General features: G+C 39.4%; 3 protein-coding genes and 1 pseudogene across 8 annotated transcripts; 1 reads left to right on the top strand and 3 right to left on the bottom strand.

Moving 5' to 3' along the window:
- Nucleotides 1–585: 585 nt before the first annotated feature.
- Nucleotides 586–9,238, bottom strand: VIP (vasoactive intestinal peptide). 3 transcript variants are annotated; one of them, XM_061130565.1, is made up of 7 exons: nt 9,050–9,238; nt 7,725–7,839; nt 5,759–5,881; nt 4,726–4,830; nt 3,822–3,953; nt 2,913–2,998; nt 586–1,421 (listed from the first exon to the last, which is right to left on the bottom strand). In XM_061130565.1, exons 2-6 carry the CDS (start codon nt 7,829–7,831, stop codon nt 2,956–2,958), a joined length of 510 nt encoding a protein of 169 aa, XP_060986548.1. In that variant the 5' UTR covers nt 7,832–7,839; nt 9,050–9,238; the 3' UTR covers nt 586–1,421; nt 2,913–2,955. The 3 variants fall into 3 exon arrangements, with proteins under 3 accessions (XP_060986548.1, XP_060986546.1, XP_060986547.1); XM_061130563.1 differs by having other exon boundaries at nt 587–1,421; nt 2,913–3,001; XM_061130564.1 differs by lacking the exon at nt 586–1,421 and adding an exon at nt 1,989–2,007 and having other exon boundaries at nt 2,913–3,001.
- Nucleotides 9,239–20,673: 11,435 nt separating this feature from the next.
- LOC133047184 (mitotic checkpoint protein BUB3-like) lies at nt 20,674–23,823 on the bottom strand (annotated as a pseudogene).
- Nucleotides 23,824–30,403: 6,580 nt separating this feature from the next.
- MYCT1 (MYC target 1) lies at nt 30,404–47,869 on the bottom strand. The gene is made up of 2 exons (XM_061130154.1): nt 47,704–47,869; nt 30,404–33,015 (listed from the first exon to the last, which is right to left on the bottom strand). The coding sequence occupies exons 1-2, from the start codon at nt 47,864–47,866 to the stop codon at nt 32,504–32,506; spliced, it is 675 nt and encodes a 224-aa protein (XP_060986137.1). The 5' UTR covers nt 47,867–47,869; the 3' UTR covers nt 30,404–32,503.
- Nucleotides 47,870–95,779: 47,910 nt separating this feature from the next.
- On the top strand, nt 95,780–562,359 carry SYNE1 (spectrin repeat containing nuclear envelope protein 1). 4 transcript variants are annotated; one of them, XM_061130284.1, is made up of 146 exons: nt 95,780–95,999; nt 174,197–174,258; nt 194,286–194,381; nt 199,629–199,712; nt 207,986–208,031; nt 208,412–208,521; nt 210,131–210,309; nt 214,475–214,671; nt 216,675–216,784; nt 220,446–220,496; nt 223,449–223,556; nt 226,894–227,031; nt 228,016–228,180; nt 239,487–239,599; nt 240,143–240,311; nt 246,377–246,473; nt 247,183–247,385; nt 249,279–249,443; nt 249,903–250,055; nt 251,094–251,237; nt 253,583–253,756; nt 256,660–256,818; nt 257,329–257,493; nt 259,461–259,595; nt 262,688–262,846; nt 263,026–263,234; nt 264,226–264,334; nt 266,429–266,593; nt 268,167–268,334; nt 269,762–269,932; nt 270,762–270,902; nt 274,699–274,859; nt 276,805–276,955; nt 280,078–280,305; nt 280,686–280,784; nt 282,637–282,824; nt 283,222–283,345; nt 285,573–285,739; nt 288,185–288,338; nt 290,367–290,995; nt 293,555–293,734; nt 295,768–295,918; nt 296,232–296,390; nt 297,731–297,913; nt 301,818–301,919; nt 304,247–304,450; nt 305,300–305,507; nt 306,319–306,431; nt 307,875–308,080; nt 309,076–309,231; nt 313,826–314,117; nt 315,130–315,302; nt 317,591–317,900; nt 319,283–319,447; nt 321,922–322,278; nt 327,327–327,463; nt 327,681–327,858; nt 328,687–328,869; nt 331,460–331,603; nt 331,919–332,074; nt 333,579–333,743; nt 335,344–335,516; nt 336,532–336,685; nt 338,951–339,094; nt 340,106–340,270; nt 344,123–344,440; nt 345,332–345,487; nt 345,642–345,812; nt 346,498–346,824; nt 348,258–348,410; nt 348,907–349,074; nt 351,127–351,303; nt 353,014–353,160; nt 357,199–357,324; nt 358,690–358,866; nt 359,917–360,182; nt 362,278–364,438; nt 365,944–366,281; nt 366,703–366,847; nt 367,487–367,705; nt 368,438–368,697; nt 370,170–370,335; nt 370,677–370,832; nt 374,845–374,997; nt 375,925–376,107; nt 376,869–377,006; nt 380,788–380,973; nt 382,462–382,584; nt 383,188–383,370; nt 385,902–386,045; nt 390,533–390,727; nt 391,831–391,971; nt 398,961–399,128; nt 399,408–399,569; nt 407,798–407,992; nt 409,506–409,679; nt 413,600–413,791; nt 420,509–420,643; nt 421,579–421,688; nt 427,483–427,639; nt 431,508–431,639; nt 431,818–431,973; nt 432,704–432,913; nt 438,529–438,630; nt 442,997–443,116; nt 444,649–444,849; nt 447,127–447,300; nt 448,175–448,306; nt 448,881–449,077; nt 449,772–449,904; nt 450,276–450,458; nt 452,038–452,187; nt 453,372–453,548; nt 453,994–454,149; nt 458,826–458,981; nt 462,298–462,468; nt 464,448–464,581; nt 465,182–465,386; nt 467,050–467,232; nt 467,783–467,929; nt 470,027–470,181; nt 470,578–470,725; nt 471,974–472,068; nt 475,503–475,737; nt 477,553–477,747; nt 481,454–481,579; nt 485,017–485,172; nt 495,128–495,286; nt 498,266–498,432; nt 516,047–516,209; nt 525,881–526,068; nt 526,997–527,147; nt 530,543–530,725; nt 530,984–531,121; nt 533,874–534,065; nt 534,936–535,269; nt 537,701–537,769; nt 539,519–539,661; nt 541,782–541,908; nt 542,657–542,868; nt 546,105–546,305; nt 547,806–547,934; nt 549,773–549,985; nt 551,323–551,415; nt 552,832–552,890; nt 561,380–562,359. In XM_061130284.1, exons 1-146 carry the CDS (start codon nt 95,933–95,935, stop codon nt 561,618–561,620), a joined length of 26,532 nt encoding a protein of 8,843 aa, XP_060986267.1. In that variant the 5' UTR covers nt 95,780–95,932; the 3' UTR covers nt 561,621–562,359. The 4 variants fall into 4 exon arrangements, with proteins under 4 accessions (XP_060986267.1, XP_060986269.1, XP_060986268.1 ...); XM_061130286.1 differs by lacking the exons at nt 95,780–95,999; nt 174,197–174,258; nt 194,286–194,381; ... (91 more) ...; nt 407,798–407,992; nt 409,506–409,679 and having other exon boundaries at nt 413,653–413,791; nt 427,508–427,639; XM_061130285.1 differs by lacking the exons at nt 95,780–95,999; nt 174,197–174,258; nt 194,286–194,381; ... (91 more) ...; nt 407,798–407,992; nt 409,506–409,679 and having other exon boundaries at nt 413,655–413,791; nt 420,512–420,643; nt 427,508–427,639.
- The last annotated feature ends 14,357 nt before the right edge of the window (nt 562,360–576,716 follow it).

Below are 576,716 nucleotides of genomic sequence, written 5' to 3'. Positions count from 1 at the left end.
TTAGAGTTTATAGAGTTATAGAGGAGGGATTTATAGTTATAGAACCTTGGTTTTTCACTGAGCTCATGATCTTCCAGAAAAAAAGAAAATTCCCAGCCTCTTTTGCAAATGACTGTGACTGTAACACTATGTTCTACTAAAGGGAATATTAATGTAAGATATCAGTTAAGAGAGAATGAGCAGGCACTCTTTTTTCCCTTTTCTTCTATGCCTCTTCCTCCATCCTGCTGCCTAAAATGCAGGTGTGATGGCTGGAACCCTAGCTGCAATTTTGGATAATGAGGAAAAGGGCTATGTCCTAGAAAATGAGGGGTGAGCTAAAAGGGGTTTAGATTACTGAGAGACTCATGGAGCAGATCCATCATGCTAACCATTGACATTTTACTTCTGGCCTTGTATTAGAAAGAAATTTCTCTCTTACTTAAGTCACAGTTATTTTAGAACACACCCAAAGTCAAATATAATTCTATCTTAAACATCACAAGAACTATTTAGTTCCTGGAACTTTGGAGCTACAACAAATTACTGCAAAGAATCAAAACAATAGAAAGAATCAAAACAACAGAAAGTGCCTGCAATGATAATCAAAGGTCTTTATTTTCTATATTTAATTTCTTACAATCATTTTGGAAAAATAGTTGTTTCTCCAAATGTACTTTCACTGAAGAAAGCTGATATGACCTAAGCATTATCTGAGAGACAATGAAAAAAATATTTATCACTGAAAAACAAGTGTTCTGTTCAGTTTACACGTTACACATACTTAACACAAGCATAAAGGAAAAGTTCAGTGTCAGAAATAGAGGCCATTCTCCTTAACTGAAACATTCGATCAGAAGAGTATTTGGCAATTAGAGCTTCAAATTTGAAAGATTTAAAAATCTCTTTCAAAATAAATGCTGCCTAAGAATACGGAAACACACAACATTTTCTGAAAATCTTTTTTTAAAAGAATTTTTTTAGTCTTTGCTTTTGGTATTCTCTTAGACACTCGGAAACTTATTTAACACAGCATTCTATCTGCTCAACATTCAAATTTAGATGTGCTGATTATCTCCTCCACTCTTCTGCATAGTTAAGTATGTCCTATAAATAAACACATCAATTTTGCTCGATTACTATCCTTCCAAAAAGCCTCATATAATTGGAATTAACCTAGTATTTACTTATCATTAAATATATTTTTATTAGGATACACAGCACATGAAATCACAGAATTCTCATGAGTTAAAGACAAATTTCAGAACTCACAAATAATATTTACAATGTAAACATCACAGTTATTACATCAGAGTAAAATAAATCACAACATTCACAACACAATGTATTTTATTTGGTTTTGATATTGAAGTAGTTTTCTTGAATTACTTATGTAGAACTCAAAATAAAAGTACTTCACTTATTGTTTTTCTTCAAGAATTCTGAAAAAGAAAGAATTGGTGTTTTAAGCATAAAATCATTTTTATTTACAGCCTCTGACTTTCATTTACTGATCCACTCATTTAATAAATATTTCTCTTTGCACTTGATCAGCAGCTTTTGAAAGGGGATCACGTTTTGGAACATCAAGAGGGACTCTTCCAAGGAACCTATTGTTGGGAAGGGAGCCAGAATGTGAAGGGGTTCTCTAATTAGTCATAAATAATTACTTATTTGTAATTTTCAGAATTGGCTGACCAGCAAAACTTCCTGTTGAAAGAATTTGTCCAATGTCACCCATTCAAAAGAGCAAAAAGCGGAGGTTGGACTCTCATAAGGGGACAGAGTAATGAATCCTCTGTTATACTGTTGTGCCTATTGTATTTCTTAATTTAATGGAAAAGCCTTATTTGATAAACTTCATTGAGAATCTGTATATAACTCTCTTTTTTGAGCATTCGAGGAGTTTGTTTCTCTGAAATGTCTATGCATGATGAGGAATGGGCCCCTGCAGCACCCTTGACCACATATCTCTCTTACAGGGATCTTTCATGCCACAATAGCAGAGTTGAGCAGGTGTTCCAGAAACTGTAGAATACACAAAACCAAAAATTTGTCCTCAGAGTCCTTTAGAGAAAAATTGTGACAACTTGATTTAGTGATGCTACAAAACTTCTTTAAAGACTTGCCAAGCATTATAAAAACATTTTATGAGCTACTGTAAACATTAATGTATCTCAGGAAAGAAATATGCCTTGTGTCCATGTTCACACAAAAATGATTTTGATAACAATCTTATCAACTTAGCAAAGAAAAAAATCTATTTGTGTTTTCTCTACTCCAAAAATGTTTTACAGTGGATATTACTAGAGTCGTAGTGTCTACACTCACTTTATAGATAAAATAAGCTAAATTTGATTTTTGCTCCATGACGTTTACTATGTTTCAAGAAATACAATATCTGTTGTTCACCTGAAGCTATCACAACTTTGTTAATCGGCTATACCCCAATGCAAAATAAAAAGTTAAAACAAGAAACAATGAGACCCAGGATGTCTTGGTATTTTCACAATAACAAGCCACACTGTAATTTGGTAGTATTTCCTTATACTTAAATGAGATGTTAAAAGTCAATTGTGAGACTAGATTTTAATAAAACCAACATGGCTTTACTATTCAAGAGAAAGCCAGTTTTTCTCAGTAGTGTGATTCAATCTCCTTTTTCAATATTTCTTCAAAAGGACAGGAATGAGTCTGAGCAAAGTAGGAGGTACTGACCTGTTTACTCATTGTGAGCTGTCTTTTTCATGCTATCAGAACACTGCATGAATTGTTTCAAGCTCTACTAAGCTGTGATCCACTTGGGTAGAAGCGTCCTTCTTAGATAAGGTCTCACTGGGAGAACATTATGATGTTTTTTACCAAGTGACTCCTACCCACTTAAATACTGAAATGATTACTACTAGCTTATAAGAACACACAGATATACTCACCACTGGGAAGTTGTCAGCAGCTTTGCTCCAAAGAGCTTTCTAATCATTTTTCTAACTCTTCAAGAAAGTCAGGAGACTCTCCTTCACTGCTGCAGACCAGAAAGAGAGAACTGTGCTTGTGAAGGCTCTTGGATGAGAAAGCTTCTAAAGAAAAGGTGAGGCATGGCCTGGGCAGTACAGGGTGCTCAGTTAAGGGCTCTGGGGGCTAAACACCTTTGTTTCAGGTGAGTCATTCCCTCTGACAGGCTCTTCAGTCTTAAATTGTCTAAAAGCTTTCTTAAAGAATTATAATCTGGTGGGCAAAGAGATCCATCTTACTTGATCTCACCCAAATAGAATTGTCTTGTGAACTCCCCATCTAAACAAAAATAACTGGAATAAAAGAGAGAAAGGATCGCATTTCCTATATATTGTGTTCCAATATTTACATACCATGGAAAGACACAGGTTTTACTGAATCCGAGAAGACAAAATAATTCATGGTTTCATTTGGTAAAATAGATAATTGAATTTGCAGGTAAAAAGGAAATTCCATGTGGTGACAAATTGCTAGCTGACTGCCCTTCACATGTTTTAAAAAGCAGCACTTTTGATAAGACCTCTTCCTAGACCCAGACCAGATGTCTCTACAGTCATCACTTTTAACCCTGGAGGCACATTAGCATCAACTGGAGAACTCAAAAAATACCTGTGTCCACAGCCACATGCCTAGGGACACTAATTTCCCGGCAACTGGTTTTGGGTTAGGGTCAGACATCAATATTTTTTATATTCTCCAGGGTAATCTAATGTTAGCTAAGGTTGAGAATTACTGCTTGAAAGGTAGAGAGAGAGAGATGTCTCCATATGCAACTACTATTTTGAAAGTCAGTTATAATTTCTCATGTTAGCAAGTTCTCATTTCTTTACCTTCGCTTTCCATTTAGAATTGAGTTCAAGTATTTCTTCACAGCCATTTGTTTTCGAAGGCGTGTGTAGTTGTCAGTGAAGACAGCATCTGAGTGGCGTTTAATTGGTCCCTGGTCTTCTGAGATGCTATTGCTAAGAAACATGAGGATAAGGAAGTCAAATAATAATTTCTTGGAGTCAGATAAAAAGGAATTCCAACACCCAACTCATTTTCTATCACCAAAAAAGCTGAAAGAAAAAAGCATCTAAGCCTAAGGATGGGGGAGCATGGAATAATTCAATGTACTTTGACCTTTACTAGGGTGCCTTTAGACATTCTGTCCTAAATGAGCAAATAACTTATTAAAAAAAAAATTGAGGGACTAATTGAAATTGTGTTCTTCCATTGGAAGAAGGAGTTCTTTAAAAGTAAACGCTTCTTAAAAACATAAATAAATGCTTCTTCATGAAGAGATGCCAATTTAAGTAATGCCATCTAAAATTCAGTTATTAACCATTTAAAGACAAAATCTTCCAATGCTTAGTTTGAGCAGGAAGTAAAATACAAATGTTATGGTTAGCCTTAAAATTTGCTTCAGTTTAGAATCTGTCTTATTTTGTTTTTACTGTGTCTAGTTTAGTTTGTTTGCCAATTTATAAATGATTATTATTTAAGAAAAATAAATGTGTCTGGAGCCTATGAATATGATATTATTAGGAAATCTTATTTTATTAGTTCATTAGTTTTATTTATTATTAGGGTCTAGTATATTTTATTGATGTATATAAATTATTTTATAATGAAATTAAACATTATCAAGAGTTATCAGTTTTGAATAAAATAAATAAGTTGCTTACAGTGAAGATATAATTGTCCAATTTAATAACCACAGCATGTTTTCTAATAGTAATAAATTCTCTTTACCTAACTCGTTTTCCAATAAGGGACTCAAGGTATTTTTTGGCAGAAAGTTGACCCAAGAGTCTACTATAGTCACTGGTAAAAACTCCATCAGCATGTCTGACATTTCTGAAACAAGGAAAAAAGGATAGTCATTATTTTGTAAATAGTTTGCTAAAAGATTATTTTGGCTTGTTAAATAAAAAGGAAACATCAACTTATTTGATAGCTTCTCATTCAAACTTAAGTCCAAAAGGAAGTTTTTGAACAACTGAATAAATAATATATTCTGGTGACTTATTTCTAGCCCCAAATTTTGAAAAATTGAAGAAATTAGCTTTTTAAGGAGCATATCTCAATATTAATGCTCCCTGGTAGAATCTGTAAAACTAATTCTTTTCTATGAAATATTGGTGGGAAGATATATTTAGTTTCTATTTATTCATGGTGATTTATTTCTTCTACTCTGAATAAAGATATATGCAAGGGGAACTTATTCTGATTTTAGCAAACCTTACTATCCCTTTTGCTATTTCTTCTGCCAAAAGGTTGTAAACAAAATCTCTTAAGATAGAAAGACTCTAAAAGTCTATCAACCAAATTTTCCATCCAAATGAAAAATACTTCATGCTTTGCCTTCTGGATAGAGTTACTCTGTTTATACTGGAATGTTGCTCTGGACAATATTCTATGAAATGAATAGCTTTTATTATTAGACACCTTTTCTTTACATAGAAGTGAAACTCTAACCTTAGAACTTTTTCCATCATGGATTCTCAAATGCCGTAGATTTACTACAGTTGACATAATTTCTGATGTTAAAAATTTATGAAACAGAATATAGGTGGATGACTTGCTGAACTTGGCCTGTTACAATCTCTCCAAGTAAAAATCACGCAAACATCAAGAGTTTCAATAAATCAGGCTGAATGAAGCCACAACACATGGAAACTCATAGTGCAATGCTATGAGAATAGCTTCATGGTGACACAAAAATAAAATGTTTAGATTTTTAAAAAGTATTTGCTAAAATAAAACTCAATAAAAATGAACTCACCTGGATACATCGTAATAAGGTGTGTCATTTTCAGCTAATGCGTCTTGTAAAATGTCAGTGTCTGCTTTTAACGAAACTTGATCAGGTTCATTTGCTCCTTCAAATGGTATTCTGTCCCCCATCCTGGTAGGAAAAGATACATTAAAGTAAAATACATTCCTTTCTCAAAAGCTGGTGCTTACAGCTTAACAGTCATTTGAGATAAGATACTCAAAATCTTAGGAAATATCACCCACTCATAGTATATGGTTGGCAAAATTGAATTAATGGCTTCCATGGTTTATGAAAGTGTAAATAGTAAAATTCTTATTTATCCCATAAAACAGATGCCATACAACTTTTACAAGCTGTATGTAACAGAAGTTAGAGCTACTTAGCCTAGTTTTTCAGAACATTAAGCAAAGTACACTTCCTTGGCAATAAGTAAGTAGCTTCACTTTGCAAAGTACACAAGTAGAAAGATCTTACATAAAATAGAAACTTCGGCAATTTTTTTATATTTAATATGAAAATTGCAAGCAACTCACATATTTCTTGATGGCCAATATCATGTGTCTCAACATTTCTCAAGACTTGAATATTAACTATTTTTCTTTCTCTGAGTCCGTAAATTTTACTTCAAAGGTTCACTTTGGTGTGGTGCATTTCTATGTATTGACCAAGTCCAAAGACTCTCTCTGTCTCTGAATAGTCATTCAAACTCAGTGAATTTTGTTTTCAATTTTACATAGGAGCACAATTTTAATAAAGGATATACAATGCTTTACTGGAAGACTAAGAATTGTCCTGCCTCTACATGGACTATGTGGGTGCATGCACATATTGAACACCAGCACACTTAAAATTATGTGTGTGTATGTTTTCACTGTTACCCTATTAAGAACTGTGTTGGCTGCTGGGCACTTGTGTATCTTTGGGTGAGGCAGTTCTTGGTAGTCAGGAACAAGCAACCCTCTTTAAGAGTGAAGCTTAGCAATTAATGTAAGCTCCAGCATTCTTGAGATTATTCATCTCTTTTGATATAACTATTCAGATAGACTAGTTCTATTTAATTATCAAAGCAACATACAATCTGGCTTTAAGCAAATTTCACAGAACACTAATAGTTAAGAGATTATTCACTCTATTGAGCATATGCCTACTTGAACAAAGAATTGGAAATGAGAAAATAAGCAAAGACATGTAAACTGGAAAGAAAAATAAGGCTAATGTAGTTTCCTTGTAAACTAGATATAGTAATCCTTGTAAACTGGAAAGAAAAATAAAACTAATGTAGTTTCCTTTTACTGTTTCCTTCTTTAGCATAAAGTTATCTCAAATAAAGCTTTAAAGGTGAGTTGTATTATATGAATTTGAAATATGAAATGCAATGTAGAGAGCAGTAAAACTAAGGATTTATGGTAAAAACCAAGTACCTTAAAATTCACTCCCTGGGGAAGGGTAACTCAGCAGATTAATTATCTCACAATTTTTAACATTGACAAATTGATTCTGCCTAGATAGTCTGTCCAACATGATTTTATACATATTCCACTTATCAACTGTTCATGATTATTTGCCGATTGATCTCGAAAAATGAACTCAAATGAAGTGGGCAACTAGACACCTATTTTTCTATCAGAAACTGAACTGAACTGAGGTGACAATGGAGAACAGCTAATTACTCAACTGAAACTGGTTTGAATGAAAGGAAATCCAAGCCCCCTTTCTGCCTTGCTAGAAAATGTGGTCCATCTTACCCATAAAACTAGTCATCGACACTGTCTCTCTGGCCCTGAGATTGAATTCCAAAACTCAGAACAATCATGTTGCCCTGAAGTTGGAAAAACTTGCTTAACAAGTCAACTGACAGATTTGAATAACTAATACATAATTTGCAAAACTGAGCTGTCTGAAATAACATATCAGAAATTCCCATTTACGTGGAGGAGGAATGTTCAACTGCCTGAATTGAAAGAGAGCCTACCTCAGAGCTGAAGGTGCTCCAAAAAGAGGCCACGCCAAGGTCTGGGAGAAGAGCACGCTGAACAGCGTCAAGAACACAAGAAGCTGGGGCTTACTTCTTGTTTCCATCTCAGAACCTGGAAGGGGAGACAATCACAGCTGTCTAAGTTTTTCCAGCCACAGCTGTGCCAGAAAGGTAACTCTGTGTGTTTAGGAGTAATTCCTGAGGACTCATGAAGAGTTTAGACAAAGCGATTTACATCTTACAGAAAGTCTTAAACTGCAATATGATTACTTTTTAAATCAAGAAGGTCTTTGGGTGTGTGAACAGTGCTTGAGTAAAGATTAGGGTCCTTTCAACTTCTGCCTGTCTCTCACTAGGCACAAGATTGAATGCAATACTTTTATAGTACTGAAAGCAACCATAAGGGCAATTTTCTTATAACAGAGTTGTAACATCCATGTTGAGTATATTTTCTAACTATGAAGCAGCTTCAAGAAACTGATGTTTCTTCTTCTACTCTGTTTTTAGTACTTGAGTAATAGAAAAGTTGAGTGTCATGTATTTAATAATTTGTGTATATAGGTACATATACACCGATACATAGATACACATCAGTAAAATTATTTTGTATATACATTTTTCCTCTTTTAATTATAGATTTTACTGGGTGCTTAATCTCCTTAAGGAGTTTGGGTCTGAACAAACTGATTCAATTAACAGTGTAAATTAATACCAAAAAATCACTGAGGTTCATATTACCACCAAAATAATTTCTGCCATAAAAGGAAAAATACATCAAAAACAAAGCTTGTATATTTTTACATCTCATTTACTTACACATTTCATTTGTAAATAGGGTGCAGATAGAAACTTCAGAATTTGATGTCTGTTTCTTGTGCTGTTTGTAAGACTCACAGCATTTAAACTCAGAAGAAAATAAATGTTTTGTAAGTTCACATAATTAACAAATGAAATGGAAAGAACAATACTAAGTAACAAGTTGAAACTTTCAGTACATAAGTACCCACTGAATTTTCAGTTAAAAATTTATATACAAGCCAAAAAACAAACCCCACTTGAAGGCTTTATTTTAAAGTTGGCATTGAGTAAAAAAGCAATCAGAGTGAAGCATTTCCAACTAAAGAATTCAGAAAACCCATTCATATGTGAGACGTTGAGGCATTTCTATACTTACCAGGTGACTTGAGAAGCTTGCCTTTTTATTGTTGTAAAGAAGGAACACTGTAAAGTTATTTTTCAAGAGAAATAAAAACTCAATATATCCAGAGAAAAGTTCCAGAGTCAGGGGGAGAAAAAAAGAAGAAAGTGAAGTTTTCACTTACTTTGCCGAGTCGTGGTCTTTGAGAGCTGTCTGTTCTCAGACTGTGAGCGCTGTCTCAGGTGCTGAAGTCCTGGGAGTCGGTCTTCGAGTTCTTTTGCCCTTCCAGCTGAACCAGAACTTGGTGCTGGCTGAGTTTGCCTACTATTGCCAGCAACTGCTTCTCACTCTACCCTGACTAGCATTTCAAGCCCATCATTTTATAGGGCTTATGCGTTGGGCTGAGCAATCACACAGCTCTCGGAAAGACGTCACACTGGTACTCTCATGGGATGAATAGGACTTGAAGTTCTTATTAAATTGTCATTATGCTTGATTTATATAAATTTAGAGTGAGTAACTTCAAGATGTAAGATATAAAGAGGAAATTTACTTTTCTTTAAACAGAAAAAGGTACTGAGCTTCATGTGAAATATTTTCATCTCTAATTAGTAGTAATGAAATAAAAGACTGATTAGTATTATGCCCAGGGCCACTGGGAATGCCTTTAGAAAATAAGAATTTTATGTGTAGGAACAGATGCAGAAAGCAACAAATACTTAGGCTCATGGGCTTACCAATGTATAATTCTCCTTTATTACAAGGCATCAATTGCCCTAAAGCTTTTTTATTTTTATACTATTCGTATAGACTCTGACTTAAACTTTTCTGAGATCTGTCTTAATTGTAAAAGCACCAGAAATAACTTTCTATATTCTATTGTTACATTTTCCTTATATTGAAACTAATCCCTGGATAAATTTTCAAAAAGCCTCTAAGATAGTGTAATATGGACACAGTTGCATAGAATAGTAGCAGCACTGCTATTTCACATTGGTAGAAAATGTCATCATTCCTAATGCATTTTCACATACATGATCTCAAATGATCCAAAAAACTTAATAAATTATCATACTAGATAGCCCCAAAGGGTCATTTTTTCTTTCTTTTTAAAAGTCATACTCATCAATTTTTTAAGTTCTTGCCCCGTGTGGAATTTTATGTATCCCTGAACATATACCAACATCCATAGCAGCTGATAACATTTCCAACTCAGTCACTTGACAGATGATTTCAAAGAACTGGTTGGAAAGCCTTTATGGAGTACTTTGACAAGTACTTAATTTCTATTTGTGGGTTTCTAATTCAAAGTAGCCTAGCATACATTCAGTCAGAGTTTAAGGTTAAAAATACAGAAGCCTGAACAACTTCATGGACAACAAAGTAAAATGCTATCCTTCCTTTTACTTAAAAAAATGGCCATGATATGTATTTTTACATTTTTCTTTGTAAGTTGCGGAGGGAAGGGGCAACAGCCTTAAGCCCCCTTTCCTTCTACTTTATGATTTCAATGTCTATTTGCTTCATTCAAATCCAGTAAAAGAATATACTGCTAAAAAAAAAAAAAAAAAAAGAATATACTGCTATGCTTCATCATATTTTCTAACCCAGTTACAAGAAAAATTAAATGAATTAAATTTCAAAATGTCTGGAAATTTGTTTCCCAGTTGACAGCTCTGACTTAAGCCAGAGTTCCTGTGGCTTAATTCCAGGAAATCTTTTTTTACCTGATGGTTACAAGCTAGAGGTTGACATTATTCTCATATGGAATCTTTTTGTCTTTAGCTTTTGGTCACCTAATTCCCAGTGAAGCAATTTTATTTAAGAACAGCAACAGCAAAATACGTTGATTGAGAGTCACAGGAAATCCAATGCTGAAGGTAAGCAGAAAAAAACCTAAAAGTAAAAAGACATAAAAGTTTTTTTATTACTTGGTCTAAGCAAGCACTTAGCATTCACACAGAGTACCTACAGTAGGTTTTCCAATGGTGAAGACAGTTTCTCCAATTATAACAGTAAATTATAACAATAAAACACAAAATAGAATTAATTCAATCTTATCACCTCTGAATAAAAGTAAACTAAATCAAAGAACTGCATTTTCTCCTATGAATTCAAATAGAAAGCAAAACTGAATTTCAAAATGGCATCATAGCACCATCTGCAGGTTCATAAGTCTTAAATCATAGATTTTTTCAAAATGTGTGGTTTTTTTTCTCTTTTCTTTAAGGAAATAGATGTAAACCAGAGGTCTTTTATCCAGCTAAACCATAGAATTTTCCAGAAAAATAACCATGTGAAAAAATACTGTAGCTGAGTTTATTCTGCACACTTTGTTACTATAAAATTCAGTAAACACAAAACTACAAATACGAATTTACTGTTTAAATCTGCTTTCCCCCCTACTTTGGCATATCTTTCCATAATGTTCCCACATCTCTAGCAGAATTTATTCCTTACCTAAGACTTTTCATTAAAGTCTTATCATAAAAAAAGTCATATCATAAAAAGAACAATCAGCATACAACAGGTTCATTTCAGTGCCTGAAAGTAAGGGGATGTTTACATTTTTAAAAGGCTGAAAAATATTAAAAGAAGAAAAATGCTTTGTTACAGTTGAAAATTATATGAAACAAAATTTCAGTGCTCATCAATGAAGTTTTATTGGAACACAGAAATACTCATCAAATATGTATTGTCTGTGGCTGCTCTTGTGATACAGTGGCCAAGCTATGTAGTTGTGACAGAGACCATATAGCCTGCAAGACCTAAAATGTTTACTATTTGACCCTTCACAAATAAGCTTTGTGGACATCTGGTCTAGAGCCTCCTGTTAAGGAAGATATTTAAGAAGTCATGTTAAACTTAGTATTCTTAAATCCTTTAGATCTCAATAACTTGTATTGGTTCAAAATATATACATGTATAGGTATATATTGGAGAAGGAAATGGCAACCCACTCCAGTATTTTTGCCTGGAGAATCCCATGGAGGGAGGAGCCTGGTAGGCTACAGTCCACGGGGTCACAAAGAGTCAGACACGACTGAGCTACTTCACTTTAGGTATCTATCTATATACATTTAATATACACTACGGATAATGTGGCTTCCCTGGTGACTCAGACGGTGAAGAATCTGCCTGCAATGCGGGAGACCTGGGTTTGATCCTTGGCTTGGGAAGATCCCCCAGAGAAGAGATCAGTTACCCACTCCAGTACCCTGGCTTGAAGAATTCCATGGACAGAGGAGCCTGGCAGGCTACAGTCCATGGGTTGCAAAGAGTCAGACACAACTGAGTGACTTTCACTTTATTGGGTAATATGTATGTATGTGTATACCCACGTGTAATATGCATAATGTCTACATATATTGAGAGCCTCCCTCTGCTGAATATTCTCAAGTTGCCCCTTTGCATCTGTTCTCTGCTCTACTAGGCTCTGCTTTTTGTGCCTTTGAAGTTGGACCTCCAGATTCATTATGCTCTGTGATCCTCTGGCTTCTGATTGGATTTAGCCAAAGGGAGGCACTAGTAGGAAACTAAGGGACGAAAGATTAGAGAAACAAGGGTTCTCAATATTTATTCTCCATAAGCCATAATTTGGAAGAGACTACATTCCTCTCTCAAGATCCAGAATCTGTACAGTGGCCCCTCTCCTAAAGCCCTAACAGGTACCAAAAGCTCTGGGGCTGAGGCTATTCCATGGGTCCTTTGCCACCTCATTAGTTCTCAACATATTAATTAAATTCTCCTCAATCCTTATTAAACTCTATGATATCTTTATGAAACTCTGTTCATCTAACCTCTGGAAAGAGCCATGTGTGTCCTGTTTAGACCGTATCTCATGCGTTCCCACTCCTAAACCCAAGCTCACACTTCTAAGAGTAAATGGAGACATTGAATTTTAGGATTCAGTAGCTTTAGAAAATAAAATCTGTCACTGTTTCCACTTTTTCAGTGACATATTTTATTTCCTTGGACTCCAAAACCAATGCAAATGGTGACTGCAGCCACAAAACTAAAAGATGCTTGCTCCTTGGAAGAAAAGCTATGACAAATCTAGACAGCATATTAAAAAGCAGAGACTTTCACTTTGTCAACAAAAGTCTGTCTAGTCAAAAATATGGTTTTTCCAGCAGTCATGAACAGACGTGAGAGCTAGACTATAAAGAAGACTGAATGTCAAAGAATTGAGGCTTTCAAATTCTGGTGTTGGAGGAGACTCGAGAGTTCCCTGGACAGCAGGGAGATCCAACCAGACAGTCCTGAAAGAAATCAACCCTGACTGTTCACTGGAAGGACTGACGCTGAAGCTGAAGCTCCAATACTTTGGCCACCTGATGGAAAAGCTGACTCATTGGAAAAGACCCTGACGCTGGGCAAGATTGAGGGCAGGAGGATAAGGGGGTGACAGAGGATGAGATGGTTGGATGGGATCAGTGACTCAATCGACATAAGTTTGAGCAAACTCCAGGAGATAGCGAAGGACAGGGAAGCCTGGCGTGCTGCAGTTCGTGGGGTCGCAAACCACTGGATATGACAGAGCAACTGAACAACAACAACAAAACTTTAGAAAGTTTGCCTGTTTTTAAAGTTCTAATATATTAAATTTAAGTTGAGAGAATCCTCCGAATAATCAATGTGGAAGCTTATAGGAAGGTCACTCTAGCCCTGAGCATGTCTGCCGGACTGGTGAGCAATTAGATTTTGAAGGTTGTGAAAAAAACACATAAACAAGAAGCCCTTTCAGACCCTTTTTGTTACTCAGGTCCCTCCAGGAAAAGAGGCTGGATCTATGTGACACATATCAGGAGGAAAGGTCAGTGTACTGCCAGAAGCCAAACAAAAAACCCTGATGGGGTCTCTATAGTGAGCAGCACAGTGGTCCTGGGAAGGACATCTGAGGCCAACGCGTCCTCCACCTCCCGGGGCTCCTGGTGCCTGGTCCTCAGGAAATAGACTATCACTGTCTAGGAAGCAGGAGATGTGGCTATTTGATCAACTTTATTTCTCAGTTAATCATCATTCTAACATCCTGTATCTGTAGTCATTTCTCTGTATTTCCCAGGCTGAGAGACTGATGTTCTCATTTCTGACTCATAAAACCATAATTTTTAGGTAGAAAGAATGTAAGATAGTGTTTTATCTTATCTGCAGTTTGTTCTGAGAGGTTGTCGGGCTTCAATATCCAAAAGAGGCATCAGTGTCTATTTCATTTAGGGACACAGAATTGAAAAGCGAAACTCTGTTTCCTATCTTAGCTCCCAAGGGGAGCGAAGATCAATGGAAAATAGAGACACTGAGTACATAATTATCAGGTGAGCTGGTCTAAGAAGCATGACGTATTATGAAACGCAGAGCAGGTATTTCTGACAGTGTCATATCAAAGCTGAGATTTACTGAGGGCATGAGCCTTGGCTTAAAAACTAAAGGAGATAAAGAGGGACAAACATTCCATGTATAAAAACAAAACAATAACACACTTTAGAAGAGCTGGAGGCACAACACACACAAGAAATTGATATGGAACTTCATCGTAAGGAAAAGGAGAACCAATAAGTAGGGGGATGATATGAGCTTCTATTTGTTTTGTCTGCTATGACAGTTAACTTACTGGGTATAGAAAGACCAGAATGTCAGTCTGCTGAGATTAGTGTTCTAGTTCCAGAGGATACTAAAGCAGATTTTCTGTCCAAAAGAAGCAAGGGAAAAACAAAGTCCTTTGGATCTAATAAGGAGAGAAACTGCTTTAATCATTTATTAAAAAGAAGAGTTAGAAATTGGATGCTGTTATCAATTACAGCTTCTTCTACGAGATAGTAGGTTTCAAACGTATAAGGACTTCTGTCTTTCCAAAGATCCCCAATAGTCAATTCATCCATGAATTGTGGTTTAGAGTGTAAAAAATGGCCGGGGTCTTCCAAAAATCTCCCTCTTAACCTTGTTATGTGATTCAATAGATACGAGTTTGAGCAAACACCAGGAGATAGTGAAGGACAGAGAAACCTGGTGTGCTGCAGTCCATGGGGTCGAAAAGAATTGGACACGACTCAACAGCTGAACAACAAACAACTTTTGTTAATCCAAGTGGCATCAGTTAAGTAGCTGGCTTAAGTTACTAAGCTAGTAGAGGTATGGAGGAGCCAAATGCTTTATAAAGCCAAGTTGAGAAAAATATATCTTAGCTTTCCCTAAATAGCTTTAGTCTTGTCTATTTCCCTCATTCTTAGAAACCATTTGAAGGACCTAGCAAATGTCAATAGTTTGAAAAATAGTAATTAAATGGACAGCAGGATAAATAATCATAATAAATTAAGCAAGATAGTCGCTAAATGTGGAGAATCTTAAACTAGAGAAATATCAAGTGTATCACAAAAACTATACAATATTAGATAGCCTAAAGCTAGTGCCTCTGAGTTGTAGGATAATTGCCTGCTTGTTTGTCTCCTTTTCTGGGGTAAGAGAGGTGAAAGTGAAGATGGTGGGTGGCTTATTAGAAACGAAAGATATAGAAAATAGAAAACCTTTAAAAAAAATTTTTTTTTAACTGTATTGACAGCCTTAACCTATAAAGAGCTTTCAAAATTAACCTTGCATCCCTAAAACTATTCTTCTAAAGAATGTGTTTATGGCTAATGGAAAAATATATCTGTAAATCAGATACAACTAAATAACTTTCATTTTTATATGAAGTACTAGCTTTTCAAATGTAAAGAACATTTGTTCTTTTGTTCTTCCTTCCCTGTAAGACACCTCAATCGGAAAATGCTTTCCTCTAAGAGAAGCCCACTTGTTTAAAATGGCTAAACTTCAGCTTCTTTTGAAGCAGAGTAGTTTACTAAAATGTCTCATACATTAGTGCAAAATGCTGAACACTTCATAAAATGGTAACTGAATTTGCTTCTTTCTTTCTCTCTCTTGTTTGTCTGTTTTTGCTGCCCTGGGTCTTCATTAAGGTGTGGGAGACTTTCTAGCTGTGGCATGCAGGTGGAGTAGCCCCATGACATGTAGAATCTTAGTTCCCTGACCAGGGATCAAACCAGCATCCCCGGCATTGGAAGGCGGTGGATTCTTAATCACTGGACACCAGGGAAGCCCCTGCTTGTCAGTTTCTCTTTGGTTTGTTTTGTTTTTTAAACATCTACTGTCTAATGGGCTTCCCTGGTAGCACTTACAGTAAAGAATCTGCCTGCAATGAGGGAGACCTGGGTTCGATCCCTGGGTGGGGAAGATCCCCTGGAGGAGTGCATGGCAACCCACTCCAGTATTCTCGCCTGGAGAATCCCCATGGACAGAGGAGCCTGGCGGGCTACAGTCCATGAGGTCACAAGAGTCGGACAGCACTGAGCGACTAAGCAAGACACAGCACATACTATTAGGAGACATTGTATTAAATACAACATCATTTGATCCAAACAATACTATGAGCTAAGTGTTATTTTCTCCATCTTCAGCAGGGAAAAGAAAATGCTGTCTAGAGGAATTAATTAATTGGCACAATATTGTCCTACTAATGAGTGGAAGACCCAGTATTTAAAAGATAGGAAGTCCAATAATGACTAATGAAATCCTGAAAAACTCTAAAGAAATCCCTGGAATTTGTCAAGGAATTTTCAAATATTTATGAAATAAAAATCACAAGATCAAGGAAAGAAAGAAAAATATTTATAATCCCATTACACAATGACTATTCCCATTGCTTTCACATTTTTTTTTGCTTTCACATTTTTATATGTATTTATGTTTTTAGTTGTTGAATGTATAACAGTTGTTAAGTATATGTCTATAAATTAGTATTTTGCTATCCTTTCTTGATGCTTAGTCATATGTTTTCATGAGTTTACAAATTTTTATAACTTCATAATATTTTTATAATATTGCATTGTGTTGATATGGTGGTGCTAGTGGTAAAGAATCCACCTGCCAACGCAGGAGATGCAAGAGATGCAGGTTTGATCCTTGGGTTAGGGAGATCCCCTGGAGGAGGAGATGGCAGCCAGCTCCAGTATTCTTGTCTGGAAAATTCCATGGATGAGGCTACAGTCCATGGGGTCTCAGAGTCAGACACAGTTAAGCAACTGGGCACACACAGACATCCCCCTTAATGTAGTATCTCTGGGAAGCAGGGGGTGGGTTCTTCCCAATATTTTCTTATATTCTCTTACAAATAAAGACATCCTGGATATCTACTTGAATGTATATAGCTCTTGTGCTTTCCTTAAGTAGCTTCATTGGGATAAAACCCTCGAGTAGAATTGCTGTGTTGACTCTGGTATAAACAGTCATACAGCTGGCTGGAGAAATTTGAAGGGATGAAGAATAAACCATTTAAGTGGATACTCTTAATTACATACAAATGCAACAATACTTCCTACACTTAAACAGTAGCTAACTAAAAGGAGATGTACTGCTATTCTGTTAGCAGCTCTCAACTTCTCTCAGCTGTGCAACCTTAAACAGAATGATCACTGTACAAATGCGCTTGAAGAACATGCTTGCGTGCTCAGTCGTGTCTGACTCTTTGCAACCCCATGGACTGTGGCCTGTCAGGCCCCTCTGTCCTTGGAATTTTCTAGCCAAGAATACTGGAGTGGGTTGCTATTCCCTCCTCCAGGGGATTTTCCCTATTATCTTGTTCTTTAATGATTGAATGGCATTTTGAGTGCAATAGATGTGTTGTTCCTCTTCTAGACACACGCAGTGGAAAGGCGTATTCTTTTAAAAGTAAATAGCTTGATGGTATTTGTCTCTTGATCACATCTCTCGTGTCTCCTGCATTGACAGGCAGATTCTTTTAAAACTAGTGCCACCTGAAAAACCCCATATATTTTGTATATTTTATGTATTAAGAAAAATATATTTGAATATACACATATATTTATATATTTTATTTATATAATTTCATATTATGTTTATATAGTATATAAATTATATAAACATATAGTATATATTATCTACATCAAATATAAATTAATGATATTTTATATTAAGAAAAATACTAAGACTATATTTATATGGCTTTAATATATATACAGTCTTAAGGTCTTGGCTAGATTGCAAGTATAAAACTTTATTATGCATCTTTTGTGTGTGGGTACAGCTTAAGATTTCATATATATTTTATATATGAATACACCTAAATGAAAATATATATTGATTATATATCTTTTATCAGGGCTTCCCTGGGGTCTCAGACAGTAAAGAGTCTGCCTGCAATGTGGGAGACCTGGGTTCTATCCTTGGGTCGAGAAGATCCCCTGGAGAAGGAAATGACAACCCACTCTAGTACTCTTGCCTGGAAAATGTCATGGATGGAGGAGCCTGGCAGTCTACAGTCCATGGGTTTGCAAAGAGTCAGACACAACTGAGCGACTTCACTATCACTATATATCTTTACAACATACTTAATATATAAAATACATATGAAAATTTAAGTTGTACTCACACACAAGATGTATAATAAATTTTTATACTTATGATTGAACCAAAACCTTAAGAAACTTCTGGCCTGACTAGCTATTGCTAGAAACAAAACTTTTAATTTATTTAAAGCTAACAATACCATTCAGCAAGATATCTCATTCGTTTACAGAGGAATACATTTTGCAAGCAATTTCCGTTAGTATATTGTTCCAGGAAACTGCATCATTCAAAGCCAGACTGTCTATGGGTGATTTATTCAACGTTTCTTTTGTAATGTTCAGGATAATCTCCTGATTACACCAGCTTTAAAAATATTCATGTTATGCTTATCAACACACTGGCTGAACTTTTTTTCACTTCATTTGGAATATGCACAAACTTATTTTCTATAAAAATCCTTATCTTTCTTGAAAATACACCTTGGCCTTACCTCTGAGCATATATGAAGCAGATTTCCAATCAGTCCCAAATCAGCCCCTCAGCTTTTATAAGGTCAAGTCTGTAGCGCTAGTGGGAAAGAACTCGCTTGCCAATACAGGAGACATAAGAGACGTGAGTTTGATCCCGGGGTCAGGAAAATACCTTGAATGAAAGACTGGCAACCCACTCCAGTATTCTTGCCTGAAGTATCCCATGGGCAGAGGAGCCTGGTGGGCTACAGTCTATATGGTCACAAAGCGACTGAAGCAACTTAGCATGCATGCACAAGTCTGCTCTAGTGAGCTGACTCATGGGACATATGTTTTCTTTGTTTAGGGGACATGCAGAATTTTTTCTTTCTGAGGAGTAGGCAGAGAGCACAATCTCAGAACTCATTGTCATATATATTTTTGAAAAGTTGGTTAAGAAAAAGATATCTACGGACTTCCTTGGTGGTTGAGTGGCTAAGAGTCTGCCTTCCAATGCAGGGAACATGGGTTCAATCCCTAGTCGGAAAACTAAGATCCCACATGCTTCGGGGCAACTAAGCCCACATGCCACAGCTACTGAGCCTGCATGCCTCAACTTAGATTCAACCTATTCAAAAATAAGAAAAGAAATAAATGTTTGTTGGCTTTTTTTTTAAAAGAAAAAGATATCCATAATGGATATGCATTTCTTTATTTCTGTAAATCAGTGGTTCTCAGTCTTTCTTGGAGCAAAGATCCTTCTGATAAAAGTTACAAACCCTGTCCTCAAAAAAATGCATTCATGCCCACTCACACCCACTAATGGACACAATTTTCAGGATCCCTAGATCTTTTCTTTTAATGTTTATTGATCAACTCCCTTTGGGCTTTTGAAACTGGTTAAAAAGATTTGTTCCAGATACTCCAAAATCTCTCAAGATCTGTAAGATGCCGTTTATCTGGATGATACTATGGCTTTTCCCCTATGGTTTTATTTTAAGTGATTATTTTTTGTTATAAGTACAATTGCCTAAATTATGATACATTCTCATAAAACTCTGCTGTAGTTATCCTAAGCATATTGCTTAAGGTTTTGTTCCTTTCATCGCACAGATCCTGTTTAGCATAAACTTCAAATCAGAAATTACTGTGCCTCTTCTTTGTGAATAACTTGCCTTTATTTTATGAGCACTCTGAATGATATGACTACTCATGTTTCTGTTTTTAAATTTTCATCCAGAAAGCTAAAAACCAAATCCATGGCCCTTTGCAGGATGTAAGGCTCTCTCATTTGAGCACTAATCTCATTACTGGCTCTATTTTACTTCCTTTTGGCCCTAACTTTGTCATATACTTCTTATTTATGTTATCTTGTTTAAAACCTTTTGTAAAAATTTTGTGACAGTAGAAAGAAGGAAGAAAAAAGACAGAACAAAGGAAAATGTAGAAAAGTTTCTTAAATCAACTGTTATATTCCTTTATTTGCAATTTCTTTCAAAACAAGCAATTAATCAAATATTTAATTCTTATTTATATTTTAGTTTTATAAGGCTTTAAAAAATTAAGGGAAAAAACAAAAAATGGTAATAAAATGTTGTTAATTCACATGTTGCAAAATCTCAATTGTTAAAACATTTTTTAGCTATGAAACACTTTAAAAAATGTTTATTATTGAAACAATCAAATATATAGGGGAGTAGAGAAAATGGTATCATGAACACTCCTTCATATATCCATCTCCTAGATTTTAAAATTTTGCCATATTTGCTTCTTCTAGTTTTCTTCTGTTAAAGTGTTTTAGAGTCACTAACATACAAAGCACATAAAGACACTTCATTCTACACAAAGTCAGTATGAAAAGACATAAAGACAAGTTTTTTGTCAGACGGAAAACAGAAATTCATACTAAATAACTTATCAAAAACAATTGCTCTAACACACCCAGGAGATACACATGTATCTGTAGGAAGCAGAAGAATTTTCTGTAGAGAAACCACTTTCAGGAGATGATTAGGTGGACCTGGATTTTGTTATATCTGTCACTTGGCAAATGAGAAACCATCTTCAGGACATCCGTCTTATATATAGGTGATGATGCAGTTGCAAGTGTAGTCCCATCATTCCTGAAGACAACTGTTGTGATGCCGGAGGGGTATCTATGGACCCGATATATTTACAAATCCATCAGAACCACCCATGGCAAGTACATTGTTGATGTTGTTAAAACAAATGGCATTGACTGGATAAATCCGCTCGGTATTCTTTTCTTTCAGCCTTGGACATTTGAAAACAAGCTTCTACTGTACCTCAGGGCTCAGCAGGAAGTATTCAACAGCCACTTGGCCTTCAAAAGAGCTTAATACATAATTCTGCTTGTTTGGAAATGCTCAAAGCCATGAGCCTGGTACTTCGGGTTGGACATCCAGCACTGTTCCATGGAATCCACGTTCTGTGATCCCACGTTAATACTTTACGGCCCGCCTTGCTCAAGGTCAGCCATGGTCAGACAGAGAGAAGGTTCTAGCACTGTAAGGAGTTCTGGTGTTCCACGGATTAACTGTTGGATCCCAATGCCCAGTGACCACCACAGTCACTTCTGGACAGAATTCACCACATCCGATGGGGCATCATGCGTTCCAATAAGATTTTCTTGATCAGTGTTGGAATCATGCATTTTCAGTCGAGGGTTTAATTCCCCACTCAAGGTGTGTTTTGGATCGTTGAACACACATACCAGACAGCTTTGGACGCTGGTACTTGAGCCGAATAACTGGAACATCGCAGAGATGCATCCCTGAATCCAAGGAGGAGACAAGTAGGAGCTGGTCTTGGGACTGAACTTCACCAAGGAGACATCACCCTTAGTGGGTGGTTCAGCTTGAACTCATTACCAGCGAGCATAATGGGCTTCTCTCAGAAGTGACTTCACCGCCATCTCCTCCCAGCTTCCCTCAGACATTACAGTCTTCACCTTTTAGGGTGCATCTCTGAAATGGAAACATCTGTTTCTACAAAATCACAATAACATTTTCACACCTATTAAAATTTATAATAGTCTCCCAGAGTCACAATAAAACTAATGTCACCAAACGTGTGCGTGTGTGTTGGTGTGTTAGTCACTCAGTCATGTCTGACTCTTTGTGACCCCATGGACTGTAGCCTGCCGGGCTCCTGTGTCCATGGAATTCTCCAGGCAGGAATACTGGAGTGGGTTGCCATGCCCTTCTCTAGGGGATCTTCCTGACCCAGGAATTGAACTCAGGTCTCCTGCATTGCAGTTTCTTTATCTTCTGAGCCACCAGGGACGTCCATACCGACTCTATATTCAAATTACCCAGTTATCCAAATACCTTTTATAACTGCCCCAAATTCTTAATCTTAGGCTATATGAGGTAAGCTACTCTGAGTTCCTCCTCACTTCCATCTAACCATTTTATTCACCTCTAAATGCCAATATGTCTGGGTATCTCTAAATGGTTAAGAAAAACAAAATGATGAAATTGATTGTATTGTGGTCCCATTAAACAGTAAGAATTAACTCAAGACTCTTTAAGTTATGAATAAGAATTATCCTCTAGGAAAATTTCAATTTTCAATATTACTACAAAATAAGATGTCATTTATTATGAATTTCCCAAAGGTTCTAAATACTAATTAAAATCAATATGTATTGGCTTTTAAATATAGGCTAAATGTACCAAAAACTTTACTTATGTATAGCTTTTTCAACTTTGAAATAAAGAGAAATTTCTCTGTCGGTTTTTTTAACAATGCTAAATATTGTCACCCCTTTAACATTTGATAACGCTCTCTGCCTCCCTTTTAAAAAACTAGATTCAATCATAATAACTTATACTGTTCTTTGTATATTTTCTGCTCCTATCGAATATAGTCATACTCTTCATGCATTTTAAAAATGTTAGATATAAATTTCTTTTTAAAAATTTCTTTGAGGAGCATTATCTCATAAGCATTGCCTAATTTTATAAAGGAGCTGTAGATCAGGGATCTGGCCTGTGTTGTTTTATTTTTAAAAGCAAATTTCCAGTAAATGCAGTTTTCAGTTTACACTTATAAAGTCAAAATGTCAAGATGACTCAAAAACAATACGTTAAATTGCAAGTGAACTTTACAGATTTGATTTGGTAAAGATAGCAGGAGATTCAGTGAGGCCAGACCCTGCATCTACAATACCACAGGCCTGAGTGAGCAGTCAGAGATCGTTCAGGAAGATAACGTCAAAAGGCCAGACCCACATACACTTATGCAAATACCTTCGGGGGGAATTAACCTAATAGGATGAAACATTTTCCTCAGAAAAAAAAAAAAAGATGTCAAAGCATGTGGGGAATGTTACTGAAGTGTCTCATCTAGTGAGAAATTCAGTGAGGAAAAAACTGTGGAAAAGCACACACTTCAAGTTAAGACTCAGAACAAAAAAAAATCCCTGCACACAAGTCTCATCACCTATTTCTGCCACTGATGGCTGTGCTTCCTTCCAGTGAGGTGAGCAGAAGTGTCTAAACATAAAGACTGAAATTATCGCAAGCAGCCCCTTTGATCTTGATGTTTATTACACATGAGCATCTTCTCATTCAAAGACCTTTGGGGGAAGGGATTGAATTACAGAATTCTATACTTGTTCAGAAGAAATAGGTTAAATGAAATTGTGGATTTAGCAGGCAAGTTGGAAGGCTGGAAGAGAGCCTTGGGAAAATGGTCCAGATTTTGAAATTGAGATACAATGTGATGGTCTTTTAGCCAACAATTGGCATTGCACATTCTTTTTTTGTGTGTGTGTGGTGAAAGTCTCATAATGTTTTATACTAAAGTATCCACCTGCAATGCAGAAGACCCCAGTTTGATTCCTAGGTCAGGAAGATCCCCTGGAGAAGGGATAGGCTACCCACTCCAATATTTTTGGGCTTCCCTGGTGGCTCAGCTGGTAAAGAATTCACCTGCAATGTGGGAGACCTGGGTTCGATCCCTGGGTTGGGAAGAGCCCCTGGAGACGGGAAAGACTACCCATTCCAGTTTTCTGGCCTGGAGAATCCCAAGGACTATAAAGAGTCAGCCACACCTGGGTGACTCTCACTCACGCACTCACTCGCCCATATTTAACCGTACAGCTCAGTGGCACTGAGGTCATTCTCGCTGTGGTGCAGCTCTCACCATCATTCATCTCCTGATTTTTTCACTTTCCTAAACTGAAACTCTGTTCCCATTCAACATTAACTCCCCATTCTGTTTTGTTTGTTTGTTTGTTTTTAATTTATTTATATTCATTGGAGGCTAATTACAATATTGTGGTGGCTTTTGCCATACATTGACATGAATCAGGGTGTACATATTTCCACCTGTCCTGAACCCCTCATCCCCACCTCCTTCCCCATCCCATCCCTCTGGGTTGTCCCAGTGTATCGGCTTAGAGTGTCCTGTTTCATGCATCGATCTTGGACTGGTCATCAATTTCACATATGCTAACATACATGTTTCAATGTTATTCTCTCAAATCATCCCGCCCTCATCTTCTCCCACAGAGTCCAAAAGTCTCTTCTTTACATCTGTGTCTCTTTTGCTGTCTCGCATATAGGGTCGTCATTACCGTCTTTCTAAATTCCACATATATGCATCAATATACAGTATTGATGTTTTTCTTTCTAACTTACTTCACGCCATTCTGTTTCAACTCACAAGAGATTCATGGTTGAGAAAGGGTTGCCTAACCCTAACAGATTTATACTATCCACTTCATCTTTTACTTCTCCATGACTTCTGGTTCTAGGTCCTGCAATTTATTTGTAACCCTTGTTTAATACCTACTTTGCTGTAGGACACCAGACTTTTCTGCTTCAGCATTTGCAGAATGTGACCAGTATCTGAGTTTAGAGATTTGGGATTATTTTCCGTGGAGTACAGTGAGAATTTTAACTTGCACTTGCTCCCTCTCTGATTGTAAATTTAAATCCCAGCTCATCTCAAAAGTCAAATGATGGCTGAGTAACCTCTAGGTCAAGAGTACATTTTTACTTGATTTGAGAGTTGTAAGGGGGCTTGGATTTGGGAAAGGGGCTTGTTATGCTGTCTTTTCAATGGAGGCTTTGGTTTAATAATCATCAAGTCCCTGAGGAGGCAAGTTAAATGTAAAATTTTATAATAACTAGGATTACTTTTCCAGGACAAATGCTTATTTAATCCTCAAAGAGTATTTATGTGGTCAAAGTACACTCCAGAAAAGTAAATTTCAAGGCCATATTAGCCATTTTTATATCTTTATTTTGCAAATTACCTGATCATTGTGCATTTTCCACTAAGGTATTGTTTTCCTAAATCAAACAGTAGAACATTCAATCTACACTAAAGCTCTTACTCACAGTTCGTAATTTGTCTTTTAATAGGGTTTAATAGCATCCTCTATTCAGGTAATGTTTAATCTTTTTTTTTTATTCTTAAAAAATAGCTTTTCAGAGACTTCCACCTCCAGCCAAAATAAATAAAAAACATAAGATTAATCTTCTGACAACAAAGTATAAAACTGAACATATCTGGCTACAGGCAGTACATGAGTTTGATTTCCAAAAGAGTAAAAACAAATGAGGGAAGCCCGACAATCACGTCCTATTTCTTTTTTTTTGGAAGACATATTCCAGGGCAGGGAGAAGGAATGCTAGGCACAGCACACCAGTCTCTCCAAGTTGAGGAGAGAGTTCATGGATCAGGGGAGTGAAGGCAGCTACAAGGCTCTGTATAGTTATTACACAGTAGGAACAAACGAGGTCAGAGATCTTTCTGACTTCAGGGTGGATGTGTGTGAGATCAGTGGCTCAGTCTTGGCCAACTCTTTGTGATCCCATGGACTGTAGCCCACCAGGCTCCTCTGTCCATGGGGCTTTCCAGGCAAGAACACTGGAGTGGGTTGCCACTTCCTCTTCCAGGGGATTTTCTCAACACAGAGATTGAACCTGCGTCTCCAGCAGCTCCTGCATTGGCAGGAGGATTCCTTAGTTCTGCACCACCGGGAAGCTTAAAACACTGAATAGGCTAGCAAATAAACAAGTCATAGTATATGCATTCAGTGGAATATTATTCATCTATTAAATAATGAATCTCTAAAAAAAGTAAAAAAAAATTTAAAATGAATCTTTGAAACATGCAACAACATGGATAAATTTCAAATACTTATCTTGAGAGAAAGAAACCAGAGGCAAAATAGTACATGTTGTGTGATTTCATTTGTAGAGAATTTGGGGACAAATAAACCTAATCCATAATGATAAGAAGTACATCTATGTATGTTTAAGTGTTGGTTGCTCAGTCGTGATGACTCTTTGCGACCCCATGGACTGTAGCCCACCAGGCTTTTCTGTTCATGGGATTCTCCAGGCAAGAATACTGGAGTGGGTTGCCATTCCCTTCTCCAGGAGATATTCCCAACCCAGGGATCGAACTCAGGTCTCCTGCATTGCAGGCAGATGCTTTACCATCTGAAGCACCAGTAAAGCCCATGTATGTTTAAAGGTGGCGTTAGAAAATGAAGATTGGGATTTTTTTTTTCCTTTTGGCCAAGCCATGCATCATGTGGAACTTTAGCTTCCCGACAGACCAGGGATCAATCTGGTGCCCCCTGCAGTGGAAGCACAGAGCCCTAACCACTAAGCTCCAGGGAACCCCCAGTGTTCTGCATCCTGAGTATGGTGATGCTGACATGGGTGTCTGTGTTGTATTTGTGCTTAGTTGCTCAGTCGTGTCCAACTCTTTGTGACCCCATGGACTGTAGCCCACCAGGCTCTTCTGTCCATGGGGATTCTTCAGGCCAGAATACTGGAGTGGGTTGTCATGCCCTACTCCAGGGGATCTTCCCAACCCAAGGATCAAACCCAGGTCTCACACATTGCAGGCAGATTCTTTACCATCTGAGCCACCAGGGAAGCCAAAGAATGCTGAGTGGGTAGCCTATCTCTTCTCCATCGAATCTTCCTGACCTGGGAATCAAACAGGTGTCTCCTGCATTGCAGGCAGATTCTTTACCAGCTGAATTACCAGGAAGGCCTTAACATGGGTGTCTACCTATTTCAAAATGGATCAAATTCAACACTTAAAATGCAATGAATCTAATTGTATATGAATTAAATCTCATAAAGTTGACTCCAAGTATAAATTTTAAATAGCAAGATTTAAATTAAAAAATTAAACTTCAAAATTAAAAAAATATCTGATTACCCACTACCCAAACTCACTCAAAAAAATTATTTACATGTAAATATTTTTTAAAATATTTTTCTATTTTTATTATATGCCTTTATTTTAATGTTTACATTTATTATTCATTTTAAACTTATTTTAAGATAAATGAGAGAGATATTTTTCTTTTTCACCATCTAGTTCCCCCCAAAACATTTGTGAATCAATTTTTTCATCTATTAGAAATTCTCCTCTCAACATAAGTAATTTTCCATATGGTCTTTGTTCGATTTCTGTATCATGTATTCTATTAAGTTGATTTGTACATTATTTTCTTTTGATTTTTTTTTGTTGAATGATAACTTTAGCTTTAAGAATATTTTAATATCTAATAGCCCAAATTCTTTCTTATTACTGTTCTTTGTCAGAATCTTGATGACTTTGTCTCATTTTATTTCCAACATGACTTCCATCTTCATCTATAAAACACAAACAATAACAGACACAAAAGTCAAAGCATAAACCCTTACAGAAGGATTCTGACTGAAATAGGTTGAATGTATAATTTATAAAATACCTTAAAATATTGAGGCTTCCTAGCTATAATTACGAAGAAGGCAATGGCACCCCACTTCAGTACTCTTGCCTGGAAAATCCCATGGATGAAGGAGCCTGGTAGGCTGCAGACCATGGGGTCACCAAGAGTCGGACACGACTAAGCAACTTCACTTTCACTTTTCATTTTCACGCATTGGAGAAGGAAATGGCAACCCACTCCAGTGTTCTTACCTGGAGAATCCCAGGGACGGGAGAGCCTTGGTGGGCTGCCGTCTATGGGGTCGCACAGGGTTGGACACGACTGAAGTGACTTAGCAGCAGCAGCAGCAGCAGCTATAATTAAGGCATGTCCCTCACGTATATTCAAATATTTCTTTATATCCCTCAGTGTGTTTTTAGTTTGCTTTATGAAGACATTTCTGGTACTTTGCTATTAATACTTGCTACCTAAACTTCAAGATAATTTATATCCTCATTGGGATGATGGTTTTTAATGTTATGAAGTGATACTCTTTTTTTCCATTCACATAACTTTTTCTGTTGTTGATAATAGGTATACTTTATTATCTTTGCCTTTACTTTGTGTGTGTATGTGTGCATGCTGAGTCTTTGTTTCAGTACCCTCTTCATTGTAGCATCTGTGGGCTCTCTCTAGCCTTGTGGCAGAAGGGCTCTGGGCGTGGGCTCAGTAGTTGTGCCACGTGGGCTAAGTTGTCCCAAAGCATGTGGGATCTTAGTTCCCTGATCAGGGACAGAACTTGTGTCCCCTGCATTGGAAGGTAAATTCTTAACCACTGGACCACCAGGGAAGTCCCTGTCTTTACTTTAGTTTTTCTGAATCACTTCATTTTAGGCAAGATTTACAATTGGCTTACAGTTGGAATGTTTTGATCCAACTGAAGCTATTATTTGGTGTATTTATTTCATTTGTATTAATTTTGTAAAGAATAAATTTTATTTTAATAATATGTATATTTATTAAATTCATTTTGTTGATATTTTATTTTAAATCTGATATCTGACACTTTCACTTTTCATTATTTCTTTTGTTTTCTGTCATTTGTTGTCTCATCTGTTTTTTGCCTGTTTTCCTAAAATAGATACTCTAATTTTACCAGCAGTTGCTAATAAAATTTCTCATAATACACTTATTTCTTAACTTATCAGCTTCAGAAATAAAGCAGTATATATTAAAATTTCTGTTTTGTTAGAAACCTTTTCAGTGAGTGATTGTAGTCTAACTCAATTTGATCTATAGAAAAATGAGAATTTGCTAGAAAGCTATTATGGTATTCAGTTGATTCCAGGAAAGATTTCATTACCCTTGCCTTATGAAGGCAAGGAATGTATCCAGCCTTCAAGAGCTACAAAAACTAAGGATTTCAAATCCATTGACTATGCCATTTTTTTTTAAATTTCTCTCTGTGGATCAGTTTAATTTCTTTCCTATCACATGGCAGGAAAAAAGCTTTTACATCTTACTTCTTACAGTTTTAACCATCTAAGAGATACTGATTTCTCTTGGGTTACCTACCACAAAATCCTTTGCAAAGGACCACAGGATTGGTTTGATCAGATGCCTTCTAGACAAGTCAATGAGGTTACATTGGATGTGGTGATAGTTCCTGCTATAATCACATAGGTAGGTAGTCAGGACAAAGAATTTGGTTTTCAGAATAGTAGAGGATTTGACAGCCAGAAGAGCATGTCCTATACTCTCACACTTTGAAAGATAAGCAACCTATCCCTTCTTTTGTTCCCAACACCGAGTAGCTAGTTAATTCTGGTAGTTTATAGCTTGATTTTTTTCTTCCTTATGTGTAAATCAGATACTATTTGCACTAAAATTAGACAATTCTGTAGCTCTGCAGTTTTTTTTTTCTTGTGATTTTCATGCATTACTGGGGTTCTTTTTCTTAATTTCAGAAAGTTTATTTCTAGTTGTTTTAAGACTAGGCAATATATACATTAGGCAAAATTCCAAATGAACCAAAAGGACTGTCTACTGATATCAGAGAACAGAGAGCCAGACATGGTAGGGAGGGAAGTGGAGATCAAAAGGGTGAAGCTTGTCAAAAAAGGCATAAACCTCTAGTTGTGAAATAAACAAACCCTGGAGATGTAATGTACCACACTGTGACCATAGTTAATTATACTGTATTATATTTTTGAAAGTTGCTGAAAATAGATTATATACATTGTAAAGATGGATATATCCAACCAATCAATCCTAAAGGAAATCAGTCGTGAATATTCATTGGAAGGACTGATGCTGAAGCTGAAACTCCAATACTTTGGCCACCTGATGCTAAGAACCAACTCATTAGAAAAGACCCTGATGCTGGGAAATATTGAAGGCGGGAAGAGAAGGGGACAACAGAGGATGAGATGGTTGGATGGCATCATGAGTTTGAGTAGGCTCTGGGAATTGGTGATGGACAGGGAAGCCTGGCGAACTGCAGTCCACAGGGTTGCAAAGAGTTAGACACGACCGAGCGACTGAACTGAACTGAGCGTAGATCCTCAAAATTCTCATCACAAGTAACTAAGTGTGGCTGCGGATGTTAGAGTGGACTACGGTGATCGTTTTGCAGTATACACATATATCAAATCCTTATGTTGTACAGTTAAAACTAATATAACGTTAAAAGTAAATTATATCTCAAAAAGTTTATTCTCTTAAAAAGTTAATTAAACAATTCTGGAATTGTTTATCTAGTGAGATAAGAATCTAAATTCATGTTTTTAACAAACAACTTATTTTTCATCTATATTAATTCACTGAAGACTCTGTTTTTTTTTCTTCGTGATGTTACCCTTTTTCTGTTATATATTATTAGATAAAACAAGGTTTGTGTCTCTGGAATAGTTTATAAAGAATGATCTTTTTTCCCATTTTTTAGAGAATGATCTTGATTGAGTTAAAATACCAAATAAATAGGAAATAATCACAGGCTATTCAATAAATAAACTCTGAATCAAAATTGACATCAGTTTAATTTTATTTCATAATCAACTAAATATTTCAAATAAAATAGTTACAATTAAGAAAAGTCCTCCAGTTTTTGTTTTAATTTCACGTTTTATACATTGCACAATATTTACAAGATACTCATTTTGATCATTTCATAACTTGGTGAGGGAGGAGGTAATAATTCTTTCAGATGGTTAAATACAACAGAGGATTTTTGCTCTCGTTTTATTTGAAAGAGATGAAGCAGCTTTTATTTTCAACATAAATTCCACACAAAAACCATATACTTTGCTTACCTCACATATTAGACATTAAAGATGGCATACAAGCAAAGATACAGTTGCATGGCATCACTGACTCAATGGACATGATTTCCAGCAAACCCCAGGAGATGGTGAAGGATAGGGAGGCCTGGTGTGCTGTAGTCCATGGGGTCCCACAGACTTGGACACAACTTAGCGACTGAACAGCAACAGGCAAAGATCTCTTGAAATTTTATGTGGCTATAACTAAGTTTGTATTAAATAAACTTACAACAAATTTGCTATCTTTTGAGTTTTTTTTCTCTTTCCTTCCTTCCTTCCTCTGTCCCTCCCTTCCCCCCTCCTTCCTCCTTTCAGATATATTGCATTAGAAAGTATCTATTTATAGACATTTACTATAGACATCATTAAGCATAACTGTCTTTGAGGAGCAGTGGAAAATGTAAGCTAAAAAAAAAAATAAAATGCTATACAGAATCTTTTATTGTGTAAATATCTATTACAGCATTGAATCATATTCAGACACCATTAGCTGGGACTGCTGCATTGCAGAAACTATCATGAGAGGACATTTTTCTTCATGGAAAATCCCAGAGTTCAGAGAAGAAATAGCAACATAAGCTAAATATTCACTATATCAGAAACAAACCCCAGGTCTTTTGAGTAATAATTCTGGGAACTCATGTCCTTAAATGAAAAAGACCAGCCAGGCATCTCTGGTCACTGAAGCTCTGTTCCTTTAAAAGGGTGGCTTCTTGTGGATATAGACTCCTTAAATAATTGTCTGCACCAAGGACCATTTGGCATAATTTCATCTTTGTACAAAGACTCTTCACAGAAGCTGAGGTTGAAATCCATAGAGAAGTAAATAAAAGATGATGACTGATGGGCCCATCCAGGGAGGAAGATTCTTCATGGTTGTAACATCTAATTTGGATAACAGACTTTCTCCCTATTAGCCCTCCTTTATTTGTCTGTGAAGTTACAGAAAATCCTTAGGTAACAAGCTTTCCCCATTACTAGATTTAAATGTAAGAAATAAAGTTTATCCCTTAAGAAAAATGTAAACTCGGTATTAAAGTTTGTTTTTCAATCAAATGAATTGGATTTGCTATTGTTTTTCTAACAATATAATGAAAACAGTAAAGAAAGGTCAAATCATCAAGTGAGTAAATGCAAGGATTTTGCCTCAGTGAGGTGGATAACTGTTCTTGGGAAAATCACAAAAGGAGTCGGGGGGAAAATAAGTGTCAGAATTGCAGTATTCTGTAACACTCACTGAGTTCAGCTTCCTTTGCGTGATTTCCTCACTTGTCACAAATGAGTGAAATCAAGGAACTTTAGAATCTCCTATGTTCCTTCATTTCATGTCCATAAAATCACTAAAAATCCAAGATTGTCAAATGATTCACTTGTCTTTCTAAAGAAAGTTAAATTAAAATCCCTTAAGACAGGAATTTTTTTAAGTTACACAGTAATTTTTCCCCCTTTATAGTCATATTGGACATTGAGTGAAGATTGCAAACCACAAAAATCCAAAGTTTTTGTTTTAGTCTAAAAGATATATATACTGTATCCAGCTGATTCTTAGGTAAGAATCACTATCTTTAAAAATTCCCATGTTGAATACAAAATACATAAATATATAACTATTTGGAAAAATATTATTTTTGTGTATGAGAAAAAAAAAGGAAATCTGTTTTACATTGTGATGTCCAACTTGTGTGTGCACATTTCAGCTTGGAAGCTCATTAGGCATTTGGGCCATGTCCTCAAAATTCTGTTTTGCCTATTTGTAATTTCCCTTCAACAAAAAACAAGAAAAGAAAGAAACAAAAACAGAAGCACCCTACTCAGGAATCCGAGAAAGCCTTTATGATGGACTCGTAGGCAGGTGGGGGTGGTGTTGAAACGCCAATCCGAAGATTGTTATTGGACCAGTGGAAATCCGGACGGCCCAGGCTGTGGGAAGTGTTGATGGTGGAGGAGGTGGTGGATGAAGGGAAAGTCACCAGCTGACTCTCAGTTTCCACAGGAAGTGGTGGGCATTGCAGAAAGGGGTGGAAAGTTGAGCCCCTGAAGCTTGATTTTCTTGGAAAGGAATTGGCTTGTTCCAGGGAAGCTTGTCGCTGGAAAGTGAGGCTCGCCAGGCTGAGGTTGCTTCGACGTTCACAGCCACTGTGGCGGTAAAATCCATTTCTGTTGAGGCCGTGGCTATATGAAGATCTGGGGCGCCGGCCTGAACTCCACTGCGAGATGGGGGCGCTGGCCCTTCTTCGAGACAAACAGACAGACAAAGCCCAAATAAATCCTCCGGTTACAAGTACCGTTGCCACGGATACCGTGAAGGACATTATCACATCCTCTGAAACAAAGAAAACAAATAGGCAATATGATTTATAGATAGGTGTTCAACTAAATATACAGGCAAAATGCAAATGAGGACTATGGAATATGTGATTAACTTAGATTTTGAATTTTGGGAGATAGAAGATGGTGTTGGTGGGTATAAATAAATGAAGCTGATAGGCTTCCATTTATCAAAGAAAAACAATAAAGGATGTAAAATAACATTTTTTTAGCTGTAACATTCCACATTATTTACAATATTTTCTTATCTTTAAGAAATTAATAATTTAAAAGTCTCATGTTTTGAAAAAAGGCTCTTTATTTAGCTCATAAATTTTTATAGTTGCAAATATAATCCAAAGATTACTTCCTTTTGAATTACAGTAGTAACCAATGTGCCAAAAATCGATAAAGAATTTCATAGTCACATTGGCTTTGCCTTTTCCTCTGTCCCCTTTCCAATCCCCACCAGTGTCTCCCACCCTGCAGGTGGCATGATGCCTCATTTCCTGTTCTTATTCTGAGACAGGAAGTGCTCCACTGGAGCCATCTGGCTGACTCATTTATGTCATATTTCCAGAACTCCTGGACCTTTACCTTTGACTCATTGATGACATGAGCTATACAGACTGCTGAACTCTTTCTTGGTCCCCAAGCTGCTTCATGCTATTATCATGCCCTTGCGATCATGAAATTCCTGTCCCCAAACCTCCATGGAATCTCTGCTATATACCAGTATCCTCCAATTCACAGAATTTGTCCAGATTTCCTGTTGTAAGGAGGGAAAAATGCCTTTCCCAAATACCTTCTTGCTTCTTTTTGTGACCTAAAACATATTCTTGAATGAAACTGGGTAGCAGAGCCCTGCATTGACTGGAAAGACATGCTGGATGTTAGAAGATCCCTCCACCCTTATCACCCACCACACACACACCCCCGACTCTTTACCCCATGATCTAACCCACAAACCATATTGATTTTCACACTGTCCCGAAATCTGTTGTTCTCACTCAAATTCCACACATTTCAGTATATTTTCCCCCAATACCTGGATATAATTTTAGAATTTTCTATTTGGAAAACTCAGTATGCACTGAATTTTAAATACAGTCAACCCACCAACTGAGTATGGTTCATGAAAAAAGACCGGCAGAAAATCCATCAAGCTGATCCCAGCCCAAGTTGCCCACCCACAGAATTGTGAGCTAGGTAAATGGGGTGGATTGTTACACTGCAAAAGTTAATTGATTCAGGGTTCCAAACTCAGCTCTATTCCTAACATTCTGTGAGATTTTTATAAAAATTTATTTAGACTCACTTATTTTATTACTTTCTTCAAATGAAGGAGTTAGATTTTATGATAACAAAATTGCTCTCCAGTTTGTTAATATGGTCTATGACAGTATGCCCCAAACCTATAATATAGAAATAACAAAACAAACCAGTATTAATAGATAAAAAAGATATTCATTGTTCCTTAATTTTTGGATCTATTTTAGCATCCTTCTCCCTTATATTGTCATGTTTTTCTCCTGTGGAAAGACCATATTTGTTATGTCGAATGTTTACAGTTATCAAAAATGCTTGTATCAAATCTCTAAAACAACTCTTTATGTCAAATCTAAGCAATGAATCCTTTATAACAGGAAGATGACTTCTGAAATACAAGATGATTTATGACAGATCTTCTAGACCCAGGATTGTTCTTCAAAATTGTCTCTCATCTAATATTGAGTCATGGCCTTAAAGTGAAATCTCTTGAGACTGGAGTTTCATGGAGTTAGGCTTTATCTGGAAAAAGCAATAAGCACATTCAGAACCTAAAATTAGCCTTATTGATAATACAGTAAAATTCCAAATTAACTTGTAACTATCAGTGCCCCCAAATATTTAGAACTTAAAAAGGGACTTATAGAAAATCTGGGCTGCCAACGCAATGAGACCATGTAAATCAGGATTTTCCAAATTTTCTTCTGAAAAACAATAGAGAACAACAAGATGACCAAATAAAAATATACAAAACCATGCTTGCAGCATAATTAGAAGACAACAAATATCCAAACGTCAATTTATCTAAAAAGTAAATGATGGAAAACAGAAATCAAGAAATTATCTCCCATACTTCCACCACGTTGTCATGGAGAAGAAGGGCAATTCTGGAGATACTATAAAAATAAAATGAAAAGGTATTTTGGTACATGAGCATGCTGATCACGAAAGGGACTGATAAGTGAACATAGGAATGGGAAGAGGCAGCCTTGGAAAGTATCCTTCCTGTGAGGAAGAGTCCTATCACAAAAGGATCACACATTTTATGATTCTACTCCCATGAAATGTCCAGAAGACACAAACTACATAGAGAGTAGATTGGTGATGGTCTAGGGCAAAGGGGCAAAGTAGAAGGGAATTGGGGGAACCTCTAGAGGGGACAGGGTTTCTTTTTGAAGGACAGAAGTGAAAGTTGCTCAGTCATGTCTGACTCTTTGCAACCCCATGGACTATACAATCCATGGAATTCTCCAGGCCAGAATTCTGGAGTGGGTATAGCCTTTCCCTTCTCCAATGGCTCTTCCCAACCCAGGGATCGAACCCAGGTCTTCCACATTGCAGGCGGATTCTTTACCAGTTGAGCCATCAGGGAAGCCTAAGAATACTGGAGTGGGTAGCCTACCCCTTTTCCATCAGGGAAGCCCCTCTTTGAAGGACAAAATGTTCTTAAATCAGATGCTGGTGGTGGTCACACAACTCCTATAACAAAACCATTTAATTGTGTGCTTTACGTGGGGGAACTATATGGTCTGTGAAATATATCTCAATAATAAGTTGTTTAAAAAAAGAAAGAAAAAGACAGGTGCTTTTTGGAAATCACACAATGAAGGAGGAAAGAGGCAAGACTGAGGATGCTTCAAAACAAAAGAAAACTTAAAACAAAGGACATGCAATTCCTCCCAACTCCACTCTCTAAAAATTAAAATCAACCAGTAAAAAGCAACCGAACACACACACACACACACACACACACACACACACACACACACACACACACACACACACCCACAGTCAGCCAGTAAAAACACCATGTTTCGCTACCCTGAGAAAAGGAGGAACCTGGAATGACTCCCAGGTTCTGGTGTGGGCAGGTGAGGGTGGATAGGTGCTTACTAGTATCGTTTATCCAAACAGGGAAGTAACATGAGACTGTATAACTGGGGCTGAGCCTCATATTGGGAAGATGTTGAATTTGCATGTCCCTGGGGTGTATACTAGGAATTCAGGGTTAAATAAATACGGAGTTTAAAGAGATGCAAAATTCGGAATCTTCATTGCTGCAAGAGAGTTCAACTATCCAAGGAATGCACTTCTGCTAAAAGAAAGGAATGTGTTTATAGGAGTGAGTCGAGAATAAACTTCCAGGAAAATCAGAATTTAACAGGTGGTGGAGGTCAACCCCAGGGAAACACAGAAGGGCTAATTAGGATGGCCCACAGAGACAAGAAAGATTACTAGCACTGAATCAAAGTGAGAAGAGAATTTTAGAGAGAAGTGATTAGCAACCAGGCACCCCAGAGAAATTTATCAATTCATTTGTTAGTGTATAAAGCACCCACTAGATACCAAGTACTGCTAAGTACAGAGACAGCAGGGAAGAAAATAATCTGTAGAGAAGTTAACATTCTAGAAGACTTAAAGTAAGAAAAATGCCCTTTAGATGTGGCAGTGAGTGGAGAAGTGTCCACTTTATGCACAGTAGATTGTGGGTCAGATGATGGAAGGCCCTGAGTACTTCTGCAAGAAGCTCAACCTCTTCCCTGTGGGCGAAGAAGAGGCTTGAGCAGTTACCCATAGGAAAGACAGAGATGGAGCAGGTATTGATATCTGCGGTAGACTGAAAACAGAGAAGCAGGGAAGAGAGAGAAACAGTGATTCGAGCATGCAATAATAATGGCTTAATCTGGGAAGCTGTAGTAAGACTAGGAAAGAACCTGATCATGGGAGTCTCACAGTGAAAAGGAAGTAAAAATTATTCCATAGTGTCACATCATCTAATGTCCTAGAGATAAGACATTGAGGAGCATAACAGTGATAAACTGAGGCTTAGAAGCTCTTGTTCCTAAAATCTAAATAATAATGTTACTTTATAGTAGTAATTTGATAATCAGATCAAATTTTAATGTTTTAGAAATTCTAGCATCTGCTTACTTTATATTTGCTTGCCTTTGCCATTTTATGCAACAGTAGCTTATCAGAGAATAGATTTACTAAATAAAATTTTAATTCGTATTATAATCATTACATTTTTCCTTGAAGTTTTGTGTTGTTTATAATAGCTATCTAAATTCTGGATTTCACTGAAAAATGTTTTAATTGCTCTTATAAGAGAACTATGTAAAAATCATAAACTACTCAGATACTTCATAAAATCCAGTCTTTTGTCTTCTTCCAAATAAGTATGTGAATCCAGAAATTTTACTAAATTTGGTTCTTTTGTTAAGGAAAATACCTAATTTTACTATATTTCAGTTAAGTTTAGCAACCTCTGCTTTTTGTGAGGTATATTGCACATAATCTGAATAATTTATCATGCATTATTAAGTGGTCAGTTGTCTCTGGAAGAATTTATGCATTAAGTAGTTTATGCTCCAGAGGATCCATAAATTGATTACCATGATAAACACTTTAATCAAAGAATATGAATAAAGTCACTCAGAAATTCTGTCTTCCTATTTAGAATAGATGAATGAGAGATATATTATGACTCATTTTAATGTTATTGTGTCTTTGAGTAGAAAACTAATGCATTAAGTTGAGACTTAGTTGGTAAACTGTAAGCTCATTCTAAATGTGAACTTCTATCATTCTAAGCTAGAAAGGTTTCACTAAAACTAAGATTAAGAAAATTTTGATGTTGGAATGAATACAGCTTACAAAATGCAACCCTATTTTTATTTCATTATTTTGGTAAATAGTAACAAGCATTTTTAATTTGATTAATTTAATATAGGGTCTCGGGCACTATCTTAAGTATATTACATCCCTTAATTGTCAAACAACCCCTATTAGGGAAAAGCTCTTTATCTTTGGTGTGTTGTAAGAAAATATTAATCTGAAATGAAAAGCTTGAAATGCATAAAATTGTATTGATTTAATACCAGATTTGGTAGCCAGTTACGGATAGAAATACTTGGGAGAAATGTGGTAAAGCGGTGTTATGTATTCTGCAATTACATTTCTGAATCAACAGCCTCCACTGGAGAATTTTAAATATCAACAACTTCAGATATAGAATCACAGATATAATGTTTCAACTAAAACAAACTCTTAAAAATGCCTCAGCTCAAACTCTGAGTTTTTTTATATTGAAACAGAGTCATGCTTTCGAATTGTGGTGCTGAAGAAGACTCTTGAGAGTCCCTTGGACAAGCAAGGAGATCAAACCAGTCCATCCTAAAGGAAATCAACCCTGACTATTCATTGGAAGGACTGATGCTGAAGCTGAAGCTCCAACACTTTGGCCACCTGACATGAACAGCCAACTCACTGGAAAAGACCCTGATGCTGGGACAGATTGAGGACAGGAGAAGGGAGTGACAGAGGATGAGATGGTTGGATGGCGTCACCGACTCAATAGACATGAGTTTGAGCAAGCTCTGGGAGATGGTGAAGGACAGGGAAGCCTGGCGTGCTGCAGTTCATGGGGTTGCAAAGAGTCAGACATGACTTAGCAACTGAACAAGAGGATTTATGCTATAGGTGTGTGTCTGTTAGTTGCTCAGTCGTGTCTGACTTTGCGATCCCATCGACTATAGCCCACCAGACTCGTCTGTCCATGGGCTTCTCCAGGCAAGAATACTGGAGTGGGTTGCCATCTCCTCCTTCAGGGGATCTTCCCAACCCAGGGATCAAACCCAGGTCTCCCACATTGCAGGCAGATTCTTTACCATCTGAGCCACCCACTGCATATAAATAAAATATTTAATTTACTTTAATAATTGAATATTGACAACTAGCACTAGTTAGGGGGCTGTTGCTTTCACTCAGGTATGACATAAATTGGGAAAATAAACACTAAAGTCTGCAAAGTATTGGGTTGGCCAAAAAGTTCATTTGAGTTTTTCTGTAAGAAATTATAGAAAACCCAAACAAACTTTTTGACCAAACATGCTCTTGCTTTTGTGTATAAACCTGTGTAACCACTAGAGGCTGATGGAGGATTCTGAATATCTCAGTACATAAGCATGTATAATAGATGAGATTAAAGAGACATACTTACTTTATTTCAACTAAATGGAGGTAAAACCTTAAAATCCCATAAAAGCATTTAAGGTTTACAAGAGTTCCTGTACATCGCCTCCGTGCATATACCCTCTGAGCCCTTCCACCACAGCCTCTTCAGACAATGTGTTCTAAAAGATTAATCTATAGCCAAAATTAGCATAAACTTCATTTCAAGAAAAAATTAGAGACTTTTAAAATGTAAAATCAAGGGGAAACAATTTTACTTCAAGTAACAATTATAATGCAACTAAAAAGATCAAATGGTTGCTTTAAAAATGACAGATCTCCCTTTAAAGGAAAGAAGGAACAAACTCTAATATTAGTAAGGCATGGCATATAACTCAAGTGTTATCCTATTTTATAATTTATGTCTATATAACTACCAAGGGGCTGGTACACTGGTCCTCAGTGAATGACAGCTATTATTACTAATGGTTGTATAGCTTTTCTGTGTCATTTGATATTTCCTAGCCTAATAATAATGGTCACTATAGTGCCTTCCAATTCTAAGATTCTAATATCGAATCTGGTTTTCAATAAATCTAATCCGTGCTTAAAATTCTGGCCACTAGTATCAAAATTTAGTAAATGTCACCACCTAGTGGCCTTGAGTTGAATCATTCTGATATCTGAAAAGTGATTTTATCTTTGACAATAGAACATTGATCAATTCACAAAACCCTTTGCAATCTTAAAAGTCATTAAACTTAGTTATTACTGAAGTAAACTGTGCTGGTATTACCCTAGAGAACATAGCAGGATGGTTCAAACAATAAGATTTTGGCAAAAATTGTTTTTAGGAATAATTACATTTAAGGTTCAAGAAATCTTAATTACAATAATTTAAACAAGAGCAAGCATTTCCTATGCGTATCTCATCTCCCAGAAAATCCTATTAGGTCTATTGTCAGAACGTATCCAGAATTCAGCTTCTCATTATCTACTCTGCTACCTTCCTGATCCAAGTCACCATCATCTGTGACTTGGACTATTACTATAGCCTTCTCTCTGGTTCCTGCATCTCTCCTTGCTCATTCTCAGTACAGTAGCCAGAGTGAGCCTTCTAAAGTGTTAGTCAAATCACATCACTCTTTTGTTCTAAACCATTCATTTCTCCCAGAGTATAATAAAATGTAAACTCTCCCAAATCGCCTTGAGGTTCCACCTTTATCTGTTCCTTGTTATCTGTGACCCTCACTACTCTTCCCCTGGCTCATTCATCTCCATCCATACTGCCCTCTTTGCCATTCCTTAAACACAGCATCTGTACTTCTGACTTAGAGCCTTGTGTGAATTATAACCTGTTCCTTAAACTCTATGCAGCTGTGGACACGGGTGACTTCAGGTCTTCACTCACATGTCACCTTCTCATTGAGAGCCACTCTGACCACCTTATTTAAGGGTCATCCTGTCCCACCTCTGATGCCTAACTTCCCCTGTTGGTTTTCCTTTTTTCTTTCTAGATTACTAGAAACTAGACTAACTGGATTGTGAGACAAATGAAAAATCTGGGAGATTTGGAAATAGTTTTGATCAAAAGAATAAGACATAAGTCATACTACGAATATAATTATTCAACAGTACTGTTCGAGTAGAAGGTAAGTTAAACTATGTTCAGAAGGAACAGGGTAGACCATCACTTTCTGTGTGTGATAAACCAACTGTATCAAACCACTGAGACCAATGATAAAATACAGATCAAAACAATATATTTTTTAATCTGGATGTAGTCATTAGGGGGCTTCCCAGATGGCACTAGTGATGAAGAACCCACCTGCCAATGCAGGTAGACATAAGAGACGCAAGCTCAATCCCTGGATGGGGAAGATACCCTGGAGGAGGGCTTGGCAACCCACTTCAGTATTGTTGCCTGGATAATCCCATGGACAGAGGAGCCTAGCGGGCTACTGTGACATGGCTTTAGCAACTTAACTCATAGTCATTAGAGACATATCCAAACTGCTAACTTGAGGGAGAAAATTTTAAGAGAAAAGAAAATCCCTTATCACAATAATCTGTAAAGAGAGGCAAAAAGTCTGAGTAGAATTCTGTGAAATCTCAGTAGGTTTAGAACACAAAAACTGGAGTTCAGGTTATACCAAGGAAGGTAGACTCTGGGAAATATTCTAGACTGAGTTGGGCTTCCAAAGAGCTATTCCCTAAGAGTAATAGCAAATAAGCACAAAAGTAGAACTCACAAAGATAGAAATACAGTTAACCCTTGAACAACAAAGGTTTGAACTGCATGGGTCCACTTATACATGGGTATTTTTTTAATAAATATATAGTAGTGGTTTCCTCTGGGGATGGTGTAAATGGGGTTGGCTAAGAAGTGTCATTAGGGAACTTTTCAGGTTGGAGATAACATTCTATATCTTTACTGGTCCTTGGGTCACTCAGGTGTGTATGTATTTATCAAAATTCAGCAAATATTCAGTTATGATCTGTGCACCTCATTTTTTGATCATTTTACAGATTTTATTGATGTACATTTGACCTTAAAAGAAAAAAAACTAAAATATTAAATTCTTGTTAATACTATAAATGATAAATTAACTAGGGGGAAGCATACAGATATCTTTAATTTTCCTGGAAATATAAACTAATAGATTGGTTGATAAAATGAATATTATAAAAATGTTAATAGAATCTAGAAGTAAGTATATGGATTTTCACTGCAAAATTCTTCAATTTTTTTCTGTATATTTCTTTCATAATACATTTTAGAAAAGTATATCAGAGAATGTCATGAACAACATTAAGGCAACACATTTAGAAATTTAATTCAAGTGGGCAAATTCCTACAAGACACAAAGTGCCCTTAAGTAATCAAACGATCAGTAAGAAATCTGAATTATCCAATATTGTTAAACACATTGACTGTTCACCTAAAACCTTCTTACTAAAAATACTACAGATAATTACACTGGTGAATTCTTTCAAACATTTAAACAATAAACAATGCCACTTTTACACAATTTTTTCCAAATGATAGAATTTTTTCTACTCCCTAACCTGTTTTAGGAAACCTGCCTAACATTGATACCAGAATCTGACAAGGCTATTGTAAGAAAAGACTACTACAAGCAAATTTCTATCATTAACACAAATGCAGAAGCTCTAAAGTCAGTAACCTATTAAAAAATACATTCTTCTAGGCTCTGCCTCATCCTACTGAGTCAATCTCTGAGCATGGAGTTCAGTGAGAGATGAATCATGAGCCTTCTGTCTGTGGAACTGAGATACAGCAGTTTTAAAGACAAGCATTTATAAACACTTGTCAATCAAACGTCCTAGGTAACTGATATAAAGCAAGTAATTAGCAGGCTGTTAATATGAAATGTTGCATAGACGTCCAAGAGTTTTTAAAATACAAATTAAGATACACACTTGAAACATAGTATTTGTTTACTATTTGGGAAGAGGGGATATAAAGAACACTGTTGGGGTGCATGCCCAGCCCATAAGCTTTTTCCCTCCTCAACTGCTCTAGAAACAACCTTCTTCCATCTTCTGGGGTAGATCCCTAAGTGACATATTTTTCTCAGGTTATGAAATAAAGTTTTCAGCTATTAACCAAGGTTTGCTTCCCTTGACAGCACTTGATTGCCCAAGAAATCAGTTAACAATCCTCCATCTCTTCAACTATCTTGGAGAGGATTAAGGCAGTTATCAAAGATGCACAGAAAAAAGAAAAAGCTGGTGCTCAGAATTACTAACAGGATTATTAAATACTTAGAATAGAAGATAGTCTTGAAAACAAATTGTTTTACTCCAATCACTAGACATTGTGAAAGACACAAGAACGTTTTGGGTTTTTTTTGTTTGTTTGTTGCAGTTACAAAATACTGAGAGCCTAAAAGACTCAAGAACATACCTTTTACTATGATGAACAGTGTTGGAAAAATAAACTGTGGTCCATGAGACATGCCCAGTTCCACTTGGGCTGCTGTTTAAATACCAGAGACTGGGTGGCTTCAGCAACAGACATTTATTTCTCACGGTTCTGGGAACCAGGATGCCCAGCATCCAGGTGCCAGCATGACCAGGTTCTGGTGAGAGCCCACACCCTCATCTCAGTGCTGGCACACAAATGGAGAGAGAGCAGCATCTCTTTCTCCTCGTATAAGGCCATTAACCCCATCATGGGGGACCCACCTTCTAATTGACCCCAATTACCCTTCAAAGGCCCTATCTCCAAGTAACATTACACTGGGGGTTAAGGATTCAACATTGAATGGGGTAGGGGACTTAAATATTCAATCTGTAACAAGTGAATTTTGAGAAGTAGTGGGAAGAGGAGAAGTTTTGGAGACCAAAAAAGGGCTATGCATACATGTGACCAGTGAGGGTCCTGGATAAGGGGCCATTACTCCATTTCTGCCTGTGAATGAGCTACAGATTCATTTAGGGAATCCCAGAGAAATTGGTATCCATTTCCAACTTCTTGGGATCCAGATGGGAAAGATGACAAATCTTTCTGAGAAACTCTGGGTCCCTGAAAAGCAGAGTATGGATGAAGAAGTATCAACATTAGTATATCCAGATCTAAGGGTCTTATATACAGCCTAAACACCCTAAGGTCCAAGGTTATGGAAGAGCATTCCACATTGTTCTGTACCAGCTGAGACAGATGGAAAAGAGCTAATAGGCTAGAAAGGAAAAATCACGCTATTAGCAAATGTCGCACAAATCATACTAGTCAGATTTTATGGTAATAATCTTCGGCAGTAAAAGCAAGAAAAAAGGGCAATGCCCCTAAAGCAGATGAGAAATACACATCGGCAGAGTCAGCAGAGACCAGAACTTGACCAAGAACCAATAGCCCTCTCGTTCCAATACATTTGATAGCGTAGAGTTCCCAGTCCTACCTCATCCCCTTTCCAGCTTTAGAGGAAAGTAAAGAGGGAAGTGGGGAAGCTTGAAGTAACTAAATTAAAAATAATTAGGTTAAATCAGATCTCCTGCACTATAGGCAGATTCTTGACATCTGAGCCACCAGGGAAGGCCAAGTTTAAATCAGGTTTCTGTCCATGGAATTCTCCAGGCAAACTTTTACAGTATACTGTAATACTGGAGTGGGTAGCCATTCCCTTCTCCAGGTAAACGTTTACGGTAACAGCCAAAACTACACAATCTCTCTCAAGTCATTCAGTTCTCCGCAAACTCAGCTTGTGTGTTTTTTACTTCTGTATATTTGCTGATAACATTTTTTTCCTGAAGTTCCTGAAATTCTCCAACCCTGCCATATTTATCTCACAAACACCAGACACATTGCCTAATACATAAGGAGTGGTCAGTCAATGCTTCTGAGTAAACTAATGAACTGAATATATAAACAGATGAAAGAATGCTTTAATAAGGTAATGTAAGAAACAGGAATGACTACAATGTTCTTCCTAGAATTGTCTCCCTATTTGAACCTTATCTGATTTATAGAAACAGGTAAAGCCTCACTTTTTTTTCTAAGAGGGATTTAGGGATCAGATGGTTCAGACAGTAAACAATCTGCCTGCAATGCAGGAGACATGGGTTCAATCCCTTGGTCAGGAAGATCCCCAGAAGGGAATGGCTACCCATTCCAGTATTCTTGCCATGGAAAGAGGAGTCTGGTGGGTTATAGTCCATGGTGTCACAAAGAGTCAGACACAACTTAGGGACTAACACTTTCACTTTTCTGCCATATGCATCTTTCTAACTCATAACATTCATTGCCATTTTACTGAATGTTATCTTGCAATATTCCATAACCATATAGACATATGTTTGCATATGTATGAACATACAATCTCCTCCAAGAGTGTGATCTTCTTTAGGACAAACATTATTGATTTGATGAGGATTAAATCAGGTGACTAAAGGCAAATTCCTAAACCAACAAATTCTCCAATTTTTCACAATACTAGCCGAAACCACACATGGTAAGGTAAGAAGTATAACCAAATGGTCTTAGGACTCTAAATACAAAAAGACTCATCAAGTTTAATGACACTTGTCTACTATATCATTAAAGCAGAGTGCAGCAAACTCTAACAGGTTATGTTTCCTGTTGCTTTCACTGGGGTTATTTACAGGGAAGAGAAATGCATCAAAGAAAGCAAAAGTGAGAAATACAAGTCTTCAGCTATGTCATCACTCAGGCCAATTTTATCGATCACCTTTGCATTAATTACTGCCATGTCTGTACAACGTTTAGTAAATTTTACTGGGTGATTATCAAGAAAATGTAAGCTATCATTATTGGTAATAACCTAGTATCATTATCTAATTTTTCAACATTCATTAAAGAAAACCAGGGAACTTACATTTGGAAAGCAATTTTTTATGCAGCCTTAGCATAAGTCTGGGAAATTTGTATGGTTTGATAATGTACAAATTTTGCTTTTCTAAACTGTTCTTTCCCTATCTTTTGAATTCAAACTGCGAATAAGCAGACAATTGATTTTGGAAGTAATAGACAATGCACTGCACTGCACTTCACAGGATTTTCAAATAACATTTTTGTGGATAGAGTGGACATGATAGATATCAATTTAGATAGAAAAAGTAAATAAAAATTTAAAAGGTCAACATTTATATTTTAGGAAATTTTTAAATTTCATAGATTCACATTTTTGCATTTTATGCTTAATTTTTTTTTTTTACTCCAGAAGAAATAATGGGATCTTCTATATATTTTCCCCACATGATCAAACATTATAATATTATATCTGCACAACATGTCTGTTTGGCTTTGTTAATGCTTATCAAGGTAACACCCCTTCCTGGTTTTCATTATTTCCATCTATTTTCCGTTGTATTCACAAAGTAAGATAAAGAAACACTCAGAACTATCTTTGGAACAATAAGTTTGAATTCTTTCTTAAGCATAGATTTCTATACTTAAAAAAACATTATTTTAAGATTGGTAAATTGCCACTAAATATTCTGGTTTTAACTGGGGTTATTTTATGATTATTCTCCATGTTTTAATCAGTGGATAATGATTTTTTTTCCCTTAAATCTTTACACAGACTTGAAAATTTAACTTTGGTCTGAAAAAAAAATTGATCTGGCTTTTACAGGTAATTTTTCAGTAAGAATTACTTTTCAGTAATTTTTACATCATTTTTGCAATGATGAATTTAGTTGAAACACATTCTCACTATTTTGTAGCATCTGTTTAATACATTCACTTTCTCTATAAAGGAGGACAGCAAACTGTATTGTAAGAAATCCATACAATTAAGACACTCACAATTCAGACTTGTCTTTCAGTGTAAAGTAGAATAACATTACCAAAAGGCATTCTTTACAATATGCAAGTATAATTTACTTTCTTTTTCTTAATTCTTTAATAATTACAATAGGATATCTACTAATATCTTTCATTTTCAAACATGAAATGAACATAAATGTTGATGGTAAAAAGAGAATTCATTCTCTCCATGAAAATTTCTGTGATGGTGGAAAACCAGGTAGGTGGTTAGGGGCAGGCAACACCCTAACCTAAAAATGGGCAGCATTTTTCACCTGAGAGTTCCCCAAACATACTTTGGAATCACAGCAGAAAGTGTCAAATAGTTCCCTTGGGGAAGTGATCTCTTCATACACTTCATTATCTCCTTTAAAAATTTTTTTTCTGGATTTAACCCAACTTCTCCCTTTATTTTTAAAATTTCCCTAAACCCAAGCACCTGCATCAATTTCAAGTCTCAGCCCTTCTTCCCTGAGTCTCCAGCCTTGGAAGACCCAGATTTTACCTCAGCTCCATTCTGTTGCTGCTGATTGACTAGAAGTTGTGTCTGAAACCAGCCAAAAACTACTTTTGTATTGTTCCCTTTTTCTCTGTGATAGGTTTTCTTTATAATGTTATATGTGCTGTTATTTCCACTTAACTTGTTCTGTTACAGTTTTTCCCTCTAATTTCATAATATGATTTTTTTTTATTTGATCGTGTCATCACATTCCTTCAGTACATTTATTATTTAGATTCACTTTGGAAATTAAAGAGTATAACACTGACAATGTAAGTTAAAATTAGTCTCTGTAGAAATTCTTAGGTTCATTAAATAAGATACATAATCTGTATAACCAGAAGATAAAACAGTTTTCCAACAAAATCCACATTATATTTTCCAAACAGCAATGACTTTCATTTTTTTTCATTTTTATTCTTATTTTCTAATTATCATTTCCTATTATTTTCTTATTATTTTGTAACACCAGCCAAAATCTTGTTGCCCAGATTCTTCTTGAATGACTTCACAGCCCACTTTACAGACATTTTACATGAGCAAATTTTTTTGTACTAAATCTGTGAAAACCTCAGGTCGTCAATTTAAAGTAAGTAAAATGGCTCAGAGGTTTCCAAGGTTTTAATCACCTCTAGGCAGTGCATTTCTCCACATTCTAATTTTAAATTAAAAACAGCTAAAGAAAATCTTACCCCAAAAGTTTTCTGGCCATGGGCTCCCTAAACTTGTTGTGTTATTAGCCATAATATCCACAGAGAAGAGAAGAGAGAAGAAAAGCCAGTGTGTCCAGAAGAAGTTTGAGTCTGTGTCTTTGTAGTTCGGCAGGAGAAAAATAATTTTCACACAACCTCTCATATACTTGTGTTTGCATGAAAGGAAATAAGTGTTTCATGTTTCCTGCTTTTATACTCAAATTAGCAACTGTTTTTCTTATCTTGGAATTCCACACAGTTCCTGAGACACAAAACAATTTCCTTCTCGTCATTTCCTCAGCTCAGTTGCTAAGTACCCACCTTTCCCCCACCTCCAATCTGCTTTGGGGACATGAGACTCCTTTTCTGTCTTTTCCTCATCTCCTACTGACATGTAGAGGATGCTTCAAACTCTCAGCTATAGCACTTTGGGTTAAATTTGTGTTGGATAAAGAAATATACTGAAAAAAAAAATGACTGCCTTCCAATGTTTTAAAACTATAGTATAGTTTAAAAACTATATTTATATAGTAAGTTGGGGGTGGAGGGGAACTCTTCAGAAATCCATAGTCTGTTCCAACACAATTAGTTTTATCCAATACCTATTTTTTACAATTCTTACTAAAATTTTAATGTCTTTGGCTCTATTTTGCATATTGATTTTGAAAAGGGAATTCTTTTTTTCTCATAAATACCTCTAAAATGTAATCTATATTTAATTTTTTAAATTGGTGTGTAAGTATGAGAAAAAAACAGTTTCTATACTGATGGGCCCTATTTATTTTTTTATTTTTTTGATGGGCCCTATTTAAAACCAATTAGGGGAAACCTAAATGTAAACATTTAATTTCAACAGACTGTTAAGCACTCTGTTGTAAGGTGTACAAGGTTAACTATGTTTTTCTTCATGATGAAGTGATGACTTTGGTACTGTGTATGACAGTATGAAAATAATTGTACCAATTGGAGAAAAAGTAAGACAGAAAGCAACATCAACAAAGAAAGGAATTATGACAACACTGTGGGTATTCTGGATATCACTATAGTGGAAAGTGGACTTTGAGAAAGAATTACATGAGACCTCTTGGGAAACATAGGTTAGTTAAAATTTCAAGAGTCTTTGCAAGTTTTACTACTTAGACTGGATTCTCTGAGCATTGGGAAGGCATCGGAAGTAGGAATAAAAGTGCCATACCACTTACAACAGCACCAAGCTGTTAAAAATCTGGTTTCCTCCATCTTTGAGCAACTCTAGTTAACTCTTGTACAATTCTCATTCATCTCAATTGTCATCACAATATGACTTAGTGTGAAGAAGTAATCATCTTCATGAAACCTATCATATATTCCTGAGTAGCTCTAGGAAAATCTGAAAAACCGTAATATGAAGTTGATCCCATATAAATTTTTGCAGTCCTGATTCTCTGAAATTAAGTTGTTTCTGCTCATTTAAAAAATTTTGATATATTTGCATCAACTTTAAATTCATTGGAAATTAAAATATAACCACCTAAAGGAGAATAATGGAATGTTATAGAAAATTTAGAGACTCCACTGTGCAAATATGAAAAGTCATCATCTCTGTAATATTCTTGCTAAGGTTTATTTCTATATAATTGAATAAGTAAGATACTCATCTTTTTGCTTAGGAAAAAACAGAAAAAAAGGACTCACATTTTAATTGTTACCTTTACTTTTCAATATTTTTGACAATTTATAAAAAACATAAAATTAAAAATTATCTTATTTCTGGAAAAACATAATCAGGATGAAAATATGTTGAAATACTTCTGAATTCTAAATCCTTGTGTGATTTGTCAATCATTAGTTTTTTAAAGTATTTATTTATTTGATCTTTAGTTACAGCGCACAAACTCTTAATTGTGACATGTGTGATCTACTTCCCTGACCAGGGATTGAACCTGGGTCCCTCTGCATTGGGAGCATGGAGACTTAACCTTAGCCACTGGACCACCAGGGAAGTCCCTACCTTATTTTTAAGTGCACATGTTGTATTATAGGCTACCTGATTCAATACATACTAATTACAAAAATGGATATATTTTTATAAAAAGTTATATAGAGTGCGTTTGATCTAAAACAACAAACCAGATGAGTGGAGCAGATGAGTCTGGTTTGGTGGAAGTGACTTCTGTACGGAAGCTGGGCTCACTCCATCTCAAGGCTGGGATACAGTTTGAGATTTCCTTTCATTGTTTCATGCTTATCTAGATTTTCTCCCAGTTTTCACTTTTGCAGATGTTCAGAAACCAGTCAAAACTCTGAAGAAATTTATTTTCTAGCACTTTATGGCCTAGGAATATTTTTCTTTTCTGTAAACAGATGTGTGTAACATTTGCTCTTATCTGTGCATATAATTTGCTTGGTAAAAGGTTCATATTTTTCTTGGCAGAGATCTACAGAAGTGAGTATTTATGTCTATGCCATTTTCAAATATCATGGCTTGTAATGACAAAACAGGAAATTGATTTTTATCTGTAAAAAAACTGTTAGGTCTTTTCTTCTACTGTTTGTTATTTCAGAAGATAGGTCTTTCGATCTGGATTCCCCAGTAGTCATACAACACATTTGGAGGCTTGTTCTTCCTTATAGAGGTGGCTGAGACTGTAAAGAATGTGCCTGTAATGCAAGAGATGCAGAAGGCACAGATTTGATCCCTGGGTCAGGAAGATCCCCTGGAGAAGGAAATGGCACCCCACTCCAGTATTCTTGCCTGGAGAATTTCTTGGACAGAGGAGCCTGGTGGGCTACAGTCCATGGGGTTGCAAAGAGTCAGACATGACTGAGCATACACACATATAATGTTGTGTATGTATACATACATACAGTGTTATTAAGAGCACAACAGGCTTAATAACAGGCTTATATTAAATACTTGTTTAATAAGGGAATGAAATGATTCCAAGGAATCTGAAGACGAAAGTGTTACTAAACCAGGCATGTCTGATGTACAGCAAGCCAAATGCTGAGATCTGCAGCACAGAAAAGGTTTTTCCAAGAGGCAGCTAAGCAAGCAGATGGGAAAGCAAACTTCAAATCCACCTCCCCGAAGGTGAGGGGCTCGGGATATTTACAGGCAGAATACAGGGTGGTCCGAGGTTCAGGGGAAGGTGACTGAAGGCAGGAAAAAGTGAAGTAATTGCTGCTCTCTACAAGTCTATCTACATTACCTGCTTCTTCCTAGGATGCATGTTCAGAAAATAGCAGCATTAACATAACCCGAGGGTGGAGTTTTTGGCCCTCTGATGTTGAAAGGTCATCCATTGGACATTTACATAGGTCCAGTTGAATGGTGAGTGGTCTAGATTAACTTGAGCTGAGCTAGAACTAGTTCCAAGTTGCTGAAAAACAACTTAGGCAATCATTAGTATTCTGGCCCACACGTTAGAGGTGTTATCTGTATGGGACAGTTAAAGGAGTCTTGTGATATACTGTCTAAGAACCTATGTGAAGCTTGGACAGTATACAGTTTGCAGGAACAATTAAAGTGAGCTTGGTCAGTGAAGGTAGGTTATAATTTATTGTTTATTAGACAAGCAAGTTATAGTTTAATGAATTTAATCTTCAGTTTTAAAAGTATTTTGGACATCCCAGTGGAAACCAGAAACAATGAAATAATATCTTCAAGGTTCAAGAGAGAAAATAACCAATGTACCCAGGCAACTGATATACTGTGAACCCATTTTTCAAAGATAAAATTAAACTACAGATAGTTTCAGGAAAACAGAAATTGAGTGATTTTATTATTCGAAGAATTACCAAAGAATAAAGATCAGAAAGAAAGAAAATCATTCTAGGGAGCAAATTTGATATAAAAACTGGCAGATATGTGGGTCAACCCAAATGTTTATATTATGAAAATAATAACAATAAGTTCTAAATTATTAAATTATTGGGATAAAAAATCAAGACAGAGCTAAAAGTCTGTAGGAAAATATAGTCTATAAGTAAAAGGTACAAAATGAACTAAAATATTCAGATGACTTACTTGTTCAAAAAAGGGATAAAGATATTGATGACATAGTCTAAAGGAAAGAAAGAAACTTTTCTTCACCCGAAATGTAGTATGAACTAAGAAAAAATTCAGTTAAAATTATAAATGTAAAGAAATACTAAAGCACACCCTTTACAATTCCTTTAAAACATTCCCTTTAGAAACAAGATGAATCTGATCACTATCAACATTTGCATTCAATGTTGGACTGCATAGACTTGCCAGTACCATAAGAAAAAGAGATAAATATATGATGTAAGAGAACTGGAAAGATAGAAATGAAGCTATATTTTTGTATAGATTGTATGATTGTCTACATTACCACAAACTAAAAAACCAAAACTACCAAAGAAAGGAGTTATTAATAGCTACAAAATACAGAAGAGAAAAAAAATGTACAAAATTTATACAGAAAATGATAGCATTTATTGAAGGATGTGAAGGAAAACTTTTAAAAGGTGGTGGTACAACATATTCATAGATGGGAGTAATCAATACTGAAAAGATGTCAATTTTTCAACATGCATATATTTTTCAGGCATGTTGTTTTTTAATCCCTTAAAAATTCCTAAGGGCATTCTTTAATAAATTTCAAATTTATTCTAAAGTATATATGAAAGACCAAAGGGCTAAAAAACAGCCAAGACACTTAAGAAGAAAAATTAGCTTAGGGAACATATAAAGATATTATGACAGACTTCCTCTGTGGTCCAGTGCTTAAGACTACCTTCCTCCTCCTTCTGCATTACCGGGGGTGTGGGTTTGATCTCTGGTTGGGGAAATAAGATGCCACATGCCACGGGGTGTGACCAGAATGTTAAGTAAATAAATAATAGCTAATACATTTTTTTAAAGATGCTGTGGCTCATTATAATGTGCCGTATTCAGTACAGTATAATTTTGATTCTGGGATAGAATGTTGCGGTTGTTCAGCAGCTCAGTCGTGTTAGGGTCTTTTCTAATGAGTCAGTTCTTTGCATCAGGTGGCCTAAGTACTGGAGCTTCAGCTTCAGCATCAGTCCTTCCAATGAATATTCAGGACTGATCTCCTTTAGGATGGACTGGTTTGATCTCCTTGCAGTCCAAGGGACTCTCAAGAGTCTTCTCCAACACCGCAATTCAAAAGCATCAATTCTTACTCATTCATCATTTTTTATGGTCCAACTCACATCCATACAGGGGTAGAACAACAAACCGATTATGCAGAATAGTCACTCAAGTCAGTTCAGATGCTCAGCTGTGTTCGACTCTGCAATCCCATGGACTGCAGCACACCAGGCTTCCCTGTCCATCACCAACTCCCCCAGCTTGCTCAAACTCATGTCCATTGCATTGGTGATGCCATCCAACTATCTCATCCTCTTTCATCCCCTTCTCCTCCTGCCTTCAATCTTTCCTAGCATCAGGGTCTTTTCCAATGAGTCAGTTCTTCATATCAGATGGCCAAATCATTGGAGTTTCAGCTGAGCATCAATCTTTTCAATGAATATTCAGGACTGATTTCCTTTAGGATTGACTGGTTTGATCTCCTTGCTGTCCAAGGGACTCTCAAGAGTATTCTCCAACACCACAGTTCAAAAGCATCAGTTCTTCAGTGTTTAGCCTTCCTTATGGTCCAACTCTCACATCCATGCAGGTGTAGACTAGCAAACCAATTATGCAGAATAGAGAATTCAGAAATGGATCCTTGACGGATGACAGATCTTGGACTGATACAATCATTGTTAATATTGAAGGTCTTACAACTCAGACATATTTTAATAATAAAACTAATTTAACATGCATGACTTGCTTTTATTGCAATAATACAAGCTCCTGCAGTTATCAGTTCACTCTCAAGCAATGCTCTCATTCAAAAACTCATTCTAAAACTTTTAGGATTGATGGCAAAAATTTACCTTAAATTTTAGGAACCAATTTCTTTCTTATTAAAACTAAAATTTTTCCTATTGTCCATGGCTCTCTAAACTTACATTTAATAAGTTGATATTCAAATTCCCAGTATGTTAGAAACCAACAAAAAGGGGGAACAAATTATTGCAACATGCAAGTTGATGAATCTTGAGGGAGTCGCAAAGGAATAAGCACACACACTCACACTCACACATACACACACTCACACATACACATACTCACATACCCATGAATGCATGTAAAACTGGGAACATCTAAATAAGATGAATGGATTGTATTAATGTTAATATCCTGATTATAATGCTCTGCCATTGGGAAATACTTGGTTAAGTGTACATGGGGTTCTTCTTTATGATTTCTTACAACTGTGTGTGAGTCTACAATGATCAAAAAAAGAAGGAAAAAGAATTTCCAAACTTTGTGAAAGATTGAAATGAACTATGAAGTGGTTACTAATGAAATAGGACAGAAATACTAGATGAGGCCTCCAGGAATCAAGTCTCTGTCTCATCAATCAAGTCTCAAGTCTAACTTCAGAGAATCTTGGGATGCAAAAATGCTTGGTTTGAGTAAAAATACAAGAGATGTGGGAATCAAAATAAGACGATTGACTGTAAATACATTTTTGCAGTTCAATACCAATTTCCCAACAAGTCCCCCAACCTAAGAATAACTGAAAACCAGATAAGCAGGTTCTACCACCTCCCAACTCCTACTTCACCATTATTTACCTACTCCTCCATCCTGCAAAATGTGGTTTTCTTTTCTGAAGTGATTCTATGTAGTTTCTGGGGAAAACCAGAGCACCTAGTCTGGGAGTCTGTGTACCAGAGCAAAGCTGATGAATTCTGGCATTTACAGGATTTCACAGAGCTACAGCCATCTTGTCACCTAAAAACTGGGTTTACCCCTTGGTCAGGCCACAAGACATAACCAAGGCAAAGAGCAGGAGAAGGAAGGATTTATTACCTCCAGCAACTAAGGAGGACACATAGGATCTTCCCCAAAGCAGTGTCTCCCTGAACAGCAAAACTGGGGAAGTTTTAAGCTAAGGGTACTCGTATATTCATGAACAGGCTTGGGCAGTTGACAGAGTTCCAGTTTTAACTGACTGAAGTCCGGAGGGCTAAAGCCAACATCATCCTCCCTTAGATGCCAGTTGTTCTGGTGACGGAGTGCTTCAGACAAATCTTTACCATTGAGACATCCTGGGAGCCTTTACAACTGATTCATTATCTTTGCTTTAGTTACTTCTCTTGCATGCTGCTGCTAAGGCGCTTTAGTCGTGTCCAACTCTTTGTGACCCTATGCACTGTTGTTCGCCAGGCTCCTCTGTCCATGGAATTCTCCAGGCAAGAATACTGGAGTGGGTTGCCATTTCCACCTCCAGGGGATACTCTTGACCCAGGGATGGAACTTCGGTCTCCCGAGGTTCCTGCATTGCAGGCAGATTCTTTACCACTGAGTCACTGCCACTGGGGGAATTCTACACTCTTGCCTGATAACAGTCATTTGTTTTTGCATTCTTTTGTTCCCTTAAGATCTTTAATTACCTGAGATCTGTTCAAGGGCAGGGATTGTGGCCAGGTCAAGAAGGCCATGATGGTTTCTCTTTCTCCAGGGATGCCTTCCCCCTCCCCGCGATGCGATCCTATCTGCTTCTGATTTCCCCATCCAATCTTAGTCAAGCAAAGGCTGTATCTGTAAAGTGGAGATTCTAATATCAAGCATGGATGGTTATGTGCATGCATGCATCAGTCATGTCCAACTCTTTACGATTCCATTGACTGTAGACTGTCAGGCTCCTCTGTCTGGTAGTTCAAGCAAGAATACTGGAGTGGTTTGTCATTTCCTCCTCCAGGGGATCTCCCTGACCCAGGGATTAGGATTGAACCAGATCTCCTGTGTCTCCCACATTGCAGGTGGATTCTTTACCTGCTGAACCATTAAATAAGAGAAAGGATATGAACGTAACTTCAAAAAATGTTGACAGGCTACACAAAATTTGGTTAGTAAAAGAAAAACCTGTAACTTTACAAAGTATGATATGCCATGTGCACTTGGCAAATAAAAATGCAAGATTTGATTAATAATAATATTGCTAAATCTGTTAATGTAACGAGGGAAAATCCTCTCTATTATACTGAGAGGATTTTAATGCCATAGTAATTTTTACAAAAAGGCTGAGCACTAAAGAATTGATGTTTTCACACTGTGGTGCTGGAGAAGACTCTTGAGAGTCCCTTGGACTGCAAGGAGATCAAGCCAGTCAATCAGAAAGGAAATCAACCCTGAATATTCATTGGAAGGACTGATGCTGGAGCTCCAAAATTTTGGCCACCTGATGCAAAGAGCTAACTCACCGGAAAAGACTCTGATTCTGGGAAAGATGTAAAAGAAGGGAACAGCAGAGGATAAGATGGCTAGATAATGTCACCAACTCAATGGACACGACTCTGAGCAAACTCTGTGAGATAGTGGGAGGACAGAAGAGCCTGGTGTGCTGCGGTCCATGGGGTCCCAACAAGTGGACGTGATTTAGTGACCGAACAACAACCACATACTTAAACTTTGTTTGCCCTATAGATTTATTTTACATGAAAATCAGTTGTCTGAGACTGAAAAGGTTTTATAATGGAATACTCAGAAAGCAAGAGAGCTTCAATTTTATCTTTCAAATCATTTCTAATCATAGATTAGAAATTTAATTTTCTCTTGCTTATCATGCGTAACAAATGTTTACCTCTTTTGTTTTTTGCCTATTGATTTCTTTATTTCATTTTTTCCATTCTTTCCTAGGTCTCTGAAGTTGAATTTCCTTATATACTAATTGAAGTGATTATAATATTCATCCTAGAACTGACAAGTGATTTAATGAAAGGCCTTGTTTAAAGCATTCAGATCCCAAGGTCAATATATGGTAACTATAATTAGTGCCTGACCTATACAATTCTACTCTTAAAGTCTTATAAAATGACTTGGATTAGAAAATCTCTAAGAACTATTCTAGTTCTTATTTTAGCTAATTTTATGGTGATAATTTCCTAATTATAGTGACTTATTATACTGAGTTCTCATTTTCTAACTGTCAGGCTATTTATCAAGGAGATAAAAAAGTTAAAATGAAACAATAATAGTGGACTTCAAGGGGACTAAAAAGGGTCTTTGCGACCCCATGGGATATAGCCCACCAGATTCCAGGCAAGAACACTGGGGTGTGTTGACATTTCCTTCTCAAGGGGATTTTAATGACCCAGTGATCGAACCCAGGTCTCCTGAATTACAGGCAGATTCTTTATCATCTGAGCCACCAGGGAAACCTAAAATGGGTCTACTCAATATCTAAATACATATTTTAGTAGAAATTAATTTATATACAATGACAAAAAAATACACGACTTGTAGAAATGGAAAAGGAAAACAATGGTAGTGTCCTTTGGTGAATATTAAATCTTGAACACAATTTACTATTGTTTCTCACATGTGACAGTAGCATGATTTTATAACTTTGAATATAATTTAAAATAAATTTTACTTGAAGATATATACTTACACAAAAAAGGAGAAAGATAGTTTGTGTTATCCCACATGTGGGTAAAACACCTCTTTCACATTTACTTATTTCAAGGGAATTCATGACACATAGAAGCTTATGGCTAACCAGCTTGAATGAATTGTCCAGACATAAAATATTCTCAACAGTGTTCTCTACAAAATGTACTTTTTGGTTATAAATAAAGTGTGTCTAAGCTTTGAAATGGTGGTGTTAAATTAAGAGAAATATAATACTCTAAATAACTATTATTTTTCCTCTGACATTTGCTTCCAGCACCTTTTTCCCCTATCTTTTATTGGTCATGAAATTTTTGAAAACAAAAAGCGACCTGGAACAGGAGTATTTGTTTTTAAGTTTTATTAAAGGTTCATTTCCTCTTACTTGGTTCACACCCTAAAGGGAAGAATTACAGGGGAGGAGACAGTGGAGAAATGTCCTTGAAAAATCTATGTATAATCAGTAGAATTGTATGTCCCTGAAAGTGACTATTTTTTTATTATGCACAGCTTACATTAGTGGACAACAAATGCCTATACATTCAAAGTTCTCAATGCCCAAATACTTTCATTTTGTAACTGAGATTATGTTATACCCTCCCAAGTATAAACTTTTCCTTGACACAACTCTGGTTTGCTCATTACTATATCCTAAATTGGCCCTTATCAAAATAATTTCAGATGTATTATATATAGGCAATGGATATACTCCCCAAATATTAATTATATAATCTCTTTTTAATAAAACATGGGAGTTCATTATTAAAGGAGCCTTTAGAGGATTACTTTGTGTGAGATAATGATTTATTTTATAATACAAAAGAATCAAACAATAAATACTATTGTAAAAACAAGATGGATACATGTTATATGGGTCCATATTACATCTTTACATAATTTTGTTTTTATGTACTGCAAACAGATTTCATTTTGTGTAGTTAGGCAGATATACACACACACACACACACACAGATATATGCATCAGGGAAGTCCCCAAGGAGATATATTTTGTGAACAGCATCTTTTAAAAAATGTTTGTAAATACCATCTTACCCCCAATTCATTTTGAGATTTTTTTTTTAATGTTTTGATACATAAATTGCATGGCATAGAGATGATATCCACAGTGTAGAGTACATAACCTCAGTCTTTTTGAGCTTTAAATACTAAATGCATGAGTACAAAGCATAAAGAGAGCAAGAGATGATGCCATGGGGTAAAAAAAAGAGGAAAAAACCTGCCATGAATTAGTGGTGTTAAAGAAAACCTTTACATTACACACTGAAGCTAATTAAGGCTCAATTAAAGACAAAAGTGTTAAGTTTTTAACATTCATTGTAAAGAAGCTAAGCAAGAGCAAAGATGTATTGTGATGACATAATATTGTCCTTAGAAATTAAAATTTAAACATAATTTCCACTAATACCCATGACCACAATTATAATCAAAGACTAATAATTTATTTTGCTCTTCTCACAGTGATTTCAAAGTGGCTAAAAGGAACAGGAAGATCTAAAAGTGGGCAAACAATGATGTAAAACTACTACAAAAGAAAACAATTGTAGGAAAGCTTGTACATCCTATAGCTACTCTATCTAATATGGTAGTCACATTTGGCTATTTAAAACTAAAAGTAAATGATTTAAGATTAAACTATAAATTCAGTTTTTCATACAAGCCACATTTCTTTGTTTAATTTTTATTTTCATATTGGATTATAATTGATTAACAATGTTGCATGAGTTTCAGATATATAGCAAAGTGATTCAGTTATACACATATGCGTGTCCATTCTTTTTCAAATTACTTTCCCATTTAGGTTAGTACAGAACAGTGAGCAGAGTCCCCTGTGTTATACAATAGGTCTTTGTTGGTTATCTCTTTTCAATATAGCCGTGTATGTATGCTAACCCCAAACTCCTAGTCTATCTCCCCTCCAGTCACACATCCCCCCTATTAACTGTAAGTTCGTTATCTAAGTCCATGACTTAGTCTGTTAGTCTGTTTCTGTTTTGTAAGTAAGTTCATTTGTATTCTTTTTTTTTAATTTCTCTGTCTATGATATTTGTCTTTCTCTGTCTATCTTACTTCACTTAGCATGATAATCTCCAGGTCCATCCATGTTGCTGGAAATGGCATTATTTCATTCTTTTCAGTGGCTGATATATACCAGTGGCTGGTATATATGCACCACATCTTTTTTACCCATTTATCTGTCAATGGACATTTAGGTTGCTTCCGTGTCTTGGCTATTGTAAACAGCTCTGTAATTAACAATGAGGTGCATGTATCCTTTTGAACCATGTTTTTCTCTGGATGTCTGCCCAGTCATTAATGGGTCATAGGATAGCTTTATTTTTAATTTTTAAAAGAACCTCCATACTGTTCTCTGTTAGTGGCCACACCAGTTTGCATTTCCACCAACAATGTTAGGAAGGTTCCCTTTTCTTGACAAACTCTCCAGCATTAATTGTTTCTAGACTTCTTGATGGTGGCCATTCTGACTGGTGTTTTTTTAATACTGAGCTGCACAAACTGTTTGTGAATTTTGGAGATTAATCCCTTGTCAGTTGCATCAGCATACTAGCCACATTTCACTTGCTCAAGATATGTGTGGCTAGGAGCTGCCATATCAGACACCATAGATATAGATGTCCATCATCACAGAAAGCTTTATTGGACCATGCTGGCCTACACAGTTCAGGGGAAAGTTTCCATGAAATTTGTACTATTTTTAAATGTCTTTGAGGTTATTCAAGTTTTATAAAGAAGTGATGAGATAGAAATATGCTTCTACCATTTTGGTTCCTACAAAACCTAGTTTTAAAAGATTATATAATCTCATGAGAAGAACACAAAATTTGGTGTCAGATAATTTTGAGTTCTAATATTACCTCTGCTGAGTGATCTTGGATATATTATTGTTAGTGTTTGAACCTTTCTTCCTTTATGTGCACAACATAACCTTACTGAATAAAAAGTTTGTAAATATTAGAAATAATGTATGGAAAGTGATTAAACAGTGCCTGACACATCAGCTCAGTTCAGTCGCTCAGCCGTGTCTGACTCTTTGCAACCCCGTGTACTGAGTCACCAGGCCTCCCCATCCATCACCAACTCCCGGAGTTTACTCAAACTCAAGTCCATTGAGTCAGTGATGCCATCCAGCCATCTCATCCTCTGTCGTCCCCTTCTCCTCCTGCCTTCAATCTTTCCCAGCATTAGGGTCTTTTCTAATAAGTCAGTTCTTCGCATCAGGTGGTCAAAACATTGGAGTTTCAGCTTCAGCATCAGTTCTTCCAATGAATATTCAGTGAAGAGGAAAAGTTAAAATTTTATATAACTTCCTCCTTCTGTCTCTGTAATTCAGCTTGCCCCTTGCAAAGTCTAGATCACGTAGGTCACGTAGTCTCAGAAAGTGGGGACTTGCAATACTAGGAACTGGAGTTTATCTCACTCACCCTTGTCCTGCTCTTTGTAATCAACTGGCCCCTGCGAACTTGCTTAATCATGCTTGTCTGTGTAAAGGCCAGGCATCTCTCCCGTGATCTTCACTGCTGTTCCTGAGTGCGCAAAGACCCTTAGTTTAAACTAGCCTATTAACATCTAGTGTTGCCCACTACAGTCTGCCTATAAGAACCCTGTAATCCCTTTGTTCAGGGCTCAGAGCTTGGAGTGTTAACTCCTCGGGGCCCGCCGGCGTAATGAATCTGAGCTCTCCAACTCTCCCAGTGCGTGCTTGGTTTTCAGAGTACTGATTTCTGCAACATCAGGACTGATCTCCTTTAGGATGGACTGGTTGGATCTCCTTGCAGTCCAAGGGACTCTCAAGAGTGTTCTCCAACACCACAGTTCAAAAGCATCAATTCTTCGGTGCTCAGCTTTCTTTATAGTCCAACTCTCACATCCATACATGACCACTGGAAAACCATAGCTTTGATTAGACGGACCTTTGTTGGCAAAGTAATGTCTCTGCTTTTTATTTTTATTTTTTTAATGTCTTTTTTTTTTCTGCTTTTTAATAGGTTGTCTAGGTTGGTCATAACTTTTCTTCCAAGGAGCAAGCATCTTTTAATTTCATGGCTTCAGTCACCATCTGCAGTGATTTTGGAGCCCAAGAAAATAAAGTCTCTCACTGTTTCCACTGTTTCCCCATCTATTTGCCATGAAGTGATGGGAGCAGATGCCATGATCTTAGCTTTCTAAATGTTGAGTTTTAAGCCAACTTTTTCCACTCTCTTCTTTCACTTCCATCAAGAGGCTCTTTAGTGCTTCTTCACATTCTACCCTAAGGGTGGTGTCATCTGCATATCTGAGGTTATTGATATTTGTCCTGGCAATCTTGATTCCAGCTTGAGCTTCTTCCAGCCCAGTGTTTCTCATGATGTACTTTGCATATAAGTTAAATAAGCAGGGTGACAATATACAGCCTTGATGTACTCCTTTCCCTATTTGGAACCAGTCTGTTGTTCCATGTCCAGTTCTAACTGTTGCTTCCTGACCTGCATACAGATTTCTCAGGAGGCAGGTCAGGTGGTCTAGTATTCTCATCTCTTTCAGAATTTTCCAGTTTGTTGTGATCCACACAGTCAAAGGCTTTGGCATAGTCAATAAAGCAGAAATAGATGTTTTTCTGGAACTCTCTTGCTTTTTCGATGATGCAGCGGATGCTGGCAATTTGATCTCTGGTTCCTCTGCCTTTTCTAAAACCAGCTTGAACATCTGGAAGTTCATGGTTCACATATTGTTGAAGCCTGGCTTGGAGAATTTTGAGCATCACTTTACTAGCACGTGAGATGAGTGCAATTGTGTGGTAATTTGAACATTCTTTGACATTGCTTTTCTTAAAGATTGGAATGAAAACTGACCTTTTCCAGTCCTGTGGCCACTGTTGAGTTTTCCAAATTTGCTGGCATATTGAGTTCAGCACTTTCAGCATCATCTTTTAGGATGTGAAATAGCTCAATTGGAATTCCATCACCTCCACTAGCTTTGTTCGTAGTGATGCTTCCTAAGGCCCACTTGACCTCACATTCCAGGATGTCTGGCTCTAGGTGAGTGACCACACCATCATGATTATCTGGGTCATGAAGATCTTTTTTGTATAGTTCTTCTGTGTATTCTTTTTTTTTTTTTTTACTTCTTCTGTGTATTCTTGCCACCTCTTCTTAATATCTTCTGCTTCTGTTAGGTCCATACCATTTCTGCCCTTTATTGTGCCCATCTGTGTATTAAATGTTTCCTTGGTGTCTCCAATTTTCTTGAAGAGATCTCTAGTCTTTCCCATTCTATTGATTTCTTCCATTTCTTTGCATTGATAACCGAGGAAGGCTTAGAGATTTAATTATGGTAGTTATCATTGTTTTCAATTAAGAATTGGGAAGAGAGCAAAGTTGTTAATAGTTATACACAAAAATCATACCTTTGAATAAAGTGTGAGATTTTATTTGCTAGAAAAAGTGTCTTAAAAGGCCTCAGTTCACATCAGAAGCTTCATACCAAAAATGTTTAGGATCATGGTAATCACAGGATAGGAGGGAAATGACCAAGCTAGGACAGGAAAATATATAAGCACAAAAGAATCAGTGAGTCAGGAAGAGGATAATGAGAATATGAACTGGTATGAAATGGAAAAAGGAGAGAGGGTGAAAGAGAAAGGATACAGATATACAGGGTAGAAAAGGGAAAAATAGTTCCTCTTGGAAATGTACCAGAAAGGAGTGTGAAGCATAATGACATAATCATATAAGGAAGGAAAAATCATCTCTCACTACATGACTGGGAGGAAACAGATTTTCTATAAAATTATTTTTCTTGTGCTAGAGAGGCAAATATATCTAAAAGATTCAAGAGAAAAAAGGTGGCAAAATTGGTGAAGAATATCTTCTCCTGGTGTCCTTTCAGCCTTAAACAAGGCACTCTAAACTGATGTGTTACTGTTTTGTAAAAAACAAAATGCATTTGGTAAACTAATTGATATTTAATCCCTCCAGATTCACTATGTAATACATACGGTGAGTAGTTTAGCTTTGACAACCAAAATGTGCATTCTCTGAGATCCTTCATCAGAAAGAGGCAACCCAGAAAAGACACAAGTTCCAATGGCAAGAGGAGCATGCATGAAGAATAACACAGCAATGGAGAACAGAACTGTCACAGGTCACTATGGTCACTATCTTTTAAATAGAAAATAAACAAATCAAAAAGATAAAATTTCACCACGAGGGAAAGATCTCAGGCATTGTCCATGTATTATACCATGGGAATAATATTAAGTACTTGAAATTAAACAGGATTTTGGAAGAGGAAGCAAGTCACCTCTTTCACAGCATACTGGGGCTTAACAGCCAGAAGTAATAGAAATATGTTGGATAAAAAAGGAAAAAGGTGAGGAACTTAGAAAATTGTGAGATAGCCCAGAGGCTTCAGACTCAGGAATCAGCTTCCATTTCACTCTAAAAAGCCTAAAGTCAGACTATATAAAGACAACAATAAAACCTATAATTATTGTACACATACTGAATACCCAGATTATATCATAAATAGTGCTAGGTATTGAAGATGCAGTGATGAACAAAACAATAACAATCCCAGCCCTTTGAAACTTAAAAGTAGTCTGTGTCTAAAAGTAGGTAATTCTATGGGAATTCCTTGGTGGCCCAGTGGTCAGGACTTCGGGCTTCCACTGCTGGTGGCCCAGGTTCGATCCTTGGTTGGGGAACTAAGATCCCGTAAAGGGAATTAAGATCCTGCAAGCCAAGTGGCTCGGTCAAAAGAAAATAAAAACTAAAAATAAGTAATTCTCTTTCAGGCATATTTTACTTTGTTAGCTTAATAAATTGATATATTCATATTGATAAGGGCATTAATTAGGAAAGTCAGCCATGTGAAATTCTATTGTGAAATCTATCCACCATCTGATTAAGTACTACCAATATGATATATATACCTACAAAAATATACCTATGATGAAAAAATTTTCCTATTCTTAGGTATTTACCCAAGAGTAAAGCAAAAAGCAAGGGAAAAAGGGAAAGATATAACCAACTGAATGCAGAATTCCAGAGAATAGCAGAGAGAGATAAGAAGGCCTTCTTCAGTGAAGAATGTCAAGAATTAGAAGAAAGCTGTTGAATGGGAAAGACTAGAGATCTCTTCAAGAAAACAAGCAGAAGAGATTAAGAAGAGGTGGCAAGAACACACAGAAATACTATACAAAAAAGGTCTTAATGACCCGAATAAGATTCTCCAGGCAAGAACACTGGAGTGGGGATCCAGGGGATCTTCCCAACACAGGGATCGAACCCAGGTCTCCTGCATTGCGGGCAGATTCTTTAATGTCTTAGCCACCAGGGAAGCAACATATTCATATAATAACATGGTAATTAGCAATAGAAAGGAATACATTATTGATAAAAGCAACAATATGAATGAACTGTAGAATCACTATGCTTTGTTTGCTTTGTAAAAGCAGCCAGGCACTAAACGATGCATATCACACGATTCCATTTCTACAAAATTCTACAAGATGCAAACAGATTTGTAATAACTGAAAGTAAAACAGTGGTTGCCTGGGGAGGGAAAGATGGATTACCAGGGGACACAAGGAGTTCGTAGAGAATAATTAAAGTATTTTTTAACTTGATTATAAAAAATGTCTTTACATAGGCATTTGTCAAAAGTGATAAAAATGAACAGTTTAAATATGTGATGTTTATCATATTTGGACAAAGTGTTAAAAAAAATAAGCAATAAAACTAGAAATAAACAACACACAAGATATCAAAGTACCTGCCCATGTGACACCTTGAATACTCTCTCAAACAATGATTCTTTCAGAGAAAAAAACCTTCATGAAAATTACAGAAATTGAGAGAAAAATAGTTTTTACAGAAACAAGATAATAACGACCACTGGAGTTAATCAGAGCATGAAGCTTTTTCTCTGAAAACTGGAAACTCAGAGAAAATAACTATTTGTTTTGTGTTTCCTGAATGAACTATATATCTGGGTAACTCCAATTGAGGGAAAGCAAAGGCTTTCTTACAGAGGAATCCTAGCTATGAAATGTAAAAGAAATGATCACGTTTTGTCATTTTAAAGCACCATTTTGCAATGCTTAGTGAAATAATAAAACAAATGTCATCATTGAGCAAACCCATCAAAAGAGAGATTAAAAGGAAATATTACTGTAGAAGTGTCAGGTTTTGTCATCTGAGCCCACCAATCATTCCCGCCCCGCCCCACCCAGGTTGTTAGAATTAGGTTTTATTGGTAAAAGCAGAGAATTATCAAACCTTAAATACACGAGTGTGATTTTCCATCAAATAAAATGTAGCAGAGGCAGGTTGCCAGAGGTGAAAGGATGGCCTTACAGTATCTGGTGTTTCCAACTTTTCTATTTTATTATTCTCAGTGCCAGCTGTCTTCCTGAAACTCACACCAGTCATTTTTAACTTCACAAAAAGGACACCAGACATCATGTGTCTCCATACATGAGTTGATGTCAAGCACACAACAGCACTGATGAAAAATTTGTAACCTGAAAGTGTTCTTGAACTTAATCAAAACTTTGGACCCAATTTCCATTTGCATGAACTACAAAACTACAAAGAAGTAAAGTGATAAATCCAGAATGTCAGGCATTATGCAAGACAATTGACCTAGTTTCAGTAAGAAATAATGGCAGGAGAAATCAAGAGGGAGGAGCAGGGCAATTGCTCCAGATAGAAATCGACTTAAGAAATTCAATAATTAACTACATTGTGTAGACCATGTTTGAAGCCTGAGTCTAAAAAAGAGAAAAGGAAATCAGTGCAAGGGGCCCAGATTGGACCCTGTTCAGAAAACTAGATCCCTCATGCCACAACTAATGATCCCATATGGAGGAACAAAGAGCCCACGTGCCACAGCTAAGACATGCTGCAGTCAAGCGAATAAATAAAATATTTTTAAATAATTTTAAGAGACGCACACTAAAGTATGTAAGGATGAAACAATGCAATACCTAAGATTTGCTTTAAAATACTTCATCAAAGTATTTTTAAACATGCTAAAGGTTTGGATAAAGCAAAATCTTGAAGATTGTTAGAAGTAGGTGCTGAGTATATTGGGAGTTCTCTCTGCTTTTATATTTGAAAATTTTTCATGACAAAATGTATTAAACCGCACATAGAATCTTGTTAATATAACATGAAAAGAAGCATCTGGTTCAAGACAGCAAGTAGCACACTTATTTGCCTCTCATCCATTTGACACTCCAATGAAATTAAAAAATGAAAAAGGAATAACCACAAACTGAGACAGATAATAGGAGAGAGTATCTTTAGTATAAGAGAGACTCCAACACATTTCTGGAAGACTGAAGGGTGATGGATGGACTCAAGCTGAGTCAGGTTTTATCAGATTTCTCTTTTATGACCTCAGAGTCTATAAGACAACCAATTTAAAAATTCTTTGGGAAAATGACATACAGAAAGAACAAGTTTCTATAGGAAGAAAAATGTAGGTGTATTTGGCAGAAACAGAATTCATATGGTCAATGTGGATATTCACAGCCTCTTAATTCATTTTCACACCCAAACCATTTTGCAAACTGAGAGTTTAGACTGAGGAGGTAAATGAGTTTCTTTGAGAAAGGGTCTTATAAATTGACCACAGATGAAAACTGTGACTCTGCCTGAGGTTTCTTCAGAGACTCAAGGCTGTTTAGCAGGATTACTGGAGACAGGGGAATAGCCAGGCCTTCTGGAAGCAATCAGATTCTGTCCCAATTTTGGGTGACTGCCAAACACCTAGTCCATTGTCAGATATGGGACTTGTGGAGTCTGTGACAGTCTTGTCCATGTCTGTCTTCTAGACTTGGACGGACATATGGTACTTCTCCCTCCTGTATATGTTCAAGACATTTCCTAATGACATATTTAAACCTACAAATATTATCTCATAGTTATTTTCCTAGTTCTAAAATGCCCAGCAGAAACAGATATGATTAATACCAGATAGATCTCTTAGCTCCCTGATGCATGGAGAAAGCTTCATTCTAAAAGGAAAGGCAGACTGGAAACCCCTAGAACTGAATTGCTTCCCCTTAACCCTCCACTTCCTCCAAGAGAGTGAACAACACGCAGTGTCACATATCTGAGAAGTTGTCGAGGCAAGTGCTCCATCAGAGACTTGAGAGATGAAAGGCTAGTGATATCCATATCCTCATTTAACATATGAGCAAAAGCCAGATGGGTTACAGAGAATAACAGTAGATTACAGCAACTTTAATCAAACAGGGAAACCAATTACAGCTGCATTTCCAGATGTGGTATCTCTGCAGGAGCCAATAAAAAAGCCCTTGGTACTTACCATGAAGTTACTGACCTGGCAATCATTCTTGTTTTCAAGGGAAATTGAAAGCAATTTGCATTTATATGCCAGAGGCCAAAGTATACTTTTATTAGTATTATTTATTTATTTTCCACATATAGGATCTTTAGTTGCAGCTTGTGAACTCTTAGTTCCCACATGTAGGATCTAGTTCCCTGACCAGGGATCAAACCTGGGCCCCCTGTCTTGGGAGTGTGGAGTTTTAGCCACTGGACTACCAGAGAAGTCCCCCAAAGTATACTTTTAATGGATTATATCCATTGTCCTGCTATCATAATACAGTCCAGGAAAGCATCAATCATTTCAACATTCCAGGAATATCAAGAAGACCCATTACTCTCCTAACATTATTCTAATCTGCCTTGGTGAGCAGGAAGCAGTAAGCAATCTAAATTCCCCAGTAATAGGTACTAATTACACAGAGAAGGCAGATAAATGTTCTAGATGTTCAAGAACCTGCCTCACTGGTAAAGTGTCTAGAAGCCCAGTGATAGGCGGCATATCAAAACATCTCTTCCAGAGAGAGATGCTGCTGCTTCTAGCCCAGCCCGCCATGGGGCGGGTTGTGCAATAGTGAGTCTCCTTGGTTATTTTGTTAAGCTAATGAATGAATTTAACGAGGGTGATGGGAATCTCGTTCCCTGTTGCTGGAGAGAGGATTTACACACATGGGGAGATAGGACATGGGGATGAATGTGAGAGTGTTATCAGTGGGTAAGTGGCCTGGGGCAGCTATAACAAAATACCCCAAACTGGGGGCTTAAACAATAGACGTTCATCCTACCCCAGTTGAGAGGATCCCCTGGAGAAGGAAATAGCAACCCCCTCCAGTATTCTTGCCTGGAAAATTCCATGGACAGAGGAGCCTAGTGGGCTCCTATCCATGGGTTGCAGAGTCGGACACGACTGAGTGGCTGACGGCTAGCAGTAGTTCTGGAGAATAGAAGTCTGAGATCAAGGCCAGTGTCCTGCTCCCTCAAGAGGTCCAGGGGAGACTCCTTCTTGCCTCTTCCAGCTTCTGGGGGCTCCCAGCATCCCTAGGCTTGTGGCGACATCCCTCCAGTCTCCGCCTCCATCTTCACGTGGCTTCTCTTCTGTGCCTGTGTCTCTCCTCTTCTGAGAGTAGGCTGAGTTTTTTGCATCCCCTGTAACTGGGGCTGGAAATGCCATTCTCTGAGCCTCCCCCAAAGAAAACACTTGTTTCTGTGCTCATAGCACCTCTGAGGGGGTGTAGTTTCCACACGGTGAGTTTCTCCAGTTCTATGTGGACAGCAGAGGTATCCCAGCATACAATAAAATCTTCCATGAAGATAATGTCTAGTAGGTAAAAATCAAGAATCAGAATTATAAACACATTGTTTAAAGATGTGGAGATAAATACAAATTAAGCATAGCTGTAAGTGTTTCAACTTGATGGTTCTGGGGAGGGAAAAATAAAAGGAAGTAACACTTCAGAGGATTTGAGGGTTTTTTTGTTTTGCTTTAAATAACAAGAGAGGAGATGTGTACTTTCAGATTGTAGGGTGATTTGGGTGGTTACCTTCAATGGAATCAAATATCCTGGCTGAACCATGAATTATTTGGATTACTCTTTATAGATGCTTGACACTGCAAATTTTCTTTTAATAACACAATATTCATTTACACATTTAGGTTTTAATTTGCTAAGTGTTAATAGATTGGCATATATTTTTGTGCAATTAAGAAAGTTAAAATTATCTGTAAGATTTATTAGCAATGAAAGTGAAAATTAGTCTCACAGTCATGTCCTACTCTTCGCAACCCCAAGGACTGTAGCCTGCCAGGCTCCTCTGTCCATGGGATTCTCCAGGCAGGAATACTGGAGTGGATAGCCTTTCCTTTCTCCAGGGGATCTTCCCAAGCCAGGGATCGAACCTGGGTCTCCTGCGTTGCAGGCAGATTGTTTACCAACTGAGCCACTATGGAAGTTTGTTAAGTGAAAGTGAAAGTCGCTCAATGGTGTCTGACTCTTCACAACCTCATGGACTATACAGTCCATGGAATTCTCCAGGCCAGAATACTGGAGTGGGTAGCCTTTCCCTTCTCCAGGGCATCTTCCCAACCCAGGGACTGAACCCAGGTCTCCCGCATTGCAGGCAGATTCTTTACCAGCTGAGGAACCAGGGAAATCCAAGAATACAGGACTGGGTAGCCTATGCCTTCTCCAGAGGATCTTCCCAACCCAGGAATCAAATCCGGGTCTCCTACACTGCAGGCAGATTCTTTACCAGCTGAGCTACCAGGGAAGCCCTTATTATCAACATGAATTTCTAATTATAAATTCCTATATAATAGAGGTAGAAGTGGTTAGACTGCCTTAGAAATGAAGTTGAAGCTTATTTTTTTTTTTTAATCTTCAGCACCTGACAAACAGTATATAAGCTAAGAAGTAGTTTGATCTGTCTACTGTGATCAGTGTTTCCTAAATATAATGAGAAGGTATTTTTACCCAGATGCAGCAGCTTTTTAGTTTTTGTTACTGTATTATCATGATGTTTCTTTCCTAGAGTTGCCTGTAGATTGTTCCATTTTGTGGACTTCAAATAGCAAAGTCAACAGAATGTCTTTTTTGTAAGAAGAAATTACAGTAGTTTCTAAACTTGTCATATCAAAACCAACATTGCTGTACCTGAACCAGTATTCAGGTCTTATGTCAGACACTGCTGCTGCTGCTGCTAAGTCGCTTCAGTCCTGTCTGACTCTGTGCGACCCCATAGACGGCGGCCCACCAGGCTCCCCCATCCCTGGGATTCTCCAAGAACACTGGAGTGGGTTGCCATTTCCTTCTCCAACGCATGACACTGGAGGATAGTTATTCTTTTCTCAAACTGGCTCTGAACTGGGCTATGCATCCGGACTTGCTGAGTTTACGTAAAGCACTAATTTTCATACCTTATCTTAGATCTAGAAAATCAAAATGTAGGAGGCTGTTGGTCCAATAAAACTCCATACTTTTAATAAGATCCTAAGATTATTCAGATAACATTTGGAAAACATTGCTATTATATACATCTCAAAAATGTAGAAAAATACTTTCAAAGAAAATAATTTCCATTGTAATCTCTTTTCTAACAATTTTTCACAAATTTTTCTAAGCTTTCATTCTTTTAATATCCTATCTGAGTTCCCTCATTTCAGACTTTGTACTAACCTATTCATGTTTTAGTCAGTATCAGTTTGGAAAATTTAGCTCCAAAAGTACAATTTATACTCTGTAACGGAATGCTTCTTTATTTGTATTATGTTTCTCTCCTTTAAAATGATTTCTTTACATGGACACTATGATCACTTTACAAGCAATAGCTTGGACAGAACGATTCTCGAGGGCAGTAACTGAAAGCTAATGAGAAATGACAGCAGAGATGGAAGGGGAGAAGATTAACCAAGAAAAGGAGATGAACTTGTAAACAAACAAAGCAATCAAAAGAAACAACTGCAATGTCTGAAAATCTAAGAAGAGGGGCAGAAAAGAGACAGGTAGAAGCAACACGAAGGATTTGTTTCCTGACATTGTTGAGGAAGATTAACCTCATAGAGAATGTCAGAATTTCTGCTGCTATAGTCAATTGGAGGAGATGGGAAGCAGAGAAAGATAATGGGGTAGAGGTGGTTTCTAGAGCAATAACAGAAGGACAAAGTGAAAGAGGAAAATACACGCTTTAATATGAAGAAGCTGTATTTTTGCTTAAGGACATTATCATTCTCCTTGCCACAGAGCCTCAACACTTGTGATTTATCATTGATTCCCCTCTCTTGGTCTCTATAGACAACCAATTGCTTAGTCATTGTAGCCTTTATCTATGAAACGACTTTCCTATCCATCTTCTTTTTCTTTCCACTATGATTACTTTGGTTCAGATCCCAGTTTCCTCCCCACTTTAGGACTGCAGTGCTGGAGAAGACTCTTGAGAGTCCCTTGGCCAGCAAGAAAGTCAAACTAGTCAATCTTAAAGGAAATCAATCTTGAATACTCATTGGAAGGACTGATGCTGAACCATCAATATTTTGGCCACCTGATGCAAACAGCTGACTCACTGGAAAAAACCCTGATGCCGGGAAAGATTGAAGGCAGAAGAAGAAGTGACAGAGGATGAGATGGTTGGATGGCATCGCTGATGCACTGGACATGAACTTGGGCAAACTTTGGGAGAGGTGAGGGACAGACGTCTGACATGCTGCAGTTCATGGGGTCATGAAGAGTTGGACACTACTTGAAGACTGAACAAACAGCAGGAAACTTAAAATGCTATTCTTCCCTCTGGAAAAGGAAGTGGCAACCCACTCCTATATTCTTGCCTGGAGAATTCCATGGACAGAGGAGCTTGGCAGGCTACAGTTCATGGGGTCGCAAAGAGTCAGACACAACAAAGCAGGTAACACATGTTCTTGCCTCTGTTTTCATAATCCTCTATTATGGACTGAATTGTATCTCCCCAAAATTCATATATTGAAGCCCTAAACGATGGGGCTATATTTGGAGATATGACCTTTAAGGAAGCAATGAAGGTTAAATGAGGTCCTTATAAGAAGAGGAGGGGCCCCAAGGACGAGTGTGCATGTGAGGACACAGCAAGAAGACAACTGTCTGCAAACCAAGGAAAGAGGTTTCAGCAGAAACCAATCCTGTGGGCACTTTCATCTTAGAAATGTGCTTCTGCTGTTTAAGCCATGCAGCCTGTGGAGTTTTGTTATGCAGCCTCAGCAGACTAACACACCTTCACACTGGTGATTGATAATTCATTTTAAACTACAGCATTCACACTGTTCCTCTCTTCCTCCCAAAGCGTTAACGGCACCCCATAGGGATTTCTCACCTTGGTTTTCAAAGGCATTCTTCCTGGATTTACCTTTCACCATCCCCTCGTTTCAGTGAAATATCATTCCTCACCATTTCTTCACAGGTCAAATAATTTTTTACTTCACAGCTTTCACAGTCTGTGCTTCTCTATGCGGAAAAGTACTTCTTTTCTCCAACCTCAGTAACAGTCAGGGGGAGGTACCAGGTAGGAGGAACCCTACCCAGAGAAGTCCCGGGGAGCCACTTCCATGATATATCTGATGACTACACTGCGTGCACCACCAGAAAGTCACGGAAACAGCAGCCAACACAGCAGAAAGACAAATATCCTTCTGTAGTTTATCCCTGACCTTCCAGTCCTGCTAACACTTGAGTCTTTGAGAGCGATAAGCCTCTGGTTTTTAACTTGCTTGGCTTCCAGTCATGAAATCTGCTTTATTCTCCAGTTGGATTTATCCCAACATCAGCCCTGGCTTAGCAGAGACAATACAAAGAGCATTAGGACAAGAACTCAATATCTAAGCATCACATTGGTTATAATGTTGCTCCAGCTCCAGTCTGGGTTGTCCTAGTGATGTGTCTGATTCTCTGGAACTAGATCTCTTTCAGAACCAATGAATTGCGTCCTTGTTTTACGGTGATCGAGTTACTGCCCAATACTCGAGTCCTGTTGATGGTGCTTAGTTGCCCAGTCGTGTCCGACTCTTTGCGACCCCATGGACTGCAGTCCACCAGGCTCCTCTGTCCATGGGATTCTCCAGGCAAGGATACTGAAGTGAGTTGCCATTTCTTTCTCCAACTCAGAGTCTATTGAAGCCAAAATGATCACGCTTCCCATTTCTAGGCATCTCTGAAGCCTCTCTGCCTAAGCCTGTGTTGGTCACCTGGTGTAGATCTGCCAATTGCTTTTCCCCAGCCATTCCTGTCTCACCTTAATTCACTCTTGATCTCATCCTAGATTAAGAAACTTGCTATTCCATCTATACCGATTGGCCCAGGGTTTTGCTTGTTTATTGTTCCAGGAGAATGGCCGGCTTTCCACTTCAGACCAGTAAGAATTCGTGATTTTTATAGAATCCTTTGGAAACACTCTGTTGGTCTTTAAAAAAAAATTAATTATTTTTTGCCATGCTGGGTCTTTGTTGCTCTATGCAGGGCTTTTCTAGTTGCGGTAAGCGGGGCTGGGGGCTACTCTTTATAGCAGGGGCTACTCTGCATTATGGAGCACAGCCTCTAGGCATGTGGGCTTCTGTAGTTGCAGCTCACAGGCCGTATAGAGTTCGGGCTCAGTAGTTGTGGGGCAAGGGCTTATTTTCTTCCACCACATGTGGACGCTTCCTGGGCCAGGGATGGGACCCATGTCCCCTTCGCTGGCAGGCAGATTCTCATCCACTGCACCACCAGGGAGGTCCCACACTCTGCTGCTTTTTAATGTCCTAATGACTTTTCTCTCATGAGCTCCAGCCAGTCTGTGAACAAATTTCAAAATCTTTCCCTTCAAAATACATTCAGAATCGAATCACTGCTCACCACTCACACTATCACCATGCTGGTGCAGGCGACAACCATCTTCTTCTTCTTCAATGGCCTCTTCTTCTTCAATGGCCTCCTGGTTGGTTTTCTGCTTTTGCCAGAGTTTTCCTAAAATACAATTTATATCATGCTATTGTTATACTCTGGTAGCTTGGATGGTAAAGAATATGTCTGCAGTGGATGAGACTTGGGTTCAATCCAAGGGTCAGAAAGATCCCCTGGAGAAGGGAATGGCAATCCACTCCAGCATTCTTGCCGGGAGAATTCCATGGACAGAGGAGGCTGGGGGGCTACAGTCCATGGGGTTGCAAAAAGTCAGACATGACTGAGTGACTAACACTTTCACTTTCATTCTTATGCTCAGAACTCTCCAGTGAATTTCCACGTTGCTCAGAGTAACAGCAAAATCCCTGAAACGACTAAGCAGGACTAAAGAATCCTCCACTCAATGGAGGCTCAATCCTCCACCACTGCTCACTGTTTCTCTGGCCTCCTCGCCTAGGGCTCTCCCTATCATTCCCTGCACTCCGAAACTCCAGTTTCCTACCTATCCCCGGAACAGACAGCAAGTTTTAACCTCAGGGCCTTTGCACTTGCTCTCTGCTCTCCTTGGCATGCTTTTCCCAGGTATGCAATCACTTTTTGATTGGCTTCCTTCAGGACTTTTCTGACAAGTTACACTTTTAGAGCTCTCTTTCCTGACCAGCCTAACTAAAATTTCGGCCATTTATTGAGTATGATTTTTATCTTTTCTATTTCATATTTTTCTCCATCATGTCTAACATTATCCAACACTGCATATATTTGTGTGCATATTTTTTTTGTCTCCTTTCCCATCTAGAAGGTAACTGTATGAAAGAAAAAATGCTTTCTGTTTTGTTCACTGCTCTAATCAGCACAAGGAACATTGCCTGGCCTGTACATAGTAGGCACTTAGTAAATCTTGAATGAATGAATGTTCTGGGCCCTAACTCTGCTTATCTTACTACATTTTGAGTCCTCCCTTTTCTGATCTCGCCTCTCATTCTCTGCTTGTGTCCCTGTTGTGCCACATGAAGTCTGGAAAGAAATCTGAGGGCCTTGCTATGCATTGCAATGCCTTGGCCATCTGAATTTCTCATGGCCAATCTAGACAGAGATGGAAATATAACAACTGTCACAATAATAATCACCCTGGGACACCTTGCAGCTCTGCCTGGAAAGGAAAATTAAATTTATATCCATTTGTAGGCCCTGCTGGTTGCCAGGTTTATCTTAAACCATAGGCAGAGGAATCACAAAACTGTGCTCAAAAAAAATTCAGGGGCAAAAACTTTGGGATTTAACAGATCCTACTGTCAAAAGTTCTTCCTCTGTTTAATCTAAATATTTCATGCTAAAAGTAAATTCGTTTCCTCTTATTTTATGTTCACAAAAGATAGGTAATAGGAGGTATCTCTCATCCACAGGATAATCTTTCATGCGCCAAATATTTTCGTCTAGGAAACTTTCCTAGAAGTCATACCATACGTCTCATCAATTGGCTAATATTCTTTCTATTGTTGTTGATACTATGATGACAATGGGGGGGAAAGTCGCTCAGTTGTGTCCTACTCTTTGTGACCCCATGAATTATACAGTCCATGGAATTCTCCAGGCCAGAATCCTGGAGTGGGTAGCCTTTCCTTTCTCCAGGGGATCTTCCCAACCCAGGGATCGAACCCAGTCTCCCTCATTGCGGGCGGATTCTTAACCAGCTGAGCCACAAGGAAAGCCCATGATGACAATAAATGCAATTAATTAGGAAAAGTAGTTGGTCCACACCTCAACTGGGGTAAGAGAATACTCCTAGGCATATAATGTGCTATTGTAAGTATTTTAAAGAAGTTTGTCTGTTTGGGGGAATACAGGTGCTTCCCTGAATATCTTAGGAGTCCATAGTTAGACTAGTCAGTAAGATACTTCTGATCTATAGGTAACACTGACTGGTTGTCTCCCCAGGATTTATCATTCCCTCCATCTGTCCTCAAAGCACCCACATTTTGACTCCGATACTGTGCAGAGTATAAGCCATTTGTCCTCCCAGCTCTGTTCTCTGCCCCTTTCCACGTGTGCCCTGCCCCAGAAGGCTGGGTAGTATGCGCCACATCAACAGGGCTTCTGCGCCCTCAGTGCTGGTCTGGTTTGGACAACGGGAAGCCCCAGTAGAAACAGGAAAAGACAAGAATATTGGAGCCTTAGTTCCCCTCGCTTCCTCTCAACCTCCTCTGAAGTCGTGTGCTCCTAACAGCTCCCTGCTCCTTTTAACACACCGTCTTCCGCACGATCCTCCTCCCAGGTTCCCTCCCCGCTTCCTTTGGCCTCAGGGTCAGTACTGGCTCTGCGGTGGCTCTCTCCAAGTTTCTGTGCTGGGTTTTATGGTTCTACTGCACAACTCCATCACCTAGCCTTTTGAATTGAAAACAAAAACCAATACATCTCACCCATAAATTATCCTAATCTAATGTGTGACTTCTGATCCTCGTGGGGACTCTGACAAATACAGATATCTACAGTTCGTTCATGTAGACCACTGACTTTGGGGATAAGACTGTGAGGCATATAACCTAAGCCAGCCCATTTGTGGTGGGTTTTAGAAACTTCGCCTCAAACGTTTAGACATAAGTGTGTTATTTTCCAATGGGTGAACCAAGATGTGTGTAGTCCAATATTTTGTTAGAGTTAGTCTACAACCCTCAGGGGAATCAGCCTTAGGGTGAAGCCAACACGTGGGCAGCAGAACAGAGAGGAAAAGAAACCAAATCCTTGGTGGAAACTTGGGGTGAATCCTGAAGCCTATTTTTCAGACTTTCACGAGCTAATAAATCTTCTTTATGGGTTTTGTCCATTTCAGTTGAGTTTTCTGCTGCTTGCATCATAATGTGAAACATGATCACACGGAGACTTGATTTTGATGATTTCTCACAAACTTTTCAATTGGAAATGGGCATGGATCGTGAAATAAACCAGGAAGAAGAAATTCACAAGTAATTCTCTCTGTTCCTTTCTCTAAGGCTCCTTGAAGTATTTCCAAGAAGTCAATAAAACTGTGTGTACCAGTGAGCTCATTCAGCCATTCTGGAACACTCTTTGTAGGAATCCAATTAAGAAGTTCTTCAATCCACATGATCTCCCCCCATTGCAAACCCATCTACACCCTGATGTCATTACTGGCACAGTTATCTTGTAAACAAAAGCTCCATTCAAAACAGTGCTTAGGAAAGTCACTATCAAAAGTGAGGAAGAATGGGGGCAGTCTATGAAATTATTTTTTAAAGTATCCGGAAAACGTTAATACTTTTTTGAAAAAGAAAGGAATAATGACAAAAATAGATGATCTTAATATAAGACATGGGGGGACTTCCCTCATAACTCAGTCAGTAAAAAATCTGCCTGCAATGCAGGAGATCCAGATTCAATTCCTGGGTTGGGAAGATCCCCTGGAGAAGGAAATGGCAACCCACTCCAGTACTCTTGCCTGGAAAATCCCATGGACCGAGGAGCCCAGTGGGCTACAGTCCATGGGGTCACAAGAGTCAGACACGACTTAGCGACTAAACCATCACAATATAAGACAAAGAACAAAGAAAAGACTCCAATATGCATAGACCTTGACACAAACCCGAGGGAAATATGAAAAAAGCACAAAATTGAAGTGAATTTATCAGGGGATTTCAGAGATGTCTACTCATCAGGAGCTGTGGCAGGCATAAAACTATATATCCAAATAGAGCCAAACGTACAGTGACCGAAGTGCTTTGGAGTAGCACTTTTTGTTCTACTCCAAAAAAGAAAAGAAAAGATAGAATGGAGAGTTGAAAAATAAGAAAATCAACATTTGAAACATGGGGTTATCCTGTGCTGATGGCCCAGTGAGGACCTAGACACCCTGGAGGTTTGGGTAACAATTTTCCAAATGTAAATTTATAATATTGTAACAGTGTAATTGATGACTTGTAGAATGTTATAATGTATAGTGAGATTGATATATTATTCATTTATTTATTCAGCAAATACTTATTGAGCTACCTTTTATTCATCTGTTTTAAAAGCTAGAAATAAAAGAGTTAACAGACAAAATATCTGCCTTTGTAGCTGTTAGAAAACAAACTAGATAAGTAAGGGAATATACACACAATATTGGTGTTAAGTACTGGAAGAAAAAAATAAAGTGGAAAGAAGGATAGAAAGTTCAAGGTAGAGTGATGAATGTTTAAAATCTTATATAGAAAAGAAGTGACTAGTAACCCAGATACAGTAGGTAACTCACAGCAAGTGGGAGGAGAGAAACAGCCAACAGTGAGTACAGCCAACCCTTGAAAATAAGGAAAGAAATGGATAGTATTTAGAGCTCAAATAGTAATCAAGAGAGGTTTTCTGTTTTTTGTTTTAGTATGAGCTAAACTAGCAGCATGTTTCTGTACTGATGAGAAAGAACAAGTAAAGAGAAAAAAAATAAACGATTCTGGGAAGAGAGGAAAGTATTGTTGGCAAGAAAGATGGATTGAGTATGTAAGTGGAGGAACTGCATTATCTAGGAGCTTGAAGAACTCTTGTGAAATAATAGTGGACAAGTTTGAATATTATATAGGTCACTGATGCAAATAGTGCAGATGTCAGTGGAAGCTTATGGAAATTCTCTGGATTGCTTAAGATGTTCAAGACAAATAGAAAGAAGGGTTGACAGCTGAAAACTTAGATGTGGGGAAGAACGTTGGAAGTTTGTGGAAATGGGAAAGTATGAAATTTGTATAAGGAAGTGGGAGAATATGTTGATCAGAGAAGCAGAGTATTCAGGGGTATGTGGTTCCGTGATCATAAATGCAAAGAACAGTTAATGTGACTGGATTTTTCTCCAGCCATGGTCAGCACTCTGAGTGCCAGCACCAAACAGGCAGAGTTGAATTTAACGAGGTGCGTGGTTTAGCCAAGTGAGTAGGAGAAAGTGAGAGGAAAAGGTAGTTAAGGATAAGTGCAAGGAAAATAAGAAACTGAAATCATTTTAAGAGGGATAAACATAGAAGGGGTGGTGGACAATGAAAAAAAATGATAGGATCAATAGTCACAAGCTACCACATATGACTGATACAGGCCATGTACTATATGTACCTAGGGACACCCCTTCTAACTGGATGCTATTAATATTTGAAATATTATTTGTATATTTATTATAATAATTATCTGGCAGATGGTACTCAAATGTCTTGCTTTGTTTAAAAAGTGTCTTTTATGACATTTGTCATTTTCTTTCTAATTTTTCAAGCAATATATGTTCATTTCTGATAACTGCATGCTAAGTTGCTTCACACCAACACTTTGTGACCCCATGGACCGTAGCCCACCAGGCTCCTCTGTCCATGGGATTCTCCAGGCAAGAATACTGGAGTGGATTGCCATGTCCTCCTCCAGGAGATCTTCCTGACCCAGGGATCAAACCCGTGTCTCTTACATCTCCTGCATTGACACGCATGTTCTTTATCACTAGTGCCACCTGGGAAGCCCTTTGATAACTAAAAACACATACAAAATAAAGTGGAAAAAAAATAACAATCACCCATAATCCCTACTCCCCACATATAACCATAATTGGCCTTTTGATTCATTGCTTCCCAGTGTTTACATATTTATTTGTTTATTTTTAACTTTTTAGGTTGATTTTTACTTTTGGCTGCACTGGGTGCCTTTTGCTGTGTGTACACTTTCTCTAGTTGCGGCGAGCAGGGGCTGCTCTCTAGTCGCGGGGCTTGGTTTCTCATTGTGGCGGCTTCTCTGGTTGCAGAGCACCGGCTCTAGGGCGTGGGGACTCAGTAGTGTGGTGCACGGACTTACTTGCCCTGTGGCACGTGGACTCTTCCCGGAACAGGGATCGAACACGTGTCCTCTGCATCAGCAGACTGATTCCTAGCCACTGAACCAGCAGGGAAGTCCTACATATTTTTTAAAAATTGAAATAAAATTGATCTACAGCACTAGGTTAGTTCCAGGTACACAGCCTAATGATTCGATATTTCTATGCATTACAAAATGATCACCTCGATATGTTTAGTTACCCTATATCCCCCCACAAACTTAGTACAATAAAATTGACTATATGCCTCATGCCGTACATCTCATCCTGTGACTCATTGATTTTGTAGCTGGAAGTCTGTACCTCTTAATCTCCTTCACCTATTTTCACTCATCCTCCTACCTCCCCTTCCTCTAGCAACCACTTGTTTGTTCCCTGTGAGTCCACTCTGTTTTGCTATGTTTATTCCTTTGTTTTGGTTTTTTAGATTCTGCATATAAGTGAAATCATACAGTATTTGTTTTTCTTTGTCTGACTTATTTCACTTAGCATAGTACCTTCTAGGTCCATTCATGTTGTTTCTAATGGCAGGATTTGTTTCTTTTCTATGACTGAATAATTGTGTATGTATTTTATATTTACACATACATATTTATATATTTATCTATCCACGGACACTTAGGTTGCTTCCATATCTTGGTTATTGTAAATCACACTGCAAATATCTTCTCTCAATCAATATACAACTTTTTTGCTTTGTTGATAGTTTCCTTCACTGTGCAAATGCTTTTTAGTTTGATCCAGGCCCATTTGTTTATTTTTGCTTTTGTTTCTCTTGCCTGAGGAGAGGTATCTCTGAAAATATTATGAAAACCAATGTCAAAGAGCTTACTGCTTCTTTTTCTTTTAGGAGTTTTATGGTTTGGGGTCTTACATTTAAGTCTTCAATCCATTTTGAATTTATTTTTGTATACGGTGTGCAAATAGTATTCTAGTTTGATTCTTTGGCATGTAACTGGTTCTAATAGTTTTTTGGTGGTCTCTTTAGGATTTTCTACCTGTAGTATCATGTCATCTGCAAACAGTAATGGTTTTACCTCTTAAAAAATGGCCTGTTATAACAGTCTGCAAAAGAATGAACTGAAACATCTTGAGGAAGACTCCCTCTCTATTACAAAATCATCATAAGGGCTGGCAGTGGCCTTATCAGGGGCTATAAGGTCCCATTTGGCTGAGGAATTACTGGATATGAAGCAAAAGAATAAATGGGCTGGAAACAAAAGAGGAAGCAGTCAGAGAGTGGAGCATTAACATTGAGATTATCAGTGTCAAATGATTGTTATTATTGATAATGACAAAACCAAGGCCATGATCATGGGAGTGTATGGTTAAAGCAGGGGAGAGAGAACACTGGTTTAAGAACAGCTCTTGAAGGAACAATGGGGAGAAAGTGACAAGATTACACTGGGTAGATGTCATCTTAAAATTCGTCAGATATGCTATTTTTTGTGTTCTTTTAAAAAAACAGTCTTAAAATTGTAGCTCTTGAAAGTCTAAAATACTATCAATATGAGAGTTAACAGATTTAAAAGACTCAATATTTTAAACTGGAGTTTCTATGAAGTTATAATTTAAATACAAGTTTGCTTTTCTCTCCAAGTCTGTGTTTGTGCTAAATATTGTTTGTCGGAAAACAATCTTCGCTATCCATTCTATGCACTCTCCCTGCATCTCAGAGGTTGGAAGTCTGGGGATTACATTTCCCAGGCTCTTTCCTGGGGAAGAGTGGGGTGGATGAAACACACATTCTGCCAGTGCTCTCACCTGAGACTTGGAAGGCAAAGGGAAGCTGGAGAAATTGGCCATCCAGCAGCTAAGACAGTGATTGACAACAAGCCCCATTACCAGGAGGCAGAGCAGCGGCAGCTGTGATGCGGCTAGCCATTTGCTGCAGGACCTTGACCTCCAGGTGGCAGCAGTGAGTCACCGAGGTCTGAATGGCTCCTGCAATGGCAGGTGCAATGAAAGACGAAGGAAGGAGAAGGAAATGGCAAGCCGCTCCAGTACTCTTGCCTGGAAAATTCTATGGACAGAGGAGCCTGGGGGGCTACCGTCCACGGGATCACAAAGAGTCAGACACGACTGAGCAACTTCACCTCACCCAGCCTTAGCAAAAATTTTGAACAACTAAATCCCTGTTTCCAAACCTCAAGCTGCTCTGACTTTTCTTTAGTGAATCCTGGCTGACACACTATTTCATGCCATGACATGATCCAGACCTTCAAAGGTGAGAATCTCAACCTGGTTAGTTGACCTGCCTGGGTTCACACACAGGGATGAAAGACGATATGATTCCACTGCACAAAAGAATTCTAAAGAGACATCACAAGGAGTGGGGAAGAAATTAACACTGGAAATTAAGAGCCTACTGAAGATAAGAATTTGGAGATCAATTTGGCTACTGTTGAGGAATCTTACAGTAGGAAAGAGAACTATGGGATGTGTCAGTTACTTCTGACAATGAAGACCATAAAGAAAAGAAAAAGATAAGTTTAGAAACTTTGCAATCTTAGATCAAGGCATGGCCAGAGGCCAGGTAGCTTCTAAAACTCTTACCCTTGCAGTTATTACAATGCTGGAAGAGCGAAAAATCAGACAGACCTAAATTTGCTGCAGCTTGAAAATTTATAAGGTAAAGTGAGTTCAAAGCCTTGCTAGGACTCTCAAGTGAAAGTGAAGGCCCTTGTTGAGAACTGCAAAAGGGACATTTTGGCGGACTTGGTTGAATCCTAGTTCTTTCGACCCCAAATCCTCCTGAGCTTTCCTTCAGGTGAACCCCTTCCCCCTTCCCCGTCTGCCCTTCCCCTCTGCTTAGCAGACTGTAGTGACTCCACAGAGGCAATTACCACTAAGAGGCTGCCTAACCCAAGCAGACCATTACTGACCGCAGCAAGACAATGCAAAGCCCCTTTTACCTTTAAGAAGCAAGACCCATTTTGTTTACTGTTTCCCTGCACTGTGCGTAGAAGTTTGTTTTGAAGGGACTTAAGACTAATGGAAGCAGGTGGAAGAAGAGGCCCACTTATTGAATTTCACTTGTGCACATCTCTGAAAGAGGCACCTCTGGTAAGACCCTGGGTTGCTGCTTTCAATAAATCGACAACATATTTAATTGTGGTAAATCTTTGCCATGGTACTAACACAATTACATAAAAGGGAAAGGATAGCCATGTAAAGGATTCACTGTTGACTTCATTTGGCCATTCGGATTTATTTTACAAATACAGGGAGCACAGTGATGCAGCCATTGGGATAACTCTGAACTGAAACCGGTTGGCACTCTTTTGCTGTTGTTTTCCACCTCCTATTAATGCAGGGAAGAGGTATTGTGGGCCCTGCTGCCATGATGCTTAGGAATAGGGTTCTGTGTAAACTTAGAGGGTCTGAAGAATAGACAGATGAGGACAGACCTTGAGCTCCATGGAGGAGGAAATCAAGTTGCTACCCAGACTGCTGTCTCTCAGCCTGTGATGGCCCCATGGGTTCTATTTTGCTGCTCTCAGAAACTGGTGTTCTAGCTACAATCAGTCCAATCAGCCTGTTGCAAAGTGAAGTAGAGTTGGTATTTCCTTTATTTGCCAACTTTAGAAACATCTAGAATCATGGCAATAATAACTATAAAAATGGCATTAACTATATTACACTTCCTGATCACACCAGGCTCTGAACTATGAAATCTTGCCAATATTAGCTTGTTTACTCCCCACAATAACCCTGTGAGATATGCTGTTATAGTCCTGGTTATGGGTTTATAAAACCTGAGCTTGTGAGAGGTTAAATTACTAGCTAAAATTCACACAGGTAGTTAATGATGGAGTTGAGACTCAAGCTCAGGGCTTTCTTGTTTCAAAATCCAAAACTTTAACTTTATACTATTATGATTTCCTTCTGCCACACACGACCTTATGTCTCACACACTTTTTATCTATTAAACATCCCTTGAACCCACGCACTTTCCCCACCACCATCATCGTAATGATGAGGGCTATGATCTTTCTAAAAGATTACTGTACAGCTTCCTAACTGGTCCACCTTTACACATTTTGGCCCCACTTCTAATCTGTTTTCCATATTGTAGCCTTAAGCCTCAAGACTTAAGTGTTATCACATTGCACCACTTAGAACACTGGAAAGAAGTCCCTTAATGATCCATCTCTTTGGGCTGGTTTTTAAGACCTCCACAATCTGCCCTTCGCTTTGTTTTGAGTCTCAAGGGGCCCATTTTCCCCCTGAAGCTCCTGTTCCCTGCCTTGCTTTCTCTTCTGCAGTCCCATGGGTTTTCACTTCTTCAAAAGCACCCTGTGCTTTTCTTCCATGGATCCTTTGCCCTGGAGCATTATTCCAGACCCCAGTCTATCTGCCTTCCTCTTAGTTCATGTGTCTTTTCCTGCTGCTCACAGTTCAAAAGTCACTTCCTTAGCAAGGTCTTCCTGATCTTTAAACTAAATTGATTCCTTTCCTTGGAGGCTCTCAAAGTATTTGCCTTCTCTTGGAAGCTGGGGTTTTACAGTTATTTGCATGGTTTTTTGATGAATATCTCTCTTCCTGATTATACTGGAAGCTCAGTGAAGGCTGGAACCAGGTTTGGTTTTATTTACCATTGTGGGTCCAACAGTTAGGACAATATTCAGAATATGGTAGGTGTTTGAACAATATAGTCGAATAATGAAGCTACAACACACTTCCCTGGGGTTTATGAAAAAAGACAAGCCTTTCCCAAAAGTCGATGATGTGCTTAGTCCTTCGGTGGAAGATAAAAATGAGCTGAGAGTGGACATTCAGTTCATCAGGCTACTAATGCCAGCCAGAAAGCCCTAGGTTCCTGCCTGTCTGCTCCTGGGAGAAGAGCAGCTAAGTCTAGGGAGGGAGTTTCAGTTGGTGAGTGAGCTGGTTAGATGAAAGCACAGATCGAAAGGAAGAGCTCAGCTAGCCTCTCACCCTCTCCTCCTGAGTGACAGGCCTGCAGCTTGGATCTCAGTCCAGTCATATGCAGGCAGAGGGTGGTAACTGCACGATTAGGCTACGGTGGGTCACCTCACGAGGTGTTTTGGGCAGCCAGGCGGGGTGTCACCCTGAAGCAGAGGATATGTTCAGAGTGACCCCCAACACCACCCCCTCCAGGCCCGACTCCCTGCGCAACCAGTTTCTGCAATTAGAGATTCATTCCTTGGTCTCTAAAATATGTAAACACCAGCAAAGATAGCACATCAGATTAACTCATTAGATTCATTTCAGATATTATTATTTTGTTAGAATCCAGAAAGAAAAGACTTTGAAGAAAATGCAAAGCTAGACTGGAATGTTGACAGCAAGCTAGGGAAAGGCAGCAGCAAAGAAAAACTTCCTCCAGCCTCCCATTCTGCAAACGTGGATAATGGGAAAAACTATTTGTTCAGATTGAAAATTCGAGAGAGTAATTATTATTTTTAAGATTCTTGCAACATAGCTGTATTTAATTGAGTTGCCCACAGTCCTGTCGGACCTAGGCTTCCTTGTTGGTAAAGAGAAGTTGTGTTTGACTTTGCTTGGAGACCGTAAAACCACAACAGAATAAATTCTTCAGGAGGCTACCCGGCAACCCCAGGATCTCCTCTACACCTTGAGAAGGACTTGTGATGACAGACTCGCCGACAGCGCGAGGGAAGAACCCGAAAGCAGTTCTCCAGCGTCATCTTGACGAAAAACCAAGAAGAAATATCATTAAGAGGTCGGGTGTCTCCTCAGGAAATCGAAGCTTTATAAACCACAAGAACAAAAGCCTCTATAGTCTGACCCGTCTCCCTAAAACTGCATGCTACGGAAGAGGTCAGCCGTTAGGCTCTTTTTCGAAAGTTGATTGAAAAGGAGCCAGAGAAATGTCCTCAGTGAACCGCATCACTTCCTTCCTGGGACCATCAGCGAACCTCCCCAGCCTTTCAAGACAGGTTCTAGCCTGAAAGGTCAGCCGGGCGGTGGAAATCCCAGGCAAAAGTTAGCAGCCGGGGCAGAGCATCTCCTCCCCGGCGCTCTCGGCCATTTCTTTCCTCCTCGACCCCCGGGGAGGTGGACGGGGTGGAAAGGCTCCCGGAGAAAGAGAGCCGCGGAAAGCCTTTGCCGCTGCAGCAAGACGCTGGAGGCGGCCCGCGCATCTCCAGGAGGTAAGGGAAGCGGGCGAGAGAGCCTGGGCGCCCGCCCCCAGCGGTGCCGGGGACCAGCGCATCCCGGGCTCCCGGCGCGGGCGCGGGGCGCGGGGAGGGGCGTGGCGGCGCACGGGCCGCGTCGGGAACCTGCCCGCGGGATGAACCCGCCTCCCCGACCTTCCCTAGCCGAACCCCAGAGCGGGGGGGTGCGGGGGGGTGGCGGGTCGTGGGGAGAGGCCTGAACCGCCCCCCTCCTCCTCGGGTGCACCCGGAAGGAGGACCCGCTCGCCGAGGGAGGGCAGAGTCGCCGAGCGGCTGGGCGCAGGAGTGAGTGAGTGTGCGAGCGGCCCGGGAGCGCGGCGGCGGCGGCCGATCCGCCACCGGCCGGGGAGGCGGCCCCCGGCGTGCTGTCCTCGGTCACCGGGGCTGCCCGGCGCCCCGCAAAGCCCCGCAGCCGCGCGCCCCGGCTCCCGCCACCGCCGTCGGCCCCCAGCGCGCCCCGCCGCCGCGGGTTCGCTCGCTGCGCTGCCCGGCACCTGGACGAGCCCCAGAGAGAGCGACGGTAAGAGAGAGGCTTTGGGTGCCAGCCGAACACATTGCAGACAGATTGTAAGCAAGTTTGAACTCGCAGGCTCGGGTCGTGCGTGCTTAACGGGAGGGAAAAGGTGGTGATGGTGGCGGTGGTGTGCGTACGTGTGTGGTACTCAGGGAGATACGGAGATGGGGGGCGTCCTGCCGGCATCTCCTACGTAGATACCCCCATTAATATCCATCCCCCTCCCCGACTTGACGTTTCGGCTTGTAGCACTTCTCCTGGGGTCCAGCGATGCAGAAGCAAAAGGCAGCCGCCCTCTTGTTGCGATCGGGGCTGCTGCTACTATCGGATGGGAGATGTAGGGCGTTGAACAAATTCCAGGAGCCTCCCTTCCTCCACTGACTATTTTAGGAAGGGCTGGGGGAGGGGACTTGGGTAGCGCAGCCCCGGGGGCTTGAAGCACCGAGGAGGCCGGGGCTTCAGACTACTCCAGCTGTCGCCTGCGATGGCAGGCAGGCGGAGCCTACGCTAGAGGGCAAGATAACTTTCATCTCCCTTCCAGAAAGACACGTTTCAGACAGATTTTTTTTTTGCATCACTGCCAGAGGGAGTTCTGTGAAATGGTGGTTCACCGAGCGGCAGGTGTATGGCAAAGGGCAGGAAAATAATGTAAAATAAAGCAGCTATTAGCCATCAGGGAGAGAAAGCCGGTTGGGAAACGGGGTTTGGAGGGCTGTCTGGGATAACAGATCTGAAAGGCTTCAAGTTCAGGCCCTTTTTCATAAATAGAGTCAGGTTCAGCAGGGGTGCGGGGTTGGGGGGTGGACTTGGAGGGGTGAGAGCGTGCGGAGGACGGGGGAGACACCAGCTGTGAGGTTTAGCATCCTAGAATGTTCTTTTCTGAGCTTTTCCGTTGGGGGGTAGAAAACCTGTATGCATCTGAAATTTTTCTCTGCATGTTAAGAAAGTTCAAAATGAATGATTTTTCCCCCCTCCCTCTTCCTTAATGCTTGACTATTTTTGTCTTCATCTGAGATCCACTTTTCCAAAGAAAGCATTTGTATGCAGGAGCCAGACTTGTGCAAAAGAAAGTATGATAATTTTCGACTAAGCAAAGGTTGTTAATATGACCCCCATCTGTATAAAATGCTGACTTAACCATGAGTCATGAGGATTGTTCTTGGAGAGGCTTGCTGTTCTCCATGAGGAAGAAGATTAATAGGATGGATAAAAAGTTCCTGACATCACCAGAAAGGTGTCATAAAACAGCATTGCTATTTTGTCTTGCATTTTTGAGTCTGTTTATTACTTTGTGGCAAATTGAGAACAAAAGTGCCCGATCAATGCTGACTGAATATATTTATTTCACACTGAAGATAAAGGCACAGCCTCAGACTGACTCAGATAATAATATTGCTAGCCTTTGGAAATACTTGCACAGTTACTACATTAAAGCTTCACGTTTATCTGTCTTAACTACTGATTTCTTCACAAAATGGTTTATTTCTTTTTTGTTATAAGAATTTTTTTCCCCCCACTTGATTCTTCTCTGCAAAGGAGTAAGGATTGGGAAAAGGTGGTTTGCTGTTTAAAAATGTTCAAGAATTTCTGTGTTCAGTGGAGAGGGTGCTGCAGTAAGGCCTGATTTCTGATAATTATGCAGCCCACACAGCTGCTTGGAGGTGAAGGGAGGTGTCACTGAAACCGGATGTAAGAAGCCCATGAGTGGGCAAGGCTGATGACAATTTCTCCCGCAGGGCAGGCGCCACCAGCCTCGAGACTGCAGCCACACCCTGTGGTCTCAGCTGCAGTCCTGCAGGACCCAAGACTCCCCTTTGAGGAAATCTGCTTATCTTCTCTTAGAAGCGTCAAATGTATCCTTCCTTGTGCTCTAAACCAGTGAGAGCTTCTGTTCTGCGCAAAGTGCCGTCTAGACTCTAGCCAAGCCCGGGGGGAAGGGAGCAGATATCTCTGGGTGGGATTTACACTCCAGGCTGACCGAAAAAAGTTCAGTCACGACACAGTATCTGTCATGCACATCAGCTCTGTACTTTTTTTTTTTTTATTAGTTATTTCTGCATATTTTTGTTCTTCCAAGGACAGGACCAATTTTTGTTTGTTACCCTTGTAACATTCATGGGTCATGGGTGCTCGGTCGAGTCCTGTTCTTTGCAACTCAGTGGACTCCTCTGTTCATGGGATTCTCCAGGCAAGAATACTGGAGTGGGTTGCTGTTTCCTTCTCCAGAGATCTTCCCAACCCAGGGATCAAACCCACATCCCCCGATACTGGCAGGCAGATTCTTTACCACTGTGCCATCTTGGGGGGAGGTGCAACATTCATAACAGTAAATAATAACCAGCACCACACACTGATAGCCAGTACACAGATGTTAGTAATATATTTGTAGTAACTACAGGATATCCCTCTTTTTCCCCGCCATTGAGCTGTCTTGGTATTCATTAATTAGTATCATAGCTAAAGGATGCAGAGAGAAAAACAATAATTAAATGTAAAATAAGACACTATGTGACTCACTCTGGCTAAGGGCTGCTAGAAGGGGGTGTTAAAATGTATTCATTAGGTTTTAAAATTTTTGTTTAATAGTGGATTTTAACGAGAGTGCTGTTGCACATGTTGAGACATCTAATGAAGTGCTACTACATACAGCTGTGAACCTATGTAGCTTTTTATGGTCTCAGTTCATCTTTTTCACCTAGAAATGAGCCATACCATTTCTGGTTGTTGCAGAGGTTGTAACTTTCTACTGTAGTTTCCTAATACTTAAAAACTTGTTGCATTGCTTGAAGATATAGTCTTGTGGCTTAGCAGTGTTTCTTCTAGTGTTGTTGTTCAGTCGCTAAGTTGTGTCCAACTCTTTGTGACCCCATGAATTTCAGCAGGCCAGGCTCCCCTGTCCTTCTGTGTCTCCCCGAGTTTGCTCAAATTCATGTCCATTGAGTTGGTGATGCTATCTAGCCATCTCATCCTCTGCCTCCCCCTTCTCTTTTTGCCTTTAATCTTTCCCAGCATCAGGGTCTTTTCTAATGAGCCGGCTTGTCTTATCAGGTGGCCAAAGTATTGGAACTTCAGCTTCAGCATCAGTCCTTCCAGTGAATATTCAGGGATGATACTGAATTCTTTTTTAATAGCACAAACAGGAGACTGCTTTAGCAGTCAGTTGTCCATTCTGCTTAGAGACTGGAAAAGTCAAGTTGTGATGATTCACTCCTGTGCTTTTCACAGGTGTGGGGGTTAAGAAGAGCCCATTGTTCAGACAGGAGGATCCCAGATAGCAGATAGTCTAAATTCCCTCTGTAGCCCACACAATAAATGCAGCAGATGGTATTGATTGGATGTTCTCTTTGCTCCCACAGTACCCTGCATTTTTCCATTACAATACATGACCTACTTTGTTGTAATACTGTTTATATCATCTTTCCCTCTGGTACACAAACTCTAAGGGGGCTTATCTATCTTGTTTACTGCTATTTACCCAGTACTAGCGTGTCCTTTACATGTGAATTCTCAATGCATTTCTGTATGAAATCATAAATACAGGAATCTCACCTCTCTGCTAGGTATGGGGGATGTTGCTTGCCACTTTGTAATCTTAGTTCCTTCTCTGGAGAGGATTTGGAGGTGGTCCCAAGACTGCTAGTTTGTCCACGACCCCTCAATGTCTCTCTAATTCTCCCTTCCCGTCCCTTTCTGCCTCTTCCTCCCCTAACCCCTACAGTATATTGCACCCAATTAAAAACTGTTAATTACCCTGGGAGTAGTGAGCTCACTCATGGGGCTGGGCCTTCCTATGATGTTCTAGTTCTGTAGGTCATGCCCACATGGAGAGGAAGAGGCAGAATTAAGAGTCACTTCCATGTCTTTTTAGTCTAGAGTCTGTGCCTTTCTGGGGACCATCCTCCACATGTCAGGGGGTTGTTGAGGACGTTGCTGAGAACCTCCCTACACCGAACCAGCTCAGAATCATCCTGATTGTCCAAACAACGTGTTAGTCACTCAGTTGTGTCTGACTCTATGGGATCCCATGGATTGTTGCCTCTGTCCCAGAAATTCTCCAGGCAAGAACACCGGATGGGTTGCTATTCCCTTCTCCAGAGGATCTTCCCAACCCAGGGATTAAACCCGGGTCTCCTGTCTTGCAGGCAGACTCTTTACAGTCTGAGCCACCAAGGAAGTCCAGTCAGAACAAAGCTAAGTCTAAACTCATGTCTTCTAACCTCCCGAGCACATATCTTGTAAAAACCTCCTTTTATGATCACTGTTTGATCTGTTTGAAATTTCTTATCAAATTCAAGGGACATATTTTTCCCTTTTGATCCCTGGGTCGGGAAGATCCCCTGGAGATGGAAATGGCAACCCACTCCAGTACTCTTGCCTGAAAAACTCCATGGACTGTCGATTGAGGAGCCTGGTAGGCTACAGTCCATGGAGTCACAGAGTCGGACATGACTGAGCGACTTCACTTCACTTCAAAGAGCAAGATATCAGAATTTCCCAAAATAGGAAATATGTGTGTACATGAATGATGAAAGCAGAATATTTAATCTCATGCCCAAGAAGGGAAGGATGTTGCATCAATGTCTTTTGCTGTGGGGAGGAAATGAGTTTTCTGGGGGTTGTCCTGCAGAGGTAAAGTAATGTGAAGGTTGTTCAATAAAACAGAAATGTGTTTGAAGGGCTTGGATGTGTTCAGGGATTTAGTTAATATCAGTGGGTGGGATGGCAAAGCAATAATAGTTGTAATCTCTGTGCCTCTGAAAAATTCACAGTCTGGTTAGACGGAGACAAGACTAATTGGTCAGGGATGTGAGATGAATAGTGCTTATCAGAGTGTGGATTGTTGGTGCGGAAGGAATGGAGGGAGTTGCTGAAATTGTTCTGTGGCCGGGTGTGGCTTCATACAGAGTGTGGGTCCTGGGTCCAGCAAGCCTTTGGGTTAGATTAGCTGAGAGTGTGAAGGAGTTATTAAGAAACTGTTCAGCAAGGATGTGAGGGTATGGAAGGCAGAGTTTGGAGAAATAACAGCCTGCATATTTGCTCTGGTGCTGATCGCAGTCCATGGCACCATGGCCTACACAGAATCTCAAGTCAGAACCCTGAGAGTCCCCTAGATCCCCTGATGGCCCCACCTCCCACTTCCCGTCTCCCCTCCCCCACCAATCACCAAGTCCTGCATATCTTGCCTCCTTAAGATTTTTTTGGATTTTACCTTCCATTCATTCACTGTCCTGTACAGTCTCTCATCATGTTCCAGTTGAGTCCCTGAGATGCCTTCCCAACTGATCTTCCTGGAACTTTGTATTGTCAACCTCAAATACACCCTTTAAAAATGTAGCCAGAATAATCTAAATTGCATGTGTGATCACTTCCAGCTTAAAATCCCTCGGGATTTCCTGCTGCCTCCTGGGGACTCAGAACCTACTTCTGAGCAGAGCACTCAGCCATCTGGCTGCTCCCTCCTTCTCCAGCCTCAGCTCCAGAATGTTACCTGGTCGAGTCCCTCACTATCTGGCTGTTGGTCAAGCTGTCTCCTGTGTCCATGTCTTTGCTCAAGTTATTCATTTGGCCTGGAATGCAGCCCATATTTTTCACCTGATTAACTCTAACACCCTTACCAAGGCCCAGGGCAGAAGCTGTTCCTTCCCAGGACACTCTCAGAACCTCCAGATTGGTTTAGTGTCCATCCTTTGTATCCCTCATTTCTGTATTTGCACTTAGACATGGTTTTTTGTTTTATTATCTTTTCTATGTTTCTAAGTTCCTCAAGCAATACGCTATGTGTCATATTCATCCTGTTTCTCTAGCACTGAACTCTGACACTCAGAATGCATTAGTTATACTGTGGAAGTAAGACCAGGTACATCAACTAAAGTTGGACTCAAACAGAGAAATTCTGAGCTTAATTTTGTTGTTCAGTTGCTAAGTCATATCCAACTCTTTGTGACCCCATGGACTGCAGCATGCCAGGCTTCCTTGTCTTTCACTGTCTCCTGGAGTTTGCTCAAACTAATGTCCACTGAGTCGGTGATGCCATCCAACCATCTCATCCTCTGTCGTCCCCTTCTCCTCCCACTTTCAGTCTTCCCCAGCATCAGGTCTTTTCATATGAGTCAGCTCTTCACATCAGGTAGCCAAAGTATTGGAGTTTTAGCTTCAGCATCAGTCCTTCCAATGAACACTCAGGACTGATCTCCTTTAGGATGGACTGGTTTGATCTCCTTGAAGTCCAAGGGACTCTCAAGAGTCTTCTCCAACACCACAGTTCAAAAGCATCAATTCTTTATCACTCAGCCTTCTTTATGGTCCAGCTCTCACATGCCTACATGACTACCAGAAAAACCATAGCTTTGACTATATGGACCTTTGTTGGCAAAGTGATGTCTCTGCTTTTTAATACACTGTCTAGGTTTGCCATAGTTTTTCTTCCAAGGAGCAAGCGTCTTTTAATTTCATGGCTGCAGTCATGGTCCACTGTGATTTTGGAGCTCAGGAAAAGAAAGTCTGTCACTGTTTCCACTTTTCCCCCTTCTGTTTGTCAAGAAGTGATGGGACTGGATGCTGTGATCTTAGTTTTTTCAATGTTGAGTTTTAAGCCAGCTTTTCACTCTCCTCTTTCACCTCATCAAGAGGCTTCTTAGTTCCTCTTCACTTTAAACTTTGCTTTGAGTTTAATGTGGTATCAAAATAAAGAGAGAGACAGAGAGAGTGAGGGAGAGAGGAGCTATTTCAGTATCACTCTACTGAGAAGATGAACATGATCTGGAAGAGATAGGAGCATGGTGATCTGTAAGGCAATGGCATAAAGAAATCCCTTTTAATTCTCTAATTCTTGATTGATGGTAGTAGGGGCCTTGTCTTAATCATCTGTGAAATCCAGTGCTGAGTAGGGCCTGGCGTGGGGTAGCTAAATTAAAATGAATTTCTTCCCTCATTTCTACCTAGTATATCTGTAGCTAGCTAGCTAGACTTCAGAAAGTTATCATCTTGTATTTGGAGAACCTTAATTTGTAACAGCTCAGGAAAGCCATTTGTAAGATCCTTCGGGCATTGCTCACTGTCCATCAGTCTTCAAATTAAGGTAGCTTTGGTATGTGGGCTGGTGGAATGCTTTTCCCCAGGACATGGATGCTAGTAATGGCCACACAGCTCCAGGAGGACTAAGATCTTGATGGATGAGGACTGGCTGGTAGTAATTATTTCTTCTCTAAGAATCCCTGGGGGAGCTGCCCACACACAGGAACCTCTCTAGCTCAGAAACTGCAAGATATTGGGTCCTACTTCCAGTATCTTTGCAAGTAGCCAAGAGAAATCTGTCTTTACCTTCTTATGAGGTAATGCTGTTCCCTGCACCGCAGCCCCCTAACTTGTTAAATGGCCGGTACACCCTTTCTGGCCCCAGAAATGTGCAAGGTAGCAGCAGGGTACAGTGTTTTATATCCTTTATAAAGTGGTGGTCTAAAAACGAGGCTCTCAGCTTATTCATACAATTCAGCCAGGTACCTGTATATACTAGTATTAATGCCATTTTAAAAAGCCATTGTAATCTGTAATTACACTGTATTACTTAACCAATTCTTCATAAATATTGCAGGTTTTATGACCACACGTTTACCTTATGATGTTTGATTGCCCTCACAGACTCTTTTTATTTCCTTGCTAAAAGTGGACCATCCCACACAGAGGAACTGTGTTTTCTTTACAGTTTTGTTTTTGCCCTTCTCCCCTGCCACACACTATTTCCTTTCTTCACCTTCATCATCATAGCCCAGAGATGAGTATGAATTGTAAAAGTGTCATGTTCACATCGGCCCCCTGGTTTGGCGTCTTGGTTAAATTTCTTTCTCTGTGTGCATTTTTCACCCTCTTTTTCTTTCTGTCATTAATTATTGTTTTTATGGCAAGACCTCTTCTTCAGTCAACCCCAGGGTTAGGAAGGGAGAAGGAAATGGCAACCCGCTCCAGTATTCTTACCTGGAGAATCCTGTGGACAGAGGAGCCTGGAGGGCTGCTGTCCATGGGGTCACACAGAGTCAGACATGACTGAAGCGACTTAGCATATGCATGCATGCATTGGAGAAGGAAATGGCAACCCACTCCAGTGTTCTTGCCTGGAGAATCCCAGGGACGAAGGAGGCTAGTGGGCTGCGGTCTATGGGGTCGCACAGAGTTGGACACGACTGAAGTGACTTAGCAGCAGCAGCAGGGTTAGGAAATCCTTGTTCAAAGCACATGTCTCAACGTCAGGATTTCATCAACTGCTCTCCTACTTCTTTTTTTACTTCCCCAGTCCAACATGATGAATTAAACTTGACCAAAGCAGAGAATTCAGGAAGAGGTTAGAAGAAAATTGTCCTCTCTTGCTTGGCACCCTACCCCACCACAGCCTTACAGTTTACTTTAGAATCTTCCTAAGGGGAGGGAAAAGCTAAATCAAACCCATTTGTCTTCTTAAACAACAGAATCTCAAACTCAACAAGGAGGCCTGGAGTGCTGCAGTTCATGGGGTCACAAAGAGTCAGACAGGACTTAGCAATTGAACAGCAAGTTTTATATTTATCCTGTTTCAGTTCATCAAATTTTAGGAGCTAAGATCTGATCTCATTCCTGAAAAGTGTCAAACAAAACAAGTGTGCAAAGCTGGCTAAAATAGCCCAGATAAGAGAACTTGTGGATATTGAGAAATGTTTGGTGTTTTGGCTAAAAGTACTTTTAATTTCATAGATTGGTTAAAAAAAAAAAAAAGACTAGTTTAAAAAGAAAACATGGAAAAAAGTGAGCACTTCTCCTTTTAGCAGCCAAATTTATTGTGTATGTTTCAAGTATTTGTTTACTTTATCAAGCATCATGGGAATTTCTCACACTTGGCCTGTGCTATGCCGTGCTCAGTAGGGTCCAAGTCTTTGAGACCCCATGGACTGTAGCCTGCCAGACTCCTCTGTCTGTGGAATTTTCCAGGCAAGAATACTGGAGTGGCTTGCCATTTCCTACTCCAGGGGATCGTCCCAACTCAGGGATTGAACCTGCGCCTCTTGCATCTCCTGCATTGGCAAGATTCTTTAGCATTGAGCCACCTAGGAAGCCCTCATATTTGCCTACCACCTTGTAGATTTTTAAGTATCTTTACATTAGTTATTTCACTTGGTAATGAATCATCTCTTCAAATTGAATAAATATAGCTCTACTTTTTTGCACTTGGGTGACCTGTATTGATTTTTTTTTTTTTTAATATTGAACCTTTTCTATTTGGTTTTCAGGATCCTGAGTTCATTTAAGGAGACAGTTTTAAAGCAAGAGAAGAAAAAGAAGTGGCTGGACCTCTGGGAGATTAACTCCAGGACTGCTGTGAGTGCCTGGGACTCGGCAATCGTCTGTCACTTGAAAGAACTGGAGAATTTCAAGTATGTTTTCTGGAGTGGTCTAGGGCCGCACCACGCCAGACACAGAGTCTCCTGCGGTGGTTCCACCCTCAGGGGCAGCCATGGCCGCTTCCAGGGCAGCCTCGCGGGCCCCTCGGGACATCGCCAACGTGATGCAGAGGCTGCAAGGTAAAAAATGCTTCGAGGGTTTTTGGTTTTATTTTATTAGCGGCTCTAAATTTGCAATACTGACTTACCTCAGATTCTTTCCAAATTTGCTTGCCTTTTTATTCAATTTTATGAAACTGCAGCAAGGGAATAACAATAATGGCTTTTATCCTAGTGTTTTCAGACTAGTATCCACGCTATTTTAAGATGCCGTCTTCTTTAAGTAGAAAAAAAGACAAAGCTCCTGTTTTGGTTTTGTGTCTGGATGAGTGTGACCTTACTGGCTCTTAGACCAGTGTCCATGTGGGAATTCCGAGTTATTGGCAAACTGTCCTTCAATAAGCGATGAAGATGCAGCGCCGTGACAAGGCCCTGATAAGGATATCCTGACTGTGGTGAACAGTTAACTGTGTGCTAAAGTCAAGTGGTTCACTTATCCCAGGGAGAAAGCTCTTAGACATTTAGAAAGTCTGTAAGTAAAAAGAGACAGAGTGATCCAGAGGGGTCACGGGATGTGATGAGGTTAATGACTAGTAGCCCTGGATGGGCTGGAACCATGTCCCTTACCTGTGTTCTTTTTCGGGCAGCAAACTGTTTTACAGAAGAGAGTTAGCAGTGAAATGTTATGGCAGCTGATAGATGAATGTCTAATTCTGCATTTTCTTTAATATGTGTATTCCTAGAATCAATAAAAAAATCATGTACGCATAATGTAAAAATACTACTTCTTTGTCACAGTCGTCACTTCTCTCAGGCTTCACGTGGCTATTTTCAGGATATAAAAATACCCATACTTAGCAAGGTTTTGCTCTAATCTTTGTCGAGAGAGCTTGAACATAATGCAGTAGCTTGGCTTTTAGGTTTTCTAGTGTCTCCAGCCAGTGAGCATGTAGTTTGGCACCATAGCTATCACATTAAGTGGGAAAGCCCGACTTTCCTTGCTAGTAATGCATTTAATGTGCATTGTGGTCATTTCCAGTTGGGCACTTCTGACTTTCAAATACAGACCGAACTACTCCATCTGGGTGTTCGCGGCCTGGTACATGCTTCCAGTTATAGAAAATCCGGTGATCAGTGGAGCTGAATGTCTTCCTTGCCTGGACAGAGACCAGCAATCTGACTGAAGCAGTCAGATGCAGTTGTGTGACCCCCCAACCCGCATTTGTCTGCCTGGGCTGATTTGTGATGCATCGGTGCAAGTGGCACTTGTTTCACGTTGATTATTGAAAAATCCCACTTGTCCTGCTGTAAAGAACCTGGTTGGCTGAAAGACTGATCATTGCTTAGTATGTGCAGAAACCTCCTCCAGAGGCTGAAAAAACCTCCGCTTGGGTCTGTCCATTGCCAAGGATCTGCAGTTTAAGTTGTGTATCTTTTCTTGGGCGGATGGAACACTGAACCTGGAGTTCCAGTCCGCTGTCTATGTCTGCCTGGGTGCAAAGGACTGAACCATTTTGTGCCTCAGTAACCTCAGCTTCAAAATGATGGATTGATAAGCAAAAGTGTGAGGAAGATAATTAGGTAATAAAGCAGATTATCCTTTGCGTGATTAAATGTGAAATTTCTCTGGATAAGATACATATTGACAACAATGGAAAGTTGTAGATAGTACATTTCAAAACACTTGATTCAGAATCAGATTGTGGTCCTATGAACATGCTAGCTCTTTATACTTACTTTGGTTTGAATGAAAGTTCTTTTATTAAGGTAGTGGTTGGGGATGAGAGGAGAAAAAAAATATACATGCCTCAGTGTTTTATTTTATTTACTTTTTGTAGTGTAGCAACAAGAATGAACTTGGAGGGTATTCTGCTAAGTGAAATAAATCAGGCAGAGAAAGACAAGTGCTATAGGATATTACTTATATGTGGGATCTAAACAACTGCAACAGACTATGAATATAACAAAAAAGAAGCAGACTCACAGATATAGAAAGCAAACTAGTGGTTACCCGTGGGGAGAAGGCAGAGGGGAGGGGCAGGATAGGGCCAGGTGAGTAAAAGCTACAAACTGCTATGTAGAAAATAAGAAATCTACAAGGATGTGTTGTAGCCCACAGGGAAATTAGCCAGCACTTTATGATAGCTATGGGTGGAGTTGACAGCGGCCTGCCACTGTCCAAACTGGGGTCAGGGGCTTGGCAGCAGTGGTCTTGGGAGGCGTGGTGTGTTGGCATAAGTCCTCTTAAAGGAGGTCAGCATCAGCCCTACCATAGAGTCTGCAGACTCCAGGACTGGGCTGCCTCAGGCCAAACTACAGGGAGAGAACACAGCCCCAGCCAGCAGCAGAAAATTGGATTTAAGGAGCATGGCCCTGCCCACCAGAGCAAGACCCACAGGCAGTCTCCCCCACCAGAAAGATGGAGTATCACCTTTAAAAACTGTGAGTCACCATATTATATACGTATAATATATCACATTGTGTAGTGACTTGTGCTTCAGTAGAAATATTTAATTAAGGTAATGTTTAGGGGTGAGAGGAGAGAGAAGGGTACCATGCCTCAGTGTTTTGTTTGTTCTTGGGGGTGGAGCCATAAGTGGTTTTTCTTGAGAGGTGAGTGAAGTGTGGGAAAGTCCTGGAGCCCCACCCTCACCCCACCCTACGCCTGTGATGATAAATGTCCTAATTCACATCTAGGGAGCCCACTTGCAAAAGGTGGGCTGTTTTCACCTTGCTTTGCCCTCTCACGATTGTTGGCAAGCTCCAGGAAATAATAGACAAAAGTGTTTTTAAAGCTACGAACACTGTCACATGACAAACTGTCCCAGTAGTCGTGGAAGAAAATTGGATGAGAAGATGCAAGTCTAACGGCTTGTCACACATTGGGCTCATCTCGCAAATTTGGGGAGGAATGTTAACTTTTTAATATATTCTGTACTGTATAAAGCTAGTCATTATATTACATAATGGACTATACTTGCTGTATAATTTTTTTTCCTTTGTAGTATAAGAAAGAGTTATAACATGTCTTAAGGGTACCTGACACATTTGGAACAGTAAGTCTTACAATTCAGGAGAGAAAATTCCTTTGCAGTAGGTATCATTAACTTTTAGCATCAAGTACTTCATAAAATAGGTTAATTGGTGACAGCGAAATGTAAGGTCTGCTCAGCTACAAGATGCTACGCATCTCACCTGCATTAGTGGAAGCCAAACGGCAGAGGTGGAAGGAAAGTTGATCAGGAGGACTTCTCTGCTAACCTACTGATCTCCTGGGTTAATTCTGCTGATTCAGCCGGAGAGGTCTCCTTCTCATCTCAGCTCTACTATTGCTCTGAGCCCAGACAAGAGTCAGCCTCCCCTGATGGAGGAGATCTGTCTTCCTCCAGGGGTACTGAGTAACTGTTCTTGCCTGTTAGAATCTCCAAACCAGTGATCAAGATCCTAATAATAAACCGGGGTGGGGGGGGGGGGGCTGCCATTATTGCACAGATAATTAAGACAAATGAGTGAAATTTCTTTGAGGAAAAGTAAATTTCTTTACGGCTTCTCTGGTGACTCAGATGGTAAAGAATCTGCCTGGAGTGTGGTAGACCCGGGTTCAATCCCTGGGTCAGGAAGATCCCCTGGAGAAGAGAATGGCTACCCGTTCCGGTATTCTTGCCTGGAGAATTCCATGGGCAGAAGAGCCGGGTGGGTTATAGTCCATGGGATCGCAAAGAGTGAGACACCGGTCTTCTATCATATACTCTTTTATTTCTATTAACTTAAATAGAATCAGAGTTACTACTAGTATTTTCAAAGTTCAAATCCATAAGAACATTCTTCTAGAATCCTTGTTACTTTGCCCAGATAGATTATCCACATAACTAAATTTTGTGGGTTTTTTTTTCCCCCCTCTCTTGGTTTTATTGTCATATCAGCTCCATGAATAACTAATAAAAAGTATGGATGTCTGAATAATGGATGTTGCTTTTCTCTCTTACTTATTTAGTTTACACTCATAATTGTTGTCTGTTTTTTTTGCTTTAGTTTTTGTTTCCAGTGCTAGGAAATTAAAGCACATGCACAGATTGCGACATAAATTAGCTCCTACAGGAGCAGTTCAATATTTCACCTTTGCCAATATTTGTGCTTGTTTGGGCTTAATGTTTTAGTCTGGGATCCTGAATTATGGATAAGCAGACAGACTGCAATGCAGAGTTTCATTTGCTGTTGAAGAAAAATGAATGTTTCTGTAACTTTCATCAATTTAAATATAAGCATTTTAATACTTAAATAAAAGAAAATAGACACTGGCCTAGTACAGGGCATTAAATTTTAATTGCACATAATATGTACATACATTTTCTGCTCTTAAAAGACTTACTGTTGTGGTTTAGTTGCTAAGTCATGTCTGACTCTTTGCGACCCCATAGACTGTAGCACGCCAGGCTCCTCTGTCTATGGAATTTCCCAGGCAAGAATACTGGAGTGGGTTGCCATTTCCTTCTCCAGAGGATCTTCCTGACTCAGGGGTTGGACCCATGTCTCCTGCATTGGCAGGAGGATTCTTTACCACTGAGCCACGCAGGAAACCTAAAGGCTTACCAAGGGAATCTGTTTAACAGGTGGCTCATGGAGTCACTTTAGTTTATGGTGGTGGTTTAATTGCTAAGTCGTTTCCGACTCTTGCAACTGCATGGACTGTAGCCTGCCCGGCTCCTCTGTCCATGAGATTCTCCAGGCAAGAATACTGGAGTGGGTTGCCATTTCCTTCTCCAGAGGATCTTCCCAACGCAGGAATCAAACCCAGGTCTCCTGCATTGCAGGCAGATTCTTTACCGACTGATCTACAAGGGAAGCCAAATCTTCCCAACCCAGGGATCGGACCTGCATCTCTTATATCTCTAGTATTGGCAGGTGGGTTCTTTACCACTAGCACCACCTGGGAAGCTACTTTTGTTTATAATCACATCTGAAAAAGTAAACATTGAACTGTTCAGAGCATAAATTTCTTTAAGATAGTGACAAGAGGTTCAGGCTTTTGTCACTTTCTCTAGGGATTCTGCATAATGTTTGCTTTAAAAGGGTTTCTTGATTGACTTGTATCAATTACATTGTTTTCATTTGAAGATCATCTAGAAAGATTTTTATGTAAAGTATCAGTGTTGATTATTTCAAGGCAGAGTAACATTCATGCAACTTGGTAGAGCAAGAGGTACATGCCAGAGAAGACCAGATGGGCATGCTAAGGTGTCACATGGGGATCAATTTAATAAAAAAGGATTGTTGATTGTAAGGTTAAACTTTGATTTTTTTTTTTTTTTTTTTTGGCTATGCTGGGTCTTTTTTGGTGCGAGGGCTTTTCTCTAGTTTTGGAGAATGGGTGCTGCTCCCTAGTTGTGGTGAGCAGGCTTCTCGTTGCAGGGCCTTCTCTTGTGGAGCACAGGCTCTAGGGTGCAAAGGTTTCGGTAGTTGCCACACGTGGACTCAGTCGTTGCACTTCCTGGGCTCCGGAACACGGTTCAATTATTGTTGTGCTCGGGCTTATTAGGTGCTCCACGGAATGTGGGATCTTCCCAGACCAGAGATCAAACCTCAAACCCGTGTCTCCTGCATTGGCAGCTGGACTCTTAACCGCTGAGCCACCAGGGAAGACCCTAAGCTTTGATTTTTAAACATTGTGAATAAATGCAAAGAGAAACATGAGGAAGGGGGGTAACATTTACTTTTGGAGATATATCTATGAAATTTGCTAACTGTTCAAAAAACATAAGCATGACCTTCCCCTAAAATTGTTTTTAGGAGCAATGTTAAACTTTTTTGGCTACATATAGTATTTCCTACAGATACTATTTTGTGTTCATTTTGCTGTTAAAAATAAAGGACCTCAGACTAAAAAAAAAAAAAAGATGACTGAATAATAGAATAACCTATTTTCTTTTAACTTCACATTAAATATTGTGTGAAGAGTGAAAGTTTGTCATCTTGTAACAATTCTGATTTTCTATACTGCCCTGAAGATTAAGTTTTATACTTTGTTACTCTGACTTAATGACTCCTCTTGTTAAAGTACAAAGTAGTGTCAAAGATCCATTTATCACATCTAGTTTGAACTTCCCCTTTTAATTTAATCTCTTTCTTATAGTAGATATTATATGGTAGCATCTCAAGTTTAAATATAACACAAAGCTTGACACAAAACAGTGACACTTTAGAACATATGAGTTCAATAACTATCTGATGAATGAATAGATAAATCATGATCTCTAAATTAAAGAACTAAAGGTGAAATTAGTCAAAACATATGTTAAAACAAAGGAAGAAACCATTTAAGTTGGATCCTACTTTATTTGCCTTCTTTTAAAAAATCTTTTCTGAGTTTTATCAGAATTGGGTTTTGACCATAAAATCATTTTAAGGACACATGTCCAGCCTGAGTGGGTGACTATATTGACCCCTCAGATATGTGCATGGTTTTTATAATTACTGTGCTTTAAACACATTTTTCCTTCCTAAAGATATATTCAGTTCAGTTCAGGTCAGTTCAGTCGCTCAGTCGTGTCCGACTCTTTGCGACCCCATGAATCACAGCATGTCAGGCCTCCCTCTCCATCACCAACTCCTGGAGTTTACTCAAACTCATGCCCATCAAGTCGGTGATGCCATCCAGCCATCTCATCCTCTGTCGTCCCCTTCTCTTCCTGACCCCAATCCCTCCCAGCATCACGGTCTTTTCCAATGAGTCAACTCTTCGCATCAAGTGGCCAAAGTATTGGAGTTTCAGCTTCAGCATCAGTCCTTCCAAGGAACACCCAGGACTGATCTTTAGGATGGACTGGTTGGCTCTCCTTGCAGTCCAAGGAACTCTCAAGAGTCTTCTCCAACACCACAGTTCAAAAGCATCAATTTTTCAGCCCTCAGCTTTCCTCATAGTCAAACTCTCACATCCATAAATGACCGCTGGAAAAACCATAGCCTTGACCAGACGGACCTTTGTTGGCAAGTAATGTCTCTGCTTTTTAATATGCTATCTAGGTTGGTCATAACTTTCCTTCCAAGGAGTAAGCATCTTTTGATTTCATGGCTGCAATCACCATCTGCAGTGATTTTTGGGCCCCAAAAAATAAAGTCTGACACTGTTTCCACTGTCTCCCCATCTGTTTCCCATGAGGTGATGGGACCAGATGCCATGATCTTAGTTTTCTGAATGTTGAGCTTTAAGCCAACTTTTTCAATCTCCTCTTTCACTTTCATCAAGAGGCTTTTTAGTTCATCTTCACTTTCTGTCATAAGGGTGGTGTCATCTGCATATCTGAGGTTATTGATATTTCTCCCGGCAATCTTGATTCCAGCTTGTGCTTCTTCCAGCCCAGCGTTTCTCACCCTCCTATTACTTTTAAATGTATCACAGTGTTTACACTTGTATAATGCCCTGTCCTGGAAGCCTTTCCTTTTGCAGAGCCTTTTTATCTACTGTGCATTATGGAGAAAGTGCCTGGGGCCTTCAGGATGTTTAAAGACCTGTAAAAATATGGACTCTCAAATAGAAAAAGAAAACTGCTAAATCAAAATTAACAAGGGTTTACAAATGCTAAAATTATGTGAACTAGTCAGATGTAAATCCAGCCAATTCAAAAATTATTTATGTATAAATGTATTTGACATGGGGTGTGGGTGCACTTTCTTGCTATTGATACAGTGTGTGGCAGGCCTTTAAACATAAGGGTTTCTCAGGCTGACCAATAAAACATAAAATATTCCTGCAGTTTGTCTCCAAATTAATTCCCGTTAACATACTACTAATTTTGCTACATTCATGATGAAATTCTTCCTAGACTCTTGGTCTCCCTATCAGATCCCAACTTCTTGGCTTGGCATCCTATTCTAATTCCATCTTAACTGTCTAGTGTTTATCTCCTCTGAATCCCCTACCTATCCCCAGATGTCTGCCAAATGACACTAGCTGTGCTCTCAAGATGTATGACTTTTCTGTCTCCTTCTGGGACAGTGTTGGGAAAGACTACACCTAAAACTCCACTTATCTTCAAGGCCCAATCTAAATACAGTGTCTGCAATGAAGACCTTAATGCCAATACAATCGGAAACTCTCTCCCCTCTTTCCTAAATACCCTGTTGCACTATTATGTCCACTGTTTGGTACTGCTTTGCATTATGTTACGTGTGGTGTCCAATCCACCCACTCAGAGGATAAACACCGTGAAGGCAGAAGTTAGGTTAAATTCATGCCGCTGCCCTATACATTGATTAGCACAGTGCACTTCATAATGTGGATGCTTCCTAAGTATCGTTTGAGAGCATTTAATATAAATACTTAACATCGTACTGATTTTCAATAGTGGAAGCAGGGAGGCCTGGAGAGTCAACTCTGGTAAGTCAGAAGAGCTAAGAATGGTTTCGCCTAGATGTGGAACAGTGGATAGAGAAGTGGTGAAAATCTAGATATGGTTTGAAAGTAAAGCCGAAAGATTTTGCTGATGGATTTGAGGTAGTTTGTGAGAGAGAAGAGTGAAGGGTAGCCCCTTCGTTTTTCATCTGGAAATGAGGAAAGACTTAAGACTGCTGGGAACAAGGTTGAGAAAGAAAGTCAAGAGCTTTGGGGGGACATGTTTCATTTTAGATGGCTGGTGGACCTTCAGGACAGTAATTGAGTGTCTATGATTGGAGAGGTCAAGAGAGAATACACAGCTGGGGGGAAAAAATTTTGGAAATCATAGGCAGCCATAGTTTTTAAAGATGTGAGATGAGCTGATACCACCCAGGGAGCAAGAACAGATAGAAAAAAGGTTAGAGAAATAGAACACCCAGCATTGGGGGTTGAGGAGAGCCCCACATCGGAGACTGAAAGCTGCAGCCTATGTGATCAAAAGAAAGAAAACAGAAGCTGAGTGGAGAGAGTTCAAGAGTGATCAGCTGTGTTCTCACCGTTAATGTTCTTATTATGTGCAGGATTCATTGTTTATAGTATATAAAAAGATTGTGTGTTTTTTCATACATAAATATCAAGCCCAAGTTGGTGCAAGGACATACGCATATAGTTTCAGAATCATTTCTGCAAGAATAAGAGAATGGTCCTGTGTGTTGCCCATAGAGAGTTACAAGGTTCTTGGAAGTTCATTGGATACGAGCAATTCCTTAAGTATTAATGAAATCTAATTCTGTATTGATGTTGAACCCAGTCAAAACTGCATCCTAAGGATAAAATAGCTTTCACTCAGACTCTAATCAGTTCTCCATCCTCGTGGAGTTGGCGGCCCTGCTGTCAAGGAAGGATTGTCCTCGTGAGAATGGTGCGCCCACTGATGCCGTTTTGGATGCCTGTGTGACTCTTATGTCTCAGCACGCCTCCTCCACTCATAATCTCCACTTGCCTCCCTTGGCTTTATCTTTCTAGATTCATTCCACATAACAAAACTAATAGCATTCCCCTCATGTTTTGGAGAAAGTCTTTATGGAGTCGATGTCATCTCTTTTCATTGCTTTGGTCATTGTTGAGTTAGCTTGGGACTTAATAAAAATATGATTTTAGGGATGTTTGTATTGGAGGAGGAAATGGCAACCCACTCCAGTGTTCTTGCCTGGAGAATCCCAGGGACGGGGGAGCCTGGTGGGCTGCCATCTATGGGGTCGCACAGAGTCGGACACGACTGAAGAGACTTAGCAGCAGCAGTATTATCTGAAACATTGTGATGATTCTGGGATTTTCCACCAAGACTGAGGTGGTAGGTTGTTGTTATCTAGTTGCTAAGTCTTGCCCTCTTGCCCCTCTTCCCCAAGGCAAAGGCAATGAGCACTTCCATAGCAGTTTCATTCAATAGTGGTCTGTTGTTGTTTGGTCACTAAGTCGTGTCCAACTCTTTGCAACCCCGTGCACTGTAGCCCACCAGGCTCCTCTGTCCATGGGATTTTCCAGGCAAGAATACTGGAGTGGGTCACCATTTCCTTCTCCAGGGGATCTTCCTGACTCAGGGCTTGAACCCTGGTCTTCTGCTTGGCAGGCGACTTCTTTACCACTGAACCACTTGGGAAGCCCTTCCCCCAAATGCTGTAACTGAATTTGGGAGACCTATGTTTGCATTTAGGGGAATTCTTTCAGTAACTATGCTGGTAGCTATTTAACCCTGCCTGTGCTGAGTCAGACCTGGGGTCGTGTGTTGTTCTCTATAAGAAAAGTTCAGGTGTCCTTGAACTTAAGACTTTTATGAATGTATAATTTAGGTAATAGATATTGATACAGGGAAAAATGCTAGACTTTAAATGTCATGTGATAAGTTCCTCGTATATCATAAGAACCTTACAAAAATAATTTACACACCCTAGGTTATTGTTTTTCTCTTATATTTTCCTTCTAATTGGAGCCAATGAGAAATGTTGACACATTTTTTTTATGTTATTCACACCTAAATACATAGTTCCTGATCATTGCATGGTATTTTGTAATTTAATTAAGCAACTGTTAATCATAGGATTCAGTTAATCAAGCATTCATTTAGTTTAGAAGTTACCATGTAAGAATCTATGCAGTTTTGCCGTGATTCTAAGGAAAGGCAAATAGGAATTTTCTGTTTTTCTTACTCAAATCAATGAATGTAAATAACAGGGAAATGAAGGAATTGACATCTGCCTCAAGCAGGGTCAAAGACAAATGTTTTATGTAATGTTTTTAATTCCTTGGATACAGTGAAGTCTGCTTTAGTATTTTTTAAATGGGGTTTCTATGGTAACCTATGTTCTTTTCCCCCCATTGTTTGTCATGACCTCTTGGAGTAAAAACAAACAACTTCCTTCCTCTGCTGATATTAATCTTTCATGTTTAGTAAACATTGGTCTCCACCCATGTTTTTAAAAAATCACTTACCTTGAACGATACAGTTCTCCGTTCTTTTGCTTCCCTTCTCCTCACATGTGTCACCAGCATTGTTTACATGACATTTTGAATCCCTTTTATCTATTTATTCTTTATTATACTGATGACTTGTTTTCAGGACTTATCTTGTGAGTTTTTTGTTGTTGTTGTTGTTGTTACTGATGTTATTATTTTATGAGCCGTGATGTTCATGTTGCCAAGAATTACACTAATTACATACTCATGGTCACATTTTCATCTTCTTTGCTTCTCTGAGAGTTCTCAAAAATTATCTCATTTTATCCCATTGTGGTTGATATGTGCATTCATTGCTCTAGTATTGAACAGAAAAATATAGAATTCTTACCCAGAAATCTGGGAGCTAAACTCCACTGTACCCTAGATATCATGATGACAGAGATCGTTCAAAGTACAACTCCAAGTGGATCTTTCCCCTGTTTAAAAGCCTACAGTGTCTTTGGACTTCCCTGGTGGTCCAGTGGTTAAGACTTTGCTTTCCAGTGCAGGGGGTGTGAGTTTGATCCTTGGTCAGGGAGCGAAGATCCTATGTGCCTCTGAAGCCAAAAACCCAGAACGTAAACAACAGAAGCAATATTATAACAAATTCAATAGCGACTTAAAGAAATACTTGGTAAAAAAAAAATACAGATAAAAGCCTACAATGACTCATAACCTTCAAGATAAATTTATTATTCAAAAACTGATCTTCATATGTGGCTCCTTTTCATTTCTCTTTGTTTCCAATCACTCTCCATTGATGATGTCATTTTCATAACCCTGAACCACTTCTAGTTCTCCTCGTGTAACTTCCATCTCACTTCCGTGTCTTTGCATGTTCTCTTTCTGTCTCTCTTTTTTCTTTTTAACTTATCTAGACTCTGCTCAGGCTCTGTGATTCAGCTCACACACTGTCTCCTCTGTGACAGTACCACCAGCCAAAGTGAAAGGACTCCTCCTGGTCCTCTGTGTTCAATATGTTTCTGTTAAATTATCGATTCTATCAGGCGGTCATGGTTTGCTTCTTTCTCTGTGTGTCCCATTAGAATATTCCTGAGAGTAGGGGTCTTGTCTTAGTCAATTTTGTATCTCCAGCGCTGACCATAAAACTTGACATGTAGTAGGTCCTCAGTTGTTCATGCCTGCATTTAACAAATATTTTTTGAGCATCTGCTATGTTCAAGTCCTCTGACAGCAGATATGAATATGATAATATGGGGTTTGTGTCTTCATGGGGTTGGAGTCTACTAGAGTGACGCGATAATTAACAAGGAATTTATAAACTGGGTGATAGATATGATGGGTGAGTATATATTTGATAAAATAATGAATGACTAAATTAAATTTCCGCAAAAACGCTCAGATGTAATTAAGCACATTGACCAGACTAGCAGACCATTTAACGGTCTGAATTATTTTCATGTTGTCTTTTATTCTGTGTGTTGACAACACCTTATTCTCGCAAGCTCAGGTCCTGAGTTTTATTAAACTGGTGTTTTATTAGTTTTTATTAAACTGGTTTTATTTTTTTTAATTTTTTTTAGTTTTATTAAACTGGTGTGGTTGTTTCCATTGGAAGGGACTTAGCATTTATAATTCAATGTACTTATTCTACAGATGAAATAACAAGTTTCTTAAGCACGGAAGGGGTAAGCTAAGGTCAAAAGTAGATAGTTGAGCAATTCTTCAGTCTCTGAGAAAATTGAGGGGTAACCTGCTTTTCATACGTTAGTGCATATTCCTTCAAGATTATTCTTTTGCATAGTTGCTAATGATCACTGTATCATTATGGGTAGGAGACAAGGCTGGCTACGTAATTTTTTGTTTTGTTTTGGTCTATTATAAATAAAAATGTGGGACCCTCATTCAACAGTTATAAAGGATAGTTCACATGCAGCAGAGCGTTAAGCCGTGTGTGGGGCCCGTCTGAGTGCAGGACCCCACAGAGTAGTCAGTCACACCCCCCTGAGACCAGCACTGGTAGGAGATGGGACTTAGGACCCTGAGGATATTAGGGCCACTGCAAAGTAAAATTAAGAGGTGGAAGAGGGTCAAAAGGAGAGGAAGCAAAAAATCAAAGACATCCTTTAGCTATCTCAAAATTGGATCTGGAGCAGCCTATGAAAGGCTCTTTCTGTCATCCTCATCTCAACTCTCCCTTGACTAGTCCTTGAGCGTGAGAGCACAGTCAGTCAACTGATCTGTGAGTTAAACATACTGGGGGCCTGGGAGCTTTCCCATCACTTACAATCTTATCTTTCTGGGTTCAAAATAACTTGTCAAAAAGATGACTCATGACCACTTAGTGAATTGATGCGTGCTGATATATTTCCTCAAAAGGAAAGATTATTTTGGTTATTAATTATTTTAATATCCAGTTTTCTACCAGAAACATTTGGGTTGTACTGAATAATCATGATGAGAAACTAGCAATAATTTTATTTCTAGATATGTTCATGCTAATTATATCCCTTGAATTTCTCTGTTCTACAATTAGGAGCACTACAGTGAGATTTGTAAGAAATGGGATATAGGGTGTATAGAAAGATTTGGCGAAAATGTCTTGTCTCTTGACTTCATCTTACTCAGTAAAGTTGTGAAAATTCCCTAAAGAGTGCACGGCTCTTGTGTTTACAAGTCAAAAGGAGTGAAAACATTTAGTTTGAAAGCATTGCCAGATTCATAGATCTCATGCAGTGAGAGTCAGATATTCTGAGATAATTTCATGTTCTGATGTTGTGATACTTCTTTATTTTCATAACTGTGGTAGGAAAATACCTAAGCATAACTAGTGAATTTAATAAATTAATATAAGACATATCTAAATCAGATTGGATACACGTGTAAACAAATAGCACTCTTCTTTTTTTGAATCCTTTTCCATATTCTTTTCCATTATGGTTTATTACAGGATACTGAATATAGTTCCTTGTGCTATGCAGTAAGACCTTGTCGTTTATTCCTTCTGTATATAATAGCTTGCATCTGCTAATCCCAAATTCCCAAACCATCCCTCCCCCACTCCCCTGGGAAACCACAAGCCTGTTCTTTATATCTGTGAGTCTGTTTCTGTTTCATTGGATACATTCATTTGTATCATAGTTTAGATTCCACACATAAGTGATATCATATGGTACTTATCTTTCTTTTTCTTAGTTCACTTAGAATGATAATCTCTAGGTCCATCCACATTGCTGCAAATGGCATTTCATTCTTTTTTTATGGCTGAGTTTATTCCATTGTGTATTAATAATCCAAATGATGTTTCCTTTTGAGGAAATGTGTCAGCAAGCTTTAATCTATTAAATGGCCATGAATCATTTTTTGATAAGCTGTTTTGAAGCCAGAAAGATAAGGTTATAAGTGATGGGAAGGCTCCCAGGTCCCCAGTATATTTAACCCTTAGACCCATTATTTCTCCTTTCATCTGTTGATGGACATTTGGGTTGTTTACATGTTTTGGCTGTTGTAAATAGCGCTGCTATGAATATAGGTGCACATGTATTTTTTTCAAATTGTAGTTTTATCTAGACATATGCCCAGAAATGTGATTGCTGGATCCTATGATAGCTCTGTTTTTAGTTTTTTGAGGAACCTCCATTTCCATAGTGGCTACACCAATTACATCCCCACCAACAGTGTAGGAGGGTTCCTTTATCTCTACACCCTCCTCAGCATTTGTTATTTGTAGACTTTTTAATGATGGCTATTCTGACCAGTGTGAATTGGTACCTAGTTGTAGTTTTGATTTGTATTTCTCTAATAATAGTGATGATGGACATATTTTCATGTGCCATTTGGCCATCTGTATGTCCTCTTTGGAGAAATGTCTATTTAGATCTTTTGCCCATTTACCTATAGCACTTGTTAAGATTTTCTATTTGGTTTTATAATGTTTATTTTCTATGAAATATATGTGTCTCATCTTTGTGATAAAATGGCTCCTTTTCAAAATAATAGCTCACCACCACAACAATAATCAGACAAACAAAAAAGGAATGGTATTTCTGATATATTTTAAACCTTGTATATTTTCTTCTTTTGAAACTTTATACTTTTAGAAAGAATAGTTTCATGACAGCTTTCAGTCTTGGTGATACTTTTTGAGTTTAACATGATCATAGCAATGACCACATAAGCATCTATAAATATTTGGAAGATGACCAGTTATATTAAAAATATCACTTCATTTATTTAACACTGCCTATAAAAAATCTTCATTTTTAAAGATTTTCTAGGTGACACTCAAGATTGAAAGCTAAATATCCTGAAAGGGTTATAAAATCTTACAATTTTTGAGGGAAAAATCTTAAAAGATCTTATCTAACTCTGATTTTTAAAGTAACTGAGATTCCTAAAGATTAAGTGTACAAAATCATGCATTTAGTTAAGACAAAATAGGACTTGAACCTTAGATTATCTCACTGTCTCCGGAATTATGAAATTTTATGAATTTTCTTCTCATGATAAAATTATATGACCCATTAATAAACATTGTCTCTTTAGCTTTGTTCTGAGTTGAAAAGCAAAGTTGATATTTAGTGTGTGTTTAGTTCACATAAAACCATGCACTTCATATTTACCTCTAATTAGAGCACTCTTTACAAATACTTGGTGCTGTTGGGGGCATAACTAATGTCTTTCTCAGCTTTGCAAAATATGGTAAATGTTCACCAAGCATCTGCTGAATGTATGTTACATTAGTTACATTAGTAAATTCACCTCCTCTTCAGTGAGCCTTTGAAGAGAGAGACATAGAGTCAGAGGGACAGAAAGAGAGGTCTTTAGCTCATCACTTGATTTTAAACTATTGTTTCTATAAGGCTGTTGCAAAAAATTTCTCTGTGGGTACTACCTACTTGAACTAGCAAATATTAACAATGGGCCGTAGTTTTGAAAGTAATGTTATTCTCAAGAATGCTTTTTCTTCTGAAAGCTTTGTCATGCTAGTTGCTTTGCATTTGTGTGATCTTTTTGTTTGGAAAATGCAGTAAAGGGTTGCCATTCAGCAGATAGTCCATTCCTACAACAAACATAATTCAGCATCTCCTGTGTTCCAGATCCTGTGTTAAGCATAGAGGATCTTACTGTGAAACTGACGTCCGTATCCTGGTCCTTCCAGGATGCAAAGCTAGTGACCTGCTTGTAACCACAACTGGCACGAGTCACTCTGGACAGGGCACAGAGCACCCCTTGGAGGCTGGTTGAGATTCCTCCCGGGCTGACGCCAGCCCTGGCCCCCGGAGTCTCCCTGGCTACTGCGGTTCTTGTGCTCCGCCTTGGGAACTGGTCCTTCCTCGTGTTAATTCTCATGCCAGGTTTTGGGAACTAGGCCACAGTCTGACAGAACTGCCAATGAGCGCCCCGTCTTGCCACGCTCCAGATGGAATGTTGGTTTGTGGACAACAAACTGTAGCTCCTTCTCTCCAAGAACTGCCAAGCCACAGACCGGGAGGACGGAGGGGTGAAGGATGCTCGCTTCCTTCCCCACACGCATCCACGGGGCATTTATGCCCCAGACTTGTAACATTACCTTAGTCCTCATTATACCAGGGAGAGCTGGCTGTGGTTCCATGTCCAAGGCTTATAGGAATAGTCATTGTTAATTATTACTTTCCCGAACTTATGGGGAAGGTATGGACTAGTTGAATAGCATACTCTGCCCATTTTATTTAAAAAACCAAGCGTTACTCTAATGAATGCATATAGCTCCAAGAATGATCAAAAATACTTTTTAAATAAGTAAAAAGCCCCAAGCCTTAATCATAACTATAGAAATGTCTTTAAACATCTGCATTTAGAAAAGCAGAATTGTTCCTATGCTCCAGAGTATAAAGAAAGCCTTTCTACCCATAAAGCTATGTGTGGTTCCAACCTGATGTTGGTTGGCTTAGTTATTGATGCCTAAGAAAGGGAGTTTTACAAGGGAAAAGTCAAATCAGCCTTAAGTTCAAACCACTGGATTCATGTGCTGGAATGCGGTTCTTCTTGGCACTATTGCTTCATAACCAGCTACACATTAATGAGGGCTTTTATGTGTTTGTTAAAGATAACTATTTCCCGTTATCCCAAATGGCTTCTACATGGGTCAAATTATCAATGCAGAGCGTTAGACACTCCCTTTACGTTTCAAGAACAATTAGTGCTTTGAAAATCGCCCGTGGCTTTTGTTTCTGGTTTGAGAGAGGAAACATGAGTCTGATTTTCAAAAGCATCTTCATTGCTGGTTGACTACTTAATAACTTATCATAGAAAAATGTGATGTCTAGAAAATACAGAGATTTTATCATGACTTTTATAGCCATGTGAGCTGAAAGAAATAAGTCCAAATGGAAAACTAGTAAGATTGCTGTACTTGAAACAAAAATATTCTTCATAAATGACACTGATTGTTTTCAGCATTTTATCAGTGAGATTAAACAAAAAAAAATATTAGATAGGTCTATAATTTTTTCCCCAAATTTAGATAGCTTAATTTTCTCAGATTATACAAATAATATGTTTGTTAAGATTCAACCAGCATAGAAAAATATAAACAACAAAGTGATAATATCTCCAGTACACCTCAGTAGATGAATAGATGCCTGGTAGAAGATGACAGCTAGATGTATCCAAGTGTGTGGTAGGTCTCCTTCAAATGTTTTTCAGTGCACACACCCTATAAATGATGAAAAATGGCTATATGCTATGAATACTCATTATTCTTTATAGTTTTTTTTTTAATGGAGCAATATATTGTACACTTCTCCACACATCAATAAGTATAAATCTACATTGACACTGAATAGCTAAATAATATTCCATTTCATTTTTTAATTTAAATTTATTTTTAATGGAAAGATAATTGCTCTACAATATTGTGTTGGATTCTGCCATACATCAGCATGCATCAGCCATAGGTATGCATATGTCCCCTCCCTCCTCAACCTCCCTCCCACCTCCTGCCAATATTCCATTTTAGATGTGCGCCATTGCTGGCTTAACTAACCCTCTGTTGGTGTCTTGCTTTTCACTATTGTAAGTAAGAATAATAATCCTTTAACATAGGATGCTCTTCTTTCTGTGTTGGAGTTTACTTGACGAAACATAGACTAGAGACTTCCCTGGTGGTCCAGTGGTTGAAACTCCACGCTTCCAGTGCAGGAGACGTGGGTTTGATCCCTGGTTGGGGATCCCAGGGATGGAGATCCCACATACCTGGCAGAGTGAAAAAGAAGCATAGACTAAATGTTAGACAGTTTTATGCCTTTTAAGAATCAGTTGTATGATCATTTTAGTGAACAAGTTTTCAAAAAAATAAGATAGTAAAAATCTAATGATCATTATCAGTGACTTAAAGTTTGAATATAAATTGATATAATACCCCATTAGTGTGAAATATTTTCACATGATGTTCCCAAACATTTTTCTTCAGATATAATCAAACTACCTAACCCAGGAGAAGAATTTTGCTCTTCTGGTATCTGTATCTGACTTAAACGGGTGCTTCTGAAGGGAGATTTATGTCAGGAGCTGATCTGTCCTTTCCCTTGATCAGACCTATTCCCATGAGGTGAAGGTCAGTGCCATCAGCAGCATTTTATTCAAAATAATGCAAACATGTGTGCAAAATAGCACTACCTGTCTTATAATAACACTGAATTTAGTCCTGATATTGCAGAATATAACCTTGAAACCAAGGATGCAAGGCAAAAAAAAAAAAAAAATCTCCAACTGAGGTAGTAGAGTTTTATTTTCCTTTTCCTTAAATCACCCAGACAACTGGCTCAGCTCTCAGTTTTGTATGCTGTGAGAGGGAAGGAGAAGTTGGGAGAAGTCAGGAAAATGATCAGGGCCGAGACGCTACAGGCTTGCCTTGTACTCCTTCCAGGGCTTATTTCACCTGCAGGGCAATTCCTTTAGTCTGACATACACAGATCATCTTCCCCGGCTGGCCCCAGCCATTGCTTCTCCGTTCTGTCCTGTCACAACATTTGCTCCTGCTTTGTTCTTCAGCTCATGGTTAGTGGCCACAAAAGGGGGTGCCTCTCTCTCCAAGTTAGCTCTCATGGTAGGACTCATTCAGCCTCTTCCTTCCTCCTCCTCGCCTCCCTCATTTCTCTATATCTGTCTCTCAATAGTAGCTACTTAAAACTTGATAGATATTAACCAAAAAAGAAAGCACCTCTGGATCTGGTTTCAGATGACAAAAATTTGTTTATTTACATTCTGTTTGCCCCAGAAAGAACTGAAAATAACAGAAGTGCGCACAACCAGTTGCAATGTATTTTTAAAGGAGGAAGCGAGTCACTGAGAGCCATGGAAAGTACTAATTAACATTGCCTTCCTTCTTCACTTCATGCAGAGCGTCCAAGTTTTTCTCCCGCTGAGGGCTGAAGGAGTCAAGCTGGTGGAGGGATGGAGGGTGGAGATGATGTACTGAGTGTCTTATTTCCTGGTTGCTGAGCACCAGACTTTGGCATCAACTGAAGGAACATAATATGAGTGGACAATTGGGGGTCAGGACAACCCAGGACAAAGAACATCTGTATAAACAGAGTGGCTGGGGAACCCTGGGGGCGAATTTACAAAGCCTCTGTAGCCTTTTGCATACACCCTGTGACTGATTGTCAGGATGGAATCAGTAAGGAACATGTACCCCACCCGCCTCCCCACCAGCCTCACTCTTTGTTTAGGTATTGTCAATTGCCCAGTGCTTAGACCTCGTCCTATGAGCCATTTCTCTCAGTGCTGTTTTATTTCTCTCCCTACCGGAACTATTGCTAAGTCTAGTGACTTTCAAATCATTTCAGATCATGACTTGTCATCTTCTCCACAGGGCTTCAGGGTGCCCTCGGCCTGTGGCCTGAAGGTCACTGTTACTCTTTAGCTCTTCAGCAGAGCCAAATCCTGCCAGGATCCTCTGTTCTTTGGGAAAGAAAAGCGTCTACGTCCTTATCAAGCTCTGGTTTTCTCATCTGCCTTAGGCTGGTGTCTGTCATCTGCTTCACTTGCTCCTCCCATTTGCTTCTCGGTGGCATTGCTTGCTGAAAGTTGACCTTAACCTGTTGATTCTTCTTTGGTTTGCCTCAAATGTGTTGATCAGCCCAAGGTTAAGGATGAATGCCTAATTTAGGCGCGCCTCAGTTTCCTCAATTAAGTTAACCCTGTACCCAGCTAGATCTACTATTGTTCAAGGTTCCAACAACTAGAACTATCATCCATAAGTTCTGTCTCTCAACTGTTAGCAGAGGCTTCTCTTCTTCCTATTTTTAAGCATATAACTGCCTGTTGAACTTCTACCGATGTTCCTGCTTTTGGTATAAGTAAGTGTTCCCTTGCTTGGTGTAAATCATTAGAATATACTCTGTACTCAGTTGAATGAACGAAGCTTCCTCATGTCAGAATAACAGTGTTTTTCTCATTCTTAGGTTCTCTTTGGTGCCTCCTTAGATTTGGAAGGTGACCTTCCCCCATTATCTAATTTCAGGTTTGCAACTTGAAGGCAGTATAATTACAGTGGAAAGTGAAAGCATAGTTTCCATCAAGAAAAGAAGAAAATCATCTGTTCCTGCCCTCACTGGACATTTAGTTCTGGATTGAAATCTCATTTTTAGCGTAGCTACCTTTAAGTAAGAGCTTTTTAATTTCATGGTGCATAGATTCATATTGAGAATATCTGAGAACTTCATGATTACATTTTCCCTCATGAAGTAAAGAGCTATCTAGACAAAAACTTTTCTCCAGTGATTCCAATTCCTTCCCATCTCTCAATTTCTCTGAACATTAAGGAGAACTTAGACTGCCTGAGGTCAAGGCCAAGAAAAAAGGAAAAAATGATCATGGTAGATGGAGCTGAAAGAGTGTCATTAGTCAGCAGGAAAATGCAGAGACAGATTTTCAGCAGATCTATTTGCTTCTTTAAAAAAAACACACACACACACACACAGAAACAACTATTTGCCAGCACACAAACACTTCCACTACAAGGGAGAAAAGCTACCACAGCTTCACGAATCCTAAAATCTTGCCTTTTATTTTTCAGAGATGATAGAGGACACTGGAAAAAAGGTTTCTGTTTTGGGTATTTTTTGTTTGTGTTTTTAACTAGGAAACTTAAAAAGAAAACACCCACAATTATTACCATTTACTAGCCACTTAAATAAAATCTTTGTTTGGATGGTACACTTTATTATCCTGTGTCTAAAAGAAAGCTATGCAAAGGTGAGATTTGTTTGGATGATCAGTCCCTTGTCTCCGCAGTGATGGCAGCTGCTCCTGTAGCCTCTCGCCATCTGTTATCTTGCTTTGTCATCTTTTCAAAGGTTTTTGCCACATCGGAGCTGTCCTTTTGAGGTTCGGCTCTTCATCTCTACAAATGCTTTACTATATGCCAATTTCAGGGCTTGTCAACTGCTATTACACTTAATATGTTGGTCAGTCCCAACATTAGTGAGCTTTGCTGGCTCTTGCTGCTACTAAGAGAGATGTTTCAAATAGTTTACTGAATCTCTTCAAGTCCCACATTATTTTGAGGTTCAATTTAAGTAGCACTCTTTATCATCCAAGTAGTTCTTGTGTGTCCACTTATGTTATCTTTTACTTTTAACCTGCCAGATATCATTCCAAGTATTTAATACTCATCTGTTGACTTCTAGCATCTGACTAGAGTACCTGTGTCTAACCTTCAAGGCTATATAGAACAAACAGACAATTTAGTGCTTGCCATTGCTTTCTTAGGATGAGCAAGCAATGGGAGACCTAGTGGTATGAATAAAATAATATCCATGAATACACTTGACTCAAGTGAACCCGACAAATGGATTTTAATTCTTGCCCTGGACCAGTGGTAGAAACTCAGTTGTAAAAATGATCAGTTTTAGAATCAATAGTTTGAAGATTTGTACCAAAGGGATTGACCAAGCTTTTAGGCAATGTTTTTGCAGTTTATTCATCTTTATCTGCAAAGTAAGAGGGAAAACACTGATGTATCTGGCCATGGTAGATAATGTCTACAGCCCTGATTCCAAGTTGCGTGTCTATTTTATGTTTAAAAATAAATTTACCTCTATATTCTTAATGGGAAAGCATGTTCAAAACTTTAATGTCTGTTGGCTTACTAACATATCTAGAGCCTCCCAGAGAGGTGCATTTAAATGAGATCCACCATTTCATATTGACGTTAAGAACCAAAGTTATTTTTAGTTCTTTGATCTGAAAGTGTCACCCATGTAGGATTGCTCAGTATGTCAAGAGAGGGAAGTGGGAGGCATTCTGGAAAGGTGTGGGTGTGCGATAACCTAATGCCATCAGATAAGAAGATCCAAATAGGGTTTTAAAACAAATCCGTCCTCTGTGTTCCAAGCACTTACTAGAACACGTCACAATGATGTTTTCTTTGGCAGGCTTGTAGAGCATTTATCAGCCAGTGGGTTCTCCACTCTAAAATTTATGATGCTTTGAGAGACTCACAAAAGCCTGTACTTAGAGCTTTAAATAAAGTCAAAATGATAGTTTTTCTGCCCTGTGAATCTTCGTTATTGAAATTAATAAAGGAGCAGTGAACTTTCCTGCTTTTTCTCACAGTTTCCAGCAAACCGTGTTGCTTCTTTATCTCATGTGATGGTTGAAAATCAAATCCCCTGTTTGTTCTCAATTTGTTTTTTGAATAATGTGGACAACATAGAAGAGGCCTCCGACCTCTTACAGCAGAGAGTGACATCACTTGAATTTACTAACTATTCTGCTTCTCTCTGGGACAACACATGTGAATAGCAACAAAACATCTGGGTTAGCAAGGAAGAGCAGCTAAATGAAAAACAGCACTATTACTTATGTCATAAAATACCCTTGATGGTCAGTGGAGCAGGACAAGCAATTCTGGACCCAAAAGTGATGGTGCCTGGAAACTGCTCTGGCCTAGGGGGATGTTGTAGAGTAAAGGAGGGGCATGTGTCTTTAAATAATGAGTTCACACACACAAAAAAAATGTGAGTGTATGTGTACATATTATTGATGCTCTGCCTACCTGATTCTTTTTTTGCATAAAAATAATAGATTCATCTAGACTCTTGCAGGCTGTTGTTAGCTGTCAACAGTCATGAGTAATTGCTACGCTGCCCCTTCCTCTTGTGTTCCACAAGTAGTAAGCTTTCTTTTAACCTTGAAAATCAAGAGTATACCATGATGTTATTTTGAAAATCCTGAAGTTGAAACTATATTTCAGGAGATATTGCTAAGAGACCATGAGGCTTGTGGGGAAAAAAAAATGGCAAATATGAGCTAATTAATGTAATTATTTTAAAAAGAATGATTTTAATATTCTAATGTGTATATTCAGTTTCTGAATTTGCATTTCCAAACCTCAGCTTTTTACTCCCTAAGCCCCTGGAAACACTTTCTCTCTCTTACCTTGTTTAAGTATAATAAAAAGGAAGTGTGTTTGCTGCCACTTCATTAGCACAGTGACTCTGCTACCAAACTAGAGGGAATTCATGGATCAATTCCTAGTCTCAAAGAAAAAATGAATTAATATATATATGAAAGAATTGGGCTTCGCTGGTGACTCAGACGGTAAAGAACCCACCTGCCAATGCAGGAGACATAAGAGATGCGGGTTCGATCCCTGGGTCGATCGGGAAGATCCTCTGAAGAAGGAAATGCAGCCCATTCCAGTATTCTTGCCTGGAGAATCCCATGGACAGCAGAGCCTGGTGGGCTACAGATCATTGGGTCCCAAAGAGTTGGACATGACCGAGCCACTGAACACACACACGAACGTAAAAGAATCGTTATCGTATTCAAAGTAAATGATCCTCAATACCATAGCTGTCACAGGGACTATGAAAGAAAAGGAGTTTTTCTAAAGAAGAAAAACTTTCCATTTGACTGCAATGTGTACTACATATTCAAGCATGTATTTTGATCTTTCTCTTATGAATATATTCATAATATTTACAGTGAAAGAATTCCTCACTGTGGCTATTTTTCTCATTAGACATACACTCTACAATTGGATGATAGTCAATAATATGGTCTTTAGAGCTTATACTCACTCATTCCTAGCATCACAGGTATCTAGATTGGGCAATCAAATCCAATTCAGCAAGTATTTATCTTGCACTTGCTAAAACACATTTCATAAGGTGTAAAGTTTGAGGCAAAAAGGAAAAGGCTTTAAAGAGTTTTAGTTACTGTTAAGATACACGTCTATTTGACATTTAAAGGTAAATTTGCCTACCTATGCTTAATGGAAACACATCATTTTGCAAAGAAGTCAAATGTCTGTTGGTTTACTAAAAGATCATCTAGATTAGTGCATTAAAACAATCCACCATTCCACATTCAATTTAAGAAAAGCCATCTAGGGGATTCCCTATCAGTCCAGTGGTTGGGAACTCCACACTTTTCACTGCAGAGGGTTCAGTTCACTGGGTTCAATGCCTGATTGCAGAACTAAGATCCCACAAGCTAGACAGCATGACCAAAAAAAAAAAAAAATTCCACATTATTAAATAAATATCTGTGATTTAGGAATATGGTAAGAACAGTTTTATCAGACTTTATTTTTATCTACCAGTTTGACATCCACACTTTCTTGGCCACATGAAAACACTCATGTTCCTGGCAATAGATTTTGAGCAGTCTTTGCCTGTTCCTTTGTCTGCACCTTTATTGAGAACCAGTTTGTTATGAAATAAAGCAGTATTTCCCTATAATGCCAACTGTACTTAAGGTTGTTAAATTCAACAGGAAGGGAAGATAATAGGAGGGAAGATCTCTTTTCCAATTAATTTTTGAAAACTTTGTTTTATACATCCAATAGTTAAGATGATGTCCACGAAACAATCCTATAAAAAGCATGCTTCCTGTAGCCTTTCTTTTCACTCTGCTTACATTTAATATTTGCTTTGAGTATAGTGGTGGTTTAATCATTAAGTTTTGTCTGACTCTTTTGGGTCTGAACTGTAGCCTGTCAGGCTCCTTTGTCCATGGGATTTTCCAGGCAAGAATACTGGAGTGGGTTGCTATTTCCTACTCCAGGAGATCTTCCTGACCCAGGAATCGAACGTGTGGCTCATGTGTCTTCTGCTTTGCAAATGGATTCTTTACCACTGAGCCACCAGGGAAACCCCTTGAGTATAATTGAACAGTGTTAACTTGCAGTATTAATACTTGCAGTTACCATATGTATTCTAAGTTAAATAATTAGAATCCTAGAAAGAGAATCAAGTTAAAACAATACTATAAGATTTTTAAAATGAGAAAATAATTGAAAAATATCCCATCATGCCAAGTTGGCCTTAGACAATTCACTCTTCTCTAGGGAGTGAAGTTGCTCAGTCGTATCAGACTCTTTGTGACCCCATGGACTGTAGCCTACCAGGCTTCTCTGTCCATGAGATTCTCCAGGCAAGAATACTGGAGTGGGTTGCCATTTCCTTCTCCAGGGGATTGAACCCAGGTCTCCCGCATTGCGGGCAGATGCTTTACCCTCTGAGCCACCAGGCGCTCTCTTCTTTAGGGAAGTTCTAGCCAGAGAAGCACAGACCAGAGGGGGCCATCTTTTTTTATTTTCTTGTTTTGATTGTCATTTGCTCCAGGTACACCCTTCACACCTTTTTGAGAGAGAAGTGCAAGGAATAGGGAAGAAGATCAACTTCTTCTACCTGTGATGGTCTTGATTAGAGCACTCGGCTCAGCCTTCATCTCATTCCTATGGACAAGTGTGTGTCAGGCCAACATCCCCAATCATTTGCTTAGGAGACAGGGTATTTGAAACATGAAAGCATAGAATTTTAGAACTGGATGGGACTGTAAAGAGCGTAGGCCCAACAGTGGCATCTTATAGATGAGGCAGCTGTGGCCTTGAAGTCTCAGGCTTTGCTGAAACCTAGACTCTGGGTTAGCGGCTGCTGTCACACCCTCTTTATTGAGTTTCCAGAGTTCCCTCTAGGGGCAGATAAAGAGCCAAGTAGATTTTCCCACAACAGCTCTGTTAACAGATTTCTGTTCCAGTGTTTCCAAATTCAAGAAAGAATATATAGTTTCTGGCAAGGCATTTTGGAATAGCTAGTGGCAGCATTTTTAAGTATTATGATAAGAAGAGATCAGTGATTGCTCATTTATTCATTCACTAACCATTTAATAAACTTCTGCAACACTGCTTGAGCTAGGGTTGCCAGCAAAGGCATGCGTAAGGGATAACATTTGATCAGAGACCCAGAGAAGAGGGACGGAGTCTTGGAATGAGGACGGCATTCCAGGTCATATAAACCCAAATATAAAGCACCATGCAACAAATGTGTGCAGTGTATCTGGGATTTAGAAGATGAGGCATGGGGAATTCCCTTGCAGTTTAGTAGTTAAGACTCAGCACTTTCACTGCTGTGGGCCTGGGTTTGATCCCTGTTTGGGGAAATAAGTTCCTGCAAGCCACATGATGTGGCCAAAACAAGAAAAAGAATTATGTCTAAAAAAGAAAAAACTGAACATTATATCCCACTCTAAACATCTCCCATTGTGAAAATGGGGAGTAGGGGCAGATAATAGACAAAAGTAATCTCTATAGTCTTCAGTGGAAGGTATTGATCTGGCAGAGCTGGGAGCACATCAATGACATATGAACTGGATTGGCACACAGCCGATAGTATTGTTCAATAGGAATAAATAATAATTAAAAAAAAAAAGAATAAGAGGTATGGAATCAAGTGCTGTGCCTTAGAACTGTTCATAGTGAGATGTTGTAAGAGCCGGTGGAGAAGTCTGTAAAGCAGTTTTACCAAACAGGCTAGAACTCGGGAGAGAATTCAAGGCTGGGGATGGATGTTGATGCTTCAGGAGCATATGGATGATGTCCTGCTGGATGAGAGCTACTGAAAGAAGAATGTCAGGGGAGAACGAAGTGACCACTACTCAGCTGGTTCTCTCCAGTATTTGAAGTTCAGCAAAAGGAGAGGAGACAGCAGTGGAAACTGGAAAGGCGAGTAAGGGGTAAAAGCCCGACTAAACAATCAAGAGAACAGGATGACTTGGAATCTAAGTCTGATAGAGTTTCAAGATTAGGAGGGTACCTAGCAATGCCTGTGTGCTGAGACATCATGTAATGAGACCTGAGAATGAACTGCTGGGCTTGGTAAAGTAGAGATGTGGCTCTGACATGACTGTTTTCATTGAATAGAAGTTTGACTGGATTAGGCTTGAGAGAGATTGGGAAGGAAGTGGAGGTGGATGTATTAAAAATTCCTTGGAAGAGTTTCTTTTTTTTTTTTTTTTCATTCATTTTTATTAGTTGGAGGCTAATTACTTTACAATATATTGTAGTGATTTTTGCCATACATTGACATGAATCAGCCATGGATTTACATGTGTTCCCCATCCCTATCCCCTGTCCCGCCTCCCTCCCCACCCCATCCCCCTGGGTCTTCCCAGTGCACCAGCCCTGAGCACTTGTCTCATGCATCCAATCTGGGCTGGTGATCTGTTTCACCCTTGATAGTATACTTGTTTCAATGCTATTCTCAGAACTTCCCACCCTCGCCTTCTCCCACAGAGTCCAAAAGTCTGTTCTATACATCTGTGTCTCTTTTTCTGTTTTGCATATAGGGTTATTGTTACCATCTTTTTAAATTCCATATACATGCATTAGTATACTGTATTGGTGTTTATCTTTCTGGCTTACTTCACTCTGTATAATGGGCTCCAGTTTCATCCATCTCATTAGAACTGATTCAAATGAATTCTTTTTAATGGCTGAGTAATATTCCATGGTGTATATGTACCACAGCTTCCTTATCCATTCGTCTGCTGATGGGCATCTAGGTTGCTTCCATGTCCTGGCTATTATAAACAGTGCTGCGATGAACACTGGGGTGCACGTGTCTCTTTCAGATCTGGTTTCCTCGGTGTGTATGCCCAGGAGTGGGATTGCTGGGTCATATGGCAGTTCTATTTCCAGTTTTTTATGGAATCTCCACACTGTTCTCCTTAGTGGCTGTACTAGTTTGCATTCCCACCAACAGTGTAAGAGGGTTCCCTTTTCTTCACACCCACTCCAGCATTTATTGCTTGTAGACTTTTGGATAGCAGCATCCTGACTGGCGTGTAATGGTACCTCATTGTGGTTTTGATTTGCATTTCTCTGATAATGAGTGATGTTGAGCATCTTTTCATGTGTTTGTTAGCCATCTGTATGTCTTCTTTGGAGAAATGTCTGTTTAGTTCTTTGGCCCATTTTTTGATTGGGTCATTTAAATCACAGCAAGATCCTCTATGACCCACCTCCCAGAATATTGGAAATAAAAGCAAAAATAAACAAATGGGACCTAATGAAACTTAAAAGCTTTTTTTTTTTTTTTTAGCGCATAACACTATGGAAATTGATGGTACTTGATGGAGACAATGACATTCAAAGGGGTATTTATGTAATGAATGTTTTTAGAAGATTTTCAGTATATTTACTATGGAATTCAATAATTTGAAATAATAACTGTTTGCTCTCTCTCTCTCTCTCTCTCTCTCTCTCTCTACATGTATATATCAGTTCAGTTCAGTCGCTCAGTCATGTCAGATTCTTTGTGACCCCATGGACTGTAGCACGCCAGGCCTCCCTGTCCATCACCAACTCCCGTAATTTACCCAGACTCATGTCCATTGAGTCAGTGATGCCATCCAACCATCTCATCCTCTGTCGTCCCCTTCTCCTCCCACTTTCAGTCTTCCCCAGCATCAGGTCTTTTCATATGAGTCAGCTCTTCACATCAGGTAGCCAAAGTATTGGAGTTTTAGCTTCAGCATCAGTCCTTCCAATGAACACTCAGGACTGATCTCCTTTAGGATGGACTGGTTGGATCTCCTTGCAGTCCAAGGGACTTTTCCAGCACCACAGTTATATATATATATGTGTGTGTGTGTGTGTGTGTGTGTGTGTGTGTGTATACACATATATATATACATATGTATATATATATATACAGGCCATGCCAGGCAGCATGCAGGATCTTAGTTCTCCGACCAAGGATTGAACTCATGCCTCCTGCAGTGGATACACATAGTCCTAACCCCTGGACCACCAGAGAATTCCCATGTTTGCTATGTTATATGTTGTGTGGCATCAGGTAAAAAGAAGTTCCCTAAATGTTTCATAGATTTATTGAATATCAGGGTTAAAATAAATTCTAAAGACAGAATAATCTAACCTCTTCCCAGACCAATATCCTTTCCTATAAGGCAGCACATTGCATCTTTGGACAGACCAAAGAGTCAGAAACAGGTTCTTCATGTGTACCAAGCAGAAATCTGTCTTGTAACTTGTTGGACGTCCTAGTTTTATCCCACTGGGCCCCACACACCTTGTCTAGCTGCATCTGCTGCACCTGAGGTGACCCTGGTGTCCTTAGCAGCTCTCTTTTACAGGCCAGCACTCCCATCCCGCATCCATTCTTTGTATAATATCATATTAAATCCCTCCCCCAGTCTGACAACCAATCCTTTCTATTGGCACAGGTCCCACATACAACAGGCCTAACCAGCAGATCTCTTCTATGGATCTTCGTCTCTTCCTAAAAATCTCTCTCTATTCAGTCACTTAAGTCTTTCTGGAATCCAGATAAATAGGAATTGAACAGAATGGGGATGGAGGGAGGAAATGAGTGTGTTTCTGATCTGAGATATTGGTTAAAAAAAAGTGAATGACAAGGTGAGTGGGTGCTTCTTGGTGGGGAATTTGGCTTAGTGGGCCCAGTGCAGTTGCCTTCTGACCTTCATGTTTGAGGAGCCCTGTGTTATATGTGCTGTGAACACGTCCAGGTGCTCACAGAGTGATCAAATGTAAGTTTTGCCACTCCATAAGCAGGCGTCTCTAATCCCTACTTAATATAGAAGAAAATAAAGGCCCAGAAACTCTAGGTAGATTGTTCAAAGTCACATGTTTTGCAAGTGGCAGCACTGATATTTAAATCAAAGTCTGTCTGACTTCAGAGACTCTCTTAGACTTGGCCTGAGTTCTTGGCAATGTGCTTGGATCACAGACTTGGGGCACCTTGGATGTTTTCCTTTCTCTCTGGGTCTTCAAAGTGTATGATTTCTTTTTAATTTTTTTTAAATTGAAGTATAGTTGATAAAAAGTGTTTCGTGTGTAGAGCAAAGTGACTTAGATTCTTTTCCATTATACGTCACTACAAGATATTATATATCTTATTATATAGTTCCCTGGGCTAAGCAGTAGGTCTTGTTGTTTATCTGTTTTGTGTATAGTAGTATGTATTTGTGAATCCCAGATTTCAAATTTATCTGTCTCCCTTTCCTCTTGGTAACCATAAGTTTGTTTTCTCTCTGTGAGTCTATTTCTGTTTTGTAAATAAGTTTGTTTATATCTTTTTTTTTTTTGATTCCACATATAAGTGATTAAGGTGTGTCATTTCTTAGCGTGTTTCAGTATATCATACTTTTTATTACGATATGCTCTTCATGATACTATTTTGATCAGATGTTTTATTTTCTAAGATATTACATTATATTATTCTGTTGACACCTTCTCTGGGTCCAACTCTATTCAAGGAAAAACTCAATCCCTGACCCTCCAGAGGTTGATGAGTCTGTGGAAAAGATAACCCAAATAATTATATAAAGCAAAACAGGATGGATGATCCTAAAGAGAGGCACAGATGAGTGCTCTTGCCTCTGGAACTATATGGGGGTGGGGAGGCCGTGATCAAGTGGGAGACCTTGACATTCTTCATGAAAAAGTTAGAATGTGAGATGAGTGTGAAAGGATGAATGAGTGAGATTGGTCAGGGGAAGGTGGGACATAGCCACAACTCGAGAACAGTGTGGACAGTGGGAAACCTTAAGATAAGCTAGAAGGCAGCTAGGAAAAGATGCACATTAGAGATAAATGATAGTTTGTCAGTAGAAAAGACAGGACCATACTGGCAAAGGTATGACTGTTATGCACCTGGTAACAGGAAACCTTGCAGGATTTATTTTTTAAGAGAAGTAGTGACTGTAGTAGGTATAGGAGGCTCATGACTTTTTGGATTTAGGACTTTTTTGTGTTGTTAAGGGAAATTACATCTTTAATTATAGTGAAAGTGAAAGTGTTAGTTGCTCAGTCATGTCTGACTCTTTGTGACCCCGTGGACTCCCACCAGGCTTCTCTGCATGGACTCCCGCCAGGTTCCTCTGTCCTTGGGATTCTCCAGACAAGAATCCTAGAATGGGTTGCCATTTCCTCCTCCAGGGGATCTTCCCGACCCAGGGATTGAACCCAGGTCTCCTGCGTTGCAGGCAGATTCTTTACCGTTTGAACCACCATTTAACATGTAAGAATAGGTCATGTGCTATGACCTATTTGGAACTGATGGATTTGCCCCATGAGTTTCTTGAGTTTTCTTGCAATCTTAGATCTTGTTTGTTCTATCTTCAGGTGACTATTTTAAAATAAACACAGTTTGAAAATTTATTGGTGATAAAAAATAAAATTTATTTTATCAGTTCTGATTCCCATGATAAGTGAAATATAATTTTATATATAAAGACTGTATGTTCAAACTATCAAGCAAACTGTTTAAATATGAAAGATTGTGCAAGGGAAAAAATAATGGATTCAATTAAGATTTGCTAAGCCCTTTATTCTATTTTGACTTAATGTTCAAGGTGAATAACTGTACTTCATGTTTAGTTAGGAAAACCGCACTGGATTGTCACACTGGCCCTTTGCTGTCCCCCTGACATCCCTTAGGGTGGGAACATGATTCTTGTTTGACTCAAAGCTGTCAAAAATTAATGGCAATCTGAATTGGTGGATAAAATGTTGACTGCAGACTTCTGCGACAAAAAGTCCCCTTTCAGTTCTATTTTGTACCTTTCAAATTATAATTTATACCATGCACCTCTGTCTGTTTAGATCCATTTGATACCCAATTTCATTTCTGTGATTGATTTTCTAGTAAGAGGATGAAAAGTTTTCACATTAATGGGTTTTTATTTAAAGCTGGTAAAAGCTAAGAATTTGGAATCAGCTAGATTTATATTAAATTTCCTGATAGGAAATGGTTTTCTGAGATTTCTAGTTGCCTTTTTTTAGAATACTAAAGTTATTAATAAACTATCTCTGTATTATATCTCCCTTCAATACCACCATGGAATAGCTATAAAATATTCCCAATCTCTCTTAAAAGGAAGGACTGAAATTGAAACATTTAAAAACTCTGGGCTTCCCCAGTTTTGCTTTCGCTGTCTACTAGAATAGCTGAGTAACTGTGTTTACTCTGTGGCTGTAGAAGGATGTTGGCGGTCTCAGAAGATGCTCTTAAAGCTGGCCGCCCTTCCAGGGGCCCAGCTGGAGGAATCTTTCCAGGACAATGCCCCCCACCCAACCCACCCCTGCCCCAGGCCTATGTGGATGCAGAGTAGGGAGGAAGCTTGTTAAAACTGACCTGCGTATCTCCCCTGACCCCCCTAAAGTTGGCCACAACTGCAGCAGGAGGAAGCCGAGGCCCATGCGTTGTCCAGGAGCTCCGCTGGTACTCTGATCTGTCTGCTATAACCCACTCTCTCCACCTCCGTCATCAATACCATCTGTAATGACCCCCTGAGAGGATGCTTTTTCCTTCCTCAAGTCTCATCTTGACCTTGTTTGCCCTTGAACCCTGTCAACCACTGGTCAGGATTCTCATTGGCGGTCCAATTTGTATCAACTCAGGGAGTGAAGCCATAAAGCAATTCGAACAAGAGAACCTATAGAATAGCTCTGGGTTTTCTGTGTGATACTATGCCACAGATCCTTTCAATTTTAGAATATTTTATGTATTGTAAATCGTCATCTATATGGAAGTGATCTATTTAATCTGGTACAGTGGTGCTTCTGCGAAGTCCCTTCAGTCGTGTCTGACTCTTTGCCACGCTATGGACTGTAGCCCGCCAGGCTTCTCTGTCTGTGGGATCCTTCAGGCAAGACTACTCAAGTGGGTTGCCATTTCCTCCTCCAGGGGATCTTCCCAACCCAGGGATCGAACCCACATCTCTTACGTCTCTTGCATTGGCAGGCAGGTTTTTACCACTAGTGCACCAGTGGAAGACTCTTCAAGGAACAGATCATATGATACATTTCTTTGCTTCTATTTCCCAGTACAGAGTCTCAACATAGCAGTTACTGAAAAGTTCCTGTGATTTTTATTGCTGAAACTGATGTTTTCTTCTGTGCTCTCTGCCTTTAGCACTCAATCTGGCTTGATGCATCTGTATCTAAAGCAGTGGGTGGGTGGGTGGAGTCACAGAGTCTTGACAGCCAACCAGACTGGTTGTCTGTAGGTTGTTAAAGGATTAAAAGTGAAGCATTTAAAAATTGTTGTGGCATTTGCATTTCCAGTCCATCCTAAAGGAGATCAGTTCCTGAGTGTTCATTGGAAGGACTGATGTTGAAGCTGAAACTCCAATACTTTGGCCACCTGGTGCAAAGAGCTGACTCATTTGAAAAGACCCTTGATGCTGGGAAAGATTTAAGGCAGGAGGAGAACGGCTGGATGGCATCACTGACTCAATGGACATGAGTTTGGGTAAACTCCGGGAGCTGGTGATGGACAGGGAAGCCTGGCGTGTTGTGGTCCATGGGGTTGCAAAGAGTCAGACACGACTAAGCGACTGAACTGAACTGAACTTGCATTTAAGATAGGTGACCAGTAAAATGTTGCTACCATTGTTGTTGTTCAGTCACCCAGGCGTGTCACCCAGGAGCACGCCATGCCTCTCTGTCCCTTGCCATCTCTACGTCCATTGCACTGGTGATGCCATCCAGCCATCTCGTCCTCTGATGCCCTCTTTCCTTCTGCCTTCGATCTTTCCCAGCATCAGGGACTTTTCCAATGAGTCAGCTGTTCGCACCAGATGACCAAAACACTGGAGCTTCAGCTTCAGCATTAGTCCTTCCAATGATTATTCAGGGTTGATTTCCCTTAAGACTGACTGGTTGCTATCATTAGTCCTAAACAAAACAGCACAGGCAAACCCAAATTAGAGTTTGATTCTTTTATTCAGGGTGACTCTAAATTGCTGCAGTGTCCCCGTAATTATAATTTATGGGAGCTGAGCTCCATGTGGCATAAAAGGAATTTCTTCCAGATGGTAAGTCTAACCTAAAAAACATTTCTGTAATCACTAATGGAGCCCTGGTAACTTAGCATCTTACACGTTGATTGAGAGAGGCATTGTAATCTCTCACAGCAATATTGCCACAGCAGATCTTGTATGAGAGAGGATGTGGGGAGGAAAAAAGAAGAAGGTACTAAACAAGAGGAACTTGCCCAAGAGATAAAGTTCCCTTTATGATCCTTTCTGCCTGAATAGCTTACCCCTTAAAAGTAGCACCAGTTAGTACCTTTTCCATTATTTTTCAGGCATCCTTTGCTTTTCTGCCAGTCTTTATTTGGTGTAACTGAATTGGATCTTCTCTCATCGTGGTCTTTTGAAATGCTCCCTCTTTTCAACGATATCTATCACAGTGAAAATTTGAAACAACCTAAATATCTTATAAAATACAGCTGTTCAATGCAACATTGGACAGCCTTTAGAAAAATAGTGTAGGTGTTCTGGTAAAAGCCTGTGAAGGATTCTTTTTTACATCTCTCCCTGAGACTTATCAAAGGCAACAAAAAAGGATGTGAAAACAATAGGAAAAATGTTAACTTTAATAATCTTGAAAATACTAGTCATATCCAAACCTACCCCCCACCCCCAAAAAAATAACAGCCAGAATGGTGACATTTGGATCACTGAGAAGGACTTTGAGAATGAACACACACATATCCAGAGCTCAAGCAAGCCATGAGCCTCTCAAGAAGTAGGCATTGGGCTCCCTGGTGGTCTGCTGGTTAAGAATCCACTTGCCAATGCAAGGGATAGGGGTTCAATCCCTGGTCCAGGAAGATTCTACCTACTGTGGAGCAACTAAGCCTGTCGGATGCAGCTGCTGAGCCCGGGTGCCTCGAGTTTATGCTCCGAAATAAGAGAAGCCACTGCAATGAGAAGTCCAGGCACCACAACTAGAGAGTAACCCCTACTGACACAGCTGGAGAAACCCTGTGCATAGCAATGAACAACCAGCACAGCCATAAATACATAAATAAATCTTTAAAAAAAATTTTTTTTAAGTAGGCATCTTTTATAAAAGTAAGTTTGGGGCCTCCCTGCCAGCTCGGTCGTGAAAAATCCACTTGCCAATGCAGGAGTCACGGGTTCAATCCCTGGTCTGGCAAGATCCCACATGCCGAGGAGCAGCTAAGCCTGAATGCTACAACTGCTGAGTTTGTGCTCTAGAGTCTGGAAGCTGCAACTCTTGAGCCCAGGTGTCGCAACGACTGAAGCTTGCACGCCCCAGAGCCCCTGCTCTGCAACAAGAGAAGCCACTGCAATGAGAAGCCTGCATACTGCAACTAGACAGTAGCCCCTGTTTGCCGAAGTTAGAAGACTGTGCAACAGCAAAGACCCAGCACAGCCATAAATAAATTAAATTATCAATTAAAAACAAAAAAGAAATATCTGCACTTAGGCAACATACTTCCAAGTAAAGATGCATATAAACATCCAATCAGCAATTTTGCTTCTAGGATTTTATACCCTGGATCTACACACACTTGTATGCAAAGCTATATTACAGACTTGTTGATTATGGAATTTTTGCTATATATATATATATATATCCTAATATGTATGTATCCTAATATATATGTTTATACATCCTAATTTCTCCCATGGGGGCTCCTTATAAATAGTAAAATGTATCCATACCATGAAATATTATGAATCTGTTTTAAAAATGAGGAAGGTTTGTTTTAATGTAATGTGAAGTTGTGAAAGTGTATATACTTTTATCCCCAAAGTAATCTCTGCATATGTTAAGAGTGTGTGAGCATATATAAATGTTGAAAGAAAGTAAAAGTGTTAGTCGCTCAGTCGTGTCCAACTTTTTGCAATCCCGTGGACCGTAGCCCACCAGGCTCCTCTGCCTATGGGATTCTTCAGGCAAGAAAACTGGAGTGGGTAGCCATTCTCTTCTCCAGGGGATCTTTCCAACCCAGGGATTGAACCTGGGTTTCCTGCATTGCAGGCAGATTCTTTACCTTCTGAGCCACCAGGGAAGCCCATATAAATATTACATTGTGGTGGCAATCGTGGTAAATAACTCACCTACCAATGTAGAAGATGTAAGAGATGTGGGTTCCATCCCTGGGTTGGGAAGATCCCCTTGAAGAGGGCATGGCAACCTACTCCAGTATTCCTGCCTGGAGAATCCCATGGACAGAGGAGCCTGGGGGCTACAGTCCATTGGATCACAAAGCGTTGGACACAACTGAAGCAACTTAGCACCCATATTTAACAGTTTATTAAAACTGTGAAGCTAACCAAGAAGCTGTTGATGTTCATTGACATCAAGATAAATTAAGTAGAAAAAGTTAGGTCAAGTGTAATATGATTTTATCTGTGGTCTCATTTTCCTTCCTCTCTCTCACTGCCTTTATTGAAACTTTGTACCAAGCACTGTTGTAAATGTCTCATATGGGTAATCTTATTTAAATCTCACAACAACCTTAAAACCACCCCACAGAAAACTTTTATTAACACATCCTCAGTTTAGCCATGAGGATATTGAGGTTTAGAGTTTAATAATTTGCCAAAAATCTGAAAGCTAGTGAATGCCAGGGCCAGAATTTGAAACCAGGCAATCTGGCTTTAGAGCTTATGTTCATAACTCTTAGGCAGTCATGCTGTCCTATACACATGTGCATCCATCACACAACTTCACACAGAAAAAGTGGTTGGCAGAATATAGCTTTCCAGTTCCAGCTCAGTCATGTCCAACTCTTTGCAACCCCATGAACCGCAGCACACCAGGCCTCCCTGTCCATCACCAACTGCCGGAGTCTACCCAAACCCATGTCCATTGAGCTGGTGATGCCATCCAACCGGTTATCTCATCCTCTGTCATCCCCTTCTCCTCCTGCCCTCAATCTTTCCCAGCATCAGGGTCTTTTCAAATGAGTCAGCTCTTCACATCAGGTGGCCAAAGTATTGGAGTTTCAGCTTCAGCATCAGTGCTTCCAATGAACACCCAGGACTGATCTCCTTTGGGATGGACTGGTTGGATCTCCTTGCAGTCCAAGGGACTCTCAAGAGTCTTCTCCAACACCACAGTTCAAAAGCGTCAATTCTTCGATGCTCAGCTTTCTATATAGTCCAACTCTCACATTCATACATGACTACTGGAAAAACCATAGCCTTGACTAGACGGACCTTTGTTGGCAAAGTAATGTCTCTGCTTTTTAATATGCTGTCTAGGTTGGTCATAACTTTCCTTCCAAGGAATAAGCATCTTTTAATATAGCTTTAGGGCATTTTTAATAGAATGCTTTTATTTGTACTTCTGTATGTCAATTACACAGTCTGTGGCCATTATACAATTATACTGTATTACTACTGTTTGTTTTAATCACGCCTAGTTCCCTGTTATGTACTACAAAAAATCTAAAGCACACAGGCCTGCCTTGTCCTCTGGTGGAGAAATCTAGCATGTTATCTGTGGGATTTTAAATTTATACTTTCACTGAGAAATGGCTCTGTGGGCCTCCTGCTGAAATGTGATTCTCTCCTCTGCATCTTAGTTGTGCAACCTTGAACCAGTTACGTAACTTCTCTCTACCTTTATTTGCTCCTGTATAACATGTGTATTGTGAAAAGGATAGACTTCTTGATTTATTGTAAGGACTAAATGTTTATCCAATGTCAACTACCTAAAACAGCAATCAGTATGTTCAATAAATATCAGCTATTGCATTAGATGGGCACCTAAGTAAGTTAACCTGAATTTACATTACCTGAAAGGGTTGGGAGAAAGAGAATGAACACTGGTCTGAATGGTCCTAGTGGCTCTGCCAGGCTTTTCCTGGCTCAGGACCAAGTCTGGGAAGAATGAAATGGGAGTCCAGAGCCTGTGCTTTTCTCAGTCTGCCTCAGCGTCCACTTACCTCTTAGTGTGGGCATATTACCTCTGAGGATGACTCTAGGCCTAAAGAAATGCAATTTTCATAGGAGATGGCTAGCATAGGCTAAGTATATCAACCTATGAAATTGCCTTCATTTGACTGTTTTAGATCCACAAAATTAGCAATTTCATGTGGTTCAGCCTAACAAGTTATTAAGTGCTCAGCTGGAAAATTCATGAGTTTTGCTTTTACTGAGAAAGATAAGACATTAGGTTTTCTTTCTTTTTTTTTCATCCCTGCTTTTATTCCCCACACGGAGCATGTTTTCTGTTTTTCTCCTTCGTTATGTGGTCATGTCTATTTTCAAGGAAGTTTTGAGTAGTGGAAATATGTTCTTGATGATACCTGACCTCCAGTCCATTCCTGTGTCTTCACCTTTTGCCCCAGGGCTCATACATTGTCTAATCCATCCATGTCTGCTCTCAGGAAAGAACCTAATAAATTCCGTCATGGAGAGGAACAAATGACAAATAGGACCTAGTGCTGTCCTGCAAGAGCTGTGCAGATTTCAATAACCACCATCTTCCGTAAGAAGCACAAATCACGGATTCTAGACTGGAAAGCTCTCTGTGTCCTAGGATTGGAGGCTGATAGTTGGGATTTGAAAGAAGAAAATTTCTGGAACCTGTAAAAATAGATATAGCCTGTTTCTTAGCCTCTGAGGTCCAGAATTCCCTGGTTCCCCAATTTTTCTGATATAGGCTTTAAGACCACATGTTGGGATTGTTGTAGATAAAATTTATTAACACTTATAGATTTCTTATTACTCTATACAACCCTCACAATAACCTTAGGTAGCTGGTGGACACTATTATTATCCTTATTTTAGAATTAAGGAAATGGAGACTTATAGCAGTTAGGGAACTTGCCCAAGGTCATTCAGTTAGTAACGGTAGAAAGGCCTTTGGACAGCAAGGAGATCAAACCAGTCAATCTTAAAGGAAATCAACCCTGAATATTTACTGGAAGGACTGATGCTGAAGTTGAAGCTCCAATACCCTGGCCACTGATGCAAAGAGACCATTCTTTGGAAAAGACCCTGATGCTAGGAAAGATTGAGCGTGGGAGGAGAAGGGGGCAACAGAGAATGAGATGGTTGGATGGCATCATTGACTCAATGGACATGAGCGTGAGCAAACTCCAGGAGATGGTAAAGGACAGGGAAGCCTGGTGTGCTGCAGTCCATGGAGTCACAAAGAGTCAGACACGACTTAGCAACTGAACAACAAAGAGATGTCACAAGTCTACAGCTATGGGTTGGGGCCATGAGAAAGAATGTTGATTGTGATGGTCCTACAGGCTCCTCCCTTCTAAGCTTCCTTGATTTTAGGATATGACCATGAGGCCATGACATACTGGAAGCCCTGGCTCATTCTGGTTCTCTATTGAGGACCACTGTTTAGAATCTGAGTACAGATAATTCATAATAAATTTTAATATATTCCTTTTTAGTGAAAAATAATTTAGTTTGGTAAATACATTACGAACATTCACATGTAGTCACTCAGTCATGTCTGACTTTTTGTGACTCTTGGGATTGTAGCCCATCACAGTCCATGGGATTTCCCAGGCAAGAATACGGGAGTGGGTTGCCATTTCTTCCTCCAGCAAGTCTTCCCAACCAGGGATCGAACCCATGTCTCCTGCATTGCAGACGGATTCTTTATCCACTGAGCCATTGAGGCACAACTTATTTATTGTTATCAATAAAATAATTATAAAATTTATGATAAGATTTGTAACACTTCAAAAGTCTTCTACTCTAATGAAAGTACTAATTAAATTTTTATAGCTCTCCATGACTTTGTCCATATTTATAGCAAAACAAATCTAGATATAATGATCTGATTAAAAACATTTAAAATATTGAATGATTCCACCTTCCACAAAGTATTTGGAAATAATGAAATACATTTGCACTGCAGAATTATGACAGTCAGCAAATGTTGAAAAGGCAACAATGTAAGCGGCCAGTCGTGTTTGAAGTGCAAGGAACTAATGTAAACATACTTGTGCAAAAAGGGAAGTATAACCTTTGTATTTAGGGTTATTAAGTATTTATATGATGAGTCATAGTTTGTCAAGAAAAGAAGTATAATTTTCTAGAAATTAATAAATAAAAACTAGTTTCTCTTTAGACTGATTCCAACTTTAAATTACATTTTGTGCTATATTATTTATGTTATTTATGAGTCAAGATATCCATTTACATTTCAAAAGCCCTTTGAAGCTAGACATTAATAGAATAAATCATCACAAGGTGATATAACGTGATTTCCTTTTGAATTTCCTGCTGAGATAACTTCACATTTGCAGCTGTCAGGACCATCATAAATTATAAGTTTGATCTTTCTTTTTAAATTTAGCACTCTGTGTATGTGTGTCTGCGCGTGCGCACACACACACACACACACACACACACACACACACACACAGATCTTTAAGCACTTTTATGGAGTGAGCAGGGCTAGCTCATGTGGAAGAATAGGTTAGTATTGATGTTAATACAAAGAAGGATGTGAGACCTACTATGAAAGTATGTAAGACAAGGTGCTACAGATTTTGAGAGAAAGGAAAGAGAATGCCCAGGTGTGGTATCATGGGAGAGCTTGCCTTTGAACTTGGAGCTGAGGAAGAGAAGGAGTTTTACCAAGTGCAACAGAGAAGCTAGAGGTGTCTGAAGTGGCAGAGACAAAGGTGGAGTCAGGAGGCAGCCGGAAAGACAAGCCCAGTCTGTATTCAGAAAGTGTGGAGGGGATACAGATTGGCAGAAGGAAGCCGCGGTGCAGTACAACCAGCTCTATGTGGGTTATTGGTGACCTGACCAGAAAGTAGGTTGAGGCCAGGTTGGAAAGAGCTTTGAGTCCTGGGATATGAAGTACGAACCCTGCTAAGCAGTGGTAACCCATTTTAAGGTGGCAGGGGAATGATGTTGTCAAGAGATATGCTCTGAAAAATTAATCTTGTGTTAGTGAGTAGTGTGACGCAGACAGCAAAGAGAGGAGGGGTCAGGGAAGACTAGAAGAGATACATGAGAATCAGCTGGAGCATCTACACACATCTACAAGCAGGCCAGACCGCACCAGCAGTGATTCTGATTCGGTGAGTCTGAAGTGGCCCCGGGGTCTCGATATCCACAGGGACCCCAAATGAGGCTTAGGCTGGTGGACACTGTGCCCTGTTAAGAAACATCGAGATAATCATATGGTTTTTATCTTTCAATTTGTTAATGTGGTGTATTACATTGATTGATTTGCGGATATTAAAGAATCCTTGCATTCCTGGGATAAAGCCCACTTGGTCATGGTGTATGATTTTTTCAATATGTTGTTGGATTCTGTTTGCTAGAATTTTGTTAAGGATTTTTGCATCTATGTTCATCAGTGATATTGGCCTGTAGTTTTCTTTTTTTGTGGCATCTTTGTCTGGTTTTGGAATTAGGGTGATGGTGGCCTCATAGAATGAGTTTGGAAGCTTACCTTCTTCTGCAATTTTCTGGAAGAGTTTGAGTAAGATAGGTGTTAGCTCTTCTCTAAATTTTTGGTAGAATTCAGCTGTGAAGCCATCTGGTCCTGGGCTTTTGTTTGCTGGAAGATTTTTGATGACAGTTTCGATTTCCTTGCTTGTGATGGGTCTGTTAAGATCTTCTATTTCTTCCTGGTTCAGTTTTGGAAAGTTATACTTTTCTAAGAATTTGTCCATTTCATCCAAGTTGTCCATTTTATTGGCATAGAGCTGCTGGTAGTAGTCTCTTATGATCCTTTGTATTTCAGTGTTGTCTGTTGTGATCTCTCCATTTTCATTTCTAATTTTGTTAATTTGGTTCTTCTCTCTTTGTTTCTTAATGAGTCTTGCTAATGGTTTGTCAATTTTGTTTATTTTTTCAAAAAACCAGCTTTTAGCTTTGTTGATTTTTGCTATGGTCTCTTTAGTTTCTTTTGCATTTATTTCTGCCCTGATTTTTAAGATTTCTTTCCTTCTGCTAACTCTGGGGTTCTTCATTTCTTCCTTCTCTAATTGCTTTATGTGTAGAGTTAGGTTATTTAATTGGTTTTTTTCCTGTTTCTTGATGTAAGCCTGTAATGCTATGAACCTTCCCCTTAGCACTGCTTTTACAGTGTCCCATAAAGATAAAAACCATATGATTATCTCAATAGATGCAGAAAAGCCTTTGACAAAATTCAACACTCATTTATGATTAAAACTCTCCAAAAAGCAGGAATAGAAGGAACATACCTCAACATAATAAAAGCTATATATGACAAACCCACAGCAAGCATCACCCTCAATGGCGAAAAATTGAAGGCATTTCCCCTGAAATCAGGAACAAGACAAGGGTGCCCACTCTCACCACTACTATTCAACATAGTGTTGGAAGTTCTGGCCACAGCAATCAGAGCAGAAAAAGAAGTAAAAGGAATCCAGATAGGAAAAGAAGAAGTAAAACTCTCACTGTTTGCAGATGACATGATCCTCTACATAGAAAACCCTAAAGACTCTACCAGAAAATTACTAGAGCTAATCAGTGAATATAGTAAAGTTGCAGGATATAAAATTAACACACAGAAATCCCTTGCATTCCTATATACTAACAATGAAAAAACAGACAGAGAAATTAAGGAAACAATACCATTCACCATTGCAACAAAAAGAATAAAATACTTAGGAGTATATCTACCTAAAGAAACAAAGGACCTATACATAGAAAACTATAAAACACTGATGAAAGAAATCAAAGAGGACACAAACAGATGGAGAAACATACCGTGTTCATGGATTGGAAGAATTAATATTGTCAAAATGGCTATTCTACCCAAAGCAGTCTATAGATTCAATGCAATCCCTATCAAGCTACCAACGGTATTTTTCACAGAGCTAGACCAAAGAATTTCACAATTTGTATGGAAATACAAAAAACCTCGAATAGCCAAAGTAATCTTGAGAAAGAAGAATGGAACTGGAGGAATCAACCTGCCTGACTTCAGACTCTACTACAAAGCCACAGTCATCAAGACAGTATGGTACTGGCACAAAGACAGAAATATAGATCAATGGAACAGAATAGAAAGCCCAGAGATAAATCCACGAACTTATGGACACCTTATCTTTGACAAAGGAGGCAAGGATATACAATGGAAAAAAGACAACCTCTTTAACAAGTGGTGCTGGGAAAACTGGTCAACCACTTGTAAAAGAATGAAACTAGAACACTTTCTAACACCATACACAAAAATAAACTCAAAATGGATTAAAGATCTAAATGTAAGACCAGAAACTATAAAACTCCTAGAGGAGAACATAGGAAAAACACTCTCCGACATAAATCACAGCAAGATCCTCTATGACCCACCTCCCAGAATATTGGAAATAAAAGCAAAACTAAACAAATGGGACCTAATGAAACTTAAAAGCTTTTGCACTACAAAGGAAACTATAAGTAAGGTGAAAAGACAGCCCTCAGATTGGGAGAAAATAATAGCAAATGAAGAAACAGACAAAGGATTAATCTCAAAAATATACAAGCAACTCCTGAAGCTCAATTCCAGAAAAATAAATGACCCAATCAAAAGATGGGCCAAAGAACTAAACAGACATTTCTCCAAAGAAGACATACAGATGGCTAACAAACACATGAAAAGATGCTCAACATCACTCATTATTAGAGAAATGCAAATCAAAACCACAATGAGGTACCATTACACGCCAGTCAGGATGGCTGCTATCCAAAAGTCTACAAGCAATAAATGCTGGAGAGGGTGTGGAGAAAAGGGAACCCTCTTACACTGTTGGTGGGAATGCAAACTAGTACAGCCGCTATGGAAAACAGTGTGGAGATTTCTTAAAAAACTGGAAATAGAACTGCCATATGACCCAGCAATCCCACTTCTGGGCATACACACTGAGGAAACCAGATCTGAAAGAGACACATGCACCCCAATGTTCATCGCAGCACTGTTTATAATAGCCAGGACATGGAAGCAACCTAGATGCCCATCAGCAGATGAATGGATAAGGAAGCTCTGGTACATATACACCATGGAATATTACTCAGCCATGAAAAAGAATTCATTTGAACCAGTCCTAATGAGATGGATGAAGCTGGAGCCCATTATACAGAGTGAAGTAAGCCAGAAAGATAAAGAACATTATAGCATACTGACACATGTATATGGAATTTAGAAGGGTGATGACGATGACCCTATGTGCAGAACAGAGAAAGAGACACAGAAATACAGAACAGACTTTTGAACTTTGTGGGAGAATGTGAGGGTGGGATATTTCAAAAGAACAGCATGTATATTATCTATGGTGAAACAGATCACCAGCCCAGGTGGGATGCACGAGACAAGTGCTCCGGCCTGGTGCACTGGGAAGACACAGAGGAATCGGGTGGAGAGGGAGGTGGGAGGGGGGATCGGGATTGGGAATACATGTAAATCCATGGCTGATTCATATCAATGTATGACAAAACCCACTGGAAAAAAATATATATATATAATAATAATAAAAAAAAAAATAATAAAGTCTGGGAGATTCCCAGTACTAATTAAAAAAAAAAAAAAAAAGAAACATCGAGAGAAAGTTAGGAGGTGTTTGAACTACAAATGAAATGGGAGTGGCCTGCGGAGAGAAGGAATGAAAGCCAAGTTTGAGAACTGGGGCTGGGAGAGAGGCTTAGTTTTGGGACTCATCACACCGTACCTGTGTGTTTACACGATCATTTCCTGCCGTGAAGTTGCCCTAGCTCCTCTTAAGATACGGTGGGCACTCAGGAAGTGTTTGTGGAATGGCACGATCTCTTGCAGGCTCAGAGATGCCTGCAGCGATCTAGCCTCTCTTGTGGAGGACCGACTGGGAATTCAGTCAGCTGGAGGCACTGGTTGAACACAGTGGCTCATGGCAGAGCCCTCTCAGACTCTCCCCGCCCTGTCCCCATGTGCTCAAAAGTGCTACATCACTAGGACCATCGGCAGCTAGCCAGGAATTCAGTTCATTGCTAGCGCCACTTGGGGGACAGTCTTAGACAGGCAATTCTTTGTACCCTTGGTTTCACCCATCAGTGGCTCCTGAGGCCTCCTGGGGCAGTTTTTCAAACACTTCCTTTGTGACTGGCTTTGCAAGGGTAGATTTTAGTCAAGTTTACCAAGTGAAGAAAAACTGGTCAATGAAGGAAGTGACAAATTGTTTCAATAGCCAAGAGAAAAGTGACATCGATGTTAATGCATGCCCTGAGTTAGGTGCCAAATAGCCTTTTGCACATGCTGAACTCTACACACACGGGCATCCTAGTTATCTGTGGCTCTGTAACAGGCTACAGAAACTTCGTAGCAGAGAACATTATGCCCAGGCACTTGGTTGATTAGGAATTTGGACAGGCCTTGGGAGGGATGGCCTGTCTCTCCTCCACCATGTCTGGGTCTTCGGTCAGGAATCTTGAAACCTGGAGGTTGGAACCATCACCAAGCTCTCTGAGCACATCTGGCAGCTGGTTGGCTCTTGGCTGAGACTTTAGCTGCAGTACCTTCCTGTGGCTTCTGCATGTGGCCTGATCAACCTCTGAATATAGGGCCTGGATTCCAAGGGCAGGTGAGAGAGAGACAGCCAGGGAAAAGCCTTTTTGCCTCTAAGACCCAGACTCAGAAGTCACAGGGCATCACTCCAGATACATCGTGTTTGTCACTGGGTAGCCATTCCCTCCTCCAGGGGATCTTCCTTGACCCAGGGATCGAAGCCGGGTCTCCTGTATTGCAGGCAGATTCTTCACTGTCTAAGCCACCAGGGAAGCCCTCCTCTTTGTCAGAGCAGGTCCTATAGGCCCTCCCAGTATCCCGGGGAGGACTATGTCCTCATGGAGTAGTAATGGCAAGGTTCTGCCAGAGCGTGGAGGATTAGAAACACTGTTGTCTTATTCAGAAGATGCAATCCTCCTCAAAATGGTGAGAAAAGAGAATATTCTTATGTTATTAAGTTTCAACCAATGGAGCCTATTTAGTGAGAAGTGGCCATGAAGCATCATTATTCTTGCAGATTTACATTCCTCAGTTTTAGGCACATGCAGTCAAATGTCTTCTGAAACAAATCAGAATATTAAGTAATACCCATTTCTTTCTTTCTTTTTTTCATTTATTTTTATTAGTTGGAGGCCAACCATTTCACAATATTGTAGTGGGTTTTGTCATACATTGGCATGAATCAGCCATGGATTTACATGTGTTCCCCATCCCGATCACCCCTCCCACCTCCCTCTCCACCCGATTCCTCTGGGTCTTCCCAGTGCACCAGGCCCGAGCACTTGTCTCATGCATCCCACCTGGGCTGGTGATCTGTTTCACTTTAGATAATATACATGCTGTTCTCTCGAAACATCCCACCCTCACCTTCTCCCACAGAGTCCAAAAGTCTGTTCTCTACATCTGTGTCTCTTTTTCTGTTTTGCATATAGGGTTATCGTTACCTTCTTTCTAAATTCCATATATATGTGTTAGTATGCTGTAATGTTCTTTATCTTTCTGGCTTACTTCACTCTGTATAATGGGCTCCAGTTTCATCCATCTCATTAGAACTGATTCAAATGAATTCTTTTTAACGGCTGAGTAGTATTCCATGGAGTAATACCCATTTCTAAAGACTTCAAAGGTTTTTAAGTGGATAACTTAGAAATACAATGTGCCTCTTACTGTTTAAAAACGTTTGTGAAATAAGTAATAGTGACAGTGACATGATGTATTGCTTTATGAATAATACACACAGTTTATAGGAGAGATCTGTTCACAGTGCTCAGAGGCCAAAACTATTCATTTTGAAAATTAGTCGGGATGGGGAGGGAGGCGGGAGGGAGGGATCGGGATGGGGAACACATGTAAATCCATGTCTGATTCATGTCTATGTATGGCAAAAACCACCACAATATTGTAAAGTAATTAGCCTCCAACTAATAAAAATATTATTGCCCTACTGCTTTGTAAACCCCCCCAAAAAAAAAACCACTCACATCTGTAAGAATGAGATGTGATACCAGTGACTGGAGTTCTTCAGTCTAAAGCTGGTCCGAAAAATTGTCATAATGCGAATGGATAAGAAAGCTGTGGCACGTATACACTATGGAATATTACTCAGCCATTAAAAAGAATTCATTTGAATCAGTTCTAATGAGATGGATGAGACTGGAGCCCATTACACAGAGTGAAGTAAGCCAGAAAGATAAGCACCAATACAGTATACTAACGCATATATATGGAATTTAAAAAGATGGTAACAATAACCCTATATGCAAAACAGAAAAGGAGACACAGATGTAGAGAACAGACTTTTGGACTCTGTGGGAGAAGGCGAGGGTGGGATGTGCTGAGAGAATAGCACTGAAACAAGTATACTATCAAGGGTGAAATAGATCACCAGCCCAGGTGGGATGCATGAGACAAGTGCTCAAGGCTGGTGCACTGGGAAGATCCAGAGGGATGGGATGGGGAGGGAGGCGGGACGGGGGATTGGGATGGGGAACACATGTAAATCCATGGCTGATTCATGTCAATGTATGGCAAAAACCACTACAATATTGTAAAGTAATTAGCCTCCAACTATTAAAAATAAATGAAAAAAATAATAAAGGGTCATGTGCATTGGTTAACTTCCTATTGAAAGTTTCACAAAGTTTGATATTAAAAAAAGATTGTCATAATGAAACATTTCAGTGTTAGAAAGTGATTGTGATCTAAAATATCACAACCATGTCATTTTTAGACTCAGCTGTTTTCATGGATCTTGATGAATTTTCTTTACCAGCAGCAGCAGACACAGCCTTTCTCAAAATGTGTGGTGGTTGTGCCCATGTTTCTGCCTGCAGACATGGGATTCTAGCTTAGCTGTGTGATTTTCTAACATTCCTTACAGCTTCCAATAAAATCCTTCCTATTATTGAACATATACATTACCATATGCAAAATAGATAGCCAGTAGATATTTGATGTATGACTCAAGGAGCTCAAACCAGTACTTTGTGACAACCTAGAGGGGTAGGATGGGGTGGGAGGTGGGAAGGAGGTCCAAGAGGGAGGGGATATATGTATACCTATGGCTGATTCATGTTGATGATGAATGGCAGAAACCAATACAAATTGCAAAGCTGTTATCTTCCAATTAAAAATAAATAAATGAAAAAAATCATTTCTATTATTGAACCACTTGCAACAGGTTTTATTCTTAATAAAAAAATAGAAAGCATTTCATTATCCCCCCTGATTGTGAATAGCCATCTTAGTCAATGCTTGGTTTAATTTAAAGATAAGAGAATCCCTTTTTAATGTATGGAAAGTGACGACTGACAGTTTCAAGCTGGCATTTTAGGTATACTCAATGTGTTTTTAAAAGCTCTTCTTGTATAAAAATGATTAGTATAAAACATATTTGCATTGCTCACAATCTGTTTGCCCTAGATCTTTTGTTACTGCTTAATTATTAAGTTAAATTGTATCTCCATTTCCTCTGCTTGCTTTGAGTGTTATCCACTCATCTTTAATATAATTGGACTAAATAGGAATTAGATTTGGGGAATCCCAGAGACAAAGTCAGATTTTCTCACTGATTTTTTGACAGTCAGCTTTGGGAGACGTAAGATAATTTCTGCAGTTCCTCTCGTTCATTTTGATAGAAAAGTCAAGAATCTGACCATCTATTTTTATACCTGTTATGACCTGTTATACCTGTTATGACCCAAAGTAGCCAATAATAGTTTTTTTAGACATTTACTTATTTTTATTTATTCATTTGGCTGCACCAGAGCTTAGGTGTGGCATGTGAGATCTAGTTCCCTAACTTGGGATTGAACCTAGGCCCCTCTGCATTGGGAACTTGGAGTTTTAGCCACTGGACCACCAGGGAAGTCCCTCTAGTTGAAGTTTTGAAAGCCCTTTGGTCTGTCTGTCACTGTGTTACTCGAAAATACCTGTGTCTTTTGAGGAGAACCACCATTTTGTAGTAATGATTCTTTAGCTCTGACAAATTTAAATACCTTTGAAGTTATTTTTATGGAGAAATGACTAGGTGTAAGAGCATGCGCATACCAAGTTACAAAGGATTAGTCATCAAGAACTTAGCATATAATGAACTCTTGGAAAGTAATTGATTGAAACAAACAAAAATAACAATCTATATATAAAAGTGTTGTCCTGTGCCTAACAGAACTCAAAAATCATGACTAGTGTATGTGCTAATATTTCTGCCATAAATGCCTACTAATCAGTTATTCTGTGTCTGTGGTGGGAGCTGGGACATCCTAGCTTGTGGCCTGCTCTGGACCACCTGAGAATCCTCATATGCATAACAATATTTATTTATTTTGGGTATTCCCTAAAGCTATAGAATACAAATACATACCCCAAACTGCACACAGCAAGCAGATTAGATTTAACATTAGTGAAGAAAGATGGGTTGGCACACATTTAAAAAAGAACGAAAACAGAAGGACCAATTACATAGCTGACTGACTGGCTGCCGGAAAGGCGTGCACAGACACGTTTGTGGATTAGTCAGGGTCCACTTTGTTCTTATTTGGTGGATTATGCAAGAGCTGTTTCTCAGAACACTACTGATAGTGCTTCAGGACTTCTAAGAGAAACTTTGTCTAAACTGGGCATTTTTTTAAAGAGGTGAATACTAACATCAGGTTGCTCACATGTAGGGTAATAATAATAATAGTAATAATAATGAGTTTACCATAGATTAAATAGTCATTATGTTCCAGGCACTTTGCTGTTTGATTTACCCACATGTTGCTCTCAGCCACCCTGTGAGGTAGCTGTTGCTATTTCCTCCATTTTAAAGCTAAGGAAACTGATGCCCAGGTCGGTTAAGAAACTTGCTGTAGGTCACACACAGTGGTGGGAAACCTACTTTGTTCTGATTCCAGAGATCATGTTTGTTCCCATGACATTGGACTCTCAAAATGGAGAGACATTTTGGATCATGACTGGTCTATGTGTGGTTATGTGCTCAGTCATGTCCGACTCTTTGCAACCCCATTAACTGTAGGCTGCCAGGCTCCTCTGTCCATGGGATTTCCCAGGCAAGAATACTGGAGTGGGTTGCCATTTTCTCCTCAAGAGGATCTTCCCAACCCAGGGATTAACCCGTGTCTCCTGAGTCTCCTACATTGGCAGGCGGATTCTTTACCACTGAGCCACTTGAGATAAAATATCACTGCTCTCTTGACTATTACTGGCAATTAACATAATGACATAATCATACAGATATTTTAAGATTCTAATGCACTGGTTTTTAAACTTCACTTGGATAAGAGTTACATGAGGAGTGTGTCTAAGCCTCATCTGACTGTTCTCAAGCAAGATTGAGCTCGGGGACACCACACATTTTTTCGACACTCTCTAATGTCATCAACAAATATATATATATATATATATATATATATATATATGTGTGTGTGTGTGTGTGTATATATATATATACACACATATGGTATAGAAGATGTATATAGCTATGATATATAAACATAAGATCTGTCAGCATAGTAGATGTGTCCCTCTTCTTCATTCTTCCCCTGTTTTGTGGCTCAGGTTGTAGTTATAAACTGGTATCCATGTCCACTTTCACAGGTCATAGTCAGGAGATTCTTGCATGCCTGGACCTTCTTGTCATTTGTTACTGAGAAGCTGTAACTGGTAAAGAGATGACTCAGAGCTGGGATAAATATCGTTAAAGTTTTACCTTTGTGTATGTGTGTAAATTTAAAATACATTCTGTGGTTCCAATAGGGGAAACAGCCTCAGTGCTAGGCTGAAAATGTGTTTGAAAATGAACCCATTCTGTTTCTTAGTAATAGAAGTTAGCCTTCTGGGATAAATGTTATTTTAGGATAAGCAGGTGCTATTATCACAATTAGTTTGCTAATCTTAATCAGTTTTTTTTAAAAAAATGATTGACCTAATTCTCAAAGACATGTATTAGAGCACTAGGATAATGAGTTTTTATAGGTAAATCCTCAGCAAATTCATAAAGAGAAATTATTATTTGTGAAACTTCCAAGATTACATGCTTAACATTTTTTGAGAATGAGCTTTCTAAAAACTTCCCAAACATTTATTTCCATGTTCAGAGTTGGAGAATGATAGTTCAAGCCTATGCAAGGGAAGGGGAACTGTGAGAAATGGAATCCCACCTTTTTCATCCTCTCTCTCCAGTTTAGGTACCCAAACCACCCCTAAGTGCCTCACCCTTACAGAAGTATTCCTTTCTTTTTCTCCATCCCTTATTTCTCATTGCCAGAGGCCGCTGAGCAAGGTGTTGTCTAATTAGAGCAATTGACTATGAGGTGTGAATGACAAAATGCCTGCCCTTCCCAGGAGGTGCTTGCACACCTAAAGTGTTTATTAGACCAAAGACATCTCCATGCTTCAGAATTTGTGGCTGAGATAGGTTTCACTGGTGTATTTCCTGCTTACCCTAGGAAGCCAGGTGACCAGGAGGACATACAGAATCCATTTAACACAAAACACCAATGAGCAAATATCATAGAATCAGTTTTATTTTATAATTTTGGGCATTTCATTAATTGATTCTCTTTACCTCTACTCCATTCCTTTTTAAGTGAACTCCTCTACCCCTGACAGAAAGTGAGCTGTTCTTCAGTTTTCAGTTCAGTTGCTCAGTTGTGTCCAATTCTTTGTGACCCCATGGACTGCAGCACGCCAGGCTTCCCTGTCCATCACCAACTTCCGGAGCTTGCTTAAGCTCATCTCCATCGAGTTGGTGATGCCATCCAACTATCTGTCATCCCCTTCTCCTCCTGCCTTCAATCTTTCCCAGCATCAGGGTCTTTTCCAATGAGTCAGTTCTTCGCATCAGGTGGCCAAAGTATTGGAGTTTCAGCTTCAACATCAGTCCTTCCAGTGAATATTCAGGACTGATCTCCTTTAGGATGGACTGGTTGGATCTCCTTGCAGTCCAAGGGACTCTCAAGAGTCTTCTCCAACAGCACAGTTCAAAAGCATCAACTCTTTGGTGCTCAGCTTTCTTTATAGTCCAACTCTCACATCCATGACTACTGGACAAACCATAGCTTTGACTAGACGGACTTTTGTTGGCAAAGTAATGTCTCTGCTTTTTAATAGGTTTAATATGCTTTGTAATAGGCTATCCTCAGGGAAAGACTTTTCCTTTGGCTCATGTTTCTGACTGTAGAGGAAAGAGCTCTGGGGTATCAGTCGGTGAAGAGCATCATCTCTGACTGTCTGTGGCTAACTGGTTCTGTGACTCTGGGCAGGTCACAGACATGAGCTAACTCTTACACAGTGCTTGATTCTAGAATTCTTTTACTCTAGCAGTCCTCTGATTCTATTTGTTTTGAAACCATTCCTGTCTGAGCAATTCCTCTAGTAAAGGCATATGAAATGAATTGTTTTACAAGAAGCAAGTCATCTACAACTGAACTGAATTGTTCTAACAGCTAGGTAAATCACTGTGTGTTGTGGATATGTATAATTAATGGACCTCACCTTTAACCAGGGAAATGAGAAGGGATCATCAATTGACAAAACTGGCAAAACTATGAACAAACATTGGCTTGTAGAAATTTCATTTTATGTTAGTAAGTGTTAGTTGCTCATTCATGTCTGACTCTTTGTGACCCCATGGACTGTAGCCTGCCAGGCTCCTCTGTCCATAGAATTCTCCAGAGAATACTGGAGTGGGTAGCCATTCCCTTCTCCAGGGATCGAACCTGGGTCTTCTGTGTTGCAGGCAGATTCTTTACCATCTGAGCTACCAGGGAAGCCCCTTATGTTAGCAAAAATAGACCTTAATCGTCATGTCTATTATGGTAAAATCCTAAGTATTGTAATAACAATGGAAATATCACTCAGACCCTTTTAAAGAATGTCACTTAGGATGTAGACATTTTATTTTTAAAAATATCGATTTCTGTTTGCCTTCTCAGATGCTTAAAGCAAAAAGCCAGTCTAAGATTGTGATTTTGAAGGTATCCTCCATCCCCATCCTGCCTTATTCAGGAAGTTGCTGAGGAGAGTTTTGTCATTGTACCTACAAATATGATAGTCTCTTCACAAGGGCATTGTGAAAAATCTGTTATGATGAAAAGCCTAGCACTGAATATTTTTTTCAAAAATCCATTAAAAATAATAAGTCAGTTGCACCTAACAAGTAAGCAGGAAACAAATTTAAAAGTAAGTAGAATCACAGGTTATGTTTTCCTTTTTACATTATTTAAGAAAATAAAGCACTTTTTTGTCTCTATCAGAGAAAATACCCTCTGTCATAGTAATTGGTCCAAGACAAATACAGATATAATTAGACAGTTGTGTGTCTAAGAACTGTTTCCCTTCTTCCCTCCTGTGGACACATCACAGTCCCAAATTTTGCAAATAAGTTAAATCACACTGTTTTTCATAAGAAGGGAACACGCATGCTTCGTTCTTTTGTTACAGTAAAAAAGTATATACATATGAAAATTAAATACATATTCTTCCCTTATACTGCAGCTCTTATGAAATGAGAGGACTGTAGGCGTATAGCGTTTAACTTCTGAGATGCTGCAAGATTCATGCACACACATAGATATGTGTGCTCCGTTCTTTAAGAAACCTCGGGCCTTTTTTTTCTCTACACGATGTGTTTTTCTTTCTTCTCTTGGTTTGCTTTTCTAAAGTGCCATTTCTGACCTGGAGTTCATTGCGCAGGCTATTAAAAAAGCAAGACTAATAATCAGTACTTTGTTTCCATTCTTTTTTTTTTTTAACTTAAATTATTTATTTATTTTACTTTACAACATTGTATTGGAACACATGTACACCCATGGCAGATTCAAGCTGATGTATGGCAAAACCAATACAGTGTTTCCCATTCTTAAGCAATCACAGAAGACAAGAAAATGGCATTTCCATTAGTATCTTAGGTTAAGAAGAACCCCCAAAACGAACACATTGTAAGGTAACACTTGCTGGCTAAATTTACTGCAACTAGGTAGCTGAAATAAGGGCTTCCCAGGTGGCGCTAGTGGTAAAGAATCCATGTGCCAGTGCAGAAGATGTAAGAGACACGGGTTCGATCCCTGGCTCAGGAAAATCCCCTGGAGGAGGAAATGGCAACTCACTCCTGTATTCTCGCCTGGGAAATCCCATGATCAGAGGAGCCTGGTGGGCTACAGTCCATGTGTCTCAAAGAGTCAGACATGACTGAGCTTCTGAGCACATAGTGGAGATAAATTGTCAGTTAAAAAAAAAAAAAAAAACCAAAAAACTCTGTATTCCTACATGGGTCCAAAAAGTCCAGATTAAGAAGCATATTAAAGAAACAATTTGATTTCTGAGCGATACCCTTGGTGTCTCCTAGTTTACAAACCAAGGGGATGAAAGTCCCCTTGTTCATCCCTTCCTGAGACTGGGCAGAGAGATCGCAGGCAAATCCCTCCAGATCCGGGCCTGATTAGGAGGAGGGTCCTGGGAGGCTCTTATACTGCTGTGGGGAGGGAGTTGGTTTGTTTTCCTTTTCAGGGATATGGTCACCACTGGAAAGGTTTCTTTCCTTGCTACTAGGGACTGAAATATCCTAGACAGCTCTTTATAAATTTGTAGTGTTACCAGGTAGGGAAAGTCGAAGAGGAGCATTCCTCGTGGACCTTGGTTCTTGGTAAGGACATAAAAATGAATCTGAGGTCTTACTTGTAGCAAAAACAAGTTTATTGAAGAAAGAAGAGAAAGAACATATCAAGGGAGTGGTGGGCCACACCAAGAGAAGCACTGGGCCCAGAATGTTGAGGTACAGAGGGTTTTCAAGACAGGGCTTTTACATGTTTGTGTGTGTGAGAGCGGACTGACGGTTTTCATGGACAGTTCCAAGCTGCATAACAACAGGCTCTATTGCGCATGTCTTTCCCATAATTCAGTCTGTTATAATCAGATGCATGTAGGTACAGAACATTTATGAACCCTTAATAGGCTCCTAAGGTCACTTGAGGACACAGCTGTGCCTCACCAGCACATATGCAGGAGTGGGAGAAGTCCCTCTGGTTGTTTTGTATCCACTGTGCGATTAGGGCCCAGAATGTCTGTGGTTATTTTGTAGCATAGCTCTCATGAGCCACCTTGGGGCATGTTTGGTGTGGGGTTTAGAGATCAGTTTGAATCTTTTTCAGGTAGACCGTGCCTCTTTGTCAGTTTGAATCTTTTTCAGGTAGACCGTGCCTCTTTGCTCTTGCCTAACTTCCTACCTAACAGTAGGAGGAAATGAATTCCATCTTTTTCAGTTGTCTCTGACTGAAGGAACAATTATAGTTTGGGAGTCTGACTTTCTGGTGGGAGCAGATGGAACACACCTGCCCTTTCCAAATGTGTTAATCGTGAAGGAAGAAAAGGACCCAATGCTATTTCTTTTGCTGTGAGGAAACACTCAAGATTCAATATGGCCTCAATCCATTTCCTAGTGATGCTAAGGTTGGGCTTCCCCAAGAGGTTCCAATTGACAACTTCATTCTTCCACAATCTCCTTGTTTTTCGTGGGCCCTCATGACTCCCTCATCTACTTGGCCCCAAATGCACAGGTAACTAGATCCCTGGTAAATCTGTTCTTATGAAAGGAGCTAAAAATTATACACAGAGATGGAAGAGCAGACATTTGAAATCTAAGAGAGTAAACATTTTATAGGCAAGTAGTCAAAAGATTTTTGAAAGCATAACAAAAGATATTTTAACATTTTGAAAAATCAAATACCTGCACAATACACAGAAAGTAATAAATAATACTTGAATTTTTATTTCATTTAGTCTTGAGCAAGAGTGGCTAAAACTAGAAACTGCAAGACTGTATTTTCCACTTATTTTGCTGTGATTTCATGATAATTTATTTAGTTATTGTTAACAACAAAATAATTGAAGAATTCAGTGGAGTTGTCAGACAGGGTCTAGACAACATTGAAGCAATTACTAGACTTACACTTTTTGTTTTTAAGTTATTTCAGTAACAAAATGGTAAATCAGAAGAATGACTATTAATAGACTGAACTCACTAAAAACACATTTTCATAACAGGCTCAGATCATATTTGCCTCACTTATGGATTAATAAAGGGTTATTTATTCTTCAAAGTAGGGCTTCAAGCCACGTCTCCAACATCTGGTTTATTAGCATAGAAAACAAAGCAAGCACAATCTTTGCCATCAACGTAATGAGTTTTCTATTCCCAAATTGTTTTAGACTAAGCATAGGAATTTGCACTGTAAGGCTTACCTCTAAGAAGTTCCTTGAATTATGTGTGAACCTCGACTGCCAGAGTATTTGAGAATATTCTGGATGCAGCCTGTGTATATTCTTTTTTCTTTCTCCTATTCTTATCATTCCTAACTTCTCTTACTAACCTGCATTTCTATTGTAGATATGCAATTAAGTGTCATTTTTGATAGTGTAATTATTATTTTAAAAAACCTTGAATGTGATCTTTCCCCTTTTAAAAGTTATTTGTTTTTAAAATTTTTATTTGACAATATGGCTAGACTATGCCAAGCACTGTTTTGTATCCTTTGGGTACTGTGCTGGGGGCTTCCCAGATGGTGCTAGAGGTAAAGAATCTGCCTGCCAATGCGGGAGAGATATGAGAGATCTGGGTGCAATCCCTGGGTCAGGAAGTTCCCCTGGAAGAAGACATGGCAACCCACTCCTGTGTTCTTGCCTGGAGAATCCCATGGACAGAGGAGCCTGGTGGGCTAGAGGAGTCTGGTGGGCTACAGTCCATAGGGTTACAAAGAGTCTGACATGACTGAAGCGACTTAACACACACACACACACACACACACACACACACACACACACACTGTGTTGTCCTCCTAACAACAGTATGAGGCAGGTGGCATTACTGTCCCCATTATACAGATGAGGAAACTGAAAGGTGGAGAAAAAGAGGTGATGCTGGAACTTAGACCATGGCATTTTGGACACATACTGTATCCATAACACTGTGCCACAGGATTTCATTATGATCCATCAAGTTGTTCCCACACTTGATTCTGTATAAGAATCACTGGGAAGTCTTGTTAAACCAGGTTGGCTGATCTGATTCTATAGGTCTGGGTTGGAGCTGGACTGTGTGTATTTCTAAAAAGTTCCTCGGTGATGCTGTGAAGGCATTTTGAGAATCACTGATCTCCCATAATATTGAGACTGTGGGAAATAAATAGCTAATTTATTAATGTTGCTTAAGCTTTATTATAATAATTGAAAATATTAGCTTTCAAAAATAGGAGCTCTTTGCAACTCGAGATCTTCCTGTTTAGAAATTACCCCTGGAATTCATGCTTATCTTACTGTTGTAATCTCTACTTTTTAAGTAATCATAAAGCTTATTTCACATATTTTAAAAGCCACTTTGTGAATGCTGATTTAATGTGAAGTGAAAGTTGCTCAGTCGTGTCGGACTCTTTGTGACCCCATGGACTATACAGTCTATGGAATTTCCAGGTCAGGATACTAGAGTGGGTAGCCTTTTCCTTCTCCAGGGGATCTTCCCAGCACAGGGATCGAATCCAGGTCTGCTGCATTGCAGGTGAATTCTTTGCCACCTGAGCCACAAGAGAAGCCCAAGAATAGCTGGTTCATATCTTTGCTTAACAGTGTAATAGGATTTAAAGTTTTTTTCCATTGATTTTATTTAAAAATTTTACTATTATATTTTTGGCAAATATTTCCTCATATACTCTTTACTTTTAATTATGGTTATGCTTTCTTTAGTCTGCAATTTTTGTTTTTATGCAATGAAATCTCTCCCTCTTCTTTCAGTCCTAGAATATCTTTACTTTTTTTAGACCTAGAATATCATTAATTTTAGATCTAGAATATGTTTCTTCATTTGGTAAACATAGATATTGATAGGTAGTTGTTGTAGTTACTTTATTTTCTTTAATTCCCTAACCCATTTGTGAATTTTTGGGGGCAAAGTGAGGCTGTAAGTGGATTTTTCTGTTTAATTTGCCCTCTACTTTTCCCTTAACCTAAGTAATCATTCCTGAAGGCTAGGTAATCATTCCTATTTTAAAATGAGCCTAGAGTGTCTTTTGAGTTGGACTTCACTTTCACTTTCACTTTCACGCATTGGAGAAGGAAATGGCAACCCACTCCAGTGTTCTTGCCTGGAGAATCCCAGGGATGGGAGAGTCTGGTGGGCTGCCATCTATGGGATCGCACAGAGTCGGACACGACAGAAGGGACTTAGCAGCAGCAGAATGTCTTTCAGGGTTATGTATTATTCCATTTCATTCTGTGGTTTGTTCCTTCTCTGGTATCACAATGTTTTAATTAATTTAGCTATTTATTTTAATACTTGGTAAGATGAATCTTCTGCTTTTCTCATCATTATGTTTCTTTTCTATAACCAAGGTTATCTTTGTAAAGGAGTCAGATCTCTCTCCTTTTTTTTTTTTTTCCAGAAAGCAGGAAGAAAGCTCTTTCTTGACCATTCAGTAAAGACATCTGAAGTCTTGGATTTTGCAGAAATATCTATATATTCAGGGCAACTGTTATAATAACTGTTTGACACTGGGATAACAGGAGATTTCAGACTAAAGATCGTGCCCAATGAAAAAATATTCTTTTATTCTTCTCTGTTGCCTCTGCTTCGAGGAATGGTAAAAAGGGAGACAATTCAATAGAAGCATTCAAAGTACCTGTTGTATATACTTCACCAAGGCTTGTAGAACAATCTACTGATAAAGGTCCTTGGTATTAAAGAAAACTATGAGCTTTAGGACAACAAAAGAATGTACACTTTTATCTTATTATAAGAAAGGAAAAATCTGTTCCATTGATGAAGAGTTAACATTTTTGTTCCGTCACTCAGTCGTGTCAGACTCTTTGCAGTCCCTTGAACTGCAGCACGCCGGGCTTCCCTGTCCTTCACTGTCTCCTGGAGTTTGCTCAGATTTGTGTCCATGAACACAATGAACACAATGAAAAGGCAAAAAGAGTTAGCATGGTTTGGTTAATATTTAAAATATTATGTAGTAAACCATGGGTTACTTTACAGTGCCACAAAAATCCAAGAGATTCGTTTTCTACCACTGAGATTATAACCTTAAATGATGAAGAGTATCTTTTATAGCTGCATTTGTTTGTGAAATTAGTATTTGAGTCAGGCCAAGCTCTACATGATGTGATACTGTAAGGACACCTTGCTGAAAATGAGCCTGTGGTTTCTCTTCCTGCCTGATGTCCATTTGGCATCCACAGTCTTGATAATTCCACTAAGCCTTATCCTAGAGTGTTGTGAATTGGAAATGTACTGCCAAAAATGCTATTTCAACCATGCTTTCAATATAATTTGAAAGGTGGTGGATTGGACTCAAATTACCTCTGAATCTATATTTTCCTGCTCTGTGTTCTTCTGACCCTTTCTCACCTCCTTCCTATCACAACTTCTTTGTTGTTTCTATTTTTTAATGTGGATTTTTTTTTTTTTTTTTGCTCCATGTTGATACTGTTTCTTCCTGAAAAGAAGCAATATTGCCCTTGACAGTGCGAACTTACAATAAAAGGGAAGGTCATGCTCCTTGCTTGCTCGAGAGTGAGCAGAGAGAACATGTTATTCTCAAACAAACCAGCATCTTTATTTTGCCCACAGCTTTGACTGTTGCTTTTCTCTCTGTTAAATAATTTTTTTTAAATCTAAGTGTAGCTGATATACAATATCATATAAGTTACAGGTGTACAATATAGTGATTGATAATTTTTAAGGTTATACTACATTGATAGTTATTCTACCAATATTGGCTACAATCCCTGTGTTGTATAGTGTATCCTTGTAGCTCACTTTATACCTAATAGTTTGTCCTCTTACTCCTCTACCCCTATACTGACCCTCCCTCCTTCCCTCTCCCCTGTGTGTGTGTGCTAAGTTGCTTCAGTTGTGTCCAGCTCTTTGTGACCCCGTGGACTGTAGCCTGCTAGTCTGCTATTCTTTATCCATTTATTTTCAGAGGGACCCTTAGGTTGCAGCAGCTGAAGTGCCTTTTTGCTCTTATCTCAGTGGGCTTAGTTGTTTAACTCTCTCTCCACGTGCACCACAGATCCAAGCTTTTGGAGCAATAAACTAAATTACTATTTTTGCATGATGAGGTTACATGATGAGATTACTATGTTTGCATGATGTTTCTTCCCCTTACATACATGCACATGCACATAGACACAGCCATGCTGTTGGGAGGGGGAAATACTTTTATGGGATATGGAGGGGCTAAGTTTACAAGTTCTCCTTGGCTACCTTTACCTCACCTTCACCTCCCCAAGTCATTAATATACCTAGTCATTGCCCTGCCCGTAATTTGTGTGCAATAAATCTTGTGTGCAGTTAAATCATTACAGTGATTCTGTGAGGTTTGTGTTACAATTTTTATCCCCATTTTACGTATGAGTCAGGACTTCCCTGATGGCTCAGTCAGTAAAGAATCTGCCTGCCATGCGAGAGGCCTGGGTTCAGTCCCTGGGTTGGGAAGATCCCCTGGAGAACGGAATGGCCACCCATTCCAGTATTCTTGCCTGGAGAATTCCATGGACAGGGGAGCCTGGCAAGTTACAGTTCATGGGGTCACAAAGAGTCAGACACAGCTGAGCAGCTAACTCACATAAGTCAACTGAGGCATAAATTGGCTGAGTCACCTTTTTAAGGTCTCACAGTAAATGTTGCTGTTAGGATTCCAAATCAGGTCTATTTCACTTCCAGAGTCCAAAGTTGACTTCTGGGATAATTAATTATTCCAGTTTGCCTCTATTGAACTACAAGGATTTTTTTTCTCTAAGTCATGGAAATAGTCAGCGTTCTATATAAACAAATTTTGGGGATTAAGTTTTATCTCACAGTAAACATTCCTTACTCTAAACAAGATAGAAACATGAAGACAGTGTTATTATTAATAATTTTGTAGTGTTGTTTAATCGGCATGAGTATGGCTGCAACTGATTCTATTTTGCCTTGAAATCCTCGGTCAAAGAATTATTTTAGTTTAGCCTGTAGAGACACATAAGTCTGTAAGCATTTATTGCTTGGGGATCTAATTGCTTTAGGAAGCATAGCATGGAATTTTTAAAATACTCTTTGTGGATTCTTGCACTTATATATGTATAGTATTTTTTTCTGGAATGGCCTTTTCTTTAACTGATATTTATGTAAGATAATGTAAAATCTCTCCAATATTATTTGCATATATATTTTTTAAAAAACCAGTGTGATTCCCTTGGTAATTGGCTATAAGGTATATTTCTAATATAGTAATTATAACTTTTAATATGTGTCCCACAATGGCACTTGGAAAAAATCCAGCAAATTCAAAGAACAAATTAGAAGTAAACCAGTTTATATGCTGTATAAATATGAATATGAGAAATTAAATGCCAGTGTAGTATTGGTCTACAAATTTCTTTCTCTCAAATTCTGAAATTAAAACTTTACATATATATCTAAGGTTAAAACTGGGGACTTTGAATGCATTGAATGATTTTTTCAACATAACAAGAATGCCTGAATTCTAAACACTGACTGAAAAAGGTGTCAGTTTTTTCCCCTTGAAAATGCATCCGAAGCACTTTTTAATTAATCAATGTGAAAACTCTCTTTGTTGAAATGTTGGCATTAGGGAGTGGTGCATTTGGTCAGTAAGCAGGGGGTGAGGCTAAAGAATGAGAGGAGAAAAATATGCTTTTATAGAGGGGTTGCTATAGGGATACTTGAGGGGAGAGCTTCTGGGGAGCTGGAAGTTCCCTTGGTGAAAGCTGTGTTTAATTTAGATACTGATTGAATTAGGACAATTCCTAAAAGCCACCAGAAAAGGTGGAATATGATAAAAACAACCTTCAGGACTCCTGGTGCGATAAAAGGTACTTTTTCTTGTTGTTGTCTTTGTGTATGTGTGTGTGTGTGTGTGTGTGCGCGCGCACACACACACTCTTTCTTCTAATAATATTTCAGTCTGAATCCTTGGTAGAGAATATTGGGGTTATGTAAAGTAGATTTTAAAGCAACTCTAAATTAAGCATTTTTTTTTCTTCCTATCTTATCTGAACCTGAAAATCAAAGAAGTAAAATGAATACACTGACTTATGCTCATGATTTTGGAAAACCTAAAACCATTATTTATAGTGAAAGTCTGAACTGTGCAAATTTTCTAGGGATACAAAGATATAAGCCAAATTTTAAAATAGAAATGTAGATGATTTATAGGTAAGTATTTTTATGCTTCTTGAAAGTTAAGACATCAGTGTCATAAGTGCCATTTATGACAGAGCTAAATACTTTCTCAAATTCATGAGCAAAAGTTATTCTTGAAGCCTTAATTTCAGGTCAAAAATTTGTCATAGTCTGTTATGACTTAATTTTTTTTAAGTTCCAGTTATTGTGTTTAAATTCTAAGTTTTAAAGTCCCTGGCATTTCATGTTTTTTTGTGAACCTAATGGAGTTTTTTCATCTTATTTTTAATTTTATTATTTTCAGACTTTTTATAAAATATAAGGATGACTCAAAATTTCACTTCCTTTCCGTAGTATATAGATTCTCAAGGATGATAACCAAATATGCACCCAATTTTGCTTCTGGGCTCCCAACAACTGTTCCTAAGTGGTGACCCTCAAAAACATACTTAGATAGCTGAGCCATTTAACTTACTAGGAAACAAATGTAGATACAATGGCAAGTCTTATGCTAATACTTGGCTACATGAAATATACTAATTAATTGCTGTTGATATGTGCTTTGGTGATTTCCAAACTTTTATATAAAATGTACCAGGAGGTTTTATAGCTGATTGAAACTTGTGATCTGGTGCTTGGTTATATACAAAAACACCAAAATCTTAGACTTTATATACATGTATCAAAATATACATTTCCTGTATTTATATCTTTACATTGCTAATAAATAACTTTTATTTAGTTCTGATTGCTCTGAGTTTCCTTGAAATAGTTCAGTTGAAATAGTAAACTTATTTAAATTTACACTAATTTAAAATACTGGATGGTGGGGTGGAAAAAGTGAACAGAAACCTCTTCTACTTTCCCCAAGGATATAATTAAAATAACCATATCAGAAAATTGCAATAGCTTCTTTTTAAATTGGGAGAGTCTTTATTCTGCTTATTACCTCTTCCTGCGATTTCTTGTCGGGTTCCCTCCTTACCTCCCTTCCCATCTGTGAGTATATGGAAGTCAAGTCTTTCTCTTTTCTAGATGTTTTAGACTCATTTGCCTTCAGGTGATTTGAGATGTGGCTGGTTTAAGGAAATCTAGAGTAATGAATCTGGGGGAAACTAAGAAATGTTAAGTCACACCTAAAAAACATTCAAATTAAAATGTTTTCTTACAATGTTGCTGGTGAAAGAAAGCCCATTTTCGGCCCAGATTCTTGCCCACATGCCACAATTTGGCAACTCCTGGTTGCTCAGACGGTAAAGCGTCTGCCTATAATGCGGGAGACCCAGGCTTGATCCCTGGGTTGGGACGATCCCCTGGAGAAGGAAATGGCAGCCCACTCCAGTATTCTTGCCTGGAAAATCCCATGGACTGAGGAGCCTGGGGGCTACAGTCCATGGGGTCGCAAAGAGTCGGACACAACTGAGCGACTTCACTTTCACTTTCAAACTTACAGTGTGTTACTTTCCGGAGTACAGATATATATATATATATATATATATATATATATATATATATATTCTTTTTCAGATTCTTTTCCCCTATAGTTTATTATAAAATATTGATTATATTTCCCTGTGCTATACAGTAGGTCCTTTTTGGTCATCTTTATATAGTAGTCTATATATTTTAATCCCAAACTACTAATTTATCCCCCCACCCCCACTTTTCCCCTTTGGTAACCATAAGTTTGCTTTCTACGTCTGTGAGTCTTTCTATTTTGTATATAAGTTCATTTGTATCACTTATTTTTTTAGATTCCACATATAAGTGATGCCATATGCCACTTGTCTTTATCTGGCTTACTTCACTGAGTGTGACGGGGAATCTTTAGGTTCATCCCTGCTGCTCCAAATGGCATTATTTCATTCTTCTTTATGGCTGAATAATATTCCATTATATGTATGTACCACATCTTCTTTACCTACTCACCTGGCTCCTGGTCAGTGCTGGGTTTAAGAGCTGTGAGAGAGACATTATCTGTGGAAGAAGGAATCAGACAGGATGGACAGTGATACAGAGCCAGACTCAGGGCGGGACTAGTTGTTGGAGTTGTCTGGTCGGAGAAGTAGAAAAGGTACCTAGGCAGGCAGGCAGACTTAGAGGGGAGAAAGGCGGAACCAGCCTTGATTGGTTGGCTAGAGAAACCATTTGGATCGCTGAGCAACCATTCAAACTGTTAGAAAAACAGACATCTGAGATGGTTTGGAGACCTCCATTGTAACTGGCTGTCTCATGAGAGGTGCGGCCGTTTCCCTGTCTTTGCGTGGTTCTCATTGTTGCCACACTTCTAATTCAGTCCTTAGAAAGGTTCAACAGTGGGACTTGGAAATACTGTTCATTTAGAGACAAATGGAGAAAGCAGCCTCTCATAGCGGTAAAGGGTTTGACTCTGGTGTCAAACGGATATGAAAGCAAATGTTCCCTCCCTCTGTATTCAGCGTGTCTGCCACGGAACACAACTGCAGCGGATCGGGAGACTTAGTTGCTAACAGTGTAGCTGACATATTAATAGCACAAGCTGTCAGGAGCAACCTGGGCACTGTTCTTCAGTTCTGGGGCCCTGATTCCCCCAGCTGCCCAGAGTGCTACCCGTGGAAGGCTCACTCCCCAGGCAGGATGTGTCTAGTCCCAGGGATTTGCCCCATCTGAGCTGTGCCCCTGTGCAGGGCAGCTCATACCCAGCCAGCGGGTACAGGGTCACTGCCCTTGCCTCCATGTAGGGCATCCCTAAAGGACTACCTCAGCTCTGCATCTCAGGTCAGCATCCCTCTCTGCCCAATCCTGCTTCCCCCATGCCTTAAAAGTGTTGTTTTTGAGAGCACATCCCCCAGAGCACCTCCTACTGACAAAAGTCCTTCTAGAGTCTGTTTTCCCTGTTATCCTGACCCTGACAAATGATCATATTGCAGCAGATACAAATATACAAATGGGGAAGGGAAATGATTTGTAGGATCAGGATCTTTTCCAGTGAGCTGGCTCTTCCCATCAAGTGGCCAAGGTATTGGAGTTTCAGCTTCAGCATTAGTCCTTCCAATGAACATTCAGTACTGATTTCCTTCAGGATTGACTGGTGTGATCTCCTTGCAGCCCAAGGGACTCTCAAGAGTCTTCTCTAGCACCACAGTTCGAAAGCATCAATTCTTCCACTCTCAGCCTTCTTTATGGTCCATCTCTCACATGCGTACATGATTACTGGAAAAATCATAGCTTGCTATAAAAATAAACTTGAACATGTAAGGTTGGACTGACACCCAGAACCCACTTGTGACACTCACCAGCTGCTGTCTCATGTAGACGCCCCTGATTCTGGCAGGGTGGTCACAGGTTCTGTGATGGGGAATCTTCCTTTATGGTGAAGGTCACTGGTATCACCCTGGTCCAGAAGCAACAGACAGTCCCAGCACCATCTGGTGTTCTGTGTGTGACTGAACACTGAACGCATGTCTTCCCAGGGTCTCATGGAACGTTATGTGGGAGTTGAATTTCTAGCATCTGCCCCTCAAACTCTGCACTTTGATCCTCTTTTTCAATTTTACTCTTTTTAGCTCCTATTTTCAATCATTTCATCTCCTTTTCAAGTTTAGAAATTTTCACGTTAAAATTGTAGCTCTGCACAGCTTCTTAAGAAGATGTGCAGTAGAAAGTAGAAGATAAATGCAGTTGTGTCAAATGTTTGTGTCTGTGCTTGGATTGAAAATAAGAGAAAAGGAAAATTTAGATGACAGGGTGAGAAGAGAAAATAAAATTAGTAGTGTTTAAAATAAAAGTCCCAAAGTATGTGATTGTAACCCTAAACCTGTTTAAAATTAAGGGTAATGATTTAATGGAAAACAAACAGCAGACTTTAAAGGCACTATCTTGGAGAAAAGTCATATATATTTGGAAGAGCAATATGTTTTTTAAAAGCCTAGACTAAATATTAGATGTAAAATATGTGAACACTTCGGTCAACTGCTATATCCTACTCAGAATTAAACACTGTGGTTTTTTTTTTTTTTTTTGAAACAGTAGTACAATTTAATGTTGAAATAAAGTGTTTGTCTGAAGATAATACTTCAGGACATTTTTCAATATTCGCTTTTCTTCGACTGTGCTGGTGTTGCTAAGCGCTCACAACAGGATGAGATTTCAAAGTTATGGCAACGTTTTTGCAAAACCAGGAGACAGGCCCCCTTTTACAATGGGGAGTTCATCCAGGGCCAACTTGAAGGTCTTTTCACAGTTCCTGTGCTAATTGGAAATAAGGCTTCATCATGATCACTTGTCCTTACATTGCTTTATCACTTTCCCTTATATGTCACTTATCAGGAAACTTCTTAGATATCAAAGCAGAATTTTTCCATTAGTTGAAAACTGTAAGGAACGTCAGTTCCTTTAATTTTTTCCACATTCATGTTGCCTTTAATTTCCTTCACTGTCGTCTTTCTTTATCCACTCGCATATTCCATGCCCCTGTTCTTACATGTACTTCCTTTTGAATCTTGTCCTCCTTACTGGACCATAAGGGACTGCAGCCACATCCATCCTCTCTGATTGCACCCATAGTTGGTCAGAGGTGGATGCTGGTACACAAGAGGGGCATACTGACATTTATTAAATAATGAACCAAACAATCAGTGAAGGGATTGCGATTAGGAGTCAGTCTTCCTAAACTCTGGCCATGCTTCTACAACTTTCTTGCCCATGTTCTAGTTTCTAGATTTCTGGCATATTTCTTAACCCCACCATGGTTCAATGCCTTATTTCCATCTGAACTAGTGATACCTCCTCTGTCTGTGTGGCCAGGCTACTTGTGTGAATTTAAATGAGAAGTATACATGAAAACAAGAGTAAATTCAAGTTGTAAAAATAGAAGGTATTTTTATTAATTTGCCATGTGATTATCTTCTTTTGCAATGTTTACTCCCACAAACAGAGGAAGAAAAATGGTAGAGAAAGGCACCAGATTTCTGCCAGAACTATTCACATTTATTGTCTTTGTTTAGAACTAGAAGATATTGAAGGAAGCCCCAGTATGAGTGGCCATATGAGCTCTGTTGCTTTCAATCTCTTATTATATCTATTGCTTATGTTCTTAAATATTATTACTCCTCTGTAGGATACATCTCTATCATTGTACAGTCCTTTGTGCAGAAGTCTAGGCTTTGTTGTTTTCAAATTCAGAATCTTTGGAGCTTGGAAATATAATATGATAGGCATGCTACTCGATGTGTATCATCCCCAATTAGGGACTGTGACTGCACTTTGTAATCAGAGACATTAATATTTATGCAAAGAAAAGTATGAATTTTAACATTAAGTAGGATAAAGAATTGGAAGGACTGATGCTGAAGCTGAAACTCCAATACTTTGGCCACCTCAAGTGAAGAGTTGACTCATTGGAGAAGACCCTGATGCTGGGAGGGATTAGGGGCAGGAGGAGAAGGAGATGACAGAGGATGAGATGGCTGGATGGCATCACCGACTCGATGGACATGAGTTTGAGTAAACTCCGGGAGTTGGTGATGGACAGGGAGGCCTGGCGTGCTGCGATTCATGAGGTCGCAAAGAGTCGGACACGACTGAGCTACTGAACTGAACTGAACTGAGGATAAAGAAAGATTATAAACAGCCTTTCTTGATGGTTTTTTCTCCCCCACCAAATGATTTTTTACTAAAATTATCTGAAACGGAGGCCTCTTTAAGGGTTCAAAGCTGATGTATCTGTTACCTTTTCTCCATCACACCCCCATACATACCTAATTAAAATTCCTCGTGGTAAGAATGCATTTCCTTTCCCCATTGCTTGTCCTTAGAGACTAACCCACTGCCTGGGCTACTGCCTGGCATACTGTCTGATCTGGGGGTCCTTAGAAAACTTATTTAACTGCCTCTCAAACAAATATATGAAAATTCTCTAAATACTTAAATGTTTTTCTAATTGCTGACTGACATATGCTATGCTTTTCCTTGCCTGACAGTGATAAAATTAAAATGTTATAATGAATGTTTCAGACTATATTTTTAACTAACAAAAACCAACTGAAGCTAAAAAATTACCTTGTTTTGTGTTGTTTTGTACATCTCTGAAAAAAAACTTAAAAAGGTTTAGAAAAGTTAAATAAATCAAACACAATATCAGGATATATACACACCCACTCCCCATCACGCATGACCAGATTTTCCAGATTTGAATGACAGTACCTCAGACATAGTAGGTTATTGTATTCATATTGGAAAAATCATGTAATCCTTTTAGCAAATATGCTAGACTTACTGCATTCTGTCATTTCTTAAATATATCTCAGGGTTAATTTTTGTCTAAATAAATGTACAAACTGTTGGAATAACCCAATATGATTGTGACTTTTGGGTGTAGTTAATTGCACAATAATAATTCAATTGAAACCAATATAAAATTTTCAAATGTTCATACCACTTCATACACATAAATGCAAAGGACACAGCTCAGGCCAGTGATTCTCAACTGGGGTGATTTTTCCCCAGTAGACTTTTGACAATGTGAAGATGTTTTTTTATTGTCACAACTTGTTGGGTGGGGGGAGAGAGGCGTGCTCTTGGCAACTAATGAGTAGAGCCAAAGGGCGCTGTTAAACATCCTCTAATTCACGGGACAGCCTCTCAGAACAAGTAATTATCCTGCCCCAACTGTCAATAGGGTAGAAGCTGAGGAATTTCTCATTTGGGAATCAAGATAATTATATTTTTATCATCCCTTGTGCCTTAGATTTAAACTGAGATGATACTAAATTTTGCAAATATAACTTTAATAAAACTGGGCTCTTTTAATCTAGTCATTGCTTTTACATATATATGATATACAGCTCCACTTCCAGAAATCTTCAGAGCAGTTTATCTTTACTAACCTGTGCTCGAAAAAAATTGAAGCAGTGATTAGAGCACTCAGTATAAGCAAAAATCCTTAAAAATTCCCTGTACTCATCTTTTCCCTCAATCTCATTCTTTCATTAGCTCTCTTCTTCTCTCCTTCTCTGTCCCCTTTTGTCTATGCTGAACATGTGCAGGGTAACTTTGGATGCCCTTGTTCCTTGCCTTTTCTCTCCATGGCTCATCTGATCAGAAAACCAAAGACCCAGCAGATGGAGCCAATCAAGCAAGCCTAGACTCTTTTTATTGCAGAAGACAAAAGGGTCTTCTGGAAGGGTGTGTGTGTGTGTGTGTGTGTGTGTGTGTGTGTGTGTGTGTGTGTATCTGTCACACAAGTAAATGCTTTTGCTGTGTTACAAACCACTCCAAAACTTTGTGGCTTGAACAGTCATAATTCATCATTTCTCATGATCTGTGGGTTGGCTGGTTAGTTTATAGTTTAAAAATGAATGGTTTTCTGAGGAGCGCATACATGAGACAGTGTGCCAGGCAGTGGGTTACTTTCTAGGGGCACAATGATGGGGGAAGCGCTTTCTTCCCAGGGTGGATTTGTAAGCAGGTCTGTGTGGGGGTGTGGGAAGGGGGAGTTAACAGATGTATCAGCTCTGAAGCCTTAGATGGGTCTCAGTTTGCTGGTTTCACCGGGCCTGTGTTCATCTACAGGGTTGGCCAAACTAGAAGGTCAAAGATGGCTTCTCCCCATGTCTGGCAGTTGGTTCTGGCTATTGGATAGGGCATTTCAATTCTTCTCCACCTGGACTCTCATCCTCCCGTGTAGACCACTTGCTTTGCTTGGTGACTTTAGGACAGAGATACAAGACAGCTAAAATAGAAACTGTAAGACTTCTTAAGCCCTAGAATCAGATGATATAAAGTCATTTATGCTGCATTATTGATCAAAGTCAATACAATGCAAGATCGGATTCAAGGAGAGAGGAAATCAATTCTACCCTTGAAGGGAGGAAGGACAAAGTCACATTGCAAAAGAGGATGTATTTTGGAATTGGAGGCGTTTGTGTCCATAATTTAAAACCTGTGCTCCGGTCACTATGATTTATATTTTTTCTACATCAGAATGCACTCATCCCCTCTCAGGAAATCAAAAATATCATCCAATTATGTCAGCAAGCTCCCACTCCAGTGTTGTGTGATCTTCATCAGGTCCAGACACAGGTGAGGCTCCTCAGGTGCAATTCCCCTCAATCCCTGGGCCTGGAAACTAAAAAGAGAGGTTACTGCTTCCCATCCATCCAACATGCAGTCTTGAGACAGGGAGTGAGCATGGCAACAGATGCTTCTGTTCAGAAAAGGAAAGAACAGAAAGGAGACGGCAATCATGCTCTGAAGTTATCCCGAAATCCAGCCAGGCACAGGTGGCCCATCCCTTTCATTCAAGAACAAGGTCATTCCCTGTCTTTTTGATAAGAAGTGGCTCATGTTTGTGGCTGACAGTCTTCTTAGCTTCTTCTTTGCCATATAAATTTGTGGTTCCAAAATCTTCTCTTCATTTTGAATTATCTGATCCCTTTAGTTCCAACGGGTGGCATTTTTGCTTAACAGACTTGTTGGCTTTCTCTAAATCTGCTTGGAGTTTATCCCATGCCCTCCAAACCCAAAGTCTGAATTAAACTTTGCCTCACAGGTGAGGCTGCAGTTGGCAGTGCCCTTAAGTTTCTCAGAAGCTGGTTTGTCTGGTTGGGATCATCAACCAAGCACTGCCTTAAATCTTTCTGAGTTCTTTACAATGGTCTTACAGTCACATTCTTGATTTACTGTTATCCTGAAGCTATTTTTTGCTTTGCAAATCTTTTTCCATGAGAGACTGACAGTGACAGAACAACAATTTTTTCCACTGCACCATATCAAAGGCTTTCTATGTTTCCTCTAAATTCTGTTTGCAACCTTAATAGTTTCTTCTTTGGTTCATCTCCCTTTCTTCTAGGACCTTATCAGTTCAGTTCAGTCACTCAGTCATGTCTAACTCTTTGCAACCCCAGGACCTTATAATGTGCAGTTTAAAAAAGCCAGTTGACAGCTTTCTACAGGAAAATCCCCCTAGCCAGTTGCAAAAGTTCAAGTTACTTCCAATGACAGAATGTATAATACAGAAAATATGTGTAATTCTCCTTCCTGTCCCGGTTGGCAGTTTCCTCACTGTTCTTTCAGCCTCTTTGTGACCTTCAGCCTCCTTCCCCACCTCATCCCACAGCCAAGGCCACATGTTTTAGATTTCTATTAAAGCAGCACTGACCCCCAGTAGCAATATCTGTTTCAAATAGCCTTTGCTAAACCACCGTCAGGACTTAGAGAGTTAATGCAATAATACATATGGTTTCCGCTGGTCCCGTGGGTGGGCTAGGCGTTTCCTCCGTTAACTGTGCCTGGGAACATTCGCTTGGCTCCATTCAGCAGGAGGATCTGCAGGGCTGGCAAGTCCCCTTGCTCACGTGTTTGGCAGTTGGTTCTTCCTGTCACCCTGGGTGCCTTAGGTCTCTTCCAAGTGACTTTGTTCCTCTAGGACGCTGTCCCAGCTTCCTGGTGTGGTGGCCTCAGGACAGAGTTCATAGTGAGCCACGATGGATCCTCAAGACCGTTTAAAACCCCGCCTCTAAAGTTGGATAAAATCACTTCAGCCATGTTATTGATCAAAGCAAGCCTCAAGGCCCAGCCCAGACTCTCTTGTTGTTGTTCAGTTGCTGAGTAGTGTCTGACTCTTTTGTGACCCCATGGACTGTAGCCCACCAGGCTTCTCTGTCCATGGGATTTCCCAGGCAAGAATACTGGAGTTGGGTTGCCATTTCCTTCTCCAGGGGATCTTCCTGACCCAGGGATCAGTCCCACATCTCCTCATTGGCAGGCGGGTTCTTTACCACTAAGCCACCAGGGAAGCCCAGCCCAGACTCGCTCGGGGTGGGGGGAGCTGTCTCTCTATCCTGATAGGAGGAATAGCAAAACCACGTAGCAAAGGGTGTGCTGATCGGAATGGCAGGAATTTGTGGACATATTTTGTAATCAGCTATAGCCTGGTCCTGTAGTTTTTTTCATGTATAAGGAAGTGAAAGTGAAGTGAAAGTCGCTCAGTCATGTCCAACTCTTTGCGACCCCATGGACTATACAGTCCATGAAATTCTCCAGGTCAGAATACTGGAGTGTATAGCTGTTCCCTTCTCCAGTGGATCTTCCTGGCCCAGGAATTGAACCAGGGTCTTCTGTACTGCAGGTGGGTTCTTTACCAGCTGAGCTACCAGGGAATCCCCTTTTCATGTAGATGTTTAATTTAAAATCTAAACATTGGGTAATTATAAACTGTTTCATTCCATTGAAATATTCAGTATACCTTAGACCCTACCCATATATTATATAACAAAACTAGTGATGATTTTAGTAACTATAAATCAACAATTTGGATCATGTAATTTTGATCCCAAAACAACTAAAATTTTAATTTAGATCATTGAATTGAGGCTTTTATTAAATGAATAATGGTTATGTTGTCATCATATCTTTTTGTTTTTTCCTTTGTAGCCACATTTGATTGTGTTGAGAAATCCAACCTGCTTATTTCTACTTATAAATTGCTTTCCAACTTTTTTGAGGTGAATACATCTGCATCAGAAATGATGAAAAAACTTTATTAGTTGCAATTAGGAACAATATTATTTTAAATATTTGGTTTGTTTTAAATTAACATATTAAAAAATTAAAAAAAAATAAGTTAACATATTTACTCTTAGGAGACTTAGACATCATTGTCATTAAAGCCTCCAAAGAGTATAATTAGAGTCTGCAACAACTAAAAAAGTTAATCATAACTTATTACAAACTGTGAATGTTTTAATATGTGATACCCTAATGTTTTTGTCAAAGATGGCAGTGTCAGACTTAACAACTGTATCTATTTAAACAGTCTTTCTTCTTGGTATTTCTGTATTAAAGATAACATTGATTAAGGATGGATATACCTAGAAATCCAGTATTTTGATTTTTATGATTGTTCATAACTCTGATAAAAATGTGCATGTTTATGTGCATACCCATGAATGCAATGCTGTATATCTCATAAATAAATTCTTATGGACAAATTTGTTAAATATATTGAAATATGCTAATTTCAATTACTGTTAGCATTTTAAAAGATACCATCTGTTAAGAGGATATTGGCATTTATGTTAATTTTTTTAAAATTTAGTAATGCTAGTTAACAGCTGCTGATGGTTGGGTTCTGTGTCACAATTTTACATAACATATGTATATAGAATAAATTTATTAACATGGCAAAATGAAAATACAGTTAACATACTTCTAGGCAGCAAATTTTTCGTGATTGATTGCAAAGTCTCTCAATGGCCCAGGTTGCCTTTTCCTGTGGTCTCTGGGCTTCCAGGTGCGTGTGTAAGTCACTTAGGACAAACCACGGTTGTGAGAAATCAGCCAGTCTTTGTTACCATGACTCATCAGGAAAAAAGCTATTGACTATAGTCAGGTGACAGTTTCTGAATCGTCAGATGTAATCACCTTTGCTGCATTGGGCCCCATGTCTGCACGTGTCACGATCTTGCCCTGAAACAGCAGGGTACTGAGGAAATATATAGATGGGGCCAAGAAATACAGAAATTGAATATTAGAGCTAGCTCTCTTTATTTTTCCCTCATTTTTTAAAGAGGGATATTGCCGTGGGATTTGGGGATTATCACACATGACAACATTACCCAGGGCCGTGTGCAGCCAGCAGCTTTCCTAGGTAGACATCTAACTCCTGAGGTCTGTAGGACCAACTCTTACCGAAACAGAGGCAGTGATGGAAGCCGCAGGGTTGAAGGACCTAGAAAATTTTCATAACTAGTTTTGTGGGTTTTTTTTTTTTTTTATTCTCACAGTGTGGCCTTTAGAAAGGAATCAAGTTCAGGCTCTAGGAGAGGGGATTTTGAGCTGCATCTGCCCAGTAACACTCACCTGGATCAAAACGGTCTTGAATCAGAGCCCGTTGCATGTTCCTATTGGTGGGCTCCCACCTCCTAATCTGGCTTCTCGTCTCGTCTCTCCTCTGTGCTGATGCTGCTATTCCATCCAGATATTTCAGGATGCATTTGTAGTGGGCATGAATTCTCATAATCTTCCCTCTCAAACCTGCTACTTTTTTCTTCCCTCCTTCCTCCCTTCCCTCCCTCCCTTCTTTTTTCTCCTTATTTCAGAAACTTGTGGCATCTGAAACTTGGCACTGCCACTGAGTGACCTTGGTGAAAATGCTTAACCTCTGTGAACTTTGGTTTCCTTTCTTTTTGATTTTTGGTCATGCCAGCGGCTTGCAGACCTCTGCTCCCTGTCGTGGAAGTGCGGATTTTTAAACACTGGACCACCAGGGAATTCCCCCAGTTTTCTTATTTGGAAAATGGACTTAAAGTAGTTCCTTCTTGTAAATTTGTTGTAAGAATTCAATGAGTTAATAAATATTTATTACACAAGACATAATAATTAATCAATTTAAATGTAATGTGATCTATAAATAGATAGGGAAACAATTGCCTGATACATAGGGAGACTTGACCATTATTATTATTTGGGTTTGTTTCTGGTAGGTGCTTAAAAGTTAAAAGTGCATGTTTAATGTGATTACAAATAGTGGTTTCTTTAAATTTTATGAATATATCCAGATTTTCTCTCAATTTAAAGACTTTGCTATGTCTTTTCTTCATGCATTCAGTAGGATTTATATGTCACATTTGTGGGCACTGGGAACAAAGTTACTGTCCTCAGGCGTTTATATTCTACCAGGCAGTCTAGGATTCTGACCTGAAGCCCAGGAGAGGTTAGCTCCAGAGATGAAATCTACCTCTCTAGAGCTTGTATTTAGACTTCAGCCAGAAGGTTGTTTTGTTTGTTTGTTTTTTAGTTTAGAAAGTTGAAATTACATTTCTTTGAGCATCACCTTTCAAAGGTGAGGAATTGAAGTGATATCTTTTTCGTCTGTGATCCTTATAATGATCAGTTTATATAGCAAACAGCTGACACTCAATAGATGTTGGTGTAGAGAGTAGAATTCACCTTTTTCTTGAAAGTGGTTATGCCATTTCAATCATTTAAAAACTATTTTATCTATTTTATTTAGCATTTTGGGCTGCGTCAGGTCTTAGCTGCAGCATCCTTCATTGCAGCGCAAGGCCTCCAGAGCATGTGGACTCTGTGATTGAGGTGCGTGGGTTCAGCTGCCACTGGCACGGGAGATCCTAGTTCCCCAAGCAGGAAATGAACCCATGCCCCCTATATTGGAAGGCAGATTCCCAACCAATGGGAACCAGGCAGACTTCCACCAGGGCAGTCCCCTGGCCTTCATCTCTTTATATCTCTTAAATAAAGCCTTCTTGAAGTAGACCTGTTTTTCTTTGTATATTGGGCTTCCCTGGTGGCTCAGAGGGTAAAGCATCTGCCTGCAGTGTGGGAGATGCGGGTTTGATCCTTGGGTCGGGAAGATCCCCTCGAGAAGGAAATGGCAACCCACTCCAGTATTCTTGCCCAGAGAATCCCATGGATGGAGGAGCCTGGTAGCAGTTTAAAACAATGTTCATTTATTATCTCCAGATTCTTGTGGGTCAGGAGTCCATGCAGATGGCCGTGCCCTCTGCTCATGGTCTCATGAGTCCACAGTCAGGGTGCTAGCTGGACTACACTCTCGTCTGGAGCCTGAATGAGGAAGAATCCATTTTCACACTCATCCAGAATTCATTTCCTTGTGTGTGATGGAGCTTCTTCCAGGCTCTTGGCTGGAGGCTGCCCCCTTACCCACTACTTCCTGACGCAGCCTGCAGTTCTCTGCTCCAGGACCCTCTCCAGGAATTGGTCACATCTTGGCTATTTGGCTATTTAAGCCAAAAGGAGAATCTCTCACTCCAGTCAGCTCAGAAGGAGTCTGACATGAAGTAACACGTTCATGGGTGTGGCATGTCATCGCCTTTGCTGTCTTCTGTTGAGCAGAAGCAATTCACAGGTTCTGGCTGCAGCTGTCCACACAAAGGTTGTGGACTCTTGGACGTGGAGGGTTTTGGAGGTTACCCTATAGTATGTTCACCACACTCCCCAGGGGGATGAAGTCCCCATAATGCTTCTATCTTGTTGCATTACTGTACCCTCCACTACATACTTCCCCTTTCTTATTTCTCTCCATCTCTAAATATTCACCTTTATTATAATTTTTTTTTCTATTTTGACTTGCCTACCTTTTTCTTCCAGTTTTATTGAGATATAATTGACATGAAGTGCCATATGACTTTAAGATGTAGAGCATAATGAGTTGACTTACATACACCATGAAATGATTATACAGTAAGTTTAGTGAATATCCCTCATGTCATATAGATACAAAGTTAAAGAAATAGAAAAAAAAAAGGTTTTCCTTGTGATGAGAACTCTTAGGATTTGTGGTCTTTAAACCACTTTCAAATATAACATCTAGCAGTGTTAATTGTATTGATCATGTTGTATATTACTGTAGTGCATTGTTCTTTGCATTGCAGCAACAATAAAGTACTTAATTTATCTTTTAATTGGAAGTCCCACCTTTTGACCACCTTCATCCAATTCCCCTCCCCCCATTTCTGCTAACCACAAATCTGATTTGTTTTTCTATGACTGTTTGTTTTTGAAGTATAATTGAAATGTATAAATACTATGCTAGTTTCTGTTACACAACACAGTGATTCACTATTTCCATACGTTTCAAAGTGATCACCATGATAAGTCTAGTTACCAACTGTCACCATACAAAGATATTACATAGTAATTAACTATATTCCTCACCCTGTACATTTCATGCCTGTGACTCATTTATTTTGCAACTGAAAGTTTGTACCTCTTAATCTCACTCTCCTATTTCTTTCCTCCCCTCAGTGCCTCCAAGCAACCACCTGTTTGTTCTCTGTATCTATGATTTTTTTTATTTTTAGATTTCACATATAAATAAATCATACAGTATTTATCTTTTTCTTTCTCACTTATTTCATTTAGCATAATACCCTCTAGATCCATCCATGTTGTTGCAAATGGCAAGATTTCATTCTTTTTAATGGCTGGCTAATATTCCACTTTATAAATATGGATTTACACCACATCATGTTCTTTGTTTTTTATCCATTTGTCTGTTGATGGGCACTTAGCTTGTTTCCATATCTTGGGTATTGTAAATGATGCCACAGTAAATATAGGGGTGCATATATATATTTTCTAAATAGTGTTTTCATTTTCTAAATATCCAGGAGCAGAATTGCCAGATTGTTTGGTAGTTCCGTTTTTAAATTCTTTGAGGAATCTCTATACTGTTTTCCATAGTGGCTGCACTAATTTATATTCCTTCCAATAGTGCATAGGGTTTTGTTTTCTCTTCATCCTTGTTATTTTCTCCAACACTTGTTATTTCTTGCTTTTTTGTAATAATAGGTGTGAGATAATATCTCGTTGTGGTTTGATTTGCATTTCCCTGATAATTAGTGATGTTGAGCATCTTGTCACATACCTGTTGGCCATGTGTATGTCTTCTTTGGAAAAATATCTATTCAGATCCTCTGCCCACTTTTCAGCTGGATTTTTTTTTTTTGATGTTGCGTGATATGAGTTCTTTGTATATTTTGGATATTAACATCTTATGAGATACATCATTTGCAAATATCTTCTCCCATTCTGTAGGCAGCCTTTTTGTTTTGTTGATAGTTTCCTTCACTGTGCAAAACTCTTCAGTTTGATACAGTCCCATTTGTTTGCTTTTGCTTTTGTTTCCCTTGCCTGAGGATGAATATTAAAAATTTGTTACTAAGACCAGTGCCAAAGAGCATACTGCCTATGTTGTCTTCTGGGTATTTACCTTTCGAGTCATTGTGGTAGAGACCATGTCCTGTTTATCTGTCTGCATCCCATAGAAGTTAGTTGGTCTCTGTGAACTTAAAAAAAAAAAACACAACAGCTTATTGAGTTTAATTATTCAATGAGTTTTCAGTAACTGAATGAAAATAAACATATGGTTAAAATATTGCAAATTTTGAAGCAGTTGCTGATGATTTTTTTAAAAAAATAGTCAAATTGGTTAATATATTTGGAGCTTTATTGATTTTTCCTTCAAGATAATAATTGACAAGATGACTTACAAGATAAAATAATCTATCTATATTATTATAGATAATTAGGGCTTCCCTGGTAGCTCAGTTGGTAAAGAATCTGCCTTATATATAGCATATATATTATATATAATAATCATTTCTAGAATTGTGTGACTATGAATTTTTTCATGATACAACTTCCTGACTTGTTATCTAACCAGATAATTCTTTTTCTTCTAGATGAGCAAGAGATAGTACAAAAACGTACTTTCACAAAATGGATCAACTCTCATCTGGCCAAGGTAAAGAAAACTCCCCAGAGTTCTATGTTTATTTAGTTTGAGCCAATAAATCATTAAATTCACAGTATAAAATAACACTACCACGGTCATTGTCACTATAACTAGTCAGTGTTGGCAGTCCTGTGAATTTAATTGTCACCTAAGTGTGGCATTTGCTAACCTTGCCTTTAGATAATCAACAGATAACCAGAGTAAAGAGTGGTTACTTCATGTCAATTCCATGAATCCTGATGGAATATTTCACCCACTTCTTTCTTCTGTACTAACCTGTGTGCCATACCAGAAGGAGAATTCATGTTAGATTTTTGTTTGTATTTGTTTCTATTTGGAACAGAAAGAAACAATGAATGGTCTACCCTGAGCAAAGAATTTTATCTGAAGAGATTGTGATGGTGTCTAGACTCCCCTCTCAAGTGCTTTTATAGAAAAGTAACTATGGGATCAAGACACTACAAAGACTAGTCATTCTGAGATTATGCATACTGATGCTGGGTGGTGTCAGCAGATTATGTATTCATTCATTGTAATTATTTTGAACATAAATATTAATGGAAAACAAATTCCCAGGTAGGTACATTGCAATAAAATTAATCCCTTATAATGCTGATGAACAAATGTGTGAACCAGAAAACACTGCATTTGTAAAAATAATGTTGATGATACAATGATTTTCTATATTCGGTTAGAGGATCTTTGCTGAAGTGCTGCCTGTAGTGTTCAAGGTATAATCCTATTAATATGAGCCATTTTTGACTGGGACTTCCCCCAAAGCTTCTTTCATCATTCAGAAGCAAACAAAGCGCAACAACTAATTTCAGTGGTATGGTATGCATTTACTGCTTACTGTGTGTCTATGCTAGACTTTGGAGACAGGAAGGGAGATAGTAAGACACTTTCCCAGGCCTTGGGAAGCTCACAGTCCAGCAAAAACTGGAGCCTAGCATAACGTGTCTAGATACAGGATTCAATAGGATTGTCTTTTCTGGGATCTCTCTCCAAAACCTCTTGGTAAGATGGGAATTCTCTGGCCCAGTGGCTGCACCCAGAACCTCCCTCTGACAAGGCACTGAAGAACTTTGGGGCCCATTTTCTCAGGCTTAGGAGGGTGCCATCTCTCCATGGCCACTACTTACACTAGAGAATGGTCATCTTCCACGAAATTCTTGCTTTTCCAAAATAAAAATAGAGTTATTGTTTTTTCATATTGTGAAGTGATTATGTGCTAGTTGTAAATCATTTTGATAATAATTCTTTTAGAAAAACGTAATGAAAGTAAGTGAAAATGTCAGTCATTCAGTCATGTTTAACTCTTTGCGACCCCATGGACTATAGCCTGTCAGGCTCTTCTGTCCATGGAATTCTCAAGGCAAGAATACTGGAATGGGTAGCTATTCCCTTCTCCAGGGGATCTTCCCAACCCAGGGATTGAACCCAAGTCTCTGGCACTGCCGATGAACTCTTTACCATCTGAGCAACCAGGGAAGCCCAATGAAAGTAAAAATCACCTTAAATCCCACAATCCTGATGCAACCATTGCTGAAGTATTGATCACTATTTCCCTTCACATGGACATGCACAACTGCATGTAAATACTTCTAGAGGATACGGTTCTGTATGTCTGACTTCACTCAGCACATCCTCCCATGTCAATAGATACAGAGTCATAGAAACATTTTAATGGCTGGATAATATTTTTTATTATAAATATAATAAAATTGTTTATAATTATAAATTACTATAATAGTTGCCTATTAATGATCACTTAGGTTGTTTCCAATTGGTTAATATTATATAAAATACCACAGTGAAAGTCCTTGGTCATATATATATCTGTACACTTTGTGATTTTTTTCTTCTTAGAATAAATTTCTAGAAGTAGATGGATAGTCCACAAGTATACACATTTGTGGGCTTCCCTGGTAGCTCAGCTGGTGAAGAATCTGCCTGCCATACAGGAGACCCTGGTTCGATTCCTGGGTTGGGAAGATCCTCTGGAGAAGGAATGGGCTACCCACTCCAGTATTCATGGGCATCCTTCGTGGCTCAGATGATAAATAATCTGCCTGTAATGTGACAGAACTGGATTCTGTACCTGAGTTGGGAAGATCCTCTGGAGGAGGGCATGGCAACTCACTCCAATATTCTTCTTACCTGGAGAATCTCCATGGACAGAAGAGCCTGGAGGGCCACAGTCCATGGTATTGCAAAGAATCTGACATGACTGAGTACAGCACAGCACACCCACATTTATAATTTTAATAAGTAACCAAGAACTTATGAGAACTTCCTCATGCTATTGATAATCTTTAAGATTAGCAGTATTTTTAAATCTGAGTGGTGAAAAAGTTTTTAATTATTTTCATATTTATTTTTTAGTGGAGTTGAATATCTTTGTGGGAGATTTTACAGCAGAATTCCTGGGATACACTTGTTTACATACTGAATTCTTAAAAAGAAGTTAAAATTAGAATGTGTGCCTTGGCACACAGGATACAAAGGGCCTTTGTGGAGAGATTGTAGGCCGGGAGCTCATTTTCCACTTTACTTTTATCACCATTTTTTCATTGTTTCAAATTGCTTTGCATATTTTTGTGCTAAATGGGTATCGGAATACTGGTATGTATCCTTTTCTGTTCTTTTTCTTAGTCCTGCTAGGAGACCTCGCTCTTGCTATTTCCTGTCTAAATGTCTAAGTTCTACCTTTACTGTTTAGTGCAAACCTGTCTCATTCGTGAAGTCATTTCTGACCACATGTGAAACAGTGAGTCAGGCCCCAGCAAAGGCTCCAGAATATAAGTAGTTTCCCTGGCAACCACCCCCCAGTGCCATCCCCGTGTCTTCTCTGCTATTCCTGCCTCTGGTTTGGTAGACTCTGAAATCTCAGCATTCCTCCAGAACCTGCAGCAGGTGAAGAAGCTCAGAGCATCTTAAGTGATTTCATACTATTTCATATCTCACCTTCCCAACAACGCTGTGAAATCTAATTATGCTAATTATTGGAATTCACAGTGGAATATTACTTAGCCATAAAAAGAAACACATTTAGGTCATTGGTAGAGGGGTGGATGGGCCTAGAGTATGCAGGTCATACAGAGTAAGTCAGAAAGAGAAAAACAAATATTATATGTTAATGCATGTATGTGGAATCTAGAAAAATGGTACGGATGAGCCCATTTGCAGGGCAGGAATAGACACGCAGACATAGAAAACAGACGTGTGGACACAGGGACGGGGGAGAGGGGTGGGGGGAAGTGGGAGGTTGGGATTGACCTATATACACTGTCACATGTAAACAAATATCTGTGGGAAGCTGCTATATAGCACTGGGAGCTCAACTCGGTGCTCCATGGTGACCTAGACGGATGGCATGAGGGTGAGGTGGGAGGGAGGTTTAAGAAGGAGGCGATATATGTATCCATATAGCTGGTACACTGTTGTACAGCCGAAGCTAACACAACGTTGTAAAGCAACTTACTCACCTTTAAGAAAGAAATCATAATAGCTCTGAGCACAATACCAAGCATCATTTGCTTAATAAAACGGCCGCAGCAAAGAGTCTTCATGTTTCCTTACTTTATGAGACTAGTAAAGACATCAATCACATGAGGGAAAACAGTGATTAATTTCTGGCACCGTGCTAGGTGCTCAATCCAGGTTATTTTGTAGTGAACTTTGTCATACACCTGGTCGCTGGTGCTGCTGAGGTTTTAATGCAGGTGTAAGCCTGAAGTCCACTTGGTTTCCCTACCTTACACCGTTTTATGTTGATGGTATCATTTTGAAAGACCCAGAACAACTACTACGTCCACAGCTGCTCCATTAGAACCTCACTGCCATAGAGATTTTGTTGTTGTTGCTTTCTCCTCTGTACTTGTTATTTTTTGTTTTCCTGTCTCTTGACAACTGAAACAGTGATGCCGATACTTGTTATCCAGAACTTATCTATACTGACATCATGGTATCTTGCCAAAACCACAACTTCTTTGGAAAATATTTTCCTTTTTCTGATTCACTCATAGTTGGAAAACATTTTGAAAATCAGATCTGACCCCATGACCCTGCTTTGACACTTGAGAGTTTTAGGAGAGCTACAGAGTGGATGTTTGGGTCTGTGACTGTCTTGACAGCTGATCCCATGATTCCTTGTTCACCCCTCTGTCTTGTCCCCACCCTCTGCTCGCCTTTGTTCCTGAGTTTCCTCCTATCTGAGTTTCCTATTCCAGCCTTGTTTCTGGCTCATTCTCCCTCCCACCCTGCTTCCACTCCTGTGTCACCTCCTTCTCTCCCACCCTATCACACCTTCCATCGCACCTCCACCCAACTCCCTTCCATCTGTATCTGAATCCCCCATCCCTGCTTCATCCCTATTTCCATCTCTATTTCTTTCTGTATCCCTTCTCTGTAAAAAAACAAAAAAACAACAACAAAAAAAAAACCACATGCAACCTATACATCCTAGGCTTCACAGTATGGCTGAAATCACATTTACGTATCCACCCAAATTTAAATGGAAGCACACACTTCCCTCCCCAGTGCGATGTGCTCACTTGCTTCTGAGACTAATGCCTTTCTTGCATCCTGCATTAGAAGCAGGGATCAGGTTCATATCTTTGATCTGGACATTGTAGGGCTTCCCTGGTGGTTCAGCTGGTAAAGAATCCGCCTGCAATGCGGGAGACCTGGGTTCGATCCCTGGGTTGGGAAGAGCCCCTGGAGAAGGGAAAGGCTACCAACTCCACTATTCTGGCCTGGAGAACTCGGACTATACAGTCCATGGGGTCCCAAAGAGTTGGACACGACTGAGCGGCTTGCACTTTCGCTTTCTGGACATTGTGTCACCTTTCCTGCTGTCTGTGAGAAGGCTTGCTCCCAGAGCCAGAGTGTGTCCATCACTCCAGGTGTGGACAACATGCCCCTGTACAGACACACAGACACACACACATTTTAGTTACTTGGGTTCCGCAGAAGTGTGTATCATGCCTAGAGTCTTACTAAGTCTCTTGTAAAAGCAATTTCTTAAATTTTTGGTCCTCAGCTCCTACTTACCTTCCCCCCCCCCCCCCGCCCCCCGCCGCCTTATTTTATTTTTTAAAATTGGGGTATAATTGCTTTACAGTGTTGTGCTAATTTCTGCTATACAACGAAGTGAATCAACCATATGCTCACATAGACCCTCCTCCCTTTGGGTCTCCTCGTCCATTCCTCACACCCCATCCATCTGGGTCACAGAGCACTGAGCCGGTCTCCCTTTGCTATACGGCAGGTTCCCATAGCTATCTGTTTTGCCTTTTAATGACACACAGATATTTTCCCTAGCCTCTGGTTTTCAGTCAGAGAGCAGGCCCCAAACCATACTTAGAATAAAAATGTTTCTCATTAGAGAAGGAACCACAGAGAGGCAATTTGATCTGCCTTAGGGTCTTAACCTCTAGAGATTCAGGAGCCAACTTTTCTTTTTCCTTCTTGCTTATGAAATACCAAAGGCCAGTGGTTTGTCCTGCTCCAAACGGAGCCCTCATTGCTGTCAGCCTTGAAACGACCTGGTATTTTGTAATTTGTTGGGTCAGATTGAGTTTGGTTTGGTGTACTGTTTGTGTTCCCTTACTTTGTCCAGTAAATACGCAGCCAGCTTAGACCTGGTATTAGTCAGCTGTGGCCATAGACTATGTGGCTTAAACCAGGCAAATTTATTTCTTGAAATTCTGGAGACTGGGAAGTTCAAGATCAGTGTGTTGACTGATTCAGTTCCCAGTTCTCCAAAAATGAGAAAGGAAAAAGGTACTAAATTGGCAGGAAAAAGAGAAGTTTCAACTTTTTTCTAGAATGCAAGTTGTAAATATTTTGCAGGATCTCTATTGCCTGAGAGATTTTATATAAGTCATGAGGATTTTTGTGGATTTAAACTAGGATGATAAACCATCTCACCCTAAATTCTGTGATAATGTCTTACTACTATACTGCCTTATTTATTTATTTATTTATTTTTACTTTAAAGTGAATTTTATTTTTTATTTTTTTTCAATATTTTTTCCCAATTATTTTTATTAGTTGGAAGCTAATTACAGTATTGTAGTGGTTAAATTCATGGCTGATTCATGTCAATGTATGGCAAAACCCACTATAGTACCTTCTTTAAAAGGCAAAGTTTTATAGTTTGTTTAAGCAAACTAAACAAAAATAAATAAAGCTTCTATTTTAAAGAACAATTTACAAGACTTCTTATTTAGAAAGAAAGCTTTGTATATCAATTATATTTCACTAAATTGGAAGAAAACGATTGTATCTGTTTTCTCAAAATCTTTTTTGGAAATTGACCTTTTCCAAAAACAGGTGGTGATGGGTTTAAAAGCTGCAATGTTGAATTGAGGAGCAAGAAAATTTCCTCTTCTGTCCTATGGTCATTTAGTCTTGGCTGTACTGAGAGATGTTTAAAAGATGCTTCATGGACATGCATTTGGGGAGGCTTTTTATTTCAGTTTTGTTCTAGGCTGCTTTTCTCAGTTGCAAATAAGTAAAGTAATTACTGCTAATTAAATAAAAGAATAAACTCTTTCATGCATGACATTTTATTCAATTGTAACAATTCTTTATAAATATTTTGACAAGAGTATGAAGTGATAGGGTGCAAATGAGAGAGCAGTCTGTTTTCAAAAAACATGCTTTTCTCAAAACAAGTTTTATTAAAAGTAAGAAAAAAACCTGAGAATTTTCTGTAGATTGTTCAAACTTGTGGATACTATTATCAGTTTTTTTTTAAATATTCGCTGTTTTCGAATTGAACACTCTATGCTTCTGTAATTATGCTAAACATTGCAAATCACAAATTGTCGATACAGTGTGATATAACATTAGCAAATGTTAGTGAATTCTGTTTATTTCATATGCCTGGTAGTTCCTTTCCAGGAAGGGAGTTTCATATTTAAATGTGGACCCTATAATTTTCTTTCTTTTTTTAAGAAGAAACCTGACTCTTTCTGTTCTGTCTTCTCTGTCAGTGAAAGAAGGTAGGGTATTTGTTTTTTAATTAGCCCAATATCAATCCATGTGATAGTTTTTCAAAGTTAGATCCTGATTCAGTGCTAGCTATCACCACTCATTGCTAAATATCTTTCTAAATTCCAGGGCCGCTGTTCATTGAACTCTTATCCATGTGCCAATTACTGTGCCTTAGCTACTTTATCTTTTATTTAAATCTCACAACAACAATCAAATATAAGTATTATTTTCACCATGTTGTAGATTGTGAACCCGAAACTTAGAGTTAATTAAGAAGCTCAAGGTCATATAACAAGTAGGTGGAAAACTAGATTTCAGTCCCAGGACTACAAAGTTTGGGCACTAACCACTGTGTTTATGCCCATGCTTCATTTGATGAACTAGTCATGCAGCAAATACTTTTCAAGCACCTCTTATGTGCTAGGGATTGTGGGTACTATGGTGAACAAAAACAGCTTAGTCCATGCTATCATGGAACGGACAGTGTAGCAGAAGAGATAGCAATTACAGATGTGTGTGTGTGTGTGTGTGTGCGAGATTCCACAAGTGGAGAAGTAGAGGGTGTTAGGGAGCACTGGGCAATTGCATCAACCACTCAAGTAACCCGATGGAGGGCCTTAGGTTTTCAGAGGAAGAAACATCTGGAACCTGAGAAATGTCTCGATATTGGCTAGGTAAAGGAGCTAATGTTTTCAAAAGTTGAAGGGTAAGAAAGAGCTTGGTACAGCAAAGGAAATGGAGGAAGCTCAGAATATCTGAAAATACAGGTTCCAGAAATGGGATGGCGACAGAGAGAACTGAGACTCAGTTGAAGGTCAGCCGTTAAACAGGTTCAGATGTCGTGTTATGGTCACTGGGACACATTAAAGAATCTTAGGGAAAAGAAATGGTCACTCTGGGCTAAACCCCTCTCTCAATCTCCTTCTCTCTGTCTTTCTCCTTCCCTCCATCCTTTCTTCTCCCTCTCATCTCTCTGTCCCGCCCCCTCTCTCATTTCCCCACACCCTCTCACATAAATTAAGAGCAGGAACAGCTGAAAGTGGAGTTGGAATGAACTTGCAGTAAGTCAGATGAGAGGTGAGGATGCTCTGACCTGAAATAGTGCTGGGGGAATGGAGAAAAGTGGATAGATTGAAAAATTTTATCAAAGGGCAGATTTGATATAACTGAGTCATTCCTGGGAAGACTGGGGGAGAAGGAGTCAAGAATTACTTCTAAATTTCTATCTTGAACAAATGATTAGGATCATTCACAAAGACAGAGGATATAAGAGACTTTGGGGGAAAGCTAATGGGTTCAACTACAGATGGAGAAATTAACTTGGTAGAGATGGACCCATTTGAAATGGCAATTTGGAAGTCATTAGCCATCACTGGGAGTGACCAAGTCATGGCAGAAACCCAACTCTAGCAATTTGATGAGTAAATGAGAGGGAAAGATGCTAGGATTTGAGTGTGTATTACATGTTCAAGAGTATTAGCTAAAGTAGAACATAGGATCTGGTAAGAGCTGTTTCAATAAAGAGTGGTCCTAAGTGTGTATTTATGGAAGGGAAGGCTCAAGAACTGGTAGAGTGGGATAGGCTGATAAAGAAAGAAGACAAGATTATTTTAAGACACAAGTCTCCTGAGGAGGCAAAGTGGGGAGAAAATCCAGAGCACAGATAGAGGGTGGATATTTCCACAGAGATGAAGAATACTTCCACCAAAGTCGCCATCTCTAAGGCCAGAGTGGTCATGGGAAGGAGGGTGTGGATGTGCCCAAGTTTGAGATGGGGGAGAGAGGAACACAGAGTGGGGTGGACTGGAATTTGAGGGGATTCCCAGCTGAAGACGGCATGCAGGTGTTTTAGATCTAACACAAGAGTCTACCTTTCTGAGCAGACGAATTTATGAAAAACATTTTTTAAACTGACAGTTAAAATGTGCTATACAGAGTGAAGTAAGTCAGAAAAAGAAAAACAGATATCGTATATTAACACATGTATATGGAAGCTAGAAAAACTGTATTGATGAACCTATTGGCAGGGTGGGAATAGAGACACAGAGGCAGAGAACAGACTATGGATACAGCGGGGGAAGGAGAGGATGGGAAGAACTGAGAGAATAGCACTGAAGCATATATGTTACCATATACATATACATTACATTACATATACATATACAGTATTGTGTATAATGGGAAGTTGCCGTATAGCACAGGGAACTCAACTTGGTGCTCTGTGACAACCTAGAAGGGTGGAATGGGGTAGGGGGTAGGGGGAGGTTTAAGAGGGAGGGGGCGTATGTAAATTTATGGTTGATTCATGTTAATAGATGGCAGAAGCCAGCACAATATTGTAAAGCAGTTATCCTCCAATTAAAAATAAATTTAAAAAAAAGAACTAAAGAAACGTGTTCTTTCACATTTTAAAATGTATCTATCGTGGTGAATTTCTAAATTTTAAGCAAAATTCAAAGGCTATTGTACAGTGTCATGCTGTCCCCCAAAGATACCAGTTTAAAGATGTGTTTTCCAAAAATTTCTCCCCCAAAGTTTTACTTTTAATTAGAAACAGATAGTATAAAAAATCATCTTAAAATTAACATTGGCTACACTCTGTTATCAAATGGTTATAGTTTCACTTTTCTGTAAATTTGTCAAATGGAATAGAATGTTATATCTGTATTTAACTACCTTGGATTCATTCTTTATGATACATGGCTTTGAAATAAATATATGGTTTGACACTGAGTCCTTTGGGAAAAAAGATAGGTCTGAAATAGCCATTGTTTAGTGTTTCTATAAAAGGAGCATCTCTTTCAGTATGCAATAAACAACCCACTCCACATCTGCCAGCCTTAGATCTAAGGGGCTGTGAAGAATAGGAACTGAATACTGTAAGTACCGACTCTCGGATGACCTCAGTCACGAGCATCTCCTCACTTTTTAGATGAGCTGGAAAAAAAAGCACCATTAACATTGTTTACATTCTGTGTGAGTTTGCCATAACAAAGTGCAACATACCAGGTACCTTCAAATGAGAAATTTATTATCTCACCATCCTCAAGGCTAGGCAGCCATGCCACCCTCGGAGACTCTGGGCAGAATTCTTTGACTCTTCCTCACCTCAGGCGGTGGCCTGGAGTACATGGGATTCCTTAGTTTGCAGCTGCATTAGTCCAATCTATGCCCCTGTGCCTGTGTGAGACTATGTCCAAATTTCCCCTTTATATAAGGACATTGGTCACATTGGATTAGGACCGCCGCCCCTCCCCCCCGCCCAGCCATGACCTCATTTTTTTCTTGATCACTTCTCTAAAGACCCCACTTCCAAATAAGACCACATCCCAAGGTACCTGGGGTTTAGATTTCCATGTATCATGGAGCAAGCACACTGTTCAACCCATAATAGGTTCTATTAAGAGCACATCTTAACACCAAGTCAAACACATAGACTCCTTTAAAAGGAACACTTTTGACACTCCATGCTTTTTAATAATCCTGTGGATTATTAGTAATGACTAGTAATGACTTTGATCGACATCCTCACAGACATAAAACATCACTTTGGTGGCTGCTTTTGTTCTTCTTCAGTTGTCTTTCCACCACTGGTATTAAAAAATAACATGGAAATGTTCAAAATTGAAATTTGATCCTTCGGTTTCTTGTACTCACTTTGTTGGGACTATTAATGAACTAAGATGAGATTAAAGAGGCAAAGAGGAAAAAGTAAATGTAATAATACACCCCAGAAACAATTCTTTAGTTGATTTTGCAAAACTAGTTTGGTAATCCTAAGCATACAATATATTGTTTCCAAATATGCAACTAAAAGATTAAAAAGAAAATCATCATTTCAAAATAAATGGCATTTATTAAGAGTTGGATATGACTGAGCAACCAATGTTTTGGGCTTCCCTGGTAGCTCAGACAGTAAAGAATCTGCTTGCGATGTGGAAGCCCAGGGTTTGATTCCTGGGTTGGGAAGATCCCCTGGAGAAGGGAATGACAACCCACTCCAGTATTCTTGCTTGGAGAATTCCATGGACAGAGGAACCTGAAGGGCTACAGTCCATGGGATCGCAAAGAATCGGACATGACTGAGCAACTAACATTAACATTAATTTGTTAATAACAGAGATGTAGACATAGCAAAGTTTGTGCAGATTGCCAAACGTTTTGATAATGTTTATCAAAATTCCCTCTTTTAGAAATATTTTTTATTCATACATTTATTTGATAAATATTTTAAAATGTTATTTGGTATGCTTAGCAAGATTCTAGATACTGAAAATGCCACAGTGAACTAAACAGGAGGAGTAACCCTTTCACCATGATGCTTTTATCCCATCTGGGGAGATGGACAGGAGAGAAAGAAAATAGCTCTTCCGTTGAGAATAAAGGGAAGAGGACACAGGATGAAGGAAGGAGATAAGGCAGGAGATTGTTGGGTCATTCAGATGAGAGAGGACTGGCTTGGACCAAGCTCATAGCTGTGGGAGTGGTAAGAAATGGCTGGATTCTGGGTGAATTTTGAAAATAAAGTTAACAATTTGTTGATGGATCAGCTGTGGAGTATGAACAGAGATGGGTGAAGGATAACTCCAGCTTCATCCTGAATAAAACAAATAACTTGAGGAGTATGCTTCTTTTAAACTATATAATGAAAAAGAAGGATTACACGTGAAAGTTGTTAAGAGCAGTTTTTTCAAGCAGATTTAAAGTTGAGCCGGAGGGCAATCAAATTAAATAATTAAGGAAATGGAAATACTTATGCTGTCTGTCATAGGAAACAGTAAAGAATGGGAACTATCTTCTCATTTTTGCCAAACAGAGGTGGAAAATAATCACAATAGTGCTGTTATAAAGGGAGAGAAGGATAAACAGATTATGCATAACATTTTTTTTAATTACTTTGTTTCTGGAGATATTGGTAATGTCTAATTAGATTTTCTGAATAAGATGACAGAAACTTTTCGATGTTGAATTAATTTTCTCTGGCTCCTGTCAGTGGTTATAATCACAGCTTTACTCATCTAGTCCAGCTGTTTCGGCATTTTTAGACAGTTTTGTGTGGTGGGCTTCTTGCCAACTATTGGAGGGTAACTTGTTCCATATCTGTAGGTCAACCTCACTTCCCTTCCCACTCTCCTCTCTGTTCCTGTTGTTTGGTTTATTGTTCCTGCCCATCAGATAACCGGCAGAGCATGTGAACATGCTCGACTGGTCCCGGGATGGGATGTCTCCCCATTCCCTATCTCTCAGCCTGTCATATAGCTCTCACCTGGAACTCATGGAAACCAGAGGTGGGAGTGATTTATCTCGCTTGCCCTAGAAGTGAGGGGCCTTTGTGTAAACAGAAGTGATGAGGTACACAGAATACACCTTGAGATCCAGCCTTTGCCTTGAGACGTCTTTATGAACTGCACAGAAGACCATCTGGGGAATATCTCAGGCCGTGACTGCACATCATGGTCAGCAAGTCTGATCATGCCCGACAGCCTGTGTGATTCAACTGGAGTGAAGCATTATCTGTGCTCCAGACTTTTTCTTTAGGTCTTTTCCAGTTCAGTTTTATTGGTATCACTAGATATGTAGGAATCACGAATTTTAAAGCCTGAGATATGTATTTAGCAATTTAAAGTAAAATGCTATAAGTTTTACATTATTAAATGCACAGACATGGCCACAGGGGGACATGGTGTGAGTGGGGCTGATTTGTGTCTATTTCAATGTATATGTATACACATATGCATTAGTACTTCTATACATTTCAAAATGATCACTGCAATAGTTATTGTTACCATAAAAAGACATTACACAGTTATCGACTATTTTCCTTACACTGTACATTTCACACCTATGACTCATTTATTTTGTAAATAGAAGTTTGTACCTCTTATGCTCCCTCACATATTTTTCTCCTTCCAAAAACCCCCTTCCCTCTTGCAACCACCTGTTTGTTCTGTATATCTGTGAATCTGTTTCTGTTTTGTTATGTTTGTTCATTTGTTTTGTTTTTGTTTTTTTTTTTAGATTTCACTGATAAGCAAAATCATACAGTATCTGTCTTTCTCTGATTTATTTCACTCAACATAATACTCTCTGGATCCATCCATGTTGTCCTAAATGGAAAAAAATTCATTATTTTTTTACGGCTGAGTAAAATATATTCCATTGTATATTTACCACATCTTAATTCATCTCTTGATGGGCACAAGCTAGAATGAATAATTCTAGGATGTGTATTGAAAGACAAAAGACTCTGAATAGTCCAAACAATCCTGAGAGAGAGCAAAACTGGAGGCATCATACGCTCTGATTTCAAACTATACTACAAAGCTACAGTAATCAAAACGGTATGGTACTGGCACAAAAATAGACACATAGATTAATAGAACAGAATAGACAGCCCATGAATTTGAGCAAACTCTGGGAAATAGTGAAAGACAGGGAAGGCTGGCATGCTGCAATCCACAGGGTGGCAAAGAGTTGGACATGACCTAGCAATTGAACACACACACACAGAGCCCATAAATGAATGCACATTTCTATAGGAAATTAATCTATGATAAAGGAGGTAAGGATATACAATGGAAGAATGACAGATACTTCAACAAATAGCTTTGAGAAAACTGGACAGCTACATGCAAAAAAATCAAATTGGACTACTTTCTCATGTCATACATGAAAATAAATCTAAAATGGGTTAAAAGCCTAAATGTAAGACTTGAAATCATAAGATTTCTAGAAGAAAACATAGGAAATCCACTCACTGACATCATTCTTAGTAGTTTTTTTTTTTTTTTGATATGTCTCCTTGGAGAAAGGAGATAAAAGCAAAAGTAAACAAATGGGACTATATCAAACTAAAAATACTTTATATAGTGAAGGAAATGATCAATAAACTGAAAAGATCAACTACTGAATGGGAGAAGATATTTGTAAATGATATGTCTGAGAGAGGGTTAATATCCAAAATATACAAAGAACTCATACAACTCAATATCCAAAAAACAACATGATTGAAAAATGGGCAGAGGATCTGAATAGATGTTTCCCAAAGAAGATATACACATTGCCAAAATGCACATGAAAAATGCTCAATATTGCTAATCATCAAGGAAATGCAAATCAAAACCACAGTGAAATATCACCTCACACCTGTTAGAATGGCAATTATGATTTCTATATAGTTTTAAAAATGTGAGAATTCCTTAAATTTTCATTTCATAACAAGTAGTTATGCCCTTTTTCCTCAAAATTATTCTCATATTCCTTTTTCTCCTGAGTATTGCAATTTTCTGAAAGTGAAAGTTCCTCAATCATGTCTGACTCTTTGCAACCCCGTGGACTATACAGTCCATGGAATTCTCCAGGTCAGAATACTGGAGTGGGTAGCCTTTCTCTTCTCCAGGGGATCTTCCCAACCCAGGGATTGAACCCAGGGCAATTTTCTAGGGGCATAAATCAACATGTGGCATAGAAAATATGATCTTCCTATATGAGTGAAAATATGAAAGTAATGGTCAATAAGAATTTAACATGTACTAGCACTTATAGACTAGTAAATGGTCACAAGTTATTCTCATACACACAATGACAGAGAATAGATTATTTTTCCCCAATACAGGCAATGCTCAGTAAAAGTTATGCCAAAGATCCCCGTGTTTTCTCAGATTTCATAAAGTTGAAGGAGAAATATTTGGTCTACTTTAAGTTCTAAGAGTAAAGGAATAGATCTCATTGTATGACATTAAAGGGGCTGCAAAAATAAAGGAGGAGGAGAAAAAAATTAGATAAAAATACTCTGTGAGGCCTGTTCCACTCATGAGTTAACTGCCAAGGTCACAGCCAGGATATGCACTTTCCCTGAGTTTCAGAGACTTTAGACAATTCTCTGACAGCCAAAACTTAAGGCTTAAGCCTAGTTTGAGGAGAGCTTCTAGAAGGAAGTAACTAAGGAAGCCAAGTACCTCTTATTTTTTGTTTTCTCCATCTCCCTCTCCCCTCAGTCAGGACATTTCATTCTTTGAGATTCATCATGAATCTAAGATTCATGATGAATATCTGTAGAATATCTAAATGTGATTTCCAGAGCCAAGAGTATACTTTTTCCAAACACCGTACAAAACTAAGAGCTTATTGTAATTTTATCTTAATAAAAAATAGATAGCTATAGTCTTAAAATGTGCCCGGTAGATTTCTGTCTAGTGCTTGAAACTGCACATTGTCAAGCCATGGGAACAAACCACATTATCTCTGTTTTCCATTAAGTCAGGCTCCAGTGAATTACCCTCATTTCTATCTCTTCATTTTGGCCTCTAGCACCATGACCTGAATCCTACAAAGAAATCAGATTGATGCTGTGAATACTTATATATATATATATGACAAGAGAGGCATTTTTAGATGAGAGGTTTTCTATTAAAAGATTGTTTCAAAAAGTAAATGCACTGTTGTCACGATATTAAAGGTCCCTTCTAGAAGTTGACCATTCAGTTCAGCTCAGTTGCTCAGTCGTGTCTGACTCTTTGCGACCCCATGAACTGCAGCACACCAGGCTTCCCTGTCCATCACCAACTCCTGGAGTTCACTCAAACTCATGTCCATAGAGTCGGTGATGCCATCCAGCCATCTCATCCTCTGTCGTCCCCTTCTCCTCCTGCCCCCAATCCCTCCCAGCATCAGGGTCTTTTCCAATGAGTCAACTCTTCTCATGAGGTGGCCAAAGTACTGGAGTTTCAGCTTCAGCATCAGTCCTTCCAATGAACACCCGGGACTGATCTCCTTTAGGATGGACTGGTTGGATCTCCTTGCAGTTGACCATTAACTATACATAAATGGTACTTTATACAAAATGGGAGAGCAAGACTTGTCCAATAATTACTAGGACTTCTTATTCTAGTATAATTTTTAGTAACATCTTTTGATAAATAAAGTGACTTTATGCAGCATGTATGTTATGTAAAATTGGATAAAATTTATAGAAATATGAAGATCATTTTCTGGGATTCATTTTTGCAAGCTCTTTGCAGTCAGAGGTTTGTTTTCTTCCTCTTTTACTAGTTGAGGTATTAAGAATTTATTACATACTAGGTTCTCTAATCCTGAGTGTTGAAATAGTTGCATATTATAAATTACATAAGCATTTTTTATTTTAAAGAAAAATATTTTGTCCAGTTTCTAGTTAGTCTGCTAACAGTCATCAGACTGCATCTCTTTACTTTGGGTAGGAAGATATTGGTGAAAAAATTTTCAGAAGCAACTCATACTTCCTATAAAAAAAGAAAATTTTGCTTCGTGTCCTTAGTTTGCTTCATATCATTATCTCTCCAAGATTCCAAAAGGTAACTTGCAGATAAGCATCACATATCTCTGCTGAGGCATATACCTATGGGTGAGGCGCTGTTCTTGGTATTATGTATATAAACATATATTCAACTTCCTTGTCCTCCAGAAGTCCATGATCTGAATTCCTGAGGACACAGACTTGTGAATAACCAACTGTAATGCAGTATGATTAATACAATCTGAACCATGCACTAACACAAAAGAAGTGATTTAATTCCAGCTGGAAAACTGGAAAAGATAATGTAAGACTGTGTCATAAAACTGACCAGAAATTTGCTAAATGGGAAAGTAGGAAAGTGAGAGTATTCTAGGTATCTATGTTCTTGCGATAAAACCTACCTGCTTTTTTTTCCCCCCATGTGCAGGCTAGAAACTTCATTCATTTCTTCAACAAGTTTTTAATGAGTTCCTACTGTGAATAAGACACTCAGAAACAAGATGCTTCTCTGTGTTGCATTGTAGTCTGGGGTTGCCAAGAACCTGGAGATAATTTTTCTTTACTCATCATATATGCACCTCATTTTAAGAACCATTAGTATGGGCATAGGGCAAAGATAATTTTTTAAGAAAACTTTATTCATTCATTCAGTCAGTCAGTCAGTTAGCCAACAATATTAGTGGAGTGCCTGCCCTGTGCTCAATAATGTTTAGTAGAAAACACTTACCTGGAAGGAAGGATTCAAGAATCACATCTGTCCAGACAATTTTTTAAACAACAGAGGAGTTGGGATTGAGTTTGGTGAATGGCCACAGTCAGGAAGAAAGGAGAGCGAGAGAGAAGTAAAAGAGGCCTGTGGACCAGGCAGGCTGATCAAAAGGGCTTGGGGAGAACCAGCTCAAGGAGAGGCCAACAAGTCCTCAACCACCACCCCTGCTGGTGCCAACAAGGCCCAGTGCAGTGGGATGAGGGGTCACTGGCTTGTTCAGAGGTCAGTGCTGGTCTGGAGGCCGCTTCTAGGAGCAGTGAAAGGGGCCGGGAGCATGTGGAGGACAGATAGGGATGCAGGAGAACACAAATGAGGGGCAGAGGTGGGGTGAAGACAAAGTGGTCTTCAGGGACTTCCCTGGTGGTTCAGTGATTAGGACTCCACACATCCACTACAGGGGGCCCGAGTTCAAATCCTGGTCGGGGAATTAAGATCTCACATGTCTCGTGACATGGCAAAAAAAAAGAAAATGCTCATAAATAAAGGAGAAATTGAAAAAAAAAAATGCTCTTCAAAGTAACAGAAAATGAAGTCACTCAGTCGTGTCTGACTCTTTGCAACTCCATGGACTGTAGCCCACCAGGCTCCTCCATTCATAGAATTTTCTAGGCAAGAGTACTGGAGTGGGTTGCCATTTCCTTCTCCAGGGGATCTTCCCAATTCAGGGATTGAACCCAGGTCTCCTGCATTACAGGCAGATGCTTTACCGTCTGAGCCACCACCTGTGTATGTTTAAAGGCATAATGGATGGATGCAATTTATCTTTTATTTCTGGTGTCCAATTTCTTGGACTCTTTATTATTTTGTGAAAATTCCCTGCCTTGTTTAATTTTTAAAATACAGCTGCAGTTAACACAATATGTGAAAACCCCCATTTGTATTTGCTTGCAGAATGTATCATGTATTTATTAACTTTTCCCTGCATTATTTCACTGTTATTATTAGGATACAAATCAACATTTTAAAAGACAAATAGGCCATGTTTTTAATGATGATATATCAGTTCAGTTCAGTTCAGTCTCTCAGTCGTGTCCGACTCTTTGCAACCCCATGAACTGCAGCACGCCAGGCCTCCCTGTCCATCATCAACTCCACAATTTTGACTGTTATCATATTGAATATTTTTCATTAAAAAAGGCTCATTTTATTCCTAATGATTTTGTTTAAATGCTTAGCATATAAAGTCACTATTACGTTTTTGCTGTATAAATAGTAAGCAGTGTGAATAGTGGAATTTAAAAGAGAAAGCTTGAAAATGAAAACTCTGTTATTTTTGAACATGTATTTCACAGCATGAGAACAAATTATTCAGCTATTCATTTTATAAAGAGAAAAATGCATTTAAAATTAGAATTGTACCATTCAGAGACAGTAATTCATGCAGTCATAAGAGAAATATAAATGTGCCATTATCAGTGGGTGGAGAAAAAATCATGTTTCAATAAAACATCTGGTGATTAAATATCTCTGAAAAAAACTTTCTAGAAAAGAAAGAAAGACAATTGAAAGTCAGGTATACAACATTAGGCTTTTAACATGATCAGGGAGAATTAGAAAATTACAGAGCATGAATCAGCTATAGACTTCTTTAAAATTCATCTTCTGTGAGAAATCTGAGGTCACCTAACTTCCATTGACCATCAGCTTTAGCATCACTTTTTTTGCTTTCTTCTGAGCCAAAAGATACCTTAACCCAAGATTTCATAAACTCTAGTATATGTATGTGTGCTAAGTCGCTTCAGTCATGTCCAACTCTTTGCGGCCCTGTGGACTGAAGCCCTGCAGGCTCCTCTGTCCATGAGATTCTCCAGACAAGAATACTGGAGTGAGTTGCCATGCCCTCCTTCAGGAGATCTTCTTGACTCAGGTATCAAACCTAGGTCTCAATAGGTCTCAATCAAACCTTGCATTGCAGTCAGATTCTCTACCATCTGAGCCACCAGGGAAGCCCAGATATTATGATAACCTTTGTAAAATAATAAAAATTCCCCATGGATTAAGTATGGGCTTATTTTTCCAGTAGTGGCATAGATTTGCCCTGATCAGCTTGTACTCTTGAGCTTACGATCCTTTGGGTTCAATGCCACGCGGTGAGAGAAGGTTTGCAGGATTTGCCAGCTTGTGAAGCAGAATGGTTGTGGCCAGCTAACCCACCGGAGAGTCAATATGCCGCCCTGGCCGAGCCAACAGTGTCCCCACAGCAGGTCCCTGAGCTAACGAGGTTACCTTGGAGAGAATGTTCGTGGAAACTTGGCACCTGCCTCAGTCCAGCAGTGTGCTCACTCAGGTAAGGAGGCTGCTCCAGTTTCTCTGGGGTACCTCCTGTTCCCTGCTTACATCCTGTTTTAACCTCTCTCTTATCTTTTATGCTAATAGCACCCTCTTTTCCTCCTTTATCCCACACCATCTCTCTCTTGTCAACACTCCCTCTCTATGGACTTCCCCTGGTGGTCCAGTGGTTAAGAATCCAGCTGCCAATGCAGGGGAGACAGGTTCGACCCCTGGTCTTGGAAGATTCCACATGGTGTAGAGCATCTAAGCCCATGGGCCACAACTGCTGAAGCCCAAGCACGCTAGAGCCCCTGCTCTGCAACAAGAGAAGCCACTGCAATTAGAAGCCTGGCACCACAATTAGAGTAGACCCCGCTCACCACAACTAGAAAAAGCCCATGGAGCAGCAACCAGGCTCCAGCACAGCCAAAAATAAATAAAGAATGAAAGGAAGAAAAATGTAAAAAATACTCCCTTTCTAAACAACATCGGTGTGTATGTAAAAACCCAAACAGGAGGTTTTTGAATGTTTAGTTTATCTCCAAAGGGTCATTTTTCTCTTTGCATCTGTCAAAAGGTGATTGCCAATCACATCCTTAATAAAGGACTTGGACATTTAGACGTTTTTCACCAGATTTCACCACAGTGAGTACCAAATGTCTGCCAGAGAGTGAGAGAAGCATTTTTTGCATTAATTCATTTTTTTAAATTTTATAGCGGAAACCCCCAATGGTGGTAGACGATCTTTTTGAAGACATGAAAGATGGTGTGAAGCTACTTGCTCTGCTGGAAGTCCTGTCTGGGCAGAAACTGGTAAGGATGTTTTCTGTGACCACATTTGTCAAATTGTTCCCGTTTGGAATTTGGGGAGTGTAGATTGGGGAGTGTAAAGGGTGCTATTCATGTAAAAGTTTTTCTCTTTTGTAGTTGGTAATTCATAAGAAACACTAATCTATCGGTCACTTCTGGGAGCAAGGAATAAATTTTCTTTCTTGTTCCCGGACACCTGTAGTAGCTTTGAAACATTATGTATAGTAGTAGCAACTTACAAGTAAAGGTAAGGAGCTTCATCAATAATCAGTCCCGGTTAACTGCTGCATCTGTATGGTATCCAGGAAGATAAGTTGGAAATTAATATCTAACACATTTTAAGTGCTTATTTTCCATTTGGAAAGGATTGTTAGTCCAGTTGTTTCCATAGTATTGAAAATTAAGCTTGAAAGCAACATGGCATTTTTCATCCATTGGTGGACATTCTCCATCATCATTTGTAATGGGAACAGCGTGTTCAGAATCATTTGATTTTGTGTTCAGCAGAACTAGCAGAGTGAAAAACAAATTGCCACTGACCTATAAAATGTCTTTTTCTTCATTACTAAAATAATAAAATATTTAGTTCTTTCTGGCTTATGTTTTTTTTTTTTTTCATTTTGGAATAGTAGAGAAGTAAGTAGTTTGCAAACATAAATTATTTATGTGACATTTCCCATAAGTTTTAAAAGGAGCTCAGGAAATAATCTTCAGAATATTGTATAACACACTAGACACAGTGTCCAAAATTATATGTACTTATTTTTTCTTAATCTCTTGCATCTTGACAAAGAGCTGCTCAATCATTATTACTTGGATAATTGAGGTTTTTAAAGTGTTTTTGCCTGGTCATAAATTTCCAGTTAATTTCATGTGGGAGTCTTCAACATAGCTTTTATAAATGTAAGACAGTTGTTTGTTGGAAAATACAAACTGATAATTTTTGTATAAGTCATAATCTACTTGCATTCATATTATAGCAGAGGCTTCTGGTGACCCATCTCAGCTCACCTCTGACCTAGCCATGGCAGAGGCGAGCAAGACCCATACCCTCCATTAGCATCTCAACTCAAGTTCCGGCAACACTTGTTTGAATTTCTGTCCTCAGGGCTTTTATTAAAGCTGTAGGTTGCACAAGGCAACCCTAAAGTGTGGGAAAGTTAATGGTTTCAAAGGGGATGGATGGGAGTCTATGAATTAAAAACTCCAGCCTGGCATTTGTAGGAGGGACAATTTCAAGGCTTATTTCACACATCAGGGAGTGCTCCATTGGATCCTCAGCAGAGCTGAGCCCCAGTTGCCCGCTGAGGAGACCCTCAACAGTACACCATACTATTATAGATTATTGTTAATTGATTTTTCTTGCTCCCTTCTCTCACTTTCCATGCATCCTCACTCTTGCTACCTGGGATCATCTCCCCAGTCATTGCATGCACCATGTTCTTATCTCAGGCTCCGTTTTGGGAGAAATCAAACAAGACACATGTGACAATCCAATTTGGAATCAATAGATGTATGCATGAGCTAAATTGGATTAGCATTAGGATGCCTCCTTAATGGCCAGGTGTGACTAGCTATCTTCATGTATTCTCCTGAATTAAGCTATTTACTTACATGGAGGAAACTTCATTACTATTCACACAAGATTTAAGAAGTGTCTCATTCAAAGTGTCATTATAATTGTGCCACTCTACTTGGCCAACAGTATACAGAAACCTTGATGGGCATTAACTGCCAAGCTAAATGAGTCTAGAGAAAGTATACATTTTGACATAATAATTATACTTCTGTTTAAGTGCCCTGCCCATTCAGTCATGGTAAGAATTTTAGAATCTTGAAGCTAGAAGCAATTTCAGAAAGAATCTCTGCATTCTTATTTAACATAGAGGAAACTGGGGCATAGAAATACAGTTTCTGGTTTAAATTTCAACATTCAAAAAAAGAAGATCATGGCATCCAGTCCTATCACTTCATGGCAGATAGATGGCGAAAATGTGGAAACAGTGTCACATTTCATTTTCTTGGACTCTAATATCAATGCAGACAGTGACTCCAGCCATGAAATTAAAAAGTCACTTGCTCCTTGGAACAATAGCTGTGACAAACCTAGACAGTGTATTAAAAAGCAGACACATCACTTTGACCACAAAGGTCCATCTAGTCAAAGTTATAGTTTTTCTAGTAGTCATGTATGGGTGTGAGAGTTGGACAGTAAAGAAGGCTGAGTGCTGAACAATTGATGATTTCAAACTGTGCTGCTAGAGAAGACTTGAGAGGCCCTTGGACTGCAAGGAGATCAAACCAGTCAATCCTAAAGGAAATCAACCCTGAACATTCATTGGAAGGACTGTTGCAGAAGCTAAAGCTCTAGTACTTTGGCCACCTGATGCAAAGAGCTGAATCATTGGAAAAGATCCTGCTGCTGGGAAAGATTGAGAGCAAGAGGAGAAGGGGATGACAGAGGATGAGATGGTTGGATGGCACCACTGACTCAAAGGACATGAGTCTGAGCAAACTCTTGGAGATGATAGTGAAAGACAGGGAAGCCTGGCATGCTGCAGGTCATGGGGTCGCAAAGAGTCAGACATGACTTAGTGACTGAACAGCAACAAAATTAATTAGTTAATTAATTATTTTGGCTGTGCCATGTAGCATGCAGGATCTTAGATCCCAGACTAGGGATCAAATCCATGTCCCCTTCAGTGGAAGCACGGTGTCTTAACCACTGGACTTCCAGGGAAGTCACTTTCATTATTTATTTTTATTAAACCCTTCAAAATTCTGAATTGCATAAAAGGAAATTACTCTGAAATTATAAATAAATCTTGGTGATTGTTATTTAAATTTTGTACATGTGGACATTTTGATCCAGGACCACATTAAGATGAAAAGCATCATTTAAGGGGCTGAGTATCTGAGGCATTCTTATAGAGCTTTCAAAAGGAGAACGTGAACAAAAGCATTTCCCTGAGGAGTGTTAGCAGAGTTCAGGAACTCTATAATTATCTCATACGTAGAACTCTATTAAGAACACTATACTTAACGTCATGATTCAAATAGCCTAGGACTCTCTTTGGCCATGATCTTCTGGGAAATGCAGCCAAATGCCTTAATATTATCATCAGCATCTCAGTGTAAGAGAAGAATCTCAATATCTTAGTTTCTTTTAATAACCTACTGTGACTCTCTTATCTGTGATTTTATTTCAGGTACTAGGGAATTTAAAATTTTGAGAATTATTATCCTTGGATTTCTCTACATCACTTGATTATTATTTGTGGAACATTTATTCTTTGAATGGATCCATGATTATATATCTTTAATCACACATAAAGATAGGAATACTAAATTTAATTTTATACTCAGGTTTTTTTTTAAAGAATGTGAAGAATTGCTGTTGAAAAATTTAAAATAGTAGAAGCAAGATGAATAGAGCCTAAGGACTGCAGAGAAATTTATTTCTTATCTATTTTGTTAATCTTCTGTATAGTGCTTTTCAAGACTCTAACACTCTGAATTCAAGAAGAGTCTGAAAAGCCACTTAAAAGTACACAGTGGGCATTCTTAGGAAATTGGGAGCATCACAGGCTCCTGTGCATCCATCAGGTGACTGTTAAGCATCAGTCATATATTTATAGTAGAACTTGTGTGTAACTGGGTTTAGCATTATCTATTGACCATTCAGCTAACGTATCTGGAGTTGCTATTATGGATAAGGCATTGCCTTTTGCCCTCTAAGAACAAAGATAAAAGGTATGGTTTGTGCCCTCAAAGAGCTTGTAGCCTAGTAGGGAGGATCATTGTGTTAGTTAATGGCAGGTCAATTGTGTTAAAATTGATGCAAATTATGAGATAGTTGCCATGGTGTAGGAGAGCAGGAGGATGAGATGAAGGGTTATGTTGAGGGATCTGGCTTTCGTTCTTAATTTCTGGGTCCTGACTTGGCTTTAGTTGCAGGTTCCTAGATGCTTTTCACATTTCAAAAGATAATTAATCAAATAGCTAAGTAAATGAGCCATGCAAGAAAATAATAAATTTTTTTAAAATGTTAAATACATTTTCTATTTAAATATTTGTTTAAAATCATATCATAGGAATCACCTGTTATGTTATTAAGTGGAAATGAAAAGATATTTGGTTTTGAGCTCTAACAGGAAATTGTTAATATAGAGTTTTGGTGTCACAAAGAAGAGACCAGTCTATCAGGTGTGCAATCATGGACTTGTTATCTTCCCAGACCCTGTAAATGTAATGCTACTGACTTCATTCAAATTATTTTGAGTTTTAAAATGAACAGTGCGGCACATAGGAGTCACTGATTGTTTTATTATATTTATTAAAATATGTATTAATTTTTTACATTTTGCTACATTAAGTGCAAGTAACTTAGTATCCTTGTACCAGATCATATTGTTTTGTGCAGAACATTTTCTTTCTCACATTCCTACTTTTTAACCTTGGCTTGTATAAACCGTGTGAGCTTCCCAGGTGGTGCTAGTGGTAAAGAACCCGCCTGCCAATGCAGGAGACATGAGAGACGTGGGTTCGATTCCTGGGTTGGGAAGATCCCCTAGAGTAGGAAATGGCAACCTACTCCAGTTTTCTTTCGTGCGGAATCCCATGGACAGAGGAGCCTGGAGAGCTACAGTCTGTAGGGTAGCAAAGAGTCGGGCATGACTGAAGTGACTTGGCATGCGTGCAGATGCACCAGCATTTGGTCACTCAAACGCAGAAATGTCACTAACACTGTCAGTAACTTTCATGTTGGTATGACTGAAAAAAAAAAAGTGAGTAACCAACAGTACTTTTTTAAAGACTTTATTTTTCAGAGCAGTTTTAGGTTCATGACAAAATTGAGAGGAAAGGAGAGAGATTTCCCATGTTTCTTCTGCCCCCTTACATGCACCAAGAGGACTTTTCATAAAAATACTTCCTAACTTACAAGGGGAACAGTCTCAATAGACAGCATAGGAATTTTGTGAATTTCTAACTTTAGGCATACAGAAACCTTAAGGGTAAGTGCATTCATAAGCTGAGAATGAATGTTTATTTATTGAGTCAGTTATACACCTTCCAAGTGATGTGGGGATAATGCCCCTGTGGGTATCGGCGAACCTTTATAGAAACTGAGTAATGTTGGCTGTTCTCAAACATTCTTCAAGTATGCTTTGGATCCATTTAAATAGCTTTTTGTAACTGTCGTTTTAATGTGTTCATTTTTACTTATTCTTGTCTTTCTCCCTTTCATAGCCGTGTGAACAAGGACGCCGGATGAAGCGAATTCATGCCGTGGCGAACATTGGCACAGCACTGAAGTTCCTTGAAGGGAGGAAGGTAAGAGAAACGGAGACAAAAGAAGAAGGCGTGGGCATACTAATATTTTCATTTTGGGGTAGAAATACAGCATGCAATCTCTACAACATAAAAGTGTGGTATTATTGTAAAATCATTTTAGACTGGCAGAAGTGGCAAAAAAAGGCACAGAGATGTCATGTCTGTACTTTAGTCAGCTTCCTCTAATGTGAAGAACTTATTTATATACATGGTACATATATGGAGGGCTTCCCAGGTGGCGCAGTGGTAAAGAACTGGCCTGCCAATGCAAGAGAATCAAGAGACTCAGGTTCAATCCCTGGGTCAGGAAGATCCCTGGAGGAGGAAATGGCAACCCACTCCAGTATTTTTGTCTGGAAAAATTCCATGCACAAGAAGATCCTAACAGGGTCATGAAGAGTCCATGGGGTCGCAAAGAGTCAGACATGACTGACCACACACACACACACACACACACACACACACAGTACATAGGAAACACTAGGCTATTGGTCACTTATGCATATATATAATACATATAACATATATGTAGCATGTGTAGCATATACATAACATAGTAAAGCTATAAAATGAGAAAATTAAAATTGATATGATACTTTCAAGTAAAGCATAGAAACTAATCTCACTTCACATTTTTTTCTCCAGTGTCTTGTTTCTATTCCAGGATACAATCCAGTAACATACCTTGTGTTCATTCAATTGTTGTTGCTCCTTTATCTTTTCCATTCTACAGCTTTGTCTTTCTGTGTTTTTCATGATCTTGATGATAACTGCTAGGCAGTTATTTTTCAGAATGTCTCTCAGTTTGGTTTGTATAATATTTTCTCATGATTAGATTGAGGTTGTTCATTTTTGGCAAGAATTCCAAGGAAATGATATATTCTTCTCCGTATATCATATTAGAAGGGATGGGATTCTATCGTGTCTTATTGCTGGTGATGCTACCCTCAACTACTGGATAAAGTCACCTGCTGAGTTGTTTTTTTTTTATGGTGAAACCACTACTTTTCCATTTATAATTGAGAAATAATTTAGGGAAGATAATTGAGATTATGCTAATATTCTTCTCCTCAAGCTTTTGCTAACTGATTTTAGTATCAGCTGCCTTCAATAATACTTCTGTGCTGTTCACTTAATGATGAGTTTGTTTTTCCCTCATTTCTTTCATACTTATTAATTGGAATTGTTATGTAAGACAAAGTGACCTTTCTTCTGCCCCATTTATTTATTCAATTGCTTACTTACTTCATTGTGGACTCATGTATATTTATTTTATTCTATGGTTTTAATCCAACATGAGTACAATTGTTGTTGTTGTTGTTATTTTGTTGCTTAAATTTTTCTACCTTTGGCCATTAAGAGTTCCTTCGTGCTGACTCCTATACTCTTGTGACATGGACCCATTCTTTTATAAGCATTTCCTTCTTTTCTAGAACTAAAGCTTTTCCAGGTTTATCTTTTTTTTTCATTTATTTTTATTAGTTGGAGGCTAATTACTTCACAACATTGCAGTGGGTTTTGTCATACATTGACATGAATGGCCATGGATTTACATGTATTCCCCACCCCGACCCCCCCCCCCCCCCCACCTCCCTCTCCACCCGATTCCTCTGGGTCTTCCCAGTGCACCAGGCCCGAGCACTTGTCTCATGCATCCCACCTGGGCTGGTGATCTGTTTCACCATAGATAATATACATGCTGTTCTCTTGAAACATCCCACCCTCGCCTTCTCCCACAGAGTCCAAAAGTCTGTTCTGTACATCTGTGTCTCTTTTTCTGTTTTGCATATAGGGTTATCATTACCATCTTTCTAAATTCCATATATATGTGTTAGTATGCTATAATGTTCTTTATCTTTCTGGCTTACTTCACTCTGTATAATGGGCTCCAGTTTCATCCATCTCATTAGAACTGATTCAAATGAATTCTTTTTAACGGCTGAGTAATATTCCATGGTGTATATGTACCACAGCTTCCTTATCCATTCGTCTGCTGATGGGCATCTAGGTTGTTTTCATGTCCTGGCTATTATAAATAGTGCTGCGATGAACATTGGGGTGCACATGTCTCTTTCAGATCTGGTTTCCTCAGTGTGTATGCCCAGCAGTGGTATTGCTGGGTCATATGGCAGTTCTATTTCCAGTTTTTTAAGAAATCTCCACACTGTTCTCCATAGCGGCTGTACTAGTTTGCATTCCCACCATCTTATGTTTCCCCTACCCCAGACCTGGAATCAACCTATTCTCTAATGAGGCTTTGTTCCTTTCATTAGTGAATAGCATTTAGAAATCAAGATTTAGGTGCTGTGGGTGTTCCTTGCTACTGAAGTTTCATTGCCCCAGGCCCACATACAGTTCTAGAGATGTATATGTTTACTGATCTGGATATACACACATATCTATGTTTCTATCTCTCTCTCTCTCTCTCTGTGTTTAGCTTGTCCTATTATAGATGTGTGTAAACCATTACTTCAAACTGACACTTCTGATTTCAGTACAACACTGTAAGATCCATTTCATACTGATTCTTTTCTGTTTTCTCTGAAAATGAGAAACCTGGCTCTCATTTCCAATATATTCTTTTCTTTTTCACCCCTAGTATATATACACAAAGTAGTTTCAGAACTACTTTTGTTAACCCACAAATTCTATAAGTTACAGGTCTACTAACTGGAGAATAGTATTTGTGTACAGTTCTTTTGGTCTTCAGCATTACAATATCCAGTCGAAAGACTGTTGTCCAAATTTCCTTAGGTTACTTCTGTTCTCCACATCCCTTTTCAGCTTTGTTTGAACAAAGCTAGTGGAGGTGATGGAATTCCAGTTGAGCTATTTCAAATCCTAAAAGATGATGCTGTGAAAGTGCTGCACTCAATATGTCAGCAAATTTGGAAAACTCAGCAGTGGCCACAGGACTGGAAAAGGTCAATTTTCATTCCAATCCCTAAGAAAGGCAATGCCAAAGAATGCTCAAACTACCGCACAATTGCCCTCATCTCACACGCTAGTAAAGTAATGCTCAAAATTCTCCAAGCCAGCCTTCAGCAATACGTGAACTTCCAGATGTTCAAGCTGGTTTTAGAAAAGGCAGAAGAACCAGAGATCAAATTTCCATCATCCGCTAGATCATCGAAAAAGCAAGAGAGTTCCAGAAAAACATCTATTTCTGCTTTATTGCTTATGCCAAAGCCTTTGACTGTGTGGATCACAATAAACTGTGGAAAATTCTGAAAGAGATCGGAATACCAGACCACCTGACCTGCCTCCTGAGAAATCTGTAAGCAGGTCAGGAAGCAACAGTTAGAACTGGACATGGAACAACAGACTGGTTCCAAATAGGGAAAGGAGTATGTCAAGGCTGTATATTGTCACCCTGCTTATTTAACTTCTATGCAAAGTACATCATGAGAAATGCTGGGCTGGAGGAAGCACAAGCTGAAATCAAGATTGCCAGCAGAAATACCAATAACCTCAGTTATGCAGATGACACCACCCTTATGGCAGAAAGTGAAGAGGAACTAAAGAGCCTCTTGATGAAAGTGAAAGAGGAGAGTGAAAGAGTTGGTTTAAAGCTCAACATTCAGAAAACTAAGATCATGGCATCCGGTCCCATCACTTCATGGCAAACAGATGGGGAAACAGTGGCTGACTTTAGTTTTTTGGGCTCCAAGCTCACTGCAGATGGTGATTGTAGCCATGAAATTAAAAGACACTTACTTCTTGGAAGGAAAGTGATGACCAACCTAGACAACCTATTAAAAAGCAGAGACATTACTTTGTCAACAAAGGTCCGTCTAGTCAAAGCTATGGTTTTTCCAGTAGTCATGTATGAATGTGAGTTGGACTATAAAGAAAGCTGAGCACTGAAGAATTGATGCTTTTGAACTGTGGTGTTGGAGAAGACTCTCGTTTTTTTTTTTTTTGAGAAGACTCTTGAGAGTCCCTTGGACTGCAAGGAGATCCAACCAGTCCATCTTAAAGGAGATCAGTCCTGGGTGTTCATTGGAGGGACTGATGTTGAAGCTGAAACTCCAATACTTTGGCTACCTGATGCGAAGAACTGACTCATTTGAAAAGACCCTGATTCTGGGAAAGATTGAAGGCAGGAGGAGAAGGGGATGACAGAGGATGAGATGGTTGGATGGCATCACCAACTCAATGGACATGAGTTTGGGTAAACTTTGGGAGTTGATGATGGACAGGGAGGCCTGGCATGCTGCAGTTCATGGAGTCGCAAAGAGTTGAGAATGCTTGAGCAACTGAACTGAACTGAACTGAACTGATGTTATTAATTTATAATAGAGTTATGCTTTCCTGGTGGCTCAGCTGGTAAAGACTCTGCCTGCGGTGTGGGAGACCTGGGTTCGATTCCTGCATTGGGAAGATACCCTGGAGAAGGGAACAGCAATCCTCTCTAGTATTCTGGCCTGGAGAATTCCATGGACTGTATAGTCCACGGGGTCACAAAGCGTCGGACATGACTGAGCGAGTTTTACTTCACTAATAGCGTTATATTCCACTTTGGGTAACCACCACACACACACCCTAGTTGACTTTTTTATTTTAGAGAATGAGACATTACTATGATTCTGGGTAAAAGTTGTTCTTAGAGAAGTGGCATTTTCTCCTCATCCCCTACTTCTGCATAGCCATTCCCCTTCCTTTCACTTCTTTTCTCACCTCTAGTTCACCAGTCTCTCCAGTTTCTGTTTATCTTTCCTATATTTCTTTTGCAAGAAGGAGCAGGTATATTTTCATATAACACCTTCTTCCTTACATGAGGGTAGCATTCTAGTTATATACCAAATGTACTTTACCATTTTCATTTTACATTATGCCCTGGAAATCACTCAAATCCATTCACAGAGAGCTTCCTCATTCATTTTCACAGCTACATACTATTCCATTGTCTGGATGTGCCAGAGTTTATTCAACCACTCTTTTATGAATGAGCAGTTAACTTGTTTCTAGAATTTTTCAAACAGGAAACAATGATGCCATTAATAACTGTGCATAAATACTTTCATATTATTAGAAGTGCATCTTCTGGGTAAATTTTTAGAAGTATGATTGCTGGATCAAAACATAAGTGTATATTTTGTTTTGTTAGGCATTGACATATTTCCCTTCAAAAGGGTTGTACCACTCCTTTTAGATTTAGCCTTTTCTAACCTGTGGAAATTCAAGAAGTCTGTGTTTGGCAGTACTAAAACCAGCTTTATGAATGATATCCAGATACTTCTGAAAAAAAGAATAATTCAATTATTTACTTCTCTGTCTTTATGCACTAAATTAATTCATTTACTCCACAAGTGCATAACTGAATGCTTTTTGTAAAATAGAAACTCTGGAAAAATACAAAATTAAAGAAAACTATATTCTAGCTCTTAAATAATTTACATTTTAATGAGTTTATAGTGCAGTGAGTCAGGATGAAGCTCAGTCAGGTGTGCTAATGTCACACCAAACAGAGATTCTAGGCACTGCGATGTGTAAAAAAAAATCTTAAATTTCTTATAGAAGATTGAACATTGTCTCCAGGTCAGTCTAACATCATCCTAATGGAGTGTTTCTCTTCTTCCTTCTCTTGCCCAATGAGTTTTTCATGGAAAGCTGAATGAAGCATTATTTAACAGAATAGTTAGAGTTTTCCAAATCATTCTGACTTCTATTTTACTGATATAACAATAGTGTCCTTCTTTGTTCTGGTGTGTATTCATTGATAGGGCGAACGTGTCTGCTTTTCTCGTTCTGACGTATATTTGTTGTCTAGAATGTGGAACAAAATTGTTTTTACTAATTAATGGCTGGGAGAAAAATGAAGTAGACCCTGGTTCGGTTCCTGGGTCAGGGAAGATCCACTGGTGAAGGAATAGGCTACCGACTCCAGTATTCTTGGGGTTCCCTTGTGGCTCAGCCGGTTAAAAAATCTGCCTACAATGCGGGAGACCTGGGTTCGATCCCTGGGTTGGGAAGACCTCTTGGAGAAAAGCAAGACTACCCACTCCAATATTCTGGCCTGGAGAGTTCCATGGACTACAGTCCATGGGGTCGCAGAGTCCAACATGATTGAGCAACTTTCACTTTTGCTATGAGAGACATCATATGTGAAAAAGTCTTATTTTCACAGAAAACTTCTTTGTACCATCTCCATTTTCACAGAACAAACCTAAGTAAATTTTAGAAAGTAGAGAATTCAGATTTTGAATATTATATTTGTTAAAGGCAAAAAGTAATACATTTGAGTCTTAGGACAAAAATCCCAAGTATTTTTTGTCTCCACAAATCTCAAAACCTGTTTTAATTTTAAAAAATATACCTGAAATACATGGTTTGGGCTTCTTTTACTTGCATTTATTTACCCCGTTGGCTCACAAAATAACTGACTGTGGGATAGAAGGAGTTTGTGAAAACTCTTTGGTTCTCTCCCTCTTACTGTTTATTTTTGTTCTTTAAAATTTAAGAACTTATATCTCAATACATGTAAATCCATGGCTGATTCATCTCAATGTATGGCAAAAACCACTACAATATTGTAAAGTAATTAGCCTCCAACTAATAAACATAAATGGAAAAAAAAAGAATTTATATGTCAAACATATTTTCAAGAATTTTTCTTTAATGTTTATATTTGTTTTGTCCCCCATTTAGATTTTTTCCTTACATGATAGATTTGTTTAGTACTTGGGTTCTAGCTTGATTTACAGAATAACAAATAGACTCTTCAAGTTTTACTGAAGAAAACCCTACCATTCTGTTTTCCACTAGTTTATATAAAAAGGGATATGTTAGTATTTAATAAGACTTGTATGACTGATGAATAGATTCATCACTACTTTCCATGAGTTTTTCTCCATTGAGTGGTCATTTGTGTGATTCATCCTTTCTGGTCTCTGGAATTCTTTAGTCTCTTTGGATGTCTCTCTGTTGCCCATCCTACAATCTTAGATTATTAAGTTTATTGTACATTTCATAGGATTTTGCAAAGTAGAGGAGGTAAAACAACATAAAACCTGTGCTTCTCAAACCCATTATGGAACAGTTTTTAAGAGAGAAAATAATTTTGAAAAACAGTTTTTTCTTCGCAAGTTGAGCAAAAGATCTTTAGATTCTATGGTAAGCTGAATATGAAAACTTCATAGTATAATTGGAACTGGGTTGAGGTAGGAAATACAACTTATATATTCAATTGCATTTAAAAAAAATGACATGTAAGGAAAGAGAAAAAATTTGTCTTCTACTAAATGCATTAATCTTGTGGTTATTAGCATATATTATAAATGTGTGGCCCGCAGATACTAAAATGGATGTGGAGAAAATTCTGGAGAGGATGTAAAACAGAACAGTTAAAATGAATATGAGATTGCAATAGGTTCTGCCATAAAAGATTAAAGAAATATGATTTATACTTTAATCTTTTATTATTATTAATACAATGAAAAAGTATTACATATCTCATGTTCTAGGTTTTAAAGAAATAATCACCTAAGGTTGTAATCTATGGGAATTCTCCCTTTTTTGTTGTTTTGTTTCTGAACTTGATGAATGAACTTCACTAGTGAAACAAAATCCCACGGGTATGTCTCAAATTATTTGCAGTGACTTTTGTGCTAGCTTTTACCTTCTTCTTCTGATATCTAACTAGTAAGTTTAATTACTCAAGAGTAAAGTATTTGTGGGATATTTTTGCTTCTGATAACTTAAAAAAGTAAGCCATTTACAAACTCCTGAACTTTATTGTTAATAACACACCTTATTAAATCCTGCTGAGAATTATTGAACTGGAAACTAAGGAGTACTTCACTTTTTTCTAATTTGTTCAGTGATTGTGAAGAGGATGAGGAGCAGTTGTTAATTGTATTCTGTAGAGACTGACTAAGCTGGGCCTACCATACTAGTCCATTTTCCCGAGACTTAGGAAGTCATACTTCTCATAGATGGGAAGTCATTGAAATGAATAAGTGAGGACAACTGTAGGCAGATGAATCCTGAATGCTTTTCGGTTGTCAATGCCCCAAAGTAGGGAACTGAACCCCACAATCACTTTCCGCTTTACTCTTTCATGGCTTTCCTTTGTCTTTAAAATGTATTCTGCAAATTATGCTCTACATTCACCACCTACATTTTTTACCCCCTTTGAACAAATAACATGGATTTTGAAAGACTATTTATGTATATGTATCATCTTCTTCCTTTGTTTTTCATGTCAGTCCATGTACAGAGGATCACCGGTTAGTACAAATTTTAGAATTTTTAACTCCTGACTTTTATAGGTAAAAGAGAACATAAGTTTCATGCTATTTGGTAACAAACTTCAAAGTAAGTGCATCTTCTTAAAATACCCCTCACAGTTTCTTTTACGTTCCAGTCAACTTCTGAATGTAAAGAATAACCCTTTTTTTTTTTTCTTTTTGGCATTTTGTTAGTAATGCCTTGCATGATGTCATATTTTTTTTAAACTTCAAACTAGTTTTTGAAATTCATTCTGTAGTTGTGTTGACTGTGTGCACCTAATGAATGCCCCTGGAATTTCCACTGAAACCACGCGCTTGTTTGTTTTTTATGGCTCACCTTACTTACTCTTGTGTACCACTGCACAGGCATGACCAGATGTTATTGATGTCTAATAAAGTGCTGCTTATTGCATAATGAAATGGCCTGTAATCTTCTAGTACATTACTAGTACATTACTAGTACAGTTTCTCTTTTTGAACAGATTAAATTAGTCAACATTAACTCCACTGATATAGCTGATGGTCGACCCTCCATTGTTCTGGGATTGATGTGGACCATTATCCTGTATTTCCAGGTACGGTACTTCCGCTCCCTTTTCAGTTGATACAATGTCATGGATGGAGATACTGGTGGACGTTTCCATCATGAAGATACCCTCATCTTCCATACTTCTGTGGTTAATCCTCAAGTTAGCAGAAATGTGACCTTCACATGTATATTATTTTTTTGTGAGCAGGAAAAGGTCTTTTCTCCTCTGTTAAAATGTTGTATATGGAAGTCCCCAAAGAACTCAGGCCTAGATACCCAATCTGAAAAGTGGTCAGGACATGATGGAGATGAAATATTGGTGTAGAAAGACTTCAGGAAATTTTACTTGGTCCTCTGGAAGGAAGAGGTTCTATACTCCGTTTAAATATTAAGGGGAGAAATTAACTTGCTAATCTATCCAGGATAATTCTTTTAGCCAATAGGTTAGTTTTTAAAGAAAAATACTTTATTTTTTAGAGTAGTTTTAGGTTCACAAACAGAGAAGGCAATGGCACCCCACTCCAGTACTCTTGCCTAGAAAATCCCATGGACGGAGGAGCCTGGTAGGCTGCAGTCCATGAGGTTGCTAAGAGTCTGACATGACTGAGTGACTTCACTTTCACTTTTCACTTTCATGCATTGGAGAAGGAAATGGCAACCCACTCCAGTGTTCTTGCCTGGAGAATCCCAGGGACAGGGGAGCCCGGTGGGCTGCCATCTGTGGGATCGCAGAGTCGGACATGACTGAAGTGACTTAGCAGCAGCAGCAGGTTCACAAAAAATTGAGCAAAGAGGACAGAGATTTCCCTTGTACCCCCTGCACCCACAACATGCATCGATAGCCTCCCCCTTAACAAGCACCCCGCTTCAGAGTGGTATAATACTTTGGTTACAATTAATGAGCCTCTGTGGACACATCACTATCATTTCAAGGTTCATAGTTTACATGAGGGTTCTCAGACGGTGAAGCGTCTGCCTACAATGTGGGAGACCCAGGTTCGATCCCTGGGTTGGGAAGATCCCCTGGAGAAGGAAATGGCACCCCCACTCCAGTATTCTTGCCTGGAAAATCCCATGGACTGAGGATCCTGGCTACAGTCCATGGAGTCGCAAAGAGTCGGATACGACTGGGCAACTTCACTTTCACTTTCATAGTTGCTTTTCGATGTTGTGCTAGTTTTGCTGCACAATCAAGCGAATCAGCCATGGGTAGACATATGTCCGCTCCCTTTTGGGCGTCTCTCTCACTCCCATATCCCGCTCTCTCAGGTCATCACAGAGCACAGAACTGATCTCCCTGCACGATACAGCAGCTTCCCACCAGCTAGCTATTTTGCACTTAACAGTGCATATATGTCAGTCTAAGACAACAGGGTTCAGTCTTGATGTGTACATTCTACGAGTTTGGAAAATCATTAGGTTTTGTTTTCATTCATTCATGCATGTATTTGACAAGTGTCCATTACTGGGTCCAAGGTCCCATTTTAGATGTGGTAGGAAGTAAACAGAGGAGTAAGACATCAGTCATGTCCTTTAAGACCCTACATGGTCAGTGGGTGTTAAGGGTGTTAAGATCAATCAAGCTGGAAAAAGAAAACATCTGAGGAGAGAACCGGGATGATGCTGATGCTTTTGCTGCCTTGATGCACACGCAGATCGAGGAGCTGACCAGCAACCTGCCGCAGCTGCAGACTCTGTCCAGCAGCACGTCCTCCGTGGACAGCATGGTCAGCTCTGAGACCGCCAGCCCCCCGAGCAAACGGAAGGTGGCCACCAAGATCCAAGGAAACGCTAAGAAGGCGCTACTGAAGTGGGTCCAGTACACAGTCACCAAGTAAGTTCCAGCAGGAGTTTGTTCAAAGAAACCCTTGAAAAACTGAAGTTCGTTTATGACTGAGTCCTCATTGCAGTGGTTGCAGAATCTGTGGAGACACATGAATGAATGGCTTTGTTGCAGATCTCCTTTCACTCTTGTCTTGAGTTAAAATGTAGACAGAAAGCACTCCTGATACTCTAGAAAAATCCTCTAATAAAACTAATTCCTTCTTCACTGTGTGATGGGACCCGATTAAGTTGTTTAATCCCTGCACTCTGATTAGCATGAGGACTAATTCTATTTAGGTCATTGTTTGGATTTTCTGCTGCTATTCAATAATCTTTCCACAAATAAATTAGAGGTTTAAATGTGATTATCTCTTCATGAGACTACTACATGCTATTCAATAATATTATGAACTAAGGTCCACATTCTGAGATAATTATAATTTGTTTTTATGTCCTGAAACTTGCCAGCAATTTTGTTTTTCAGTGTTTCCTTTGATCTCATCTTTTGTCTGGAATGTAGATTATTTTGTCAACTCCAGCTTATAGACTGGGAATTTGCTTCTAGTTTTGTTTGCCTCAGAGCATAATAAATTTACATGTGTGTGCATATATGTGATAGTGTTGTTATTGTTTAGTCACTAAGTTATGTCCAACTCTTTGGTGACTCCATGGACTGTAGCCCACCAGCCTCCTCTGTCCATGGGATTTCACAGTCAAGAATACTGGCCTGAGTAGCTATTTCCTTCTCCAGGGATCAAACTTACATCTTCTGCATTGCAGGAAGATTCTTTTCTGCTGAGCTACCAGGAAGGCCATATCCATTAATACTGGATATAAAATTCCTACTCTCACAAAGTACTTTCTCATAGCAGTTTCAGTAGAGTTTTCAATTGATCATACCAACATTTTGCAGTCAGATGTGATCAGTAACAAGATCTATTCACATAGGAGTTGTGTTTTTGCAAGATTTCCCTAATGAAATGTAAAGTTGACTCACTTTCTATTTTGCTTTGCATGCCTAAATCTAATCTGAATTTAATGCTCTACTTCTGGAAAATAGTTGTAAACAAGTACTTATCATTATGAAACACTGAGGCACTAAACATAGGCAGTTCTATTTTTAAAGTGTTTGAAGAGCAAAAATAAGGAGTGAAAAAAATAAACATAGAGAAGATATAATTAGTGTTACTAATTTATATAGTTTCGTTTAACTTTTCAAGTGTGTTGGTTGTTTTCTAATTGGGGGGTATATTTTGATGATTCAAGTTGCAATCAAAAATATTTCTGAAAGTAAAGCTTTGTGGCTCTTGGGACTCTAGTAGGGATGAAATGGAAAGCCCTTCCTACATTGCTGGCATGCTCTTTACATTCCATCCACAGTGGGCATCACTGATCTATTTTAAGCTTAATGGAGCAGGGAGAAGAAACATTCTGGGCAAGAGAGGATGTTGATCACATATATGCTGTGACATATATCACGATGCTATCACTATAAAACTTTGTAGTGATGTCAGTATGATAGTCTGTTGTCTGTTCATCCACATGGCATTTAATTATGCAAGCTGAGTGTGCACTGGTAAAACAAGATTTTAAGTGGACTTTAAAGTTTGCAGAGAAAAAAATTTAAGGGCATTTACCAATTGTTTTATATTAATCAATGTTTCAGTAAGATATGTGGTATTTTATAGTTTGTGGAAATTTTGAGAATATAGTAAATAAAAAAAAATTGAGTGGTATTATTTCTGCTTTATTTAGAAACAGCTATAATGAGACTAATTTTCTAAAAAGAAATTACCAGAGTATTTATCTACTGAATGTTACCTAATTCACTGATCTCTTTTAAAAGCTCTAGACTTAATAAAAAATGTTGTTCAAAGACATATTTGCAACATTTTTGAAACTGCCTTTATAGTTGATAAGTTACATATAGAAAAAAAGTTATTCATTGTGAGCTTGCCTCGCTTCTGTTTTCAACAACAAAATATTACCACCAACTTTAATCTCTTCTTAATTATAATAACTGACTTTGAATTAAATCCACTATGAAAGAGCAAAGATTTGTCACCAGTGCTTTGCCCTCAAGGCAATTCTAAAAAGAAGAATTTAAAAAGCAATTTGATCAAACAGTTTGATTGGTACAGTAAATTAATCTTGCCAGTACTTGTGTGGAGTATAGGCTTTTTTGTGACTAATTTAGAGAGATGACACATCCATCTGCATTTCGTTCTACCACATTTGATGTGGTTCAGCCACATTATATTTGTCTGATATGATCTGAGAGTGTAAACACAGGCTGCTTGTCATTGTCATTAGAAATGTGTTAGAGGCTTCTTAAAAAATACAGAGGTGAATTATTATCAATTGCGGTGTTTTTTAAATGTTCCTTTTTTTACTTTGTTAGGTATTTTTTTCTCTCAGTTGAAAAATGTGCTTTACATTGAGTCTTTTTTTTTCCATTTATTTTTATTAGTTGGAGGCTAATTACTTCACAATATTGTAGTAGTTTTTGCCATACATTGACATGAATCAGCCATGGATTTACATGTACTCCCCATCCCGATCCCCTCTCCCGCCTCCCTCTCCATCCCATCCCCCTGGGTCTTCCCAGTGCACCAACCCTGAGCACTTGTCTCATCCATCCAACCTGGGCTGGTGATCTGTTTCACCCTTGATAGTATACTTGTTTCAGTGCTGTTCTCTCTGAACATCCCACCCTCGCCTCCTCCCACAGAATCTAAAACTCTGTTCTGTACATCTGTGTCTCTTTTTCTGTTTTGCATATAGGGTTATCGTTACCATCTTTTTAAATTCCACATATATGCGTTCGTATTCTGTATTGGTCTTTATCTTTCTGGCTTACTTCACTCTGTATGATGGGCTCCAGTTTCATCCATCTCATTAGAACTGATTCAAATGAATTCTTTTTAATGGCTGAGTAATATTCCATGGTGTATATGTACCACAGCTTCCTTATCCATTCGTCTGCTGATGGGCATCTAGGTTGCTTCCATGTCCTGGCTATTATAAACAGTGCTGCGATGAACACTGGGGTTCACGTGTCTCTTTCAGATCTGGTTTCCTCAGTGTGTATGCCCAGCAGTGGGATTGCTGGGTCATATGGCAGTTCTATTTCCAGTTTTTTAAGAAATCTCCACACTGTTCTCCATAGTGGCTGTACTTGTTTGCATTCCCACCAACAGTGTAAGAGGGTTCCCTTTTCTCCACACCCTCTCCAGCATTTATTGCTTGTAGACTTTTGGATAGCAGCCATTCTGACTGGCGTGTAATGGTACCTCATTGTGGTTTTGATTTGCATTTCTCTGATAATGAGTGATGTTGAGCATCTTTTCATGTGTTTGTTAGCCATCTGTATGTCTTCTTTGGAGAAATGTCTGTTTAGATCTTTGGCCCATTTTTGATTGGGTCATTTATTTTTCTGGAATTGAGCTGCAGGAGTTGCTTGTATATTTTTGAGATTAATCCTTTGTCTGTTTCTTCATTTGCTATTATTTTCTCCCATTCTGAAGGCTGTCTTTTCACCTTGCTTATAGTTTCCTTTGTTGTGCAAAAGCTTTTAAGTTTCATTAGGTCCCATTTGTTTATTTTTGCTTTTCTTTCCAATATTTTGGGAGGTGGGTCATAGAGGATCCTGCTGTGATTTATGTCGGAGAGTGTTTTGCCTATGTTCTCCTCTAGGAGTTTTATAGTTTCTGGTCTTACATTTAGATCCTTAATCCATTTTGAGTTTATTTTTGTGTATGGTGTTAGAAAGTGAGTCTTTCAAATGCCTGAAAGCTCTCATCCAGAAAACTCTTAAGTATGGAACCAGAACTTCTATGTCTTATCTTGTTTCTGGTGTGGCAGTCCATGGCGTTGCAAAAAGTTGGACATGTTAGCGACTGAACACACACACACATCTTGTTAACCTGCTAAAAATTTTGATTATTTTTTCTCAGAACCAGTTAACTGATATAGAGCTATATCAGAAATCAGAAAACTCTTAAATATGGAACCAGAATTTCCTGCTAAAAATTTTGTTTTGCTTATTTTTCCTCAAGACCAATTAACTGCTATAGCTAACCACACATCACCCATTGTGGAGGAGGTTGGATTGAGTCTTTGAGGAAGCGTGCATTACCTGTTTAGAAAGTGACGTTATCATTTTCTGTTTAAAGGCAGAGTGGAATAGAAGTAAAAGACTTTGGCCGGAGTTGGAGAAGTGGCGTGGCCTTTCATTCTGTCATCCACGCTATTCGGCCGGAACTGGTGGACTTGGAGAAGGTGAAAGGAAGGCCTAACCGAGAAAACCTGGAGGAGGCTTTCTCCATTGCTGAAACGGAACTGGGGATCCCACGGCTCCTGGACCCTGAAGGCACGTAGAGTGATTCTGGCGCTTGTGTCCCTCAGCTCAGGAGGGCTATGTCTTAAACCCAGAAATTACAGATGCGTCCGAGAGCTCAGAAAACTTAAGTATCTTCTTGCACAAATTTTCTTTTGGAGAAATATGTGCCGCTATGGTGTTGTGTTCAACTCTTTGCGACCCCATGGACTATAGCTCACCAGGCTCCTCTGTCCATGGGATTTCCCAGGCATTAATACTGGAGTGGGTTGCCATTCCCTTCTCCAGGGGGATCTTCCTGACCCAGGGATCGAACTAAGATCTCCTGTGTTGGCAGGCGGATTCTTTACCACTGAGCCACCAGGATGGCTGTTTGATGAGATTTCAGAATGAATATTCCTAGCTCTCAAAACACTGTCTGCCTGATTGGCTTCCATGTGATGATGGCCAGCATGGAGCTCCCTTGCTATGTTAGTGGCCCTGTTTCCCCTCCTTGCCTGGTCTCCTACCCAATTTCACCAGGGGGGCCAAGGGCTTTCCACCTTCTTTCTGTACCCCTCCCCCACACACACACATCCACAAGCCACTAGTATCCAGGACACACCTCACTTCAAGGGGAAAGACCACAACCATCCTAGCCCTCAGCTTCAGAGAACACATCAGAGCTGAACTTTTTCCAAAAGGAGACTAGGAGAAGGATATAAATGGTTCTTTCATTTTCACTAGACCAGAGGATCTTACTGTTTTCTTTGATGATCAGAAATTGAGTTTGCCCAAATGCAAGCCTAACCCAGAGATAAAGTAATTATTTTCCTAATGAGAACTCCCCCCCTCCCAAATTTTTAGCCAATTTGAATGTATAAACTTGTAGGAATACAGATTAAATAGACCAAATATCAATATCAGTCAATAACAATTGTTTTATGATTTAGTCCCGTGTATACTAAAAGCAGGTACTGTAGTAAATCATGTATTAAATGTTGTTTTCTTTCTACTTTTACAGTTTATGGAAGTTTTACTCTTCACATGCATTCTCCACACCAGTGATCTTATTATTTCTAAAATCCCCTTTGAATCATCTCATGAATTCCAGAATACATTATCTTTGTTTATTTTCAGGTCTTTTGAGTTGTACCACTTCTTAAATCCTACACTGATAATCCCTATAAATTATATTTCAAATCACAAGAAACAATACAAAATATTAGGCCAGTTTTATATTTTTATTTTCATGGTCTCTGTTCAGTATTTTTGTTGTTGTTGCTCTATAAGTGTATTTGTAATCTCCAAATATAACCTCTTTGAAGATATTTAAGACTTGTTTAAACATTCAACACTTTTTTTTAATGTATCCAGTCTTACCCTGATTTTGTAATTATTAAATTTGTATAAATATCCTTGCTTAATTTTTACTGATTTTTTAGATAAACATCTATACACTTAAAAATGACAGTGATTGAGATCTTTTCAGCTCTCAAATTAAGTACTTAAAGAGTACTTAATTGTTCAACATACAGTGGCTTAGACAGAAGGCTTCACAATGGAGAAGCTGTGTAAGGACTTGGACATAAGGTATCTCCTTCTTTTCTGAAATAAATTAATAGGTGACCATATATAGTATACAAACTATATAGTCATTTATCATTCAGTGCTGTGCCTGTAACTTGTTTTACTACCTGTTTACTCTGATTCTGTAATGCACATATTATTGGTATTTTAGTAACTAGACAAAATGTATGAATAATTACATATATATCTCATATTTCTGATGAGTGTTGAAATTATTTAAATGAAACACATACTACTTTCCTAACAGCTCTTAGCTAAAATGTGTCAGCTTTCTGTGTCATAAAATTTCCACTGTATAATATCCAGACTAAACTGGTTTTCCCTCTCTCCATCTCTAAATAGTATTCTGTTTTTCTTCTGCATTTAGGACACTGTCTTTTGGTAGATTAGCTAGATTTCAAAGTTTGTATTATTAAAATCTTTTAAAATGCTTATTAATTTCTCATATTTGGGTTTGGTTTTTTCAGATGTTGATGTGGATAAACCAGATGAGAAGTCTATTATGACCTATGTAGCCCAGTTTCTGAAGCAGTATCCTGACATCCACAGTACAGGCTCTGATGGGCAAGAGAATGATGTAAGTATTTGTTTTTCTTTGAGCATTGATAACACACTCAGTGACAGTGAGTCAGAGTTTTAATTATGCTGTGTTCAAAAAATTAAGCCGAATGCATGTTAATATGACAGCAAGTGAATGAAGACCAATATCACCCGCACTTGGGAGGAAATTAGAGGGAAAATTTTCTCTGATGTGTTGGCTGTATCAGAGAAAGCATTGTTAATAATAACTGCTGGATGTATAATTTGTATAATATGAATTGAAATCTAGGAAAGATAAGTGTTGAGAAACTTTATTTTAGCAATTTGACCACTGAATTAATTTTATATCATCATATTATTTATGCATTTACATCCTGAGTTTCCTTCTTCTGTTCAATCTGATAAAACCCAATTTTGACTTTTAGATTTATTATGTAAGTTGCTTGGAGAAGGGAATGGCAACCCACTCCAGTGTTCTTGCCTGGAGAATTCCATGGGCAGAGTAGCCTGGTGGGCCACAGTCCATGGGATCGCAGTCGGACATGACTTCGTGACTAAACCACCACTGCCATGTACGTTGCTACTCATTGTAAACATATGGAAGTCAGGCAGACTTATGAAAGTTCTAATTATTCACTGTGCTTAGGTTTTTCAGCCACTCAGTAGTTTAAATAACATATTTTTCATACTACTCAAATGACATATGTTTGTTGTCATAAATAAAGAAAAACAAAAATTGGGGGGAAAAGGAAAAGAAAATTATTTGTACTTAACCTTCTGTAGAGACTCTGTTCTTAAAAAAAATTAATACTTTGGTGTGAGTTCCCTGTAAATGTAGACACATAAAATATTTTAACAAAAATAGAATCGTGGGGTTTTCCTGGTAGCTCAGTGATAAAGAATCTGCCAGCCAGTGTAAGAGACACAGGTTCAATCCCTGGTCTGAGAAGATCCCACATGTGATTTCCATATGTTTACAATGAGTAGCAACTTACATGGTGGTGGGAAGCCCATGTGCCACAACTATTGAGTCTGAGCTGTAGAGTCTGGGAAATCAAAACTACTGAGCCCTCATACCACGGCTACGGAAGCTGGGCTTCTCTAGAGCCTGCGCTCCTCAACAAAAGTCACCACAGTGAGAAGCCCACACATCGCAACTAGAGAGTAGTCCCTGCTCTCCACAACTAAAGAAAAGCCCGCACACCAACAACGACCCAGTACAGTCACAAAGAATAAATAAATAACTAAATAAAATTTTAAATTGAACATAGAATCATAGTATACATATAATTTTATTTTTTCTGCTATACAAAACCTTTCTCATGCCATTCTCTCTAGAACTTCATAAAGATGGATGGTAATTTATCTAATATCAGTTGTTGAAAATTTCTGATTTTTTGCTGTTATAAAAATACTTCCATGAACAATTGTGTAATAAGAATTGTTCTACAACTCTTTCTTAAAGAGGAATTCCTAGACTAAAGCGCATGCAGAGTTTTGTCAAATCCTCTCAGGAGGATATCTCATTTTACACTCTAGCCAGCACACCAGAATGTCTATATTCTGTCTTTAACAACAATGGATATTACATTCTCCTATTTTTTAAAAGTACCCTATTAGGTTTGGGGATTTTTATTTGTTTTTTAGAGAGAGAGGTGGATTTACTACTGAATTTAAAATTAATTATTAGGCAAAATGACATCAGGGAAAGTAATAAACGAATGTTCAAGACGTGTTAAAAACGATCTGTCTTTACCATTCAAGTCTCAACTAGAGTTTACTGTTCAGGTCTTAACTAGGGTTTTCAGAGAGGCTTGAGATTATAATTAAGAGAAACAAGAAAAACAAACAAACAAAAAAATGCACTGTTTCTTAGAAACAGATCTAAGGAAGGAAAAGATCAGAGGAACATAACCCAAAGTTTTCAAGTAGGAAAAGGTTTTGCAGGAATAGAAATCTTTGTAAAAGAATTAAACGAAACAGCAGTAACTGGTGTTTCCTAGGTCACTTGGATGAAGTTAATCTGGTATTTGATAGAACTATGTTAGTTATTTTAAAAACTGTGGTTTCAAGAAACCATTTCTTTGTTCCTTGCCAAGCTTGGAAGGAACAAATATTGATCACCAGAGTAACTTATTCTACAATAGGCAAACTAATGTTCCTAAGAAGCACCACTGAACACAAAAGCCTCTCCTTGCAAACTCCAGTGTGGACTGAATCGTGTGCGTGGGATTCATTTGGTGTTTTCTGGGTTTTGAGAATGTGATTTGGCATGGACGGTGCTCTGTGAATGAGAAAATCTGTACAGAGGTCTATTAGAACTCCCTCATAGGGCACAGAGAAAATCAGTTTTCCATCTGATTGTCATATCTAACGTTCTTATATTGGCCAATTGGATTTATTTCTGACCTGATGTCTAAGCTTGTACTGTTTTAATTTCTCTGACATTAATCATCTCTCCAGATCAGTAAACACAGTGGCTGGTAATGTCTGAGAAATAAAGGGAGATACTTAGGTTAATGCTCATGAGCAAGGATTTAATGTAAAAATCCTCAGAGATTTGAAATACACTCCTGCTTTAAACTTGTTAATATACTTGACTAAAGAGCTTTATTTATTGTTAAGCAATTAATCACATTCTCTAGAAGATAAGTTCTGATTTTTCTTTTAAAAACTTCCATCTCTTTCCTAAAAGAAGGATGCTTCAGGAGAGTTTCAAAAAATAATTTTGAGGAAAGCATGTTATAAGTGTTACCCTTTTTTAAATGATGGGTAGAATATGAATATCTAAATATGAATATTTTAAATAGAAAAAAGATTTTTTTATGATGTATGACTTATTTTTGTTTGATGCAGCTTAATGGCCTCCTATTCTGTCTAATGAACCTTGAAGATTTTATAGACTATACACATTAGGGTTGGTGTCATCTCCTTGAAGTCCTCATTACTTTTGTACTCAAGTTTTAGTAAATAGTTTTTTAAATTCATTTTAAAAAATACTGGCATCAACATATCTATCAGGCTTTCATTTTTACTTCTTTTTGATTCTTATATCCCCTTTATGAATTTAGTTATTTTATAGATACTGTTTTAAATCTGATTTTATGATTGGAAATAGTGCCATGTTTTTCTTACTTCAGCCAGTAAAACTGATAAAGAACTTTTTCCTTAAAAGTATTCCTTGGATAATTAGTGCTAAATTATTAACAAATGCAATACACCCCCTGGTTTATCGCTCTCATTTATCAAACTTTCAATTATTTATTCACTCATTCCTTCCCCAATTTCAACAAATTTTACTGACTGTTTTCAGAACCACAGCTCAGTCTTAGTTGTATAGGAATACAGAGATGTATATCATGACAGTATAGAGAAAAATATGAATCCATATACCTTTTCTTTACATTGTTCTCCTTTTAAAATATTTACTATTTTAAGACATATGTATAGTATATATATAGTTACATATGACTATTAAAAATTAAAGCAAAACCATCAAATGCCAGAATTTGACATTACCTTATTTGATTCAGTTTGATACTTTCAAAACTTGTGAAAATATCTTAAAATAACTATACCCTTCAAATTGTTGCCTGTTTATTTATAGACAGATGCCTCTCCATTTTTTTGTGTTTCCTATATAATTTTTGTCCATGATTTATGTTATTTTTGTATATGTTATCTTTTCATGTTGTTAGGAAATACTTCCGAGTTTCCCATCTTTTACAAATTCTATCCAAATTCTTAAGGTAAGATTTAAGTCATCTTGAATTGGTACCTTCTTTCAAACATCCTGCATTCTATAGCTTGTAGCCATCCCTTTGCATGTATTTGTCTTTATATACACATTTATTTTAATACCTTAATTCTGTTATTTCCTTTTCCTTTCTAGTAGAAAAATAACATATGTGTTCTTAAATATTAGTTAAAGTCTAAGCTACTCCCATGGACTTTCCCACTAATCTTTAATTATAAGATGGCATTAATTAATTTCTTTTTAATAATAATAGCACTAACAAAAGGAAAAATTAAAATAACTATTATTTATTTATGTGTGACATGGAAAATAAAAATTAAGTTAAAGCTTTATTTTTCATTTTAATATATTAATAGGAAATAATTAATTGAAAAAGGTAAGTATTCAATTAGCTTGTAACCCTGAGCTTCATCACAACTCTTCTGCTCAATATTGAGTAACATGGTTTAGTAAAGTTCATAGAACAGAGTAAATGCTCAAAAAATATTTGTGGAATTCATGATTAAGAATTCTTTCCCATATCTAAGTTACTTCCGTTTTTCTACCTAGGCCTGAAGTTAAGGATTTATCAACACAATAGACTTTATGCCAACACTGGAGTAAAAAATTAGAAGTAAAAATTTTTATTTCATGCTTCATGAAATATGAGTTTAAGTATATATAAGTACACTACAAAACATATAATGCATGCACTTGAGTGAGTAAGTGAGAGAGAAGAAAAAGCAGTGAGAATGCTAACAGTTTGGTTATTTGGCATTTAGATGGTCTCTAGGCAAATAGACCTCCATGTCTTTGAATGTGTGTGGAAGTTACCAGTTGAAGAAAAACCACTAAACTAAATGAGTTTTGAAATCTAAATCTAAATATTTCATTTTCCTTTAAAAGAAGGATGCTAAGTGTATACAGAGCTGCATCCTTTTGAACCTTACTATAATTTGCACTTCCACACCAGAAGAAAAAGTCATTTGTTGAACATACTCTAATAAAGTTAATAAGAACATAATTTTTTTTCTCTCAGATGATTTTGTGAAATAATTTCAATTGGTGAAGAAAAGCTTATGATGAGCCTGTCTTTGGAGAGTCAAAGCCCCATGCTCACTTTGGTGAGCTCCACCATTGGTCATGTTGAGCTCAGGTTCCTTGAAGGTAGAACAAGAGCTTTGTGTTCCTCTGAAGTCAGGAGATACATCATTAGTACTGTTGTGGGCATGAAAGTCAACCAATAACGGAACATGTGCCTTGATGCCATTCCCTTATTCATTCAGAAGAGCCATCATGGGAAGTGCTGAGACTTTGGAGTCCTCCTATTCCATTTTGTCCTCTAACTATGTTACCAATCAATCATTTATTCCACACTTGTCTATTGAGTGACACCAGCTGCCAGACTGCTATGTTAGTCTGGAGAAAAAAAGATACATATATGGTTTGGAATGCTGAATGGAGGAGGGAGGAGAGACAATGAAATATGATGTATTTTGGGTGAATATTTGAGCTCAGGTTGTTGCAAGATCATAGAAAAATGTTCTCAACATGTGGTCCCTAGGCCAGCAGCATCAGGTTCACCTGGAAACTTGTAATGAATATGCATTCTTAAGATACACTAAGCCAGAAAACCGGATGGTGGGCGCAGCCGTCTCTTTCACAAGCTCTCCAGGTGATTCTAGTGTTCACTGAAGTTTGAGAACCACTGGCAAAAGAGAAACTCATAACTCAGATCTGTGGATCAGAAGAAAGCTTCCTAGAGAAGGGTGCACCTGAGCAGAGCTCTGAGGAAGTCATCACCCAGGGGAAATTATTCCAGGCAGAAGAGGGTTGTCTTTGCAACATCAGGAAGTGAAAGAGGACACAGGTCACGATAGCACGTGTGGCAGCCTCTGCTCTGGATGTGTTGACAGAGAATCTCTACTTCTCCTCAAAACCATGTAAGGGGTGGGGGGGGGTGGTTTGCCATGACTACCCAGATGATGGTACAACAGAAGAGAGGATTTTTAAAAATTGTATCTGAATTCACAGAGCTAATGCACATCAGGACCAGAGTTTGAAACCAGTTTCGCCTGCCTCCATAGCCAGTGCTCTTTCTCTTCTGCTGTCTGACCTGTCAGGAGACAGCCACTTCAGTCTGTCATAGGGCTGTGATCATCAGATGAGATGTTGTAACGGAAAGCTAAATGCCAAAAAATCATGTTAAGTATGTCTGTGATTACTCTGGCCTTCTCACCTGATAAGAAGTCTTGATGACGGTTTAGGATATTTTCACTACATCAGTGCTAGAATAGCTCTTACTATTTGTGGAAACAAGTCTGTAACTCTCCAGTTCTTTTTCATTTTTGAGACGTGAGTGGTAGCTTGTATGCATTCATTCAGCGGAAGATCTGGTAAATATCTTATAGGTTTCATGTTGCCAGGGTTTGGGAATACCATATTGAACAAGATAAATGTGCTTTCTGCCCTCATGGGGCTTATGTTATAATAGTGCATAATGTTTTTAAACATAATGTACATGAGTAATCCAATGTTACTCTGACTGAAGCTCCTTTAATTCAGTCAAAATTAATCTTATCTTGATCAGTCCTCTGGGTTACCAGTGGCCTTGGGTTAAGATGCAACCACAGGCCTATTTCCACTCCCATTCCAGCCACTGCTTTTTCTGAGTATTTTTGTGCTTAGCACATTTCCTCTGGAGCATATTTTCTTAATTAATGTTTCTTGAGAAGGACAATGGAGGTACCTAATTTTGGTATTCAGTATGATAATTAAGATTTTTTATAGAATTAATTTTTGCTTCTTATTCTCCAGAAGAGGTGAGGGCAGGGAAGGAGAAAGTTTTTCAGAGACGTTTGGAGCTTATTAAATATTCACTGTATTCTAGGATCAGTCAGGCATTAATCAGCAATTAAGTAAATGCACAGTTACTAATCAAATTGTAATGTCTGCTGGTTTCTAGAGAGAAGACAGGCTAATTTTGAAGGAGATGAAAGTTTGGATAGAACAATTTGAAAGAGATTTGACAAGGACACAGGTGACAGACTCAAGTTTGCAGGATAAATATCAGGTAATGTATGGAAGAGATATTTTACTTTTATTAAAAGCCTTTCATGAGTAAGATCCACATATATCATTTAATCTATGTTTAATCTTTCAAGTGATATTAATGAGAAATGTATTTTAAAAATAATATAGATTATCTTAAGTTTACATATAATTTAAACATTTTTCTATGTAAATAGGTAGTTTTAAAAATTTAATGCATTCATATATTGTAATATGTTTGTCATTGTAACAATAATTAGCACCTCTATCCTGTGACATTATTATCATTTATTTTTAGTGGGTGAGATGTTTAAGTTCCAGTCTCTTAGCAATTTTGATGATTGTAATACAATACTATTGTCCATATTCACTGCACTGTGCATTTGGAATCTAGGACTTATATACCCTAACCCTTGCCAGTTTGTATACTTAAATATCCATCCTGTCCCACCCCCCTATCCCCTGGTAACCATCATTTTGCTCTCTGTTTTTAAGAGTTTGACTTTTTAGATTCCCTATATAAGTGATATTATACAATCTTTGTTTTTCTCTACCTTATCTTGCTTAGTATAATATCTTTAAGTTTCACCCATGTTGTCACATATGGCAGGCTGTCCTTTTTTCTCATGGCTAAATAACATGCCATTGTATATATATATATATATATATATATATACCACATCTTCTTTGCCAGTTCCTCCATTAATGGGCACTTAGATTGTTTCTATCAATTGACTGTGGTGACAATGCTGCAATAAACTAGAGAATGCATGCATATCTCTTTGATACTTTGTTTTCATTTCCTTTGGATATACACCCAGAGCTGGAGTTGATAATTGTATGTGTCACATTATATAGAGTTCTGAGGTTTCATAACTTTCCCAGAACTCAGTCTTGTAGACGATCCAAAACACAAATCTAGCCATTGTTTTTATATAATGCATGACCTTACAGATGTTACCTCACAAGAAATTCTACCAAAATGTGACTTCAGTGGCAAATTGAAAATTTCCATAGGATAAGCTGCATTAAATAAAAACTGCAACATGAAAAGTGGAGTAGGACCCTTAGGTGGATCAGCTTCTCCTACCACCTCCTCACTCAGCACTACTGCATTCAGGTTGAGTCCAGTGTTGCCGCTGTTGTGGTTATTCTTTCTCCCAGTTTCATCACACTGTCATTAATTAAATTTCAGCTTCCAGTTTCACTTCCAAAATCCTTTAACAACTTTTTTTTTTTTTTCATTGAATTGTGACTTACTCTGTGTAGCACTGACATTTTCTCCTGCTTGAAATATCATTGCATTTTGGTGGCAAAACTATGGTATATTCTAACCTACAATATATGTTGACAATTTTTGCTACAAAAAAAAAAGGGTGAATGAGGTAAGAGATGTGAAACAGCAGATGATAGAAGATTTAGCTGTTGGAATTAGTGTGTGATTTTATATAATCATATCTATAAAGTGTGCCTGAATTTAGATGGATAGTTTCATCAGTATTATATTTGATGGACTTGGAAATGCAGTAAATACATTCTTATATGTGTGTTCTTTTTGCTTTGAAGCTCATTATAATTTTTCACTGAAAAGATAATTTTCTGGGAACATTAAAATGATTAAATCAGTAAATTGAGGTTGATTTGCAAGAACAGAATGAATGTCCTTATTTAGTCCATTAGTGAGTTTCAGTTTTAGCATAAATTATAAAAAAATAAATTTCAAGTTATAAAGTTACCATTGTACAGAAGTTAATTTATAAGAGGAAATCTAAGTATCAGTTCAGTTCAGTTCAGTTCATTCGCTCAGTCGTGTTCGACTCTTTGCGACCCCATGAACTGCAGCACGCCAGGCCTCCCTGGCCATCACCAACTCCTGGAGTTTACTCAAACTCATGTCCATCGAGTCGGTGATGCCATCCAGCCATCTCATCCTCTGTCATCCCCTTCTCCTCCTGTCCCCAATCCCTCCCAGCATCAGGGTCTTTTCCAATGAGTCAACTCTTCGCATGAGGTGGCCAAAGTATTGGAGTTTCAGCTTCAGCATCAGTCCTTCCAATGAACACCCAGGACTGATCTTTTGGATGGACTGGTTGGATCTCCTTGCAGTTCTCAGAAAAGTAAAAAATTCAGATCAGTCTCTTAAATAGCATTAGACCACATAGGGAATATTTTCTTTCATTTGTATGTTTATTATGTAATCAGAATCTAATGTTTGTACTTATCAATCAATAGTGTATTTTCCAGTTTTTCTGTATGTAGAGTTCTGTAGAATAAAATTTAAGACTGATTATATGTTTTGGTACTTTAAAATTACATTAAGTTATAGTGAATGGTAGGTAAAATTTGTGGTAAAATATTTATTCACCATCTCCCCCAAGTGTTCTTCATGTGAATTTACATGTTTGTATACTTAGTGACTTAGAAGTTCTTTCAGATGTGCTATCTGTTAGATTCTATGGGGACTATTCTCATGTTCCTTAATATTTTTAATATTAAAGACATTAAATGCACATTCAGTGACATTTTCAATTCATATGTGGACTTTGAGACATATATTCAGTTCAGTTCAGTTCAGTCGCTCAGTCGTGTCCGACTCTTTGCGACCCCATGAATCGCAGCACCCCAGGCCTCCCTGTCCATCACCAATTAGGGTGGGTTAATGTATTGTAAAATGTAGGACTTTCATTAAAATCACTAACTTTTCTTAGGTTATATTAATATCAGACTTACAGTTAAATCTGCATGTTACAAATTTATGTTAACCATACTGTGACAAAAGAAAGATATAATATTTAATATTTTGACAGCATAAAATTAAAGCAAAGGGTTGTTACATAAAGTAAACCTCTTTATACAGATTTACTGAAACACAAATTAGAATACCACTAATTCTGTAATTTTTTGATGTATGCAATTTCTATTTGTAAACTGGTACTTTAAAGTGAAACAACAATTTTGATTATGAACATAGATTTATACTCTTGTTTATTATTTCATCATGAGCAGGGACTGGCTTGTAGATTATTTACCCAGGAATGAGAAATCCTAGCCTTGAGTGCTGTCTCTACTACTTGTGTGTGCCAAGTCACCTCTGGGCTTAGCAGTAATAATGGGGCTTGTCTAGATTGTAGTGTGATGGGGAGCCAGAGTGGATAATGTGCAGGAGGCACTTCGCAAGGGGCCAGGGTCATCATCAGGGCTAGATGAATGCTGGCCGTTTCACCATTGTCAGTGTTATTATCAGCAACATTTGTTGAACGTTATCCAAATATAAAGGATTGTTATTTAGGAAACATGGTTTCCTTTGCTTTTGCTTTTTTTGACTGACTGCCATGTTCTTGCTGTTTTTCTTCTTTTAGTCATTTAAGCACTTCAGAGTTCAATATGAAATGAAGAGGAAACAGATTGAACACTTATTACAACCATTACATAGAGATGGTAAATTGTCACTTGACCAAGCATTGGTCAAACAGGCCTGGGATAGAGTGTCCTCCAGGGTAAGTCCTCTGATAATTCATTTCATTACATTTCATGTAAGTTAGTCAAGAATATTTTCTATCATCTCTTTCTTCACAATGATGTTACATCAGGTCCTCACGCCTCTGTCTGTGGTTGGAAGTTTTACCAGTGGGATGGTCTTTGTCCTCTTGTCAAGTTTTCCTTGAAGTTAGTGGAAGTGCCTGTTTAACAACTGTTTCCCTGTTTTGCCTGCCTTATTGACAAGACAACCCGCTGAAATCCTGAAAGACCACCTGGGTTACTTCTCCTTTTATATAATTTAATCCTGGGTTGTTTAGAAGTAACTTCCCAAGAATGAGGCCTCAACTTCTCCAAATTCCATAATCAGATTTCATCAACAGTTAGTTATCTTCCTGTATTCACATTTATTTTTATATTCTTTAATTTAAGCTTATCTTATCTGACCTTGAACTTGAAGGTAAATTGCTCTGTAGCTTTCATTTTAATATTTTGCAAACATTAAGTCCCAGATTTCAAAACCTCTGAAACTTCTATCCCTCATGGGAATACTTGTCTCGTACTTATTCCATTTTCATTTTTATAATCCAACTTTTCCCATTAAGCTCTATTAAAGAATAACTTAGATCCCACCCCCTCCCCCATCATTCCAATAAGCTGTGAAGCAGTACCTGACAATCAGATAAGTGGGAGAAATGATGAAATCATTAGAGAAATACATTATTATAGAAAGAATCCTGAATTCTCATTTTCCTCCCGAGATGTCTAGATGACCCTGATTTTTCTGGACCTGTTCTTATTATGTGGGAGATTTTGAAGGAAAGTATCTATGTTCTGAACTTTTCAAAACATTAGATTAGGACACAGATATTTTCTTACTTGGTGTTTATTAAATTAACCACAAATTAATAACTTACAGCATTTTGTAGCCTTTAAAATCATTTGGGGGAATTTTAGGAATTGTCCATCGTGTTAAGACACTGCCTTTCTACTTTGTATTTCAGCTCTTTGATTGGCATATACAACTTGATAAGTCTCTTCCTGCACCTCTGGGCACCATAGGGGCCTGGTTATATAGAGCAGAAGTGGCCCTAAGAGAGGAAATAACCATTCAGCAGGTTCACGAGGAAACTGCTAACACAATACACCGGAAACGTGAGCAACACAAGGTAAATACTCTGGCTGGAAAACCTTTCAGCCTAACGGTGCTAGTGTTACCAAATCAGGTTTGTTTGCCCATTACTCAGCGAGTCACAGGTTGAGACACTGAGGTTTGCAGCAGAGAAAGGGTTTATTCACAAGGCAGCCAACTGAGATGAGAGAACAAATTTCAGATCCATCTCCCTGAAGGTGAGGGGTTCTAAGTATTTATGGGATCAAGCTGAGCATGGGAAAGGTCACTGGAGATAAGAAATGGGTGAAGTGATCCTCATTCTGTGCAGATGCAACTAAGCCACAGATCTTTTCATGGGCTACATATTCAGAAAATGGTGGCATTAGCATCATCAGAGGGTGGAGTTTTGGGCCCTCTGATATCAAAAGGTTACCATGCAGACACTCACCCATGGTCAGATGGAGGGTCAGTGGACCTAACTAGTCTTAACCAGCTGGAGCTCAAACTGGACACAGCTGACTCCAAGTTCCTAAATTCAGCTTGGCCAACATCTTTTTGTTAAGGTTGTATGATACTTGGAGGACCTGCAAACTTTTATTAAAGCAAACCTGATCAGTGAAGGTAGGCTGTTGTTCTTCAGTTGCTAAGTCATGTCTGACTCTTTGTGACCCCACGGTCTGCAGCACGCCAGGCTTCCCTGTCCTTCACCATCTCCTGGAGCTTGCTCAAACTCATGTCCCTTGAATCAGTGATGCCATCCAATCATCTTATCCTCTGTCACCCCCTTCTCTTACCCTCAATGTTTCCCAGTATCAGGGTCTTTTCCAGTGAGTCGGCTCTTTGCATCAGGTGGTCAAGGTATTGGAGCTTCAGCAGGTCACAATTTATTATTTATTAACAGCTAACTGATAATACCCTTGTTTCACTAGTATAGTCTGGAACTTGCGCTGACTCAGGTCTCCCAGGCACCTATTCATTCTGGTTTGGAGATGTCCCATTTTCCTAGAAACTCTTTGATTTTCACTTCCCTCTTCTGTGCTTGTTATGACAATCCCAGTAGATTCATTTCCTGAGTTGCTTTCCAATAGTTCTGTTATTTTTTATCTTCATTTACTTTTGTTATTTCTCTTACTGTATTGTTGTCTTTGAAAATATAAGGCCATAGACAGTGTGTATTTTCATAATAGTGTGATTGGCCATTGGCTCCAGACTTCTTTTCCTCCTCCATTCTCACAGGAAGGCAAACCAAGTCACCAAGTTCTTATGTCCTGGTGCTTAAGAAGTGAGGATCAGGGTGCTGGGAGGGTTACTAGTGGCCTTAGAAAGCGGTGGGATTAGGCCTTGATGATCTCTTAGTCATTTGCGTTTTTCTCATTGCTTGGTTTGTTGTGCTTAGCATAAGTTCTAATACACTTCCTCTGCATCTTGTGATAGTACAGTCCTAACTTAAAATGCTGTTTTTTTAACTAACATCTCATTAATGCAACCCTGCATTTTGTGCAGTTGAATTTGTGTATCTCACTTACTGAGTCATAGTGGGAGTTAACTGTATATGTGGAAAAGAAACCAACAACCAGGTCTCACTTTGTTCTACTCTCCTGGTTAAACAAGAAAAAGTGAAAGTGTTAGTTGCTCAGTCCTGTCCAACTCTTTGCAACCCCATGGACTGTAGTCCATCAGGCTCCTCTGTCCATGGAATTCTCCAGGCAAGAATATTGGAGTGGGTTGCCATTCCCTTCTCCAGGGGATTTCCTGAGCCAGGAATTGAACCCAGGTCTCCTGAGTTGCAGGCAGATTCTTTACCATCTGATCCACCAGGTGACTTTTTGGTTAAAGCCAGCTCTCAGCCTGGCTCCTGCCCACGTTCATGCAGTTGACTGTGGTTGGAGATAAACACGCCCCCAGGCATGCTGACTAACCCAAGTGGGCCCTTAATGCTCCCCGGCACTCCAAAGGCATTTTTGGACTCTCTTCCCTCTGCATTTCTGGGACAACTATTTTATACCTTTTCTATTCAAACCTTCCAAACCTCCTCCTTCATCCTTACTCTTAGCTGATGACACTGCTTCCTATTTCTCTGAGAAAATAGAAGCAGTCAAAAAAGAATTTCCGCAAGCTCCCACGACCACATCAACCCACCTACACGCATCTGTGACCGAATACTCCGTCTCCTCTCCTGTTACTATGGATGAACCATCTGTGCTCCGAGCTAAGGCCAGCCCCTCCGCATGTATGGTGGATCCCATCCTCCCAGCTCTGTTCCAGAAGATAATGCCTGTAGTACTTTGCTTCTTTATTTTTTCTTTCTCTTTCTCTGCTGGATTTTCCCCACCCACATAAAACATACTGTTATTATTCTTAATAGCTTCTTTCTTAACCTTACCTCTCCTTTCAGCTATTGTCCTTTATTTTTTTTTAAGTTTATTGGGCTGTAGTTGCTTTACAATGTTGTGTTAATTTCTACTGTACAGTAAAGCGAATCTGCTATACATATGCATATATCTCCTCCTTTTTGGATTTCCTTCCCTCTTGGGTCATCACAGACCAATGGGTAAAGTTCCCTGTGCGATACAGTAAGTTCTCATTGGTTCTCAATTTTATACACAGGATCAATAGCATATATATGTCAATCACAATCTCCCAATTCATCCCATTCCTTCCCTTCCCCCTTGGTATCTATATGTTTGCTCTTTACATCTGTACCTGTATTTTCTGCTTTGTAGATAAGATCATCTATACCAATTTTTTCAGATTCCACATATATGCATTAATATACAGTATTTGTTCTTCTCTTTCTGGCTTTCTTCACTCTGTATGACAGTCTCTAAGTCCCTCCACATCTGTACAAATGACCCAGTTTTGTTCTTTTTCATGGCAGAGGCAGAGTAACATTCCATCATCTGTATGTACCACATCTTGGTCTGTTCCTCTGTGGGTGGACATTTAAGTCGTCTCCATATCCTGGATGATGTACATAGTGAGCTACTGTCCATTTTGTTCTTTCTTTTACAAAAGTGAAGTTCTTTGGAAGAACTGTCTGAAATCTCATTTTGGTTTCATACTCCTCCCATTCTTTCTAGAACCCATTCCAATCATGTTTATCCTTGCCCGTCTATCAATGGCAGGTTCATGAGGGTGCTTTTGTTCCTCACTCAATGACCAATTCTCAGTCCTCAGTTTACCTTTATTGGAAGCATTTTAGACAGTTATTCCTTCATCTCTGAACTACTTTACCCATTTGGTTTCTTAATTTTCTTTCTGTTCTTTCCAGTGTTTCCAGTTAGCCCACATTTGGTCCAAAATGTCCATGAGTGTATTTGGTTCATGGAACAAATAGTTTTGGACAGGGCCAAATATCAAGGACCTTTTGATGTGGACCAAATATCTCCATGGACATTTTGGATAGGACCAAATACAACCAATTATCAACAATCTTTTGGCATAAACCAGATATTTTATGGTAATTTTGAACAGGACCATATGGTCCTAAAATGGTCTTTCCTTGTCTTCCAACAAATATTTATTGAGCTCTTTCTATGTGCAAAGTAGTGTTCTAGGCATTTGTGATATACCCATAAGCAAAACAGACAAAACCTCTAGCCTAATATAACTTGCCTTTTCATAAGAGGATGCAGTTAAGAAATAATTAATATCATAAATAAACACATTTTATATTAGAGTAGAAGGTAGAAGGACAAGGAAGATTAGGTGGTGTTGCAATCTTAAGCAGGGGAGTCAGTGAAACCATACTGAAAAGAGAACCTCAAACATGCAAATGTGTTCCTATTAGAAGGCCTTTGCCCTTGCCAACATTTCTGGAATGTTCTTGTCTCTTTGCCTGAAATATTTTCCAGGCATTCTTCCTCATCTCCTTGGGCCTTTACTGAAAGGTCACCTTTTAGTCAATCCTTTCTCAGCCACCTTTTAGTCAGTCCTTTCTCGGCCACCTCTTTGAAAGGACAACATCCTTTCCCCTTCCCTATTCAGTTTTCCTCTTTAGCACTATCTTCATCTCCAATGCTAATTTAATTATTTATCTTATTTATTGCTTTATCTCCTTCAGTGTAATCTCAACTCTGTAAGAGCAATGATTATTGTTTGTTTTTTACTCTTGTTATAAAAAAAAAAAAAAAAAACAGCCTCTAAAAATGGTTTTAGAAATATCCAGGCTTTCAAAATTGTAATTGGGTCAATAATGCTAATCATACTTTCTGAGAATTTGTTCCTTTGACTAAGTTTTCAAAATTATTGGCATAAAATTATTCAAAATATTCTTGTGCCTGTAGTTAAGCCACCATTTCCCCCCAGTTTTGTTTCTTTGTACTTTGTCACATTCCTTAAATGCACTTTTAGCATCCTTAATTTCCTCTGTTATATCCTAGTGATCTTTTCCCTTTCACTTTCTTACCAGAGGAATGACAGATTCACTCTTTTAACAGCATCATTCTAGTGCTGTGTGAGGATATGGCTGGACTGGTCATAGAGGGTAGAAGAGAAAAAATTTCAATGATCTGGGTAGGGTGGCTTGAACAAAGGTCATAGCTACAGAGATGGTAAGAAATAGATTCTGAGTATATTTCAAGGGCAGAACAAAGAGTTTTTAGCATTAGATATTGATTATGAAGAAAGGGGAGTCATAAATGACACTATGATTTTTCAACCAAGCAGTTGGAAAAATGGCATTTCCATCAGTTGAGATGGAAAGGCAATGAAGCAGATTTGGGAGGAAAGATGGAGTTCAGTCTGGGGGAAGGTAAGTATGAGACTCTTTCATGTCCCAGCGAATATGCGGAGTGGGCAGTGGGAGATAACAGACAGGAGGGGGCCAAATAGTCAGAGTCCTTGGTATATAAAGGGATGTTAAAAGCTTGGAGACTTATATTAAATAAATACATGTAGACAGAAAATAAGTCAAGAGCTGAGCCCTGAGGGAACCCAGTATTAAGTAAGCTTCAGTGTTTATAGTTATTATTGTTGTTCAGTCACCAAGTTATATCCGACTCTCTGTAACCCCATAAACTGTAGCACGCCAGGCTTCCCTGTCCTTCACTATCTCCCAGAGTTTGTTCAAACTCGTGTCCATTGAGTCAGTGATGCCACCCAACCATCTTATCCTCTGTTGCCCCAATCTCCTCTTGTCCTCTATCTTTCCTAGCATCAGGGTCTTTTCCAGTAAATCGACTCTTCACATAAGGTGGCCAAAGTATTGGAGCTTCGCTTTCAGCATCTGTCCTTCCAATGAATATTCAGTGTTGATATCCTCTAGGATTGACTGGTTTGATCTCCTTGCTGTCCAAGGGACTCTCAAGAGTCTTATCCAGCAACACAGTTGGAAAGCATCAGTTCTTCAGTGCTCAGTCTTCTTTATGGTTCAGCTCTCACATCTGCACATGAGTACTGAAAAAACCATAACTTTGACTATATGGACCTTTGTCAGTAAAGTTATATCTCTGCTTTTTAATACACTGTTTAGGTTTGTCATAGCTTTTCTTCCAAGGTGCAAATGACTTTAAATTTCATGGCTGCAGTCACTGTCTGCAGTGATTTTGGAGCCCAAGAAAATAAAACCTGTCACAGTTCCCACTTTTCCCCACCTATTTGCTATGAAGTGATGGAACACTGAACAGTATCTAGATTAACAATGTAAAGAAGCACAGTGGGATGCTTCTCTGTGGGAATGATCTCTGTTTGTCTCCAAGGCAAACCATTCAATATCATGGTAATCCAAGTCTATGTCCCAACCAATAATGCTGAAGTTGAATGGTTCTGTGAAGACCTACAAGACCTTCTAGAACTAACACCCAAAAAAGGTGTTCCTTTCATTATAGGGGACTGGAATGCAAAAGTAGGAAGTCAAGAAATACCTGGGGTAATGGGCAAATTTGGTCTTGGAGTACAGAATGAAGCAGGACAAAGGCTAATAGAGGTTTGCCAAGACAATGCATTAGTCATAGCAAGCACCCTCTTCCAGCAACACAAGAGATAACTCTACACATGGACATCACCAGATGGTCAACATCAAAATCACACTGATTATATTCTTTGCAGCCAAAGATGGAGAAATTCTATACAGTCAGCAAAAACAAGACTGGGAGCTCACTGTGGCTCAGATCATGAACCCCTTATCGCCAAATTCAGACTTAAATTGAAGACAGTATCAAATCCCTTATGACTATACAGTGGAAGTGACAAATATATTCAAGGAATTAGATCTGATAGACAGAGTGCCTGAAGAGCTATGGACAAAGGTTCATGACATTGTACAGGAGGCAGAGATTAAGACCATCCCCAAGAAAAAGAAATGCAAAAAGGCAAAACAGTTGTCTGAGGAGGCCTTACAAACAGCTATGAAAAGAAGAAAGTGAAAGGCAAAGAAGTAAAGGAAAGTTATGCTCATTTGAATGCAGAGTTCCAAAGAATAGCGAGGAGAGATAAGAAAGCCTTCCTCAGTGATCGATGCAAAGAAATAGAGGAAAGCAATAGAATGGGAAAGACTAGAGATCTCTTCAAGAAAATTAGAGATACCAAGGGAAATTTTCATGCAAAGATGGGCTCAATAAAGGACAGAAATGGTATGGACTTAACAGAAGAAGAGGGTATTAAGAAGAGGTTTCAAGAATACACAAGAACTATACAAAAAAGATCTTCATGACCCAGATAATCACGATGGTGTGATCACTCACCTAGAACCAGACATCCTTGAATTTGAGGTCAAGTGGGCCTTAGAAGCATCACTATGAACAAAGCTAGTGGAGGTGATGGGATTCCAGTTGAGCTATTTCAAATCCTAAAAGATGATGCTGTGAAAGTGCTGCACTCAATATGCCAGCAAATTTGGAAAACTCAGCAGTTGACCATGGGACTGGAAAAGGTCAGTTTTCATTCCAATCCCAAAGAAAGGCAATGCCAAAGAATGCTCAAACTACCACCCAATTGCACTCATCTCACACACTAGCAAAGTCATGCTCAAAACTCTCCAAGCCAGGCTTCAACAGTACATGAACCGTGAACTTCCAGGTGTTCAAGCTGGATTTAGAAAAGCCAGAGGAACCAGAGATCAAATAGCCAATATCTGTTGGATCATCAAAAAAGCAAGAGAGTTCCAGAAAAATATCTACTTCTGCTTACTGACTATGCCAAAGCCTTTGACTGTGTGGATCACAATAAACACTGGAAAATTCTGAAAGAGATGGGAATACCAGACCACCTGACCTGCCTCCTGAGAAACCTGTATGCAGATCAGGAAGCAACAGTTAGAACTGGACATGGAACAACAGACTGGTTCCAAATAGGGAAAGGAGTACGTCAAGGCTGTATATTGTCACCCTGCTTATTTAACTTATATGCAGAGTACATCATGAGAAACACTGGACTGGATGAAGCACAAGCTAGAATCAAGATTGTTGGGAGAAATATCAATAACCTCAGTTATGCAGATGACACCACCCTTATGGCAGAAAGCGAAGAACTAAAGAGCCTCTTGATGAAAGTGAAAGAAGAGAGTGGACAAGTTGGCTTAAAACTCAGCATTCAGAAAACTAAGATCATGGCATCCAGTCCCATCACTTCATGGCAAACAGATGGGGAAACAGTGGAAACAGTGGCTGACTTTATTTTGGGGGGGCTCCAAAATCACTGCAGATGCTAACTGCAGCCATGAAATTAGAAGACGCTTGCTCCTTGGAAGAAAAGCTATGACCAACCTAGATAGCATATTAAAAAGCAGAGACATTACTTTGCCAACAAAGGTCTGTCTAGTCAAGACTGTGGTTTTTCCAGTAGTCATGTATGGATGTGAGAGTTGGACCATAAAAAAAGCTGAGCGCCGAAGTATTGATGCTTCTGAACTGTGGTGTTGGAGAAGACTCTTGAGAGTCCCCTGGAGTGCAAGGAGATCCAACCAGTCCATCCTAAAGGAGATCAGTCCTGAATATTCGTTGGAAGGACTGATGCTGAAGCTGAAACTCCAACACTTTGGCCACATGATGAGAAGAAGTGACTCATTTGAAAAGACCTTCGTGCTGGGAAAGATTGAAGGTGGGAGGAGAAGGGGATGATAGAGGGTGAGATGGTTGGATGGCATCACTGACTCAATGGATATGAGTTTTAGCAAACTCTGGGAGTTGGCGATGGACAGGGAGGCCTGGTGTGCTACGATCCACACGGTTGCAAAGAGTCGGACATGACTGAGCAACTGAACTGAACTGAACTGAGTGGGATACTCAAATTCCCATAAATTTGATTTATGGGAAGTCCAATTCCATTCAACAGATACTTGTTAGGATATACAATTAATTTTAGAACAAAATTCCAGAATATACAATTAATTTTAGAGCAAAATTGATGGCTCTGCTTTTTACTATGCTGTCTCAGTTTGTCACAGATTTGTTTTCTTCCAAGGAGCAAGCATCTTTTAATTTCGTGGCTACAGTCACCATCAACAGTGATTTTGGAACCCAAGAAAACAATAATGAATTAAGCAGTTAATAACTTGTAATGACTTCTGTTCTGGAGTCTCTTTGTCTGATATTGATGCACACTTATGATCCTTCTTTTATTAGAATTTGCCTGGCTTGTTGTTTTCTATTCTATTAATTTCAACCTATCCTTGTTCTTAATGTTTCTGAATATCTCTTTTAAAAAGCAGATAGTTCTATTCTGCTTGCCTAATTGACAATCTCTGCCTTTTAATAAGTAAATATATATTCCATTCATATTTATTTATAATTATTGATATATCTGAATTTGTTTCTACCATTTGTTTCTATTTGCCCTACTTTTTCTTTCTTTCTTTTTTCCCTACATTCTTCCTGTTTATAAGTTAATTGAAGGTCCCATTTTTAAATTTTTTAATTGGAGGAAAATTGTTTTAAAATGTTTGATTGAGGGGTTTTGTTGTTGTTGATTTTCTTGCCTATTTTTCTTATTCCATATTTTCCCTAAAACTGTCTTCAAGTTATAAACTGCAGTTGTGTAATGTGATTGTCCTTGAAATTATACCATAGATACTTAATGAAATTGAAAATCAGTGTCTTGACCTCCTCTTAATCCATATAAGGAATTAAGAACACTTTAACCAGGTCCTACTCTTCTAACTTGCAAACTGTTATTGTCAAGTATTAAATTACGTTTTTCTAACACTGTGGATGTATTGTTTCTGCTGGTTCTCACTCGTGGTAGCCTGTCTCCTGTGTTTGGCGATATTTGCATTCTTCCTTTTGTGTTTGCATTTGCTATCAACCAGAGACACATCAGCTCTCTTTGAGGGTTCTGGCTAAAATGTTGAGTTCTCACTTTCAATATTTCTCACATTATTCAAGTTCCAAGACTTGCATGGTATTGATATCTGTCCAGGACAATCAGCTTTTTCAATGATCTTGTTCATAGTTCTGTAATTCAGTTTTGGGTCATGCTTTACTGAAAATGGGAGACTTAAAGTTTCACTTACTTCCTGTGAGCCCACTAGTGAACTGAAGTCATACGCTGTGCTCAGCATCTGGTTGCTTTGTAGTGAGACGGCCTTTCAGAGGACCCAGCAGCATCACACCATCTGTATTCTTTTGTCATGTTTGAAAGTGTTTTTGTTTGTTTTGATTTCTTGTCAAGATTTTTTTCAAGTCATTAGATATAGAAAACTACAACAGGGAAAGCTTCTTGAAAGACATCTGGACATTTGGATATTCCAATAGAGTCACAGACCCCCCCAACCATACATTAACAGGTTAATTTGTTCACACAGAACAAATAAGAGGTGGGAGTGGTGGTGACTCTAAACTTGCCCTGAAGTCATTTGGGGGAGTTTCGGTCAAGACAAAAGCTGTAGAACTGTGTCTCCAGGTTAAGAAGGAGGCAGACAAGTGATTGAAATACTCAAGGCAGTAGTTGCTCTAGGATGGTCCTCTGTTCTCTGTGATCAGCTCTGAAATGCTTGTGGTGCCCTCCCACTGGAAACAGGGAACTTGTGAATATCTGTGCCATTACCTGCAGACTCAAAGCACATCAGAAGGTGATAATAGCAAATACATATCAAGATAGAGATAGTTTGGGCTTGAATTTTTTTCTACAGTGTAACAAATAACATCCTCTGAACTAAAAGAAAATTAATCCCTTATGTTAACAAACACATATGACTTTAGCATCTTAATTTATATATAAAAGCCTCCATTTGTATCTATCTAACAAGTATCTTTCTTATGTTTTAGGCTGTTTTCTTGCTTCTGTTTTCTCCGATTAATCTACTAAATCTTAGCATGAAACTATTTATTAATTAATTAATTTAAAATATATATATATATTTTTTTATTTGGCACACCAGGTCTTAGTTGCAGCATGTAGGATCTTTAGTCTCTGGTGTGATTTGCAGGACCTTTAGTTCTGGCATGTGGGATCTCGTTCTCTGACCAGGGATTGAACCCAAGCCCCCTGCATTGGGTTGCAGAGTCTTAGCCACTTCTTAGCAGGGAAGTCCCAATAGAGTGTTGATTTTTCTAATTCATTCTGGTAGGTTAATGTATCTTATTTTTCAATGACTGACAATCTGTTGGCTATTTACTCCGCTGTTGAGAAACCACCTAAGCTCTAGAAAATATGGCATGAACCTGCTTCACCTCTCTCCTTCTTTGCTTTTATGTGAGAAATTATCTAGGAATTGTGAAGGACATGTGAATCTTCATATAAATATGTCTTCTGACAGTGAAAAACTCAGAAAACAAATCTAAATAAATTATTATAAGTTTTTGGAGTTCTGTACAATCTAGACAGAATCTTTACAAACATCACATTTACCCTTCCCACTGTGATGTCTATGGGACATTCCCCATGCTTGTTTGAAATCTTCTAACCATAGGGTGTTTTCCTAATATGTTGTAATGTAATTGATTTACTTTAAGATGGCAAGCAAGCATGACTTTAGGGTAGCCTGCACACACTCAGAATAAAATAGAGAATTTAATATTGTTAGTTTTAACTTTAAAGGGTTAAACTAGTGATACCTAGTTTTAAGCTTTGGAAAATCAATAGATTCAAAATCAGGGAAAGAGAAAAATGCTAACATTTATCGTCTATAGCACTAACTACATCTTCCTTTGGACCATGTGCCTTTAAAATGTCTGAATGCATTGCCGTGCAAGTGTCATGTGTGTTTAAAAGATGCCATAATTATTAGCTACGGCTCTAGCACAGGGCCTTATGGACAAGCAAGCCAGGCTCCTGTACAAGGTAAAAGCCCGCGTATGGCTGTGGCAGCACCATCAAATTGTTGAATACATTGACTCATCCGTGCAGGCTGAAAATTATGCTTCTTAGCTTCCTGTGAACATGTTTCCTCATTTTTTATTTTTTTAAAAAAAATTTGTATCTTAGGATCTGCTTCAAAACACAGATGCCCACAAAAGAGCATTCCATGAAATCTACCGAACCAGGTCTGTGAACGGGATCCCAGTGCCACCTGATCAATTAGAGGACATGGCCGAGAGGTAAGAGAATGTCTGATTTTGAATGAAGTGTAGTTAAAAGGCTTGGTGGATGCTTTTTTTCCATGTCTTTTCTTTCTGAATTAATTTTTTTTTTTTACATAGACGCTTGCATTTGGTACATAAAAACTGGGTTCCCAGAGCCTATGCTAAGAATGCCAACATTCTAATACACAATTAGTTGAAAAGAGTAAACCTGTATGTATCCACAGCCTGAAAAATCACAGAAATGGTTTCTTCAGAAGCTGTATTTTTATTCAGCACTGTGAGGAACATTATGTAATATTGCAAAAACAGCTTCTAAAAGAAACAGATGAGAGCGATCTTGGCAGGAGAAAGAACTAAATCAAAGACTTCAATCAATCGTGATTTGCCTTGAAACCCAGAGCTAGAAACCGAACCAGCTTTCCTGAGAGTGATTGATCAGCCACAGTTTAGAAGACCTTGTGCCTGCGTTTTATTTAATACTGACGTGTAACAGGTTAAGTAAGCCCCGTTCTGTTACTATTAGTTACATTCTGTAAATTCTCCGTGTTTTGTTTCTAGGTTTCATTTTGTTTCCTCCACATCAGAGCTACACTTAATGAAAATGGAATTTCTAGAATTAAAGTACCGTCTGCTCTCACTGCTGGTTCTTGCAGAGTCAAAGCTGAAGTCTTGGATCATCAAGTACGGGGGGAGAGATTCAGTGGAGCTCCTTCTACAAAACTACATCGTAAGTCTCCCTGCAGCTCCGACAGAGGTCAGAGGACCCCTGGGTTTAGCATCTAATACCTTCCAGTTTACTGGACATTGTTACTTTTATCTTGAATTTAAACCTTAAGTTACCAGTGTGTAAAATGGGTTTACTGTAAATCTGTGAGCTTTTCACAGCAATCTGAAATATACACCTGTCTTGTTTGGAGTATAAAATGTTTTTCAACATTAATCATATTGAGCCAATTTTGATGAGCTTTCTTGCTTAAAAAAAGAAAGTTTTTGTATTGCATCCAACTGATTGTGAGCTCACCACTGAAGCTGACTTAAAGTACTTAAACATTATTTTAAGCTTTCTAAAATCCAATCATGTTTAGGACAGTTCTCAATTGTTCAGTGGGAACTTTTTTTTGTTTTTTAAATTAGTTCAAGCATGCCTTGTTTATGGCCATTCTGTGAGTTTCATTACTTCCTGTGTGCACCTAGGAAAAGTAAAATTTTGTCTGTGAACCTGTATGAACTTAATTTTTGAAGAGTATTTTCTACTTTGGGCTATCAATATAGATAATCCTATATGTACATAGACTAGTAGCCCTGCATTAATGAGGGAAGTAGGTCCTGCTGTAACTAGCAGTTTCCATTTACATGTAATCAGAGAATTATAATTATTAAAAGTAATTTATTTCTCTTAGTTAAACATGCTCCTCAATTAATTAGCAACACAGATATGCTCACAAAATTAATAGAACATCTCAGCCCTTTGTTTCATTTGTATTTATTCAGAAGTTCTAATCATTAAATTAATTCATTTAAAATATAAGCCCATTTCTAACCTGACTTATCTCAGTGCTTCTGTTACCAACATGACTGAATATTTATTGAAATCACATTTTTACTGAAGCATTCTAGAACCATAATATATTTTGCTACATTTTAATGTTATTTTCTACATGCTAAATGAATAACATGCATTTAAAAAAAATTAACAAGTTTGCAATAAAAATCTTTCTCTAGATTTACTATAATTTTCTAGGAAACATTTGTCCAAAAATGTGAAATATGTGACAATATGTTGTTCCCTTATTCATTTTGAATGATTTTGGAAAGTAATGAGAAATCTGATTTTTTTTTAACTTTGAGCATTTGCATTAGTCCTACAAATATTAAATACAGATATGCATGTATATTTTCGGGTTTAGTCATGTCAAGTGATACACTCTGAGCTCAGTAGGTAATTATTCAGGATCCGTCTTTGTTCTCGCTATTTAAGGACAGCCAATTAAATTGAAATGCCTAATGAGACCGTTTCACCAGGTTAATGTTCCAACACAAAGATGTTAATAATTCTCTTTGAACTTCTCACATAAAGCATATGTAACTAAAGAATTATTATTAATGATAAAAAAATCAGTAGTTTCTACCTACTTCATAAATAGACATTCACTGAGCTGCTAATTTTAAACTGTTTGGTAATGTGACTTGTAAAATTATTTGTAAGATTGCTGATAACTCTATAAATATAGCGGGCTTTAATGAATATTTCCTAATATTCTTGTTCCCTGATTAAAGATATGTATTTATCACCTAAACTTCTATTCCAAAAGAGGTTTAAGATATTTATAGTTCGATAGTTTTAATAATTAGAGGATGTTGGATATTTTCCATGTGCCAAGTATTTGGCATGTGTCATCTTCCATCTCAATGATGACCCTGTGGGCTGGGTATTTTCACATTGTTTCATTGATGAAATGGTACTTTTGAATGTTCAAGTCACGTGTTCCAAGTGGCAGAGTTAATAAGAAGTGGAATCTGGATTAGAATCCACATCTTTCCGCATCAAAAGCCTTTATGTTTATGAATTTTATGGGAATTCCCAGGTGGTGCTCATGGTAAAGAACACGCCTGCCAATGCAGGAGACATAAGAGGTGTGGGTTCAAGCCCTGAGTCAGAAAGATCCCCTGGAGGTGGCCATGGCAACCCACTCTAGTATTCCTGCCTAGAGAATCCCATAGATAGTGGAACATGGTTGACTACAGTCCTTAGGGTCACAAAGAGTCAGACATGACTGAAGTGACTTAGCATGCCCTGAACTTTACTCTCTAACAGAATTGGCTGGGAAAAAATTTTTTTTAAAAACTGAAAAGTCCAAATAATTGAAATGATATTCTGTAGCTCAGTGAACTAAAGAATGTCATTTTCATAAACATCAGTTCCATTTAATGTTGGTCCATAATTGACAATATTTTACATTTCCATGCTTCAGCCTATTAGTTACTCTTATGTTATTATAGGCAGCATGGTATTGGGTCAGGGTGTGGTTGGATTCTTGGGGAGATTATTGGGACCCTATAGATTATTCTATGTGGCCACCAGTGACATAGGAATGTGTTGAATCAGGACTCAGCTCCTCACTACCTATGTGAACTTTTGCATAACTTAATGTCTAGAAGACATAATCTTTTCCGAAATCTTAACAATAATAATAATAGAATAATAAGAATTTTTCTAAGGAACAAAGACTGGCGCTTCATTGTTTTCCTTCTATGTCACACCCCACAGAGCTTCTCTCATTCTTCTGGAGTTTTGGGGAAAATCATCCTCTTTAGAAGAGACTATTTCAAAGTGCATGAAGATTTTTTAAAAAATCATAAAATCAGCTTCTTAAATATAATCCTTTACTTGGTTTCTAAAAAAACATTATTGTAATGAGCCATATGCTGCTACATCATCAAATAAGCAAAGTAATATTTGGGATATAAGAGTTCCATAATTATCTTTTCCTTCATCTGAATTCTCAATTCTATTCTACTTATCTGCAAGAAAAAAGGATACTGTTTTTAAGAGTTGGGAAACTAAAGAATGTGTTTCCTCCTTTAAAAAAAAAAAAAAAAAAAAAGGTGCCTCTTTTAAGAGGCACTTAGGTTCACAGCCCCTAAGTGCTCAAGGAATTCTTAGAAAATATTAATACTTCATGAATGCCTGTTGATTAAATTAGGCCACAGGATTCTGGCAATAGATTACATACTGTAATGTAAATAAGAAGATGACTGGTTTGGTTCTTGATGTCAGAACTGTTCGTGACATAACCGTGTTACCTAACACATGCTCCAATTTTATAGTGGAATAAATGAGACAGTATTTCATTCTTTCACATAGAAGAAAAACTCTTGGAGGTGTAGATAAAGTGAATGCAGCATATGTAATATGAACATTTAGTCTAATATTTGTAATGATTTTGTTAAAGTCAATAGGCAGTTCTAATGAAAGTACTTCTCGCATCTCAGTTGATTTTTTAAAACCTTAAATTGTCTGGTTTAGCTCTCTTTGAGTGAAATTGATGAGCTTTGTATTTATTATATTTCTCTTTTCAGAGTAGAAATTTACTCCCTTCCAATACTTTGAATTTTGTAGCATAAAGAAATAGCTTCCTTTTCTTGAAGTGCCATCAACTTTAAAAGTCCCTTGACCAACACAGCTTATTTGTTGAACTTGATTTCCACATGTAAGCTATATTTTTTAAAAAATAAACTAACCCCATCACTAGTATTTTAAACACACATTTGTGCTTAATTTGGCATTCTTCTGAAAGACTTTGTCTAGATGGCTCATGGCGAAAAAGTGAGTTAGCAGTCCTCCTGCTGAAGTGATTCTAATAGACAAAATAATTCATGTTACTAAGTGGAGTTACTCAGGACTCAGAAAGAAAGGGTAGAAGTAAATGAAACAATTTTAAAACTAAAATAACAAATAAGGCTTCTTCCTTCAAAAATTTATTATTTAGTTTTCCTCATAGTTGTTCAGTCACTAAGTCATGTCCAACTCTTTGCAACCCCATGGACTGCAGCACGCCAGGCTTCTCTGTCCTTCACTGTCTCCCAAAGCTTGCTCAAACTCATGTCCATTGAGTCAGTGATGCCATCCAACCATCTCATCCTCTGCTGCCCCCTTCTCCTCCTGCCTTCAATCTTTCCCAGCATCAGGGTTTTTTCCAATGAAAAAACCTTCGCATCAGGTGGCCAAAGTGTTGGAGCTTCAACTTCAACATCAGTCCTTTCAGTGAATATTCAGGGTTGATTTCCTTTAGGATTGACGTGTGATCTCCTTGCAGTCCAAGGGATTCTCAAGAGTCTTCGAAAGCATTAATTTGTCACTGCTCGGCCTTCTTTATGGTCAAATTCTCACATCCGTACATGACTACTGGAACGACTATAGCTTTGATCATACAGACCTTTGTCAGCAAAGTGATGTCTTTGTCCTCATAGGAAAACTCAAAAGTACTTTAATGAATTTCTATATTTATAATATTTTTAAAACATTCTTCTCCCCACCCATACCAAAAATGAAACTGGAAATAACTTTTCTCTCTTGTTCATTTATAATGAATTTGTAAATCACTCCAGCAAAAGCATGTGTATGTTTTAATGTCCGATGTAGGCACTGTTTTCCATTTATTTGACACTTTGAGGAATTGTTTTCCCATTAGCTCCTTGAAATTGTGTCCAAGCTAAATGGACACTATTTTTAAAAACTTTGCTGAATATATTTGTTTCTTCAATTTCTTACAAGCTCTTGAAAATTAGGTGTAATCATTCCATGTTTGATGAAATCAGGACTTACTTATTTGTGAAATTATTCAAAATTGAAATTCCATTAAATTACTCTTTCTCCATTTGGGGAGTAGGCAGAGGTTACGGGAATAGGACATAAGGCTAACCAATGAGCTAACTAATTCTCATCAAAAATAATAAAGCCTATTTCACTTATTGGGTAAGGTAGTCATCAGGGAATCCCTCATTCCAGATAATTCACATCTTTATTCAATATATCCATCAAGAATAGTTACTATGTAGTAAATGCAAATGGTATGAAATGTATTATATGTAACTTTTAAAATATAGTCATGAAATGTTATACATTTCTATGAATAAAGTCTAGGGATGCCTATGAAATTGTTGTATGAATAGTTTTGCATCTGCACACAAGCATTTTGCGTCTCCATATTAAGCATTCATCAACATCCTATTCAGAACTTCAGCTAGTTTTTGAAGACCAATTTCATATTTTATAATAGTGACATGAAGTATTTTACTGAGTTTAAATCATAGGAACTAATTACACTATTAAAAGGAATTAAGAAGCCTTTGGCAATATGTTTTTATCTGTAATTGCTTTAATTTTCTACTTTTAGAAAAGTAGGAATAATTTTTGAAACAGGAATTATTTCATATTTCCTGGAGTTAGCAATAATAAAAATGCATATGTAAATTGCATACAGGCATATTAGATATAGGGGCTCCCTGGTAGCTCAGCAGTAAAGAATCCACCTGCAATGCAGGAGACGTGGGTTCAGTCCCTGGGTTGGGAAGATCCCCGGAGAAGAAAATGGCAACCCACTCCAGGATTCTTGCCTGGAGAATCCCATGGACAGAGGAGCCTAGCCGGCTAGAATCCACAGGATTGCAAGAGTTGAACATGGCTTAGCAACTAAACCAGCACTGTATTAGATATAGACGTGTCTTATCTGCAATTTTTATAGTAGGTTAATAGAAATATGAGAACGTGGATAACATGGATAGAATGTATGATTATTTAGCAATTTTCTACTTGGAAATATTTTTGTATTTACTTTTTAAGAAAGTGTGCCTTGTGTCAGTTATTTATACTCTGAAGTACCTCAGAATCATCCTCCACCGGAATTATTGTTCAAAGAGCAACAGAATCCCACAGCTAAGACCCAGTGGGACATTTTCAAATGTTGTTCTAAATTTAGTGCTTTCTAAATGTTAGCCCCACATACTCTGGAGAAGCTTCTGTCTCTTCTAAAAACAAACCCTTGGGTGGAGATGAAGTGTAATATTTTCTCAATCTAGGGGTGAATTAGAAGCAAAAGTGGGGAATAAAGTTATATTCTCAGAAATAATCAGGTTATTTATGGCCATTGAATTAAGTTGATGTTTTGAAGAAGAGTGAGGTTGGTAAATTTTGGATAACACATCCACATACCTGCACTGCAGAAGACTGACTTTGGCATGTCTGCATAAGCCTATATTAGTTATCATTTAACCGTTCTCTCTTCTTTCTAGTCTTTTATAGAAAATAGCAAGTTCTTTGAACAATATGAAGTGACATACCAGATCTTGAAACAGACAGCTGAGATGTATGTCAAAGCTGATGGTTCAGGTAAAATACAAGACGGAATTTGTCGTAGTATTGAATACAGTAGACTTTAGAACCTACATGTTTCTGTATGATTAAATCATTTTTTCTCAGCAGAATCTTTGTGTGACCATGCCATTGGCCTGAAAAGCTGTATTGGATTCAGTTCGCTTGACTTTGTGTTATGCCTCCCCTGTATGTGTGTGTGCGTATGTGTGTGTGTGATTTTCTAAGAAAAAGGAAAATAAGTTTTCAGTTTCTAAATTGTAATGTTCAAACCTATTTTCATTCCAATGGTTAAAAGCAAACTAGGACCAACCTGAATATTATAATAAAATAAATGAAAACTTAAGTTCGTGGAAAGACACAATTGTAAAATGTGTCTGTTTCATTTTGCAGATATATTTCTTATATTTGCTGAAAATGAACTATAGCATTTATGATTGTACTATATATGTGTCTATCTGAATGTATATAAATGCAAAGAAATATGTGCCATCTATTATTAAAATATATCATTTATCAGAAATTTTAAATATTCATTGTCTTTAATCTTTATAAATACCTATGAATAAGATAACGTATCCCCAACATGAGCTGAATGTGATTCTAACATCACATCTGTTAAATTTAAAATCCTAGGAGGAATTATGAATGCACTCCAGTAGACCCCAGAAAAAAAGGTGTGGTGGATTTAAAATATAAAACAGGGATTGTAACTTATCTGTTTCAGTGGAAGAAGCTGAGAATGTGATGAAATTCATGAATGAAACCACTGCGCAGTGGAGGAACCTCTCGGTGGAAGTCAGGAGCGTGCGGAGCATGCTGGAGGAAGTCATCGCCAACTGGGACCGATACGGCAATACCGTGGCTAGTCTTCAGGCTTGGCTCGAGGACGCTGAGAAAATGCTCAATCAGTCAGAACATGCCAAAAAGGTAAGACTGCTACTTACAACAGGAAGCCGGCACAGGCAAATTTGGAAATAGGTGACTTTCACAGCAAAGTTCTCTAGGGAGTTCATGTGTTTGCATATGTGTCACGCAAATCCTGACTTTGCCTTTAACGCTGCACTTTCAGGTTAGTAAATTATTTTAGACCAAGAAATGTTCTGCTTTTTAAAGCTTAACGTTAAGACAGTGTTGGATTTTTGCATTCAGAGAGCCGTAACTGATGGAGGGGCAGCCAAACCCAATGGGCAGCAGAGGGCGCTATACACACAATAACGTCTATGACTTAAAGGGCGCAGCCTCTGTGGATTTCCTAATTTAAGAGAGGATGAAAACAACTTTGGGCTTCCCAGGAATCCACCTGCTAACACAGGAGACGCAGAATACACGGGTTCGATCCCTGGGTCAGGAAGACCCTCTAGAGAAAGAAATGGCAACCCACTCCAGTATTCTTTCTTGGAAAATTCCATGTACAGAGGAGCCTGGTGGGCTACAGTCCATGGGGTCAGAAGGAGTCGGATACGACTAAGCCACTGAATGCTGATCATTTAAAACAATTTTGGCTAATGTAGCCCTAATTCTGTGTGATGGCATTATACAGATTTAACAGATGTGTCACCACATGTTTGTCTCTCTGGAAGTTTGTTTTTGGATTTTATCAACTGTCAGTCAAGGTCTTCTTCTGGGTAGGAGTGATTTTCTTTCCTCCAGTTACAGATGTGTGCAAGAATTGCTGTCTTTAATATAACTTACATTAAAATATCACATGAAATGGACTGATTTCTGTATATATACTTCTCAATGGGAGTCTGATATTTTCTCATGGAAAACCAACCTTTATGTAAAACATCAAAATGCCAGATCCCCATTAAGAGGTATAGCACTTATATTAGAATTACTGCTTGTCATTCAAGATTGGTTCTTCAATTATTATGTTATACAAGCAGATGTATAATTTTTATATGTTTCCCTTTCCATATTTCATATAGATTAAGTGTTTTCGTGTACCTGAGCAACTGTAACCCACCCAGATTTTGACTTTTCTGATTAGACTGGCAGTGCCTAGCACATGTCATATGTGTTAATTTCATCCAAGGGGATATAACCACCAGAAATGGAAGTGTTCTCACCAGTTTATGTAGGAAGTCCTCCCACACATGACTTGTGAAATCGATTTGAATTATGGTGTTCTTGGTTTTAACCATGGTGCGTACATGTGTGTGTGCACATGCACACAATTTGAAATCAAGTGGAAACTGCTCCATCATCAAATGTGTAACCTTAAATAAGGAAGGATGTCATTGTCTTACGGAGTCGTGGCCCAGATAATTACTTTTTAAAATTTTCCTTGAAGAGTTTATCTCCATGATTGTTAATTATCTTCATGGACTATATTCAGATTTTAATATTTGATTTTAATATCAAAGGTAATCAGTAAAAAGTTTCTTAAGATATATATATATATATATATATATATATATATATACACCCTAAAGCTATATATTCCCTAAAATATTATACCTGTTATATGACTCTGGCACTGATATTTACTTGCCTGAAGAACAGAGGCACAAATCCCTTACATTCATAGAAATTCAGCTTTTTCGCCTGTAAAACAGGAATAACAAAGCATGGTCATCATGTTTTGTTTAGTCTTCAGCAAAAATATATGGCATACATGTTCTAATGAAAAGACACAATTTCTAGCTTACATTTTATAACTTCTTTGTTAAAAATTTCCATTTTGAAAGAGAGTTAAAATTCACCTTAAAATTTGCACAAATTTTAGAACCAAGGTATTTCTCATGGTCTGGTTACTTTCATATCATTTATTAACTTTTGGTTTATGGTTTGCAATAGCATGTATTGTTTCTTGTTTAGGATTTTTTCCGAAACTTGCCTCATTGGATACAGCAGCACACTGCCATGAATGATGCTGGCAATTTTTTAATCGAAACGTGTGATGAGATGGTTTCCCGTGACCTCAAACAGCAGTTACTGTTGCTAAATGGGCGATGGAGGGAGTTGTTTATGGAAGTTAAGCAAGTATGTTTTCAAATATGTTTATGCCTAGAACATGGGTGTGTCATAAATGTGATAAACAGTCTGTTTAGAGACTCTTTATTGTTATAGCATGGGCTTATTAAGGCAGAGTACAGATGTGTTTAGAACTGTCATGTTTCTATTTGGTCCTTTACTCTTTCCAACTTGTAATGGAGGAACATAACAGAAATGTATAGTTTGATTAAGGATTAGGTTGACATATGGAGCTTACTTACATGGAATGATTCATGCTTTAAGTCATAATTCTTTGCTTCTATGCTAGCTCCTTTCTTCTTTTCACAGTAATTTGACTAACTTCAAATGTATCTAAAATAAGAGTCAGGAATCAGAGTCTTTCCTACCACCTAACAATTCCAGATAGAATGTAGAAGTGAAAGTTACAAGCTTCCTGAGTCTTGGCTTAATGGTTTTCTGTGTTGCCCCACTCCCTTTTCTGAACAGTATGCTCGAGCTGATGAGTTGGACAGAATGAAGAAGGAATACAACGATTGTGTTACTGTCTTGTCTGAGTTTGCAACTGGAGCCCATAGGAAACTTTCAGAGCCCTTAGAAGTCTCTTTTATTAACGTCAAGTTATTAATTCAAGACTTGGAGGTGAGCTGGTTCTCTGGAACAGAAAGTGAAAAACCTATTCTATTGTGTAAAGAAAGATCAGTGAAGTTACTTAGGTCATCACAAGAACTGTTTCTGTGTCTCCTTGGCATCACTGTGACATGTATGCATATTCTGATTTCTGCCTCTCATGAAAAAGCTATCTAGATTTTTTAAGATGTGTATTGACCATAGGGTAACTTCAAAATAGTTTTTTAATATAAATTTTCATTTTCTATGATCAAATTATAAAGTACTATGGAGAAATAAATGTCTGGAGATACCTCTACATAAATGCCTCCAACAGTAAAGGATTTACTAAATGAATTGTACTATTTACATATTTTGAATACCCTACAGCTCTCAGAAATGAAGCAGTGGAAGAATATTTAATGATACAGAAAGACTTTTCCAATACATCATTAAGTAAGAAATGCAAAACAAAGCATCATCCTTTTTTTGTAAAAATAAAAAACAGGTGTAAATACACACAGGAAAAATATTAATTTTGTTTAAGTAATTTTAGCGGAGCCTTGTGGTGGTAGGGGTGTTGACTCTGGTGTGAGAAGACCGTCTTAAATTTTCATTATTATCTCTAATTTATAAATTTCTGCAATGACAATGTGTTATTTATTTTAAAGAAGTAAGTTGTTTCATTTTTAAAATCAGAATTGCCCCAAATTGTTAATATGCATTTACCTGATGTAATATTTACAGATTACATTAATATGCATTTTGAAAGTGTAAAGATTACTTCTGCTTATCTTTATGTTAACCTAAGGATTTATGGTGATATTTAAGGAAATTTATTTGTTAAATTCTATTCATTTTATTTATTTTCTTATATTTAGTTCTATTTATTTTCTTAAATCAATATATCATGTATTAGTAATGAAGGGAGGTAATCATTGGACTCTCCAAAAGATTATTACAAGTAAAGAGTTTTATTCAGTACATCCTGATTTGTATCTATTTGTGAAATCTTGAAATTAAGAGTAAATGTATCATGTGTTAACATAGCTGTTTCAATGATTCATGTAGGATATTGAGCAGAGGGTGCCTGTGATGGATGCTCAGTATAAGATGATTACAAAGACAGCGCACCTCATTACCAAAGAGATCTCCCAAGAAGAAGCTAATGAAATGTTTGCAACCATGTCTGGGCTCAAAGAGCAGCTAACCAAGGTGGGAAAATATTTTTAAAGCATGAAACTCCATTCAGGACCAACATCACTTTCAGCTCGTCTTACTATTCTGTCACCGCAGGCAACTCATTCACTTGGTAGCAGATCCTGTGTTTATTTCTTATTGGGATTCTTCATCTATAACTTTGTCATGAGCTTTAAAAAATGAAACTATGGTGCTGATAACTAAAGCCTTGCCTCTTTAATGTAGAAGTACTAGTAGGTGTATCTTAATAGGAAGATAAGCCTCCACTGGAAGAACCGAGGACCAGTTAGGAGTGATGAAATGGGAAGCAAGGGGAGGAGAGGAGGAGGAAGACATCATATATTTAAGTGAGAAAGAATTCCAGTATACTCTTTAATTAGGGTGTATTGATATTGGACATACTTACATGCTCTTTATTACACCATTTCTTTTCACTGGCACAACCACAAAATAGTGAAATTCTGCCCTCTTCATCTCACAGAGCTCACTTTGGACTTAAGATACATACATTTATGCCACTTCTGTGCAGGAAACTCACAGAATACCAAATGACCCATAAGTCATTTCTATTCTATTGAGGGGTTTTCCTTAACAGCTTTGGAAGTTTTCATTAGGATGTTTTATCTATCTAAAGTTGCATTTTGTAAAGATGATATTGTTTTCAAAGTCCATTTAAACTGGGTAATTAATACCTGTTTTTTTTTCTTAAAATGCCTTTTTTTTCTTAAAAAGAAAAGGCATGATTATGTAAGTGAAGAGAAAATTATGTAATGAAGAACTGGAAAACAAAGGGAAATAAAACAGAAAACCCTGTTAATTAGGAAAGGAAATTTAGAAAGAGAAGGACCAATATGAAAATATGAAATCAACTGTGGAGAATTCATTTAAAAAAGGAATAAATGAGACAGGTAGAAGAAATAGGAAGAATCAAGGCCATGAAAAGAAGAGAAAATTTTGGTATATACGAGAATGCTAATTTTAAATCCTTGCACATATTCAAGATTATTTATAAGGATTTGGTACAGTTTGGAGTCAACTTAATCAATTAGATAACTTTCAAGCAGCTTTTAGAGCTGTGTCTTAGGCTGGCACATCTCGGCCTAGGTTAGGTTTAGTGATTTAGGGCAACTTTTGAGAAAGCAAATTGCTCCTTTAGACACAGGTAAGTCATCACAATTCCTTAACTGCTGTATTAGATGTAGCATCTTGGTAAGTTTCCTGTTGTGTTTGGAAAGCATACCAGTTATTACTCATGTCAGCAGATTCTCTTTATTTTGTTCAGTAATTTTAACAGAGCCCTGTGGCAACAGGACAGTGGCTTTCTTTAGATGAGTTTCTCCTTCATTCGGTATATCCAAGAACATGAGAATAATTACAACATAAAGAAAAAATAAATGGTCTACTAACAGATACTTAATTTCCTTTCCTTGGTTTCCAAAAGCATTGGGTTAGCCAAAAAGTCCATTTGAGTTTTTTCATACCTTCTTAGGGAAGATATAAGTGGATATTTTGGTCAACCCATAGTACTTTGGGAGCAACTCTAAATAAAATGAGGGGGAGCAGGAACTTCTTGCAAGATTGTATGAGTTCCTGGATTCCAACAGATATAACAAAGCAGAAACTTGGCGATCTTCATCTTCAGGACCTACTCATGAAGATAAAGACAATGCAGGTGTATGAGTTAATAACATTTATTTAAAAGAGAAGTAACAGATGAGAACTGGGCCAATTCAGATGAGGGAGAATCAGCATGGGAACCTTTGTGAAAAGATTGGTATATGACATGAGTGTTTGGTGTGAGTGGGATGTCGATGGGGAAAGACTGGCTAGGCATGGAGCTCGAAGGCCGTTAGGAGAGTCACAGGACCTCCCCAGAAGGAACACATCAACAAGTTTGTAATTTTTTCTAGAGTTAAGGGGTCAAGTAGTGGAGTTCTTAAAAATAAAGTTCAAAAGTCCAGGTTGGCTTAGATAATGATCATTCATGACTGTCTTAGGTCAGATTTTGAGCCCAATGTGAAGATGGGTTGCAGAGTTCATAAAATGGAATTTGATGTCATCTGGCTCACTGACATAATTTAGATGAGCAAGACCTATCCAGATGGATGATTTAGGTGTATTTTCATGAGAAAGCTCCGTAGCATTTACTTGTCTCAGTGGTACAATAGTAGTGCTTTTTTTTTTTTTTAACATCAAAATTTAACAATACACAGGAAATATCATTAAAGAGTATCTCTGGAGATCTGTAAGCACAAAACGACCCTATAATGAAGAAAACATTCCTGAGAGCTATGAATAGTGCCCCGAGCTTATGGTCTTTCATGGTCTTCGATGGAATCTGTGTCTTTGTTTTTTTAAAGGTCAAAGACTGTTACTCCCCACTCCTTTCTGAGTCTCAGCAGCTGTTGGTACCGTTGGAGGAATTAGAAAAGCAGATGACGGCCTTTTATGACTCACTTGGGAAAATTGATGAAATTATGACAGTTCTTGAACATGAGGCACAATCTAGTCCTCTTTTTAAACAGAAACATCAGGTAAGGAAAATTTTCTTTCAGGAGACCTAGTTAATTGAATGCATAGGCAGTCACACTGAGGTGCATATAATGATAGAAATTCAGTGATAGGAGAAGAAAACTTTTAATAGAATAGTACTGGCAACTCAAAACAAAAACGCATGGCCAAAGATGAAAACCCTATCCACTATTGATAAAATAAAAAATGTTATATTTCTCTATATATTTATATATAGGTGTATTTATATAGGGGCTTCCCTGGTGGCTCAGTGGTAGAGAATCCACCTGCCAAATGCAGAAGCCAAGGAGATGTGGGTTCGATCCCTGGGTTGGGAAGACCTCCTGGAGGAGGGCATGGCAACCCACTCCAGTATTCTTGCCTGGAGAATTCAATGGACAGAGGAGCCTAGCAGGCTACAGTCCATGGGTCGCAGAGGGTCAGACACAACTGAAGTGACTTAGCGTACCTGCATCTTTATGTAGATAAAAATTGTATAGATAAATTTTAAATTGTATATATTTAGCTATGTATAGAAATAAATAATTGCATTCCATTCTGTCCAGTGTCTATCATTGGTGTTTTATGAGATCTTTTCCTGCCTCTAGGACCAGACCGGTCGACATGACCATAGCATTCTGGAAATGTATTTGGAGTGAGAATCGTTCTTCTTTGTCTCAGTTTTAGTAAGCAAATCTGTATGCAGAACAGCCTCCTACTGAGTGTGACAGTTAATCGGCTTATTTAGTTGGTTTATTATAAATGAACTTAAGCAACAGAGGGTAAAATGATGGGCAAAAGGTTTGCCATTGTGTTCATCAAAATAGATTCATGGAAGAAAGGCAGCGTCACTTAGCAGAAAGAGCAGAGAACATCTGAAGTGAGTCAGACAGGTATTCAGATCTGATACAGCAAATTACAAAGCCTTGATTAGCTTTATTTCCTCACGTTGAAATGGGGGTGGTGGTACCTAAGTTGAGAACTTGTTGCAGAGATTACATTAAATGTTCTATAATATGACTAACACATTAGGGCATTTCCTCTATAACTGGTAGCAATTAACATTATTATTATAATTATTAATGATAAGTCACAATGATGATGCCAGTGCAGGAGATGCAAGAGACATGGGTTCAATCCTTGATCCAGGAAGATTCCCCTGGAGATGGAAATGGCAACCCACTGCAGTGTTCTTGCCTGGAAAATTGAAGCCTGGCGGGCTGCATTCCATGGGGTTGCAGAGTTGGACATGACTGAGCAACTGAGCATACACGCAATGATTATACCATCAAACCCTGTTCTAATGGGTTCTCATCATATTAGTTAAAGATTGTTTTTCATTTTGAAACCATAGTGCCATTCCCTATGTTCCCAAATTGCTATATGTTTCCATCAAATAATCCTTTCACAATTAAAATTGCATTTACTATTTTTAACGATAAAATTTGAGTAAGATTTTTTTTAGGGCTTCCCTGATAGCTCAGTTGATAAAGAATCCACCTGTAATGCAGGAGACCCCAGTTTGATTCCTTGAGTAGGGACGATCCGCTGGAGAAGGGATATGCTACCCACTCCAGTATTCTTGGGCTTCCCTAGTGGCTCAGCTGGTAAAGAATCTGTCTGCAATGTGGGAGACCTGGGTTCAATCCCTGGGTTGGGAAGATCCCCTGGAGAAGGGCAAGGCTACCCACTCCAGTATTCTGGCCTGGAGAATTCCATGGACTGTATAGTCCATGGGGTCACAAAGAGTCAGCACAACTGAGCAACTTTCACTTTCACTTCAAGATTTTTCTAACATATGTTACTCTCTAAATCTTCAAGAAGAACCAAGTATATCCTTACTCTGTCTCCCCCAAGTAAAACAGAAACCTTGCTCTTAATATTTGCATCTAAGTTACCCAAACTGGTATCCAAATTACCAGTTTGAAATATTTTTTCAAAGCAGTCAAGGATGCTGAAGTGCAAATGGTGTGGATTCAAGTCAAAAACATGACTGCTTGCCATGGAGCTGAATAATTTCCATGCTGTCTAAGGCAGAAATTGCTAGGATCCCAGGATACAATCAGGGTTCCTATGAGTCACCATCGCTTCTCATCCGCAAATGCGTGACAACTGCCAAGCCTTCCCAGGTCCACTAGTCTGTTACCTTTTGTGTTATAATCTGCGGTCCACTTGGTGGCTCAGTTGGTAAAGAATCCACCTGTAATGCAAGAATCTGCCTACAATGCAGAAGACCTCGGTTCGACCCCTGGGTCGAGAAGATGCCCTGGAGAAGGAAATGGCAACCCACTCTAGTATTCTTGCCTGGGAAATCCCGTGGACAGAGGAGCCTGGTAGACTGCAGTCCATGCAAGAGTCAGACATATTTAGTGACTAAACCACCAACCAACCTGGGGTCCACCATTTTATTAATGAGGTTGATAGTTTGTGACCCTTAAGAATTCAAATGTTGTATATTTTAGGATACACAAACGATATATAATCTACTTCAACTAACTCAGTAAAGTATAATATGTACTGGTATTAAATTTATTGAGACAGATTGTAGCCTGATACATGGATTGATTTCATTATTGTTTTTACATTAAATTATGGACCTGTTAGTTGGTAGGAGGAAGGCAAGCACCAGGCAGATAATAATTTTGATGCTCTGTCATTCTCTTGATATTAATAAGGTAGGCATGAAATGTAAAAAATTTCAGAAACCTCAGCATGACATTTAAATGCCTTATATAAAAGACACTGACTTCAGTGATTGCTTAAAATTGTGCTCTTCTGAAAAGCACCATCTCTCCATACTTTTGGTTTTACTTATTGCAGATTAAAAGCCTAAAAGCTATATAATGCTGTTAATGTTTTGTAATGGTTACTCTCATTCTTTCTTGCCCTTTCAAATACTATTGTTGTGGGTTCCCTTTCCCTGTAGGAACTATTAGCTTGTCAAGAAAGCTGTAAGAAAGCCATGACTCAAATTGAGAAAGGCAGTCAGAGTGTTCAAAAGTTTGTGACCTTGAGCAACGTGTTAAAGCATTTTGATCAGACAAAGCTACAGAGGAAGATTGCAGATATGCATGTTGCTTTTCAGGTAAGTTCTCTGCCTGTGAACAAGGAAAATTCCGAGAAGACTTGTAATTACCGCATTTCATGTCTTCACTCTTGACAAATGGCTCATCTACTGGTGTTTGGAAGCCAATCATTTTACTTCTTCTTTCTCTGATATTGTACTTCTGAGTAGCTCAGTTGGTAAAGAATCTGCCTGCAATGCAGGAGACCTGGGTTCGATCCCTGGGTCGGGAAGTATGCTGGAGAAGGAAATGGCAACCCACTCCAGTACTCTTGCCTGGAGAATCCCATGGACAGAGGAGCCTGACGGGCTATAGTCCATGGGATCACAAAAAGTTGGACATGACTGTGTGACTAACTTTTTTTTTTTCTCTGATATTGATTAATATTTAAAAGGATTGATTATTCTCATCATAATGACATGTATTCCTTACAAGTGTTTTTTGAAAGAAACACTATTCTTTAACAAATGACATTAGCAATGACTAGAGATTGATATCCCATTATGATTATTATTATTTTTTAAATCAAGAATATGGTAAAGAAAACTGGAGATTGGAAGAAACATGTGGAAACCAACAGCCGCTTGATGAAGAAGTTTGAGGAGTCTCGAGCCGAGTTAGAGAAGGTGCTGAGGGTCGCTCAGGAGGGCCTGGAGGAAAAGGGGGACCCAGAAGACCTGCTGAAGAGACACACAGTGAGTGCATCCCACATGGGCCCTTGAAGACTCGAGGACATGAGCAAGCCGTCTTGGATACAAAATAAAAAGAGTGTAATGATCTCATACAGAGAAGCAGAGAGAGACAGGAAGAGAGACACAGAGGGAGGGAAGAAGAAGAAAATGGAGGGGGAAGAGGAGGGAGGGAAGAAGGAAGAGGAAAAGAGAAGGGGAGAAAGGGAGGGGAGGGGGAAAGGGCGAAATGAGTCAGGAGAGCAGGAACTTGTTAGATACGAGACCCCAAGAAATGACAGCAAAAAGAACCTCAGAAGCAGTTGATAAGCTGCCCTATAATTGGCTGTTCTTGAGCCCCTGGAGTAGCAGAGAACCATAGGAGAGATAATTCAGACTCTCCAAACTACCAATTCATTATTTAGCTGAAACACTCTTTCATGACCAGCATATGCTTCCTAAGAGAGAAGTTTAGGGGGATGGCTAAGTCTTTGTGCTTATATCATAACTCTGCCATGTCACTCATGGTATAGGTGCCATGTCACTTGAAGTTTGGTAGCTGATCTACAGCTTGGGCCAGTATTGTGAAGCCATCTCCCTGTTAATCATAGTCATTTAAATTATATCGGTATTGAGAATATGAGTAATCTCTTTTTTTTTTTTTTTTTTTTTTTTATTTTTTTTTTCCAGTGGGTTTTGTCATATATTGATATGAATCAGCCATGGATTTACATGTATTCCCAATCCCGATCCCCCCTCCCACCTCCCTCTCCACCTGATTCCTCTGGGTCTTCCCAGTGTGCCAGGCCGGAGCACTTGTCTCGTGCATCCCACCTGGGCTGGTGATCTGTTTCACCATAGATAGCATACATGCTGTTCTTTTGAAATATCCCACCCTCACAAGAATATGAGTAATCTCTTAAATGGTGTATGGAGATGATTCCCTCTGACAATGTATACTTTTTTCCTGAAATTTCAGTGGATATTTATGTAAGCCATGCTCTCAGATGATGAATGCAATGCATTTATCATGCAGCTAATGAATTTAGGTTTGATGTCTATGACCATCCAACATCTTGTTCAAATTTATACACCCCTACTCTGCTGTTCTTTCTTTTGAATCACTGTGGCTTCCCAGCATACCTAATCCTAAGACTTTGTGAGACTTAGCCATGTGTATTTGTGCATGTGTTGTATTCATCTGCCCAGGCTACCATAAAAAAATACACAGATTGGGTGGCTTAAGCAATAGGAATTTATTTTCTCAGTTCTGAAAGCTAGAAGTCTGAGATTAGGGGACTAGCCTGGCTGGGTTTTGGCGAGGACTCTTCCTGATATGTTACCTCACTGTGTCCTCACATGGCAGAGATGGGTAGAAGGGAAGATCTTCAATGTCTCTCCTTGAAAAAGGGCACTAATTCTTTCATGAGAGGCCCACCCTCAGATATCATCACACTGCATGTTAGGGCTTCAACATATGGCTTTGGTGGGATGGGACAGTGGGGAGGGGACAACACAATTCAGTCCACAGTTTGTATGCTTGGTGTGAATGCAGAAATGGCTCATAATGAACCAGCAAGGCCTGGAACACACTGCAGTTAGGGAGTGAGGGATTGTGAGGTCTAGTCCTGGCTTCCACTCAGCTCTCCTGACTTTTGCCAAAGAGGAACTAAAACTCTGTTCCTGTGGGATCAAGTTTTTAAGATCTCCCATTGGCTCTCTAGAAGATTCTATCAAATTTGAAAACTGCAGATGTTTTTCTAAAAAATAAAAAAGTCCTAGTTGAATTTCAGATTCAATGGCTTCTGGTTCATCACTGTGGATAATTATAGTTTGCTCCTGAAAACAAAATGGTAGTTGCCCAGAAGGTTTGAAGAGGGCAGCAGCTGGCTAAGAGGCTTGTTTAGAGGCGTGACTGCTTCACTGTCTGGTGTCTGATGCTGCCTTTTATTCTGGCTGACACTCGTGACCACTCTCCCCCTTGTCCACACCAGGAGTTTTTCAGCCAGCTGGACCAGAGGGTGCTCAATGCTTTCCTGAAAGCGTGTGACGAGCTCACTGACATTCTCCCCGAGCAGGAGCAGCGGGGCCTGCAGGAAGCCGTCAGAAAGCTCCACAAACAGTGGAAGGTGAGTCAGGACCTCACGGGAAGGTCGTGTATCATGGATGAGGGGAGAGAACATGAGGGTGTGAGGGTTCAATGGTCAGAGAAATTTAGAAACCAGGGAATGTTATCATAGTTTTTCATACTTTTCCCATTGAAAAAGTGGAGCTTGAATAAAACGGGATAAGATATGATAGAATTTTGCTTTTCCTGTTTTCTTAAAGATTTTTAAAATTTATTTTACGTGAGGTTGCCCTGGATCTTCTTTGCCGCATGTGGACTTTCCCAAGTTGCGGTGAGCAGGGGCTACTCTCTAGCTGGCCGTGCACTGGCTTCTCACTGCAGCAGCTTCTCTTGTTGCAGGGCTCAGGCACTAGGGCACTCTGGCTCGGTGATTGTGGCACACGAGCTTAGTTGCCTAGTGGCACGGGGGATCCTCTGGACCAGGGATTGACCCCATATCCCCTGCATTGGCAGGCAAAGTCTTTAAGCTCTGGGTCACCAGGGAAGTCCTGCTTTTCCTATTTTTAAGTATCATCAATTTCATTATATTACTTAAGAGTATGCTTTATTTTCCTGATTATTTTTGGGGATGGGAACATCAAGGCATTTAACTTTTTCAGCGACATTTCATAAACTCTTTCCATCTTAGTTATGTTAGGTATGCTATTGAAATGACAAGAAATGTTTCTTATAATTTCAGTAGCATGATGTGTGAAATACATCACATATATGAAATATATATTCTGTATTCATATCTCATATGAATACATATGAAAGCATCATATATATATTATGTATGAAAGTATGAAAGTGTTTAGTTGCTCACTCGTCTCTGACTCTTTGTGACCCCGTGGACTGTAGCCCACCAGGCTCCTCTGCCCATGGAAATCTCCAGGCAAGAATACTGGAGTGGGTAGCCACTTCCTTCTCCAGGGGAGTCTTCCTGACCCAAGGATAGAACCCAGGTCTCCTGCATTGCAGGCAGGTTCTTTACCATCAGAGTCACCAGTGAAGTCCCATATATTATATATATTTGTATATAAAGTATGCAATTATGTACTATATATATAGATAGGTATATACATGTATGTATAGGTATATATACATATAGGTATATGCATATAGGTGTACATATATATTACATATAGGTATATATATACACCTATATGTTTGAGGTTTTCAAGGATTTTGTCACCTGGTTTAGCTTGTTATGATCTGAGACATAAATGAAAACAGTTTATTGGTTAAAGATTCAGTGATGAACAAAGAATAATCCTTTCCCCCCAGAGAGCTTAGAGTCCAGTAAGGGAGATAATTAGTTGCAAAATAATAAAAGTACAATACATAATAAGTTCCAAAAAGTGTAAGTAATACATTGATGAAAGCTTTGAAAGAGAGAAGTGGACCACTTGGACAGCAGAGAAGAAGAAGGCAGGTAATTAGTTTTGAGCGAGGACCTTAAAGAAGCGGCAGGGATCAGGGGGTGGCAGGGAGGAAAGAAGCAAGCTGCAGGGTGTGCCCGGGGCACACACGTTCCACTGGGCTCAGTGCGACCGGAGTGTCTTGGGTGGGCTTGTCGCATGGAAACCGACTTCAGAATCTGCATGTCAGGAGAAGCAGCTGTAGGTGACGGGGCCCTTTGAAGGTGTCATCCTCGGGGCAGACTGGAGGAAGGGACTCCAGCAGCAGACTCACAAGTGATGCTCTGAGGGAATACTGAACGGTGAATTTTATATGCGTTAGCTGAAGGAGTCATGAGATCCAGAAAGCAGGCAGCTGGAACACTGTCCACCAGCTTGTGTCACTTTCGGGATTTTGTTTTTCTAACCTCAGTAACATAGGATAAAAAGTTCAGCCTTTTGCATAAGAAAAACACAATTAAAGAAATACCTTTTTATATAGATAACCAACAAGAACCTGCTGTATAATGCAAGGAACTATAATCAATATTATGTAACAATCTATAAGAGAAAATAATCTGAATATATATGTATATATTTATGTATATATATATATGTATAACTGAATCACTTTGCTGTACACCTCACATTGTAAATCAGTTATGCTTCAATAAAAATAAAAAATAAATACCTTTTTACTTGCTAAATTTGATTTTTTTTTAAAAAAGATGCTTAAAGAAATTCAAGCTTTTAAAGATGTCTTTTAGGTTTAACATTATCAAAAACGTACTGTGGAATAGAGACTATAATTGAAGGCTGTATTTTATTTTACATACACACATACATTGAGTTCTCTGGGATATAATCTGTCCTAGTCTTTCCAAAGCCTTAACTCATTTTTCTCATCAGTTATCGCAGTGTTTTATTTTAAAGGTAATCTTTTAAATGCCATAGGAGACAAGTAGGCTAAAAATAAATTGTACAACTAAAGGGAATGATGAAGCTTATACTTGTATCGAAGAAGAATGTAAAAAGCTCCCCATTGTCAGGATGCCATTGTTTGTGTGCTGGCTTGCTTCTTTTCTTAGTGTATGCTCCGAGGAAAAGAGGACATGGCAGGTGGTCGGAGCCGTGGGCTGCTTAATCCTGGCTTTTTCACTAATGAGGTTTCCTTGAGCACCCCCTCAACCCCTGTGCAGTGAGCATAAAATCTGTCCTTCCTACCTCATAGGGCTGTTGACAAAATTTAAAAGGACACATGCCAGGGAGAGGCTGTATGGAATCAGTGTGTGATTTAGAATCAAATCCAGCTTTTCTACTTAACCTTGAGCCTCAAGGGTCTGATCTTTAAAATAGGAATATTAATACTGCATAGGGCTACTGTAAAAGTTAAATAGGATAATCACCGTGGAAACACCCAACTCACAGCAGGCTGGAAAGATTGGCTGTGATCCTGGTACTTGGAAAAGTACAAAGCACAGAGTCTCAATGCTGATGATAAGGTATTAAGTCACATTTGGGCTAAGCTGTCCAGGTGGTTCAGTGGTTACAAATATGCCTGCCAATGCAGGAAAGGCCAGAGAAACAGGTTCAATCCCTGGGTCATAAAGATCCCCCGGAAGAGGAACTATCTCATATTTTCTCCCACTTCAGTGGGAAATGTACATGATCAGGAATGGTATCCTATTTTTCGGACTCTTCCTATGGCATGCAGGATCTTCAAGCAGAAGCTCCATATCATTTGCTTCATCTGAAGATTGAGGTGGAGAAGAACAGGTTGTTAGCTTCTGTGGAAGAGTGCAGAGCTGAGCTGGACCGAGAGACCAAGCTGGTGCCCCAGGAAGGCAGCGAAAAGGTCATCAAAGAGCATAGGGTATGTCCCAGAAGTCCCAGTGTCCCTTCAAGTATATAACTGATGCTTGCATTTGGGTCTGAAAACACTCAATAGCTTCATTACTTTATACTGCTAGACTAGATGGGAATTGTCCATGAAAATATGGCAGTCTTGTGTGGATTCTCACAGAGATTATGTAAATGTTTATTGCTCACTAGATCTTCTTCAGTGACAAGGGCCCTCACCATCTCTGTGAGAAAAGGTTACAGCTCATTGAAGAACTGTGTCTGAAACTTCCAGTCCGGGACGCAGTCCGGAACACACCGGAGACCTGTCACGTGACCCTCAAGGAGCTCAGAGCTGCTATTGACTGCACCTACGCGAAGCTGGTGGGAGACCCAGACAAGTGGAAGGACTACACGAGCAGGTAGTTGTGGGTGGCTCCCAGAGAAGGACGTGGTCTTTCATAATTCTTTTAATTCAGACATTGTTGCAAAACAAGTCATGAAATATGTTTCATCTTACGCAATGAAGAAAATCAGATGGTATGATTGTGTGCATGCTCTTGTACAAAAATGCTTCATTGAATTTAAAGAATGAGTTTCAGTTAGAAAACCGAAATGGGGCTTCCCTGGTCGCTCAGCTGGTGAAGAATCCACCTGCAATGCAGGAGACTCCACTTTGATGCCTGGGTCAGGAAGTTCCCCTGGAGAAGGGATAGGCTACCCACTCAGTATTCTTGGGCTTCCCTAGTGACTCAGCTGGTAGAGAATCCACCTGCAGTGCAGGAGACCTGGGTTTGATCCCTGGGTTGGGAAGATCCCCTGGAGAAGGGAACGGCTACCCACTCCAGTATTCTGGCCTGGAGATTTCCATGGACTATATAGTCCATGGGGTCGCAAAGAGTCAGACACGAATGAGTGACTTTCACTTTCAGTCAGAAACAAGAGGGAAGCACATTATTTCCAGGTGACCCAGATGTTGTCTCTTTGAATCAGAATTAGGCAATCTCTTTCTCTCTGATTTCCTCATGTCACCGCGAAAGGGACTTCTGCCTCTTTGGGTTTCTGTCTCTGGTGGAGACGCATGAGGTCAGACCTCGGGTGTACCTTCCTCACTTCCATATGCCCAGACTCTGAGATGCATCTTCCTCCACCACTGAGCTCCATCTGCTCTGCTTTCCCTTTGGTTCAAGTGAGTGAGCCCAGGGGCAGCCTCTTCTGCCTTGAGCTTCATGTGAAAGGAACCATTGCCAGGAAATTTGTTAATCAGTTTGCTAATGAGTTGAATGCAGTGTGTGAATCCATTTTCTCATCAGTTGATTATCAAATTTCCATGCATAAATTCAAAATGGAAAATATATTCTAACCCTGGGGATATTTTCTCCCTTTAATAAGAAAATACCTGTGTTATTTCAGAATTTCTGAGTTCTCCTCTTGGATATCTGCAAAGGAGACCCAGTTAAAGGGGATCAAGAATGAGACCATTGATACTGCTAATCAAGGAGAAGTTAAACGTGCTGTGGAGGTAAGTTCTGGGCCACTTTTTTTGTTACTAGAAAATAACTATTAATAAAAAAAAATAATGGCAACAGTCTAACTGATGTCTTGTTTTCTTTCTATAAAAAAATTTACTTCCTAAAAAAAAAAAAATTGACTTCCTGAAAATTGTCTTAAAATAAGTCTCCCCCTGTTTCTGTGGAGAACTGCAGGGGTGTTCTTTGTGGAATCATTGTTAGTTCTGAGATTTAGTCATGTTCAGTGGTACCTCTAATGCCTCTTTAGCTAATGGGGAATCTTGAGAGGAAAATTGTATGCATGGGCGTACAACACAGTGGAGATCAAGAATAGCCATGGAAAACAAGAACACTGCAGGTTTTTGTACATTTTCAGCCACTCAAAAGCTGGATTACAGAAGATGAGAGAACTGGGCATGGTCTCTTAAGTATCGTTTCTATGTCACTTGCAGCTTGGATTGGATCAGTCCCTGTGAGCAAGGGTGCTGCCTGATAAACCCAGCCAGGGCGACAGAACCTCAGGCCTGAATCCAGTTTGCAGTCTGTGAATGGCACACAGCATCCCTCTCCCTCTTATCTTGGCTCTTAGCTTTGTAGACACGTGCTGTTGTGAATGTTATTTATCTTTCGGTACTTTGAACCACTGCAAGTCACAGAGTTGTTGATGAGAATATATTGTGTTATTTGGTTGCGAAGTCGTGTCTGACTCTTTTGTGACCCCAGGGACCTTAGACCACCAGGCTTCTATATCCATGGGGTTTCCCAGGCAAGAATACTGGAGTGGGTTGCCATTTCCTTCTCCAGGGAATCTTCCCCACCCAGGAATTGAACCTGAGTCTCCTGCATTGGCAGGAGGGTTCTTTACTGCTGAGCCACCAGTGAAGCACTGATAAGAATGTATTTCCTTTCTATTCCCATCCTCTGATTTTCATTTTTCCCTATTAAAATTATAATCCCTTGACATGCTAAAGGTACTCAACAATACCATGTCCATCTGTAGACGGACATCTATATTTTCTCTTGGTTGCTGTTATAATACCAGAAAGTTCACATCTTGGAATGAAAAAACCACTTGCTTCTAAAACCAACTATTTCTTCTGCAGGTATTGGCCCTGTAAGACCCTCTTGCAGCAGCACAAGCAGTCAGAGGGCACAGCTCTCAGCTACCTTAGCAGGAGGGAGAGGCAGCCCCAGGCACCATTCCCCCGGTCCCCAGTCCTACCAGGGCTGATGCCTGGGGTCTTTCTGGTATCGTCTTGGCCAGTCAGCCTTCTCTTCCTGGATTAGAGCTGAGCGCCTGTTTGTGCACCTTACTCTCTGGGGTATTGACTTCCAAAAACCAACCAAAGTGAAACATAAAATATGAGCTAATGAAGTTAAAATAGATCGTTGTGCTCAGCCGCTCAGTCGTGTCTGACTCTGCAGCCCCGTGGACTGTATCCCACCAGGCTCCTCTGTCCATGGCACTTTTCAGGCAAGAATACTGGAGGGGGGTGCTATTTCCTACTCCAGGGAGTCTTGCCAACCCAGGGATCGAACCCGCATCTCTTGTGTCTCCTGCACCGGGAAGTGGATTCTTCACCACTAGCACCATACGTCTTTAGAGCATCCATAATAATACTCACCAAGTAAATTCTTCAATGAAAGAAACCCACTAATTTAAAAAAGGACTCTGTCACTTTCTTTTTTTTTTTTCCCAAAAAAATACAGTGTTCCTTCCAGCTCACAGAAAATGAGGTGAAAAAGTATATGTTATAATTCCCAGTTCTGGTGTCACATATTCTATAGTACTTTTGGAAGCATCTTTGTTATGATCAAGGAAATATCTGTAAATATGTAGACATCTAGTTACAGAGGGAATTTTTTGCTATAGAGAACACTGATTTTACACATTGGGTTTTGGCATTGGGGAAACAGTTCCTCCTAGCACTCATAGACTTTGGTTAAAGACGTGAACAAAAAGTGAAATAAGTAGACACGTTGGTGAATGAATGTCTGGCTCCTCGACCTCCGTGTTACAAACCTTCTTAGGTTGAGTTCTTTCTTGCCGGAAAGTTATGATTCACAGCTGTATTTTGCTCATCAAAAGTGTTCTTTCATTCCAGGAGATAAGAAGTGGTATTACCAAAAAAGGGGAGACTCTCAGCTGGCTGAAATCCAGGCTTAAAATTCTGATTGAAGTTTCATCTGAGGATGAAGCCCAAAAGCAAGGAGATGAGCTGGCAAAATTATCTAGTTCTTTCAAGGCTCTCGGGACTTTGTTGTCAGAGGTAAACTATTTATTCACACTCTAAATGGAAGCTTTGGATGAAGAGTCTGGAGGGTTCCTTTGGGTTTCAGTTTAACAAATAATTTTATTTGAAATGTGTATTAATAGTTTAAACCGAACGGTTATAACAGACACTTATGTATATGAGGATTGGTGGGGAAGATGAGCAGAATCTTTGCTTTGTGGTCTGTACCATTATTGGATATGTTATTAATAGTTCAGGTTCACCACCTATATTTAAAGGGCAAAGCTTCTAAATCCATACTTTTACTAGAAGCATTATTTCATGGTCAATTTCAGGTAAATTGCAGAGGTTAAGAACCCAGGTTTGAGAGTCAAACAAGCCCACGGGTACAGTTTAACTCTGATACCCCATTTCCTACATCACCATGAGCTAAAAATGGATAAAAATACCCCAAAAGTTAACTTCAAGAATTGAATGCAATACTGTATGTAAAGCACTTAGTAAAGTGCCTGAAGTGAAGTAAGTCACTCAGTCATGGCCGACTCTTTGCAACCCTGTGGATTATACAGTCCCTGGAATTCTCCAGGCCAGAATATTGGAGTTTGGGGTAGCCTTTCCCTTCTCCAGGGGATCTTCCCCACCCAGGGATTGGACCCAGGTCTCCCGATTGCAGGCAGATTCCTTACCAGCTGAGCCACAAGGGAAGCCTGTACAGTGCCTGGAACAGAGTAGATAAGTGACGCTGTGCTGTGCTTGGTCATCTCTGACTCTTTGTGACCCCACGGACTGTAGCCCACCAGGCTCCTCTGTCCAGGGAATTTTCCAGACAAGAAAACTTGAGTAGTATTTCCTACATTTCCTACTCCAAGGGATCTTCTTGTCCCAGGGATTGAAACTGCATCTCTTGCATCTCCTGCGTTGGCAGGAGGATTCTTTACCATTGAGCCACCTAAGAAGCCCAAATAACTGATAGCTAATAATAGCAACCCATTCATGTTGAGCCAGCAGGCTAGTAAAATCTCTTTTAGGCAAGATCTACTCACTTTAAACTTCTTTATATACATTTCAATGTTTATAGTTCTTTGTATACTATACAAGACCATCTATTTCATTTCTAGTAAGGCCACATCTGGCTTCCCTGGTGGCTCAGCGGTAAAGAATCTGCCGGCAATGCAGAAGTTTCGGGAGATGTGGGTTTGATCCCTGAGTCAGGGAGATTCCCTGGAGGAGGGCATGGCAACCCACTCCAGTATTCTTCCCTGGAAAATCCCATGTACAGTGGAGCCTGGCAGGGTACAGTCCATAGGGTCACAGAGTCAGACACAACCAAAAGCAACTTAGCATGCACACACAAGGCCACATTTACCCTTAGCAAGAATATTTGTACTGACCAAGTTGTCCTACAAATCTGATGACTTTGCATTTGGGAGGATAATGTAAGAATGTAAAGTACAGCAAATAGTTATCAGGGTTTCTTGAAATCATGTACAAACTTGCATAGAAAAAATAATCATTTGGATGACTTATAGTTCCCTGATTCTGAAAGATCTGAAAATTTCTACAGATATTCCTAATCTAACAGTTTGACTGATTTTTTATGAAAATCTAGGTTGAAAAGATGTTAAGCAACTTTGGAGACTGTGTCCAGTACAAAGAAATAGTCAAAAGTTCCCTGGAAGAGTTAATCACTGGCTCTAAAGAAGTCCAGGAAGAAGCTGAGAAGATCCTGGACACTGAAAATTTGTTTGAAGCACAACAACTACTCCTTCATCACCAGGTAGAATGCCTCTTTACTCTGGGGCATTTATGCAAAGTCGATTAGTTACTGAGTACCAGACAGATGAAGAGTAAGGCAATCCACTGACTTGAGCAGGGAAGATGGGGAGCTTGGGAAGGAACTCAGTCAAATAGTTAAAAGAACTTGGCACATCTGTTCTCTTTATTAAATATTTAATATTTCAGAATATCTTGCAAGAAAAATCCTTAGCCAGCGTGACTTGATGATACCAAAATGTTCACGGAATATTGTGGAAGGAAAATTGATTTAGGTATGAAAACACTAAATTAGCCTTTTCTTAATAGAGAAGGAAAGCATAAACAAACCATCTCATATTTGAGATGACTATTCTTTTATTATGTTATAATCTTTGATCTTCAGTTTACAACTTTGAATACATCCTAGTTTGGGAAATTATAACATGAAGTACCAGTCCTTTCTAAAGAATGTGCTCCCACAAAGGATTAAAACTGGAACTAAAGAAGTTCTGGAACGTGTATTGATAATTAACTATGTTAATTAGCATTACTTGTCAAATTCGACAGAAGTGAAAGTATGATTCAAATTAATCTAATGGCAGAATTTTAGTTAACTTGATGTATAGGAAAATGTTAAGTATAAGTCTATGTAATAAAATATCAAAATGGAAGTTGCATTGAAGTAGTTGTAAAAGAGCAGCCTTTAGACTTCAAAAAAGTGCTTAGTGCTATATTGTTCTCAGTCACTGGTAAAAGTGTTGTTTGGGTTTCAGTTTACTTTAAATCAGAGAAATATGAAATTATAGATATTCACAGTAATATATTAATATTAAAACTCTTCATTTCTTGAACCAACCGCTTGGTTATATGGTGTGTTTACTTTGTGAAAATCCATAAGTTGTATTTTGAGATTTGTGTACCATTTTTGTTTGTACATACTTCAATAAAATATTTATTTTAAAACACACCTTTCCTCAGATATCTTAGCATATTAATAATTCTGAATATACCCTGGACTTAAATCTCTTCATATTACCATTTTTACAGCATGATTGATTTTTATTGGAATTGGGGCTTTGTGTTTTTAGGCAGAATATAGTTCTTCAAGGAGAATTATGTCAAATGAATAGTTTTGCCAGATTCCATCTGGGGTATTGCACAAAAGATTACATGTTGTCTAAATCTGCACACAATTAAAACACTCAGGCCAAATTAATTATGTTGGTTCCCATTAAAAAGCATAAAATATTAAATAATGCCCATCTTTGACTATCACAGAGCCTTCATTACCATCTTAACTCTCCATCTTAAGTTTAAAATGCAGTTTAGGTCCCTGCTCAGGAAATTTTACCTTTCTGTACCTCCATTATAGCGTGGGTGTTTATGTCCCTACTTAGTTGCTTAAGAGAGTTTAACATTTCTATCCATCTGTTGAACAAATGCTTCCAGCAAAAGACAAAGAGGATCAATGCAAAGAAGAAGGACGTGCAGCAGCAGATTGCGCAGGCTCAGCAGGGAGAAGGTGGGCTGCCTGGCCGAGTCCAAGAAGAGCTGCAGAAGCTGGAGAGCACCCTGGACGGTGTGGAGCACAGTCGGGAGAAACAGGAGCGCCGCATCCAGGTAGCAGACCGGAAGTTACATCATAGGCTGCACTAACTTCCGGGTCACAGGTTACCTCTCCTACTAGCAGGAACAAACATCTATTATTCCTGCTTCTGAGGTGCCAGCGTTCTGTTAAACACTTCCACGAGTGATCTCTTTTAATCATAGCATCAGCTTTGTGAGATGGGTACTGTAATGAGCACATTTTCCAAGAGTGGATGCTTAAAAATAGGGAGTTTGAGGATTTTCCCTGAAATCAGAGAGTAGCGATCAATAGTAAAGCTAGGATTTGAATCCACTCTTGTCTGAATCCAGAAATTTGCTGCTGGTAATTTCACTTTTCTGGACAGTGTAACAGTCACATCTTTATGATTTATTGTGCCTTTAACACATACAAGTTAATGTGTTCTTGGATTTTTATTTCCACCTACTGACTGCCCACTCCTCTTCCTGTGTGTGTCTCTCTCTCCCTTCTTCCTGCTGTCTCTCCCTTCTCTCTTCTATCTTCCCTTTAATCCTTTATTTTCTTGAGACGTATTGAAGGGTTTCTTTCCTTTGTCCCCTACCTACTGTTAAGTAATAGCCTTAGATTCATAGGACTTTGTAGCAGGTAGAAAATTTCGAGTCCTAGGCCACATATCCTCTTTTTGAAGGTGAATTGAGACTCAAGAAGGGAAATTCTTATAGAAGGTGCAAGGATGATCTTTAGTCCATATAGTCATTTGACATTGGAACTTAGAGTTAACTGGAAGTTCAGAGCTTAACAAATAAATGAAAATGTGACTGTATTTTGTGAGGCATTCTGATAATTCTTAACATGATATATTGTTTATTTTTTCAAATTCAGGTCACATTAAGAAAATGGGAGAGATTTGAAACAAACAAAGAGACAGTGGTCAGATACCTTTTTCAAACAGGTTCCAGCCATGAGCGCTTCTTGAGTTTTAGCAGTTTGGAAAGCTTATCTTCAGAATTGGAACAGACAAAGGTATATTGGCAAGACCATATAGTCCTTTGGTACCCTTAATTCCCATGAAAAGCTGTTTCTACTTCATCATGTCATTAATTATTGTAATTATTCATTCAGTCAATTCTTATTGTTTATGGTTCACTCTTCAATACATTGGTCAAGTTACTCTGGGGAATGAAAAATAAGATTTAAACATCAAGATGTAAGAGCAAGTTTTCATTAAAGTGGAAAATGATTAGTTTCCTAGTAGATGGAGAAAGTTCTAAAACCTCTTTCTGAAGGCAGTGATATTTTTAACTGAACTTTGAAGGGTAAAGGAGACAGAAAAGCAGAGTATGGGGCAGAAAACCAGCATTCCTTGTAACAGGAAACGCCATGAAGTATTAAAGTGTGAGAAATGGGAATTTGCTGTTGTAAAGCAGAAACAGGGAAGTGAAGTTTTAAAGGAAATGTGGACTACATCACAAAGACTCTTGAAGGTCTCTAGCATTACTCTCTACCCTTAAAGCTTTGTAAGAAAGAGAGTCACACGACCAAAAGAGCTGAACTTTAGGGAGATGAGTTTTTAAGCTGGTGTAGAACTTTGAAAGGGTGGAAGTCTGGAGTCATGGGTTCTAATTATAAAGTCATTCATTGCTTGTGTACATGAATAGGAACATGAATTAGGGTAATGGGGATGGCAATGGATATATAAGGACAGATGTAAAAGGGACAGAGTGAAGGAAGAGAGGATGATACCCAAGGTGCTGAGCCTGACAGAGATAATGGTAGCAAGACAGGAAATTGGGTTAGCTGTTAGTAGAGGAAGATGATAAAGTCACATTTACTATTTGCTGATCTAATTAGTTGATGGCTATCATTTTCTTTAATCACCAAAATAGTCGTTAGAGATAGGTACTGTTATTAATCACGTTGTATAAATGAGAAGATATAGGGTACAAAATTGTTACTGAATTTATCCTAGATCTTGGGATTACTGATTGGTGAGGTTGGGATCCAGACTCAAGAGCTCTGAGTCTAGAGCCCATAACTTCATATGAACTGTATTATATTTTCACTAAAAAAAAAAAAAAAAAAACTGAGCTACTTTACTGATTGTTTATATATGCTGCTGCACAAGTGTATGACAGCTAGAATAATTGTTCTCTATTTCTTTGTTTACTTATTGTTAACACAGCTTTCATGCCTGTTGTAATCTTTGAGTGGCTATGCTGAGGAACTTGAGGGTTTTCTGTCTGCCGCTGCGTGTTTATAACAATGTCATGTTTAGTCTTCATAACAATGTTTTACTGTTGAGGAAATAGGAATTCAGATTTATGTGGCTCAAACACCTAAGAGTTATATGGCTGAAGACCTAGCTGATGTCAAAATCTGTTATCTCCTCCTGCTTCCTGCCACCACTCATGTCTTCTTAGGATTTAGAGATAAAGCCTTGTAACAGTATTCTAGTTTTATTTAATTTGGTTTTTGTCAGCATCATTCTGTTCTTCAGATTTCTCTGCATTGTGCTTTCCCCATATATAGTTCCCACAAAATGCTCTTCAACTGAATGTGTATTTTTGTTGTTGTTCAGTTGCTAAGTCTTGTCTGACTCTTTGAAATCCCATGGACTGCAGCATTCCAGTCACCTCTGTCTTTTACTATCTCCCAGAATTTGCTCAAATTCATGTCTACTGAGTTCATTCTGCTGTCTAACCATCTCATCCTCTGCCACTCTCTTCTCTTTTTGCCTTCAATCTTTTCCAACATCACGGTCTTTTCAAATGAGTCAGCTCTTTGCATCAAGTGGCCAAAATATTGGAGCTTCAGCTTCAGCATCAGTCCTTCCAATGAATATTCAGAGTTGATTTCCTTTAGGATTGACTGATTTGATCTCCTTGCAGTCCAAGGGACTCTCAAAAGTCTTCAGCACCACAAGTTTTGAAAGCATCAATTCTTTGGAATGTATATAAGCATTTTCAAACGTAACTCTGCTTTCTCCATTTTTTTCTGGGTTCTGAAAAACAATAGGGGGAAAAACACTATTTTACACTTCTGATTTTATTCATGGGGTTCAGCTACTATTCACAGTTTCACAGTTGAATCTGCAATGACTCTGAGTTCACATATAGTGATAGCATTTAATAATTTAATAGATGCTTATAACCACAGAATTTAATGTTGTGACAGTACATACTGTATTTTAGGATATTATAAATGTCTGCCATCAGGAAGCTGTACTTACTGGTTTTTTATTCTTCAAATTGCAGGGTACTTCTCTGAAGTAATGTTGATAATTTCTATGAGGACGTTAAATCTTTCAAACATGAAGATGCAATAGTATTGTGTAGTAACTATTTTATATTGCATTATGTAATAATTCTGAGAGGTGCTATGTAAGAAAAGGCAGCTATCAGAAGTTTGATTTTTCTAAATAATTTACATTGCTTATTTAAGAGAGAGGAGTTTATGATCAAAATGTAAACCTTCTCTGATATAATCCAGGAGAAGAAATGAGATGCTAAGTTACTCAATATTGTCTCTGGGTTTACCTTTCCTAATTCAGTATTCAGTAGATTCACCTGGCAAAATTGAAACAACTAAAATTTACTGGTAACCTCAAATATATTAATTTTTGAATTAAGGTAGTTCACTATTATTGAAAATCAGTGTGTGAACTTCATAAATGATTTTGTCCTCAACTTTTTGTGATGGACATAGAAAGAATGATAATAGGTACGTGTCAGAGTGCCAGGTACTTAAAAATGAAATTACTAGTGAAATGCTAACAAGGACCTTAGTGAGAATAGTTCTACTATCTGAATTTTATATAAAACAGCCTGAAAAATAATATGCCAGAGTCAAACAACTAGTAATTAGCAAATCCAGAATCCTAGTTTGGGTTTGACTGGTTCAAAATTTTTCTTCTTTCCCTTGTGTAGTGTGTGGATATATGGTAGATAAGATTTAACAGCATCAAGATCAGTTTATAGCTCTTTTCAGAAAGCTAGTTAACAAAATGTTTCTTTAAAGATCAGTGATACCCTGTATTGACCAAAATATCCTTCAATTAAATAAACAAGTATTCATAGGCACCGGAGAAGGCAATGGCACCCCACTCCAGTACTCTTGCCTGGAGAATCCCATGGACGGAGGAGCCTGGTAGGCTGCAGTCTATGGGGTCGCTAAGAGTCGGACATGACTGAGCGTCTTCACTTTCACTTTTCACTTTCATGCATTGGAGAAGGAAATGACAACCCACTCCAGTGTTCTTGCCTGGAGAATCCCAGGGACGGGGGAGCCTAGTGGGCTGCCGTCTTTGGGGTCGCACAGAGTCGGACACGACTGAAGTGACTTAGCAGCAGCAGCAGCATTCATAGGCACTGGTCTAGAAGTCTGTTATCTTTATGACCAAAAAAAAAAAAGCAATCACTGTTGACCATTGTCTAACTAGCCTGCAATAAGCTGATATAAGCATGTACAAGTTAATTATTATCATGCAGCTAAGAATTTTAAACAGTAAACACAAACCAAGTGACCGTTGAGTCAATGTTTTTTTGGGAATTGTTGGATAAATATGAAAGTAGTTCTCTGACTATGAAGGTCTGGTTGTGGTATCACTTATATAAAAGGAAAATAATTTAACAAAGGGTCTATTTTGGCCATAATGAAAATGTCTGTTTTATTGATAGAAGTATCACATGCCAGTATTCATACATGTTTGAATCTATCTATTCATCTCTCCATCTGTTCTGGTGAGAATGTATGTTCAGTTTATTTGAGGGCAGAGTTTAACAGAAGAGGCTGCCTTTACAATTATAATATCTTTTTTTAGGAGTTTTCTAAACGAACAGAAGGTATTGCAGTCCAGGCTGAGAATCTTGTAAAGGAAGCTTCAGAGATCCCACTTGGGCCCAAGAATAAGCAGCTGCTTCAGCAGCAGGCCAAGTCAATCAAGGAGCAAGTTAAAAAATTAGAAGACACCCTTGAAGAAGAGTATGTGCTTGACAAGTCCTAGACTTTCTTCTCTGAGATTGTTTCATAACGCTCTTTCCTGTATATTGTATTCAAAACATTCTTTCAAAATCAAAGTGTTTGTGTATTTCAGCATGTTTTGAGGAAGCAACTTGCAGTTCAAAGGAAAGCACCGGCAATAGAGAATCCAACATCTATAAGTGAGAGAAGTGGTTTTTGCATTGTAAACTGATTCTGTTCATGAGAAAGCCATATCTATAAAATTCAAGTGGCCTTCATACACTGGAAGGGAGAATCTCAAAAAAGAACCAAGATTTAAAATTTTTTTTTTGGTTTTTTACTGTGTTTTTCTGCTGTCACCACTTAGAGGGAAGGGTAGATTTTTGGTTGTGTAGATTCTAGGTCTAAACACATAGACCAAGCATCTCCAACTCCAAGAAGCTCACAGAGCTTACTTACAGTGCCTCAATATTCAAATTGTCACTGATTGTATACTATTTCCAAAAATTAACTCCAAAAATATATTTTTAAACATTTAATGTTTAAATTCTAAAAAGAAAGAAATTATAGTTTGGCCTGTGGTATCCTGTTATGTACAAAACAGACACACACACAAATGTGAAGCGGATAAACATATGGCCAATAATCAAAATAATACGGCTTAGCAGTTCTATTTGAAAGGTTATTTAGCGGCATATCACCAACATGTATTGTTTTTAAGGTATAGGGCATAATTTCTAAGATGGGTTTAAAATGCAAAATTTGTTTTTAATACCATGAATATCTTAAAATTAATGTTGTACATTTATCTAAACTTTAAAATTTGTTAAATAATTTATTTAAAACAAATTATGACTTAAAACTTTAATATTATCTATTGGGTAGAAATAGTAAAACAGTTTATTAGAAAGAAAACTACATCTATCTATATTAGAAATATCCTTTTGAATCTGTATTTCATTAAAAAGTTGCAATATAATATAGCTTGCATTACCTGTGCTAATGAGAACATAGGTATATCCAGGGTATACATTTGAGATTGCAATATTATTGAATTTGACAATCATTGATGCCATTGTATCTTCCTTGATGTCTTCAAGTGCCTTTTGGTAAACAGGGAGATTCTTTTTTTTAACCCAAGGACTTAATAGTTCAATGATATCCTCTTAGTTTCCTAGTCTTTTTCTAGACTTAAAGCCATAATCTCTTGTGGTAGATATGTATAACTGCCACATGGTTATATATACATAATTAATACAAACTGGGAACCTATAGTTGAAATTTTATTCACTAGATTTATTACAAATAAAGCCCAAGTTGTCTAAAAGCAGTTAGGGTGCTCATGTACAAGAATTTATAAAGTCTTTTGGAATCAAGATCATCCAGACTCTAAGAATAGCTGAAATTGTGATAGATAATGGATTGCAGGCTTCACTCTAATAATAGAAACAGTTTCCTGCATGACAGCATGGGATTCAGACTACAAGCTCTATCTTGATTCATAGAGATGTATTTCAGAAAGATCTTTGAGTATAAAGCATCACTAAACATCTCTCCTCTAAGAGCAAAAGGACCATGTTGGCAAAAGTGGGACTGTTAAAAACATTATGTGCACTGTAATCAAGGCGGGCAATTTACTAAAATAAGCCTTGGCAACTACTGGTCACGTGCAGTGTTTAACTAGATTATACCTGGATTCAAACCATTTGAACCCAGCAGTATTTTCTTCAAAGCACAGTTCTGTTCATAATATAGAGTAGTGCTACCTCATTCTCAGAGGAGACAGGAAGACTTGAGGACTGACTAATTCAGGTCAAAGGTGCATTTTTTTCCCCCTGTTCTAATAGTTTCAGCTTCAATGTGGTCACAAATGTCTTCACTATCCTTTCACTTGGTGATTTAAAGGGAAATGTATTTTTCTCTATTAAAATACTGCATTTTATTTACTTAATTTGGTTAATTTTAGTATTAAAACCATGGAAATGGTGAAAAACAAGTGGGATCATTTTGGCACTAACTTTGAGGCCCTGTCCGTCTGGATAACTGAGAAAGAAAAAGAACTCAATGCCTTGGAGACGTCATCATCTGCCATGGACACACAAATCAACCAAATTAAGGTGACCTGCTCACAAGTTACATTTATAATCCATCTCTAGCTTTTAAGAACACCTTTCTTACGTTTCATCAAATGCTATATGACCCCAGGACAAATCTTTCATTGCTATGTGACTCTATTAAAATTAAATTCACACAAAATGCCGAGCTAAGAGGTCTTGACTGATACCGGGCAACGCTTAATAGATGGAATTATGTATTAATACTGACTGACTTATGCTTTCAAAGTCATTCTTGTGTGCAATATCATTAAAATGTTTTTATGGTTACATTATTCTTTTCCTTGATTTTGAATTAGCGCCATTAGAGTCCCCTGTTGATGGATTTATATGCCATGAAATATATTCATCATCTACAACCTTACTTTGTAAGAACTAGTCTAAATATCTAGCTTAAGTATTAGTAGCATTTACCCTCACCAACCACAAAGAAGGGTTCAAGAAATTGCTTTCTTTAGGTGAAGCAATCAGATTCCTTTGCTCTAAGGCTGGCATTTATGACACCTTTGGGGGCGTGGACCGAGATGTTCTGATATGCTATCCCACAGTTCTCAAATTACCACATGTTTAGACTATCATCATCCACTTCATTCAAATAGCATACGAAAAAAATGAGCTGAAAGAAATGAATTCTGAGTGTTCATTTCTCTTTCTTCTGTGCTATTTTTACACAACACATTTTCAAACTCCAGCCACTTCTTTTTCTGTCTCAGCTCATTTTTTTGGAATGGGAAAACCCTCTGCCATTTCATTCGATTAAATATAGTAAAATGAATAATAAGGTGAGGGAACGTTTCACATTATGACTCAGAAGAATTCATTGCCATGTGCATGGTGGGAGGTGCAATATGGTTTAGCTAAGATTACATGCGGGACAGATTGCGTATCAAACATCTTCAGCAGTCAAGGGTACACGGAGTTTGGTGTCTGCAGTCTAGCTTACGTCCTGTGTGATAGACTAGGAAAAACAGATACCCAGCCATTAAGGAATATCCAAGAAATATGTTTAATTTTTAAAACTGTAAAGTTGCCATTTAATCATTTTCACTAAATTCTAAGGAAATAAACAATAGTCCATTTAAATAGTTTCATCTCAAAATTTTTCTTTCAAAAAACTTTGACATAAACCCTTTTAACTTGTTTATTTTTTCTATAAAGTCACTTTTCTATTTTTTAAACCTTAATTCCACAACTTCTGAACTGCATCAGTAATCGAAAGTATCACATTGTTACTCTTTAAGAAACAAAATAATCACGTATTTTATTTTTAAGTGTATAAGCATTCAATTGTGGATTGCCATGCCATCAGGCTGGAAATACACTTTAATATTCTGATATGGCACTTTGAAAACTATCTAAAAATAAATAGGAATAACAGGGAAAAAACATATTTGCTAGAAATAAGCAAAGATAAGAGTTGAATTCATTGTACAGTGGAATTGGGTCTCATAAGTTCATGTTCTATTTCCAAACAGAAGACTGGGTTATAGGAAATATTCAAAATATGTTAACACTTGTCATAGTATTTTCACTTTAAAACAGTTTTAGGATTAAAATTAATAACGCATTTGCATGTTACCATGAAGATATCTATAATCTCATTTTTGTTCTTTATTATATGCTGTTCCAGATTGACTAATTTCTTATTCATTCCTAATTGATAACTCAAAAATGATAAGAACATTCACTGGGTTCATTTTCCATCTTCTCTTCTTGGACTGGAATTTTTCTGCCACAACCCAGCAATATAATTATATAGTTAGCATCTATGAATTTGATAATGGCATGTATTATGCTGAAAACTAAAAATTTTGATGTTAACTAAGATTATTTCACTAAGGTGTTGGAAGAGCCTAGTACAACTATTAGCACATAAAAAACTCAAAATATATTTGTTGAATTTTTGAGTAACTTTTCCAGAAAAATTATCTTAGAAGACAGCAAAACAAAGAAAAATTGTATCAATGCTCAAACAATAAGCATTCATTAGCTATATCACTTTAGTCACAAACATAAAAATACAAACAAATAAATGATGTATCCCTGGCACTAATCTGATGCCAGTTATTTCTGACTGTCTTATCTAGACAGAAGTTATTTCTTACTCTGTTGCTTCACCTGGACAGAAGTCATATATTTTTCTGGGGTAACAGTATTTTCTATTTAAACTATTTGGCCCTGAACTTTGTCTGGATTTTTGGCTTTATTTTGATAGAATTATTTGGATTTTTTTCTCAGAGAAATAGTTTTTCTCTTATACATAAATAAACATCTATGTTTATAAGAAACTTCTGTCCCCAACACACACACACACGCATACACACACACACACACTCTATTCTTTAGCAGTTTTCAGTCCTTTTCCTGTGCTGACTCATAGATAAAATGCCCTCGTGCCCCAAACAGATATCATAGTCTGTAGGTTCTTGACCATCAAGTCCATAGCTAGTGAATAAAGCAGTGATTCCCAGAGTGGATTCCCTGGGTCAGCAGTGGTGTATCACCCGAGATGTTGTACAGATGCAAAGGGGGCCCCACCTTAGACCCAGTGAGTCTGAGTCCCTGAGGGTGGGGCCAGTGACCCTAATATACTCCGAATTTGGACATCATTGGCATAAAGATTAGTAGGTAAACTTTAGAAGACTGGGTTTAAGTAGGAGCAGAATCAGAAAATATTTTAGTTTGGTAACATATGAAAAACTAAACTACATTCTAGGAAAATTAAATGTATGTCAATATTAGCATTCCTTTGAGTTTGGGAACATACTGCTTCCCAGGCCAGTTGGTCAAAACTCTTTGACTCACAGGATAAGAAGAGAACTCTGTGTATATTCAAACAGACAGTTAAGAGTTCCTGGGACATGTTCCTGCTTCCTTCACTTCAAGCAGGGTGGATATTTCTTACTCTCCATCCAGCAAGCATGGCCACCATCAGGGTGTACCTATCCTTCCCGAACAAGGTCGGGAAACCCATGGTGTGTGTTTGTAGCTGCTCTACAATGGTGCAAATATGTTGAAATGCCAGTCAAGGAAAATTTTGCTGATTTTCTCTCTGCAGATGATTGTATCATTTCAAGGCAAGCTTGCTCAGCCTACCTTGTCATTTTTCTTGTTTTAAATATTAGGTCATGATTAAGGAAATAGAAAGTAAGATCAGCAGCATTACAGGACTAGAAGAAGAAGCTCAGTCTTTTGCTCAGTTTATTACCACTGGAGAATCTGCTCGCATCAAAGCCAAGTTAACACAAATAAGAAGATACTGGGAAGAGCTCCGAGAATATGCACAGAGTCTGCAAGGAATAATCCTGGGACATTTATCTCAGCAGAAGAAGTTTGAAGAGAATCTTAAAAAGGTAAGAATTGGCCCATGCCTGCTAAAGTTACCTATTTCACATTGCATTTTATAAATCACCCAGAAATAAAGGAATAAGGGAAAAAGACACAATTTGCCAATTCCTTACCAAGCTGTCAGTGATGATTGAGTTTATAATTTGTATGTAACCTTTTTGGGGGGAATATAAAACTGTCATTATATATTGTGTTCAGAAAGATATTATGACAATTACATTTCTTTCAAATAGTGGGATACATTGATTTTGTGATTCTTAAAAATTTATTTTATCATCACGTTGAAAGTTATCCCAAAGAAATAAGCATGCTGTTTCCCCAGTAACCTTTTCTGCCTTGATGTATGTCTTCCCCAACATATTTTCATATTTTACCAATGTTTTAGATCCAGCAGTCTGTGTCTGAATTTGAAGATAAACTTGCTGATCCAGTTAAAATATGTTCTTCAGCTACAGAAACATACAAAGTTCTCCAAGAACATATGGTAATAGCATGTTTCAGCATTTCTTCTTATTTATCTGCTCAGAAATGTGATAATTCCTGTTTGAAAAGAAAACAGTAAATATTTTTATGACAGTTATATTTGAAAAAAATTTTATGTTACTTGAGGAATAATATGATCAAAAATATTCACTTCATGTAACACAAGAAATATAACTGTACAAACAAATTTTCATTAAAAATCTATATTAAAAAGTAGTCAATTAAGATATATTTCTCTCGTAATTAAAACATGTAGCTTTTTCCTGTAAACAGGATTTATAGCTTTAATAAATCCTGTTACCTCTTGCCAACATTATAAAAAATGAAATGTGCAGAAAAATATATGTATATATTTGCATAACAGATTTCAGATTTTAACCCACTACAGTCAGATGTGCAAAGACTATGTACTCACTGATCTTTTCCTCAATGGCTAGCTTTTTTGGTCTGGTCCCTGAACTGGTAACCACTGTGAAAGTGAAGTTGTCCAGTCATGTCTGACTCTTTGCGACCCCATGAACTATAGCCTTCCAAGCTCCTCCATTCATGGGAGTTTCCAGGCAGGAATACTGGAGTGGGTTGCCATTTCCTTTCCCAGGGGAGTCTTCCCTACCCAGGGATCAAACCTGGGTCTCCTGCACTGCAAGCAGACTCTTTACAGTCTGAGCCACTGGGGAATCCCAACCACTGTGAGATATGTTGCAAAGCAACAGATGCTTCTGGCAGAATTTAGAGGAAGGAGCAACACAAGGGAACATGGGCAAAGAAATACTCAAAAGAAGTGTGTTAATTAATACACAAAATATGCTGTGGTTGTTGTTCAGTCGCTAAGTCATGTGTGACTCTTTGTGACCTCACAGATTGCAGCACCCCAGGCTCTTCTGTCCTTCACTGTCTCCCAGACTTTGCTCAAATTCATGTCCAACAAATAAATATATGTGTGTATATATATGTAGCACGTATATATATACACATATAATCCCTATCATGCATACATGCATGGAAACATATATATAAATGCAGAGAAGGGGATGCAATAATAACAAACAGTTGACAAAAGCACAACTGAAAGGGCAAGTGGAATTTCTATCACTTGAATTTTTATGGTAAGAAGTGCATTATTTTGTTACTTATACATTTTTTTAAGAAATAACCCCCAAATGAGGAAAAGTAGGAAAATTGGATTGGATGGAATTGTTTTAATAGGCAACTAAATTAACAATTGAGTGCCAGAAAGAATAATGCTTTTTTTTTTCAACATTGGATTTTCCTAAACCAAGTTGTTTTCCTCTGTCTTGACTTTTTGAGCTATAAAATGGGGGCTAACGAAAGAGCATACCTCTTAGGGTTCTTCTGAAGAGTAAATGAGTTAATGTATGTAACGTGCAGAACACAGTGCCTGCCACATTCTCAGCTACCCTCATTGTTGTTATCATGGATTCTTGGCATCAGCTATGTCAGTCATAACTTCCCATAGATATTTTAAAATAAAATTACAGCATGTTACATGAAGCTCTTGTAAATCAGGAATAGTATTTTTAAATACTTGTGCTATAACATGAATAACAATTTTCATATATTACCTAAATCCTTAAGCGAAAGTTAAAATTATCCCAATAAACAGGGACAATTTCTTATCTAGGGAATAGTTTCCATTCTCATCTTTGAATTCTGCATTTATGAAGTAATTGTCACTCTGTCTTGCTGAAAATCGCACACAGAGACATTTTTTAGTACCACGACTGCTTATTGTGACATTGGGGAAATGTTTGGTGATCACCGGTCTCAAGGGAAAATGTGGGTCTCCTTTCCTGATGCTGGGACTTGATGGCACTCTTTGGCCCTCGCATCAGGATCTCTGTCAGGCCCTGGAATCGCTGACCAGCACGGTGGCTGCCCTGTCAGCCAGCGCCCGGAAGGTATCCAACAGAGACTCCTCCATCCAGGAGGCTGCAACCATGCAACGGAGCTATGAGGGTTTGCTGGGTCGGGCGAAGGAGAGACAGAGAGAGCTGGAGAAGCTGCTGTCCTGCTGGCAGAGGTGAGCGGCCTTCCTTCTCCCGTTGGCAGCCAGGGTATCAATAGCTACTCTTTAGTGGAAAATTCTGAACGCTGAGGGATGAGAAGCAATTATCCCACATGTAAAACTCCTCAACTCGTGTGCCTACCACGGGAAGACAGTGATCTTCATTATAAGATGAAGTCCCCTAGTTGTGGGAAGGATGCATGTCTGTCTTCACACATGGCACAGATCTAAGCACATGGGCGAGTTCACACACAAACACCAGAAGAGTTTTTGGATGTTCACACCCAGAAAAAGACAACCCAACACTGTGGTGTTTATCATGGTTACTGTTGAACTCCCTGACTTCAGAAAGGGTTAGTTTTCGAGTATGATAATTTCTCAAGACTTTGTTTCTTATCTCTGCTTTCCGTAGGCTAGAGAAAGAACTGTCGACCTTTTTGACTTGGTTAGAGCGGTGTGAAGTTATAGCCAGTTCACCAGAAGCTGACATTTCTGCGGACAGAGTCAAGGTGGAGAGTGAACTTCAGTCAATACAGGCAAGTTCAAGGAAGCGTGAGGAGAAGGAAATGCTCTTTGTCATAGTTGCATTGTAAAAGCAAAATCAAGAACCAAACCTTCTCTCCAACTTAACTTCTTTTCATTTCGTGATCCTGAAGAGGAGAACTGCACTGACCTCAAAGACAAAGTCACGGTGAACTTTGTGATGATCAGTTTCCACAATATATTAGAAAATCCTGTAGCATAATGTCTGGCACTTGAATATAGATTCTCTGGCAGGGGAGTTGAAGGAGAAATGGGTAGAAACATAGATGAAACAAGGTTGACTCTCAGTGAGTAATTTTTTTTTTTTCTGTCTGCACTGCACAGCATGTGGGATCTTAGTTCCCCAGCCGGGATCAAACCCCTGCGCCCTGCAATGGAAACCCAGGGTCTTAACCACTGGAATGCCAGGGAAATCCCTCAGTGAATAGTTTTTGAAGTTGGGTAATAGCTATAGTCTTTCTACTTTTGTATTTGTATAAATTTGGGATAAGTTATTTTTTTGAGCAAAAAAAAAAAAAGAGAGAGAGAAAGAATACAATGTAGAAAGAAGTCACAATAGTGATTATTTTCAAGCAAGACACCAAAAAGTGAATAAGCAAAGTACAGGAGGTAGAAAGACAAAGAATTCTAGCTTATTACATCCTTTAAGAAGCCAACTTTTTAAACTTTAAAGAATCTCTCAGTATTATTGAAACTACAGACAATGCTACTGATTTCTGGAGATTAACTTGCTTTAAGTGATGCTATCTGCGCCAGAAAATTCGACAAGCAAAATTGCTTCAACAAAGAGATTTATTGTGTAACAGATTTGCACGCCAACTTTCTCCCTTCCCCTTTTGTAAAACACTTAAGAGGAAAATGGATTCTTTTACTTTTCATAATTTCTTCTCTAAAAACTCCATCAGTGCACATCTGTAGCTTCTGGTCCTATTCTCCCAACTTCAGATGTTCTCCTACTTTAAATTTGAGAGTTTCCTGTACTCTTGATTCTCCTGCCTTTCTAGTTTATTAAACACAGTTTATTAATGCAGTAGTTCTGCATTAATCTCCCCTAAAGTCCCTGCTCAGACATCTCCAGTGACTGTCCTGTCTGAGGATAAAGGGCAATCTGCAATCCACAAACTTGTGTTTATCTTCTTACAAATAGAGTGTGGGGAGTCCTAGGAGGGGAAGCCATTGCTCCTGTTCATAAAATTATCTGCCCATATCAAAATGTGTTCTTATGTGTCTCTAAATGGAAAACAGGTCTATGCAAGTTAGAGAACCACAAAGGGGGCTGCAGGCACACATCCAGGAACTGTGTTAGCTAAGCTGCTCCCTGCCCCAGTCTGAACCTTCCTTGTACGTTCCGACCTCCTGGCCTCGTGTCCTTCATCTTGCTCAGATTCTGCTTTGTTATCTTACCTGGCTTCCGTAGGCAGTCCTTCCTCTGATACCTTTAGCAATTTTGCTTTTATCACACATGTGACCTCCCTACAAAGGGGAAAGAGCATCATCTATGTGCCATGCTGTATAGTGCTTCCTGTTCTGTTGTATGAAAGTAAAATGAAGAGCCTTTAAGCTCCCTGCTTTGCCCTAATGTCATCTCTAAACCCAGAGACACATTGTGTTCCCAGTTCCTAGAAATGCACGTCTCCATTCTTAGATATGCATTGTTTCTCTTCAGCAGTAGTTATTCTTTGATTCTTTTCCCCTACTCAGTTTCTTTATTCTGAAAGAAATTCTACAGCTTCTAAATTTGCCTAACTTAATATAACTCAGACTGTTGGAAAGTTAATTCAGGTTTCAGAAGCATTTTTAACATTGCATTAGAGGTTGTGCTGTGTGTGCTCATTCGCCGAGTTGTGTCCGACTCTTTGGGACCCCATGGGCTGTAGCCTGCCAGGCTCCTCTATCCACGGGATTTTCCAGGCAAGAATACTGGAGTGGGTTGCCATGTCCTTCTCCAGGGGATTTTCCCAACCCAGGGATCTAACCCCTGTCTCCTGTGTCTCCTGCATTGGCACATAGATTCTTTACCCCTGAGTCACCTGAGAAGCCGTGCATTAGAGGTTAAGTGGATCCAATTCTAAATCAAGGGATAAAAATTCTTCTTAGCCTGATCCTAATGACCTCCATTTTGCAAGAACACAAAGCTGTTGGACCACAACTACCTGTCATGTGGTCCTTCCCGGTCAGTCTTGTTAGGATGAGATCTGTAATCCATTCTGTTTTTCTCAGGTGCTGCAAAATGAAGTTGTGGCCCAGGCTTCCATCTACAGCAACCTATTGCAGCTAAAGGAATCCCTCTTCTCAGTGGCCTCCAGAGATGATGTGAAAATGATGAAACTACAGTTGGAACATTTGGATGAGAGATGGAGAGATTTGCCCCAGATAATAAGCAAAAGGTTGGGTTTCAAAAAACTTCTAGTATTGCTCATTTTTTAAAAGAGTGAGCATATAAATTAAGAAAGCTTAGTTTTGTTTACTCTTACTTAACCCCATTATTTGAGCATAAAGAGAAGAAAACTAATCATCATTTATAAATCAAAGTGCTTAAAACTAGTATTTCAGATGACCCTCAATTCAAAATTTTAGTCTTGCAATCAAGGCAAATGATCAAATTAGTTGAATGATACTAAAGAATGTAGGATTACTCATGTTTTGATTGTTATTGCTCAAGTTGTTTATATATAGGAGAAAAATGGTAAATAAAACTTTACCTCACATGATATTTCTCAACAGAGGATATGTATTTTTCCCATTTCATTCCAGTGTTATAGAGAACAGGAAAATTATTATTATCATATTAAAAGGAGACAAACATGGATTAAATCTTAATTGACTGGATGGTTAACATTGACAACTACATATTTTTAATATGCCAGAAAACAAGGTTTTGTCTTAAATTGGTATTGATTATCCATGTAATCCTGAAAAAAGCAATTAAACTTTTTAGTCAATTTTCAGTCAATTTTTAATTTATTTTTTCAGCAAATATTTACTGAGTTTTAATGAGTAGTGCACTTTTCTATGTGCTGAGGTTAGCAATGTAAACAGAGTTCCGCTCTTTACTTCTGTGGGGCTTGTATTTGATCCATTGTCTATTCATTCATATATTCAATTAGCAAATGTTTATTGGGTACCTGTGGAGTATGAGACAACATATCAGACACTGAAACCATAAAAATAAGTAAAACCTGAGGGCAAGTATTTTATAGATCAGTGTGGGAATAACAAGAAACCCAATGAGAGGGGAGCAGAGGATATTACAGAAGCCAAGAGAAAGGACATTTGAATGGGTTCATGAAAGGCTGACGAAAGGTTTTTGGTGCCAAACTCTTGAAAGATGAGTAACTTTCTACAAAATACAGGAGGATCTGCCCTCCACCTCCCTCCCAGAGAAAAAGTAAAGGATTTTAAAAATGATACAAATATATGAAAGCAATCGAAGTATAATCTATGCATGTAAAGATAACATGTAGAAAATTTTGTAAGGATTAAAGCATGAAAGTCTATTTAAAGAGTTGAACTTTGGATATGAGCCATTGTAACAAATATACTTTATTAAGGTGTTATTCTTTTTTAATTAGTTCGTTACTTAATTTTGGTTGCACTGGATGTTCACTGTCGCCCGAGGGCTTTTCTCTGGTTGCAGTGAGCCGGGGCTACTCTCCAGATGCGGTGTGCGGTCTTCTCACTGCAGCAGCTTCTCTTGTTGTGGCTCTTGGGCTCTTGAGCTCAGGCCCAGTAGCCGTGGCGCACAGACTTAGTTGCTTCACAGCAGATGGAATTGTCTCGGACCAGGGATCGAAAGCATGTCCCCTGCATTGGCAGGCAAATTATCCACTGCACCACTATGGAAGTCCTAAGGTGTTATCCTTGGGCTCTGAACTCAGATCACCTATTGTTTGTCGATCTAATTCATTCATTACACAAGCAATGATTGATCCCTGACCCTATCCCAGGTACTTTTCTAGGTCCTGAGTTTATAGCAGTAAGCAAAGTAAGACCTATGTCTTACTGGGTGAGGGGGAAGATAAATAGATCATTAATCAAGAGAATGAACCCATTTCAAGTGGTGTTCAGTAATATGAGGACAACAAAATAGGATGACATGGGAGGGGCCGTAGACTGGGTGGCCAAGCAAAGCCTCTCAGGGGACTTGACATCAGATTAAGTTATGAGTGTACTATGTATATGCGGTACTTGGGGGCAAAGCATACAGGCAGAGGGAGCAAAAGGGCAGAGGCTCTTAGGCAGGAATGAGCCGGGATATTGAGGAAACAGAGATGAGTGAAGCATGGGGCAGCGCTGTATCAGATGAGGTCAGAGAAGCTGATTTCCTGGGATCCCTTGCAGACCACAGTAAGGAGCCTTGGAGTTTTGCCTTCTTATGTGCGACAGCAAATTGCCCCCATGTTTAAGCTTGGCAGGGGATGTTCTGTTACCTATAGAGTGGACAGTAGGGAGGCCTCAGTGGCAGGAAGGAGGCTGGTGAGGGCGGCTGGTAGAGGCAAGAGATGAAGAGATTTAGGCCAGGGTGTAGAAATGGAGAGAAGAGCACAGAACATACCGTGACGGCGTGCTGGCAAGATCAACACAGATCAGACGTGGTGGTAAAGCGACAAGGGGGTGAAGAGTGACTCATAGAATCATCTGGGTGGATAGTGGGGACGTTAACTGAGATGGGGAAAAGTGGGAGAGAAATGGGGCTTGAGAAGTAGAAAACATCAAGAGTTCTGATCTGGCCATGTATGACAGCATTCCTTTTGCCCTTGATTAGAAACATGTCATTAATTTTTTCTGTCCAGATGCGGGGCATTTTAATGTTAACACTTTTCTGTACTTAGGATTAACTTCCTTCAGTCTGTGGTCGCCGAACACCAGCAATTTGATGAACTGCTGCTTTCCTTCTCTGTCTGGATTAAGCTGTTCCTCAGTGAGTTACAAACTACTTCTGAGATAAGTGTAATGGACCATCAAGCAGCTCTTACACGGCACAAGGTAAAGTGTGTTAAGATTGAAGAAGAATTTATTCATAAAATAGAGTTCTTGAATTATAAAGGGATGCAATATTAAAGAACACTTGGCAACAATTTAACTTCTTATTAATATGCAAATGTTTTAATAATTGAGTATATGGGTCCAGACAACATGTGATGCAGACAAATTAAACACATAAAGCCACTTCAGATAAAAGAGGCAACCACTTTAAGAGACTGCTCCTTCAAAGTAGAGCAAATGATTTCTAGAGTGAATGATATGAAAATGTTCATTTTTAAGCTTCTAGTTTGCTTTGTTACAGTGCTGAAAACTAACACTGAATTCTGATGCTTTAATGATAGAGTTTTTCTGAATTACCCTTTAGCTTGAAAGTTATTTAAAATTCATGATTTATTTTCCTTATTAATAATTTATGTAAAACAGCTGTTGAGGCATCAAAAAATAAAATATTTAATAAGATTCTGACCATCAAGAACTGGGATAGTTGGACATAAGCTATATAATAAGTTTATAACAACATTTAGTAATAAAACATTTAATATTTGCTGAGTGCTAACTCTATGCTGGATTTGCTAATTGGTTGTACCTGAAGGAAAAGTACTTTATGGTATCTTCCTGTTACAAGACAGAGGTGCTATCTTCCTTAATGATTTACATTTCAAAGAAATGGCTCCCCCAGTCCCTGAGAAGATATTCTGAGTTGTAAAATTGGCCAGAGGCTTTAAAAATACTTATCTCACAAAGGGGCAGAGAGGGAATTTGTATATTTTCTAGTGTAAATGCTCAAAGAAGCCCTCGAAAGTTTAGCAGTCAAGCTAAGGAGAACAGGTGTTAATGTTCATCTATTCCTATACTCCTTCCCTATAAATTGTTGATATTAGCTCTAATTATAATTATAAATACTATAATTTGTATATAAATATATTACTATAATATGTAAAATGTAAATATATGTGTTATACATAATAGTGCTTAGCTCTAATATAGAAATATTATAATTTGCATATAAATGAATTATTATAATATATAAAATGTAAATTTAAAGTGTTGGCCAAAAAGTTCATTATGGGAAAACCTGAGTGAACTTTTTGGCCAACCTAATATAACATGAATCATAGATCATAGAGCTAATTCCATAAATTAGTAATTCTAAATAAAATCTAATGAATTAATTCTAAAGTAGAGCTAATTCTGTAAATATTTTAGTTATATTCTGCATATATATGTATAGGTAAATAGCTTCCCAGGTGGTGATAGTGGTAAAGAACCCACCTGCCAATGCAGGAGACCTAAGCGGCATGGGTTCAATCCCTGGGTCAGGAAGATCCCATGGAGGAGGGCATGGCACCCACTCCAGTATTCTTGTCTGAAGAATCCCATGGGCAGAGAAATCTGTCAGGCTCCAGTCCATGGGGTTGCAAAGGGTCAGATATGGCTGAAGTGACTTAGCATGTGGCATGCATGTATAGTTAAAAAAAATTGAAAATTTGGATGATTTTAAAAGTATATATGTATGATGTATTTATATACATACACACATATATATTTGTTGTTGTTTAGACGCTAAGTCATGTAGGACTTTTTTGTGACCCCATGGACTGCAGCCCACCAGGCTCCTCTGTTCATGGTATTTCCCAGGCAAGAATACTGGTGAGGGTTGACATTTCCTTCTCCAGAGGATCTTCCCTACTCTGGGATTGAACCCATGACTCCTCCATTGACAGGCAGATTATTTACCACTGAACTACCTGGGAAACCCATATATAATTTCTTTTAACTATTCCTGTCCATGGAGTAATTATTTTCCGTGGAATGAATTATTTCCAAAGGAGAGTTGTGTTTTATGTGAAACATATAGAGAAGCAAAACAGGAGAAATTTTAAGAATGTTTCTACAAGATTCACTGTAGTTGACTTTTAAGTACTATGCCATCCGTTGCATTTAAAATGTGTCTTGACATCACAAATCTGTATCTGGGTGGGTTAAGCACTGCATCTGGGAAATCACTAGCTCTCTCTGCTCTTTCAGGACCATGCGGCAGAAGTAGAGAGCAAAAAGGGAGAACTGCAGAGTCTGCAGGGTCACCTGGCGAAGCTGGGTGCCCTGGGCCGTGCCGAGGACCTTCACCTCCTCCAGGGCAAGGCGGAGGACTGCTTGCAGCTGTTTGAGGAGGCCAGCCAGGTCGTGGAGAGGCGGCAGCGTGCCCTGTGCCAGCTGGCCCAATTCCTACAGAGCCATGCCTCTCTGTCCGAGAGTCTCCACCAACTGAGGCAAACAGTGGAAGCAACCCACAGTATGAATAAAAAACAGTCCGACTTATTAGAAAGGGACCTAAACAATGCTATTCGAAATGTGAAAACACTAGAATCTGCTGCCATCAGTCTCGACGGCCTTCTTACCAAAGCCCAGTACCATCTCAAGAGCGGAGGTTCTGAGCAGAGAACGTCCTGCAGAGCCACCGCGGATCACCTCAGCGTGGAGTTAGAGAGGATCCAGAACCTTCTGGGAACCAAGCAGAGTGAGGCGGATGCCCTGGCGGTATTGAAGAAGGCCTTCCGAGATCAGAAAGAGGAGCTGCTGAAAAGCATCGAGGACATTGAAGAAAGGACTGACAAAGAGCGGTTGAAAGATCTAACCCGACAAGCACTTCAACAGAGGTGAACGGCGACTGCCTGGAAGCCGGTTGCCAAGAGTTAATTCCGTTGCTTTTCATTTGTTCTGGAATTCACTCTTGTGCAAAACTATAATAGTACCATGTTTAGTTACTTGTTTCTAAAATATTCTGAGGGGACTTCCCTGGTGGTCCAGTGGTTAAGACTCTACACTTCCACTGCAGGGGGCACAGGTTTGATCCCTGGTCAGGGAACTAAGATTCCCACATGCCACAGGGCTTGCGTATATGTGAATGAGTGAATGAAAGTCACTCAGTCGTGTCTGACTCTTTGCAACCTTATGGACTGTAGCCTGTCAGGCTCCTCTGTCCATGGAATTCTGCAGGCAAGAGTACTGGAGTGGGTATCCATTCCCTTCTCCAGAGGATCTTCCCAACCCGGGGATCAAACTGAGGTCTCTCGAATTGCATGCAGATTCTTTACCAGCTTAGCCACCACAGGATAAAATTAATGACTATTTTAACACTTAAGAAGTACTAAAATTTCTTTGTTTTCCTTAAGGACTTTCCTAAGAGTTATATATAAGCCATTTTGAGATCTTATTTACAATAGAGTATATTGATGATGTTATCTATTTTTAAGCAGTTTTTAGCTAATAGAAGAAAGGACCCATCTTCTTTAGCAAGAATGACAAGCTGAGGAGAAAGGAAGTGAAATGGATTTGTATTTCTGGTGGTAAAATATGAGGGAATTTTTCCCAGTGGCTTCTAGCCTCTGAGAAAGTACTGGAGTGAGTTCATTAGTTGACAGTGAGTGATAGGAAACTGTGGGTAGAAAATGCAGTGAGAAATGGAAAGGAAGCCTCTGGCACTTGGTAAATGATATGCTGCCATTTGAGATTTATATTCATTCACTTAAAGTGGAACCAATCAGCCTGGCAGAGTGGTTCTCCCCAACTACTTTTAACAGTTTGCTTAGAAGTGTGGAGAAGGCAGAGAAGTAGGTTTAAGCAAAGTTGGTTGTTTTGTCAGGAAAGTTTAATAGAGACGCTAAGAGGTCAAAGATATGTTTCTGCAGTAAATTTTCTAAGTAATATTTTACTGTAGCCTTCCTTGCAATCCTATTTTTCCTTCTTACTAGAAATTCTCCCCACTCATCTCAGCATCACTTTCTCTTCCATTTTTTCAGGGGACAAAGAAACAGCAGGGGTGAGTCATACCAAGACATCCATAATTGATAAGGATTAGATTGACCCTGTCAAGATCATTGTCATTTGCTTCCTTTTAACCAGAATCAAACATTAAGCTAAAGGCGTTGGTTAGGTGATAATGACTCCTGAGGTTATATTCCGAATGGGCAATAAGCTATCTGACTAGTTTAACAACAAATTTACAAAAAGAAATAAGATCTGGGAAGGAAAAATGACCTCCAAAGTAGGGATAGAAGGAAGAGTCAAGTGTGACAAAGGAGCCAAGAGTTCACCCAGGAAATGTGCAATAGGATTGGTGCTGCATGGCCCTCCCTAGCCTGCTCAGGCCAAGCTGATCAGGAGATCCTAAAATTGCTGAAGTTGCCCTGGGTTGTGTTCAAGGGCCACCTCAGTACACACAATGCTAAACTTACCAAAGTTGTACAGAGTTTATGGAAAATGTTGCCTGGACTAGATTATTTTTTAAATACCAATCATACCATGCCTAGGTGTCACTGGGTGACCTTGAACAAATCAGCTCTCTTCTTATGAAATGGAGCTATTGATAATACCTGTTCCTGGCCACTTTGGGGAATTAAATGGGATAATGCACACATTCAGCACTATACCAAACTGCAAAAACTAAAAGAGTCAGTGGCTGCCTCTCTGTGGCCACTTTTTACAGATACTCAAATATTAAAGACCAAAAAAGCCCTTTCTAGTGGTAATTAAAAAAAAAAAATAGGTGAGGTTTTAAAAACATACTTATTGTAGAGCTCAGTAAAACTATTTTTATTTTGAGTGAAATGACTGTGATTTTTAAATATTACTTTAATATGAATCGAACCTCACAGCATGGAAGAATTTCTTACCAATGACCTTGTGATAATTACTCAACTACTTTGCCTCAAATGTTGGTCCTGGTCTTGAAATTCTTATATCATCAAAAGAAAATAGAAAAAGAATACAAGCTTAATAGAAGTTTGAAGGTCAATGGTAAAAATGACTTCAAATGTTTTCTAAAGTACAGTCTGAATTATGCAAAATTAACTGTAAAAGCATCTTTATTCATTGATATACATAAATTGCTGTGTTAAAAGCTTTTCTAGCTATTGATATGCATGTTTTATTTATGGAAGTGAAAGTCACTCAGTTGTGTCCGACTCTTTGTGACTCCATGGACTGTAGCCTGCGAGGCTCCTCTGTCCTTGGAATTCTCCAGGCCAGAATACTGGAGTGGGTAGTCTATCCCTTCTCCAGAGGATCTTCCTAACCCAGGGATCAAACCCAGGTCTTCTACATTGCAGGTGGATTCTTTACTGTCTGAGCCACCGGGGAAGCCCTTATTTACAGAAAGGAAAGAGTAGTTCAACACTTGTAGTAAACTAATAGTAAAATAACACTTTAATTTGCAGGTTGAGAGTCTTCAATCAGTTAGAAGATGAGTTGAATTCTCATGAGCATGAATTATGTTGGTTGAAAGATAAAGCTAAGCAAATTGCTCAGAAAGATGTAGCCTTTGCACCTGAGGTTGACAAGGAGATAAACCGCTTAGAGGTCACCTGGGATGATACCAAAAAACTAATTCATGAAAAGTAAGTAAAAAACTTCTCAGTTTTTGTTTTTAACTTCCTATTTATTTTGTGACATTGGGCCATTGCCTGTTAGTTTGAGTTGGTCTGATCAAGAGTTTAATATATTTTGCCATCTTAGGTATTCGTTGTCTCTTTAATAACATTAAAAATTTAGTCCTACAGAATTTTACTGAGGGAAGTTTTCTTGAGACAGCAATTACATGTGAAATTTGATACTTGGAATTAAGAATTGTCAGTGTTTACAGGGTACCAGTAAGAGAGTCTTAACCACTGATTTTCTTTTTTTGTTTTGTTATATTTGTTTATAATTGAGGTATGATTTACATACAGTAAAATTCACCCTAAGTGTATACCCTTAAACTATAGGAGTTTAACAAACTCATATAGTTGTATAAATATCACAACTATCAAATGGTAAGAGTTACACCACCTGAAAAATGCCCTCATGTCTCATTGTAATCAATCCCTTCCTCACTTCCAACCCCTGGCAACTGCTGATCAGATTTCTGTCTCTGTAGTGTCTTCTTTCTTAGAATCACACATAAATGGATTCTTTTCAGTTTGAATGATTATAAATAAAGCATCTCTAAACATTCATGCTCACTTTTCGTGTGTATATCAGTTTTTACTACACTTGGTTAAATACCTTCTTTTACTTAGCACAAGTACATTCTGATGTGTATTCATAAAGTGCATTCTTTTTTTTTAACAGCTGAATGATATTCCATTTATTAAGTGTACTGCAGTTGATTTTTTCACCAGTTGATAGATATTTGGGATCTTCACAGTTTGAATTACTACAAAAGCATCTGTAAACATTTATTTTTTATGTGTACATAATTTTTGTATTATACTGTAGACTATTAATGTAGACTTTAAAAAATATAATCCTGATGCACAAACTTTATTCTGTGTTATTAAACATTCTCTAAATTGTGCTTTGGTAGAGGTTGCATGGTATTCAATTACAAGAATGTATTGCAATTTATTCAGTTATTGGCCCATTTTTAACTTTGGGGTTATTTCTAATTTTTCTCCTATTATAAATAATGGTGTGAAGAATAGAATTGTACCCAAATCTTAGTGCACACCTTTTTCTTTGGAAAAATACCTGGATGAAGAGTTGTTTGCTCAAAGGCATTTTAGTCTTTTAAACAAAAGCTATTTCATATTTTAGCCATTCCCAGGGGACTCATAGTCAATGAAAATTTGCGTGATTTAAATGGAAAAGAAAATCTCATGTGAACTTTAATTATTGAACAGTATTTTTTGTTTTGTTTTTTTGTCTTATTTTGTGGCAGGGAGGCAGGGGGGTTTTCTTCCCTACAACATGTAACTATGAAGTAGTTAAATCATGGAAAAATTTTTTTTAATTAGCAGATTTTTTTTTCTTCACTTTTTGGAATTATTTTATTGATGTCTGATTTCTTTAGTAGACTATAAGCTTTTTTTCAAACCTAAATATTTTTATTTTGTACTGGGGCATAGCAGATTAACAATGTTGTGATAGTTTCAGGTGAATAGCGAAGGAACTCAGCCATACATGGACATGTATCCATTCTCCCCAAACCCACTTCGCATCCAGGCTGCCACCTAACATTGAGTAGAGTTCCATGTGCTATACAATAGGTCCTTGCTGGTTATCGGTTTTGAATATAGCAGTATGTACATGACCTTCCCAAACACCCTAACTGTCCCTTCTCCCAGCAACCTTAAGTTCGTTTTCTGTGAGTTTCATTCTGTTTTGTAAGTAAGTCCATTTGAAGAAAAATTTTTAAAAATTTAACAGACTTTGTTTTAATGGCTATGGCTAATGGTTGTGTGGATTCTTCATTCGTGGAGAACATTTTGGACACTAGAGTTGTCAGACTGACCAGAATGCTTTTGGCCTCAGATTAGTAAAAATATGGTTTTCCCTTCATTCCAGCACTCATCAGATTACAGCAATGCAGTTATATATCAGGTCGATCATAGGGAGCTCTTCCCTATGCTGCTATGTGACAATAAATGATCTGTTTTCTTAATTATTACAGCCAGGGTCAGTGCTGTGGACTTATTGATTTAATAAGAGAGCATCAGAATTTGAAGTCAGCCATAACAAAAGTCCTAGAAAATGCCAGCAATGTGATTGCAACCAGAACTACTGTAAAAGATCAGGAAGACCTTAAGTGGGCTTTATCAAAGGTAATAATTGATAATGTGTTTTATTTTTAGACTTCTTAGTAGATTTGTTTTTCATTCATAATGCATTCCCTTTTCGACTCTTGACAGTGTTATTTAGAGATAGCTAATTCATGCTGCCAAGCTCAATCTTTATTTTTTATGAATACTTATATCCTAGGATCCTAGCAATTTGAGAAAATTATATATTTTTCATTATTATCAATGGTTTCTGCATAAGGTCAACCACAAATTAAATTTCTTAAAGGCAAATGATTCTAAATTCTTGGCTTATTACTGGCTGTTTTATTAACTAAGGAAACATTTATGTCCACAGCATGAAGCTGCCAAGAACGAAATGTGTAATAAACAGAAAGATTTGGATAACTTTACCAGTAAAGGAAAACAGTTGCTGTCTGAGCTGAAAAAAATCCACAGTGGTGATTTCATCGTGGTGAAAACAGACATGGAAAGCACAGTGGACAAATGGCTAGATGTAAGCTCATCCCCTGCGATTCTATGAATAGTTTGCCTGTGTGGTCATTTCAGTCGTGTCCGACCCTGTGACCCTATGCATTGTAGCCCACCAGGTTCCTCTGGCCATGGGATTCGCCAGGCAAGAATACTGGAGTGGGTTGCCATGCCTTCCTCCAGAGGATCTTCCCAACCCAGGGACTGAAGCCAGGACTCCTGCATTGCACGCAGATTCTTTACTGCTGAGCCACCGGGGGAAGATGAATAATTTCAATATTTACATTTTTCAATCACATTTTTGGGCAAAGGATTATTTAGAAATGTGACTTTCATTGTTAACTTTTAATAGTAAATTCAAAATCATGCTCTAAAGGAAAATAGTTTACATAGAATTTATACATAGTTAAAAATTTATTTGTTTTGTTAAAACTTACTGGCAGATTTTCTAGAATTTCACGTGATAGCTTCAAGCATAACATACTAATAACTTTGTTTTTCTTTTACACACTCTGGGATCATGGGTAAAATAGAAGAATAGTTTATAAACATCTTTCAGGATATTAAACCGTAATATAAAATAAAGTAATAAGACTGTAATCGTGCATTGAAAAACACTGGAATTTACATCCTTGGCTTTCAGTTCTTGCTCTGTCATTTGTTAACTGTGTGCCTGTGTTATATACAAGAAGATACTTGATTTCTTGGGAGCTCTACATCTCAATCTATACATGTTTTACATTGTTTACCAGAGCATAAATCCTGTGATTCTGTTACCCCTGCCCTGTTATTTCAGTATCTCGGTTCATAAGTTTAAGTTACAGTGGATTCCCTCATTTAAGCTAAATTACTGAAGTTAGATATTGATATTTGCATATTATAATGAGATAATTTAGCGACTTGGGAAAACTTTATCTGCCTCCACTTTTAAACAATGGCATTCTTAGGACTTCCCTGGTGGTCCCAGGGTTAAGACTCTGCACTTCCAATACAAGGGGCATGGGTTCTATCACTAGAGAGAACTAAGATCCTGCATGTCACATGGCATGGCCAAAAAATTAAAAATAAAATAAAATGGCATTCTTAGTATGACAAGATTGTTAAACAGTAATACTTTAACCATGCAGAGTGGGTTTCTCTCTTATGTATTTACTTATTCTATTAATGTATCCAAGTCTAATTATGCACATTTTTATATCTCAGCATTACAAGTAATAACAACAACAAAAACAACAACAAAAAATTTTCGTAAAACTGCTTTTCTGTCAGAATAGGATTGACGTATTGGCATATTTATTACTTCAGTGGCCAGAGAGTGTCTTAAAGCCTTGGATTTAATGATATGGTCTTTATTTTCTTTCCCAGATATCAGAGAAGATTGAGGAGAACATGGACAGGTTGAGGGTAAGCCTGTCTATCTGGGATGATGTACTTTCAAGTAAAAATGAGATCGACAGGTGGTCAAACCATTCTGTTCCACAGCTGACTGAAAGCATCAGCAACCTGAATGACAGCCTTAGAGCAGAAGAATTCCTGAAAGAATTTGAGGTAAAATGATTATAACCTTCCTATGTGAGCTCATGGTACATCATTCACCAGAATATAAAAAAATTGTGTCTTTTGTAATCGCTTTCAAGACACCTACTATACTCCATATTTTGTAATAATCTATATGAGAAAGTAATCTAAAAAATAGATACATATGTATGTACAACTGAATCACCTTGCTGTATACTTGAAATTAACGCGACATTGTAAATCAACTGTACTTCAATTTTTTAAAAAAGAAAACAGACCACTGGGGAGAAAAATAAAGTTAATTCTTCCTTTCAAGGCAGATATGAGTGTAATAAAACTCTTAACTATCTTTTGATGTTTACTTCAGTGTTGAATAGACTACTGATAGGAGAGGCGTTTTCTTTTTTGTGTCTTTACCATTTCTTAACTGGGGCTCTTCTACTTAAAGTATTAATAGACTAGTGAAGATTTATAGAATCTATATTTTGTCCCATTCTTCTGAGATTATGGCACCTTCCTATCAGAGAATCCAATGGAAAGTGTTTGGAACCTAATAATATTTATTATGTATTCTTTCTTCATTCAAACAAAATGTTAACTGAAAAGACACCACTCCCTGACCACCTATATTAGGTGCTGGATTCTTCCATTGGCTTTTCAGAAATGGAAGAAAAGTAGAGACTGGAATGTCACAGGCTTCCATGGAAAGTAGGCTTCTAAAGTTCTAGTCATCAATTTAATGACTCATTTTATTCCCATTTCTTGCATTCATGTATTCATCCCTTCATCAGATTCCCAATGAGCACCTAAAATATGACAGGCACTGTTTTAGACATTGAGAATTTACTAGTAAAACAAAGTTACTACCCTCATGGTATTCACGGTATTTGCATTACAACATATATCATATGTAAACTGCCAAGCAGTAACTGGGCCGTGATGAAAAATGAAGCCGGGAAGAGGAAATAGAGTAATCAGAGGTAACCTGTCTCGCAAGCATGGGGCTGACCGTGCCCTTGGTGAGAGAGGAAACTGTCCACATTCTGTCCTCAGGACTCCAGCCCAGGCCCTGGCACATGGTTGGAACTTGACAGATGCGTGAAAAAGTGACCGCTGTTTGAATGAAATGTAGTTGAATCATCTGTATGTTCTAAGTTAGCAGCTGTCTTTGACCCCAAGAACATTCTATAGACTATTCCTCTTTCTAAAACCAAACAAATAGAGGAAATTATTCAGATTAAAAGTAGCGTCAGGAGAGGGATCGCACAGTCTGTTTAGGTGTTATCTTTGATGTTAAATTAATGTAACAGCTCAGACAGTGGTGTGTGATAGAGTACAGCTTGCACCAGCTCACAAAAGTCAATTGTTACATTTTTAGGAATTTTGCAAGTCTGTGCTAAGCACAATCATTATTTAAAATTAAGTTGTAGGGACTTCCCTGCTGGTCCACTAGTTAAGGTTCTGCCTTGCAGTGCTGGGGACATGGGTTTGATCCCTAATCGGAGAACTATTATAAGATCCCAAATGCTGCGGAGCAGCTAAGCCCAAGAGCCGCAACTACTGAGCCCGAGTGTTCCGGAGCCCATATGCTGCAATTAGTGAGCCTTCAGGCCGCAACTAAAGAGTCCATGCACAACAAGGAAAGATTCTACATGACCCAACAAAAATCCCATGTGCAGCAACTAAGACCCCCACTCTGCCAAATAAATAAATATAAAAAAATTAAATTGTAAATAGCTATATCAACCTCAGATATCTAGATGACACCACCTTTATGGCAGAAAGTGAAGAACTAAAGAACCTCATTCAGAAAACTAAGATCATAGCACCACCAGTCCCATCACTTCATGGCAAATAGATGAGGAAACAATGGAAACAGTGAGAGACTTTCTTTTCTTGGGCTCCAAAATCACTGCAGATGGTGACTGCAGCCATGAAATTAACAGACACTTGCTCCTTGGAAGAAAAGTTATGACCAACTTAGACAGCGTATTAAAAAGCAGAGACATTACTTTGCCAACAAAGGTCCGTCAAAGCTATGGTTTTTCCAGTAGTCATGTATGTACTATAAAGAAAGCTGAGCACCGAAGAACTGATGCTTTTGAACTTGCTGCTTCCCTCTTAGTACTGCTCCCTGGCAGGGATCTAAAGGAAATCAGTCCTGAATGTTCATTGGAAGGACTGATGCTGAAGCTGAAACTCCTATACTTTGGCCACCTGATGCGAAGAACTGACTCATTGGGAAAGACCCTGATGCTGGGAAAGATTGAGGGCAGGAGGGGAAGGGGATAACAGAAGATGAGATGCTTGGATGGCATCACCAACACGATGGACATGAGTTTAAGTAGGATCTGGCAGTTGGTGATGGACAGGGAAGCCTGGCATGCTGCAGTCAATGGGGTCGCAAAGAGTCGGATACAACTGAGCAACTGAACTGAACTGATATCAGTAAAGACACTGTATTAAAAATGAAAGGAATAAATTGTCAAAACTTATCACTTCTTCATTACTTTTCAACAATTGCTGTTATCTAGGCTCTGAAGTGACTGATCTTCATTATATGATGAAAATACTGTAGAATATGTGCAGCTACAAGGTACTTCCGGCTCCTTGTGCTATGGCTTCATGTTGTAGCTCAAAATGGTGGTAAATGCTCTAAGTCAGGGCCAGTTGTGCAACGCGTCTGGAGGACGCTCCTGCTGCTCAGCTCTGGGATAGAAGGAGCCAGTGGGCGTCAGCCACATTCACAACGTTAGGTCTGGTCACTCACAGAGTCGGGTTTTTTATGTTACTCTCTGTGTTGCACCAGTTAATAAGATTAGTGAACTGGATTCAGCTCAACGCCTAACGGTTTCCTTGCTGCTGCAGTGCAGGAAATGAAGGGGAGGTGTGTATGTGTGACCCCTTAATTGCCCAGGCTGCTCCTGGGGAAGGCCGTGGGCCTGACAAGAAATTCATCACTTCTTCCTGGGTGAGGAAACTGCTTTCTAGATTGAAGATATCAGGAGGTTTGTTAGTGTCTACAAAGCACCACAACACCACATTTCAGTTGAAAGGGACAGTTTATTAAATATTCCTTCATGGGTCCATTGCCTGGAGAATTCCATGGACAGTGGAGCCTGACGGGCTACAGTCCATAGGATCACAAAGAGTTGGACACGACTGAGTGGCTAACACTTTCACTTTCGTGGGTCCAGATAAATAATGAAGTTTCCAAGCATCTAATTTGTTCCATAATGATTCTCTGGTTATTCTTTCTTCTTCTTATGTTAGTGTTGACGGGAGGAAAAAAAAGAAGGCAAAAGGCAGAATGTTAGATGTCAATTCCTAATTAACCTGAATTCTGTTTTAACACCCTTGAAATTTCTAATTGAAGTATTTCTTCAATTAGAGTAAATATTTCTTCAATTACTGTAGACTGTATTGCATATATTATACATACTATATTACATATATATTACATAATATATGTAATACATACTGTATTACATATAGTCTACAGTAATGAGGAGGCACTCCTTATGTATATTTGTTTTGAAATGCTTCCCCAAGACTTAAATGCTGCCATAGTAGCCAATGATATTAATGCTAATAAGTAAACGACAGTTAGTCTGCTGAAAATTCCCACTGACTCAAGACTTTCGGTTAGTGTTTAATTTTTTCCAGAAGTTTTTATTTTCCCCAAAAAAGAGGGTGGGAAGAAAGTACCGCATACTCCCTCACATTCCCAGTGAAAGTTAATGGTGATATTTTTCCACATACACAAATAATGAGAATCCTCAGAAAATGGAGCAGAATTTTGTTTTTTGTTTTGTTTTTACCCTGGGTTAATGTTGGTTCTTTTTGACAGAGTTAATGCTTGAAATTATGAAATGCCAAGTAAAAAATGTCATTGGATTAGTTATGTTTGTCCCCTTTGCCTTTTACCTGGCAGTCTGAAGTTAAAAAGAAAGCATTGAGATTAGAAGAACTTCATTCCAAAGTTATTGATCTTAAAGAATTAACTAAAAATCCAGAAACACCTCCAGACCTTCAGGTAAGCACTCCATCAAGTTTGTAATAACTCTATATACTATTAATATAAATCCTCAAAAAAGTGTGTGTGTGTATATATATGTGTGTGTATATGTATACATTCTACATATTTATTTATAAGTTCATGTATATGTATATGTGTGTGTATATTATTGTTATCATTGTCATAATTCCAAGCAGACACATAGATCTTATCAGACATGAGAGTTAAAATATAGCGTCTTTAGAATTCCTGGTGCCAGTTCCAACCCAAATATTATAATAAGATTAGTTCTTCTTTCCTTACTAAATTTTGGAAGTCATAGCATTCAGCTTTCCTCAAGGAGCATTTTAAGTCTATTCAGAAACAGAAACCATATTTATGAATATTGATATCCTAATTTATATTTTTCTAATCCTTCTTACTGAATAATTGCGTTTGGAGTGATTACCATCACAATGTCTCTCTTCATTCATCAAGGCTCTTTAGATGGCATAAATCCACAGGTACTGGAGGCAGGCCAGGCAGACAGGGTTTGATCAGGAACCGGGGATGCTTCAGTGAGGGAGCTTGGGCACAGCCAGCCCCAGTTCTCAGGGCCAAGGGTTCTAACTCATTACTTTAAGCTATTTGTTGCTGCTTTCATCTTCTCTACATTTTCTTTCTTCCTATATTGCCTTTCTCCTTTGTCTACTGTTTCTTACTAACTAATCAATCTTGTTTGATCACCTATACTTTTGCTTTGGCCCAAGACTGTATATCTATAAGTTAGTTACATTGGTGGATGATATACTTGTACCAGAAGGTTAGACACTTCACCTGAAGCAAGAATAGGCAAAAGGGGTGCTGATAATTGGCAAAATTAAATCGGAGAGAGCTTGTGCTTATCAGGGGCATAAATGGACAATAGTTGGATTTTGGCAGAGTGAAGATGGAGGCAGGGTTTTGAGAGAGAGCTGATGTTGTGCTGTTTTCTCTCTTTCACGCACACACACACACACACCCCTCCCCATGCCCATGGAGGAGGTGTGGAGGTCCCTGCATCTTACCTCAAAATGGAAAGGATTTCAGTGATACTGTCTGGAGAGCATGACACACGTCCTGTGCAGTTGGCAGACCCAGGAGACTAGTATCTCATTCCCCACCGAAAAACCTTAAGGGTGGGAGACAGGCTGGCTGACTGCTGATGTATTTGCCAAGGATACGTGATTGTTTTGAGCGGCCTGCATCTCAGAGTCACCTGGGGTGAAATGCCAGTGTGTGACCTCTGGCTGGCCCGGAAGTGAATGATGAAAGGAAAGGTAAGAGGAGAGCTGCGGTGTGGGCATCTCAGGGTCCCTAAGAGGCTTGTTGGGTGATTCACAGGCCTTGGCAGCAAGGAGTCCGAGATGCCCTCAGGCTGCATGAGAAGGAAGTAAAGAACCTGAGAGGAATGTGTTGCCTGTCTCTGGGGAACTTCAGTAGGAGGGGGCAGCAGTGAGGGGAGCCTCAGAAAGTCCCACACATGAGGCCTATGACAGGAGTGACTGTGAACTCTCACCCAGCCCAGAAGGCAGAGAGGCCAGCTCCCAGTGGTGGTCACCCCCATCCTACCTGTCCAAGCCCGTAGGTGTCAAAGGCTGTTGAAAGTGGGGGAGTAGGGAAGAAACATGAAAAAAGGCACTTGGCCCTGTTTTCAGCTAGAGGCTTCGTGTTTGCAGCAGGTCTGAGCATAGGATAAGAAAAAAACATCTCTAAGTTCACCTTCCAAGTTTTGATTATTAAATCAGCCTGGATGTTCTCAGTGTGGAGTTGAAACTGCTTTGCAGTTTATCAGAATTATAAATCCTTTTATTGCTATGTGTAGGAAAGTCCAGGGCTTCCCAAAATCAGTCATCCGGGGAGGAGAGAAGAATTAACTTCAGTGAATATTTTAAACAGGAGGCAAAAATGACATTGCTTCATGATAGAATCCCAAAAAATGGTGTTTGTTCAAAGTAGAGGCTACCTCAGGGTGAAAAATATGTGTTTCCCTGGGAGAATGAAGAGCAGGCTTTCGGTCACCAAGTTGGTAACCCTGTGTAGGTCTAATTCTGCTTTGAAACGAGATCTTGTGGATTTCCTGGAATCTCAGTCAAAACTTCCACTTTAAAAACCCAGTATTAACTATAGTCCTCACTGTTTCCATTTCCCCATTACTCAAGATATTTGGCAACTTGAACCCACTGATTTTCCTCTTAAAAAGTTGAATTAGTATCCTTGGTGAGGCTTCTGTGATTTTTACCGTTAAGCTGCACATGAACGGAATCCCTACTGAACAAGGGCTCTAGTCTTTACAGATTTTAATGAAATCTCACTTTATGTTTTAGTTTATAGAAGCTGACTTACGGCAGAAACTGGAGCATGCCAAAGAAATTACTGAAGAAGCAAAAGGAACCTTGAAAGAGTTCACTGCTCAGAGTGCACAAGTGGAGAAGTTTATTAATGACACGGCAAGCTGGCTGACAAAATTAGAAGAATCGTTGATGAACTGTGCCCAAACTGAAACTTGTGAAGGCTTGAAAAAAGTGAAGGTAAGTCATAAACTATTACTAAGCCTTTACCTTTCAATCGTAATATTAATTATTCTGCTTTTCCTTGACTATAATAAAAATGTAACCTCTGTTCTGTTACCCATATTAGCAACAAACCAACTAATTCATGATATAGGAGGTAGCAAGTTAACAGATGGAGAATTGAATGCAGGTGGTAAGAAGCCAAAGATGATTATTATAAAAATGGAAAGCATGCATTGTTATAGGGCCTGCTCAAAGATTATACTTGTTAGTATATAATACATATTTTTTAGCAAAAAGGTGGGAACCTATAGAAGAACTGTTTGAATTTCTACAAATTTTCAGACTTGAATGCCTAATAGTTTTTCATCACTTAATTATTTTTATTGGTCAGCATGACTGCTTTCATACTGAGAAGGGTCTATGTTTTTAAAACGGTTGAGAAAACAATATATGTAGTTTGTGCTCTTTTAGCATATTTTCTTACTATTCTTGAGACTAAGGACATATACTTCTAAAATTCGCTACTGGTGCTTTTGGTGTGGCCTGTCATCCTGGAACAAAGGCCAAGTAACCCAGGGAAGAATGTGAATGCAGTAGGGTGACTCTATTCATAGTTTCTAATCAACTAAACCCAAGATTCTGGGCTGGAATCCACAAAAAATCTTTTCAATTTGCTTTAAATCCTAGACTATAACCCAAATCCTAGCTACCTCTCAACAGATGTTTACAGGTGTAGACAAAATTGTGTACATTATTGAGTGGATTTCAACAACGTCGCTTTCCAAAAAACATTCCAGAGTGTGGAAGGTGGGATATTTCTCTTGAATGTAATGAATATCCTTCATGGCAGACTTTTATTCTTAGGACATACAAAAAGAACTTCAGAGTCAGCAAAGCAACATCAGTACGACCCAGGAAAATCTCAATAGTTTGTGCCGCAAGTACCACTCAGTAGAGCTGGGGAGCCTGGGCAGTGCGATGACGGGTCTGATAAAGAGACACGAGGCCGTGAGCCAGTCCTGCTCCAAGACACAGGCCAGCCTTCAGGATTCTCTGGAAAAACACTTCAATGGTGAGTTCCGACAGGCCTTAGCATGAGTAGTTTGTTTACAAGACATAGTCCAAACCAAATGCTGCCTAGAAACGACCAGAAAACTTTCCACAAGAGTAGCATTTTAAATTTGTGTTTGCGTTGAGCTTTGAGCAATAAGATTATTGTGGTTGAGCTCTCACTGTTGGCAGGATTCTTCCTCTTTCTCCTTAACAAAGTAAGAGCCCGCCATCTTGAGGAATCTGAACTTCATGTGGATTTTCTACGTAGAGCTCCTTTGTGTGGAAAATGACTCCCACTGCTAGGAGGAAATGACACAGTAAGCTTGGACATTAGGAGAGCCTATAAAACAGCAAGCATGTAATTCGGGGAACTGTTGGTCATTTATGTCCCTGACTCGGCCTCCAGCACAACTGTGCCTCTGCTTTGGTATCAATGTGTGACGCCCTACGTCAGCATGGCGGGCAGGGGAGATGGCTCCTCCCTTTGCCATAGAAATGGCTTTAACACCTCAAGAGCATTGCTCTCTCTCATAATCAAGCAATTATCTTTCTTCACCAAAAGAAAAAAACAATGGGAAATCAAATATGTCAGGAATACAAATTTCTTTTCAGTCTTACATCTGAGATAGTTTCTCAATTCTACCACGGGCAGTCATGGTTGTAGGTCATACTGTATTATACTCTATACTATTACTAATATTGTTTTCTTTCTGGAACATGCTGTAAGGCAGGATGTAACGGGCTGATCACCAGAATTAATTCATTGTGGTCATCCTGGAAGCTCTTTCAATGTTTTTCTATGTATTCCTTATTTTTGTTACTTTCCATAGAGTCTATGCAGGAATTCCAAGAATGGTTTTCTGGAATAAAGGCAGCAGCAAAGGAATCATCAGATAGAACTGGGGACAGCAAGGTTCTGGAGGCAAAACTCCATGATCTTCAGGTATGCATGCTGATGCTACTTTTTCCTAAATTGCATTCAAGTGCCTTTAGGTCAGACCTAAATCATCTATTTCCCCAAACCTTATTTTCTTCTAACTTTTCTTCTTCCCTAAAAGAATTAGATTTCTTGGGTCAGAAAGAGAAGTGTGAAAAGTAAGTTGATAAAAATGTTAAAATTTCATTCATGTTGATGTAAGGCAGAAATCAAACCAATATTATAAAGCTATGACCCCTTAATTTAAAATATATAAATTTTTTTAAAAGTTAAAATTTCAGAATTTCTAGATCCCGTTCCTCTCTTTTTTAGTCTATTAGTCATTCTTCAGCAGTCTTTCAGAACTAAACCTAATTTTAGTTTTTATGGCAGTAAAAGCATAATTTTTATCTATTTTACATCATTGTCATGAAGTTTTAAACGAAGACATGGCTTGTGTTTTGTTAAAAACCTATCATCTAAATTTGGAACTAGGATACATTCAAATAAAAGCAATAGATATTGTAGGTTTTAAAGGTGTGACAGATAATGAAAAATGTATAAATTCTGGTAATGTGCAGCAACATTAAGAATGATTGTCAGGAGCCTAAGTTCAAATTAAGTTTTGGCTAAGTTTTTCAAGTGGTTAATCGTAGCAAAGCAATGTGTTAAGTATTATAAAAATATTTTTAAAAAAATTAATGGGGGAGAAAATTAATGAGAAATATAAGGATTTTGTGGCCTAATGGGTGATGTGATGGCAATTATGTAGACAACTCATTAGCAGCCAGGGAGGAAGATCATTATAATATAGGAAGCTGGTTTTGCTGGAGGCATGGTGAATTCAGATGTGGAGCTGGGCTCTTTAAAGCTTGAAATGCAGAGGATCTCCATGAAGAAAAGTTTGAGTGACAGCCACAAATGCCTCTGTGAAGCTCAGGGTGGAGGCAGAACCAGCATAGCAGTTCTGGGCTTCTTTTGCTCAGTTGAAGCCATGCCCATGCATATAATCTTCCAAGGAAGAGGTGCATACCAAGAAAAGAAGGCATCTGAACACAGGATTTTGTGTGCAGTGTGGGTCAGACAAGGAGGCGGGGTGGAGACAGTTAACCAATTGAAAGATGTCATTCTGACCATGCGAAGAGGTGGAGGCTGGACCAGGCTGAGATGGTGAGAATGGAGAGGGACAGAGAACAGACCTTGATGAGAGCATCCTTCCCAGCTCAATGTTGCTTGCAGTTGGTCCTCAGCGGTTCCAGTGACTGGCTGGCACCATCCTCCATTCTCAGTCTTGACTATATCCAATTGTATACATCATTCTCACTGCAGCTTATTAAAAGCCTTCTTCCTTTGGGCTGTTTTTCTTCTCTTGTTTTACTTTCTCAGGTCAGAGTTGTAATTAATCCTCCTAGGCAGTAGGATCTTTGAATAATAGCAAATGCTTTGTATTACTGTTATTTCCCGAAACAGAACATTTTGGACTCAGTCGGTGATGGACAGAGCAAGCTTGATGCGGTGACCCGAGAAGGACAAACTTTGTATGCACATTTGTCTAAACAAATTGTCAGTAGCATTCAGGAACAAGTTACAAAAGCTAATGAAGAGTTTCAAGCATTTCTGAAACAGTGCCTTAAAGACAAACAGGCGCTACAAGACTGTGCTTTGGAACTTGGGAGGTAAGTTGTTTCAACAGGTGTAGATTTCATCATACACGGACTATTTCTTCAGTGATTTAAAGTAAAGAGCCGTTGGGAATAAACAAAAAATATTTTAAATTGTGAGTTTAAATTATAATGTTTTGACTTTTAAGTACATGTTCATACTAGGGCAATAACTGATTGCTCAAACTCTGATGGTATCATTTGGCTTTGTTTTCTATGCAGAAAAAGAAAGGAATTATATTCACTAATAATTATGAATGACATAAATGTATGTACTTTTTGTCTGTTTGGCTTACTCTAGATATTAGAGTTTTGACACCCAAATTTTTTATTATCCAAGTCCTTTCCTCACTGTGTCTACTTCAGTGAGGTTGGAACTATGGCAGAAAACACTTATTATATTTCTCTGAATCAAGATTCCAATCAGGAAGCTATATCAACAGGGCTGGATATAAAATTAGAAAAAATATTCTGTTGCTAGGAAAGGAAAGATGTCAGTATAATCAAAATGTCTTTTTTGGTTGGAGGTCTTAGCTTGACTTTTGTCAAGGTTTCTTAGAGAATGTACATTGTTTTTAAAATTTATGAACCCTAGAGCTCTTGTGCCATATTCAAATCCCCATAAGATACAAAGACCCAGAGATGACTTTCCCTTCTCTTCCAAGGGCTTTCACTGCCCCATTTTTCCACTGGCCCCAATCCAGGGTCTTTGTAGTAAGATACAGAGTTAAGTGCACACAGACATGGAAATCTAATTGTAATTACCAGCTATGATTATCAAGATAGAGTGCTTCTTTTTCTGCTTGGATCTCAAGAAAAATGTCCAGAATTTGTCATTTTGTTACTGAAATAAGTGATCATTTGAATGGGATTATTGTCGAGGTTTTTTTCTCTACTTGAAAATCCATGAGATCTTAATTGCCATAGACGTTGTGACCTCAGATATTAGAATTTATTTATTATAATGAACACATAAGAATTTCTCTAAGGTATTTTTTTCTTTTCTTTAGCTTTGAAGATCAGCACAGAAAACTGAACTTATGGATCCATGAAATGGAAGAAAGATTAAGTACAGAAAACTTAGGAGAGAGTAAGCAACACATTCCTGAGAAGAAAAATGAAGTCCATAAAATTGAAATGTTTCTGGGAGAACTATTGGCTGCAAGGTAGGATGCAGAAGTGGAATAGATTCTTTTCTTACTAGCAAATGTTTGTTTGTCTGGTTGGTTGGTTGGCTGTTTGGGTTGTTTGTTGGCTGGTTAGATGGTTAGTTGGGCTGTTTATGTTTCTATATCTAGCACACAAATGATTGTATAGTGTTTCCATGGCAGTGGAGTGGTCTGGAGAGAGTACTGGGTTGGAGGTAAAGAGCTGGTCTCCATTGCCGTTATCTCTCCCTTTGTTCCACAAATTGGACAGGCCACTCATTTCCTATATTTCTTGATATTAGCTTTTTTTTTTTTTGATATTAGCTTTTAAACATTGAGAATAATAATAAATATATTTTCCTCCCAGAGGTTATTATAAGGATATAAGGTGATTATAAAAATACTCTTCATTTACAAAAATAACACTATAGACCCCAATTTCTGTATATTTTTCACACACTTCAGCCTCCAGGATTATTTCCTATCCACCATATCCTCATAATATTGTTAGTAAAGCAAAAGGTATTGTCATGAAGTCTGACTGCCCTAGAGATTCATTTTCTCCACTGCAGTATTTGTCTCCTCATTGCTTGTCAACTGAGCAAATGTTTCTGGCTCCTTCTCAGACAGTTCTCTGGCCTGTGCTGTGGACTCTACTTTCATGGCTTTGCTCCCTCAATTCACACTACACCACTGGCATTTTCAGTTGCTTCATTGGAATTGTTGCACTGGAAGATAGAACACTTTTCACTAGGGGAGGGAAGCCTGGCCCAAAACTCTATCTCACTGTTGTTTCCTACCTCTGTGAGCCTCTACCGTGGGTGAAACACATTGTTGATTTTGTTACTGAATTCAGGTTAAGCTGCTCATACTCAAGAATCTAAGAATGAGAGACAAGTGTTGAGTAAAAGGAAAGATGGCTTTACTGAGGAAGCTGGAAATTCTGGCAAGAAGGTGGGCTCATGTCCCAAAGAACCCATTCCCCACTGCTGATCAGAGAGCACATTTTAAAGGAAAACTTCAACGGTGGGCAGGCAGAGACTACAAGCAGAACAAAGCAGTTAGCTTTGAGAATCATCTTGAAACTGGTCATTTGGTGGTCTGGTCAGCATCATCTTGATTGTTTTAAGCGCAGTTAATCTTCAGTTCTAAGGTCAGTTTGTTATCAGTACCTTGAAGTCAGTTCCTGGAATTGTGCAAGCCACATATTCAGTATTGCTCAAGACAGAGCATCTTATGTCATGACTACAGTCTGGTCATCGAGTGCTGGACTTAGTCCCTCAGTCGTGTGCAATTCTTTGTGACCCCATGGACTGTAGTGCACCAGGCTCCTCTGTCCATGGGGATTCTCTCGGCAAGGATACTGGAGTGGGTTGCCATTTCCTTCTCCAGGGGAGCTTCCCAATTCAGAGATCAAACGAAGTCTCTTTCCATCTTAGCCACCAGGGAAGCCCAGGAATACTGGAGTGGATAGCCTATTACCTTGCCAGCGGAACTTCCCAGCTCAGGAATCAAACTGGGGTCTCATGCATTGCAGGCAGATTCTTTACCAGCTGAGCTACCCAGGCAGTTAGCTTTTTCCCTCTGGTGGTCATTTTAGTGTCTGCAAAACAACTCAAGAATCTGAATCAGACTTTGTTATTTATATCCTTCAGGGAGGAGCTAAAGATTCTGTGACTGTGTTGTCCTAATTGTTAACCGCTTGAGCCTTTTTTGTGACTCGGGGGAGACCTGGGAGACTACAGCTTTTCCACACACAAGAGATAAGGGACAAAGAAGAGCTTTAGTATCTGGGAAGGCCCCACAGAGTCTTGCTCAATTTCAATTTTTTATAAATTGAACCCAACAGTGGTTCAAATATAAATTGAAACTCACCCCAACCCAATGGTGAATTTCTCAAAGTCATGGACCATCAGGTCTTTATGATCCCTAGTATAGTGCCAAAAGTAGAAAGTATTTGCTAAATTAATAAAATAGTAGCATTATTCTAACCATAAAACTTTCTTAAAATTACACAGCATTTTATTTACTTTTTAAATCTTGGCTCTTGTCTAGGTACAATATAACATGGCCAGATCTATTTCTGGAGAAGGCAATGGCACCCCACTCCAGTACTCTTGCCTGGAAAATCCCATGGATGGAGGAGCCTGGTGGGCTGTAGTCCATCGGGTCGCTAGGGGTCGTTCACGACTGAGAGATTTCACTTTCACTTTTCACTTTCATGCATTGGAGAAGGAAATGGCTACCCACTCCAGTGTTCTTATCTAGAGAATCCCAGGGACGGGGGAGCCTGGTGGGCTGCTGTCTGTGGGGTCACATAGAGTAGGACACGACTGAAGTGACTTAGCAGCAGCAGCAGCAGCAGACCTATTTCTCTCCTCCTTTTAAACATTTGTTATTCTTCTTGAGCTGTTACTCTAATATTCCAGAACCAGATGCTGGGACTTTAGGTATATTTGCTCCCATCTTCTTTCCACCTGGCAGCTTCTCTAGACAATCTTAATGTGCTCTACTGGTATCCCAGCTTCTCCAACTGAGTCACCTGACTTCTTTCACTTGCTTGCCACATGCTCTTCCCAGTCCTTTGGATTTTTTTTTCATCATAATATTCTGCAAGTACTTTGCATATCTTGGGGGAATGTCCTGTATTTTTATTTTTTTTTTTTTTATTTTTTTTTTTTTTTATTTTTTTTTAATTTTTTTATTATTATTATTATTATTTTTTTTTTCCAGTGGGTTTTGTCATACATTGATATGAATCAGCCATGGATTTACATGTATTCCCCATCCCGATCCCCCCTCCCACCTCCCTCTCCACCCGATTCCTCTGGGTCTTCCCAGTGCACCAGGCCGGAGCACTTGTCTCGTGCATCCCTCCTGGGCTGGTGATCTGTTTCACCATAGATAGTATACATGCTGTTCTTTTGAAATATCCCACCCTCACATTCTCCCACAAAGTTCAAAAGTCTGTTCTGTATTTCTGTGTCTCTTTTTCTGTTCTGCATATAGGGTTATCGTTATCACCTTTCTAAATTCCATACACATGTGTCAGTATGCTGTAATGTTCTTTATCTTTCTGGCTTACTTCACTCTGTATAATGGGCTCCAGCTTCATCCATCTCATTAGGACTGGTTCAAATGAATTCTTTTTAATGGCTGAGTAATATTCCATGGTGTATATGTACCACAGCTTCCTTATCCATTCATCTGCTAATGGGCATCGACGTGCACCCCAATGTCCTGTATTTTTAAAAAGAAACTCAGACTTAAGAATCATTGATTTTTATTGTCTATTAAGCAGTTCTCCTTGTAACATGTGATATCTGTCCTCTTGAATTATTATTTAACTGAAGTTATTTTTTAAACCGCCTTCATGTCTTACCTTCATGTCTCAAGCAGATTACAAGTATCAGTTCATTCAGTCACTTAGTTGTGTCTGACTCTTTGCAACCCATGGACTGCAGCATGCCAGGCTTCCCTGTCCATCACCAACTGCTGGAGCTTACTCAAACTCGTGTCCATCGAGTCAACCATCTCATCCTCTGTTGTCCCCTTCTCCTCCCACCTTCAATCTTTCCCAGTATTACAAGTATAATGGATGTATTTTAAAGTATATGTAATGTTGTCTAAGTCTTATATATCTCATTGAAGCACATAAGATTCTGTTCAGATAATGGCTGCTCAAGAAAAAGAAAAAGATGAGATAGGAAATAGACTTCTTGTCCTTTTTCTGACATTCACAACAGCTTATGTCACAGCATCTACAGTCTCCCTTCTGATATCCCAGGCATTTCCTGAGAGATATACTAATTCAGAAATGTGTAAAAAAGTATAAAGCCAACCCAGCCATAAAAGATTATGTTTTCCCTTGACTTAATTAACATAACCTCACACTGAGATGAGCAGAGTTCCCAAGATACAACAAAGAAACCCATAAGTATGCATAAGCTGGCCTTTTGAAAGAAGCTTTCTTTGGCACTTTATCCCTGCCAAGCATTGTGCTGCGTGCTGGGGATATGAGATGAATGTAATCACTGTGGCTTCTAGAAGGTGAAAGCCTTGTGGATGGAGACAGACAGGGTGGATGAGGTGACAGAGCAAGCCGGAAAGAGGATACCCAGAGGGGGAGTCAGCATCGTGCTTCCTGGGGATGTAAGCCCTGCACTGAGATTTGAAGGGCCTCTTAGAAAAGAAGTTAAAGAGTGGTTATGGAGGAGGAGTCTTCGTGTGTATACAGCAGGGTGGAGTGTTTGGGGAATATCAGAGAGCTGTTTATGATTAGAGCATTAACTCGGAATGAATAAAAGTCAGAGATCAGCCGGGAGAGACAGGCCTGGGCCATTTCCTGAAGTGAATCCCTAACAATACAGAGGGCTGGGATCCAGGCATAGCCCAGACTGAATGAGAGCCCTCGATGGGAAGTGACTGCGTTCAGATAAACCTCAGAGAGCCAGGTAGCCAGCCCTCTGAGGGCGCCCAGCACCAGCCCTGAGGATGTGTCAGCTGTGAGCTCTGGTCTGGCGGCTGCTCCAGCGTCAACAACCACGCGTTACTCCCCTGTGCTCCTGACTGTCAGAATTCTTTTTTTTTTTTTTCCCCCTGTTTTCTTTAGAGAGTCTCTGGACAAGCTGTCCCAGAGAGGGCAGCTGCTCAGTGAAGAAGGCCACGGCGCTGGGAAAGAAAGCCGCCTGTGTTCCCAGCTCCTCACAAGCTATCAGAACTTACTCCGGATGACCAAGGAGAAGCTCCGCGGCTGCCAGGTGGCCCTGCAGGAGCACGAGGCGCTGGAGGAGGCGCTGCAGAGCATGTGGTCCTGGGTGAAGGGCATGCAAGACAGACTGGCCAGCGCGGAGAGCACCGTGGGGAGCAAAGCCGCCTTGGAGGGACGGCTGCTCCAAGTGCAGGTACGCGGGGCCCAGCCTGAGGCCTGCGGAAGACGGCTGGATTAGACTCAGGTGTTTGGGGTGTCCCTGGTGGCTCAGACGGTAAAGAATCTGCCTGCAATGCAGGAGACCTGGGTTTGACCCCTGGGTGGGGAAGATCCCCTGGAGAAGGGAATGGCTACCCACTCCAGTAGTTTTGTCTGAAAAATCCTATGGATAGAGGAGCCTGGTGGGCTACGGTCTTGGAGTCGCAGAGTCAGACATGACTGAGTGATTAATACACACACACACACACACACAGAGACAGACACATACACACAGGTGTTTGAGTTACGTCCTTATCATTCAGCTATGAGCCTCCTCAGGATTATGTGGGCAAAATGATTTGGAGGGATTGTTTTTCTCTTCTGTCAAAGAATATTTTTGTTCTAATAGCTTTAAAATAATTTTTAAAAAATTTTTGTTAAACATTTGTAGCAAACATTATGAATACCTACTCTACTCCAAGCACCATGCAAGTTGAATATAGAGACAAAAATTAGTTCTTGCTTTCTAGAAGTTCCCAGTTAGTGGAAGAGATCAAGTGAGTTGTTACTTTCAGGACAGCCTGTATGGAGGGGCCGTGAATGAAGTACGGAGGAGGCCACAGACCAGCCTGCAGTCAGTGAAGTTTCCTTTGAAAGGCAGAAATTACGCAGGCAATGGAAATAGGGACCTGTCAAGTTTTGGACAAGGGTGTCTTCATTTTCAAAATGATTTCTCTTTACTCTGATGCAAAATTCAATAAAGTTCCACTTCTAGGCTTATAGTCCAAAGTTTTCCAAGAACTTAAATCAGAGTTAATCTCTGACTTCTAGACTCCTGGACTTCTAATATTTAAGGATGGTGTTATAGGGCCATAGGGTCCAGAGTTTGATATTTTTGGTGTCTTTTCTTTTTAAGGTAAGGTGTGCCTTAGCTTGATTCTCATGGGAAACAACACATCCGAAGGTTTTAGTAATCCTGCTTATGATTATTCATTCTTCCTTCACAGGAAATTCTCCTGATGAAAGGTGAAGGGGAAGTTAAGTTGAACATGGCCATTGGCAAAGGGGAACAGGCCTTGAGAAGTAGCAACAAGGAGGGTCAGAAGGTGATCCAGACTCAGCTACAGACCCTTAAAGACGTGTGGGCTAACATCATGGGCTCCTCCGTCCATGCCCAGAGGTACGGAGCCTATTTTTAGTGTGTATTTGCCTGAATCAAACCCAGTGGCTTAGTAAAATAATGGAGTAGTGCTGAAGGTATCCTGCAAGAGAGTTACCAAGCATGTTATTTTAGACAGTTGTATGGATGCCTGTCTTTGCCTGATTGAATTTTCTGTAACTGCAATGGCTGGTTTTGTTTGCTTGCTTGCTTTGTGTGTGTGTGTGTGTGTGTGTGTGTGTGTGTGTGTGTGTGTGTGTGTGTGTGATATTTACATCTCCCATAACATCTCTCATGGAATCTGGCACACATGGGCTTAATCAGATGCCTCCTCTAAATTCATGAAAGAAAGAATATGTGGTCTTTAACAACTTTTTGCTTTTTAAGGAAAGTTAAGTCATTGGCAACTTTTGAGCTTACATACAAATCTTTTTCTCAACTGAAGTAATATCCCTGACAATGGGGTTGCAGAGATGTTTGGAGAGTATGTGATCGCCCCAGTGATGTGCTATCCTGACATTTAGAGTAAGGCCAGGGGAACCAACCTCCTGCTATGTGTGAACACTTTCACATGAGCAACAACCAGACCACATGACCCCATTGCATTAGATGCTGATGAGAAAATAGAGACGATGCTAATTTTTACACACGGTGTTATTGTTGTTGTGTTATATTTATGACTGAAAGACTTTCATCTCCTCCCTCTTCTCAGAGGATCTACAAATAATCTAACTGGCTGGTTGGACAAATGACTTTCAATCAGTATTATACTAACACACATTCCAGAAGTCACATTCTAAAGGTTATATGTACTGTTTAATCACTGAAGAAGTGTGTGCTCACATGATCTTCATAACTAGATAAACAGAAGATTAGAGCTCATCGCAAAACAGCACTCCGGTTACTCACTGCCATGTAAACAGTGGACCATGTGACAGCTAAAATTTGTGGAGTTGTATTTTGTTTTGTTTCCTTTAAATATGGAGGGTAGGTGGTAACTCCAGAAGTCAGCAGGACTCTGAATCTTCATCACAACTCATCGTCAGCAAAGAAAAAAAAATCAGATTCCACAGTTCCCTTATTCTATAGATCAGACTGCTAGAGCATGAACTAAACTCCCCAATGCTTGACAACAGGCCAACTTCATAAAAGTAAATAAGAATACGGGTGAATATTTTCCGGATGTTAGAATAACATGTTAAATACAGGAAGCGAATTTAAATCCTTGATTCTTCTCTTTCAGCAAGGAATTAACTTTGGCAACTGCATTCTGAGCAGTAGCAGTGCTCAAATTATTGTGCTAAAATAATGAAAGAAAGTAGTTTTTGCCCTCTCAGTGCTCAAAAGCTAGGGTAGGATACATTAAAAAACAACAACAACAACAACCAAGCCTCTGACTCAGATTGTGTTCCTAAGATGCTGTGGACTTGGGTAGGGCTTGGGTGGCTTCTGGAGAAGTGAGATGGATTTGGACTTCCCAGAAAATTATTTGCAGAATGAATAGGGCTTTAAGGCATATATGATGAGGTTTATATTGGTGCAAAAGGGAAAAATTTGAGCAAAAGAAACAATTTGAAAGTATGTTCACCACAGATATAACTTTAGGATCATAGAATTATATGCAAGGGAGAGTGGGAGGAGTCACTAAAGATAAGTTAGAATAGTTTGCAAAGCTAAATGTTGGAGGTATTTTAATAATGCCAGTCTGGAGAGCCTTTTAGTTGACTATTGGGAGAGCTATTGGCTTGACTATTAACTTAGGTGACTATATTTCTAATACTATTAGCACATTGAGCCTTCATCCCTTCACACATTCAACACAGAAACACTAAACATTATACATTATATCTGTAAGTGAAAAAATCAATCTAATTATGTCATTTACCCAAAAGAATACTTAACATTTTGAATTCCATTATCTTTAACTTTAATAGGATAAACCAAATCCAAGAAAATACAGAATTGATGTATATTAAATAAAATTTAACTGGTACCCCAAGGCTGATGTTTTGACAATGTAACATGTATATGTGTCTATTCATTTAGGGCAATTGGCATTTGGAAGACAAATCTCCAGATGCATATGTGACTAAGACATCTTCAAATTGTGGCATAAATTTATTTTTATTTGGAAGATGCTGTGTTGTAGGTCAGAAGAGTAATGTTTTCCCCTTCACTTAAAAGCAGTGTTTTCATCACTTACAGTACCATTCAGTAAAAGAGCTTACATGGATGCAATGCCCTCATGATTGGTTTTTAGTAGAAACATGACGATAACTTATTTTTGTAATATGTGACATTGATTCTAGCACTTTAGAGTCTGTGATTAGCCAGTGGAATGACTATCTAGAGTGGAAAAACCAGTTGGAGCAGTGGATGGAATCGGTGGATCAAAAAGTAGAACATCCCTTGCAACTACAGCCTGGTCTGAAAGAGAAGTTTTCCCTCCTGGATCACTTTCAGTCCATTGTATCGGAGGCAGAAGATCATTCTGGAGCCCTGCAGCGACTCACCGCAAAGGCCAGGGAGCTCTACCAGAAGACTGAGGATGAGACTTTCAAGGATACGGCTCAGGAGGAACTGAAAACACAGTTTAATGACATACTGACCGTTTCCAAGGTTAGTGCTTTATAGCAAAGGAAAAACGTCAAGGTTCAGGTACAGAATACACTGTAGGTTAAATTTTTAGGGGAATTGGTGTGGAGGTTGCAAGGGAGGCTGAAGAGGGAGGGGATATAGATATATATATATAATATATATATTATATATACATTATGTATATATATAATATACACACACACGGCTCAATTGCTTTGTTGTATAGCAGAAATCAACACATTGTAAAGAAATTATTCTCCAATTAAAAATTTTAAAAATAGAAATAAAAAATCAAACTATATCTTTAGTGAACAGGTATATTACATAAAGAGTCATTTCTCACCAATGGATGCCCATGAATTTTTCTTTTTAGCAATTTTGGGATTATTTTTTATTCTTTGTTTTTCATCTTTCTCCACTCAGAATGTTAATCAACCCATTTCTTTTCTTTGTAAGGCTGTCTGAGACTCAATTGTCAGTTTAGAGTTCTTCTGCTTTTGCTGCCACTTATATTTGTTATATTAGGTGCAAGTCTATTTATGTCCCAGATTTCAGTCATGTACCAAGTATTCTATTTCTCATTTTAGTAAAACCTTCATGTTTCTGTTCTCCAAGAAATCGGCTCCTTTGTGTAATATGTAGATTTTCTTTCAATTCTATCTCTGAATCATTACTTTTCTTCGTGACTTTTCTTTTGTATATATATATGAGAATGTTAAAGAAAATAAAGGAGAGGATTTTTTTCCCTCTCTTGGCTTCCTTTGGGGAACTCTCTTTGTCTTATTAGTACTACAGTTTTTAACATATGTGTTAGATTATCTTAATTTTTATTTTGGTAATGATTAAGAGCTATGACTCGAGTTAAAAAGACCTACAAATTTGAATTCTGGCTTTGATTTTTTTTCAGATGCATGACTTTGGGCATGTTACTTAACCTCTGTAACCCCTAAAGGTCCCTTCTCATAATATAGTTAAATAATAATATCTACCTCACATAGCTGTTATGAGGATTAAATGAGCAAATTTATTTTAAGTGCTGAGCAGAATACTGTACAGGCAACAGAATATAGTAAAGGTAACACAAATAATTTCTTGAACAATAAGAACAGTTATAATAATAATAATAATTAAGTGGATTATTAGTGAGGGATGTTAGTCAACATTCATTAAGCATAGGTTTTTATTCTAAGCTAAACCAAAGAAAACTTAAAGGACAATGATTGCTTCTTCACAGTCTTTCAGTCTAATTAAGATTCAATTTTTTTCACTTTGAGATATTAGACATAGAGAAAATTCGAGAATAAGAAAAAAAATCTTTTAAGATCATTAAGACACCTGTTGCCTTGTCTGATTTCAGATTCTCAATAATGATTACTGTTAAAGTACTCTTCTTTCTCTAACAGGAGAAAATGAGGAAGGTAGAAGAGATTGTGAAAGACCATCTCATGTATTTAGATGCAGTCCAAGAATTCATGGATTGGCTCCATTCAGCAAAGGAAGAACTTCATCGGTGGTCAGATATGTCAGGAGATTCACCAGCCACCCAGAAAAAATTATCTAAAATTAAGGTCAGAAAATAGACAGATGGTATGACTGCATTGGTTCTTGGGTATCACATTCCTGTGATGAAGATTCTGTGGATTAGATTATTTAAAATAATTTCTTCCTGTTTTTTATTTGTTGGTATTTATTACTTTGTACCTCATGAATCAAAAATATAAGTAGGAGAAAAAAGGAAATTCAAAACATTGTACACTTGTGAGAAAAATGGACCACTGTCCATGGATGCATCTGTGTGCAAATGTGCTTATTACTGTAGCATCAAGGCCTATGAAATAGGCCCCAGATTGGTGAGCTGGCAAAACCAGATACTATTTACTAGCACAGTGGAAGAAAAGTTTACAAAGTAACTTGGTTAAAAGTATTTGAATAATTCACTTATTTTATTCTGCTTTCTTAGCCAACAGTATGACAACATAGTAGAAAACAGTAATTTTAAGGGCATTAAAATAGGTTCCTGCTTATAAGGTCTACTTAAAAAAAAAAAAAAAAGAAGTTCACATATCTGAGGGAGCTGGAACAAGTATATTTCTATTTACTTGAATATTAAATTGCATTAATGTCCTCTCTGTGGAAGTAATAGATTTTAATCTGAGAACCAGGAAATGGTGATATTTTCAGTTGTTTAGTTGTACATGAGGAAATGTTGGAATACATAGTATAAATGTGGTCAGGAATAGAAGACTGGGATTGTGTTCTGATACCTGGAAATCAGAATATAAAAATACTCATTAATAATAGCAACAATAACTACATTTTGAAAGTTTACTTTTAAATGTTCAGAAAGTATTATTTTATTTAAATCTTACTATGACTGCACAGGTTTTAAATGAGATAACCACAGAAAGCCACTTCTAAAATTCTTATTACCTGTGTGATTCCATAAAATGCTTTGCTATATTATATACTTCACTAATATTTTGATTTATTCGTTCATTTCATTCACCCATTCATCTATCCATTTATTCAACGAAGGTTGTATAACCCTTAAGGAACTTGAAGTGTGGGTGGGAATGAATATGCACAAACCGATGCTTATAAAATCATACAGCAAATGTAACCCTAGCTCACGAGTTCAGGCTCTAGAATCAGACCCTGATGCTGCCTCTTATCTCTACTGCTTTTCTTAGGGCAAGTTACCTGATGTCCTCAAGCCTCAACCTCTTTCTTCATCGGTAAAAATCATAGTAACAATAGTACCTGCCTCACAGAGTCATTTTGAGGGCCAAATTAGATCATGTGCCTAAAGCATTTTAGCAGTCCAGGAGCTAAGTCATAAATTTATATTAAAATTAACAAAAATAATAGATCCATAAATATATAAACATCTTGTATAGAATAAACATTCTTGTATAGAATATATTCTTAGCAAGAAACACCACTATTTTACTTAATTAGCAATACATAAATTTGTCTTATCTTTTGGGGCATTTGTGTGCTTTAAGCCTAAAAGTTGCAGTTAAATGGTTGAATTTCTAGTGAGGTTCTCAAAAGTAAGAAGAATAGTAATAAATGAATGCTGTGTAAAGGTTATTTTGAGCTTTCAGTTTAAATATGTGAATGATTTATTTTAGTTACTATAAAAATATTTAGTTAACATGCTGAAAGTGAAAGTCACTCAGCTGTGTCTGACTCTTTGAGACCCCATGGACCATACAGTTTATGGAATTCTCCAGGCCAGGATACTGGAGTGGGTAGCTAGTCCCTTCTCCAGGGGATCTTCCCAACCCAGGGATCAAACCCAGGTCTCCTGGATTGCAGGCGGATTGTTTATCAGCTGAGCCACAAGGGAAGACCAAGAATACTGGAATGGGTAGCCTATCCCTTCTCCAGCAGATCTTTCTGATCCAGGAATTGAACCGGGGTCTCCTGCATTGCAGGCGGATTCTTTACCAACTGATTTATTGGGGAAGCCCACATACTGAACCATTTCATACTGAAAATATGAAAATATTAACGTACTGAAGTATTTGAAATTGAGGAGGGCTTATTCTTTTGTTGTGATGGCTTAGCTTGATTCCTAGTGGAACAGAAGTGTTGTTTAAGCCACTACCTCTGGGAAGGAGATGGAAATGGGGTAGAGACAAGAGCAGAGGACAGTTCTGCCGCAATCCTTGTTCACTTGTCTTGATGTCAACCCAGGGAAAAATAAGATTCGCACATTTACAGGAGCAATACACCACAGGCAAACATTTAAATTACTATCCAAATAGTTTCACATATTCAAACAACACCGGATTTCAGGGTTCCCCTTTAGGCTGTTGCGGATTCCTCAATTTACTTCGCCACAAACCTTGACGCTCACAATGATAATCCTCTACTATAATAACTCAGGAGGGGGCGGATGAATTGAATCCGGTTCCTTGTGGCACACTTGCTAAAACTTCCTAGCAGGACGGGGTCCCCCTCTGTACACATTTGGAAACTTGCAGGCCAAGTGACTCAGAGCCTCCTCGGTTGCCATGGTGATGTTCCATTACAGGAGCTGATGGATTCCAGAGAGATTGGTGCAAGCCGCCTAAGCAGAGTGGAGTCTCTGGCCCCTGCCGTGAAACAGAACACGACTGCCAGTGGCTGTGAGCTCTTGGACACGGAGATGCAGGCCCTGCGTGCGGACTGGAAGCAGTGGGAAGACAGCGTTTTCCAAACGCAGACCAGCTTGGAGAACCTGGTTAGCCAAATGGCCCTTTCGGAGCAGGAGTTCTCAGGCCAAGTGGCTCAGCTGGAGCAGGCCCTCGAACAGTTTAGTGCCCTCCTGACAAGCTGGGCGCAGCAGTTAGCCCTCCTGGAAGGCAAGAACACAGATAAGGAGCTAGTGGAATGCTGGCAAAAGGGCCGGGTAAGTTGGCTTCCTGTTTTCTGCTGGGGGGTTATGCTAAAATGTTTGTTTGCCTCTCTTCATTGCTAAAAAAAAAAAAAAAAAATCCTTGCTAACTAAAAACATGCAACATTCAGACTTGGAAAAATAAGTATTAATCTTATTAAATTTGTAAAGCTGCTCCGTTTCCTTTTTTCATAAATCAAAGTACTGTGAAAATATAGACATAAGGGAGAAAGAGGTTTTTTCCTTTTTATCATAAGAAGCGTTTATTGATAGTGGGAATATTTTACTTTCATTCTTATGGTGTAAGAGTTTGTAATGTTGTTTTCAGCTCTTCAGTCTGAAAAAAGTGGCCTGTGGGTAGAGGCATAAATAGACAGAGAGTCATAGCTGTTTTCCTGCCAGGGAATTATTTCCAACAATTAAATGATTGAATTTATAGCTTTGAAAGAAATGTTTGGTAATCTCCTAAAGCACAACTAATAGTTTTCACCCTGATTAGCTCTCCTGTGTGTGGATTTGACAGCTGTGTTTGAATTAATCCGTTAACAGAACTCCTAGTCATGCTCACCAGTTGCCTTGTGAACTTTTTTTTTTTTAAACTAATAACCGCCCTTTCAGAATGTGAGGAAGGAAAACATAAAAGGAAGAGTGAATAATGGGCAGAAGCTTGAAATCTTCTTTCTTTCTTTTACTGTTAAATAGTGTCTCAGAAAGCCTCCCGATATGTGCATTTTAGAGTGCTCTGAATCGTGGTTGTCCTTAAAAGGAAGTTTAGTAAACTTCTCTGTTTCTATTTGTGTTATATTCATTGCAAAGTATCTCCAGCCAGTAAGAAAGTCCTGTAGTGTTTCCAACACTGTCTTGTTTTAAATCAAGTATTTGAAACAAATATAGCACCCAGAAAATAAAACTTTATAATCATCTCTTATACTATTTATAAGGCTTCTAGGATTTTTGTTTGTTTTTTTGCCTTTCCTATCCTTTAGGCTTAAGCTCTAGAATAAAGCACAGAAAGTAGTTCTGTCAAACAGGGACAAGGAAGTCGGTAATTGTCCCATGTGGTCAATATTATTCACTCTGGTATAAAAAAATGAGTTATAATGCTTTGGTTCTTTTGTGTTTCCTTTTCTTTCTCTTCCATTAATATGATGAAATTTTTTAAAAAGAAAGACTTGGTTATATTTAGATCGAATTACTATTTTGAGCTATCTTTTTTTATTGATACTACTAATGAAAGTAATAGGTAAAAGCTATAAAAATGTACATGTTAATGAAAAGAGAATATGGCCTTTTTTTTTTTTTTGCTTTAGAAGTCCAATTACCTTGAAGTTTGTTTAAACGAAGAGAAAAAGGTCACAATGTTTTCATGAAATACATACTTTGTTCTTTAAGTAACACTTGTGACAAATAACATAAATAATTAAGGAATGCTGCACTTGTGATCCATACAAAACACTAACATTTTGGGTTATACATAATTTAAAGAAACATCCCAAACACTTTTAGAAATATTGTAGTAGCCAATACATAGAGGCATGCCTTAGGTGGCCACAGGAATGTAATTCAGAAAATTAAGGGGGACAAAAAAAAACGTACTGGAACTACTTAATTTATTCAAAATCACTGAGCAAGAAAACCAACCTTGAACTTCCATACTGATTTTACAGAACTTGCATATAGTGCCTTGACTTAAATTCAAGAGCAAAAGTTAAGACTCTCCTCTTCTACTTTTGGTAGACAACTGCATGGTGAACTAAGATAACGTTTCTCCCTGGATTTTACCTGAGAGTGGCCTTTTTAATTTTCTATTTAAAAGAGGACAGGTTTGGCACATTTATACTAATGTTAAACCAATGTTAACATTTCTTGGAATCTCAAGAAGAGAATACAGATTTTTATTTGTGCTGGTAATCCAAAGTTGCCAGCCCTTCGCTTAGATCTACTTCCAGTTTTGGCTCCAGAGTTCATACTTTAGATGATAATACTACATCACCTCCCAATATTCAGATTTCCTTTTATTTTTAATAATGATATTTTAATCTTAAAACAGATAACATTATGCAATACACCTTAAACTTATACAGTGCTATATGTCAATTATATCCCAATAAAACCAGAAAAAATAAAAGATAAAAACCGATAATAAATTTTCTCACCACACATAAAAAAAGAAATGGTAATTATGTGATGGGATAGAGGTGTGAGCTAATGATCTAGTGATAATCATTTACAATATATAAGTGTACCTTATCAACACGTTGTACACCTTAAGTTTATACAATATTATCAATTGCATTTCAATAAAGCTAGGAAAAGCTTTTAATTTTAAAAAATAATGATAATACTTCCATCACGAATGGATGCATAGGACATTTTACAAAATAATGGATTTGCCAGGGTTCTCTGACATTGTTTTGTTGTTTGTTGGAGGTGGGGATTGTCATTGTTGAAAATCACAGTAATAAACATAAAATTCCACAAGTGTTTATTCTCTATTCCACAATTAAATGATGAGACTAAAGAAATCTTTAAAAAACAAAAATGGATCATCATCTATAAACTATGTTAAATCATGCTGCAAAGTATCTTATTCACTGTGTTTGCAAAACTCATATTTATTTAATTTCCAAGGTTATTAACCTTAGAGATTTAACAATTTTATTAACCTATAGAACCTCTAAGGTGGGGAAAATACATTTTAAGACTTAACTGAAACAGAATTATACAACCTGATATTTATAAAATGAAAGACTGCTAAAATGCTTTAATTTATGATACGTTTAGTGTAGTCAAGTTGCTCAGTCATGTCCGACTCTTTGTAACCCCATGGACTGTAGCCTACAAGGCTCCTCTGTCCATGGAATTTTTCAGGCAAGAATACTGGAGTGGGTTGTCATTTCCTTCTCCAGGGGATCTTCCCAACCTGGGGATAGAACCCAGGTCTCCCACACTGCAGGCAGACGCTTTACCATCTGAGCCACCAGGGGAGGTGATTTTTTTTTTTTTTTAGTATAACTTTTTAGTCAAAAGCTTTTCACTTTTCATATCATCTAATTTATAAATGACTATTTTGAATCTCTGGCTCTTTTTACTTTTTTGTGGTAAATTCTTTAGTTCTTATAACATTTTCCCTTAAATAAAAAGTTCAATGTGGTGAAAAATAGTAGTTACTAGTGTTTGGAGTTTTGGAGAGAAACTTTCTAGTTATTATGTGTGAATTTCATGAATAAAAACATCGTATACTCCTCTGTAGCCCAGCCACTAACCTAAATAAAGAATTTTAAAACCAAGGGAACTTCATCCCTCCTCTGAGAATCACAGTTTAGGTGGAAAGGCCAAGAAGTTCAAGACCAGTGGGGATGCTGGCTGGTGATGAGCGCAGACCAGATGCTGTGTGTCCTCAAGACAATCCCCTAAGAGGTGGGACAGAGAGCAGAGAATCCTTAGAGGAGCCCTGATTTGAGCTGAGTCTTGATTACAAATTGACCAGATAGGAGAGGTGGAGGAACAGTATCAAGATCCAGAATTACTGAGGAATGAGAAAAACACAGGCAACAACTGGAGAACGGGATTCACAATCAGAACATTTTGCCATTCGGGAGTAGACAGGGGCGCTGAGAGTCAAGAAGCAGAGGGAAAGAGAGCGGATTAAAAGCGTTAAGACATATAATAGACCAGACCTCATTCATCTTGTGTGGAGTGAGAAGTTTTCTGATTCAGATCAGTGGGAGGACAGCAGTGCCATTTTCTAGGATGAGAAATACAACACAGACCTACTTTGTTGAGAGGCCTGGTTTTCCTACAAATCTAGGCCATGTCTTGATAAATATCTCTGAGAACAATAATAGTAACAGCAACAGCTATCTGAGTAGTTACTCATCTTCTTGCCCCTCCTCCTTAATATTTTTTTTCTTTTTAGCTTGGAGATAATATTATCTACATAGTCCCACTTAAATAGCCTGCTGTCTTTACTAATTATATCTTCCCTTGTGGCTCAGATGGTGAAGCGTCTGCCCACAATGAGGGAGACCTGGGTTTGATCCCTGGGTCGGGAAGATCCTCTGGAGAAGGAAATGGCAACCTACTCTAGTACTGTTGCCTGGAAAATCCCATGGACGGAGGGCCCAGTAGGCTACAGTCCATGGGGTTGCGAAGAGTCGGACTCGACTGAGTGACTTCACTTCACTTTACTAATTAGGCACTTGATGTGCCAGTAACTGTGTTAAGTATTTGACACTGAAGATCTCATGTGATCCTTGTGACAATGCTATAAGAAAACTCTGATTGCAAAGCACCTTGTGTAACTCAGTAGACTATGTGGTTTCAGAGGTGTCCTTGTCAAGTCCCAACACTTTGCTTTGGATTAAAGATTCACAATATTGTGATTAATCACGTCTCTCTCTCTCTCTCATCCATTAAATTGTGAGTTCTTCAAGTACAAAAATCATAACTTTAGTTATTTCAAGAGTGCCAGAATCCAGCAAAATGATTGATACATACCAGATATTTAGCAGATATTTGATGACTAGATGAATGAAACTATGAAAGGAATAAATTACTAGTTAAATTAGACCTCTGGAATATAAGAAATTCTTAATGTAAAAGTTAACTGTATATATACTACATAAATTCAGTTGCTACATGTATTTTTTAATCCAAAATTAGTATTGCTTTGCTTTGAAATGATTTCTCTTCACCTTTAAACAGTATATACCCATGCACATCTTCTGATGGCCTAGACAGAATGTTTTTGAACAATTTAGGCTATTCTTGTTTTTCTTTTTCTCGTTCCACTTTAAGTTACTTGAACACTTGATCATTTGACTATCCAGCAATGCTGGATACTTGAGAACCTAGCTCTTCCTAGAAAAAGATGCAAAATAACCAAGGGCTATCATCTGCCAGGGGGAGTCCTGAAAATAGACCTCATCTCTTTACTGAATCTACTGTGTTGGTTCTTCCTTCAGTAAGAATTTATTATGTGATCTATGCATGTATAATACTAGGATGTGGAAATTACCCAGTTTAAACACTTGCTTCTCTGCCTTGTTATTTCCTGATAGGAGATACTGGATGCTCTACAAAAAGCAGAGCCTCAGACAGAGAATCTCAAGTCTCAACTGAATGAGCTTTGTCAATTTTCCAGAGACCTGAGTACATACAGCGGAAAAGTTTCTGGCTTGATTAAAGAGTATAATTGGTGAGCATAAACCTTACTGGCATTCAAAATATTTTTATACAAATAAGAAGTCAGAGGTTTGTTTAAGTTGTGAGTTCAGTAATAATATAAATTAATCTTTAAATATATTACCAATTGGTATGAGTACATACTAAGAGCTGTTGATTTTCTCGAACATTATTTTGATCTACTTGACCACGTTTTTTCTCCCGTTAAATGCTTCAAATCATGGTTCCAGTCTTTGTTTGCAAGCTTCCAAGGGCTGTCAGAATAAAGAACAGATTTTACAGCAAAGATTTCTGAGAGCCTTCAAGGATTTCCAACAGTGGTTGGTTAACGCAAAGATCACAACTGCTAAGTGCTTTGACATACCTCAAAATATCAATGAAGTTTCAACGAGTCTTCAGAAAATACAGGTAAGAGTGTGATCAATTAATTCTAATAATGGTGCTGAAAATTCTCTAGCGGTCCAGTGGTTAGGACTCTACTGCAGGGGACATGCATGTGTTCAGTCCCTGGTCAGGGAACCAAAATCTCACAAACCATATGGCCAAAAAAGAAAATATGTAATAACAGTGCCTCCAGGTGACTCAGAGGTAAAGAATCCACTTGCCAGTGCAGGAGACTCGAGTTCAATCCCAGTATCAGGAAGATCCCCTGGAGGAGATTTTTGGCAACCCACTCCAGTATTCCTGCCTGGAAAATTCCATGAACAAAGGAGCCTGGCAGTCTACTGTCTGTGGGGTCCCAAAGAGTCAGACGTAACTAAATGACTAAGTGTGCGTCACTGACTTCTAGGTCTTATTATTACAAGCCTATTAAAGTTTTGCCTGAGAAACTCAGATTTCAAGTAAATCCCTGCTTGAAACAATTGATGTGTAAGTGAAAAGAAACTAGTTCATTCATCTAAATGCATGCTATTTTTATATATTAATAGGGATTTAGGAGATTATAAAAGCTCTATGTATGTGAGAATCATTGTGCTTGAGCATGCTAGTCAGATTTTCTCATTAATTTTCACAATACCTGTAACAGTTACATAGGATTATTATTAGATACGATACATACATAATACACTAATGCATAAGAGTATTATTGAACAAATAGGGTAAAAGAATCTTAGTCAATTAATATATGCAACAAAAATTGTTTATTTCTTTTCTTTGATTTTATTGAGAAATAAGTAGGAAATTCATGTATTTTCATGTATAGAGCTTTTTATTGTGCCTAATCTCTTCTTTAAGGAATTTTTGTCAGAAAGTGAAAATGGACAACACAAGCTAAACATGATGCTTTCTAAAGGAGAACTTTTGTGTACTCTGTTGACCAAAGAGAAAGCTAGTGGCATCCAGGCCAAAATGGCAACTGCAAAAGAAGACTGGAAAAATTTTCATTCGAATCTCCACCAAAAGGAGTCTGCTCTGGAGGTATACTATAGCCAACCATGAGGACACGTTCTGTGTTATTTGTTGTTGTTGTTGTTAAAATTCAATGTATTATATCCAGTACATCTAGATATCCTTGTCAGAGATTTTGGTCATCCCTCTCTGAATATGACTGGATAACTGGATAACCTTAAGAATCACCTCAGTGTTGAAGTGTGAACCTCACTGAGGAATTTAATAGCTTCTTGCATGATAGAGGCAGTTATCACAGGCTTGCCCATATACCAGCCCACCAGGAACAACTGGTTTAAGTTTTAAGCAGTGTTATTTAATCTTTACTTGAAGTCCCTCACTTGTGAAAGCTGCTCTAGGAGAACGAAACAAAAATATCCATGCAGGGCTAAAAAATGCTATGGATGAGACAGAATATTATAACTAATACAGATACCAAGTACTGAATAGTAGACTTTAGGAGTTCAGTATGCAGAGAGACAAAATAATTTTATTCTATCTAGGGATAGCATAACTTGAATTTACTACAATCATAACATAATTATGCCATAATGCAATTATTTTTTTCTTGAAATCATTTGTTTTGTGTACCAACTCTCTTAGACGAAAGTTAAGAGTCATGGCAAGTATTTTTTTTTTTCCCTTTTAAAATGCTTCCTAGCAGGAGAGAGCCTTAATTTAATTATGGCCATAATCAATGAAGGATGGAAAACTAAGAGAATTAATATCTGGAAAGAGAAAATGCATGTTTCCTCAATTCTTCCCTAACCAGAGACCATTGTCATTCTCTACTGTAATAGTGGCTATTATTTCATGGCAGCCATCCTCCATGTAATAGAGAGTAATAACCATTTTGCAGAGGCCCAGATGGCTCAAGTGGTAAAGAGTCTGCCTGCAGTGAAGAAGCAACAGGGGATATGGGTTCGATCCCTGGGTTGGGAAGATCCTCTGGAGAAGGAAATGGTAACCCACTCCAGTATTCTTGCCTGTAAAATCCCATGGACAGAAGTGCCTGGTAGGCTACAGTCCATGAGGTCCCAAAGGGTTGGACACAGTTGAGCATCTGACACAGATAAGAGAGCCATCTTTCACTGCCTAGAAATTTGCTCTCAACCCTGCAGGGATCATTAGTGCAGTGTGGCCTGAGCATCTCCTGTCGAAAGCAATGCATATAGTATAGATAATGAGGTTACCAAATTCAAGAAATGTCCAGTAGTACATCAGGAATTGCTTGCCTTCCTGCTTTTATTATTTTTCTTCCTTCTTTCTTTCCTTTCCTTCTTCCTTCTTTTCTGCCTATTGCCCTTCCTTCCTTACTGTCTTCCCTCCTTTCTTCCTTCACTTTAATTAAGAATACACACAATAATACACATAATAATACTTACTATGTGCCAAGCACTATGTTAGGAATATGAAAGTGTTAACCTTTCCTTCTCCTCAGGGAATTCATTTTCTAGAGAGAGAAACAGTATATAAAGAGATGGTTGCAATATAATATAGGTATACTCAGGGTGTGGGAATCACTCAAAGAAGGATGAAACTGACTCTGGAGAAATCAAGGACGGTATCCAGAAAGGCGACTTTCTAACTGAATCTGGAAGCTAAACATTCTTTGAATTTGCTGAGGATGACATGCGTTTCAGTTAGAAGGAAGTGAATGTGCAGGGCCAGGGTGTTGTTAAGTGTCAGCTATTAGTGGGAGACTTTGAGATGTTTGGCATTCAAGTGAAATATTGTGGGAAGAGCAACAAACATAAGACCAAGGATGAAGATTAGGACCTGATAGTAGAATGCCTTGTGTACTAAACAATTTGACCTTGACTCAGATAGGATTCCTTTTCTGAACCCCAAAACAGCACTTATTTTCTCAATTTTGCCAAGGATGCAACATAATCCATACCATTCTAGATGCATAGAAGAGACATTAGTTCATTACATACAATGAATGCTTTAGAAAACTAGGGCTTAATTCTAAGATTTAAAAAAGCTGAATGAAGAATCTCTGGTCTTTCAGAGACAAATATCTCAACTCTCTGGCCATAGTGTAGGCCAGAATGGTAAATAGTAAGTAGCTGGAAGACCAGAGAAAGCTTTTCAAAATGGTCCAGGTGAGAGAGACAAGGGCCTGAATTAAAGAAATGATAATGAATGAGGGATTTCTCTCTAAGAGAAAACATGGCAGGATTTGATAACTGATTTAACAATGGCGTCAAGGAAGGAGAAGTGAAAGTTTAAGTCTTTAGTTTCTCATTTGGAAGATAGCTCGAATGATGATGCCATTAGGGGAGTCTTGAATATGGTAGAAAAAGTGGTTTGGGAAGAGATAGAGAAATTCATTCAGTTTAATATATATTAAATTCGATGGGCCTGCAAGATAACCAGTGGGTAACGGCCAGGAAAATAGCAGCGAACATAAGTGTGACGTTCAAGGGAGAAGCTAGAGCTGCCAAAACAGTGAAGGTGAACATCTATCAGGTGCTGTTGTAGGTGCCCGCTTAGCATGTATTAATGTGTTTAGTCTTCATCACCATATTTCTATTTTATGGATGAGGAAATTAAAAGACTCTAGACTTATTATTAATGTTTCCTCTGGTCCCTAACACTATCTAAAACCTCACAGAATCTGAAGATCCAAATGAAGGACTTTGAAGTAAGCGCTGAGCCTGTGCAGGACTGGCTGAGTAAAACCGAGAAGATGGTTCATGAAAGCAGCAATCGCCTGTATGATCTGCCAGCCAAGAGACGAGAACAGCAGAAGCTGCAGGTGATGCGCCCCAGGCTGGTCTGACCCTCCTTCATCTACCACGCATTCAGATCAGAGGCATGGGGGCACCCTGCAGTCAGGCGATGCTGTCTTGAGATTGGGTGCACCCTTTCCTGAGTCCAGAGCTCCCGCTTTCCTTTGAGGTGTAATCTGTCCGGTCCTGGAGCCCTCCATTGTGTGTAGCTTGGAAATACTAACGCCTTTGGGCCACGTCTGTTCCTCTCCAGCGTTTGTTTCCGCGGTCTTGGGGCCGAAGCTTTGTCTGCCATGTGCTCTGCCCCAGCCTCTTAATCGTGACTTGCTTCTGCTTTTCAGTCTGTCCTTGAGGAAATAAACTGCTACGAGCCTCAGCTCCACAGGCTGAAAGAGAAAGCTCAGCAGCTGTGGGAGGGCCAGGCGGCCAGCAGGAGCTTTGTACACCGGGTGTCGCAGCTGTCTTCTCAGTATCTAGCGCTAAGCAATGTAACAAAGGTAACGCCTGCCATGTGCTGTGTGTGAGTGCGCGTCCTGGTGGCAGAGCCGTGCCCGGGAGCCCCGGGGGCAGGGCTGAGGCGTGTAAGCGCTCTTCCTAGCCTTGCAACCCCGGCCAAACATGTGTGCTGCGTCATCTCAACGTGCTTGTCTGAAAACAGCAAGGGAGGTTTCAAACATCCAAGAGACTTCCCATCTCTATGGTTACACCAAGTATTCCCTTTAGTCCTGAAATGGTTCCCCAGAGCTCTTATTTTGAAGACTCAAAGCATAAATAGAAGGCAGACTTCAGAGTACTGGGTCTAAAGATACACAGATTAAGTTACTTTCATAAAAACAGAAACTCAAAGCAGTTTTTAAATTTTAGTGGACTCAGCAAGAGTGAGTTTTAAGGTTAGTATTTTTTTTTTTTTTCCATTTGTCTCAATTCTTTATATTTTTTACATAGTCATCAAAGCTGCGTTGATTAAGAGTTTCAGTTCAGAGTCTGGAGCAGAGCTCAAAATTGGCAATGATTCCCATTACGGATGAAAGCTCTTTTCTAACAACTTAGAAAAAAAGTAAATAGTATCCCACAGTGACCTCACTTAGAGCATTCAGCAGACCCATCCTAAATTGCAGAGGGCCAGACCACCTTGAATTTTATGGCCTTGTGATATTTGTTCCCTATATTTCTCCTTTGCATTTCAGATCTGAGAATATAGGGAACCTGCTGGAACTTGGCTTTGCCTGTTTGAGTGTGGGCTTACTCTTGGCCTGCTGTTTGCATCCCCAATGAAACATCATTGAGACAGTCATACAGTATTAGCCTGGGAGTGAATAGACTATGTTTACACCTAATTTTTTATTACTTTTTTTTGTTTTTAAAAAATCTGGCATAAATTTAGAAAATCTAGAATAAATTAGGACCAACTTTCTATTCCTTTGTATTTATTTAGGTGCCAAAAAAAATCAAGATATTCAAATGCTTTATGTGCTGAAAATTATATTCATAAAGTCTTCATTGTGTTGGATGTTAGCTTTAATTAATAAATAAAACCACATTTACGGTCCCAATTTAGGAGTATTACAAAATCTCAGATAATTGTTTTTTTTAGAATTGGCTATCATGTAGGTCATGTGGGTATGTGGTATTGAGCCAAAATGATATCTAAAAGCAGAAACTATTTCAGTGGGTTTCCCAGACAAGGTGTGAGGAATAAATTAATGAAATTTCTGAAACGTATCCCTAATTGTCATAAAGAAGAGTAGCAAGTATGTTGAGGGGCAGTAAATTGTCATTGTAATCTTTCTGCTTCTTGACCTGATTATTCTCATATTTTTACTCTTTAGAAAGCTGTTTCCCATCTCACAGATTAATACAGCTTTTATCAGATCTGTGCAGAGTATGAACCTATGGCTGATTAGTTATTTGGACCAGGGGTTAGCTTTACAGTCTGCGTAGCTGCAGGCTGTGAAGCCCCCATGGAAGGGACAGCTGGATGACGGTCTCTGTCATTTCTAGGAGAAAGTGTCAAGACTGGATAGGATTGTTGCGGAACACAATCAGTTCTCCCTGGGAATTAAAGACCTGCAGGACTGGATGACAGACACGGTCCACGTGTTGGACTCTTACTGCCACCCGACCTCTGACAAGAGTGTGCTGGACAGCAGGGTGCTCAAGCTTGAGGTGTGTCTTCTACAAGAAATGTCTCTGATTTATGGAATTTGTTTTTCTCAAAATTTCTCACGTCTCCATCTGCCTGGTGTGATAAGGAGACCAAGAATGGGGACTTCTTTGGTGGTCCAGTGGTTAGGAATCTGCTTTGCAATGCAGAGGACACTGGTTGGATTCCTAGTAAGGGAACTAAGATTCCACATGCCGCAGAGCATCTAAAAGCCCGCACACCACAACTAGAGAATCTGTGTGCTGTAACGAGAGTCCGCGTGCCACAACTAAGACTCTATGCAGCCAAATAAATGAATACATAACAAAATATTAAAAAAAATAAATAAATCCAAGAATACTCTGCTGATATGATCCTGTTGACATAAGGAGGCCTTGCCTAAGCTTTCTCGAATCATTTGAGCCCAGATACACTCACCCATCAATTCTTTACAAAACAAGAAATAACAACCCAAAGGGGGTTACTTGCTTGATATAGCCAGTGAATAGGCTACTTTCAAATGATATCAGATATATCTATTCTGAGAAAATACTTCAATGAAACATTTTATCAGGCAGAAACATTTCCCGTCTTGTTCAATTAACTTGCCTGCCTGTATCAGTTAGTCCATTCTTCTCCCATCATAAGAAATTCGTTCAACATGAGTTTACATTTGTGGTAAGGCAATCATTTCTACATTCATTCACCTGTCATTTATACACTGAGTGTCTTCTAGGAGACTGGCACTCTATCTTGGTACCAAGGATTGAAAAATGAATGAAGTATGGTCATTGTCTTCAGGATTTTATAGTCTGAGACTGCAGACTGAGGCACAGGAGATAGTAATAGCAGATAGAGGCGTGCTCATGGAGCTGTGGGCATCTAGAGGACCAGAGTTGGGCAGGGATGGATGGTGTTGAGAGTTGGAACAGGTTTTTTCAGAAAACCTGAGACTTGAGGATGGAACCCAGTGAGCAAAAGCTGAAGAAAACCAATGGTGTGTGTGGTGTGTGAGTCGCTGCCAGCACTTCCTTTCTGATATGGCAGAAGCTGATGACTAGGAGTGGCTGAAACTGAATCTGCAGAGACAGGCAAGCTCCAGATGAAGGAGAGAGATGAAGCTTTACCTTTTAGGTGATAAACACCCATTTTATAACTATGAATTCAAGTTATATAGAAAAAGAATAGTGCTTGTGAAGAACTTGAAATGTATAAATTAATATAGACTATGAATTTATTTCTTTCGATTTGTTGTACAAGAGACCTTAACATGTATAGAGCTCTTCCTCCTGTGACCTTTGAGAATTTAGGAATCCTATTGTTGTCTATTTTTCATTTACTGAAAAATAGTAAACTTAAACTTCAGTGGAAATCAGGGATTATTCAGAGAATAATAAAGATCTGAAAGGCCAAGGCCACTTGGAGACCAGTGGGTGACTGGTAACTGGTTACTGGTTCCTGATACCACCAGCCAGTGACTCTCCTGCCCTCCTTCTGATCAGCCCAAGAGATCCAGGGCTCAACATGACTGCAGGTCATCTGCTATCCACAGGGACTGAAATATTTAAAGCTAGCAATGTTAAACATACAGATGACAAAGGACTTCTGTATGGGCTTTTACAGGCTCTGTTATCAGTGAAACAGGAAAAAGAGATCCAGATGAAGATGATAGTGACCAGAGGGGAATCTGTCCTTCAGAACACCTCCCCGGAAGGCATCCCTGCCATTCAGCAGCAGCTGGCGAGTGTGAAGGATATGTGGGCGTCCCTTTTGTCTGCAGCAATTCGTTGTAAAAGGTTAGTGAAGCTGAAGGGCTACTGCCAAGTCATTGCTGAAAGATCTATAGAATGGCTGAGTAACACACTGTCCAGGGTTTCCCCCATCCTCTCTTTGTGTCTCTTTCTTTTTCTCTATTGCCCAGCTCCCTTATTTTTTGCCTCCTTCCTTCCTTCGTTCCCTCCTTCCTTTCTTTTCTTTTTTCTTCTTGGAAGAAAAGAAAGTGGCAGGTGCAACCTTGCATTTACGTTGACCTATAGCACTGTGTCTGTGTTTTTATGTAACTATAACTACATGTTTCTTCAGGTTGGTGTTCACTGCTTAAAAAGCCACAGGATAAATAAATGTTTAATCATGTGAAGATGTATTAGTTAAAACTAAACCGTTTACTTAGGAAGTAGCCCCCGAAAACACCAGTGGGTGGTGGGAAAGAGCCATGAGGAAGACAGGGCAACCAGTAAAGGGTGGGGGCTGGAATTTACTCCCCACCCCTCCACCCTGAAAAGCACTGCTGGGAGCCAGTGTAGACAGAGCTTCTCTGGAAATTACCCATGGAGAGCCAAGGGGGGTAGGGGTGAAGCGGGAGTGTTTGTAAACAAATTGCCATGTGTCAGTTTCCTGTCTTTTATTCCTTTTTTTTTCTCTCCTCTAGTGGAGTTAAATATTGATTCTCTTATTGCCTTGAGTCTTGGCTCCAGAAAAGCCTTGCTCGGGGCATCTCTCCTTTTGCCTTCAAACCTCTTCCAGTGTCTCACGTGACTTGGTTACTGACTCCAGGCTTTATACCCCGTCCCATTTCTCCACCTGTCAGCCTGGATTTCACCATCCTTTGCTTCTCAAGGCTGTGCTTTCCAGAGACCCAGGCTTGGCTTTGATGAGCTGTGACCATTCAGCTCCCCCTCAAGCCTGCCCTGACCTGATCTGTGTGCTTCCTGCCGGGGAAGTGGACAGAGCAGACGCGGTGATAAGAGATCAGACAGACTGCATGTAGACGGCTTCTCAGTGTACATTACTGTCCTTTCAATTACCTTTCAGTCAACTTGAAGGAGCTCTTTCTAAGTGGACAAGTTACCAGGATGACGTTCGACAGTTTTCCAGTTGGATGGACGGCGTGGAGGCCAGCCTGAACGAGTCCGAGAGGCAGCATGCGGAACTGCGGGAGAAGACAGCAGCTCTCGGGAAGGCCAAGGTGGGGCTGGGTTTCATGTTCGATTTGTCCTCTGCCTCTGCTTCAGAATTGCCACGGCTATACAAAAACATTCTGGAGAAGGAAATGGCAACCCACTCCAGTATTCTTGCCTGGAGAATCCCCATGGACAGAGGTGCCTGGTGGGCTACCGTCCATGGGGTCGCAGAGAGTCAGACATGACTTAGCAACTAAGCACGTACAAAAACATGCCCATCTATAGGCTATGGTATGTCCACATAGCTGAGCTCTGTTGGGGGAGTTTACTGTAATTTCTAATGGCTTCTTAAACAAACTTTTGTTTGTGGTTATTTTATTAGTGAGTGAAAATGTCCCTTTCCAAGAAAACTTTATAGACCTGTGTGTTATGAAGTTTGGCAACTAGTAGTATGTTTTAATTGGGCTTGCCTAGTGACTCAGTGGTGAAGTGCTAATGCAGGAGATGTGTATTCGATCCCTGGGTTGGGAAGATTCCCCTGGAGAAGGAAGTGTCAACCCACTCCTGTATTCTTGCTTGGAAAATCCCATGGACAGATGAGCCTGGTGACCTACACTCCATGGAGACGCGAAAGAGTCAGACATGTCTTAGCGACTAGACAACAACTACAAATAACTTTTGATATCTTTAGCCTGTTCATCCTTAAGAAGTAAAACTTTTTTTCTGTCACATCTTCCGTTCTTCACAGAATACCTTAGCTCTACCCTTGTACCTGACCACCTTGTACTTACCTTTCTGAATTAGTTCAGAAGCCCCCATCTTTACTCTGAACCACCACCACTGGAGGCTTAATTAGTTCTTCTGTTCTCTGTCTTTCTCATCTCTTGATGAATTTTTTAGACTCTACACTTACATTGCTCTCTCTCTCAGTGGATAAAGTTGCTTCGTTTTCCTCTTATCCTATGCACATGGCTCTCTCACACAGAACAAATACTGAGTAAAAGTTAGCTGAATAACTAAATGGCCTTGCGTGACCTATGCCAAGCCACTTAACATTTCTGGGTCTGCTGTTTGCATCTGAAAATTCTCATAATTATAGTTCTTGACTTCATAGTATTATTATGATGATTTATTATATTATTCATCTAGTCAACATATACTTATGGAGAACTTGCTACATGCAGGCACTGTGCTTGATTCTAGGTAAATTAAACAGACCCAGGTTTCACTCTGGAGGTTGCACATGGACTCATTCGAGAATGATTGAATAAGTAAATGATTATAACTGGTGATGAGTGATATGAAGAAAACACTGCATGTGATGAGAGTCATTGGGATTGGGTCGATAAGGACATCAAGGAGTCGGGGGTGAGGAGGGACAGGAAAGGCCTCTTGAAAGAGGAGATGGAGATGATGCCCTCAGGAATTCAGTGCAGAGAAATCAGTTTGGGGAGGAGGTGGGGAAGAAGCGTTTCAGATGGGGTAATCCACATGTCCATAGCCCCTGGGGAGGAGAGAACCTGGGTTGGATAGAAGGGAGCTGTAAGAAAGGCTGGCTGTTGCTGGAGCAGAGACTCAATGGGCGGGTGTCCAGGTGACGTGGTGGAGGTGGCAGGGACCTGATCTCGCACTGTCATGAGAATCCAAGCCTGTGGATTTCACACTTGATCCTGACAGCCTGGGGAAGATAATCAGTGTTTTGAACTGGAGAGCAAAACGATCCCCTTTAGAATCTTAAAGCCTTTTATCACTCAAGCTGCTGTGTGAAAGGTGGACAAAGGAAAAGGGCAGGAACCGGGAGCAGGGAATCTGCCTGGCAGGATATTACAAAAGTCCAGGGAAAAGATGATAGCAGCAGGGGCTAGGGGGCTTGCAGGAAACAGGAGGACACATGTCAGGATACAGTGAAGAGATGGAACTAACAGGATCTCACCATGGATGGAGGGATAAAGGGTGACTCCAGTGTTCTGAATTGACCATCTGGGTGAAACTGGTAGCATTTTACTGTTTGACAAAAAGACCGAGGGGAGGGAGGTTTGGTGGTGGCTGGGGATGGATGGAAATGGAGTAGTGCTCAGCAGCCAATTTTTGGACAAATTAAATTTGAGATTTCCAAGTCTACTCAGATAAAGTTCTGGGCCAGATATCAAATACACACACCGTTCATATATCTATGTAGAGATAGATGGTGGATAGAGTGTAGACTAACAGATAGATAACCTGAGATCACTTGTCAGCTATGCAGTTAAAATATCCTAACTTTACAAGTTAACATCGATTTGACGATATACGCAGTAATTCCTTTATTTTTTTTAAAAAATGTTCTCTAGTTATTAAACGAGGAAGTGCTGAGTCACGGCAGCTTACTGGAGACCATTGAAGTCAAGGGGGCTGGCATGACGGAGCACTACGTCACCCAGTTAGAATTCCAGGACCTGCAGGAACGATATGGAGCCATCAGAGAGAGGACCAAGGTAAGGCTCACCGTGTCCCACGCAGACCCACTGAAAGAGGGGTGTTTGGAGCTGTGCTTATTTAAAGATTCATTTGTTTGGGGGCATGACAGGCTTGTGAAAGCAAATAGGACAAAAAAAAGCAAAATGAATTTTAATACTTAGACTACTCTACTGATAAAGCAAACAAAAACCCTAAACTAATGTTAGGATATGAAAGTTATTGGCGGAAAATAGTTCTCAACTAAAAAGTCCTCCAAATGTACCTATTGAAAAAAAAATTGGGGGGAGCTTCATAAGGAAGAATCACAAATATCTTCATGTGTCTGGTGATGAAAATTTTCTAAAGCAGGAAATAATCGCCAATAATATTTATCATTCTTTGCTTAAATTTCACAAAGAAAATAAAAAGAACTTTCCAGAGCACAGCCTATTTTATTAGAGTACATGGAAAACTGAATCTACAGTGAATCCAAATTCTCACTCAAGGCACAATATGAAAGTTTCAGTTTTATTCATTAGCAAAAATGTATTTTTATGACAAAGTTAATTCACTTTTTGGAATATCCATTTTACATTTCGTAAGGAATTCAGAGATCAAGAAGTTAACTCAATGAAATGATCTTTAAGACCCCCTCTGGTGGCTCAGTTGGTAAAGAATCTGCCTGCAATGCAGGAGACGGGTTCAACCCCTAGTCGGGAAGATCTCCTGATGAAGGAAATGGCAACCCACACCAGTACCCTTGCCTGGAGAATTCCATGGACAGAGGAGCCAGGCAGCCTACAGTCATGGGATGGCAAAGAATCAGAAATGACTATGTGACTTTCACTTTCACTTTTTACTCATATTATGTTGGTTTTTTTGTTTTTCTTACATAAATCTTGACATTTTATTCTTCTAGGAAATGATTCATGTTTTAATGATTTAATAATCATGCTTTTCTAATTTTCCAAAAGTGAATTCTTAACAGTCTGTGTAGACTGCATGTAGTTACGTTTTCCCACCTTTATCATCTTAAATGCTAACAATAGGAAGCAGTAACCAAGTCGGAAAAACTAGTTCGCCTGCATCAAGAGTATCAGAGAGACTTGAAGGCATTTGAAGCTTGGCTGGAGAAAGAGCAAGAAAAGCTTGATCGATACTCAGTTCTTGAAGGTGATACGCACACTCATGAGACAGCGCTGCGGGACCTTCAGGTAAAGTCTGCTTCATTGTAAAACAAAGGACTTTTCATTCTGAATATGGAACCATTATTTTAAGTGAGAAGTCACTATGACCTTAAAGCCTAGAAGTAGCAGATATATATTAAGGGACATCCTAGTAAGGTCTGATCTAGAGTATTCTGGGACCTCAGTAGTGTATGCTAGTCGAAATTATTTGGTAGGTAGTTCAGACTGAGCAGGACTGGGACTTGAGGACTTTGTCCAGCTACAGGGTGGCCTCTGATGGGAATGGCTAGTGGTCTAATTTATGGTATTAACAAGCCCACCTGCCTGTTGCTCCCTAAAGGACTGAATTAGATGTGGGACACAGCTGCAGGAGTCAATAGCATGTGACACTTCTCAAATTCAAATTCTTAGCACCATCATAGGCCCTTTGGTTTTAACCCAAATCACCCACATTGCTGAGGATACAGGCCTAGAGTCAGGGACCTAGAAGAAGGAATTCAAGGAGGTAAGAAAAGTACCAGTGCTTGGGCAAGCAGGCTGTGATTCGGGGCGAGATGGTAAACCTCAAGGGCAAAGTGATCCTAACCCATTGACTTATTGCTACTGTAGGTAAAGATAATTAAAGTATTATTCCTGCTTTCAAAGAACTTGCATTCTAAAGAAGTTCAGACCCATGGATGGATCATTACAAACAATGTGTTGAGGACAATAATAGAATGACTCTATTATTGGGGATCTTATGGGAGCATCAGAGAGAGCCCGTAATCCTACCTAAAGCAATAGGTAGCCATCAAGGGGTTCCCAAGAAGGGGAGACCAGACACATAACAGAGAATGGAGAGAAAGGTCGACAATACAGCTCTGTGTTAGAACTTACTAACTGCTGTCAGCCCTCACTGGAAGTGGTTCAGGATTGGGCAAGATCTACCCAGTGTTTGCATATGGTGGAAAAGCAGGACTGAGATGGTCATTGACATAACATTTCTGCCTATTTCAGTGGCTTTCAGGAAGAACTGAATAATGGCAGGAGTGCAGGGTTGGGATTAGGAAGTTCAGACTCTGATTCACGGTGAGACCTGGTCCTGGATGACTCTGGGCAGAGAAGAGCTTCCCTGACTTAATTTTCTCTACAGCATTGTTCTGAGGAAGGATTAAATGAGATGGGAGAAAAATCTTACTTGAACAGTAGTCCATTCGTGAAGTAAATATATAGTAGAAGTTGGAAGGCTCATAGTTTCATTAGCTTCTTTAAGGATCTCATCCGTTTTATTTTTAATAATAACATATCCAGGTCTCTTAGGTTTAGCTGTTATAATTTATCTTAGCCGAATGGGCTTTCTTTTCTGTCTATGACCTCTTCCAGCATTCACTGCAGACTTTCTTGGCAAGCAAATTCCAAGCTCTCCAGACTTCTGTGGAGGAACTGGGCCAAGAAGTCACTTGTCATCAGCAGATATTTCTCCTGTCCCAGAAGAAAATATTCACTTCAGTCAATGTTATTCTGGCTCAAACCTAAACCGGACTCCAACCTCTCATTTCACTGTGTATTAATTCTTATTGACACTGTCTTATTTTGAGTCACCACAACTTTTATAAAGGAGGGGAGACACTAGAGGCCAAAACTGGTGGTGGAGAATGGTGACATTCCAACTGCACAGCAGAGCTCCTTCAGGGTCCTAATGTCCCACAACTGGCTTAGTGATCTGGGGGTCTGCCAGCAGTGTGGACCACATTTAAAATTATTTTGTATTTGGGCTTCTCAGGATGCGCTAGTGGTAAAAAGGACCTGCCTACCAATGCAGGAGACATAAGAGACATAGGTTCAGTCCCTGGGTCAGGAAGATGCCCTGGAGAAGGAAATGGCAACCCACTCCAGTATTCTTGCCTGGAGAATTCTATGGATAGAGGAGACTGGCAGGCTACAGTCCACCAAGCTCCTTTTGTATTCATCAACAGTTTAATTTTGGGTCATAGAACATATAGATTTTTAAAATATTGAAACCAGATTCTAAGCTAGTACCTTTGGGGACTTCCCTGGTGGTCCAGTGGTTAAGACTCCACGCTTCCACTGCAGGGGCTATGGGTTCAATCCCTGGTCAAGGAACTAAGATCCCCTGTGCTGCACATAACAGCCAAAACATAAAACTAAATAAATTAAAAAAAAATATTGGACCATATTTCCCCCTCAGAATAAATCCTTGAAGTGTGGGATATATAAGAATTTCTCTAATACAGTAGTGATTTGTAGAATAGTGAAAACTGCTATAAAATAGGGAAAGGGTGATATATTGAGATTAACTAGGGCACAGATCAATACACTATCTTAGAACCTGTTCTTTAAATAAAGTTTTGTTGAAATATAGACACACCTGCTCATCTATGTAGCATCTCTGGCTACTTTGATGCCACAGATGGCAAGGTTACATAGTTAAGTAGCTTCAGCAGAGATTGTATGGCCCACAAAGTCTAAAATATTTACTATCCAGCCCTTTACAGAAAAAGTTTGTCAACTCCTGAATTAAGGAAAAAGATTGTATAAAATCAGCTTTAAAATTTTTTTTAAATTTTGGAATAAAATTTCTGTTTGTGGTTATTTTGATTAATATTTTACCATATAAATTGTCCTTCTTTTCCAATTACAACATTCTTATAGTGCTATCATAGCTGAGGAAAGTGTATCTATAGTCAGAACTATAGAAGATCACTATTTCTATAGGTAAAAGTTGTCAGATATCAGCAATTTCATTAGTATTAAAGATTTTTTAAATATATTGTATTCTAAATAAATGTGATGGTACTTTTAACACTCTTGGTGGGATTTGACTTGGCCCCTTTCAACCTTGGATGATCAGATCAAGTAACACAAGGATACAGTGTTTTGCCAACACCTTTAGGGGTATGATTTTCCTATCAAAAATAGCGATGCTCTTAAAAACTTGGTTCATACAGAATTTGTAGGGTGCATTTCAGGGACTAGGCTTTGGTGGAGGGAAATAAGTTTGTACCTAGGAGCACCTGATGGGCAGGGGCTTCCCAGGACCTGCTAGTGGTAAAGAACCCTCCTGCCAATGCAGGACACATAAAAGACATGAATTCCATCCCTGGGTTGGGAAGATCCCCTGAAGGAGGGCATTACCACCCACTCTAGTATTCTTGCCTGGAGAATCCCAAGGACAGAAGAGCCTGGTGGACTGCAGTCCATGGGGTGTCAAAGAGGCACCACTGAAGTGACTTAGCATGCATGTGCATAACTGATGGGCAGGAGTGATAACTCAGCTTTGCAGGTTTATATGCCCTGTGCCCTCCAGGGCCCACTTCTCTTAGCCATCACATTCCCTAGAACAGCTTCAATAAAGAATCCCTCCTTAGCAGAAAGAAGGTCTATCGTTCTTTTCTCAGCCAAAAGTGGAGCTCTGATCCCGTTCACTATCAAATTCAATGTCAAAGCAAGAAGACTTGGGCTCTTTAAACAGATTAGGGGCCACAAAACTCCTAGGTTATTAGACTAAACAATAATCCTTTAATCACCGTGCTTTTGCCTCCAAGCTAAAAAGCCAGATTTCAGAGGTTGCCTCTAACATGATTGGGAAAAACACTTCTCGCTATGTGTGTATCTGTGTGTGTGTGTGTGTGTGTGTATGTGTGTGTGTGTGTGTGTGTGTGTGTGTGCAGTTTGACTATTTTAACTGGAAACATTTCAGAATCTCTCTCCTGACTTGGGAAACAGTGTTCAGTGTTAGGTACACATTTTTGTCGGAATCACCTTGTTCTTTCCTAACGTGAAGTTCAAGAGGGCGCGGTTGGCTTGAGTGAGACATGATCACCTGTACAGGTGTGAAATGTGAACGAGGTGTGTGACAGCCACGCCTTTCCCCTGCAGGAGCTCCAGGTACGCTGCGCAGAGGGGCAGGCCCTGTTGAATTCAGCACTGCACACCAGGGAGGAGGTGATACCGTCAGGCATCCCGCAGACAGAGGACCGGGCTCTCGAGACCCTCCGGCAGGACTGGCAGGCTTACCAGCAGAGGCTGTTGGAGACCCGAACGCAGTTCAATAATGTGGTCAACAAACTGAGACTGATGGAACAAAAGTCTCAGCAAGTAGCTGAGTGGCTGAAAACAATGGAGGAGAAAGTGAATCTCAGAACTGGGCGTCAGTCTAGCCGGGCTGCCAAGGAGATACAGTTACATCAGATGAAGGTACTATTGGTGTGAATGCCTGATGTTTGTCAAAGTAGCAGTTGCCTTGCATAGTTTGTTTTTTCAACTATTTAATAAATTTTGGTCCAAGGTTTAGATTTTGCAAAATCTCTTTCTACTTGCAAGAAATTTGATATAAATTACAATGGAGCATTTTTCTATGAGAAATTATTTATTAGAATCCTAAGGTAGTCTATTTTATTGATAATAGAATATAGTTTAATGAAGTATTTTATATTTTCCCCACACTTTATTACCTTGCTTGGTAAAGATACATGAATGCTAGTGTTGCGATAATTTAAGTTTATGGTTCTGTCTTGAAATTGCTCTAATGTACTACATTTTTATGCAAATTCAGTGCACATGATCAAAATTACACTTAGGCCTTTGGAATTCATTTTCCTTATTCATCTGTTTTAAAATTTATCTAAGTACAACAGAAGATATAAAAATATATGTAATACAGACAGAAAAGCATTCAAACTCGTGTGCAGTTTTATAATGTTATTATAATTTTTTATGAAGGTTATACGTGATGTGTTTTCAAAATTATATCACAGAATAAATATATTCTAAGCATTCATAGAAATCATTTTCTAGTAAGAAGATATGTATATACATATTTGTCAATAGGGCTTCCCAGGTGGCACAGTGGTACAGAAGCCGCCTGCTAATGCAGGAGACCCGGGTTCAATCCCTGAATCGGGAAGATCCCCTGGAGAAGGAAATGGCAACCCACTCTAGTATTCTTGCCTGGAAAATTCCATGAGGAGCCTGGCGGGTTATAGTCCATGGGGTTGTGACTTAGGGACTTAGGGACTAAACAAAATAATTGTCTCACTTAAGGATCCCTCAGATTGAACTTTCCGCTCCTACGCGGTGTCATTTCAGAAGTGGCATGAAGAAATCACCGCATACAGAGATGAAGTGGAGGAAGTAGGAGCCAGAGCCCAGGAGATCCTGGACGAGAGTCACGTGAGCAGCCGAATGGGCTGCCAGGCCACGCAGCTGACATCCAGATACCAAGCGCTGCTCCTCCAAGTGCTGGTGAGCGGCCCACGCTGGCTCAGTGTAGGCCAGCAGACTTCACAAGCCAGACGTTTTTCCTTTCACTAACTTCCAGTGAAGGCACGTGTTGATCAAGAAGAGCACAGACACAGGTCTTTAATTCACTTATTCCATGTTGTCTCTTCTTTCAAAGGAACAAATAAAATTCCTGGAAGAAGAGATCCAGAGTTTGGAGGAATCAGAGTTATCCTTAAGTTCCTATTCTGATTGGTACAGCTCTACTCATAAAAACTTCAAGAATGTGGCCGCCAAAATTGATAAAGTAGATAAAGCAATGATGGGGAAAAAAATGAAGACGCTGGAGGTAGGCACGAAAATATCAAACTTGTCTGCTGACTGTTCATTCTTTCACTGAGATGTTCCCATCTCCCATGTAGAACTGGGAGCATGTACGTTCATCCCTGCCCAGTCTGGTTGGTGATCTCTGGTTCCTCATTTCATTCTAAATTCCAAGTTAAGATCACTTTAAGCCAAAGATTGCCTTCCATTTACCTACCCTTCCATTACCATCCCAATGATGTACACATGACTGTGCACAGAATTCTTAACTAAATTCCAGTTTGACACTAAATATTGGAAAAAAAAAAATCTAGAACTCATGACACCGCGCATTAGTCGTGTTTTAACTCAGATCTCTAGGAGCTCTGTTAGGGATGAGAAAAGCATCAAGTTCTTCCGTTAAGTCTCTGATTTGGAAATGATGTGCTGATCAAGACTTTAACAAGACCTATATTGAAGTAAAGAGGCTTCTCTTTGCTGGTGGGCCAAATCTGATTATAAACTTCAAATCTGATTATAACCTTCCATCCTGATTGCTGGTGGGCCAAATCTGATTATAAACTTCAAAAACATATGGTAAGGGGAAATTGGTGAACTCCAGAATGGGACTTGCAAGGCTTTTCTTTAAAGAGAAGGACATAATGCCAACCAGTTTGAATTTGTTTATTTGTTTGTCTGTTTGTGTTACATTTCTTCCCATTCTTTCTCAGAGTTTGCTAAAAGACATGGAGAAAGGCCAGAGTTTGCTCAAATCAGCCCGAGAGAAAGGAGAGAGGGCTCTTAAGTACTTGGAAGATGGTGAGGCAGAGACGTTAAGAAAAGAGATCCACGACCACGTGGAGCGGTTGAAGGAACTGACCAGCACTGTGCGGAAGGAGCGCATGACCCTGGAGAAAGGCCTTCATTTGACGAAGGAATTCTCGGATAGATACAAAGCCTTAACTCAGTGGCTAGCAGAATACCGAGATAGCCTACATGGTCCTGAAGAGCCCAAAATGGAGTTATATGAGAAAAAAGCTCAGTTGTCCAGATACAAGGTAGTGTTGTTACTGACAGACGCCTGGGGAGGTCATGTAGGACTGAACTGGAGGGATGTGATTTCTGGTGTGTGTGACCCTTAGTGGGTGCTGGGAGAAGAGAGGGCCTCAGCATGCCTGTTCTACTGGTAGGGGGCATGCAGATTTATAAGGACCCTGCCTGCCAATGCAGGAGACATAAAGACACGCGTTCAATCCCTGGGTCGGGAAGATCCCCTGGAGAAGGGCATGACAACCCACTCCAGGGTTCTCGCCTGGAGAATCCCCTGGACAGAGGAGCCTGAGAGGCCACAGTCCATAGGGTCGCAAAGAGTTGGACACCACTGAAGCGACTAAGCATATACTCTACACCAGACTTATTTTTCCATTCAGGTACTATGTTTGTCTGATATTCAAAGGCTGTATCAGTGGACAGAGATCTATTCTGACAGTGTGATCCAGGTACATGGATCCTTCAGATAAACTTTCCTGGCATCAGGAACTCACACCTATAGATTTTCTCTGTTTCATCTAGAGTGTCTCCTTCATCTTTTGGTACAGAAAGCCTCTAAGCAGATCTATGGTAAATTCCAAATGAGACTTCATACTCCTAAGAAAATAAATTCTAATTAACCAACTATAGGTAAAACATTTTAGAAATTAATTTTTGAAAGAATATATGATGATATAGATATTGCTATACATGCTATAGATACAAATATTTCACCTGCTCAAATTTGTGAAACAGTTATTAAAGCTTATACATGGAATAGTCTGCTTTTAAAATTTGACCCAAATTATTTAGTGATAGTCTTTAAGAATTACAGTGTGATGTCTTACCTCAAAGCTTTTCCTGGTGGAAGCTATTTCCTCCTCCTCCAGCCAATATGTCTATTCCTGTCCTTGGTTTTTCTGCCAGGCCTGACAGTGTGTCTTTGAAAGTGTAATATAAGAATCACAACTGCTCCTCCTTTTTTTTCTTCTCCCTGCGTTCTTGATGTATTTAAATAGCACTTTAAGGCTGTCACAGCAACGTTGCAACTGGAATTTGTCTCCCAAACCTCACATCCAACTCAAGGGGCAATTGACTTCACAATTCAAAATCAAAAGATAACACCTCTCTCCCTTCATATAGCATGAAGATTTATTTCTCTGCTGAAAGGAATGAGGTGGAAGCCAGCAATATTCATTATGTTACATTCAGCCAAATACAATTCTTCTCTATACTTCTCTCTGCATGTGTGAGGGCTCTTTGATGTGTTACTTTTACTCTATACTGAAAGTCAAAAAAGTCATAAAAGTCATTTTCTCTTTATTGTTTTACATGTATTGATTTATAAAATATATATCAGATCTTTGTTTGAGACAGATCATCTTATATATGGCAGCGCATGTCTGTATTCTCCTTGATCACATGAATGAGCTGGCTCTTGTTTTTCTCTTTGCAATTCAAGTCTCTTCAACAAACAGTGCTGTCCCATGAACCATCAGTAAAATCGGTGAGAGAGAAAGGCGAAGCCCTCTTGGAGCTGGTGCAAGATGTTACTTTAAAGGACAAAATCGATCAGCTTCAAAGCGATTACCAGGATCTCTGCAGGGCAGCAAAGGTATGGAGAGATCAGAAGTAAAATAAAACTGTGGTGGTTGCCGCAAAGGGCGTCTTGACTCCATTTTATCTGTCAGAAAATTTAGGACTGTGGCTCAGACGGTAAAGCGGCTGCCTACAATGCGGGAGACCCGGGTTCGATCCCTGGGTGGGGAAGATCCTCTGGAGAAGGAAATGGCAACCCACTCCAGTACTCTTGCCTGGAAAATTCCATGGGAGGAGCCTGGTAAGCTACAGTCCATGGGGTCGCAAAAGAGTCGGACACGACTGAGTGACTTAACTGACTTTATGGGTCAGTATTTTTCCTTTTCATTCAGGTGGGCCTTTTTAAATGGAGTAGCAACTCTGTGTGTGTGTGTGTGTTTTTCGTCCGTAGTAACTTTCTGATGAGTGTAAGTCTACCTACTCTCTGAGTTGCCCTGGGATTTTAATAATGTTAAAGGTTTGAGTAGGTTTTTGGCTGGAAAGTCACTTCTAACGGGTACCTGGCTTCACAGGAGCATGTCTGCAGTCTCGAGGCGAAAGTCAGAGACCACGAAGATTACAACAGTGAGCTCCAGGAAGTGGAGAAGTGGCTGCTGCAGATGTCGGGGAGGCTGGTGGCGCCCGACCTCGTGGAGACAGGCAGCCTTGAGACGATCACCCAGCAGCTGGCCCGCCACAAGGTAAGCCTGGCCTCGCAGGAGCGGAGGAGCACACGGCGGCTCGGCCAGGCGTGCCGTGTGTGTGTTGGGGGCCGGGGGGAATCTGGATCATAATGACTGTACCGAAAGACTCAGGTCTGAGTCCCAAGAATGCCTGATAGTTGAGAACAGTTCAATTTAATATTTAAGTGACTCGGCAACAGCTGAATCCTGGTATTCAACTTCTGAACACATTGTAGCATATTTCCCAGCTAATAGTTTTATTTTTTAATTGCAGAATATAATCTATATGGAGTAATTTATCAGAGAAATTGTCTTTATTTTAGAAAAGTACAGCCAAAGATAGGATACGGACATAGTGGTCAGAGAGTCTAAATTCTAGCTAAAGTCTCTTCTTGCTAGTTGGGGGACTTAGCCTCTCTGGGCCTCCTTTTTCTCCTCTGTAAAGGATGATAATGACATCAGTCCCATTACATAGCCACTGTGCTCATCAGAGAAGATAATATATCTGAAAGTCTTTTGTAGACCACAAAGTACAGTACCGATATGCGATGTTCATATCTTTATTAATATGTATTTTTTAGTAATCATGTGTGCCAAATGACGATATCATATGCTCACAACTTTATGAGGCTATTTTGGTAAGCTTAATGGGAAACTGAATTTTGGTTGTAATCTGGTCAACATCTACTACTGTGCCTTAGAAAAACCAGTTAACCATTCCAGGTTTCGAGATCTGTAGGAGAAAATTTTATTTAGCAAATGTGAACATTTGCTAATGTGAAAATTAATGACATGGTATAGTCTATTTGGCACTGAGTAAACAGCCTCAGTAACCTCATGATGTGGTGGTTCATTCCAGCTTGAAGAAAAATGCTTCCTTTCAATACGGCATGTATAATAACTGTTAACCCAGCACCATTGGGAAAAAAAGTGGTGAACCTCCACTGCTGGAGGACCATGGTTTCCCTTAGATATATTGATGTGTTAGCCTAGGAAACTTCATAATGTGTCACTTGTCACTAGCATTGTATTGCAGTAAGGAAGTTAGAACCTGATTTGAAAAAGTTGGGTCCCCCTCTCTAAGTGACCTCTGAGAAAGCTCAGTAGAGAACAGTCAGGCATAGTGCGTGAGCTGGAGTCAGGCAGAGACTGGTCCAAAGCCAGGGCTCTGCTGTTTACTACTTGTGTGACCTTGAACATGTTTTATAATCTATGCTTAAACAATAATAATAATAATAAATATTTATCAGGGCTCATATGCAGTCCCTGGGCTGTAGGTGCTTAATAAATGTTAAGGGGTAAATGTTATTTTTATTTTTATCAACATAAATATTAGATGTAAATTAGATCTTACACAGTTTAGACATTAAGCTATTACATAAATCAGGTATATTATTAGATAAATTAGACATTAGTTAATTAAATTAAATTGTAATTAGGCTATTTTAGATATAAATTAGGGCTTCCTTGGTGACTCAGACAGTAAAGAATCTTCCTGCTTGCTGAAGAACTGGTTTCAATCCCTGGGTTGGGAAAAGCCCCTGGGGGAGGGCATGGCAGCCCACTCTAGTATTCTTGCCTGGAAAATCCCCATGGACAGGGGAGCCCAGTGGGCTGCAGTCCATGGGGTCGCAAAGAGTGAGACATGAGCAAGCTACTAAGCACAGCACAGAGATATAATTTATACCAGAATTGCAATTTTTAGAGTTGAAAAATGTATGGATGTCTGTTTCACTGGTAATATTACCATGGAGCAGATCTCTAACTGAGGTCAGTCTTATGAATTCACTCTTAAAGGTTATCTCATCATTCTGTATAACTTAATCCATTAAACTCCTTAAATCTTCTCATTGGAGAATCTCTGAAAGTATACATTTTTTATTTCATGTGTTGATAGGAAGATACCAAGACATTTATTTCATTGTGTTGATACCAAGACAAATTGCAAAACCCTTTTAAAAGCATATTAAACAGTGAAATAATGGATCTTAAACTTTCTGTTTGGTGAATAGAATATTTAAAGACTAAAAATGGAATAATGAGAACTGCATATTTGTTTCATCTTTGAAGGCAATGATGGAAGAAATTGCTGGTTTTGAAGACCGTTTGAATGACCTTAAAACCAAAGGGGACAATTTGATCAGCCAATGTGCAGATCACCTTCAAGCGAAACTTAAACAAAATGTACACGCTCACCTGCAGGGCACAAGGGACAGTTACTCAGCCATCTGCAGTACCGCCCAGAGGGTGAGTGCCGCTGGAACGTTCCAGAATGATGAGGAATTAAGGAGAAAGGCTGCGCAGGCTGGAGGTTTTTCAAAGTAGTTTTTATGCTTCACCCTTTGGATAGATTTCCCAGTCCATGTGTACACAGAAATAACATGTTATATATTTGATTAATGTGATGAAGTGGTGAATTTCAGACATTTGGTTTCACTCAATACCTTTATTCCATGAATTGATTATGAAAAAAAATTTAATTTTGTTTGTTTTTATTCACACACCATCAATACTTCTAATTTGGCATTTATTCTATAACACCAAAATAAGTTTATTCTGTAATTCTCACAGTACTTTTTTTGCTTTTAACCCTCTGTAACCAGGTTCTACTCTAATTCAGTATTTCTATGTATTCATATAGAAATTGAGAAAAGAAGCAAGCACCAATTTCAAAGTGTGCTTCAGTGGGTAGTCTTCCAATAAAATGGAATCATTAATGTTATAGATATAAGTCTAAGATAAATAAGAGTTGTTTTTTTAAATAGCAATTAGGTAAAATTAGTGGATTACTTTTTATTATTCTAGAATTTATAAATGACACTGAGAAAAGTGCATGTATTTTTGTTGCTGGGCTATTGAGTCAAGAACTGGAAAAATATAAGTGACACAGGGAAAATTATTTGTGTTCATTATGATAATTAAAAAATGCTGGCTATTAGTTGATTCCTAAACTTGGAAAATTCACTTTCAAACTGTTTATTTAAAAAATGAAGGATAAAGGAATCTAACAAATAGCTACAGGAGATGATGAAGGGGAAAAGGGGAGTGAGACAAGAAAAATGCAGCATGAAACTTTCTGGTCAGCTTATTCATTCACTCACTCAACAGAAATATACTGAACACCGTCTTTGTAGCGGGCTTTTTCTGTGCAGTTACTGCTTCTGTTGTCTCAATAACCAAAGAAAAGTCAGTCTAACCTCATATTCTTTTTTTTCTTTTTTTTATGAGTAATTTGCTCAAAAAACCATCATAGGTATATTTACCTTGGTTTCAAGGAAACATGTAATAGTTTCTCAACAAGTCTTTATGGATAAAATGATAATTGTTTGGCTGGTTGAGGAACTATTAATTGAAATGACATATTAGAAAATGTTGGATTTTTCTGGATATATAATTTTGGATTATTCTGGATTATTGTTGTCTTGGAATATTGCTTCTGAATGAAATAAGGGCATCAAACTCTTCCCTCCCCTGTGTTATAATTTAGTTCCAATTTAGCCTACCCCTAAAGAGGAAGCCTTTCAGCTGAGAGACATTGGTTATCTTTTCATAAACTGGCCGTTTATTGTTACTTTTAGTTTCTCATTTAAACAAACAGGGCAATTTTATACAATCGGGAGAAGCTGAAAAAGCTTTTGGTTTAGGTTTGACCAATTTACTTCAAAGATTCTATACATTCTAGCACATTTATACTGTTATATTAACCCTTCCCACCTTTTCTTTCCATAATCAGGATATTAGTGTTGTAATGCATGGGTTGAGAAGTTAGAAACTGGGGCATGGCCCACGTGCTTTGCAACGTTTTGGAACATATGCAGACTCCATCAGTGTGTGTCTGATGTCAGGGAGCATGGTGAAGGGGGATCCATTTATGGTGGATTTGTTTCATTTGCTTCTGTGATATCTACAGCAATATAAAACAGCTCTCACTACTGCTGCATGATTATTCTGTCTCAGGTGTACCAGAGTTTGGAACACGAACTTCAGAAGCACGTTAGTCGACAAGACACCCTTCAGCAGTGCCAGGCCTGGCTTTCTGCGATTCAGCCGGATTTAAAGCCAGGCGCGAATCCCCCTCTTAGCAGGGCAGAAGCTGTCAAGCAGGTAGTTTGTGATTCCTGAAAGTTTATATTACACTGTGATTCATTCATTTGATGGAAACATGTTAAGTACTTGTTATGTGCAAATTGTGCTGAATATCAAAATATAAATAAGGTCTGAGCTTGATCCTATTCAAATTCACATTCTAGTCAGGAAGATGAACACACAACTAAGGATCAATCTGGTAGAATAAATAAAGCATGGGCACTGTGGCCAAAAGATTGCTTTTAGTACCTACTCAATAGGGTCACCATGGATAAACCAAACCATTGAATTTCTCTGTGCCTTAATGTCCTAAGTGATTATAGGACTGACCGTTATGAAGAAATTCAAATGCCATGCCAAAATGTACCCGATTTGCTAACAGAAAAGCAAAATTAGCCTCTTCCACCTTTTTTGGCACAGAACAAGTTGCTTGTTAAATAATTATTGAATGAATGCTGAATGAAATATTGTCATGTAACGGATTCTGTGGCATATTAATTTGACATCTACATGCTTAAAATGTTGCTGCTGAGATTTCATCAGAATATTTGAGATATGTTTTTAAAACTTTTGAGCTAAGCAACTTTTCTATGTGGTTCAAAGAAAATATTCCAAAGGAATTTAATTGTAAAGGTTATTGCTGCCGGATATAAAATAATAGTAAAAATTCAATTTTTTGCCTCAAGCTGAGATTAAAATAATATGCTTGTTCATTTAGTCCACAAAGAGAATGTGTTCAGTTTATATGCCCCCCAAAGTATGCCTTTTTGCTTAAATGATTTACATTATTTAAGTCATGAACTGATTCACAGAAGTGCCCCTATTATACCTTATAAAGAATAGAATCTGGATAAATCAAACATGACTTTCCTCGAATCAAGAAATGAATTAAAGATTGTCTGCATTCTGCTTTTTCATTAGATTGTCAGTTTCTTAGGCCATTTATTGTCTTATGGCTATTTGTTTCCAATGTAGTTTATTCAGAACAATCCAGACCAAAACTTGATTTTTCTCCTTTGTTCCCAAAAGTAGAATTTAAAAAGAGGGGGAAAAATAACATTAATCCAATGACCCTTTACTAGAACAAGAAGTTTCTATGTCTCCCTGCATTAGCCATGGTTTCAGGAAGACGCTGATCCTTCTAGTCGCCCAGATTCAATGACTGTATAGTTTGGTTTTTGCTTCCTGCCCTTACTGCACTGTATCTCAAAATAGACTGCCCTCTTCAGAAAACAGCCAGAGAAGAGAATGAGAAGTATTGAAAACACCAAATCAACTGCTTTGATGGTCTGCAGTTGACTTTGGTCATAGTCCCAGGATCCACTGTGTACCCCCCGGGGCCTCCCACATGAAAAACACTCAATACATATGTAATGATAACATAGTCCCCACTACCACTAGTCAATGACAGACTGATTTGATTCCATAAGAATGTCATTTGTTTTTATAAGTCATGAGATGTGAATTTGAAGGAATAAGAAAAAGTCCTATCGGATTTGGCTTTCCAGGCAGCTCAAATGGTAAAGAATCTTCCTGCAATGCAAGAGACCTGGGTTTGATCCCTGGGTTGGGAAGATCCCCTGTAGAAGGGAATGGCAACCCACTCCAGTAGTCTTGTCTGGAGAAATCCATGGACAGAGGAGCCTGGCGGGCTACAGTCCATGGGGTCACAAAGAGTCAGACACAATGGAGCTACTAACATTTTCACTATCAGATTTGCCCTTGAAGTTGGTTTTAGCAAAAATCTTCTAAAACTGTTTTGTCATTTACAATCAACAAGTTTCTCCCAATACTTTTGGAGTCAGGCCAACTCTAAATTTTAAAATAAGTCACTATTCTTTCTAAAGTAAATACATTTATAAAATAAAAATTCTAATATCTTATTCTCTTCTTATTTCCATTATCTGTTTGGGACAGATAATGTTCTCTGAGGCACAGGTACATGGTAGGGTGATTTGATTTAGAGGCTAATGATGCTCGTGGGAAGTGAAATACCAGTCAGTTTGTATAATGAATAAAACTTTAGGTACTGTTTTTAACTTAATGGGAAATCGATCTGTACTTATTACATCTGCATGAGAATGATGTGTCTGGGCAATCCACACAGAGAAAAAGACACTGAAGTAAAGATCAAAAAGTTAGGCTGCCTTATTGACTATGATTTTGGAAAATCACCTAATATTTCTGTTTGTCAGCTTTATCCTATACAACTTGCAGTCTATACCTTCTTCCCCATTTATCACAAAGATGTCGTAAGAACCACTTTTTACCACTTCTGCTATCCACCACCTTCCATCAGACCATCATCAATTTTCATCTGACTCCTGAAGTAGCCTAAAAACTGGTCACCTACTTCCACTGTTCCTGTCACCCCTTTTTTAAAACCTATATTGGGTCATGTATCCCAATACCTTCCAATCACATGCGTGCACGCATGCATGTTCAATTGCTTCGATTGTGTCCAGCTCTTTAAGACCCCGTGGACTGTAATCCGCCAGGCTCCTCTGTCCATGGGATTCTCCAGGCAAGAATACTGGAGTAGGTTGCCTCGCCCTCCTCCAGGGGATCTTCCTGACCCAGGAAAGGTTACAAATGTAAAAATTTGAACTGGCATCTCCTGCATTGGCAAGCAGATTCTTTACCCACTGAGCCACCTGGGAAGCCCACCTTTCAATCACACTTAGAATAAATTTCAAATTTCTGACTACAGTCAATGGATACTCTGGTTGAATAATTTGTTTTCCAAAACTGAATATTTGCTAATAAGGAGGCCACCTTTCATAATTGCAGTTGAGGTTAGACTGGTGGTTCTCAACCAAAAAGGAGAGGTGATTTTGTTGCCCAGGGGAAATTTGAAACAGTCTTTGAAACAGTCTCCGAAGACAGTTTTGGTTGTCACAACTATGACTGGTGGGGATGTTCCTGGTATCAGCCAGGGATGCTGTTGAACATCTTGCCATGTGCAGGACAGTCCCACGGCAAAGAATGGTTTGTCTTCAAATGTCAATAGTGCCGCAGTTGAGAAGGCCTAAAAATGTACACTCTGCAAATTGGGAGGTATGGTCAGTGTCCCCATGAGGTCCTCCAAGCTTTGGCCCTTGCTCACCTTTTAGACTCTGCTCCTACCTAGCTCCCTCTGCTTTGGCCTGAAGCTTTGCACTTGCTATCTCCTGTCACACCCGACTGCCTGGAATGCCCTTACCCCATGGCATGACTTGCTCCCTCTACAACTCAAGGCTCTTTCTCAGAGAGGTCTTGGGGGTACGTTCATCCCAAAGTAACAGTGCTTCTTCATTATATTAATACTCCCCTACTCTTACCTTGCTCCGTGGTGTTTATCACTACCAAACATTTGCATTGCATATTTGTTTCTATGTTTATGTATTATCTGTCTCTCTCATGGAAGCTCCACTGGAGCAACAGTTTTGTTTTGGGGACTGCTGCATTCACAGTATCTAAAACAGAGCCCGCAGGGCCTCTGAACAGCTTCAAAGAAACACATTTCTCTGTGCTTCTGTGTGTAAATCAAGGATTCACCTGGAGATGCCTTTCTTGGGCTTATGGAAAGGGAAGACACTATGTGAATTTTCTGCAGAGAAAAAGAGCCCAGCCATGTGCATTTTTACCAAACTCCATTGAAGCCTACAAATGCACAATAACCTTTTATGTCTAAAGAATATGCAAAAACGTGTTAAGAAACAGGCCAGAGTAGTCTATTGATTCTTTCTCTGAAATTGAAAACAACCTAGAATGTGAACAGAGAATCTGGAACAATTGTGGACGTTTCTTGGGTGTTCCCCTTTCCCAGAACTTACAGACTAATTAAAATAAGAAATGGCTAGTGGACAAATGGCTCGCTGCCATTGTGCTTTGAAAGATTTCTTTTGAGTACTTAATACATGTCATTTATAACAATGCTATGATAAAAACACTGAGTATAGCAAGATTATTTTTGAAATGTCAACAAAATACTGCAAATGTACAAATATTTGCTATCTAAATATAGCATGCCTCTTTTCACTCTAACAGTTTTTTTTTTTTTTTTTTTTTTTTTAGGTCAAACACTTCAGAGCTTTGCAGGAACAAGCAAGGACCTACCTAGATCTTCTGTGCTCCATGTGTGACCTGTCAAACTCTTCAGTGAAAACTACTGCAAAAGATATTCAACAAACAGAACAAATGGTAAAAAAAGTTTTTAAAAAACTGACATTGGATATGTCTGTTTGATCATATTCTCTTGCTTGCATGTTGCTGCTGCTGCTGTTAAGTTACATGTGAAAAAAAAATTCTCCTTGGATTATTCTTGCTATATGCTCCTTCAGGCATTATGATAAGTATGTATTGAATTTCAGCTGAGTCACAGAAAAGTAGGCACACTCTGATACTGACGCCTCTGAAATGGAACTGAAATACTTAGTCCCATTGAACTGCTGAACATTTGTGCCTCTTTTCTCTTGTCTCTTCAATTAGCGTTCTTCTTCTTTTCCTATATTTTTCTGATCATTTTTGTTGTTGTTCTTTTCCATCATTTTCTTTAGGTCATACTTATGTATGAATGTATGAAAGGGACTTACTATGAAAGGGTCCTATAAAGTGCGTATGAAAGGGTCATACTTAGTGTGAAAGGGACTCCTGACCCTTGCATTCTCTTAGGATAGCAAACATCTGCCATGACTCTGCTAATTCATCGGCAGTGGCTGAGGGTGGTGTTGATAAGAATCCTGAAGCTGTGTTTGGGCTTTTTGGGCAGGGTTGTGAGGAATCAGCAGTACCTCTGAGCAGCGGATAGATGGCACCATAGAGGTCACGTGCCTTCTGCTGCTGCCTTAAATTCTGCAATGTGTTCGGATTAAAAAAAAAAAAAAAAAAGACCCGGTTTTGGTATTTAATTGATTAAATATTCCAGAAGAGTAAAATGTTCTAAAAGAAAAAAGAAATTAAGATAAATAATTATAATATAAATATTAAAATAACATTTTTTTTACTTTTATATTTTACTATATTACCAGAGCAAGTCTGTTTTTAAATCTTTAAAAAAGATGATAGAGCATCTATATTTTTTACAGAAATGGATTATTGAAAAAAGTTCAAAAATCAGTGAAGCAGATCTAAACATATATCCAAAACATTAATAACTCAGTGTTCTATGAGAGGTATCAGCGAATGTGTGATAGAGAACAATATAAGTCTTTTCTAGTTAACCCCAAGACCACATTGTTGAGTCTGTCAAACAGATGTGTCTACTGAAATGCCCCATGTTAAAAAAAAACCATCAGGGCAGCTTCTGACCTAATAAATTGGTAGAACTTCTAAAGCCTCACAGTACTGATTGAAATCGTATGGCATAAGTCTTTGACACTTAGTCTTTAGAAAACTGAAACATAAAATCTGGTTTTCTTGGAGCAAATAATTTGGAGGCGGGGGGGGGAATTTATCACTGTGTGTATGTGTACCCAAGTGTTGGCCTGCGTACATGGACAGGCTGATTTACTGAACATAAGTGTTTCTGTCTTTTGCTGCTAACTTTTGCCTCTGTGTTTTCTCCAGATCGAACAAAGGCTTGCCCAGGCACAGAACCTAACTCAGGGCTGGGAGGAGATCAAGCACATGAAGGCTGAACTCTGGATTTACCTCCAGGATGCCGATCAGCAGCTGCAGAATATGAAGAGGAGGCACTCAGAACTGGAGCTAAACATTGCACAGAACATGGTATCTCAAGTAAAGGTAGGAATTCACGTGTCTCCAGGGGAGACAGAGGCAACCAGCATGGGTATGTGTCGGCCAGTCCTTACACACAGTTAGTTAAAGAACAAGATAGAATCAGAACCACGTTCATTTGGTGCCAGAAGAGTACAGATCAGAAAGTTAACATTCAGATATTTTCTGGGAGTTCCCATTGGCTACTTGCATTGAAGGACATTCGCTCTGTAGCTTGTTTATGAACAAAACAACTGTGGTTCAGCTGGCGGAACCAGAAGACTGTGTCTCTAAACAAACACAGAGCCTTACTATTTATTAGCTTCTCATCACAGAAATTGCTAAAGCTGTAGGACTGTAAATGTATCAATTTATTAAACATATATTTAGGCACTCCAGTGGTTAGGACTCAGCCCTTTCACCGCTGGGTCCTGGGTTCAGTCCCTGGTTGGGAAACTAAGATCTTGCAAGCCACAAGGCACAGCCAAAAAGTAAATAATAAATAAATATAATATGTGATATATATATGTTAACATAGCAAGCTTAAATGTAATACAATATTTATATATTTAAAATGCAATAGAAAATTATTAAATTAACCTGATTGGAAGTTGTACCAGATTTTTAACAAACTTTAAGGTTTATGTTCTCCCTGTGATAATCAGTCATTTATATTTTCTGCTGGAATGTTGTCTGCATATAGAGAAAGAAAAATAGAGAGGAGATAAATTAGATTTTTTTTTCAAAACCATGAACCTTAAAATTTTTTAGAACACTAAGGATACACTTTAAGACAGAATGTTAACTTTTTCTCTTAGTGACTACAATATTGTTCCACATTTATCAGTTTTTCTTTTAACTTTCTGAAGTAACACAAGAAGATACCGCAGTTTCCCTTTGACTCTTATATACTTGGAAATTTGTATTCATAAGAAAGCATGATGGCTTTCTCTGTCCCTCAGTATACATTCTTCAGTTACTTAAAGTGTTCAAAGGTACTGATTCTGTGCTTCAATCTGTATTTATGTGGGGAGCAGGTTATAATATATTGTTTATTTTATTGTTGTTATCCTTTAGGATTTTGTTAAGAAGCTACAGTGCAAACAGGCATCGGTGAACACTATTACAGAGAAGGTGGATGAGTTAACCAAGAAGCAAGAGTCCCCTGAACACAAGGAAATAAGTCATTTAAATGACCAGTGGCTGGATCTGTGCCTTCAGTCCAACAATCTGTGCTTGCAAAGAGAAGAAGATCTCCAGAGAACACGAGATTACCACGACCGTATGAACGTTGTCGAAGGGTTCTTAGAAAAATTTACCACAGAATGGGATAACTTAGCCAGGTAACAGCAGTTCTCTAGTGGGCCACCAAAAAGCTAAGCCAGAAATTTCTTAATTTCTATAAAAATCAAAAATATCTTTCTTACATGTTAAACATCCATTTTCTATCATGGATGCATAAATCAAATTTAAATACTGATAAAACATTATTAAGAGTCTTGTGTGATTGTATGCATACAGAATCATGATTTTCTTCACACAATATTAATTTAAGTAGTGGATAAAAGGAAAATGTTTGAAAACAGTATTGATTCTACCTGTGACATCAGGAATATTTCAGAGCTGTTACACTTTGACTTTAAAGTACATCCCAAGAATATTTCTAGTTTTAATTACCTGTTATGGGACTCTTATCTGTAAATTGAGGACATGAATCCTTCCTGAAACAAGTTCCATAGGTTTCTTGCCAATTCTGTGAAGTAAGACATTCTATGTAATTCAGTCTAGTTTTTTCTTGTACTTGTGGTATTCGAGAACTTAATGAACAATCTGAATTCAATTAATGTGTATCTTATGGCTTCCCTGATGGCTCAGATGGTCAAGAGTCTGCCTGCAATACAGGAGACCTGGGTTTAATCCCTGGGCCGGGAAGATCCCCTGGAGAAGGAAATGGCTACCCACTCCAGTATTGTTGCCTGGAGAATTCCACAGACAGAGGAGCCTGGAGGGCTACAGTATATAGAATCACAGAATCAGACATGACTAAGTGACAAACATATTTGATTTTATAGCAACTGAACCCCTCTTTACTTTTTCTTTGAAAAGGATTCCCTCACCCCCACATACAGAAAGTCATCATATAGAAATCTTTCTGTAATTCTGATCACTGTGATTTATTAAAATCTGTGCTTTTTCTGCCCAGATTTATTAATTTGTGGCAATTAAAACTGAAAACATATTTTAGGTGTAATCCAATTGTGGACTTTTTGTTTATGTGGGTTTCTGTTTTAGAGGAGGTACACTACTTTCTGATGTGTTTACTTTTTCTTGATGCTCAACATTTTACTAGTCTTTGGGATAAATCCAGTGTCAGCAAAAGCCTGTATTTCAGGCTGACAGTAGCACCTGGGTCTGGTTAACCCACAAACACAACAGACTCAATATGTCCATGGCAACCCACTCCAGTATTCTTGCCTGGAGAATCCCTATGGACAGAGGAGCCTGGCAGGCTACAGTCCATAGGGTTGCAAAGTGTCAGACACAGCTGAGTGACTAAGAACAGCACAATATGTCTCAAACAGAAGTTATCATATAGACTCCCAACACGCCTCCTCATACTTCAGAACTAATTGTTTTGTAAGTGAAAAAGACTCTAAGATTCAATTTTTCTCATGTGTGTCTTGTAGTCAAAGGAATGAGAATTCTTTGCATCTCACACTTACTTTTAAAGCTTCTAATGATACACAGAAAATGTCTGAGTTATCCCAATGAGCAGCTGTTACAGTCATTGGTTATACCTTACACATGGCATACTGTCTACCACGGGGTTGTTTGCTGGAACTTCTCTCAGGAAAGCACAGAAATCACACATCACTTAATTCCTTTAAGTGCCATTGTCAAGAACGCAGTAGATCAGTGTTTCTCAGTATTTTGTGTTTCCACACATCATCAAGGGGTCTTGTTAATATGCAGATGCTGTTCTGTTGATGAGAGCCAGAGGAAGAAGCTACAAGTACATGTCAGATGTGATGGGAGGGCAATCTTAGCTAACAAGAGCAGAGGTTGAGAGCAGAGAAGTTTCTAGGCAAACTATCTTGGTTCAACTTCTGCTATGGAAATATATGGGTCTTATATTCTATAGTGGAGAATGAAATGGTAACCCACTCCAGGATTCTTGCCTGGAGAATCCCATGAACAGAGGAGCCTGGTGAGCTACAGTCCATGGGGAAAGAGTTGGACACGCAACGAGTTGGACATGACTGAATGACTAACACTATATTCCATAGTAACTACAGAATCTCTGTCAATAAGCCATGAATTGAGTAACTCTAAGCTAAGAACACCCACTTAAAGAAGATGGTAATGTGCAATTTAACATGATACAAACAAGCACAGATATGGACTAAAGTTAACTTGACTTTATGTGCTTTAATACAGATCTGATGCAGAGAGTACAGCCGCTCACCTGGAAGCTTTGAAAAAGTTGGCCCTGGCATTGCAGGAGAGAAAGAAGGCCATTGAGGATCTGAAAGAGCAAAAGCAGAAAATGATAGAACATCTGAATTTAGATGACAAAGAACTAGTCAAAGAACAGACGAGTCACCTTGAACAACGCTGGTTTCAACTAGAGGACCTCGTTAAAAGAAAAATCCAAGTGTCCATCACCAACCTGGAGGAGCTCAGTGTGGTTCGGTCCAGGTTTCAGGAGCTGATGGAGTGGGCGGAAGAGCAACAGCCCAACATCGCCGAGGCCCTGAAGCAGAGCCCCCCGCCTGACATGGCTCAGAACCTGCTCATGGATCACCTTGCCATTTGCAGCGAACTGGAGGCCAAGCAGATGCTCCTGAAATCTCTCACGAAGGATGCTGACAGGGTGATGGCTGATCTTGGCCTCAACGAGAGGCAGATAATCCAGAAGGCACTGTCGGATGCACAAAGGCACGTGAGTAGTCTCAGCGACTTAGTGGGCCAGAGACGGAAGTACTTAAACAAGGCTTTGTCCGAGAAAACCCAGTTTCTCATGGCGGTGTTCCAGGCGACCAGCCAGATTCAGCAACACGAGCGCAAGATAATGTTCCGTGAACATATCTGCCTGCTACCGGATGACGTGAGCAAACAGGTGAAAACATGTAAAAGTGCGCAAGCCAGCCTTAAGACTTACCAAAACGAGGTCACTGGACTTTGGGCCCAGGGTCGCGAGTTGATGAAAGGAGTCACAGAGCAGGAAAAGAGTGAGGTCCTGGGGAAGCTCCAGGAATTGCAGAGCGTCTATGACAGTGTGCTACAGAAGTGCAGCCATCGGCTACAAGAGCTGGAGAAAAATCTGGTTTCTAGGAAGCATTTTAAGGAAGACTTTGATAAAGCCTGTCACTGGCTCAAACAAGCAGATATCGTTACCTTTCCCGAGATCAACCTAATGAATGAGACTGCCGAGCTTCACACACAGCTCGCCAAATACCAACACATTCTCGAACAGTCTCCAGAATATGAAAACCTCCTACTTTCGCTGCAGAGAACTGGACAGGCCATCCTGCCCACGCTGAATGAAGTGGACCATTCCTACCTCAACGAAAAGCTCCACGCACTGCCCCTGCAGTTTAACGTGATCGTCCACCTGGCTAAAGACAAGTTCTATAAAGTCCAAGAGGCGATGCTGGCTCGGAAAGAATACGCCTCCTTGATCGAGTTGACAAGCCAGTCTCTGCGTGACCTTGAAGACCAGTTCTCCAGGATGAGCCACATCCCTGGCCGCCTGAGCGTCGAAGAGGCTCTGTCTCTTCAGGATGGCTGGCGTGCTCTGGGGGGCGAGGTGGCAGGGCTCGCCGAAGCCGTGGACGAACTGAACCAGAAGAAAGAAAGTTTTCGCAGCACCGGGCAGCCATGGCAACCAGACAAGATGCCACAGCTCATCACCCTGTACCACAGGCTGAAGCGACAGACAGAACAGAGGGTGAGCTTCTTAGAAGACACCACCAGTGCTTACCAGGAACACGAGAGGATGTGCCACCAGCTAGAGAAACAGCTAGAAGCTGTGAGGATGGAGCAGTCCAAGGTGAACGAAGAGACACTGCCCGCGGAGGAGAAGCTCAAAGTGTATCACTCCCTGGCAGGAAACCTCCAGAATTCCGGAATTCTCCTAAAACGTGTCACCAGGCATCTCGAAGATCTCGTTTCTCATCTCGACCCCGCAGCTTACGAGAAAGCCAAGCATCAGCTCCAGGCCTGGCAAGAGGAGTTAAAACTGCTCACATCTGCCATTGGCGCGACGGTGACGGAATGTGAGAGCCGCATGGTGCAGAGTAGAGACTTCCAGACAGAGCTGAGCCGCTCCTTGGACTGGCTGCGGAGCGTGGAGGCAGCCCTGAGCGGACCGCTGTGCCTGGACCCGAACCTGCGGGACATCCAGGAGGAGATCAGAAAGGTCCAGATCCATCAGGAAGAGGTGCAGTCCAGCCTGAGGATCATGACTGCACTGAGTAACAAGGAGAAGGAGAAATTCACGAGAGCCAAGGAGCTGATCTCCGCCGACCTACAGCGCACGCTGGCTGAGCTCTCGGAGCTAGATGGGGCCCTGCAGGAAGCGCTCCGCACCAGACAGGTGGGTGCCACGGGGCTTCTGCTCCATTTTTCTCACTTCGCTTCTTTGTAAACAAGTGTGAGGCTTCCCTGGCAGATCAGCTGGTAAAGAATCTGCCTGCAAGGTGGGAGACCTGGGTTCGATCCCTGGGTTGGAAAGATCCCCTAGAGGAGGGCATGCCAACCCACTCCAGCATTCTTGCCTGGAGAATCCCCGTAGACGGAGGAGCCTGGAGAGCTATGGTCCATGGGGCTGCAAAGAGTCAGGAATGAAGCGAGCAACTAAGCATAGTAGCAAACAGATATGAGTTGTTTTTTTTTTACTTTGAATTGCTTCCCTTAATATTTTTCTTTTCTTTTTTTTTTTGCTACTTCATGGAATCATCTTCAATCACAACTTAAAAGGATGTTTTTACTGTTTATGCTCATGGTATTCATTTCATGTGGTTTCCATGTTGATAGGACTTCGTTTTAACACAAGAACATCTTGGTTCTCTCTCTCCGTTTGGAGAGGTAATAAATAATAGAGTGGGTGCTAAGTTGCTTCAGTCAGGTCCAACTCTGTGCGACCCTATGAACCTTAGCCTGACCAGAAGTTTACTTGCTTTAATACCTTGGCCCATTTTCCCCACATCTGTTCTCAGTCCTTCTGCTTCTATGGAATTTCAACCAGCCATAATATTCCAAGATGTGTATTTTTTAAAATTCATTCATCTGTGGATGGGCACTTTGGTTATTTCTATACCTTGACTATTGTAAATAACACTGGTACGAACATGAAAGTACAGATTTCTCTTTGAGGTAGTGATTTTGTTTTCTTTGGTTAAATACCCAGGAGTGAGATTGATGGATCATATTGGTGGTTAATTTCTTGAGGAATTTCTATGCTGTTTTCCATAGTGGTTTTACCAGTTTACATTCCCACTGGTCTTGTTATATTCCTTCCTACCTGAGGAACTGGGTCTTCCCAGGTGGCACAGAGGTAAAAAATCTGCCTGCCAATGCAAGGAGATGCTAGAGATGTGGGTCCACTCCCTGGGTTGGGAAAGATCCCCTGGAGAAGGAAATGGCAACCCACTCAATATTCTTGTCTGGAAAATTACATGGGCAGAAGAGCTCGGTGGGCTACAGTCCATGGGAGCGCAGAGTCAAATGTGACTGAGAACACACACACTACCTAAGGCATTATTTCACTTTAGTGAATATTCATTCTGCCACATATTGCTAATCATTATACTTTTTCTTTAGAGAGAAGACATTTCAGAACCATCATAAATTTCTATTCTGTCTATGTCCTTGCTTGTGTATTTTAACTGAGATAATAAAATTATAAGAAGAAGAGCTGAAGGAAAAGTACAGGATAATAATTAGTTGTACTAAAAACAAAACAAATGTCACCAGCTCGTCAATTCACTTGCAGACATACCACCATGAGACTGAGACCTGAAAAGAAATGGAAGGTGTAAACAATTTTCGGGAAACAGATTGCAAATGAGAGTTGACTGTGTTTGCTTTGCTGTTTTTCAGACTACCTTGACTCAAATATACAGTCAGTGTCAAAGGTACTATCAAGTGTTTCAAGCTGCTAACGACTGGCTTGAGGACGCTCATGAGATGTTACAGCTGACAGGCAACGGCCTAGATGTGGAGAGTGCGGAGGAGAGTCTCAAAAGCCACATGGAATTTTTTAGTGCAGAGGATCAGTTCCACAGCAATCTGGAGGAGCTCCAAAGCCTGGTAGCCAACCTGGACCCACTCATCAAGCCGACTGGAAAAGAGGACCTAGCACAGAAAATGGCCTCCCTGGAAGAGAAGAGTCAGACGATAATACAGGATTCACATGCCCAGTTAGATCTCTTGCAGAGGTACAGAAATTACTTTGTTCTTTATATTCTAGTGAAATGGGTTTTCACATAGAAAATAGGAATACATTAAGGATGTACATGGGCTTCCCCGGTGGCTCAAAAGGTAAAGAATCTGCCTGCAATTCAAGAGACTGGGGTTCAATCCCTGGGTCGAAAAGACCCCTGGAGAAGGGAATGGTAACTCACTCCAGTATTCTTGCCTGGGACATCCCACAGACAGAGGAGCCTGGTGGGTTATAGCCCATGGGGTCACCAAAAGTCAGACATGACTGAGCAACTAAGCAGGAGCAGGAGCGCAAGGATGCAGATTATCATGTAAATTCATTCTTTTGAGTATCCCTAGACAGATTGACCTCGGAGCTCTTGCATAGAAATGTGTGATTTTAAGTTGTCTCTTGACTTTTGTTGGATTTTGTTCAAGATGTGCAGCTCAGTGGCAGGACTATCAGAAAGCAAGGGAAGAGGTTATAGAATTGATGAATGAAGCTGAAAAGAAATTGTCTGAGTTTTCTTTATTGAAGACTTCTTCCAGTCACGAAGCAGAAGAAAAATTATCAGAACATAAGGTTAGTTTGCCGTTGTTTTTAATACTCTTGTCATTGTAGCTGTAATGGGTCTTTGCACTATGAGAGTTCAAGAAGCAAGTCAACAAATCCTCATTTCCACAAGGGCTGCGTAAGCACAAAAAGGACATGTTTAACCACATTTCATAGCAGTTTTAACTTAAGTGCTGTCACTCATTTAGCATTCCATTGGAAATGCACAGCTAGGTTTTAGAAGATATCTTCAGAGACATTTGCTTCTGATAAGATGTGACATAGTAGATTTCAGTAAATACCTTCTGATGTAACTTAGATTACTTCAATTGAAATTCAAAAGTTAACAACTTGAGTCTCACTCATGTATCACAGCAATATAAGGTAGAATGTGACTACTTAAATATTAAATTCTGTTCACTTATACTTTTGCTAATTTAAAAAAATGGGATAATGTCATTCAGATAGATAGCATGTCACCTTACTGCTTTAGAAAACTCAAGCCTAACTCAATTACAAATTAAATGTAAAAGTAAGAATTAACAGAAGAAAATAAGTGTATGTAGGAACATTTTCTTTTGCAGGTAATTTTGGACTTTACCAAAATCTGTAGAGTTTTTGAAAAAATCATCTCTCCCTTCAACTTCTTTTCTCTTCTTCCCACTCCAGGCTTCAGTGTCAGTAATAAACTCTTTCCATGAGAAAATCGTGGCTTTAGAGGGTGAAGCTTCAGAACTGGAAAAAACCGGAAATGATGCAAGCAAAGCAGCCATAAGCAGGTCAACAACAGCTGTCTGGCAGCGTTGGACGCGGCTCCGCGCTGTGGCCCAGGACCAGGAGAAGTTACTGGAAGATGCAGTGGATGAGTGGACGAGCTTTAACAATAAGGTAATGGCCATTACTGATGGGCTCAAAGTAATGTCTCCTCGCTGATGAGAACGTATCTCGAAAGCAACGTTTTGTCCCTCTTTTGAAACTGGCCTTATGAAAGTAAAAAGCCTTTTTTAAAAATCTCTATCTCCATGACTTGAAAACCAAATCAAGAAATAAAATACATAATATAATGTGCAATTTGGTCCCAAGTCCAGACCCATTTATTTTAATAAGAAAGAAAGAAATCAAGCAATTGCATTTTGAGAGGAGAGCAAGCCGATTTTGCCCCATTTGTGGGGCTCTTAGTGAAACTTTCTTTCCTGGCCCTGAAAAAGTGCAAAATACTTTGTCTTTCCATGAAATAAGGAAGGAATTTGGCTCATTTTTCAAATCAGGTTTAATATCTTCTATTTTTTAAACAGGGTTCAGTGTTTTAAGCCACATCTTCCTTTGTGACTCAAAGGCACATATTCATGTTAACATAAATCCCCCTTTTCTATGTTATGAAGTCCCTGATTGCCCTAACATTATTTTGAGATTAAATCTTGAAACCCAGAATAATAGAAGTGGCCTTTTCTTCCATGTTAAGAGAATTGTTCGTGATTTAGCTTCCCAAGATTTAGAGTTGACACCATTGTCTCTACCGTGCTTCAACATTTTAGTGTCAATTGTGGCATTTGTTGGAATAGTCCTCTCTTTTTCATTTTATTTACTTTTGAACTTCATAGTGTGTGCATTTGTCATCAGGTTAAAAAAGCCACTGAAGTGATTGATCAGCTGCAAGATAAATTACCGGGAAGCTCAGCGGAGAAGGCCTCAAAAGCAGAACTCGTAACTTTTCTTGAATATCATGACACATTCATCCTGGAGTTGGAAGGGCAACAATCGGCCTTAGGGATGCTGCGGCAACAAGTGCTGGGCATGGTCCAGGATGGAGTCACACCATCCCCTGGAGGAGAGCCACCCACGGTGCAGGAGATCACAGCCATGCAGGACCGGTGCCTGAAGTAACTATACGCCTGCCCTCTTTCTCTGTTTCTAAACTTGGCCATGACCAAAAGGGACAAATGGGGTATTAAGAGTCTTGGGGAGCTCCACCATGCCACCTTAAACACATGGGCATCTATTTCTATCATCCTTGCTACCTAGTACATGTCTAGTCATATTAGAAATGTAGTGATGAAGCAAACAGATTCAATCTCTACCTTCAGGCAGTTTGCAGTCAAGAAGCAGAGGTAGACAACTAAAGATGCATTTAGGTGGAGCATTTGAAGGGGGCTAAGAGAAATCAGAGCAGAGGCAACTAACCTAGGAGAGGAGTCAAGTAAGGCTTCCCCTCAGAAGGGATATTTAAGTTGAAAACTAAGCAGGCTTGAACGAGTCAATGAGGTAGGAGGAGAGTTCTGAAGATAAGGGAACAGCAAGTAAGCAAGCTTGGAAATAAGTATATCATTTTCAAGGAACCCATGGGTGATGGGGCAGTTCTTGAGAAATGAAGCTTGAAATTTTAACAGTTGAGAGCTACTGAGAATTTGGTTTCGATAACTCTTGATTCCTCATTGGCTAAACTGGATGACAGAGACGTTAGAGCAAGGATGATACCAAAGTCCAGGTAAATAAGAGTCATTTACTGATAGTGAACATAGAGAAAGTTAATCTTAATGATATATAACCAGCTTGATTTACTTATTGGACCAAAGAGGAAATGTCACTATATAGTTTAACTCCTGAGTTGACTAATATTATGTGGGCTTAGTTGCTCAGTCTTATCTGACTCTTCACGAAACCATGGACAGCAGCTCCCCAGGCTCCTCTGTCCATGGGGTTTCTCCAGGCAAGAATACTGAAGGGGGTTGCCATGCCCTAGTCATATATCACTCATACATATCCTACATTCACCCCTTCAATGATAGATGAATTCAGGATAATCTGACTCCACTTACTTAAACTTTGTGACCAAATTATGTCAATTTAAATAAAGACTTAAAAATAAATAAATAAATAAATAAATACTTATAGTTTGGATGCTGAACACTATTAGTCATAAAATATCCAAAATTTGATTCGTTATTTAACGGCTAGTTTCTAATAGGCACAAATATTCCAATTATACGTTAATTTTTAGGGTTGATGATTCTGTACCATATAAGTAGATTTCCAAAGAGGAAATTAAAAAAAAAATCAAACAGTCTCCAGGTTATTTTAGACAGGAAAATGGATTGCAGTGTAGTGGCATGGGAGTATGTCAGCTCTCCATTTTCCAGGGATAAATCATTCACTTCACATTAAGTGTCTTCTTGTTGTATTTAAAGTAAGTTTAAATGTTACTGAAAATTATCTGGCAGTTTGGGGGAAGTGTCTTGACTTGAAAAAAAATAGAAGGTTTCACTTTTTAACGTCTGTTTTTGACAATGTGATGTCATGTATTGGGGGCTTCCTTTCAGTCCATGTCTGCTTTCTCCCCTTAATGTTTCTGAAGCATGCAGGAGAAAGTCAAGAAGAACGGGAAGATAGTAAAGCAAGAGCTCAAGGAGCGAGAAGTGGTGGAGACACAAATCAGTTCAGTAAAATCTTGGGTTCAGGAAACGAAGGAATACTTGGGAAATCCAACCATAGAAATAGATGCTCAACTTGAAGAACTTAAGGTACAAAACTCACTCCCTAGACTCATCATTTTAAAAAAACTGTGCTAATTTTAATCAGATATTCTTGTTTATATTCAATGATATATTGAAGTGAAATCTTTTAGAAATGTTTTACATGAAAAACTCTTAGTGTTAGTTCATTGGACATTCTTTTATTCCATGTGAAGTGGACATGCTTCTTATTTAGAGACTAAAGAAAAGCTTGCTTTTTGTAAATGTGTTTCTCTAATTCCACATGTAATCCAATTTTGAGGAACAATACATATCCTTGTCTCTGTACCTGTAAAAATCAATTTCCTTATCTGGCTCCTAGAAATTTCTTATGTTGATCTTTCCTTCAGATTCTCCTAACAGAAGCCACAAATCACCGACAGAATGTTGAAAAAATGGCTGAAGAACAGAAGAATAAGTACCTTGGTCTTTCTACTATATTACCTTCTGAACTCTCCCTTCAACTAGCTGAAGTGGCCTTGGACTTAGGAACTATCCATGATCAGGTAAACCTACAGTTAAGAAAGAGTAGCTTTCCATTCTTTATTGGCTCAGTGCTCTTGTATAATAGTGCAGGATTTTCACAGTCATGGAAACAGAGTTTAAAAACAGATCAGTATTAAACAATAATATTAAATGAAAGGTTTTATTCATAGGCAAGAAGCATATGAAATGCTATTAAATGTAAACAATAATGTCAAACAGTGAAGATAATTTCTATGATTTCCCTAACCTTTCCCCCAAAAATCAATTACTCAAAGAAACAAAGAAAGCAAGATATATTTCATGTATTCAACAAATATTTATTGAGTACCCAGAGTCTGCCAGGCACTCTTCTATTTGTTATTTTAGTTCAGTGGTTCAGCACGATGTAGTAGGTGAAGATATTTGAATAAAAGGAAAACAGTTAAAAATAAAGTAGAATCAGGAAAGAGATTTTTATCCAGAATTCATGCTGTAGGGTCCTGTATTTTATCAAGAGGAAGGTCTGTCAGTCTGGCTTCCAAACAACCAAGGAAAGGAATGAAACATAATACATGTGTATATATATATATATTTTTTTAATCTTTTCTTTTTAAGGAAAGTGTTACATAGCCATTCATAATACTTAGAACAGGGGGAGATTTTTATATTAGACCTCATAAGGAGGACACACTTCCATGTATTTTATGAAAATAGCTTCAGTAGCATCTGTATGCAAACATAATGGGTTTTAGGACCTTCTTGGTGGTCAAACGCTAAAGCGATTTAGTTAAAACTGGTCAATAGAACAAAGAGAAGATAGTTCTAAAATGCTACATGAAATGCAAAGTAGTATTGCACTACAGAAACTATAATATTCATGCAAGTGTGTTGTCCCTTTTGAACTTGCCAGTGTATGATGCAATGTGTTTAAAAATTCTCATCAAAATCCAATTTTACTGCATCATGCGTTTGACCTAAATTAAAATGCTGTTTTCTATTTTAAATATTTAATTTACTTATTTGTTTTTCTTAGACATTGGAGGGTTTGTCAGAAAGGATGACTTGTCAAGTTCAGATCTTAAAAAAAGTTCAAATCTCATTTTTTTAATCCCCTCTGGATAAATTTCCCTATTATAAAATTATTCACATGCATTCCATTTATGTTAGCACTCAACTGAAAATAATGAAATAAAAAAAGAGTATTCATTTCTTGATATATTTCCCCGATACTGAGGAGATTTTACTCTGGCCATGTGATGTGAAGAGCCAACTCACTGGAAAAGACCCTGATGCTAGGAAAGATTGTGGGCAGAAAGAGAAGGGGGCGACACAGGGCGAGATGGTTGAATGGTGTCACCAACTCAATCGATGGACATGAGTTTGAGCTCCTCCAGGAGATGGTGAATGACAGGGAAGTCTGGCATGATGCAGTCCATCGGGTCACAAAGAGTCAGACAGGACTTCACAACTGAACAACAGCAACAAAGGAGATCTGATTTGACAAAACATCTACTTCTGCTTCATTGACTATGCTAAAGCCTTTGACTGTGTGCATCACAACAAACTGTGGACAGTTCTTAAAAAGATGGGAATACCACACCACCTTACCTGCCTTCTGAAAAGTCTGTATGCAGGTCAAGAAGCAACAGTTAGAACTGGACATGGAACAAGAAACTGGTTCCAAATTGGGAAAGGAGTAGACTTGCTTATTTAACTTATATGCTGAGTACATCATGTGAAAAGGTGGGCTGGATGAAGCACAAGCTGGAATCAAGATTGCTGGGAAAGACATCAATAACCTCAGATATGCAGATGGTACCACCCTTATGGCAGAAAGAGGAATTAAAGAGCCTCTTGATGAAGGTGAAAGAGGACAGTGAAAGAGCTGGCTTAAAAGTCAACATTCAAAAAACAAAGATCATGGCATCTGGTCCCATCACTTCATGGCAAATAGATGGGGAAACAATAGAAACAGTGAGAGACTTTATTTTCTTGGGCTCCAAAATCACTGCAGATGGTGACTGCAACCATGAAATTAAAAGATGCTTGTTCCTTGGAAGAAAAGCTGAGAGTCAATTCCTAGGCAGATTGATAAGAAGTCCAGGGTCCCAGAGAAGAAAGGGGTCTGCGGTTCTCAAGGAGGAGGAGGAAAAGACAAACCTTTTTTTTTTTTTTCTCTACATTCCTTAGTCTTAGTCACATAAAATGTTGTGTTTTTTTTTTCTTTAAGCCCAAAACTGATGATTACACAACAAACAACTCAGTTTGTTGTGTACTAGGGATTATACAACAACAATGTATCTTGCTTGAGGACAGTTTCTCCTTCCTGAAAACCTTCTGACTAATCCTGATATCTTAAAATGTAAATTATGGGAGTGGGTCTAGTAAGATCTTTCTATTGTTAAATTCTAATCCTGTTAGCCTAAAATGTAAATTGTGGGAGTGGATCTGGCAAAGTTTTTAAACCTTCAGACATTCTTTTGATTTATTGTAATAAATAATTTAAAAAGTACATAACTCCCTTGCTAACACTAGCGAGGGAGGCACTCTCCGTCCCCCTTCTGATGCCTATGTCAGAACCTTTCTCTGTCCCTTTTTACTTTAATAAAACTCTGCTCTTGAGTGATCAAGCCTGGTCTCTGGTTCTGAAGTTAATTCTTCTTCGGAGATCAGGAATTAGATACTGTTCATCGTAAGCTATCAAAGCTATGACCAACCTAGACAGGATATTAAAAAGCGGAGACATTACTTTGCCAACAAAAGTCCATCTAGTCAAAGTTATGGTTTTTCCAGTAGTCATGTATGGATGTGAGAGTTAGACTAAAATAAAGAAGGCTCAGTGCTGAAGAATCGATGCTTTTGTACCGTGGTGTTGGAGAAGACTCTTGAGAGTCCCTTGGACTGTCCATCCTAAAGAAAATCAGTCCTGAATATTCACTGGAAGGACTGATGCTGAAGCTAAAGCTCCCATATTTTGGTCACTTGAGGCGAAGAACTGACTCATTGGAAAAGAACCTGATTCTGGGAAAGATTGAAGGCCACGATGGAGGACGAGATGGTTGGATGACATCACCAAGTCAATGGACAGGAGTTGAGTAAGCTCCAGGAGCTGGTGATAGACAGGGAAGCCTGGCGTGCTGCAGTCCATGGGGTTGCAAAAAATCGGACACAGCTGAGCGACTGAACAACAACAATATATTACAAAGTGATCCGCACAATAAATTTAGTTAGTATTCAAAACTACATATAGTTATAAAATTTTTTCATGTGATGAAAACTTTTAAGAACTACTCTCTTAACAACCTTCAAGTATACAGCATAGGAATGTTAACTGTAGTCACCATGCTACTATATATTACATCCCCAAGACTTAAAGATATTTTTAAAGGCCTTTCATTTATGTAAAGGAAATATTTCTTTACTACATTCTCTTCAACATTTTATTATAAGCAAAATATAAATGTTTGTTATCACATCAAATTAAAGCCATTGGAAATGTATAAATATTAACGGCTATTTTTTCATTTTCCTGTCCACTGGATGCGCTCAATGCTTTTCAGTCGTACTGTAAGACGGTAATTGGAAGTTAGAAAAAGCGTTAATAGGCCATTAACAGCTGCTTATGAAAAGGTGCACAGAATATGTGTGCCTTCAGTTATCTGGAAGCGTTTTCCATTTTATGAAGAAAAAGGCTTAGAAGAGTGTGTGTGTTTAAGGTCACACAATAAATGAAGAAGATAGAATTGAAACTCAGCTATCTACAGTGCTGTCTGTAAACATTTGATGAGTGAATCATTGTACATGTGTTGCTTGTTCCTTTGCTGAAATAGCAGCAGAAAGCGCAGTAAATACATAAAAATGGCAGGAGGTAAGGCTGCAAGGAACACCAGGAGAGCTTGTAACTGCACGTGGCTGGTTTGAGGAGGTACATGGACACCAAAGCAGTACTGACGACCTACAATGCCTTTTGGCAACTTCTGAAAATTGAGGTTATTAGTATTAATTATTCAGTTTTAACCATGATTGGTTTTCCTGTTTTTATTGATTGTTTAGATCCAGGACAAAGTAAAAGAAGTTGAACAGAGCAAGGCCATGAGTCAGGAATTCAGCCAGCAAATTCAGAAGATAGCCAGAGATCTCACAACTATTCTCACCAAGCTGAGAGCAAAGACAGATAATTTAGTTCAAGCTAAAACTGACCAAAAGGTAAAAGAAGGGGAAGTGGAAACATAAGGGGTGCTATTCAATGCCTTAAATATTTTGGGTGCATTAGTTTATTTTGAAGATATTAAAAAAATAAATAAAAACTTTCTTATCAGGCTTCATCAAAACCAGACAATAAAGGCAGGTAGTTTGTAGCTCAGCTTGTGAAGAATTTGCCTGTAATGTGGGAGACCCCAGTTCAATTCCTGGGTTGGGAAAATTTCCTGGAAAAGGGATAAGCTACTCCCTCCAGTATTCTTGGGCTTCCCTGGTGTCTCAGTCAGTAAAGAATTCACTTGGCAATGCAGGAGACCTGGGTTTGATCCCGGGGTTGGGAAGGTCCCCTGGGGGAAGGCATGGCAATCCACTCCAATATTCTTGCCTGGAGAATCCCCATGGAAAGAGGAGCCTGGTGGGCTATAGTCTATGGGATCTCAAAGAGTTGGACACCACTGAGCGACTAAGCACAGCACAAAGAAATTTTATAAATGCAATAGTATAATTTATTATCATAGTAAAACTGAATTCATAAATATGTATGTATATGTAGGTAAGAGGGAAGAGTGTCAAAGGCCTAAATGATGGTTGAGTAACTTAAGTACATATATACATTTCAAAATGAAGGAAGTTCTTGTCGTTAAATCTGTGTTCTCACTCTGCCAATGCGTGAAGTGACTAATCCTTTTTGGGTGGGACAGAAGGAAAATTTTAGCTCTTTCAGCCTCATAGGAAATAAACACCAGAGTTACAAAACATCCTGCTCTCCCTTTCCAACCAAAGAAACAGAAATGAGCAGATCATAGTAGAATTATTCTTTATAGTGTTTGACTTTTATAAAAATCATTTAAAATACAATCCTTCTGATTCTGGAAAATCTGGGAAAATTTGTTTTCAATAGTCTAATGTTCTTTCCTCTTGATGACTGTCCAGGTGCTAGGAGAGGAATTAGATGACTGTCACTTAAAATTAATGGAACTGGATAATGCAGTGCAAAAATTCTCCGAACAGAACGGCCAGCTAGGTAAACCACTGGCCAAGAAGATAGGAAAACTGACTGAACTTCACCAGCAGACCATTATACAGGCCGAGAACCAGCTCTCTAAGCTCAACCAGGTATGTTTTCCAGGCTGGTAATCAACATTCTCTATGGCCGAAATTCAATTTTGTTTTTTGCTTTTAACAGTAAGTAAAACAAATAATATCAACAATAAGAGTAATTTGAGTGTAGCTTATCTCATATCATGCCTGTATTTCGAAGATTTGTTTATACATATAAACCTGACTTCATATCAAACCATATTATAAATTCATTCACGAAGGTTTTCATATAAATGGACTTTTTAATATATATGTTTGTCTTTACTTAATCTTTACTTAATTGGTTCAGGTCACACATCCTCATAATTGTTGAGTATAGACTGAACTTTTGCAAATTGAGTATGTTGTTTTTTTGCCATCAAATATGAGTTAAATCAGAATTTGCAACCAGTAAATTATAATATTGAAAGTTATAATCCCCACCTACCACACCTCCTTACTCAGTGAAGGTAGAGTATGAAAAAGGGGAGAGAGAAGAGCTATATGGAGGAATAAGAGATGAGAGTGGAGATTTTTTTTAAAAGACATATTAGTCAAGCATATTAGGAAATTGGACTTCATCCTAACGTCACTGGGAAGTCTTTTTTTTTTTTTTTTGAAAGTCTTTAATAGGTTTTCAATAAGGAAATTATTTTTCATGATACTTTTAGATATCATAGATATTATAATGATCAACTCCCAGGATTACTGTGTCCAAAAGAGAATAGAAGACTGATTTCTAGCTCAAGAAGCAGAGTATACATTTTTTATCTGAATGGTAATGATTTATTTTTCAGGCAGCATCCCATCTAGAAGAATACAATGAAATGCTTGAGTTAATTTTAAGGTGGATTGAGAAAACTAAAATCTTGGTACGTGGAAAGATTGCATGGAATTCTGCAAGCCAGCTTCGAGAACAATACATTTCACATCAGGTAACTTTAGGAAAAATAGTTTTCAAAAGGTAACTAAGAGGGTAATTTTATTTAACTGGCTAGATTGACAGAAAATTTGGAGGAACGTGATGAAAAATTATTGAAGATGCCAAGAAAAATGAAAGCCAAGGTAGCTTTAACAACTTGTCATGGGGATTAAAAAAAAAAAAAAGCAGCTTCCCATAAGATTTCATAAGACTGAATAAGTAAATAAATATCCTTTATCGCCTCTAAATTTTCCATTCCATAAGACCAAAAATAATCATCCATATAGTATCTATTCTTTTTTTTTTTGGCAGCTTCTTTGAAACAATTGTACACAGGGATATGGTGGGAAATTCTACCCTGAGGGAGAGATGTAGGGACACGTGGAAAGATCACAGGCTCTAGACTCAGACTGATGGGAAAACCAAGTGGGCTGAGCACCTGTGGACTCAGTCAGAGCCCGAATCTCATGCCTCCTCCTTCCAGCGCTTCCGCCTGGTCACAGTGGACTGACCTCCTGCAGGAAGTAGGGGCCAGCTGGAATGAGTCCACACCACATAGGGGCTGCATGACTTCACTTCCTCTGAAGTTTTCTCTTGGCCATATCATCCAGGAAATTATTTCCTCTTTTTAAATTTAGGCTTGAGTTAGATACAGATATCTAGTAGCCCAGTTATCTGGCCATCAAATACAAAATAGTCCTTATTTAAGTTACATGGATATCCTCAAGTATGTTAGATTTTCTTAGTATGTTCTGATTTTTGTATACTCATGTCTTTTAAATACATCCTCTTTTCCATTCCTGTTGACAGGGTTCTAGATCAAAACCTCATTTTCCCCTTCTGGGAATGCTTTAGCAGGCTCCTAATTGGTTTCCCTGTATTTATCCTTCTTCTCTAATCAGTCTTGCACTCTCCTCTCAATAAATCTTTCTTAAACAACTGCAGAGTTGTTCTGCTTGAGGATCTGCATTATGCATTAACAGACAAGACTTAAGTTACAACTGATTGTAGACAATGGAAAATTACTCATTAGAAACCTAGAATGCAAACTTAAAGGAAAGCATTTTCATTGTCAAGTTAACACTATTATTTAAAGCTCATATTTAAGGAAGCGAGAGCTCTCAGACACTGTTGGTAACTTGGTAAAATCTCTTTGAAAAACAGTTGGAAAATGTATCATGCTCATCAAAACATTACTACTCTGTAAACCAAAATGTAGGAAAATTTTTATATGAGTATTAATAACTATACTGAAATTTTAAAGAAAACTTAATATTAAAAAAGGTTTTCTGAATAAATTTTTGGATTTAATCAGATATAATGTAGACCATGAAGGTTTAATTGACCATGAAGGTTTTAATTGACCATGAAGGTTTTCTTCTTTTTAGTTTTTAAAAATAGCCCCTATTCTCATTCATTTATTTATTCAGTAAACATCTATAGAGTGCTTTCCAAAGCTAGGAATTTTGTTAGGCGTTTGGAATACAAAGAATATTCCCTGTCCCAGGGAGTTGATAACTGAAGGGAGAAAGGAGACAGAGGGGGTTCCCAGGTGGTGCTAGCGGTAAAGAGTCCGCCTGCCAATGCAGGAGACTCAGGAGACACAGATGTGCTCCCTGGGTTGGAAAGATCCCCTGGCATAGGAAATGGCACCCAACTCTAGTATTCTTGCCTGGAAAATCTCACAGACAGAGGAGCCTGGTGGGCTACAGTCCAGCGGGCCGCAGAGAGTCAGACATGGCTGAGTGACGAAGCACCAGGAGATAGGTTAGATTAAGGAAGGAAAGAAAAAACCCACCTGCCAGTGCAGGAGATGCAAGAGATGCGGGTTCAAGTCCCGGGCTGGGAAGATGACCTGGAGGAGAGCATGGCAACCCACTCCAATATTCTTGCCTGGAGAACCCCATGAACAGCAGAGCCTGGTGAGCTACAGTCCATGGGGTCACAAAGAGCTGGACACGACTGGAACGACTTAGCACGGATCAGCAGCACAGGGAAGGAAAAGGTGATTCGGAGCTGAGTCCTGAAAGACACACAGCCTAAATCGCACGTGAGAATTCTGGCAGAAAGAGGGAGGGGTGCTTGGTGCACTGAGGAGGAGCTTTGCTGAGAGCTGGAAAGAGGTCTGAGAGATGAGAGAAGACAAAGACAGGTCATGAGAGCCTGTGAAGACCTTGACCTTTCTCCTGAAGTCATTGTAAGCCTTTTACAGACATTCTGCAGGCAAGTGACAAGCTCAGACTTATAGTTTAAGAAAGGTGGCTTAGAAGCCTGTGGAAGACAGATTGATGGAGGTAAGACAACATAGACAGTGGTTTCAGAATTCCAATAGACAGTGACAAAGCCTCTCTTAGGAGGCTGAGAGGACAAAAATCAAGGGGCTTTACCTAACTGAATTCTGGGCTTGGAGGCTTCTGGATGTGGGTAAAAGAGAGAGAGGTGCCCAGGATGGTTGCCAGGTTTTTCTGACTTGGGCAGGTGACTGGGTTGAGTGCATCGAGGGCATGGGGGGACAGAGGTCGGGTGTTGGTGGTGACCTCACACAGGTGCTCAGGAGAGAACTCAGCCTGCCCACAGTGTTCCAGGGAGTTCTTTCATGCCTGCCTGCCTTAAGAATGAATGAAAACTGCCTGAGTTTATCCAAAAACAATGCACAGAAAATGCATGTGTTTTAATGCCAGGTGAAAAAGATAGGAAATTGTAGGTATCTTATGATCTCAATCACCTAACATTATACCCAAATTGAACAGCAGTTATCCCTTACTTAAAGTCATCCCTGGGGTATGGGATTGTGGAGTATTTTATCTTCTTTATTTTTCAATATTTTCTAAGCTTTATAATATATGCTATATAATACATGTATTTGATATTGCGAGAGAAAATGATGTACTTTACTTTTAAAAAAAAGGGATCTATTGCAAAAGAGTAATGTCCCACCTCCTGTTTCTCCTCTTTACACATCGCATGCCCCAGGAACTGCACATTTTGTGCCCACTCACCTATGTGCCTTTGCTTATGCTGTCCCTTCAGCATAAAAGGTCTTTCCTCTTCCTCTCCATCTGTACAAATACAAACATTCTCTGACTTAGCTCAGATGTGACTTTTCCAGGAAGCCTTCTCCCAACCCTCCTACAGGTAATAGCACCTCTCATTTCTGGCATCCCTAACCCTTTCTTCTCTTTCACTGTACTCATACAATGCATATTATATGCTTATTATTGCATATTATTCATATGATTGTTAGTCTCAATAGATGCTGCTGTCCTGAGTGACAAAGGATTTGTTTTATCCCAAATAGTTTCTACCCCTTTGTCTCACTTCAATCGTTTGTGTCTCATTTTCGTATCTTAGATTCATATATGCTTAGAGCTTAGCTATAGAATATGAGAGCTGAAAAGTCTCTCTTTAGTTGAATATGAGAAAAGAGAGGCCAGTGAGCTGATGAAGACACCCAATGCCTCAGAGCATCACCACTGCTAGAATATCCGTGCCCTGATTCTCACCAGGGAGCAGCTTGGGGTGGCAGATGGTTCAACACATGTGGCCTCAACAGATTGTTTACAGGTCCTAAACTTTGATTTCTTTTTCTCTGAAAAGAGGGTGACAGGAAGTGGGAAGCAGGCACAGGGCTGTGAAGTTTAAACACAATAAAATACACAACCTACACAGTGTGTATAGGAAATGTAAATTAAATCTCCTTATCCCTTTCCCAATCTAATGGTCTTTACACCATACTGTACTGATTACCTCTTTACCTACTTATCAATGTCCTGGATGTTGATAATTCACTCTAGACCATGCTAGAAGAATCTGAAGATATTAACAGTGATCTGGAAGCAATGACCGAGAAATTACAGTGCCTTGATAGTGTGTACCATACAGAAACAATGTCTCAGCAAGTGGCAGACCTGGGACGGGAGACGGAGGAGCTGCGACAGGTGATCAAAATTCGCTTACAGAGTCTCCACGATGCTGCCAAGGTAAAAAAAAAAAAAAAAGTTAATTAAACGGAAAAGTCTATCATTATGGGCTTCCCAGATGGCGCAGTGGTAAAGAATCCTCCTGGCAATGCAGGAGACACAAGAGATGCAGTTTTGATCCTTGGGTTGGGAAGATTCCCTAGAATAAGAAGTGGCAACCTGCTTCAGTATTCTTGCCTGGAAAATTCCATGGACAGAGGAGTCTGGCAGACTATAGTCCAGGGGGTCGCAAAGAGTCCGATATGACTGAGCGACTTAGCACACACATCATTAAAAACAACAATGATGGGACATCCTTAGCAGTCCAGGGGTTAAGACTCTGTGCTGCCAATGCAAAGGACGTGCGTTCGATCCCTGGCAGGGGAGCCAAGATCCCACATGCTGTGACCATAAAATAAAATACACAGATACATTTTTAAAGTAAAAACAAATGGTGGCAGAAAGTGCAGGTAGAGTGCTCACCTCTAATGAGCCTTCTTGACTATGAATGTTACCCTCTTATGCCTGAGGCATGGTGAGGTCACACAGTACCATAGGTTGGAGTTTGAAGCAGACAAAGGTTTATTACAGGGCCGTGCAAGGAAGCAGATGACTCCTGTTCAAAAAACCCATAACATCTCGAAGGGTTTCAGAGTTTTGAAGCATCTGTGATCAGCTCATGCACAATTCTCTGATTGGCTGATGGTGAGGTGACAGGGTGGTGGCTTAACATTATCAGTCCTTAAGCTCCAGGACGCCTGGAGCTGTGTGCCCTTGGTCTTCAAGTAGTTAACACCATCCATTTGGTGGGGGATTTTAACATCTGTAAAACAAGTCTGGAAATGTACATCAGATACTATTATCTGGGTGTTTCAAAGAGGAGCTAAAATAGAGGGTATGGGGGAAGGGTCTGCCCCAGAAGGCCCTGTAGGGGGTCATGCTGTTCCTGGTGAATCTGAGGTTCTTGGACATCTTCAGGCAGAAAGAATTCAGTGAGAGATAAAGTTATAGGTAAGAAGTGGATTTATTTAGAGAGAAACACACTGCACAGAATGTCGGCCATCTTAGAAGGTGAGAGAGAGCCCTGAAATATCGTGGTTCATTTTTATGGGCTGGTTAGTTTCATAGGCTAATGAGTGGGAGAATTATTCCAATTATTTGGGGAGAAAAAGGGGATTTCCAGGACCTTGGCCACCACCCAGTTTTTTGACTTATGATTGGCCTCAAAACTGTTCTGGTGCTGGTGCCTGTGTCATTTAGATGCTAATGTATTACCAATAGAATATAAGGAGGCTCAAGGTCGACTGGAAGTCAGATCTTCTCCCATCTTGGACCTAGTTGGTTCTAACCAGTTTTTATCATGTCCTATGGCTATGTCATTGTTTTAATGGTTGTATCCGCCCCCTTCCCTCTTGTTTCACTGCCTGATTACGTGTAACTAGTCTCCACCTATGAGTTTGAACTTCACGTGCTTGTATATCAACATTGATGTCACTCTTTACTCTGCAGGATATGAAAAAGTTTGAAGCAGAGCTCAGAAACTTACAAGTTGCTTTGGAGCAAGCCCAGACGACCCTGACTTCTCCAGAAGTTGGACGTCTAAGTCTCAAGGAGCAGCTCTCGCACCGACAGGCAAGCAAAAATAATTCAGGGGAAATGAGTGGGGAGCTATATTTTTGAAAAAGAAATGATAGTTAGGAAAAGTGATTTCTAAACTTATCATCTGAGCAGTGTATGCAGTATTAAAAAAAAAATTCCTGGAAAAGTTTTTATAACTTTGGACAGACCTGTCATTTAGTTAATATCTCTTGCTTTTGAAATTATTTAAATGTAAAATTTTAAAATATTTTAGAATATATCTTTTAAATGGGAAAAAATGTATTTTTTTTTTTTTCTTTTTGGCTGTGCTGGGTCTTTGTTGTGGTGTTTGGGCCTCTCTTGTTATAGAGCACAGACTCCAGAGCGCATGGGCTCAGGAGTTGAGGCACATGGGCTTCTCGAGTTGTGGCGTGTGGGCACAGTTGCCCCACAGCATGTGGGATCCTGGTTCCCCGACCAGGGATCGAACCTGAGTCTGCTGCATTGAAAGGTGGATTCTCAACCACTGGACCACCAGGAAAATCCCAGGAAAAAAAATGTATATTTTATATCCACATATACTTTATATCAATAAATTGATATCAAATTGTATATGTAAAGACTTTTTAAATTTAAAATGCAAACTTGCACTTTCAGCATTTGCTGTCTGAGATGGAGTCACTTAAGCCAAAAGTCCACGCGGTGCAGGTCTGTCAGAGCGCGCTCCGGATCCCCGAGAACGTGGTCACCAGCCTGCCGCTCTGCCACGCGGCCCTGCACCTGCAGGAGGAGGCCAGCCGGCTCCAGCACACGGCCATCCAGCAGTGCAACATCATGCAGGCACGTGCAGGCGCTCCCCACCCCGCCGGCAGAGCGGCAGCAGATGAGTCATGGGCTGCTTTTCTTAGCGCTTGCGTGGGTTCAGCCATCAGAACACATCCAGAGTGTTAACTCTGACAGCTTGTTGTGATTATATAAAATAGGGACATGAAATGCTATCATTTAGATCACCCACAAATGCCTGGGGCAAGATCTATTAAAAATATCTTTTGGTGAAAACTATCTTTTAGCAGCATATGTATATATGTATATATTTTATAAAAAACAACTTGTAAAGGTTAATTTTATATTCAATCATATATTTTTATATTATTATTCATCTGAAAATCATCTAGAACTTTGTAATAAGACTTTACTGCTAAGGTATACTACAGAAATTTTTTTTTCATATTTCAGCTTATGATGTATTTAATTGCCTGAGAAGTACACCCAGCTATAACTCTTAGTCCCTTCACCCTAGAGACCAGTTACTTACTAGGAAGAAATAAAACTATCTCATATCTGCTTTCAACTAATATTTCACCTACTTTATCCAAAATTTGTATACATGCCCTCTCATTAAACCACTAATGATTTATTTGGTCAACTCTTCTTGCATTATCTTATGATTTGTTAGACAGTAAATTCCTGAGTGTAGAAGTCAAACTTCATTCATTTTTTTATAAATTTGTATTAGAGTATAGTTGATTTACAATGTTGTGTTAGTTTTAGGTGTATAGTAAAATGAATCAGTTTTCCAGTAGTCATGTATGAATGTGAGAATTGGACTATAAAGGAAGCTGAGTGCAGAAAAATTGATGCTTTTGAACTGTGGTGTTGGAGAAGACTCTTGAGAGTCCCTTGGACTGCAAGGAGATCCAACCAGTCCATCCTAAAGGAAACCAGTCCTGGGTGTTCAGTGGAAGGACTGATGTTGAAGCTGAAACTCCAATATTTTGGCCACCTGATGCAAAGAGCTGACTCATTTGAAAAGACCCTTATGTTGGGAAAGATTGAAGGCAGGAGGAGAAGGGGATGACAGAGGATGAGTTGGTTAGATGGCATCACCAACTCAATGGACATGAGTTTGGGTAAACTCCGGGAGTTGGTGATGGACAGGGAGGCCTGGCGTGCTGCAGTCCATGGTGTCGCAAAGAGTCAGACATGACTGAGTGACTGAACTGAACTGAACTGAAAGTGAATCAGTAATACATATACATATACCCACACTTTTTTAGATTCCTTTTCCATATAGGTCATTATAGAGTATTGAGTAGAGTTCCCTGTGCTATACAGTAGGTCCTTGTGTGAAAGTGAAAGTGTTCGTTGCTCAGTCATGTCCAACTCTTGTGACACCAGGGACTTTGGCCCGACAGGCTCCTCTGTCCATGGGATTCTACAGGCAAGAATACTGGAGTGGGTAGCCATTCTCTTCTCTAGGGGATCTTTCCAACCCAGGGGTCAAACCTGGGTCTCCTGCATTGAATGGAGATTCTTTACCATCTGAGCCACCAAGGAAGCCCTAGGTCCTTATTAGTTATCTGTTTTATACATGGGCTTCAAAGAATCTGCAATCCCAGTCTCCCAATTTATCCCCCATCTTTCCCTCCTTGATAACCACAGGTTTATTTTCTACATTTGTGACTCTCTGCTTTGTAAATAAGTTCATTATTTGTACCATTTTTTTTAGATACCACATATAAGTGATCTCATGTAATATTTGTTTTTGTCTGACTTACTTCACTCAGTATGACAACCTCTAGACATTCTCCACCTTTTTTTTGCTACAAATGACGTACTTCATTCATTTTTTAATCTCCTATTCCAGCACTTAGCTGAGTCCCTCACAGAATTTCCTTGACAGAAAAATGAAGTAATCATGTTTTTTGTACTACTTTTCTACCGTGTTCTGGGCCATAACATTGTCATCTCTAGGACAATAAGGAGAAGAAGGAGGATCTAACCACTTCAGTTCCATTCACTTCAGTCACTCAGTCGTGTCTGACTCTTTGCCACCCATGGACTGCAGCATGCCAGGCTTCCCTGTCCATCACCAACTCCTGGAGCCTGCTCAAACTCATCAAGTTGCTTATGCCATCCAACCATCTCTTCCTCTGTTGTTCCCTTCTCCTCCTGCCTTCAATCTTATCCAGAATCAGGGTCTTTTCAAATGAGTCAGCTCTTCGCATCAGGTGGTCAAAGTATTTGGAGCTTCAGCTTCAGTCCTTCCAATGAATATTCAGGACTGATTTCCTTTAAGATTAACTGGTTTGATCTCCTTGCTGTCCAAGGGACTCTCAGGAGTCTTCTCCCACACAACTGTGTTCAGTCCATCAATAATCTTGACAAAATGTTTTAGAGAGAAGGCTCTGAAATATCAGCAGAAAACTGGGAATTTGAATCATTTAGGAATTTTCCCCGTCATTTTTTTGTTCCCTTGACTCATGGGTAAATAGACATTAACACCAGAGTTTGTCAGACAGCAGCACAGGTGCACACAGAGTTATTGATATCAATAGTAATTGTCTATGCTTTTGTTTTTTCCTTCAAAGGAGGCTGTGGTGCAGTATGAACAATATGAGCAAGAAATGCAGCACCTCCAGGAACTCATAGAAGGAGCTCACAGAGAGATTGAGGATAAGCCTGTGGCCACCAGCAACATCCAGGAACTGCAAGCCCAGATTTCTCGGCATGAGGTAAGGCAAGCCAAGTTCAAGGGCAGGACCCTGGCTTGGTGAGAATATGTGATTGGTTTTTAGCAGATGAAATGGAAAGATTTTCCCTGTCCGGCGCATAATGTGTTAGGTTCTTGGAGAGCCTCTTTGGCTGTCTTTGCATAGGAACATGAGTCCTCTGCTTAACTCCAAAACCTTTTGACACAACATTCATGACATGTCTGTCTCCATCACGATCCACTGACTGCTTCCAGCAGAATTCTCACAATTCATACACCAAAAGACACTGTACTCCCTGTCTTCTTTCTTTATTTATTTATTCATTTGGCTTCTCCATACTGTGTATGGGATCTCAATTCCCTGGCCAGAGATTGAACCTGTGTCTCCAGCACTGGAAGTATGGCATCTTAACCGCTAGACTGCCAGAGAAGTACCTGTCTTTACAGATTATAAGGAACAGCAATGCTCAAAGCCTCATTAAAAAGAAGGGATATTTCATGTTAAAGAGAAAACCATTTTGCTCTTTCACGTACAGGTCATTTCACCTCCTTTTACAAAAATCAGTGAATGGCTCATATTGTTGGTTTTGATGATTACCGTGTTATGCCTGTTAGCAGCTTTTCCATTTTCAGATATGCCTCCTTCCTTGTATCTTTGGCATCATTATGACCTTAGTACTTGAATACCCTTTGTGCAAACCTGGTCTCAAAGATCATATACCTCGAGTGTTTCACTTCCTTCAGGAGAGCAGTGACTTTGCTTTCCTGACCTGTTAAATCCTGTATGGGTCATATTTACTCCTTCCTTGGTGGCTGATTACAGCATCATGAATTTGGAAAGTTACTAGGGGAGGGCGTGTCTTCTTTCTCTGTGCCAAGGATAGACATTTAGCTTATCCTTCCATCTGCTCTATTTTAACTGTGTTCTCATAAGAGCAACAAAATTTTCCAAACCCAATAAAGGTTCTCATAAGATTCAATTGTTGAATTTTTAACAATAACAACAATTGTTGGAAAATCTCACTCCCCTGTTCCCTACCTTGGCAAATGCAGTTCTTTAATTTCTTGTCACATCCAATGCATCACAATCATGTATGATTTATAAAATAATGTAAATAAATATCCCACTCTATTTACTCCTATACTGTAGCTAGTCATCTGTGTTAACTATTCATTTCTCTTCTGTCACTGGTTAAATGAAAAGATGTTTTGCAAATACTTAAAAATTATATATAAGGCATACATTAGACTTCATAATACATATTTATTCTGAAACTACTTTTAATCCCACATTGTAAGATCCAGAATTTTGTTGCAACAACTTTTCAATCACAGCACAGAAAATATTTTTTTTAATCTATCTGGAATGACAAGAAATATCATTACTATAGATTTTTTGTTCTTTCATGTGTTTTAAGACAGTTTACAGTGTTTTCAGATTATCTTTCACAAACACCCAATGAGCTAAGATTTTTTGTGGGTGTGAATTGTCTCCATTTTACTGATAAGAAAACAGATATTAATTTTTTAGAATGACTTCCTGAGCTTCCAGATATAGTAACTGATAGAAAGCAGATTCTAATCTGGTACGTTTGGGGACTTCCCTGGTGGTCCAGTGGTTAAGACTCAGAACTTCCACTGCAGGGGGCACGAGTTCAATCCCTGGTCAAGGAACTAAGATTGAAAAAAAAAAAAGAATGATGGTCTAGGAGAATAAATGACTTGCCAGCTCTCAGCAGAATTAGCCATAGACTGTCCTCTGGCTCCTGTTCAATGATCTGTTCATTTTGTTACATCTTCTCCCAGTTCTAAACATTAGTGCAGACTTGTGTTAGTTTTGGCATGTGATTTAGAGTGTATTTGCATGTTTATAATGACATAGTCCTGCATCAGCTTCATTGTTTGTGTAACACAAACACAGGAAGGAAAGTGCTGCGGAGGGCTGTAGGTGGGGGGGCATGTTGGGGAACCTGATTTATAACAGAGAATTCTGGGAGAATGTTTTTTCCTGTTTTTTCTGTCTGTTTTTAATGGATTTTCATCTTGAGGTAAGGCTAGTTTCCATGTACTTAATTTTAACTCATAAAGATAACTAATCATTTGTTCATTTCTAGGGAATTCACATTTTTTTCCTGTAATTTTTAAAATGTTACATTTAATTTGAAAAAAAAAAAAGTGATCCTGTCACTTTAAAGCATAGGAGAGACTCTCAGACCTGCTTTCCATGTGACTCAGAAGGCATACTCCTGGGCGCAGGTGGTTGCCCAGAGGGCACCTTCCCTTAGAGCAGCCACTGTACCCGAGTTCCGACCTGTACACTCATCCCCTGTCGTGATCTTCAGAAACACTCAGTTAAAACTACACATACATATGCTTCCTGAGCATGGAGAACACATTAACCCATGCATGCTCCATTTTAATTTAGCGAATTTGACCCCCAACCCACAAAGCTCCTGAGATATTGGCAGGTTTCTTCTTACAGAAGAAAGTTCTAGAGACCTATTTCTTCAAGGGAGTCTCATGGACTAATGATAAAAGGTAGATTTTCATAGGCCTAATAAATCAAAACCTTTTGGAGCCTAGACCAGAACTGCATTGCCAACAAGCAACTCAGATGAGTTTTATGCCCAATAATTTGAGAACATCGATTTAGAAAACGGGCATCTGCTCTCAGCGTGCTGAGCAGGGTACTGCCATAGGGGACGTGACCATCCCTGTGGGCACGAATGGTGGAAGGACTGAGGCTAACTCTGCTTCTCCCAGAGTCAGTTCTACCGGATGGGCAGCCATGGTATGAAGGCTCAGTGGAGTATATGAGGGAAATTTTCATGAATGTACAAAATTTTAGCTGAAAACATAGAATTCAAAGAGTCCAGTAAGCTGGTAGATGACTTTCAAACCAACATGTTTACTAGTTATTATAGAGTATTTGTATGTTAGGTACTAAGGCAGATGTGATAAATAGCTATTTAATCATTATTTTAAAAATCCTATTAGGGGAATTTCCTGGCAGTCTGGTGGCTAGGACTTGGTGCTTTTAATGCGGCCTGGGTTCAATCCAGGGAACTAAGATCCATCAAGTTGTGTGGCTTGGCCAAAAAAAAAAAAAATCCTATTAGGTTTAACTAAGTATCTGCAACCCTGAAAGGTAAAGAAGTGATGATTTCTACTTTTTAAATCCTAGATTAAAAAATTCCTGTACTTCCTCCTAGAAGTCAAGAAAACAGGCTGCTATCTGAATTCTGGATTGTTTTCCCTTACACACCCTTACACACCTACACAGTCGGTTTTGGTTGGGAGGGGAAACGCAAAATGACAGCCATCACAAAATGGTGTGTTTGTGTGTTCATATACATATATACATGTATGTATATACACATGTATCATTCTGTGTTATTTTGTTTCTGAACTTCAAGTTCAAAGCTCTGGTTTGAATGTCAAGTTCAAAGCTCTCATTTGAGTGTATACACATACTGTGTCATTTTAAAGACTCACAAAATGTGTACTGTACAAACACTAAATGACAGCTTTTCAAGTGAAGAAGCCAAATAAAAGGAAGAGAAAAAAAGCAGAGATTTTGTACTTTTAAGATTAATATTTTTGTTTACATGAATGTAAAAAAAAAATGAATGCTTACATGTTCATTTTTTAATCTTTGAAGTAAAGAAAGTATAAAGTTAACATTTTAGGATTTATTAATACTATAATATTAGTTAAGAGCTATGTGCTCTTCAGAATATATTTTCAATTAGCTCTTCATAAAAAATTTAAAACCTGTATCTCTCAAAACAATGTTTTTTGACCAACAAAGGAAATCAAAAGACATTAAAATTTAACAGAACTTCAAGTTCAAAGCTCTAGTTTGAGGCATCAGAAACATTAGAGGCATAATGGAGTGCATGAGGGAAAATTTCATGAATGCACAAAATTTTCTTTGGGGAGTAAGATGCATCAAAAATACGGGTTTCCTAAGTAGTCTTTAGCTTATCTGCAAAAAACAACTCGCCAGGGTCACAGGAATTCAGGAGCAGTTTACTTTATGACTCGTCTGTCACAAGTGATTGCTCTGTTTGACATATTTGAGATGGTAAGAACCGAGCATTGCATTTTTGGCAGTTTTAGTCATCACATGACCTAATTTCCATGGCATGAACCATCTGGCAATTTCAGATTCCTCAGGCATTTCAAAGAAAGTTGCCAGTCCCTAACGTTACCCAAATGCCAGTCCAGCCCCGAGCATCTCCGGGATTAGAATCCTGGCCGCCGGGCCCCGCGCCTCCCGCCGCGCGGTCCCCACCGCCCCTCCCAGCCCCGCCGCGCTGTGGGCTGGCTCGGGGCGCGCGGCAGGCAGGCTCCGCACTCGCAGCGTCCACATCCTGCCTCCCCGCCGCTCGGTCTGGCGCGGCTCTGATTTCATTGGCCAGCCCCGGAGGAAGATGAACGCTGCTAGCTCGGTTTCCTTCTGATGCTGCTGTGACACCCGGAGGCGGGGGGGAAATGTTTCCTCAGGAGCTGGCTCAGAAAATCAAGGGCTACCAGGAGCAGATCGCCTCTTTGAACTCCAAGTGCAAGATGCTGACCATGAAAGCCAAGCACGCCACCATGCTGCTGACGGTGACCGAGGTGGAGGGGCTGGCGGAGGGCACGGAGGACTTGGACGGGGAGCTCCTCCCCGCCACCTCGGCCCACCCCTCTGTGGTCATGGTGAGTAAGGGTCAAGGCCGGCTTGCCAGGGCGCTCTCTTCCTCCTGTCTCCTGGCTCGTGGCTAAAGCTCCTCTGGGGGGCTTGGTACTAGGGATCTTGCAGATAAGAACTGAGGAACAGTCCCCTTAACTCTCTGCATTTGGGCCGAGGCCAGTCTTTGACACTGTAAACAGTGGCAGTTGAAACGAAGCTGTTTGTTTGAGACTCCTGAATTACTTAACGTGCTGAAGGTCAGCCCTGCATTTGTTTATAATTTAGCAATAATGCTTAGAGGCTCTGAGCATCAAAAAAAATTCCTTTGCACAGTTTTTTAGTTTTCTGGGGGAATGGGAGAATCACGCTACACATATTTGTGTGTTTGTGTGTTTCCTGCTAACACGCTGGGCGACTAGGTGTGTTTGCCTATTCTGTTGTATAAATGTTTCATAACATATCGAAGAAAAGCTGTTATTAGAAGAATAAGATAATAGAAAATCCAGTGGTTAACTTTAGATCAAGATAAATTCTATTCACTTCTTTTTTTTTAAATTCCATTCGCTTCTATCTGCAATGTTATTTCCCCCATCACTGTGCATCTAAAATGAGTTCAATATCTTCTTAATTCATTGTTTTCCAGCACTTATATTTTCACACATATGTACTGTGTCTTCAGTAGTGTATAACCAAACCTGACCCCTTTTTGTGATATATTACTTTGGGTGCATTTATCTCGCTGGAATATTGGGAATTTGAAATACCTACAAAAGACCAAGCTTTAACTCATAGACCCTTCTCTCATTTGTATGATTTGTGATTTTTGATAGTTATGTATAAAGATACAGACAGTCAAGAAAAGGAACATAAGTTAAAGAAATATTTAATCGACAATGAAACTCCATAATGTGACCTGTATCCCCTACCCATGTTTGTTTTACAGTGGCCCCTAGCGTCATAGTCACTTGAGGACAAAACTTGCAAATAGTCACACAGAATGTGTATGTAAATTGAGATCTCAGTAACTCTGACTTCTGTTGTATGGTTATCTCTGTTTTGACTGGTGCCTGGGCAGGTGTTTTGCTAACATAACTAACCGATTTCCTTTGGGCCGCGTTCTGTGTGACAGATGACTGCAGGTCGCTGTCACACTTTGCTGTCACCTGTCACTGAGGAATCTGGGGAGGAGGGAACCAACAGTGAGATCTCCTCTCCGCCGGCTTGTCGTTCCCCTTCACCTGTGGCTCATACAGACGCCTCTGTTAACCAGGTACTGCCCCCTTGGCGTTCCTCTAGCCCAGATCTCTGAACGGATGCAGGACTCCATTCTCTGTTCTTATCAGACTGTGGGTATGAATCGTAGACTTTGAGAATCGCACCATTAGGTGTGACACTTGCATAAACTGTGATTATCATGTGAGACCCATGCTGGCTTAACCTACCATCTCTCCTGGGCTACTGAGATGAGATGAGCAAAAATTAGGTCACAGAAACAAGAGCTGCAGAAGGGCCTGTTTTAAGGCATTATGGCTTTAGCATCTAACAGCTGTTTGTAATGGACTGCTGCATCCTAATAGAAAATGAAATGTTCATGTCACCTTTGTAAAATAACATGATTTTATTGCTGTTGTTAACATTCATTGAGCAAAGTTTTGACACTTGCCAGCTCGGATTTTGAAGATGGAAAATTTATCTTCACTATATAGTATAACAAAGACTTCTTCATTATTTACTAATTGCCAACCAATTTAAAGGCCGTCTGTCAGTATAGTACCTAACTAGATATGTGTTTTGAGTTTTCTTATCTGTCGATAACCTTAAGTTTTATTTTCTATAAGATGGGGACAACAGCTTCTCGTTATGAGGTGTCTTTTTAGTGTACATTCCATTTAATATAGATTATACTAAACTAAATATCTCAAAATTTTTTCATGAAAAATATTGCATAGAAATCAAAAGGATGTTTTTATAATAATCAAAATTGTTTAATGCATATTGAATAATGCTTTCTTTTTTCTTTAGCCAAAGAACCAAAAAAATTTTTTTAATTGCTTTACTATGAAATTACTTGTGTTCAAAAAAGCTGAAATTTACTCTCAAAGAAGAAGCATTGACCAGAGCAAATGTTCTGTAAGCTATATTACAAACCAATCATATTATTTTATTTTAAAGCAGAAGCATTCAGAATAGGATTTCTGTGATATAGAGAGCCCGCCTCCCTCCAAACAAGGAAAATAAAGCAATGAAATCTTTTGATAAAACAATTCTCTTGGTAAAAATCTATGGAGCTCTGAGAAAGATATCAGTTCATTCATTATCAGCTAGCTAGCTTGCTTGGCGTGAAATCTTGTGCTAGGATTCAGAGATATAACCGAGGACAGATCAGCAGTGGCCCCTGCTTTCAAGCGCCTTATAATTGAGTGAGAAAAGTGGCCTTAGGTTGAATAATAACAAACGTGTTAGGGGAAATTTTAAAAAAGGAGAAGTTCACAGTGTTCAGGAGGATTTCAGAAACTGTTTTCTAAATTCTGATTTTAAAATAGGAATTACTCATTCTTTGATGATGTGTTCTGAATCATAGAAATATGGCTAGAGTCAGCTTTTTATTGTGTAAGAGAATGTATCCTATACGGTGGGCTTAATGTTCTTAAAATTTTCAAATTGAACAATGAACACTGACCGTTGGACTAACACTGAAAAGAATATCCCTTTTCTAAAATTATACATCTCAGTGCTGCACCATATGAAGTGTCCTTCCTTGGACACGTGAAAGTCTTCTGTAAATGATACAATACGCAAGCATTTTCATTACAGTTGCTTTACCTGTCAAGCTCAATCAAATCTCCAAATCATGAGCAAAATTGTGCTTTGTCTTAATCCCATTTTGACCCCCCTCTCAAATCACAGGAAAACTTTAATTTAAACTTTAATATTAACCTGACATAGTATTATATGGTCTTGCAAATTAGGGGGAAAAGATCTTTATTTCATTCATGTCAGACAACTTTACTCACAGGAAGTTGTTAAAAAGCAAGAGTTATGCTTTGGTGTTATTCAAACAAATTGACCCCATCATTCCAGCCACATGCAATTCTAGTCGAGTGATGTAAGTCAGGGGAAAATGAACAAATACTGCAACATGGCCAGTGATGCCTGCATTTACAAAACTTTCTCTTGAAGCTAAGGAAAGCATTTAGAATTCCCATAAGTTCCAGTCTGCAGACTCAAAACACTGCACAGAATGTACACAGCTGTTTCAAAGGAGGGCCAAATATAACTGCTTTCTAAAATCGCAGCTGTTAACAAAAAGACTGTGTGCTTGCTACTTCTGTAAGTAGATCTCCATTATATAACTAACTGATCTCCCCACCGTCAGGGTGTTCTGTCTCTGACAGTAGTTATTAGCTGAAATGTGATAGCGGTTTAGTTTACTTGACGAGAGAAATAATGAGGCATCCCCAGACTTTGCTGCAGGATTCTTGATCCTATTAAAAGCAAGCCGAGACCTGGGCTCCTCCTCGGAAGAGTTGAGGGAAGTAGGAGTTTGAAAAGAGCAGTACTGTAGTGGGTAGAATCCCTGTCTCCAGTTTAAAAGCCGGGGATGGATCCCACCTCTTCTGCTAAGCAGCATGAACCTGGAAAGCCCCTCATTTGTAATGGGAAGCAGAGCTACTTAATTCACCACATTGTGAAAGCTTTAGACTGGAAAAGGAATCAAAATGTAGCAGTTTCCAATTTTAGAAGTCTAAGATTCCTTAGGAATCTGCTAGATAATAACTCCTTTAATGTAGACATGTAACCAACAAGAGATACTTCTAGGGGTGATTCCTCACTATAACAAATATTTAGTAGTTACTTATAGAACTGATCAATTTATTTTATTAAATCTATGTAGTCCTCAAATAGATGCAAATTATTAATCTATAAAAGGTGATATTTTCAAATTATTTTAAGAAATTTGAGACACACACAGAAGCCAGAAGACAGATTTTTTTGTAACAAATTTATTTTATTTTATTTCTTTGGGCCTTCATTATTTATAATAGAGTATTTAAAATTTTTACATCAACACAACTTTTTGCTTTTCCTTGTGGACACGCATAATACTATTAATACCATCCATGTAAGCAAAATAATAGAGTTTAAAGAAGTGGTTTTAGAGAACATCCCTTGTGGTCAGTGGTTAACACTCTGCATTTCCAATGCAAAGGGTACAGCTTTGATCCCTGGTTGAGGAGGTAAGAAGATCCTATATGCCATGCAATGCAGCAAAAAAAAAAAAAATGCTTTTACATGTACAGTTTTTTATGAATGTATATGTTATTGTTGTATAGTTGCTAAGAAGTGTCCCTTTGTGACCCCATGGACTGTGGCCCGCCAGGCTCCTCTGTCCATGGGATTCTCTACTGGAGTGGCTTGCCATTTTCTTCTGCAGGGAATCTTCCTGACCCAGGGATTGAACCCGAGTCTCCTGCATTCCAGGCAGATTCTTTATCACTGAGCCACCAAGGAAGTCCAATGACTTTGTATACCTGCCTGTTATTTGCAAAAACACTCCATGGTATGCTCAGATTCAGACGCGTCCACAGTTTTTAAGGAGCTCATCGTCTGTGTGAGGGCAAACACGTGGTAGACCATGCAGTGGGACAAGTGCTGTGAGGGTGGGAAGCAGAATGTGAAGGAAGGACAGAGGGTAAGTACCTAAACAAGGCTGGAGTGCAGGGGGTCGGGGACTCCCCCCTTTAGTTTAACCAGGTACAGGTGGAGTGCTCTAGAGTGAGGAGAAGTCGTTCAGACAGAAAGAAGCACACATAGGAAGTTTTTTCAGGCAGCAGGAAGGAAAATGGCCCAGCAAGGCAACTGCAAATAACGTCAGTATAATGGGAGAAGCATAGATTTGGAGAAGGAGGTGGGGGGAGAAATGAAGCTGGGGGGATATAGGAAACACACCCTGATGCCACGGGAAAGAATCTAAACTTTGTCCAGGAGCTAATAGTTAACCACTGAAGGAATTAAACTAGCTCTGCACAGAAGTGAGCTTTAGAACAGATTCTTCAGTATCGGTATAGACAGGAGGATGGTAATGGACAAATCTAGAGCCAGGGAAGCAAGTGAGGGACAAAAGTTTACGCACGCTGGTGTCTGGTCCAGTCATTCAGACTGATGACTGATCACCAGTCATTTACTGGGGATGTAAATGACAGAAACAGCCGGGGGACTGTGGGGCCCTGACAGAGCCTCCCCACGTGAACTAGGCAGACTTTCCTCTCTTAGAATTACTGTAGGCGTGTGAATGCATCTGTCTTACCTGTCTTCTGGTTTGCAGGGCAATCCATGAATCAGGGTTCTTACCAAAGCTCCCTTTCTGGTTGAAGAGAAACTCGAAACAATTTAAAACACTGTAAATATATGCAGGCTAGAGGCAACTTGCAGGCTGCCAGTTTGCAACCTGAGAGTTAGGAAGTTGTCACTGTAACATGAACTTGAACCTGTGCTGTGGCAAAGGTATAGAACTTCATCCTCACATGCACAGTGGTGGTCAGGGAGAGAAGGAATGGAGAATAAATCCCAAGTGAAGTGATTAGAAAGATGGATAAAACTTCATCCATTCATTGAAAGATGGATGAAATGTCATCATTTTTCCTAAATCCATTTCTTATCCTCCATGTGGTTTTTTGGTTTGTCTGTTTTGTTTTTTCAAGTATTGAGTTTGAAGAGACTATGGGATCAACTTGTACAATTCATTATGTGAGTCTGGAGCTCATAAACACAGCAATGTTTGAGTCCACAAAACAAAAGAGAAAGACCGAATGATGAGAGAGATAGAGGAGAACAGAAAGGTTAAAAGGAAAGTCTTTTCCAAGGAGGGATGATCAGTGGTACTGAATTCCAGTGAGAAACCAGGCAAGAGAAGATTCGAAAAGTAACCATTTTATATCACAGAAAACAGCCACTGATGATTATGGCCAGAGCACTTTTAGTGGAGTCACTAGAATTAAGGCTCAGTTGGGTATTTAGAAGTGGACAGGAGAACATATCAAGTGTAAACTACCATCTTCAGAAACTCAATTATGAAGCAAAAGGGAGAAAGCGATGGTTACAAGCGTGTGCAAATTGTATTTGTGTGTAATGAGTCATTATGTTATGATTTGTAGAACTTTCTAATATATGATACTCTAAAAGAAAAAAAAACAAAGAAGGCTGTGTGTAGGTGTTTTCAGACATAAAGGACTTATTTATATGCTAAGGGGAAAGTCAGTGGAGATGGAGTAGATATTAATGAACCAAAATCCTTGAGAAAGGGAAGGTGGATGAGATTGTAGAGGTAGGTAAGAGGATTATCTTTGCTCAAGAGGGCTAGAAAGAGTGAAATAGAGGTGAGTCTGAATATAGACAGACCTTTGAAAATTTGAGAATTTGGAGAAATATCCCAATTTGTGTGTGTGTGTGTGCACATGTGTGCACACACATGCATTCTCTAAGGAAAAGTTGGATTGAGTCATAGTTGGGGTTTTCCAAGTGGTCGAAGCAGAAGTTAAAGGGGCAAAGGAAACACAGCTGTTGGCAAGAGAAGGGTTTACATCACTTAGTCAGAAATATACTCAGGGTGAATCAGTTCAGTGATGACAGCCTATCATGTTCAAGGAAGGTAAGTGGGCAAGGATGGATGGATATAAGGTTGTCAGGGACTGGAAAATACCAAGATGATCTGCTCGAGATGAGTGACAGGGTTAGGGATGAAAAGAAACTAGTCACCATACTTCAGTGTCATCAATAAATGTAGAGGACTTACCTGAGGCCTCAGCAATAAGAAGAAGATGGTAGAAGGTCTCATGGCCACTCTGATATCACTTTATTTAATCCTCGAATCCACCCAGGGTTGTGCAGATGAGGGAGTCCATGCACAAGATGTGAGTGACTTGCTCTAATTCTATGGTGGTGGTGGTTTAGTCGCTCAGTTGTGTCAGATTCTTGTGACCCCGTGGACTGTAGCCCACCAGGCTCCTCTGTCCATGGGATTCTCCAGGCAAGAATACTGGAGTGGGTTGCCAGTTCCTTCTCCGGGGATCCCCCTGACCCAGGACTCGAACCTGAGTCTCCTGCATTGCAGGCAGATGATTTACTAACTGAGCTATGAGGATCAAATTCTCTAGCTACTTAGGAGGTGAATTTCACCTGGGGTCTCAGGTGTCCTGACTCCTCCAGTGTCAGACTCCTGTCTGAACTCATTCTACTATATGACCCTGCTTCTGCCCTAGTATTGACCTCAAGACACCAGGCTCCTTCCTGCTGTTGCCTTGGTTCTTCCCAGGTATCTGGGGCCTTCAGTACTTTTTACCAAGACATTATCATCAATAAGGCTCAGGTTTTTAATCTTAAACAGTACAACCATGAAATAGTGAACTTTATAATAGCATTTTCCACAATATAAATAGTACTCCCCACTTCAATTTCTATAAATATATACACAACCATGAAAACAATTAAAAGCATATGAATTATGTATATTGATAGTAAATTCTATTATCAATACTAATAAAATATGTCATGTTACTTATTGCCCAAGAAATAAAAAATTCAAAAGCCTCCTATTTCAGCATCCACTTTGTTTCTTGTGTTCTTCCAGGAATTGAATAGAAGAAAACCTCTTTATTATTTGTTTCTTAGAGTAGTTTTAACCTCCCCATTACATTTCCCCTTATTAAATATTAATATATTTATAATTTAAGTAACATTAACATGTTTAATTAAGACATATTTAAATAACATATCTAAGATATTTAAATTAATATCTGTGAATAAAGAACTCAAATATTGAAAATCTGGCTATACCCGAGAAACAACTTTTCAGAGTTTTAAATGTATTTAAATCAAAGGTTTTTAAAAATTATTCAAAACTGATCAACATATTAATCAACATTTCAGGAAACACATCATTTAGATTCTCCTTTTTTTCTGATTGATCAGTCTTGAAGTGTGTATACCAGTTAAATTCTTTGTATTTTAATTTTGCCAAATATAAAATAGGAATGAGTTTTGGCAACTTGAAATATTGGTAAATTGCTTTTTATATGAATCAAAATTCGAAAGCAACTACAATGTGCTTTGATATGACTTTCTTATCACAGGAGTTTACTAACTTTGATGGTTGTAGCCCCCAGGGCCAGGTATGAATCCTAAAACTTTCCTCTGCGTGACAAGCACAGTGACCCAAGTTTTGTCTTCCTCTTGAATCTAACACGTGCCTTGCTCCCACAGGACATCGCTTATTACCAAGCCTTGTCTCCTGAGAGGTTACAGACCGATGCTGCCAAGGTCCCCCCCAGCACGTTGCCACCCCAAGAGCTGTATGAACCGGGACTGGAGCCGTCTGCCACTGCAAAGCTGGACGATTTGCAGCGCTCTTGGGAAACCTTAAAGAATGTGGTAAGTCTGCCAAATGTGGGATTATTTAGCCCATGAGACAGAGGAGCCTGGCAGGCTGCAGTCCTGGGTCGCAAAGAGTCGGACACAACTGAGCACACACGCAAGACGCCAGATTTCCTTAGTGATTGTCTTATGAAATAAATGCCTAATATTTACACATCTCATGTACAGTTGAATAGCCTCTCTTGAGTCACAGAGGTAAAGCGGTGAGGAAAGAAATGTCGTAATCTAGAAGATAAGGGGTGGGAAACGTTTGGTAATATCCCTTTTCTTCTTTAGATCAGCGAGAAGCAGCGCACACTCTATGAAGCCTTGGAACGCCAGCAGAAGTACCAGGACTCCCTCCAGTCCATCTCCACGAAAATGGAGGCCATCGAGATGAAACTCAGTGAGAGTCCAGAGCAGGGCAGGAGTCCCGAGAGCCAGATGGCCGAACATCAGGTAAGAATAGCCATGGCTTCAGCTTCCTGCTTGATCAAACTGGTGCACCCTTATTTATGACTGACTGGTCAAGCCGATACATAAGAGAGCAGGCTGGCATATTTCACTGTATCAGCTGTTACAGAGTCAGCAAGATTCCAAGTGGTGGTTTTGTTTCCATCATTCCTTCAGGGAGGGATCTAAGAGGGGAAGAAAGAAATTCAGGCCTTGATGTTGCTTTTTCACCTTTATTATTACATAAACTGTCTTTCCTTATTGTTGCCACATTATTTTTATTTCGTTTTAAACTATTATCATAAGAATAAAAGGCACCCCTTTTATTTATAACATCTACCCTCTCTAGGTATTGTTTTGTTTTTTTTTTAATTAATGAATGTATTCTTTTTGGCTGCACTGCCCAGCCTGTGGGATCTCAGTTTCCCAACCAGGGATGAAACCCGTGCCCCCTGCAGTGGAGGCACAGAGTCCTAGCTGCTGGACTTCCAGTGAGTTGTTTAAAGAAACTTAGCCATGTGTCCCTGGAGGAGGGCATGGCAATGCACTTCAGTATTCTTGCCTGGAGAATCCTATGGACAGAGAAGGCTGGCAGGCTACAGTCTTTGGGGTTACAAAGAGTCAGACACGACTGAGCAACTGAGTGCGTCCCCAGTACCTTCTCATCACTTAGAATATCTCTGAGACTTCAGTGGGCAAAGAAGCAGTTGAAGAAGAAGGGTTTCCAAGTTATAATCCTGCAGTTGTCCCGGACTTGAATCATTTATTAAAAGGTACACTGGGAAAAAAATAAAGGTACACTGGACGACGCTTCAGCTTTAGGTGAGAAAAGATGATTACGTTAACCTAGCTCAACTGCTGTTAGAAATGCATCACTTTAAAATGCCTGCTAAGTGCATAGGTTACAGTGTGGTTAATGCTTTAGCAACATTATCGGGTTATAATTAATGCACAAGCAGGTGTAACGGGGTCCAAGACACTGAGGCGTGCAGTCACCTAAATATTCAATCACTGTGGTACAGGAAAATGCTGCCTGCCCCTGACCAGATCTCAGAAGCATATGACAGCCCTATCAAAGGCAGAGGAAAAGAGAGCTACTTTTAGATGCTAATTTAGAGCTATGAAAGCATGATATATGTGTCTATCAAATAATGACTGGGAAATTTGTCAGCTCTAAGAATGAAATTTTGTACTCTGTCTTTACTTAATATCTTTATAGTTTTGGAACCCACAGTAACCTTGGAATACATTGCCTATTTATATGTATAGTCCAAGATAAAATTGTACTATTTTTACAATAAAGGGCCTTGAAGTATTAACACAAAAGTGAAAACATTTCATCTAGAGACAGCATTGAGAAATAGTGGTTTCAGGATTTTGACACTCTTGTAGCTTCTTAAGATAGACATCAGAGTGTACAGCATCCATCTTTATAGGCCTTGTTTTGGTAAAATGATGGTCTGTGGGTCTTCCTGCTATCTTAAAGTCACCCACAGTCCATTTGGCTTGGGGAGGGTGCTATAAAAATATGAAATTAAAACTAACCTTTGTTTACTTGGATGAAGCTGATCACAAGGACAGTCAGGGCCTGAGGTCTCTGTTACTACCATGCTGCGTTCCCCTGAGCACCACAGTCCTTTTTAACTGATACCTCGGTTTTGTAATTGTGAACATCCAGTTCACTGTCACCGGGGGGGGGCTCTCCGGGTGGCCCCAGTGTGCTTCCCGGGGCTCTGTCTGCCCCCCACCCTCTCCAACCCTTCACTGTACCTGTAGTAGCAGGTACAGCAGAGAACACCCATGCATTTGATTACGGCTTCTTTTAAGCAACCAAAAAGGATTGGGGAGTTTTCCAGGTGGTGCTAGTGGTAAAGAACCTGATTGCCAATGCAGGTAGACGTAAGAGACATGGGTTGCGTCCTTGGGTCAGGAAGATCCCTTGGAGGATGGCGTGGCAAACCATTCTAGTATTCTTGCCTGGAGAATCCCATGGACAGAGGAGCCTGGAAGGCTGCAGTCCATAGGGTTGCAGAGTCAGACATGACTGAAGCAACTTGGCACGCACGCACAAAAAGGATGGGGGATAAGTTGTCCAAAGGCTTGATTAGAGCGAATCTAAGTGTCACAGGCCTAGCGTCCCAGAAGAGGGTTTACAAAATTTGACTCTCTGCTTTCAGGTACTTTCTGATCACTGTGTTGGTTCAGGGCTCATCCTTCTTGTGTCCCAGGTGACAGACCACAGCTCCCAAAGACCCTTTACTGGGTCCCACAATATTTAGTAACTGAAAGTAGGATCCTGGTGGTTTGCCTTGACTTTCCAGAGTTCATAATTAAGATGCAGATTAACTCCCAATCACCAGCATCACCCCGCCTCTCAGGCATTAGTATGAAAACACACACAAACTGAATGTACAGCAGAATTATTATTTTGTTTAAGGGATCTAATGGCAAAAACTCAAAATTGCACATTAATGCTAAGTATTATAAATTAGAAACTATCCTGCGTCTTTTCTTGTCATTAAAGCCAACCACATGATTTTCATCCCTTTCTAAATTGAGAGTGGTGATGCTAACAATTATAGCACTGAGGAGATGTAATTCTAATTCAGTGCTTACCCATCATTTGAACTTAACAAGTATATTAATATTCTAAGGAGAGGGAAAGAAATATAAATAATGTATGATTTCTTGTATCACCACAAATCTAACATTTTCCATCTGACCTACTTTTGCTAACTTTTGCTGTCTGTGCCTAAATTCTGCAAATTCTGGGACAGTGCTGCCCACATGGAAAGCTAATGGTATCATAATATCTAAATTGGTTTTTGGCTTCTGAAATGATACTTTAAGAATCCCAAGATACGATAGAATTACTCTTTTTTTTCTTGATGCTGCAAAAAAGCTTTATTGTTCCCATTTGGTCCAAAGCTTGAGAGAGGGCTCCAGAGTGTTAAAAAGCTGCCTAGTGGCTGCAGAGGGTTTTCAGGCAGCCCTGACATTAGGGGGACTCCTCAATGGCCACTGGTCTCCAGAGGCTCCTAGTCATGCTTGAGGGTGAGCCTTTCGAAGACGTATTCGCCCAACCCAGCCTGGGGACCAGCCAGCCTGCGGAGGTGGGTCAGGTGGTCACCCATCTTCTTGTTGAGTTTCACCTCCCCATCTAGAAAGTGGTTCTCTGGGAAGTCACAGATGTGGGGGTCTGCGCAGGCAGAACCCAGGCCAGGCAGATCCAAAAGGGCCTGGCTCAAGTTCTTCTCTATGAGAAGGGCAGCTCCCAAGCATCCTGGATTTTACCCCACTCATCTTGAGATGGCTTCCACACATCCAGAAAGAGGTCGTGACTGCCATACTGGTTTTGCATTTTCAAGAGATGCTTTGCACCCTTGCCCTTCTCCTTGGCCAGTTCGCAGAAGAAGGTGGCCCACACCGTCCAGAGCCACATCATCACGGTCGAAATAGAAACCCAGAAAGAGGGAGGTGTAGGAGACCCGCAGATGCATGTTAACCAGGCAGTTGATGGCGGCCTCCACCTCAGTGGAGTAATACTGATGAATCTGGGAGCTCATGGTTGATCAGTAATAAGGAGTTAAGCTCAAAAAGTAGTGGCTGGTCCTGGTGATGGCGGACAGCTGAGTGGCTGATGCCAGGGGTTGCAACTGGAAAAAAAGTTGGAGGGTGGTCAGAGGCTGGGGCAAGGGGCATCCCTGGGTATGTTCCGTCCAAGTGCTGTTGAAGCAAGAGACAGATCTGTGGGACTGTTGAGTACACTTCGAGAATTACTCTTTTTAAATAAAGTCCAATGGAATGTGAGTAAGAGGGGCCAATATGATTTCAGTACTTTCTAAAAGTTAATAAAAATACTTCAATTTTTTTCTTTTCCCCAACACACTCTTGGAAGTAACGTTTCTTTAAAGAGCTACTCTAATTCCTATGTTTTTCCTTTAAACACCTGTCTAAATCTACTGAATTTGGGTGGAGTCTTGTGCCTTTCCTGTTACACTCTTGAAACTGAACAATAGGTTTAATTTGAAGACATCAATGCAGTTCTTATGCTGCATGTTATGGGACCTTCATTATCATGGGCAGCTAATGCTTTGTGAATGTATGTTATCTTTGCCACCTGAACCCAGTGGTGGTTTAGAGGCAGAGCTCTGAGGTTATTTTGGTTCTGTTTCTTTAATATATATAACCTCTCAAAGTTTGAGATGGACTGAGCTGATGAAGATAGTTATGAAATTCACAATGAAATTCATGTTCACCTTTCTTATTGAGCCAAATGTGCACTCCATGTTCTCCCCAGAGTCAGTTTAGAAAAACTCAAGGTACTTTAAGCCACAGACTGGTCATACACATGCCCTCCTTGTAAACACAAGTTAGAAACACAAAGAGGAACATTTCATCTCCTCTCCTTAGTTTTGAGTCAGGTGCTGTGGGGAAGGAAACAGCTGGCCACCAGTTGAAACGAGTTATAGATCAAAGACATATTCAGCTGCTGGATCTTTTTGTTTTTTAGATTGAAGTGAAATCCGCATCACATGAAATTAACCATTGTAACGTGTACAGTTCAGTGACTTTTAGTTCTTTCACAATGTCTTAAAATCAACCCCCTCTATCTGGTTTCAAAACATTTACATCACCACAAAAGGAAATCCCATCTCCCTGTAAGTTTGGCTAGTGGGTCTTGAAGTTAAAACTTAACCTTCCCCAAAATATCCACTCTCCCCTGAGAGTAAACTGAAGCATGGACGGAGAGGCTTGACTCTAACACTATGGAAGTTAGCAGTTCTAGGAGTCCTAATTCCTTGATCACTGACTTCAGGACATTCACATAGCTCCTTTACAACACTGTGAGTTTGAAAAGGAAGTAGTTCACTTCACTGTATACCTCATTGGTCAAATCCACTGAGACTAAATGAATGAGGAAGCTTTTTTTTTTTTCTTCTGGTTGCTTTATGATTCAGACACCTGTTTGTCTATAATAAATTGGAATTAATTCAACTAGGATATGCTGAGCACCTCCTGTGTTCACAGCTGAAATAGACTTTTTCATTAACATATGATTTAGGGGGTGAAGTGAATTACCAGCACATTATACATAACCCAGCGAGATGATTGTGTATTACAGTGGTGGGAGGTAAATGAAAGGAGACTCTAACAGATCTGTTGGGAAAACAAGGATTTTGAAAGTTTGAGATAGTAACAGGAGTGGGTAGGAGGCACTATTAAACATGTGAGGAAAGGCACAGGATGGAGGGGGTGAGAGTGGACGTGCTGTGCATTAGCAGAGGGGGCTCATCTTGTAGAGAATCAATGCAAAAAAAAGAAAAAAGGACAATAGGTCAGTCTAATTATGGAGAAGCCCTTAAAACAGACCAAATGATATGAATTTTATATTTTGGCAATCAAATACCAAAAATGATTATAAAATAGGAGAAAATAGCTTACTGAACAAAAAAACATTTTGAATATATAACAAGCAATAACAGTCTGTAAATTTATTACAATCCTATGAAAATATACTAGCAAGTTCTTTGGTAGAGATTGATAACTCTAAATTATATCACAAATGTATGGAAAAATATATGTTGAAAATATATATTGGCTATTCTTAACTGAATAGCCAAGACAGCCTTGAAGAAGATGAATAAAATCAAAGGATGAGAGTGAGCCATAAAGCTATAATAATGATGAGAATGTTATATTAGCAAAAACACCACATGAGTTAGTGGAACAGAACTAGAAGCCAGAAATCCCTCAGACTACATGCCTGACTCTTTGCGACCCATGGACAGTAGCTTGCCAGGCTCCTCTGTCCACGGAATTCTCCAGGCAAGAATACTGGAGTGGGCTGCCATTCCCTTCTTCAGGGGATCTTCCCAACCCAAGGATCAAACCCGGGCCTTCCACACTGCAGGCAGCTTCTTTCCCATCTGAGCCACCAGGGAAGTCATCGGGGAAATGGAAATTAAAGCCGCAGTGAGATACCATTAGAAAGGTTTAAATGGACAAGACCCACAAACCAGGTGATGGTGGAATACAATGCAGCCCTGAAAAGGGCCAGCTCTTTCTGCCTGCATAGTCACGGTCGTGGAGGGAGTGAAAGAGGCCAGACACGGGACAGGACATCAGGAGTTACTCTGTTTCTGGAGAGCTCAAAACCAGAAGCATCTATGACTTTGCAAGCCCACCCCATGGTAATCTCTGGAAAGGAGGAAGGCTGTAACAGGATGAAGTCCAAGGGGATTGTCGAGTCCTGGGAATGTTCACTTTCTCAGTCTGGGTGCAGGGGCATGGGTAGATACAGTTTGTGAGAACTGACAGAACTGTACACTTACTGTCTGCACTTTTCTAGATGTATGTAAATATTTCAGTATCATTGTTTACTTCAACGGCAATTGGACATGATGACACCCTGATATTAGGGAAAAAAGAGGGTCTGTTTTTTGGTTTTAATATCCCTTGACAGCCCACTCTGAGGAGGCACTTGGCTTACAGCGAAGCCTGCGGAAGAGATGGGAATCATGCAAGTGGGGGTATACTGCAAACTATGAAATATTGGCAACTATAAAATCAGTGATTCTTTACTTGGGTCATGGTTGTCCCTCCTGTGGGGGGGCTTGTTTTTTGTTTTTCCTAATGCATCATTGAAATCCCAAATAAGAATTTCTCCTCTCAAGATTCTAGCTAAGGACTTCCCTGGCAGCCCAGTAGTTAGGACTCTGCTCTCACTGCAGACAGCATGGGTTCCATCCCTGGTCAGGGAAGCTGCATGGCACAGCCACAAAAACAGAAAGAAAAAAAAAGATTCCAACTAAAGAGCAAATCATAAAATACAAAAAATGAGAAATGCAGCATAGAATTGTGATGGCTGTTAAACAGGAGATAAGGTGCTATTCAAAGAGAGCAATAGAGTTTTGTTTTGTTCTTTTGAATGAGTAGTCCTGAAAGGTCTCTCTGAAGATGATATGGTTAACCTAAGGCTCCAAGGAGGAAGAGACCCATCTCAGGAGAGTGAGGAGAAGAGCATTCCAGACCTTGAGGGAATGGGATGTGCAGAGGCCCTGAGGCAGAAAGCATTGGGATCCTGGAGTAATTGAAAGCAGGGATGCAGTGAGCAAGAAGGAAGCCTGGTACCAGGGGCAGCCAGGTGTGAGAATGCATGAATACTGTAAGGAGTTTGGGTTTTATTTCATAAGCAAGAAGCCACTAAGTATTATAAAACAAGGGAGTGAGAGGATCTGATTTATCTTTTTAAAGGGGTTTAAGCAGATACTCCACCCAGTAGACTATGAGAGCAATTCAGATAAGGAATTGGTTGTGACTTAGGTGGGAGCAGAGGAGACAAACAAGATGTTTTGGAGGTAAAAGCAGTCGTATTGCAGGAAGGGGACCCCTTCCAGAGTCTGAGAGTGGACTCTTGTCTAACACAGAAATGAATTGCCCAAGGAGACATAAAGCAAATGCTTGGGAAGCAAGTGTTAGCTGGGTCATTCAGAGACAGAGGGATGCAAAGTGGACTCACCACACCCACTCCTATTCTTTGCAAACGTCTCTGAGATAGATTCTTCAGGTAGTTAGGTCAGAGTTTTTTCCTGAGTATCTTGGGCCTTGATTGTTCTCAACTCCAAATAATCTGCATGCCAGAGACCTTTTGGGGTGGGAGATTTTGTTCTCCTACCTAAGCGTCCCACGGGAAAAAGGAATTAAAGCCTTAGCTATAGACATGGCCTGGGAGAGACTGTGAAGAGAGAAAACAGGGTCTAGAAAGTAGCCCTGAGAAACTTCAAATTTTAGACCTGGGGAGAGGAGAAAAGTAAGGCAGGGCAACGGCATGGAAGCAGGTGACAGGTTCTTCCCGTCTGTATGATATGAGTTTGCGATTAAAATGCAGCCTTGTTCCAGACTCGGGGAAACTTGGAGTGGGAGGAAGAAAGTGATGAGTTTTATTTTCAACAGAGAATTGTGGACTCAGACAGAATTAATTGCACATACCTCCCCCCCATCAGATTACAGCCTGTTGAAAACCAGATTACGTAACTTTAAGTTACTGATGCAAATGATCTTCAAGTCAGAAACTTCCTGACTTTCAGTCTGGCAATGGCATTTAGAAACTTAGGTTAGAAGGCCCCCTGTTTGTTGGTTAAATGACTTCCAAGTGAGCTTGGCTAAGTGCCACGATTCCGCAGTGCAAAAAATCTGCACACAGGAGTGTGATTCCACAGTCTTCCCCTCAGGCTCTGATGGACGAGATTCTCATGCTCCAAGAGGAGATCAGCGAGCTGCAGTCGGCCCTCGCGGACGAGCTGGGGTCCGAGTCCCCGGGGTCCGAGCCGGCAGAGCGGCTGGCGCTGCAGTCCACACTCACCGTCTTAGCGGAGCGAATGGCCACCATCAGGATGAAGGCATCTGGGAAGCGGCAGCTTCTGGAGGTAACAGGCCACCCTGGGGCTGCCCCTCACGTCCAGCTTAACTTCCTGGGGTTGGGTTGACAAGTATGTCCAGCTACTTACATGATCGACATGTTTATTGTTTCCCACTCAAAAGAAGCTGGTATATTGTGTGTGCAGGGCCTCGTGAATAGGGCCCTCGTGAATGAATGTGTCTTTTCACCAGTTTCTGACTCATTGCAGGCCTGCAGAACTGAGGCAGCAGAGAGCCAGTACTGGGTAGACATGAGCTTTGTGGGGAATAATTGTGGAAGGTTTGCATAATAGTTTGCTGTGTTTAAATAAGGCCATTTTTATGAATAGCATTGCTAATGCTGTGAAAAATAAATCCTTAGTCACTGGAAGCCAATTTAAGCACGTTAATTCATGAGCATATTCCTGCAGTTCTGGTTCTCATGTTACTTAACTTTAATACTTAACAGATAAATTTTAGTTATACTACCACACGTGTTAAAAATAAGTTATTTTCCTTTTGTTGTTGTTGTTCTCTTACCTTTCCTGGCCTTAAACATGTATGATGTTCATATTGTTGATCCTATGAAGTGTCTGTGTCCTTGTATCTCTAGGGTCTAGCAGCTTCTCTAGCACAAAATCAATTATTATTATCTGCTTAACATTATTTTATTTAGCTGCGGATTATACCATAATTCAATGAACCTTTGTCCTTTTGTTAGGGACATAGGATATTTCCAGTTTTACCTATTTTAAAGCTGGGCTAATCGTGTATCCATATACTTTCCTGTTTTGGAGAAATTTTAAATCAACTCTAATCTATAAACAATTTAATAAATTAATTAAAAATAATAGATTATTACTAAAGTAATGTTTAAAGTAAAATACTTAAGAGTATCTTAATAATTAACCTTTGAATTCATTGATATTGTCCCCAGTCACTCTATGAAACCCATGTAGAGTTGTGAAATGAAGTGATTGGCCTGGATTTTTAAAAAATATATGGATTATTTGCCATCACTAAAGAATCCTCAGAGACGTAAGCAAATTTTTTGAAGTTTTGCCTTTGCTCTAGAAAGCGATGGCACTGGGCCACTCCTTCCTGAAGGAGATCAGTTGCCTGAAACTGCGTGGTTCTGCCCTTTTAGGGGAACTAAATATGTTCTTCAGTTGCCATAGTCCCCACTACACCCTACAGTTTCCCAGACTTTGAAGTCAAGTTACCTACTGTCTTACACCATTGACCAATTTCTGTCATCCACATTATATTGCATCCACATTGTTCTGTAGGTGTATTATTTAAAAACAGATAACTCTAGGCATACAATCATTGTAGGAGTTTTTAAAAAATACCAATCTTGAGGTTCACCTCCTGAAATTCTGATTTACCAGTCTGCACCATGGTCTAAACACCGGGGATTGTTTTTAAAGTTTCACTGGTGGTTCTCGTGTGCAGTCAGGGCTGGGAACCATTGCTCTATGTGTTGAGTCCTGGTGATTTTGCCTCAGAGTGATCTGTGTTCCATCCCACTTAATTCATCAGGAGAAACTCAATGATCAGCTGGAGGAACAGAGACAGGAGCAAGCCCTGCACAGGTATCGCTGTGAAGCTGATCAGCTGGACCACTGGCTCTTGAACACGAAGGCCACTCTGGATGTTGCCCTGGGGTCACCCAAGGAGCCCATGGACATGGAGGCCCAGTTAGTGGACTGCCAGGTACAAAAATGGTCTCAAAGGAGTATGCCAACATCATTAGGCAGACTTTAAAAATGTATCTTTTATTGGCTGTGTCAAGTCTTAGTTATGGCATGCAGAATCTTTTGTTGGGGAGTACAGATTCTCTAGTTGTGATACATGGGCTCCGGAGCATGTGGGCTCAGTAATTACAGCACACGGCCTTAGTTGCTCCTTAGCACGTGAGATTTTAGTTCCCTGACCAGGGATCTCAGGGGCCTTCCCAAGTAGCTCAGTGGTAAAGAGTCTGCCTGCCAATGCAGGAGCCACAGGAGATACAGGGCCGATCCCTAGGTTGGGAAGATCCCCTGGAGCAGGAAATGGCAACCCACTCCAGTATTCTTGCCAGGAGAATCCCATGGACAGAGGAGCCTGGCGGGCTACAGTCCATGAGGTTGCAAAGAATCAGACACAACTGAGTATGCATGCACACACTCTCAACCAAGGATCAAACCCACGTCCCCTGCATTGCAAGGCCAGTTCTTAACCGCTGCATCACCAGGGAAGGTTCCACAAGACATGTTTTTTAACTGCAGAAAAGTACAATGGTAACAAAATGTGGTATGGATATGTGATTTTTCACAATCCATATACTTTACATATTTAGAAGAAAAACAATATCTTATGAAAGGTTAAATGAAGTCCAGATGTGGGCTTAGTCTCTTGAAAATTTTAACCAAGAGTATCTACTCTTTAGAAAATTTTCAGCTTCCTGAAGGACATTTTTTAAAAGACTTGTTCAGTCCCTCAGTCACGTCTGACTCTGCGACCCCATGGACTGCATCATGCCAGGCTTCCCTGTCCTTCACCATCTCTCAGAGCTTGCTTGAACTCATGTCAATTTTATAGTATCTGTTTTGGTGGCTAATGAGGAATTGAAGTACCCAATGCACAGAATTAGTATCAGTGACTATGGGTAAAAAACAGAATAGGTGGCCTGTTGCAATTTTGGTTCTAATTCAGAAATATTATTTGGAAAACTTGGCAAAACTGTAGTTATAGGCAGCCAGACTCAACATGGGAAGGTTGTCTTCTGGGGCAGAAAATTTCCTTCCTCAGCATGAGGTCTTTAGAAATTAATTTAAGGGGTAATGACATCAAGGTTTTCACTGTAATATTATTTTCTTACCTCCTTATTATGGAAACATTCAAGCACATGTATAAGCATAGAGAATAGATGATGAACTCCCATGTGCCAGTCATCGGCTTCAAAGAGTATCAACATAGTAGACTTTACACATGGGTGAAGTTTGTTTTAAAAGCTCTTTCATTTAACCAGCAAGTCTAGAAAACCTAGTCTAATCTGCAAGGTTAAATATCAGTGTGCATGACTTCGTACATGTGGGACTGGAGGAAATATGCACAGCCATTAATTATGAATGCCATCTTTTTTCTTAATGCATAGTATATCATTCTGGTCATCCCTTATGGTTGAGATTTTTTTAATATTAATAATTATAATTTAGGTTTTTAAATTCTTTACACAACTTATAATTTTAAACTTTAAAACTATTATTATTTATTTATTTGGCCATGCTGTGTCTTAGTTGCAGCATGTGGGATCTAGCTCCTGGATCAAGGATCAAACCTGGGCCCCCTGCATCGGGAGCACAGAGTCTTAGCCACTGGACCACTAGGGAAGTCTGTGGACAATTTATTTACGTGTCTTCAAAGCATCTCTACCTTGATGGTAGAGAATAGAGAGCCATGTGCAAGTGTTTTCTATTTCTTGTATCATCTTTTCTAAAGTTACTTTTCTGAAAAGAGACATGTATTTTTAGCATTGCCTTCTAGCACTTGAAATTACCACATGCACTCACATTTCAAAATTATATTTCATCATTACTCCCACCTTTTCCTTTTTGATGTCTCTATTTTTAGTTATACATAAGATGCATAGTTGAGATAATATATTTCAGGACACTTACAAAGTATTGAAGTGGTACTTTGGCAATATTTTTCAAAACTCAGAGCCTATGGAATCACACAAATATGGGATAGTTCCTCATGCAAATAAATCCGGCATTTGAGCCAGTAGTATAATCATAGCTGTGGCTATTATATGGAATTAGGGTCCTGTTATGACTTTTGGGGCCCAGGGTACTTTGTTTCCATGAACCTCTCTTCCTCTATAGCAATACTAAAAGTTATATTTGTATTTTGTAACTGCTTTGGGTACAGAGACTAATATAATCTAGGGTAGTTTATTGTGGGTGCATGCTAAGTTGCTTCAGTTGTATCCCGCTCTTTGCGACCCTATGAACTATAGCCCACCAGGCTCTTCTGTTCATGGGATTCTCCAGGCAAGATTACTGGAGAGAGTTGCCATGCCCTCCTCCTGGGGATCTTCCCCACCCAGGGATCGAACCCACATCCATTATGCCTCCTGGATTGGTAGGTGGGCTCTTTACCACTTGTACCACCTGGGAAGCCTGGGGTGATATCATTACATATTAATTATTATCATAATCATTTTTCCTCTGATTTTAAAAGAAGTGAAAGACATTTTCTTCGGCCCCTTGAAGTGTTAGGGGCCCTCAGCTCTGTGACAACCATGCCTAATGGAAAAGATGGCCCTGCACAGAATAATACTAGTTTCTCAAAGGTAATCCTCAAGAAATGATCCTTTAAGGCTCATTTCAGGAAAAGTTTTACTCTTCCGTTAAGTTCTAGGTTTTGGGATCTCCCTTATGTTCTTACAAGTTGATGGTAGTGATTCTGATTTTGTACAATCTTTTCTTATTAATATATAATTGAATAGAAATTAGAAAGTACATTTCAAAGTGTTCAGACTTAAGGTATAGAAAAACAGAACAGTTTCTGTAGAAAATAATATGGTTGTTATTTGTTTTGCTTGATTTTTTTAGTTGTTCTGTTTTTGGTTTTTGTTTTAAATCTTACTTGGGAAGTGGGGAGACTGTTTTCACTTCTTTCCTGGATTTAGCCTCCATTTTAGAAAAAAAAAAAACCTTGTAACACTAGAGAGTTACCACAGAAAGTGAAAGTGAAATTCTTAGGAAAACTTCCAGATGTGTGAAGTTAAAAATGCGTTATATAAAAGATAAAAACAGGGGGACTTCCCTGGTGGTCCAGTGATTGACATTCCACCCTTCCAATGGTTCTACCGTTCAATCCTTGGTTGAGGATCTAGGATCCCACATGCCAGGTGGCATGGCAAAAAAAAAAACGGACAGAAATAATACAAAGCAAGTGAAAAGAGCACTAGTCTGGGAAAACTCCCTTTCAAAACATTTTTCCTTGAGGAAAAAAAAAAAAAGAGTCCTTTTTAAATTGACACAAAGAGTTGATCATGTAACGTCTTTACTATTATTAGCCACAAGCATAACGTGTGTGCATACATTGCATACATGCTCAGACACTCAGTCGTGTCCAACTCTGCGACCCCCTGGACTGTAGCCCTCAGGCTCTTCGCTCCCTGGGATTCTCCAGGCAAGAATGCTGGAGTGGATTGCCCTGTCCTCCTCCAGGGGGAACTTCCAAACCCCAGGACTGAACCTGGATCTCCTGTGTCTCCTGCACTGGCAGGCGGATTCTTTTACCACGGAGCCACCTCTAACACTAAAATAACAGAACAGTCATAGTGGGGTAAGGCTAAGGCCTGGTCTTTTCTCCTTATCTGTTGGCTATATAGAATGTGCTTCCCCTATAGTTTTTTGGTATACTATCTAATCTTAAATAAGAGAGAAATTAGGAGGCTCAAAGAGTTGTTAAAACCTATATACCACTCGAAGTTTGTACGAAAACTAGGGGGAAAAAAAACAAACCTGGAGGCCTGTTGTTTTGATGAAAGACTTAATGAAGCACTGGGCTTCGCTTTGAGACGCGCTCCTTGCAGAGGCGCCCAGGCCGTGTCAATTTCAACCTGATTTCTGTTGTTCTAGAATATGCTGGTGGAAATTGAGCAGAAGGTGGTGGCCTTATCAGAGCTCTCGGTGCACAATGAAAACCTGCTGCTGGAGGGCAAGGCTCACACCAAGGACGAGGCCGAGCAGCTGGCAGTGAAGCTGAGAACCCTCAAGGGGAGCCTCCTGGAGCTGCAGAGGGCGCTGCAGGACAGGCAGCTCCACATCCAGGTGAGGCGTGGCGCTTACGGAGAGGCTCTTCTTTGCACAAGGCTGGTCTGCCCTTCTGAGCACGGGACACATGAAGGGGATGGCTGGGGAACAGCACATGCTTGTGTGTGTACCTGCTTTACACATGTTCTGGAGTAGGTTTTTTTTTTTTTTTTTTAATATTTGTTCATTTGGCCGCTCTCAGTCTTAACTGTAGCACTCGGGATCTTTAGTCTTCGTTGGGACATGTAGGGTCTTTAGTTGGGGCATGTGGGATCTAGTTCCCTGACCAGGGATCGAACCCAGGCCTCCTGAATTGGGCGCTCCGAGTCTTAGCCACTGGACCACCAGGGAAGTCCCTGGCATAGGTTTCCACATAGGCTTTGTAAGAGTTGTTTGAATCCAGAGACCTGGAAATTGCAGCATAGGAAAAGAAAAGAAAATGAAAATAATTACCAAAAGCTAGCAGCTGTATCATTTAAAAGAAAATACATAAATATAGGTCATAGATTAAGATACCCTGTGGCAGTGTTATATTTCCCCTTTATTTCTCCTGTGTTCTACTTTTCAGATAGACTCTTTAATTTATGGACACAAGTTTAGACTTGTCATGTATTCCAGGCAAATTGAACATTTTTACTATCATGTAATGGCCTTCACGTTCCCCAATAGTGATTTTTGTTTTAGATGACTAGAGCTTTTTTTTGGATAATATTTGCCTAGTATATCTTTCAATTTTCCCTTGATTTAACCCTTTCTAACTCCTTATATTTTAGATTTGTTTATTATAAAGAACATTTTGGTATATTTTGTTGGTTTTAAACATATCTAATCAGAAAACCTCTGACTTTTAAAAGAGCAGGATTAATCTGTTTAAATTCATTGTGATTACTGATATGTTGGAAATTTTATTCTTACTTTTTTTTTCTATTTTGTCCTGCTCTTTCTGTTCTTCTTTCTCCATTTTAACTTTTGCTTCTAGGTGATTGAATGCTTTCCTTTGTTATTTTTCTCTACTTTTTACCATGCATACCTAATAAATTCTAAGTTATTATTTTATTCTTGTTCCAAATCAACATAAGAAACTCATAACACATTCACTCAGATTTCTAGTATTGTCTAATATTTTGATTTTGTTTGTTTTTCATCTCTACATGTTAGAATTATTATCTTACACAAATATTAAGCAAATGTTTATTGCAAAGCCACGATGTGCCAGCCACTATTCTATATGATAGAGTGAAGGAGCAAGGGCAAAATCTATCTGTATATGTATATATCTATGTATTCCATCTTCAAGAGATTATGTTTGGGGGAGACAGATAGTAATATAAAATTAAGGTGTGTTGTTATATGCTAAGTTAGAAGATGATAAGAGCTGTTGGTGAAATACTATAAGGCAGATAAATAAGGAAAGTTGGGACTGGGTGGATTTGCAATTTTAAATAGGGTGACCAATGAAGCCTCCCTCAGCTTACGTTTGAAGGAGTGAGCCATGTAGACATGGAGGAAGAGAATTCCAGGCTCAGAGAGGGGGAAGTAAGGGCAGAGGCCCAGGGTAAGGAAGGCCCAGGGTGCAAAGGACCTTGTAGGCATCATATGCACTTTGGCTTTGACTCTGGGGAAAATGAGAAACCACTGGAGTATTTGGGGGCAGAGGAGTGACAAGATCAGATTTTAGCTGTTGTAGGGGACCAGCATGGAAGCTGAGAGACGAGTTAGGAGGTTAGAGGTGATGAGAACTTATCAGGTTGTGGATAATTAGGAAAGTGAAAACTCTCGAGGAACAGAACTTGGGGAAGGAGAAGTAATTGGGTCACTGGTTTCATTTTGGACAGGCTAGGTTTGAGATGCCTATCCAATGTCAAGCAACTGTTGGGATTCAGCAGACAGATCTAGACTGAACTGCCAGCCTCTAGACGGTCTTTGTTGTTGTTGTTCGTGCCATAAGTCATGTCAGTTCCCCCACCAGGGATTGAACTCACACCCCTGCATTGGGAGCTCCGGGTCTTAACCACTGGACTGAAGGGAAGTCCCTAGATGGTCTTTAAAGGCATGAGACCCCATGAGATCACCAAGGGAGTGAAGAGAGATAAAGAAGACCAAGCCCTTGGCCACTCCAGTGTGAAAAGTTAGGAAGATGTAGAGGAACCCCGAAAAGAAGAGTAAAAAGGAAACACCAGTGAGGTGGGAAGAAGACCAAGATTTGGGTTTCTGGGAGACACGTGAGGGCAAGTGAGGTAAGATGAGAACTGAGAACTGACCGCTGGATCTGGCAACACGCAGATCTTCTATGACCCCAACTACGACTATTTCAGTGAAATAGTGAAGGCAAAAATCACTCTAAGATGGAAGCGAGAATGGAGATAGAGAGGAAGAGGGCAGGAAACAGGAGTTTCACTGTCATGAGAGCAGAGGAATGGAATAAGCTATAAGAAGCAGGTTAGAAGAAATTCATTCCATTTTAAGATCAGAAGAATAATGACATGTTTACAGGGAGACGGAAACAACTCAGTAGAGGAAAAATTGATGAAAAAGAAGTGAGACTGCAGCAAAAGCCTTTTTCTGTAGAAGGGAGAAAATCAGATCCAAGGGGCAGGGGAATGGTCTTAGAACCAGTGTCAGGAGGGAGGGGAAAAACTTTACTTGAGTAGAGATGCTGGCAGGGGACACGGCACAAATACCGTAGTGGGAGCTTAATGCACATTCACTGCATTGCTTCTACTTTCTCAGTGTAATGATTTTTTTCTGGCTAAACTATGTGTTTTCAGTTCTTTGCTAAGTATGTGATTATATGATCTGGAACATCAAACCTAGTCAACAGACAACTATTAAAAGCAATGGAAGAATTTAGTAAAAAAAAAAAAATATTAAAAAATTAAAATAGAATTCATAACTTTCCTATATATAAATTAAAAGTTAGAGAAATAATATGCCATACATTTCCATCTAAAACATGAACAAAATATAAAATATATGAAATCTCAACACTTTAAAACCTGAGTGATACCAAAACAAGTGGAAATATAGAGATTTTATTTTTAGATAGGTGATTTCAAATTTTCCTCTGTTAAAACATAAATGTAAGTTATTCTCAATTAAAATACTAACTGTATGTTTTTAAATGTGCCAAAATGATACCAGGTAAACCCGGAATAAGGGCTTCCCCGGTGGCAGTGGCAGAATCCACCTGCCAATGTAGGAGACCCAAGAGTTGCAGGTTTGATCCCTGGGTTGAGAAGATCCCCCGCAGTAGGAAGTGGCTACCCATTCCAGTATCCTTGCTTGGAAAATCCCATGGGCAGAGGAGCCTGGCAGGCTACAGTCCGTGGGGTCACAAAGAGTCAGATATGCCAGAGTGACTGAGCACACACACACATATGAATGCCGCCTATCAGTGAATAATCCACTCCGGTGAATCCCCTCCACCCCACCCCAAAATTGTTTACTTCTCAGTTCAACTCTTTACGACCCCATGGACTGCAGCACGTCAGGCTTCCCTGTCCATCACCAACTCCCAGAGCTTGCTCAAATTCACGTCTGTCAAGTCGGTGATGCCATCCAACCGTCTCAATCTCTGTCGTCCTTCTCTATGACACAGGCATATAATACTTCTTGAATTACGTGATATCTTTCTTTGTAATAAGTTTGTCATTTTCGCACATTATCATTCATCCAGGGAGCAGAGAGTTCATCCTATATAAATAACAAAATCCTTTCTAAAGAAGTGTTTTATTTAATGTTTAGCATTCTCCAATCCTCACTAATCTTCCAAGGAATGTTCCTGGCAAAAATGGTTACTCTTCTAGTATTTCCAAAATAAACAGCTTACATAGCCCCACCCAAGCAGAAGCCTGTTGGAGAATAAGAGCCACCTTATTTCCTATTCCCTAGATAGGTCAAAAAACTGTTATCAGACCTCAGAGCGTGTAATTAATGTTAATTTTATGCCTTAGGTCAGTACCTCTGTATTTCAGGGGGAAAGGGAATGAAATTTGAACTGTTCCTTAGTCATTTTTTGCTTCCTGTGGTCCAAAGGTTATGTTTCAAAACAGTGAAATCAGCCAGAGAAAAATTTATTAACTGAGAAACCAAACCTAACCACAGAGAAAACACATACTAGTCATGTGCTTTTGATGCTGATAAATTTCCTTTTTTCTAAAGCTGTGGATTCAATTAGTCAAATAGGAGTCCCTTGCTTAGATTTTGTTTTAGAATCTAAGTATGTGTCTGTGCATGTAAATGTGGTTAAGCCGCCCTGTAGACCTGGCATTTCAATTGTTATTTTCCCAAGTACAATTGGTCTCTTTCGCTGGTGTGAGGAATTTGAAATCAGAGCTCTCAGTCAACTGTAGTTAACTTGCAGAGAAGGGTGAACTGGAGCCCTGAGAAGTTTCCAGGAGTCTCCAGGCTGGGCTGTGAAAGCAAACCTTTTCTGAAGAAGGGCAGAGAGGAAGTGGCGGGAATTCACCAAAGAGAGTCTGCAGGTCACGGCTATGGCCACTGTTTGTCACTGGGTCTCTGCCTGGGGACAGCTTTCAACTTGTCCCACTGACTTCTTTGGGGTCATTCTCTACAGATCCCTTTTGACTTTCTGTTTCATCCTTGCCTGGAAAAGCCAGGATATCTTAGAGCTTATTCTGGGTCAATGGAACATCCTCAGATGAGAAAACTCTGCTTCATGCAGAAAAGTGTGGGCTTCGGTCCTGGAGGAATGCACGACCACCCCAAACCTCCCACCTTCAGGAAAATCACTGCTTGCCTGAAAGAGGCATTCCTGGGAGGGTGGGGAACCTATTGAACTCTAGTCATCTATTCTGAAGATCCTGTAAAATGCAGGTAGCATGTTTTAGACCAATGGTGCTACCACTGTCCTATCTCAAGCACGTTCTGTTTACTGGCGAGCTGGATCATCTTCAAGGAAAGAAGGCGCCTGTGAGCTGAGGTGGTTCAGAATCCGGGAAAGGATGATGTATAAATGCGGACGCTATCTGTAGATTTCTCTGTTGCCTTCACCGCATCTCAAGTGCTGGTATCAAATGATCTCAAACATTTTAGTTTAACCATGAGATTCTAATAAGTAAGACAGAGGGAAACAGACCCCATCTATTTCCCTGTAAGAGTTGGTGTAAAATTCTGGAAAGAAAAGGAAGGGAAGATTCCTGTGGGCAGTCAGGCAGGGTGAGCTATTGTAGCTGGACCCCACGCTGAGGTCAGGTTTGGCAGAGAACAGAGGCCAGGGGGGCAGCAGTTCAGTAGGATGGCTCCTCCATGGAAACACCCCAAAGAATGTTCCCTTCCTATGTGCCCACCCCCGGCCCCTCTGCATGCTTCAGTCATACTTGCCCCTCCTCTGCGGTCTCTGAGACACCAAGTTGCTTTCCCCTCTGGCCTTTGCTCCAGTGGTTCCATAGGCCTAGAGGCCCCCACCCCATCATTTAGTCAGGCAGTATCAGTGTTAATTGCTCAGTCATGTCTGATTCTTTGCGACCCCTATGGACTGTAGCCCACCAGACTCCTCTATCCTTGGAATTCTCCAGGGAAGAGCACTGGAGTGGTTTGCCATGCCCTCCTCCAGGGGATTTCCCAACCCAAGAATCGAACCCGGGTCTCCTGCACTGCAAGCAGATTCTTTACCATCTGAGCTATCAGGGATGCCCTCATCTCACAACACACAAGCTGTCACCTCTGAAGACGCCTTTTGCTACCCAGACTAAGAAACCCTCCCTCTTCACTTGCCAGCCCATTCTCTAGTTTCACATTCTTTGCAAGTCTTATCACCATCCCAGTTTATCTTGTCTATTTATTGTCTGTCATCCCAGCAGGCCTTTGTCTGGCTTCTGAGCCAAAAAAATCCCCTCCAATTCTCTCCAGTGCCCTAAACAGTGCCTGACACACAGTGGGTGCTAAGAGCATTTAGTGAATGCGTCTTACCAACATGGTGTAATTTATCCTTTGGCGTATAAATACATTTTAGTAGAAAGGTGCTCATTCAGAACTAATTCCATTCTAATACAAAATATTCTGTTTGTTGTTTAGTCCTGTCTGACTCTTTTGCAACTTATGGACTGTAGCCCACCAGGCTCCTGCGTCCATGAGATTGTCCAGGCAAGAATACTGGAGTGGGTTGCCATCTCCTTTTCTAGGGGATCTGCCTGACCTAGGGATTGATCCCACGTCTCCTGCGTCTATTGCATTGGCAGGCAGATTCTTTACCACTGAGCCACCAGGGAATCCCATGCAGTATTTTAGGGCCTCTTAAATTCCATCGGAATAGTCTAGCAGGAATAATAAACCCCTGCCGAGGTAATAGGTAATTACTTTGGCTTTCTCCTTTAGCCACACTCTGTCGAAGCCAGAGTGGCAACAGATGGCAGTGGAATCTAGTCCTGGTGGGGATAGGAAAGGCAGGAAGACCTAGAGTTATATTCTTGTGGAAGAAATTCCAGAATAATGTCTGCTGACCACATCAGTCAGCTAAAAAGCCTAGCCGCGACATGGCAGTTCCCCCGACCCCCTTAATATTTCTGAGTATAATCATCTATTTATTGTTCTGTTTCCTGCAAATGCCATAATAAATTCCATGGGTTTTGTGGTACCATTTTTTTTTAATGTGGTTTCACGTCCAAATGGAGTCACTTTGGTTTTATTATTCAGACCACAGTAAAGGAGCCATCACTGTTTTGGTTAAGGTCTTCCTGTGGGTAGTATGACTCTTGATTTCTCCCTCGTTAAAAGCAGGGGACAGCCCAGGAGAAGGAGGAGAGCGATGCTGACCTGGCTGCCACTCAGAGCCCCGGGGTTCAGGAATGGCTAGCTCAAGCTCGGAGCGCGTGGACCCACCAGCGACAGAGCAGCCTCCAGCAACAAAAAGTAACACACTTCCTGCTTCTTTCGCCTGCAGATCAGCCAAGCATGCACCTTGAGAGAAATGTTTTAGAAAGACAAGTTCCTTCTGTGCTGAAAACAGAGTGCCCCTTTATCTTTATTTTGGACTTAAGCAGAACCTGGCTGTTTCCATTTACTTTTGACCACCGGGAAGACTGGTCATTTTAAAGTCGGTTCTCTAAGAAAAGCTTCTGCTTAGTTTTAAAATAGTGTAACTCAATTATAATCTGCCCTCTATTTCTAGCTTGCCCCAATTTGAGTCTATTATATATAATAAAAGCCTCAGGAAGGCCTCTGAGAATTGGTAAATATCTAAGTTGCACTTTCTTATGAAATTTGCTTTCAACTCTCAAGTAGATGCCATCACTAAACAGGATTACAAATTACTGCCTATGAAGCAAATGAGCTTTGATTACTCAGAATGACATCTCATTAATACCTTCAGTTTATGGATAGGACATATTAAAATATTTCTCAAAGAGTAGAGACTTTTTCACTAATAGTGAAGAAGTAAAACTGAGTCCAATTGGTGATCCAGTTTATCAAGCAAGTGGGAAATTGAAGAGAGCTGTTGCTCTCGTGTCTCTTTCAGCTTGAACAAGGCAGTTATCGATCTTGAAAAGTTAAAGTGCATTTTGGACCACTTGGGGGCGCCATTGCCAAGCAAAATTTTCTTTTCTCATTTCCTAACCCCCACCAAGATTATTTAAACGTTATTTTATCAAAGCCAAAGAAAGCTACAGAGGACTTGGAGACACCTCTGAACAGTTACCTAAGCCACACCTTTTATGTAATGTGCTAACTTAAAAACATACTATTGTACCAAAGTTCTCTGAGGATTTTCTAGACATGAAACTGTGGTTGTAGACAATAATTATAAAGTAACAAAGATATTTTTATTTTTCCTTTTCCTTGAGCAGGAGTTGGAGCAGGAATTGGCAGAGCAGAAGAGCCTCCTCCAGTCAGTAGCGAGCCTTGGAGAGGAAATTCTAACGCAGCACTCAGCTGCAGAGACCTCTGGTGGTGTTGGGTATGTTTCTTTTCTTCTTTGGGGGTTTTTTGTTTTTAATTCACCATTTTGTTTTATTTTTTAGATTCCACATTTAAGTGATATCATACAGTATGTGTCTTTCTCTGTCTGACTTATTTCACTAAGCATAATACCCTCCAAGTCTTACCTGTATTGCTGCAAATAGAAAATTTTTTCATTCTTTTTTATGGCTGAGTAATTTTCTGTGTGTGTGTGTGTGTGTGTGTGTGTGTGTGTGTGTGTGTACACAAAGCACATCTTCTCTAACTATTCATCTCTTGATGGACATAGGTTGCTTTATCTGAACATTGGGGTGCATGTATATTTTTGAATTAGAATTTATTTTCTCCAGATATATACCCAGGAGTGGAATTGCTGAATCTATTGCATTTCTGTCTTTAGCTTTTTGAGAAATCTCCATATTGTTTTCCATAGTGGCTACACTAATTTACATTCCCACCAACGGTGTCCATGATTCTCTTTTCTCCACATCCTCACCAACATTTGCTATTTATGATCTTTTTGATGACAGCTCTCCCGACAGGTGTGAGGTGATGCCTCACTGCGGTTTTGCTTTACATTTCTCTGATGACAGTCAATTGTTCTCTTATTGCCGTTGTCCTGACGTTTGAAAAATGGTCCAGAGGTTAGGACTCCGAGCTCTCGCTTCCAAGGGCCTGGGCTCGATCCCTGGTCAGGGAACTAAGATCTCACATGCCCTGTGGACAAAAATTTTAAAAATGAATAAATAAAAGTAAACAGCTCCCTTAACATTTTATTTTGAATATCTTTTGCAAAAATTTAATTATTTCATTTTTACTTTATGATATTAAATCTACTTGTATTTTGAATGTTTAGTTGAGCGGCATAAGTATAACTAGTAATTACAATGGCTAACTTCCTTTTCCTCTTTCTGGTATGCTTAGCATATCTGTCCAGGGACAATGCTTATTTAATACATTTTTGAAAGTCAAATAATAAATGCATTATAAAATTAGATACATGATATTTATGACTGAATGATTTTATCTAACTGGAAAACATTTCCCTGACAAGAGCTTATCTGTCTTCTTCTAATATTATTCTGAAAAATAAATGTATGTATCTTGTAAGTATCTTGACTTTTTTTTTTAATTTGACTGCACTGCGAGGCTTGTGGGATGTTAGTTTCCCAACCAGGGATTGAAACTGGGACTACTGCAGTGAAAGCCTGGAGTCCTTTCCACTGGACCACCAGGGAACTTTTCTTGATGATCTGTTTCTACAATTTCTATATATAAAGTCATTGAACTTTGAGTCCTGGTTTGGAGTAGAGACTGAAAGTCTTACACTCAGGAAAGTAAAGTGTTGAAAGAAAATTTAAAGAAAGTGGAGAATTTTCAAGTTGAAGAGTCTGGTTTAAAAGGTAGGAAGGCAAAGACACTGAAGCAGAGGGGAAGTGTCCCTGTATCGTGAGGCAGGTCTGGGTTTTATTCTGGTTCTGCATCTGTCACCTTGGAAAAGGAACTCAACCCCGAGACTTCGTTTGCTCACCAGTAGAATGAGACTAATAATTGACAGCCATCATCACAGAAGGGTTGTGAACACTGTGAATGTCAATCGAAAAGATACATAGGAGAACTATCTTTAAAATCTAAAACATTAAAAAAAGTTTCAGCAAAACCTCTGTGTTCTGTTCATGCAATATTCAAGGTTGAAATTCAGTAGTAGCATCCTTTGACAACCAACATGTTTCAAATAGCTTTAATCCCATGGACTCCAGTGTTCTCAGTTCTGAGCATTTGTTTGGAGGAAATGCATATTATAAAGATGATTTTGGAAACACTGTTTATCACACCATATAAAAAGACAGAAATACCTATTAGTAAAAAAAGAAAAAAGAAAGCCTAAGAAAATATTTTTGCCTATATAATCTTAACACAAATTTTGTAACAATATCAATAACAGTCTGTGATATCAAGTAAAATATGTGACATAAAATTGAGTATAAAGTTTATGTATGAGTAAGACCCAGACTAGATGTAGATGATCAAAAGTAACTTTAGTAAAGTCGGCTTGGAGAGTTTTCTTTCCTTTTTTTTTTTTAAAATTTAATTAATGCTGACATAATGTTGCTGACATATGACAAAAGTGTTGACTATATATGTATATACATCTAGGAAATAGGAAGATATTCAAGGGGGAAAAAGGAATAAAGAATACTGATAACAGCTAATAGATAATCAATTTAAAGAATAGAGATGAATAAGATTGTGCTGCTGCTGCTAAGTCGCTTCAGTCGTGTCCGACTCTGTGCGACCCCATAGACGGAAGCCCACCAGGCTCCCCCGTCCCTGGGATTCTCCAGGCAAGAACACTGGAGTGGGTTGCCATTTCCTTCTCCAATGCATGAAAGGAAAAGTGAAAGTGAAGCTGCTTAGTCGTGTCAGACTCTTTGAGACCCCATGGACTGCAGCCCACCAGACTCCTCCATCCATGGGATTTTCCAGGCAAGAGTACTGGAATGGGTTGCCGTTGCCTTCTTCAGAATAAGATTATAACGTCTGTAATCAGGAACTCCATAAAAATAACCCTAATAATGTAAAAATTGTGTTAAAGTATAATGGAGTTTTAAAATTCTTCTGTTATGGTCGTGCTTAGAAATGCCGATAAGACCATAACATGTTCTCTGTGTAAATCTACAGTGAGGAGCTCTGCCTCTCCCACGGTGACTAAGTCGAGACTTGCTGCCACTTTGCATTTTCTCTTTCTGGTTCTTCTAAGATGTTTACTCATCCCTCATGGTTTTCTGAATATTTTTGCCAAACTCTATTTTTACAAAGAACCCGTCCACACATTGCTTCCTCATCATACGTAGAGTTATGAAAGCAGCTGTAAGGACCTTCTGCAGCTTTCTTGCCATATTTTTTTTTTCTCCCCTTGGCCTTTAGCTTTGGAAAGGGCCCAGATGAAAGACAAACAACTATAAATTGCTCTTTCAAATCTAAGACTATTTTAAAGAGAAATCTGCGGTTCAGTACTGGCTTTCTGTGTAAGATTTAGTCTAAAGACTGCTTATAAATTCTTTAATTTAAAAAAAAATTCTTTAATTTTTATGCAAATTCTTTAGAAAAATCTTTAAATCTGGTTGATTACAGTTCAGTCATGCCTTTCAAGCCTTGGGTAAATATACCAAGCAAACAAACAAACATGAACAATGTCCAGAAGCTGAAAGAAAAACATTTCAAAGAACAGAATGACGTTTGTGGGAAAAAAGTATATATTCAGCCTTCAACGTTTTAGCTGATTTTCTAAGACTATCACCTGTGAGTTGGTTTATGGAAAAACCCCTTTGAGAGGGATGTGACTTGGTTCATGGTTACAGATCCATTGAATGAAGAAGTACTTTGTGATGTACTGGAGAATTGAAGGGGTCCTTCCAAGATTACTAAGGAAATTCAACTGGAAATGAATCAATATAAATATCAAAGGGAAGGAAGAATATTTTCTATGGGAAAAGAAAAGCTGTATTCTAAATTAAAACTGGTCTGCTGGTGGCATTTTATGTGTCAATGATTAAAGACTATAGAGATATTAAATATCCTCTGGTTTCATATACTAAATTGTTATATAAACATGAATGTATTAAAAGTGTTATGGTAGTCCACCATCTCAAAAGAACACAATAAAGAAACATAATTTCAGAAGAATTTTTGAAAATAATTTTTATTTACTTCTTTGTGTTTGGCTGTGAAGGGTCTCTGGCTTTTCTCCAGTTGCAGCAAGCAGGGGCTGCCATCTAGTGTCTGAGCACAGGCTTCTCACTGCAGTGGCTTCTCTTGTGGTTCCTGGGCTCGAGAGCACTGGGGCCATAGTTGTGGCTCATGGGCTTCTTGGTCCATGGGCTGAGTTAGTGCGTGGCATGTTGGATCTTCCCAGACCAGGGATTGAACCCCCGTCTCCTGCATTGGCAGGCAGATCCTTTACCACCGGGCCACCAGGGAAGCCCTAATTTCAGGAGAATTTTAAAGTGTTTTTTTTATTTTAAAAGATGTTTAAAAAGCAGAAAATCCAGAGACTAACATAACCAACAAAATTAGAAGTATCAGTTTTATTTTTTAACTTCAGTTCAGTCGCTCAGTCGTGTCCGACTCTTTGCGACCCCATGAATTGCAGCACGCCAGGCCTCCCTGTCCATCACCAACTCCTGGAGTTTACTCAAACTCATGCCCATCGAGTCGGTGATGCCATCCAGCCATCTCATCCTCTGTCGTCCCCTTCTCCTTCTGCCCCCAATCCCTCCCAGCATCAGGGTCTTTTCCAATGAGTCAACTCTTTGCATGAGGTGGCCAAAGTATTGGAGTTTCAGCTTCAGCATCATTTAGCTTATCATTTTTTAACTTAGTATCACTTTTTTAGATCAATGCATGTTGATACATATAGATCTAGTTTTTTCATTTTAACTGCTTGAGAGTGTTTTATCTTGTGATAGTGACAACTTTTCTTCTTGATGGGCCTTTACACTGTTGCCATTTTTTTTTTTTTTTTTTGGCTTTTCCTAGCATTCTTTTATTTTAATTTTTGATCATGCCCTGTGACATGTTGGACCTTAGTTCCCCCCAGGGATGGAGCCTGCACCGCCTATAGTGAAAGTGCAGAGTCTTAAACACTGGACTGCCAGGGAAGTCCTCACTAGTACTGTTGAACTTAACTTTCTCACATGTCTTTAGGTGTCCAGGTGAAAAAGATTCTCTAAGATATGTCCTAGAAATAGAACTCTTGCATCAGAGCCTAATTCATTTGTTAAGGCTTTCTTCAACAAACTTACTTGAAGAAACCATTGTATTCAATACTTATTCTGAAATGCATTGGCTTTGGGGTAGTGTATAATATTCTGCCAATAACGTTTTTATTTTTTTTTCCTTCACTTGATCAAAAGTTTCCATCAAAATAACAATTACCCTCTAGCATAACATGGCTTTTGGATGACATGGTTCTAGTTAGGACTTCAAAACCCCTGAATACAAACTAGGACCTATTGGAGCTAGAGTCTCCCAGGTTCTTACCATTGCCATTACCATCAGTGTTAGGCCCCACTGATTTAGTGGCTGTATTTTTATCAGATAGGGTCAGAGGTGTTATTCGTCTCTTCTCCAAATTACTTGGAGAAATACTCCAAATACTTCTGCACAGTAAGTACAGTCTTCATTTTAAAGATGAGAAAGTTGAGGCTCTGAGAAATGAAGCAAATTGCTCAAAGTCACAGATCTGATGTTCTGTAATGGAACCCTGATCTGTCTCACCTTCAAAGCCATAGTCATCTCAGAGGTCACACTGCTGCCTCTTTAAGGATGATACTCTGCCTTCCATCCACCTTCTGTACTCCTCTTCCATGTTCTGAAACCTGGTCTGTAGTATTTTCTTTAGACTCAGGGTAAAAACTCTCAATAGACTAGGCAGTATTGTTAGGGTTTTTTAATTTGTGGACTCTTTGCCAAAGGCTACCACTCTGATCATATGCTTTCTGATTCTAAAAGTTACAATTATTTTTATCTTTAATGCTGAGCTATTTTCAGGGTTGTTTTTTTTTAAATTTATTGTCCTCATGGTTCAATTTTAAGATCAGTAAGAAAGTACTTGTTTTACTGTTTGTCTCAAGTTTTCTATTTTAATTTATATTTTTAAAGTGTACGCCAATGACTGAGATAATCTGATTCCAATTGTAGAGGCCAGATCTAGTGCACATAATAAATTACCTAGAACTTACTGCCTTTTTATGCACATTGTAAACTTAGATTATTTATTCTTCTAATAGCGAAAAACCTGATGTGTTATCCCAGGAGTTGGGCATGGAAGGGGAGAAATCACCTGCTGAAGACCAGATGAGAATGAAATGGGAAAGCCTACATCAGGAATTTAGCACCAAGCAGAAACTACTTCAGAATGTTCTGGAGCAGGAACAGGATCAAGTGGTACTGAACATTTTGCTTTTACGTATTAACTAATGTAGAAGATTTACAGCTTATGCTATGGGAACGAATATAACTGTGCAGCAATCCATATTTCATTATCAATTCCAAAATAAGAAAACAAATGACTCATCCTACACTCTCTTAACAAGCTTGTTTCACATATCCCTTTATAATTATATATTTATATGTGGAAATTTATGTGACTGCTAGATACTGTTCTCCTCAGAGAAGATTAATATCTGATGACTCATTAGCAAAAACCATTAAATATAAATGCTGTCCTCCCCACCTGGCCCCCCGCTTTCGTTTCCCACAGCTTTGAAAATTAAGGATATACACATCCAGGCCAAAAGAAATGCTATGTATTTGTCAGTAAATTATCATGATATATTATTTTCCATTGCTACTTCCAGTATTTAATCATTTCAGAAGATCCTAATGGGAAACATACTGGGACCTCAGTGGAACTAAAGGAAGGGGAATTCAGAGTCAGTTACAGTGGTCACCGACCCCTCTATAGGCCAGTTCCTAAGATGGGCGGGTCCTTGTGTGATGTTGGACTTGATTCCACCAAGCAAGCCAAATCCAGTGGAATTAAGTATAGCAACAGAAGGTTCCGTATAGATAACAGCTATTAGTTCACCCTAAGCAGAAGCCAGAGAACAACAGAGTCAGAGGAATCCGCCCCTTAAAGATCTAACAGAGGAAGGCCATGATGCTCACCACAGCGGTGGTGCAGTAGGATGGTGAAGATAGAAGCCTGTCCCAGATCCCGGGTCAGCTCTACTCTGGCCACTCCCCAGTGGTAGCATCATCAGAGTACATTCTAGGACCTTTACTGAACGATCTGGGGAGCTGCTGTTGTCACTGATCTGGCCAGGATTAGCTTAGGAGCCGAAAGAGACTGACCTGCGGAGAGAAAGGGTATCAATAATTACAGAGCCAAGAGGAGGGGAAGGCAGGAGGTGATGAAGCAGGAACTCAGACAGGTACACCTTGCCCTAATTACCTGCAGGGGGCCAGTCTAAAGGTCAGAATGTGTCCCCCCACATCTACTGGGAACCCTGCATAAATCCTACAGAGCCATTCATTTCTGTTTCCTTTTACAAAATTTTGGACATTTCATACCTTCTCACTCCCAGTCCAGGAGTCTTCTTTGTTACCATCCACAAGAATGTCTTGCCTGGAGAATTCCATGTACAGAGGAATCTGATGGGCTACAGTCCATGGGGTCACAAGGAGTCAGACATGACTGAGAGACTAACACCTTCACAGGAATGTCACCAGCTCTGGTCCTGGGGAGTAGAAAGCCCTTTCTTTCCAGAGGCCGTTGTCCTGGAGACAGCCTCCATCTGGCACACGGACCCTGTACCTTTTGCATGGACTTCCTACCTCTCTTTGGAAGAATGCTTCTTCACACCTGTGATCAAACATTGCTCAGACTCACGGCATGAGTTCCTGGTTTCTGATACAGTTCTCCTGGACTTTACAGCACTATGCATACTGTAGGATTTCCCCTTTCATTCATTTATGAGGAATATCTACAGTCCTGCCTCAGGGACTGCAGCCTTTTCTGATTTTTCTAAGTCAAGTGAAAGTGAAAGTGGTAGTCACTCAGTCGTATCCGACTCTTTGTGACCCCATGGACTGCAACCCACCAGGCTCCTCTGCACATGGGATTTTTCCAGGCAAGAACACTGGAGTAGATTGCTGTGTCCTCCTCTAGGGGATCTTATGGACCTGGGAATCAAACCCATGTCTCCTGCATTGGGAGACAGGTTTTTTTTTTTTACCACTAGCGCCAACTGGGAAGCCCAGAATAAAAAAAGGGGACCCTGTGGCTGCATGGGCCAGGAAGTGAGACTGGGCCGCGTGGCAGGCAAGAATTCTACTACTGAACCACCCATGCACCCAAAGCTTGGGGAGATTAGAAAATTCCTCACGGTCTCATGACTAAGAAGAGACAGATCTGGGATGGGGACACAGGTGTGTTTAACTCCAAAGTTCCTCCTTTTTCACATCACCTTACTGACAGTTTGTACACTGGATGGTACTGAATACACTACTATTCTCAATTGTAAAAGCAGGCACTTTTATTTATTTACTTTTTTTTGGCCTCATGTAGACTAGGTTGAAAGGCATCTCTCTCTCTCAGAACAGTGTTTCTTTGTTCACCTTCACTGCATTTAGCATCTCTGTGCAGAACACCCCACCTGGCCTCAGGATGAGATATGACTTCCTGCTGCTAGGTACCTGTAACACAACTAAGAAGATGTGTTCTACGTTTCTGAAAAATTAAGCAGCCAGGGAGGCTCCATAAGCAGGAATTAAAAAGGAAGCAAAACTTATTTAAAAAGTGCAAAGCAGCTAGGTAGGGTCGGTGTGGAATTTAAGACAGTGGATTACAGAGAGATGTTGGGTGGTAGGCCTTCCAGCCACAGCGGGGAATGAAGCTGATGTGTTTAGAGGATAATGAGTAATCAAGCTGAAAAGTAAGATGAGGATGAGATGATCTAAAAAACTATAGGGCGCTGAGTTTGATTGGAAACATCATTTAAGAGTTTGAGTGCTAGGTCGTAGCATGGTCCTTACTAGGGAGACATTATGCTCTTTCGTTTCACTCATGTCCAGCTCTTTCTGACCCCAGGGACTGTAGTCCACCATGCTCCTCTGTCCATGGGATTATCCTGGCAAAGATACTAGGATGGGTAGTCATTCCCTTCTCTAGGGGATCTTCCCAACCCAGGGATCGTCTGAGCCACCAGGGAAGCCACCTAGAGTTTAGGGGGGAAGTAAAGGAATCATGAGAGCCAAGGGGTCAATCTAATTATGGTATTTCGGGTGGATTCTTTTATCACACGTGCATGCGTGCTGAGTCGCTTCAGTCGCTTCCAACTGTTTGCGACGCTATGGACTGTAGCGCACCAGGCTTCTCTGTCCATGGAATTCTCCAGGCAAGAATACTGGAGTGGGTTGCCATGCTCCCCTCCAGGGGATCTTCCTGACACAGGGATTGAGCCCAGTCTCTTACATCTACCTGCACTGGTAAATGGGTTTTTTTAACCACTAGTGCCACCTGGAAAGCCCCTAGTTATCATGCTACTGCTGCTGCTGCTGCTAAGTCGCTTCTGTCGTGTCCGACTCTGTGCGACCCCATAGACGGCAGCCCACCAGGCTCCCCCGTCCCTGGGATTCTCCAGGCAAGAACACTGGAGTGGGTTGCCATTTCCTTCTCCAATACATGAAAGTGAAAAGGGAAAGTGAAGTCACTCAGTCATGTCTGACTCTTAGTGACCCCATGGACTGCAGCCTACCAGGCTCCTCCGTTCGTGGGATTTCCCAGGCAAGAGTACTGGAGTGGGGTGCCAGTGCCTTCTCCGCTAGTTATCATGAGTAGTGTTAAAATCAGGGCTTCCCAGGTGGCTCAGCACCAAAGAACCCACTGCCAATGCAAGAGACCTGGGCTCGATCCCTGGGTGGAGAAGATCCCCTGGAGAAGAGAATGGCAACCCACTCCAGTCTTCTTGCCCGGAGTCAGGCGGGCTCCTATCCATGGGGTTGCAAAAGAGTCGGACACAACTGATCGACTAAAACAACAAGTGTTAAACCCAAGATAAGTTGAGAGGAAAGCTGTAATGAGAATGCAGGCATTTTCCCCACTGTTTACTTTTTTGGTCCATCACAGGAAACATTGCCACTGCTGAATCTGGTTGCATGTTTAGTGGACATGGTGTGTTATAGGTCATCTTTCTCTAGCAGAGGTTTCCATAAACAGTTGTTCCAGCATCTGTTTCAGTGTGCGTGTCTAAATGAGAACCCCTGGACAGGGTGCGTCTGGTCCTAAAGAAGCTCTCCTGTCTGCCTCCAGCTCTACAGCAGGCCTAATCGGCTCCTGTCTGGCGTGCCACTGTACAAAGGGGACGGGCAGGCCCAGGATAAGTCTGCGGTGACGTCCTTGCTGGATGGATTGAACCAGGTCTTCGAGGAGGTTTCATCCCAGGTGGGGCTGTGTGCTTGGGCTGTGGATCTGGGACCCCGTGAGGCTGCCCCATCCCCTAAGCTGAGCTGTTGAGACTGCAGAGGCAGAGCCTCTGGACCCCAGCATCTCATCCTGGCATCTTTCTTTGACTCTTCAAAACACTGTCATGACTTCTCTGTCCTTCCCTTCTGTTTCTCAGGGTGGAGGGACGAAGAAGCAAAACATTGACTTGGAACAGAAGTTGTATGATGGGGTCTCGGCCACCTCTACCTGGCTGGATGATGTAGAGGAACGGTTATTTGTTGCCACAGCCCTTTTACCAGAAGAGACGGAAACTTGCATCTTCAACCAAGAGGTGAGTTTGGCAGCTTGTGTCTGTGAGGGTACATCACAAAGCACTTGAAATACTGACATGGGATAATTAATGTTACGTATAAAGAAGGTCAAGCATAAAACAGTTCTAATAAGGTACAAATGTGTATTTCCAAGCAGCGTAGAGCAGAAAAGAATTGCCTAAGCAGAACAAGCTTGGAAAGATACTTAGTTTTTGTATTTTTGTATCTTGATTTATAATTAAAATTTTTTACAATGTTTTATTGGTTTTTGCCTGACAACAATGCAAATCAGTCATAATTATACACACATCCCCTCCCTCATATGCTTTGAATTTTTATGCTTTTTCTTGTGTATGTAGGAGGCGGAAAACACTGAAGAGTCTGTAGAAGCCTTGTTCTATATCATGAATCTATGATACAGAACTATATGAAATATATATATAAATATATTTGAAAAACAGACTAAAAATAATAATTATGAATTTCTAAGTAGCACTTTAGAAAATTCATGTTTTCACCAAATATTAATATTATATATTATAATTAGTGAATGATATAAAGTTTCTGAGAAAAATCTCTCTAGCAGTAACTTGCCTAATATTTATGGAAGTGTATGAAAGTGGTCCAGGTGGCCTTGAATATAATTATCACTGAACAGTAAGAGAAATATAGTGGGCTTTCTTTGAGGAAATGACTCATATGTAAATTCATAGATCTAAATATTTACATGCCCTTTCTTATCAATCCCAGACTCTTGCCAAAGATATTAAGGAAATGTCTGAAGAAATGGATAAGAACAAGAACTTGTTTTCCCAAGCCTTTCCAGAGAACGGCGATAACCGAGATGTTATTGAAGACACTTTGGGTTGTCTCTTGGGCAGGTTGTCTTTGCTAGACTCAGTAGTAAATCAGCGATGTCATCAGATGAAGGAAAGACTTCAGCAGATATTAAATTTCCAGGTAAGGCATTAAGAGGTATTTCATCATCTTCCAGCTACATTCAACAGTAAACAGGATCTTACTGAGGTATGATCTAGACCTACTTTTTACAAAGGTATAGAATGCATGAACATTACAGAAAAACAAAGGGATTGACTTAGAGGAATAGAAAACAAAATGTTTTATGCTTTTCATTGAGGATACCAGCCAGTCAGACTAAGGACTGAATAGAACTTTAAATTCAACCAGTAAAAGCCATATTTCTGGCATGTTATAGCAATAATTTCTAGTTGATATTCAGTTCTTTTCAGTTCAGCACTTAGTCGTGTCTGACTCTTTGCGACCCCATGGACTGCAGCACGCCAGGCTTCCTTGTCCATCACCAACTCCCAGAGCTTATTCAAACTCATGTCCATAGAGTTGGTGATGCCATCCTACCATCTTATAAGACCAAAGTAGCATACAGGAAGTGCTGTAACACAGAATCAACCCTGGACACGTAATACCAGTGGGGGCCACTGAAAGTGACCACGACCTGATCACTTCTGTCTGTGTTAAAAATGCATTCTGTTACTTACTAGTCTTCACTCCATAGACTTACTGTCTTTCAGCCCAAGACTGGAGTTTCACTGCCAACTGAATAATTGTGTGCTTAAGTGACTTTTCTTATGACTACGAACTTCAACAAATGCAAAAGCCACTGATAAACTTTAGGGTTGATTTTCATTTCTAATAAAAAGCATCTTAATTACTTATTACTCAAGGTTTTATTGATACTTAAGGTTTAATTGAACTTTATTTTTAGCAAACATAGAAGATTTATAAAATAGATTCATGTAATACATGTAATTAGAACCAAGCAATTGATGTTAAATTTTTATTTTCAGGAAAAAAGTACTATAAAATGTCAAGTAAGTGTACCATTAGCCAGGAACTGTAATTTTCTAGATATTCATCTAGAGGGACAAATTATCACTGCCTTCCTGCAGTTTACCTTCTTAAATCTATAAATTTTTTAAACATTTATGTATCATTATTCTAGTCACAAAATATTTTCATGTGTATTATTGAGATGATAATAGTATGATAGTTTTATCACATGCTGCAGTATAACCTTAGCTCCTTCTCTGACTTAAGTGACCTCAACTAATAAATCATGTCCATATTAACTGCCTTTTAGGGCTTTGTGTGGATAAAATGAGTTAAACTGTGTCAAATACTTTGCATAGTATCTGAACCATAGTAAACACTCAGCATGTTTTATTACTATGTTGCTGTTAATAGTAGTACTTAGGATACTGGATATAGGTCTGAAACCAATGAAAAAGTTAAATATTTTTCCAAGTTTATCTAACCATGGAGAACTAAAGCCAGGATTTGACTCAAAGATTATTTGTGTATTTTATATTGTTAAGGGTGATGGCAAGGGAGATGGAGAAAAGAAAACCTAGTCAAGGTATATTTGCAAAGCAGGACCAGTGGGGAGCACTTGTTGATGGTTTGGATCTGGGGAACATGGGAAAGGGGGACAACTGGGGAACTCCAGTGTCTCTGACATGAGCATCTGGTCAACAGTGAGAACATGTGGGAGCAGTGCGGTTGACCACTGGGCAGAACTGGGTTGCTGGCAGGACCACTGGTGAGGCAACCCTATCAGGTAGAATGAAGATACTCAGGTGAATAGTCTCAAATCTGTGGCTTAGAAGAATGACCTACATTGGATCATTGCATTTGTATCCCTTGTGTTGTATAGTACACAGAGAGGAAGGAACATTTCCCTTGGAATCTGAAAACCTGGCATTGATTATTTGAGTACTTTGTCTTGAATGCAAGATCTGATTGCATGTACAGGTACACAGTGTATGTCTAAAATCAGCGAAACTGTTTTGCAACTTATAGAAACTTGTTTCATTACTCTAAAATTCCTCTTGCATAAAAGAACTCACTAAGTTTTAACAGCTTTCTAGTCTATTGGCCATGTCTGAGGTGGGTTAGAAGTGCAAATGGGCATATCCCTAGAGTCCATGCTTCCCTTTTTCAAATTGCGTTCACTATGCTAGTGTCTTTGGTACTTTTAAATAGTTCCTGGTAATCACAGACAGAGTAAAAATTGAACTAAGTGTGAATACTTTGGAACTTATTTTGAGTAGAGGAGCAAGAGAACAAGTCATCTTGAAATTCTGTTTCACTCATGTTCTCTATTTTTCTTCTGCCAACAAGTTTCTACTTATTGGTGGCCAGCTCACAAACAAACCTTGGCATTTCAAAACATTTGTGCTCCAGTTTAATTGGGAGAAAGACTTCCAATGTTAATATAATTAAAAGTCAAGCTGTGTGTGCGTGCTTAGCTGCTAAGTCATGTCTAACTCTGAGACCCCATGGACTATAACTCCTCAGTCCATGGAATTTTCCAGGCAAGAATATTGGAGTGGGTTGCTGTTTCCTTCTCCAGAGGATCTTCCCGATTTGAGGATCGAGCCCACGTCGCCTTAATTGGCAGGCAGATTCTTTACCATTGAGCCACATGGGAAGCCAAAAGATCAGTCACAAGTCATTTTGTTTTACTTTGCACCGAGCACCGGATATACTATCACTGTTCAGTGCTTATTGGAACTGTAGCCTTGATTTTCCAGTTACCTTTTGAGCATTAGCTTTTGCAAGACTGCTAATATTACCTTATACCCAACAGACAATCTGGAGGAATGGGTAGGTGTTATGTAGATATATGTTATCTTCATGTAATCACAAGTTACTTATCACCTCTTCTGTATTTTAAAAGCTTTTTCGTAGATTTAAACCAAAATACATTTTCTGGACACTTTTATAATTGAATATTTCAAGTTATTTAAAAAGGAAAAAAATGAAAGAATTTCTTATTAAATGATCAAGGCAGCACAAATGACTTTAAAATTTGAGACTTTCTTTGGACCTGTTTCTTAGACAGCTAGAAGCCTGTCTTTTCATGCTCTCCAAGTAATTCCAGTAACTGTAAGAAAGTGATTGTGATGTCTATTATATGTGTAGTATATAGATACCTTAATTACCTGCTACATCATGATTGTAGGGCTTCCCAGGTGGCTCCGTGGTAAAGAATCCCCGTACCAATGCAGATGCAGGAGACCGGGTTTGCTCCCTGGGTCAGGAAGATCCCTTGGCGTAGGAAATGGCAACCCATTCCAGTATTCTTGTCTGGAAAATTCCATGGAAAGAGGAGACTTGCAGGCTATAGTCCATGGGGCCACAAAGAGTCAGACATGACTGAGCAACTGAACACACATCGAGAGTGTGGTTTTAAGAAATGCTTAAAGCCTTTGGATTTTTATTTTTAATAAAATATGAACATCCATGTAGCTGTAAGCACCTCTTAAAGTCTTTTATTTTTGTAAATAATTATTTTGTATTATAACAAAAAATATTTTTCAAATTTTAAATATAATATGATTATGATCAAACTATTCTAACCAGACAATTTGTTGTTGATTAGTCACTAATTCATGTCTGACTCTTTGTGACCCCATCAACTGTAGTCCTCCTGGATCCTTTGTCTATAGCATTCCCTAGGCAAGAATACTGGAGTGGGTTGCCATTTCCTTCTCTTAAAGTCTTTTATTTAGAGACTTCCTTGATGGTCCAGTGAGTAAGACTCCAGGCTCCCAATGTAGCAGGCATGGGTTCAGGGAACTAACATCCCACATACCACATAGCATGGCCAAAAAATAAATAAATAAGATAAAATAAAGTCTTTTATTTAGTAACTTTTAAATCAATCCTGTTCTCTGCTTTACTGTCTTCTTGGCTAATCTCTTCTAGTGATTATTGCAGCTTCCAGAAATGTGAACTTTCTTCTCTATTACCTGGAGGAGAATATGTTAGAAAGACAGAAAATATGCTCTTAAAAATGTGAAATTGATGTGCAGATAATACACACACCCTCTTCATTTCTTAACTCATGTTATTTGTACTTATCTTCTCATTTAGATTAACTGAACTGTTTTTCTAATTGCATGTAGATAACAGGAACTTGATTTCTTTTGAATCTGTTCAAGTGAATAAGAGCATCTTTTCTTGTGCGTGTAGACAGATCACTGTGTCATGGTTCTAATGGCCCACGTGACCTGGCCCTCGACACAGCTGAGTGACAAGCGTCATCATCACTCATAAGCTGAACCCTTGTTTCTGCAGACTTTCTCCTGTGCTGTTGTTAACAATTTGTCATTTAGTCTGCAGCCAGGCTTGCAGACAGGCTTGAGTATTGGTTTGGGCTTCCCTGATAGCTCATCTGCCTTCAATGCATGAGACCCCAGTTCGATTCCTGGGTCGGGAAGATCCACTGGAGAAGGGATAGGCTACCCACTCCAGTATTCATGGGCTTCCCTTGTGGCTAAGCTGGTAAAGAATCCGCCTGCAAAGCGGGAAACCTGGGTTCAGTTCCTGGGTTGGGAATATCCCCTGGAGAAGAGAAAGGCTACTCACTCCAGTATTCGCCTGGAGAATTCTGTGGACTGTATCATCCATGGGGTCACAAAGAGTCGGACACTGAGCGACTTTACTTTGGGACAATTATTGCCTCTTAGAATAGGATGCTTTTCTCTAAATTTCATGTTCAGTGCTGTTTCTTTACTTTTCTTTCTTTCTTTTTTTTAAATTTTAAACTGCATAATTCACCTACTAATTTGCTTTAGGCTTGCATTTTGTTTCATAATGCTTCCACGTATCCTTAAAGACTTTCTTCCTTGGTGTGATTATCATTCTCCTGAGACAGAATTTTTGCATCTTGGTGACATATGCACATGTGATGAGTTCCCAGTGGAGAGAATATGATGAGCTGAACTTCACACTATGATGAGCAACCAGACCATCAGAGACATTTCTAACTAATAGAAAATAGAGCATATTTGTTGATATTTCAGGAGAAAAATGTAAAATTTTGTAATTCATATTTTGTTCCAGTTTATTCCTTTTAGAACTGAGTACCAAAATTCTGATAGCTACCTCCTTTCTGTACAAAGTTAACTCAAGATAAGCATATTTGGACATTTAAATGAGTAATGTTTATGAAAAGGCTTAGCTAAGAGCCTTTTGTGTTGTCTTTTCATATGTCTTTGGTCACTGTGAATAATGCATATTTTCTAAACTTTTGGATGGTTTTTATAGGGTTGTGCAAATTCTTTGAGGAAGAAGGAAGTGAGGGCAGAGAGGGAAGGAGAGGACAAAGGAAAAAAGGGATCATATATATTTTTAAGAATAATATTTTTCCCCCAAACAAGAAAACATCTACATGTAGAAGTCTTTAGTGCAATGCTTCTGCTGCCATATTTCTGTTTAAATGTGCTCATTTATTACAGAAATAACAAGAAGATTAAAGTGACCAGTATTGCTTTTTATTTGTAAACTTTGTCTCCTTCATCTGTGTTGAGTTGGAAATGCTTTGTATAATAAATTCTTCAAAAGTCAGTTTTAGCGCTTGTATAAATTGTTACCAGTTCCTTTTATCTTCCCATAAGATAATATTGTTTCTTCTGGAAACAATTCAATTCCTACAGCCATATATTATTTCTGAGACTGTGTGTTATATTTATAACCATTTTAAGTTTCCTGTTACTCATATTAAGTCTTCCTATTGCTTTCCTCCTTAGAATGATCTGAAGGTGCTAGTTACATCACTGGCTGACCACAAATACATCATTCTGCAGAAGCTGGCGAAAATGTTTGAACAACCTGTGGCAGAGCAGATAGAGGTATTTACGGCTGCCCTTTTCTCCATAAGAGCAAGCACAATGAGTATATCTGGTTTACTATGAAATTCCATATAGCCTATGAAATGTTAATGACTTGCTATAGCATTTGTTTGTCATCTGTCTTGTTTTTAAGTGCCAGGTTTACATCAGATTACACTGACTCTGCCACTTACTTCTGTGTAACCAGGACACGTGAAAGAGGAGAAAGGGTCAGTGACAGATGCTAACCTGAAGGCGTGTGAGATTAGACGTGGACCTCAATGACATTTGACAGGCAGGCAGGCCATCCTGGTAGCGGTACAGATGAAGCCCTGTGGATGTTTAGAAGATGGGTAGATTACCTCCAGCAGCAGTAGGATCAGGGAGAGATTTTGTAAAGGGAAATTCAAACCAGATTTAGAAGTCTGGACACACAGAAATAGGGAAGAAAGATATTCTAGCAAAGAACAGAAGAAAAACAAAGGCATAAATGTTAGATCATTCAGGACACTTTGGGAGAAAAGCAGGTAATCCTGTTTGCCTAACTTAACAATGAACCGAAGTGATTGAGGGGAAGTAAGGATGGAAGAGAAAATTTGAGGCAACCTGTAGAACCAATTGAAGGTCAGAAAATTGGGGCTTGTTCTACAAATGAGTGGTCAGCTTTATTGATTTCCTGCTTTGTTGGTTAAAACAATAGGCACATACCACAATGTATGTATGTTTACTTATTTATAAATTATAAGCGAGCACTGTGTCATAAAGTATACATGCAAATGATCATTTAAAATGCATGTGGTTGAATATAAATGAAAGCCATAGTGTTTCGCTCTCACAGACCTTCTTGCTCACTTCTGAGTACTTGCCCTCACCTCAGAGACCCCTGGGAGCAGAAAGTTATTCGGGATGTTTGAGGCTGAGGATGAGTGTCAGTGCCGCCTCTTGCTTCTCCGTGGTTGGCGTGGCAGCTCCAGGGTCAGGAAGCGGGGTATCCATCCTGAGGCCTCCCATGACTGCTCTGGGGAGAAGGAATAAGAATTCACACTATCATAGTGGCAGTGAAACAGGGAGGAGATGAGAAATGGCAAGGATACTACAAAGAGTATCCCATTTCCCAAGCTAAGTCATTATGAAAATGTGTGTTTTGATAGAATGGCATACCTTAATTTTAGTAGACTGCTAATGGTTGTATGGGTAGGCCCTAAGAAATCCCCTGAAATAGAAATCACCATTTGTTCAATTAAATAATCAAGTAATTTTTTTTATCTTTGGAATTTACATTGGTTATATCGGTCAGTAGTTAGTAATAAGTGTTAATTGTGATCTTACTATCGTTAAATACATACCATAGAAATCACCCCAAATATTTCTCTATAGGAGATCTCTTTTTCTCTTTCACCATCTAAAATAGTTTGCAAAATTATATCTGAATATGTATCTTTCTTTACCATAATTTTACCTTTTTTTAAAAAAAGAGATCCCTCATTTTTCCCAAATTGAAAAATAATTCTTCCATGTCATAGCTCCTACTTGAAAGGACCTTAATTTTTATTTTGTGGCTTGTAATGTTACCTGATCGTAAACAAAATTTGAGCAGCCCAAAGAATGCTTTGCTTTGAATTTCTAATGTGAAATTTAGGATAGGTATCATTACAAGTAACACTTTTACTATTGGTCAACATAACCAATGTAAATTTCAAAGGTAAAAAATTACTCAATTATTTCATTGAATAACTGAAATGAATTATTATTATATAACTGTAAAAAGTGCTAATTCCATTCCTACCCTCCTTGGGTTGAGGAGGTAACAGTAGCAGAAGGCAAGGGGATGTGTTCATATTCTGAATCATGTCATTCTGACCTAGAGCAGACCTGTGTCATCACCCTGGTGCACGGCTGTCTCCTGGGATCTCCCTTTTACTATCATTCTGGGAATCCCCTTCACCTCTCCCTTCTGTTGGGTCTTGTCTTCTCTGAGTCCAAACCACATCTTTCTCTTTATTGTCTTGCTTCCTTGTTTTGTCATTGTACATCCTTATTAATAATGGATTAATATATATAATGAATATATATATATATATATAAATGATATATTTTTCAGTATTTTCCATATCTCAAAGTGTTCTAGTACTATACTCACAATCTATTGATAACTTGGCTCTTTATAGAATTCTTGGTGGACTCTTTTTATAGTTTTGAGGCTTCTCCTGTATTGTTTTCTAGCTTCCAGTGTTGGCTTGAGGAATGTAAAATTGTTCTAAATCCCAAAGGTCTCAGTGTCCTGAAATTTCATGATGACATACCTTGGAGAGAGTCTGTTTTATCCTCTGGACTGAGAACTCATTGGGCTCTTTTGATGTGGCAATTTCATCCTTCCATTCTGGAACATTTTATGAGAGTATTGAAATATTTTGCATCCTTCTGTTTTATCTGTCTCCCTTTCTGAAACTCCTTTTAGGCAGATGTTGGATGTTCTGGTCCAGTCTTCTAACTTTCTTATCAAGGGACATTTCTCTCTTTGTTTTTTTTGTTCTGCTTTCGGAAGACTTTCTCGGTTTCAGCTCCAAACTTTTCTATTGACTTTTTCATTTCTACTCTCATGCATTTAATCTTCCTAGAGCTCTTTTTGGTTCTCCAAATGTTGTGTCCTTTTTTAAACAGATGCATTGTCTTCTGTAATCTCTCTAGGTAAATTAATGATTTGGGAGTTGAAGGTATTTGGGGAGACTTTAAGGTCTTTGTTTGTTTTTTCCTGCATAATCTATTTCCCTCAAGGTTACTTTTACTTGTTTGCTTATTTTAGTTTCTATCTTTCATGTTAGAGACTTTTCTAGGATACATGGACATGCTGTCTCTTCACATTTAGGATGAGGGACTAATCAGCTGAATGGGAACTTTACGAATGGATGAGGCTTGATGATTTTGAGATTTATTGAAGGATGATCTATGTGGGTCATGAGTTGGAGAATTCTTGTGTCATTTTTTTTAGATCTTTTCATTTTCTCCCACCCACCCTCTTATGTCTGGAAAATAGGGACAAGGCTTCAGCACTCTAGGAGATGCAGGAGCTCCACATTCGGCAATCATTGGGTATTTGGTCACTTTCTCCCCTTGTTTGCAGTCAAGGACTCAAGCCTCTGGTGCCCCTCAGTCCAGAGACTATCTGTCTTATTGGGTTGGCCAAAAAGTGCATTGTAATGGAAATACCTTAACAGATTTTTTGGGCAATCCAATACCTTCTTCAGAAAATGGAAAGAGCCAATGTGAAGTGAGGAAGAGGGTCTGAGAATCTGAATATTCTTCAAGCATCTTTCCGCCAACCCTCGAATTGTAGTTAGTACTCATCCTGCATTTCCCAGAGTTCCTGAGATTCCTGTCACTTTAATCTGATGATGAAGAACCCCTGCCAGCTTAGAATTCAGCTTTCTCAGATTTCCTAAGTCAATTCCCGTGTATCCTTCTGATTTTCAGCTTGCAAACTTTTGTTGGTACCATCTTCTTTCCTGTTTCCTTGCCCTTGTAGATTTATTGGGGCGGGGGGGGGGTGAGGAACCACACCAGAAAACAAGCAAACAAAATGTTGGCGATGCAGGAGGGAGAAAATAGGACACATGTGTTTTATCTGCCATCTGGAGTCCGTGTTCTTCTCCTCCTTCAAAGGCCGCTGAGGTTTCTGGTCTTCCAAAAGCTATCTCCGACTGTTCCAGAATTCACTGCCTGCTCCCAAGTCCTCTCACAGGGAGGAGCAGAAGCAAGTTTAGTACCTAACTGTATTCAGCCTTGTTTCATTTTTTTCTCTTTACTCCAGCTTCCTGAGCAGACTGGAAGCTCCTTGAAGGCCAGGTTGAGGTCTTGTCCTGCTTCAGTAGCCCCTGGGGAGACGAGGCTCAGCCCTAGTGGTCACCATCATGCTTTATCGCTTGTCCTTCTGCTTTGCCATGAGTAAACCCTCCCTGATCATGCTGTAATGTGCTTTTCCCTTTCCTCACTGAATCCCTCTCCAACGATGCTCAAAACTGCATTTCAGAAAAGCAGAACATGACCCCCTAGAGCATCTTAGGCAGATGCCCTTTTCTAACTTTGTCTTAAAATCGTGGTTCTTTTTCAGGTTGCTGTTCACCATTTCCCTTATTTGTTCAAGGAAGCCATTGTTCTCCCAAGCCTCCATGCTAAGCCTTTCCAACCTCCTTACCTTTAAAATATCTGACCTGAAGTATAATAAAGGGCTTTCTTCCCTTTTGTAGATAATACAGGACCATCATTTTTATGTTGCTTGGAAAATATTTTAGGTGGAGAAGGGAGGAACAAGTAAGAAGCCATGATAATCATATTGTGCATGGGAAATTGTTTATTGGAGCTTTAATGACAAGTAATAAATCCTCCACAGGCAATACAGCAGGCTGAAGATGGGCTAAAGGAATTAGATGCGGGAATCATTGAGTTAAAAAGGCGTGCTGACAAGTTGCAGATTGAGCAGCCTTCCATGCAAGAACTCTCCAAACTCCAGGTACAGTTTTCTACTAATGGCATTCAGCTTCAATGGTACATCCTAATTGGAAGTCAAGAAGAAAGAAATATATATTTTCTCCATTTTGTTCAGGTTTTCTGTAAAATTCATGTCATCTGGGCCCTAATTTTTTCCCAAGTAACTCTTAGAACATTTTCTAAAACATTTATCATATTAATATTTAGTACAATAAAATAAATGGACACATTTTGAGATTTACTGAAGGGTAGTCTGTGTGGGCTATTTGTTGGAGAACTTTGTGTCAAATCTTTAGGTCTTTTCTTGTATTTCCTCGTAGTCTTATGCTTCTAAGATTTTTATTTTTTTTGCATTATTATTATTCTGATGGTTAATCATTATGGTTTAATTTATTTGTGGCCTATTGCTTTCTACTCCAGAAAATTTATTAATTGGCAATCTTATTAGATACCTAGACAACCCTATATTGTACTGTAGCCAAAAAAACGTTTTAAGGAAAAATTACTTAAGCTGATACCTTTTAGAAAGTGTATTTTCTCACGTGTTCAAAATTGTAGTTTATATTTCATACATGGTTGAATGGAAAAGAGACATTGTTTCAATTCCAGAACAACAAAAAATTAAGCTAGAAGGTAGCCAAACAGACTTCCCCAGCATCTTCCAGGAGAAGAGAATAACACTTTGGATTGGTGTTTTTAAATATGGCACCTAGGCAGACAGCTGGTATCAGATTGGTAGGAAGATAATGAGATAGTAAAGTCAATGAAGTGTAGCATCTGATAACACAGATAATTTATATTAAGAAAAAAATGTGCATGTATTAGTTTGTCTGCACTGTTGAGTCCAATATAGGGTCACAAATTCTTTTGAGAAAATAAAATACCTCTTATTTTAAAAGAACATTTTTATTTCTACTGTCTCATTCCATTATCCAAGATTTCATAATGTGATGGGCCCATGGCCCCCACTCTGTCCTTTTGAGATAGTTTTCCGACAGCACTCAGATGTCAGGTGTAAGAGTCAAGCGTCATAGCTGTAAATAGGCATTAAAGTTGAACTTTTCCAGATTGAGCCATTTTGGCGTACTCAACCTTAATATGATACATTAATCAGGTCCATATGGCTCAAATAAATTTTGTTTTTGGTGTATCATCATCCGCTAAAATGTCTTTCCAGTTTAAATAGTTATTTATTTACTCCACCACATTTGGCACAAAAAACACCAAAAAACATTGCCTTTTTAAGTTTTAAAGTCTGCTCACATGAAACTGCTCTGTTTATGTAGCTCTTTATTTAAGGAAAAGTCTCAGATCTGATTGTTACTTAAGCAGACCCAATGTTGAGGATACTCTATTCAGTTACTCCAAAATTGGAAAATTTGGGAGCATGATAAAAATTAGAACTTCATTCTCCGTGACATGTCCTTTAGCTGCAAAAACAGCTTTTCAGCATTTTAAACCTCCATCAACTATTGACATTCTGTGAGGACAGGTGTCAGACATACCCTGTGTAGAGTGAGTTTGAATTGAGCATGAGTTTTATCTGTTTCTTAGGACATGTATGAGGAACTCATGATGACCATTGGCTCCCGGCGGAGCGGGCTGAATCAGAATCTTGCCCTCAAGAGTCAGTACGAAAGAGCCTTGCAGGATCTGGCCGACCTACTGGAAACCGGACAAGAGAAGACGACAGGAGACCAGAAAATCATCATATCTTCCAAAGAGGAAATCCAACAACTACTTGACAAACATAAGGTTAAAAAAAACAAAAAACAGAAAATGTCCTTAAACATGTGCTCTTCTGGTTACCATAGTCCTCAAGAGTTTTCTCCTGGGGACAACAAGTGCTTTTACTACATGACCCAACTTGGTAGACCTGAGATTGTTCCACCAGTATGTACAATAACCAGTTTCAGGTTAGACCCTGTTCCCTTCATAAAGGATGCCTAGTATGCGTGTGTGCTCAGTCGTGTCCAACTCTTTGCGACCCCATGGACCATAGACTGCCAGGCTTCTCTGTCCATGGAATGCCTGTTTAATTCAGGAACACAAATTGCATTATTAGTAACATTATAAAAATAAAGGTTTTGCCACCTGAAAGACTCAACTTCCCAGACAGTGGAAATTTCTTATAGGGAAACTTTTAAAATTCCCTTGGATTATAGATGGTTAGGGCTTCCCTGGTGGCTCAGAGGTTAAAGCATCTGCCTGCAATACGGGAGACCTGGGTTCGATCCCTGGGTCAGGAACATCCCATGGAGAAGGAAATGGCAACCCACTCCAGTACTCTTTCCTGGAAAATCCCATGGACGGAGGAGCCTGGTGGGCTACAGTCCACGGGGTCGCAAAGAGTCGGACATGACTGAGTGACTTCACTTTCACATCACTTTCATAGATGGTTAACCTTCTACCTTTGTGTAGCTCTTTGGTGACTTATAAAGGTAGATTTGGGTTGCGGGGGGGCGGCACAGAGAACTTTACTTCTTGCTATTTTTCCCAGAGGTTTTTATCCAAAACTTTGTGATTTATTAAAGCCTTATCATTTGGCTTTGAAAACATTGCTTTAAAGTCAACAGCTGGTTTTTCTCAAATCTTTGACCATAGCAATAAAATATCATCCTGAGTTATTCCAGAGGGGAAATTGGGATCAATGAGTATAAATAACAAAGAAATAAAGCTCAATAGATGAAGAACTCTAAAAGGATAGGCTGCCATTAAACAGACAGCCCTCCTGGCCAGAAGTCCGTCCAAGGCTGTCGGGGGAGATGGAGTTGTGAAACAAGTATCAGCTTTCTGCGAATGTTGGGCTAAGTGACCTCCAGGTTCTCTTCCAACTTGGAGATTCTATGATATCATAACTGTCCATTAAAAATAATGGTTTTAGTTCTTCTATGACCAGACCATTTTCTGAGGGAGAGTTCTGCGTGAGTGGCTCAGAGTCTGTAAAATGGGAAATAAAACTACCTACCTCTTAGGGCTGTGATAAGGATTCAACAAGTTAGTCACTGGAGTGTTTATAGTGTCCAGCACATAGTACACACTCAGCGTTAGCTGATGTCGTCAATTCCCAGTCATAGTTCCATCCTTGGTGCAGGGAGCAGGAAATGGGATAGTCCTCTCCCATCCTCTGGGGGAGCTTCCCAGGTGGCACTTGTGGCAAAGAACCCGCCTGCCAGTGCAGGAGACATAAGAGATGTGAGTTTGATCCCTGGGTCGGGAAGATCCCCTGGAGGAGGGCATGGAAATCCACTCCAGTATTCTTGCCTGGAGAATCTGATGGACAGAGGAGCCTGGTGGGCTACGGTCCATAGCGTCACAGTCGGACATGACTGAAGTAACTTAGCGTGCATCCTCTGGGGCCATTTCCGTATAGAAAGTAACATTTTGAAATGCATTTGTAGGGCTGTGCAAGGCCTACAGTTCTACTGTGAGTAGGCACTTTATGAGGGAAATTTAAATATATTTTTATGCCAATCAGTGTGTGTCCAGTTAAGCTTGACGTTGAGTATGAAGTACAATAGATGCTCTGAGAATTCAAAAGAACAGAGCTCCAGCCCCACCCCCAAGGAAGGAAAATCGGACATTGTCAGGGGAGGGCATTGCAGGACGCGGAGCGTGAGCAGAGGCTGAAGGTGGGGGACAGGCGCTGATGTGTCCCAGGGACAGGGGAGGCCAGGCTGTGTGGTGGCGGAAGCGAGTGTCCACCCAGGTGGTACCGGGATGAGGAGCTGAGAGGGCGGGTGAGTTTTTTAGCAGCTGCTCACGTGTGATGGGTTCTGTCTGGGGGCCGGAGTGCCTGCAGCTCAGCGTTATGTAGCTGCTTTGAGTGAGGGGCCAGGAGAGGCCATTCAGGAGACTGGAGCCCCGCCGTCCCTGCACAAGGCTGTGGGTGCCTGGGTGGAGGCCAGCAGGCGAGGACTGCTGTTGCCCCGGGATTAGCTGAGCTCCAGCCGCTTCTGGATTTGAAGCGGTTTTTATCGTTAGGTAGTAAACACATGAGTTGCTGACCTCTTTCTCTCTGAAAAATTGCAGGAATACTTTCAGGGTCTGGAGTCTCACATGATCTTGACCGAAACCCTCTTCAGGAAGATCATCAGCTTTGCAGTCCCACGGGAAACTCAGTTCCACACAGACCTGATGGCGCAGGCTTCGGCCGTGCTCAAAGGGGCCCACAAGAGGGGTGTGGAGCTGGAGTACATCCTCGAGGTGAGACCCTCCCCGCCAGCACGCTCCGGCTGCACGGCAGACCCGGCCGGCGCGACGTCTTCGTTCCTGCGATTTGTCTCCTGTGACCCGGAGACATCACAGACTGGGCATCGCGTGTTGTGTGTGCCCCTGGTTTACATTTAGGTAAAGGCTGTGCCTTTCTGTGAGTGCAGTCAGATGACGACTGATTCCAGACTGGGCACGGTGATATTTACCATCTTGATAGACCTGCCTTTGATATAAATTATTGAAGAAGACTTCACATGATTAAAAAAAAAGAAAAGATTTTCCAATGTTAAATAAAAAAGTAATTTTAGAATAAGTGATTTGAAATTTCTTCTTAATAGACTATCTATACTGTATATTCATATTTCTTAACTGTCTGTGTCGGTTTTTTATCTGCAAATGTGAAGTATTTAGTTCACTTACTCTGGGAAGTTAGCAAGCCTGGGTTCCTTTCACTTAAGTCATTCGTTCATCCTCACTGTGAGGATGGATGAAACTGTGCTTTTCAGATGCCCACTGTGTTCAGATGTGCTGCATATATTATTCTCTTTAAGCCTCACAATGGACAAGACTGTTAGTATCATCACCATTTATTTTAATGTTGAAAGTGAGGTTCAGAGACGGGCGGTAATTTGCCCAGGTCTTAGAGCTGCTTAGCTGCAGATGTGAGATCTATGCACAGTGCTTTTCAGGGTGACTTTCTGTCGACTTCCTTCAAAGCCATCTTTTGCTTCCCAGAGCAAAGCCCCAAAGCAGGCACCACTGACATGTCTTTGAAGGGCTCCGTCAGGCGTGTGTGTGTGCACACAGGAAGGATGCTGTTCCTTAATGAGGGTCTTCAGCTCACACACTGATGTCGTGTTTCTAGACATGGTCCCAACTGGATAAGGAGCACCGCGAGCTTAGCCGGCAGCTGGAGGTGGTGGAGAGCAGCACCCCAAGCGTGGGTTTGGTGGAGGAGAGCGAAGACAGGCTTATCGACCGGATCACACTCTACCAGGTCAGGGTCCAGGCGATGGCGTGGTGTAAAGAAATTGCCAAGCTTTCCCATGGTTTCAGCAGATTTACTCAAACTTGCAATCAAATATTTTGTTAAGTACCTTCATTTTCAGTGTTTGTTTCATAATAGAACATAAAAAGGTCTTTTTCTTTTTTTAAATGAGAGCCCCTTTTGAAAATGTAGCCTCCAGCAAGTGTTTTCCACTTGTTATGCTGAAGTTTCACTGTCTCGAAATAATTACAGATGGTTGTTTTATGATAGAGCATCAAAAAACCCTTTTTGTTTTTCTTATTTTTAATGAGAGAGAGCTCTTTTTGAAAATTCAGCCTCCACCAAGCATTACTTTGTATTTTTTTTGTTGGTGTCACACTATTCTTAAAATAATGATATGTTAATAGTTTTAAGTACCCCCAAAGTTATATACTTAGATATAGAAACATCATAAAGTAGAAACTTCAGTGTAAATAGTTGAAGTCTGACTAATGGGTAAGGGGAACATTATGGAGAAATTATAATCTTTAGGGTGAAAAATTGCATTATCTAAACTTTGACCCAGTATTTTCAATCATTTTAGCATTTGAAATCCAGCCTTAATGAATACCAGCCCAAATTATATCAGGTAATAGATGATGGAAAACGACTTCTGATGTCTGTTAGCTGCTCAGATCTGGAAAGCCAGCTAAATCAACTTGGAGAACACTGGTTAAATGATACCAACAAAGTGTCTAAGGAACTTCACAGATTGGAAACAATATTGAAACACTGGACCAGGTAATACTTCGGCAAATTTTTAAATTACTGCTGCAGTGTTTATAAGGCCGTTGGACCTCCTAGTTGAAAAAGATGTGGTCCCTCAAGGAACATACCACAGAGTTTGTAAAAGAAAGGCAAACACAAAGCTTCCAATTGGATTCTTGCGTAATTGTATAAACATGTACTTAAAAAAAGGGTGAGGGAGGCAGGCATTATGCAATACATCTTACCTTTGAGCTGTCATCTCCCCTGCCTATCGATGTACATGGGTGGTCACAGTAAATCTTACAAGGAGAGAAAGAAGAGAGATTCTGTTTTGAGAAGGTAGAGTTTGCCTTGAGGGCAGTAGAAGGTAGTCAAGAGAGGTGGAAGGTTGATTTTATATAATGAAATCCTAGTTTTTATGCCACCTTTATTTCTAAGAACTTTAACGATCATCTAATATTTTCTCAGTAGGTAGCCTCAATGTGAAGGAGTAGGAGAAAGATTTTTTTTTTATTTTCAGCTTAGAGATGGGAAAACTGAAATACAGAGAGAATGACCTACTTAAGGTATGAATATTAAGAGAAGGGAACTGGAGAGTGTCAGCCCAGGGCATGATTCTCCCAAATCCCGACCTGTCTCCTTTTAAAATTAGCATTGGTGAATAACACAGGTTAGCACAAAGTCAGGATTGGTTGTTTACTTAATAGGCTTATTATTATCCTTACAGATATCAAAGCGAATCTGCAGATCTAATCCACTGGTTACAGTCTGCAAAAGACAGGCTAGAATTTTGGACTCAACAATCTGTAACAGTCCCACAGGAACTGGAAATGGTCCGTGATCACCTAAATGCTTTTCTGGTAAGCTGAAGAATCTAAAATATTTGATTCAGTTTCACTGTTTTCAGGCCTTTAGGTACTTAACACAGTAAAAAGATCAGCTGTCAATGGATGTACTTAGTAAATCAAGCTATAGAGAATTTGTCATTGCTAACTCTGTGTGTTGAATAATTCTGCAAAATACTAAGCCTCCACATTGCCTCTTTAGAGTCTAAGGGAGGTTGGCTTTCATTCAGGGCAAGGGTCTATTGCTTTTATTTTCCTCAGAGTGCTTAATATCACCACTCTCCTTCAAGATGGAAAGAAAAAACTCTACATGATAAGTTAGTCTCTTTCTGTAAATGTAAGGTCTGGCTACTTAATCCTGATTTGACCATCGGTACTTCTTCCAGGAGTTTTCCAAAGAGGTGGATGCCAAGTCCACGCTAAAATCATCTGTTCTGAGCACTGGAAATCAGCTTCTTCGATTAAAGAAAGTAGACACAGCTGCCTTGCGTTCTGAGCTGTCCCACATTGATGGTCAGTGGAATGACCTGCTGACAAATATTCCAGCCATACAGGAAAAGCTTCACCAGGTATAGAAATAATCAGCAGTTTAATTGTTCATAACTGATGTAAATGCTATTAGATGGAAAAGTACATTTATCTGCTTTGGCTCACAAATTTAAGTCAGCTATGTATTGGACACCCTGTCTTTTATGTCTTCCCTTATAATGCATATTGATATTGCTATACATAAAATAGATAACCAATAATAACCTACTGTATAGCACAGGGAACTCTACTCAATACTCTGTAATGACCTGTATGGAAAGAATCTAAAAAAGAGTGAATGTATGTTATCCGTATAACTGACTCACTTTGCTTTTCAGTAGAAGGTAACACAACGTCGTAAATCAATGTGCCCCACGCCCCCAAAAAAAGAAAAGAGTGAATGGTTCTACAAATGCCCAATCTACAAATTCCCTGTCTTCCGATGGCTTCTTTATTGTGTATGTGTTAGAATCCTTGTCTGTCCATGTTTAAATTATTTGTTTTCTCATAAATAAAATGAGGGTGACTATGCCTCTCTCAAAAAGTAAGTAGTTATGAAGATTTAATAATAGTATATGTGAAAGTGAAAGTCATTCAGTCGTGTCTGACTCTTTGCGACCCCATGGACTGTAGTCCATGGAATTCTCCAGGCCAGAATACTGGAGTGGATAGCCGTTCCCTTCTTCAGGGATCGAACCCAGGTCTCCCGCATTGCAGGCGGATTCTTTACCAGCTGAGCCAGAAGGGAAGCCCAATAGTATATGTAAAAGACCTATAATCTTACCTACAATACAGCTGATATGCAACAAATAGAGTAAGGAAAAGTAAGTAGTTTCCTTATCTGGAAATATGCTTCTTAGCCCTGACCTCCCAATTTTATCTGTATCTCTCTTTAACATTCATCACTGTGTAAAAGGTATATTTCACATAAATGTCTCATCCCTCCTAATCAGCGGCTGAACATTTCTAGAGGGCAGGAAACATCTCACATTGACTTCTATATCTTTCTGCACTACCTGGAAGTCCATAAATATTTAAAATGATTGCTTTTGTTCCCCCCCAATCCTTCTGAGTATTTGCATAAATGTTTGATATGTTAAGGAAGATTCAGGATTCTAAGTATATTTTAGTGAAAGACGGAGAAATTGGCTATATTCTTCGGAACAAATATCAGAGTGCCAAAAATCTAGAAAATGATAGTTTGTCGTGTGGTGGTATTTTTCTTTCTTCTTTGAACATTCCTGAGTTGTAATACACAGAGATTTTACAAGATAATTAATAAAATACATCTGTTGAATGTTTTGTAGTTACGTTTTTTTTTATACTCATAAAACTAGCTATAAAATAAGAATAACATTTTCTTCTTGCTGGTGTTTTGATTAATTAGGTAGTGTTTATGCAATGTTTATAGTATTTGATGTCAAGTGAACATAAGAGGACTATTACTGTTGACTGTTTGCCTGATGTTTAATTTCCAGCTTCTAACGAGGTTAATATCCAAAAATGTCATTAAGAAGTGTTGTTCTGTTGGTACTTTAGTAGGAATTAATAGAATTTTAAGTTAACAGAAACCAGTTTGAACTTTAATATTGTGACTCTTTCTGTCTCTGACATGGGCAGCTCCAAATGGATAAACTGCCTTCTCGCCACGCCATTTCTGAAGTCATGACTTGGATTTCTCTTATGGAAAGTGTTATTCAAAAGGATGAAGAGAATATTAAAAATTCCATCGGTTACAAGACAATTCATGAGTACCTTCAGAAATACAAGGTAACTAAACATTTTTGTTTGTTTCTGGATTTTTGTCTTTTAGGACTGCTTTATTGGAAGCAACTCAAAAACTCAAGTTATAGAAATCAGGTCTGAAAGTGTGTGTTTCATACATGGTGACCATTTGGGTTTCCAATTAGTAAGAAAACTGCCTCCCTCGTTATAGGCATAGGAGCACTGTCCAGTATTAGGTCAAAATATTGAATAAGACTTTGTGTCATTTTAAGAAGTCATAAAAATAAATAGTATAATTTATATATATTATATAGTGGGATTATGTAGTTTGTCCATTTCTACTTACTTTTCCTAAAAAATATATATATTTATACTCAGGTTTTCCCTGATGGCCTAGATGGTAAAGAATCTGTCTGCAATGTGGGAAAATTGGGTTTGATCCCTGGGTCGGGAATATCCTTTGGAGAAGGGCATGGCAACCCGCTTCAGTATTTTCACCAGGAGAATTCCATGGACAGAGGAGCCTGGTGGGCTACAGTCCACGGGGTCGCAAAAAGTCAGACACCACTGAGCATCTAACACACACACATATTTATACTCAATATATCTATATGTTCAAATTTTCACAAATTTAAGTTCAATGTATTTATACTTTTGAAATGTATAAAATCAATTTATATTCAGTATTCAACATATATTCATATGTTGCATATTTATATATACATTCAACTTCTGAAAATAATAGGTTATATTAATATACACAGATTGTGCTATTTGGACAAAAATCATGGAAGTGATAATATTCATCTTAGGCTTGCTTAAGGCTTTCCAACTCCTGGTAAAATATAAGAAAGTGAAAGTCACGTCCGACTCTTTGCAACCACGCGGGCTATATGGTCCACAGAATTCTCCAGGCCAGAATACTGGAGTGGGTAGCCTTTCCCTTCTCCAGGGATCTTCCCAACCCAGGGATCAAACCCAGGTCTCCTGCATTGCAGGTGGATTCTTTACCAGCTGAGCCACAAGGGAAGCCCAAGAATACTGGAGTGGGTAGCCTATCCCTTCTCCAGCATATCTTCCCAACCCAGGAATCAAAACAGGGTCTTTTGCATTGCAGGTGGATTCTTTACCAATTGAGCTCTCAAGGAAGCTGATATGTATAAAATCATGTAATATATGAAATGTATACATATAACCTTATTTTCTTATTTTCTCCTCTCCCTTTTCAGGGTTTTCAGATCGACATTAACTGTAAGCAGCTGACTGTTGATTTTGTGAACCAGTCTGTGCTACAGATCAGCAGTCAAGATGTGGAAAGTAAACGCAGCGACAAGACTGATTTTGCTGAGCAACTTGGAGCAATGAATAAAAGCTGGCAAATCCTTCAGGGTCTGGTCACTGAGAAGGTGAGCCAAGTGTTCCCTGTTGTCCTTGTTTCATGAAAACTCCAAAAATAGGTATACTCTGTAGAAAACTCATTCCACAAAGTAGTATGACTCCACTGGGCATAGGACTGCTTCTGAAAGGATAGATCCTGGAGGTTCTCATTTTAACTGTTCTTCAGCCTTGTTTATTATTTTGTCTCTATACTCTCTACTCTTTGAAAATTTCATATCGTTTTCCTTTATTTAAGGTCTTAATATCTTTTCCCTTTGCTTCAAAGTTGACTTAAGTTATTTACTTGTTTACCAATAGTAGTCATTGATTTACACTCTTTAACATTCATTCTTAATCATAGATACAATGGACATTTTTTTTTTTTAAGAATTCTTAATCTGGAGGAAATAGTGATCTGCCAATAATTGGATTCTAAAATAGAATTACAAATTTCATTTTATTGTGTTTGTTCAGATTCAGTTGTTGGAAGGCTTATTGGAATCTTGGTCAGAATATGAAAATAACGTACAATGTCTGAAAACGTGGTTTGAAACCCAGGAAAAGAGACTGAAACAACAACATCGCATTGGAGACCAGGCTTCTGTTCAGAACGCGATGAAAGACTGTCAGGTAACTTGTCTGAGTGGCGGACAAGCACCCTTCACAGTTTGATGGCATACGCCAAACAAATTTGCAAGTCATGACAATTGAGAGTTATATAGTAAAAAATGCTGCATTTGGTAACAAATTTCTCTGATTACATGAATTATAATGTTTTTCCACCTATTAGGTTTTTTCCACCTGTTTTTATAAATTTGAATTTACAAGTAGAGAATGGTTCTAACCCCCCATACTGATCATTCGGGCTTCCCAGGAAGTGCAATGGCAAAGAGTCCACCTGCCAAGGCAGGAGACACAAGGGACACGGATTTGATCCCTGGGTCAGAAAGATCCCCTGGAGTAGGAAGTGGCAACCCACTCCAGTTTTCTTGCCTGGAAAATTGCATGGACAAAGAAGCGTGGCAGGCTACAGTCCTTGGGCTCAGAGTATCGGGTAGGACTTCAGCGGCTGAGCACACACACACACACGCTTCCTTAAGAAGCTCTTCTGTCACCTGTCTTTCCTGTCTAAATGGAAGTCAGCGTTAGAGGCTTGATTGAATTCTGGTTTGACTCCAGTGAACCAGTGCTTCCCAGGGGACAGTGTTACCCCTCTGCTGTGTCCCATCAGAAAGACCAGACAGCTCCTGCTTGTTCCACAGTTAGTGATAAGGATATTGGTTCAGGTGGAGTGGGCTGACTAAATATTTTCCAGTGACTTGGGACTCCTTAATATTTCCTTAGGGGTTCTTGTTTATATGAAAGAAATGTAAGCTATTACAGTTAATGCTGTAATTAAAAAAATAATTCAATAATTGATGTGTTACAGATTAGCTATGATGGTTCCCTGTAGAATTTCCTAAGGATAGTTGAAGACTAAACTATGAAGCAATTCTACAGAAATGCTCCTTACCCCAAATCTGTTTTTCTATTTCAGCTTTCAAAAAGAAAGGCCTTTGGTAATGATCCTCCCTTGAAACAATGTTTTTTCTTTGAGGGGGTATATGTAAGGAGATATATTTAAGCTCTCAATCAAAGCCTTTTGGTTCAGAAAAGAGCACAGGCTTTTGTACTAGGCTGACAAGCTAATGGAGTGCAATTTCGAGGGTGCATGAAAATGGCAAAGGAAACTATCATACAGAGAAATAGTTTGGGGGGGAAAAAAAACTTCACATCAGAAGATGGGTGTGTAGGGACTTCCTTGGTGGTTCAGTGATTAAGACTCTGTGTTTCCACGGCAGGGGACACTGACTGGTTCGATTCCTGGTCAAGAAACAAAAATCACACATACCTTGTGGCCTGCCCCCACACGCCCACACACCCCTCTCCCTACAAAATAAGATGGCTGTGTAAAAGATGGAAGACCAAAAACACGCATTGGCTAGTCTCATTGCCTTTCCAATTTTCGAGGGTCCAGTAGTGTTTCTAACTTAGGCTATCAATTCTAAAATGTACAAGTGAGCCAGAATTTCAGAATTTTGCTTTGAAGAATGACTTCCTCAATTAAAATGTTTTTATTAAAATTAAAACATAATTTCAGAATGAACATAAGAAAGATGAGTGCTTCTTTATGACCTTGTTGTAATAAACTTGACTTTGAAAAGACTGAAATTATAGGTTAGCTTTCCTTTTCCTTTGTTTTTCCTTATTCCTTCTCCTCGTTTATTTTTTCTTGCTTGCTATTTTTTGTTCTCCTTAATGTAGTTTTCTTCTGCCATTTTCCATTTTCTTTTTATGTAATGTCTTCTGTTTAACAGAGAGAGGAGATTGCTGGATGGAAAATATAGCAGAAACTTGACCAAGTTTTACTCCTTTTCCGACCCAAATTTTAGCCTCCCAGAGGGTCACACCAGGCAGTGTCAGAAAGAAAGCTTCATGTGTGGTTGGAAGGACTTCACTCCAATGCCAATTCATGATTTCAAATGAAAAGTCATTTTTTTAAAAAAGAACAACAGAATTAAAGTAGCCCACAGTTATTTTGGGGTATCACAGATAAATTAGAATAGCCTAACTGGCAGGTTCCATTTGACAGCACCACAGACCTTGGTGAAAATTTATTGTCATTCTTGAGAAATTGTTCCTCTGGACCAAAGTATAGAATTCAAGCCAGCATACTTACATTGGTGACTGGATTCAAGCTTTATTTTGTTTAAAAGCCCTTGGATATTTTTTTACTTTTCCAGGAGTAATTTATGAACTCAAACCAACCTAAAAACTGATATTTCTGAATTAGCCCAAGTTAAGAATGATTTATGATAGCAAAAATGTTAGTTTTGGCTTTTCCCTTCATTGATCAGAAACAGAATCATCTTTTAATTATTATTGGAGAGAAATGAAAACATACCTTTGTTTTGCACAAAATATATATTTCATTCCTGTTTCTCTCCTGGGTTGTGCTTTTATGCCAACATAAACATGCAGGACACTTTTGTGATGTGTTTCTAAGCAATGGATCATTTATTTAGTATTGCTCACTTAAAAAACTAACATCTATGGATAAAGGAGAATAAGTTTAATTCCAGTGGTTGAATTTTAGAATAATACTGAAGACATGTTGGAAGGATTATTTGGTTACATAATCCTTTAAAGAAGTAGAGAAAAAAAAATCCTTAAATAGTAAAGTTGATTATGTTTTCTTCACTGTGTATAGGACCTGTAACCCTACTAATCATTAGGTTCATTCTCAGATTAATTATCAAACCTGTCAACAAACTGGCAAAATTGTAAATAATAAATAAAAGACCAGTTATTAAAAATAAAAATTATCTCTTTAGGCTACTGACTGCAAGAACTTCTAATTAATACATCAAGATAAAAATAGTTTCCTAATAATTAAGGAAAGAAAAATAAATAAATTTGCACTGAATTACCAAATGGCTAAATAAAATAATACTCTTACATTTGCCTGGTTTTTAACAGCTTAAAAAGGATTTCATAGATATATTTATCCAATGTTATCTCTCTGAGGTGAGCCAAATGTATTATTATTCCTGTTTTGTACATAAGGTCGAGAGCTTCCCAGGGGGCACAGTGCCAGTACAGGAGACATAGGAGACTTAGGTTTCAATCCCTGAGTCAGGAATATCCCCTGGAGGAAGGCATGGCAACCTACCCTGATATCTTGCCTAAAAAGTTCCATGGACAGGGGGGCCTGGCGGGCTACAGTACATCATGAGGCTGCAAAGAGTTGGACATGACGGAGCAACTGAGCGCACACACACAGACACACAGAGAGTGATGAAAAGATTGGACCGCAGAGAAACAAAAACTAAAGGGGCACATTTTAAACTAAAGCAGAGACCAGGACGTTACCCTGTCCATACCCATACCACCACCCAAGACGGATAGCGTTATCCATGTGTGGATCATGACAGGAACGTGGACATCTTTTTCACAGAATTGAGACATTATCCAAGCTTAAAATATTTTTCAGTTTTCTTCACTCTGAGCCCCAAGGCCTGCACATCTAGTTCTGGGGATGTACTTCTGCATATAACCAGGTCTCCATACACTACCGCTGCTCACATCACCCCAACATAGGTTTACACCTTCTCCATGACTCCTATCCAATGACCCGCCTTCAGCACTGGGCTGGGAGTCAGTAGGCTCAAAAGTCTTGGGTTCTAATTCCACTTCTGGCCCTCCTGTGACCTGAGACAGGTTGTATGACTTAAATCTCCCACTTATTCATCCATAAAATGTTGATAGCAGTCTCAACCTGGCTCAAGGTGCTTTCAAATTTTTCTAATGAATTTAGGTTAGGATTATGGTTAAGTATGATCTCTATATCATCATCTCATTTTCTTTTTAGAACATTTCATGGTAGAAGTGGTGATGGTTTAGTTGCTAAGTTGTGTCCGATTCTTGTGAATACATGGACTGTAGCCCACCAGGCTCCTCTGTTCATGAAATTTCATAGGCAAGAATACTGGAGTGGGTTGCCATTTCCTTCTCCAGGGGATCTTCCTGACCCAGGGATCAAGCCTGGATCTCCTACATTGCAGGCGGTCTCCCACACTGTAGGCAGATTCTTTACCAATTGAGCTACCAGGAAAGCCCAAACATTTCATGCTGACCATTATAAATGCAAATCCTAAAGAAGATGAGGATTTGACTCATGTAAAAAAGCCCGTACAACCTTTCTGAATCACTTGAATCAGAGTATTTTAGGGAGAAAGAGAAGTTAATGGAGACTCTGGTTTTTTCATTTGAAGAGACTGAGACCCTATGGAAGTTTCTCACTTGCACAAAGTGGCTCAGCTTAATAGTCACAGAAGTGGAACTAAATCTCAGATACTGGGGTCCAGAACACCATTCTCTTGCATTTCTTTCCAGAGACTAGGACTGTGAAACTTTTCCAATAGCAAGATAAATGAATTTAAGGATATAAATCATGTTACCATGTCCAACATATATTTCTTTCCTTGTAGCTTCTTGAAAAAAATTCCATATTGCCATTTCCTTATTTATTATGTAATCAAATTTTGCATTTTTTACATTGCACTCACCTCTCATGAAATGAAAGGAGAATTTTAAAAATTTAAGTGTAGGAAGAAGTATCCTTCTGGTGACCCTCTCCTGAGAACAATAAGCTTTTTGGATTAGTAAAAGGTCTTTTTGGATATGAGACTATCATGGCTCAATTTCAGCGCACCCCAGAGTTCCATAATAGAGTAATTTAAAGTGACTGTTTCTTTATCTTTCAGGATCTGGAAGACTTGATTAAAGCAAAAGAGAAAGAGGTAGAGAAAATTGAGCAGAATGGACTTGCTTTGGTTCAGAACAAGAAAGAAGAAGTCTCTGGCATTGTCAGGAGCACGCTTCAGGAGCTCAACCAAACTTGGGCAAATTTAGACCACATGGTAATGTTGCTTGTGGAGAGTTGGCTCCAAGACCGCGCTTACCATCTTGTGTCCAAATGTGAATGTGACGTGGGCTTTGATTTTCGTAAAGTAACTGAATAAATAATTGCTGAATCTAGACAGCATGTATTTATACTGTTAAGTCCACTTTGTTAACCTTTCAAAAAGAGTCTAGCTTCAGATGTTTCCTATAATTAACATTATTAGGGACATTCCTTTCTCAAAAATCTTATCTATTCTGGGTCTATAGATACCATTTAGGCACAGATGGTTCTCAAGTGTGTATACTCAGGTTGAACTTCTCCCCTAAACTCAATCAGAGACAGACACAGAAGGAAGTCCTCTATCAGCGTCTCCACTCACATGGCCAGTAGACATCTCAAACTTCCTGCCCAAACCAACTCCCATCAGTCCCCCACAAACCTAGGCTTTCTGCCATCTTAGTTCATGACAGCTCTACCCATCCAATAGCATGGGCTGAAACCCTTGGAGTCGTTCTTCATTCCTCTCTTTCTCTCAGACCCACCTCTAGTCCATCAGCAATCTTGTCAGCCCTATTTCAGGATAGACTGGAATCCAACCTCTGTCCCTATCTGTGCAGCTAACACCTAGGTCTAAGTCACCTCTTCAACCCTCAGTTTCCTCATCTGTAAGATGAGTTAAGATTCCATCTACCTCAAAGGTTGTTACCAGGATAAAATGGGTTAATGAATTTAAAACACTCAGTTAATATGTTTCCTAAATGGTGGTACTAAATATATTGATCTTTTGTCACTTTTTATACATATATATAATATACATATATATGTGACATATATATTATATAAATATATATGATATATACATATTATATACATATACACACACACACACACACATATATATATATATATATACATACTATAGGCTCAGATCATGAACTCCTCATTACAAAATTCAGACTTAAATTGAAGAAAGTAGGGAAAACCATTAGACCATTGATGTGTGATCTAAATCAAATCCCTTATAATTATATGGCGGAAATGAGAAATAGATTCAAGGGATTAGATCTGATAGGGTGTCTGAAGAACTATGGACAGAGGTTTGTCACATTGTACAGAAGTGGTGACCAAGACCATCTCCAAGAAAAAAATACACAAAAAGGCAAAATGGTTGTCTGAGGAGGCCTTACAAATAGCTGAGAAAAGAAGAGAAGCGAAAGGCAAAGGAGAAAAGGAAGGACACACCCATCTGAATGCAGAGTTCCAAAGAATAGCAAGGAGAGATAAGAAAACCTTCCTCAGTGATCACTGCAAAGACTAGAGATCTCTTTTAAGAAAATTAGAGATACCAAGGGAACATTTCATGCAAAGTTGGGCACGATAAAGACAAAAACAGTTTGGACCCAACAGAAGCAGAGGATATTAAGAGAACTATACAAAGAATACACCTATACAAACTATACAAGAATACACCAAAGAACTATACAAAAAAGATCTTTATGACCCAGATAACCATGATGGTGTGTTCACTCACCTAGAGCCAGACATCCTGGAATGTGAAGTCAAGTGGGCCTTAGGAAGCATCATTACGAACAAAGCTAGTGGAGGTGATGGAATTCCAGTTGAGCTATTTCAAATCCTAAAAGATGATGCTGTGAAAGTGCTGCACTCAACATGCCAGCAAATTTGGAAAACTCAGCAGTGGCCACAGGACTGGGAAAGGTCAGTTTTCATTCCAGTCCCAAAGAAAGGCAATGCCAAAGAATGTTCAAACTACCACACGATTGTGCTTATCTCACACACTAGCCAAGTAATGCTCAAAATTCATCAAGCAAGGCTTCAACAATACATGAACTGAGAACTTCCAGATGTTCAAGCTGGATTTAGAGAAGGCAGAGGAACCACAGATCAAATTGCCAGCATCCATTGGATCATAGAAAAAGCAAGAGAGTTCCAGAAAAACATCTGCTTTATTGACTATGCCAAAGCCTTTGACTGTGCGGATCACTACAAACTATGGAAAATTCTTTAAGAGACGGGAATACCAGACCACCTTACGTGCCTCCTGAGAAATCTGTATTCAGGTCAAGAAGCAACAGTTAGAACCTGACATGGAACAATAGACTGGTTCCACATTGAGAAAGGAGTACGTCAAGTCTATATAGTGTCACCCTGCTTATTTAACTTACGTGCAGAGTATATCATGCAAAAATGTGGGCTGGATGAAGCGCAAGCTGGAATCGAGATTGCGGGGAGAAATATCAATAACCTCAGATATGCAGATGACACCACCCTTATGGCAGAAAGTGAAGAGGAACTAAAGAGCCTCTTGATGAAAGTGAAAGAGGAGAGTGAAAAAGCTGGCTTAAAATTCAGCATTCAGAAAACAAAGATCATGTCATCTGGTCCATCATTTCACGGCAAATAGATTGGGAAACAGTGGAAACAATGACAAGACTTTATTTCTTGGGCTCCAAAATCACTGCAGATGGTGACTGCAGCCATGAAATTAAAAGACACTTGCTCCTTGGAAGAAAACCTATGACCAACCTAGACAGCATATTAAAAAGCAGACACATTACTTTGCCAACAAAGGTCTGCCTAGTCAAAGCTGTTGTTTTTCCAATTGTCATGTATGGATGTGAAAGTTGGACCATAAAGAAAGCTGAGCACCAAAGAATCGATGCTTTTGAACTGTGGTGTTGGAGAAGACTTGAGAGTCCCTTGGATTGGAAGGAGATCAAACCAGTCCATCCTAAAGGAAATCAGTCTTGAATATTCATTGGAAGGACTGATGCTGAAGCTCCAATACTTTGGCCATCTGATGCAAAAAACTGACTCATTTGAAAAGACCCTGATGTTGGGTAAGATTAAAGGCAGGAGGAGAAGGTGATGACAGAGGATGAGGTGGTTGGATGGCATCACCGACTCAATGGACTTGAGTTTGAGCAAGCTCCAGGAGTTGGCGATAGGCAGGGAAGCCTGGCATGCTGCAGTCCATGGGGTTGCAAAGAGTCGGACACGACTGAGCAACTGAACTGAACTGAACTGATGCCATAGGTCAAGGTTATATGTGTAACCTTTCTAAGCATTTTAATTTAACTATGTGATCACATACATGAAAGGCTTAAATTTCAACATTGCTACATTTTTACTTTAAAAACATATTTTATAACTTTTTGTTTTAATGTATATTTTTTTAAATTTGAGTTTACTTGCAATGCCTGAAACCCCAGTGAAGTTTTTAAATGTTAATGTCTTTTCCATCAAAGGAATGTATACTTTATCATGTAAAATAGTATGCAATTATAAGAAGTCTCTGTCTCTTCTGAAAGGTTGGCCAACTCAAGATCCTGTTGAAATCTGTGCTTGATCAGTGGAGCCACCATAAAGTGGCGTTTGATGAGCTAAACAGTTGCCTCATGGAGGCCCGATACTCTCTTTCTCGATTCTGTCTGCTCACTGGCTCTTTAGAAGCTGTGCAAGTTCAAGTGGACAATCTTCAGGTAAGGAGTGAATTGACCCCATCCTTAGCATTCTTTTTAATTAGAGAAATTTTTTAAAAAGTCAACAAATTCAGACATCCTGCTGAAATGTTGGTCTGTATTGTTTGCATTTAATTATTTTCAAAATATTCAAATTAGTTTTACTTGCTTTATTTGTTACATAATCAAACTTCCCTGGGGATACCAGATTTTGGAATAGCTGGTATATAGCTAAATGATTTTTTTAAATTAAATATCCTGATGGATGTATTTTATCAAATGACTTTATACCCAAATCAATCTTCTGTATCTATTATCACTGCCTTTTATGTCTTCCCGTTCTCTTTTTTTAATCCTGCTTTTCTAAACATAGTCTAAGGGATTTAAAAGAACACAGAAAGAAAAATAGCAAAAGAGTAACATTTTAAACCATTAAGTTATTTTCTTTGCATTCCGCAGAATGTCAGTGGTCTCGCCAACGCGTACACATAATCCCCGTTTTCTAGCACTTGCGGCTTTGTTTCCTGTGTGTCTATTATCATGTCCTTCATCCAGAGGGACATGGCTGTTGTTGGACTTAACAGCACAATCTGCTCACTCGGGCCGCTGCCCTCAATTGATTGCTGCCCTCATCCCCTATGTTCCTGGGCACTGGACACTCTTCGCCTGCTACTGACCTTTCTCCCTGGCTGAATAGTGCAGCCAGTGGCATGGGCCTGGCAGGCCTCAGGGATGAGGGGTCAGCAAGAGCCGAACATGGCCCCTCCTTACCTCGGCCCACATCCCTCACTTGGCCATCAAAGTTTATATGTTGCTGATCTGATATGTAGACTTGCTTAAGAGAATGCCCTTTTTTCAGGTGAGGCAGGTGGGCAGGAAGGATGAAGTGAATATGTATAATTACATTAAACCTTAAATAATTGTTGCAGATACTAAGAATCATTAAAACATATTTTGAGAATACTAAGTGAATCATTAAAACATATTTTAAGAATACTAAGTTTAAAAACACATTTTATACCTTTGAGGAGAAGTACCTTTTAATTTTGCCTCCTCTGTGTTTCATCTCTTCTGTCTTAAGATATGAAAGGGCTCAGGGTCTATTCCTCATGTAATTTGATTTGATGGCAACCAGAAAGCAGTGTCAGGTAGGGCTGGATTTTTGCAGCCTGGTTTACCTGAGGAGTTTTCCTAAGAACTGAATCTGTCACTTCAGCATTTCCTGGGAAATATCCTTCTTCACTGGTTCTTGGTAGAAGACTCCGCCAAGCCTAGAGCCTGTGTAATAAAGATTCTCCGCAAGGAAGAACACTCAGAGCTAGAACTTAGATAGTACTCAGAAAAGCTATGGGGCTTCCTGGGTGGCTCAGTGGGTAAAGAATTTGCCTGCAATGCTGGTGATGCAGGAGACTCGGGTTTGATCCTTGGGTGGAGAAGATCCCCTGGGGTAGGGCATGACAACCCACTCTTGCCTGGAGAATCCCATGGACAGAAGAACCTGGCGGACTACAGTCCACAGGGTCACAAACAGTCAGACTGTCACAACTGAAGCAACTGAACAAGCAGGAAAGCTATGATATCTTAAACTATCATTATCAGAAGTTTCTGATAGTACAACTCTTGGTAAGTAATAGAATACATATCTGGACTTTGATCTTGAGCAGCAAAGAGACCCATGATGTGCCAGGTTGCATGCCCACCAGCCCCCCGGCTTCCTCCTGGATGATGGACAGGGGCTCCCTGTGTGAACTTTCCTGGCAGAATTACCCATCCCACTCCAAGGCTCAATTGTTAAGAGTCCCTCCTAGCACCCAAAAGAACAAACTCATAAAAAAATGATTATCTAAAGGAAACTTATAAAACATTGGGGCAAAAGTCACAGTTTATGCATTTGTATGTGCATATTTTCATATTGTATGAAAACAGCTATATTACTTTAAAATTTGGTCATTAGAACTTTTAGACCTTGTCATGTCATCTGTGGCCTTTTCTTTGGGCAGAATCTTCAAGATGATCTAGAAAAACAGGAAAAGAGCTTGCAGAAATTTGGCTCTGTGACCAATCAACTTTTAAAAGAATGTCACCCACCTGTGACAGAAACTCTTACTAATACACTAAAAGAAGTCAACATGAGGTATGGAATATGCTGGTTTTACAGTGTTGCTCATTATTTATATCACAATCTAATTATAAATAATGATATAATTAAAACCCTAGCATTTTGAACTTGAGCCTTATAGGCTCTATTCTATTACTGTTTTTATTTTCACAAAATGAGTTTAAGGAGAAACAAAGGCAGCGAAAATGGGGCTTCTCAGGTGACTCATTGGTAAAAAATCTGCCTATAGTGTGGGAGACCTGGGTTCGATCCCTGGGTCGGGAAGATCTCCTGGAGAAGGAAATGGCAACCCACTCCACTATTCTTGCCTGGGAAATTGCATGGACAGAGGAGCCTGGCGGTCTATGATTGCACACACACACACACACACACACAAGCAGTGAAAACATTTAGAAAGGAATTATAACTGCATTATACCCCGAGATTGACCCCTCTTCTACTATCTATCCTTGAAATATGTGTGTGAAATGTTACTTTTTATTACGTTAAATAGAAATGAGACATCTGCATTATTTCCATATTCACATGAACCAGGATCATGAAAAATAAAATAGCAAATCACAGCATTTGGTGAGAGGTGGGAATCAACCCATGAGTGTTGGCTATCATTTCCAGATGGAATAACTTGCTGGAAGAGATTGCTGAGCAGCTGCGTGCCAGCAAGGCCCTGCTTCAGCTTTGGCAGCGATACAAGGACTACTCCAAACAGTGTGCCGCTGCAGTTCAACAGCAGGAGGAACGAACCAGCGAGTTCTTGAAGGCAGCCACCGACAAGGACATCGGTGATGACGAAGTTGCCACCTGGATCCAAGATTGCAATGTATGGTCAAGAACTATCTCAGCTTGCCAGGCTTGGACTCCCCAGGTTTTTGCAGGGCAAGTGCTGCTGTGTGCAAGCTTTCGTTCTGGCTCTATGTGGAACAGCTTTCCACAAATGATTGTTTCCAATATCAGAGAGCCTGCTAGGTTTTCAGAACACAGTTGCACATGTATCAGAGTTAAAGAGATCCCCTCCCATTGCTTTCTTTTTAAAGAGTCATTTTCCCATTTTTTTTCTAATGGAATACAGTCCATGTGAAAGACTTAGGATCTCTGTGTTTTTACAAAGATGGTCAATATAAGAAATGACCATATGAAGAGTAATGTTACATCTTTTAAAAATCCACTGTTAAAAAGCTATTGTCCAGTTAGGGCCATTATCTCTTATGTAAGCCTCAACACAATAATTTCTTCTAAGAACTTAATGGGAAGAAGAAGTCTTTCCTGATTTATGAGTATACTTCTTTTTAATAGCTTTTTAATATTTCTCTTTTTCACTGCAGCTGCCAATAACCTACTTAAAGTTTTCAGAAATTATTCTCCTCTTGTTTCATCTATCACATGCCTCTTACTGTTTACCCCGTTTGTCTTTATTTTAATGAACTTATTTCAAAGACCTTCTTATAAACTTTCCCAAATGAGTTTATTAGAATTAGGCAGATTATAAAAAACACATAAATAAAAGTTCAACTCATTCTAAGGCCTTCACATGAAAAATGAATAATCCCTTGAAAGCTAGAGTTTAAGTTTTACCGTGAAGTTAATTCAGTGCTTTTTTTTTTCTCTTTCCACATAGCTCATCTTTATGAGACTTGTCATTTTCCATTTTCAGTCCTCCTGAGTTGAGAGATGCTTCTTTTACAGTCAAGTGCGCCAAATGATGGCCGTGAATTTTCTCATCTCTCTGTCAGGATTAAAGCTGTCCTTTGTTTTACCTCTCTCACTGAAGTCCCCAGGCAGGCTCTGCTCTTTCCATCTATCTGTGAGTCATCAGCAACAGGTAGAAGAACCAGTCAGTTGTCACCCCTAAGTGGTAGATGGAAACTGAAACAGGGAATTTCCACCAGCTTATAATCTGGAGCATATACGAGGGTCCCACAAAACGTGGAGGCCAGAGATGCCGCGGAAAAGAATGGAGTCCGCTCTTGCTGTTGCTCACAGAGCCATACCTAGGCTTCCGAGCCCTCCCGCCAGGGAGGGGCTTCTCTAACCACTATGGCGTGACCACACAGACGGCTCCTCCCTTAAGTGTCTAATATTAAGTCCTGGAAGGTAAAATGTAGCACTGGACTTTCAACTTGACATCAATTACATGAAGAGGCAAGGGAAAAAAAAAAAGAAAACTGCCAAAATATTTCTAGTTATTGCCTCTACTTGTAGATAATTTTTTTTTCTTCTTTATGTAAGTTTTTCTGCATTTCCTCCATGTCTTACAAGGAACCTATGTGGCTTTTATAATCAGAATAGCACTTTTTTTATGTTAATACACACGTTTTTAAAAATAGAATTCAATTCTTGATTTCGTCCCCCCCCCCCCAACCCCCGCAGGGGGAGGTTATTTAGTGTAGTAATTGGACAAGTAAGAATGAGTGTCTGTAATTTTTTACAATAATGAGTACACTTAACCTGTTGTTTCATGATGAGCATATTTTCATCTTCTGTAGGACCTCCTCAAAGGACTGGGGCCGATTCAGGATTCTCTTGTAGTTCTTCATGAGCTGGGAGGGCAACTCAAGCAACAAGTGGATGCTTCGGCAGCATCAGCCATTCAATCCGATTGGCTCTCTTTGAGTCAACAGTTACATGCCCTAGAACAGGCTCTCTGCAAACAGCAGGCTGTGTTACAGGTACAGAGCTTATATTCAGCGGGTGTTATGAGTTAGGCATCCTATAAAACCTGGGCATAAACAGGAAAAGGAGAACTTTCGTCATCAAAACAATGCTTCCTTCAAGATCAAAAAATTTGAAAATAAATAAATTTGAAAGTTCCAATGGGGTCAAGGAAAGCTGGGATTCTCGCCCTGTTCTCTACCATGTAATTTTGCCCTGAAATCAGTGATTTGTCCCATGGTAAAATGTGTTCAGTTAATAAATATTAAGTAATTTTAATGTTAACCCTCATGTTTACATAAGCTTTTGCAAGAATCAATATATCTCTCTTGATGATGTATTTAAAAAAAACTTTAATTGGTTAATTAATGGTACATAGAAGTAATTCTAAGCTTGAGGAAAATTACATTAATACAAAGAAGAAAGTGTAGATCATAGCAACCTTGTCTTTTTAGAAATGACATCTGTAGAATGGCAATTTGATGCAAGAATATGAAAAATAATTTTAACATCCACTTGCCCTTTCACTAGATTTCTAAATACCAATTTTCTTTTGTGGAAACAAAGGCTGGCGTTCTTGACTATGAAACCTTTACCAAGAGTTTAGAAGCTTTGGAGACCTGGATAGTAGAAGCTGAAGAAATACTACAAGGGCAGGACCCTAGCCACTCATCTGACCTCTCGACCATCCAGGAAAGGATGGAGGAGCTGAAGGTAAGTGTGTTCAAATCCTTGTCCCAGATCTAGCTTCTGCTGCTGCTTCTTTTTTTCTTTTGGCCAAGCTTGTGCACGTGGGATTTTACTTCCTCTACCAGGAATCGAACCCATGCCCCCTACAGTGAAGTCGCAGAGTCTTAATCACTGGTGTGCCGGGCAAGTCCCCCAGGTCTATCTTTTATCCTCAGAGTCTTAAGGGTAACTCAAAACTCCTGACATAAGCCTACCGTTTGTTCCCAAGAGAATTCTTGCCGGCTGTGCTTTTCTGTTCTCTTGAGAGGAGTGATGTCTGGGAGCACAGCAGATGTCGTGGTCTGTGCTGGGGGACCCCAGGAGCAGTGCTGTGTCTCCATCTCACTCTTCTTCCTCCTCCCTCTGGTCCCTGCTCCACCTAGCCCACGACCTCCGTCAGTGTCCTTAAACCTCTCGGCTTCATCGCTACCTTCATCCACTCCTAGTTCAAGTTGCCCAGTCTCTCTCTCAGGGGCCAAGGCCAAGCTTCAGCCTCCATGGGCCTCCTTGAATCTCTCTCTCTCCCTCCAACCCATAGTGCTACAATGATCTTTTTCTTTTGCAGAGATTTACCTAATTATGAACTATTTTAAAGTAAGTAAAATAATACAGTAGACATGCCCATTTTATTATTATATTGTCCCTCTGCTTAAACCCTCAGTGGGTTCCCATTGCTCTCAGGACAAAGATGTGGTGAAGTATCAAGACCAGAAATACCCAGCTCCCACCCTCCTAAGAATCTCATCTTCACCACTGTCCATCTCACTCTCCAGCCACGTGGGAGCTGCAGGGTTTCCCAGCAATCTGGGCAAGATGTGCTCTGGCTTCCTTCATCCTGGAATTCATTCCTTATCCCCACCAACTCCATGCCCACCAAAAGGAATCAGCTCCTGGTCCTTTTGTTCAATGGCGCCCTCAGAAAGCCTCTCCTTCTGTCCATGATCAGGCCCCCCCAGTGATACACTGTTAGACCCTCTGTTCTTTTTCTTCAGAGTTTCATTGCATCTTCTAATGATGTTCATGAAATTAAGTGACTACTGTTCTCTCCTCTGTTGGAATAGTGTCTTACTCACCATGTCAGTTTTGTTCACTGCTGATACGTACCTGTGGAAATTCTGGCATCTAATAGGTTGCTTTTGGCTTCGACAGTTGGAAAGATTTATTCTCTCTCAGGGTTATGAGCCTTTTGCAGAGCTCATAACTTGGAAACACACACAGCCAAAGGTGGCCTGACCTTTTCTTCTTCCTATAGCCAATTTCCTCGATGGAGTTAAGAAGGCCCACAGGAAAACCAGAACAGGCAGCTTTGTCCTGTGTGTGGGGAGAAAAAAGAGACCAGAAAGCATAAACTGCTTTCTCAGTTGAGTCTCACCAACTTTGGGGTTGGGGTCAAGAAACTAAAGTTGAAGCTCTTGAGATGACACATGGTAATTTCAGATCTCAAGTGAGTTGTGTTCTATCCAGGGAGAACGCATCAAGTGTTGCTTATCTGGCTCTCTCATGAGCTGGGTGGTCATAAGCAATTTCCTTAAAGAGTCTGTGCCTCGTATTTCTTGTTGTAATCAGAAATAGTAGTGGTTTTTAGCTTTTGGAATAGTTTTGAGGATAAAATGAGTTATTATCTGTAAAGCTCTTGCAACAGTTTATAAGGGCCCAATAAATGTTAGCTATTACTGCTATAACTATTATTATTAAATAATAATGAAGCAGATTAATACGGATAAATGACATATAAAGGGTAGGAAATAAGTTTTTTCCAGTCATCAACACAATTTTCATCCTTTATCAGTTCAAGCAAGACTTACTGATGGGTAAATGATGCAAGTAAATAACACATGTAAACTAAGCGTTCAGTAAAGGACAGTGAGTAGCTGGCAGCAGAAGCAGCAGCAGCGCTGAAAGCTGATGGGGAGATGCCGTCTTGCTTTCTTTGCGACTCTGGAGATTGCAAGTGGGTGCCTAGGAATGCAGAGGAGTCCAAAGACCAGCTTCTCCCTGAAATCAGAAGTTCACTGTCCACTCTGAAAGCCCTCTGCCTTTTCTGACCGCGGTGCTAAACCTACTTTTGCATATTGCTTTCAGGGACAGATGCTGAAATTCAGCAGCATGGTCCCAGATTTAGACCGTCTGAATGAGCTTGGATACAGGCTGCCCCTGAACGATAAAGAAATCAAAAGGATGCAGAATCTGAATCGTCACTGGTCTCTGATCTCCTCCCAGACTACAGAAAGATTCAGGTAGCGTAACCCAGAGGTGTTTTGGCCACTCTGAAATATCCTTAGAGATAAGTTCATGATTTGTGTATATTTATACATTCTATCTTTCCAGTGATACAAAATTTGAACTAAAAGTGGGCAACTCAAATTGTGATACGGTTTCCCATGTTGAATGTACTGAATAATGTTTTAATCAAAAAATAAAGCTTTTATATAAGAATATGTGAAAGATATATAATTTTATCATTAAAACATTTTTCTTCAATTTTAGTTTTTAAAACCCTGTACTACCTAATGTGAGAACTTTGTAGAGGCCAAATTAGAATTGGAGGCAAAGAATATTTAATCTAGCTTTATGTGCTACAGGCATAAGAAAAAAGCAGCAACATCGACATTCTTTTTCTTTCGTTCTGTCAGTAAGTTACAGTCATTTTTGCTACAACATCAGACTTTCTTGGAAAAATGTGAAACATGGATGGAATTCCTAGTTCAAACGGAACAGAAGTTAGCAGTAGAGATTTCAGGCAATTATCAGCATCTTCTGGAGCAGCAGAGAGCTCATGAGGTAAGTTAAGCCACTACAGTTTTGGCTAGGCCTTTATTAGTTAGTGCTAGGCCTTTGGAAGATGCTGCAAAATGCCATGTGGAAGGAAGTCCTATACTGTGCGCTGAGTCAGCTCGAATGCATGCATTGTTTTTGTCTTCTTTTTTAAGCTTGAAGTTTTGATATCTTAATCACAAAAGCGTGGTTGGTTATAAGCATGGGACAGGCTTCAATACCCTGCGAGGTATCATGTCAGAATTATGGTAAGATAATTTCCAAGTGAGTTACAGACTACAATAATATTGCCAAGGCTAGTTGCTTAGAGATTACACTTTGGTCAAAATCTTTAATAAATTAAATTTGTGAGTTCTTTAAAAAGCACATACATATTTTATACTAGAAAGTCAAGCTACCAAACATCTCCCAGTGTACTCCCTGATCAAATTGCACTATAATTCTTCCTCAAGAAACATCTAGAGAGAATTAGATACAGAAAGCAAATTAATCAATTTGTTGTTAGTCTCTATTTTGCTGTTTACTGGTGTAACTAAGTTGCTTCATGTGTTTATGAAATACACACAAATGGAGTTCCAGGATTCCTAAGGCAGAGAAAAGCTAAAAGCTGGAAACTTGCTAATGAGTATGGAGCTTTGGGAGGGGATTATGAAATAGTCTAAAATTGATTGTGGTGATGGTTGTATAACTGTAAATATAAGAAAAATTATTGTACACTTTAATCAAGTGAATTATATGATATAGAATTCTGTCTCAATAAACCTATTTAAAAAACAGTGAAAATTTGAAAGCCTTTTAGTGGTGAAACAGTTTTATTAACTAAGCTAAATTGAAAACAGTGAGTTTATAAAAAATGGTGGATTTTTTCCCATTCTTCAACTTTTTAAAAGGTTTTAGCACTATTCTGTCTAAAAATGGACCGTATTCTGCATATAAAATAAACCAGAATACAAATTATGTATTAACTAACTTTATTGGGTGATTTTGAAAGAAAGAAAGGAAACATAATTCTACTTTTAGTCACTTGGTCTTAGTAGACAAAAACTAAACTGTATCTTTAAGTTTATCTTAACAGATAGTTTTAAAAATGTTCTCACATTGCAGGATTTTTTATATTAATACCGGCTGATTCATCTGGAAGTGTTTTTCATAGTCTTGCTTAAACCAGAATTTTTGGAAAGTTTTTGGAGAACTGGTCACTAAAATTAGGAACTCTAAATTATGTTTTTCCTTTTTTTTTTTTTTAAATAACAGTTGTTTCAAGCAGAGATGTTCAGCCGTCAGCAGATTTTGCACTCAATCATTTTTGATGGACAGCATCTTCTAGAACAAGGTCAAGTTGATGACAGGTAGGATCTTTGATATTTTATCACAAAGAAAGCTTCCAGCAAATTAGTCATTTTCTTTGAGCAAATTAGAGAGCATATGCCTAAAGCAAGTGTCCCGCAAAGGACCCTCAGTAATTGGAGGAAGGACTTGTCTGAACCTCTGAAATGACTGAGTATTGAAGCCTTTTAAAGAACCTCTGTTGTGTTATATGAAGGACATAGAGTAATTGGAAATCACCTAGCCAACCTTTGCTAGTCGCCTGTAGGAGACTGAAATTAAAATAGATCAGAATGAATTGTGTCAATGATGTATCAACAGACGCTGGTAATATTCTCATACAGTTGCAGAAATTTTATTCCTCAGAGGAGCACAGAGGTCACTAGACTATCTCTGTTACTTACAAATGAAAAATTGAGGCCCAGAAACGTGAATTCATTTGACCAAGGTCACATAACTAAGTAGCAACAGAATCAAGCCTAGCCCTCATGTACCTGGTTTTTACTCAGGAAAAGCCAGGTTTCCCTTACCATGATTTGAAAATGGTTTGCTACCTTAAGTCAGATTACACTCAGTCTGAAACCCTGCTTTCTCTTTATTACTTAACAAAGTATCTCTGTATTAAAAATGCAGAGGTAAAATCTAGCCCCTTTTTTGATTTATGGCATGTGAATTGACAGCTTTGTCCTATGTTACCTTTCCTAAGAACAATATTTACTCTACCCAATCAATTTTCCATGGTGATATTTGGAATACAAACCTCATTTCTTTTATCAGATTTGTATGTCTTTTCCATAATTAGGACCAGTAGTTGTGATTATCATTAACTTAGTTCCCCCCCCAAAAAAATGTAGAAAATAAGTCATTATTTTGATTAAGAGTGTGTGTGTGGTTTTTTCTTTGCATGTTTTGGAACCAATTTTAGTCTTAAGTGGATATTTCTTTGGAAGTACGTGAAAGATTTTCATGGTTAAACTTGGAACAGCAAAATATGATGCCATATTTATTCTATTCTAAGGAAGCCAAACTTAAATGTGAGCTTAACTGAGAATTTAAGGCCTTTAGAATAAGACATATTCAAATACAATTAACTTATCTTTTGCTTTATCCTCCCTTCTCTGTAACAATATTATAAAAGCTAACATCATTAAGTAAAATAAAATTTAAAATTCATGTGCAAGCCAACATCTATTAAATTTTAAATGTTAGCAGGGAAAAACACCAAGGAGATGAAAACATGAGGATTGGACCCGAGGATAGTTTTGAAAGTTGCTAGTGAAAAAAAAAAAAAATTCAGGCGAGAGCATGTTGACAAATAAGGGAGGTCCTAGATTACAAATGTGTTGTGCTTTAAAGGTTCGCTTATACGTTCTGTTTTTGAGAGTTCAGGTTCAGCGCTGAGCCAAGTGTCATGTTTTGAGTAGTTCCTCATGCTGTCAGATAGTTCCGGACAGCTTGGTTCTACAAAGTGAAGAGGAGGCTCCAGAGAGACCCTGGATGCTAGCTGATAGGGAAGCAATATGTATGGTACTATTCATTTTTACAGAACATCCTCAAGTCCTGGAGTTAGACGCTGTCAGAGATGACGGACACTTGCACCTTTTAAGGAAGTGTCATGAACCTAATTCATCACATTTGACCTTACAGCCATGTCCACGTATTCTGACACACTCACTGGTTGCAAACATTGACAGTTTGTTATTAATTTTTTAATTCATCATATTTAGTTCTATTGCAAGTAGATTATAAACATCAGAATTTTCTTTCAAAAACAGAAACACTTAATAACACATTTGGTTACAAAATCAGTTTTTAGTGTGTGTTAGTCGCTCAGTCATTTCCAATTCTTTGTGACCCCATGGACTGTAGCCTCCAGTCTCCTCTGTCCATGGAGTTCTCCAGGCAAGAATCCTGGAGTGAGTAGCCATTCCCTTTTTCAGGGGATCATCCCTACCCAGAAATGGAACCCATGGCTCAAGTCTCCTTACTGTCTGAGCTGCCAGGGAAACCCAAGTGTATAGTAGCCCTAGGTAATATATCAAGAATATAGGACTCCAGAATAGTAAATCTAATTCAGGTTAGAATCCATCTGCAAGAGGAAAGAAAAGCATAATGAGTAAGAGAGAGGAAGAGCAAGTAATGTTACACTTTAGTACTAAAACATGTGACTAGCACTATAATCTACAAAGAAACCCAGTCTATTTGATACTGGACAAACCAGTTCTAGAACCACAGTTGGATGCTAAAGAAAACATAATTAAAAAAAAAAAACAAAAAACTACCAACATTTTTTAAAGTTAGGAAACACAGAGGTAGAAAGAAGCAACTAAAAGTTCTGAGGTTAGTCAGCCTGATATTGAGAAAGCATAAATAAAATTTAATGTCTCTAAGTATATAGACAACCATTATTCAAAAATGATGACTAGATGGTTTACATTTTTCTAAGAATGGGTAAAGTTGGGCTTAAAATGTAGAAGGGATTTTTTGGAATGTGAAATAATTTGCTAAAGATTAGAGCTGTCTATTGTGAGGGAATAGTGAGAGTTTATGGAGTACAGTTTTCTAAGTATTTTTAAACAACATAGTTTTGTTTAAGTGGTTTGTGATTCTAGCTAAAACAACGCAGTTTCGTTCATCCAAAGTGGTTTATAATTGTAGCTGGAGACAGAGGCTGTAAATAAGCTGGTCTCCTCACTTTCTCCTGCTGTGGCATACATAATATGCTGTCACACGCTGCGTACGTTGTGATGGGAATGACCCCCGGACATGCCAACTGAAGCTGCTGCCTTGTGTTCTATGCCTTCTCACGCACTCCGAGTGAATGACAGTGACCTTACAGATATGTCCACCTGTTCTGACACTCAGTGTTTGCAGACTGATAAAGTGAAAGTGAAGTCACTCAGTCATGTCCGATTCTTTGCGACCCCATGGACTGTAGCCTACCAGGCTCCTCCATCCGTGGGATTTTCCAGGCAAGAATACTAGAATGGGTAGACATTTCCTTCTCCAGGAGATCTTCCCAACCCAGGGACTGAACCCAGGTCTCCCACATTGTAGGCAGACGCTTTACCATCTGAGCCACCAGGGAAGTCCTGGTGGACTGATAGTTTAACTGTTTATCAATTTTTTAAATTACATTCAATAGACCTGATAGTAGATCATAGCATGATATATGAAAACCTCTATCCTAGATAGGGCTTCCCTGGTGGGTCAGATGGTAAAGCATCTGCCTTCTGTGCAAGAGACCCGGGTTTGATCCCTGAGTCGGGAAGATCCCGTGGAGAAGGGAATGGCTACCCACTCCAGTATTCTTGCCTGGAGAATTCCATGGACAGAGGAGCCTGGCCAGCTACAGTCCAGGTGGTCGCAGAGTCGGACATGACTGAGCAGCCAACACTTTCACAACACTTCCATCAGGATAACGATGGTTTTCCTTATGTAATTATTTCTTCACCAGGGATGAGTTCAACCTGAAATTGACCCTTCTCAGTAATCAGTGGCAGGGGGTGATCCGCCGGGCCCAGCAGAGGCGAGGCATCATCGACAGCCAGATCCGCCAGTGGCAGCGCTACAGGGAGATGGCAGAAAAGCTCCGTAAATGGCTGGCGGAGGTGTCCTGTCTGCCCGTGAGTGGCCTGGGGAGTGTCCGGATACCACTGCAGCAAGCAAGAGCCCTCTTTGATCAAGTGCAGGTAAGGTGCAAAGCGGGCTGTTTTTAAACCTCTTCTGCATTTTTGCCGCATGCTTTACCCTAACCCCGGTTCTTCAGGATTCTAGAGTGACACTGGAATGATGACAAGCTTTGTTCTCAAATGTCCACAGAAATGTACAAAATGATCCATTACAGAGTCCATATTTAACAGTGAAAGTCCCAGCTTCTTCACAGACTGCCTGCACTTCACCCCCAAAGCCCTCTAGGCAGCTCAGTGAGTCCCAGCCTGGATAGAAATACGATGGCAAGCAGAGGAAAGCCTGGTGTTGATAATACATGTTTTACTCATGAGTCGTTTAAACATGTACCCTAAATATTCCAGGAAAGGTGGAAGGGTCAGTCCTGGGTGGGCTGTCTGTCCATTCCCCTTACTTTCACCACCTGGGAGTTTGGGACTCCAGCCTCTTAAATAGAGACCTCCTCATCCTGTCATCGGTCCCTCCCAGTATATTTTGTGGGCTCCTCTTTCTTAAAGGTCGTTCTCTGCTTCCTGTCTCCCCCTCGCTTCTCTGGGAAACCTCATCTCTACACATGGCTTCCGCTACTCCCTACCAGCAGAGAAAGGTCACTTTGGATCTTCCGGTCACATCCAACTCATGTGACCAGCCGCCTTTTAGCTTTATCTGCATCACAGACATAATATACTTGGTGGGTTCCAATAGTGCCTGTGAGCCCTGAACCAACCATTCTCCATCCATCCATTCCATGTGCCCAACCCAAGGAAATGTCATCACTGGTCTATATCCATGGTCTATATCCATCAGCAATGCTAGAGTCCTTCTAGAGCTCTACTCTTCTTTTTTCTCATGCTTCTTGCATCTTATATCCCTCAAGTCTTCATCCCAGCTGCTGCTGCCTTAGATTAAATGATCATGATTTCTTCCCTAGATAGGCAAGTGCTTCCTAACCTATCTTTGTTGTTGTTGTTTAGTCTCTAAATCATGTCTGACTCACTCTTGGACTCCAAGTCCTGTGGTTCACCAGGCTTCTCTGTCCTTGGAATTCTCAGGCAAGAATACTGGAGTGGATTGCCATTTCCTTCTCCAGGGGATCTTCCTGACCCAGGGATCGAACCCACATCTCCTGCATTGGCAGGCAGTTTCTTCACCACGGAGCCACCAGAGAAACCCTAATGTGTCTTAGGGTATCCGATATATGACCTTCTTCCACTCCATTTTCTACCTGATGGCTTAATACTCTTCCATGAATCTCAGTCACTTTTACTATAAAAATCAGCCTCCTCTTTAAGGCCTGGTCTTGCCTTATCTTCACCACTCACTTATAGACATCCTATGCTGCAGCCACTGACAGCTGAGTCCAGTGTCCTGAACTCCTCATGATTTATCCTGTTGAGTGAGTTTGCCTGTCCTCGTTTCTCTGTGCAGAAGGTATTCTCTCCCTGACTCCTGGCCCTCATCGCACCAGATCCTTCTTCATCTGGTTGTGTCCCTGTGTCTTTCAAGACTCATGAAGCTTTTGCCTCTTGAAGAAGCCTTGCTATGCCCTCCACGTGGGTCAGACATCCCTCTGTGTCTCTCTGCATCAGTCTCATAGAGAAGTCTTCCTGTTGCATCATGACTGTGTTTAAAGGTTGGCAACAGAAACAGCCCTGTCTGGAATTCTCATTTATTTATATGTTGCTTCACTCAGGCCCAGAGTATAGGGTCAGTAAAGCTGTGGGGGAAGAAAGAAGGCATGTTATGGATGCAGAAATTTAGGATTATTTAAAAGCACTTATAATGGGGATATGGTGAAGAAAAGAAGGAGAAAGTAAAAAATCTCCGGTTCCTTTCAGTTCAAAGAAAAAGTGTTCCTGCGGCAACAGGGCAGCTACATCCTCACCATGGAGGCTGGCAAGCAGCTTCTGCTTTCAGCTGACAGTGGGGCTGAGGCCGCCCTGCAGGCCGAACTCGCTGAGATCCAAGAGAAATGGAAGTCAGCAAGTGTGTGTCTGGAGGAGCAGAAGAAAAAACTGGCCGGCTTGCTGCAGGTAAATTCAGCTCTTCCCTCCTATGGGTCTCATGTGGTTTAAAATGCCCTCATAATAGTTGTGCTTCTTCCTCAATGTCGTTATCCTATGAATCAAATAATACTGATCATTATATCAGACCTTGCGATCATTATATCAGACCTTGCAGTATTTTGATCCCCTGTGTCTCATTTAAGGCTTTGTCCTGTCTTGCCTGAACGGGAAAAGTTTCCCAATCTTCAGCAGTTTGTCTTTCAGGAAAATCCCCCAACAAAGTAGTTTTAAAACTAAAAAGACTGTCCAAGTGATGAACTCTTGATTCATGGCCAGTGCTAAGCCAGAAGCCATGAGATGACTTTATAAATCCAGAAAGAATGCAAAGAGCAGATTCCTCTCCCTAATCTAAGACCCTAAAGTGGTTTTCGAGATTGATATCTCTTATTTTATAGCAGGGGAAAACTATCCAAGAAGACACTCTTGATTTGATCTTAGCTTATCCAAGCAAGTTGCTATAAGATAAAATCTCCAGGAGGTATGTTAAGCCTGTAGTTGGATACAGACAGCATGCTGATCATACAGAAAGTTTAGGGAAATGTAGATGTATCAGGCCTCCCACAATGTGCTTTTCTCCCTCACTTTCCAATTCTTTGCATAAGACACAATTAAATCAGCAGTTGAATGAAGGTATGGGGCTCTAAACTCAGATAAACCCAAGTTAAAACCATAAGAAATGAGGTAACCTGGCGAACTCAACCTATCAAAGCCTCAGTTTCCTAATCTGTAGAGTGGGTATGATCACATCTCTTTCATAAGACATTGTGAAGATTTAATGAAGCAATGAAAGTGAATTATATATCAAAGTACTTGGTACATACTGAGTACTCAACAAATGATGGCAATTACTGTTGATATTCTTAACATTTTGAAACCAAACATGGCTAAATACCAAAGTTTTATATACGTTGATAATCACCAACACTTTATTTAATGAGATCATTTATTAAATTTGGCCTGTCCGTTTTTGGATCAAAGGTAATAATAATAAAGTTAATAAAACACATTTTGTTTTTTTTCTCTGAATACTTAATGTTTGCACACTCATTTTTTTTTTCTGCTGAATTTTATTGAATAATATATTACCTTCTGTGCAGGAAGCAATGAATCAAAAATGCCACCCAACACATGTTAGAGAATCATTATTTGCACACAACACAATTCATCAGTAATACAATATGCCTAATTCTTTTTTCTTCTTTTTTGGCTTTCAGGAAAGGATTAAAAACACTGTAAATCATTCTGTGGAGAGCATGTTAATCATATATTTTTTCTTTATTTGTGATTGACTTTTGGACACATTTCTAAGACTTACTGAGATGAGATGACTGAGTCATTTCATTTGCTTTCCTTGCCTGTCTTGTTCGTTGGCATATAAAATATCTGCTTTGATAAATGTTTACAGACCATAACATTTAGTTATTTCCTTGTAATTCCTTTAGTAAAACTCTCAGTTATAGCTTTAGAATCTAATCCATCTTTGGAAAGGGGAATCCTTATTCTCTTGCTAAAGTTGTATTTTTTATTTTTGGATCATACATTAGATCCTATTTACCTAAGAAAGAATTTATGGAGCTAAATTTTAATTTTTATACAGTCTCATTTTACTGTGTCTTTTCACCACAGCTATGATGCTTACCTATTTTTGCTTTTAATTGAATGCTGAGTGAATACGCCAAAAATACAGTCATCATAATTCTATGCCCTGTGTGTTTACCACCTTCACTATTATCTCCTAATTCTGTTATGAAGAATAAAAAGCTGCCCTTTTCTCTTTTTAGGTCAATGAACATTTCTTGTCCACGTGTTGAGAGATTTCAGTGTGTGAGATGATTTCATTGAGAATGTTGTTCAGCTTAAGCAGAAAGAGGGTCTGTTACCTGCCCTGACTGTGCTTAGTGTTGATGAACTATGCATAGCTTGGGAACACCAAGATATTTTAATAAAGGGAAATTGGCGCAATTCTGTCCAAAACAGACAGCTGGGACTTTTGGGTTTTGTTTTTGTTCTTTCTGGTGAATGGGAAGAAAGAATGTGGTTATATACTCTAAGAAGTTCCCCAAAGGAATTTTTTTAAAAAATGAAAATGTTGGGCCAAACTGTCAGTTTATTTAGAAACCAAAAGACATTATGAGCAAGGAGGTAAGGTGGCCATTATGTCTCAGAGAAGACAGTTGAAATAGCAACTGTGTGTTGCTATGGTGAAAATAAGGCATCAGGAGAAAAGATAGAAAGAACTCAAACAGGAAAAGACTGGTGATGAAAGACAGTCAAAAGGATAATGTGAAGAGAAATGTGGCAGGATTTGGCACTAGGCTGATGACTAAAAACGACTCAAGTTGTCTCTGGAGCTCAGTAATTTAAGTTGTGGGAGGAGAACGGGAGGCCAGGAGTGTGGCATATCAGACAAACATAAGGAGATTTGTTGAGTTGAATTTAATTGGCACAGAGACCCCAGATGTGGGCTATTTGTAGACAGGGTGCCGTAAAGAATCAGGTCTCCATCATGGTTGCTCTCTCTCTCTTTTTTTTTTTTTTCTTTTACTCTTCTTTTTTTAATTACCCAAGAAGTCATGTGTCTGAAAAAAAATTCAGGTAAGAACTGAAGTACAGAGAGTTAAAAAAAAATGAAATTTCCCGTACACGACACCACCACTCAAATCCAAATCCTAGTACCTTTCCTAAAGATAACCTTTGTTACCTTTGGTGTGGAATATTCTGAAACACAACCACAGCATGTATGCTTTCTTTTGTCAGCACCTAGAGATCTACCACATTCCTTACCACCATGCTCTTACCTCTTTTTTTTTTTTTAATTAATTAATTAATTTGGTTGCTCTGGGTCTTAGTTGCTAGATCTTCAATCTTTGTTGCAGCATGCGGACCTTTAGCTGTGGCATGCGGGATCTAATTCCTGACCAGGAATCAAACCTGAGCCCCCTGCATTGGGAGCATAGTCTTAGCCCCTAGACCACCAGGGAGGTCCCAATACTCTACCTCTTTTACCTGTTACAGTCTCCTTCAGAGTACTGATCAGTACTGACATATAAGATGTACATTTAAAATTTTTGAATTCTCTTTCTTCTACTTTTTTTGCTTTTAGTTCATACTGTTTATGTATTGAATTGAATCAGAGCCAGGTTTATATTACTTGTACATTTCATATCAAATTCTCTTACCTAATATGTATTTTCACTCTGAAAGAGATTCCATATCCTCTTTTCTATCCCTTATAGTGTGTTGAGATAATGGAGACCTGAGTGCAGTAATGGGTGGATTTAGGAAAGAGGCAAAGTAGTGTGTTTATACTCTTACCTCTGTAGACAGATTTGGATCCAGAACACATTTTTGAAAACTCATAATATTCTGGACATTGTGCTTGACATCTTGACACCAATCATTTCCTTGCATTCTCCCGCAATTTTTGAGAATTTGTGTTATTTCGGTTTTCGTAAGGAACACTGAGACATAGCGCCTCACCTACTTGAAGTCACGCAGATAATGAGAAAAATTTAGAACTCAGCTCTTCTGCTGCTGACTCCCATGGCTATGGATATGGACGCCTTTGCAGTAGTCATCAGTGTAACTTTAATCCATTCTTAGGGAGTTGAGAAGAGTTTTTCTTGTTTTCTAACTCCCTCTTCCTTAAAATTTCTTTCTCTGCCCATTCTAGGACTGGGAAAAATGTGAGAATGGAATAGCTGATTCTCTGGAGAAACTACGAACTTTCAAAAAGAGGCTTTCCCAGCCTCTCCCAGATCATCATGAAGAGCTCCACGCAGAGCAGATGTGCTGCAAGGTAAACCACTGGACTAAGCTTTTAACTGTCACCTACCTGTGCTTCTGGGCTTCCCTCGTGGCTCAGATTTAAAGAATCTGTCTGCAATGCAGGAGACCAGGGTTCGATCCCTGGGTCGGGAAGATCCCCTGAAGAAGCAAATGGCTACCCACTCCAGTATTCTTCCCTAGAGAATTCCATGGACAGAGCCTGGCAGGCTATGATCCATGGGGTCGCAGAGTCAGATACAACTGAGTGACTAACACTTCCACTTTCTTGTGCTTCTAGTGTGATGCCTTTGAAAGCATAATTCAATTGAGCTCCTGTAACTGTCTACATGTAGGTGCAAGTTTCTGTTATCTTGCATTAGGACAGGTAGCTCTGATGAAACTTGCTTATTGATTCATTGCAGTTGATGAAATTATAGACTAGTTGATGGATTACCAGGAGTGAGTCAATAAAAATATAAAATGCAACATTAAAAGACATTTAAAACCTAGTTTAAGAGCAATAAAGACAATCCTTCTAAACCGTTCACACTGGACAGTCATTCAGCAGAAGAGTCTAGTTCACATATAAAAGAGTGAGCCTCGGCAACATGGAAATTCTGTAGACCATGGTCCTTGGAGAAACACAACCTGCTCTCTAGGCTCTTATCTATAAGAAAAACAGGAACTATAGGTAGCTGATTGCACTTACTGCATTGAGACACACAGTCCTTTGTATCTTCAGGGCCCTATCAATTTAAAGATTATGATCAACACCTCAAATGGCACTTGGAAGCCAATCAGTAGCTAATACAGACCACTCCCTGCAGTGGGGGCTCACTGAGACCGACATGATTTCGTAGGAACAAATCTGTAGGATTTGTTCCATTCACTCCTGGGTAGCGAAGTCAAGTGCCGAGACAGCAGTTCTCTGCTGAGCAATATGCAGATCAAAACCAAGTTATCTTTAAAGATGCTTTTTCCCTCCAATGAAACATGTCCTCATGTTCTCCAAGTCATTTGTAAATTACTGCACTGGAGTGACTTTGTTTAAAACTTCACACAGACATAAATGATTTGGATTTTGATCAGAAGTTCTCTGCTTCACTTTGTCTAGGAAGTCATAAGCCTTTAAGAAAGATTAATTTTTTAAAAATTTATATATTTATTTGGCTGCACCAGATCTTAGTTGCAGCACATGGGATCTCTAATTGAGGCATGTAGAATCTAGTTCCCTGACCAGGGATTGAACCCACGTCCCCTGCATTTGGAGCTCAGAGTCTTAGCCACTGGACCACCAGGGAAGTCCCAAGAAAGATTAATTTTTAAAGAAGTCCAGAAATCATTAAAAGAGTAGATATAAGAATTTTTCTTCAGTATTAAAATGTGAGGATGATCTTTGAAAAGAGGCAGATTTAGGAAAAACAAAGGAAGTATACTTTATGTCATGGATGATAAGGGAGTGAAATATTATCTAGAGATGTAAAGTCAGTAGTGTGCAAAGATTAAAGAAAATTTAAGTCTGTGACTGTAAATCTATGACAAATGATTAAAGAAAACTTTCAATAGGCAGGAATGGGCATTTAGTGGACTCCTGTGTGCCCATGACTGACCAGTGTTATCTCAGTTGGCACAAATGCAAGCTCCTGAGGACAGTCTGTTATTTCCCTTCTACAAATGTGGAAAATGAAGCAGCTAGAAGTTTCATAACTTTTCAAAGTTGGTAATTATCAGAGTTTCCTGAATCCAAGGGCTATATTTTTATCACACAAACATCTAAAATGGAGTCCGAGAGTTTGTGAGAGTTGGTCCCTGGTGGTGGTGTTTCTTTTTTAAACCCATACACCAAATCTGATATTTGAGTTTGGGGTGGAGTTGAAAATTGGTATAAAAGGAAGAAAATCTTTACATTGATATGGCAGTTTAATATGACTACAGATATAAACAGAAATGCTGCATATTTAATACTCCAGGATGGTTTGGTCTTTCAGCCAAACACTGTTACCATGAGACCTTGTGTCCCAAAATACACAACAGTTACAAACACGCCCTGCTATTAAGTTTGGAGATTAGAAGGATGCAGTCCGGTCCAGCTTTCTGCTACTCTTTCCCCCAAACCACCTTAGCAGCAAAACAAAGCAATTACCTAGAAAATTCTGGCTAAAACCTAGTTTGCTTAAATTGCCTGAGAAGTTAGCCTCAGGCTACCGTTAATTGCCTTTGCCTTTGGAAACTTGTCTCCGGTTTGATGAGACAGAAGAGAAGGTAAAAGCCATGTGAAATATTCTATTCATGAACAAAATTAGCTGGAATCTAAAAACATCAACAGCTGGCAAAAAGCAAGAGCTATACAAATTGTAAAACTAGTCATCTGTTCAAAGCATTGCAAAAACTGTTGAAAAAACATTCAAATATTGTTATATGGATTTTTTTTCCCTGAAATTATTCCCCGAAAGGACAAAATACATATTTTACCAGTAACTGAACAATCTCTCTTCTTCTGCAGTAAACATATTCAGTCCATTATTTTAAATCAAGTAATACACCGTGGTTGGATGGTATCACAGACACAATGGACTAGGGTTTGGGTGGACTCAGGGAGGTGGTGATGGACAGGGAGGCCTGGCGTGCCGCGGTTCATAGGGTTGCAAAGAGTCGGACACGACTGAGCGACTGAACTGAACTGAACTGAAATACCAGCCACACATCTTTTTAGCTACAGTGTATCAGTAAGTCTGTAGCAATTGATAGTGTTAGAAGATGAGAATTAAATCTAGTAGTTTGGATTTTTAAAAAGTATTGCACAAACATGATAGGTCACTTGAGATGAAGGTAAAGGATTTTATGAAGCTGATTTAAAAGTAAGTAAGATCAATGTGGTGATGAAACTTGAACTAGGAAAGACAATCAGAAGCCGTCAGTGAAGTGGAAAATAGATCTTTATTTCCAGTTAGGAAAGATTCTGTAAGCAACCTGGTACTATATCAGAAGAACCTGGCAAATTATCAGATTATGTAGGAAGCAAATAAAGTGTTGAGTTGGCCAAAAAGTTCATTCAAGTTTTTTCATAACATCTGATGGAAAAACCTGAATGAACTTTTTTACCAACCCAATAGATACCAGTTTGGGTGTTTAAATAGAATGGAATGGAAAGGTAATGACATCAAGTGCCATTAACAGATCGCTTTAGTTGTGTCCAACTCTTTGAGACTCTATGGACTGTAGCCCGCCAGACTCCTCTGTCCTTGGGATTCTCCAGGCAAGAATACAGGGTTGACATGCCCTCCTCCAGGGGATCTTTCTGACCCAGAGATCAAACCCGAGCCTCACGTTTGCTGCATTCCCAGGTGCCACCTGGAAGCACAGAGACATCAAGAGGGGATTTCAAATACACTTGAGAAATGGATGATGACAGATGCCCATGGGTATTAAAGTTTTGTGCTTTTCTTTTTTTTTTTTTTTTAAATCTAGGAATTAGAAAACGCAGTTGGGAGCTGGACAGATGACTTGGCACAGCTGACAGTGCTGAAGAAGGCTCTCTGTGCTTACATTAGTGAAGATGATATCTCCATCCTTAACGAACGCATGGAGCTTCTGCAGAGGCAGTGGGAAGAACTATGCCACCAGGTGAGACAAACTCTAGACACTCAGCATCTGCTCAGAAAGGCTGAGAACTAGAAGATGATTTGAAATGTCTGTGACTGTATCCACATTTGGACCTGTCCCATTTGGATAGAGGAAAACTCTGGGCTTATTATGACAATGCTTTAAATTTAGACAATTATATCTTAACACTCTATTTTAAATGCATCCAAACTGGATTCTCTTGCTCTTTCTTTTATTGGCTGTCAAAATATTTTTAAAAGGAAGTACAGTTATGTGGTTCATAGATGTGGTTTTGCTAGGTAGATATTGGTGGTCTCTTTCATATTTAAAACAGGTAAGAAAGCATGGTTTTATTTGCAGTTTTAGCTGATGCTATGAGTGGTTTGTATGTGTATGCATGCTCAGTCACTTCAGTTATGTCCAACTCTTTGCAACCCCATGGATCATAGCCCACCAGGCTCCTCTGTCCGTGGGGTTTTTCCTGGCAAGAATACTGGAGTGGGTTTCCATGTCCTCTCCAGGTAATATTCCTGACCTAGAGATCAAACCCATATCTCCTGCATACAGGAAGATTCTTTACTGCTGAGCCACTGGGGAAGCCTGGTTTTGTACATTTAACATTTCTTATTGCTCTTGATTTATGATAGTCGTTTCCAAATAATTCATGGGTGTATGATATTTTTAGCTATACTTTACTCATTTAGTAAGTGCATTCTAAGTGCGTGCGGGGTAAGTCACTTCAGTTGTGTCCAACTCTTTGCAACCCTATGGACCATTGCTCATCAGGCTCCTCTGTCCATGGAGTTCTCCAGGCAAGAACACTGGAGTGGGCTGCCATGCCCTCCTCCAGGGGATCTTCCTGACCCAGGGATCAAACCTGCATGTTCTACATCTGCTGCATTGGCAAGCGGGTTCTTTCCCACTAGTGCCCCTGGGAAGCCCACATTCTATGTGCCCAATACCTTAAAAGAGATCCCAGATTGGGTTTTGATTTGGAAATGAAAGAGAAAGATTGCTGGAGTGACAAGGAGTGGACACTCAAGGCAAATAGGAATAATAGGGCCTATAAGTAAAGAATGGCTCTGACTTATGGCCTTGAGATCATACGTTTCAGGAAGCAGGAACCATGTCTATAGGGTCGCTTACTGTACCTTCATTGCCTTGCCTGGCACAAAATAGGTTATGATGCATATTTGTTAAATGAATCAGTCACAGTAATTATTGTAAATTTCACAAGCTATAGTAGATGTCCCTACTATGAAGTTTACCATTGAGCTGAGACTAAAATCTGTTAAAAAGAACTTATACAGTGAAGAGGAAAACCAGGTCTAAGTAAAACAATATACAAAAATGTAAGCAAACTAAGGACAGTGTGGACTGCAGAGAATAAAGGAAGTGCTTAGTGAACTGGATAAATCTTGAATTGAGTGCTGAGATCAGAGTGGGACACATGGCTTGGTGTAGGGGGAAAAGTGGATGTGTTAGACAAGGTTGCAGCTTGAAAAAGGTACAGGATTAGAGCAGAGAGAGAACCTGGCTGGAGAAAGGTAGCTGTTGGAAGGAAGAACTGGAGAAAAATTCTGGAGCACACTTGGCAAATGCGTGTGTGTGTGTGTGTGTGTGTGTGCGCGTGCGCGCTTTTAAAAGAAAGAATTGTAAGAGGTGATTTTCATTAAGCACATTAATGATTTGCATTCAAAATTCACTTAGCCAACTTTTCCCAGGGCTGTACATTCTCAGTGAACCCAGTGAGAAACTTAAATGGAGAGTGTTGATATTCGTCACACTTTATTCTTTTCTGAGTCTTCAATCCAGAATCTATATCGTCTAGTAAATTAGTGTATACTTTTTAATGTCAAGATTTTATCATAGTGTATATAAATAAAAGATATTTGGTAGATATAGTCATTCAAGAATGATCACAGCAATCTTAAGTTACCCTTTTGAGCTTTGTTCATCTGTTTTTCTTAAAACTGAGACAAGTCTAGCACTGCTTGCTGACTCAGTACTTTTTAGTAGATCGTGTGAAATGTATTAGACTAGATCCATTTCTCTAGCTAATTGAGGTCGGTGAAACTTTCAGAGAGATAACACTTTAAATACTGGCTCCCATCACCTTCCCAAACCTACCATGAAATTCTCTACCCCAAGATCTTGCTCAGGCCATTCTTCTTGCCTAAACTTCCTGCCTAGACTGTTCATTCCTTCTTTTTTGATTTTCTAATCTATCCTCTTCTCTTGAATTCCACCACTCCTGTGATGCCACTGTTTGAGATGCTCAGATCTCTGTGTTTTCCTGTTCCTCTGAACTCCCAACTAAGTTTTGGTCTATGCCATTAGGTGACAGTACTCTGTTCCTCTGTTCCTCCCTTCTTCTCCTTCTTTTTATGTTTGCAACTTGATTTGAAAACTATGAAGCTCTTGAGGACAAATGTTTTCTTTGCATCTCCAGTACCTAGAACAGCTGAGGGTTCATTTATACTGTTGATCATCAAGATAGGACTTTAGGACATTTATTTTATTTCTTACATTCCTCTAAATGTAAAATAATGACAAGGCTTCTGAATATTTTGGAGGGTGAGAAGATTATGAGTATGTAATAATACTTTTTGGCTTAGGAAGACTAGTACTATGGAAGAAAACCATTGTGTATAGAGGATGCTCACTTCCAGTTACAAGCTGAACAAGTTCCAGGGATTTAATGTCCAGCACGGGGACTATAGTCAACAGACCAGATTATATACTTTAAAGTTGCTAACAGAGTATATCTTAAATGCTCTCACCACACATCAAATAATGGTAATTATGTGAAGTGCTAGAGGGGTTGATTAACCTTGTAATCATTTCCCGGTGTATATGACTATCAAATCATCACATTGTACATCTTAAATTTGCACAATGTTACATGTCATCTATATCTCATGAAAGCTAGAAAAGGAAAAAATGTTACATTGTAAAATTGCTCAGCAGACTTACATATAGCTAGGCCACAGTCTGTTTAGAAATACATTTTGAAAGCACCTGTTGATCATATCACATTCTGTGAAGAGATTAATACCTTGCACCTGTGAGTAGACCAAGACAAGTTTAAAAAAAAAAGAGGAAGCAGAAACAGTGTTTCTAGAAACCTTCTCTATTGAGTGTCTTAAGGCCTGAAGCTGAAACATACCCATCCTCACATTGCTTCAGTCTAAAGATTCCCTTGTAGCTCAGTCAGTAAAGAGTCGGCCCTGCAATGCAGGAGACCCAGGTTTGATTCCTGGGTTGGGAAGATCCCCTGGAGAAGGAGATGGCTACCCACTCCAGTATTCTTGCCTGGAGAATCCCATGGACGGAGGAGCCTGGCAGCCTGGCAGTCTATGGGTTTGCAAGAGTCAGCCACGACTGAGAGGCTAGCTAAGCACAGCACACAATTAAATCAGCAAGAGTTTAGTCATGTGGATTCATACCAACGTTGCCAGGATATAACCGGAAGAAGAAGTATAGACCAGTTACTACTTTTTGAGTTAGTGTTTCCGGAGAACTTCTGTCAAGCATGAAACCACAAAAGGAAATGAGCTGGTGCCTATGTCTCACTTTAAAAAGTTAAAAACTTTAGTGAAACAAGGCATAATCCCCTTGTTAAAGACCGAATAGTGTGTTCATGTTCCAATGAAAGCAGCTGGTGAGAAGGATGAACTGACTGGGGCTCCAGACGAGGAGGAGAGGGCCGCCCTGTGCGTGAACACTGCAGAGTTGAGGTAACGGAAATGCGTCCTGCCTTCAAGTAGAACCCCCGAAAGGATTGTTGTGCCTGCGGATAGTCAACGCTTCTATTTGCTTTCATTCCGGCTTTGGTTTGTAGAGCTGTGTGTAATTCCAGCTGAGATATAAATATATCATCATTGTAATTGCTCGGTGTTCTTTCAGATTGTCATGGTAAAAATATTTGAAGCAAAAGAGGATGTGTTTCCTGTTCAGCTGCCTCACACTCTGGAGGTTTTCGCTGGTGTTTGTCAGCTGTTGGCAGTGCAATGTGTTTAAACCCTTGAGAAAACATAAATATGTGCTAAACTGATAAGTAAGTTGAGGGCTTCCACTGAACTCAAAGAACACACCAAGAGGAAAACACCGTCCCCATTATTAGTTTAAATCTTTTGAAAAGCTTTTGGTACCAGTTTGTAACCACTGTTTATGGCCTACCTGTTCCTTCTTTCAACTGCTTCTCTGCGTAAGCAAGTAAAATGAAAATAACAGTTGCATGGTGTGTGAAAAAGACTAGAAATGTGTATTCAAGCTGCTTCATGAACACATGAGTGTCAAAGAGAAAAAAGTGTTAAAAACGCAAATTTTGTATATAGTTGTACTAGTCTACTAGTCGTAATAGCAGTTAAGTAGACTTAACTTTTGTTGGGCTTCCCTGATGGCTCAGGTGGAGAGACACAGGAGACCTAGGTTCGATCCCAGGATTGGGAAGATCTCCCAGAGGAGGGCATGGCAACCCAGTCCAGTATTCGTGCTCGGAAAATCTCATGGACAGAGGAGCCTGGTGGTCTGTGATCCATGGTGTTGCAAAGAATCGGACATGACTGAAGTGACTGAGCATTTAACTTTTGTTAGCTCTTTAGGATGTACTGGTCACTTTCTTGAATTGTTTTCTTGTTTGAAGAATATACTCTATTATGAGCCTACAGTGTTCCAGTGCATAAGACATTTCATATAGCAGACACATGTTTACTGCAAACCATAAACATTTGTTTAATGAAATTTGGGACAAATGGAAGATTAATTTACAAACAATGAAAATAAAGCTTAAGAAAGATGAATAATCTTGCCCTGGTCATAATCAGTAGTAAGTGATAGAGGTTATTTTTGAATCTCATCTGCATCTGGTATTTGATCATAACATTATATTGCAACGTGTATCAAAAACTCAAGCTTTGCCGGTCAACGTGGCCCTCAAATGTGTCTGACCTCCTCTCTCCCTGTCTCTGAAAAGAGGGTAATACCTACCTCTCAAAAGAAGTAGATAATATTTTCTGTTGTGTGGTTGTCTTCCCTGCAGTGTTGTTGCTAAAGCCCTGGAATTTATTCTTGCTTATGGCCAGGATTTGAGGGAAGACTCAGAGGTACCACACATAGCAGAACTATACATCGTCTGAAGTCTGAAGGGCAGGGCTTTCTAACTTTGTATGGAAAACAGTTGCTTTGGGCAATTTCAACTATGAAAATATAGTTTCAGCTTGGATGGCAGTCAAAGCAAAGATTGTAATATTAGAGGGATTCTGATATTCTGTGAATGAAAAAGTTATGTACACCAGAAAGTTCAAAATCTTAGCATTCCAGCAGATGGAAATATACTCTGCCGTCAGAGGTTGAGAGGAAAGTGGCGCTGGAGGAATCGTGCTCTTCACGACTGTCTTAGTAGAACTTAATATAGCTGAGATTTGTCTCTAAAACTTTTAATCTGTGTGTTTTTTTTTTTCCATTCCCATCAATACCCACAATAAGTAAATGCACTATTGTTCTTCCTTGAAGAAAAATTAATGGTAAAGTGAATTATACCAATGGGGAAATACTTAATGGATTCCTAAGTGTCACCTCTACCCAGAGAAATTTTTATTTTAAAATATATTAACTCAAAACAGTGAATTTCTAATGGTAACATTTCAAAATTTGTGGCAGGATATAGGGTTTGCTCTCTAGGCAGTTCAATAAGCTGGACCTGGCAAGAATATCCTGGGCTTATAGTCTAATTCCCAACTTTGTTTTTTTTTGTTTTTTTGTTTTTTTTTTTGAGAAAACTTCTTCAGTATCTTTTTTTCAACTTTTTTAAATGGAAATATAGTTAATTTACAATGTTGTGTTAGTTTCAGGTTTTTAGAACAGTGATTCAGAATATATATGTGTGTGTGTGTATATATATATATATAATTTTTCAGATTATTTTCCATTATCAGTTATTATAAGATTGAATATAGTTCTGTGTGCTATACAGTAGGGCATTGTCAGTTATCTATTTTATGTATAGTAGTGTATATATGATAATTCCCTCCCCTCAGTCACTGTTTCTTTTGGTAATCATAAGTTTTTTTTCTATGTCTGTTAATCTATTTTCTGTTCTGTAAGATCATTTATATAATTTTTTTTTAGATTCCTCATGTAAGCGGTATCATATAATATTTTCCTTTCTGTGACTTACTTCACTTAATATGATAATCTCTAAAGCCATTCATGTTACTTCAAAGTCATTATTTTGTTATCTTTTATGGCTAAGAATAATTCGTCTGTTGATGAACACTTAGGTTGCTTCCATGTCTTGGCTATTCTAAATAGCGATGCTTTGGACACAGGGGTACGTTTATCTTTTCGAATTACATCTATGCCCAGGAGTGAAGCTGCGGGATCATATACAGCAGCTCTATTTTTAGTTTTGAAAGAACCTCCATAATGTTCTCCATAGTGGCTACACCAACTTACATTCCCACCAGCAGTGTAGGAAGGATCCTTTTCCATACTTTCTCTAGCATTTATTATTTGTAGACTTTTTGATGATAGTCATTCTGACAAGTGTGAGTTGATACCTCATTGCAGTTATGATTTGCCTTTCTCTAACAATTAGTTTTATTGAACATTTTTCATATGCCTGTCAGCCATCTGTATGTCTTCTTTAGAGAAATGTCTATTTAGATCTTCTTTTTATTTGTTGATTGAGTTTCTTTCTTTCTTTCTTTTTTTTTTTTATTGAGCTGTGTGAGCTGGTCATATATTTTGGAAATTAATCCCTTGTCAGTTGCATTGTTTACAAATATTTTCTCCTATTCTGTAGGTTGCCTTTTCATTTCGTTTATGGTTTCCTTTGCTGTGCAAAAGTTCTTAAACTTAGTTAGGTTCCATTTGTTTATTTTTGTTTTTATTTCCATTACTCTATGAGATAGATCAAAAAAGATATTGCTAGAATTTATGTCAGAAAGTGTTCCACCTGTTTTCCTCCAGGTGTTTTTATAGTATTCAGTTTTACATTTAGGTCTTTAATCCATTTTGAGTTGATTTTAGTAGATGGTGTTAGAGAATGTTCTAATTTCATCCGATGTAGCTGCCCAATTTTCCCATCAACATGTATTGAAGAGACTGTCCTTTCTCCAATGTATATTCTTGCCTCCTTGTGTTGTGGATTAATTGACCATAGGTGCATGGGTTTATTTCTGGGCTTTCATTGAACCATGTGCCTGTTTTTGTGCCAGTACCATACTGTTTTCATTACTGTAGCTTTGTAGTGTAGTCTGAAGTCAGAGAGCCTGATTCTTCCAGCTTTCTTTTTCTTTCTCAAGATGTCTTTGACTGTTCAGTCTTTTGTGTTTCCATACAAATTTTGAATTTTTTTATCCCAGTTGTGTAAAAAATTCCATTGGTGATTTGATAGGGATTACACTGACTCTGTAGATTGTGTTGGATAGTATGGTCATTTTAACAATATTGATTCTTCCAATCCAAAAACACAGTATTTTTTCCCATCTCTTTGTGTAGTCTTCAGTTTCCTTCACCAGCATCTTACAGTTTTCAGAGTATAAATCTTTTGCTTCCTTATGAAGGTTTATTCCTAGGTATTATATTCTTTTTCATGTGATTAGCTCCCATTCTTTTCTAAGATGCAGAATCACAGAGATTTGGGGCTGTGAGGGACCTTGAATATTATATACCTAATCAATAACAGAGCCAACCCTAGACAGAATTGCTAACTAGGAAGTATATGACACTTTAGAAATATTTTCACATTCATTTGAAAAAGAAAATTCATTCAAAAATCATTGAAAAGTAAAATAGATCTATGGAAAAAAAGAATATATTTATTAAATCAAAATGTAGCAAAATGTTAACAGTTTTAGTCTAGGGAGTATGTCATAGCTGTTTACCACACGAGTCCTTCAACTTTTCTGTATGTCTGATGTTTTTCATAATTAAATGTTAGTGTAAAAAGGAAAATTGAGAGATAAGTGTTTAATGCAGTGAGATGAATGTCAGAAGTCTAGCATTATCAACTTGACTGTACAGAATGTCTGCAAAAGTGGATCATCTTCTCGCCACTCAGATAACATTGTATTTTACTAACATGCAGTTTAACTCAACTAGAAGCATTCCATAGTATCTCAACCAGTACTGCAAAGACAAGAGTATTATGAAGTCAGAAAAGTTTAAAATTCTCAAAAGGATCATTCCAGACCTATAAATAAGAAAATAAATCCATTGTATCTACAATGTATAACAACAAAGAAAAGTCACCTAATAAAAAAAAAAAATTAAGAAATGAACATGGAATTTGACCAGACAGTTCTCCAAAGAAGTCAGACAAATGGTTAAGAACATGAAAAGATTCTGAATATCATTAGCCTTCAGGGAAATGCAAATCAAAACCACAGTGAAATATCACTTTATATACACTAGGATGACTGTAATCCAAAAGACAGATAATGACAGGTATTGGTGAGGATATGAAGAAATTGGAACCCTACTGCTAGTGGGAATGTAAAATAGTATAGTCATTTAGAAAACAATCTATAGTGTTACCGTACAACTCAGCAAGTCTACTCTTGGGTATACACCCCAAGAGAAATGAAATTTATGTCCACACAAACACTTGCACTCAAATGTTCATAGCAGCATTATTCATAACAGCCCCAAAGTGGACACAACTCACATGTTCATTGGTAGATGAATTGATAAATAAAATGTGCTATGTGCTGTGCTTAGTCACTCAGTCGTGTCCAACTTTTTGTGACCCCATGGACTGTAGCCCGCCAGGCTTCCCTGTCCATGGGAGTTCTCCAGGCAAGAATACTCGAGTGGGTTGCCATGCCCTCCTCCAAGGAATCTTCCCAACCCAGGGATTGAACCCAGGTCTCCTGCATTGCAGGCAGATTCTTTACCAGCTGAGCCACAAGGGAATCCCCAAAAATGTGCTATACCCACCTGAAAAAAATATATTCAGCAATTAAAAGGAATGAAGTACTGATGCATGCTCCAGTGGATGAACCTTAAAAACATTATGCGAAGTGAAAAGAGCGAGTCACGAAGATCACATATCAATTGATTCTGATTATGTGAAATGTCCAAAATAGATAAATGCATAGAGATAGAAAGTAGATTAAGGTTGGGAGGAAGATGCTGGGGTAGGCAAAGGAGTGAGTTCTGGGGTGGGGCGGGGGCTGGGTGTTGTATTAATGAAAATGTTACAACACTGATTGTGCTGGTAGTTGTAAAACTCTGCTAATATTCCAAAAAACCACTGAGTTGTACACTTTATAAACAGACAAATTGTATGATGTGGAAATTACATCTCAGTAAGGCTGTTAAATGAAAAAGAAAAGAAACAAGGGTACATAAATAAAAAAGAAAACAAACAGGGGTATAAAAGAGTTTGCTCAAAGTAAAGTGATCAGGATAGAGCTGATCAGGAACTGAGCCTCTCTCTCTGTGTCCCTTGGTCCACCCTCTCCAGACACGTGATGCTCAACTAATTCTGCCTTCTTTCCTTCCTTCCTTTCTTCCCTATTTTTCTTTTTTCCCTTTTCCTTCCTTCTTTTGTCTTTTCTTTTTTTCCCGCCCATTCCCTTCCCCCTTTTCTTATTCTTCTCTTGTTTCTTGTTTATATATTTTTTAGTTAAAGTACATTCAGTGATCCCGTATCATAGCTGCAGAACCAACTGTAGTGAGACGCTGGATTGTTGAGAACCTTTTATAAGAGAACATGCCCGTGGCTCTTGGGAGGGAAGTAGAGCGTTCAGTGTCTCCCACTCCCACTGAATAGCAAATCCTGGTTGTGAAACTCACTAGGCTAGAGCAGTACCCTGAGACTGAGCCTCCGGGAACAGCGGCCTAAAGAGATCCACAACCACTGCTCGTCTTAGTCCACCCAACAGACTTCATTTGCTTCGTCCCTCAGGCTGTGAGTTCCGTTCTGATTATCCTGTTGCGTTTTCTCCCATTTTGAACTTTTCAGCTCTCCTTAAGGCGACAGCAAGTAAGTGAGAGATTGAATGAGTGGGCCGTCTTCAGTGAAAAGAACAAGGAGCTTTGCGAATGGCTGACTCAGATGGAAAGCAAGGTTTCTCAGAATGGAGACATTCTCATTGAAGAAATGATTGAGAAGCTCAGGAAGGTAACAGATGTGTGGCTACATGTGTTTTACTCTTCGTAGTGTTTAGGCATTGGTACGGAAGATGGCCTTACTCCTAGTTGCTTTCCTGACAAAGGAGCACTCTTACAAACACTTCATCTTTTTAATATGAAATCAATGTGCCTGGAAAGGCCTCCTTGACATATAAATCATATAGAATATTTTCAATTTGTGATGAAATAGATTGTCTGCTGATAGATAACATTCAGTTTTTTTGGATTTTATCTGCCTGTTCAGTAGGAATTATTTATGTGTGTTAGTTTTCTTTGTTTTTAATCAGAGTATAATTGATTTATTGTTTGTTTTTAAAGAGGTAAAAATCACTAGAGAGGAACTAAAAGAAAAAATTCCTAGGATCCATTAAACTGACATTTTCTCTATAAAACATGATTTATAGACAGTTACAGGAATGAGGACTCTTCTGGGAATTTTAGCTTCATATTAATTTCAAGTTATATATGATGATGAAAGTATATTTTTATGTTCAAATGGATCCAGAATGTTTTTCATGTCTATATAGGATTGGTCAGTTTTAATAGCATTTTAAAGTGTTTTTGATGGTTCCAGTGATGTTTCCACACTGCATTTGAACAATTAATCATTTTAATTTTATATTCCTCTTAAGCACATATTGCCATCTGAAATACAGTGCATGTTCCTGATTTGTTTGTTATCTGTCTACACCGGAAGCCCCACTGGACTGTAAGCTTTATGGGAACAGGAACTTCGTCAGTTTTGTTCACTGCTGTAGCTCCCGACTTCTCAGAAGTACTCAGCCATTATTTATTGAATAAATAAGCAATAGCTTCACTCATTCTGAAAAGAAATATGAATAAGTATTAGAAAAAATTATCTTTGTGTATGAAGTTATTTATATTATATGTTGGCTTTGGGAATTGTATTTTTATTTTACTCAATGGGTGTGCACAGGCACATACACAGAAAAAAAAAACTCCGAAGCCAAGATGTGATATTCATAACTTTACATGTTTAACTTAAAAGTGCAAGTTCTAAGCATCAGCATTTCTATTGGGTCCGAATAACCCAATAGAACATCTTATGGAAAAACCCAAATGAACTTTTTGATTAACCCAATGTATTTAATATTGTAAAGCTTTAAAATGTGGACTGAGACAATACATATTTCATTTAAGCATCTGTAACAGTTCTGCCCTTTGCTGGTTTATGGGTGACAGAGACTGTTCTCTTAGACATAATTAGTGTAATAGATTTTATAGTGAAATTTGCTATAGAATAAATTTTGACCAAGTGTATTTATACTCCAATTGATTTTATCATGAAATTTAAGATCCATGTTTTGGGGGTATGGAAAAAACTGTCTCTTGAGCACAATGCAATCATAATTTAAAATTTAGAAAAACTGTACCTTGACACACAGATAATTTTGTACATTTAAAATATCAACTATACCATTTTGTATATATATATATAATAAGTTATGGACTCTAAAAAAATCTTCATGAGCTTGCACCATGTGGTGTCTCTATTGTAGAGAAAAAGAATAGTCTTGGTAATTTTTTCAACTTAGGATAAAGAAATTAATAAACAGACTGTAACTATGATATGGGTACCTCCTGGCATTGACACTCTGCTTTTTGCTTTAAAAGACAACCTAGGCAGATTATTTTACTATAAATACTGTTCTAGGGTTGGAGTAATTCCATTGACATTAAACGTTTCTCAGTAAAATGATCTCAAATTTGTAATGCCATATTGTAACTATTAATAAGCATTCATTTCATTGGTCTTTGACTCCCACGGGGTTGAAGTAACATAGAAGGGTGAGTGGGTGGGGTACTGAGCCTGAGGACAGCATTCAACCCTGAATAGAATGAAATTTCACTGGCTCCTCCCATTCTTTGGGGGCCCTTTTTACTGACTTGAAAAGGTAGCACTGTTCCCAAGGGAATTTTAGAGCCATAGAAGGTTAAAATACCCATATCCTTATAATACCTGTATTTGTATATTATTTTGTTGAGAAAATATTTGCTGCCTGCCTAACAGAAGCTTAAGCCAAAAATGAAAAAGTTGATTCTAAATTTTGGATGCTGTCACTATGGCAGGAAAGTAAGAGGACCATTGGTCCAGAGGCTGGGAGGAGGGAAGAGGGGGACAGATAGGGGTCAAGAGGAGATGGCCTTTATCATCCCTTAAATCATACTGTTCAGTGGTCTATCTCAGTGACCTTACTATAGACCGTATTGAGAGCCTGTCCTGCTTACCTAAAACAGTCTTTAGGAGGAGCTCCTATAGAAACTGGGTAAATGAGGGAGGTTTGAGGCGCATTGATCCTCTAAGACTAAAGGTCATTATTGTTGAGACTTATGTCAATGATTTATGGTGTTGTAAAATCAGTATTTTACACTGTATAGAGGATAGCTCCTTAAAATGAAAGTAATCTTTTAAAACATTCTGTGCAAGTAACAACTGAAATTCACACGCACACCCACACAAACATATATATTTAGATATATGTACATGCAGACACATCTTATAAGCCTCTTGGCAGTTATGTGTAGGAGGATTGAGTCTAAATATAACATGTGGTTGGTGATTACAGCAATAAGGTATAACTTCCCAGCATTGAAATACTTCAAGTTTTGTCTTTTGTTTCTATGTATACACTTACATTGTTTTTTTTATTTTTAATACCTATTTTAAGTAAAAAGAAAGCCCCCCCCCCCATTCCCTTTAAGAACATCTATATAAAAATTCAATCTGGACTTTGCCTACATACTGAAAATCTGGACTTTGCCTAACTACTGAAAATAGCAGGGACCATTAATTCCTGTGTACTAGGACTCATATTCACATAGTGTTCCCTATGCCCAAACTATTTCCAAGCCGTAGAAAACTGTAATTACCCTGTTTCTAGTAAAGCTAGGCTGAATGCATCAAGAATATGCTTTCTGACCTCTGTGATTGCTATTTATTACACAGGATTATCAAGAGGAAATTGCAATTGCCCAAGAGAACAAAATACAGCTCCAGCAAATGGGAGAACGACTGGCTCGAGCCAGTCATGAAAGCAAAGCATCTGAGATTGAGTACAAGCTTGGCAAGATCAGTGACCGGTGGCAGCACCTTCTGGACCTCATGGCAGCCAGGTAAAAAGGACCTGCGTCAGCAGGACACGTGTGCAGAATCTCAGCACATTCAGGCCACCTTCCATTTCAGCTGCAAGTCGCCCAATCAATCTCTGCGTTCCTCATCCCACCACTTTAGTTCACGCTTGTCTCATAAGTGTCACTTTCATTAACTTTAAAATTCCCCTTCATGCTTCACAAATTCAGTGGTGTTTTCATTTAACTAAAAGAGAGAAAGTCATATCCAAACAAAATCCATTCCCGAGGGGAAAAGTCTTTATTCTGAGGCTTCATAGGTGCTGACAAGCATCTGTGAAGGGTGTGTTTGTCTGAAGTGGCAAAAAATATATATACATATATATATTATATTGTATTATATTATACATACAAAGTGCATTTATATATTATATATATTTATAAAATATATAAAATCATATTCCTACTGTATTTTTTATTAGTAAGGTATCAGAATGAAGCTAATTATTGTCACTTTGCTTCGACGTAAAAATAACCTGCTGCATGACTGTATTTGCACTTAGCTTTAGTGATATCTGTAAGTGTCTGCTTCGTGCCTGAGAGGAATATTACATCAATTTCTGTTGCGGAAATGTTACTGAAAGGGTGAGGTGGGGTACAGCTGCTGCTCAAAAGCCAATAAACAGGCCAGATCAGTGGAAAGGAAAGTTTGGTTTATTTCAGATGCCACCAACTTGGGGAGGTGGGGTGGACATCTGTCCAAAGGCTGACTCCCCCCACCCCCCACACGGCAACCAGTGGGGCAAGAGCTTTTATAGCCAGAAGGAGGGGACTCCATGCAGAAACAGCACAGCCGGCTCTGACAGTCATCTTCAGATTGGTCATCAGTGGTCTGACCAGTGTCGTTTTGATTGTTTTAGGGACAGTTAGCCTTTAGTTCCAAGGTCCATTTGTTCCCATTTCTTTGTGGCCAGTTCTCAGAATTGTGACAGCTCATGTTCTTGGTATAGCCTGGTCATCGTGTAGTTAACTTTTCCACCTGTGTTTTGGAATCTATAAGACAGCTCACAGGAAATGGCTCAGAATATTGTCTATAGCCTTTGAGAAAGGACTAAAGGTCCTTGACTATGCTTAATGACTACATTATTATTATTTAGTCTCCTCTGACTGTTCTCCCTTGATTCTATATTTCTTACTTCTCTGATTAAACTTATTCTTTGACTAAGGTTTTCCAAAGACGAAAGGCAGGCAGAGGACATGGTTGGGGCTGGTGGGGTGGAAAGACCATAGGGTTCTGCTCCATTTCAGAAGGCAGAGTGAGAGAAATATAAAAGTCAAAAAGAAAAAAATATCTAAGGAGCATCCTTTGAGATGGGTATTATTGTTATACCCATTTTCCAGGTATGGAATGCTGAGGTTCAGGCTTGCTCCTGGTCGTGCACATACTGAGTGGCAGAGTCTGCATTCTTTGACTCTACAGCCTATGCCCTGCATAATTCTGCCTGCCAAGTTTGTGACTTCTTTGTCCCTGTTCTAGACAACGCAATTAAAAGGAAATTAGGTTATTTATTTCTATAGGCTTTCCTGGTGCTTTAGTGAGAAAGAACTCACCTGCCAAGGCAGGAGACGTGAGTTTGATCCCTGGGTCAGGAAGATCCCCTGAAGAAGAAATGGCAACCCACTCCAGTATTCTTGCCTGGGACATCCCATGGACAGAGGAGCTTGGTAGGCTACAGTCCACAGGGTCTCGAGTCAGACTGATGTAGTGGCTGAACAACGACAACAGCAATTATTTCTATAACCGAACTTCCCAGTTCTATTTGTAAAGTACTGATAGTGACTGTGAAAGATTTTGGGGATACAAAGACAGAGGCCCCTTTTTTCAAGTGGGCATATAGACATGCAAAGAAATCAAGTAAAATGACTCACTAAATGCCCTGATAAAGTATATCAAGAGATGGAAACTTAATGGTTCAGCTTAAACTACTTGAAGTATTTAGGCATATGTAGGTTTTAGAACCTTAATACCATGTTTAGCCTCACTTTTCAGGCACTGATAACCAAACCTTATTTCAGAGGGAGGATCTGAAGCCTTTGTGCTAAAAAAGTACCCTTCTTCAGGAAGCCGCCCACTTGGTAAACATCCCTGGATTTTTTTCGGTCAGATTATGACTCACAGATTGGTTTGCATTGCCATGTAATCCAGTTAAAGTAGTTAATATTCTTTTCCAATTTTTAGTGCTTCAATGCTGTGAAATATGGGGTTGCATGAAATCAAAATTTTTTAAAATCTAATTTAATCACAAGCAATTAGTTTAGCATATGCCCAGCTGTTAGCCAACATTATATAAAATGAACTAGGTGTTTACTCCTCAAAGTCATGCTTATTTATAACTTTTCTGTCTAGTTTTTGTTTGTTCATTTGTGTTTTGGGGGGTATATTTGGCCACACGACATGGCCTGTGGGATCTTCGTTCCCCTACCAGGAATTGAACCTTCACCCCTGTATTAGAAGGGAAGAGTCTTAACCACTGGACTGCTTGGGAACTCCTCTGTATAGTTTATTCAGTCAATAATTTTTTAGATATTACTTAGTTTATTCTTCCAAAGACATTAGTAAATTTGAACCAATTAAATACAGGGTATACAGGCTTCCTAGGTGGCCTGGTAAAGTATCCACCTGTGATGCAAGAGACTCAAGAGACATGGGTTCAATCCCTGGGTTAGGAAGATCCCCTAGGGTAGGAAATGGCAACCCACTCCAGTATTCTTGCCTGGAGAACCTCATGGACAGAGGAGCCTGGTGGGCTACAGTCCATGAGGTCGCTGAGTCGGACATGACTAAGTGACTGAGCAGAGAACACACACACAGTCTGGCATTTTAGTCACTAAAATGCTCATGTTTCTAGTTTTGTAGTTTCATTGTACACAGATGTATACATATTGTCCATTTCTAATGGTCTCTTTCCAACATGGACGGTATGACATACCGACTGTTGGTTTGTCCTGAGGTTTAATGCCACGCTGAATTCATAGTTCTTGGAGTGTCTCCTAAATGGCTCTCAGCCATCACATTTGCTTTCTTTCCATTGTTTGGTTTATTGGCATTTCGCTAGTGCACAGGCTAGACGCCCATCTCCCACACCCATCTTCAACTGTGACCTGCCAGTTGAAATACTAAGTTTCTATGATTCAGTCTCATTCGGTCCGCCTCCCTCTTCCAAAAAAAATTTTTTAACATTGATTCATTAAAGCAGAACATAATTTGTCTTTTGATATTTTTATGTTGTTTTGGTACTTCGGGGGGAATAGAGAAGTTGTTACTGAAGATGATCATATTTTCAGGTGAACAGCTTTCCAGCTAACTGGAAACGGGGGGAAAAAAGAAAGAAAGAAGATTCACAGATAATAACCTGTTATGTACGAATAGAATGCATAACTTTGAGTCAGCTTCCTATTACTAGTTGATTAGCTAGCTTGGACTATTCTAAGTGCACAGTAGATGTGTTTTGCATTGAATTTTTAAACTGTCACCAAGCTTTGTCAGCTTTTTAAGATAACAAAAAAATTTGCAGTTATTTTTAGGGCTCAATGGATAATGTTCCAGTATACTTTCTAGTCCTACTTAGTCCAATGTAACAGTGACTGGTTTACATGCTATATAATGGCTATTTAAATGAGCTGAAATGGAATATGATTCATCTAATTGAATGTAATTCAATTAGAATTTAATTTTAATTATGGTCAGTTGCACAAGGCACATTTCCAGTGCTCAGAAACCACACAAGGATAGTGGCTACCTTACTGGATACTGCAGACACAGAACATTTTCATCATCCCGGAAAACTGTTGGTCAGTGCTAGCCCAGACAAAAGCATTTCTGAGCTTTCACCTTTAATTAAGAGTCAACATAATTAACAGTCATCAGTGTAACTGATAATTTCTGTAATACTGTCTTCAAGGATTCTAGCTCTCATTTCTGAACCCTATGCAAAAACCCAAATGGCAGTTTCCCAGAGCCTGGACTGACAGAAAATGTCCTGTAGCCTTAGTTGTTCAGAGCTTCTAATAAATAGAGAATGCTTTGTTCAACGTTTCCCATCTTGGTATCTAGGAAGGTCAGACTCAAGTTGTTTACTTTGTTGTGATGACTTTTCTTTTTTTAGTTAACTGGACTCTCTAATAGAAGGCTATTCTTCTTTCCTCACCAAACCCAAAATAGTCATTACCAAAATGAAGCACACATTAGTTATGTGTTACTTTAATAATGAAATTATTAGTCCCCCGACTCTTTGAGATCCCATGGACAGTTGCCCTCCAGGCTCCTCTGTCCATGGGATTTCCCAGGCAAGAATACTGGAGTGAGTTGCCATTTCCTACTTCAGGAGATCTTCCCAACCTAGGGATCGAACCCAGGTCTCCTGCATTGCAGACAGATTCTTTACCATCCGAGTTACCAGGGAATCCAATTAAGTTATTATTTTAATAATAGCTTTATTGAGATTTAATTCATGTAACATACAACTTATCTATCAAGAGTATACAATTCGGTGACTTTTAGTATATTCCCAGAACTGTGCATCTTTCATCATTGTTGTTGTTGCTCAGTCACTAAGTTGTGTCCGACTCTTTGTGAACCCGTGAACTGCAACACGCCCGACAGTCCTTCACTATCTCCCTGAGTTTGCTCAAATTCACATCCATTGAGTCGGTGATGCCATCCAACTATCTCATCCTCTGTCGCTTGCTTCTCCTCTTGCCGTCAATCTTTCCCAACATCAAGGTCTTTTCCAATGAGTTGGCTCTTTGAATCAGGAAGCCAAAGGATTGGAGCTTCAGCTGCAGCATCAGTCCTTCCAGTGAATATTCAGTGTTGATTTCATTTAGGATTTATTGGTTTTATTTCCCTGCTGTCCAAGGGACTCTCAAGAGTCTTCTCCAGCACCACAGTTCCTAAGCATTAAATTTTTCAGTGCTCAGCCTTCTTTATTGTCCAACTCTCACATATGTACATCACTACTGGAAAACAAGTCTCTTGAGTTCCTCTTCACTTTCTGCCATTAGAGTGGTATCATCTGCATGTCTGAGGTTGTTGATATTTCTCCTGGAAATCTTAATTCCATTTTGTGATTCATCCAGCCTAGCATTTCACATGATGTACTCTGCACATAAGTTAAATAAGCAGGACAACAATATACAGCCTTGTCGTACACCTTTCCCAATTTTGAACCAGTCCATTGTTCCATGTCTAGTTTTAACTGTTGCTTCTTGACCTGCATACAGATTTCTCAGGAGACAGGTGAAGTGGTCTGGTATCCCATCTCTTTAAGAATTTTCCACAGTTTGTTGTGATCCACACTGTTAAAGGCTTTAATGTAGTCAATGAAGCAGAAGTAAATGTTTTTCTGGAATTCCCCTGATTTCCCTATGATCCAGCAGATGTTGGCAATTTGATCTCTGGTTTCTCTGCCTTTTGTAAACCCAGCTTGTACATCTGGAAGTTCTCGGCTCATGTAATGCTGAAGCCCAGCTTGAAGGATTTTGAGCATAACCTTTCTAGCATGTAAAATGAGCACAATTGTTCGATAGTTAGAACATTCTTTGGCACTGCCATTCTTTGAGATTAGAATGCAAACTGACCTTTTCCAGACCTGTGGCCACTCATTGCTGAGTTTTCCAAATTTGCTTGCATATTGAATGCAGCACTTTTACAGCATTCTATTTTAGAAGTTTAAATAGCTCAGCTGGAATTCCATCACCTCCACTAGCCTTATTTGTAGTGATGCTTCCTAAGGCCCACTTGACTTCAGACTCCAGGATGTCTGGCTCTAGGTGAGTGACCACGCCTTCATGGTTATCTGGGTCATTAAGATCTTTTTTGTAAATTTCTTCTGTGTATTCTTACCACCTCTTCTTAAGCTCTTTTGCTTTTGTTAGGTTCATACTGTTTCTGTCCTTTATTGTGCCCATCCTTGCATGAAATGTACCCTTGATATCTCCAGTTTTCTAGAAGAGATTGCTAGTTTCCTTTTCTATTGTTTTCCTCTACTTCTTCGCACTGTTCATTTCAGAAGACCTTCTTATCGCTCCTTGCTGTTCTCTGGAACTTTGCATTCAGCTGGGTATATCTTTCCCTTTCTCCTTTGCCTTTTGCATCTCTTCTTTTTTCAGTTATTTGTAAGGCCTCCACTTTGCTTTGCATTTCTTTTTCTTTGGGATCATTTTGATCACCTCCTTTACAATGTCACGAACCTCTGTCCATAGTTCATCAGGCACTCTTTCTATCAGATCTAATCCCTTGAATCTATTTGTTGCCTCCACTGTATAATCATAAGGAATTTGATTTAGATCATACCTGAATCACATAGTGGTTTTTCCTACTTTCTTCAAATTAAGCCTGAATTTTGCAAAAAGAGGCTGAGCCACAGTCAGCTCTGGGTCTTGTTCTTGCTGACTATATAGAATTTCTCCATCTTTAACTGCAAAGAATATTGTCAGCCTCATTTTGGTGTTGACCATCTGGTGATACAATGTGTAGAGACTTCTCTTGTGTTGTTGGAAGAGGATGTTTGCTATGACCAACGTGTTCTCTTGACAAAACTCTGTTAGCCTTTGCCCTGCTTCATTTTGTACTCTAAGACCAAACTTGCCTGTTACTCCAGGTATCTTTGACTTCCTACTTTTGCATTCCAATCCCCTGTGATGAAAACGACATTGGTTTTGGTGTCATTCTAGAAGATCTTGTAGGTCTTCATAGAACCAGTCAACTTAAGCTTCTTCAGCATTTGTGTTTGGGACACAGACTTGGATTACTGTGATATTGAATGATTTGCCTTGGAACCAAACTGAAATCATTCTGTTGTTTTTGAGAGTGCAGCCAAGCACTGAATTTTGGTCTCTTTTGTTGACTATGAGGGCTACTCCATTTTTTCCAGAGGATTCTTGCCCATAGTAATGGATGTAATGGTCATCTGAATTAAATTCGCCTGTTCCCATCCATTTTAGTTTACTGATTCCTAAGATGTCAATGTTCACTCTTCCCATCTCCTGCTTGATTGTGTCCACTTTACCATAATTCATGGATCTCAAAAACAGGAAAAACAAATACAACTTTTAAAAACTATGGAATGCCCCCTGTATACAAAAGTGTATGCAATATTAATACTTTCTCTGCATATTGCTACATGACAGAAGCTGGCAAACTCTCTTAGGGCCGAATTACTATATGACTAATATTTGAGGCTTTGTGGGCTGAAGAGCCTCTGACAAAGCCCTCTGCCGATAAATCCCAAAAGCAGCCTTAGGCAGTGTGTAGATAAATATAATAGATTTCAGTGATATTTTATTACCAAAGCAGGTAGCCAGGCATAGTTTCCAGACGCCCCTCGGGGGATGTAAAGATAAAAAAGAAAATGAGTCCCCAAACATAAGAGTGATAAAGCAAGGATACAGGGCTCCCCACCAGAGCCTTCCCCTTCCATTTCATCTTTGCTGCTCTCTCTCTCTCTGTCTGGACAGGCCAGCTCTTAATTCATCTCCATTTCTTCCTTTTCTCCAGATTAGATCAAAGTCTTCTTATCTAGGCTTTCTGTACACAGTCCGTAGCATTTCCCTTGTTTATAATAAATACCCATTTTGAAGGTTATTGAAAGTTTCTTTCCTCTGTTGAGATGTCAGTGTATCAAACTTGATGAGCACAGTAACCCCAGAACCTAATGTAGTTCTTTGCATATGGTAGTCCCTCCAGTATTTGCTGAGCTGCTCAGCCTAAGACACAGCATGTGAAAAGTTCCCTACATACAGATAGGAATATAGCAGAGCCTGGGCTTGGGGCTTCACTTGCCTGCGTTATAAAATGTTTCTGCTTCACCTGCACTGTGATATTTGACAAATTACCCATCCTCTCAGTACTTCAATTATATGGTGTAAAGGGTTATCAGGAGGATTAAATGAGGTGGTACACCTGTAAACCACTTAGCACAGTGAGGCGCTCAGTCAATAAATGTCAGCTCTCATCCTCGAGGGAGTTGAGAGGCTCCTGGAGAATAAGGAGGGCTTGCAAAGTTGAAGCAGCTGCCCTCAGTAGGGATTTCAGTCCAGTGGGAGCTCTGCCCAAACTAGAGGAAAAAGAAACAGTAATTCTTGGAATTTGTGGCTGGTATTACCTCATGGTGATCCATTCAGAAAAGTCAAGCCAGAATCAGAAATACTTTGATGCAGCAAGCTCAGAAATGATACCATTCTAGTTTTAGTTCACCTTCCTCTGGCTGTGTGACCTGGGGCTTACTGTATAACCTCTCTGAGTCCCAGATTCCTCATTTTCAAAATGTTCATTAAAATAACTGCCACTTCTCCAATGAGACAACACAGGGGAAAGGATCGTGTATACTATCATATACTATATGTGCCAATCTTATTCTTTTAGGTCATTCCATAGTTTTATATAATGTGATTTATCTAGTATTTTCCCTACTGATGAAAATTTATATTATTGCCATTTTTTGCTACTACAATAATTGTGTTTAAAGCCTTGCCTTATATTTAGTTCATTGGGATAAATATATTGTGCTAAGAATAGTGAACATGGGGAAAAAATTAGCCCATGGAAAAATGTAAATATAGTAAAAGGGAATTAAACTAAGGAAATAATGGCAATGAAAATTTTATTAAAGATCTGTTTTTTTTTTTTAATGTTGGTAGTAATCAAGAGAAAACAAATTTGCCTTCTATTATGGAATTATGACCAATATTTTCCATCTTGATGAAAATAATATATCAGTAAAGTGATTGTTTTATAAAGAATGAAAATATTATATCTTTAATTGTAGCATTTTAAAAATAATTTTATTTTTAACTAAGTTTTGTAAATTTTTTTTAATGTAAAAATTCAATTTTGTTTCTTTTATAGAGAAAATATACTATAAAATTTTTAAATTTTTTAAAAAATATTTTAAAAGCAATCAACTCATATAACCAGAACCAAGTGCTTTGTTTTATTTTAGTTAAAATTCATCATATTGGCCTTTAAAAAAAAAAGCTTAGCAAATGTTTATTGCCTATTTATTTATTTGTAAGTTATTTGTGTGTATGTATTTTAAAATCCTAAGGATTTAAAACAGATAGCATTGTTCACTTTTATTTTTTCAATTACCAGTAATGAATCACTTGGGAGCTTATTTCCTTTAAAAGTTTAAATTATGAAGTTTATATAGAATCAGTGCAGAAAACTTAGAAATTCTTGCAATTCCATCCCCCCCCCCCCAAGTTAACTGAAATTCCACAAAGCTAATGAACATATTTTTTTAATTACCTTAAAATAAACATGTTATTTTTGCCACTTTACATTATTATTTTTAAAAGGACAAAGGTTGAGGTAAGTGGAAAATAGTATTCCTTCATTCCTTTTCCTGCTCAAATAGTCTATTCAAAGGTGAAGACCAGTCACTTTTCAGCAGACTTTCTTGCCCAGCCCATCTTCCCAAACAACCCCTTAAACTCCTACTTACATCCCTTAGCTGGCAAGCAAACTGAAGAAACATAAAAGTTGCTCCTTTTTGCTACTACAGTTTGCTGTACTTGGGGCGGTTTTGCTTGTTTGTGTTTGGGTCATTTGTCTTTTCAAATATCTTTTCCGGTTTAACAGACCGCCTGTGAGAAAAGGGGGAAGGTCCTTCCAGAATGGCGGTGTGTCTGCAGCCTGTCTTATTTCTGCTCCCTTCTTTCTTTAGACCTGGAGCCTCCCCCTCCTTCCAGATTACCCTGAGCCTTTCCCCTTCTTACCCTCGTGGCCTACATTCCAGGAGATCAAGCCTGGCACATGTTAATGAATGTAGGTTTTATTTAGAAGCATGACCACTTGTCACTTAACTGCTCAGTGTCATATTATCAGGCAGAGACTTACCGACATTTGTCTGGAGGGAGCATTTTCATACTTCCATACACAGACCGGGGAACCTTTCATCCCCACGCAAGATTTAGCCTTTTGCTCTGCAAACCTCACTTTTGCAAGTGGATGCTTCATGGTGGTGGCGGAAGATTCTTGTGCCCCGAGGATGGCAGAGGATGGCTGTGCGGATGCAGACCTCCCGGACTGTAACTGCAATGTCGCAAGGCAGGCATCTCCTTGAGTTTCTTCCCGTGGGCATAACTTTCTTGTTACGTGGGGGTGATAGGATGGATGCTGGAGCTTTAATCCATAATTGGTTTTGCCAGTGTTAAGTGGGGATGACTGGTGTTAGGAGGTTGTTGGCCATGGACTCCTAAGAGTTATTTGTCGGTTTTTCTTGTCCCTCTAACTGGCCTGTGAAGCTAGATGGAAAGGTTAATGGGCTTTGTTATGGCTCAGGATCCAGTTGTCTCCGGACTGGAATCGTCACATGAGGGGTATGGTTACAGTAGAGAGTCTGAGACACAGGAAAGGGATTCAGAAAAAAGGTCCAGTGGAAAGATCCTGTCAGTCCGTCATCTGTTATTTAAAGGACAGGCTGCTGCTGAAACTAAAATTCAGACACGGCTAGTTTACACTTTTGTAACCGAAAGTGTTCCCTTTGTGAAATTAAAAAATCTCTCATGTTTCAGCAGCCTGGAGGGTTGTGTGTGTGAGAGAAAGTTGTTTCTGTTTAGGTATGTCAGTAGGTTTTGGTCACTGACTAATACAAAGGTTTTCAAACATATGTGCAAATGGGGAAATACATGTCTAAAATGGTAATGTAGTGCATAATGCAGATATTTACTTAATGATTTTTATTCAGTTAGAATAGCATTACATCAGGAATTTTCACTTTATTTTTCAACATATTTTTTTGTACCATAGCATCCCCTGAATAAACCCCTACTGGTGAATAGAATTATTAATGGTACCTTTGGTTCTGATATATTGAGCACATGAATTATTTTGTTTGTCTGTTTTGGTTTATATATCTACTAAACTTGTCTGAAGGAAAGTAGTGAGGTATATATGAAATGTGTATGTATGTATGCATATATGTGTATATTCATGTGGCAATATTAAGAAGCCATACAACTGGAATTGGTATTAGAGCCCTTCTCAAGAAAGATCAAGTACTCGGGAAGCAGAGGAGACTGAAAGAGGAAGCAGGTGCAGGGACTTACAGATAGACCAGGTTTGCTAAACTTACCCAGACGACTGACATCTGTAAACACTTATTTTGAATTATAATCCTGGATGCTACCAAAAAGAATGTTGCTCAAACTTCTTACAATGATAGATAAATAAAACTATTGTTGACACTTCAGTCAAAGTTGCCTTTAAAGAAATAATGGAAAAAAAAAAAAGTGGGACATTTCTCTGAGAAAAGAATGATCCCTGTCCCACCAATATCAACTTTAAAAGCTCAAGGGTGATGTATGGGGACTTTATCCCCCACCTCCTCTTAGCTTATATCAACACCTCCCGCCCAACACTTATGCATACATTGTATTTTGCTATTTGTGGTAAAGTGCACTTTTTGAAAAATGGGAAGGGAGAACCACTTAAGCATTCACCCTCCCTGACTTTACTAAGATTTACACATTCACTTGAAAGAGGAACTTGTCCTTAATGGACTATATGAACAAGCATTTCCATGTCACGATGCCCTTGACATATTGCAGTAACTGCTCTGACTACTGGAACTCCTTCGTTACTATACAGGATTACTGATCTGTAAATTATTTGGCTATTGTAGACAATATCTGGGGGAACAGTGTTTATTCATAGCCCTTTGTGTCCTGGATCATTTTTGTAAGTGAATTTGGAACCAAGAAAATCAATTAATTCTTGTCTTTAACAAATATATCATTAGCAAATGATCTAGAAGAAAATTTAAGTATACATTTAATGTCAAATAAATTAAAATATGTTAACAAAACAAAAATATTTTCATTAGAATACCAATTATTAATGTTTGCTTGCTTGCTTAGTCACTCAGTCGTGGCCAACTCTTTGTGACCGGTTAGACAGTAGCCCACCGGACTCCTCTGTCCATGGGATTTTTCAGGCAAGAACACTAGAATGGGTTGCCATTTCCTTCTCCAGGGGATTTTCCTGACTCAAAGATTGAATTTGCATCTCCTGTGTCTTCCTGCATTCCAGGCAGATTCTTTACCCTCTGAGCCATCAGGGAAAGTAGATATTTAAATAGAACCCAGCTTTGTGCAAGGTACTGAGCTTAGTATGGCAGCCAGAAATGGAAAGAGAAAACTCAAAGTGGAAATTCACAGTTCTGGCTTTCCAGGGAATTTCCCATGGGAAGGAAGAACATGAGCATAAATAACACCAGAGAGTTTGGACGAGAGTAAGAAGGAAGCAGGCACAGAGTAAGGTACCCTCGAAGCCTTTAGCTCCACACAGAAGCCCGATGCTGTTGGAAGTTTACTGTAAAGTCCCATCCCAAAGCATGGCCAGCATTCACATCCCACCGGATCTGAAGACAGGAAGCTGGTCCAGACAGGAAGCTGAGAGCACATTCTTAACTGGGGTAAAACCAGGACAGACATCTCAGGTCAACGGGCCACTCTTCAGTCCTATTCCACTGGCTTTATTGATTGTAGACTGTCCTTTCCATGTGGGACACTGAGGCAGGATGGCCAAGGTCATGTTAAACCCCAAGCCCGTGCCATGATCATTGTTGGTAGGATATGCACCCTGAACTTCATGCCCAGTAGCTTCTCTGACTGACCTTCAAGTGAATTTTGTCTGACATATGAGAGAAATGTGAGTTGGTTGTGTGTAAAAGTCCTTGGAATTATTGTTCAAGGCTAATGTTTTCAAATGCTCTCAAGACAGGTACAAATTATACTTAGAAAGCTAATTAGAGAAGTCTTATCTTGAATGGAATTACAAGTCATGAGAAATATATTGTAACGCATGTTTTCTGTTCCCTATCAATTGAATATATTGCAGAATATGAACATAATTTTTAAATACACATTTAAAAAAAATAATGTAAGGTAACACACCCTAGCATGCCTTTACACACTGGAAATTTTATTCAAACATAAGGGGTTTTATTATAATTAATGAAATATAGATACTATCAAGAACTGAACATAGTGAAAATCCTTTTAAGCATTCAAACAGGAAAAGTGAAGGTGTCATGACTAGATTTTCATTTGCGAGAGAAACATTGATTTACAGAAAATGTAACAGAAGTGATGATATCTATTTTAAGCAATTAAAAATGAATAAAAATTCTCAACATAGTTTGGTTATGAGACAGTTTCTTCAGAAAGGTGACTCCTGACCAGAGAAGCCTATCAGAGTTATCTGGGGAGTTATGGGAGTGAGGAGGTGGGGAGAGAGTTTCTGTTGCAGATACCTACCTGAAATATACCACATCCCTAGAGTTGTTGTTACTACTGTTCCTTTTTTCTGCTCGGCATGCGGCGTCTTAGCTTCCCAACCAGAGATCGAACTTGTGGCCCCTACAGTGGAATCAAGAGTCTTAACCACTGTACTGCCAGAGAAATCCCTATCACATCTCTAGAGTTTTAAAAGACGTACTACTCGACATTTTTTTCCAAGCAGATACTTCTTTAGTCGAGCCAGATTGACACCTTGGAAATGGAAGTATTTTGCTTCTATGTCATTTGTTTCTATTACAAGCAGTGTCAGTTAGGTGACTACATTTCCTGAACAAAAAAGTCTACAATATATTTTTTAAAAAGCTTATGGTCTAAAAGCAAAATTGAATTTCAAATAAGGGCTGCATCAGAAATCATTGATCATGTGCTCCTCTTCCCCATCCCCTTTCTTTTCAGGGCATTCTGTGTATGTACATGCAGCTGTGTCAGGCCATCCACAGGGACTCAATAATGTTTTTTTGCTACTATTACTTGATATTAACAGAGTTGAAAAGTACTATCTGTGTCCCTCTCAAACTCCTGCTCACACTCTGCCCTCACTGGGAAATTCCTTTCAAAACTTATTTATCTATCCATGCCCTTGTACCCTTGACCCTGCCTCCTATGCATCCTTGCTCCGTCATCTATATTCATGTATCATTTCCTGCCTTTTTCTTCTGTCTTTGGCTCTTATCTCATGAGTTCCTTTTTCTCTGCCTACAAACACTCTAAAGTGATTCCAAACTTTCAACTGCATTAAACAGAACAAAAAATAAATTTTTCTTTTAGCCAGATAATTCTACCTGTTTTGTACCATATTTACTCAACTTCCCTGCCTGCTTTCTTAAAATAATTAACAATCCCCTTTTATCATAAGCGTGTTTCTGAAGCCAAATGCCGCCTGCGTTCTGTTTCCACCGTGTTTGCCAAACTACTCACTTGGGGTCAGCAGACCACTTCCAATGGCTCTTTTTAGGCCTCATCATTATGTCCTACTCTGCCTGTGACTAAGCAGACCTGTGGTTCCACAATTTAGCACACCTAAGGCTTGCTTCTTAAAAATGGAAATTCCCTGGCCACATCCCCTGAGGTTCTGGCTCCATAGGACAGTTTTGGGGTGTAAGGAGCTGCACTTTCATGAGGGAAAGCAGGTGAACTCTAATGAAGAGGGCATTTAGATCATTTCCTGACCAACACTTTCTTTTTTTAATTTTTTTCTTTTTTTAAAAAAATTTTAAGATAACTTTTAGTGACTCTAAAGTAATTTTGTAGCTAGTTTGTATAACATAAAATTTGGAAACATGCAGACATTAACCTGCACACTAATAAACATTTCTCATCTTTTAAGATCACTTTACTGTGGCACGCCGGGTTTCTAGACACCTGACAACCATGGCCTGATACTGCTTTTTGTTTTTTAATTAGTAAATTTACAATATTATGTTAGTTTCAAGTGTAAAGTGATTCACTTACATGTATATATGACACTACTTAAAAATTATTTCTAATTGAATGTACTTGATATATAGCATTGTGTAATTCTAAGGTGTACAATGTATTACTTTGATACATCAATAATTTATAATGTGATGGTCATTATAGCAATATTTATCACAGTTATGCTCTTGTTCTTTATATTCATTTTACTATGCATTCAATCCATGTGGCTTATTACTGCTCATGACAAGTTTGTACCCTTAAATACCATCAGTCTTATTCCCCGGTCCACAAGTTCTTTCTTGAAACTTTTCCCACCTTTAGTTTTATGCTACACTTACCTGCTTCACCTCCTTCCTTTCTAGTTATTTTTTCTTCACCTATGATTCCCCCTCCTTTAACCTTTTAAAGTTCATTCTTCTTAGTCCATCCACTTTCAGAATGAAACACATCCTTTCATTAGGCTTCAACTCTATGCCACAGTATATAAATCAATGCAATATACTCTGTCATCTATTCTGGACCTAAGAATTATTATTTCCATACATGTCTAGCTGATCCTTCAGACTCATCATATCCTAAACTTTGTGCCCTATTAATCCCTAGAGCTTGCTCCTCATCATGTATCCTCTAAGGCAGCAGCATCCATCTAATCATTCAGTTGGAAAAAACGTCATTTCTAGTTTCTTCTGTCTCACATCATGATGATTTGTGAATTTAGCAATCCAGTCCTTGCCTCTAACCCCACTGTTTGAAAGTAGGCTTTTGATGCAAACCGCTTAAACTATTCTATTTACTTCTTAAACTGACTCTTAGAACAGCCTTGCCTCAAACTTCTGCATTCAAAATCAGAACCAATCTTAACATTCTTCCACAAATAGATCTTGGAAAAAGTTCTTATTAATCTTTAAAACTACAGACAAATTCATTATCATGTCACTGTGGGAGCTTTATAATCTTACTCCCATCCACCCATCAGCCTTTTTTTCCATTTATTTTTATTAGTTGGAGGCTAATTACTTTACAATATTGTAGTGGTTTTTGCCATACATTGACACGAATCAGCCATGGATTTACATGTGTTCCCCATCCCGATTCCCGCTCCCGCCTCCCTCCCCATCCCATCCCTCTGGATCTTCCCAGTGCACCAGCCCTGAGCACTTGTCTCATGCATCCAACCTGGGCTGGTGATCTTTTTCACCCTTGATAGTATACTTGTTTCAATACTATTTTCTCAGAACATCCCACCCTCGCCTTCTCCCACAGAGTTCCAAAGTCTGTTCTGTACATCACCCATCAGTCTTGTATCTTAGCATTTCTCATCTCTTTTCCGCTTCTCTTCCCCATTCTTCCACTCCTAATCTCCTGGGTGCTGTGATTCTTTGCCTTCAGAATCTCAACTTTTCTTCTCTATGTTTTGGAAGCCAGAAACATTCTGCTTGGCTTGTATCTGCCTCTCAAGATGCAGCTCACATATCATTTCTTCATTTTCCCTTTTTAGAAGTCTAAGCTTCTCAAAGGCAAGAATGAAACTTTAGTTGTCACTGTTAACCTAGCACTATACATGGTTGTAGGAGGAATAAAGAAATGAACAAGTGGTGAATGAATTACTAATTACTAATTACTGAACTAATTGCTAATTACTGAACTAATTACTGAACGTGGCAAGACAGAATTGATCACCCCTTAATTATTAGCCAGAAACTTGGTTCATTTCTTTAGTTTAGCTCTTATCATATTGTTATATTTCATTGTTTCCATGCCAGATTTCTGATCAGATTGTACATTTCATTAAGAAAATAATCAAATCATTTATTTTGTCTTTCTGGCATCTTACTTCCAAAGTGTTTACACATTATTGTTAGAGAAATGGCAGTCTTAAAGAAATGAGTTTTTACTCCTTCTGGAAAGAATGGGAAAACAGCATTTGTTATTGTTGTTTTTAGGCATGCCATGTAGTGAATACTGGGCTTCCCATAGCAAAGCCATAAAGAATCCTCCTGCCAATGCAGGAGATAAAAAGAGAATCGGGCTCAATCCTTGAGTTGGGAATATCCCCTGGAGTAGGAAGTGGCAACCCACTCCAGTATTCTTGCCTGGAAAATTCCATGGACAGAGGGGCCTGCTGAGCTACAGTCCAAGGGGTCACAAAGAGTCAGACACAATTGAGCATGCATGCCATCACCACCATAGTGAACACTGTACCGAATTAGGCTCTGCAAGTGAAAGACTGGATCACAGTAGGTCTGGCACCTGCCTTCTGCCCCTTGACAATCCAGTATGTCCTTACTTACCTATGACACGATCTGGCATCATGAAAACTCAAATTGCATAAGTGCATGCGATAACTGTCTTCGTTGAACTAAGTTTCTGCTACAGTGTTGCTGAAACACATCCCAGTGGAGCTGAAGTGATCAGAACCCTGGATAGGTGATCTGTTTAGTGACAAATCATCGGCAATATTAACTTTTTCTCCCAGTTATTCTTGGTAGAAGTATACATTATATTATTTGTGAAAGTATGTTGTATAGATTATATTATTAATGAAGTCATGATTTCTGTGACAACTAGAAGGTTTCTATCACTTATATCATGATAGCTGTGTTGAGGATAACCATGGCTGATACTCTTTTTAATGTTTCCCATGTACTGACACCTTCGTTATTCACCTAATTTGAATCTCATAAATACTGTTACTTCTCTATTTTATAGATGAGGAGACAGACACCGGAGGGCTCTGCCACCGCCCGCAGTCACACAGTGGGTGGCTGAACCAGGCTGGACTCTGCGTTTAGACCCAGCGCTGGCTTCTGCTCACGAGGGAATCATGAGTGAGGCCTTCTCCCTGAAGTTGACGTCCCTCCTTTTCTGCCCACAGGGTGAAGAAGCTGAAGGAGACTCTGGTTGCCGTACAGCAGCTGGATAAGAACATGAGCAGTCTGAGGACGTGGCTAGCCCACATCGAGTCAGAGCTGGCCAAACCCATCGTCTACGACTCCTGTGACTCAGAAGAAATACAGAAAAAGCTTAACGAGCAGCAGGTAAAGTGTAAAACAATAGAAGGAAAGAATCAATAGGTTCCTGAAAATTTGTCCTCCTGGGCAGAATAGAGACGTGAGTGTGAGATGGTGAATTGGGATGGGAAATCTGGAGGAAGCTGGGCAGGATTGGCAAGAAAGGGGAGGCACTGGTTAAACAGGTGTTTGGGGCAAATACGTTTCATGTCCTCACAGAGCTGACTCTTTTTTAAAAAATATTTATTTGTTTACTTGTGCTGGGTCTTAATTGCAGCATGTGGAACCTTTAGTTGTAGCAGGTGGGATCTAGTTCCCTGACCAGGGATTGAAGCCAGGCCCCCCTGCACACAGAGTTTTAGCCATTAAAATACCAGGGAAGTCCTCACAAAGTTGACTGTTAAGTAGATCTGCCATCATCAGGTTAATGTCATGGGTCCTCCAAGAAGCCATCCTAAGATGGAAGCTTGGGTTGAGTGCTAGTAGTTTTATTTATTTATTTATTTATTTGTGAGTCACTAACCCACAGCCATAGTCCTAGGAGCCCTTTTCTGTGTTCTGCACACAGTGTTTTAGAGAGAGATCACAGTGCATACTTATCTAGTTTCTGGAGTCTAAGTAATTTAGTTTTGCAAGGAGGATTGCATGACCTACAGACCACAGACTATAATGTCATCTTCACGTGTGTAGCAAACACAGCACCATACCCAACCCAACAAAGCAAAAGAGAGTGACCCTGAAAAATACATGCAGAAGTGATTTTGACTTCCCACTCTCCTTGCTGATTCTTATTCAGCATGCTAGACTCCAGCTGTCAGTAATCAACGCCATACATTCCCCCCTAAGATGTATTGCTATTTCACGCTTTTAAATTATCTTTGAAAATTCTGCCGATCTCAGTTATTCCCGTTACATTAAGCCATTTTATTCAAGTTCCTTAATTTTACAAAATGTATAAACAGACCTATTTCTTCAGTCCTATGAAATGTTTTACGTACTTTATAAACTATTTAAATCAAAGAGAACAGATATTAAAATACAGTTTTTAGGAGCTGGGGTTACTTTGATATTTAAATTAGCATTTCTTTTGTAAGAAATTGTTAGCAGGTTATTTTTCACTTTTTGTAAGATTAAAACCCTCTAAAGGACTCTGATGAGTAACTCTGGGGGTTGTGGTTTGCCTCAAGTTTCCCACATTTTCCTGGAGAACGTGGTAATGATATGGACAAGCGATAAGAGTTAAAGTGCTAATGGCCGCTATTGTGATTTAGCAAATATGAGAAAACCAAAACAGTATCTAGTTTAAAATGGTAAATTGATGATATGCACTTACAGTTCTACCTGTTACTAAAACTCCAATAAAATGATAGTAAAGGGCATAAAAGATCAAAACCCACAACATCAAAAAGAACAGAAAAGAAGATGATAGCGCTGACAGACATCCAAGAGAATTTGGAAGGTGGATAGTAGATAAACAGCGATGGTGCTAGCAGAATGGAGGAGGAAGACAGCTGCTTCCTGCTGCAGATGGCATTCCCAAAAGTCTCACTCAGGAAGTGGAACTATCAAGTCTGCAGGGCTTTAGAGGGAAGATTGCTTGAAGGTCAGAAAAAGGAGTGGTTCAATGAGCAGATTCTGCCTAAGCCCAGCTAGTCAGGCAAACCAGAGGGACCTTTAATTTGATAATACAGGACACCATCGGTGCTTGAACCACTCTATTAAAAATAGAGGGAATAAGTGGAAGGCTCTGTACCAAATGGTCTGACTCCACCACACCGCATCCTCTCTCACGCTGTCACTAGCCAGGCTAATCCTGCAGCCAGGATTGGTGCAAGAGTTTCAAAATCCAATTCAGTTACGCTATAAAAGCCCTCTCCCTCTCCAAAATAAAGTGGAAAGGAAGAAATGATCAAAGTAATGCAGGAAAAAAATTCCCAAAATGAAAATTAAACACTTGTAGACACAAGTAGACACAAGTAGACACAAACCCTACAAGCGCCCCCAGAAAATTAACACAAAGCAAAGCTATTACGAAATTTCAGAAGACAGTGGATAAAGAGATTTTAAGGTTTCCAAGATGAAAAAGTTTGATTTCTTCAAAACCATGATGGCAGCTAGTATACAGTGGCAGAATGCCTTCTAAAAGTTAGAAGGTTGTTTATGATTTAGAATATTACATCTGCCACTTAGTAGATAAAATAGTTAACCTTCTCTGCATACATTCACAAGAATCTAATGAAAAGTATTCTATGTATAGTGAAATGAGAGGAAAAATGATATTCAGGAGAGAAAGAAGGAAGTCCCCAGGATGATGGTAAAGGAAAGTCCCAGATAACAGTCATTCTGTCATCTAGCAAGAACCTGTCCAGACAGGAGTAGGGAGTCTGGGCGCCCTAAAAGAGACGTCTCCAAGGAAGAAAACAGCTGAACTCAGGGACCTGATGGGCTTGACCATACTGGAAGGAGCTTTTATTAAAAGAAAAAAAGTTATTTTGTATTGGGATGTAGCTGATTAACAATGTGATATTTCAGGTGAACGGCAAAGGGACTCAGCAATACTTACACATGTATTCATTCTCCCCCAAACTCCTCTCCCATCCAACCTGCCACATAATATTGAGCAGAGTTTCCTGTGCTATCAGTAGGTCCTTGTTGGTTACCCATTTTAAATATAGTAGTAAGTACATGTCCATCCCAAACTCCCTACCATCTTCCCATCCTTCCCCCTGGCAACTGCAAGTTCTTGGAAGGAGCTTTATTAGCACCATAATAGAAAGGAGTTCTTGGAAGGAGCTTTGTTAGCACCATGAGAGAAAGAATACAATACAAATTAGCAATACAGATTCTAAAGAGAAAAAGAGAGCAAGGGAGAGAGAGAGAGAAATGGAGAACTATTGATTTCAAAAAACAAAATGTTGTATAAGAAAAGAAATATAACCATAGCATATTTTGTAGATCAAGTGTGAAAAATATTAAAGAACTGTAATCTTGCAAAGAAATGATTATTGCTTTAGCTGTAAGAGGTGCTAAACCAATAATTGGAGCCTGGTGAGTCATGTAGAAGTTTATTCCTTCCCTACACTAGACGCACCGATAATGTTTAACATTTAAAAATCAAGAAATACTAATATAAACATGTTACTTAGAAAAGCAGAAGTAAAAACCAGAAAACTGAGCTACAAGAGATTCTTCATGTTTCTGGTGAAGAATCTGATGTGAAAAGGGCGTTACTTAATTAAAAGATCAGTAGGTTTTTAATATATTAATAAATGTTCATATAGACTTTTGAAGTTTAAAGGCAAAAAGATAAACAACTATACACTAACAGTTAAAAGTAAAGAATTTCTGGATTCAAATATTGGCCTCACCACTTTTTTATGTGACTTGGAGCAAAGCAATGAACTCATTTAACCCTCAACTTCCTTACATATAGGATGCTAAGAATCAGAGTACATGACTCACAGTGTTATTACAGAAGTTAGCAAGAAAAGCATTTAGCACAGTGTCCAGCACAAAGTGGGTGCTTAGCAGATTTTACTTTAATCATATCATATTTACTACTATCCTTTATGGAAAATATTTGACCATAGATTTTTTAAAAAATTATAGCATATTGGATCCATGCTTTAAAAAAACAGAAAAAGTAATCTGTCTCCAAAGGGGAAAAATTCTGACAAATATTTAAATGGACAGATTAAATTGATAAGAAATATATTTTCATTCATTGCCCTATATAGAGTTTCTATATGTCTGTCTTGCCAATGTACTTCGTTCTTACAAATTTAATTGGGCAGAAATACATAGAGACTTGAGGTGGCTTCAGAGGATGTTTTGTCAAATTTCTCTGTGTTATAAATGAAAAATAATGAATCCAGAGACACTGGGGCAATTGGAGACCATTACCAATGGAAGTTAAAGCTGAGACTAAAATTGTGATCTGTGTTTGGTTTCTTATATAATTATAAAATCCCTCAAGCTTTATTTTTTAATGTTGATTTGAACAAAAACTTTTGAGCAGAAGCACAAGGAGACGTTTCTCCAGTATTTACTGTGGGAACCTGGCCAGGCACCTGGAAGTAAATCTCACCAAACTGTGGATGGCGCCCATGACTGGGTCGATCAGAGGTGTCAACGCTGGGCCTCCAGCCATGTGTCGGAGTCTGGGTTTCACACACCAGAGCTGGTTCCCACCACGGTTTCCACTCTTGAGTCTCTGCTCTGAGAGAGACTCAAAAGCATATAGAGGAGTGATGTCATCAAGATGGTGGCCTAAGCCATTCCTGACTCAAGTTCCCGTCACAAGAAGACCAACACGCAACCATCCATAGACAAAGCACTACTGTGAGAACCCCAGAACCCAGGGGGAGGCTGTGGCACCCCCTGGACCACAGAGACTGAGACACCCCATGTTAGAAGATGACAGGAGTGGCTGTACTCTGCCCCCGTCACCCTCCCCAGGCTGGCACAGCCCTGTACCAAGGGGACCCCCCAGGCCTGTGGTTTCTCCAGTGGGAAAAGAGAAGCCAAGGTGGACATCTGGCTCCCCCAGAATTGTGTGATGCTTCCCAGGAGGCCCAGTGGGGTCTCACTTCATAGGGAGGAAATCTGTAGGGCTCATCTGCAGGGGATCTGATAAGATGGAGAAGGTATGGGGGCTTACAGCACCCACACTCAGGTCTTGGTGGAACTGCATTCCTGCTTCCAGCTGCACCCAAGGAGAGATCCTAGCCAGCACCTCTGCTCATCAGCAGAGCCCAGCCAGTGGCCCTGTCTAGCCTGCAGACTCACTTGGCAACTCTGCCTGATTTGGGTCCCCAGACAACTGGCCTTGATCTTTCTCAGCCTGCGCAGAGAGGCAGATGCTCAGCCCCGCCCAACAGCTGAGCACTGTCTCCACCCAACCCCACCAGGAAGCCTGGCCAGAGAACCCAGGCAGCCACGGAGCCCATCCAACAGCCTGCTTGGGCAGGAAGCCAAGCCAGTAGCCCTACCAACTGCTGGGCATAGCCTGTGGCCTTGTATAGCCAGGGAGCCTGAACAGTGACCCTGGACAGCCTCTGCCCAACCTATAACCCCTACTCAGTGATGGAGTCCATCTGAGGGCCTTGTCTGCTTGCTCAACACAGCCTGAAACCTAGGCTATGGCCCCACCCAACAAGAAAGCCTAGACAACAAACAGCTCGACCATGAAGCACAGTCCCTAGACCCACTCACTGTGGGATTCAGCTGGAGGGCTCTCTTAACCAGAGAGTCTGGCCAGTAATCTTGCCCAACAGGGGAGCACAGCCAGTGACCTACCTGATGGCAAAATCTTGTCTATGGCCCTGCCCAGCGCCAAGGCTGCAGCTGCGCATGATCACAGAGCATAGGCTGAGACCCCATCAAGAGCAATTGCAGAGACCAGCCTATAGCCCTGCACCATCATAAGTCCAGCCAGTAGCCCTGCCCTGCCAGTAAACATCGCTTGTGACCTCACATGATCAGAGGTGATTGTAGGGCCCAACAAGCAGCACACCCTGCCCCACCCCAACCTCAGAGCCTGGAACATTTTCCAGGATAGATTATATGTTAGACCACAAAACAAGGCTCAATAAATTCAAGAGAGTGTAAATTACATCAAGTATCTTTTCCAACCACAATATGAGATTTGACCTCCATGGCTGGTTCAGGTTGATGTATGGCAAAAACCACCACAATATTGTAAAGTAATTAGCCTCCAATTAAAATAAATAAATTAATTAAAAAATTAATAACAGGAAGAAAGTTAGAAAATTGACAAATACATGGAAATTAAACAACCAGCGGATCAAAGAAGAAATCAAAGAGAAATTAAAAATATCTGGAGATAAACAAGAAAGGAAACACAACATACCAAAACTTAAGGGATATAGCATAAGCAGTTCTAGGAGAAAAGTTTTTAGAGATAAAAACCTATATTAAGAAAAAATAAAGATCTCAAATAAACAACCTAATTCAACTCAAGGAACTACTAAAAAATAAAATAAAATAAGCAAAAGCTAAGCCCAAAGTTGACAGAAAAGAAGAAATAATAAAGAGTAGATCAGAAATAATGAAACGGAGAATAAGGAAACAATAGAAAAGATTAACAAAACTGAGTTGGTTCTCTGGTACTATAAACAAAATTGACAACAAATTTTAGCTAGATTAACCAAGAAAATAAGGTAGAGGACCAAAATAGATTATTTAAAAATTTATAAATGAAAATGGGAACATTACAAGAAATACCAAGGATCATAAAAGACTACTATGAGCAATTATAATCCAACAAATTGGACAATCTAGAAAAAATGGGTAATTCCTAGAAGCATACAATCTACCAAGAATGGATCTTGAAGAAATAGAAAATCTGAACAGATCAATAATGAATAAAGAGGAGGAATCAATAATCAAAAACCTCCCAACAAAGAAATGTCCAAGACCAGATGGTATGACAGGTGAAATCTACCAGAGACTTATAGCCAATTCATCTCACTTTTTCAAAAAATTGAAGGGAAGAGAATGCTCTCAAACTCATGAGTCCAGCATTACCCTGATACCAAAACCAGATAAGGACACCATATGAAAACTATCAACCCATATGCCTGATGAATATAGATGCAAAAACTCTCAATAAAGTACTGGCAAACCAAATTCAGAGCACCTTGAAAGATTATACACTGTAATTAAGTTGGATTCATTCCTAGAGTGCAAGAATGTTTCAACATAGGCAAATCAGTAAATATAATACACTGCATTGTCAAAATGAAATAAAAATCGTATAATCACCACAATAGATGCAGAGAAACCACTGACAAAATTCAAATGATAGCTCTCAACAAACTGGGTGTAGAAAGAATGAACGTCAACATAATAAAGGACATATGTGACATACCCAAAGCTAACATCATACTCAGTGATGAAAGGTTGAAAACAAGACAGAGGTGCCCACTCTAACCAGTTCCATTCAGCATAGCACTGGAAAGCCTTGTCAGAGAAATTGGGCAAGAAAAGAAATAAAAGGCATCCAGATTAGAAAGGAGGGTATAAAATTGTCTCTGTTTGATTGTGGCCTGGTCTTGTATATAGAAAAGTGCTGAAGACTCCACCAGAAGCCTTTTATAACTAATAAATTCAGGAAAGTTGGAGCATACAAATTCAACATACCAAAATCATTGTGTTTCTGAACACTAACAGTGAAGTATCTGGAAAATAAAGAAAAAATTCTGTTTATAATGACATCAAAAACAATGAAATACTTGAGGAATAAATTCTACAAAGGAGGTAAAAGAAATGTACTCTGACACTCTAAGATATTGATGAAAGACACTGAATAAGACACAAGCAAATGGGAAGATATCCCATGGATTGGAAGAATTAATATTGCTAAAATGTGCATACAAAGCACATTAAATGCAATCCTTGTCAAGATTCCAATGGCACTTTTTACAGAAATAGAAAACAATCAAAAAAATCCTGAGAGTCATATGGAACCAAGAAAGATCCCTAATAACCAAAGCAGTCCTGAGCTAGAACAAACCTGGGGGCATCACACTTTAGGATTTCAAATTAATATTACAAAACTTTTGTAATCAAAAAAGTATGGTACTGGTATAAAAACAAACACATAGATCAATGGAACAGAATAGAGAGCCCAGAAATAAACCCACACATGTGCAGTCAACTAATATTTGCCTAATAAGGATTCTCAATGGTGAAAAGATAATTTCTTCAAAAAATTGTGTTGGGAAAACTGGATATTCACGTTCAAAAGAGTTAAACTGGACTTCTATCTTACACAACATAGACAAATTAATTTGAATTGATTAAAAACTTAAATTTAAGACTTGAAACCCAGAGGAAGATATAGGGAAAAGGCTCCTTAACATTGGTCTTAGCAATGACTTTTGGAAGTTCAACCAACCAAAGCAAAAATGAAACAGGTGAGACTAAATCAAACTCTGAAGCTTCTGTACAGTGAAAGTCACAATCAACCAAATGCAAAGGCAACCTAGGAATGAGAGAAAATATTTTCAAGCCACATATCCTATCGAGAGTTAATATCTAAGATGCACAAGAAACTCATATATACACCTCAATAGCAAAACAAACAAACAAACAAGTTATCCAATTTAAAATTGAGCAAAGGACCTGAACAAGCATTTTCTAAAAAAAGATAGTCAAATTGCCAACAGGTACATGTAAAGATGCTCAACATCACTAATCTTGGTAGAAATACAAATAAAAAACACAGGTATCACCTCACACCTGTTGGCTGGCTGTTATCAAAACACAAGAGATTAAAAAGTACTGGCAAGGATTTAGAGAAAATGGAACCCTTATGTACGGTTGGTGGGAATGTAAATTGGTGCAGCCACTATGGAAGAGAGTATAGATGTTCCTCAAAAAAGTAAAACTAGATCTACCATATGTTCTAGCAATTCCACTTTTTGAGTATGTATCTGAAGGAAATGAAATCACTATCTTGAAAAGATATCTCCACTCCCATGTTTATTGCAGCATTGTTTACCAGTGAATACATGTAAACAACCTAAGTAGCCTTCAACAGATGATGTTTATCTTTCTTGTTTAAGGCAGTGAATTTGCCCAGAGTTCTACCATTTCAAGTCTTCTATATTACCATATTAACTGCACAGAGCATAACAAAATATATATTATTTTTCTGTTGAGCTTTTAACTCAGTTTACTCAGAGTATTCCATTATTAAAAAGGAGGCCTACTGATACCATGTTTTGCTTGTCCTATTCATCCAGGTCCTCAAAGTATTTTCCTTTTCTCTTATACAGTTCTTGAATTTGCCTAACTTTTCTCTTGATAATTCCTCAACTTATTCAGTTGGGATTTATATTCTTCTATGTAGATTCTTCTTCCTGTTTTTCTCCTTAATACCAGATCCCAATGTCTTCTTCACAAATTGTAGCTTACTGTTAAATGCAATAACAGTGGCATTGATTAACTTTGGAGATTTCATAAACTAGACACAAGAAAATAGCTTCTGTCAAATATTTCTGTTTCACTAAACTGTCCTTTCAATCTCTTGCACAACCTCTTTCAGTTATCTGGGCTTTATCACAGGAATTGCTGGTCCTAAAGTATAAAATATTACAAGAATTGAACATTATCATCATATTTCATATCTTCCTGTTTCTATCCTACATTTAAATTTGATCATTGAAGAAGCTGCTGATAATGGTTGTCATACATGATAGAAAACCAAGGTCCCTTAAACCATGGTACCTTTTAATGATGGTGGAATTAACTGTTTAAAACAGTTTGGAGATCCTTGGAGATCAAAGTGAGTGCCAACTCTTAACAGGAGCACACATACTCCTTTGACTGATCTATGGATTGGAATGGAAGTGATATATCTGTGAAGTAAAAACTGGGGCAAGATTCATATTTCAATCACTAAAGAAGCTCATTTTACTCTGCACAATTGATGTTGTCTTGTTCAGTTGATATTTTGGCATGGCTCACATAGCCCAAATATTTCTAGACTCATTTTCTCATACTTTTGAGCTTGCAGTATTTCATAAAGGACGTTAAAGAAGCTTCATGCATTCAAGGAAATGAAATACTTGTCAAGGTTTTGTCTAACCATTTCTGAGTCAGTGAATACAGCTGCAGTTTCTCCCGTCGGTAAACAAGTGTTTGAGTAAAGCACGTCTCCTTCCCTGCAGGAGCTTCAGAGAGACATCGAGAAACACAGCACTGGCGTGGCCTCCGTGCTGAACCTGTGTGAGGTCCTTCTGCATGACTGTGACGCCTGCGCTACAGACGCCGAGTGCGACTCCATCCAGCAGGCTACGCGAAACCTGGACCGCCGGTGGAGAAACATCTGTGCCATGTCCATGGAAAGGAGGCTCAAGTAAGTGGGGGAGTGTACACAGCTGAAACAGAGGAAGGACAAAAAAATCAATAAATAGGTTTATCCAGGGTATCTGCTGTTCACCATTTCCTTTTGGCGGCAATGCCCAGAGATAGCCTCGGTTTCCCAAACTTGTCATCTACGTTCAGTTGGAAACACAAGTAGGTATAAAGGTCACTTATAAATATAACAAGCCAAATGACACCTGACCTAACAGTTTAAATATAATCAGAAAAATTAAAATATGCCTTTACTGAACAAGTATTACGTTACATAATCCGTGGTGTGAAAAAGTAACTTTCTTTCATTAAAAAGGAAATAATAAAATAAAAGGACTTCTCTTGAAGCCGTTTGACATTCAAGGTGGTAAAAACTTAGTGATGTTTTAGAAAGTGATCATAATGACTTAAGGCACAGAATCTTCATACTCTCTGGGGACCTCCTGAAAGCTTAATATTTGTCTTGCCATCCTTAGTTGATTTTGATCAGGGTGAATTTGATGTTCAGTGAATTTTCAAACCTTAGTTTTAGTCCAGCGAACCTCGGGATGAGTGTGCACTGAGAGCAGAGTGTTACACTTTTAAACTTCCTTGCACATACCCAGAACAGTTCACACCGTGTGCTTATCAGACTCAGTTTGACTCGTTCCAAACCCAGAGCTGCAGGACATGTGTTTAAACACACACACACACACACACACACACACACACACACACACACACACACACACTCACAGCTGTTTCATTTTAGCTCAAACAGTTGTTTCTTTTTCAGTCTGGGCAAATTCGGCTCAAGGCACAGTTAGTTATTGTTTGGCACAGTGGTTGCTTGTTTTGGGCACTCTTAATCCTGGTGCAGGCATCAGGCAGGGCTCTGGAGCACAAACAGTCTCAAACAATCAGATTCTGTTCTTTCCTTTCTGTCTCAGAATTGAAGAGACATGGCGATTGTGGCAGAAGTTTCTGGATGACTTTTCTCATTTCGAAGATTGGCTCAAGATCTCAGAAAGGACAGCTGCCTTTCCCAGCTCTTCCGGGGTGCTCTATACAGTTGCCAAGGAGGAACTAAAGAAATTTGAGGTGATTTTCAATGCCAAATATTTCATCTTTATTTTGCTACGAGAGTAGCCAGCTGGTCTTTGGTGTCTCAAGACCCAAACAAACTGCCCACATGTTATTTGTTCAGACGGCTAGGTGATGACTTTCTGGTCATCTTTCTTATTACATCGTAATAGGCAAAAAAGAGAAAGGATGTTTTTACTTTATAATTATCAAGAATTACAAATAAAGCAGTAATGAAGAGAAACTCTGTTAGAAAACAGGAATTATGATTCCCCAAAAATGATCTTGGCATTCTTTTGACTTCACAGTTCTTTATAATCAAGCTTCTAAGACTCAAATATTATGCCATTCCATACTATAACATCTATAAAATATATATGTGTGTGTGTGTATTCAATATATTTTCTTGATTTTTTTTTCACTTAACTAGAGTGTATGTGTATATATACATATATATGTATATGTGTGTGTTCGTGTGCGTGTGTGTAAGTACATGCTAAGTTGCCTCAGTCATGTCCAATTCTTTGCGAACCTATGGACTGTTGCACACCAGGCTCCTCTTATCTTTTAATCATTGATAAATTGACTCCAGAATTGATCAAATATTTTAAATCATAAACCGTCTGTAATTATAAATGAGGAACAGTGCCATTGAGTCACCAAGATTTTTCAAATTTATAGAGAGAAATAGCAGCAGTATAATCATATTCATCAAGAAAGCAATTATTCAGTAACTGATTCCAGTTCCTTGCCTGTTTGGGCAGTCTTGAGTCTGCTCTGTCACTGGGATAGGATGAAACCCCAGCTTCTCAACTGCCTCTCATTTTCATAAAGGACTGGTCCTGAAAGTTGACCACTTTTTAATTTGAAGTTTCTTTGCCAGTCAGTGTCCATTGATTGGCAGTTGTGTTCTCATATATAATAACTGTGAACAGTTCCAATGCATGTTATCTTACAAAAATCATTCTTGGTTACTAAGTCTGCCCCAAGCTCCCTGAGATAGTTTATAATAAGACTAAAAAATCCAACCAAATTCAGCTGGATTAATTTTTACCTTGTAATAGCAATTAGCCAGGCTTTTTTTTTTTTTTTTTTTTTTTTTGAGGCCTATTATAGTAAATATGAAGTTTGGGTTTTGTTCTTGTGGGGTTTAAAATCTAGGAGTCATAGATGGGTAGCTACACAAAGCTATACAAGTGTTCAAATACTATGTGAAATAAATAACAGTTATTCTGCTGCCTGAATATGGACCTATATATAACTATTCCACTAAATTCCTGGGGGCGGGGGGTGGAATTCCTATCCGAAAGATTCTTCCTTAGTAAAATTCTAGTAAAAAGCCACAATAAACTCCGTAGTAGATTTCAGATTATCCCAGTGTGAACCAGTGCTAGTAGAAATATTCTTGTACTGCATCTTATTACTCACAGCTTCATAAAGGTTAAACCTTCTATAATCGGCTTCCACTACAAAGAAGATTATGTAAGATCTTTTATGATGCTATTTTAGACTCAAGACTTTATGACAAAGGCTAGCCATATAGTTAAGCTTATAATGCTATTTCTATAACTAGCTATTCATATAATGCTGTATAAATACAGCATTATATATGTATGCTATTTATATATATAAATGCTATTTATACAACATACAACTAGCTAGTTATAATGATTGATTTTATTATTTATCTTTGTAGTTAATTTTCTTAAGAGGAAAATAAATTACAAAAATGAAATTTTGAGGGCAGTTTTTGCCTGTTCAATTGCACAAACATTGGGGACAGATCTAGGTGTGCTGGGGTCCCCGCCTGTCATGCCCACCTTCACCTCAGTGAGAAAATATATTGTGTGACTTACAGTGATGGCAAAAGCTGAACTTCCCTTACTATTTCCTTTTCCAGGGGAATAATTTGAAGTTTTATAAAATAGGTGGTTGGATTTACTCGGTTGACGGCTCTTAAAACGACTCTCAGAAGGAAAGCCATCTTAGAGGCAGGAGTTTGGTAGCATGTAAATAGTGTGATGAGCCAAAGGAAGCAAAAGTTTGGGATTTCGATGAGTGAAGTTCAATTAGTCACACAATTTTCTGTCCAATGCCAGAATAAAAGTCAGTCATAAATCACACACCTAAGTTTGAAATGTAAAAGCTTCATTTTATTTTGGCCAAATGACTCTTATTGCTAGGGTTAGGCTATATTGCAGAGAAAAAGAACTACTTCACCTGCAGAAACTGTGTGCATGGGGGTAACCTCCAAAGTAGATAGACACTACTCTGTAATACTCTGTAAGGTGTCACATCAGCTTTAAAACATTTCATACAAACCAAATCATTCGTGGGCACAGCAAAAAAAAAAACAATAGAGCATGTACAAAACATTTTTCTTTGTAAGGTTACTTCTGTTTTACTAAGCTGTTGTTCTTAAAAGTCAGTACTAGCTTGCATTTAGAAGATATTCTGCAAAAAGTAGTTTTATTTTTTTTAAGAGGGCACCAAAATTGAGGCAATTTCTGGATTTCTTAGGAAATAACATTTTATAAATAAAAGAAGCAGTTTTATGATAGGTATTTTTTTCTCAGTATTGACATCAGAAACTTGGAACATTTTAAACTCAGGTTTCAGCATACATATTTTTGTGGGCTTCCCTGGTGGCTCAGTAGTGAAGGACTCACTTGCTAATGCAGGAACACAGGTTTAATCCCTGAGTTGGGAGGATCTGTGGGAGAAGGAAATGGCAACCCATTCCGGTATTCTTGCCTGAGAAATCCATTGGACAGAGGAGCCTGGCGTCCATGAGGAGTCGGACATGACTTGGTGACTAAGCAACAACATATTTTTGTAATCAGTTTCCTTTATGGGAAAGTTTTTTTTAAGGCTATTATTTTAAAAGCTATATTACATATGTATGTCGTGTGCATTATACATGTGAGTGAGTGTGTGATAGTTGTCAGTCATGTCCAACTCTTTGTGACCCCATGGACTGAAGCCCACCAGGCTCCTCTGTCCATGGAACTCTCTAGGCGAGAATACTGGAGTGGGTTGCCATTTGTATATGTATATATAGGTATGTGTGTACATTTTATATGTATGCATCATATGAATATGTGTATGTTCTACATGTATATGTACATATTCTATATGTGTATCATATGTGGATTTGTATACATACAGATATTTACTACTGTTTGCCATTTTCTTTTGTATTTTTGTTTGATCAACTCCCTTTCTTAAGGCACATGGGTAACATGAGCTTTCTTTAACAAGGGAAAGTTTGCGCTGGTTACAAAGTGTCTTTTCCTGTTGGAGGGGAAGAGTTGGCCTCCCATTCTGTCTGACATCAGGACCCCATGCCCAGACACCCTTGCTGAGAGCCCTCCTCAGATCTCCCAGGCTGATGTGCTTCTTTGTGGCCGTAGGCTTTCCAGCGACAGGTCCATGAGAGCCTGACCCAGCTGGAGCTGATCAACAAGCAGTACCGCCGCCTGGCCAGAGAGAACCGCACGGACGCGGCCGGCAGCCTCAAACAGATGGTTCACAAAGGCAACCAGAGATGGGACAACCTGCAGAAGCGCGTCACCTCCATCCTGCGCAGACTCAAGGTCCGTACCGCGCCCCCTCTGTCGCTTAGAGGCCGGGAGGACAGCTGGGGCCATTTCAGTACAGCGTTAGGACATAGTCTCGGTGACTCTGTAAGACTGGGATGCCAAGACGGGTATCTAGCATGTGATTTATTTGGTAAAACATTGCGGTGTTCTCATTGCTCGTTGAGGAAATGACTTCCCAGGAGGAGGCTGGAATTGGCGGTTCCGTCTCAGCATGAGTCTGTGGCTTTTTCACTTGTGTTCTTTTCTCTCCAGCATTTCATTGGCCAGCGGGAGGAGTTCGAGACAGCCCGGGACAGCATTCTGGTGTGGCTGACGGAGATGGATCTGCAGCTCACCAACATTGAGCACTTCTCCGAGTGTGACGTGCAAGCTAAAATAAAGCAGCTCAAGGTAATAGAATAATAGTGATTTTTTTTTCAAATTGGTATGCAGGGAATATGAAGGGGAAACGATTTATACATACTTTTGTGAAGAACATACTAAAGAACTATTCTTTTTAAAAAATTTTATTTATTTTTTAATTGAAAGATAATTGCTTTACAGAATTTTATTGTTCTATGCTAAATATCAGCATGAATCAGCCATAGGTATACATATGTCCCCTCCCTCTTGAAACTCCCTCCCAGCTCCCGCCCTATCCCACCCCTCTAGGTTGCAACAGAGCCCCTGTTTGAGTTCCCTGAGTCGTATAGCAAGTTCCCATTGGCTATCTATTTTACATATGAGAATCTTTGCTTTTTAAAAATGTAGGTCTTCTTGACTGAAAAGAAATACAGAAAAAAGAAAAATATTAAAAATGAAATAAAGAGCATTATGAGGAGATACAACTCCCCTTAACATATACACTTAACATATACACAAGTCAAGTAGGAACTTGATTTGCAAGGTTGTCATTTTCATTTTTGATGGTGTTTTTTTCTGATTGGTTTCAAGCACCTTCAGATAGTTTGACTCCCATGATCCAGACCAGTTCAGCTTTCTTATATTGGAACTTCATTCCACACAGACTGCATTCCTAGGTGCCAAATTAATGTTTAAGCATATTTGGTATGTTTCATATATAGTTCAAAACCAGTGACTAGTTAAACATTTTACATCAGTTCAGTTCAGTTCAGTTGCTCAGTCATGTCTGACTCTTTGCAACCCCATGGACTGAAGCACGCCAGGCTTCCCTGTCCATCACCAATTCCTGGAGCTTGCTCAGACTCATGTCCATCGACTCCATGATCCCATTCAACCATCTCATCCTCTGTCATCCCCTTCTCCTGCCTTTAGTCTTTCCCAGCATCAGGGTCTTTTCCATTGAGTCAGTTCTTTGCATTAAGTGGCCAAAGTATTGGAGTTTCAGCTTTAGCATCAGTCCTTCCAATGAATATTCAGGACTGATTTCCTTTAGGAATGACTGGTTGGATCTTCTTACAGTGCAAGGGACTCTCAAGAGTCTTCTCCAACCACAGTTCAAAAGCATCAATTCTTCGGTGCTCAGCTTTCTTTATAGTCCAACTCTCACATCCATACATGACCACTGGAAGAACCATAGCTTTGACTAGACGGACCTTTGTTGGCAAAGTAATGTCTCTACTTTTTAATATGCTGTCTAGGTTGGTCATAGCTTTTCTTCCACGGAGCAAGCGTGTTTTAATTTCATGGCTGCATTCACCATCTGCAGCAACCTTGGAGCCCAAGAAAATAAAGTCTGTCACTGTTTCCATTGTTTCCCCATCTATTTGCCATGAAGTGATAGGACCAGATGCCATGATCTTAGTTTCTTGAATGCTGAATTTTAAGCCAGCTTTTTCACTGTCCTCTTTCACTTTCACTAACCTGAAATATCAATAAACTTAGATACACAGATGACACCACCCTTATGGCAGTAAGTGAAGAGGAACTAAAGAGCCTCTTGATGAAAGTGAAAAAGGAGAGTGAAACATTTTACATGGGGAGGGATGTATATTAGATATGAGGATTCTATCTCATAGGATAGAATGTTTAACATCTTGAATAATATGCAAGGCAGCTTGTGAAATTTTCATCCCAAGATAAGATAGGATAGGTAGATTTTTTTTTTTATATAAGAATAGTCACGTTGCCTTGGAGAAGAAAATGGCAACCCACTCCAGTATTGTTGCCTGGAAAATCCCATGGACAGAGGGGCCTGGTGGGTTCCAGTCCATGAGGTCGCAAGAGTCAGACACGACTTAGCAACTAAACCACCACACATGGTGCCTGTGACTTTCAAGTTGTCATAATAAAACAAGGAATTTACCTTTAATCCTAGATTCTCAGAATAAAAAAATCATAAAATAGTCCCAGTAGTCTGACCAGCCTCTCCATCCTTCCCCTTCACCTCAACTCTCTCAAGTTGTTCCACAGGTAAATAACAGGTAAAAGCTTCAGCAGGAAATTTCTACCAAGTGGTAGGTGAATCTTTTCTTTCTGGACTCTGGCAGGGTCATTTATAACCACCCTCTTTCTCCCTTGGCAGTCTTTTTATTATTGGGCAATTTCAACTCTTCCAGAGTTTATTCTTGTGTTGAATTAAAATTTATCCCTTGAAAGTTGTTCCCTGAGGCTTAACTGTTTTGAATCATATAAATTAAGTCTAAGGAATCCAGAATTACCTGTTTTTCAAATTTTTGCAGTTTTTCCTACTTATGTCCTGAAACAGTCAAATCATCTGAGAATAATTTGTGATATTGTGATTTGGATGGTTTCTCTTACTGATGTTTGACATCTTAGAAAATCTAAAATTTAAATATTGAATATAATTCTTTAAACTGCTAAATTAATTTCGGTGGCTCTCTATTGCTTGCCATTACTTTTCATCAGGGACAACCAGTGCTCTCAACTTTATGATGGGTTTGAATGTTTTTTCTTATGATTCTCTTAGCCACACTGTCCATGGTGGTAAATTTTATTAGGCAAAGGCGCCTCTCTGGTCATGGAATTCTAACAATTCCATTTCTGCTTCCTGTTCTGATTTCAAAATTTCATGTCTTACTTTAGAAAGTAATAGCCTCTTGGCTTGTCTTTGTCTATGGTAAACTTAATATCCCTACATGGTTTTTCTTAATATGTATCTTAGAGTTACTTCATGTTTATGTGAGTAATGAACAATTAACATGAGAAGTGTGCTCCCTAGGCCTTCCAGCAGGAAATCTCATTGAACCACAATAAGATTGAGCAGATAATCACCCAAGGAGAACAGCTGATAGAAAAGAGTGAGCCCCTGGATGCGGCCGTCATTGAGGAAGAGCTGGATGAGCTCCGACGTTACTGTCAGGAGGTCTTCGGGCGCGTGGATAGATATCATAAGAAACTGATTCGCCTGCCTGTACGTGACACTGCTTTTTTATTGTCATGAAATATAAAGAGAATTAATAATGTGAGCTCAAGTAGCATCATTTAGTGGGCACCGGACTCTGGAGCCAGAGTGCTTGGCTTGCCTTAGTTTCCTCAGTCTAAAACTGGCTTAGTAACTGTACCTACCTCCTAGAAAGGATTGTTTTGGGCATGGAATGAGTTTATATATATATATATATATGTATACATACATGCATATAAAGAGCTTAGAAGAATACTTGGCTCATATCTTCCATGGAAGATCAAGAAGCTTCTAGAGAAAACAAGGGGATAAAGGTGAGCAGTGTTAAACAGTGGCCTAATTGATGTGGTTATTTAGCTGAATTTCTTTTTCTCCTCCTTTTCCCTAATTGCTACCATAATCATATCTCATTGTCAATTTGTTATTATTAGAATATTTGTCATTTTCTGTGATAAAGTGTATTTTCTATCTGGAATATAAGGTATAAAAGGACCAGCTAGGATTTTATCAGTGATTCCCTCTGGCTCCTGATCTGTGCCATTCACTTACTTACTGTGTTGCAGGTTAGGTACTAAGTTATCTTTATTTACGTTATCTTATTTAATCTTCTGTCAATTTTTTGAAATAGGTCTTAATATTATTTCCATTTTATCAGCATTAAAACTGAGAATTTACTAGATTCACGTATAAGGCATTTTGAAAAGTGATCAGAAGATACTTATTTATTATTTGATGATAGGAAGTTTAAAATTAACCCTACCAAGATAGGCATGTGGTCCAGCTAAGCTTGAGTACTGAACATTGGTGAGAGGCAGAGCAGAGCGGGGAGGGTACCAGCTGACTGCCGTGATAACAGGACTGTCTGGGCTGCATTTCTAGCTCCCAGATGATGAGCACGACCTCTCTGACCGGGAGCTGGAACTGGACGAGGCTGGAACTCTGTCGGACCTCCACTGGCGGGACACCTCCACGGACGGCGTGCTCTCCCCGCAGCCTTCCTCCAACCCCTCCCTCTCACTCGCCCAGCCCCTCCGGAGCGAGAGGTCTGGACGAGACACCCCGGCCAGTGTGGACTCCATCCCCCTGGAATGGGACCATGACTATGACCTCAGCCGTGACCTGGAGTCTGCCGTGTCCAGAACTCTGCCTTCTGAGGACGAAGAGGGTCCAGAAGATAAAGATTTCTACCTCAGGGGAGCTGTTGGCTTATCAGGTAGGAAAGAGCTCCTTCTATGTGTATGCTAGCTTGAAAGAGAATACGAAGGAATGGATACTGTCCTGAAAACCCATAGGCTACGCAGAATCATCTTCCTTCTCCCTTCAGGGGAACTTGTACTTAATGGCATAATTTGATATTAACATGATTCACAAATGCAAAATTGATATGACCACTGATTTATCCCACGTGTGCTTACATTCTTACTACATGACTGGAACTTTATAAGTGCTGGAAATACACAGTCCCTTTTCTTTTCAAAGAGCTCACATTCTAGGGTGGTAGTGTGCTAGTGTGGAGGTGGTTTAGTTGCTAAGTCGTGTCTGACTCTTTGATCCCATGGACTGGAGCCCACCAGACTCCTCTGTCCGTGGGAGTCTCCAGGCAAGAATACTGGAGTGGGTTGCCATTTCCTACTCCAGGGGATCTTCCCAATCCAGGGGTCGAATCTGCATCGCCTGCATTGCAGGTGAATTCTTCACCTCTGAGCTACCAGGGAAGCCCTCACACTCTAGTGTGAAACACAGATAAATAAGAAACGCCTGTGTGAACTGTTTGGCGCTGGAGTAGCAGGGTACACATGGTGGTGTGAACACACAGCCCAGGGTGGCTGAGCCAGAGCTTTGGAGAAAGGCTTTAGAGAAGAGACCTGTGCTGAGACCTGAAGGATGACTAGAAGTCAGTCAGGAGGATACAGCAGTGTCCAGAGGAAGAAAGCAGAGGACAGCCATCTCGGCTTTATGATCAGCCTCAGCACTTTTGGTCTCCTGGAGTTTGTCCAGAATGACATGGCTGTCTATTGGGAGGTGCAAAGTGAGCAAAGAGGAGATGGGAAGGAGAACCAGGGTCTGGTCATATAGCAACCTGTTTATCATAAAAAGCAGTTTTACCGTGAAGACCCTGGACAGTGTCACAGCAGGGCTCTAAGGAGGGAGGCACTGTGATCTGATGTCTATTTTCAAAGAACCGGTCTCAACAATATCTAGAGAAGGGCACATTGAAAGAAAGTCCAGATGGAATCACTTTACAGTCCAGGACGCAGATGTGGTGATGGCCTGAGCTAAGGCAGCAGCACTGGGAATAGATGAAAGAGCTGTGAGAAATCATGAGACGGCTCCTGCACGCCTGATGGCTGATTGGCTTGCGGTTGAAGTGATTTTTTCTGGTGTGAGCATCTTGGTAAAAGACGCAGGTGGTCGTAGGCTCTGAGGACCATGAGTAGGAGAGAATGTTCTGGGTGTCTGTGGAGCCACGGGGGCAGGGCAGTGAGAGAGCGGGAGGCAGTGAGTTCCTCTATGAACTCAACCTGTGCTATGATATGCTGTGGCCTGTCCCACAGGAAAAAGCCAGCGGTGGGTGGCCGCATGGGTCAGGAACCAGAAATGTAGATTAGATAGTCATCCACATGTCAGTGGTCCCCAAGGAAAGGAAGGAGACCACACAGGAAGAGTGTCCAAAGGGAAACGAGGCATATGAAACCTCAGGAAACACAGGGAAGGCGTGGCCAGAGAAAGGAGCATTTTAAGAAAGGTGAGTCGAAATAGAATAAATAACCAGAGGTCAATTTGTAGCCCTTGTAAACGCATCTCACACATTCCCTAAAAGACAATTTCCGCTTTTTCTTTGTGTGATGGTTCACATTTGGATTCCCAAGGGGCTGACGCTGTACAAAAAGAAGATGATTTCTCTCATTTCTCTTTTGTTTTTACAGTACAGCCTAATAGCTAAGCATTTTGCCTCTACAGCAGAAATCCTCAATATGCAGTCCCTCAGCCACACGTGACAGCTGAGCCCTGAAATGTGACTGTGCAGATGGGTATTTGCTGCATCCAGTGCTCTTACAAAAATACACAGAATTCAAAGACTTAGCACAAAGCAAGTGTGTAAAATATCAATAATAGTACTTATGTTGATTACATGTTATAATTTAGATTTGTTGGTTTAGTAAAATTAAGTGTTGAATTTATTTTTATCCCTTGACTTGTCATTGTGGCCCTTAGACTCTTTAAAACAATGTATGTTATTTCTGTTGGACAGCGCCGCTCTAGGACCTGTATGGATTGCAATTCCAGTTATGCCACTATTAGTTGTTGAAACTTGAATGAGTAACAATTCCCCTGGGCCTCAGTTTTTTTGGTCAGTAAAATGAGAATAACACTTCCACGCACCCTGTAGGGTTTCTGTGAGGATAAATGAGTGCCCAGAACAGCGCCTGGCTCATAAAACACTCTCCACCAATGAGAGACTTTATTATGATTTATTTCAGGAACCCTTTGGTGGTCAGACTCAGACTTCTCTGTATGTTCAAGAATTATCGGCCCAGAATGACTAATTTCCTTTTTTTCCCCTAGGAAAGTTATTTTCTAGCCATCAGGGGATCCAGGTTTCCAGACCTTAGGTGTCAACTTAGACTGTGCTCTTTTTGCAGATGTAATGATCCCTGAAAGTCCCGAGGCCTATGTTAAACTCACAGAAAGTGCAATCAGAAATTCCTCTGGTAGGCACCAAAGCCGAAGCAGACCTCCCCTGCTCACCTGTAACCCGCCTTCTCTTCTCCGAGCACCTTTACCCACCCTCTCACAGCTCTGTGCCACAAGCATGTTAAGGCAGAAACTTCTTCTCTGACTGCTGTCTCAGAAACAAAAACCCAAACCACTTGGTTGATCCACACCAAGAGTTAAAACTCCAGTGAAAGTGAAAATGTTGGTCGCTCAGTCGTGTCTGACTCTTTGTGACCCCAAGGCCTGTAGCCCGCCAGGCTCCTCTGGCCATGGAATTCTCCAGGCAAGAATACAGGAGTGGGTAGCCATTCCCTCCTCCAGGGGATCTTCCCGACCCAGGGATCAAACCTGGGTCTCCCACATTGCAGGCAGATTCTTTACTGCCTGAGATGCCAGGGGAGCCCATAGCTTCAGTAATCAAGTGCAGTAAAACAACTATTCAACTTGTGAAATGGTAGTCACTCTCAATAAGTGTGAACTATGATGCCCAATAATGGCAGAAAATAGGAGATGGAAACACTAGTCTTAGCATTGATGCTCTAGCTCCCTGCTTAGTTGGAACAGCTCTGACTTTATGACTTCAAGGAGGAATTGCAAACCCATCTCTGGCTGGGGAGTCAGGGCTCAGGGATTCTGCCCCAAGTTCACTAGCTTATAGGTGGGACCCCAGGCCCACCGTTTATCCTCCTGATCTCTGGGGGCCCATAAAAGACAAAGGGTGAATCATGTATTCAGCTCCAAAAAATCAGGCTCTTGCTCTAGACAAAGTGTAGTTCAGAGTCTGTAATTTGGAGGACAGTGGAGAGAACAGAGTTGGACCATGGTGATAGGATGTTGAATTGTGAGATTATTAGTTTACACTTAAGTTTTTGTAGAAAAGCAAAAGGATGGGAAACAAAGTCTCATTACTAAAATCGTGACTACCTAAGTGACTGCCAGTGAGAGACTTTCCAGGTGTATTTAGAAGGCCTTCTTTCCAAAAGAGAATTAATAAAGCTTACTAATATTTACTGTGCTTTCACCCTGTGCTGGCTTCATTCTGATGATCATATTCTTATTGAGTTCAAAGACTGTACACACACGCACACACAAATTTTGCAAAACAATGTCACGTCTCTCAGAGGAGGAAAGCCAGGAGTTCTAAACTCTGAGTAAGAGCACACCTGGATGGAAATACTAAAATTTTAGCTTTCTCCTGATTTTGGTTTCAAGTTTCAGACAGAAGGAAGTCATTGCTAGTGTGGTACCCCCACACATACCTTTTCTTGGTTCACTTGAAGTCTTGCCTTAAGGGAGCCCCACAACCGTCTGGTGCTTCAGGAGCACCATCTTCTACTGAGATGCAGAAAGAAAAATAAGATGGTGTGACTTTCTGTTTGATAAGTGACTGCAGAGGGAGCCTGAGATGTAACTGACTCCTAGTTATCGGGGAGCAGAAGAGACCACCTGAGGTTTTGAGAACGGCCTTCCCCAACTCACGATGTGCAGATTTAAGAGGGAGCAGATTCCCAGGCTGGGAGAACCTACTGCATGGCCCCTGGGGCAGCACCCAGTCAGCTCGGACTCTTGGCCAAGCACATTCATCAGTCTGGTCATTTGAACTCCTAACCCACCAGCACGTCAGTACTAAATGTGCTTTCTGATCACCCACACACGTGCCATCTCTCTACTGCCTTGCCTGTAGAATTTCTTAACCATCTCCTCGAATGTCAAGCTTATCGAGATTCTCATGGTTGACGCTGTAGGGGACCGTGGTGCCTTGGAGTCACAGATCCGACAGCTGGGCAAAGCCTTGGATGACAGCCACTTTCAGATGCAGCAAACGGAGAATATCATCCACAGCAAAACGCCCACAGGACCAGAGCTAGACTCCGGCTACAGAGGCTACGTGAGTATCCAGGCCTTCTTGATCCTCACACGTACCCGGTGATCCCAGTTGTGTGACAAAGAACCATCTGTTTGTGGCGTGAGGTCTGTGTTCACTCTCTGTGTCCCTAGCTGCCTGTGAACTCATAGGTGTGTGTGTGCAAAATAAAGCCCTGTTAGCAGGTTACCTTTTGTGTAAAAGTGGTCTGTGCTCAGACCCCTGATCTACCTTAAGAACCTGCCTGCTCCTTTAGACAGAGAACTGAAAGTGAAAGAGTTAGTCAGTCAGTCCTGTCAGACTCTTTTTCTGACCCTGTGGACTGCAGCCCGCCAGGCTCCTCTGTCCATGGGATTCTCCAGGCAAGAATACTGGAGTGGGTAGCCATTCCCTTCTCCACGGGATCTTCCTGACCCAGGGATTGAATCCAGATCTCCTGTGAAATCTTTTCACAGATTGCTTTGGCCCCAGAAGGTGATTAGGCATTCTTTCAAATTCAGTTAATGATTTTCTGACCAAGGTTATGCTTGGAGGAGTGGATTTTAGCTGATACTATATTGCTGACACGGAATGGGTTTAGTTCTTTTCCTGGGTGTCTTTTGATTCACTTGATGGTCCTGGGACTTTTTTATCCTCTTGCTTGTTCTCTCATTCTGGGGAAAACAATCCTGACTAACGAGATGTGGGGAGAAGATGGCAAGAGATTGTGTGTATTACCAGTTCCATTTTTGAAGCTTTGTAAAGTATGTAATAGCTTTGCTCTGCTCAAGTTACTGACAGAATAACTTCCCAGAGAAATACTCAGAGAATTACCTGTTTTCTTATGCATACTTAAGCAAGAAGATTTGAAAGTAAATCTCTTCAAGGCCTTCTGTCATTTCTTTTCACACCCAAAAGACTGCCTCATAAAAGGAAAGAAAAATTAATTTCCCTGAGCCTAATGACAATTCACACATACTGCTTTTTTGAAACCAGGGGAGAGAAACTTTTATGCTGACATTAACATCCTCATAGTCACAGAAGAGTAATTAATTAATCATGAGTTTACTTCCTGTTCAATTTGGCCTCTTATCCTGACTTCTATTATAGTGAAACCTCCTTTTAAAAAACATCATACAGTTTCACAATGAGCGTGCTGAAATCACTGAGATTATACTTAACACCAATCAAAAGCAATCAAAGTAACTTAATAGCAACGTGATTTGGTAAAGGCTTTGAAAGAAAACTTTATGATCGTAGCAGGCGTGCCTTGAAATGATTTGTTCCTTTAGTCTTTGAATATGTGCATGATATTAAATATGGAGTTGGAAGCTTTTCTTTTGATGTCAAAATTTATTCGCTTAGTATCTATTAAACATTGCTTAGATTTTCTCATGAAACAGCTGGTGTTAATATTGTTTTATTCTTTTAAGCATTTTAATTACTTAATGCAAATAGATGCCCCTGTGAGATTTGTGGTAATATCACTGTTCCCGCACTTCAGTTTAAGAAAAAGGGAGCAGCTTGCCAAAGACAATATGTTATATTGCCAGCTGGGGGCTCTGAGTGTTAAATCCCAGATCAATTTAGTCTGTTTTGATTCATAAATTTTAAAAGAAATTGGGAGGACTTGTGCAAAACCATGTGTGCCAAGTATATCTTCAAGGCATTGCTTTGTGTAAATATGGACATGTCACATGTTTTAGAAGCATGTTTTTGAACTTGACTTTTTTGTTTCCAGCAGAGCAGCTTAGTCTTTTTTTGGGGGGTGCTGTGCGGGGTCTTCATGGCTGCACAGGCTTTTCTCTAGTTGTAGAGAATGGAGCTACTGTAGTTGTAGTGCAAGGGTTTCTCATTGTGGAGGCTTCTCTCATGGAGTACAGACTCTAGAGCATCAGCTTACTTGTGGTGCTCAAGGTGTAGTTGCTCCGTAGCATGTGGGATCCTCCCAGTCCAGAGATGAAGTCCATGTCTCCTGAATTGGCAGGCAGATTCTTTACCACTGAGCCATCAAGGAAGCTAAGAGCAGCTTACTCTTTACAGAGAGGTAGCACCTAGCCACTGTCCTTTTTGAGGAACGCCAAAGATATTTTCCCCAGGATCTCTTGCGGTCATGACAGCTTGAGAATTTTGTGACAAGGGAGCCTCTTTTCTGTTCTAAACAGATGAAACTGCTGGGCGAATGCAGCGGCAGCATAGACTCAGTGAAAAGACTGGAACACAAGCTGACGGAGGAAGACGACCATTTCCCTGGCTTTGTTAACTTGAATAGCACTGAAACCCAAACAGCTGGTGAGTGAGTTGTACTCCATTCAGGACAGAGTGAAATAGAAGATCCCAAAATACTTTGTTGCCTCTGAGTTCCACTGTGTTGCTTACCTCAATCTTTACTATTCTGTCCTGAGAACTTTCCTCCAGGTTACACAGATCTCTGAGGACAGAACAAGAAGGTGAAAAGTATCACAGTGGTTTTTCCCCATGTCCCATTTGTTTTAAAGCATCATCTTTGAATCACTAGTCAGGAATCTTCTATATACATGCCCAATGCTCTCAGAGCTCTATTGCAGAAAGAAACCAAGAACTGAAAGTTATCTTCACCGACTTTATTGTGTTGTGTTTTTTTTTTTAATATTTCTGTATGTATTTATTTTGGCTGCCCCAGGTCTTAGTTGCAGCATGCATGATCTAGTTCCCTGACCGGGGATCAAACTCAGGCCACCCGCATTGGGAGCAGGGAGTCCTGGCCACAGGACCACCAGGGAAGTCCCGATGTTCACTCACTTTAATGCTATCACTTCATCAATCTCTTTACAGTGTTAAATCTTATGTAGCTGATTTTTTCTTCCCCATCACTGTAAAAAATGCAGATAGGAAAAACACAGCCACTATACTGTTACCAACAGCTGACAGCAATAGAAATGCCCACTGGCATTACTTTCTTTTCTGTTTTAAAGTTAGCCCACATGTCGGTTTCAAGCATCCTAAACATTCCGCATGGAGGAAAACCCCTCACTTTCCTGTGTGTGTCCTGTCTTGCCAGGTGTGATTGACCGCTGGGAACTCATCCAGGCAGAGGCCCTGAGCAAGGAGCTGAGGATGAAACAGAAGCCCCAGAGGAGGCAGCAGTTGGACTCAGACCTGAGCAGCGTTCTGACCTGGCTGCAGGAGACGGAGGGCGACCTGGAGCAGCTTCAGCGCCTACAGCTCAGCACGGACATCCAGTCCATCGCGCTCCAAATCCAGAAGCTGAAGGTAGCTGCCCTCGGCCTTTCCCACGGTGCCAGACACAGCGCTGCCACGTGGAGGGCCTGGTCAGATGAAAAACTCCAGCCCTGGCTGTTACACGCTCACATAGCAGTGCGCCAGTGGTTGGTGGAAATGGACACAAATGTTTCCCCAGCCATCCCGAATCAGAGTGTTCCTAGGAAGGCTTGGAAGGGTTGAGAGCTGGATTGAGTTGCAGAACCAGTCCCATAAAAATGTGTGTGTGTGTTAGTCACTCAATCACGCCCAACTCTGAGACCCCATGAACTGTAGCCCGCGGGCTCCTCTGTCCGTGGAATTTTCCAGGAAAGAATACTGGAGTGGGTAGCCATTCCCTTCTCCAGGGGATTGTCCCAACCCAGGGACCCAATGCATGTCTCCTGCCTTGTAGGCAGATTCTTTACCATCTGAGCCACCAGGGAAGCCCCTCATGAAAATAATCATGATTTAATGACCAGTTAAAATTGCATAAAACCTCCAGGTACCTCTGGGACCTAGTTAACCTCTTTTAAGAGAAACACAGCTATGGCCAGGGTCCTACAAGGCTATCTAGAGCCAGAGAGGAAGCCTCTCCCAGATGGTATACATGTGAGTTTGTGGAGACCAAAGGAGGCCACTTGTCATTCTGGAATCAGCAGAACTTCTGAAATAGATTATCATAGTGGCAGAAGCAATTTTCAGTGTCATGAATCCAACTAAACAGAACCTGTAGAGTAATCCTGCTGAAACACATGACATTTCTATTTGATTTTGACCTTGTTGGGTATAGTACAGAAGATAACCTTCTCTAACTCCCTCTCTAGAGCTTAAAAATCCTCCTCAGCCCAGCTATTGAGATGCATTGATATGCGGAGACTTTTGTAAGCATACTATGCTTGGAGAGCTCAGTGTCTTCTTAATAGCTCTCTTGGGCCTGCCTTTTTGTTTGGAGAACGTCAAGCTGTGTTCTTCCTCAGATGTAGCTACTGGGCCCTCTGGGCTCAAGCATTACGCAAAGCACACTGTCTTTGTGTCTCCCTGGTTTCTGTGTATGCTGGTTTTCTTTGGGGCTGATGTTTTTCTGCCTTGTTTTACCTGTTATTTTGTTTTAAATTTTCAAACAGTGAAGTGAGTCTTCCTGACCACTGCTCAGACTTCTTATAGAGTAGCCTCTGTGCCAGCCCCATCAATTTCAAGATGAAGCATCAGATGGGAGATGCAGTTTACGTTCTCTGGATTACATTTTTTTTTTTAGAGTGCTTAAATTACTTGAGTGTCTCTCCAGGAAAATGTAAGGCAGTGTTGCATCATAATCAGTTCCTTAAAAGGTTGATGAAGCAAACACTGGCCAGAGTCTGAGACCTAAGTGAGATCAGAGTGCAAAAAATGAGACCTTGAAAGTCAGCCTACATGATACATTATAAGAAAAAACCATCCTCTTATGCATCCCTCCCCCATCTTTCCTGTCTGTTTTCTGAGGATAAATATGTGGAATAACCTAGTACTTTCTACAATATTTGTGGATTTTTGTGCTGTTTCTGTGTTGACTCTATATCATGGCATGTTAAGAATCCACTTAAAAGTGAAAATTAAGACATGTTGGGAACATAACAGAAATGGTGAGAATTATAAGAAAATGTAACCTGAGTAGATGTGATCTGTAGGGTCACTGACCCTACCTTGATCTGGGAGCATTTAAACAGTACCAAGATATTCAGTGATTAACATATAACCTTGTACTCAAGTTCTTGAAATTTTATTCTAGATTTTGGGGAAATACACACAATGACACACCAGTCACCTGTTTTTTTTTTTTGTTTTGTTTTTGTGAAACCAAGCTAAATTTGTTAGCTGATGAAATATTATTTATTCTCTTTATCATCTCAAAAAGTCTGACCTGTGGCAGAGGTAGTGTTCTCAGGCTGTGGACCACTGACTGTCAGTGCCTGTGAAGTCAGAACAGCTGGAGGCCAGGGCCTGGGAATCTGCTTTCTTACCACGAGTTGCATTTCATACCTGTGTGCACAACTTTAAGTAGCATTGTTGTTCAGCAGCTGAGACATGTCTGTTTCTTTGCGACCCCATGGACTGCAACATGCCAGGCTTCCCTGTCCTTCACTGTCTCCCAGAGTTTGCTCAAACTCATGTCCATTGAGTCTATGATGCCATCCAGCCATCTCATCCTCTGTCACCCTCTTCTCCTCCTGCACTCAATCCTTCCCAGTCTTTTCCAGTGAGTTGGCTCTTAGCATCAGGTGGCCAAAGTATTGGAGCTTCAACTTCAGCCTCAGCCCTTTCAATGAATACTCAGGGTTGATTTCTTTTAGGATTAACTGGTTTAATCTCCTTGCAGTCCAAAGGGACTCTCAAGAGTCTTCTCCGGTTCCACAATTCGAAAGCATCAGTTCTTTAGCACTCAGATTTCTTTATGGTCCAACTCGCACATCCATATAGGACTACTGGAAAAACCATAGCTTTGACTATATGGACCTTTGTCAGCAAAGTGATGTCTCTGCTTTTTAATATGTTGTCTAGGTTTGCTATAGCTTTCCTTCCAAGAAGCACGCATCTTTTAATTTCATGGCTGCTGTCACTGTCCACAGTGATTCTGGAGCCCAATGAGTAGCATTAGTCTAATGAAATTGAATTTGTACGCTGGAACTAAGAGCACATTTCCTGCTGCTCAGAACTGTTGGACGATGTTGTGTTTGGTTTGTTTTGGTTGGTTTGTTGTTGGATTCCCATGATAGGGGCTGAGTTCATCGTACTTTTTAGTTCACTGCCCAGGATCATCTTTGCTTCCTGCAAAGTTCCTTAATTTTATTTATCTATCCCTTTTCTCCCACTGTTTCTTAATCCCCATTCCCTAAACCCATAGCAACCATTCCAAAATTTTAATATGCTTTTTTCACATGTATGCCTGAAAAATGTGGATTTGTGTGTGCACAATATATTTTAAATTGCATAAATGCTGTTTTGTAACCTACAGCAATCTGTTTATGACTGTTTCACTTACAACTATATTTTCTTAAGATCCATTTATGTCAGTAAGTATATATCTGATCCAATTCTTTTAGCTCCAGTGTGGTCCCCAGTGGTATGAACCTTAGCCATCCTGCTAAGGCCAGTGTTAATTAATGGATCTTTTTAATTTGGGTGAAGCATTTCCAAAGGTCTCAGACTATACCTCTTTAACATTTTTATTGTTGTTTTCCTTGTTTGATTGTTCTCCTTTCTCTTTGCAGGAGCTCCAGAAAGCTGTGGACCACCGCAAAGCCATCGTCCTCTCCATCCATCTGTGCAGCTCCGAGTTCACTCAGACCGGCCAGGAGGAGAGCCAGGATCTTCAGGATCGCTTGTCCCAGATGAATGGGCGGTGGGACCGTGTGTGCTCCCTGCTGGAGGAGTGGCGGGGTCTTCTCCAGGACGCGCTCATGCAGTGCCAGGTCTGTAGGGCTTTGGGCAGGCCACGCTCCAGAATCCAACATTTCCAGTGTGGCTGAGTCTGTGACTCAATTTCTCAAGATCACTAGAGGGATGCAGTTACTTCCCAAAGTCAGTGTTCATGTGAGAAATAACTTTGTGCCCAGTTTTCATTTTACTGGAGAGTGTGTACATATGACCCAGAGTTGAAAGACCCCATCTCCTTTAGAAATTGCAAGAGACTATTCCCATCAGTTTATCTCAGCCTCACCATTCCTCCTTTGACTCATTCATTTATTCGTTCAAGAGATGTTTTCTGAGCACATTAGGAGACATCCAAGTGAGCATTACAAATATTTGCCCATTCATTCAGACCACAGTTACTTGCCCGGTATTTACAGACTTGACAGACACTGCACTAAGCAGGCAGGATACAGCCCAGCCTTTGCTTTTGTTGGGGAAGATGGACAACAAAAATGCAAATAAATGCTTAACCAAGCTACTTCCAGGTGATGATAAGGGTAACCAAATGGAAGCACTTTGGAATGGTGAGCAGGGAAGTTGTATGAATGTTTGAGCTGACACTGGAAGGATGTTGCCGTGAGGAAGGTCAAGCAAGTGGCAAGTCTCAGAAGCAGGAAAGGGTTTAGCATCTTCAAGGACAGAGGGAGGCCAGTGTGATCAGAGAGGAAGGAATGGATAGGAAAGATCCGGGAGGTAGTCAGGAGACAGATCATACAGGGCTTTGTGGGCAGGGCCAGGAGTTTGGGTTAGAATCTGAGCATGATGGGAAGCCTGTATTCCAGGATTATAGGGGCTCCCAAGAGTAATGGCTGCTTGAAAGCAGGTACCCAAGCTGTGGTTTCCCCCATCTTTACTGTAGCGTCTCCCACCATGGAGATCTTCCATAACCATACCTTGATTAAATGAACACATGGATATGTGGAGAGAAGGGATTGAATTTAGGCCTTCAAAGATGGAAAGATTTGGGGACATTCCTGGTGGTCCAGTGGCTAAGACTCTGTGCTCCCAGTGCAGGGATCCTGGGTTCTATCCTTAGTCAGTGAGCTAGATCCCATATGCCACAACTAAGACCCAACACAGACAAATAAATATATATTTTTTAATGTTGGGAAGATTTGAATACAGGAGGAAGAGAGAGGAGGAGAGTTCTTCTCTCCAATCTGTGTTAGAGCCCTACGAATTCAGTATTTGATGCCAGTTTTGCTTATGTCTCATTTTTCCCTGGTGTAATAAATTAGATGCTTTTCGGTAAGAACATGAACTCAGATAATTACAATAACTTCAGTGCCTTGCTTAGAAAGGAGTTGTGTAGAAGATCTGAAAACCAATGGTAGGAATTGTAATGCGTGGATAGTTATGCTATGAGGGAAAGAAAAATGTCTCATTCAGGATGATTTTATGCTCCATATGTATATATATATGTTGGATTTTATGCTCCATATATATATATATATATATATATTTTATGCTCCATATATATATATATTTTTCCCCCATAGGATTTTCATGAAATGAGTCATGGTTTGCTTCTTATGCTGGAGAACATTGACAGAAGGAAAAATGAAATTGTTCCCATTGATTCTAACCTTGATGCAGAAATACTTCAGGACCATCACAAACAGCTTAAGGTAAGATATGTGGATTTGGATGGCCTCTGCTTATGTTATAGGTGGTTCTACTTATTTACCTTTTATGTTGTAGTCTCTTAGTCTTTCTTTACCCCTCATGATTTCTCATCTCTCTGAAGCAAGCATGTGCATAGAAGATGGCATATGCTGGCTTTAGAATCTTGTTCTAAAGCCATTGCTCATCTAAAAATCTGTCTTCATCTTTTTTTTTTAGCTAATTTTTTAATAGACTTTTGTAAAAAGTTTTTTTTCTGAGACATTGTTTTAAAGTCTTAATTGAATTTGTTATAATCTTGCTTCTTTTTAATGTTTTTGATTTTTTGGCCAAGAGGCATATGGAATTTTAGCTCCCTGACTAGGGATCAAACCCATATCCCTTGCACTGGAAGGCAAAGTCTTAACTGCTGTACCACCAAGGAAGTCCTCAGATGGTCTTCATCTTAATTAGCCTGTTTTTATCAAGGCAACTCTATGCTTATTTTCAGTTTATTTCTAATTTAAACTTTATATGTTGAATCTATGTCTGAAGACTACTTCGGGTAACTGATAATAAAAGGACATTAAATCTATTAAAATAGAGAATCTATTAAAATAGAGACCATTAAGGATTCTTAAGAAGAATTAAGTATGTAGATTCAACCTCAGCATCAAGTTTTCTGAAATCTAAGACAAGGAAAACATGGTAAGTTAAATGATTTTCATTACCTGGCAAAAAGAAAACATACTAGTTCTCAAGGAATAGGAAACATTTTCTAGTACTAAATTCAAAGGTATATTTGCAGGATTTTTGTGTAGATTCTTATGCAAAGAACTTCGGACAATATAATGTGCCAAATACTTAGGTGGTTTTATGGAAGATAAGGAAGCATATTTGAGTTCCATTAGGAGAAAATAATTTGCATTTTGTCACTCTCTGTATTTTTAAAATGCTATTTCTTAACATTTAACACTCACAATGACCTAACCAACAGAATTGGCAGCTTTTAGTTCAGTACTATAAAGGTCTTAGAAACCCAGAGGAAATAGCTATGCAGCTACATTTTTACCAGACTTTTGACCTCAGACATTAAGTTGTGAGTGATGAATCACCCATATACCTTTTTAAAAATCTCAAATAGTTATCAGAGTATAGCTCAACCAAGCTGTTTTTCTGCATTTATATGTTAGTTTTACTTTTCTTTTTAAATGGATATTTTATGTCTCATTTGCATAATACTTTACTTTTTAAATAATTTGACATACATTCACCAATATGAACCTTCCTATAATACTGTGGACCAGGCAAGAATTAATATCACCATTTTACCTAAAGGAAATCAACCCTGAATACTCATTGGAAGGACTGATGACAAAGCTGAAGTTCACATATTTTGGCCACCTGATTCGAAGAGCTGACTTATTGGAAAAGAGACTGATGCTAGGAAAGATTGAGGGCAGGAGGAGAAGGGGGTGGAGGAAGATGAGACAGTTAGATAGCATCACAGACACAATAGATGTGCATTTGAAACAACTCCGGGAGATAGTGAAGGACAGGGGAGCCTGGCATGTTGCAGTCCATGGGGTCACAAAGAGTTGGACATGACTTAGTGACTGGAAAACAACCACCACCAAATGAGAAAACTGAGATCAGAAAGGCTCAAGGATTGTATAGGATGCTTTTTGGGAGAGATAGGATTAGAACATAGGTCCCTGATCCCCAAAGGTCATGGCTGCTATAGCCTTCTTCGTGTGATGCTTGGGTATAATTGTCCAGAGTTAAAGTGATGTCACCCTGCACCTGGGGACTTTCTCCAAGTATCAGAAATTCTTAGGGAAATATTTTTTTATTATATTCTTAGCAAATAAGGCATGAGCTGTTGGAATCTCAACTCAAAGTGGCCTCGCTGCAAGACATGTCTTGCCAACTGTTGGTGAATGCTGAAGGCACAGACTGTTTAGAAGCCAAAGAAAAAGTCCACGTGATTGGAAATCGACTCAAACTTCTCTTGAAGGAGGTCAGTCGTCATATCAAGGAGCTGGAGAAGTTATTAGACATGTCAAGCAGTCAGCAGGTAAGCTCTCAACAGACATCATTGTGTCGAATTTCCTGCAGGAGACCAAACAAGCACCATCTTTATCCATTTCAGAAAGCCTCTGAATGGAGTACTTGTCAGAATAGAGTGTCTTTTCTCTCAATCACTGCTCTTACAAATCTGTCTCAAAATAAAAAAGCGACTCGAAAACTTTCATAATAAGACACTACTTTTGATTCTGCTACATCCAAAAATCCTCTTTAACTGTTACTGCTGACCCTGTTAGCACCACTATTGTGGCATTTTATTTTACCCAGCTTAAGAAGGCATGTGCTTTCATTAACACAGCGAAAGGAGGTCACAAGCAGCTGGTGCACGTGAGTTTCATATTCAGACCTTAGGAGGCATGAATTCACCTGACATAGATGACAGTTAAGTCGTAAGGAGTGTTTTCTACTAGCTTTTATTTATTTATCTATTTGCTTATTTGTTTATCTCTTTACTTATTGGTAAATCTACTACATTGTGGTAATATTGCTGGTTTTAAGAAATGCTTTTGCAGGTGAGACTTCAGGCATTCACTTGTGAAATCCTGTCCTGAACACACAAACACGCTGCAGGCAAAAGAACTATCTACTCCCAGTAATAGCAGGTTCCAGAAACAGGACAGTTTCTCTGATGCTAAAAAGGGTGGCTCCTGGATGACCAATGCGGTGTCTCTCCAGCCTGATCACCCTGGAGCTCTAAGGCAGATTTCATCACCCACTTCACGTCAGTCCATTCCCATCACTGAGAAATAATAAAGCTTCAAGTGACCCAGTCATGACAGAGCTATTAAATACCTAGCTATTAGAACATAGCTATTAAATAAATAAATACTTCTATTTTCCCGAAGGCCCCAATGCACAACCAGGAAAGCCCAATGCTCTAGAAGAATTAGGTTCTGTTTTTCCTGCAACTGCCCGATTCTACTTTTTGTTTGTTTCCTAAACTGGGGTATAGTTGCTTCACAGTGTTATATTTGCTATGTGCATACACACATCCCCTCGTTCGTGGACCGCCCTCCCACCCTCCACACCCATCCCACTCCTCGAGGTCACCACAGAGCACTGAGCTCCCTGCGGTATACGGCAGAGTCCCACGAGCTGCCTGTTTTACACATGGTCACGGATTTATGTCAATCCTAATCTCCCAGTTCATCCGGTGTGCCCCCCACCCCCCTCCACGTCCACACATGTCTTCTCTGCGTCTGTGTTTCTATTCCTGCCCTTCTCTTTTTCCCCAGGATGAGGATGGGGTGGGAAATACTTTGCAGATCACAAAGCCGTCATGGCTCTGGGACGTGGCATCGTTAAGAGCATCTGTTTCTCACGTAGGACCTGTCTTCCTGGTCTTCCGCTGACGAACTGGACACCTCGGGATCTGTGAGTCCTACCTCGGGAAGAAGTACCCCAAACAGACAGAAAACGGTAACTTCCCAGGGGTCACTTTCAGTTGGCCCAAGGGAGGGAACACGGGGGCGCGACGGCCTTTGTACCCGACTCAGGGTCCGGGGGCTCTCCCCTTGCAGAGCAGGGGTCCCCGGGCAGCGTGGGGGTATCCCTCGGTGGGACACGGAAGAGCTCCGTTTCCTCAGCCCTGCCTTGAACCCTCTCCACAAATGCTCAGGAGCGAAAGGAGCAGTTCTGTTTTTCAGAAGAATCAGGATTCAACGTTGCGGTTCATAAGCAGGGAAACAAATTATTTTTCTTGCTCCAAGGGCCATTTCTAGTAGAACAGTGCCCCCTCCTTGTCCCTTTGGCGGCCCCTCCCTTCAAACCACCACCGCCACTGTCCACCTCAGAAAGGTAGGCTCCACATAAAGGGGCGCCTCGGGCAGAGGTGGACGGAACCGAGCATCTCATGAGACCATTGCGTTTATAAGACCAACGGGGGCTTTGTTGACTCTCAAGCAGAGAAGCTCCTGAAGGTGGTCTTGAAGGTTTTCTGTGATTGTATTGCCCCCAGAGTGGCACCAGCTCAAGATGACTCACGCACAAGGCCTGTTATGGGGCACACCATGAGGAAGAAAAGACCAGTTTTGGCCCCTGCTACCCTCTCTACCTTGATTTCTCTGTGTAATTAGAGGCTCGTTTTTTGTTTTGTTATTATTATTTTTTTTTTTTTGGTCTGGCTTTATGATTATATTCACTTTGATTATCATTCCATTTCTTTACTTTTTAGAAATATTGATTTCATTTGTATTTTTTTTTTGTTATAAACACTTAAATCCTATGCTGATAAATGTTATTATCTTTTTAGAATTTTTTTTTTTACTACATTCACTAGTTTCCTATAGATCCTAGTTTAAGAATGTGAAGGAATACTGGCTTTTCGAGTCAAATTTTAGCCTTTATTTGAGTATTTAACTTATTGAGTCTTCATCACTATACACAGAACAATCTCACTTTATCATTATTTTTTACCTACCTGCCAAGAATTGTAATATTGTTCCAGTGTACTGGAAGATGAAAAAATATGTAAAGTATATTTGACATACATAACATAACATATTGCAGTTATTATTTATTGTAATGAAATGTGCAGAGATCTTTGGGTGGTGTAGTCATTTATGTTTTTACCATGAGAAGGGGGAGAATTGTACCCACTGTGATAGACATGCCCAAACCACCATCCATGTTTCTTCAGTGATGAATAACATAGATGTTAATTGATTTTGCTTCTTCAACCAAAGAAAAGCCAGTTTCCTTGATTCATGGGTACTGATCATTTCATTTGATTTATATTTCCTTTGCTGCACTTTTAGTTTAATTTTCATCAGTAGCTCGTCTTTATTTGCCTGGACTGAACATTCTTCTTTCTTTACCCCTGTTCATTGCAAACAGCCACGAGGCAAATGTAGTGTCTCACAGCCTGGACCCTCTGTCAGCAGCCCACATAGCAGGTACCTTATTCTCCTGGTTTCCACACTGTTCTAGAACTCCAAGAGGATGATGAAAATTGTCCATGATTTAGTCAGGCCTATATTTGGTCTGCCTCAGGGTAGTTTCTCAACTACCCTTTTCAGTCCACACCCTTTCCTAATAAATTAAGAGAGACTTTTCTAAGTGGAAAGTACAAGAAAATCTCAGAGCGTAAAATATTTGGGCCCCACCAAAATTTTGTTTAACTGTACATAGGCCATCCAGTACTTTTCATCCGATGGTGTTTATTCCGTGTCCTCGTAAAGATTCGACGGCTCTGATGGCACAGCGCCATTCAATTCATGGCAGAATTTTATCATCCTCTTTATTTCTAGATTTTACAATAAGATAGGTGATAGATCAATGAATTATTTTACCATCCCCAGAACCCACAAATCTGAATAAAATCTACTAACACCCCCAGCTTTTTATTTTATTTTCGTGTTTTATCCAGATGGTGGGTTTTGGAGTCTCAACATGGCAAGTCCTAATTTGATATCACTTAAAATTTATAAGCACCTTCTCCCTTCTGCTTCTCCTAAAACTCCTCTTCAGCCAGCACACACACTTACCTTCCTGACACTCGCCAGCTCTTTCCCTCCGGAAACAAGAGCAGAGCAGTCAGTCTCCCCCTCCCCACCCCGGGGACCCCCAAACAGCCTCCTCACAGCTGCCACTCTGCTTTACGCCTGGCTTCCAACAGTCCCTGTCTCTGCAGTCAGCGATGTTTTGCCTTCTTCGTTGTCGGTGTGATGTCTGTGCCCCTGGCCCTTCCACCAATGAGTTCCCATTTCCCCAGACAACTTTTTGAAAATGAAAATACTGCCCTTGGAAGCTGACTCTTCATTCCAGTCGCCAGCAGTTCACTGTTAAAAGTGGTTTGTCTCACCACTGAGCTGGAATCTCAGTTCCTGGAAGGAGGGTGGGGGATGAGGAAGCGTAAACAGGCCCTGAGTCAAGAGTGTTAGCTTTCCAGCTGTGTGCTAAAGGGACCAGCCTTTGCTTCTGGTCGTTTCCACTCAGCTGTGTAGTACAGAACAGATCATGATCTGCTTTCTGGTTTTAAGCTTCCCTTCACTATGTTTTGCTTTTTTTTTTTTTCCCTTTGGTTTGGTTTGATGACAGTTTTGTGGGGCTTTTTTTTTTTTTTTTTTCAGTCTGTAACAAAATATCAATAATAAAACATGAATGGAGAAAAACTCACAGGGATTTTTGACAATCACGATGGGCTTCTCCAAGTGCGCTGATGTTTTCTTGGCCCCCTATAAAAAAAAAGACATCATGTACTATAGAGAGATCCCTGTTTCATAAAGTCTATCTTCTCGCCACAAATTACTGATGTGTCATGAACAGAGATGGGGCATCCTGTCCCCACAGTGTTCCTTTAAGGATACCAGAGATCAACTCTGTAGTTGACATAAATGATGGTGATGAGAAGGGGAAAAGCTCCTATGTTATTAACAGCATCCATACTAGTAGCAACCGCCCTTTGGTTCCCAGTTTCCCATGTTCTTTCAGACAGCCACCCGGCCTTCTGAAACGTCAAAGGCCTCATTTCTCAGGGCAGCAAGGGCTTTGACACGTCTCCTAACGGGGCTTTGCGGCTGGGACAGCCACGTTCTCACTGTGACATCCGCAAGCTGCCTTCAGCTCTGCTCTGTCCGGCGCTGTTTATTAACATCTTTCTGAGCACACAGCACGGTGTCCACTTTGCTGCTTACAGGACCTGAAGTACAAATGATCCTCACCTGGACGGCAAACGTCGGCAGACACCTTGGCAGGCGGGTTGTGGTTGAACATTCTTGGATCCTTACCTCCTTGGCACCTCTCTTTGGGGTGCACCTACGTGGACAATAACATGGAGAGTCTGTTGGGAAAGAATTAACTTCTCTCACAATCCGGCTGTCACGGTGTTCCTTTACATCGGACTGGAGATTACCTTGTGTTTGATCTTGCACTGGTCCAGCAGACTTGAAAGGTTATTGCCAAAGCACAAACAGTTTAGAACGTTGACCCCGGCCATCTGTGATGGGAAAATTTTAGGCATGTATTCTTTCTGAGAGCAAAGAGGCTGACTTGAAAGAAGCTGGGTATTCGTTTGAAGGGAGGGTTCTTATATTCTTTTGTAGTTTAGAGTCAGATATTAAGAGTATCAGTTGTTTGCCTGCTGTATATTTCAGATTGATTCTAGAGCCATTGTTCTCTGTTCTCTTACTTGATATTCTAGGCCTAACAATGGATTGATAGCAGTGTTTACCATATACCTACTATGTTTAGGCCCAGGACCCACAAAATTAATACAGTATGGTTCCTGTCATAGAAGAATAGCAATATGTCAGAATCTAGGGATCCGCTAAATCAAGACTCTTTAATATTCTAAACATTTGAAAGCATACATTCCTAATAACTATTCACAATATTTGATATTAAACATACTTAAGATGCATGGCTTTTTGAAGCCAGGTTTATGATGGCCCAGCTGACACTTTTTCTCCAGTTTCGATTTGAAATTATCTAACCTGAGAGCCAATAACTCTTCAAAATTCTACTCTAGATTAGTTGAAGTGCACACATGGGAAGATTTTACTCCAATTTCCTACAAGGCAAAGGAAAAACTCCTCCATAGTCTGCAGAGAGGGAAATGATGACTTCATTCCAAAGCTGAGTATTGTAACATGTAAATCTTCCCTGGGTGTCTTTAGTCTTTCGCACCTTCTACACAAAGAGCTGAGACAGAATAAGTGGCAAATGACTGGCTGAAACACTGAAAGAGAAGGAAAAAAGGCCTCATTTTAAAATCTGGTCAAGGCAGCATTTAGGCAGGCACAGTGGGGTTTTTACACGTACATGAGGGCCTCACTGTAAACACTGTTCAATTTCTTGTGGAATTTTTTTTTCAGGTCTTTTCTGTTCTCCCTGGGGATTTATTTATTCAAAGCTCTCAAAGTGCCTCAGCCTAAAACAACCTTGCTCCCGAGGCAAGCTGGACACCCTGGCGTAGGACAGTTAGTTATAGGGGCAGGCTCATCTATATTTCCTTTATATTTTGAGGTCTGCATTCCCAGTGTTTCCCAGGAACAAGTAAGACACTTTGGAAAAACACATCACCTCTTTGAAAGTACTGCTATAAATCAGGACTATTTCCCTGGAAGCAAAGGCTGAATCTAGTAAAATCCCTAAGGGTGTGAGTCAGCACACCCTTGCTTTAATCATACAGATAAGAATGATAAGTTGCTGACATTTATTTAGCATTTAGTGTATTCTAAGGACCATGCTAAGCGTTATATATCTGTTACCTCATTTCTTATTTAATCCGCCCAGCATGTTCTTTCCCAATTTTATAGACAAGGATATCAAGAAATAGAGGCATGAAGATGTAGAATTTGAAACCAGGTCTCTCTTACTCTGAATCCTAGCTCGCAGGCTCTTAATGAGTGTGTGTGTGTGTGTGTGGGTGGGTGTGTGCGCGTGCGTGCAAATGCATTCAGTCGCTAAATCATGTCTGACTCTTTGCAACCCCGTGGTCTCTATAGCCCACCAGGCTCCTCTGTCCATGGGATTTCCCAGACAAGAATACCGGAGTGGGTTGCCATTTCCTTCTCTAAGGGATCTTCCCAATTCAGGGATTGAACCCGCATCTCCTGCAGTGGCAGGCGATTCTTTACCAATGCACCACCTTAAGAGGGTTACTTTAGACAACAGTTCCAGGTCTGGGGCTACCATGGGCTGCCTGAGATAGCTTTGGACCAGCCAGAATGTTCATTTTGGAATAAGGGGAGACACACCCTAAGTTGATTCTGAAAATTTTTCTTCTAAACCACATACCCAGGGAATAAAGACCTTTCACACAAGAACAGACAAGATCATGGACAACCTGATATTTCCTCACAAAATTTTCTATTCTTCTGCTGCCAGAGTTTGCTCACAAGTTACAAAATGAGTTGAAAGTGTCTTTTCATTTGTGTTTCAGTGATGTATGCACAGAATTAACCCATTTTATTTCCTTGGTGACATAAAATTTTTGAGATGAGTCGCACTCCACATGCACACTCACTCCTTGGGCTTCTCACAGCCCTTCTGAGACTTTCTTTGCTGTGGTGTGTTCATAGGTATGGGCTTCCCTGGTGGCTCAGCTAGTAAAAATCTGCCTGCAGTGCAGGAGATCTGGGTTCGATTCCTGGGTTGGGAGGATCCCCTGGAGAAGGGAACGGCTACCCACTCCAGTATTCTGGCCTGGAGAATTCCATGGCCAGAATTCCCACAACTACACATATTTTGGGAAAGAAATGAAACAATGCCTGGGCAGTTTTTTTACCCTCAAATTAGAATGAGCGAGGGGAGTGAGAAAAGTCATAAAATAAATGTTTACTTATAGAGAATAAGCATGTTTTTGCAGGACAAGTTTACCCAAAATATCTCCATTGATTTAAGTTTCTTAAGCAAGCTTACACATTTAGTTTTTCCTCTGTCAACACAGCCTCCATCGCGTCTGTTTGTGGAGTAAGGCCCTTGGAGAGGGATGAGTGAGAGGTCTTTGTTCTTCCTCCTGTCAGATTCCCCAAGACTCTTGAAACTTAATTGATTTTAGATTAATAGATTAAATATTAAAAGTACTCACTTCCTTGGTGTCATTAACCTGCTAGTATTAATACTAGAAGCACTGGGACAGGTTCATCCTAAGGAGAGAGAACTTTGGACTTGTTGAAACCTTAGTAATTGCCCCCACACGGGTGGCATTGTTTTCAGTAGACCAACTGGATATTTCCAAGAGCAGTCAACTGCATGGAAAATCACTAAGCACTGTGTTCTCTTTGTCCCAATCTTAGCCCATTATTTCTCCCCAGGTTGGCATTCTTCAACATTAGAAAGCTTGCACTGATTAAATGTTAATACAGAATGCTCTGATGCTGTTAAATGTGCCATGTCCTCCAGTAGACTCTACAGCATCTGAGCCTGTCATCCAAAGATGGTGACCTTGTCTTGCTTTTCTCAGGAGTGGACTGGTCAATGTGTAGCTCTTGTTTTGATCTCGATCTTTGGCTTAATTGTTCAAAGAAGCTAATAATTGACAAATGGGCTGTTCAACTCTGTCAGTCAGATTCTGAATGATATGCATGAATCTGCCCATCCCTAATGTCCTGAAGTGTCTCCTAAAGAAAAAAGTCAGTTTGAAATCTCCCTCATTTTATTTAGATGCTGAATAATAAGGAAACGTGGAGCTCTCTTTTGTGTTTTTAAGTCATCAGACAGCTGACAGGTGGAGAGTATTATTCACCAGGACCTATTTTCAGGCCATTCAGTCCAGAGCTCATGGGTGGCTGTCTCATCCTTCTCCAGACACTTTAAACCACTGAATTCATAAACTGTCAGAACCAAACAGTTTTTAGATTAATGCTTTCTCATCTTTGCAAATGAGAAAACTGAAGGCAGAGAGATTAAGTTATTTGCCCACGTTGTACAGTTGCCTCAAAGTAGAATGCCCCTGTGTCCGTATACTGACTTGGTGGTCTTTGTAAAACCTGTGAGGCTTTATGGTTAAAGGCATTCATTTGAGACATGAGGAAACCACTTGCCTCCAAGTATTTTAAGATATTGCCTTCTTTGCATCTGCATGGGAGAGACCCATGATGTAAATATGACCTGGATGACCTTCATTCATGTCACCAAACAGCAAAACATTACAGAGACATGCTGCTGGAGCTCTTCCTTTTATATTTTTTTACTTTTTGGCTGGACCTCGCAGCATGTGGGACCTTCATTCCCTGACCAGTGATCGAACCTGCGTCCCCTGCATTGGAAGGCAGAGTCTTAACCACTGGATCACCAGGGAAGTCCATACAGCTCCTCCTTTAATTGTCAACTGGGGCAAGTGATTTACTCTATTTATAAAGCCTAAGTTCTAAAAGTTAGAACACCAGAGTTGAAGTTTTCATTCTATGCCATTCTAACTGTGTAACCTCGAGTGGGTTGCCTAACTTCTCTATGCCTCCTTTATGTCGACTATAAAATGAAGGTGGGACAGGAACACCGAGGACTGCTGTGGGGATGAAGTGACAGACAAATGCTTCTGTTATCCAGCAGTTAGAAGAGTAAATGTGAACTTTTGTTAGTTATTTATCTACAAAATCGGAAGATGGATTAGCTATTCTAAGGCTTTATCTCAGCACGAATATTTTACAGTTAGGTAGCTAGAGAAAGTTCTCTTTAATAGATATGTGACAGACTTCTTTTATGCCCTGGGTCAGGAAGATCCCCTGGAGAAGGTAATGGCAAGCCACTCCAGTGTTCTTGCCTGGGAAATCCCATGGACAGAGGAGCCTGGTGGGCTACAGTCTATGGGGTCACAAAGAGCCAGAGGTGACTGAGCATGCACACACAGAACTTATCTTCACAAAATACAGTGTTTCTGAGTATCGGTCCTAGCAGAGGGCAGTTAATCAGTTTGACCACTAGATGGTGATTGAACTCTTGTGGCCTCCCAGTTGGTAACCTCTTTACATTCACCAATTACTGGAAGACCTAAGTGTATAAAACATGGAGCTTGCAAGTTGGAAGCCTGTCTAGTCTAATTTGAAGGATTTGAAGAAGAGGTTGTTGCACAGAGATGAAGTCAGTTGTTCAAGGTTTGTAGACTGGAAAAGAACACAGTCCCAATTAAGGCCAGAGATCTGTTTTTGTCAATCAGGCTCTGAGAGATGCATCAGAAACCCAGTATAGTACACGGCTGCTCAGAGCTTCTACAGGGCAGGTCTAGACTGTTTGTTTCACGTATTTCTTTGTGAATTTAATGAAAGAGTAGTCCCTCTGTTCCCTTTTAAGGGGATTACTTCTGTTTTTTATCTTAACATTTTCTTTGGTGTCACTCCTCACTGATACCGGTGTAATCTGGCTTCCGAAATTAATGGTTAATAAGGGAGCTCTGATAGCTCAGTTGGTAAAGAATCCACCTGAGATGCAGGAGACCCTAGTTCAATTCCTGGGTCAGGAAGATCTGCTGGAGAATGGATAGGCTACCCACTCCAGTATTCTTGGGCTTCCCTTGTGGCTCAGCTGGCAAAGAATCTGCCTGCAATGTGGGAGACCTGGGTTCGATCCCTGGGTTGGGAAGACCCTCTGGAGAAGGGAAAGGTTATCCACTCCAGTATTCTGGCCTGGAGAATTCCATGGACTGTCTTGTAATCCCTGGGGTCTCAAAGAGTCGGACATGACTGAGCGACTTTCATTTTTCCTTTCAAGGTAGCTGGAGACAGTGTTTTCTCATGAGATAAGGGTACAGAATGACCAATACAGTGTTCATACCTGTATACCTCTCCTGTGGTCTCACAATCAATGCCCCTACCATCAAACCATTAGAGAATTCAGACTAGGTGTGGGGAGTCGGTCTCCTTGGTACATCTGTTCTTTCTGCTTCTGCAATGGTGTGTGTGTGTGTGTGTGTGTGTGTGTACAATTGCTCTTGTAAATATCATTGCTTTCCTCCTCTTCTCCACTAGTAACCAAAACATTAATGGATGCTTACAAAGAAAAAGCAGTACCTCCCACCCAGAACCTACTTCCATATTCCGTATTTCACAGGCAGTCTTTCTTATGAATTTTGAAGTTCATGCTTCATCTGTAATGCACTGTTTCAAAGTAGATGGGGAAATTTAAGAAGATAGGAAAACATGGAACATTGGGTTTAGAAGGAGCCTTCAAGACACAATCTATCTTCAGAAACAGTGTGTCTGTTTCCCACATTGATGGAGCCAGTGACAGAAGGATCACCCTGGAGTCAGTATCATTCAGCACCAGTGTTGTGTAGACTGACTCCACCACCACGCTTATTCTTCCAGCTTTGGAATCTGCCAATGTCAGGGCCAGTCACTGACTCAGTGCAAGATGAAACCAGGGAATACTCTAAGGTTAATTCAACTCTGTGGGTCTGTGCAAAATGACTGCAGCTGTCCTTGTCCTTGCTGCACAGACTCTGGCATGTCTAGGACAGGCTAGACGGGAGGAAGACCTTGTATCATCCCAACAGCCGCTAATTGTGCCTAATGTTGCTCTTGATAGTCTTACACCAAAAATGTACTGCATCAAACATCTACATTTTAATTATCCCAGGTCTACTTAATTTATGCTGGTGGGGTGTGTGTAGAGCAATCATCTTTGTTGGAAAAGACTTTGCCAAATCGAGGGGCGGAATTTGAACCCAGTTAGTTACCTTTAACCAACTAAATGTCTGCCTTCCATCAGTGCAGTTTCCAAACAACTCTTCATTTGGTGGTGGGGAGATCACCTGGGTTTACTGCAGAAGGCTGGCAGCTAACTGCCTGGTTGGGTGGTGTTCATCAGCTGGGTTTACTGCAGAAAGCTGGCAGCTAACTGCCAGGTTGGGTGGTGTTCGGTCTAACCAAAGGGGAGGAAGCAAACAGCAGCATCCACCCAACACTGGAGATACTTGAGTTATTGATGTTGATTCTTCTCTCAGGTCCATAAAAGGTGGCTCCGATTCCTCCCTTTCTGAGCCTCGGCCAGCCCGGTCCAGCCGAGCCTTCCTGTTCAGAGTCCTCCGAGCGGCTCTTCCCCTTCAGCTCCTGCTGCTGCTTCTCATTGGGCTGGCCTGCCTAGTCCCAATGTCAGAGGAAGACTACAGTTGTGCTCTCTCCAACAATTTTGCCCGATCATTCCACCCCATGCTCAGATACACAAACGGCCCTCCTCCTCTCTGAACCAAGCAGATGCTCTCGGCAGCTTGCTGCTGGTCACCTAAGGAGGAATTTGGCCCAGGGCAATCCCAAACGAGCAAAGAGAGGACGTGAGTCTTGGCGGATGCCCTCGGTACAGCGGCTGTCGCTCACCTCCGCATCCCATGCGTGCAAATCACGGCTTCGGAGGTGATGGTAAACAGTGATGGGGGAGAGCACATAGAGGACAGAAGCTGGGAAGAAATTTTGATTGAGCCTCAGCACTAAAAAGAGTCAAGATTTCTACCGTTCCCTGGACACGTGAACTCTGGGCCCTTGGCCCATCCTGTGTGTTCGCAGGGACTTCAGAGACCATCTGGGCAGCTTTCCCACGGTGCTGCTCCATCCATTCAATAAGCAATGCAGCCTGAGCACCATGTTGTCATCGAACAATCTACCAGCCAACCAGTGCTGAAGAGATTTGAAGACCCTGTAACATACAGTTTTTAAGAGCTTATATGGCAGCTTCCTTTTTACCTTGTTTTCTTTTGGGGGCATGATGTTCTAACCTTGCATTAGAAGCACAAGCTGTAAATCTAAAAGGCACTTTTTTTTAAAGGTATAAAGAAACATTGGATGTAATAAATAAAAATCATGGAAGGCTTTATGTGAAAAAAAGTTGAATGTTATAGTAAAAGAAATGATATTTATGTATGTACAGTTTGCTAAAGCCAAGTTTTGTTTGTATCAATTTATTTGCATTTATTACAGATACTATGAAATATCTTGTCTGTGGGTTTTTTTCCCCCCTAAAGAAATGACTCTAAATTTCCCTATTAAGCAGGCACTTCTCAGAATGCAACCTGCTGCTGCTGCTGAAGCTGCTAAGTCACTTCAGTCGTGTCTGACTCTGTGCGACACCATAGATGGCAGCCCACCAGGCTCCCCTGTCCCTGGGATTCTCCAGACAAGAACACTGGAGTGGGTTACCATTTCCTCCAATGCATGAAAGTGAAAAGTGAAAGTGAAGTCGCTCAGTCGTGTCCGACTCCTAGCGACCCCATGGACTGCAGCCTACCAGGCTCCTCTGTCCATGGGATTTTCCAGGCAAGAGTACTGGAGTGGGTTGCCATTGCCTTCTCCAGAATGCAACCTAAATTATCTTTTCTTTTTTTTGTAGAATAAATGAAGCTGAAACATAAGCATATGTTAAAAACAAAAGGGGAAAAGGATGGACAGAGGTAGTACATATTTAGACAGAACTCTGGATAACTTCTCCCTTCTTCCACAGCCAGGCACATCTCCCCAGCTGTCTCCCAGGTGCCTCCCAGCATCTTTCATACCTTTCCTATTCTCCTTTCTTTTCTGTTCTCCCTGCACAATTGGAGGAACCACCTGTGATGTCCTGACTGAGGCCCCTTCTCCATTCCATCCCAAGATTTACCAAAAAGCCACAGGAATATCCCTGAAGCACGCTTCCATTCAGACCCCTTCTTTGCTCCAGAATCTTGTTTTCATCATCTAGTGGAGGAAATAGAATTTTAGTTTATCATTCAAGTCCTCAGACAGTCAGATTTTATTCTGTCCATCTCATCTTGCCAACTCATAGCTCTTGTGGAGCTGTTTGGTGCTCATGGTCATTTAATCCACCATTGAGTAATCAGAGGAGAAAGATTTATTTAAAATCCAAGTTTCTGGCTTCTCTTGTGAGTGGAAAGCTCACATGTACTGGACACATATTCCCACATGACAGTAATGGCTGGAGTGACATGACCGCTTTCCTTTGAAAAACAAGAGTGGACAGTTATTACACTTGCACAAATGGCCTATGAGCCTCCCTCGTTACCTGTACCAGCCTAACTCCCAGAGTTATTTAGTTTACAAATCCTACTCTAAACTGAGAGTTTAAACCCAACTGAGACACTCAGAATTACCTGGAATTTCCTTCCATAATTTTCATGATATTCATAGCCTGTGTGCCTTCTTACCTAGGGGTTCAGAGGTTTTTTTTAAGCTTTCTGATTTCTGGACTCACAGCAGACCTTCTAATTTAGTCTCTGGGCATCCAGCCTGGGAGCTGACATTTTAAACAGATACCTGAGGTGGTTTTTAGTCCTGTGAAGTGAAAGTCACTCAGTAGTGTCCAACTGTTTGTGACCCCATGGACTATACAGTCCTTGGGGTTCTCCAAGCCAGAATACTGAAGTGGTTAGCCGTTCCCTTTTCCAGGGGATCTTCCCAACCCAGGGGTTGAACCCAGGTCTCCTGCATTGCAGGCAGATTCTTTACCAGCTGACCTATGAGGGAAGCCCGTTGTTGTTTTGTTGTTTTAAGTCCTACTAACTGTTGAAAAGCACTCCTCTACACCATCTTAGCTCCAACTTTCTGTTCTCGCTACTCATTCTTTCCTGCCTCACAAGACTCAACTCACAAGCCACCTCCCTGATGCCTTTGCAGATCACTATTAGACTGACTTCCCTGGACTGACCTTACCTCCCATGGTGTACTCCTGCTCTATACTGTCAGGTTAGTCCTTTTTTCCTGCTTCGGGAACAGATCGGAGGTGAAATGTTCTTTTCTAAAGAAGACACACCTGTATGTCACAATTTCTGTCTTCCTGCTTCCAGGAAGGCTGTGAGCAGTGGTGGACCCTGGTGTTGAAGGATGCCCTGCACCCTCATCTGAGATGGTTCCGCTTCAGCCCAGGCTCTTCCCTCACTTCCCTGTCACCCCAGCTCCAAATACCTGGAGGACCTGGGCTTGCTTCTAGAGCAGTCTGGCCTTTGAAGAGACCTGTGTCGCCATGTTATGGAAATCACCACACAACGAGGTGTCAGGCATGGTGGAGGCCAGCCCAGAGCCAGCAGAGTCACTTCTACACATAGCAGTTAACTGGTTTAACTACGCATGTCCCATCACCGAAGAACCAGATATTAAATGTGGCTGAGAAAGTGGCGTAGCTTCAACTAAGACAAGTCTTCACATCCCATTTCTGCCTTTCTCAAACCCCTGTGAAACACTAAAGGGAAGGCATCATGTGCATTTCGATTAGATATTTTCAAGACTTAGAAGAAAGGACATTGGAACAGGACAGCAGTGGGAATCCCCTGGGAAGGTGCTGTCTTCCCCCAGATGGCAACATGTCCAGTCTAGCAAGGACCAAGCCAGCCACAGATAAGACTAGGATTTCTGTCTAGAGCTCAGGTGGTCTCCATGCTTAATGAGGGAGGGGACACAGGGTACCATTTGGAGCATCCTTGCCTGTACCAGCAGCTTCCCTGGCAACAGAGAGAGAGATGGTCAACAAAGGCTTTGTGGATGAGGAAGGGATTTGGGAAGAATATTAACAGACTAGAAGGACACTGATGGCCGTTAAAGAGGCTCTGACTTCCAGAGTAGGGATTGTCCAGAGCCCCGCTGTTGCCCAGAGGTAGGGAGTCATGTCTCTCCAAGTGGTGAGTGAGGAAGAGCATGGTGAAGAGATGAAGGGTAGGATTAATAATATCTTGGTAATGAAGTTTGCACAAACAGGAAATGTTAGAAAAACTGAGGGAAGAGAGAAAACACATAAACCTAGGATGAAGAGGGGGAAAAATAAAGAGAAACTAAAAGTAGTGACTTACTGAAACGTCCACGGAGAAGTGAAAGGTTTCTGTGGAAACTGCGCCCAGGGAGCCGGAATGTTGCCTCCTGGAAAACGGGGCAGCTCAGCTTCCCTTGTTTTTGTAAGAACTGAGAAGAGATGCCTTCAAAAGTCTTGGATGGGCAGTTCAACAAGCCGAGGGCTGAGATTTACTGTCAAAAGACAGGTGGGGGCAGACAGATTTACAGCCTGTGCCCTAGGGCCAAATATTAAGAAATTAGAGCTACAAAATTTTATTGGCAAGCCACTTAAGAGATCATAAAGCAAAGAAAGGTGGAGGAAATAGATTTATGAGAGCGGATCATGGCTAGAAAAGCAGGGTCTCTAGCTGGTCTGGATGAACCAGAGGGCCGTCCCAATAGCTGGGTTCCCTGCCCCCGCCCACCAGTCCACTATCACTGAATATGCCCCTAGAGAGTTAGACAGAAATAAAACTTCCTCAGAGGATATGCTGAATAGAACCCCAAATCCCCAGGCATAGCAACAGACACTCACATCACAAGTATGTATTAAATGCCCGGTGTGGGTAGCAAAGATGCTTCAAACTCTTCCGGAGTCAAGTTACAGCTGAGCCCTCATCCCTTCCTGTTTCATTACCCATTAAAATGCCATCCCTGGGCCTTTGACATTCAGGAGCATCTGTATTTTCCTCCACCGATTCTGTCCTGAAATTTGGGATAAAGGATAAGTGAGGACACTAGAAGGGAACCAAACGGAAGCAATCTCTAATTTGGAAGAGAAAAGGGAAACTAAGCCTGGTTCGGTCTGTCTTCAAGTTCCACCAACCAGTTTCCTCTCCTTTGTCAACTTTGTCACCTGGGCGATGTTACAGAGGGATGCGTTTTTGAAAGAGTCCATGGACGTGGAGGCAGGTGGAGTGGTTTGCAAGCACAAAGAGGCAATTTTCAGCTTCGTCGGATGCAGACTAAGACGTTAATTTGGGTGGCGAGAGAAGATGCGTCACCAAGAGTGGCCATTTCAATTTTAGATATAATAATATATTGTGATAACTGCAACAGATTGTTGTACCTCAAGTAACCCAGAGATGATGAAACCGAAAAAGAATGACTTTTATTCTTCAGTTTCTGGCTCCTCACTGACCTGTCCCTCGGAGTTTGAAAACATCCACCAGAAATCTATTTGGGAACACCACAGAGGGGCGTAAACTCGGGGGAGAACCCTCCTCATTCAGATGAGTAAGTGAAGGGACTAGGGACTAGGGACTTGGGGCGGGGGGCCCTTCTGGGAGCCTGTTCTCTTCAGGCTTCTCAAACGGAGGGGGAGTTCTGTCTGCTGTTGGGTAGAAGGTGGGAAGCAGAGGAATTCACTTGAACTCTGTGGTCAGGCAGGAGCATCTTGGAAGGCTAAGGAAGTTGGAAAGTTGAAAATTGGCTAATGAAAAACAGAGCGATATGCTGTAACACAGGCCGAACAATGAGGAACATTTAAGCTGGGGAACCAAGGATGCCAGTGGGACTTGGACATAATTTTTCTAAAATATGGTCAAGTAAAAGGACTCAGATGCAATTTCTTTTTTTTTTTTAACCTGTTACCTAATTCAGAGGCAGGATCATAATGGAATATAGAAAGCCCAGTTGCATCAGGAGAGGAAAGTCCTAGGTCAGCTGCACAGGTGCCTGCATCTGATGCCATAGGTGGTCTAGAAGAAATCCAAATCCCCCAGAGGAATCCTCATGTCAGACCCTCACAGATACACGTTCCCAGCCCAAGCTTAAATCCTGCTGGACACATTCTTGAGGCAGTGAGTGGCTGGACACAGAAAGTGAAGCTGCCAAACAGCTGCCAACACCAAGGACAGGTCTAGACCATTACCCCCAGCCCCAAACCCCCGGCACAGCGCACCTCCCACCCTCGATGCCATAGCTCCTTGTGGGATTTACAGGTTGACCAGAAACTGTAGGGATGCATCATGCTACAAGCAGTCCATCCAGGCCAGTGGTGTTTCCAGTATGGTCCAGGTCAGCAAGACTTCCCTGTAGCTCAAATGGTAAGGAATCTGCCTGCAATGCAGGAGACCTGGGTTCAATCCCTGGGTCGGGAAGATCCCTGGAGAAGAGAATGGCAACCCACTCCAGTGTTCTTGCCTGGAGAATCCCGTGGACAGAGAAGCCTGGCGGGCTACAATCCATGGGGTCGCAGAGAGCCAGACACAACTGAGTGTTATGTGCCAGGTCAGCAGCATCAGAGTCACCTGGAAACTTCTGCTCACTGTTGGCTGTAGAGCGGGGCTTCCAAGCCACCACTGCCCTGGATTTCCTTGTCTTGGGACCCTTTAACTCTGCCACAACACCACGCTGTGTAAACAACCTCCCCCACCGACTTATAATGTCAACTTCATCCAATAATAGGTTTCTATATAAAACTGGATTTTTTTATTCTGGACTCGGTCTTGTGTTCTTGATCTGCTTTTCCATTGCCATCTTAATTATATTAGCAGTATGTAGTTAATTGTATTAGCAGCATACAGTTATATTAAGAGCAATATATAGTATAACTGTAGTAATGATGTATATATGCAACTATATATATATATATAGTAAATAATATTAATAGATGATATAAATAGTATAAATATTAATTCATTCTTAAGTAGTAGCATATACCACTTTGGTATAAGTTTTAATGCCTCTTAGAATAAAACATTTCTGTCTCTTTTTTATGTGTCTATTTTAAAGGCTGTTTTAAAAGAGCAACTATTTGAATGGCAGAAGATTCTCTTGTTTTCTAAAGGAAAGTTAAGTTTTCTATCTCCCTCTTAATCATCTCCCAATTTGATGTGACTTTTTATGTCTTTTGATTTTCTTATTCAAACAGCATACACATATGTTTTCTAAAACTGGATCTATTTTTATTCTGTGACTTGCATTTTTCACTTAGCAGTATTCCACAGACATATCAATGCATGTGTGTCTATTTCCTCTGCATTGGGACATCTCAGAGACTTTTTCTCAACCGTTGTTTCCTTTCAGACTTTTGCTGTTTAAGCAATGCTGCGGTAATCATGCCTGCAGGTGTATGCATGCTCATCTTTTGTATAATGCTGCTTTTATTTCCCCAAGATGTACTGTTCAAGGTGGAATTACTGAATCAAAAAGGTATGTATATTCTAAACTTTAATAAATTTTAATAAATTCTGCCAGATTATGTTCTGAAAAGTGGTAATGATTTTCAATCCCACCCAAATTAGAGAAGAGAGCCCTTTTTAGAGATCCTCCCTAAATCTAGAGCAGTGTCTTTCAAATTATGGGAATTCATCCCAAATTATTAATGTTCAAAATCTGTACATTATACTCTTTGAAGGAACTTTTACAATGTAGAACTCCAGGCATCACCCCAAACCAGTTACATCATGGGGCTCCAGCTATCAGTGTTTGTCTGAAGGTCTCTGGGTGATTCCCTTGTGTAGACAAGTCCTGAAGGTCTGTTTTCTAAACAGATGTTATCCGTTTTCTAAAATATTGCATGATTGGGGCAGCATTAGCTCTTTTATTATTATTTCACTCTTCTTCTTTTTTTAATCTTTTGGCAGTGCCCTGTGGCATGTGGAATCTTAGTTCCCCAACCAGGGACTGAACCCATGTTCCCTGCATTGGTAATTCAAAGTCTTAACCACCGGACGGCCAGGGAAGTCTCAGCTTGCTGTTTATAAAATGTGCATTTTCATGACCAGGTTTTATGACTGACCATTGTTTATTCGCTGCTTTAAAAAAAAAAAAAAAAACACCTTTTAATACTATTTCCAAGGAACTCTTTGCATATTAGAAAATTAGCCCTGTAATTCATATCATTTATATGTACAGTTCCTTTAGTCACACAGAAAGTTTTAATTTTTATGTCATCAAATCTGACAGGTTCTTCTCTCTTCCCAGATTCTGGCTATTGTATATTAAGATGGCCTTTTCCACTGTAAGATTATGCAGATTTTTGCATGTATTCTCTATGAGTAGGTCTGTAATCTATCTGGAATTATTTTTGTAGTTGCTGTGAAGCAAAGAACCACTTGGTTACTTTCCAGATAAATAGATAATTGTCCCAGTGCCAGTCAGGAACAAGAACTAGTCTATTATCACTAGTTTTTAGCAACTAAATGTCAGTCAGCATGGGGCTTGTTGAATAAATTATAGTGCATACATAAAGTGTTTACTATAACGCAACTATTTTTTTAAATGAGATCAATCTATATTTGTTAAGGAAGATGTCTAAGCATTTATTATTATTTTTTAAATTTTTATTTATTTATTTTTGGCTGCACTGGGTCTTTGTTGCTGCACAGGGGCTTTCTGAAGTTGCAGAGCAGGGCCTTCTTTCCAGTTGTGATGGGAAGCTTCTCACGGAGGTGGATTCTTATGTTGCAGAGCACGGGCTCTAGGGCATGTGGGATTCAGTAGCTGCAGTGCATGGGCGTAGTTGCTCCCAGACATGTGGGACCTTCCCGGACCAGGGACCGAATCTGTGTTCTCTACATTGGCAGGCAGATTCCTATCCATTGGACCACCATGGAAGTCTTGTCATATATTCTTAAATTAAAAAAAAAAAAAAGATATAGAGTGCTTTCTTTAACATCCCCTTTTAAAATATTTAATTTTATATTTGAGTGTATTTGATTCACAATGTTGGATTGGTTTCAGGTGTATAGCAAACAGATTCAGTTATACATACACATGTATCTATTCTTTTTCTAATTATTTTCCCAGTTAGGTTGTTACAGAATATTGAGTTCCCTGTTCTGTATAGTAGGTTTTTGTTGGTTATCTATTTTAAATGTAGCAGTGTGTTCTCATCAGTCCCAAACTCCCAGTCTAATCCCTACCCGCCCTTACCCCCTGAGGGGCGTGATGCATAAATTCACTCTGTAAGTCTACAAGTCTATTTCGGTTTTGTAAATAAGTTCATTGGTATCATTTAGTTTTTTGATTCCACATATAAGCAATATCATGTGGTATTTGTCTTTTTCAGACTTACTTCACTTTGCATGATACTCTTCAGATCCTCCCATGTTGCTGCAGATGAATATGCCCCCACTTTAGTAGAAGGAGAACTGATCATTGTTAAAGGCAAGGGGAAAGTTTAGAAAGTTATATATAAAATTCAAAACTTAACATTGTGAGTAGAGTCTTAGGGGAAGAAGCAATTTTAAACACATTATTTAACTTGTGACAAGGAGCGTGATTTGTTTTTGAGATTCAAAATTGCTGCATTAATAATAATTTTAAAAGACAATAAAAAGGTAATTTTGTTCTTTCATGATGAGACATTTGATTTGCCTTTTAATTAAATTTTTTTTTATATGCCCCAAATAAATTGTGACAGATCATGTATTAAAAGCAGCAGAATCTTACTGGCTGACTCCACTCCAGGTGGTCATCCTGGATTTATTCTCGGTTCCAGGACTCATGAGCAGAGGTGATGCAAGCCCCTGATTTGAGAGAAGAGGCTCCCACACCAGGAGACTTGCTGAATTCTCGGAGAAGAGTCTTCTCGGGAGAGATGTCCTCCAAATGGGAGTCTTGTTCAGGAAAAGCCTCCGAGTCCTAAATGTATTCCACCTGCAGAAGTCACCCTGCTTGCAGGTGAATCCATCCGGGACAGCCTGATCACGCGAGAAATGGAGGCGGAAGCCCCGGAAGTCACAGGCAGCTTCTGCTAGCGCCTGTCCCCCTGGTCCAGGTACCACAGATTCACCCTGCTCTCCTTGTTCCTTGCTGTCTTCTCCTACTCAGCAACCTCCTGACAGACTCCTCCACCTAAAACCAGGCTTTGAGTGAGGCTCAGCCCCTCGTCTTCTTCCCCGACCCCCGCTGAGTCTGTGATCGGAGTAAGAAATTGATAATGAAACACATACGCCTTCCTAGAAAGGTTCTACCTGTAGCAGAGACTCCAGAGCCAAAATACCTGGGCTCAACCCGCAGTTCAGCAATTTCCTAGCCCTGTAACCCGAGCAAGTTACTTCACCTTCCTGTTCCTTAGTTTCTTGCTCTGTAAGATGGGATAATAATAGTACCCACTGCCTGGGATTTGTTGGGAGGATTCGCTACAGCAATGTAAGGACCGCACACTGCAAGGCCAGCGCTGAGGGACAATAAGGCTGGACAGTTCCTTATTGTTTATTCCAGCTTCTAATTGATTTCAGAAATGGTTTTTGAGAAGAGCTTTCCACAGTTTCTTCCCACACTCATTTTTAACATTTTTTGGAAGGAGAAGGACTCTCAGGAACTTGAAAGCCCTGCTGATACCCGGGAATCAGTAAGCAGGAACAGATGAGCATCTCCTGGGTTTGCATTTCTGAGCTGCCGTCCCCAGCCCTGCTGCCTCACGACGTGCCGTTCCCTCAGGCCCTCACCTCCCCGGACTCTCGCCATCTTCTTAGCTGGATGGGGGTGAGGGGGCTTGGACCCTGAAGATGCCTGACAAAAAGGTCACAACCTATAGACCAAGGCAAACTGGTTGGCCGCTTACAGGTAGGGCCTTGACCTAAGAATGGGGTCCATTTTTTTTTTAATTTTTTTTTTTTTTTTTTTTTTAACCACACCACAAGTTCCCTATGTTAGTTCCCTGAGCAGAGACAAACCTATGCCCCTGTATTGGAAGGGCAGAGTCTTAACCATTGGAGCACTAGGGAAGTCCCAGGTTCCATATTTTTCTTTACAGAAAGAGTTTGGTTGCCTGAGACAAACACCGCTGTGGTGGCGAGCTGTTAGTGAGAGGCCGGCACTAACCACCACCCTGAGATTTCAGACGCGCTTCTCCTGACAGGACGTCCTCCAAGGACGTCTCCACCGAGTCAGCGCAGCGCTAGATCCCTCCGCTCAATCTGGCTGCCGCTGGGGAATTCTGCCGCCGAAACCACATCTATGGCAGCCATGAAGAAGTCTTTCTTTTTTCCCCCCTCAATTTTTTTTTGTGTGTGGGATTTTGTGGGGGGTGAGGTGGGGCCAGCGCTTTCATGTTCGTCTTTGGAATGAAAATGGCATCTTTCTTTCATGAGTAATAGGCACAGAGGGTTCTGCAAATCCTTCTGCCTCTCAGAAATGGCATGTTCAAAGTCCTAGTTGGGGCGCCTGCCAGGTCAGCGGTCCTCGCTGTTCCCTCAGCTGTGGGTGCCGACGTGAGAAAATCGAGGCTTCGAGTCCCTCTGCAGAGCTTGTTTCTCAGGGCTGGGTACTTCCCGTTGGCAGAGAGAGTCCCTACGTGGCTTCCCAGAGCTCAGCAGGGATGAAGTATGGGAAGTGTGGTACCAGGGTGGTGACATAGTTTGACAGGTGATACTGTGTGTGTTCAGGGTTTTGAGCTCCTCTTTATTGGCTCATTGAGGTCCTGGCATCATTTCCCCGGGGACTGCATCAAGCAGTATCTTCTCTTGGTGGTCCTTGTGGTATCCAGAGGTCGATCCTGCCCTGGCAACTGTTGTGAACTTGTGTCTCCAAGGTCACAGAGAGGTGGGGGGTTGGGAAATAAAAAGACTCACCTTTCAGAACACTTTATCCAAAACTTGACTCAGGACATTTGTAAAGCTATCTCTTTTGTCTTTCTGCCTCTAAGCAATCATAGAAAATAAATAGGGAAATCTCCATATAGCTTTAAATTCTCTGATACAGGCTCCCCTTCACTTTTTTAAACCAAGGCCAAAGCTCAGCAGCTTTTCCACAGGACTAAGCCTGGATTCTAAGCCTGGATTCACCTGGGGTTCTGTCTTTTCAGGGTCCAGGTCTTTATATACCTCATGGACTCTGGTTCTGTGATCCTGGGCTAGAAGCAGTTGGTACCAACACTGCTAAGTACTGAAAACCGATTTCTCTATCTGAACCTCCTGTGTTTTCATAAAATTGCTTTTCCTTACATACCTTTTTTTGTTTGGTTGGTTTTTTGCATTCATTGGCTTATAAGGATTGTTAATGGCTGTTTTTGAATATTTAATAAATTCAAAGATGAATGAATGGGTCATTAGCTCTAGATTTTAATCCCATCTTAGTGAAGCATCTAGCAGCCCCTGTTTGGCACCTTCAACCCTTCCCTTGTTTTGAGCAAAGTGGCACCTTAGCCTGGTCGCGCCCTGGAGACCCGTGTATGCACCTCGTGTCCTCAAGGACTGGGAGGGCCCGCAGAGCAGTTCCCAGAGGCCACGATCCCTCATGATGACTGTGTTGCCCCCTTGTCCCACCCTTCTCCCCTCCAGCCTGTGGTTTGGGGCCCTTGGTGATGACACGTGGGTTTTCTGGTTGTAAATCTGGGAATACGCAGGAATCTGGACAGCATACACCCCATCGAGCCTGAATTCCTGCAGCCTGTAAAATGTTTACCAGCTCACAAAGCTTTCATGGGCCTCCCCCACAATCATTGACTTCTCAGTGAAAAGGCATCTGCTGACAGGTTGCAGAGCTGCCTAGGGGCCTCTGAGTCTGGGGCTGCCTAGGGGCGCTGAGTCTGGAAGGCGCTCAGAACACTGTCTGCCCCGGAGTCTTCTGGGAGACTGGCTCTTGACCAAGGGTCCAGGGCTGGCCGGCAGCCTTGGAGTCCTTTCCTCTGCTCCTAGCTAGCCCGGCCTCCTGAGGACATCCCACCCTGACTCAAAATCACTTTTTAAAGTGTTTGCCGCAGTGTTTCCTTGCTCCAGTTTTGTTGTTGTTCATTTTGTTTTGTTTTCAGTTCCATCTAGTTATGCTGAAAGCTCCTATTTTGTCAGTTCTATGCAGATACCAAGTGCCTAGGCCAGAGCCCATGGTCCCGTTCCCAGGTCATGAGCTAGGAGCTGCTCTGGGGGCAAGAGAAGGGAGTGAGCCTGGCCCAGGAACCGTCACCCTGAAACAGGCTTTGCTGCCAATGAGGGCACCACTGGCCACTGCCTCCGACGTCAACGTCTCGGGTCATCAGCTAGAAATAGAGCCATTCCTGGTGCCAAGGGACAGAAGAAAATGACGCGTCAGCTCACCCACTATCCCTGGCAGGAACCAGGGGCAGGAAGGGTGCCTGGATGGCCTCAGGTACCAGGAACACTGAGCAGAAGAAATGATTGTCACACTGTCCTACTCAAGGGCTACCCGTTAGTCAGAGAGGAGGACATGTCTCCCCCAGAACTCGAAGGACAGGATATGAAGAATCTGCCCAAAGCGCCATATTTCTAAGAGTCACATTGGCCTTAAAATTCCACAGGAATTTTTCTTCCTGCTCATCAGATACAGTTAACAATGGGGGCCAGAAGGCAGTGTAATGATACAGTCAACATACTGAAAACAAAACTGATGACCAGGGATTCTACATCCAGAAGAATCATCTTTCAAATATGAAGGTGAAATAAATACATTACCAGACAGACAATTCGTTACTAGTAGACTTGCTCTAGAAGAAATACTCTTAAGAATTCCTTCAGGCTGAGAAAAAATGATACCAGACATGTGACTCAAATCCATAGGAAGAAATAAAGAGGGCTGAAAATGGTGAATATGTGGATTAATATTTTAAAAAATGCTAAGTCATGTCTGACTCTTGCAATCCCATGAACTGTAGCCTGCCAGGCTCCTTTATCCATGGGATTCTCCAGGCAAGAACACTGGAGTGGGTTGCTATTTCCTTCTCCAGGGGAACTTCCCGACCCAGGAATTGAACCCAGGTCTCCCACACTGCAGACAAATGCTTTACCAACTGAGCTATACAGGAAGCCCTTGGATTAATATTAGAAAGCCTATAAATATATGTATATTTTCTCATTTTTGTCTTAGCTTCTTTAAAAGATATAAAGTTGTACAAGCCAATAAATATAACATTACTGGGTTTATAACATCTAGATACTTATGACGATAATAATATGAAGAAGGGAGATAATGGAGCTACAGTATGGTGGAGCAAAGATTTTTATTTTATCAAATTTAAGTTAGTATTAATCTAAAATAGATTGTGAAAAGTTATGATGCATGCTGTAAAAGCAACCACTAAGAAAATAACTTTAGAATAGTAAAATAAACAAAATCAACAGACAAATATAAATGATACCATAAAGATATTTATTTCACCAAAACAAAGGAAGGGCCAGTAAGGAAGAATAGAGGAATGAAAAAGACAGGAGACATATTCAAAGCAATAACAAAGTGGTAAATGTAAACCTAAACCTACCAATGATTCCATTAAATGTAAATGCTCAGAGAGCATAAATAACAGTTACATAATTATGCCTAACATGTATTGAGAACTTACTATGGGCCAGTCCTAAACCAACACTTGAGACATTTATCTCTTTTCATCTTCTACTAGCCCTGTCCTGAAGATTCACTGCAAGGACTGATGTTGAAGCTGAAGCTCCAATACTTGGGCCACCTGATGCAAAGAACTGATTCATTAGAAAAACCTTGATGCTGGGAAAGATTGAAGGCAGGAGGGGAAGGGGATGACAGAAGATGAGATGGTTGGATGGCATCACCAACTTGATGGACATGAGTTTGATCAAGCTCTGGGAGTTGGTGTTGGACAGAGAAGCCTGGCATGCTGCAGTCCATGGGATATCAGAGAAGAGTTGGACACAAGTGAGTGAATGGAACTGAACAGCCCTGTAGAATGCGTATGGTTCTTATTTATATTTTAAATATAAGGAAACCAATGAAAATCAGGATTGAAGAACTTGCCCAGGGATGACAGAACAAGAACACAAAATAAGCTTTTTGGAATCCAAATGACAAGGTGAAAAATTAAACTCATTCTAATAAAGAAGTGAGTGCAGACATGCAGTTGGAGAAGGTTCGCGAAAGGTGGAAGAAGCAATGCCAGCTGCCATCCTCCAGTGTTCTTCGTGAATTAACCCATGTAGTCTCAACAACACTTCCAGGCAAGTGGTACTATTGTCCATCTTTACAGGTGAAGAAGCTGAGGCATGGGGAAATTACCTTGCCCAAGTTCAGATCATAAATAGTAGAACAAGGTTTCAAATGGACTAATCCAACTGCAGACCCCGTGTGCATATTATGTTGCCTCTCAGTCCCATTATCCCCCTCTCCCCAGTTCACCAGTTAAATCACAGAAACAGAAATGGAAACCAGATATGGGATGGGGTTGGGGTGAACCAGTCCTTTCTGCTTTGGGTGCATGATGGGGGCGAGGTTTCTGAACAATTATGTAAGTTTCAGATGCATTCACACAGTGCTCAATCACGTCCAACTCTGTAGCCCCATGGATTGTAGCCCACCAGGCTCCTCTGTCCATGGGATTCTCCAGGCTAGAATACTGGAATGGGTTGCCATCTCCTCCTCCAGGGGATCTTCCCTACCCAGGGATCAAACTTGTGGCAGGCAAGTTCTTTACCACTAGTGCCACTTGGGAACCCCTTCATAACTACTTTGAAGCTTTCTACTTCCCCACAAGGAAGGGGTTGGGATTAGGCATTAGAAAATAACTACTAGTTTTAAAAATTAATTTATTTATTTTAATTGGAAGCTAATTACTTTACAATATTGTAGTGGGTTTTGCCATACATTGACATGAATCAGCTATGGGTA

Source organism: Dama dama, chromosome 26 (genome assembly GCF_033118175.1).
Source record: "Dama dama isolate Ldn47 chromosome 26, ASM3311817v1, whole genome shotgun sequence".
Classification (NCBI taxonomy): Eukaryota; Metazoa; Chordata; class Mammalia; order Artiodactyla; family Cervidae; genus Dama; species Dama dama.
This window is presented reverse-complemented; position numbering and strand designations above follow the sequence as displayed.

What these genes read in the sequence shown, in the direction of transcription:
- VIP (XM_061130563.1), bottom strand. Translation starts at nt 7,831, where the DNA reads ATGGAAACAAGAAGTAAGCCCCAGCTTCTTGTGTTCTTGACGCTGTTC. An exon ending in GGAGCACCTTCAGCTCTGAG is followed by an intron (nt 5,882 to 7,724) that starts GTAGGCTCTCTT and finishes TTTTCCTACCAG; the next exon opens with GATGGGGGACAGAATACCAT. An exon ending in CTTATTGGAAAACGAGTTAG is followed by an intron (nt 3,954 to 4,725) that starts GTAAAGAGAATT and finishes CATGTTTCTTAG; the next exon opens with CAATAGCATCTCAGAAGACC.
- MYCT1 (XM_061130154.1), bottom strand. Translation starts at nt 47,866, where the DNA reads ATGAGAGGTTGTGTGAAAATTATTTTTCTCCTGCCGAACTACAAAGAC. An exon ending in ATGGCCAGAAAACTTTTGGG is followed by an intron (nt 33,016 to 47,703) that starts GTAAGATTTTCT and finishes TCTTTGTTTCAG; the next exon opens with AGGATGTGATAATGTCCTTC.
- SYNE1 (XM_061130284.1), top strand. Translation starts at nt 95,933, where the DNA reads ATGGCCGCTTCCAGGGCAGCCTCGCGGGCCCCTCGGGACATCGCCAAC. An exon ending in AATTCCTGAAAGAATTTGAG is followed by an intron (nt 297,914 to 301,817) that starts GTAAAATGATTA and finishes TTTACCTGGCAG; the next exon opens with TCTGAAGTTAAAAAGAAAGC. An exon ending in ATATTGAAACACTGGACCAG is followed by an intron (nt 449,078 to 449,771) that starts GTAATACTTCGG and finishes TTATCCTTACAG; the next exon opens with ATATCAAAGCGAATCTGCAG.